General features: G+C 43.2%; 2 protein-coding genes and 2 non-coding genes across 7 annotated transcripts; 2 read left to right on the top strand and 2 right to left on the bottom strand.

The window, feature by feature from the left end:
* Positions 1–5,438: 5,438 nt before the first annotated feature.
* Trnas-cga lies at positions 5,439–5,513 on the top strand. Its single transcript has one exon. It is a non-coding gene; the product is annotated as a tRNA-Ser (tRNA).
* Positions 5,514–8,950: 3,437 nt separating this feature from the next.
* Positions 8,951–183,940, bottom strand: LOC124619581 (origin recognition complex subunit 5). Of its 4 annotated transcripts, none has more exons than XM_047146077.1 (10): positions 183,855–183,940; positions 108,138–108,432; positions 107,802–107,973; positions 107,608–107,717; positions 101,483–101,669; positions 54,051–54,181; positions 36,936–37,066; positions 36,445–36,799; positions 9,716–9,822; positions 8,951–9,170 (listed from the first exon to the last, which is right to left on the bottom strand). In XM_047146077.1, the coding sequence occupies exons 1-10, from the start codon at positions 183,911–183,913 to the stop codon at positions 9,161–9,163; spliced, it is 1,557 nt and encodes a 518-aa protein (XP_047002033.1). In that variant the 5' UTR covers positions 183,914–183,940; the 3' UTR covers positions 8,951–9,160. The 4 variants fall into 4 exon arrangements, with proteins under 4 accessions (XP_047002033.1, XP_047002032.1, XP_047002034.1 ...); XM_047146076.1 differs by having other exon boundaries at positions 8,951–9,175; XM_047146078.1 differs by lacking the exon at positions 183,855–183,940 and adding an exon at positions 183,620–183,829 and having other exon boundaries at positions 8,951–9,175.
* Positions 183,941–184,245: 305 nt separating this feature from the next.
* On the top strand, positions 184,246–285,805 carry LOC124619506 (EP300-interacting inhibitor of differentiation 3). The gene is made up of 7 exons (XM_047145952.1): positions 184,246–184,414; positions 225,300–225,380; positions 242,689–242,834; positions 254,012–254,200; positions 271,507–271,711; positions 272,141–272,256; positions 285,230–285,805. The coding sequence occupies exons 1-7, from the start codon at positions 184,297–184,299 to the stop codon at positions 285,284–285,286; spliced, it is 912 nt and encodes a 303-aa protein (XP_047001908.1). The 5' UTR covers positions 184,246–184,296; the 3' UTR covers positions 285,287–285,805.
* A 40,418-nt stretch (positions 285,806–326,223) lies between these two features.
* Positions 326,224–326,298, bottom strand: Trnas-cga. The gene has a single exon. It is a non-coding gene; the product is annotated as a tRNA-Ser (tRNA).
* Positions 326,299–425,799: the final 99,501 nt, after the last annotated feature.

Consider the following 425,799-nt stretch of genomic DNA (forward strand, 5'->3'; position numbering starts at 1 on the left):
AGAGGTCTAAATGGGAATAGGTATGAGATGTGTCCGAAAGAAAAGTAGGGGCGCCAGTATTGAGGCAGACAAGATTGAGCTGGTTGAAAAGGTCTGCTAACAAGGAGCCCCTCGGGCAGGATGCTGGAGAGCCCCAAAGAGGATGGTGGGCATTGAAGTCTCCAGTTAACAAAAATGGTGCAGGTAGCTGAGCAATAAGTTGCGTCATGTCTGCCCTGGTAACGGCAGATGACGATGGAGCGTAAACGGTACAAAAGGAAAACATAAAAGTGGGGAGAGTAATGCGGATGGCAACTGCCTGCAGGCCGGTGTGCAACGTGATGGGATCGTAGTAAATATCATCCCGGACCAGCAACATAACCCCTCCATGAGCGGGGATACCTACCACAGGGGGTAGGTCAAAACGCACAGAGGTGTAGTGTGCCAAGGCAATTTGATCGCATGGGCGTAGCTTCGTTTCCTGGAGGGCTACGACGAGCGGACGATGCAAGCGAAGCAGCAACTTCAAGTCCTCTCGGTTGGAGCGAATGCTGCGAATATTCCAGTTAATAAGTGCCATCGTAAGAAAAGGAAGATGAGAGAAGGGGTCACCTCGAAGGCCGCTTAGGGCCTGGCTTCGAGCGAGCACTGCCGCCGCTAGCAGGAGGCGGACAGTCATCGTCCATGGGGTCTATAGGGTCATCGGCCATCTCGGGAGGATGGCCGGGAGGGGGAGCTTCCTCCGCCGGTGAACGGCCAGATGTTCGGCTACCAGCGGTGCGGCCAGGCGAAACGGATGACGGCCTGGGGCGGCAACCGCTGGGTGGCGCAGGAGAAGAAAGGCGCCGCGGCGGAGAAGGAGAACTGTGCTTCCTATGCGCCTTTTTAGAAGGACGTTTGGTGGAAGTACCGGTCGAAGGCTGGGAGGTCGAGGGACGGAGGAAGTCTGCACGGGATGGTTCCTTCTTGAAGGCCCGTGCATCTGACTTCGGGGTCTTCGACTGAGCAGAAGCTGAGGAAGTGGCTGGTGTCTGTGGGGTGATGGGAGGGAGAGGAGACGTCGACCGTGCGATCTTAGCACTGGCCGAACGGACGACCGTGGTGCTGAAGGTCAGATCGCATGTCTGGGTTGCTACCTCCCGGGTAGTCCGAGGAGAGGCGAGGACAGTGCTGTATTTCCCCGCTGGGAGCAGCGTGGGCTTCCTACTAGCCAATAGCTTGCGAGCAGCCGAGGTGGACACTTTCTCTTTGACTCGAATTTCCTGGATACAGCGTTCTTCCTTATAGACAGGACAGTCGCGGGAGGATGCGGCATGGTCACCCTGACAGTTCACACAACGAGGAGACGGAGGTGGACAGTCACCCTCATGGGCATCCCTGCCACAAGTGACACATTTAGCCGCATTGGAGCAAGACTGTCGAGTGTGATTGAAACGCTGACACTGGTAGCAGCGCGTAGGTGTCGGGACATAGGGGCGAACAGAAATAACCTCGTAGCCCGCCTTGATGCGTGATGGCAGCTTAACACTATCGAAGGTTAAGAAAAGTGTCCGGGTCGGTACAAGGTCATTATTGACCTTTTTCATGACCCTATGGACAGCCGTCACGCCCTGCTCAGCGAGGAAAGATTGAAGCTCCTCGTCAGTCAATCCGTCGAGAGAGCTACTATAGACTACACCACGAGACGAATTCAAAGTGCGGTGGGCCTCCACCCGGACAGGGAACGTGTACAAGAGTGTGGCCCGAAGCAGTTTTTGTGCCTGAAAGGCACTCTCAGTTTCTAGTAATAAGGTACCGTTACGCAACCTGGTACAAGATTTGACAGATCCGGCTATGGCATCTACGCCCTTCTGAATAACGAAAGGGTTGACAGAGGAAAAATCCTTTCCGTCCTCAGATCGAGAAACTACGAGGATCTGTGGGGCAGGCGGTAGTACTTTTGTCACTGTTGGCTGGTCACGTTTCCGTTTGTGGGTCGAAGTCGAAAGCGATGGAGTAGAATCCATTGCGGAGGAATCCCCCATGATTGCCAGCGTCTCCGATGGCGCGCTCCTTCCTTGTGGGGACCCCCTCAGAGGGCACTCCCGCCTTAGGTGAATGTTTACACCTCAGGTCACACCTCCCGAGAAACAGACGGAGGGACCAATCGGCATGGTCAGAAGGTATCAGCTCAGGCAATCACCCCTCCCCGGGCCTGGCCTTTACCAGGGGGTACGCGCGTGCCTTACATGTCTACCCAGGGCGGGGACTTACGCGTTACCCCGTCACCGGCTACGCGTGCGAACGCGTGGGTCGGCCTTCAGACACGCACAGGCAGGAAGGAAGAAGAGGAAAAAGAAGAGAGAGGGAGAAAGAGGACAGACTGTCTCAAACGCCGGGGCGGAGACCAGAGAAGGCAAGGAGAAGAAGGCAATGAGAAAGCAAGGAGAAGGAGGCAATGAGAAGGCAATGAGAAGGCAAGGAGAAGAAGGCAATGAGGAGAAGGCAAGGAGAAAAAGGCAATGAGAAGGCAAGGAGAAAAAGGCAATGAGAAGGCAAGGAGAAGTCAAGGGAAAGAGTAAGGAAGACAGTGAAGTGGAGAAGAGCAAAGAAAGGAACCAACAAAAGGAAGGAACCAACAAAAGGAAGGAACCAACAAAAGGAAGGAAGAAACGAGAAGTGAAAAACTAAAAAGACCACGATTATAGGTCGTGAAACCGTCCGTCTCCGGACGCAGGCGCTAACTACCCCCGTGAGGGGGATGGACTCCTTTGAGTCGCCTCTTACGACAGACAGGAATACCTCGGGCCTATTCTAATCCCCGGACCCGCAGGGGGGAGTATCAATTGAGAAAGCAAAGGGGACACGAGGCACAGCATTGGGTAGTAAGTTGGAAGTGAGACCTGGTGGATGCAGAGTGGCAGCTGTAGTGAACTGAGGGCACACAATGAACAACCAACGTTTGGCATCAGTGCTACGACACATCCGTAGCTGAGGAGAGCGAGAGAAGGGAAGGGTGGCCACTGTCAACAGAAGTGTATGCTGCAGACCAAAGAAGGCTGTTGGTGGAGGTCTTGTGGTTGTGGCACTGCGTCTGGCATTGAGTTATGAAAAAGACTACGGCCTAGCTTGGAGTAAACCTTGTCTACGGTGAGCATTCCCGAAGGTTATAAGGCATTTCCTTGACTTCTGCAGAGCTCAAATAACATCGGTCTGTGTTTAAGACTTAAATCTGCATTACACTGTGAAAGGGAGGGAAGCACAAAGCCGATTATGTGCTCTGTTTTTCCATGCTTAAGTTAGTACTGTTGTGACTGAGTTTCTGTATTAAATGCAGTTGTGTACAGAGTATCTTTCATTAAGGTGGCCTTATCATCATGGCACTTAGCATTGGCATCAAACAATGTGTGTCTGAACGGTAGCCATGCGTACAAAATACAGTTCGCCAGGAAGGTGCCTGGGAACTGACGCATAAATCAAACTTGAAATGAGTAAACAAACATCGCTGTAAAATAGACGTATTGTAAATACTCAACTTATACATTGAAGATCTGCAACTGGTGTAGTACAAAGTCCTTTGCCTACTAATGATGTTGACATGCACAATTTTAAGTCTCTGTATGGTAGTTCTGTTGTGACTGGCAGAAGTCAAAGTTCTGCAAAGCTAACTGTTGTAGCCATGAGCTGATGCCTCTCAGGCAAGGGAAACACCAAATGGCAATGTACATCACAGTATGGCAAAGTGGCTCCGCTGGGGCCATCGAGACTTAGGACTATGACTCAAAGAGTGGCAACTACTGGGACTTGACTGGCTGGTCCCCCAAAGAGTAACTGAGCCTGCTGCTGCAGATGGCACCTCTATATGCATTGAGTTGTGTGCCCAGGTGGCACAATTGCACAGGGGCGTGAACCTGGTGCCGCTCGGGGTTGGATAATGCTCGTTGCACTAGCAACCGCTGGTGAACAGCCATTGTACTTGTGCTGCCAGCCTCGGAGTCTTTGACAATGACAGCCCCATATGGTTTTGATTGTGTAATGGTACCACAGTGGCAAACAGGAAATTTATGTTATGCTGAATCTAACTGCAGTTTTCTATGCTATAGTGCTGTCTGTGGTTTGCTCCGCTCCTCAGACTGTCATACTGTGTGGAGAGACATTGGCCATTAGAAAAGGTGATGCGAAACGGCACCTTCCACTGTGCATAAGCTAATTGAAAGTCTGGCATGCCATGTATGAGTTCCGTTTGGTTGGTACTACTAAATATTCTTGTAAACATTGGATATAATTGTTTCTTGTACTGCTCAGTTATGCCAATCAGTTTCTAAGAAATAGTTGCTTATTCATATACTCATACTGCCAATTGTTCTTAGGCGTTCTCTCAGTAAATCACACCTTGAATCGTAAATAAAGTAGCTGCTGTGCAGAAATGGTCACTTGATTAATGCTGTGTTATTTTGCTTTTAAATATTTAACCTAATTGATTCTTTACTTCTCAGTTATGGCCACCATTACAGAATATTTGCTTATTAGCCGACAGTTAATAATGACTGCTTGGTTAAGGCTGTGTTATTTGCTTCAAATATGAAATCTAACTTTTTATCTGATCAGTCATAAAAAAAGCTTGCTTAATGCTTTGAGGTTATAAAATTCCAGGTGAGGTGTAGTAAATGGTAAGTGAAGTCACTCTAACCACTGTTTGAGAACATGAAATGCAGGCAGCTAATTCACACATGCACAGCTAATTCACACATGCAGACAACTGAGCATAATACAAATCAAGATGTTGGCAGACTGAGTAGGTCAGTGTAGATGACAGCATTCACAGAGCCACCAGGTGCACCCGTGGGGGACTGTGCCCAAACCTGTGAAGGAGGGGTATGCAGTCTAAAGGTAACAACATACCATTCCTAGCATTCACGATTCTGTCTTTTATGAGACGACATACTGGGGCATGGAGCGATTAATGAGATGTTCCACCGATGGATGCCACTAGTGTTGGAGAGCTGTCTGTGACCCTTAATGGCCATGGTAATTTCAGGGGTCATGCAATGCCATAGAATGGTAGGGATTACAAAGAAGATAGTATCATCAAGTCACTTTCTGATAGAATGAATGCAATTGTGCTCTGGACAGTTGCATCAATATCTTCATGTAGTGGGATGCGAGAGGAATGGCAGTGGTGAAAGGATCCCAAACAGCTTTGTACAGCCCATATATGTGGATGCCCAGGCGAGTAATGCTGAGGGAGGGTCAAGACTGGAATACGATCACTGTCACACAATTCATCACGTACTCTCCAATGAATGGTGTGAATAAGACCTGGGCTGAAAAGGGAAAGACCAATGACTGACTAAATCCTTACGCCATACTGTAGTGTGTGGGAACACCAGTATCCAAAAGGCAAAGTTCAAGCATGAAAACTGTTTCCAGAATTGGCAGGTATTGGCAGAAGTAAAGCTGTGAGGACGGGGTGTGAGTCGTGCTTGGGTAGCTCAGTTGGTAGAGCACTTGCCCGCGAAAGGCAAAGGTCCCGAGTTCGAGTCTCGGCCTGGCACACAGTTTTAATCTGCCAGGAAGTTTCTTGAAGACTGTGTTTTCCACAGCTTTACTGTGGCCATTGATTATAACTCCACCCACAAAGGGTTGTGAGCACTGAAGTCACCCAGTATGAGGAAGGGTGGGGAGAGCTGAAAAAACAGTGCAGACAATGTGTTCTGGGCCATTTTATTGTTGGGAGCAAGATATACGTTACACATAGTAAATTCCAGACATATTCATATGAACAGCCACAGCCTCTAAAATCATATCAAATGGCATGTATTTGCTATAAACAGTGTCTAGAATGTATGTGCAAACACTACTTGACATTTTTTCATTGCAGTACGATTCTTAAAACAGCCCCGATAGCTAAGGAAGGTAGAGGTCCATATTGCTGGGAACCAAGTTTCTTGGAGGATTATGCAGAAAGCAGGGCTAACACACAAAAGACATTTTAGCTCAGCCATGTGGCAGGAAGTTCCAGTTCCACTGGAAGATCGCGCTGTCAGTATCCTGTGGGGGTGTGAAGGGACTAAGAAGGCAGGTCATGCCTCAGGGCCACCTGTTGCCACTGGTGTCAGGACATGGTATCAATACCCATTTATTACAAATTTGGGTTTGGGGGGGGAGGCCGACTTCAGGGGAATAGGGCCACCAAGAATGCCACCTTGGATACAAGCAGGCCATGTGGGGTCAGGCAGCATGGAGGCCACCAAATCTCCTCCTCGGATGACTTTTTGTCCCCTCCTCGTCCTCCTCAAATGATCCCAACTTCTGCAAGGGCTTGTCTGCCGCAGATTCTGGGACAGAGGAGGAGCTCTGAGTTCTATGATCTGCAACGTATGGATCCTTCGGTGACTGGCTGCTATCATGTTATAGGTCAACTGAGTTCTGGAAAGGATGTGTCCCAAGGGCTCTTTCCCGGTAAGGGACACCGGAGGAGGGTGTTGCTTCTCCAGCCGGGGTTTGGGGCTGATGTCCCCGATGGATAGAGTGTCACTGCTTCTAAATGGGGTGTGAGGGAAGCAGGGGGATGAGGTCCCCCAGCCACCTGGTGAGGAGGTTTACACAAGAAGGCACAGTAATTACAGACATGATGTTATAGCTGTAGCACACATCAATCATCCTCCATCAATCATCCTCCATCAATCCATCAATCCACCATCCACCATCCACCATCCACCATCAGTGTAGGATGTAGATGATCGTTTTTTCTTGGCCTCTTGATATGTGAGATGGTCTAAGTTTTATTATTTTCTTTTCTTGTCAGAGAATGCTGCAAACCAGTTAACAGGGGGAATGGTGTTCCTCACAACTGACACAGATGGAGGGAGGAGCACATGAAGGTCTCATGTGCAACTGATATCCACAATTTCTACATGGGACTGGCACTGCACCACGAAGACATGGGTCCAAATTGCATGCACTCGTAGTGCCGCATGGTAGGAGGAACATATGGCTTGACATTATAATGATACACCATCAACTTGAGCTTCTCAGGCGAGTCGCCTTCAAAGGCCAAGATGAAGGCTCCAGTATCCACCTTTTATTCTCTGATCCACACTGGACATGACAGACAAAATGCATTCCATGTCACTCCAAATTGGCACTCAACTCATTATCCATCTGCAGGAGGAGATCACAGTGAAAAATGATGTCCTGTACCACATTGGGACTGGTATGGGGAGTTACAGTTACAGGAATATCACCCAGCTTGTCAGGTGGGCAGTGGCCACAACTGAGCAGGGGAAGCTGTTTTAATCAGCACAGAGCCACTTTTCATTTTCTGAAAACTCTGCTGCTTCCCCAAACCTGTCCTCCAGATTTTTAATGAAGAACAGTGGCTTCCTAGTCAAACGAAAGCCCTCTCGGCCCCGGAACACAATAAATATTTGTGGTGGTGGTTGTTGTGGTGGGTATTTCTACCCTTGTCTCCGAGCCCTATGTTCCTCCCACAGTGTAGCCACAGAAGGAAATATCATGGGGGTCATCCATCTCCGCTTCATAATAAGTCTTACCTCCAGGAGAGAGAGCTGGGACATGCAGCCACCAGAGGAAGGAAGTTTAATTCATTTCATGTATGAGTCTTTCACCATGGTGCCACTTATTCCGAACTAGGGCTCTTCCTATGAGCACTACCCAGCCACATCAACAGTTACCTAGTCAGAAAACCATTGCCCGCAGTCCCTGTGCCCCATCCACAATGACACACTCAAAAATGGCTCTAAGCACTATGGGACTTAACATCTGAGGTCATCAGTCCCCTAGACTTAGAACTACATAAACCTGCGACCGTAGGAGCAGCGTGTTTCCGGACTGAAGCACCTAGAACTGCTCGGCCACAGCGGCCAGCGATGACACACTCCTCAGCAAGGGTAGGGCACCAACAATGGAATAGTGAAAGGACACGCTTGCGGCACAGAAGGGAAAGTAGTGTTGCCAGGACTGGGTCCCTGCTGTAGCTGAGCACATTCTCACAAAAGAAATGCGAGCCCAATGAGAAGAGGGAGGGAAGAGGGGGGGGGGGGGGGGGAGAAGTTGAGGCATGGGGTGCTTGGATAGATGATGTAGGTCACAGTGCAATAGGATGCATACTGTTGAAGACTTAATGTGGGCTTTTTGTCAGTGGTATTGTTGGTAATGAAATGTTTTTTCTGCAAAGCTTAGTAACAGGAGAGCAGATCGTTGTGTAGTCCATCACGGTCGAATTTGGGCACAGGACAAACTGAAGCCCTTGTATAGAAATGAAATTTCTGCAGGCAGGTTTCTGGAGGATAGATTAACAACTTTATTGTGATCCACTTCAGTGCAAACAGTGTCTTTTTGACAATGCGGTGTGCAAAATGGGTCACAGGCAGGTAGAATATGTATGCTATCATGGGTTGACAGGGAGACATTGTCTTATGTTTTGAGTGTAGGTAGTGGTATACTTAGTTTTAAAGTGAGTTTCAGCCTGGGAGGTCAGTCCAAAATATTTGGGGTCGAACATGAATATCTTGAGTATGGAGTAGAGAAAGTTTAGTGGCGCATGGTAATCTGTTTACATACAACTAAGGTAGTGAGGAATGTGGATGGTTCAAATCAATTTGGATATCTTAGCAGATGGAGGGATGGCACCAAGCTATGTAACTGTTTGTATTCGGATTATTAAAGGGACGGAAGTGAGGTACCATGTACAATCTGGAAACAGTATGTGGGTAGATCTTTGTCATTGATGGGTAAATGTTTTGTAATTGACACCCAGAGGAAAGTCTCCAGACAGAGGTTCAATGGGCGAAGGAGAATAGGCCATGGAAGAAAAATGGGTGAGCAGAGTATACGATTATAGATAATAAGGTACAGCGAGATCAATAGTAAAATATTTATTTATAAAGTAAACCATCATTTTAAATAGTTTATATCATTTTATTTCTTATTCTGTACAATATACAGTAATAAATAAAAATATCAGGAAGAAAAGGAAAAAAGTATTATCTTTCAAGTGAGTCTAGTTACACAGCTTACAAAAATATACGATTCATGTAATTTTCTTGATGTGGAAGAAATGCAATATCTTTTACGATCACAGTACGAATGTTTGAAGCATAAAATGGCTTTTATAATAATATTTAAATATCTTTCTTCTGTCATGCTTCAATTTGATGGAAACAAGTATTTTACAATATCAAAATTGACTGTTCTGAAACAAAAATGTTAAAGTAATTAAACTAGGAGATGCACAGAACAGACATCAATGCATGACAATAAAACACTTTAGATGAAATTCAGACACAAAGAAAAATGTTACCAGGCTTGAAAAAAGAAATGCCTGGTTACACATCCATTGTAGTTGTGCTACAAGAGGCACCATGAAATTGAGGATTTAACAGAAAAAAGACAAAAATGAGATTCTGAAACAAAGACTTCTAATTTGAAACATGCATCCACATGTTGGTAGGCAGGGTAGGAGCAAGCAAGTAGGCAACAAAAACTGATGTCATGATTAAATCAGAGGGGATAATTTATTACAGTATATGGGCCCAACTTAAAGAACATTATACATATATAAATTACAAATGTATTACGCCCATCAACACTCAAATACATTAACAGTTACACGTACACAACCTAAAATGTCATATAGTTTCAGCTCAGTTTTCTAAGAGGATCAAATCGGCAATAATACTATAAAATATGTTAAAACACAAGCAATCTTTTTCTAACAATCAACAATACTTACCTAGCAATTATTTTTATGAAATCCAAACCAACAGCACATTTATATTTTGGACAGTCAATGTTACTGTTTACCATAATCAGAAGCCTGAGCTTGACCAAAGATGAAATCTGTAATGGAAGCAGAAAAATTGCTACAGCTTTAGTGTAATTTTGGTAACCAGTTACCAAAAATTTGTTTGTCATTTACATGAGAACAGAATTTTTCTTCAACTTATGCAACAGATTAATGGGATTACAGTTAATACACTGTAAATGAGATGGCCTCTTAACTGATTTACTAAATTTTCTTTCTCACTTTATTAGAATACAACATATGAGAGGCAAAAAACTACACTCGTGTGGAAACTCTAACAAGGAGACCAAATGGCAATTATACTTTCATAATTTTTTATATTCATGGTACCTGAAGTTCACGACTCAAATATTAATCTCCAAAGCAGTTCGATGTAACTCTCAAAACTTCTCAAGAACACCTATTTTTAAGTTTTCCATGCAATCCTAATTCACTAAAGTCAAGGCAGTTTTTCGATGGGCTGTGTGTCTTAATCAGTAACACTCAAGACTGGTGATTGTCTTGACTGCTGGTTCGAGTCTCGTTACAATGTTTATTATTTTTTGATCAATTCAAATACCTACATCACTTAAATATAAAATTCATCAAATATATCATAATTAATATGTATCATAATTATAACTTTTTATGAAAAATGCATATCATCTTATTTCTAATTGTACATCACACTGCGACTCCCATCAGTCACCGCACCATAACTCTTCATAAGGTGGAGAAGTAAAGACGACCTTCGTCAACTCATCAACTAACAATAAAGCAAGTAATGTAAAGTTTGCAAAAACACGCAGATAACAAGAACAGTTAACTTCCTCCATACAGAGATGTTCTATTATCATGTTTCCCTTCAACTTGTGTATTTTTCATAAAATATGATAATTATATATATGTTTTGATAATTTTATGTTTAAACTGTCTGACAAAACCAGCTCTGCCCAGATTTTAATTTTTCATTTTGCCTGTTTTGTAGTAAAAATGAATACAAAAATTGAACTGTGTTTGTAGAGCAATATAAAAAAGTTTCGTTTCCATGTATTTGTGAAAATACCTTTGAAATTATGAAGCAGTCTTACAAAGAAATATGAACAATAAACAAATGCAAAAGTACAGTACCCAAATTCAGAAACATAGTATGCAAAATATGATTTCTCTGTAATGTTTGTTTAATTCAGAACTTTGTTGTACACAATATTTCTACTGACATGTCCAGGAACTATGAAGAATAAATTCTGGGTTGTGTCCAGCCTTGAGCAAGTGACAAAATAGTGTATGAGAGGAACACGGAGGTGTCAAATCCATTTTGCAGTACTTAACATATTGCCCCCGTGTTTTGTTAATTGTTATGGCAAATCCAAGTCTCACTTGGAAGTTCAGCCTCCTGATATGAAAGGGGCGCAGCTGCTTTATGTGTCCACAACGTGATTTTATAAATGTCACAAAGGGAATGCCTGGTCATAGCTCTATAGACGGCTATTGTTTTCACCTACAGTCATTTGTGCTTCGCAGCTGAAAGCTTTCACAAGCACTGCTAGGTGTCAGGGTTTGATTAAGTTGACTCAACTGTAGGAGAGTCTTAGTAGTAAAGTATAAATCTATTAAAACTTCACACATGATGTGGCATTTTCCACACATACAGCATCAGTGTTCGTGACACCTTATCTCTTGAACTGTGTGTGGTACTAGCAATTTAAATGTCATGCATGCGCGACTTGGCAGTTTTTATGCATCTCATTGTTTATGATGTCATACCTCCTGAACCATGACAGACAGGTGGTTCTTACACCCAATGCAATTGTTACCTGACAGTAAGGGATATGTGTATAAACTTTGATTGAAATCTGTCCAGTGGTTTGAGAGATGTGGAAGATACATACATAAATACATGAGGCAATGGAAGACCCAGGATGGAATAATGACAATATTATGGAAAGGATAGGCTACTACTCAACATACAGTGGAGACAACAAGTCACAGACGGGCACAACAAAAAGACTACTAAACAAATAAGCATTGGCATCCAGAGACACTGGTCCTGAGTATGTGAGCTATTTCTGCTTGCATGTGCGCACGTGTGTGTGTGTGTGTGTGTGTGTGTGTGTGTGTGTGTGTGTGTGTGTGTGTGTGTGTGAGAGTGTGAGTGCGAGTGCGCGCGCACTGGTGCACATTTTGTCTATTTCAGAGGAAGGCCTTCTGGACAAAAGCTTACCTGTTTAGTAGTCTTTCTGTTGTGCCTATCTGTGACTCTGTCTCTGTTGTATGGTGAGTAGCAATCTATCATTTTCATAATGGTGACATATACATACATCTGTTTTTATACTATTTATGGATGGCGTAGATATTCAAAGTGAATCAAAAAATTAATAAAGCCAAAACTGTAATGAGACTCGGACCACCAGCAGTCCACAGCCCTCACCAACTGAGTCCTGTAAAACTTTATAAACTTGGCTGAAGTCTCCATGCACTACCTCTGCTCCATTTGTAAAATCATCCTGCTCTGCAGTCACAAATTCTTCCATCTCAACTCCCAAACTGAAACTCTTGGCCTCCCAGGAACTACAACAGCATCGGCAGAATCTATTCGCCTCACACTCACACTCTGGACTGCCTCTATGCACCACTACTGCAAGAGCCTCCATCAAACCACCTCCATGTCACCTCATAAGTGCCAAACCTTGCATTTCGGATTAACTACATCATCTACACTAAAAGAAACTCTTTTACGCTACTATCAAGAACCCAGAGTATAAACAGACATGCAACACAGATGTGAACCTGCCTTCCCAAAGCCTCCGTGCCACTGAAGTATAAGTCCTCTCCACAGGCCTCGCTTTTTGCCTCACTCCCAAATTTAGTCATGCTGCAATTCTCTCCTTTTCCTGGTCGCTACAATGGAAACACTTTTTCCCACCAAGTGGCAATCAGGCTCGACCTAAAACCTAGACTGATACCTGCATTACTCAATTTACTGCTCATCCACCTGTGATAAAGCTCTCCTTTCCTGAATCATCCCTCAATAACTTTTCAGAGCTTCCTATTCTCAAATCTTGCATCAACATTATTTCTCAAATCCCTCAGCATGGGAACTAACCTCACATCCACAGAAATAATCTCAGCTCTCTCCTAAAAACTGATCCTGAACATGTAATCCTGCCTGCCAACAAAGGGTTATAAATCACAGAGACTACATGGCTGATGGTCTACACTAGCTGTCAGACACATCGACCAACCTGTTCTTCACAGTGACCCCATTCCAGAAACCCAAAATGATCTTCAGTGCCTTCTCAAATACCTAGGTCCACTCTAGAGTCTCTCCTGAGGGTTTATCTCCTTCTACAGCCCCGCCCCCACCCTCGCATTTGTACCTTCCGCATGTTTGCTGAAACACATACACCCAACCACCCAGGGAGCCCCATTGTGGCTGGATACTGCACTCCCAGAGTGAGAATCTCTGTCCTTACAGAACACCACCTGCAGCCTATTACCAGTAACCTACCTTTCCATACAGAAATACAGCAGCCATTTCCTCTACAGTCTCCCCACAGTTCTTGTTTTGTTACCACCCACCAACCTGTTTGCCACTGTGGATGCCACTTCCCTCTACACTAACATCCCAAGTGTCCATGGCCTTGCCCCCACTGAACACTGTCCCGAACCTATAACCTCATTCCTAATCACTGTCAACTATATCCTCACACGTAATTACTTCTCCTTTGAATGCATCATCTACCAAACAAATCTGCATTAAAGCCATGGGAATCTGCATAACACCATCCTAAGCTAGTCTACTGACTTTCTCGAGGAAACCTTCCTAGCCACCGGCATACCAAATCCCTCACCTGCTTCAGATTAACTGGTGACATCTTGATGATCTTGACAGAGTGACCATGTCCTAACAACACCTTTTTCCTCATTCACTTCACATGGTCCTCGTCAGCTCAACAAACTACCTTCCTCAAAATTAACCGCCACCTTACAAATGCTCCCTCAATACCTATCCACATCAAATCTAACAATGACAAAATAATACCCTCATTTCAACAGCTGCCATACATTCCATACTCATACTGGGTATAAGCTTTAAGTTCTTTGGAGCAGGCGTGTGTGTGTACGCAGTGCGCTCATAAATATAGGTGTTTACTCGTGGAAAAACAATTTATTAAGGCAATATTGTAGCTTAAGTAAGTAAATTAGTATCTGTTGTGATCTATATATTGAAGGTTTCACTTTTACTTGCGTATTTTTCGTGAAAAGCTAATTGTTCTAAAGTGCAAGCCGTTGGTGTGGGTTTGTTTTCGTTATCGACCACAGTAAGTTATGTGATTATTCAATAATTTCCGGATGATGTCTGTCTAGCTTTCTTGTGAAGAGTATCATGCATGTATGGTTTACATTCGCTTTGTGTTTCTATACTTCCGTACAGTTAATTTTTCATATTGTGCAATAAAGTCATTAAGTGGTGTTTCTGTTTCCATTAGAGTATTTATACATAATTCAGTGATGGTGTCTGTTCAAATTTGTCATTAGAAAATATTGAGCCTCTTCAGTTACTTACTCGTTTTGTGATTTCCACCACTATAACCTACGCCAGCAATTAACTTCACGCTGTTTCCATTTGCCTGACATCCAGAAGTTCTCTGCTCATCTCACCAGAAGCTAAGTTACTTTCTACTAATTATTAATTGATGTAGCAGAATTGTTTGTAGTGTAATTTGTATTGTTTAATCTGCCATCATGTGTGACAACTGTGGATATTGTCGTAGATTAGTGAGCATGGGAGTGAAATGTCAGAATTGTGGGTTGGTGTTTCACTGGGGTGATTGTAGCGGGAAGCTGTTATAGTGCCAGATGAGGCTCGCCAATGGAGTTTTAGATTATGTAGCTGTGACAAGAAAATCGTGGAACAGGGAAAAAATATTTTTGCCCTTCAGGCTGAACTAGAAATGGCATACTTCGAATTAGACAGGTTGAAGGGGGAAAGAGACACTGGGAGCTGGGAACAGGTAACAAGTTGTAGTCAGAAGAGGAAACCCCAGAAATCACTTTTCAGATTCCAGTGAGCAATCAGTTTGATTTTTTACTTGAAGAGCCTCAAACAGTTTTGAGCAAAGTAGGGTGCAGCAGACTCGTAGTAACAATTGTAATCCTAGGTCGGGAGTAAAGTCAAGCAGAAAGAAGAGAGTTCTGCTGTTAGGCAGCAGTCATGGGAGAGGTGTAGGCCATTTGCTACAGGATAGGCTAGGAGTCAAGTACCAGGTCACAAGCACTGTGAAACCTAGTGCTAAGCTTAGCCAGGTTAAAGAAAACCTAGGGGCCTTGTGCAAAGATTTTGATGGTGAGGGCCATATCCTTCTAGCAGGAGGAGCAGGAAACAGCCTGGTTAGCAATTCTGACTATAGTATAGGTGTGACCTGGATGTAATAGGAGCAGCAACAGCTCACACTCGTGTGGGGTTTGTGGATGTTTTGCAGTGCCATGACCAGCCCTGGGTTAATACGGCTGTCAACCATGTTAACAGAGAGCTGGGAGGGATTGGGAGGGGGGGGGGGGGGGGGGGGGAGGGGGTGTTACTGTTGGCAGAAACTAAATCTCACATCTGTGCTGTGCCTGTTGATGCAATTGGGAGGTGGGGTTACACCAGTCATGGCCTGCACCTGAGTAGGAGGGGGAAGGACAGATTAGTTGATCTTGCAGAAAATGTGAGGTGGGCCACGTGCACACAAGACAAAATACCTGTGATTACTGGAGTTAGAGGGACATATTTTTTAGGTTAGAGTCAGGTTGCAGACAGAGAGCATTGAAAGAGATTAAGACAGAACAGTGCCATAATGTCTGTAGCAGTATCTAAAAAAAATAACATTTGTGTGTTTCATCAGAACATTAGAGGATTGAAAAATAAGATAGATGAGCTTATTGTATGCCTAGAAAATGGGGTAAATTCTGAAGGTATGTTGTTTTGTGTCTCTCTGAACACCATGTAACCACAGGGATGGAGAAATTAAATTCAAAGGATTACAGATTAGCATCTTATTCATGTAGAGTCAACATGGAAAGAGGAGGAGTTGCGACTTATATAAAAACTGGACACACAGTCAAAAATATTGAAACAAATAGTTTTTGTGTAGATCAGATCCTTGAAGCATGTGCTTGTGAGTTGCTACTGCAATATACTTCTATAGTAATTGTAACAGTCTACAGCTCCCCTCAAGGTAACTTTCAGCTATTCATGAAAAATATAGAAGCATTATTGAGCTACAAAAGGAAGCAGTTAGTGGTTTGTGGTGATTTTAATGTAGATTTCTTAAAAGACACGGATAGGAAAAAAGAGCTAGAATCTTTGTTTGGCTGTTTCAATCTAGTATCTGTTGCAAACTTTCCAATTCAGGTGCAGCAGGATAGTAGGTCTCTTATCGATAACATTTTCATAAGACAGTGCTCATGCAGAAACTATTAATGTGTATCCAGTTGTTAATGGGCTATCGGACCATGATGCACAGGTAATGGAAAACCTTACAAGCTTGAGGCAGGTTCATACAAGGCAGGGAGGCATATTGATGCGGACAGGATACAGAGTTTTAAGAGCAGCCTAAAAGAGATAGAATGGGGTGAAGTATATGTAGAAAATGATGCTGATGCCAAATTCAATTTATTCCACCATAAATTTGTCTCAATATTTGAGAGTTGATTTCCTGAAACTTTATCCAAAAAAGCCATTACAAAGTCAAATAAGCCATGGATTACTAAGGGAATTAAGATAACATGTAAGAGGAAGAGGGAAATATATGTACAGGCCAGAATAAGTCAGGATCCGACGTTACTTGCTTACTACAAAAGATACTGTGATATTTTAAGGGAAGTCATTAAGAAGTCAAGAAGGTTATGTGTTCTGACAGAAATTAATAATGCGTATAATAAGATTAAAACTATATGGAACACTGTCAACGCGAGACGGGGCAGCCTGACAGTGCACAGCATACCATAGCAATAAAGCGAAATGATATTGTTGTGAGTGATAATTCACAAGTTGCAAGTATTTTTAACAATCACTTTCTGAATGTAGCACCAAAAATAGGATTAAAGGGTTCAGTTGAAGAAGGAAAAAAATGTTAAAATGTCATTCCCAGGACTTTAGGCCTTTACAAATAGCACCAACATCACCCACTGAAATTAAGGGAACTATAAATATACTGAAAAAAAAAGAGCTCTTGTGGTGTTGATGGAGTCTATAACAGAATTTTGAAGTGTTGTTCTAATTTAATAAGTGGAGTCCTTAGTGATATATGTAATGCTTTACTGGCACAGGGAATTTTTCCAGACAGATTGAAATACACAATTGTCAAACCTCTTCACAAGAAAGGAGACAAGAGTGACTTAAATAATTATAGACCAATCTCCTTGCTGACTTCATTTACTAAAATATTCAAAAAAGTTATGTATTCAATAGTAGTCTCACACTGAAGTGAAAATAATTACTCAGCATGTCACAGTTCGGATTCTGGAAGGGTTACTCTACTGAGAATGCTGTCTACACATTTATCCATCAAATAGTACAAGCCCTAAATAACGAATTATTGCCAGATGGTATTTTTTGCGATCTTTCCAAGGCACTTGACGGTGTGGATCATGTTACACTCTTAGAAAAACTCAGGTTTTGTGGAATAGAAGGCCATACACACAGGTGGTTTGAATCATACTTAACGGACAGAAAGCAAAAAGTTGTGCTGAATAACACAAAAAAATGTCGGAGGGTGGTAAAGTCTAGTGAATGGGGAGTTATCACAAAGGATGTCCCACAGGGTTCAATTTTGGGTCCTCTGCTGTTTCTTATTCATGTGGATGACCTCTCACTTAACATTCAGCAAGCAGAATTGGTAGTTTTTGCAGATGACTTGAGTGTTATAATAAGTCCCATTCCAGAAAAAGCAGCTGAAGATAGTGTTAAGGATGTCTCTCAAAGAATAATTAAGTGGTTCTTAGAAAATGGACTCTCCCTTAATTTTGAAAAAACTCTCTATAACCAGTTCTGTACACCGAATAGAGTCATACTGACAATTGATGTAGCATATGAACAGGGCTCGGTTAACAGGGTAGATTTCTCCAAATTTTTGGGAGTTCACATTGATGACAACTTTAACTGGAAGAAGTACATTAATGACTTTCTCAAGCAATTAAGTTCATCTTCTTTCGCTCTTCGTATAATCGCTAGTCTTGGTAATAAACAGATCAGCCTCCTAACAAACTTTGCATATTTCCACTCAATAATGTCTTCTAGAATAGTTTTCTGGGGCAACTCACCACTCAGACATAAAATACTGATTGCACAATAATTAATGGTGTTCACCTAAGGAAGCCATGTAGGCACCTATTCAAGGAGTTATGTATTTTAACTGCACCATTAGAGTACATATATTCACTAATGAAATTCATTATAAATAATCAATCTCAATTCGCGAAGAACAGTGATGTTCATACGTACAACACTATAGGGAAAAATGACCTTTACTATCTGTTATTGAAGCTGTCAGTTGCTCAAAACGGTGTACATTATCCAGCAACAAAAATCTTTGATCATTTGCCCAACAACAAAGTGTCTGGCACGTAGCAGATCAAGTTTGGACAACTCCTTCTGTTCCATGGACGAGTTTCTGTTTCAAAACCGGGAGGGGGGGGGGGGGGGGGGGGGAATTGTAATCTGACTTGTTCCACATCATATCAATAAAATAATCTACAGAACAAGACATAACTAAACTAAACTCATAATTGTCTCATCTGTAGAGATGAGAAGTCATTCTCCAAATATGGTGAGAGTCTCAACCCCATGCTCCATGGCTCATATCCCTTCAATAGGGCCAGACACAAGACCTGTCCCCCGCATTCTCCCAGTACCATCTACTCCAGTCCTGTCACAGGCACTTCCTACCCCCATCGAAAGCAAAGCCACATGTGAAAGCAGAGTGTAGTCCACCAACTAAGCTGCAAAAACAGTGCAGAATTCTATATGGGCATGAGCACTAACAAGCTAGCTGTGCACATGAACATGTGGTCAAGAGAGAGCTGGATCGCCCAGTTACGAAGCATGCCCTGCAACACACTGTGCTAGTACTGAACGACTGATCCACAGGCTGAGGCATATGGATTCTTCCAAACAACATGTTTTTTTCTGAATTGTGCAGGTGGGAACTCTACCTAAAACTCATTCTTACTTCTCATAACCGCTCCCCCTCCCTCCTCCTCCTCCATCTTTCCTGCTTCCACACCAGCCCCACAGCAAGCATTCTGTCCTCCAGTCACCTCCAAAATCATTCCATTTACTCTGGCTCCCCTCCTCACCCAATGCTACACCTAGCAGCTCCCCATTCTGTCCTCACCACATCTCTGCATACTCCCACAGGCAGCACTACCCTACCCTACTATTTCTCTCCTTTTCCCTGTCCCATATTTCTTCATCGAAATGTGGTGCTACAGAAGAATGCTGAAGATAAGGTGGGTAGATCACGTAACTAATGAGGAGGTATTGAATAGGATTGGGGAGAAGAGAAGTTTGTGGCACAACTTGACTAGAAGAAGGGATCGGTTGGTAGGACATGTTTTGAGGCATCAAGGGATCACAAATTTAGCATTGGAGGGCAGCGTGGAGGGTAAAAATCGTAGAGGGAGACCAAGAGATGAATACACTAAGCAGATTCAGAAGGATGTAGGTTGCAGTAGGTACTGGGAGATGAAGAAGCTTGCAAAGGATAGAGTAGCATGGAGAGCTGCATCAAACCAGTCTCAGGACTGAAGACCACAACAACAACAACAACAACAACAACAACAACAATATTTCTTCAGTAACCCCAATATCCAGCCCAGCTGTAATCACTTCTTGCTGCATTTAGGCCTCAGTACCCAGAAACGACAATGGCCTTCCTGCCTGTGTGTGTGTGTGTGTGTGTGTGTGTGTGTGTGTGTGTGTGTGTGTGTTTGTTTTTCTCCTTCCTACATCTGATGAAGGACTCTGTCTGATGCTACTGTTTTAGTATATGATCCTTGTAGTAGTAGTAGTGGTCTTCAGCCCAAATACTGGTTTGATGCAGCTCTCCATGCTACTCTATCCTGTGCAAGCTTCTTCATCTCCCAGTACTTACTGCAACCTACATCCTTCTGAATCTGCTTAGTGTATTCATCTTTTGGTCTCCCTCTACGATTTTTACCCTCCACACTGCCCTCCAATGCTAAATTTGTGATCCCTTGATCCCTCAGAACATGTCCTACCAACCGGTCCCTTCTTCTTTTCAAGTTGTGCCACAAATTCCTCTTCTCCCCAATTCTATTCAATACCTCCTCATTAGTTATGTGATCTACCCATCTAATCTTCAGCATTCTTCTTCAAGCCTCTTGATCTCTGAGTAACTACTGAAAAGTACATCTTTCTGAATCTGCTTACTATATTCGTCTCTTGGACTCCCTCTATGATCTCCGATCTCCTCCCCCCCCCCCCCCCTCCATACTAAATTGTTGAGCTCTTGATGTCTCAAAATGTGTCCTACCAACCAATCCCTTCTTGTCAGGTTGTGCCACAAATTTCTTTTCTCCCCATTTCTGTTCAGTTCCTCCTCATTACTTAAATCCTCTACGCACCTAATCTTCAGCATTCTTTTGTAGCATCACATTTCAAAAGCTTCTGTTCTTTTCTTGTCTAAACTGTTTATCATCACTGTTTTACTTCCATACATGGCTACATTCCATGCAAATGCTTTCAGAAATGACTTCCTGACACTTAAATATATATTTATATGTTAACAAATTTATCTTCTACAGAAATGCTTTTCTTGCCATTGCCAATCTACCTTTTGTATCCACTCTACTTTGATCATCAGTTGTCTTGCTGTCTAAATAGCAACACTCATCTACTACTTTAAAAGAGTCTGATTTCCTAGTCCAATTCCTCAGTATCACCTGATTTAATTTGACTATATTCCTTTATCCTCGTTTTGATTTTGTTGATGTTCATCTTATATCCTCCTCTCAAGATATTGCCCATCCCTTTCAACTGCTCTCCCAAGACCTTTGCTCTGTCTCACAGAATTTTCTTGCCTGTCAGCACCTGCTGACTTTGGAATTTGAGTGATTATATTCTTGAAGTCTGAGGGTATTTCACCTGTCTCATACATCTTGCACACCAGATGTAAGAGTTTTGTCATGGCAGGCTCTCCAACTGAATGTTGTCTACTCCCAGGGCTTTGTTTCGACTTAGGTCATTCAGTGCTCTGTCAAATTCTTCATGCAGTACTGTATCTTCCATCTCATCTTCATCTGCATCCTCTTTCATTTCCATAATGTTGCCCTGAAGTACATCTACCTTGTATAAACCATCTATATAATCCTTTGTCTTTCTGCTTTCCCTTCTTTGCTTAGGACTGGTTTTCCATCTGAGCTTTTTATATTCATACAGGTGGTTCTCTTTCCTCCAAAAGTCTCTCTAATTTTTCCTGTATACGGCATCTATCTTTCCCCTAGTGATATACGCTTCTAATTCCTTACATTTATCGTCTAGCCACTCCTGCTTAGCCATTTTTAACTTCCTGTCAGTCTCATTTTTTAGGCTGTTGTATTCCTTTCATTTGTTTCATTTACTGCATTTTTATATTTTCTCCTTTCACTAATTAAATTTCTCTCATACTAACAGAATGAGATTTTCACTCTGCAGCGGAGTGTGCGCTGATATGAAACTTCCTGGCAGATTAAAACTGTGTGCCCGACCGAGACTCGAACTCGGGACCTTTGCCTTTCGCGGGCAAGTGCTCTACCAACTGAGCTACCGAAGCACTCTCTCATATTACCCGAGGATTTCTGCTGGCCCTTGTCTTTTTGCCAACCTGACCCTCTGCTGCCTTCACTATTTCATCTCTCAAAGCTATCCATTGTTTTTCTACTGTATACCTTTCTCCTGTTCATGTAAATTATTCCCTAATGCTCACTCTGCAACACTCTGGTTCTGTAAGCTTATCCAGGTCCCAGCTCCTTAAATTCCTACCTTTTTGCAGTTTCTTCAGTTTCAATCTACAATTCATAACCAATAAATTGTGGTCACAGCTGACATCTGTCCCGGGTTAAGTCTTACAATATAATGCCTAGTTCCAAAATCTCTGTCTTACCACTATATACACAGTCTAAAACCTGATGTCTCCAAGTCTCTTCCACACATACAATCTTCTTTCATGATTCTTAAGCCAAGTGTTGGCTTTGATTAAATTATGCTCTGTGCAAAATTCTACAGGTGGCTTCATTTTTCATTCCTTTCCACCAGTCAATATTTATCTACTATTTTCCTTTTCTTCCTTTTTCCTATTGTCAAATTCCAGTCCCCCATGACTATTAAATTTTCACCTCCCATAACTGTCTGATTAACTTCTTTTATCTCATCATACATCACTTCAATCTCTTCATCTGCAGAGCTAGTTGGCAGATAAACTTTTACTACTCTGGTGGGTGTGAGCTTCATGTCTATCTTGGCTACATTAGTGCATTCTTTATGCTGTTCATATTAGCTTATCCATGATCCTATTTTTTCTTTTTTATTCAGTATTAAATCTGCTCTTGCGTTACCCCTCTTTGATTTTGTGTTTATAACCCTATATTCACCTAACCAGAAGTCCAGTTTCTCCTGCCACTGAACTTCACTAACTCCCTTTTAAATTTTCTAACTTACCTGCCCGATTAAGGGTGACATTCCATGCGCCGATCCATAGAACACCACTTTTGTTTCTCCTGAGAATTGCATCCCCCCAGAAATCCAAATGGGGGACTATTTACCTCCAGAATATTTTATCCAAGAAGATACCATCATTATTTAACCATTATAATTTAACGATACAGAAGAGCTACATGCCCTCGAGGAAAAATTACAGTTGTAGTTTCCCCTCACTTTCAGTCATTCACAGTAGCAGCACAGCAAGGTCATTTTGATTGCAGTTATTAGGCCAGATCAGTCAATCATCCAGGCTGTTGCCCCTGCAACTACTGAAAAGGCTGCTGCCCCTCTCCAGGAACCACATGTTTGTCTGGTCTCTCTAGAGGCATCCATCCGTTGTGGTTGCAACTATGGTACGGCTATTTGCATCACTGAGGTAGGCAAGCCTCCTCACCATTTGCAAGGTCCATAGTTCGAATTACTTTCAAACAATATATTCAAAATTATGTTTCAGCATTGTGGAAAAGTTATGCATCCAGCATCAGTTCATCAGTTAAAGTATCGAAAACTGTTCACTTTCATAAAGTGTGATTTCTCTTTCTTACTAATTTTTTCTCTTATGGAATTTAGATGCGGAAGAGCCACACTCACTCTCATCTCATATTTCGCAGCCACAGTGTCACCCATATAAACTCTTCTGGCCCAGAAATTTAATGCTACAAACACTGCTGGGCAACAGTGGGCAGCCACGTTGCCAAAAATGTCACTGTAATTTGTACGACTGGCAATGTTTCCAGTACTTTTTCAGTGTGTGGGTTTGCCACTTAACAGCTGCTCCATGTGATTAGTAGCAATCTATCCTTGTAATATTGTTGTTATTCCACTTCATATTTTCCACTGTTTGCATGTTAACTCACTTATTCCATATTCTGTGAGATTCCCAATCACGATCCATAGAACATGCAAACCGCTAACAAAATTTATTTGACACATAGAATCAAATAGACACTTTTCAAAACATGTGAATTTGTGTGGTTCATCATATAAATACTTATAATGTGTTCTGAAATCAAACAAACAATCCACAACTTCAAAAAACAATAAAGCAATGGGTGAAAAAGGAACAGCAGGTGAAAGCAAGCTTACAAATGTCCTCTGAGAAAAACCAAATTTATGACAAACATCAAGGCAGCACCAAACACAATGAAAACTAAATACAGTGTGAAAAAATTGGGAGAGCTAGCAAGTTTAAATATCTAGAAGAAGTAATTTAACATGACATTTTGGAGAAAGGAGCCATTAAAGCAACAGTTAAGATGAAAACAGCATACTATTTCAATAAGGATGTATACAGAGTGGAGAAAAATTGTGTCAAGAAATTTTAATCCCGAACAGCTAATGCCAGTAGGAACCAAAATTATTAATGTTATGTAAGTCGACAACGTACCATTTTTAAACTCTCACACTCCGATTGGCCATGGGATGACCTTCTTGCCATTTGTCGGTTGACAGGTAGCACTATGGTTGTCGGTCCACACATACAAACATCCCTCGCCCAATCACTGCCCCAACGCGATACGCGCATGTGTCGATTGGGTCTTGCTGTTTGCGTCCACCTCATGTCAGAGGCGTTCGCATGTAAGCTTTGCTTTGGAGCACACACACATCACTTGCGATTTAGTCATACAGTACACATGGCGGCACAGTATTCATTTGAGGAAAAATGAGATATGGTTTTTGTTTATAGACTAGCTGATGGTAATGCACATGAAGCTTGACAGTTGTATGAGGAACGGTACCCAGCAAGACGCTACCCAGACCTGCAAATGTTAACAGCAATTCACCGGTGACTTGGCGAAACAGGCTTGTTAGTGGGATATCATGGTGATGATGGAAGATGTTGAACACAACTGGACGCTGCATTTGAAGAGAGTCTTCTCGAGTGCTTCGAGGAAGCACCTACGACAAGTACTCGAGCGGTTGGACATGACATGGGGGTTACTCATTGGTTAGTCTGGGAGATTTTGAGGGGTGACAGCCAGCATCCATTTAATTTCCACCCTGTCCAAGACCTAAATCCTCTGGCGGACTACGCGAACATAGGCTATGGTTTTGCCGGTGGTTTCTGCAAGATCCCGACTTTCCCACCATTGTGTTGTTTACTGACAAGTGCACCTTCCACTGGAGTGGCCTATACAACACTCGAAACCTTCATTACAGGGCAAGGGGAAATCCTCGTGTCATGTATGTCCACGGACACCAGGAACCATTTACGTTCAACATTTGGGCAGGCATTGTGGGTGACCATCTGATTGGGCCGGTCTGTCTACCTCCACTTTTTGCAAGAAACTGTACCCGGCCTGCTGAAAGATGTTCCCTTGGATATACAGCTATACATGTCGTTGCAGCACGATGGGACGCCCACACATAACAGTTGTGCTGTGCATGGATATTTAAATGAACTCTTCAATGGCTGGGTAATTGACAGACATGCTCATAGGACAAGGCCCCTGTGACCACCAGACCTCACACCACCGGACATTTTTCTGTGGGGATTCTTCAAGATAGTAGTTCACCACCCAGACATGAACCACCTAGAAATGAAGAGGAATTAATGAATCGCATTCAACATGCCGCCAATCACATCAGGGCAATGGCAGGAATCTTTGAAAGAGTTTGGCAAAACACTGTTCAATGCTACTAAGGTCACCAATTCGAGCACCCGCTTTAAGTAAACCATGTTATAGCTACAAGAAAGGCCTTTTCATGGCCGACACAATTGGTGAAACACTTTCTGTATGTGAACTAACAGCTGTTGATGGGTTTGTTGCCGGTACATCTTATCATGAACCTAGAGCGGATGTGTCAGGACCCCGGCGGATTTGCCCACAGAGTGGAAGGCTGGTACGTTACCACTGAGTGCGATCTCTGGCAGGCAAATCATTTGTGGTCACGCGTTGTCCAGAGCATATGGCGGCAGGGTAATCCCATGGCCAATCAGAGCACGAGGCACCAAGTTTCTGCGGTTTAAAACTTGTGCGTTGTTGACCTACACAATATTAGTAATTTTGGTTTCTACTGACATCAGCTATACAGGGTTAAAATTTCGTGACAATTTTTCTCCACCCTGTATAATAAGAAATCAACATCCATAAATGCTAAACTTACACACTACTGCCCAGAATCACTTGATACATAATTGTGAACTTATACACATATTGAGAACATTACAGACTTGATTAAAAAAGAAGACTAGTTTTCTATGGCCAGATCCAAAGGATGAATCCCAACAGACTGACGAAAAGACTGTTCACTTACTTTGATAAACTACAAATGGATAATACATGGTGCAAAGAGGTTGAAAGGGAGAGGTATAAGCTCCATATCACTCCGCAAGATATTGAGGAGTGACTGCCACTCAGAAAGAAAATACAGGACTCTACAGGTTTCTATGAAAAACAGAAGAAGAAGAAGAATTGAGAAAATGTCTGTTTTATATTTGTGAATATTCTGCTTTGCTGAAGATTACAGCTGTCTATAGCACACTGACTAACAACTCCTGCAGTATTAAAATCAAGTGTTGAAGGTGTATTGTTACATTCTTGTTTACTGACACAGCAGATCACACAGAGACTTGGAATCAGCTAAAGTAGTGTAAGGAGGGGCAAGTAAATTATATATCATCTCCAACTTTTTTGCTTGGCCCATCTCACTCCAGTCCGCAGTCAGCATACATCAGTGCAAATCAAAAGCATTCAGTGAAATAGCGTATTTGCTTCAGCATGTGTTCATTGACCTATGTAATGAAGTAAACTAACTGAAGCCCTGGAAGGAATCCCAGGTCCCAAAATATATATGTGGAGACATGAATATTAACACAGGTGTTGAAGAAGAAGTTAGTAATAACTTCCTAGACATACTGAGCACTTTTGGTGTGGCACAAATGGTAAACACAAAGAAAACAGTGCTCCAAAAATACCAAAAAGTTCAGCATCAGTTTTAGACCATGTTCTTCAGGTATCTGCAGGGGAAAATTGTAAAGTATTTATAAGAGATCTCAGCCTTTCAGATAATTACTGTCAAACAATAAATCTAAAGACAGGCTTGGGTAAAACCTGCAAAATTGCAGGCCTACAAAAGAATCTTTGCTGAACGCAGCTGCAGCAAAAAAACCCTAAAAACATGTAGCACCATGACAACTTACATGGCAAGCAAGCACAAAGATGATGTGTCCCATGACTGAGATTGAAGTCAGGAAGACAGTATAACAATTAAAAAATAAGAACTCAGCAGACACAGATGAGGTCCTTGTTGCTGTTCTGAACCCGTGCATAGATAGCATACAAGCTGCATTAAATGAATAAAAAATGAGTCATTTAGATCAGGTATTTTCCTAGAGTACTTAAAACGTGTGTAACTTGTGCCCTTACTGAAGAAAGGTAATGCGGAAAGCACCAGAAACTACAAGCCAGTTTCACTACTGCCTTCATTCTTGGAAATAACTGATCAAATTATGAAAGAGATAATAATGAGTTACTGGGAAAAAATACCACCTGAAGAGGGAGAAGTACAGTGTCAGCCATTACAGAGTTCAGATGTGTGATACTTTCAGCTTCTGACAAGGATGACTGTGTTACAGGCATTATCTTAGACTTGTCCAAGGCTTTTGACGTTGTTGAGTAAAAAATACTAAACAAGCTAGAAGTGCTAGGTATAAGAGGAATAGTGAACAGGTGGTAAAACATTTCCGCTGACGATAAATTATTACTAAAACAATTGCCAGATAAGAAACACACATTATATATATATATATATATATATATATAAAAAAAACAAAGATGAGGTGACTTACCGAACGAAAGCGCTGGCAGGTCGATAGACACACAAACAAACACAAACGTTTGTCTGTTTGTTTGTGTGTGTATCGACCTGCCAGCGCTTTCGTTCGGTAAGTCACCTCATCTTTGTTTTTATATATAATTTTTCGCACGCGGAATGTTTCCCTCTATATATATATAAAAACAAAGATGATGTGACTTACCATACGAAAGCGCTGGCAGGTCGATATAAACACAAACAGACACATACATACACACAAAATTCAAGCTTTTGCGACAAACTGTTGCCTCATCAGGAAAGAGGGAAGGAGAGGGAAAGACGAAAGGATGTGGGTTTTAAGGGAGAGGGTAAGGAGTCATTCCAATCCCGGGAGCGGAAAGACTTACCTTAGGGGGAAAAAAGGACAGGTATACACTCGCACGCACACACACACACACACACACACACACACACACACATATCCATCCACACATATACAGGCACAAGCAGACATATTTAAAGACAAAGAGTTTGGGCAGAGATGTCAGTCGAGGCGGAAGTGCAGAGGCAAAGATGATGTTGAATGACAGGTGAGGTATGAGTGGCGGCAACTTGAAATTAGCGGAGATTGAGGCCTGGTGGGTAACGGGAAGAGAGGATATATTGAAGAGCAAGTTCCCATCTCCGGAGTTCGGATAGGTTGGTGTTGGTGGGAAGTATCCAGATAACCCGAACGGTGTAACACTGTGCCAAGATGTGCTGGCCGTGCACCAAGACATGTTCAGCCACAGGGTGATCCTCATTACCAACAAACACTGTCTGCCTGTGTCCATTCATGCGAATGGACAGTTTGTTGCTGATCATTCCCACATAGAATGCATCACAGTGTAGGCAGGTCAGTTGGTAAATCACGTGGGTGCTTTCACATGTGGCTCCCTTCCCTACAGCCTAGGTCTTCGTGGCAAACGAATCTGCTCCAGTCCAGAATCCCTGAACCATTACACCAACAACCTGACAACAGCTTTCGCATCCCGCAACTACCCTCCCGACCTGGTAAAGAAGCAAATAACCAGAGCCACTTCCTCATCCCCTCAAACCCAGAATCCCCCACAGAAGAACCACGAAAGTGCCCCACTTGTGACAGGATACTTTCCGGGACTGGACCAGACTCTGAATGTGGCTCTCCAGCAGGGATACGACTTCCTCAAATCCTGCCCTGAAATGAGATCCATCCTTCATGAAATCCTCCCCACTCCACCAAGAGTGTCTTTCCGCCGTCCACCTAACCTTCGTAACCTGTTAGTTCATCCCTATGAAATCCCCAAACTACCTTCCCTACCCTCTGGCTCCTATCCTTGTAACCGCCCCCAGTGTAAAACCTGTCCCATGCACCCTCCTACCACCACCTACTCCAGTCCTGTAACCCGGAAGGTGTACACGATCAAAGGCAGAGCCACATGTGAAAGCACCCACGTGATTTACCAACTGACCTGCCTACACTGTGATGCATTCTATGTGGGAATGATCAGCAACAAACTGTCCATTCGCATGAATGGACACAGGCAGACAGTGTTTGTTGGTAATGAGGATCACCCTGTGGCTAAACATGCCTTGGTGCACGACCAGCACATCTTGGCACAGTGTTACACCATCCGGGTTATTTGGATACTTCCCACTAACACCAACCTGTCAGAACTCCGGAGATGGGAACTTGCCCTTCAGTATATCCTCTCTTCTCGTTATCCGCCAGGCCTCAACCTTCGCTAATTTCAAGTTGCCGCCGCTCATACCACACCTGTCTTCCGCCTCGACTGACATCTCTGCCCAAACTCTTTGTCTTTAAATATGTCTGCTTGTGTCTGTATATGTGTGGATGGATGTGTGTGTGTGTGCGCGCGAGTGTATACCCGTCCTTTTTTCCCCCCTAAGGTAGGTCTTTCCGCTCACGGGACTGGAATGACTCCTTACCCTCTCCCTTAAAACCCACATCCTTTCATCTTTCCCTCTCCTTCCCTCTTTCCTGATGAGGCAACAGTTTGTTGCGAAAGCTTGAATTTTGTGTGTGTGTTTGTTTGTGTGTATGTTTGTGTGTCTGTCGACCCGCCAGCACTTTCATTTGGTAAGTCATATCAACTTTGTTTTTAGATATATTTTTCCTACGTGGAATGTTTCCCTCTATTATAACCATATATATATATATATATATATATATAAAATGACTTTCAAGACAGTGTAAGACATAGGCAAGAAGTTCTTTTCACAGATGACAAATGCATCAGTCACTCATGAAACATCAAAACTTATACCAGAGGAAGCAAACGAAACACTCAAGGATATTTATGATTGTGTAGTACGTAAGAAATTAACACTGAAGATTTAAAAAAAGTACACATTTCAGCGCAATGTGAGGAAACAACTATGTCACATTAAGCCTAGATAAAAAAACTGTAGATTGTGTTACAAGCACACAGTTTTATGGATGAACATTGAGTGTCAGCTAACATGGACTGAGCTCACAAAGATAATGGCGAAAAAAGTCGTCAGCATATTTTGCTCTTAGGTTTTTAGCATCAGTTTGTAACAGCACTTGTCTTGTGGTGACATACTATGCATATGTGCACTTAATTCTTAGCTATAAGATTCCTTTCTGGAGAGGTAAGACACAAAATGAGATTAGATTAGATTAATACTTGTTCCGTAGATCATGAATATGACACTTACTGAGATTCTTATCACTAAAATTTGCAATAACCCTAATAGCATACGTAGCTGAACTCAGACGTTTCAGCAGACCATCAATGCGTTGCTTCCAGTTTAACCTCTCATCAATGGCCACAGCTAAAAATTTTGAAAATTCTACCTTAGCTACAGACTTCTGTTCAAAGTCTATATTTATTACTGGAGTTGTGCCATTTACTGTATGGAACTGTATATACTGTGTTTTATCAAAATTTAAAGAGAGTCCGTTTGCTTAATAATTTTGTGAAAAACATCATTTACAATTACATCACTTAGTTCTTGGTTTTTGGATGTTATTACTATACTTGTATCATCAGCAAAAAGAACTAACTTTGCATCTTCATCAATGTGGAATGGTAAGTCATTAATGTATATCAAGAACAGTAAAGGACCTAAGGCCGAACCCTGTGGGACCCCGTACCTGATAGCCCCCCAGTTTGAGGAAGCAGCTGTTGTTTTAACATTACATGAACCACACAGATTTAAACTGCAGGGAAAGGCTGTAAAAATAATGATTAAAAGTAGTAATTGGGTTCACTGCAAATAGGCATATAAAAACTGGGCATCCTTACTACACGAAGTCAGTAAATCTACCAATCTGCGGAGACTATCAGTGAAACAATTACCAAAAATTTCACTAGCAGTTCTACATGTAATCATGGAACAAAAGCCAGTTTGGACAATATATTTTCCAAGGAAAAACAAACAAAAACCCCAAAACATTTTCTATCTGAGAATAAAACTGTATGATAGACTGCACAGGAAAAGGAAAAGGATTACTAAAAATGACTGTGTAAAAAGGCAGATAAAACATTCTTCCTAAGTAACACATACTACAAAATTAAAGATTACTTAGAGGCCACAGTAGTGGGTAGTAATGAAAGAGGATAACTACAACACCCTCTCACACTTCAATTAGTAATCATGGTTTACTGCTTTAACAAGGAAAGCATGTGTCAAGGTGTAAAATGCATGATAGTAATGTCATATCATCCTCCTGAGTTCAACATCTCACTCATAATTGGGGGATGACGACTGAGTTTTTCAGGCAGACTGGGGAGCATAGTTGCATGTTTGGGGCATGGAATCTGCTATCTCAACAGATTGGAGTTGGTGCAAGAGGCACAGCGTCATCTCGATACAGTCCAGGATCCATCAGTGCATATTCTTAGTGTATGCAGCAATAAAGAACAATACCATATCTTTTATTACATGTCACCTGAAACAAATTGTGTGTAGATCAAGAACACTGTACAACTGAAACCAACCAAATGAGACAGTGCAGCTGTTAGGACACTGTCATATTCGGAAGGATGAAGTTGCTCTGTCCGGCCACTGCGATGGTTCCTTAAGGCCACAGCCAACCACCTGTCCCGTCCTCATGGATCAGCTGTCCTATCCTCAAACCATGCATGTTTCATATTCTGTGTGTTTTATCTTTGGCACTACTGAGCTGCATTGCATTACCTTGATAATACCTATATCTATGCAAGATGATCCTTGGATGACTAATAATAATAATAATAATAATAATAATAATAATAATAATAATAATAATAAGTAACAGCATATCTCTATCATTAGACATGAATGAGCTGTGTAGCAGTAGTTAAGTGAACCAAGTACACTGCAGCCACATAAACCATGTTATAGATAAAAGTCTGTTCTGTAGTTGTAGTAGTAGTAGTAGTAGTAGTAGTAGTAGTAGTAGTTCCTGTACTTGTTACTTGGAGGAAATGACCTACTAGAAATTGCACTGAGACGACAACAACATGCCTTTACAGTCACAGGCTGAGGGAAAGGAACATGACATATAGGAGATTCATGTACCTCTCCCACTTAGATGTTTAGCAGTCTTCTTTCTTTATTTCCCCTTGTCAGTTTTTGCATCGCTTATATGCATGGTGGCAGCCTATCTTACCACCCCCTCTGTACAGCCATATAAAGAAATATTTTACAACTCTTTCAGCACACACATAAAGGCCACTTTGGACAAATGGTTAGTCAGAAAACTTAACGCAGGTAATCTGCACAAATCACCAATGAAGGTCTTTTTAAGAGAAAACTGTAACTGCTATAAATCAAAATCTGCCAATTCATCAAAACGCTAGAGGTCTTTGTAATAATCTCAATGAACATTTTGTAAATATGTACAACGAAGAAGACAGATTGTGCCAATATTCTGTGCTTCACAGAGCAATGTGTCACTTCTGGGACAGAAGAAATAGTGACAAATAATTAGAACTTTCCAACTTCATTTGTAGAAAAACTAAAGAAACAGATGGTGTTGCTATATATCTCAAGAACAGTATCAAAAGTAATACAAACTGACACACACACACACACACACACACACACACACACACACACACACACACACAGTTCTTGTCTTGAGCAAGATTTTAAACTGTTTGCCGTATAATTGGGTATAAACGATTTTTGTTTATCAACTGTAACAGTGCACAAGGGGCTTTAGGACATTTCCTTTTGAAGCAATTAAAACTACCTCATAGCATGCATATTTAAATATGGGAGTGGTGATAGTATTTGAGGACTTCAACATTAATTTTCTAACACACATCAGTGGCTGGTCAGGCCTTGAAAATTTCATGCTCACATATACCCTGGGTTCTGCAATCAATTTTCCCATCAGAATAACTCACATTCTAGTACACTAATAGACAATATATTTATAGACCAGACAAAAACTGTTGATAGCATTGTTAGTGACGTTCTGAATTCTCTATCATCATGATGGACAAAACACACTAACAATGGTGCAAATATCAGTGAGACACTGACCATGTTATATTGGAAACTACTAAAAACCATTAATGTGGAAAATACATCACATCTCTAAAATGTAAATTGGAGGCCTGTATATGATGAAAACAGTGTTAGTTCCAAGTACAATTTGTTCAGTAACCATGTGGCATTAATATTTGAAAGTACTTTACAAAGAAAGAATTTACAGGATGCAAACCAAAGAATTCATCAATAAGCCATGAATTACCATTGGTGCAAAGACTTTCCTAAAGTTAGTTTTTAAGTTCAAAAATAAATAAATAAATAAATCTAGTGATACTATAAGGCAAATAAAGAGTGAGACTCGAACTGAACACATTTTTAGAAACATTGAAAATAGCAATGCAGGGAGAAAAGAAAAAAATAGTGGCAGAAATATTTAATAAGCATTTTTGAGCGTTGATGAGAAAAAAGGCAGGAATGGTTCTTTAGAAAAGGGAACAAAGATACTGAAATAACCTTCCATTGTTCCATTAAGATCTAATTACGAGGGCAGTTCAATAAGTAATGCAACACATTTTTTTTCTCGGCCAATTTTGGTTGAAAAAACCGGAAATTTCTTGTGGAATATTTTCAAACATTCCCGCTTCGTCTCGTATAGTTTCATTGACTTCCGATAGGTGGCAGCGCTGTACGGAGCTGTTAAAATGGCGTCTGTAACCGATGTGCGTTGCAAACAACGGGCAGTGATAGAGTTTCTTTTGGCGGAAAACCAGGGCATCTCAGATATTCATAGGCGCTTGCAGAATGTCTACGGTGATCTGGCAGTGGACAAAAGCACGGTGAGTCGTTGGGCAAAGTGTGTGTCATCATCGACGCAAGGTCAAGCAAGACTGTCTGATCTCCCGCGTGCGGGTCGGCCGTGCACAGCTGTGACTCCTGCAATGGCGGAGCGTGCGAACACAGTTCGAGATGATCGACGGATCACCATCAAACAACTCAGTGCTCAACTTGACATCTCTGTTGGTAGTGCTGTCACAATTGTTCACCAGTTGGGATATTCAAAGGTTTGTTCCCGCTGGGTCCCTCGTTGTCTAACCGAACACCATAAAGAGCAAAGGAGAACCATCTGTGCGGAATTGCTTGCTCGTCATGTGGCTGAGGGTGACAATTTCTTGTCAAAGATTGTTACAGGCGATGAAACATGGGTTCATCACTTCGAACCTGAACCAAAATGGCAATCAATGGAGTGGCGCCACACCCACTCCCCTACCGAGAAAAAGTTTAAAGCCATACCCTCAGCCGGTAAAGTCATGGTTACAGTCTTCTGAGACGCTGAAGGGGTTATTCTGTTCGATGTCCTTCCCCATGGTCAAACTATCAACTCTGAAGTGTATTGTGCTACTCTTCAGAAATTGAAGAAAAGACTTCAGCCTGTTCGTAGGCACAAAAATCTGAATGAACTTCTCCTTCTTCATGACAACGCAAGACCTCACACAAGTCTTCGCACCCGAGAGGAGCTCACAAAACTTCAGTGGATTGTTCTTCCTCATGCACCCTACAGCCCCAATCTCGCACCGTCGGATTTCCACATGTTTGGACCAATGAAGGACGCAATCCGTGGGAGGCACTACGCGGATGATGAAGAAGTTATTGATGCAGTACGACGTTGGCTCCGACATCGACCAGTGGAATGGTACCGTGCAGGCATACAGGCCCTCATTTCAAGGTGGCGTTAGGCCATAGCATTGAATGGAGATTACGTTGAAAAATAGTGTTGTGTAGCTAAAAGATTGGGGAATAACCTGGTGTATTTCAATGCTGAATAAAACAACCCCTGTTTCAGAAAAAAAAAGTGTTGCATTACTTATTGAACTGCCCTCGTACAATCCCATAACAGCAGTTGAAATAAGAAAACTACCACTTCTTTAAAAATGAGGTAATGTTTCTAGTACACTGTTCAAAACATGCTGTAATCAGCCAAGCAAAGTTCTGGCACATACATTCAACATTTCCATGAGTGTGTGTCTTCCCTGACAGATTCAAACTTGAAACTTTGAAGCTCCTTTACAAAAAGGGGGTGATACTGCATATGTTATAAATTACTGTCCTGTCCCTCTTTTTTTTAAACATTATCTAGATTCCTTGATAATTGCTGTATGCCAGGATCGTGAAGCACCTCAATGGCTTTAACGTTACTACTAGTAATCATTTAAATAAAAATCAATTTTAATGTATTAAGTTTTTAAACAGAACAAAAAATTAGAAAGTAATTTCTACTAGACCTATAGAGATTGTTAACCCCTTACATGTAGTTCCAAAAATTTATGATTGTGAATTTTTAATACCTATGTAAATACTTGTAAGAGTAAGACGACGAACTATTCAAGTATCAATTATGTATTGCACACTCTTTACTTTTTTGATTTTAAATCTTACAAATACTTTCACAGCTATTTAAAAAAAAAAAAAAAAAAAAAAAAAAAAATCATAATTACAGATTTTTAGGACTATCTATATGGAGCTAAGAGAAATTATTTTATACTTCTTAGTCCAATCTAAAAATGTGGTATACTAATTTTTTTACAAAAATAATTATATTCTGCTTTTAAGTCTAGAGGGTGCGATATTTTTCAATGAACTTCAATCATTTTGATGACATTACTAATTTCTGATTCATTTCAGTTCCTCTTCACCAAAGTCAACTAATAGTCCACCTCAGTAGCCAAGTGGTCAGCGTAGGTAGCTGACGTGTGGAGGTTCAGGCTCTATTCCCAGGACTGCTGATGATTTTTCCTTGGTGGGAGAATTGGTACGGGGTGCCTTCAGCTCATAAAGCTATCTGAGGAACTACTTGGATAAGAAGTAGGTCTCCAAGGTCTGGAAAGTCAGCAAAACAACTACGCAGGCTGTGTGCTGACTACATGCCTCTCCACATCACACCCACAGGATGCTGAATGGCAAAGAATGATAAAGCAGACAGTTGAGATCCCTCCTACGTAAGGATCATGAAGGTAAAAATTAGTGAGATTCAAGCTAATACAGAGAATTATCAGCACTCATTCTTCCTGTTAACCATTCAAAACCGAAACAGGATAATCGGAAATGACAGTGGCCTAAATCTGTTGTACACAGTATTTTTTTTCTGATGTAATCCCAGTGCATGCTGTTTTCATATACTTTTTTCTTGCAGATTAAGTTGGGTGATAATGGAATAACTATTTTCTTCAGTATTCAGAAGTCATTATATCATACATCACAGGTTATGTCAGCTTGCTCTTTTAAGATTCTTTGAAGCAATTTAATTTAAAATATTCATGTAGCATCCCTTGGTATTAAAATTTTTATGTTTTGTTAGCAGCTACAGAAATAAATGCACATTTGGCAGTTTTTAAACTGACTCAATTCATACATTTCAAGATATTTTTTATTGTGATGACATTCCTTCTTAAAGTCTGAACAGCCCCAATTCCAATCCTGTTGTATGAAGGAGCTATTGATCTCGAATGGTGGTTTTTATCACCTTATGTTTGTTTATGATAAAGCCTATGAAGAAACATATTTTCCTTTCTTCCTTTGTTTTAACACTGCTTGCATTACTGTAGTTATTTAATAATGACAATGACTTATACTAGTAACAGCAATTTGTTAGTAAGTAAAGGGCTAAATAAGTTAACAGAATACCGACCTGCACAGAAAGATTTACTGTGAAGCTGACCTCATCTTGAACAATAGAATAAAATATAGCCAACAGTCTGTCCACTGTGAATGGTTTTGGTCCTAAAAGCATATCACTTAGAATGTCATTTTTAGATCTGTTGATTCTCTTTTTCTTCTTCTTATCTTTCCGTTTCATAAAGAGAGCTTTATCCAGTTTTGAGGGAATGTACGATGCCAAATAAGCAGCAATGAGGAAGTATTTGGTATAATATGGCAGCTCAAAACTTAGGGCAAATTCCTGGGAAGACAGCTGATCATGATTTCCAAGTCCTCTATTGGCAGCTGCATTGCCTGCTAGTGAGAAGTCATTTTCATATTCTGTCCTGTAAAATAGTAAATTATTTCAGTAATGTGAGTTTTCATTTTCACTTGAACTAATGTGGACATGTACTATTACATTTGAATTATTGTTTAACTTATACTATAGCAATAAAATGTCTGATAGAGGAGGAACTTTACCACATAGCAGTTCTCTGATAGAGATATTCCAGGCTGCTTTTGAGGTGGGGCATGACTACCTGCCACAGTTTGTGCATTTCTGAAGTGCCTGCGACCATTGACTGTGAATGCTTGAAGAAATTTGAATTAACCTAAAACACAATTCAAAACATTTCAGAAAATACTGAACCTACATACAGACCAGTACACTTAATATTGTCACACTAATAAAACAGTCTCCACTTCACAATAGAAAATGGTATAGATTCAGTCATTCATTCTTTTATTCACACACCGCATTCTGTAAATCCCATCAAATTATACAGTAACAGGAGGAAGCAGCCACTGCTGACTACATCTGTTAAATATATGGTCAAGAAATTACTGCTAATTTATTCAACCTGATAACTATGAGAATTATTTCTAGAATACTTCCATATGTAACAGTGTATCAGGAGAAAAACAGTTGCTTTGAAAAAAACAAAAAGCTACTGTAACTCCTCTTCTAGTGTTCAACTTTTGTTTTCACCAGATACAGTAGGGCACTGATTATCCTAACTAACTGGACGACATGGGTTTGGAAATTGTTGTTTTATCAGATAATCAAACTTTATACTTTTATTTATCAGTTTACAAATAAAAACCACATACATTTGTAACAACGTGAATCTCTTATTATTACACAGTTAAGTACAGTAGGGATGTACATAATATAGCCTTGCAAACACAAAATATGTAATATGTACACATTTTGCATGTACAGTACATGTGTATAGAATTAATGCTTCAAAAATTCTTAATTTTGGTCTGTCTATGCAGGCCTAGCCACTTACAAGTGGCTAAGTCATATGCTTTTTTCCACACATAATATCTGATACTGGTCACTTTCATTTTGAGCATCAAACCATCACAAGACAGTAACTAAACACGTGAAAGCTTCAGAAGCTGCAAGTGTATTTTCATTTTCATTTTCTGGACACTAGCTGATGAGATGCTGGTCCCAGTTTTATCACCAACAAGTTTTACAATTTCATGTCTTGCACAATTTGATGCTTTGGACTTGCACTGTCAACACTCATCCACTCTTAATCATCATCTTCACATCCATGGCAGTTGAGTTCTTTTAGCATTTTGGACATACCATTCTGTTCATTGTTTTCAATTACTTTGACAACTTTTCGCCATAACTAAAATTTAGGCTTTTTCAAATTCTGTTCCTTTACACTATCCCTTGCTGCTCCGATCATGTAGGACCCTCTTTCAAATTATAAAAAAATATTTATTTCTTAACAGACTTTTTTCTACCTCCTCTTCCTTTCTAACAATAACTTGAGTGACAATTTTTTCTGCAATATCATCGGACAGTGTCAATATGCCTTGATCCATGGTCTTTAATAAGGACGTTATGTCGAGTGGAAGAAAAATCACTTTAATGAACTCATCCTTTTAGTTTAAGATATTACACAATGGATGAGTGGGTGGATTGTCAAGGGGCAGTAATCTTTTCTCCCTTTTCATGAGCTTCTACAGAGGGTACGAAAACTTCCATAAGCCGTTCAGTGAAAATCATACTACCTATCCAGGCTCTCTCTTGTGATTTGTACACAATAGACATTGCAGACATATTAATGTGTTTGGAACAACGCCGTTTCTTGCATTTACTAATGACAAGCATAAGCAGTTGGTGGCTGCCAGTAGCATTAGCCCAAGAAGCAATATGATCCTAGCTTATTATAAGACCAGGTGCTGCTAATTCACTATGTGAAGCACAAGTTTTTCCTTGGCAAAGCTTTCCAACTGAGCCTAGTTTCGTCAGCCCTGTAAATGGTTTTGAGAGCGTAATCTTCTTCCCAGGCTGCTGAAGACTCAACAGACTAGACCACAGCAAGGGGGAGCGGCATTTGTGAACAACGGTTCGGTTGAGCAGACGTTTGGTTGACTGACTTCTGGGTAATCAACACTCTACTGTACTTCAAACAAAGCTGTTACTTTAGACCAGCCATACCAGCTGTCTATATAGTGGCAAAGTCAAGACCTGTTTAATTCAAAAATTATACTTATGTGGAATTCACATTCTTGAATGTAGATATTCTGACAAATTCAGTACGTGGCTAATGAGGTATTCTTTTATCTTTTTGAACATCTGGAGATTTTCAATTTGCTAACTGATGTCCACTGGCTACCTCTTGTAGACTTTTGCGCTAGGGGGCAGAAGTCCATTCTGACCCTTAGATAGGGAAGCATACTTGATAAGTAAATTATATTTACTTCTAGTACTGTCATTGTGAATTGCACAGTTCACCAAATTCATTTGTAGGATTCTGTATCTCATTTAACAAAAAAGAGGCGCTTACAGGATCACTTTATTGTCTGGATGTCAAGATCCCTTTTTCTCAAGGACAGATACTGGTACCAAATGGAAATTTATTCAGAGACCAAGGTTGACAGTTCCTTGGTGGTGTAAAAAATTTAAGTTCCTAAGGCAATGCAGTCAAAAGATATGGTCATATACTTTGATCTCATCACACACACACACACACACACACACACACACACACACACTACCCCCCTGGTGGTCTAGCAGTGGAAAGCTGCGTGTCTGGAAATCAAGAGGTCATGGGATCAAAATGGTTCAAATGGCTCTGAGCACTATGTCATGGGATCCATCTTAGTGAGACCATGGATTTCTGTCTTCAATTTAACCTCTCTTCACCTCTCAATGATGTGAGGAGTCACCAGAAGCAACACATGGTTCAGATTCCACAATGAACTGTGGGTCCCCACTTCATAACTGAGGTAGGTTAGGGTCACCTAAGTCACGGAAATGGCATCAAATAGAAAGACCTGAGCCATACGAACTCACTGCCACCACTACCACCGCTATCATTATCAGCAGCAGCAGCAGCTCTGTTTATTACGCATGTGGAGATCTAGGAAATTCACACATGGAGCCTCACTGTGTATGCCCAGTGGTCTCTACTTCTGGTAGGTCATTTTATTTGTTTGGAACTGCATATTTTAAGTTATTGTAAGATTATGAGTTAAGCTGTTAGCTGTGAATCAGCTGTAATCCTGTTCCAGTACTCTTCTAGTAGATTCTAATACTCATGAATTTGTATCCTTTATCAATACTTTTGTCATCAGCAACTATTACAGTTTTTGACGAGTCATCCAATGTGCTGGTTAAATCATCTACATAGGTCACGAACAGTAGGGAGCCAAACACTGAGTCTCTTACAGTGCCTTGTTTAGTATTTCCCCACTTTGAATGTAGTCCAATTTCTGTTGTATCATTTGTTAATGTGACCCTTGGGGGGCGAGACAGAGGGGGGGGGCGAGAGAGAGGGGGGGCGAGAGAGAGGGTGGGGGCGAGAGAGAGGGGGGGGGCGAGTGAGAGGGGGGGGCGAGAGAGAGGGGGGGGGCGAGTGAGAGGGGGGGGGCGAGTGAGAGGGGGGGGGGGCGAGTGAGAGGGGGGGGGGGCGAGTGAGAGGGGGGGCGAGTGAGAGGGGGGGGCGAGTGAGAGGGGGGGCGAGAGAGAGGGGGGGCGAGAGAGAGGGGGGGGGCGAGAGAGAGGGGGGGGCGAGAGAGAGGGGGGGGCGAGAGAGAGGGGGGGGCGAGAGAGAGGGGGGGGCGAGAGAGACGGGGGGGCGAGAGAGAGGGGGGGGGCGAGAGAGAGGGGGGGGGCGAGAGAGAGGGGGGGGGCGAGAGAGAGGGGGGGGCGAGAGAGAGGGGGGGGCGAGAGAGAGGGGGGGGCGAGAGAGAGGGGGGGGCGAGAGAGAGGGGGGGGGCGAGAGAGAGGGGGGGGGCGAGAGAGAGGGGGGGGGCGAGAGAGAGGGGGGGCGAGAGAGAGGGGGGGCGAGAGAGAGGGGGGGCGAGAGAGAGGGGGGGGCGAGAGAGAGGGGGGGGCGAGAGAGAGGGGGGGCGAGAGAGGGGGGGGCGAGAGAGGGGGGGGCGAGAGAGGGGGGGGCGAGAGAGGGGGGGGCGAGAGGAGGGGGGGGCGAGAGGGAGGGGGGGCGAGAGAGAGGGGGGGCGAGAGAGAGGGGGGGCGAGAGAGAGGGGGGGCGAGAGAGAGGGGGGGCGAGAGAGAGGGGGGGCGAGAGAGAGGGGGGGCGAGAGAGAGGGGGGGCGAGAGAGAGGGGGGGCGAGAGAGAGGGGGGGCGAGAGAGAGGGGGGGCGAGAGAGAGGGGGGGCGAGAGAGAGGGGGGGGCGAGAGAGAGGGGGGGGCGAGAGAGAGGGGGGGCGAGAGAGAGGGGGGGCGAGAGAGAGGGGGGGCGAGAGAGAGGGGGGGCGAGAGAGAGGGGGGGCGAGAGAGAGGGGGGGCGAGAGAGAGGGGGGGCGAGAGAGAGGGGGGGCGAGAGAGAGGGGGGGCGAGAGAGAGGGGGGGCGAGAGAGAGGGGGGGCGAGAGAGAGGGGGGGCGAGAGAGAGGGGGGGCGAGAGAGAGGGGGGGCGAGAGAGAGGGGGGGCGAGAGAGAGGGGGGGCGAGAGAGAGGGGGGGCGAGAGAGAGGGGGGGCGAGAGAGGGGGGGGCGAGAGAGGGGGGGGGCGAGAGAGGGGGGGGCGAGAGAGGGGGGGGCGAGAGAGGGGGGGGCGAGAGAGGGGGGGGCGAGAGAGGGGGGGGCGAGAGAGGGGGGGGCGAGAGAGGGGGGGGGCGAGAGAGGGGGGGGGGCGAGAGAGGGGGGGGGCGAGAGAGGGGGGGGCGAGAGAGGGGGGGGGCGAGAGAGGGGGGGGCGAGAGAGGGGGGGGGGCGAGAGAGGGGGGGGCGAGAGAGGGGGGGGGCGAGAGAGGGGGGGGGCGAGAGAGGGGGGGCGAGAGAGAGGGGGGGGCGAGAGAGGGGGGGGCGAGAGAGGGGGGGCGAGAGAGGGGGGGGCGAGAGAGGGGGGGGCGAGAGAGGGGGGGGGCGAGAGAGGGCGGGGCGAGAGAGGGGGGGGCGAGAGAGGGGGGGCGAGAGAGGGGGGGCGAGAGAGGGGGGGCGAGAGAGGGGGGGGCGAGAGAGGGGGGGGCGAGAGAGGGGGGGCGAGAGAGGGGGGAGCGAGAGAGGGGGGGCGAGAGAGGGGGGGCGAGAGAGGGGGGGCGAGAGAGGGGGGGCGAGAGAGGGGGGGCGAGAGAGGGGGGGCGAGAGAGGGGGGGCGAGAGAGGGGGGGCGAGAGAGGGGGGGCGAGAGAGGGGGGGCGAGAGAGGGGGGGCGAGAGAGGGGGGGCGAGAGAGGGGGGGCGAGAGAGGGGGGGCGAGAGAGGGGGGGCGAGAGAGGGGGGGGCGAGAGAGGGGGGGGCGAGAGAGGGGGGGGCGAGAGAGGGGGGGCGAGAAAGGCTTATCGTGGACAGCCGAAATATTTTTCTTGCTACTGATTTCCCTTCATACTTTCCCAAGATTCACTGAAGTAATCCTGCCATGCTACTGATCTGCATCTACGATGAAAAGTAAACAGTGGCAAATTTGATCTAATCAACCTCCTAAGTGTCACTGAGATGATGTACTTTGCTGAGTCTACACTACACCAAACTATTAACTTGTCACTACTCTTCATCGCAGCATATTATTTTGTCAAAGAGTACATTAAAATTGTTAATAAAGTTAAATATCCTATCAACATCATTGTCAAGGAGAGAGGACGAGCTCCAATATAAAGAATAATAAATTAACATCTGAGAGGTCAGGGCAGAAGCAAGCAGAGAGAGGTGCACTAATGAAGCCAGAGTAAACAATTGCTCAAAATACATAGAGGGGGTGTTAAAGGCTGCACACAAGTGGATGAATCAAGATGGGAAGGAGAGAAAGAGTAAGGTAACAAGAGATGGTTACATGAGCTGCTTGGAGGAAGGTAAGTACACGTAATGGGAGAATGGAAACAAGGACGGCAGTGAAATCATCCTATGACTCTATAAATATGAGAGAAAAGTGAGGGACTGAGAACTTTCAAGCATGTTGTTGGTTGATTGGTTGGGTAATTAAAGGGACCAAACTACTAAGTCATCCGTCCCTTTTTCCTTGAACAAACAGGTCTACAAGTGTGTACATCAGAGATGACCTATTGTGCAAAACCCAGGTCAAGAAAACCCCAAGGTCTCCCAAAGGTCAACGAAGACTAGGTAACAGACAAAAAAGAAGGGGGGATACAGGAAGAAAAGCAGGTGAGGTGCTATATCTAGGGAGCAGCCTGAAGCCCCCAAAAGCAGAATTCAATGAGGGGACGTATATCCCCCCACACCCCTGCCACTTACCAGAGGTACCACACTCAGAAATTGCCAATGAAAGACTAGCAACATGGACAGGGCAAGAGCACCACAGATAGACATAAGATGAACATGTTAAACAGACCACACCAGAGGGTGTGAGGAAGAGTAAAAGAGCAGGCAGAGTAAGGACTGCACTGGACCACCAAGCTCAGACAGCCACAGCCTGGTCTGGGCAGAGGAGACAACAGAGTGATCTGCCAACCTTTTAATGAACCAATACGGTTAAGCGCCCTACCTTAAAGAAAGTGGTAAAAGACCCCTTCACGAATAAAATGTAAATTTAAGTCGGACACTGTGGCACGGGTACCGAGTCGGGGGGGATTGAGAATCCACCGCAAGATGGATAGGTTGGGACAGTCCAGCAAAACGTGTACCACCATCAAACGGGAACTGTGATGACAGTGAGGTGGATCCTCACGACAGATGAGATGACCAGGAGTCAGCCAAACATGGCTGATGCGGAGTCGATGAAGGATCCATAAAATTTGACAGGCTAATACTGATTGCAGGTCAGTTTCCGGAATAATTATATCCAGAGTCAGCTTACTGGTAACCAGTTTGGCTAAGCTAACAGCGAGTTCATTCCCCAGGATTCCAACATGGTCAGGGGTCCAGACAAAGGTCACAGAGCATACACATTGTTCAAGCGCATAAAGGGAATCCTGCATAGCTATGACCAAGGGATGGCAAGGGCAACACTGGTTGAGAGCTTACAAACTGCTCAAGGAGCCGCTGCATATGAGAAAGGACTCTCCAGTGCAGGAACGGATATGCTCAAGAGCACAAGGGATGGCTACCAACTCCACAGTGAAAACACTACAAACCATATGCCAAGGAGTGCAGTTAAGTACATCCTGCAGGAGTATAAGCAAATGACTGTAGTGCTGAAAGTGATGCCAAACCATATCCCAAACTCCCATAATCGAGATAGGACTGTATCAGGGCTTTGTAAAACTGAAGAAGGATAGTGTGATCTGCACCCCAGCTGGCATTACTTAGGCAGCGAAATGAATTAAGGTGCAGCCAGCACTTTTGCTTAAGCCACTGAAGATGGGGAACCGACGTCAACTGAGGATCGAAGACCAGTCACCCTCAACCGAGCATCTAAGACCAGTCATAAAAAGCAAAAAGTCTCTAAAACATTAAGTTCTGGTTGTGGGTGAATGGTGCGATGTTGACAGAGGTGCATCACACGAGTCTGGCAGCTGAAAACCGAGAGCCATGGATGAGGGGCCATGACCACACCTTTTGTACGATGCCTTGCAGTCTACTTTCAGTGATACCCATACTAGAGGAGCAATAGTAGAGACAGAAGTTGTTAGGATACAAGGAGAGTGATGCTGAGGACCCCACAGCTGCTGCTAGACCATTGATGGCTACCAGAAAGAGGGACACTCAGTGTAGAGCCATGCAGGACCCCATTCTCTAGGCTATGGGGGATACTGTGGGAAGCACCTATTCAAACCCAGAATATATTTTTTGGATTTAAAAAAAAAAAAAAAAAATCAGGAGAGCCCGGGGACTCCACTTATGTAAGTTAACAAGGATGTGGTGTCATAAGCCTTTTGCAGTTGGAAGAAGATGGCTATAAGGTGTTGATGCTAGTCGAAAGCTGTTCAGATGGCTGACTCCAGGTAAAGCATATTATCAGCAGTGGAATGGTCTTTGTGAAAACCGCCCTGGGACAGAGCCAGAAGACCTCAAGACTCAAAGAGTCAACACAGCCACTGGCTCACCATGTGTTGAAGCAACTTACAGAGAACACTGGAGAGATTAATTAGGTGATAACTACCCATCTCTACAGGGTGCTTACCGGTTTCAGTACTACGATGATAATGCTTTTTTGCTATTGCGATGGGAACTTGCCCTTGCTCCAGACACAGTTAAAGATGGCAAGAGTATGACTTTGACAGTCTGCTGACAGGTGTTTGATCATTTTGTTGTGGATGCAGTCCAGGCCTGGGGCCGTATTGGGGCAGTGGGTAAGGACACTGACTAATTTCCACTCACTGAATGGAGAATTATGTGGCTCAACATGACATGTAGTAAAAGACAATTGATTTTGCTCCACCTGTTTTAGAACACGAAAGGCAGGTTGATATTTCTCAGATGCTAGGGCTCACGCATAAAGCAAAGCAAAATGTTTGGCGACAGTGTCTCGGTCAGTGTAGACACTGCCATTCAAGTTAACAGCTGGTACACCCGCAGGCGTCCGGTATGTGTTATCCTTGCCCACACCTGTGAAGGACAAGTACATGGTCCAATGGTTGAAAAATACCTTTCCCAGCATTCCCACTTCCAACGTTTTATTAGATGGCACACCTGGGCAAGGAGCCGTGAAAAGGCAATGAGGTGCTCTATCAATGGGTGCTGCCTATGGCATTGGAGAGCCTGCCTATGGCATCTAATGGCATCTGATTTCTGATGACCACTGAGGTACTGTCTTCCATCAGGGCAAGCCCAAGAAACAGGGGATCCCTATATCAGCTATAGATAGAATGGCTGTAGTTGTGTTCTAAACTGTCTCATTGATATCTCCATGCAGTGGGGAGCCACGGGCAACAGCAGATGTGGAAGAACCCCAGTCAGCACTGTTGAGGGCCCATCTAGGCAGGCATTCAGAAGAGTGATGCTGAGGGAGGGACAGAAATATTGGGAAGTGGCCAGTACCGCACAGTTTATCGTGGACTCTCCAGTGTATGGACAGGCAAAGACAAGCACTGCAGATGGAAAGTTCAATGGTCAAGAAAGTTCCATTTGCCACACTGAAGTGTGTGGGGGCACCAGTATTCGCGAGGCAAAAGTCAAGTTGTGCCACTAAATTTTGAAGGTCTTTACCATGGCCAGTGGTCTTTGTTCCACCCCACAAAGGGTTATGGGCACTGATATCACTCAAGATTAGGAAAAGTGTTCGGAGACATTGCACCATTGATAAGGAGGAAAACATTGCAGATGGTAATATCGCGAAATGCCCTTATCCAAACATCCACAGACTCTGAAGGTGTATTAAGAGGCATAAGTTCACTATATAGGATGTTCAGAACGTATGTTCTAACTCTGCCTGACATCTTGTCATAGGCAGCACGATTCTTATAATATCCCCGTTATCCACCAAGAGCCAGGGTCCACATTGCTGGAAACCAAGTCTCCTGAATTTCAATGCAAAACGCAGGTTCAAATGGCTCAAATGGCTCTAAGAACTATGGGACTTAACATCTGAGATCATCAGTCCCCAAAGGCAGAGAAAATGCTTATAAGATGTCGTAGCTCAGCCAGGTGGTACAATGTTCATATACCATAGGCCATGAACAGACCAAGGAGGTGTGGTGAGACCCAGGGCCTCAGAATCTCCCCCTCAGCCACAGGAGTACAGGGAGGATCTGGAGGGATGGGGGACACCAGAATCTCCTTCTTGGAGGACTATTACTTATCTTTCCTCTCCTTAGAGGATTTGGATGATTCTGAGGATTTCTCTGAATCAGTTTGAGTTAATGGTGATGATTGTGAGGCTCTACGAACAGCCACTGAATGGTGTCCAGTTGTAAACCAGCAGAAGTCTTGGAAAGAAGTGTCCTGAGGGACTCTTTCTTGGCGAGAGAAGTCGGAGGAAGGTGATTTGTCTCTGGCTGGGAGGTGGGAACCAATGTACTCAGAGGGTGAGAGGCCAACAATCCCACAGTGGGTGTGAGGGAACCAGCAAGAGGAGAGCCCCCAACCATCAGTGGGGCAGTCTTGGTCAAGTGGTCCTTAGGGCCCATTGCAGGAAGTGTAACAGGCAGTAGTACCATCACCAGAGTGGTGACATCATTGTAGCTGCAGCATATGACACTGCTGTACATGCTGGATGCAACTGCTCATATTACTTCTTGGTTTCTTGATGAGTTAGTTTGTCCACAACTATTGTATTTTCTTTTCTTTCTAGAAAATGGCGCAATGTGGCAAGCAGGGAGAATGGTGCTTTCACAGTTAACACAGATGGGGAGAAGGGCGCAAGGAGCATTCACATGCAGTGATGTCCACAATCTCAACAGATGGGGCTAGGTTTGCAACGTGAAGACATGTGCCCAAATTTCAAACATATTTGAAGCACAGCACAGGAGTAGCAGAACATAAGGTTTCACATAACATTGGTATACCATAACCGTGACCATTTCGGGCAATTAATCACCCTCAAATGCCAAGATGAAGGCACTGGTGGCAACCCTATTGTTCTTTGGCCTCCTATGTACGCGATGGACAAAGTTTACACCCCATCATTCAAATTTGCATATAGCTTATCATTATATTGTAGGAGCAGGCCTCAGTGAAAAATGATGCCCTGAACCATGTTTACACTATTATGGGGAGTGACAGTCACCAGTATGTCACCCAGCTTGTTACAGCCAAGCTGTGCCTGTGACTGGACAGGGGATGCTGTTTTGATCAAAACTGACCCATTTTTCATTTTAGAGATGGTTGACATTTCCTCAAACTCGTCTTTTAAGTTATCCACATAGAATAAGGGTTTTGTGGCAAAGAAGGGATCTCTGTCAGTCTTTGGGCAAACCAACTACTGCAGGGAGTATTTCTCTGCTTGCCACTTAGCCTTATGTTCCTCCCATGTTGTAACTAGGGAAGGGAACATATTAGGGTCGTATCTCTCTGCATTAAATGAGGACTTTCCTCCCAAAGAGACTTCTGGGGTCCTATGGCCATCAGTGGGAGATAACCTCATACATTTCATTTGCAGCTCATCCGCCATGGTGCCACTATCTCCAAAATGGGGCTCTCACCCTGGGCACCATGCAGCCTCGGCAGCTGCTACCTAGTTTGTAATCCACTGTACGGAGTCCTCGTACCCCAGTCATGATGGCACGTATTCCTTAGCGTACATGGGGAATTTTCAACTCTGGCATCCACAATGTGATCCCTGCATGGTCAGGGGGCTACCACCATGCAGGCACTTGACGACCCCCACCCCCACACCACTCCTCCACAACAGGATGCCTACTGTGTTGGGTTTTGGATGTATTAACTTAGTAAGGGGGAGGGTGCAAAGATGGAAGGGGGCAAAGGTGGAGCATGCACTATACTGTGCGACCTCTCTGCATGATCCATACTTCTGAAGGATTTTGAAAATTGGTGGCAGGTGAAATTGAACGATGTTCTTGTTGTTGTTGTTGTTGTCTTCAGTCCTGAGACTGGTTTGATGCAGCTCTCCATGCTACTCTCTCCTGTGCAAGCTTCTTCATCTCCCAGTACTTACTGCAACCTACATCCTTCTGAATCTGCTTAGTGTATTCATCTCTTGGCCTCCCTCTACTATTTTTACCCTCCATGCTGCCCTCCAATGCTAAATTTGTGATCCATTGATGTCTCAGAACAACCGGTCCCTCCTTCTTGTCAAGTTGTGTCACAAATTCCTCTTCTCCCCAATTCTATTCAATACCTCCTCATTAGTTATGTGATCTACCCATCTAATCTTCAGCATTCTTCTTCAACCCTCTTGATCTCTGAGTAACTACTGAAAAGTACATCTTTCTGAATCTGCTTACTATATTCGTCTCTTGGACTCCCTCTATGATCTCCGATCTCCTCCCCCCCCCCCCCCCCCCCCTCCATACTAAATTGTTGAGCTCTTGATGTCTCAAAATGTGTCCTACCAACCAATCCCTTCTTGTCAGGTTGTGCCACAAATTTCTTTTCTCCCCATTTCTGTTCAGTTCCTCCTCATTACTTACATCCAACATGAACATTGTTGCTGACCAAATGCATAAGTTCCTACCTGAAGTCTTCTCCGATGGCAATGGTATCGTCCAGCAGGATAAATGCCAATGTTACAGTGCCAGATTCGTGCTACAGAGGTTTTGAGGAGCACGATAGTTAACGTACATTGATGTCTTGGTCAGCGAAGGCCCCTGATCTGTACCCATTAGAACCATACAGGGCGCCGGATGGATAACCACAAACCAAAGTCCCATAATATGCAGGAATTGCATGACCTGTTAGTATACATCTGGCGATACGTATCTCCGGAAACCAATCAAGGTCTTGTAGAATCCAAGCAAAGCAAAATCACTACTGTATTATGTTTGGATGGGGACCAGAACACTATTAAACATGTGGTCATTAGGTTTTGGCTCATCAGTGTATATTCAGTGTTGTTGTTGTGGTCTTCAGTCCTGAGACTGGTTTGATGCAGCTCTCCATGATACTCTATCCTGTGCAAGCTGCTTCATCTCCCAGTACTTACTGCAACCTACATCCTTCTGAATCTGCTTAGTGTATTCATCTCTTGGTCTCCCTCTACGATTTTTACCCTTCACGCTGCCCTCAAATGCTAAATTTGTGATGCCTTGATGCCTCAGAACATGTCCTACCAACCGGTCCCTTCTCCTTGTCAAGTTGTGCCACAAATTCCTCTTCTCCCCAATTCTATTCAATACCTCCTCATTAGTCATGTGATCTACCCATCTAATCTTCAGCATTCTTCTGTAGCACCATATTTCGAAAGCTTCTATTCTCTTCTTGTCCAAACTATTTATTGTCCATGTTTCACTCCCATACATGGCTACACTCCACACAAATACTTTCAGAAACGACTTCCTGACATTTAAATCTACACTCAATGTTAACAAATTTCTCTTCTTCAGAAACGCTTTCCTTGCCGTTGCCAATCTACATTTTATATCATCTCTACTTCGACCATCCTCAGTTATTTTGCTCCCCAAATAGCAAAACTCCTTTACTACTTTAAGTGTCTCATTTCCTAATCTAATTCCCTCAGCATCACCTAATTTAATTCGACTACATTCCATTATCCTCGTTTTGCTTTTGTTGATGTTCATCTTATATCCTCCTTTCAAGACACTGTCCATTCCGTTCAACTGCTCTTCCAAGTCCTTTGCTGTCTCTGACAGAATTACAATGTCATCGGCGAACCTCAAAGTTTTTATTTCTTCTCCATGGATTTTAATACCTACTCCGAATTTTTCTTTTGCTTCCTTTACTGCTTGCCCAATATACAGATTGAATAACATCGGGTAGAGGCTACAACCCTTTCTCACTCCCTTCCCAACCACTGCTTTCCTTTCATGTCCCTCGACTCATAACTGCCACCTGGTTTCTGTACAAATTGTAAATAGCCTTTCGCTCCCTGTATTTTACCCCTGCCACCTACAGAATATGAAAGAGAGTATTCCAGTCAACATTGTCAAAAGCTTTCTCTAATTCTACAAATGCTAGAAACGTAGGTTTGCCTTTCCTTAATCTACTTTCTAAGATAAGTCAGAGAGTCAGTATTGCTTCACATGTTTCAATATTTCTACGGAATCCAAACTGATCTTCCCTGAGGTCGGCTTCTACCAGTTTTTCCATTCATGTGTAAGGAATTTGCATTAGTATTTTGCAGCCGTGACTTATTAAACTGATAGTTTGGTAATTTTCACATCTGTCAACACCTGCTTTCTTTGGGATTGGAATTATTATATTCTTTTTGAAGTCTGAGGGTATTTCACCTGTCTCATACATCTTGCTCACCAGATGGTAGAGTTTCGTCAGGACTGGCTCTCCCAAGGCTGTCAGTAGTTCTAATGGAATGTTGTCTACTCCTGGGGCCTTGTTTCAACTTAGGTCTTTCAGTGTTTTGTCAAATTCTTCACGCAGAATCATATCTCCCATTTCATCTTCATCTACATCCTCTTCCATTTCCATAATATTGTCCTCAAGTGCATCACCCTTGTATAGACCCTCTATATACTCCTTCCACCTTTCTGCTTTCCCTTCTTTGCTTAGCACTGGGTTTCCATCTGAGCTCTTGATATTCATACAAGTGGTTCTCTTTTCTCCAAAGGTCTCTTTAATATTCCTGTAGGAAGTATGTATGTTACCCCTAGTGAGATAAGCCTCTACATCCTTACATTTGTCCTCTTGCCATCCCTGTTTAGCCATTTTGCACTTTCTGTCAATCTCATTTTTGAGACATTTGTACGCATCCGGGAGGACGACGGTTCAATCCCATCTCCGGCCATCCTGATTTAGGTTTTCCGTGATTTCCCTAAATCGCTTCAGGCAAATGCCGGGATGGTTCCCTTGAAAGGGCACGGCCGATTTCCTTCCCCATCCTTCTCTCACCCGAGCTTGCGCTCCGTCTCTAATGACCTCGTTGTCGACGGGACGTTAAACACTAATCTCCTCCTCCTCCCGAGACATTTGTATTTCTTTTTGCCTGCTTCATTTACTGCAACTTTATATTTTCTCCTTTCATCAATTAAATTCAATATTTCTTGTGTTACCCAAGGATTTCTACTAGCCCTAGTCTTTTTACCTACTTGATCCTCTGCTGCCTTCACTACTTCATCCCTCAAAGCTACCATTATTCTTCTTCTGTATTTCTTTCCCCAATACCTGTCAATTGTTCCCTTATGCTCTCCCTGAAACTCTGTACAACCTTTCGGTTTATCCAGGTCCCATCTCCTTAAATTCCCACCTTTTTGCAGTTTCTTCAGTTTCAATCTACTGTCCATAACCAACAGATTGTGGTCAGAGGCCACATCTGCCCCTGGAAATGTCTTACAATTTAAAACCTGGTTCCTAAATCTCTGTCTTACCATTATATAATCTATCTGATAACTTCTAGTATCTCCAGGCTTCTTCCATGTACACAACCTTCTTTCATGATTCTTGAACCAAGTATTAGCTATGATTAAGTTATGCTCTGTGCAAAATTCTTCCAGATGGCTTCCTCTTTCATTTCTTACCCCCAATTCATATTCACCTACTATGTTTCCTTCTTTCCCTTTTCCTACTGTCGAATTCCAGTCACCCATGACTTAAATTTTTGCCTCCCTTCACTATCTGAATAATTTCTTTTACCTCATCATACATTTCATCAATTTCTTAGTCATCTGCAGAGCTAAATGGCATATCAACTTGTACTACTGTAGTAGGCATGGGCTTTGTATCTATCTTGGCTACAATAATGCATTCACTATGCTGTTTGTAGTAGCTTACCTGCATTCCTATTTTCCTATTCATTATTAAACCTGCTCCTGCATTACCCCTATTTGATTTTGTATTTATAACCCTGTATTCACCTTACCAAAAGTCTTGTTCCTCATGCCACTGAACTTCACTAATTCCCACTGTATCTTATCTTACTTTAATATATCCACTTCCCTTTAAAATTTTCTAACCTACCTGTCCGATTAAGGGATCCGACATTCCACGCTCCGATCTGCAGAGCGCCAGTTTTCTTTCTCCTGATAACGATGTCCTCTTGAGTAGTCCCCACCCGGAGATAAGAATGGGGGCTATTTTACCTCAGGAATATTTTACCCAAGAGGACGCCATCATCATTTAACCATACAGTAAAGCTGCATGCCCTCGGGAAAAATTACAGCTGTAGTTTCCTCTTACTTTCAGCCGTTCACAGTACCAGCACAGCAAGGCCGTTTTGGTTAGTGTTACAAGGCCAGATCAGCCAATCAACCAGGCTGTTGCCCCTGCAACTACTGAAAAGGCTGCTGCCCTTCTTCAGGAACCACACATTTGTCTGGCCTCTCAACAGATACCCCTCTGTTGTGGTTGCAACTACGGTACAGCTATCTGTATCACTGAGGCACGTAAGCCTCCCCACCAATGGCAAGGTCCACAGGTCGGGGGAGGGGGGGAGGAATCAAACAATAAGGACAATGTATTTATTTAATGAAAAGTTGTAGAAAATGCCAGATGTGGAACCTCAAGTCCCAAACCATAAACAAGGTCCAAGCAAGGCCTGCACCAAGAAAACCATCTGACAGAGAGGTAGAAGGGGAAAAGGGTAGCAGAAGCACAAAACTTGCAGTGTGGAAAGGAAGTAATGCTCAGAACACAAAGCAGTTGTGAGCCCCCTGGGGGGTTCAAGCAGGTCAGGAAGGATGGTGGGATGGGGCAGTAAATAAAATATGGGATTAAGTGCTTCCTGCAGATTAAGTAGTGATTAGAAATAGGAGGCCAGCAGGGCATCACTGGGTTTAGTGATTTAGGGACTTGCACAGTTTGAGGCCAACAGGATCATGGACAATGCAGGAGTGGAATGAATTAGTCTAGTTTGATGCAGGGGTCAAGATTTGAATCTGTGTCTTTCACATAAATGATAATGTAACAAGCACTTGGAAGCACAAATTACCTTAGGATGGATGAAGATATTTCATTGGTGGGTGAGCGGCATAATACCACTTTCAGAGGAGGGAGTGGTTAAGTTGTTCCAGTCCAGGCTGGTATTGGGTAATGACAGTGTCTCTTTGTCACTGGTTAGCAGGTGTGGGTGGAATATTTGTAGTATGGTAGTTGACCTGAATTCAAGAGTCACTCTGCTTGTACAGACGCTGAAGTATAGTACCTTGAACAGATGTGCTGCTAAAATTTGAAACAATGAAATTCACTTATCTATTAGGACACATTGCAATAAAAACTAATCCTCACAATACAGGTAATTACCCAGATTGCTAATATGAGGAATCTGTTTGTGGAGTAAGTTACATGCAATACACGTCGTCATCAGTTAAAATATAAGTGGTAGCTGATTTGTTGATGATCCCAGATTTATGTCAAGGATCTATTGCAGAGTACTGTGCTGAAGACGACATACAGAAAAGAATTATCTGAGTATGAGGCACATTCCAGAGACATAAGTGTCAACATGCCTCACCCACAAAATGTGTGTCCAAATTTTTCACAACTGCAACGAAAAATAATGCCCCAAGTATTCTATCTTCTTTCTAAACATTTGTGACACAGAATGTGATTATGTCTGGTAGGTTAAACCTTCCAATCATGTACTTCATAAAATACAATATAGTTCCATTTACTTCTAAACTTTCTGAAAGTTGCAGTGATACACTCTCTCAACAATATAGAGAAAAAGATGTATAAATAAATTTACCATATATTTAAGTTCACACAAATCTCTGCAGGATCCATAAAATACACCCAAGAATAATTTTAAATAGTTCTTGTATAGACTTTCCTTTTCTGTCCATGGATGGTTTACAGAAAGAATTTGGAAGATTTCATCTGAAACAAGAAAATGATCACACGTCATCAAAAATACTGTTTTACAAAAATGAAACTTATTTTAGTACTGAGGACAAATTACAGTTGCTCAAGGAAATTGGTACCTAACAGAAGCAGCTGAAAGCTCCTTCCAAGCTCCACAGAGTTTATTCCAACAGAATGTATTAACTAACTGATTCATTCATTGCGGTGTGAAGGTTCCATCAAGAAGCAGTACTTTAAGGTTGTAACATGTATCAAGGTATACACTAACAAAAATACACGGAATCAAAGGAACTTAATCTGCAGAATTATTAACAATAATCTGTCACCATATTGCTTAAAGCTGCTCATACTTGGGGAGAAGTAAGATTTTGAAAAGAGAAGAACAATGGGGAAAATAACAGGACAGGAAATATGAGACTATGGGTATAGATTCACACAATTCAGAGAAATCTGTGCTAACAGTGAAGATTAAAGTGGCATAGGTACTGTCTTTGGACAGTGGTAATGTGATTTGCAACATATTCAGCAATGTGATCTGCAACACATTCAGCAACTGGGTGGGTGAGTTTGTGTTTAGCCAGCTTCACATTGGCCGTTGATGTAAGCAGACAACTGGTTAACTGTCATTCACTGCACATGAATTGTAGCAGAGTTAGTATATGGAGATGGTGCTGATGATGATTATGGGTTTACAGGGACTAAACTAAACTACTTTAGTATCATTCAATCAATTCACAGGAAAAATCAGTTGAAAAGATATTAAGTGAGAAAAGGAGAATTCTCCGCTAGTGGGTCTGTGACCATGTCACTGTGGTTGAAAATGTGCATGACAGTATTTTTTTTTTTTGGGGGGGGGGGGGGGGGGAGGGGGGGGGGGGTTTAAGGGCGCTCAACTACTGAGGTCATTAGCGCCCAGTCACAATTGTTAGAGCACATAGAATCTAGTAAAACTCAAGGGGGGGGGGGGGGGGGGCACTAGAAAATTCTTACAAAGATACAAAGATGCAGATAAAATAAGTGCAAGAGTTAGATGTCTTTGGATAAGCCAGTCAAAGTAATAAAACGAAGAACACGAGCAGCTGCTCGAGCGTCATCAGCTAAAATATCCTGTAAAGTAGATGGCAGAGACAGGACAACACGAGATTGACTAAAACGGGGACACGACAATAAAACATGGCGCACTGTTAATACATGACCACAAGGGCACTGTGGGGCTGGGTCACCGGAGAGCAGGTAGCGGTGGCTAAACCGGCAATGCCCAATCCGCAACCTGGTCAGAAGGACCTCTTCTCACCGAGATGGTCAGGAGGAGGTTGTCCAAGCAGTTGGGAATGGTTTTACTGCCCGGAGCTTGTTTCCTTGAAGTGAGGACCAAGCATCCCACCACAATGACACAAGCCTCTTACAAACAACCCCACTAACATCAGATGACGGGACACAATGGGAGGCTGGCTGAGGCAGGAGGACTGCAGCCTTGGCTGCAGCATCAGCAGCCTCATTCCCAGGCACTCCTACATGGCCGGGAACCCACAGAAAGCTGACAGGAGAGCCACCATCAGCAAAAGAGTGGAGGGACTGCTGGATCCAGTGCATGACAGTAACTTCAGCCAGACAGTTAAAAACACGATAAAACCCAGGCATCTAGAAACTGTAGCTGGTCAGTGATGGATACTCTAAGCAAGGTCATCAAAGTCAGTAAACTAAAATGGGACAGAAAATGCAAACTGTATGATTCTGGAGTTGTTTAGCCTAAACAGCAAGGTAAATAAAATAAATACAAAAAATATCAAGAATGTCCATCAGTATGTATGTAGAAACTAGCCTGAGGCCACTTGGGGCAATGCCATAACAAGGGGCAAGAGACCCCGCCCTCCCCCCCACTATCACAACACCAAATGTAGAAATGCATTAAACATTGTTATAACATTCATTTTCTCACAGGAAACTTAAGACTCTGGTATCTGCTAACCCACCGCTCAAAGGTATCTGTGGTAATGAGGTAGGGTAGACTGTTCAATCGCTCATCTTAGATCCCACAATAAGCCACTCACTGTGAGAATACTGAGCATATGGGTGAACATGAGATGACTACTACAGCTGCGTAGAGGGAAGTCCTCTTGACACAAGGAACTCATGGGTAAGTCTGCTGTGGTTGGTAAGCAGCCAGCACAGTACGATGACATCTTTCCAAGAGGCCTGGAGAGAAGTATACCAAGCCTTCATGGCCCCCTTGATTGCTCTCACCTTTTTGAACATCATGGCAGCCTGTCATCCCATGTCCCAGGTTCTCATAATTTGATGTCACCACTGCAATTGTAGCTTCGTGCCCAGTTGCAGACAACTGTTACCATCATTCAGGAGCTATGTAAGTCAACTAGTAGATCTTGGATGGTATTAACTAAAATGTTTCTGGGTTAGCACTGAGATATGCCTTCTGAGCAGTTCATTGAGTCTGCTACAAATTAGGTCTTTTTTGATGAGAGCTTTAATGTTCTGCAGAGTCTGTGATATTGTGGCCAACTCTGCAATGTCTAATTGCATGCATTCAGCAGAGAATACTTCTTGTGCCCCTCTGTCGTTGCAAAAGCGTAACTAACCCTGTCACTCACTCTCAAGCCATCCACGCAGATTCGCATCGAACTCGGGTATTCATTGAGAACTAATTGGATCAGAGCTGCTCTACCTGTTTTATGGTGACTCATGAATGCTCTGAACTGTTGATTATAAAACAGTCAAGTAACATGGATGTTTAGGCATCTGACAGACTGTAAGAGCACTGTTCGTCAAGAGTAGTTGGTGTCTGACCCTCAGTGGTGAGATACCAGTTTCCATCAGTAGGCTTTCTATTGGGTTCGTACAGAAAGCTCCAGCTGCCAACTGCACACCATTGCAGTGGACACAGTCTAAGACGCTCAGAACTGAGTGTGGGTCTACCAAGCTCAGTACTGAGTGTGTTGCTCTGATCTGTAAATGACATATCCATAGTCCAACAGGGATAAAATCAAAGATTTGTAGAATCACAGAAGAACCGTGCAGTCTACAACCCAGGAGATGCTGCTGAAAGGACAGAGTTTCAAGTTTCTTCATTCAATTTGCCTTGAGCTGGCATACCTACTCCACAATTTTAAAGCTTCAGTGACTCCTAGTAACTGGTTACCAAGTTCTCAGTGCGGATCTACAGTCCTGAGTTGACAAAAGTGCACAACATGAGATGTCAAGCAGAAAATTGATATCCATGATGCTGGACCCAGTCACATACTTTCCGTAAGCCCCCCTGAATTCGGTATTCTGCAGTGCACAGTCATGTACAGCTTTAATACATACCATTGGTCCCACTGCAGCCACGATAGTGTTGACTGCATTGGCAAAAATGTTACACTTAAAACCGGTCCCTGAGGGACTCCTGTTTCCTGTATACATTGGTTGCTGAATGTATCCAGACACAAACCAATCAGAGGAAGAGGAAATTCTAGATACAAATGGGTAAGCAACAATGGAAGCCCCATTCACGCAGGGTACACAGAACCAACTTTGATTCCACCAGGAATCGTTGTGCACAGGGACCATGGACTATAAGGAAGGAGACACACACACACACACACACACACACACACACACACACACAGCAGTCAGTCGCAACCCCACTTGCTTTTATTATTCTTGCAAATCCGTCTCAGTGTCCTTCTGCATATACACCTGTAAGAACATATGGTGACATGAACTCCCACAAGTCTCTTGAAATCCAACGAAAATGCACTGAAGATGGCTATAAATAGCCGAAATCTATATTTGCAATAATAATAATAATAATAACAACAACAACAAAAGCTAATGGGATTGCGACTGACCGCTGTGTGCCTCCCCTTCCAAGCAGACAGGGTGTGATGGCACCAGGTGGTATCATACGTCTTTTGCAAATTGAAGAACACAGCAATCAGGTGTTGGTGATGTGCGAAATTACGCACTGCAGATTCCAGATGATTCAGTGAGTCTGTGGTGGACCAGAATGCCCAAAAGCCACTTTCAAATTTCAATAAATGTCCTCTGGTTTCCAGGTACCAACAGTGTCATTGATTGACTATTCTTTCAAATAATTTATGCAGCCTGTTTGTTAGAGATTGGTTAGTAATTAGCCAAAATTAGCAGGTCTTTTACTGGTGTCAAGATAGGAATAATAATAGTTTTCCACATTGCGGGGAAGCTCGCCTCTCTATCAAATGCAATCGAAAAACCGTAGGACATTCTTTATGCTGTTGTTGTTAAGGTCTTTAAGAACTTGATTTTTCGATTTTATCGGGTCGGCAGCTGTGTCATGATACTCCACTAAAGTGATGCAGAACTCTCATTCCCTACATGGAACAGTGTATTATTCACACATATGAATGTGGGTAACTTTGATCCACCATGTGTTTGTGTGTTTCCAGCTTGGGAAATTAGAATGGCAATTACTGCATGTGGATACTTCTGTGAAGTATGCTGTGAAACAGTCAGCAATGATGGTTTCTAAAGTCACTTTGGAAGTGAAAGCTTGTGAGTTGGCTTTTCAAAATGACCAACATGGTGCATGTTCCGGTGATCTATGGTTTGAGATAGATAAAATAATAATAAAGCAAATGCTGTCATAAAGGTCGTCATGGACATACCAGTGGATCAAAGGTGAGATTTTCTGGCTGCAAACTGTACAGTCAATGGCTGCATATGTTCTATGGGCTGTTCTGAAACACATTGCAGCTCCAGTGTTAGGTAAGTGAACTTCTAGTATCGAAATTAACTGTTCTATTACTTGACACTCACTAGATGTAGGTTTGCTACCTCCCACAGGATTGTGCACACGGAAGTCCCCCACTAAGAGGCAGGGTGGAGGCAGCCATTCCATTAGCTCCAACAGCTCTTGATATGGTATAATGGTGTCCAGAGGTAGGTAGATATTACACATTGTTATCCCAACTGACAGCTGCATATCAGCAGTCACAGCTTCTATCACAGTGGTCAGTGGCACCAGCTCACTAAAAATTTGAGCGTATGAGTCTGCAGACTCCTCCAGATGCATTTTCTGTGTTAACGCCATTCTTAGCTTTTAGTAGTAGAGAGTTGGGTTTCTTATAACTGTGACTCCTGGACTGCTATGGCAACTAGAGAAGAAACAGACATTAAATGACTGAGTTTGGCCAGGTGGCAATGGTAGCCATTACAGTTCCATTGAAGGAACATCAGATTGGGTTCTGATGAAGCAGTGAATGTGATTAAACAGTGAATGGGAAACGGAAGCACGAATTACTTTGCTACTGAGATGCATTCCATCTCAAATTGTGATTCTTCATTGGTATTCATAGGCTCCACCTCCAGCAAGGTGGGGGCTGATTGAACTGGGCAGTGAGTTCAGTTTAAGTTTCGAGTTTTCTTTCTTGTCCTAGTGAGATTTCAGTTTCTGAGAGGATTTTCCTGTTTAGTTCTTTTCTGTCCCAGAAGTCATTCTTTTGTATGACCTGCAACCTGTGATTCTGCCAGCCACTGGTTGGTGGCAGACTTCTTGTTTGTGTTATCCTTGGAGGGGGCACCTTAGCTGGTGTCTTCTTCCCTGTTGATGCCAGGAGGAGGATTGGGCATGTCCTGCTGCTCCAATGGGGTAGTTACCATTAGTGCTGTGAGAGCTGAAGTCCCCTCCCCCAACTAGGCACCATAACTTTCGCAAGTAAAAGGTTCCATTGAAAACTAGAGTGAAAGCTCCTGTTCCACCTTATTATCCTCTGGATGCAGCAAACAAAATGAATGCTATACTGCTATAGGTCTGCATGCAGTTCTTCATCTGTATGTAGTGTTAGTCTCAATGAAAGATGACATCTTGAATCCTGTGGAGTTTGTTATGAGGAGAGAGGATAAGTGGTACATCTCCAAGCTTGTCAAAGACCTAAAGTGCCCACGATTGATTACCATCCAAAGATCCATTTCTCTTTTTCTGTATTACACCAACTTTTCCACACCTATCTTCCATGAATGAAGTAATTTAGTTAGTAATTAATTGTTTCTGCCATATATTCTATAGTGTTTACTTCCATTAGTGTCAGATAGACTTGATAAATTGAAGGTTTTAGTTTTTATTTGCATCTGAACAGGAAAAGTGAAGTTTCTGTTTGGGACAGTTTCACATGTATGCAAACATTTGTTTACATTCTTAACTGACATTAAATACGCGAGGTTATCAATTAAGTCAGTGTACAATACTCTGTATTTATGTTTATTAGTGTCATTTAGACTCGATACATTGAAGGGAGCAGTTTTTATACATTCTATTAGGAAAGGTAATACTGGCAGTGAATTCTAACCTCACTTGTGTACGTTTGACTAGCACAGCCTGCGAGCGTTAACAGTTAAGCAAACTGTAAAATATGTGGTAAATTAGTGCTACACTACAATATCTGAGTATATCAGCATTATAACAGAACTTCTGAGCCCTTCTTACATATGGTTTAGTTAGCAGAAATCTAAGACTCAGCTCGCTGTCTGCTTAAATCCCTTAGCTTGTTGTGGGCTTTAGTGATCGTGTCGTGTACTATAAGCCCATCGGTTCCCATAGAGTAGAGCTCATATTTGTGCTTTACATTCTGAACTCTTATTGCTAGCTAAAGGTTTTGTTTTGAAACTGCATCTGTCAGTGTACAATACTCAGTATTTACATTTATTAGTGTCATTTAGACCCGATACATTGAAGGTAGGGATTTATAGTTTTATTAGGTCATTTTTGCGTGTATGTAGATGTTTCTGTACATTATAAAAATGAAGGATAATCAGTAGGTGTAGCAAACCGTAGGTTACAGTTTAATTCTTAAATAATATTCACTAGGTAGCCCCTAGCAGTTTACTGTAGATCACTCTTTAGTATTCACTAGATAGCCTTTAGCAGGAAAATAAGCACCAGATCTATCTTTTACCATACATACTTATTGTTTTTCATTGTTGAGAGTCCTTTCTGCCAACTAGAGTGTAGCTGTTAACCTTGTGTGGCGGTATGTCTCATAACGTTTCTTATCATAGATCATGTGTTAGCTAGATGGATAGGGACTGAGTCTGTTGTGAGCAGATGCAGGAGTTGGCCACAGTCCAAATACAGCTGGAAACTGTTCGCCACAGTCATCAGGCTCCAGAGTGCCACCTTGAGGTGTGGTAGGGATGGGGTGCCTGGGGCAGCTTTTGCTGTACTGGATGTGTAGGGGAGATGTCACAGCTCTCCGTCACTGAGCCAACCTCAGGTGCGACAGAGCCGGGCAGCCCACTCTCACCTTAGTGTGGGTGGTGGACTGTGTCAAGGCCTCGAGCCTCAAAGCAAAGGCTGCATGGGGGACGCAGGCTCCTGCCAAAACCCATGCACTTTGCTAACAGATTCAGTGTGCTATCTGATGCTAGGGGTGGGGGGTGGGGGAAGGCTGAGCCAGATCAGAATGCACCCTCTGCCAGGATAATGGCCACTCCTTCAACAAGGTCCGGACAGGCACATGGGGATAGGGGTTTATTAATTATTGGGAGCTCTAATGTTAGGAGGGTCATGAAGCCCCTCAGGAACATAGCAGCTAGGGAGGGGGAGATGTCAACATTCACTCAGTGTGCTTGCCAGGGGAACTCGTCCAGGATGTGGAAGAGGCTTTTCCGGCAGCTGTCGAGTGCGCAGGGTGCAGCTGCACATATCAGCATCAATGATGCCAGTCATCGGGGTTCCGAGGAAATCCTTTGGTCATTTCGATGGCTGGTTAAACTGGTGAAGGCAGCCTCCATCTCTCAGGAGTGGAAGCCAAGCTGACGATTTGCAGCATCATACCCAGGGTGGACCAGGGTCTTCTGGTTTGGAGTCGAGTGGAGAATCTAAACCACAGGCTACGTCAACTCTGTGATGAAAATGGTTGTAGATGCTTTGGGGTGGAAGGTTGTAGGATGCCCCCGATAGATCGGGCATGCACTACACACAGGAAGCAGCTACATGGGTAGCACAGTACTTGTGGTGTGCACATGGAGATTTTTTTGATTAGGTTCTCCCCACGGGAAACAAACCATTGGTCTGAAAAATTACCAGTTCATTACACCAATGTGGGTGTGCCAACTGTAAAAATTGTTAGTTCACCTAAACAGGTCATTCCAAAGGATTTAAATTTGCTAAATCTCATGTTAGTAAATTGTCAAAGTGTGTGTAGCAAGATCCCCGAGTTACTCTCCGAAATAAACAGTAGCAATGCCAATATTGTATTAGGTATCAAAAGCTGGTTGAAACCAGCCATAAATAGCAGTGAAATTTTGAACTCAGATTGGACAATGTTTAGGAAGGATAGGACTGATGCTATGGGAAATGGTGTGTTCATTGCAGTTAAAAGCTGTTTAAATGCAGTTGAGATTGATACTGGGTTGGACTGTGAAATAGTCTGGATAAAGCTGTCAATCAGACAAGGAGTGACCATTGTATTAGGATGTTTTTACAGACCACCAGCATTCACAACAAATGTCGCAGAACATTTCAGGAAAAGACTTGAGTACATAGGAAATAAATACCCAAATTATCCATTAGTTATATGTTAAGACTTTAATCTGACTGCCATTGACTGAGAAAATTACACATTTATCACAGGGGGCAGAAGCAAAGATTTGTGTGAAGTTATTCTAGGAGCACTCTCAATACACAACCTTGAGCAATTCGTTAGAAAACCAACTCGAGATGGGAACATATTGGATATCTTGGTGGCAAACAGACCTGATCTCTTTGAGGAAGTTAATCTAGATGAAGGTATTAGCGACCATAACGTCATTGTGGCTTCTATGTCAGTGGAAGTTGCAAAAAAGCCAAAGAAACAGTGTAGAGTTTTCTTGTTTGGGAAAGCAAATAAAAGTGTCATTAATGAATATCTTCATAGTCAGTTCTACGCATTCACCGTGGGGGACAAAGATATTGAGCTTCTTTGGTCGGAATTTAAAGGTATTGTCCACCATGTGCTAGAGAGTTATGTGGCTAGCAAAATTATAGGGGAAGGAAAGGATCCACCTTGGTTCGACAAATATATTAGGAAGTTGCTGAGAAAGCAGAGAATTTTGCACAGTCATTTTAAACGTAGTCACTGACCCACTGAGAAACAGAAATTATGCGAAATGAAAGCAGCTGTCAAAATGTCCATGACAGATTCTTCTAACAACTTTGAAAGCAATATTTTATCTGCAGATTCTAAAAATAACCCCAAAAAAATTTGGTCGTACGTAAAATCTATGAATGCTACTAATAACTGAATATCTTCTCTTGCTGACAGTATGGGTAATGTAACAGACGATGATAAACAGAAGGCCGAAACTCTAAACCTAGCTTTCAAAAACTCGTTTACAGTAGAGGACTGCAGCACCACTCCCCCTTTCAATTATCAAACAAATGCAAGAATGGCTGACATAGTCTTTAGTGTATCTGGGATTGTGAAACAGTTAAGATCCTTAGACACCAGGAAGGCATCTGGCCTACATGGTATCCCCGTAAGATTAAATGTTGACTATGCTACAAATATGGCACCATTCTTATCCGTCACCTATCAGAGATCATTGGAACAGTGGAAAGTTCCATGGGACTGGAAGAAGGCCCAGGTCATAGCAATCTATAAAAAGGGTAGAAAATTGGATGCGCATAATTACCGGCAATTTCACTGACATCGATTTGTTGTAGAATCATGGAACACATTTTGTGTTCAAGGCATAATGACCCTTCTAGACTCTGAGAAGCTCATCTGCAGAAACCAGCACAGTTTCAGTAAACAGCAGTCATGCAAGACACATGCGAGACACAGCTGGCCCTCTTGGTGCATAATATACAACAGGCTCAAGATACTGGCTCCCAGGTTGATGCCATATTCCTAGACTTTCGAAAGGCGTTCGATTCAATTTCACACAGTCACTTTCTCCAAAAACGGCGCGCCTAAGGTCTATCCGATGACATATGACGTAGGATGGAAAGTTTTCTGACAGACAGAGAGCAATATGTCAACCTGAATTGGAAGACTTCAATGGGAACAAGATTAACATCATGTGTGCCCCAGGGCAGCATAACAGGTCCGCTGCTTTTTACGATTTACATAAACTATCTGGTTGATGGTATTGACGGCGGTATTTGGCTGTTTGCTGATGATGCTGTAGTCTACAGGAAAGTATTATCACACAAAAGTTGTGAACAAATCAGTGAGGATTTGCAGAAAATAAACACATGGTGTAGTAACTGGAGGTTATCTCTCAATATTAGTAAGTGTAACCTACTGCATATAACGAAGCAAAATCCCATTAACGTATGAGTACAAAATAAATGCCCCGTCTTTGGAAGCAATAACATCCATCAAGTATCTGGGTGTGCCTATTCGAAATGATCTCAAATGGAACGATCAGATTATACAAGTAACAGGTAGGGCAAACTCTAGATTGCAGTTTATTGGTAGAATCCTGAAGCGATGCAGTCCTTCAACAAAGGAAGTTGCCTACAATACTATAGTTCGTCCAGTCTTAGAGTACTGTTCGACTGTATGGGACCCTTACCAGTTAGGTTTGATTCAAGATATTGTGAAGGTCCAAAGAAGAGTGGCAAGATTCGTGACTGGTACATTTATCCATGATGAGAGCATTACAAATCTCATAGAAATTTTGAAGTGGGACAAATTTGCAGATAGACAACGCGCTAAAAGGAAGGGGCTGCTCACTGAATTTCAAAATCCAATCTTCGCTGAGGATGTAGAGCATATATTATAATCACCAACTTTAAAATTGTGCAATGATCACCATTCAAAGATAAGGGAAATTAGAGCTCGTACTGAGGTGTTCAGACAGTCTTTTTTCCCTTGCGCGATCCGTGAGTGAAATGGGAGGGGGAGGGGGAAATGACTTTGGCGCAAATAGTGCCCTCCGCCACACACCACATGGTGGCTAGCGGAGTATAAATGTAGATGTAGAATATTTTCAATGAAAAACAGTGGCTTCATTGTTGCAGAAGGTACTCTGTAAATTCTGGAACACACGAAGAACTGCGTGAAAAGTCCACCTCAATTTCTCCTTACCTCACTCCCATCCCATAGTGTGCCCACATAGGGAACTGTCAAGCGGTTGTAAGCCTCTACATCAAATTCTTGCTATCTATCTGCAGAGATGGTCATGTTGATATAGTCACCAATATGGATGAGTTTGATCTGGAGGCTCTATCCATGGGTGCTACCCAGCCACAGGAAAGGCTATCTGGCATAGCAGCCATTACCTCGAGTCCCCTCAGCATACATGGGGCGAACTGTCAGAGTACAAAACACCCCCCCCCCATCCCCCTCCCCCTCCCTCTCATCACAACAGATAGGTTAAGATCCTGGATTTTGGGAACAAAAATCCACCGTAATAGTAAGTGCAACAGATCGAAACACACCACTGACTGGATAGATTGTGCAGCATGTAAGGTGTTCTTTCCTCAACCCCTAAAAGGGGACCATATGTAATTAAACCAAAAGGTTTAGGGAATGGTTATCAGATGGGCTAAAACTGATAGGTTCCTAATAAATGTCGAGTTGTCAATGTAAAAGTTTAACAAGGTACAACACTGCTTTCAGTCACCTCTTACAACGGACCATACAACATGTCTACTTTAATGCCCAAATACTGCAGGAAGGATGAAGACTGGGAGTCAAGTTCTGGAAAAGGATGCAGTTGAGATTTCCAGGGCTTAAGTGGCGGGAGCTTGCAATGGGGGTTCACAGTGAATACAAGTTCGTTGGTGTCAGACAAAAAGGCCAAAAGGAGAATTTATGAATTTTTTCTTCCTGTTCCAGTCACGCATGTAGCACAGGAAGAATGACTGTGTGCACTGTAATTAGTCAAATCTTGTCTTCACAGCCCATAAGGAAGCAAGACACAGTAAGCTGTGATATAGTCTTACATACCTTATACAATGAATGTTCTTGAAACTTAGCAAATAGGCTTTGCAGGTTAGCTAACTTCTCTCTAACATTCTGCCATTTCAGATTTTCAGTGTTTTATGAAGCTCTCCTGTGTATCAAATAAAACACCTTAACCATTCATATTGCCCTTCTTTGCATACTTACAGCATCCTCTAAGTCCTATTTGGAATTGGTCTCTCACTCTTGAGTAATAAAGTAAGATGGGAATGTGTTTTGTATGAGGTCTCCTTTAATAGACTGACTGCATTTTCCCAGTATACTGCCAATAACATGAGGTCTGCCATCACCTTTACTTACAATTGTGCGTATGTGATCATTCCATTATATACCGTCACAAGTTGTTACATCCAGGTGACTAATTCCAAATGGAAGTCAGTGACATTGTATTCATAAGGTACATTTTGCATTACCTGAAGTGCAAAATTACCTTTTTGAAATTTTAAATCTTTGGACCACTTTGAAATATTATCAACATCTCACTGATCTGATTCTCCCCTCCCCCTCCCCCCAAGACAGTAGTACTTCATTATAGATAAATTCAGCATACACAAAAAAATCAGAGATTACTATTAATATTGTCTGCCAGGGCATTAGCATACAACACACAACAGCAAGGGACCCAACACACACCCCTAGGCAATGTCTAAATATACTTCTGTATCTGTCGATGACTTGATATTGAACATGCTGCTTCCTTGCTAACAAGAAAATCTCAGTCCAGCCACAAAATTCATTTAATAACCTATATTTTATACAGTGTTTTAACTGATGATAATGTGTGTGAAACTAAGTCAAATGCTTTTTGGAAGTCAAGAAATATTGTATCCACCTATTTGCCTTGATCATGAGGTGTGACTTAAATTCGCAGAATGTGATTTTCCATGCCCTTTGTCTCCATTGGCCGACAAAAGATGTTCGTGGGTTAAGGTAGTATGGCTGGATGGAGGTTCCCTATGGTTTGTGCAGATCGGACTGGTACCAATCTTGTGTTATTGATGATGATGGCCACAGACTGGCAGTACTGACTGCTGTGTGTAGTTGTTTGGTCCTTGGGGGCCGCAAGGGAAGACCATGGAGCACACGTGACCTCTATGTTGTCAAATAACTCATTGTCAAAGGGACAACCGATGGTCAGATTTTATTGTAAAAAATTGTTCACCTACGTAGTTGATGAAATAGAAGAAATTAGAATTGTATACTACAGGAAATACATATAGATCAGCTTCTCTGGGTTTGTTATTCCACTAGACAGATGAAAAAGTGTCTTTCATCATCGGTGCTGTGGATTGGAGTCCACAGGGGAGGAGCTGGTTCATGGTTCAATGGCACTGCATAGAAGGATCCTTGCAGCACTGATCTGTACGGTGACCATCAAAACTAAAGAGAACTGGAAAACCCAGTAGAATACGAGAACTGCTGATCAACTACTGAACTGTTTCAGTAGCCCCATTCCTATAACCCTCAATAGGAATATGTGCTGAGAAATTTCACAACCCATGGCTTTCAGGATGTTACCATGTCAGAAAAGGGCAAATTTGGTTTCGTGTGACTGATGTTTTTCGAATCCATGCTGGATGGCACAGACCTCTTTTGTAATTTGATATCCATGTTGCTACAACTGCCAAATGGTCACTGATAACAGTCTCAATGTAGATGTCCTTAGAGAGAACAGTTCTATTTGTAACCATTAGGTATAATGCATTAGCAAATTGAGGTTACAAACTAACTTTCCCAAGCACTTTTCAGAGAAAGCATTTAATGTTGTTTCTTAGGTGGATCTGTTTCACCCACCTCTTTCAAAACTGATTATCCCAAATTATTGTAAGATGATTACAGCCTCCTCCAGTAATGACTAGGTAATGTATGCATTATCGAGCAGAGGTTTTCCAAAGTTTTTGGCTAAAACTGGAGGGTTAATCTGTTGGTCTAGAGAAGGATCCAATTATAAGTTTATGGCCACCTGTTACACAGATTTTTCCTAAATTATCTCACATGCAGCTTCAATATTGGTGGATTTGAATAGCCTGCCTACTTCAACACATACATCTTCTCCTCCTCTTTCCATTGTCCTAGCCTTTTGATATACAATTATTGTTACATTTACTCCAAAAATTTCACAGCTGTCAATTTTATGTTTCAGTCAGCTGTTTGTGCAGTCCTGATGCATCAACTGCACACCGACCAGCGCAGCGCCACGAAGCGCCATCACAAAGGCACTGACCCGTGCACCAATGGAAAGAGCATGCAGCGCCACGTATCCATGAACACAGTTAAACAGCTGCCCATGACTGGTCAGGGCCAGTTCAGTCACAGGCCTAGGGAGTATCACTGCTGAGTAATAGGAAGACAATACTTAGCTTGAGTTCTGCGCGTAGTAATAATTTTTAAAGTGATTGCAAGTAGGAGGTACAGGCAGCACCTCAAGCCACCTCATAACAAGAAGTCAAGTCACGTTTATTTTCTTTTTGGAAATGCTGTGTCCCATTCATTACCAAGATTAATGTACAGATCATTTTGGATTCCTGCCACAAGCCATCACAACTTCTCTCCTTCCTTGTTTGTGTCGGAGCTGATTACCACAGCAGTTGACATCTTGCACCGTGGATTTCAGAACCAATGCTGCCTTCACTCTTTGCCGCTCCATCACAGTGCGTCGCTAATATTTCGGTCTTTTCTTTCAGAGGAGCATTGCTACTAATTGTGTTCCTTCTTGCCAACTAGCCACAATGCTTCCACTAATTGTGTTACTTATAATTTGTTGTGGCATTCCTCTCATTTTAATGGCCTCTAGCCCGCCTCCTACATCTCCTGCACCCGTGCCTCTGGCTGCTGCTGGCTTTGATCTAATGCAATTTATTCAGTTGCAGAATCACCAAATATCACAGTTAATGATGGCAGTCCAGCAGCTCATTAATGCACAAGTCACTGCTTTATCAACACTGCCACAACAGCCAGCCCCCCCAACAGCACCAACTCTGTGCATTCCACTGTTCCCAGCTTTCAATTAACAACAAGAGGAATGGAACGAGTACTACGCTCAGTTCAAGGCTCACTGTGCTACACATCAAGTGCAAGGTATTGTGAAACTTTCTTATTTCTTGTCAACAGCCAGCACAGGTGGTTTACTGCCTCGCTCAGAAGTTATTCCCGACTAGTAGGCCGGAGTTGCTAGTTTTTGAAGATTTAATTTCTGCCCTCACTATGTATTACGAGGATCAGGTATAGGTTGCTGCAGGTCATGACAAGTTCTTTTGATTGTGGAAAAAGCCAGAACAGACTTACTGTCAGCGGGTCACCGAACTTCAACGTTTGACATGACAGTCATTTTCAATGTAGCTGTGGATAATGCTATAGTGACATAATGATTTGTGGTGCAATTGTGTACAGTATGCCAGAAAGCAGGAATTGTAAACAAATTCTCAAATATTCTAATTGTACTTTGAAACAAGCGTCACAAATTATTGAACATTAGGACTTGTATGATAGTGCCATGGAAAACTTTGAGGTAGCTCCCATTTGCGGCGTAATGCAAAGTGACAATCGGGTACAGCCTTGTGACTGACCACCACGTGCAAACAACAGGCCACCACATTGTGGACAGAGTTAACAAGTATGAACATGTGTGTTTGCTGTGAACTCACATCCACACTGCTCTTCCACACATAAACAACAAAACTGCCCTTTGCAGAATGCGACTTGTTTTGCTTATGTTGCGCAGGGTAGCCGCGCGGTCTGAGGCACCTTGCCATGGTTCGCGTGGTTCCCCCGTCGGAAGTTCGAGTCCTCCCTTGGGCATGGGTGTGTGTATTGTCCTTAGCTTAAGTTAGATTAAGTAGTGCGTAAAAGCCTAGGGACCGATTACCTCAGCAATTTGGTCCCATAAGAACTAACCACAAATTTCCAAATCTTGCTCATGGGAAGCCAAGTCATCTACAGTCTGTGTGCTTGCAACAGAAAAAGCACTCTGCCCACATTCCCTCTCTTAAGTGTGGAGGGCCTTTTCACTCAGTGAATGCAGTTTTCTCTAAACCAGCTACTGGTACGGGTAATGACCAAATTCAGGATGTGCCTTCACCCTGCCCAAGTGCTGTGTAATGAAAGTCAAACTGTTTGTCAACCAAAGCTGGTGCGACGTCAGACAGTGATGCTTTTGTTACACTCCTTAATCATGGCACTTGTGTGAATGGTTGAGCTCGCCACAATTTATGAAATCTTGCATACAACTCACTGCGAGTAACCTGTGGAAAGATCCCAGGACTAGTCTCACTTATAAAAGGTAGCAATGCCCACATAGTACTACAGGCAGAAAGATGGCTGAAACTAGACATCACCAGCAATGAAATTCTTAACTTTGATTGGATCATATGTCACCAAGATAGGTTGAATGCTAGTATTAGTAGCAGAAGGGGGGAGAGGGTGGGCAGGAAGGTAATACTTAGTGCAATTAATACAGTTTCTAAAGGCAAAATAAGTTTTTTGAAGGTAAGTGTTAGAGGTGGATCACACATGGTCATTGGGTGTTTTTGTAAAGACACTGCCTCAGGAACAATAGTGGCAAAACATACTAGAGAAAACATGTAAAATGATTCACACAAATTTCTTGGTCATGTTATACTATTAGATGGAGATTTCAATTTACCAGCTACAGACTGGGAGATGTAAGTTATTAAGGCGGATAGCAGGGACAGGGAATCATGCCAGAGTGTTCTAAATGCCTTGTCCAAAAATTACCTTGAGTAGCTAACCGGAGAACCAATTTGTGAAAATATCATATCAGATCTCTCAGTTACCAGCAGGCCCAAATTTTTGAACTCTGTTAGCAAAGATCAGAGAAGCGGTAACCATAAGGCCATTACAATATCACTGAATATGGCAATAAATAGGGATATAAAAGAAGATAGAAATTTGTGCTTAACAAGAGCAACAGGAAACAGATTTTAAAAGTATTGTACAATACACTTTAGTTAGGTGTGTGACAAACAAAATTGTGAGGGATGGGAAAGACCCATCCTTGGGGGTTTGAAAGCTGCTACGAAAGCAAAGAGCTTCGCTGCAAATTTAAACATACCAAAAGCCTCACAGACACACAAAAACTGAATGAAGCCAAAATTAGCATAAGGGGACCTATGCATGAAGCAATTAAACTCTATAGCGAAATTCTACATGCTAACTAAACGGAAAATCCCTAGAGCTTATGGTCTTACATTTAATCAATATATAGACTGAATCCACTTGTCCCGACATACCGACCATAGTGGCGTCAAAAAAGAGAATGCAGAAAGAAGGCCAAAATACTAACTTTTTCCAGAACTGCTTCACTGAGGAACACCATACTCCAGTTCCTTATTTAAATTATCACATGAACATCAAAATGACAGGTACTGAAGTGAGTGAGTATGGGATAGAAAAGCAGCTGAGGTCACTTAACAGAGGAAAGGTCACTGGACCTGATGGGATGCCAGCATGATTCTACACAGACTATGTGAAAAAACTTGTTCCGCTTCTAGCAGCAATCATTGCTAGTGATTAGAAGAAAGCACAGCCCATTCTTTCCAATAAAGGTTTTTATACAACAAAAATCCACTTCAATTGCCAGTAATTTTCTCAATGTACTTCATGACCAGTTTCGAAGCAGGTGGAACGAACTATGAACAAGGAGAGGCTACTAACATACAAGTACTATGGGGCTGACATATTACAATGAAAGCTACAGTTGTGGAAACTGGTGTTCTCATACAATTATGGGAACATAAACGTTTGGTGGTCAGCAACTCTGTCATAGGGGATCACACCCTGGTCAAATAAATGTGTGGGACTGTAACAAAAAAGCTAACTTTGGGGAGGGTCCTGGATAGAAATTAACTTAGTAATACTGTAACTAAGTAACAGAACTCACAGGTAGAACCAGTAACCACAATGCCCACCGGGACAGCATGACATGGAAGTGAGTAGTACTGACAGCCCCAGAAGCCAGCTGACCATGGGGAATCATAGTAGATAGTCACAACAGAGCAGAAAACACCGGTTCACTGAACTGTCCAGGTGCATAAGTGTTTTTCACAGAACCAATATTAACTGGAACCACAAATAATAAAATGACATAAAACTTGGGGAATCGGCAGAAATGCCTAAAAGCCAAGTTGACAGAGTGCATCAGATTAAAAAAGACATAAGATAAAAATACAACTAAAACAAGCTGAGTTGTGGTAGGAGAATGATGCAAACTTTTAGGATCAGTACCTATACACAGACTTGTCCTTACAGAGCAAAAGCATCTTAGTATAAATAGCTTAGTTAGACTTAAAATGATAAGCACAACAGGAATAACAACGTACACATATAAGTCAGCACTTTGCATACACACAGTACCAGAGGTAATGAAAATAAGCAAGGAGTAGAAAAAAGGGTTATACTAGGACCAAGGAAAGCAAGTAAAGACATTAAGCCATCATGTAGTGGAAGGGGTCCCTGTGGTCGCGGCACAGTAGGATTAATGCAACAGTCATTGAAATGAAATAATGCAAACTAACTCAGGTATGTAGGAGCGTCACTTTTAAGACAAAAAATATAGTAATACCTAACCAGAAGTGTAAGCGAAATGCCTAAAACTCAACGTGATAGAACACATGAAAATGAAAAGATAAAATATGAAACTGCACCAATAGCAGGGAGTACTGATGGTCTACATAAAGTACACTATGTGATCGACAGTATCCAGACACCCCCAAAACCATACTTTTTCATATTAGGTGCATTGTTCCGCCACCTATTACCAGGTAGTCCATATAAGTGACTTCAGTGTCATTAGACATCATGAGAGAGCAGAATGGGACCCTCCACGGAACTCATGGACTTCGTACGTGGTCAGGTGATTGGATGTCACTTGTGTCACACGTCCATACATGAGATTTCCACACTCCTAAACACCCCTAGGTCCACTGTTTCCTATGTAATAGTGAAGTGGAAACATGAAGGGACATGTACAGCACAAAAACGTACAGGCCGACCTTGTCTGTGGACTGACAGACACGCGGCTGGGGTAGGAGTCAGGAAACGGATAGCACATGGGAAATGGTCACTCAAGTAGATGTCAGAAAGGACGGATAGCACTCAAGACGATGGGCAAGCTGGGCAGTGTGAATGGGTAGGTCCAAATGGGAATAGGTGTGCGAGGATTCAGAAAATGAAAGAGGTTGCTCCAGTGTTAAGGCAGAAGAAGTTAAGTTGGTTAAGAAGGTCAGCCAAGAGGGCACCTCTCCGATATGTCTTGGGAGAACCCCAAAGGGGATGAAGCACATTAAAGTCACCGAGTAGCAAAAATGGGGGAGGTAGCTGCCCAATAAGCTGAGGGAAGTCTGCCCTGGTGACATCAAATGATGGGAGGACACAAATGGTACAGAGGGAAAAAGTCAGGTGGAGAAGGAAAAGGCAAACTGCAACAGCTTCAAGATGGGTAGTCAGCGAGATGGGTTGACTATGAACGTCATCCCATATGAACAGCATGACGCCCCCATGAGATGAAATACCGACCTCAGATGGAAGGTCAAAACTAATGGGTAAGTAATGTGAAAGCTCAAAGCAGTCATGAGGGTGCAATTTCGTTTCCTGAAGGCAGAGTACAAGGGGATGCTGCGATGCTAAAAGCAGCCGTAAATCCTCTTTGTGGGACCAAATGCTGCAGGCATTCCATTGGAGGAAAGTCATGATGAAAAGAGATGTAGGGGTGTCACCTTGGTGGCCGCCGAGTGACAACCAGTGAAGAGTCGCTACTATAGGGCACAGAAGCAGGAGGATCCTGCTCCATGGGGTCCACATTAGCATCGACTTACTTGTGTGGTCGGTCCGTGTAGTCCAGCACTGCAATTGGTTGGTGGTGCACACTAGTGATACGGAGGCCGGCCGGGCTAAGGTACCACATGGTGACACTGTTGAAGAGGATCTTCGAGTTGGCAAAGGTGAAGACCACTTGCCTTTTGTGGACTTCACTGAGCCTTTCCGGCAAGAGGACGACTCGGGTGTTGTTTGGCTGGAGGGACAGAGGAAGCCTTTCCGGCCCACCAGTTGTGTAGCTGGTGGCTTCGCCCCTTGAGGCGAGAGTTTGATTGTTTGTTGCACAGCTCGATGAGGGGACGGCAATGCTACCTTGAGATTGGGTGATTTCACAACCTCAACCTCAGAGGTGACTTTCAGGCTGCATATCTGCGTGGCCATGTCCTTCATGGAACGTGGGGTAACTAGAACAGAACTATAGGTGCCAGATGGGACAATGCAGGGTTTGCGACTAGCCAGTAACTTGCAAGCTACTGGGTAAGGCACTTTTTCCTTTACGCAGATCTCCTGGACAGCCCGCTCATCAAGATTCGCCCCATGAGGTGGAAGTCTGGTGGGTCGTTGCACAGCTAAAAGAGGAGATGGGGATGCTACCGTGACACTGCGTGATTTTACAAATGCATGCTTAATTTAAGGTCGCATGTCTGTGTGGTGATGTCCTTCACAGAGCGACATGTAGCAAGAAAAAAAATGCCAGATCATAAAATGCAGGGCTTCCGACTAGACAATAGCTTGCGAGCACTTCTTCCTTCACCTGCATCTCTTTGATGGCCCTTCTCATCGGGATCCAGAAGACAATCTTGGGAGGAGGCAGCATGGCCGCCACTGCAGTTGATACAGTGGGGAGGAGGAGGCAAACAATCGCCCTACCACAGGAGACACATTTGGCTGGGTGTCTACAAGACGTTCTAGTGTGGTTGAGATGATGACATTGGTAGCAGCACATCGGGTTCAGAATGTATGGCCGGACTGTGATAATTTCATAGCCTGCTTTGATCTTTGACAGCGGCACCGTTCTATCAAAGGTGAAAGTGTGCAGGTGGACACTTAGGAGGAATCTACCTTTTTTATTACACGGTGGTCAGCAATGACACCCAGACCAGAGAGGTAAGATTGTACTTCGGCCTTGGTTAGACCGTTGAGCAGCCTGGTGTAAATTACATCACAGGAAGAATTCAGAGTTCTATGGGCCTAGACACGAACGGGGCAGCCATGGAGAAATTAGGCAGTAAGCAGTTGTTGTGCTTGAGAATCAGAAGTAGTCTCCAAAACCAAAGCACCATTTCGTAAACGAGAGCAGTATGTCATAGGGCCGGCAATTGCATCAACACCTTTCTGAATAATAAACGGATTTACTGTGGCAAAGGACTGAATGTCTTCAGTACATGAGACCAAGAGGAACCGTGGTGCAGTGGGAAGGGTCTTTGAATCGTTAACCTCATTACGTTCACATTTACGTTTCGCAGTTGTTGGTTGTGAAGATGATAGACTCATTGCGAGAAAATTCACCATGATTGCCAGTGTCTCTGATGGTGTGCTCCTTCCAACTGGGGGCTCCCTTCACAAGGTGGTGCACCCACCTTAGGTGATTGTTCACACCTCAGGTCACACCTCCCAAATAACTGACAGGCAATCAACCCTCCCTGGGCCTGGCCTCTACCAGGTGGCACGTGCAAACCCTTCCTGCTGATTTGGGGCTGGGTATTATGTGATACCCAGTCACCTGTTATGTGTCAGACATGTGGGCTGGTCTTCAGGAGTGCACAGGGAGGAAGAAGGAAAAGAGAAAGAAGGAAAAGAGGAACCTCAAACGGCGAAGTGGAGGAACGAGAGGAGAAGGGAAACAAGAAAGGAAAAGGGAGTGAAAAAACAAAGGTGAGACTGTTCTTACGTCAGTGACAGACAATGCAAAACATTTCAAATAACATTCCAGACATGGTCCCCAAGGGAGGGGAAAAAGAATAGCAAGAGAATATATGTGCAGAACGGAAGAGAAACTGCTGCAAAGGCTGGGGCCCCATGGTAGCCACACATGAACCCACCAAAGAGTGGCGAACCCCCTGGGGTTAAAGAGGTGGTGGTTTACCTGATTTCAAAACTGGAATAATGACACTTTTTTGTCACTGGGAATGGAGTTACCCTCACTTCAGAGATGGTTATAAAGGGCAAGTATATGATGTGGGCTAGCCATCAGTAAGTGCTGGAGCATTTGGTTGTGTACCCGGTCTGGTCCAGGAGCTGTGTCGGGGCAGAAGACAAGGGCACTGGCAAATTCCCACTCACTAAACAGTGTATTACAAGGCTATAGATGGTGGGGAACAAAAGATAAAGGGAGTCATTCCAGATGGTGTTTGAGAAGAAGAAACACAGTTGAATAGTGGAGCGATGCAGAAGCTCAGGTGAAACGCCGAATAAAATGCTCAGCAATACAGTCCAGGCTGGTGAGGATAACAGCATTCCGGGAAATTCCTTGGACACTTGTAGGTGGATGACGGCTAAAAAGGAGCCCGATCTTTGCCCATAGCTGGAAAAAAAAAAAAAAAGAGTATGCAGCCACATGGCAGTGACATATTGCTCCCAACAAATTTGTTTCTGGCATTTAAGGAGGTATCCAGTCAGGGCACAGAGCCAGGAGGTGGTCGAGAGATGGATGCCATTTGTAGTATTGGAGGACATGATGGCAGTCTTTAACAGCTGCAGCAATTTCTGGCATCCATAAATGGATAGTACTCCATCAGGAAGAACCTGGCAAAGAGGGAATCACTGAAGTATCTGCTGAGTACATCAGTCAAACTCTGCATGGACTCATCAATGCCATCATGTGGTGAAATGGTTAGGGTGGCAGCCAAGGGAAAGTTATCCCAATCTGCATTAGTATAGGCCCGCCTGGGAGGGCATTCAAGCAAGTGATGCTGAATAAAAAATAAGCCGAAAGGAAAATAATCACTGTCTCACAAATCATCATCACTCCCCATTGAACAGAGGGAGGAATCCAGAGCTACAAAGGGAAAAAAAAAAAAAATTGGTCAAGAAAGTGCCGTGTGCAATACTAAAGTGTTTGTGGGCTCCACTGTAGAGGAGACAGAGATTAAACCCTGCTAGCAGGTTTCCAAAAATCCTGCCTGTCAGTGGTCGCAGTACCACCCCACAGAGGATTATGGGCATTAAAATCCCCAAGGTGAAGGAAAGGGGGTGGGGGGGTGGGGGGGGGGGGGGAGGAACTAAGGAGGAAAAGAAGAGCAGAAAGCATAGGACGCCAGTCTGGGTGGAGATAAACATTGCATATCATGACCGCTGAGTCTAAATGGATACAAACAGAGACAGTTTACAGTGCAGGATGAAGAGGAATCAAGGTACTAACATCATCATTGTGGACCAGTCGACAAATACCACTGGAATGAGTATTCACAAAGTGAGATTCTTGCAATACAACACAAGCTACAGAGTAGAGAGAAAGAAGACATGCAGTTCCATAAAGTGACAATGGCAACCAGTACAGTTCCACTGGAGGGGAATAGAAGAGGCCAGATGAACGTTTTAACGGGCCAGAATTGGTTATTGTGATAAGTCAGTGTCGGTCACTGGTGGGGATGGAGTGAAATCCATGCGCCAGGTCAGACCCTGATTGGGAGGGAGGGGGGCAACATCCCCTGGAATGTCGAATGTGGGGAAGGGGCGTGCTTGCCCCTAATAATACTCCTCCTCCTACTCCTCCTACTCCTCCTCCTCCTCCTCCTCCTCCTCCTCCTCCTCCTCCAGAGTGTGACAGGAGGTGTGGTTGGGAAGAGAGCCAGTTGCTGCAATATCAGGACCAAAAGAGAAAGAGTGATATTCAGGCCGATACAGCATGTGTCCTGCAAATGACTCTTAAGTAATAGGCCAGGATGTGGCGTTCTTAGAGGGAGCCCCATCCCTGGCAGTGCCAGAGAAGGGGGAGCAGTTATGTGAGGGGAGGGAATGAAGACCACAAGGGAGGAGGCGGAGGAGGAGGAGGAGGGGGAGGAGGAGGGGGAGGAGGAGGAGGAGGGGGAGGAGGAGGAGGAGGAGGGGGAGGAGGAGGAGGAGGGGGAGGAGGAGGAGGAGGGGGAGGAGGAGGAGGAGGGGGAGGAGGAGGAGGAGGGGGAGGAGGAGGAGGAGGGGGAGGAGGAGGAGGAGGGGGAGGAGGAGGAGGAGGGGGAGGAGGAGGAGGAGGGGGAGGAGGAGGAGGAGGGGGAGGAGGAGGAGGAGGGGGAGGAGGAGGAGGGGGGGAGGAGGGGGGGAGGAGGAGGGGGGAGGAGGAGGGGGGAGGAGGAGAGGGGGAGGAGGAGGGGGGAGGAGGAGAGGGGGAGGAGGAGGGGGGGGAGGAGAGGGGGAGGAGGAGGGGGGGAGGAGGAGGGGGGGAGGAGAGGGGGAGGAGGAGGGGGGGGGAGGAGGGGGGAGGAGGAGGGGGGGAGGAGGAGGGGGGAGGAGGAGGGGGGAGGAGGAGGGGGGAGGAGGAGGGGGGAGGAGGAGGGGGGAGGAGGAGGGGGGGAGGAGGAGGGGGGAGGAGGAGGGGGGAGGAGGAGGGGGGAGAGGAGGGGGGAGAGGAGGGGGAGGAGGAGGGGGGAGGAGGAGGGGGGAGAGGAGGGGGAGAGGAGGGGGGAGAGGAGGGGGGGAGGAGGGGGGGAGGAGGGGGGAGGAGGGGGAAGGAGGGGGGAGGAGGGGGGAGGAGGGGGGAGGAGGGGGGAGGAGGGGGGAGGAGGGGGGGAGGAGGGGGGGAGGAGGGGGGGAGGAGGGGGGAGGAGGGGGGGAGGAGGAGGGGGAGGAGGAGGAGGGGGAGGAGGAGGAGGGGGAGGAGGAGGAGGGGGAGGAGGAGGAGGGGGAGGAGGAGGAGGGGGAGGAGGAGGAGGGGGAGGAGGAGGAGGGGGAGGAGGAGGAGGGGGAGGAGGAGGAGGGGGAGGAGGAGGAGGGGGAGGAGGAGGAGGGGGAGGAGGAGGAGGGGGAGGAGGGGGAGGGGGAGGAGGGGGAGGAGGGGGAGGGGGAGGAGGGGGAGGAGGGGGAGGAGGGGGAGGGGGAGGAGGGGGAGGAGGGGGAGGAGGAGGAGGGGGAGGAGGAGGAGGAGGAGGGGGAGGAGGAGGAGGAGGGGGAGGGGGAGGAGGAGGGGGAGGAGGAGGGGGAGGGGGAGGAGGGGGAGGGGGAGGGGGAGGAGGAGGAGGAGGAGGGGGAGGAGGAGGAGGAGGGGGAGGGGGAGGAGGAGGGGGAGGGGGAGGAGGAGGAGGGGGAGGAGGAGGAGGAGGGGGAGGGGGAGGGGGAGGAGGAGGAGGGGGAGGAGGAGGAGGGGGAGGAGGAGGGGGAGGAGGAGGAGGAGGGGGAGGGGGGAGGAGGAGGGGGAGGAGGAGGGGGGGAGGAGGAGGGGGAGGAGGGGGAGGAGGGGGAGGAAAGGACGCAATAGAAGAAAAGGCAGAAGTTAAATGTACCAGGTGGAGACAGCTGTCAGGCTTCAGAGTAGAATACACGGTCAAGAATTTGGATTCCTGAATCTTCCTTTATTTTTTATATATGGGGCAATCTGGCGAGCGAGGAAAATGTGGACTGGAATAGTTGATGAACTTGGGTGGTGGGGTTTAAGGACTCCCCACATGGAGAGGGCGGCCACAATTGCTGCAAACAGGATTCACCTCACATTGTGACGACCTGTGACCAATACAAAGACACTGGAAATAGCCCTATATCGCACTACCCATGTGCTAAGTGTCAACAACAAACCATAACTTTTACTTTTTCCAGAAGGGTACCCCCTCAAAAGCCGGGATGGAGGCACCAGTATCAATGCAATTGTGCTTAGAGCTCATTGGACAAAATGAACGCTGCACAATTCCAGATTAGTCCTGAGTTCATCACCAGATTGAGGTCCCTGAGGAAAATAACATCCTGGGTCATATTTAAGGACTGGTGAGGATTAATGCTCACCAGAATGTCTCCTAAGTGCTCACAAGCATGAAGGGAAGCAAACTGACTGGCAGAAAGGATCTGATCAGTAGGAACCAGATTGCCTCCTACTAAGTGGGTCAACTTCACCAAACCTACCTTCAATATGTTATAGGAAGAGCCATTTGGCAGAGTGAAAGTCTCCCTGTCTGTCCTGGAACAAAGGAAGCAATGGGGAAAGGGTTTCACCCTAAGGTGCCAGGTCTGACCCTCCTCCCAGGAGGTGGCTAGGATGGGAAGGCCGAGAAAAAGTAGAAACACTGAGAAAAATGTTCCTGTGTGAAGAGATGGCTGCGGAAGAGTGGTCAGATGTATGAAGTTTAGCATGCTTCATGTGCAGGGTGTCTCACGCCGTGGGCACTACCCAGCCGCAGCTAGGGCCACCTGGCACAGCAGTCGTTGCTGGGAGTTCTGATGCCCCAAAAAGCCGGACACTCACTCCTAGGTGGTGACAGCTCAGGTACCAGAAGTGTGATCCCTGTGTTATCAGGGGGCTCAGCCAGATGGGTACATGAAAGACCTGCTACACATGCTGGTGATCTAGTGGGGGTGGAGTGGGGTGGGCAGGGGAGGTGCCTACAGCAGGGAAGGAAGAGGGGAAGGAGAAGGATAGAGGAACCCATGCCAGAGATGCTAGGAAAGGAGCTCTTCCCCAGATGGCTCGCACTACAGAAACAGAATTTAGAAAGGGAGATCAAACCCCAAAGGCAACCAGAAAGAAAATGGAGGGGTGGGTGGTAATATGAGACACAAGACCGAGAATGAACAGTGGAACTGAGGAAATAGCTGGGTTGTCAGAAAGGGAAATACTGAGGGAGAAAGGAGGCAGCAGGGGGGAGAGGAGCTAGGATGGGAAGGAGGGGATATGGGGAAGGGAATGCCGCCCAGGAGAGACGAAAGGCTGCAATAGCTCAGGGCTCTTTGCATGCCACACACACATCCACAAAATAGGTGTAGGTCCTCTGGGTGGTCAGTGAATAGAATGTCAAACAGTAGTAGTTGGATGCAGAGGCTCAAGCGAAGTGTGCTGCAGTGTTCTGCAATAGCAGTAGGGTCAGAAAAAATATTGCCATCAAAGTGGGAACTGGAAATATGGGTTGCTAGCTGGAGAGTGTAGATGAACTGCAACTTGGCTCATTCCTGTGAAGAAACCTGAGACCGTATGGTAGCGGCGTATCTTTACCAATTATCTTTCTCCTGGTGTTTTATAAAGGTTGAGTACCTAGATATGGAACCTTTTAAAGGAATTAAGATCTTGACTGATGGGTTACACTTTGTCACTGGAGCACCCACCTGAAATCTTTATTTGCCTTAGTGATTTCCTGTGTCTGCCATGGGACTGGTTTCCAGTGAGCGTTCCCAAAGGGGACTCATTAACTCTGTTGCTTTTAGTACTGAAGTGGTTGTGTCCTGCAGCAAATCATCAAAATTGCCTTGTAGAGTAGCACTAGATAGTAGAGCAGCAATGAAAGCATACCAATTGGCTTTTTGAGGGCACATAATCGAGGGTGCTTCATGGATAATGTTGTGGGAGATTTGTGACAGTTAAGAAACAATCTCACTTGCAAAGTGGACTGTTCACTGGATTGAGGAGAGAAGCCCAGTATGACACACTGAGAGATCAATGGTTGTATACATTCTGTGTGCCACACTAAAATTAGTAGGTGTGCCACTCTTTAGTAAATTTAAATGAAAGTGTGTGAATACTAGTTCCATTAGAGTACCTTGGTTAGATGCTCCATCATTGCCTCACAATGTTCTGTGGGCATTGAAATTGACCAGCAGGAGAAAAGGTAGAGGTATCGGACATTTCGCTTCAATTATCTTTGGATATGTCAGCTGGCTCTCTGGTGGGAGGCAGGCATTACAACAAGTATAATAAACAATTGTCCATATGCAAACAGCCACAACATCCAGTGCTGTATTTACTAAAAAAGCCTGCAAACACCAATGTACAGACACCACCTTATGGTGTTTCAGCACTAAATGGTTCAAATGGCTCTAAGCACTATGGGACTTAACATCTGAGGTCATCAGTCCTCTAGACTTAGAGCTACTTAAACCTAACTAACCTAAGGACACCACACACATCCATGCCCGATAATGGATTCGAACCTGTGACCATAGCAGCAGCGTGGTTCTGGACCAAAGCGCCTTGGACTGCTTGGCCACAGCGGCCGGCGTTTCAGCACTAACTACACTCCTGGAAATTGAAATAAGAACACCGTGAATTCATTGTCCCAGGAAGGGGAAACTTTATTGACACATTCCTGGGGTCAGATACATCACATGATCACACTGACAGAACCACAGGCACATAGACACAGGCAACAGAGCATGCACAATGTCGGCACTAGTACAGTGTATATCCACCTTTCGCAGCAATGCAGGCTGCTATTCTCCCATGGAGACGATCGTAGAGATGCTGGATGTAGTCCTGTGGAACGGCTTGCCATGCCATTTCCACCTGGCGCCTCAGTTGGACCAGCGTTCGTGCTGGACGTGCAGACCGCGTGAGACGACGCTTCATCCAGTCCCAAACATGCTCAATGGGGGACAGATCCGGAGATCTTGCTGGCCAGGGTAGTTGACTTACACCTTCTAGAGCACGTTGGGTAACACGGGATACATGCGGACGTGCATTGTCCTGTTGGAACAGCAAGTTCCCTTGCCGGTCTAGGAATGGCAGAACGATGGGTTCGATGACGGTTTGGATGTACCGTGCACTATTCAGTGTCCCCTCGACGATCACCAGTGGTGTACGGACAGTGTAGGAGATCGCTCCCCACACCATGATGCCGGGTGTTGGCCCTGTGTGCCTCGGTCGTATGCAGTCCTGATTGTGGCGCTCACCTACACGGCGCCAAACACGCATACGACCATCATTGGCACCAAGGCAGAAGCGACTCTCATCGCTGAAGACGACACGTCTCCATTCGTCCCTCCATTCACGCCTGTCGCGACACCACTGGAGGTGGGCTGCACGATGTTGGGGCGTGAGCGGAAGACGGCCTAACGGTGTGCGGGACCGTAGCCCAGCTTCATGGAGACGGTTGCGAATGGTCCTCGCCGATACCCCAAGAGCAACAGTGTCCCTAATTTGCTGGAAAGTGGCGGTGCGGTCCCCTACGGCACTGCGTAGGATCCTACGGTCTTAGCGTGCATCCGTGCGTCGCTGCGGTCCGGTCCCAGGTCGACGGGCACGTGCACCTTCCGCCGACCACTGGCGACAACATCGATGTACTGTGGAGACCTCACGCCCCACGTGTTGAGCAATTCGGCGGTACGTCCACCCGGCCTCCCGCATGCCCACTATACGCCCTCGCTCAAAGTCCGTCAACTGCACATACGGTTCACGTCCACGCGGTCGCGGCATGCTATCAGTGTTAAAGACTGCGATGGAGCTCCGTATGCCACGGCAAACTGGCTGACACTGACGGCGGCGGTGCACAAATGCTGCGCAGCTAGCGCCATTCGACGGCCAACACCGCGGTTCCTGGTGTGTCCGCTGTGCCGTGCGTGTGATCATTGCTTGTACAGCCCTCTCGCAGTGTCCGGAGCAAGTATGGTGGGTCTGACACACCGGTGTCAATGTGTTCTTTTTTCCATTTCCAGGAGTGTATTTTCGAAATAAGCATAGTGATGCATGACATGTGTCAGTGAATCTAGTTTTCTGAAAGGCTATAAATATTGCTGGACAAAAGGAAGGTAGGTATCCAAGTTCCACTATGTGGTGAAAATAAACATTACAGCTCCACTGAATGATGACTGTAGGGATACCTGAGGGTGGCGGGAAGGAGGCAAGAATAAAGGTCATGTTTCAGCTTCTGCCTGCACCACCTGTTGCTCTGTTGAACAGGAACGTCAATGTGCAAAATTTCAATACTGCTGGTGGTGATTGATGAGAGATTAACATGAGACCTCGATGAAAAATAGCAGCTTGGATTATGTTGAGACTATTATCGTGACAGATATGTCAACAAGTTCCTCAGAGGAAAGCAATGCCTGTCACTGAGTAGGTGCCACTGTTTTAAGGAGAATACATCCACATGTCATTTTGCTGAAGGATGATACTGCCATGAATTTTTCTTTAATATGTTGAATGAAGAACAAATGTGTACTCAAAAAGGACTTTCAATCAGTTCAGGTACCTACTAGGTACTGACGGCAGTATTTCTCACTATTTCTAGTGAGCTGTCTTTACTCCCACAGGTGGACCGTGAAAGGGAGGCCTTCGGAGTCATACCTTCCCACACAGAATAGATTCAACCATTACTAGTGGTCCCTGTGTTCCATGGCTGACAGGTACAGTCTTAGACAATAAAACTGACCGCCGGCCGGCCGCCACAGAGGCTAAGTCCGAGTCATTCACTTAAGGTGGCCAATAAAACTGACCGCCCCTGACAACTCTAAGTCCGGCAATCTGCACAATCTGGCAACACTGTAAGATGCGGAAGTGTCAGGAGGAAGTGTTATCTACTTCCGAGACGTTGTTGGACTATGTGAGCCCGTGGTCTAGTGGCAAGCGTCGTGCGTTCTAAAATTATAGTCGCCTGTTCGCGTCCAACTGTATTTTTTTTTATTTATTTTTTTACCACAGTCGGTCTAAAGTTATGAGTCTGACTGAACATCGAAGACAATTCGCTTAACATTCTACCCACCAGCAATAACAAGTATTCCAGAAACAATTCCGCAGGATAGCTCGTGGCTGCGCCGCAATCATAACAGCTTACGCTCGAGCGTTTCCTCGCGCTGCAGCGGCTACCGGCCACTGGCCAGACGCCACCCGCCGCCTGAAATCCGGCGCTGCCCAGGTGAACGCGTCGCGATGCTGTCAGTGTGTGTCTCAACTGTCATTTTCGAATTTGAAGTTCTAGTTATCATCTGGCAGTTAAGCAATGGATTTTGCAAACTTGAAAATCATGAACTACAGTTAAGCATTGTAAAATTGAGTCGCAAGTGGAAATAGGTGTAACATCTGCAACACAACGTTTACTTTTGGTATAACAGAGGGGTGAATGCAGAGGAGGCAGCTAGAAAGATTTGAATTGTGTGTGGAGCGAGGGCTTTTGGGAAAAATACGCCAGAAAAAGATGTTCTTGTTTCAACAAAGATCGTTCTGGCATGAATGATTTTCCACATTAAGGAAGTCTCGACTACTGATATATGTGATAGATTACCATTTTACCATCATGCGACATTTGCATTCAACAGGCAGAGCTCAGAAGTCTGGTGTAGGAGTACTGCATGCTCTAATTCGAAACAACAAAAATCAACGGAGTGACTGTTATTGAGCGTCATCAGGTCGCTCATTGAGCATTCGTATGCAGTACTGTTACTGGTGACGTGTTATGATGCCTTTATCGTTAACTTCCTAAGAAGAAATGAAAGGCTGAGCCCCTCCAAAAGACATGAGCAAACAGTAGTGTGAACATAATATTTTACATCTGATAGCTCCAAAAGTGTGTTTTGGGCTACGAATTCTGCCCCAAGGGCTGTGTGCAACACAGCTGGAATTTGTTGCCAACAACTGAGACACCTTTCGGTCTCAGCATAAGAACATCGAGCAACACAACTACATCACATGTGCTACTGCATGATAACGCACTTCTTGATTTGAGAAACAAAACTATCCAGGAGATTGAAACTAAAGTCCTCTCTCAAGCACTTGTCCCTCTCGTCATATATTCGTAAAGTTTTACCTTTCCCGCTCTGGATCGATCAACCGTCAACGCAATTCATTTCTAGACGAAAATACTCTTAAAACTACTCTGGAATAATGATATTGTTGGAACCAGTAGGTTTCTACTGGCATAGAATTTGTAAACAACTTTAGCATTGTCAGATCATTATAGATATCGTGAAATAAAATTCTTTTGCCGATTAATTTCTCTTTGATGATTACTGTTGCATTTAGTAAACTAATGGAAAATTCAATTAAAATATTCAGTGTACTAATACAAATTAAATTCAGCTTACTACAGAAACATCAAGATGGCAGACTATCTTAATAAAGCATTAAGTATCTGTAAGACGATTGAGCCTATTTTAACACGAATTAGTAGGACATTACAGACTTTTGACTTCGAAAAGATCTGTATTTACTTCATTTCCTGTATCATTTGCAATTATTATGAAAATGTGGCATTTCATAGACAAAATTATGTATTCACAACAACAAAAAATATGTCGTCATTATGAATTTGGCAGTACCGTAAGGTTTTCGCTCTGACACTAAGGATTCCTGGAAGTAGCAAGGCGCATTTTGCTCGAGCGTTGTCTTACGATTCCCTTATTGTGTTTGTATCTGCCTGCTTGTAGCTCTGTTACAAAAGAATTAAAAATTTGGCTTTCAGCGAGTCTCGAAAGGCGAACGAAAGCAGCTTGCACCTGGTAGCCAAACATGTTTCTTGGGAACAGGCTACTTCCTAAAGTGGGAAGACATTCTTTTGTGGTTGAATTGTTGGCAAATGTCAATCAGACGTGTGCCGTTGGTCTAAGTGTTTCGGTGTGTTGAATTTGTACCAATGATTTTTCTACAGGTTTTTTCTGTCCCAAATACAGAGTTGAAGTCTCCCATTAGTATTTTCATGTCATCTTGGTGAATTTTGCTCATAGTATTTTCGAATGTGTATCTTTTATAGGGGCTCTGAATGAACATAGTCATAAGTAGATTGTTGATGGATGCGATTTCTTTGACAGAGTTGATGACAGATCTGTGTTCGAGAAATGCAGTGCCGAAGATTGGTACGCCTTCGCTACCTTTTGTTGTATTTTGCTCTTGAAGATGCCATGGTTTCCGTAATGCAAGTTTTAATTGTCAATTAGTCATGGTTCTTGAAGAGCAAGGATGAGAATTTTTTGGTGGACGATTTCTTTTGTGAGATTATTTTGGTTTCTTGTTTGGATCAATGTATCAATGTTTAGTTTTCAAATGAATGTTTTCTGCTTGTAGGGAAATTTACCAGAGATCTTCGATATTCTCTGCCGTGCTAACCTGGACTCCCCCGAGTGCAAAAATCCAACTGCCGCCTATCGGTGGCCAGGTTGTGTACCACCTGGGGTAAAGTTACCTTTGCTTGCATAGTTCACGTTTTCTTGTGTTTCATTGGTTTGGCCTGGGTGATACCAGGATCGGACAGGACCAGAGGGTGTTGAAGCCTTTGGAAGCAAATATTTTCAGCCAAGCTCATTGAGCTAACAGACGGTGACCAGAGTAGCGGTGATTTTCACTCAGATGTGTCTGGATTTTGGGTTCAACGGATTGAGTAGGCGTTCAGGATTGTGTTAGTATTTGGTTCACCCCAAATATTTGATTTCCTCGGTACCACCCATATGGGGGAGGGTTTCCCCTATTGGCCACACGGGATTTTTATTATTATTATTATTATTATTATTATTATTATTATTATTATTGTCTTTCCTTTCTCAGACCTTAGGTCTGGTTCGGAATGAAAGTGACGCGGACCTTGATCAAGCGTCACTTCCTTTTAACTGTACGGTATATGTTACATTGCGTTTAGGAACTTTCGGGTAATTGAACATGTATCAATAATTACGGATTTCTGAAGTTGTATATATAAGTTTGGATGTAGCTGTATTGCATTGATGTACTGGTGGATATTGCGTGGTATGACTCCTGTAGTTGAAAGTATAATTGGTATAATGTCAACTTTATCCTGATGCCACATGTCCTTGACTTCCTCAGCCAGTTGGATGTATTTTTCAATTTTTTCAATTTTTTCTCCTGTTTTCTTCTGTATATTTTATTTTTTATTTTATTTTTTTTTATTTTTATATTTTATTATTATTATTATTATTATTATTATTATTATTATTATTATTATTATTATTATTATTATTATGTCATCAGCAAATCTGATATGGAGTATCTTCCCTCCAATGAAATAGATGTGTATTGTTCGATTCAATATTTCCATCAGATAAATATGGGTTATAATTACGTTACATTGCTGCTAGTCGACATATTTCTCACTTTTTCTTAGACAGTTGCTAGCTGTTGCTCCATCATAGGAATTTATGTGCACAGCATTGTTGCAATACAGAAGTTCAAATTATCCGATTTCTGTAATTTCATTTCGATACAAGATCGTCCTAATCGGATTCAGCCAGTCAGTCTTAATGTGGATATCCGACTACGACTCTCATCATATGATAGACTGGGTGAACCACATTCTTAATCAGACTGTTGAATTCAGATCACTTATCTATGACAGGGCCCGAATTCTTAAACACTGTGGAAAATAATAATCCAATGTGCTTATTACAAATACGTTATTTAAATATAAATATATGAACTAACGAGATAACAGTTTATTTACAGGAGCAGAGACCCATTCATCATAGCAGGGCAGTGCGAGATTGGTTTCAGGGCCAAGAGAGAATAAAGCTGTGGCCGTTTGTTCCACGATCACCGAACATCAACCAGATAGAGAATATGTGGGCAGAGGTAACAAGGTCATTGCCATGTGCCCCTACAAATGCAAGCGACCTTTGGATGAATATAGAAAACGTATGGTGGGAAGTAAACCATCACGCTACACTGTCGACGACTTAATGAAATCAATTCCCCTACTCCCTCCAGAAATCTTACGTAATGATTGTGGGTGGGTTGGTTACTAAAAGTATACTCGTCCACAAAGCCCATGTGGACAATTATCTGATAATCGGTCAAGCTTTGCTTTGTCGCAGCTCTTTAGCATACAACAAGTCCATTTACTTTCAGTCCCCTCCTTACAATTCTTGCAATGCAAGGTAATTGAAAAATCTCATCCACTTGACGCCAACTGAGGAACTGACTGGTGCATGTGATGTTCAACACACAGTAGTTGTCACCCTCACTGGAATCAATGACTGTGTGTGTGTGTGTGTGTGTGTGTGTGTGTGTGTGTTTTCGTGTTAACGCACAATCTGAATCAATACTATTAACATTAGAGAGACAACCAACAATAAATATTGCATCAAATATGACTGTAAAGTATTTTAATGCGATGGGATGTTACAAACTGAATTTTTACCCATCCCACGTCCTGCGTATTGCGTTAAGTAAGATGTATTAACTCCATAGTATCGTTAGCAGAGACAGTGCACTCTTGTTGTCGAGGCTCGCGACAAGTGCAGCGATTAGCAGTGCCCAATGCCGCCGCGATTTGTTTATGTTGGCTGAGCGTGGACACTGCAGCAGACGCTTCGCCCTAAACAGAAAGAAATCACCTTTGCTCTGACTGCAGTGAGCGGATATCACTGCCTGCGTGTTCTTATAGTAACCAACGTGAGACTACTCACAGGTGCCATGGAGCAATTGCAACGGGTATCATGTCATTAGTCATCAGAATATTAACCAGTGATGAAATGTCCACTCTATTTGAATCCCAAGAAAATAGGAACCTTCTCACAAAGGAATGTGAGGTGATATCAAAATTTATCCAACATACAAAAATTAATTGCAGGGCTTTCATGTATGCAGTAATAGCACACAAGGAAATATTATGTCTTGGAGGCGTATATTTCATTTCCTCTTCTCATATTAACGCCCTTGTTTTAATATGAAGTGAGAAAATAAACACGAAAAACTAAAGTTCCTGAGAAGCACATAAGTCATTTGCTCTTCTCATATCACAAATTTTGTTTTAGTATGAAGTAAAAAAATAAACAGTTTAGAGTTCTGAAGCATAATATGACACCAGATTCTTATCGTAGTCGCTATCGGAAACGCCAAAAGCAGGGAGCTGTCCATTCTTTTGTCCAACAGTCTGTTTCCTTTCATGTATTACTCCCGCTAGGAGATTCTTATTTAAGGACTTGTGGGCATCAAGTTCTTCAGCAGAACAAGCCTTATGTTATTGTGCTAATTACGGTATGGAAAAAATGCAACGAAGACGAGTTCCGCTAGAGCAGTGAGGATATTTGCACATGTGTGTATTCAGCAATGACTGCCAGCTGCCACAACACTTCACAGAATCCTTGCGGCAGGCAACACAACTGTGCATGCACTTCAGACTTCATTCAGTGAGACGTCAGGAGATTGATGAAAACGTCAAATTAACGTTTCTTTCAGAGTCGTATTCAATCCAGAATGAGGTGTTATTAAGGTAGTTGAGCATTCTAGCAATTACACTTTTATGATTCCCATATGAGTATTTCGACAGCCAAAAGAACCCGTTAGTGTGAAACTATCGGGAACTGCATTATATCAAACTGCAAGAACTTGAGACAATACGTGGACTCTTCTCTTCGCTGGGTGACCTATTACTGTTATTTAGCATTCTCTCCGTCCCAGTCGTAATTCAAATGGAACTTCAGAGGCGCTTTCCGCTATTCTTGACAAACATCAGCAACCTATAATCACTGAGAGTCATAACTGCGTGATGATAATGGTTCAGGTTTTCAGTAGTTGTGGTGGTGTTACGCTTTCAAACTGCTTACAGTAACATTAATGGTGGCGCACATAATTTAGCGCTGACTACCTACTTAAGTAAAGATAGTGTTGTGGCGTCATCGCTTGTCTTTAGTTGGCCTCAGCTTGAGTAATCCGATTCAACGAACTTAATACTCCAATCGCGGGCTCCTAATACAGTATGACTGCACAGATTATCATGCGGGTATTACATTAATTCTGCAATGAAATGCTTACCCTCAGCTATGGAGCTGGAATGACTCATTACACAGGTACTCCATGTTTCACTTGGTTAAGTGATCAGTTCGCTGCAATCCTGCTTGTACTGTTCGTAAATACTCATATACTTCAGAAATGGTTCAAATGGCTCTGAGCACTATGGGACTTAACTTCTGAGGTTATCAGTCCGCTAGAACTTAGAACTACTTAAACCTAACTAGCCTAAGGACCTCAGATACATCCATGTCCGAGACAGGATTCGAACCTGCGACCGTAGCGGTCGCACGGTTCCAGACTGTAGCGCTTGGAACCGCTTGGCCACCCCGGCCTGCATACTTGTATACCGACCATTCGTTATTTGACTAAATATGAACTAAAATCTGATTCGCATATATATGACATCGGCTAGCATTGGCACAAAGTAATCACTAAGGGTTGGATGCCGTTGAAGTCCTGTTATATTGATGGCAAGACAAATGTTCGTAAATCACCTCTATTGCCTCAAAAAGAACTGCATCTTAAATATCGAAGGACCGACGACCACACTGTCACAGCGCGTTGAAATACAGCAACGACGGCAGATGAAAATTTGTGACCGACTGGGCTTCGAACCCAGACCTCCTGCTTACTAGACAGACGTTCTGATCACTGGACAATTTTTTTTTTTTTTTTTTTTTTTTTTTAATGTTTGAGAAGACTTTCAGCACCAGGTAGGCGGAGGCAAAGAGGGCAGGGGTCGAAGATCCGGTCCTGTCATGGCCATTCAACAAGGTTCGGATTACATTCCGCTCCCAGTTGTTAGTGGCCATGCGCTTGGGATTCGCCCTTAACCACAGTCGGAGTCGGAGACTCACTTCAGTTACATCTAACCAGTGCGCATCTATTGCACTATTGTAAGAACCGAGATGCAGTATTTTGGTATTAAAATTTTGTTAAGTTGTGGTAAGAACTTATGAGACCAAGCTGCTTAGGTCATCGGTCCCTAAGCTTACACATTACTTAATCTAACTTAAAGTAACCCACGCTATGGACAACACACACACCCACGCCAGAGGGAGGATTCGAACCTCCAACGGTGGATACTATGATGACACAGCAGTCAACCTCTCTGCAGCACCTGTCTACACACGCTCCTCGTCAGACGCGAATTCCCATTTTTGCCGCATACGACATGCGCGGTACCCCCCGGCCATTGTTCCACTAGCTTGTGCCCACACTGTATTCCCGCGAGGGTCGGACGATGTCGTGCGTCTAGCACTGAAAACTTTCAATGACCCGTGGAGACCCAAATAATTATACAGGATGTTCCAGGAGGAATAGTAAATGTTCTAGGAGATGATAGTATAGACAAATTGTTGAATTGATGACATATAACATGCGTTCAATTTTTATTGAACATACAGATAGCTGGGGTTCAATGCATTTTCGTTTCATATGTTGGTCCTTACAGGACCAAGTTGTCTACACTTCCTTGAAAATGAGCTTCCAGCGTCACTTTTTTTTTTTTTTTTTTTTTTTTGTGGTTTTCGGGCGCACAACTTCAATGGTCATTAGCGCCCTGACTACTCTAAGAATGCACCGCGAGGCACAAGTTGACAACAACAACTAAAAGGGAAAACACAATAAAAGACAGACTGACAGGCATAGGATTAAAAAACATCATCAAATGTCCTTAGCGAGGTGTGTCAAATTGATAAAACAAAGAACACGAGCAGCTGCTCGTGGGTCATCCGCTAAAATGGCATCGAAAGTATTAGGCAGGTTAAGATCGAGGCGCAGTGTGTTAAGATCAGGACAGGACATTAAAATGTGTCTAACCGTCAGCAAGTGCCCACATGGGCAGAACGGCGCCGGCGCAGCCGTCAGCAGATGGCGATGGCTGAACCGGCAGTGTCCAATTCTTAACCTTGCTAAAACGACCTCCTCCCGCCGAGAAGGGCGTGAGGAGGACGTCCAAGCCACGGGAAGAGGTTTTAAGGCCCGAAGCTTGTTGTCGGTAAGTGCAGCCCAATCGGCATGCCACAGCGACACAACGCGCCGACAAATGACCCTGCTAAAATCGGACGAAGGGACACAACAAGAAGCTGTCCGAGGCTGGAGGACCGCAGCCTTGGCCGCGGCATCTGCAGCTTCGTTCCCAGGGATACCGACATGGCCAGGAACCCACATAAAGCTAACCGGCGTACCGACGTCCACCAGCTGCTGAAGAGAGCGTTGGATCCGGTGTACGAAAGGGTGAACCGGGTACGGATCACTGAGGCTCTGGATGGCACTCAGGGAATCTGAGCAGATGACATAAGCAGAATGTCGGTGGCGGCAGATGTAAAGAACAGCCTGGTAGAGGGCAAAGAGCTCAGCTGTGAAGACCGAACAATGGCCATGGAGCCGGTATTGGAAACTTTGTGCCCCGACAATAAAGGAACACCCGACCCCGTCATTGGTCTTAGAGCCATCTGTATAAATGAAAGTCATGTTGTTGAACTTCGAACGAAGTTCCAAAAAACGGGAGTGGTAGACCGAACCGGGGGTGACCTCTTTTGGGAGCGAGCTGAGGTCGAGGTGAACGCGGACCTGAGCCTGGAGCCAAGGTGGCGTGCGGCTCTCGCCCACCCGAAAGGTTGCAGGGAGTGAAAAATGAAGGTGTTGAAGGAGGCGATGAAAGCGAACTCCAGGGGGTAGCAAGGCAGAGACATACAACCCGTATTGAAGGTCAAGAGAGTCGTCAAAAAAGGAACGATAAGACGGATGGTCGGGCATTGACAGTAGCCGACAGGCATACCGACAAAGCAGTATATCGCGCCGGTAGGTGAGTGGCAATTCGCCAGCGTCAGCATGAAGACTCTCTACGGGACTGGTATAAAATGCTCCGATCGCAAGTCGTAAACCCCGATGTTGTATGGAGTTGAGGCGGCGTAAGATGGATGGCCGTGCAGAGGAGTATACGAAGCTCCCATAATCCAGCTTGGAGCGGACGATCGACCGATATAGACGAAGTAGGACGGTTCGATCCGCTCCCCACGACATACCACTGAGAACACGGAGGACATTTAAAGAACGGGTACAACGGGCGGCCAAATATGACACATGTGGAGACCAGCTAAGTTTCCTGTCAAAGGTAAGGCCTAAAAATTTGATTGTCTCCACGAGTGGGAGAGCAACGGGACCGAGTCGTAAGGACGGTGGGAGAAACTCTTTGTAGCGCCAGAAGTTAATACAGACCGTCTTCTCGGCAGAAAAACGGAAGCCATTGGCGACACTCCAGGAGTAAAGACGGTCAAGAGAACGCTGAAGACAGCGCTCCAGGACACGTGCACACTGCGCGCTGCAATAGATGGTAAAATCGTCCACGAAAAGGGAGCCTGATACATCAGCTGGGAGGCAATCCATTATTGGATTGATCGCGATGGCGAAGAGAGCGACGCTCAAAACTGAGCCCTGTGGCACCCCATTCTCCTGGCGAAAGGTGTCGGACAGGACAGAACCCACACGTACCTGAAACTGTCGATCCATTAAAAAGGAATGAATAAAAAGAGGGAGGCGACCGCGAAAGCCCCATGTATGCATGGTGCGGAGAATGCCCGCCCTCCAACAGGTGTCGTAAGCCTTCTCCAAATCAAAGAACACAGCCGCGGTCGGGCGCTTCCGCAAGAAGTTATTCATAATGAAGGTCGACAAGGTAACCAGATGGTCAACAGCAGAGCGGCGCCTTCGAAATCCACATTGTACATTGGTAAGTAGGCGTCGAGACTCGAGCAGCCAAACCAATCGAGAGTTAACCATTCGCTCCATCACTTTACAGACACAGCTGGTAAGCGAGATAGGTCGATAACTGGAAGGCAAGTGCTTGTCCTTCCCCGGCTTAGGAATCGGGACAACAATAGACTCGCGCCAGCATGCGGGAACATGTCCCTCAATCCAGATGCGATTGTATGTACGAAGAAGAAAACCTTTACCCGCAGGAGAAAGGTTCTTCAGCATCTGAATATGAATAGAATCAGGCCCTGGAGCGGAGGACCGTGATCGGCCAAGTGCGGTTTCGAGTTCCCGCATGGTGAATGGGGCATTATAACTTTCACAATTCGAGGAGCGGAAGTCAGGTGGCCTAGCCTCCTCTGCCTGTTTGCGGGGGAGGAAGGCAGGGTGGTAATGAGCGGAGCTCGAAACCTCGGCGAAAAAGCGGCCGAAGGCATTGGAGACAGCCTCAGGGGCCACAAGGACTTCATTCGCGACCTTCAAGCCAGAAACTGGGGAGTGGACCTTAGTGCCAGATAGCCGGCGCAGGCTACCCCAGACAACAGAAGAAGGGGTAGAACTGTTGAAGGTGCTTGTGAAAGCAGCCCAGCTGGCTTTCTTGCTTTCTTTAATAATACGACGACACTGAGCACGTAATCGTTTATAATTAATACAATTCGCCACTGTAGGGTGGCGCTTAAAGGTGCGTAAAGCACGTCGACGAGCACGTAAAGCATCTCTACATGCTGCGGTCCACCAGGGGACCGGTACGCGACGTGGAGAAGAAGTAGGGTGAGGGATGGAATATTCAGCAGCAGCGAGAATGACTTCCGTGAGGTGTGCGACCTGACGATCGCAGCTTGTGAAGGTTTGATCCTGAAAGGTAGCCCTGGAAGAGAAGAGCTCCCAGTCTGCCTTGGAGATGGTCCAACGAGAGGAGCACGGAGAGGGAGTATGCTGCAGGAGATGGATAACACACGGGAAATGGTCGCTCGAATATGTATCAGAAAGTGCATACCACTCAAACCGGCGTGCAAGTTGGGGAGTACATATAGAGAGGTCTAAATGGGAATAGGTGTGAGATGTGTCCGAAAGAAAAGTAGGGGCGCCAGTATTGAGGCAGACAAGATCGAGCTGGTTGAAAAGGTCTGCTAACAAGGAGCCCCTCGGGCAGGATGCTGGAGAGCCCCAAAGGGGATGGTGGGCATTGAAGTCTCCAGTTAACAAAAATGGTGCAGGTAGCTGAGCAATAAGTTGCATCACGTCTGCCCTGGTAACGGCAGATGACGATGGAGTGTAAACGGTACAAAAGGAAAACGTAAAAGTGGGGAGAGTAATGCGGATGGCAACTGCCTGCAGGCCGGTTTGCAACGTGATGGGATCGTAGTAAATATCATCCCGGACCAGCAACATAACCCCTCCATGAGCTGGGATACCTACCACAGGTCAAAACGCACAGAGGTGTAGTGTGCCAAGGCAATTTGATCGCATGGGCGTAGTTTCGTTTCCTGGAGGGCTACGACGAGCGGACGGTGCAAGCGGAGCAGCAACTTCAAGTCCTCTCGGTTGGAGCGAATGCTGCGAATATTCCAGTGAATAAGTGCCATCGTAAGAAAAGAAAGATGAGAGAAGTGGTCACCTCGAAGGCCGCTTAGGGCCTGGCTTCGAGCGAGCACTGCCGCCGCTATCAGTAGGCGGACAGTCATCGTCCATTGGGTCTATAGGGTCATCGGCCATCTCGGGAGGATGGCCGGGAGGGGGAGCTTCCTCCGCCAGTGAACGGCCAGATGTACGGCGACCAGCGGTGCGGCCAGGCGAAACGGATGACGGCCTGGGGCGGCAGCCGCTGGGTGGCGCAAGAGAAGAAATGCGCCGTGGCGGGGAAGGAGAACTGTGCTTCCTATGCGCCTTTTTGGAAGGACGTGTAGTGGAAGGACCGGTCGAAGGCTGTGAGGTCGAGGTACGGAGGAAGTCTGCACGGGATGGTAGTCCGAGGAGAGGCGAGGACAGTACTGTATTTCCCCGCTGGGAGCAGCGTGGGCTTCCTACTAGCCAATAGCTTGCGAGCAGCCGAGGTGGACACTTTCTCTTTGACCCGAATTTCCTGGATACAGCGTTCTTCCTTATAGACAGGACAGTCGCGGGAGGATGCTGCATGGTCACCCTGACAGTTCACACAACGAGGAGACGGAGGTGGACAGTCACCCTCATGGGCATCCCTGCCACAGGTGACACATTTAGCCGCATTGGAACAAGACTGTCGAGTGTGATTGAAACGCTGACACTGGTAGCAGCGCGTAGGTGTCGGGATATAGGGGCGAACAGAAATAACCTCGTAGCCCGCCTTGATGCGCGATGGCAGCTTAACACTATCGAAGGTCAAGAAAATTGTCCGGGTCGGTACAAGGTCATTGTTGACCTTTTTCATGACCCTATGGACAGCCGTCACGCCCTGCTCAGCGAGGAATGATTGAAGCTCCTCGTCAGTCAATCCGTCGAGGGAGTCAGTATAGACCACACCACGAGACGAATTCAAAGTTCGGTGGGCCTCCACCCGGACAGGGAACGTGTACAGGAGGGTGGCCCGAAGCAGTTTTTGTGCCTGAAAGGCATTCTCAGTTTCCAGTAATAAGGTGCCGTTACGCAACCTGGTACAGGATTTGACAGATCCGGCTATGGCATCTACGCCCTTCTGAATAACGAAAGGGTTGACAGAGGAAAAATCCTTTCCGTCCTCAGTTCGAGAAACTACGAGGAACTGTGGGGCAGGCGGTAGTACTTTTGTCACTGTTGGCTGGTCACGTTTCCGTTTTTGGGTCGAAGTCGAAAGAGATGGAGTAGAATCCATTGCGGAGGAATCCCCCATGATTGCCAGCGTCTCCGATGGCGCGCTCCTTCCTTGTGGGGACCCTCTCAGAGGGCACTCCCGCCTTAGGTGAATGTTTACACCTCAGGTCACACCTCCCGAGAAACAGACGGAGGGACCAATCGGCATGGTCAGAAGGTATCAGCTCAGGCAATCACCCCTCCCCGGGCCTGGCCTTTACCAGGGGGTACGCGCGTGCCTTACATGTCTACCCAGGGCGGGGACTTACGCGTTACCCCGTCACCGGCTACGCGTGCGAACGCGTGGGTCGGCCTTCAGACACGCACAGGGAGGAAGGAAGAAGAGGAAAAAGAAGAGAGAGAGGGAGAAAGAGGACAGACTGTCTCAAACGCTGAGGCGGAGACCAGAGAAGGCAAGGAGAAGAAGGCAATGAGAAAGCAAGGGGAAGAAGGCAATAAGAAGGCAAGGAGAAGAAGGCAATGAGAAGGCAAGGAGAAAAAGGCAATGAGAAGGCAAGGAGAAAAAGGCAATGAGAAGGCAATGAGAAGGCAAGGAGAAAAAGGCAATGAGAAGGCAAGGAGAAAAAGGCAATGAGAAGGCAAGGAGAAAAAGGCAATGAGAAGGCAAGGAGAAGGCAAGGGAAAGAGTAAGGAAGACAGTGAGGTGGAGAAGAGCAAAGAAAGGAACCAACAAAAGGAAGGAAGAAACGAGAAGTGAAAAAACCAAAAGGACCACGATGATAGGTCGTGGAACCGTCCGTCTCCGGACGCAGGCGCGAACTACCCCCGTGAGGGGGATGGACTCCTTTTAGTCGCCTCTTACGACAGGCAGGAATACCGCGGGCCTATTCTAATCCCCGGACCCGCAGGGGGGTTCCAGCGTCACTGGAAGAGGTTCATTTGGCTACTAGAATGCGTATGTTCCTCCAGCATGACGGGGCTCCTGCACATTCTAGTCGTCAGGTGACACATTATCCAAACCTAACATTTCCTGGAAGATGGATCATTGGATATGGGCAATTTTCTTGGCCTTCAAGGTCCCCGGGCCTTATCTCTTTCGATATTTTGTTATTTCATGAACAGTGATATTTTCTTATAGTGGTGTAGAGCCTTATGTATTATAAATATTGTGACAGACTGCTCGCAAGAGCTCTTATTACAAGTCAAGTTTTGGGCCTCATTAAGAGCAGCTGGTTCTTAAAGTCTCAAAGGTTAAATGAAAAATAATATCACATTTAAATAACTCCGCATCGAAACCCACTATCTTTATACTATATTAAGCTAACCATTCCGGTATCAGGTGATACTGTGGCCGTGTAGTTGTACGTTGTTGACAACAAATAGGTAAACACAAACAAACATTTCTCATCCTCTGATATTGACGAGAGAAAGAAGAAACGACAACGACGACATACACGTATATGTATACGTATACGTATACAAATAGTATATGTGGCACCTTGCAACACAACGGATGTCACGGTATATGTGGACCAGCAGTTTATATCTAAGTTTAAGAAACTCTACGCTAAAGCATTCTTTGAGCATTGTTTTGAGCTGACTGAAGCTACCAGTCTCACTCTTGGAGTTTTGGAAACATCCCTTCAATATCGTTGCCTGTGTCAAGATGATCGAAAAGGCATGGGAAGGGGTTACCATGAGAACTCTCAATTCTGCTTGGAAGAAGCTTTGGCCAGAGTGCATTGTCGAGTGTGATAGACATCTGAGTCACTGCCTGTGGAGCCTGCGGTCAATGAGATTGTGTCTTTGACCAAGAGCATGGGATTAGAAGTGGATAACAATGATATCTATGAGCTTGTGGAAGATCACAGCCAAGGAATGACCACTGAAGAGCTTATAGAGTTTCAGTGTGTTTCAAAGCAGGAAGTTGTGGAAATGAGTTCTTCAGAAGAGGAGGAGGAGAAGGAGGAGGAGGAGGAGGAGGAGGCAAAGCAGCAATCTTCTCGCGCAATACGAGAAATCCTGAAAGCATGGAAATCGGTTGCATCATACAGTGAAAACCATCACCCCAATAAAGCAGTGGCTACAAACGCTACAAATTTATCTGACACTAATTCTGTGTTACATTTTCGCCACGTGTTGCAGCATCAGCAGAAACCAATGACTATAGATAGCTTCCTAGTAAAAAGGAATTAGTTATGTATCGTGAATAATAAAGTACATAATACTGCATGTATAATTTTCTTTGAATACATGGCATGGATAAGATAAAACTTTTAGTGCTTTTTCTGCATGGAACACATTACCATATTTTCCATTAATTTATATGGATAAATTATTTCACTTAACAAATGTCACACACTAAGAGTAAGATTCTGGAACAAATTATGCTTGCTATGTGAGGTTTCACTCTTTATTGACTATGGACAATGTATTATTGCCTCTTGTTTGTGTACTATACACTCATTACAGTTCTTGTCAGTTTACTGATGTGTATTATTACAAGTGTGAGTTTGCTATGCAGAAGCCGATCATCATTGTCAGAAAAGACTGGGAAAATAAATGTACAAATGTGAATAAACTTTGAAATCTAATTAGTTGGTACTGTGAAACATTATTTAAAATTTACTCATAGCACTTAGTGACTATTAACAGGACGCTGAGAGGAGACAATGTCTTACAGGGCAACCGTTCAGTCAGATCAGTAAACTTGCAAATGCGTTTGTGTGTGTGTGTGTGTGTGTGTGTGTGTGTGTGTGTGTGTGTGTGAGTGTGTGAGAGAGAGAGAGAGAGAGAGAGAGAGAGAGAGAGAGAGAGAGAGAGAGAGAGGGGGGGGGGTGCACTTCCAATTAAGCAAGTGAGTAATGGGAAGCAGGTTATTCATTACCTCAGCATGATTAAACATGGATTTGGAGCTAAAAGTGGGGTCTTCTGTGACAAACTACTGCATAAGCAAGATTTTTCGAAGGAAAGAAGACAGATTTTAAGCATCCCACTGAAGGTAAGGTCATTACAGTCAACCTACAAGCTCAGATGGGGAAGTTAGCCAGTCAGTCATGTCCTTTCCAAAGGAACCATCCAGGCACTTAAATTGGTTCTTACTCGAGTAGAGGTACTCTCAGGCATGAATAAGACATAAGTAGAGCAAACAGCTGCCTCAGATGCTATTCATAATATTGTTCCAGCTACTAGAGATTGTGAACCTCCTCTCACCTGTGCATTAAATGATAATTACTCCTCTGCTTGTCAATTACGGATTGTTTCATCCTTAGCATTATCTGATAATTAACTGGATGGTGTTCCTTTAGGTTCACTGACATATCAATGATTATTTAGCATATATTTTATCAAAAGTTAGCACTGAGTTATTAAAAAATATATATATCACACCACACAATTTGAATAAAACCTCAATTTTCATGAATGGTTCAATCTTGGATGACATTCCTTACATGCACATTATTATTCTATATTCTTCCAACATTTGACCATACAGTTCACTAAACTACTTTGCTACCTTTTGAATACTTCAACCAGGTGTTCATGAGTGACCACATCTGCAGATTCCTCTTCAACTAATGTTGTGCTGGCATGCACTCAAAAGCAAGCAATTGTCAAATTTAATGTTGAGCCCAGAGACTGCTAACCCTATGTTGTTGCACATAACAGAAGTTATATCTGTTCTTGCATTGATTCAGATGCATGAACAGTGATCTCCCAAGGGCAACAGTCAGTCACAGAAATGGGATGCATTAAAATACTGCCAGTGAGCAAAATAATTTCGCTAAATGAGCAGATGCCATTCATTATGGTCAAGGTTTGGATGGAAAGACCAGAGTGGAGACAGAGTGATGGAAATCATGGAGAGTTGTGTGGAGTATGTGTGGCAGCCAGAGAAACCAAATTTCAATAGTAAGTCCACTGAGAAGGATATCAAGTGCAAGACAAGATTTTAGGACAAGTTAGACTGAATTTTTTCGGAAGGGTGAAGGTCAGTTTAATGATCTAGGTAGAATGTGCAAGGATTCATGCTTGGACTGATGCAAGACAGAATTGTGGGATACGAGAAACCAAAAATTAGAAAGGAATGACGCAAACAGTATTAAAAAAGTGACTGCTGCAATGATAAGCAGAGAAATTGTTAATAAGGAGATGGATTCAGTTTAGAAGAGATACGGGATTTTGTTTAAAGATGAGCCCTTGAAAAGTTAAAAATGCAGTCATAAATAACAGTTTAGAAACTAGATTTACTAGGATACAAAATGAGGCAAAAAGAATATAAAATGAGAGAGCAATAATAGGAAGTTAAATTCTTATTTTAAATTATGCAAAATGGGATAATAAATATGGTGTGGATGGGTGCAGTAATAATGTTACAACTATGATTATTACTACAAAAAATTTAGTTACTTCAAATTATCACTTACGAGATTCGAGGTCAGTTTCACAGACCTTTATTATACTGCTTGAAGTGTACTGGAATTGTTTCAAAGTATCCTTTTGCTGAGTGGAATTTTTCAGGAATAATATTGCTCAAAAAAATAACACACACATTCAAGCCAGTCAACTGCTTCAAACGATTAAAAGCTGGCAATATGGTTTTTGACATATCACGCAACCTTTCGCATTTATCGAGGACCTGCAAACAGTTTATTAAAAAAAGTAAATCTAACAGATGTCTATATTACTACATCATAAAATACTGTATTATTAACTAGAAACACAGGATGAGATCGTGGAGACAAATATATAAAAATGTGTGTAAATGTGTGTCTTGGAAGTGAAACACACACACACACACACACACACACACACACACACACACACACACACACACACACACACAGAGAGAGAGAGAGAGAGAGAGAGAGAGAGAGAGAGAGAGAGAGAGAGTTTTTGCTCCTAGTGCTGCAACCCACAATGGGAGTGGGTGGTTTGGAGCAGGAAGTGGATGGTTGTGGAGATGTAGTAACAGCAGAGGGAGGGGAATGATGATAGACGATATCTGTATGGGATATGGAGGGGCAAAGGCTTGGTCCTTCACAGGAAAACAAGGGGCAGGGTGGTGGGCTTTTTGGAGAAACACTAGAAATACTGTTCTTTGAAAATAACTTATAACTTGATAGTTAAACCATTGGAGGGGACATGAAGCCATTGCTCAGCTAACACCAATGACGAGCCTGTTTCCCTTCCACACCATGAATAGGCTGGCAAGTATACTGCAGCCTGTTGTCACCCAGTCAGTACACAGTACCATGTGCTGGTGAACAACAGCTGCTTCTGTGTTCCTTTGTTCTTGTTGTGAAGCATAGTGTTTTAAAGCTGTTGCTGTGAAATAGTGTTATCGTATTAGTGATGTTTTAGCAGCAGTGTAATGTGTCTAGGTGAAGTCTGCCACAAAAGAGGTTGTCCAGGAACATGTTTGTCAGCTTCAGTGATATCGAAGGTTGGAAGGGGAATTACAATCCACAGAGAAAGCCATAAATTTGTTTGTGCATAAGTGCTCTGAACTGGAGTGCAACAGCAGGAGTACGATTTTAGATATATAGTGAGTTGTGGACAGATATTCATAAGTCTATAGTGTTGCAGGTTGGAAAGGAGGAAGATGAGAACAACTAAGCATTACCTGGTCATACTCTCCTGGAAACACTGGGCAAGAAAAGAAGTTATGATAGATGGATTACCAAGATGAACACATTACAACAGGTTGCAATACTCAGACATATATGGCTATCATCACTGCAAGGAGTACCCTACAATAAACTAGCCTCCTGTTATACTCAAAGAACTGTTTATGGAAATGAGTCATCTCTTTGAAAATGTCTTCATGAGCTCTTTTTCTGGTACAAATTGTTTTTGTATCTAAAGTTTATAATTGGGAGAAGTGATATAGTGGCCTGGAGATGCCATTATTTGCATGCTTTCAGAAGTTTTCATTTGACACCATTGTGTGACTTTACGAGATGTGGGTTAATGTGTGTCACATTGCCAAGAGGTAGGACAGACCGCACAGCCAAAATAACAATGAAAGCTTTAATAGCAAAGAATGGCAGGATAATTGTCCTTCATGCCAGCTCAGCTTCATTCCAAACTGTTTATTGCTGTTTTGTTCCTGGAAGGAAGGTGATTATCACAAGGAAATGAATGCTCCAATGGTTTCCAATTTGCTGCTATAAAATATTTCCCCAAATCCTGGAATAGTAGTGGATAATGTTTCATACCACTCCATTGTGTTAGACAACGCTCTGAAAACCAGAGAAAGAAAACAATGATAGCCAAGCTGGGTGAATAAGAAAGACAGGACAAAATTTCATATTCTGAAAGGCTCACTGTTTGCCCTTAAGAATATGCCAGTGTATCGCTCTCCTGCCATCTCACTTGGCCAGCTTCCTGCAATAATTTTGCTTCATAACCTCCCTCACTGTAGCCATGAAAATCTTAATATTTTCCAGCAGTTTTCTATTCCATAAGACACAGTGTGTCATTCTTCAGATACTTTGGCAGTGGTATTTCTGAGTGCATCCATAGTCTGTTCTGCTCCACATCTCAGTTTCATAATGTTATAGCCAACATTCAGACATATCAATGAAATACCTGAAAGTCAACAGGATCAGCTGCAACATTTTTGGGTCCTGCTTTCTTTCAGCTCATATTTTTCTCCAAATGTTAGCAAGTGGGATACCCACTGGGTTGAGATTTGTGAGTTATTTTTAAAACCTACTCCTAGGTAACGACTGTCTTCTACATCATAGATTTCATATAAATGCAGTTGCCTCCAAAACCAGTGTCTCAACTTTTACAGCAAGTTTTGTTTCCTCTATTAAAGATGAACTGTCATTTCTTTGAGTCATATTTCATGTTATTTTGCCCTCATTGGAAATACCTATGTCACTTAACTACAGTGCAGTGTCATACTTTGGCGTGTAGCCTCCAGAAGTGACAACAAGCTCATCAGGAAATTACACAATGATTTTTGCTTGGAAAAAAAAAAAAAAAAGTGTAGTCTCTGATTATGTACTTCAATAGAAGTCAGTGGAGGACCAAAATGATAAAACTTGTGCAGCCAGTATAGCTGGGTATGTGACTGGTCCACAATGTAAATTACCAAGTTATTCCTTTTGTTAAACCCAATGAAACAAGCTTTATGGCCACACCTCAAAACTTGTCTGGCATTTTGCGGAGGGAGATACATATAAGCAGATCATGAAATGGCACCAGATTTATAATTAAAAGATCATAATTTGATTCAGAAGTGCAAATGTGACAGCATGCATGAAGCTTAAGTGTACTTTTCTTTGCTTGTTCCACTGACTGACACTTCTTGGATGCCAATGGGAAATGATTGTCAAATACAGAAAACTTCACGTATTTGACTGATTATGAAGAGTCACTGTGAAATGCCAATTATTGGCAAAGCGGTGGTCTTTTATGAAGATCACATAACAGATTCCATACTCCACATAACAATGAATGTTATGATTTTCACACAGGATAGTCATTCAAAACCAAATACTCTGTACCTATGATGAAGCCATGACAGCTCAAATAAACACATTGTAAGCAAACGAAGACCTGCACCAAGGGTGTTTTTAGAATGCTTACTGCTTTGCTTAGCATCTCTCATATGTTCAAGTAATGTATACTTCACAGATATGAAAACCAAAATTGTCCCTAAATATTTTGGGGCCACAAAAGCGTCCCCTACCTAAAGTTAAAGGGAGATTAAAAACTGCATGTTTGCATTTAATAGATCTTTAAAGATAGTCTAAATAAAATGGTGGTGCCTGCAAACTAACCAGTTGCAAATACAAAGTAACATCGCACCACTATGTGGAGAGAACTATGAGGGGATGCGGGAAGGCGGGTGGGGTGGGGGGGTGGGGGGGGGGGGGGGGAGGAGATAGTACTAAACAGGGTCATGAACAAAATAGTTTCAATAGCTTGTGCACAGTGCAGAGACAGTTATACTTCACACAAATGCTCAAGGAATGCTGTTCTCATTTCTACACCAATTCAATAGCATGTGGTTTTTTGTCATGTGCACTTTTATCCTGCGATAAGCGTCATTAATATCTATGAACTCAGTGGCTCTCTCTCTCTCTCTCTCTCTCTCTCTCTCTCTCTCTCTCTCTCTCTCTAATCAGCTACTTTGTTAAAATGTAGTACATTGTAGTTTGTACAGTACAAGCACCACATACTGGATGAGCCTCCCACTGGAGTTTGAAGACAGGATTTAACGGACAGGGTGCTGTTTCGTAGATCAGAGCGACTTCATTCCATCTGAGTGACCAGTATGACATATGCCCAGACCAGATGGGTGTCTTTAATGACTGCATCTTATTTTCCTCCTCACTGCCTGCCACTCCACCTCCCACAGCTTCATTGCTTTTCAGCTCAATAGGAAGATGACACCGTGCTGGAGAATAGTATATTGCCTCACATTAAGCTCCCTGCAGGCCACCTTATCCACTACATCTGCTAGCTCATTTCCTTGAAATCCTGCATGCTCTGGTGACCAGCATAATGATACATGTTTCTTCTAGGGTTGAAGGAGGGAGCAGTTTGTCCTGTACTATATGGATTGTTTTCTCTGCTGCCCTGCAATGTGTGTAGGGCAGATCAGAGCAGATGAGAAACTTTAAGCTTTGGTGACATCTCATCTGCTCCAATGACTTCAATATCACAGTGCTCCAATCTAAAAACAGGGAACTGGCCCCTTGTTTCAAAGTAATTGTGCATACCACACCGAAAACCTGGAATTTTTTTTTTGAGGTACTTTAAAACAATGGACTTTCATTTCGAGTGCATTCATTTTTAAACATCAATTTAAAAAAACTCTGGGCCTCTTAAGTTAATGTCGGCTTTCATTGCAACCTTACCATAAATATCAGTATCTTCCACAAGTATTTCTACAAGAAAAACCTTTGTACTAATGGAGTACATATCCATAAAACTGTGTTATTCACTAACAGATGTTAGAAAGATTGTAAAAGTGTATCACCAATAGGATGACCTGCCTCCAACAGGGGGTAGGAACACATTTTGTATTCTTGGTGCTCTCACGAGGAGTCACTGCCCAATCCATATATTTCAAAGTGATTCTTCTGATAACCCATACATCACACATCCATAGTTGAGGTGGGATTGAAGAACGGATCAATAAAACTAAAGTGGATACATTCAGTCTTCTGCCAAGTCCTGCAGCCATTACATTTTAAAAATATTCAGCATTTCGAAAAACCTTACTTTCAAAGACCTCAAATGTGGCAGCCAAGTAAGCTTTCTGTCAAAAATTATGGTCATAAAATTTCATAAAAATTAAAACCAGAGTACAAATGGTCAAGAAAGACATACATAGTTAGTTTTCTCAGTCAAAAATTTAAAACAAGTTTTATATGCCCATTCCACCTGACTTCTGATTGTCAGCTGCAGCTGGTGTGAGGTGCTTGCAAGAATAGTAGATGATCTACGAATAGAAAAGTTGTCCACACAGGGAGCACCGGGCTGGACCCATTAACTGTGGACATGTTACTGTTAATCACAATTCTAAATGTTGTCACACTAACACACACTTGAGGTACATCTTGTTCGAAAGAAGAGGATGACATACTGCTGTCTGAGTATTTAAAACAACAGAGGAAAGGAGGGATTGTAGGAATACTGGTAGACTTCCCTGGACGCCCCACATTCTTGGAACTGTCCAAGGCTATTATGCCACCAAGTAGTATCATAAGCCTTCTCAAGACTAAAAAGAATACCTAGTAAGTAATGCTGGTAAGTGGAAGCCTGTTGTATAGCCACCTCCAGCGGCATTATAGCATTACATTATCAGTGCTTGCTGAGTATCTTCTGAACCCATACTGGAAGTGACTAAGGAGCCACCTGCACTCCAAAATTCACCAGGGCAGTGTGTGAACATTGCTCCAAAGTTTTCTCTCAGAGTCAGTGAAGACAACATAGTGATAACTATTTGCACATGTAGGGTGCACCCCAGGTATTGAAGAGGATATTAAAATGGCTTCCCTCCAAGAGTCATAAAATTGTCCTATTTCTCTCAGATCAAGCTAAAAAGGTTGAGAAGTATTTCTTTACTTCTCTCTGTGGGTTGCTGCATCATGCTGTAGTCCAGCCTACCATGAGAAGACTATTTATCATGAGCCATAAATAATGCTGAATCCATTTCCCACATGGAGGAGGAACAGTCATCTGCTTTTTCATTGGTGGAACAGAACACTCGTCTCACAGATAATTCTGTTGATCTGGAAAATTGGATACTGACTTTCAGTGGTGGTAATTCTGGCAAAATACTTCAACACTGTGGACTCAGATGAGACTTAATCTGAATGTGACTACCATCAATTTAACATATTTGATAGACAAACAAATCTGAGTGCGATGGGGTGAGCATACAGTGCGAACACGAACAGTGAATAAAAAGAACGATACAAAAGCATTTTATACGTGCTCTAGACAAATGTAATGAAAAGGAACTAATGACCACTATATTTAATTGTTTATAGATAAGAAAAACAATAGTGAAAGAGATCATCAAATAAGTCTACAAAATAAATACTTACAATAATAAAACTGTTGCACTTCATTGCTGCCTTGAGATTTAAAGTAAAGTCCAAAATATTGTCACAAGATGCATATGGTTCATAGTTATTATCAACAGTCATATGATGTTCTGTAAGAGAAAAGACAATTGGTAGTTGATACCTAACTAAAAATTAATTTTTGCAAGTACTGTCAGCTAATAAGTTTCGAATACCTGCAACAGCATTCAGAATGCTCATGTACAGTAATTTTGGCATATAACATTGGACACAATCAATGACAACATGTCTGTATTTCAGCTTGTCGAGTATGTTTTCCAGTACAAATGACTTTCCTGTTCCAGAATGTCCATAAATAAATATGCTTTGGGGTAACTGATTTTTACACTGAAAATTAACAATGCATTTAAAAACAAACATACAGAAAAATATGTGCAATTATAGGTTTGTGTACATTTAACAAGGAAAAGAACTTGTATAGATGTAAAGACTGCAAATGAAAAGACAAAATAAATTTATCTCCCATGACAGTTTGCTAATAGTGGACTAACCTGGCCTATGAGACCTAAAATTCTTCTAATTTCATCTTGTCTACAGAGTATATTCTTTGTTAACTCTTGTTCTACTTCACATTCACATTCTTCTGAAATATGCTGAAACCGTTCGCTTTCTTGTAGCATAACTAGTGGATCAACTTGATCAGTACCCCCAAGTCCCTCCGGAAATGTTGCAAAATCATTTTCCCATTCTTCCTTGTCAAAGGTGGGACACAATGGGCCAACATCTTTTGCAACTTTTGCTTTGTTTTTCTTACTGCTTTTCTTAAATTGTGACTTCATCACATCCCTGAAAATTAACATACACATGGCAATAAAAACAGAAAACAAGTTTAGTTTTAGTGACAATAGTTAAAATAAACAATCTCAAAACTATAATGAGAAAAGTTCTGGCAGAATGGAAATAACTTACTTTTGTTTTCCTTATCACCTTTGTTAACACCCACACGCACATGCACACCCACCACAACCACAACCACCACAATCACAACCACCAGTCCCGACCAATGTGGTCACATGTGACTTGTGGGACCCTGTAATATGCTTCGAGTTCTGGACAACATTTTGTGTGGACATGACCCCCAACCAACTGCCCACCAGAATAAGTGGCCATCACAATTAACCACACAGATGGAAGTTATCCTTGGAACAACACATCCTTCACTCCTGTAATCTTCCTAGTCTCAATGTCTGTTAACCCACTATCCCCAAACCCTCTACCCAACAGTTTCCCACTTCCTCTGTCCTGACACCCTCTTCCAGTCCACACTCCCACGTCATCTTCACCGACCAATGCATGTCATTCAGTCCAGTGTGCACACGTTGAATGTCTAGCTCATATATCTACCACCCCTCTCTCCTGCATTCCTATCCTGCACACCAGCTGTCTCCCTCCAAGCCTCTAACTACCTATACCCAATTCCTCCTGTACTCCAGATCACTCTTGCTCATCAAAGGTCCTTTTTCAAAAGATAGCAAAGCATCATGCCATTGTGTGTGCCTGTTGATAACTCCACACTTTCACAATTTGGTGAGTGGTCACTTTTACTCCTGAATAAAGACCTCACAACTATATCAGTAACCAATCAGGCTGTCCATAAGCCAACACACTAAAAAGTTTTTAAGTATATTTCTCTAATTTAACAGACCAAAAGCGCTAACACATGAGATTTGTGGTGTTTCATAGTGGGTATAGCTTGATATCCTAGGTGATTCTGTTGCTACTATTATTCAATATCTCTCAAGAAGGAAGGCGGAAGGTTGAGAAATACAGAGGGGGGGGGGGGGGGGGGGGGGGAGGGAGGAGGAGGAGGAGGAGGTGGACATCATAAGGAGGAAATCTTTGGGTAACATTCTACTGCCATTGTAGCCTTGGTGTTGATTTGCTAATACAGAGGAATGAAGTGTTCTCTGGGTCCTTTTTGTGCCACAGTGTGCGTTTCTGAAAAGACAGAGACAGCTAACACGTTTCTGGACAGGAGGAATGGTGTGTACTGGCAGGGTATGAAGTTTTTGGGATGTTGGTGCTTCTGCTGCTCAGTTTTGTGTCACAAAAGTTTGACTGACGTAGGTATAGACACCAAAGCAAACCATGTTTACTGAGACAGAACAGGGACAGAAAGATGATAGGTATGCCTCTTGATGGCTTTCACATGCACAGAAATATGAAGAAGTCACACATAAAGAGGCGGAAATAAATGACAAGGAACATGGCTTAGAATGTGAAGCATGATTTTTGAATGCAACATCTGAGAATTATCTTCAATACGAATTATGAAAAATAAAATTTTGGCAACTGATAAACCCCAGCCAACAGCATATCTAGTACATATGGTGAATTGCTAGTAACTTACTTACCCTGGTGGCAATATATGTGACCTGCACATGTGTTCCTTAAGTTTGATGTTTGTTGTTCCATGCATCCATAGTGCAATGGACATTAGATACATATGTAGACTCATAAACTTTTTCTTCTCTAGTTGATCTATGAATAGCAGATGGACACGATGAAAAAGACTCCCAAATAGCGTGTGCACGCACTACTGCAGGAGAAAAAATTTGTCTGTAAGCTTTAATATATTATCGGTCTTTGTCATTGTGCCCATCTGTGATTCAACACCTCATCTATATGGAGATTAGCAATCCAATCTCTCCATCCAATTGTTATTCCAAGCTTTACAAATGGATGACTATCTACGATCCATAAGCTCAAGGAGGAAAACTGCACGGTATAGACAGCTGATGAAGATCTTAGTTTTGAGAATACATCATATCATCTTAGAATGCTGTGCTTTTCATACTGACCGATGGAGGATGCTTCAAAGGCAGTTCATAAAACCATACTTTTTTCAATATCTGTAGGTTCCACTGCCTGCCAGTCACCAACTGTGGGAGAACTTTAAAACAAAATGCCAATCTGTTGGTTGAACATTCAGCCTTATTTACAGACATCTGGAATAGAATTCACAATGACAATGCTCCCACTACAATTTAGACCAGCCACCAATGGCACTTTAAGATAAATATGTCCACTGAAAGCTACTTTGATTTCCTGGTAGGCACATAATTTCTCTCAGCACATCTTCTGGTGGTTGTACTTTATATCGAACTTTAATCCCGACTGTCGATAGAATGTGCCACTGCAAATAAGAGGTAGCTTGTGTTTTCTGTTTTTCTACTTGTTGCAGCTCCAGTACCTTTTGTAATACTGTGAGGTGCAATGCAAGGACTTACCCTGACAGCTAAGTAAGTGACAAACAATTACATGGCAACTGCAACCCTCTGGATTACCTATGAGGACCACCTAAAACAACTGGTTCATGCAAAGACACACTATCGACATGTCATGGGAGGATGTGAAACCATTGAACAAGATGCACCCTGTCCAAACCTTAGAACATTAATATGAAACAGAAGAGAAGTTAACAGTGATTGTGTGTTAAGCCCAACTGAGGGAAGAAAGAGCTAAAAACAGGGACTTTCTCTTGGAGGAAGGTCAAAAAAATACACCATACAGATAATAGAGGTCCTGAACAGAAGATTAAATGTCCTTTGCCATATTGCTATGATGGATAAAAAGTAAAATGCGGTAGACAGCCCATATGTCAGTTGCTAAAACAGCTGATAACTCAGACAAAAAACATACATTGAAGATAGCAATGGGGCCCACAATGACCATCTGCTGCAGTCAGGCCAGAAATTGGAGAATGGAAATTGGTCAGAGAGAGCCGTTGGTGGTTGGCCCACATAATAGAAGAGGGAGCGGTACTGTTAAAAGAACTGTTTTAAATGAAATCCAGATACCTTTTTCGCTATCCTGAAGAATGTGATGGCACTGTGCATGCAACTGTTTATAACAAATGCAGTTCACCATCATAGGACGATGGTTAAAAACGTGGAGAGCACATCTATGCACAAAAATGTGTCGCAGCACGGCTCGGTCCACTAGGGGACCAGGACACCGAGTAGTAAATATGAAGTGCGAGTAATGGAACGTTCTGTGGCGGTAAAGATAACATTTGTAAGGTATGCTACCTGGTCATCCCGACAGGCAAAATGTTATTCATTGAAATTCCCCAGGGAGGCAGTTGGCCTTAGAAAGCTGCCTATTGGGTTTACACATAGGTGGGGTAGGAGTCAGCAAATGGATAGCACATGGGAAATGGTCACTTGAGTACACGTCAGAGAGAACTTACCACTCGAGATGACTGCAAGCTGGGCAGTGCGAACTGAAAGGACCACATAGGAACAGGTGTGGGTGGCATCTGAAAGGAATGTGGGGGCTCCAGTGTTAAGACAGATGAGGTTGAATTGATTGAGAAGGTCAGCCAAGAGAGCACATTTCAGACAGGTTCTGGAATGTCTGCTGACTGCAGTAGCTGTCAATTTTGCCCTCGGAGGTGAAGATGTGTTGGCTTCTTGTACATCTGGAGGAGATGGAGATGGGGATGCTACCATGACACTGGGCAATTTTACAGCCACGGTGCTGAATTTGAGGTCACAAGTCTGCGTGACTGTGTCCTTCATTGAGCAAGGTGTAGCAAGAACAGTACTGTAAGTGCCAGATGGTATAATGCAAGGCTTTCGACTAGCCAACAACTTGAAAGCAACAACTTACAGCACTTTTTCCTTCACCAGTATTTCCTGGATGGCCCACTCTTTGAGATACACAGAGCATTCTCGGGATGAGGCTACATGGTTGCCACTGTGATTGACATGGGGAAAGGAGGCAGGCAATTGCCCTCATGAACATCCCTATCAAATAGAACACATTTGGCCATGTTTTGACAGGATATGAAAGTATGGTTGTAATATTGGCACTGGTAGCAGCGCTTTGGGTTTGGAATGTACAATCTTACTGTGATGACTTCATATTGTTTTTTTGTTGTTTTGTTTTAGGGAGCAAACAACAACTGGGGTCATACACGTCCAAGTCAAAACTATACAACACGAAGACAGAGAGGAGTTAAAAAATGACTATATGTCAGTCCCAACTGACATAATAGAAGACAGTTAAAGACAGGCACAGGGAAAAAGGGCTACAAAAAAAAAAGACACCATACAGAAACAGACGTCCAAAACTAAAAATTAAATGGCCTTTTCCATATTGCTTTGGTGGATAAAAAGTAAAACATGGTCATTTGCTAAAATGGCTGATAAATCAGATGGCAAACCCAAGCAGGAACATAAACAGTTAAAAAATGGGCAGTCCATCAGGAAGTGGTGGACAGTTAAAACTTGGGCATAATGTGTACAAAGTGGTGGGGTGGCGCCAATTATCAAATGAAAATGGCTAAAAAGGCAGTGCCCAATAAAGAGCCCACTTAAAATGACCTCCTCATGGCGGGGGGGGGGGCAGAGAGGAAGTTGTCCAAGCCACTGGGAGAGGCTTGGATGGAGCTGGTTGGTTTGTGTGATTAAAGGGACCAGACTGCTACGGTCATCGGTCCCTTTTTCCAAGTACTAAAAACACCCACAGAGAATAAAAAAGATTAACAGAAGTAAGCACAGATGACACAGAACAAGAGAAACCGAGACAAAGACCAGACAAAACGAACTAAAATCACACAGAGTGCGACGGTGGTTGGCCGACCAGAGAAATAAAAAAAAAGGAAAAGCCAACCACTTAAAAACACATTACAAAATCAGTTTAAAATCATAGGCCAAAGGCCAGAATCAACACAAAACAATAAAATAAAACAGAAACACTCAGATTAAATGATAAAATCCCCCTGCCCGAATAAAACGTAAAACTAAGCCAGCCGTAGCAGAGTCATCTGTTAAAAGGGCAGGGAGCGTGTCAGGCAGTGCGAACGACTGCCTGAGCACAGCTAAAAGCGGACACTCCAATAAAATATGGACCACAGATAACACAGAGCCGCAGCGACATAGGGGTGCGTCCTCACGGCGCAATAAGTGGCCGTGCGTAAGCCGAGTGTGCCCAATGCGCAGCCGGCAGAGGACAACAGACTTCTGGCGGGAGACCCGAATGGACGACCGCCACACAGTCGTCGTCACCACGATTGGACGGAGTTTGTTGGGCATGGGCAGATTGCGCCATTCAGTGTCCCAAACCAAAAGAACTGTGCGGCGTAAAACTGCCCGCAAATCAGTCTCCGGGAGGCCAATCTCCAGAGATGAGTTACTAGTGGCCTCTTTCGCCAAGCGGTCAACATTCTCATTGCCAGGTATCCCAACATGGCCTGGGGTCCACACGAAGACCACAGAGCGGCCGCAACGCGCAAGAGGATGCAGGGACTCATGGATAGCCATTACCAGACGAGAACGGAGGAAACACTGGTTGAGAGCTCGTAAACCGCTCAGGGAATCGCTACAGATAACGAAGGACTCACCTGAGCAGGAGCGGATATACTCTAGGGCACGAAAGATGGCGACCAGCTCAGCAGTGTAAATGCTGCAGCCAGCCGCAAGGAACGTTGTTCGGAATGGTCCCCGAGAGTTAGCGCATAACCGACTCGACCAGCGACCATCGAGCCGTCGGTGTAAACAACTCCAGAGCCCTGACACGTGGCCAGGATGGAATAAAAGTGGCATCTGAAGGCCTCCGGAGGGACTGAGTCCTTCGGGCCCTGTGCCAAATCGAGCCAAAGGCAAGGGCGAGGCACACACCATGGGGGCGTGCGCAGAGGTGCCCAGACATGAGGTGGAACTGGGAAAAACCCAAGCCCAGAGGGGAGCTCTTTGACGCGTACGGCGATCGGATAACCCGACTGGGGCCGACATTCTGGCAGATGGACGACTGACTGCGGGAACAGGACACGGTAATTTGGATGCCCGGGCAAGCTAAAAACATGGGCAGCATAAGCAGCCAGTAATTGTTGGCGACATAACCGCAGTGGAGGGACACCTGCCTCCACTAGTATGCTGTCCACAGGGCTGGTGCGGAAAGCACCAGTGGCAAGGCGTATCCGACTGTGGAGAATGGGGTCCAGCACCCGCAACGCAGATGGGGATGCTGACCCATAAGCCAGGCTCCCAAAATCCAGACGGGACTGGATTAACACCTGGTAGAGCCGCAACAGGGTAGATCAGTCGGTGCCCCAGCGGGTGTGGCTCAAGCATCTCAGAGTGTTTAGATGCCACCAACACGCCTGTTTAAGCTGCCGGATATGAGACAGTCAAGTCAACCGGGCATCAAAAACCACCCCTAAAAACCTGTGTGATTCCACCACCGAAAGAAGTTCGCCGGCAAGATAAAGCCGCGGCTCCGGGTGGACAGTACGTCACCGGCAGAAATGCATAACGCAGGTCTTGGCTGCCGAAAACTGGGACCCATGAGCTACAGCCCAAGACTGTGCCTTGCAGATAGCGCCCTGTAGCTGACGTTCAACAGCTGCAATGCCAGTAGAACTGTAGTAAAGGCAGAAGTCGTCAGCATACAGGGAAGCGGAGACAGAATTTCCCACGGCCGCAGCGAGCCCGTTAATGGCTATTAAAAACAGGCAGACACTTAAAACAGAACACTGTGGCACACCGGTCTCCTGGACGTGGGAGGAACTATATGAGGCCGCGACTTGCACGCGGAAGGTACGATACGACAGGAAATTTCTGATAAAGATCGGCAGAGGGCCCCGAAGACCCCATCCATGAAGCGTGGAAAGGATGTGATGACGCCATGTCGTATCGTACGCCTTCCTCATGTCGAAAAAGACAGCGACCAGGTGCTGACGGCAGGCAAAGGCAGTACGGATGGCCGACTCCAGGCTCACCAGATTGTCGGCGGCAGAGCGGCCTTTACGGAACCCACCCTGAGACGGAGCCAGAAAGCCCCGAGACTCCAGTACCCAATTCAAGTGCCGGCTCACCATCCGTTCGAGAAGCTTGCAAAGAACGTTGGTGAGGCTAATGGGGCGGTAGCTGTCCACCTCCAAAGGGCTCTTGCCCGGTTTCAAAACGGGGATGACAATGCTCTCCCGCCATTGCGACGGAAACTCACCCTCGACCCAGAGACGGTTGTACAGGTCGAGGAGGCGCCGCTGGCAGTCCACTGAAAGGTGTTTCAGCATCTGACAGTGGATGCCATCTGGCCCAGGAGCGGTATCAGGGCAAGGGGCTAGGGCACTGCGAAATTCCCACTCACTGAATGGAGCATTGTAAGATTCTGGGTGGTGGGTGCAAAACGAAAGGCTCCGACGTTCCATCCGCTCTTTAATGGAGAGGAAGGCCTGGGGGTAATTTGCAGAAGTGGAACTCATAGCAAAATGTTCTGCTAAGCGGTTTGCAATGACGTCGGAGTCAGTACAAACTGCTCCATTCAGTGAGAGCGCAGGGACGCTGACAGGGGTCCGATAGCCGTAGACGCGTCGAATCTTGGCCCAGACCTGCGATGGAGTGACATGGAAGCCAATGGTGGACACATACCGCTCCCAGCACTCCTTCTTGCCTTGGCGGATAAGGAGGCGGGCCCGCGCACGCAGCCGTTTGAAGGCGATAAGGTGGTCTATGGAGGGATGTCGCTTGTGACTCTGGAGCGCCCGCCGGCGATCTTTAATCGCTTCAGCGATCTCAGGCGACCACCAAGGCACAGCCCTCCGCCGAGGGGATCCAGAAGAATGGGGCATGGCAGATTTGGCAGCAGTAACGATGCCGGTGGTGACCAATTGAACCACCGCATCAATGTCATCAGTAGAGAGAGGCTCAATAGCGGCAGTGGAGGAGAACAAGTCCCAACAGCCTTATTCATAGCCCATCTGCTAGGGCGCCCGGAAGAGTGACGCTGTGGCAGTGACAGAAAGATCGGAAAGTGGTCACTACCACACAGGTCGTCATGCACACTCCATTGGACAGACGGTAAGAGGCTAGGGCTACAGATCGAAAGGTCAATGGCGGAGTATGTGCCATGCACCATGCTGAAGTGTGTGAAGGCACCATCATTTAACACCGAGAGATCGAGCTGTGCCAATAAATGCTCAACGATGGCGCCTCGACCTGTTGCCACTGACCCACCCCACAGAGGGTTATGGGTGTTGAAGTCGCCCAATAGCAAGAAAGGTGGCGGCAATTGGGCTACCAGTGCAGCCAGGACATGCTGTGAGACATCACCATCTGGTGGAAGGTAAAGACTGCAGACGGTAACAGCCTGTGGCGTCCACACCCGAACAGCGACAGCCTCTAAAGGTGTTTGGAGAGGGACGGACTCGCTGTGCAGAGTGTGAAGGACATATATGCAGACGCCACCAGACACCCTTTCATAAGCTGCTCGGTTCTTATAATAACCCCGATAGCCACGGAGGGCGGGGGTTCGCATTGCTGGAAACCAAGTTTCCTGAAGAGCAATGCAGAAGAAAGGGTGAAGGCTGATAAGTTGGCGGAGCTCAGCGAGATGGTGGAAGAAACCGCTGCAGTTCCACTGGAGGATGGTGTTGACCATGGCTGGGAAGGGCGTGACGGGACTGGGAAGGCAGATTACGCCACTGGGTCACCTGCTGCCTCCGATGGAGCACCCGTGCAAATGCTATCCATTGCATCCGAGGGACCGGCGAGATCGAGGTCCTCAGCGGACGCCAGAATCTCCACCTCGTCCTCAGAGGCAGAGCTTGTAGGAAGCAGTGGGATGGGTGCCACCGCAATAGCGTTGGTCTGGGGGGCTTTCTTCTTTTTCTGCTTGTCGCGCTGTGCCTTCAGTGGTTCAGGCTTCATGGGCTTCACTGGGTCAGTCTCAGGGACAGACGACGACCGTGAGGCCCTACGACCAGGGACTGGTGGTTGTTTCAACCACTTGCAGGCGTCCGCTTTTCCACTGGTCGGAACTTGTGAAGGGAGGTCCGCAAGGGAACCCTTCCTGGCGAGAGTAGCCGAAGAAGTCTTACGCTTCTCCGGCTGGGAAGGGGGAGCTGATGTCCCCGATAGTTGGGAGGGTGTTGCTCCTGAAGAAGATTGAGCAGGAGCAACAGGTTGTGAAGGGCCCCCCACAATCAAGGGGGCTTTTGGATGCTGACCAATCATAGAACCAACCGTATGGGACGACACAGGAGATGGAAGAACCGTCGTTGCAGCAGCAGCGTAGGTTGACGTCATTGCCACAGGATGGAGCCGCTCGTATTTCCGTCTAGCCTCGGGGTAGGTCAGGCGGTCCAGGGTCTTATATTCCATTATCTTCCTTTCTTTCTGGAATATCCTACAGTCCGGCGGGCAGGGGTAATGGTGTTCTCTGCAGTTAACACAGATAGGAGGCGGGGCACATGGAGTATCAGGATGCGAAAGACGTCCACAATCCCGACACGTGATGCTGGAAGTACAGCGAGATGACATGTGCCCGAACTTCAAGCATTTAAAACACCTCATCGGAGGAGGGATATATGGCTTCACATCACAACGGTAAACCATCACCTTAACCTTTTCGGGTAAGACATCACCCTCAAAGGCCAAGATGAAGGCACCGGTGGCTACCCGATTATCCCTTGGACCCCGATGGACGCGCCGGACGAAGTGAACACCTCGTCGTTCGAGGTTGGCGCGTAGTTAATCGTCGGACTGCAGAAGAAGATCCCTGTGGAATATAATACCCTGGACCATGTTTAAACTTTTATGGGGAGTGATGGTGACAGAAACATCCCCCAACTTGTCACAAGTGAGCAACCGCCGTGACTGGGCAGAGGATGCTGTTTTGATGAGAACCGACCCAGAGCGCATTTTAGACAAGCCCTCCACCTCCCCGAACTTGTCCTCTAAATGCTCCACAAAAAACTGAGGCTTAGTTTGCATAAAAGATTCACCATCGACCCGCGTACAGACAAGGTACCGGGGTGAATAATCTCCACTGCTGTCTTTAGCCATGCGTTCCTCCCATGGAGTGGCCAGGGAGGGAAATGATCTTGGATTGAATTGCTTGCCATTGAGGTTAGACCTCGATCGCTTAGAGACTGCTGGTGGAGGCCCACCAGCAAGAGATGATGTACCACGCTTCATTGCGGGTCATCCGCCCTGATGCCACCCACTCCGACCAGGGGCTCTCCCCACGGGCGCCACCCAGCCACAGCAAAGACCACCTGGCAGGATGGCCTTTGCTGGGAGTCCCGATGCCCCAGAGGGATAGGCATCTACTCCTCGGCATACGTGGGGAGGTAGCAGCTCAGGCATCAGCAGTGCGATCCCTGTGTAGTCAGGGGGCTACCACCAAGAGGGTACATGACGACCCCACCACAACGAACTGGCTACCGTGCTGGATCTCGGGTGTCGAAATATCCATGTACATCATGAGGGCAAAGATGGAAGTGCACATTGGAGGGAATGTATGCCACCCGGAACACACTGCAGTGGATGTGGCCGGAAGCTCGATGTAAGTCCAACTCCATGAAAAATCAGGTGTGCCAGATCTTAGGGCAAGATGGATTTTTAGATGCACCACGTAAGGTGTCCTTCCCCAAATGGTATGCACTAACGGAAAAATTTAGAAACGGAGTGGTCAAACCCCTTAGGGGACCATCACGTTAAAGGCCGAAACAGTTGAGACGCCTTTTAGTCACCTCTTACGACAGGCAGGAATACCGCGGGCCTATTCTTACCCCCGAACCCGCAGGGGGCTGGACAGAGCTTATTCCCATGATGCGAGGACCACTGACAATGCCAAAGGGACATTAACTCCTGACAAACGGCAACACAGATATCATCAGACGGAGTACAGGAACTCACAGGCTGAAGTACAATGACTGCAGCCTTGGAAGCAGTGTCAGCAGCCTCATTTCTGGCAGACCGATATGACCAGGAACCCACAGATACATCACACTGGCTCCACCAAGAGTGAGGAAATGACAGTTTTCCTGGAGCCAGTGCACTAAGCACACAGACTTTGAAGGGCACTGAGCGAGTCTTGAGTGGAGGTCACAACTGAAAAGGTTGTGTTGCTGGATGTACACCATGGCTGATACAGGGCGAAGAGCTTGGCTGTATATACTGAGCCGTGTGCTGGAAGCCGATATCGAAAGACATGAGTGCCAATGACAAAGGCACACCCAACCCCTCGATCAGTCCGAGAGCCATCAGTGTACACAAAGGTACTCATGAAGTTCCATGCGAAGGTCATGAAACTGAAGGCGATATACTGAGGCTGGTTTAATGTCCTTAGGAAGTGAACAAAGGCCAACCTTCACGAAGCCGAGGCGGTGAAGGGTTCACACCCTCCGGGAAAGGCGCAGGTAGTGTGAAGTTAAGCCACCATAGCAAGTGCCAAAAGTGGACCCCAGGAAGTGACAGAGAAGAGGGACACACCCCATACTGGCAATCAAGAAAATCATTGAAGGAGGCGGCATAAGATGGGTGGCCACCCATGGCAGACAAACAGCATGCATACCTGCTGAGGAGAAAGTCAATGGAAGTTTAGCAGCTTCAGCATACAGACACTCAAGTGGGATAGTGTAAAAGTCGCCTGTGGCCAAACGGATGCCACGATGGTGGATAGTGTTGACACTGCGTAACATGGATGGACGTGCAGAAGCGTAAACAAAGAACCCACAGTCGAGTTTCGCATGGACAAGGGATTGGTACAAATGGAGGAGGGTGGTTCGATCGTCACCCCAGGAAGTACCATTGAGGAGACGCAGGACAGAGGAACCGCGTACCGCGGGCTGCCAGGTGAGACACATGGGAGGTCCAAGAGTGTTTCCTATCGAGCATGAGCCCCAGGAATTTCACAGTTTCAACAAATGGAAGGGCAATATGCCCAAAATGTAAAGATGGTGGGAGAAACCAATTGCGTCACCAGAAATTCATACAGACAGTTTTGTTAGCGGAAAAGCGAAAGGCATTCTCGATGCTTCACGAGTAAAGAAAATCAAGACATTGCTGAAGATGCCGCTCAATGAGACAGGTCCATGGAGAACTGCAATAGATGGCAAAATTGTCAATGAAAAGGGAGTCGGAGATGCCCAGCAGGAGACAGGCCATTATAGGGTTTATGGCGATAGCAAAGAGGAGGACACTCAGGACAGAACCCTGAGGGACACTGTTTTCCTGGAAAAAGATGTCCAACAAGGCAGAACTCATGTGCACCTTGAAAACTCAATCTTTTAAAAATGCCTGAAGGAAACAGGGCAGGCTGCCACAGAATCCCAACATGTGAAGAGTATGCAGGATACCAGCTCTCCAGCAGGTGTTATAGCCCTTCTCCAAATCAAACAACATGGCCACAGTCTCCGATTTCCACCGAAAGCCATTAAAGACACGGTTGGACATAGTGACGAAATAGTAGTCAACTGCAGAACACCCCGCTCTAAATCCACATTGTTCATTCGTCAGTAAACTGCGAGACATTGGCCACCATACTAGCGGGGCATGAAACATACCATACGTTCCATCACCTAGCAAAAGCAGCTGGTAAGAGAGGTGAGGCAGTAGCTAGAAGGAAGATTTTTGTCCTTACTGGACTTAAGTATGGGTATGACAGTGGCTGCACACAAACATCCAGGAAATATGCCCTCTGCCCAAATGGGGTTGTACGTGTTAAGCAGAAACTGCTTGCCTGCAAGAGAAAGGTGCTGAAATATCTGAATGTGGATGGCACCTGGCCTTGAGGCGGAGGATCGGGGTGAACCGAGAGAATGATCTAGCTCCCTCATAGTAAAGGCAGCATTGTAGCACTTACTATTTGAAGAACAGAAGGGTATTGCCCGAGCCTCCTCCAGTCGTTTCCAATGGAGGAAGGCAGGGTGGTGGTAGTTATAAGAGACTGAAACTTCCGCAAAACGGCGGTCCTAGGTGTTGGAGATAGCAACAGGGTGTACAAGGACATCGTTTGCTACTGTCAGGCTGGAAACTGGGGAATGGATCTTGGTCCCAGGGAGCCGTTGGAGGTTGGCCCACATGACAGAGGAAGGGGTGGAGCTGTTAAAAGAACTAGTGAATGAAATCCACCTATCTTTTTTCCTGTCTTGAAGAATGCGACAATACTTTGCACACATTTGTTTATAATGAATGAAGTTTGCCACCATAGGATGACTGTTAAAAATGCGGAGACCACATCTCCGTGCATGTATTTGCCTCGAGGCATGCCTCAGTCCACCAAGGGACTGGGCCATGGTGTGGTAAAGAGGAAATGTGAGGAATGGGATGTTCAGCAGCAGTAAGGATAATGTTTGTGAGATATTCCACCTGGTCATGACAACTAGGAAAATCTTGTTCTATGAAGATCGCAAGTAAGAAGTAAAGCTGCCGGTCAGCCTTACTAAGCCACCATTTGAACAAGCACACAGATGGTGTAGGAGTCAGCAAACGGATAGCACATGGGAAATGGTTGCTCGAGTAGGTATCTGAACGGATGGACCACTCAAGATGATGGGCAAACTGGGCAGTGTAGAAGGATAGGTCCAAATGGGACTGGGTGTCCGAGGAGTCGGAAAGAAAAGTGGGAGCTCCAGCGTTAAGGCAGAAGAGGTTAAGTTGGTTAAGAAGATCAGACACAAGGGCACCTCTCTGACAGGTCTTGGGAGAACCTTCAACATCGCAGCGCATCAGCAATCGTTGGTTAATATATTAAAAACTAAAAACCCACTTCGATTGCGAAAAAAGCACCTAGTGTTAAGTGTTAACCCAGGTTTCGGCATAGACAACTACACCTTCTTCAGAACAACAATAAAACCCACAAGTGCCTAAGAAGACCTTAGTCAATGATTAAAAGAACACCATAGCTATATATTTATAAATGAAAAAGAAAAGAAAAACACAAACAGTACATATGTACAAAGTCAAAACCACTATTTAACTTAATGGTGTTCTTTTAATGATTGACACAGGTCTTCTTAGGCACTTGTGGGTTTTATTGTCGTTCTGAAGAAGGTGTAGTTATCTACGCCGAAACCTGGGTTAACACTTACCACTAGGTGCTTTTTTCGCAATCGAGGCGGGTTTTTAGTTTTTCAATATATTAACCAAAGATTGCTGATACGCTGCGATGTTGAAGGTTTTTAAATTCGTACCAGCCGAAGTGTCAGATGCAGCAAGTAGATACTTAGATGTTATTCTGAAAAGAGCTAAGGCAAGCATGGCTATTGACTTTATTAAACAGTGTAGAGTGCTCAACCTCTCCCTAAGTTTTATCGATGGTTTCATAGGTAAATCCTGCCGTAAAATGCCAATCCTTAGAAAGAAGCTGCGTTACCAGGTATTTAATGCTAGAATCTCCGATTTATATGCCAAGAAAGATATTTTGAATGAAAGAGCATATATGATGTACTTAGAAATTTCGAAGTTACTTTCAAAATAGATGCTTTTTGGTTTAGGGCAAATGAGTGGTTGGCTCTACAAATAAAAGAGATTGCCAACAGACATGACAAAAAAATTGCTAACTTAGTTGAGAAGCAGGAACGTGCTAACAAAATTATTCACACTAATTTTACAGCTGAACCTAAAAAATTCTTTGACCGGGTCATTAATAAGACAGAAATTGTATTTACGCCCCAAGAGGAGTCTCTCCTCTCTAAAGGATTAAAATTTAATTTCCAGCTTAGCACCGCAAATTTGAAAGTTCTAGAAGACACAGTAGTTGACTTGAAAATCAGTCTAGATTATGCCAAAATGCCTAACGAGAAACAAACCCGATTGGCTTATAAGGCCTACAAAAATTATGAGTAAGGTCGCACACAGTGCACATAAAAGGGGTTAACACAAATAAGGTTTTTAGGAGTATTAACCGCAAACTAATACAAAATGATGCTATTGTCACTAAAGTCGATAGGGGAAACTCCGTAGTTATATCCACAAAGCAAGAATACATAGGCAAGACTGAAGCTTTTTTCAATGACAACGGGATAGTTATGCTTAACAAAGACCCCACTATTACTCTCCACAAAGAAATTAGAACTGGGATCCAAAACACTAAAAATTTGATAGGAGAGTTCCGAAAGAAGGGGATGATAAACATGAATCCCACGCCCCCTAAATTGAGAAGCCAGTTTAAAGTTCGTAAGTTAAATCACCCAATTCGCCCTATCGTTGACAATACAGAAAGTGCCTATCATAAGCTGGCGAAATACTTCCATACTAAGATTAAAGAAAATTTCGTTTTTAATAAAAACTATTCTGTTAAAAATTCCATTCATTTAGCTACTAGTTTATGCGAGGTATCTTGTTCTGAAGATTCTAAACTAGTATCATTTGACGTAACAAGTTTATACACTAATGTACCAGTTTACCACACACTGCAAATACTAGAGTGCAATTTACGTCACCATAAAAAACTTTTGGATAAAAAGGTCAATGAGTTGTTGATGCTGCAACGGGTCGTTTTAAAACACAACTACTTTACATTTAATGGGAGATTTTAATTACAATCAGCAGGTTTGGCTAAGGGAAGCCCCCTAGCTGGGATTTTATCAGGAATTTTTATGAACTACCTAGAGTCTGATTATTTTGCTAGTGACAGAGAGATTCTTAGGAGAATAAAATTTTACAGAAGATATGTTGATGACATTCTATTAATCATTGATTGTTCACAAAATGATGTAACCATATTCTTTCGATTTTTAATGAGCTTCACCATAATATCAGTTCAAAATGGAGCGAGAATCCGATACTAGGTCCTTAAATTTTTTGGACCTCACTTTAACTGTGGTTGACAACCACATTGAATTTAATATTTTTCGGAAAAACACATTTTCTGACAATATTATACCTGCAGACTCAGCCCATCCGTACGCCCATAAGATGGCCTTTTTTCATTCTAATATTCATCGAGTTACAGCTATCCCTCCTGCACCAGATGCGGTAGAAACTGAACTGGTCACACTTGATAATATTGCTATAAACAATGGCTATAGGCCTCAGTTGGTAAGACAGATGTATAACAAGAAAATAAATAAAAATAATACTACGTCTTCCACCCTAGGGGATGCATTAGATGACAAACAGGTGGCAACAATATCTATCCCTTCATAGGCAATGTAAGTTACAAATTGGGGCGTTTACTCAGAGCCCATAATGTCAGTAGCCTATTATACTAATAATAGTTTACATAGGAATTTAATTCACTCCTTGCAGAGTAAGAGCGATAAACTTTCCCAATCAGGACTATATAAAATTACATGCGGGGCTTGTCCAAAATTTTACTTCGGGCAAACGGGGCGAGCTCTGGGTCTCAGGTATGAAGAGCATATTCCTACTAGAAGCGGTGACGGTACTAAGGGCTCTACTTATGTGGAACACCTTGTGCAAATGGCTCATGCGCCGAGCCCTCCACTTAATATCGAGTTACTTCATGCCGAGGTTAACGGCTTAAAACTGGATGTTTTGGAAGAAATGCAGATCTTTAAGCATCTGCTACATGTTAAAGACAACATCCTCAATGACCAACTCCTACTAAAAAATAAAAAATTTTTTGAAGGTTTCGCGCCTTTACTTTGTTCTTCATACTTGTAAATCTGATGATCTGGGGACCATCACATGCGCTCGCTGACTGGCAAGCGCAGTTTGGTCAAGCTGTTCATCTTCTTTCGTTTTATCCTCATTTTCTTTTTACGATGAAGGTGATTTTAGCCCATTGAACACTTCACGTTTTATCCCCATATCTTTATTACCACGACATCTTTAGATTACGTCCCCTTAGCGAGGGTGCAATTTTGTTTCCTGAAGACAGAATACAAGGTGACACTGCGATGCTACAAGCAGCTGTAAATCCTCTTTGTGGGACCAAATGCTATGAACGTTCCATTGGAGAACAGTCAAGATGAGGAACAGGTGTAGGGGTGTCACCTCGGCAGCCGCCGGGTGACAGCCAAAGAAGAGTCGCTACTACAGGGCACAGAAGGAGGAGGATCCGGCTCCCTGGGGTACACAGAAGCATCGGCTTGCTTGTGCGGTCAGTCTGTGGAGTCCTACGCTGAAAAACAGTTGGGGATGCCCACCGGCAACACGGAGGCCAGCTGGGCTAAGGTATCATGTGGCAACACTGTCAAAGAGGATCTTCGAGTTGGTGAAGAAGACCGTTTGCCTTTGGTGGACTTCTTCATGCCTTTCCAGTTAGAGGAAGACTCAGGTGTTGTTTGGCTGGAGGGATGGAGGAAGTCTTCATGGCAGTACTCCTTCTGCCCTTCCCGGCCTACCGGTTGTGTAGCTGGTGGCACAGCTGGACTGGGGGATGGCGATGCTACCTTGGCACTGGGAGATTTCACAACGTCAGAGCTGAATTGGAGGTTGCTCGTCTGTGTGGCCATGTCCTTCATGGAACAAGGGGTAACTAGCATAGAACTATAGGTGCCAGATGGGACAATGCAGGGTTTGCGACTAGCCAGTAACTTGCAAGCTACTGGGTAAGGTACTTTTTCCTTTACCCAGATCTCCTGGACAACCCGCTCATCAAGATTCACCCCATGAGGTGGAAGTCTGGTGGGTTGTTGCACAGCTAAAAGAGGAGATGGGGATGTTACCGTGACACTGGGCAATTTTACAAATGTACGCTTAATTTAAGGTCGCATGTCTTCGTGGTCATGTCCTTCACAGAGTGACATGTAGCAAGAAAAAAATGCCAGATCATAAAATGCACGGCTTTCGGCTAGACAATAGCTTGCGAGCACTTCTTCCTTCACCTGAATCTCTTGGATGGCCCTTCTCATCGGGATACGGAAGACAATCTTGGGAGGAGGCGGCATGGCCGCCACTGCAGTTGATTCAGTGGGAAGAAGGAGGCGAACCATCACCCTACTACAGGTGACACATTTGGCTGGGTGTCGACAAGACATTCTAGTGCGGTTGAAACGATGACACTGGTAGCAGTGCATTGGGTTTGGAATGTATGGCTGGACTGTGATAATTGCATAGCCTGTTTTAATCTTGGTTGGAAGCACCACTCTATCAAAGGTGAGAAAAAGAATGCGGGTGGGCACTAAGGAAGAATCTACCTTTTTCATTACACGATGGATGGCAATGAAAGCCAGCCTCAGTTAGACCATCAAGGAGCCTGGTGTAAATTACACCACGGGAAGAATTCAAAGTTCTATGGGCATCAATATGAACAGGATAGCCAAAGAGAAGCGAGACAGCAAGCAGTTGTTGTGCTTGAGAATCTGAAGTAGTCTCCAAAAGCAAAGTGCCATTCCATAAACAAGAGCAGGATTTCACAGGGCCGGCAACTGCATCAACACTTTTCTGAATAATGAATGGATTTACTGTGGTGAAGGACTGACCGTCTTCAGTACGTGAGACCATGAGGAACCGTGGTGCAGCGGGAAGGGTCTTTGAATCATTAGCCTCATTACGTTTACGTTTTGTAGACGTTGACTGGGAAGATGATAGACTCACTGCGAGAAAATCCACCATGATTGCCCGCGTCTCTGATGGCATGCTCCTTCCAACTGGGGCCTTGCTTCTCAAGGGCGTGCACCCGCCTTAGGTGATTGTTCACACCTCCCGAACACTTGACAAGGGACCAATCGGCAATTTGGGAAGATTGCAGCTCAGGCAGTCACCCCTCCCTGGGCCTGACCTATACCAGGGGGTACATGCGAATCCTACCTGTCGACCCGGGGCTGGGAACTACATGTTACCCAGTCACTTGTTACATGTCAGATGTGTGGGCCTGCCTTCAGGAGCACACAGGGAGGAAGAAAAAAAGAGGAACTTCAAATGCCGAAGGGGAGGAGCGAGAGGAGAAGGGAAACAAAGAAAGGAAATGGGAGTGAAAAACGAAGGTGAGACTGCTCTTACTTCAGCGACCAACAATGCAGAACATTCCCAGGGAAAAAATGCCGCAAAGGCTGGGGGCCTGTGGTGGCCAAGCATGAACCCACCATAGTGGCGAGCCCCCTGGGGGGTGTGATGACTTCATAACCTGCTTTGATCTGTGATGGAAGCATTACTTTATCAAATGTGAGAAAAAGAGTGCATATAGAGACTAAGGATGCATCAACTTTTCCCATATTGCCCTGATCAGAGAGGTAAGTTTGGATTTCTACCTAAGTCAGACGAGCAGCCTTACGTAACTAACACCACAAAAATAATCTGGTGTTCGATGGGCCTCAACACGAACAGGATAGCCAGGGAGAAGTGAAGCTGCAAGCAGTTGTTGGGCTTCAGATTTATAATTCATCTCCGAAATCAAAGCACTATTACACAAGTGGGAACTGGATTTCACAGGGCCAGCAGTTGCATCAACAACTTTCTAAATTATAAACTGATTAACCAAAGTAAAGGACTGTCCTACTTCAGTATATGGTACCATGTGGAACTGAGGAGGAGCTGGGATAATCTTGTAATTTTTAGCCTCACTCCGTATACATTTAGTAGATGCAGACTCATTGTGAGAAAATCCCCATGATTGCCAGCATCTCCAATGGTGCACTCCACCCAACTGGGCCTCCTCCCCCCACCCCCTTAGGTGATTGTTCACACCTGAGCTCACATCTCTTGAACATCTGACTGAGGGACCCATTTGGGAATTTGGGAAAGTAACAGCTCAGGCAGTCACCCCTGTAACAGGAGGTATGTGCAAACCCTTCCAGTCGCCCCAGGACAGGGAAATACGCATTACCCAGTCACCTGTTAAGTGTCAGACACATGGGCCGGCCTTCTCGAGAGCACAGGGAGGAAAAAGAGACAAAGAGGAACCTCAAACACCAAAGTGGAGGAAGGATAGGACATGGAGCACGTAAAATAGAAAGAAAAAACAGTGGAGAGACTGTCAAGCTATTAAAACTGTAGAACACATTCCCAAAAATATCCCAGACATTTTCCCCAAGGTAGGGGAAAATTGAGGACAGACAGGCTGCTTGACAGGGAAAAGGTGCTGCAAAGGCTGGAGCCCCATGATAGCCAAGCACAAACTCACCAAAGAGTGGTGAGCCCCCTGGACAGCCACGATTGCTTACTCTATGTTGTCTTGCAACACAGCGGTTGCCATAGCAAAAATCCATAAAATGCAGTTTCAGATGCTTGGCCACGTTCCTTACTCACCAGAATAAGCTACAAGTGACTTTTTGTTCCCTCCGCTAAATTTTCGTCAAATGAAGAGGCCATCACCTTCATAAACAATTGTTTTGCAGCGGAAGACACTAAAGGTGCGATTCCGAAAACGACCGCACACCGCAGACTGCACGGACCAGTTGCAGGCGGCACCACTGGTTGTCATTGTTAGCAATGTGCGGCGTGCGGTTCTTATAATAACCCCGATAGCCATGGAGGGCAGGGGTTCGCATCGCTGGAAACCAAGTTTCTTCAAGAGCAATGATACATGGCAGCGCCGTCTGCCGCTGTATACCTGCTTTGGTGGCACACTGCACATCCGGTCAGGAACCAGTAGTGCCACTGCCACTGAACCGCATAGCGACTGGTGACTGCTTTTACTGGCTGATCTTACCCAATTCAGTGAAAATGAGTTTCTCGGACTCCAATGAAGAAAAGTTAATTAACAGTGTGGCAAAATATTCTGTAATTTGTGGCACACGACATGACGAATACAGAAATGTTTTAGTGAAAGATAACGTCTGGAAAGTTGTAGCACAAGAGTTAAATAAACCAAGTACATATATTCAACCAATTATTTACTAACAAATAGATCCATATGTGCATTAACAATTATTATATGAATATGCTAAAAAGGCAATAGTATATATGTTTCGTCTTACATAAATCATTATTTACAATCCATTGCTATTCACAACCCATTGTTAACTGCTGCCTCTTGCCACACCACAGAACCGTACTCACTGATGAAAAAAATCTTTAAGTTTGTCTATAATTTCGAAAACACTGCTGTTTAGAAATCCTCCAATACCAGAAAAGCTATGCATGTTGTTTTTTTTTTTTGGCTGGTTGCTTCGTTAACACTATAGCCATGAAATGGAATACCATTTTCTTCAAGGTAACCGTCTTGTAGCAAATTGGGTAAACAATGTGCCGACAAAACGAGGTCGTCAGCCTCGTCAGGCGCCACAGCAATAGGACTATAAAATACCCTAAATACTTGGCGTAATAGCCCAAAGGCGTTTTCTGACACTCAACAAGCATGGCATAATCTATAGTTATAGATCTGTTTGTCTCGATGTGATGTAGCAACTCCTCTGGAATAAGGTTTCATCATACAATCACTAAGCACAAACACTTTGTCTCCTATCCGGAAATGTTGGTTGGTTTGTGGGATTGAAGGGACTAGACTGCTAGGGCCATCAGTCCCTTGTTCCAAAACCTTCAAACAACCACAAAGAATAAAAACGAACTATGGAGACAACAAGAGATGACACAGGACAAGAAAGACTCAAACACAGACCAGACAAAAGGAATTAAAATCACACAGAGTGTGACAATGGTTGGCCGACCATAGAGACAAAAAAAAAAAAAAAAAAAAAAAAAAAAAAAAAAAAAAAAAAAAAAAAAAAAAAAAAAAAAGCCAACCACCAAGAAACACACTAAAAAACTCAGGCTAAAATCGTAGGCAAAAGGCCAGACTCAACACAAAATAAAGATTAAGTGATAAAAGCCCCCTGCATGAATAAAACGCAAAACCAAGCCTGCCATGGCAGTGTCATCTGTTAAAAGTGCAGGGAGTATATCAGGCAGCGCAAACGTCTGCCTGAGTGCAGTTAAAAGGGGACAGGCCAACAAAATGTGGACCACCGTCAAAGCCAACCCACAGCGACATAGAGACGGGTCCTCACGGTGCAGTAAAGAGCTGTGTGTCAAGCGGGTGTGGCCAATGTGGAGCTGACAAAGGACAACTGAGTCCCTTTGAGGGGCTCGCATGGAGGACTGCCAAACATTCGTCGTCTCCTTGATAGGACGGAGTTTGTTTGGTGTGGTCAGATCGCATCATTCAGTGTCCCAAAGCTCAAAAACTTTGCAGCGTAAGACAGCTCGCAAATAAGTCTCCGGGAGGCCAATGTCCAGAGATGGTTTACTGGTGACCTGTTTGGCCAGTCGATCAACATGTTCATCGCCCGGTATTCCAACATGGCCTGGGGTCCACACAAAGACCACAGAGCAGCCGCAATGGGCAAGAGTATGGAGGGACTCCTGGACAGCCATCACCAGACTAGAGTGAGGGAAACACTGGTCAACAGCTCATAAACCGCTCAGGGAGTCGCTACAGATAATGCCGGACTCACCTGAGCAGGAGCGGATATAATCTAGGACACGAGAGATGGCGACCAGCTCAGCAGTGTTAACACTGCAGCCAGCCGGCAATTAGTGTTGTTCATAATGGTCCCCTAGAGTGAGAGCATAACCGACACGACCAGCAACCATAAAACCATCAGTGTAAACAACGCCAGAGCCCTGATACACGGCAAGGATGGAAAGAAAGCGGCGGCGGAAGGCCTCAGGGCACACACCACGGGGGTGTACGCAGAGGGGCCGGAAAGGAGGTGGAAGAGAGAAAACCCCAAGCCCAGAGAGAAGCTCTCTGGCATGGACCGCGATTGTACAACCCGACTGAGGCCGACGTTCTGGGAGATGGACGACCGACTGTGGGAACAGGAGACTATAATTAGGATGCCCGGATAAGCTACAAACATGTGTAGCATAAGCGGCCAGTAAACGTTGGTGCCGTAACCGCAGTGGAGTGACACCTGCCTCCACAAGTATGCTGTTCACAGGGCTGGTCCGGAAAGCTCCAGTGGCAAGTCGGATCCCGCTGTGAAGGATGGGGTCCAGCACCCACAACGCAGAAGGGGATGCTGAACCATAAGCCAGGCTCCCATATGGGGCAGGATTAATGCCTGGTAGAGCCGTAAGAAGGTAGATCGGTCGGCTCCCCAGCTGGTGCGGCTCAAGCATCGCAGAGCATTAAGATGCCGCCAACACATCTGTTTAAGCTGCCGAGTATGAGGGAGCCAAGTCAACCGGGCATCAAAAACCACATCCAAAAACCGATGTGTCTCCACCACAGCAAGAGGTTCGCCGTCAAGATAAAGCCGTGGCTCAGGGTGAATTGTGCGTCACCGGCAGAAATGCCTAACACAGGTCCTGGCAGCCGAAAACTGGAAGCTATACGCTACAGCCCAAGACTGCACCTTGCGGATAGCACCCTGCAGCTGACGTTCAGCAGCTGCAATGCCAATGGAGCTATAGTAGAGGCAGAAGTTGCCAGCATACAAGGAAGCTGAGACAGATGTTCCCAGCGCTGCAGCGAGGCCATTAATTGCAATTAAAAACAGGCAGACACTTAAGACAGATCCTTGCGGTACCCCGTTCTCCTGAACTCGGGGGGGAACTATGGGAGGCCGCAAGTTGCACGCGGAAGGTATGATGTGACAGAAAATTTTGTATGGAAATCGGCAGCAAGTGTAGAGAGGACGTGATGTCGCCACGTCATATCATATGCCTTCCACATGTCAAAAAAAAAAACAGCGACAAGATGCTGACGGTGGGCAAAGACCGTACGGATGGCAGACTCCAGGCTCACCAGATTATCGGCGGCAGAGCGGCTCTTACGAAACCCACCCGGAGACAGAGCCAGAAGGCCCCGAGACTCGAGCACCCAACTAAGCCGCCAGCTCACCATGCGTTCGAGCAACTTGCAAAGAATGTTGGTGAGGCTAATGGGGCAGTAGCTGTCCACCTTCAGTGGGTTCTTGCCAGGTTTCAAAATGGGGATGACGATGCTTCCCCTCAATTGCGACGGGAACTCACACTCAACCCAGATACGGTTGTAAAAGCCAAAGAGGCGTCGCTGGCAGTCCACTGAGAGGTGTTTGAGCATCTAACAGTGGATTAGATCGGGCCCGGGAGCTGTATCAGGGCAAGCGGCTAGGGCACTTTGGAATTCCCACTCACTGAACGAAACACTGTAGGTTTCAGGACGGCACGTGTGAAATGAAAGGCTCCGACTTTCCAAACGCTCTTTAATGGAGCGGAAGGCCAGTGGGTAATTCACAGAAGCGGAACTCTGAGCAAAATGCTCTGCTAAGCAGTTGGAAATTGTGTCGGGGTCAGTAAAAACTGCTCCATTCAGTGACAGCGCAGGGACGCTGACAGGGGTCCGATAGCCATAGAGGCGCCTAATCTTGGCCCAAACCTGCAATGGAGAGAGACGGAGGCCAATGGTAGTGACGTAACTTTCCCAGCACTCCTACTTGTGTTGGCGAATGATGAGGCAGGCCTTCGCACGGAGCCTCTTAAATTCGATGAGGTGTTCTAATGAGGGATGCTGCTTGTGATGCTGGAGCACCCGCCTGCGATCTTTAATCACCCCGGCGATTGCAGGCAACCACCAAGGCACAGTCCTCTGCTGAGGGGACCCAGAAGAACGGGGAATGGCAGATTCTGTAGCAGTAACGATGCCGGTGGTGACCGAGTGAAACACCGCATCAATGGCTTCATTGGAAAGAGGCTCAATAGCGGCAATGGAGGACAACAAGTCCCAGTCAGCCTTATTCATAGCCCATCTGCAAGGGTGCCCAGAAGAGAGACGCTATGGCAGTGACAGAAAGATCAGAAAGTGGTCACTACCACACAGGTCGTCATGCACACTCCATTGGACAGACGGTAAGAGGCTAGGGCTGCAGATCAAAAGGTCGATGGCTGAGTACGTGCCATGCGCCACACTGAAATGTGTGAAGGCACCATCATTTAAAATGGAAAGGTCGAGCTGTGCCAATACATGCTCAATGGTGCTGCCTCTGTCCGTTGCCACTGATCGACCCCACAGAGGGTTATGGGCGTTGAAGTCGCCCAGTAACAGAAAAGTGAAATATGCTCACTATTTTTTATTTACTTATATTTGACATATTTCGTGACAGTAACTTTTCTGTGAAATGGTTACAAGATGATATTTGTCTTGCTTTCAGTTGTCTAGTGGAAGTATGATTCCACAATGCAGTTTTGTCTGCTGCAGAAATGACCTGGTTCAATGCATTTGCCTCATTTTTTGTGCTTCAAATACCATTTCTTCGAATGTGGTTTCTTCTTAAAGTTTATATAAAAAAATAGTAACATAATTCATTTTTTTCTGTTCACTAGCAAATTATTTTGACGGCGACCTGCACACTGTTCTACCATCAACACACACCAAGAGTTCACTGCCGACTGACTACAGTCAAAGACGACTCCAGCGTCAAAGACATTTTACACAACACACAAGCTTCCACTTGTAATCAGTCTCTTTGATATTCTTCGTCACATCTACTAATAGTAATCAATATGCTGTCATTCTCAAAAATATAAGTAAATCAGCATATAATAAGGCAAATTACACTAAAAAAATTCTGACAAAAATATAAGAAAAGATTTACAATTTGGTATCGACAAATCCGGTAGAAAATAACACATCTCCCAGATCCATTACAAAAGGTGGCAGCAATTGGGCTATCAGCGCAGCCAGGATGTGCTGTGGGACATCACCATCCGGTGGAAGATACAGACTGCAGACAGTAACAGCCTGAGGCATCCACACCCGGACAGCGACAGCCTCTACAGGTGTTTGTAGAGGGACAGACTCGCAGTGAAGAGAGTGAAGGACATAGATGCAGACGCAAGATACCCTTTCATATGCTGCCCGGTTCTTATAATAACCCCAATAGCCATGGAGGGCAGGGGGTTCGCATCGCTGGAAACCAAGTATCTTCAAGAGCAATGCAGTAGAAAGGGTGAAGGCTGAGAAGTTGTCGGAGCTCAGCAACATGGTGGAAGAAACCGCTGCAGTTCCACTGGAGGATGACATTGTCCATGGCTGAGAAACGCGTGAAGGGACTGAAGAGACAAATTACGTTGCTGGGTCAACTGCCGCCACCAATCGAGTACAGACGGGAGCGACATCCATCACGTCCAAGGGACCGGCGAGATCGAGGTCCTCAGTGGACGCAAGAATCTCCACCTCATCCTCTGACGCAGAGCTTGTAGGTAGTGGTGGAGTAGGTGCCACCGCAGGTGCCTTGGTCTTAGGGGTCTTCAATTTCGCTTTCTCGCGCTGTTCCTTTGGTTGCCCTTGCTGGGAGGGCTTTTTTAAGTCAGTCTCCGGGACTGAAGAGGATCGCAAAGCTCGACGACCAGAGACCTGTGGCTTCTTCAGCCACTGGTGGGTGTCTGCTGTGCCGCTGGTAGGAACCTGGAAAGGGAGTGACCTCGAAGGGATCCCTTCTGAGTGAGAGGTGCCAAAGACGACTTAAGCTTCTCCGGTTTAGAAGTGGGGACTGGTGTCCCTGGTGGTTGAGGGGGTGCTGCTCCCGAGGTACGTGGTGCGGGAGCAACATTGAGAGAAGTGGCCCCCACTGTCAAGGGGCAGGTGTGGTCCTCCGGCTCTGAGAGCTGACGGTATGTGGTGCAGCTATGGAAACTGTAGCAGGAGTGACAGTGGCGACATAAGATGACGTCATGCGTATTTGATGAAGTCGTTCAAATTTCCGCTTAGCCTCAGTGTAGGTCAGTCGATCCAGGGTCTTGTATTCCATTATTTTCTGTTCCTGCTGTAGAATCTTACAGTCCGGCGAGCAACGGGCATGGTGCTCTCCACAGTTGACACAGATGGGAGGCGGGGCACATGGAGTATCAGGGTGGGATGGTCGACCACAATCGTGACATATGTGGCTGGAAGCACAGCGGGAAGACATATGGCCGAACTTCCAACACTTGAAGCACCGCATCAGGGGAGGGATATATGGCTTGACATCACAATGGTACACCATCACCTTGACCTTCTCAGGTAGTGTGTCACCCTCGAAGATGAAGGCACCGGTGGCAACTTGATGATCCCTCGGATCTTGGTGGACGCGCCAGACAAAATGGACACTTCGTCGCTCTAAGTTGGTGGACTGTAAAAGAAGATCTCTGAGGAAAATAATGCCCTGGACCATATATAAGTTTTTATGGGGGGTGATAGTAACAGAAACATCCCCCAGCTTTGTACAAGCGAGCAAGGCTCGTGACTGGGCAGAGGATGCTGTTTTTATCAAGACTGACCCTGACCCCATTTTGGACAAGCCCTCCACCTCCCCGAACTTGTCCTCTAAATGCTCTACAAAGAACTGAGGCTTCACAGACACAAAGGATTCCCTGTCAGCTCTGGTACAGATGAGATACCGGGGTGAATACGTTTCACTGTCATTCATAGCCTTTCGTTCCTCCAATGGTGTGGCCAAGGAGAGGAACGATATGGGGTCATAAACATTAGCTTTAAAGTGAGCCCTCGAATGCTTAGAGACTGCTGGTGGTTGGCCACCAGCAAGAGAAGATGTGCCACACTTCATTGCGTGCCATCCATCCTGATGCCACCTACTCCGACCAAGGGCCCTCCCCACGGGCACCACCCAGCCACAGCAAGGGCCACCTGGCAGGATGTCCATTGCTGGGAGTCCTGATGCCCCAGGGAGATGGGCATCTACTCCTTGGCATATGTGGGGAGTTAACGGCGCAGGCATCAGTAGAGCAATCCCCGTGTTGTCAGGGGGCTAAAACCAACAGGGTACATGGTGGCCCCACCACAATGGACTGGTTACTGTGCTGGTTTCTAGGTGCAATAAAGGCAATGGTTGTCGCCTCCACAAAAAACAACACTGCACAGTGCATAGTGGAAATTGCATCCAGGAACGCATCCTCGCCCAAGAGATGGAGAACGAGCGGGACGGTAATGCGACGACGATAAAGCTGGCTAGAGGTCTCAGTGCACAATGGACAAAAAGCACCATGTAAGGTGCCCTTCCCCAATTGGCTCGTTCTGCGGAAGAATTTGGAAAGATGGAGGTCAAACCCGAGAGGGGACCATCACAGAGGCTGAAACATTTGAGACTCCTTTTAATCGCCTCCTACGACAGGCAGAAATACCGCAAGCCTATTCTTACCCCCGAACCCACAGGGGGATCCGGAAATGTCGTAGTTTCACAGTTGTGCCTGGCAAACATTTTGGTGGAGGTATATTAATCTCCTTTGCAGCTATTTTCTTGCCCATAGCCGATTTCTGAAATATACTGTTATCAGACTCTTTTCCATAAGTGTCGACATCAACGCTAAGGAATTTACAATTTGCATCCACAATAGCCAACAGAACAATTGAAAAAATAAATCTTTGTAACTAAAAAACAGAGATCCACTTTTCTCTGGTGTCCTTACGCGAACATGTTTTCCATCTATAACGCCTACACAATTAGGTATATTCCATTTAAGCCAAAATTCTTCTTCAATATGTCTGAAATCTAATTCATTAGAAGGTGGGCAGCAGCCTTATTCTTAATATCCTCAAAACACTTAACAACTCATGATATGCAAGAAAACGAAAACATACAGGTAATATAATTTCTATTTGTAGGTTATGACTGTAAGAAGAAGTGGAAATTTTTAAGGGATGGTTACCAGAGGTTCGAGACGAGAAGCAAATTAGGAACAGGCTCTGCTGCCTCAAAAAATTCAAAAACAAAAAGACACGAACAGCTATCGTTCCTTGACAGTGTTCCACAACACACATCTGGAGAAACAAATATTACATTGACATCATCACAGACAGCAATACAAGAAAGCCAAGAAGACAGTAGAGATCGAACTCGTCAACTGGACCTTTCGGCATCACAGGAAGAAGATACAGCAGAAACACATGCAACAGAAAATAGTGATGAAACATCTGTGGTAACAAACGATGAACGTTATGTGCCAGCACGGAAAAGAAAACACAGTAAAGTTCGTAGTAATGATGATACAATATTAAAAATGTGGAAAGAAAGGAGTGAAATTAGGCAAAAATTCACTAACAACGTTTATGGAACACAAAGATGATGATATTGACTTATTTTTCCGTCACATCAGCACAGTTGTAACTAGTTTACCTCCAGTTTATAAGGCAGAAGCCAAAAGAAAAGTTAGTACAATCATTTCTGAAATAATGGCAGCAGAGTGCAACACACATCAGCCAAGTGATAACAGCAGCCCTTCAACCTCCACAACTATCTCTCAAAGTCTTGGAACTGCAGCACAATCTAATAATGTATAACATTTTGCGGACTTACCTCAGCGACAAATATAATTTTTCCTTCTGCACTTATTGCATTTCTTAGAAGCTGTGGTTTTATGTCATCTTTAATAAAACTGATCATGAAATTGAACTGTCTTATTCAAACAACAGTAGCTGCACCTTAATTATTATCTGGTCACATTAAAGAGACAGAGGCAGCACTGGGAGAGATTATGTAGAAAATTAAAAAAATAAATTGTACAAAAATGTCTAATTTCATTGTTGGGTCAGAAACTTTTTGACTACCCCTGTATGTGCTGTACCTGCTGCTGCAACTGACAGATAGAGATATACAAACATGGCCTGCACCTGAATAGGAGAGGAAGGACAGATCAACTGAGCATCTTCCAGAAAAAGCATGGAGGAGAACATGAAAACAGACAAAATCCCTGGGCTTACTGGAGTCAGTGAGACACTTTTTTTAGCTTACGGTCAGGCTACAGAAAGACAGTCTTTAAAGAATACAGAACTGAACATGACTATAATATATGTAGTAGTTTCCATAAAAGTAAAATTAATTTACTTCATCAGAACATCATGGGGCTGTAAAACAAGATAGATGCGCTTCTTGTATGTCTAGAAAAAAAGGTGCAAAATTGTGAAATGAGATGTTCTGTGTATCTCTGAATACCACATCACCACAGAGAGAGAAAATATGAATGTAAGGGATCACAAACTACCATCATTTACATGTAGAGTGAACATGAAAAGAGGAGTTTGCAACATATGTAAAAATTGGACTCAAAATCAAAAAGCAGTTTTATGTAGATCAGAACCCACAGACATGTGCTTGTGAGTTGTTATTGCAGAACACTTTTCTTGTGATTGTTACGTCTAGATTGCCTCTAGGAAATCATTTCTGAGAAATCAGGATGCCTCATCGAGCTTCCTGTCAGACAAAAAACAGTAGTGTGTGGAGATTTCAGTGTAAATTTCTTAAGAGAGACAAACAGGGAAAATGAACTGGAATCATTATTTGGGTGTTTCAATCTAATTTTGTTGATTAATTTTGTGACTTTTGTGCAGCAAGTTTGCAGGACACAGATACAGAAATTAATTTCTACAGAATTGTTAATGGACTCCCTGATCATGATGCACAATTAATTGAAATAAACAATGCAGAATCTTTCAGCCCTCAGGCAGGGTCATACAAAGCAGTGATGCTTGTTAACGGGAACAGGATACAGATTTATAAGAGTACATTAAAACAGATAGTACAGGGTGAGGTTGGTTGGTTAAAAATAGGGGGGGGATCATACTACGAGGTCATCGGTCCCTTGTTCCGAAGGAAACAATGCCACAAGGGTGAGAATAAAACAATGAGACTTACAACACGAAAGAAAATGAAAGGAAAAACCACAACAATGACTGAAGAGCAACAAACACTCAAATGGACAAAAGGGGACAAGAAAACCACAAAGAAGCAAGAAACAGGTAGAAGAGGTTAAAACAAGAAGGCATGTTACCATGGCTGGCTGACCATGAGGATAAAAAGGAAAAGCCAGCCACTCTGCAACACATTAAAACCTCCACCCTGAAAGCACTAGAGTTGAGGACACACACGGACAAAGAACATGTGCTAAAACTTAGAGCAAATGATAAAACTCACCCACATGAATAAAACATAAAACTAAAGCTGCTGTTGAGGCATTGTTGCCCAACACTGAAGGTAGGGTGCTGGGAAAGTTAAAAGTCCGCCGCAGAGTGGCTAAAAGTGGGCAGTCCAGCAAGAGGTGGACGACTCATTCGTGAGCCACAGCGAGGCCAAGGTAAGGCCTCGTGACGGAGGAGGCAACCATGCGTCAGCCACATATGGTCAATGCAGAGCTGACAGAGAACCACAGAGCCAGTAAGAGGTGTGCACAGAGGTCTTCCACACATTCATAGTTTCCTTAATGGCACGCTGCTTGCTGTGTAAACTGAGGTTATGCCATTCTGTCTCCCAAAGCAACAAAACCTTGCGGTGTAATACTGAACGCAGGTCAGTTTCTGAGAAGCCGATCTCCATATGAAGTTTCCAGGTAGCCTGTTTGGCCAGCCTGTCAGCAAGTTCAATGCCTGAGATTCTGATGTGACCTGGGGGTCCAGACAAACACCACTGAACGACTGGACCGTTCCAGGGCATAGATGAACTCCTCAATGGTCACTACCAAAGGATGACAGGGGTAGCACTGGTTGATAGCTTGTACGCTGCTCAAGGAGTCTGTACACAGGAGAAATGACTCGCCTGGGCATGATCGGATGTGCTCAAGACCACAAGATACGGCCGTCTGCTCTGCAGTGGAAACACTGCAGGTATCTCATAAGGAGTGCTGTTCTGTATGTCCTCCATGAAGATAGGAAAAGGCAACATGGCCATCAAGCCATCTGTGTAAACCACTTCATGGCCCCACTACACGTCGAGAATCTAGAGGAAGCGACAGCAGAGAGTCGCAGGGTTAACCGAGTCCTCAGGGCCATGTGAAAGGTCCAGGTAAAGCCGCGGCCTAGGTGCATACCATGGAGGAGTATGTGAATGGACCTCAAGTATAGGTAGTAAAAGCAAGGACTCCAGTTCTGTAAGAAGGGATCGGACATGAATTACAACTAGAAGCCATGACCTGGGCTGCTGATAAGGGAGATTAACCGCTATGGATGGGAAAAGGAGATGGTAATTCAGATGCGCAGGAGAACTACAAAAATATGCAACGTAACTGGACAGCAATTGCGCATGCCTAACCTGCAATGGAGGGACTCCGGCGTCCATCAAGACACTTGTCACTGGACTCGTCCTTAAAGCTCCTGTCACTAGGCAAACACCACAGTGGTGCACTGGGTCGAGTAAACGCAAAGCTCAGGGTTCCACCGAACCATAAACCACACTCCCATAGTCAAGGTAGGATTGAACAACGGCTCTGTAGAGATGCAGCAGCGTAGAGCAATCTGCACACATGTTGGTGTTGCTCAGGCAGTGGAGGGCACTGATGTGCTGCCAGCACTTCTGCTTAAGCTGATGAGGGTGAGGAAGCCAAGTCAATCGGGCATCAAAAACCAGTTCTAAGTATCAATACGTCTCCACTAAAGTGAGTGGATCGTCATTACGGTAAAGTTCTGCTTCCAGATAAAAGGTATTACGATGACAGAAATGCATAACAAATGACCCTGCGGCCGAAAACTGGAAACCATAAGCTAGAGCCCAGGACTGCACCTTGTGGATGGCTCCCTGTAGGCACCGCACAGCAACACCAGTACTAGTGGAGCAGTACAAAATGCAGAAGTTGTCTGCATACAGAGAAGGTGAGACGGACGGCCCTACAGCTGCTGCTCAACCACTAATGGCAACTAAAAATAGAGACACTCAATACGGAGGCCTGCAGGACCCTATTCTCCTGGATATAGGGCGAACTATGGGAGGCACCAACTTGGACATGGAAAGTATGAAGCAACAGGAGGATATTCTGGATAAAAATCTGGAGCAGGTCTCAAAGACCCCACTAGTATTATTTGGCAAGGATATCATGTTGCCAGGTCGGGTCATACGCTTTTCGTAAAGCGAAAAAAAGATGGCAACTAGGTGTTGGTGTCTGGAAAAGGATGTTTGGACAGCATACTCTAGGGACACAAGATTATCAGTGGTAGAACAAGCCTGGCAGAAGCCACCCCCACAGCAGAGCCAGTAGGCCACGTGACTATGACCCAACCCAACTGCCGACACACCATATGTTCCAGCAGCTTACAAAGAACATTGTTGAGGCTGATGGGCCAATAGCTATCCATATCAAGCAGGTTTTTACCGGGTTTAAGCACCAGAATGATGGTGCTCTCCCGCCATTGTGATGGAAAGATGTCATCACACCAAATCTGATTGAAGATGATGATGAGATGTCACTTGTGGTCAGATGAGACATGTTTGATCATCTGACCGTGGATCCGATCTGGCCCAGGAGGTATGTCAGGGTAATGTGCAAAGGCATAGAGGAGATCCCATTTTGTAAATGGGGTGTTACAGGGTTCACTGTAGCCTGTAGTGAACGAGAGGACTTTCCTTTCCATCTGCCGTTTGAGGGTGTGAAAGGCTTGGGGTAATTCTCCGACACAGAGGCTCAAGCAAAGCGGTCAGCAAAGTGCTCAGCAATGGCTTTTGAATCGGTAGATAACGTGCCATTGATGTTAATGCCTGGGACACCTGATGGGGTCTGTTACCCAAAAAGACATCTGATCTTCATCCAGAGTTGGGAAGGAGATGTATGGCACCCAATGGTCTACACGTATCTCTCCCAACACTCCTACTTCTTTCTTTTGACCAGCTGGCGATCGGAGGCACGGAGTCACTTAAAGGCTATGAGGTGCTCCAGGGAAGGGTGTCGCTTATGCTGCTGTAGAGCTCGCCGACACTCCTTAATTGCTTCAGCAACTTCCGGCGACCACCAGAGGACTGTCTTACGCCTCAGCCACCTTAAAGAGTGAGGGATCGCGTATCCTGCTGCAGAAACAATTGTGCTAGTCATTTGCTCAACCATCACATCGATGTTAACATGTGGGGAAGAGATTCAGCAGTGCCACCAGAGGTGAAAGTTTCCCAGTCCGCCTTGTTCAAAGCCCATCTGGGCAGGCGTCCGTGTGCCTGATGCTGGAGCAGTGACAGGAAAATGGGGAAGTGGTCACTACCACACAGTTCGTCATGTGCTCTCCAGTGGATAGATGGGAGAAGTCCTAGGTTGCAAATGGAAAAATAAATGGCCAGGTAGCTACCACGAGGCACACTGAAATTTGTGGCGCCCCCAGTACTTACGAGGCAGAAGTCGAACTGAGGCAGCAAAGTTTCGACATCTCTGCCTCGGCCAGTAAGCACGGTGCCACCCTATACGGGGTTATGGGCATTAAAATCTCCCAGAAGTAGGAAGGTTTAGCGAGATGATCGATCAGTGCAGCTAATACATTCAGGGGTACTGCATCATCTGGAGGAAGATGTACATTGCAGACAGTTATTTCCTGTGTTGTCCTTATTCTGACGGCCACAGCTTCAAGAGGGGTTTAAGGGGCAAACTTTCACTCCAGGCTGAGTTTAGGACATAAACGCAAACTCCACCTGACACTCAATTCTAGTCACTACGGTTCCTGCAATATCCCTTACAGCCTCAGAGGGGAGGGATCAGCATTTCAGCGAACCAAGTTTCCTGGAGGCCAATGCAGAAAGCAGGTGTAAAGCTTAACAGTTGCCATAGCTCAGACAGGCAGTGGAAAAAACCGCCGCAATTCCACTGGAGGATGACATCATCATGAGACTGGGAAGGCATAGAACATTTAATGAAGCAGTTTACGCCTCAAGCGTCACCTGCTGCCACCAACTTATTGCCTGAGCAGTCTATGTCTATTGTGTCTGAGGGTCCAGCGAGATTTAGGTCCTCAGCCGACGCCAGTTTCTCCACTTTATCCCTAGATGCAGAGCTTGTAGGTAGTGGTGGTTTGGGTGCCACCGCAATGTCCTGAGTCTTAGGCTGTATCCTACGTGAGTGATAGAAGTGAGCGACTTCTGGATACGCAACACTCCAGTGACAAGCAGCATCATCAGGCAAAAAGCTTAGGTGTCCTGCGTGCGAGCAACCATGTCACACTACAAGATGGCTGCTTAGAGCTAACCAGCTGTTTCTATAAAACAGCGTCCCTAACTTGTAGAATACTGTAGCTGGAGAGTAAGGCTACAGAATTAGGTTTACTTAAGAAAATGTATGGAAGTGAAACATGGACGATAAATAATTTGGACAAGAAGAGAAAAATGGTTCAAATGGCTCTGAGCACTATGGGACTTAACATCTGTGGTCATCAGTCCCCTAGAACTTAGAACTACTTAAACCTAACTAACCTAAGGACATCACACACACCCATGCCCGAGGCAGGATTCGAACCTGCGAGCGTAGCAGACGCGCGGTTCCGGACTGAGCGCCTAGAACTGCGAGACCACCGCGGCCGGCGACAAGAAGAGAATAGAAGCTTTTGAAATGTGGTGCTACAGAAGAATGCTGAAGATTAGATGGGTAGATCACATAACTAATGAGGAGGTATTGAATAGGATTGGGGAGAAGAGGAGGTCGTGGCACAACTTGACAGGAAGAAGGGATCGGTTGGTAGGACATGTTCTGAGACATCAAGGGATCACCAATTTAGTATTGGAGGGCAGCGTGGAGGGTAAAAATCGTACAGGGAGACCAAGAGATGAATACACTAAACAGTTTCAGAAGGATGTAGGCTGCAGTACGTATTGGGAGATGAAGAAGCTTGCACAGGATAGAGTAGCATGGAGAGCTGCATCAAACCAGTCTCAGGACTGAAAACCACAACAACAACAACAACAACAACAACAAGAAAATAAAGTGAAAAGGAATGCTGTGCATGAAATTTACAAAGGGAGGAATCTACATGCCGAATTTCGTAAATATCATCAACTACAAAGATCACCAGACAAATTCTTCAAATACATGTGAATGAGCAGAGGAGCATTCAACTATCATCAATAAATGAAATACAAAATCTCATCAATAAATTAAATACAAAAACAGCCAATAAATGCGGAGGAATGGCTACTATGTGACTAATTACACTAAATATAACTGTAAGTACCCACAGATTGATACCAATGTACAAAAGCTAGCTGTGGTGTAGGGGTAGTGTGTAGAGTTCTTGATCACATGTTACGACAAGGTCAGGGGTTCGATTCCGGGCCGTTATTTTTACTGACTCAGTTACAATTCTGAATACTAAGTTTTATGTATACCGTTTACATTACATCGTTAAGTATATTTTTAAGGTCTTTCCAAAGAACTTGATCTTCACACAGATCCCAGTATATCACACACATTTAATGCCAAATAAATTACAATGAACCATGAAATGTTACAGATGTTTGATATTGCGAACGTAATTCATCAGCAGTCAATTACTCTAAATAGTCTGTAACAGTAAAGCTTACAAAATTTTTGAAAAGAAAGTCAAACATTTTGTGTAATGATTTGTCTAAAAGCATGAAATAAAAAATATAAGGGAAACATTTGGTGCACCTCATTTTCTGTTCATGATTTCGAGCGCCATTCAAAGGCACGCAGAATGTTTCTCTGATCTACTTATTTCTTTTACACAATCATTTCATAAAATATTTGATTGATTTCTTTCATTTTTTAATTTCAAGTTTTATTCAGAAAGTACGATCTTTCTGACTCTTTGGTAGCCTCCCTAACATACTTGACTCGAAGGAAGCCTTTTTGACATTTAAATACTGCAACAATGTATCTTTTTATGTGCAAAATAGTTAGGTCTTGAACATACGAAATTTTTGACACTTCATTTACATAGCTTGGCAGCGGCTTTTTGTGAAATATTGGAATTTTTCCTCAGCTTATTAATTAAGTTTTTATTAATTACCCTGATTACTTTCAAGCAGATCAATATTTTCATGCCAAACTACACCTCATGCTGGTCACTGATACCCTGTTTACCTGTTTCTCTCCCTTTGTTTGGCTATGAAAATTTGGACAAAACCTCATGGTGTAAGTTATAGAGTGTATTGTTTTCGCTCTCCTCTCGTGTTTACAAAAATGTATCGAGTGTTAATCACATGATAAAGTAGTCCTTTCTGTGTGCTGTCATCATTCCTGTCTCAACTTTAAATACAATTTAGATATATTGGTTACATTTCACACACAACAATGTATGTCCTTAAATGAACTATACGGAAAGTCTACACAATGTGATCTTGCCTCTGCAAATTTTTAAAAATTTCTTGCAGCCACGTACTCAATTTTGTGCAGCACAGTAACTATGACAAATAATGAAAATAAATACAGACCTTTATCATTTACAGATATCAAGCTACAGGTTGCAGAAGAATCAAATTTTTTCACCAAATAGTTTTCTTAAAATCGGATGTTAACTAATTCATAGCTGCAGTCGCGTCCACTCCAATGCTTTGACGAGAAGACATGTGGCTGTCACACTCTGTCACGCATGCTGAAGTGACAAGATTCAAACATGTTTGAATTCAAACATCGCCAGTTGCAGCGGGAGACAGGCAGCGACGCAGATGTCTCTCATTTATGACACTTCCGTAACTACACCTGCAGTAGAGTTTTGTCGCCTGAAGCTGTTGCTTGCTTCTGACGCGCACATAAGACACAGCCTTAGGGGTCTTCTTTTTGGACTTTTCTCACTGCTCCTAGGGTTTCTCTGGCTGGAAGGGCTTCACTGATTCCGTCTCCGGGACTGAGGATGATCGTGAAGCCCTACGACCAGCTGCTTTTGGGTAATTCAGCCACTGGCGGGCGTCATCTTTCCCATTAGCAGAAACCTGGGAAGGGAGTGACTGAAGGGACCCCTCTTTCTGGCAAGAGGAGCCGAAGAAGACTTACACTTCTCTGGCTGAGAAGTGGGGACTGGTGTCCCTGATTTTTTTTTTTTTTAGGGCGCAAAACTGCTATGGTCATTAGCGCCCGGTCCGTGACTTAGGAAACAGTAAAAAACCGAAATTGAAAACCAGCAGCAATGGGAACGAAAGTCATAAAATTGGAGAAACTAAAAGCAGAAGGAAGGCTTAAAAATCCACTACAAAAAGGGGTTGGTTGTCCCCAAAAAAAAGCTTCAAATGACTGACGTCATTTCACTGGCACTAATAAACTTGAGAACGCGGTCAGCTGAGCGCGTGTCATCTGCTAAAATCGACGATATATCAGGCGATAGCTGTAGACGGGAGCGTAACGGATTAAAATAAGGGCACTCAAGTAAAAGGTGTCTTACCATCCACAGCTGAGAGCAGTGGGGACAGAGTGGGGGAGGATCGCCGCTTAAAAGATCTCGATGGCTAAAAAAGACAGTGCCCTATCCGGAGTCTAGTTACAATTACCTCCTCCCGACGACGCGTTCGGGAGGAAGAGGTCCAAGCACAAGGAAGAGCTTTCACGTCCCGCAATTTATTATGGGTAAGTGTCGACCAATGCGTGTGCCATAAATGAACAATACGTCGACATAAAACGCTCCGTAGATCGGCGAAGGGAATCGATTGAATAGCTGGCCAAGGAAGAGAGACTGCAGCCTTGGCTGCAATATCGGCTGCCTCATTTCCACAGATACCAACGTGTCCCGGGAGCCAGAGGAAGGCCACGGAGACGCCCCCCAGGTGGAGCAAGCGCAGACAGCCCTGAATCCGGTGGACCAGAGGGTGCACAGGATAAAGAGCTTGGAGACTGAGGAGAGAGCTGAGAGAATCTGAGCAGATAACGTACTGTATCTGCTGATGGCGGCAGATGTAGTGGACAGCCTGGAGAACAGCGTAAAGCTCCACAGTATAAACCGAACACTGGTCGGGAAGCCGAAAGTGATTTGGGGTGTCGCCAACAATATAGGCACTCCCTACACCTAACGATGTTTTCGAGCCGTCGGTGTAAATAAATGTGGCGTCCGTCATTTGTGCACATAGAGCAGCAAATGCCCGACGATAAACAAGTGAAGGGGTACCATCCTTGGGATATCGACAAAGGTCACGGAGCAGGCAGATCCGGGGGCGGAGCCAAGGCGGTGCTGTACCCCAAGTTGTCAAGAAGGTTTTAGGAAAGCGGAAGGAAAGAGAATGGAGCAGTTGACGGAAGCGGACTCCCGGTGGTAGTAGGGAGGAGGGGCGGCCTGCATACCCTACATCAAAGGAGGCATCGAAAAAAAGGTTATGGGCTGGATTAGCAGGCATGGAAGACAGATGGCTAGCATAACGACTCAGAAGGACTGCTCGCCGATTGGACAGCGGAGGTTCAGCAGTCTCAGCATAAAGGCTTTCCACAGGGCTGGCGTAAAAAGCTCCAGACACTAAACATAATCCACAGTGGTGGATAGAGTCGAGACGCCGAAGAATAGACGGCCGAGCAGAGGAGTGGACTATGCTTCCACAGTCCAATTTCGAGCGCACTAAGGCGCGATAGAGGCGGAGAAGGACCACTCGGTCCGCTCCCCAGGCGGTACCATTCAGGACACGGAGTGTGTTAAGGGATCGCAGACAGCGAGCTGAAAGATAGGAAACGTGGGAGGACCAGCACAGTTTTCTGTCAAACATAAGACCCAAGAATTTAGTGATGTTGGAAAATGGAAGGTTGACAGGACCTTGATGTAAGGAGGGCGGAAGAAACTCCTTACGTCGCCAAAAATTAACACAAACGGTCTTACTGGGAGAAAAACGGAAGCCGGTTTCGATGCTCCAAGAGTGGAGGCGATCGAGACATCCTTGAAGACGTCGTTCAAGAAGGCTGGTCCGTTGAGAGCTATAGTAGATCGCAAAATCGTCCACAAAGAGGGAGCCCGAGACATCAGGAAGGAGAAAATCCATAATTGGATTATCAAAATATCCACGGGTATGCTGCCGGTCTATAGTGTCCAACGGGCACAATATTTCGGCGATCATACATGTCGCTATCATCAGGTGAACTGACGGACTGAGCTCCTGTGAACGTGCCGGCACGGAGATCCGTACGCTATGGCTGCTCAGATGGAACTGGGTTCGGTTGCGGCGGCGGCCGATTTAAACACCCTCCGCCGTCCGCGCACCGCACCATGGTCGCGCGGTGGAACAGATTGCGACGGCGTCTGAGATGACGTCGGTGTGATGGCTCTGTCCGCCGTGGTCGTCACAACTATACGTTTGCTCGATTTACTCTTGATTAATCCGATCGCTGGTTCCCAAGCCTTGCTAAGATTATAGCCAGAGTCACAGTTTATGAGGTCGTAATTGGTGCGAATTTCGATGGCCTCTCTAACAACGCTGTCCCAGTATCTCGACGTCTGTACCAGAATCCTCGTGCGGTCATACTCCATGGCGTGATTTTCCAACAAACAATGTTCAGCGACCGCCGACTTGCTCGGATACATCAGTCGAGTGTGCCTCTGGTGTTCACGGCATCGATTCTCGACGGTACGCATCGTCTGACCAATATACGACTTGCCACATTGACATGGAATCTGGTACACGCCGGCCTTCCTCAAACCGAGGTCATTTTTGGCGCTCCCCACCAGTGCATGAATTTTATTTGGAGGACAAAACACAGTTCCGACCCGGTGTTTCTTCAGAATGCGGGCGATTTTCCCCGAGAGTGCGCCTGTGTATGGAATAAATGCAGTGCCTACCTCCTCCCGCGTGACTTCGCCATCTCAACAGGTTGTGTTGCAGTGGTTGGGCGGAGGGCACGTTGAATCTGCCACTCTGAGTACCCATTTTTTCGAGATACAGTTCTCAGATGTTCCAATTCCTGGGGTAGACTCTCTGCGTCAGAGATAGGGCGCGCACTATGTATTAGAGTTTTAAGTACCCCATTCCTCTGTGAAGGGTGGTGGCAGCTGTCTGCGTGCAATACAGATCAGTGTGTGTAGTCTTCCGATACACCCCATGACCTAGGGTGCCGTCAGCCCTTCTCTTGACCAAGACGTCAAGGAAAGGTAATTTACCCTCCGTTTCAGTCTACATAGTGAATTTGATGTTGGGGTGTATGGAGTTTTGATGTGTAAGAAAGTCAAGGAGTTGTCCATACCATGTGGCCAGATGACGAACGTGTTGTCCACGTAACGGAAAAAGCAAGTAGGTTTCCATACGGATGACGACAGGGCTTCCTCCTCGAAGTTCTCCACGTACAAATTCGCTACCACCGGTGAGAGAGGGCTACCCACGGCGACTCCCTCCATTTGTTCATACATGGAGAACTTCGAGTAGGAAGCCCTGTCGTCATCCGTATGGAAACCTATTTGCTTTTTCCGTTACGTAGGCGACACGTTCGTCATCTGGCCACATGGTATGGACAACTCCTTGACTTCCTTACACATCTAAACTCCATACACTCCAACATCAAATTCACTATGTAGACTGAAACGGAGGGTAAATTACCTTTCCTTGACGTCTTGGTCAAGAGAAGGGCTGACGGCACCCTAGGTCATGGGGTGTATCGGAAGACTACACACACTGATCTGTATTGCATGCAGACAGCTGCCACCACCCTTCACAGAGGAATGGGGTACTTAAAACTCTAATACATAGGGCGCGCACTATCTCTGACGCAGAGAGTCTACCCCAGGAATTGGAACATCTGAGAACTGTATGTCGAAAAAATGGGTACTCAGAGTGGCAGATTCAACGTGCCCTCCGCTCAACCACTGCAACACAACCTGTTGAGATGGATGAAGTCACGAGGGAGGAGGTAGGCACTGCATTTATTCCATACACAGACGCACTCTCGGGGAAAATCGCCCGCATTCTGAAAAAACACCGGGTCGGAACTGTGTTTTGTCCTCCAAATAAAACTCATGCACTGGTGGGGAGCGCCAAAAATGACCTCGGTTTGAGGAAGGCCGGCGTGTACCACATTCCGTGTCAATGTGGCAAGTCGTATATTGGTCAGACGATGCGTACCGTCGAGAATCGATGCCGTGAACACAAGAGGCACACTCGACTGATGTATCCGAGCAAATCGGCGGTCGCTGAACATTGTTTGTCGGAATATCACGCCATGGAGTATGACCGCACGAGGATTCTGGTACAGACGTCGAGATACTGGGACAGCGTTGTTAGAGAGGCCATCGAAATTTGCACCAATGACGACCTCATAAACCGTGACTGTGGCTATAATCTTAGCAAGGCTTGGGAACCAGCGATTGGGTTGATCAAGAGTAAATCGAGCAAACGTATAGTTGTGACGACCACGGCGGACAGAGCCATCACACCGACGTCATCTCAGACGCCGTCGCAATCTGTTCCACCGCGCGACCATGGCGCGGGGCGCGGACGGCGGAGGGAGCGCGCCGCGGGCGGAGGGTGTTTAAATCGGCCGCCGCCGCGACCGAACCCAGTTTCCTCTGAGCAGCCATAGCGTACGGATCTCCGTGCCGGCACGTTCACAGGAGCTCAGTCCGTCAGTTCACCTGATGATAGCGACATGTATGATCGCCGAAATATTGTGCCCGTTGGACACTATAGACCGGCAGCATACCCGTGGATATTTTGATTATCAATACGCCGGGAGAAACTCAAGAATCACATAATTGGATTGATGGCAATGGCAAACAGTACAACACTCAGCACGGAGCCCTGGGGTACCCCGTTTTCTTGGGAGAAAGTACGGGAGAGAGTGGTGTTCACCCGCACCCTAAATGTGCGCTCTGCCATAAATTCGCGAAGAAAAAGGGGCAGCCGACCTCAAAAGCCCCAAGAGAACAGTGTGGAGGATGCCTGTCCTCCAACAGGTATCGTATGCTCTCTCGAGATCAAAAAATATTGCTACTGTTTGGCGTTTCCGGAGAAAATTGTTCATGATGTAAGTGGAGAGAGCAACAAGATGGTCAACTGCAGAACGATGCTTTCGGAATCCGCATTGAGCAGGTGTTAAAAGACTGCGGGATTCCAGCCAACACGCTAAATGGTAATTCACCATACGCTCCAAAACCTTACAGACACTACTCATGAGAGAAATGGGGCGCTAGCTAGAGGGGAGATGTTTGTCCTTTCCAGGTTTCGGAACAGGAACGACGATAGCTTCCCGCCATCGTCTGGGAAAAGTACTGTCGGTCCAAATTCGATTATAAAGGTGAAGGAGGTAACGCAGACTATGGGTTGATAAATGCAGCAACATTTGGATGTGGATACCATCCGGTCCTGGGGCGGAGGAGCAAGAAGAAGAGAGTGCATGTTGGAGTTCCCGCATGGAGAAAACAGTATTGTAGCTTTCGCGATTTTGAGAGGAGAAAGCAAGAGGTCGCACTTCCGCTGCACGTTTCTTCGGGAGAAACGCTGGCGGGTAATTTGAAGAGCTCAAAATCTCAGCAAAGTGCTGACCCAACGAGTTAGAAATTGCGACGGGGTCCACTAATGTGTCATGTGTAACAGTGAGCCCAGAGACCGGGGAGAAACTAGGCGTGCCTGAGAACGGTCGAAGCCGACTCCAAACTTCCGAGGAGGGAGTGAAGGTGTTAAATGAGCTAATAAAGAATTTCCAGCTTGCCTTCTTGCTATCGCGGATGACACGACGGCATCGCACTCGGAACTGCTTATAGCGGATACACTTGGCCAAAGTAGGATGGTGGTGGAAAACGCGGAGAGCATGTCGCCGCTCACGTATTGCATCACGGCATGCCTCGTTCCACCAAGGAACTGGGGGGGGGCGCCGGGGCAATTCGGAGGTGCGTGGTATTGAATGTTCCGCAGCTGTAAGAATAACGTCGGTAATATGTGTGACCTCATCGTCGACGCTGGGAAAGTGACTGTCATCGAATGTCGCTAGAGACGAAAAAAGTGTCCAATCAGCTTGGGCAAACTTCCAGCATCGCAGGCACATGTAGGGCAGTTGAGGCTGGAGTCTAAGGACACATGGGAAGTGGTCACTCGAGTGTGTATCATCAGTGCGAACCATTCGAAGCGCCGAGCTAGCGGAACAGTACCGACCACAAGGTCCAAATGAGATAAATTTGTCGTGGAGGCAGACAAAAATGTAGGGACCCCAGTGTTGAGGCAAACTAGATCTGCTTGGTGGAAGACGTCTAGCAATAGTAAGCCATGTGGACAAGGATGTGGAGATCCCCAAAGCGGGTAGTGGGCATTGAAGTCCCCAACCAGCAAATATGGGGGTGGAAGCTGACCAAGAAGATGAAAGAGATCAGCTCGTGCCATTGGTTTGGACGATGGAATGTATACAGTACAAAGAGAGAATGTGTATCCGGAAAGGGAAAGACGGACGGCGACAGCTTGGAAGGAAGTGTTTAAATGGATTGGGTGATAATGGAGAGTTTCATGGAGAAGAATCATGAGTCCTCCATGTGCAGGAGTGCCTTCAACAGAGGGGAGATCATATCGGACGGACTGAAAATGAGGGAGAACAAAGCGGTCATGGGGACGCAGCTTTGTTTCCTGAAGACAGAAGATGACCGGCGAGTAGGATCGTAAGGGGATCGACAATTCATCCCGATTGGCTCGAATACCGCGGATATTCCAGTGGATAATGGACATAGGGTTCTACCGTATCTTCCTTCACCGTCGGCGTTGTCGTGGTTACCGTGAGACACCGTTATACCAAGAGGAAAGGCGCGTCGATCTTAGAGCATGAGATATGATGACCTTAAGCCATTGACAACACACAACGGTCACGGTAGCACCTGACTCCAGAATAGCTGCAGTAGTTAAGATCTACCAACTATCCCCTGTTGACCAGGTCCCCAAAACTTAACTCTTAATGAGATCCCTTCAAAGCAAATTGTCATAACGATCGTCTATAAAGGCTTCGTACAACGAGAATAAATGTTACGGTTTATGGAATAATAACAGATACGACCAAACTGTCTTGTCTCTTCTGCTTTATTTAACATAACTTCGTTCACAGTTTCATTTCGCATTCACCACTCATTCACCGAAACCCTTTGATGAACAGTTTTGGTTGCTTAACACCAACAGTCAATGATAATGATACAGCTTTTCTCCTTTTTATAAATTGAAGCCCACTCTATGTGATATAATTAAAAAAAACCGGTCTCAATACCGGGCCCCTCGTGAGATGCGAATAGACTTATCCCAGAATTGACCGCCCTGTAGGTGTACTCAGTTTAATGACCACACTTCACTGTCCGCTATTTCGCGTAACTGAATGTCCATTTGTTAGTCTGATTATACACTGTAGCTATTTAAAATTTGCCCCTATATTTTTCACAATGCACAATTAGCACTTCGTTACTTGTTTTCTTTTTTTTTCTTCTAAGACTAAACGAAGGGAAAAAAAAAAAAAAAAAAAAAAAAAAGACGCCGTATCATTGGCTTAGTCGATATAAAGCAAAACACCTTAATATGCCCAATTTTACCTCTTCTTATAGGATCGGCTACCTTACTCATTAATTTATTACATATTATTTCTAATAATGCTAAACAAGTATCGCCGTTATAGTTTAATTGTATTCAAAAGCATGTTACTACTATTATGACCGACCAAATCTTAACAAATCGCGCGGCGTGCGTTTTTAACGATAACTTTACGCTATTCAAGTTCCGTTACAGCTGTCTTGACTCGTAATGTTACACGGCCCCCCAGACTGTGATGTCTTGAAGAGGGTTCCAGACAGAACAGGCTTTTTTTTTTTTGTGTACTGTGACAGGAGAGGGTATTTGTTTCGGCGAATACACTCACTCTCAGATTCACTCAACAAGTCAGTACATACATTCTACAATATTTAACTTGAGTTAATGGGCCTAGACAAAATGCCCTTAACTAAATTCCACATTTGTTTATAGGTTGCCTTAGAAACACTTCGCACTAATCACTTCATATTCACACCACATTTTTTTTCCTTGGATGAAGCCCTCAGTTCTTCAACCGACTGTGCAAGGCAGGGATCACAGCCGGGTTCGACGATTGGCATCCTAGGCCAAAACCCTTATCAGGCCACTTGTTTAACCAGAGAGGATTTGGTCCTTTTCTTTTCCTCTTAATTCCACTTTTAAATCATCCATCCTCACTGTTCAGTGAGAGGATAAATCGTATTTCAGCGTCGTCATTGTTGCTGATAGCAAGAAGGTATCTCATGGAAATCGTCGGTACATTCTTTAATTTTCTTTGTAAGTTAGTATAAGTACGTATTTATCCATTGGTGCTTTTATTTAGTCCACTGAGTGTAGTCTTGGTATCATTCAGTGTTTCTTGAATCTATATTTTGTTCATTATTGATAATACTTCTTCAGGTCTATGTGAGGGAACAAGCCTTTAATTACATCAGTATCACAATCTGCCAGGAGTTAGCTCCTTTCATGAGGTATTTTCATTATTTTATATGGACCTGTATATAAATATTGCCATTTCTTATTCAGTCTTTTCCTGGTTGATGCTTTTGGGTGATTTCTCAATAAAATTTCTTCCCCTACATCATATGTGACTACTTTCTTCACATTTTTATCAAAACGGGTTTTTCTCAATTGTGCTTGATGCTTCAGGTTTTCGTAGATGTTCTTCACCATATCTTCTTTCTTGGTAATCTTTTGTTCTATTGCAGGTAATTTCTTCATCCATTCTGGCACAATACTTTCACCAAATACTATTTGGTTAGGTGAATAACCTGTCGATAAGTGTGGTAAGTCATTATACACTTTCTCAAATTCATAAATCCAATCGATCCATTTATAATGTTGTTTGGGTATGTACGTCCGTAAAAATCGGTTCAATTCTCGGAAGATTCTCTCAACCGGATTTCCACAAGGGTAAAATCTTGAGATGTAAATGTGCTGGATTCCTTGTTGTTTCATAGTGTCTCTCCATACTTTGCTTGTATAATAAGCAGCGTTGTCTGTCAAGATCATTATAGGTTTGCCAAGCTCAGTTATATAGTTGTTGATAAATTTGCGTAACATGGGTCGAACTGGAGATTTTTCAAAGGCTATAATTTCACATATTTTGAAAAGAGATCATAGAAAGCCAATACATATTTGAACCGTCCACGTGTCACGGGACATGGCCCACAGACATCACATGGCACCAACATTAAAGGTTGTTGTGGGATGATAGGATGTAATTCTATCTTCCGACAATAGTTTATGGGTTTCGCCTTCTGACATATTTTGCACTTCTTAATAATATTTGTAGCTATATGTCCCAAATTCGGACGATAGCAGTATTGTGCTATTTTGGCTGTACATTTAGCGGAACCAAAATGACCCCAACTCAAGTGAGTGTACCATACTAGTGATTCTAAATATTTATTTGGAACACAAACTTTCCAAACATCATCTTCATCCTTCCTCCGATACAATATTCCGGATTTTAATTGATACTGTTCTTGAGAGTGACTTAGCGTTTTGCTTTCAACAGCATGCCTAATGGCTTTCCACAACTTATCAGCTTCTTGCAGTTGTGGAAGACTTCGAGATAGCTGTGAAATCTGCCTCTCACAATATTGCCTTGATAAATTCATGACTTTAAAGTCAATAGTCCGTTCTTCACACTCGTCGTCATTCTTTCTTTTCGGTAGTCTTGGAAGAGCATCGGCTATGATGTTGCCTTTCCCTCTGATGTATTTGAGTGTAATATCATATTCTTGCAGTAGCAAGGCCCACCGGGTTAAACGTGAATGGAACATCCTTCCTGTTAAAATAAAAGATAAAGCTTTGTGGTCGCAGAATACAATGATCTTCTTTCCATATACAAAATAGCGAAACTTTCTAAGGGACCAGACTTCCAATTCAGTAGTACAATATGCACGTTCACAGCTAGAGAGTGTTCTGCTGGCAAACCCAATTATCTTGATGGTACTGATATCTTCTGGATTGTCCATCTGGAAAAGAGTGGCACCCAATCCTGTTTCAGAAGCATCCTCAGCAATATAAAAATCTTGATCAAGTCTCGGATGATGTAACAGTGGAGCATTAGTCAAAGCATTGCGGATGTTATCAAAAGCTTGCGTGCATTCGGAATTCCACTCCCACATGACATTTTTTCTTAACAGCCGTAACAAACAGTCTTGGCTTCCTAACTGATTAGGTAAAAATCGTCGAAAAAATGAAACTAAGCCGATAAATGACGAATTCCGTTCTATTCTTTGGATAAGCACATCTGTTAATCGCATCCATCTTTTTAGGATTTGGTTTTATCCCTTCAGGAGTGATTATACGTCCAAGAAATTTCAATTGGTTATGAGCAAACTTGGATTTTCTCAAATTTACAGTAACTCCGTATTCCAAAAATTTCGCAAAAACTCTTCTTAATAAGTCCAAATGTTCCTCCCAAGTTTCAGAAGCAATTAGCAAATCATCCACATATAAAGTAACTTCATTCAAAAGGTCTCTGCCCAGTACGGTATCTAATGCCGATATGAAAACACCACCGCTTATTTTCAACCCAAATGGCATGACAGTAAACTGGTAACTTCGGCCCAGAAAAACGAATGCAGTATATTTTCTAGATTCTTTCGATATTCTAGTTTGCCAATATGAACTACGCATATCCAAAGAAGTTAAGAAGCGGGCACCATAAAACTTTTGTACTAACTCTTCTAGGTTCTCCGGTCGCGTTTGTACAGGTATATTGATCTTATTGATCTCTCTGGCATCCAACACCAATCTGATGTCACCATTGGGTTTAATTACCGCCACAAGAGGGTTACAATATTCAGAATCTGAGGGCTCAATAATACCCCATTCTAACATTTTATTGATTTCCTTTCTGACTACTTCTTTCTTTGTCCATGGGATAGAATAGGAAGTACGACAAAAGGGTTTATGTGCATACGTCTTTATATGGTATTCAAAGTCTTGTATTATACCCGGACGTTTACTAAAAATTGACTGATATGCTTCCAACAAGTAGTACAGTTCATCCCTTTGGATAACAGATGAATATTCTGATTCTAACACCTTTTCCTGCAATGACATTTTATCCATCATTTCTTCAGAACATTCAATAAGGCATATATCATACACATTTTCATCATCAATACTGACATATTTTACCATTAGATTTATACACAATTGATTTGGAATTGCTCGGCCCTTTCTCAGGGTGGTTGTCAAAACATTACCATTGGAATTAAATATACATTCACCTTTCTCTAAATTAATGATAGCACCGGTCTCACATAAAAAATCCAAACCCCAGATACATGGTACTGTCATTTTAGGAACAACAAGGAATGTACTTTCTATTTGAGCCCCCTGTATTGTAACGTCAACACGTACCTGTTTCACAACTTTTTGCATTTTTGCGCTGAACGCGCCAGACACAGTACATCCTGTGATAGGAAAAGTGGGCATTTTTACCCCTCGGCTTACCTGTTTTAAACAGTCCAGCGTCATGATACTAATAGTTGCTCCAGTATCAATTAATATTTCAACATCAACATTATTTATACTTGTTGGAATTATTGCCTGTAAAATTTGTCCACATTTATTAGAAACTTCAGGTTTTTCTTCAATTAATTCATTCCTTATATCCTGATCATTATTGTACCTTAATACTCTCAGTTCAAATTGATGCCTGCCTTCCTTCTCCTTTCCAGTCATCCTAGGAAGGCATTTGGTGACTGGTATTAGTTTAATCTATCTCGTTGAGTCATCGGTGGGGGTTCATTAACTTCCACAATCCGTACAGTATGATCCGAGTTATGGTATTCACCCCGTCGCACATTGGAGGCTCCTTCGCCCATTGATATAACTCCTTGTGCTTGATGAGGACTCGAGGCATTTGTTCCATCCTGCCGATGAACATTATGCTTCGAATTATCTTCCCAAGGTCGAATACAATTGGGTTCATCACTTGGGTATCTGTTACTCTTATTAATATCACTACTATGCACATTCGCGTCACCATATCGAGGTTTACCTCTAGCACAGTAAGTGTCTCTTCTATATTTATTATAATCATTGTTTTTATTGCAACCATAGGATGAAGATTGTCCACGCTCCTATGATGCAGGTTTGATCTGGTTTTCGGTATTATTATTATCATACGTTAAATTATTATTATAATTATTCGTATTACTATGAGTGTGAGTCGACATTTGATTACTACTCATTTGTCTTGCGTCTTCCATAATCATATCTATAGAGTCAATCACCGACAAGAATTGTTCTACGTCGCGGTCAGGAACATTTATTAACTTTTCACGTATATTTATGGGCAACCTTCCCTTCAAAATTCTGATCACTTCCTTGTGAGAAATTGGATCACTCCAATAACGTGTCTTATTAATGTACTTTTCAAAATATTGCCTTAAAGTACTCCTTTTACTGTTAAAATACTCAGGTTGGTAAACCTCTTTTCTTAATTTCTCTTGTTTACTCGACGACCAGTATTTAGCCAAAAAAAGTTGTTTAAACTCAGCGCAAGTATGGCAACTTTCACTTACTTCGGCGGCCCATAATGCGGCTTCTCCGGTAATTTTGGATACTATAAATTGAAGTCGGTCGCGTTCTGACCAGCTACGCGGAAATATTCTTTTGAAATTATTGATAAAGATTTTCGGATGCAGGTTGTTCTTTTCAGTGGAGAATGTTGGGAATTGTCTACTTTTGAAAATGCTGTTCTCCACCTTTAAAGAAGACAAATATCCTTGCTGACCAAAACAATCATCATCTTTACCAACCGAATCATCAACTTCCCAATGCAAATTTTCACCACAATTGTACTTCGTATCATCACATGTTCGGTTGTTTTTGGACCTATTCTCCGAACGTTCGTCCTCTGTCAACAAATTTTGTGATGACTTTCGTTCTAACTCCGCCAATTTATGATTGGTTTCCTTTTGCCATTTAGGTAACTCATCAACTATTTTCTCTTTTATTTTCTGAATTTCGCTAGTGAAGAGCTTAATTAATTCATCATTTCTACTTAGGTGCTCATTGATATTTTCATTTGGCTGGGATCCAATAGTAGTCTTAACCTTGTCTACAATTTCATTTCCTTTTATTTCTATCCATTCAGTTAGATCTTCGTCAAGTCTTTTAGTTTGATCTACTAAATACTTGTCAATCTCCTTACGAGCATCAGACTCAAACTCGACTATTTGTTTCGAAAGCTCTTCTATCTGTGCACTAGTATTTAAACAGCTGCTTTCACACTTAACCATCCTATTGGACAGGCCATCATAACTCTTCGAAACTACCTCATATTTCTTTTCTACGTCATGAAGTTTTCCCATTAAATTATTATATTGCCTTTCTAAGGTGTTAGAAAACTCTACATCTAGTTCTCCAAATTTCGCATTTAATTGAGTCTCCCAGTCCGCCTTTAATTCTTTCTTAGTATTTTCCAGTTTATAATGAAAGGTGTTCAGTTTGCTTTCCAAAGAATCCATTTTAACTTCTAATGAACCAAATCTGGCCTCAAATTTTTCATTTAACTTTTGATTGTCCTCTTTTAATTGCTTATTATCTTTTTCTAGTAAACCAAGTCTTCCATTCATTACACCCATTTGAGTATTTATTGATACCAGCATATCAAACATTTTTTGATTAATATTTCCATTTTGAGGATCAACTTGCTGATCTACTTCCGAAACCTCAAGATCTTTACGTTCTCCCATGCTGCTTACCTTACTTATCACTGTATTTGAATCTCCTAACAGCTCTAAATCAATAACTGTATTATTATCTGTACATGTCTCCTGTCCCACATTGAGCTCATGGGATGCATCATCCCTATCCTCTTCACTTTCCTCTCTCTCTCTCTACTCATTACTCTATTCAACTGCACATTATCATGTATTCTTTTCGTTCGTTTTGACATGATTATTTACTACCAAGACATATACTTATTTTCACTATGTATTTATATATATATTTATCTACCGAGATCACAAGTCTCAACTTCCTTTTTTTTTATAATTATACAGTTATTTTAATCATACCTGGTAGTATCGCTCACTTTTAGTGATTATTGAAGAATACCTCTTTCATTGGACAGACTCACTGGCTGCTACAATATTTTTCAACTCTAGGGTTCGTGAATCCAGATGACACTCGACTCGATGCAGCAATCCTCCTCGATCGAGCCCCACGTTGGGCGCCACTTCTACCGTATGATCCTTCGCCGTCGGCGTTGTCGTGGTTACCGTGAGACACCGTTATACCAAGAGGAAAGGCGCGTCGATCTTAGAGCATGAGATATGATGACCTTAAGCCATTGACAACACACAACGGTCACGGTAGCACCTGATTCCAGAATAGCTGCAGTAGTTAAGATCTACCAACTATCCCCTGTTGACCAGGTCCCCAAAACTTAACTCTTAATGAGATCCCTTCAAAGCAAATTGTCATAACGATCGTCTATAAAGGCTTCGTACAACGAGAATAAATGTTACGGTTTATGGAATAATAACAGATACGACCAAACCGTCTTGTCTCTTCTGCTTTATTTAACATAACTTCGTTCACAGTTTCATTTCGCATTCACCACTCATTCACCGAAACCCTTTGATGAACAGTTTTGGTTGCTTAACACCAACAGTCAATGATAATGATACAGCTTTTCTCCTTTTTATAAATTGAAGCCCACTCTATGTGATATAATTAAAAAAAAAACCGGTCTCAATACCGGGCCCCTCGTGAGATGCGAATAGACTTATCCCAGAATTGACCGCCCTGTAGGTGTACTCAGTTTAATGACCACACTTCACTGTTCGCTATTTCGCGTAACTGAATGTCCATTTGTTAGTCTGATTATACACTGTAGCTATTTAAAATTTGCCCCTATATTTTTCACAATGCACAATTAGCACTTCGTTACTTGTTTTCTTTTTTTTTCTTCTAAGACTAAACGAAGGGAAAAAAAAAAAAAAAAAAAAGACGCCGTATCATTGGCTTAGTCGATATAAAGCAAAACACCTTAATATGCCCAATTTTACCTCTTCTTATAGGATCGGCTTCCTTACTCATTAATTTATTACACATTATTTCCAATATCGCTAAACAGGTATCGCCGTTATATTTTAATTGTATTCAAAAGCATGTTACTACTATTATGACCGACCAAATCTTAACAAATCGTGTGGTGTGCATTTTTAACGATAACTTTACACTATTCAAGTTCCGTTACAGCTGTCTTGACTCGTAATGTTACAGGGTGAACAGAAAATGGAGGAATGTGACCAAGGTCGCTGTCAACTCAACGACTGCTCAGAGCTTGCGACCGACAGCATGGAATGGCATTCAGCCGAAGGCAGAAGATCCTGATCCATAGGTTGGTCAGGAGCAGCTCCTGCCACCAGCGATCGGCCAGTTGATCGGCCGCCAGCAGTCCGCCTCGGCGACACAGAAGACAGCCGAGGGCGGTTTCCGCCAGGTGGTGCTGTAGATGGGACACGCCTTGGCGGAGAAGGAGAGGAACTGGGTTTCTTTGTAGCCTTCTTGGAAGTATGATGTTTAGAGGAACGAGGAACCGATGGTTGGGAAGTTGCAGTACGTAAAAACTCTTCACGAGTATGCTCTTTTTTCGAAGTCTTGGTGTCTGACTTTTGGACTCGAGATTTAGCAGAACTCGACTAAGGGTGAGCCAGAGAGTGGGCAGGCGAAAGTGGTGAGGTGGAATGGGCGATCTTTGCGCTGGCCGATCTGACGACCGTGGCACTAACGGTGAGGTCTCCAAGTCTGCGTGGCCGCCTCCTTTGTTGGCCGAGGAGAAGCAAGGACAGTGCTGTATTTTCCTGTCTGAGGCACGGTGGGCTGTCGACTGGCGAATAATTTTCCAGCAGCAAAGGTCGACCAATTTCCTGGATGAGCTTTTCGTCCTTAAAAACGGGACAATCTCGAGAGGAAGCAGCGTGGTCACCCATACAGTTGATGCAGCGAGGGGATGGAGGTGGACAAGCACCCTCATAGGCATCCTTGCCATACGTAACACATTTGGCCGGATCGGAACAGGACTGGCTGGTGTGATTGAACCGCTGACACCGATAGCAACGCGTAGGGTTTGGGACGTAAGGGCGAACGGAAATTATCTCATAGCCTGCTTCGATTTTCGATGGGAGTTGAACTTTGTCAAATGTCAAGAAGACAGTGCGGGTTGGAATGATGTTCGTGTCAACCCTTTTCATAACCCTATGAACAGCCGTTAAGCCCTGGTCAGACAGGTAGTGCTGAATTTCTTCGTCAGACAATCCATCGAGGGAGCGTGTATAAATGACTCCACGCAAGGAATTTAAAGTACGGTGCGGTTCCACCCGGACAGGGAAGGTGTGTAGTAGTGAGGTACGCAGCAATTTTTGTGCCTGGAGGGCACTGACTGTTTCTAACAACAGGGTGCCATTCCGTATCTGGAACAAGACTTTACAGGACCTGCAATTGCGTCGACACCTTTCTGAATAATGAAAGGGTTGACCGTGGAGAAGTCGTGACCATCAGACCGAGAAACAACAAGGAACTGTGGCAACGATGGAAGAACTGTCTGTGGCTGAGACTCAGTGAACTTACGCTTGTGAGCAGACATAGTGGAAGGTGAGGAAACCATTGCGGAAGAATCCCCCATGATTACCGGCGTCTCCGATGGCGCGCTCCTCCCTTGTGGGAGCCCTCTCTGAGGGCACTCCCGCCTTAGGTGATTGTTCACACCTCAGGTCACACCTCCCGACAAACGGACGGAGGGACCAATCGGCACTTTCGGAAGGTATCAGCTCGGGTAATCACCCCTCCCTGGGCCTGGCCGTTACCAGGGGGTACGTACGTGTCCTACCTGTCTACCCGGGGCGGGGAATTACGCGTTACCCCGTCACCGGCTACGCTTGGAAGTGCGTGGGTCGGCCTTCAGACACGCACAGGGAGGAAAAAAGAAAGGGAAAGGAAAGAAGAGGGGTCTCAAACGCCGCAGCGGAGAAAAGGGCAAAGAGAAGAGGGAAGGAAAAGAGAAGGGCAGAGGAAGGACGAAGACTTGCAAGTGTAGAAAGCAAGGAATTTGTAACAGTTTCGAGCATCAGTCTCCGGACGTAGGCACAAACCATACTCCCAGAGGGGGAGAAAGGGAAGGAAAGAGCCAGGGGTGAGGGGGTGGGGGGCGAAGATGGGGGACGGGGAAGGATGCAGAAAGGGAGGGTATGCAGCCCGGAAAGGAAGGAGGGCCACATTAGCTCGGGGTCCTGTGCTCGCTACGCACGTATCCACAAAAGAGTTGTGGACCCCCTGGGGGGTGGGGGGTGGGGTGTCCCTGATGGTTGGGGTGGGATGGGGGGGGGGGCAGTGCTCCCAAGGTAGGTGGTGCAGGATCAACAGGGGGGGTGGGGGTGGTTTTTTTTTTTTTTTTTTGGTAGGGTTTAAGGGCGCTCAACTGCTGAGGTCATTAGCGCCCAGTCACTGGTGTTAGAGCACAAGGAACCTGCTAAAACTCAAGGGGATGGGGGGACATCAAAAGGACCTGACAAAGATGCAGATGAAATAAGTAAAAAGGTTAGATGTCTTTGGTCAAGCCAGTTAAAGTTATAAAACGCAGAAGACGAGCAGCTGCTCGAGCGTCATCAGCTAAAACATCCGGTAAGGTAGATGGCAGGGACAGGACAACACGAAATTGACTAAAACGGGGACACGACAATAAAACATGGCGCACCGTTAATGCCTGACCACAAGGGCACTGCGGGGCTGGGTCACCAGAGAGCAGGTAGCGGTGGCTAAACCGGCAATGCCCAATCCGCAACCTGGTCAGAAGGACCTCCTCGCGCCGAGATGGTCGGGAGGAAGTTGACCAAGCAGTTGGGAGCGGTTTGACTGCCTGGAGCTTGTTTCCTTGGAGGGATGACCAAGCATCCCACCACAAGGACACAAGCCTCTTACATACAGCCCCACAAACGTCAGATGACGGGACACAATGGGAGGCTGGCCGAGGCTGGAGGACTGCAGCCTTGGCTGCAGCATCTGCAGCCTCATTCCCAGGCACTCCTACATGTCCGGGGACCCACAGAAAGCTGACAGAACCGCCATTATCGGCGAAACAATGGAGGGACTGCTGTATTCGTTGAATCAAGGGATGGACCGGATAGGGAGCCCCAAGGCTCTGAAGAGCACTGAGTGAGTCAGTGCAGAGGACATACGATGAATGGCGGTGGCGGCGGGCATACTGAATGGCCTGATGGAGAGCAAAAAGCTCGGCCGTAAAGCTGGAACATTGGTCAAGGAGCCGGTATTTAAAGGTGGCGGTCCCGACGACAAAGGCACAGCCGACACCATCGTCAGTTTTGGAGCCATCGGTGTAAATAAAGGTGTGACCAGCAAGTCGAGCACGAAGTTCGACAAACCGTGAGCAATACACTGCAGCCGGAGTACCCTCCTTCGGGAGTGAGCTGAGGTCGAGATAAATACGAACCGGAGCCTGGAGCCAAGGTGGTGTCGGGCTCTCACCCTCTCTGAAGGTGGTAGGCAGGGCAAAATCCAATTGTCGAAGCAGGCGACGGAAGCGGACTCCGGGGGGCAGCAGGGCAGACACATATAACCCGTACTGACGGTCGAGAGAATCAGCGAAGAAGGACTTGTAAGAGGGGTGGTCGGGCATAGACAACAGCCGGCAGGCATACCGACACAGCAGTATGTCGCGCCGGTAGGTCAACGGTAACTCGGCAGCTTCAGCGTAAAGACTCTCGACAGGACTAGTGTAGAAGGCTCCGGTCGCAAGACGTAACCCCCGATGGTGGATGGAGTTGAGCCGGCGTAAGAGGGATGGCCGAGCGGACGAGTAGACGAAGCTCCCATAATCCAGCTTCGATCGGACTATGGACCGATACAAGCGAAGCAGGACAGTGCGATCCGCTCCCCAAGATGAACCGCTAAGAACTCTGAGGACATTAAGGGAACGTGTACAACGGGCCGCCAAATAAGAGACATGTGGAGACCAACACAGTTTCCGGTCCAACGTGAGCCCTAGAAACTTAGTTGTGTCCACGAATGGGAGAACAACGGGACCGAGATGTAAGGATGGCGGAAGGAACGCTTTATATCGCCAAAAGTTGATACAAACCGTCTTCTCTTCAGAGAACCGGAAGCCATTTGCCACGCTCCATGAGTAGAGGCTGTCTAGACAACGCTGGAGGCAGCGCTCCAGGAGGCATGTTCTCTGGGCACTGCAGTAGATCGCGAAGTCATCGACAAAGAGAGAGCCTGAGACATTAGGTGGAATGCAATCCATAATTGGATTGATCGCGATGGCAAAAAGGGCTACGCTCAAGACGGAGCCCTGAGGCACTCCGTTCTCCTGGAGGAAGACGTCGGACAATACTGAACCCACACGTACCCTAAACTTTCGATCCGTTAAAAAGGAATCAATAAAAAGGGGCAGACGACCACGTAGGCCCCACTTGTGCATAGTGCGGAGGATACCTCCTCTCCAACAGGTATCATAAGCCTTCTCCAAGTCGAAGAACACGGCTACCGTTTGGCGCCTTCGCAAAAAGTTGTTCATGATGAATGTCGACAAGGTCACAAGGTGGTCAACAGCGGAGCGGCGGCGACGAAAGCCGCATTGGACATTAGTAAGTAGTCGTCGAGATTCAAGAATCCAAACTAACCGAGCATTAACCATGCGCTCCATCACCTTACAGACACAGCTTGTAAGAGAAATGGGGCGGTAACTAGAAGGAAGGTGTCTATCCTTCCCGGGTTTGGGTATAGGAACAACAACGGCGTCACGCCAACGCATGGGGACCTGACCTTCGGTCCAGACGCGATTGTAGGTACAAAGAAGGAAGCTTTTGCCCGCCGGAGAAAGGTGTGCCAGCATCTGAACGTGAATGGCATCTGGCCCCGGAGCAGAGGACCGGGACAGTGCAAGCGCACGTTCGAGTTCCCGCATAGTAAAGGGGGCATTGTAAGTCTCCAGATTCAGCGAGTGGAAGGAAGGTCGCCGAGCCTCGTCTGCCTCTTTCCTGGGAAGGAAGGCAGGATGGTAATGGGCGGAGCTTGAAACCTCCGCGAAAAAGCGGCCAAAGGCGTTGGAGACAGCCACAGGATCAACAAGGACCTCATTACCTGAGGTCAGGCCAGGTACTGAGGAGTGGGCCTTAATGCCCGACAGCCGGCGCAGGCTACCCCAAACAACGGAAGAGGGAGTAAAACTGGTAAAGGAGCTCGTGAAAGAGGCCCAGCAAGCTTTTTTGCTGTCTTTGATGACTCTACGGCATTGCGCTCGGAGTCGTTTGTATTCAATACAATTCGCCAACGTAGGATGGCGGCGAAAGGTGCGTAAAGCACGTCGTCGAGCACGGATAGCGTCCCTACAAGCCTCGTTCCACCAGGGGACGGAAACGAGACGTGAAGAAGAAGTAGTACGAGGTATGGAACGTTCGGCAGCATTGATAATAACAGCCGTGAGGTATTCGACCTGACTGTCACAACTGGAAAAATCGCGGTCCGGAAAGGTCGCCAGGGAGGAGTAAAGTCCCCAGTCAGCTTTCAGTATGTTCCAGCGCGAAGGACGTGGGGATGGGGTGTGGTGCAGGAGACGAACGACACAGGGGAAGTGGTCGCTCGAATAGGTGTCAGAAAGGACATACCACTCGAACCGACGGGCAAGAGTGGTAGAACAGATCGAGAGGTCCAAGTGGGAGTAGGTATGAGTAGAGTCCGAGAGGAAAGTCGGGGCGCCGGTATTGAGGCAGACAAGATTGAGATGGTTGAAGACATCCGCCAAGAGTGATCCTCTTTGACAGGATGCAGGAGAGCCCCAAAGGGGATGATGGGCATTGAAGTCGCCAAACAATAAGAACGGCGGGGGAAGCTGATCGATCAGGTGCATCATGTCTGCCCGGCTAACAGCAGATGACGGTGGAGTGTAGACGGTACAAACTGAAAAAGTAAAAGCAGAAAGAGTAATGCGGATAGCTATTGCTTGGAGTGGGGTGGTCAATGGGATGGGATGGTAATAGACATCGTCCCGAACGAGCAACATGACCCCACCATGAGCTGGGATACCGTCCACAGGGGCGAGGTCATACCGCTCCGAGGTATAGTGGGAAAAGGCAATACGGTCAGTCGGGCGCAACTTGGTTTCCTGGAGACCAATGACGAGCGGACAGTGCAGGCGGAGGAGCAGTTGTAATTCCTCCCGATTAGATCGAATACCTCTTATGTTCCAATGAAACAACGCCATCGCTAGTCAAAAAGTTGGGGGAACGAGACGGGGAAGAGCTGGTCACCTCGATGGCCGCGGAGGGCCAGGTTGCGAGGCAACAACGCTACAACTGGCGGCAGGCGGATCCGGTTCCATCGACTCGTCGCCAGCTGCGGCCGCTGTCCCTGATTGTGTAGGAGGGGCCGCATCATTTGCCGACAAAAGGCCGGCGGAACGCCTGGCAGCAGAGCGTCCTGGCGAAACTGAGGACGGCCGGGAGCAGCGACTCACGGATGAAGCGTCAGATGAAACGCGCCGGGGTGGAGAGGGGGAGAGAGATTTCTTCTTGGAGGCCTTCTTGGAAGGCCGAGGAGGCACAGGGATGTTGGGCTGGACCCGAAGAAGGTCCTCACGCGCGGGGTCCGTTTTGGAACGCCGGACCTCGGAAGCTGGGGTCCGGAACGTTTCCCCGATGGACGCCTGAGAAGAGGATCGCTTCTCAGGTGGCGTGGGGGGAGGAGGAGGAGGAAGGGTGGCCCCTGGGGCAGGGGGGGTGGGGGCCGCGGGGGAGGAGGAGTTGGAAGGGAGGGATTTGGGAGGCGGAGGCAGAGCCCCCTGACGGGCAGAGGAGGCGGAGGGGGGACAGGATAAAGGTGAGGATACAGCGGAAGGAGTGGACACAACTGAGGCAAACGAAGTGGCCAGTGACACGGGATGAAGGCGGTCATACTTCTTCCTGGCCTCAGAATAAGAGAGCCGATCCAAAGTTTTGATTTCTTGTAACTTTTTCTCCTTCTGATAGGCGGGGCAGTCTGGGGACCTAGGCGAGTGGACGCCAGGACAATTAGGGCACCGAGGTGGTGGGGTGCAAGTATGTTCCTCACGAAGAGGACGTCCACAGTCGCCGCAAAGGGGCTCAGCCTCACACCGGGACGACATGTGCCCGAAACGCAAACATCTAAAACAGCGCATAGGAGGCGGGACGTAAGGTCGCACGTCGCACCGGTAGCACATCACCTTTACCTTCTCCGGGAGAACGTCCCCCTCGAAGGCGAGGATAAAGGCCCCGGTGTCGATGCGACGGTCTTTGGGGCCGCGCTGGACTCGCCGGACGAAATGCACGCCGCGGCGCTCCAGGTTGGCCCTGAGCTCCTCATCAGATTGTAGCAGGAGGTCACGATGAAAAATGACCCCCTGCGTCCTATTGAGTGCCAGATGTGGGACAATGGAGACCGGGATGTCCCCTAGGCGGTCGCACGCCTGGAGTGCCGCCGATTGTGTGGCAGAGGTGGTCTTGATAAGAACGGACCCAGATCGCATCTTGCTGAGAGCCTCGATTTCCCCGAAGACGTCCTCAATGTGTTGAACAAAGAACATGGGCTTGGAGGTGGCGAACGTCCCCCCATCTGTTCGAGAACAGACCAAATAGCGGGGGAAGTACTTCGCCCCAAGCCGGCGGGCCTGTCCCTCCTCCCATGGAGTGGCCAAGGGGGAAAGGGCAGGAGAACCAGAACTAGAAACGGTACCTTTTCTTTTGGAAGACTCGGCCGCAGAGCGACCTGATACGTGCTGACGTTTCATGTGCGAAACATCCGCCCCGATACCACCCACTCCGACCAGGGGCTCTCCCCACGGGCGCCACCCAGCCGCAGCAAGGGCCACCTGGCAGGATGACCATTGCCGGGAGTCCTGATGCCCCAAGGAGACGGGCATCTACTCCTTGGCCAACGTGGGGAGGGTGCAGCTCAGGTATCGGCAGTACGATCCCTGTGTTGTCAGGGGGCTACAACCTAGAGGGTACATGACGACCCCACCACAACGGGCTGGCTACCGTACTGGATTTCTGGTGCCATGGAAAGTCCATCATGATCGCTGGTGCAGATGGAGAGGCACTATGGGCGTAACGTGGACAACCCATCAGGCGTTTAGGCCCAATTTGAGGAATAATGGGTATGGTGACAACGCCGGTGCAATGCTGAGTGCCAAGGTCTTAGTGCACTTAGGACCAGTGGTACACCATGTAAGGTGTCCTTCCCCAAAAGGCTCGTACTTCTGTAGAATTTTGAAAAATGGAGGTCAAACCCCAAGGGGGACCATCACATTAAGGCCAAAACATTTGAGACTCCTTTTAGTCGCCTCTTACGACAGGCAGGAATACCGCGGGCCTATTCTAAGCCCCGAACCCGCAGGGGGGGGGGTGGGGGTGGAAGTGCCCCCCACCATCAAGGGGTCAGGTGTAGCCTTCTGGCTCTGAGAACCAGCTGGAATACACTGAACTGATGGAGCTACAACTGTTCTCGTAGCAGTGGCGTTTGAGACGATCATAGCCACAGGATGTAGGTGCTCATATTTTCTCTTAGCCTCTGTGTAGGTCAGTCTGTCCAGGTTCTTGTATTCCACAAGTTTCCTCTCTTTCTGTAAAATCCTGCAGTTTGGAAAACAAAGTGAATGATGCTCTCTGCAGTTGACACAGATGGGAGGCAGGGCACATGGATTATTGGGATGTGATTGACACCCAAAATCTCGACATGTGACACTGGAAGTACAGCAGGAAGACATATGGCCAAACCTCCAGCACTTACAGCACCGCATGGGGGGAGGAATATATGGCATTACAGCGACAGACCATCACCTCAACATTCTCGGGTAAGGTGTCACATTCGATGGCCAAGATGAAGGCACCAGTGGCAGCCTGATTATCCCTCAGAGCCAGATGGACATGCCACACGAAACTAATACCTCGCCACTCTAAAATCGTGCGCAACTCGTCGTCAAATTGCAAAAGGAGGTCCCTGTGGAAGATAATACCCTGGACCATATTTAAGCTCTTATGAGGCATGTTGGTGATGGAAACATTCCCCAGCTTGTCACAAGCAAGTAACACCCGTGACTGGGCAGAGAATGCTGTTTTTAATCAAGACTGACCCCTCAGATTGCATTTTGGGAAAGCCCTCCACCTCCCCAAATTTGTCCTCTAAATGCTCTACAAAAAATTGTGGCTTCATTGAAACAAAGTAGTCCCCATCAGTTCTTGTACATACGAGGTACCAGGGTGAATAAGGTTCGCTGCCATCCTTAGCCTGGTGTTCCTCCCACGGTGTGGCCAGGGAGGGGAATGACTTGGGGTCATATTTCTTAGCACTGAAGTTAGACTTTGCCCGCTTAGAGACTGCTGGCGGTGGACCACCAGCAAGAGATGTAGTATGCTTGATGGTGTATCATCCATCCTGATGCCACCCATTCCAACCAGGGGGCCTCCCCACAGGCGCCACCCACCCACAGCAAAGGCCACCTGGTAGGATGGCCATTGCCAGGAGCCCCGATGCCCCAAGGTGATGGGCACCTACTCCTTGGCATGCGTGGGGAGTTAACGGCAGGCATCAGCAGAGCGATCCCTGTGTTGTCAGGGGGCTACAACTAACAGTGTACGTGAAGGCCCCATCACAACGGACTGGCTACCATGCTGTATATGAGGTGAAAAGAAGTCCATGGTCATTGTTGGCACAAAAAGCGACACTGCATAGTGCATGGTGGAAAACACACCCAGAAAGGTGTCCTTACCCAAGAGATGGAGAATGAGCTGGACTGCAGTGCAACGATGAGAAAGTGGGCTAAAGATCTCAAGGTACGATGGATACAATGCACCATGTAAGGTGCCCTTCCCCAATTGCCTCACTCTTCGGGAAAATTTTGAAAAATGAATGTCAAACCCTACAAGGGTCCATCACATAAAGGCCGAAACGTGAGAGACTCCTCCTTTTAGTGGCGCTTACGATAGGCAGGAATATCTCGGTCCTATTCTAATCCCCGGACCCACAGGAGGGGGGGGGGGGGGGGGGGGGGGGGTGAGGTATATGCAGAAATATATGTTGATGTCAAATTTAATTTACTCCATAGCAGATTTGTATCAATGTTTGAAAGTAGATATCCTAAAAAGTTATCCAGAAAATCCATATAAACAACAAACACACACAATTAAGCCATGGATAACTATGGGAATTAAAGTCTGGTGTATGAGGAAGAGAGTCAAAGATCCAGTATTACTTGCACACAACAAAAAATACTGCAGTATTTTAAGTAAACTCAAAATGTCCAGACGTACACACATCCTGTCAGCAATAAATAATGCAGATAGTAAGATCAAAACTGTACAAGATATTATCAAATGGGAGACAGAAATGACAGTGACTGATAACTTACAAGCCACAAGTATTTTTAACAGGCACTTTCTGAATGTAGCAGCAAAAATAGAATTAATTGGTTCAGTTGAAGGAGCAAGAGAATATTTCAAAAACGTCATTCCACAAAACTTTCAGCACAAGGTATGCCTGGCTATGAATTAGCTTGGTTGTTCCTTTGCATTTCCACTTTAAAATTTCCACTTTAAAACTTTACAAGGTTTGAAACGTCCCTGATGGATCTGTTACTCTGGTAATCCAATGACTAGTACACTCTGAAAGTCACTGAGCCCTCCTGAACAACCCAGTCTGCGGTTACTGTTTCTCGGACAACACAATACCCTTTTATACTGGCAGCTCCACCTCTCATGACATCTACTCGTCAATTCTCCATTAAAGTGGGGTGTCCAAGTAGTTTCGATCAATTAGTGTATATTAAATCAACACCTTCATTACTTGCGTAGCTAGTAGCAACATAAAGAGCTGTCCTACTGTGGTAGGTGTTGGCTTTGTGTGAAAAATATGACAGCTTGGAGGCACAAAGGGTAAAAGAAAAAAAACTTTTAATATTTACATCAAAAGATAAGAAGGCTGTTAAATAAAATAGATGATCTTCTCATACCACTAAAGCAAACTAGAAATCTAAAGGTATTCCTCCTGATGTTTTATGTTTAACACACATGCATCTGCAGTAGCGATAGGAAGAACCAAATGTGAACAACTGATTCAGTCTTTTATGTTCGGTTGGTTGGTCGATTTGGTGGAAGGGACCAAACAGAAAATACATCAGTCCCACTATATAGGATGTCAGATATCAAGGGAGCAACAACACAAACAGCACAGTCCACTCAACATGCAAACAAAGGAGGACAGCAAAAAGAGGAAAGAACAGCAGGGGGTGGATGGAAATGGGGAGAGTAATGGTGTCCCAGAGACCCCTCAGGGGAGCCTGTAACCCCTAGTGGGCACATTCCTGGATGGTGGATAGTGGAATGCCTCCCAGACATGGGTGGTAGGTGGGAAATGAACTATATCCTGTGGACCACCAGGAAAACTGCTGTCCTGCAGTCGGATGTTTGCTCATCAAGGACTAGACCCACAGCTTAAAACTATGGTTCGGCGACAGACCCTCGTGACAGGCCCGCTGATACACTTCCATCACATCATCACGGCTCAATGTCGAAATATAAAGGAAAGGAAAAGGTAGGGTGTCCCCTTCAGGCGACGCGCGTCATTCAGGCCTGAATGGTGTGACTTATTCAGAGCGAGGTTGGCTAAACACGCGAGCTCCAGTAACAAAATTTGCCACTCTTAATGTTGGCACTATGACAGGAAGAGCATGTGAAGTAGCAGCAGCATTAAAAAGGCATAAAATTGAAATCTGCAGAGTGCAGGAGACCAGCTGGAGTGGAGCAAAATCACCAGATATCGGTAATGGATATAAAATCGTCTATAATGGTAGCTCAAAATCATTCAAATTAGTTGGGATAATTGTTAGCTTGAAATTTCGGGACTCTGTAGCAAAAGTAGAGCGATATGATGACCGTTTGATGAAAGTTGTCTTGGCTACGGATGAGAGGTACAACCACATATTTTCGTATTATGCTCTGCAAAGAGGCTGCATGCAAATAACAAAAGAGGACTTTTGGACGTTGCTTGATGATAAAATCTTAGAAGTGCCACCTGAAGATACTTTCATCATATATGGTGATCTCAATGGTCATGTTGGTTCAAATGCAGATGGATACCAATGGAGATGGACATAGAAATGCAGATGGGGATGGGAATATGAACTTTGCAGAAACACACGAACTAGTCATCACAAACACCTACTTCCAGAAGAGGAGGTCCCACCTTTGAACTTAACTACGATGGTAGCAACATGAGCCAGATAGATTTCATTATTGTGTGGCGACGCGACCTAAACTTCATTTTGGATGCAAAAGATTTACATACGAAACGGTTCTAAACAATCCACCTGCTAGTTATCAAATTGCGCATCAAACCTCCAAATCAAAAGAAGAGAGAATGCAATGGCCCAGCACGTACTACATGGTGGCGACACAAAGAAACAGAAAGAGAGATTATTTCATCCATCACTCTTCCCCCTATTATTGACATAGGAACAACATGGGATGCCCTGAAAGACCATGTCATAACAGCGGTCCAGAAAAAAATTAGGCACCACAAAACCAGACCAACGTAAAATCTATCGTCAAACATGGCTCAGGACTGAGGAGGTGAAGAAGGCTGTGCACTATAAAAAGCAGCTATACCAAAAGTTCCTTGCCTCTAAGACAGATGAAAACTGGAAGGATTGCCATGATGCTAGGAATGCAGCAAAGGAGGCAGTTGCGGCAGCAAAATCAGCCCACTTCAGCGAAGTCTGCGATAAACTAGAAACACCTACTAGCGAATGAGAAATTTATCGGCTGGTAAAGCAGTGCCAAAACAAACTGCAGGCTTAAAAAATTCTGTGGAATCAATGAAGAAGAAGGCAAACGTATCACCACTGGAAAGAAAGTAGCAGAGTGATGGAGGAAATACTTTGCGGAAGTTTGCAATGAGGAGTTTCTACAAGCTCCAATTCCAATAGAGGGACCCAATGCACCAGTCACCAAGGATGAGGTTGTCGAAGCATTACAGAAAGTGAAAAAGGGAAAGGCAATGGGGCTAGATGATCTTCCTGCAGACTTGCGAAAATCAAAACACTGGGATTCAGCTGAATGGTTGGCGGATTGCTTTAACAAGATCATTGAGGAGGGAAAGATTCCAGCTAACTGGACATGTAGCATAACAGTTACAATTTGGAAGCAGAAGGGAAGTTCAGATGAATGTAACAACTACCACCCAATACGCTTTCTGTCACACACCATGAAAATATTTGAGCACATCATTGATAAAAGGATCCGACAAATTATCAGTCTTTCCACCAATCAATGTGGATTTTGTGAAGAACTGTGGGATGACAGATGCTATCCATGCAGCTCTCTTGCTTATCAAAAAGCACTGCGAGACGTTAAAACATCTTCACTTTGCCTTAATCGAGTTACTTTGGCTTGCCTTGCGAGAGCATCGAGTACATGTAAGAGCTCGTTAGGTGGGTCAGACTGCTTTACCACAACCCAAAGAGCTGGATACAGTCAGCTGCCGGACTATCTGACAACTTCCCTATTTCTGCCGGACTATCTGACAACTTCCCTATTTCCGTGGGAATTCTTCCAGGATCTGCTCACTCACCGCTCCTACTTATCACTGTCATGGATACTGTCACAAGAAACCTGCAGAAATCTCACCCTGGACATTACTGTATGCTAATGATATGCTACTGGCCAGTGAAGGTAAGAATGATCTGCAACTTCAAGTCCAAGCCTGGAATGACCACCTATCAAATGTAGGACTACAGCTCAATGTGTTGAAAACATTACCTATCCACAGACTTAAACGACTCTGTAACCATCAGAATCAATGGTGTTGACCTCCCAACAGTAAGGACTTAAGTACCTGGGCTCAACAATTGCTGCCGATGGAAATCTCAGTGCAGAAATCTCCAACCATTTCAGCAGCGCCACTCAAAAGGCGTTCCATTACTGGAGTACTATGTGACAAGAAAATTTGAAACGGGCTCAAATCAAAAGTATACCGTTCAGTAATCCGTCCAGTTGCACTGTATGGGGCTGAATGCTGGCCTTCAACAAAGGAAGTAGAGCAAATACTTGCTGTTATGGAGACGGAAATGCTTAGGTGGAGATTGGGGTTAACATTGTATGACAACATCACAAATAATGAAGTTTGCAGGCTGTACTGCGTTGCACCAATAGTAGACAAAATGAGAGAAAGCTGCCTACGTTGGTGTGGGAATGTCCTTAGAGCAAATGAGACAACAGTGGCAAAGACTAGTTTCAACCTAAATGTAAATGGGAAACAGCCAGTAGGACGACCAAAGCAGTGATGACTTGACACCCTGCATGAAGACCTCAAGATCTCAGGGCTTCACCCTCATCAGGCACAAGATTGCAAGAAGTGGCAACAACGAGTCAAAACACCGGACCCCACCAGCATGCAGGACAAATGCTGAGGAGGAGGAGGAGGAGGAGGAGGAGAAGAAGAAGAAGAATGTTGCCCCAGAGACTCCAAATGGTGACCAATTCCACAGTAAACAACTCACATGTGACAGGCAAGAGATGGTGTTCCATGCCAACAGAAGACACTAAGGAATATCCAACATGATCAGTGGATTTAGTGCCAACGGTTTAAAATGCAATTCCATCTTGAAACTCCCGTGAGAGCATTCAGAACAAACAACAGAACACCACTGGAGCGATGGAAGCTTTTGGTCCCCAGAAAAGATCCATCCGAATCCATGGCCAAGGAACTAACCATGCAAGGGGAGGGGGGGGGGGGGGGCGGTTGGGAGAGAACATGGGGAAGAGAACAAGGAGGGGTGATGGAAGTCACAGCAGAGAGAAGTGAGGCAGAGCTCAACTGGCAAACCCATCTGACGGCGGGCGATGGCCCAAAGCCACGAAAAGTAAAGAATAGAATAGAACAGAACAGAATGAATAGAATAGAATAGGAAGTGTGAGCAGTGGAAGAGTGGAAAATGACAGCATAGGAAACCAAGAACTGAGACCATCCAACTGAAACAGGAGGGATCCCAATGTCAACCAGAATACTATCAGCTGAGCTGGTGCGACAAGCACCGGTGGCTAACAGATATCATGACGGTGAACCGGCATACACCATGGAGGGTACGTGAACAGACCACAAGTAGAGGTGGTAAAGCAAAGGACTCCACTCTGGAGAGAAGTGACCACACACGAACCACATCATTAGCCCCGACGACCTGGGCCACCTATGTGGGAGATGGACTGCCGCAGGTGGGAAAAGGAGATGGTAACTCAGACGCTCAGGAGAACTATGAATGTGTGCTGCATAACTGGTGAGCAGTTGTGCATGTCTTATCTGCAATGGAGGGAACCCAGCCTCCACCAGTACGCTGGTCACCGGACTCGTCCTAAAAGCTCCTGTCACTAGTCAAACCCCGCAATGGTGCACAGCGTCGAGTAAATGTAACACTGAGGGCGCTGCCGTACAATAAACTACACTCCCATTGTCAATTCTGGATTGAACAAGGGTTCTGTAGAGCCGCAGCAGCGTAGAGCAATCTGCACCCCAATTGGTGTTGCTCAGGCAACAGAGGGCATTGAGGTGCTGCCAGCACGTCTGCTGAATCTGACAAAGATAGGGAAGTGAAAAAACCAGTCCTAACAATCAATATGTCTCCACTACAGTGAGTGGATCATCATGAAGGTAAAGTTCTGGGTCCGGACGAATGGTATGACGTCAACAGATGTGCATGACACACAACTTTGCAACTGAAAACTGGAAGCCTTGGGCTAGAGCCCATAACTGCACCATGTGGATGCCTCCCTTTAGGCGATGCTCAGCAACACCAGTACTGGAGCAGCAGTATGAAATTCAGAAGTCTTCTACATACAGAGAAGGTGAGACAGAGGGCCCGACAGCTGCTGCTAGACTGTTAATGGCCACTAAAAATAGAGATACACTCAATACGGAATCCTGCGGGACTCCATTCGCCTGGATATGGATGGAACTATGGGAGTCACCAACTTGGACACTGAAAGTAAGGAGCGACAGGAAGTTTTGGATAAAAATCTGGAGCGAGTCGCGGAGACCCCACTCATACAATTTGACAAAGATATGATGTTGCCAGGTCGTGTTGTATGCTTTACTTAAGTCGAAAAAGATGAAACCCAGGTGTTTCCATCTGGAAAAGGCTGTTCGGATGACAGACTCGGCGGACACAAGATTATCAGTGGTAGAGCGACCCTGGCAGAAGTCGCCCCCACCGAGGAATGAGTAGGCCACGTGACTCCAGGTCCCAACCCAACAGCCAACACACCATATGTTCCAGCAGCTTACAAACAACATTGGTGAGGCTGGTGGGCCTATAGCTACCCACATCAAGCGGCTTGTCAAAGGTTTGAGCATCAGAATGATGGTGCTCTCCTGCCATTGCAATGGAAAGACGCCATCGCACCAGATCCGGTTGAAGATGATGATGAGATGTCGCTTGTAGTCAGAAGAGAGATGTTTAATCATCTGGCTGTGGATTCGATCAGGCCCAGGAGCTGTGTCGGAGCAATGTGCAAGGGCACTGAGGAGCTCCAACTCTGTAAATGGGGCGTTATAGCATTCACTGTGGCATGTAGTGAAGGAGAGGACTTTCCCTTCCAGCTGCCGTTTGAGAGTGCGAAAGGCTGGGGGTTAATTCTCCGACATGAAGGCTCAAGCAAATTGCTCAGCAAAGTGCTCGACAGTCGCGTTTGCATCAGTAGGTAACACGCCATTTATAGTAACACCCTTAACACCTGCTGGGGTCTGGTACCCGAAAAGACGTTTGATCTTTGCCCAGACTTGGGAAGGTGAAGTATGGCACCCAATGGTCGAGACGTATCTCTCCCAACACTTCTGCTTCCGTCGTTTGATTAGGTGGTGAACACGGGCACGTTGGCATTTAAAGGCTATGAGGTGCTCCAGGGAAGGGTGTCGCTTATGCCGCTGTAGAGCTCGCCGTTGCACCTTAATTGCTTCAGCGACTTCTGGCGATCACCAAGGGACTGCCTTACACCTCGGGCACCATAGAAAGCGAGGGATCACATTTTCCGCCGCAGAAACAATTGTTGTAGTCACCTACTCAACCATCACACTGATGTTACTGTGTGGGGAAGATTCAATGGTGACAGCAGAGCCCGAAGTTTCCCAGTCCGTCTTGTTTTAAGAACATCTGGGCAGGCGTCTGTAGGCCTGACACCAGGGTAGTGACAGGAAGATGGGGAAGCAGTCACTACCACACAGGTCATCATGTGCTCTCCAGTGGATAGATGGGAGAAGTCCTGGGCTGCAAATTGATAAAACAATGGCTGAGTAACTACCATGAGCCACACTGAAATGTGTGGCGGCCCCAGTATTTAAGAGGCAGAGTTCAAACTGAGACAGTAAAGTTTCACCATCTCTGCCTCTGCCAGAGGCAGTGCCACCCCACAAAGAGTTATGGGCATTAAAATCTTCCAAAAGTAGGAAAGGTTTAGGGAGTTGATCAATCAGTGCAGCTAATACATTCAGGGGTACTGCACCATATGAAAGACGATATACATTGCAAGCAGTTATTTCCTGTGTCATCCTTATTCTGACAGCCACAGCTTCAAGGGGTTTGAAGGGGCATACTTTCACTACAGACTGAGTTTAGGACATAAATGCAAACTCCACCGGACACTCGATTATAGTCGTTACAGTTCCTGTAATATCCCTTATAGCTGCGGAGGGCAGGGGTCCACACTGCCGGAAACCAGGTTTCCTGGAGGGCAATGCAGATAGCAGGTGTAAAGTGTAACGGTTGCCATAGCTCAGCCAAGCAGTGGAAGAAACCGCCGCAAGTTCACTGGAGGATGACATCATTTCGAGACTAGGAAGGCATGGAACATTCGATGAGGTATATTATGCTTCAGAGTCACCTGCTGCCACCGACTTATTGCCTGTGCAGTCTATATTCTTTGTGTCTCAGGATCCGGCGAGATCCAGGTCCTCGGCAGATGCCAGAATTTCCATACCATCCTCGGATGCAGAGCTTGTAGGTAGCAGTGGTGTGGGTGCCACCACAATTTCCTTGGTCTTAGGGGTTTTCTCTTTGGATTTCTCTCGTTGCTCCTTGGGTTTTCCCAGCTGGGACTTCACTGGCTCAGTCTCTCAGTCTCCAGGACTGAGGATGAGTATGAAGCCCTACGACCAGCTAATTTTGGGCTCTTCAGCAAACGGCATGTGTCATCTTTCCCACTAGCAGAAACCTGGGGAGGGAGTGACCCAAGGGACCCCTTCCTAGCGAGAGAAGCAGAAGAAGACTTACGCCTCTGGCTTAGAAGTTGCTTCCGAAGTAGGTGGTGCAGGAGTAACAGGGAGGAAACGCCCCCTCCCACCATTAAGGAGGCAGGTGTAGTCTGCCAGCTCTGAGAGATGACTGGGGAAGGCAGAGCTGACGGTGACAGAACTATTGTAGCAGCACCGTAAGACGATGTCATACACACAGGATACAAGTGTTCAATTTTTCTCTTAGCCTCACTGTAGGTCAGTCGGTCCAGGGTCTTGTACTCCATAATTTTCCTTTCTTTCTGAAGAATCCTGCAGTCAGGCAAGTAAGGCAAATGGTGCTCTCCGCAGTAGACACAGATGGGAGGCAGGGCACATAGAGTATTGGGATGTGATGGACGTCCGCTATCTCGACATGTGATGCTGGAAGTACAGCAGGAAGAAATATGGTCAAACTTCCACCACTTAAGCACCGCATCGGGGGGAGGGATATAGGGCTTTAACGTCACAGCGGTAGACCATCACCTTGACCTTCTCGGGCAATGTATCATCATCGAAGGCCAAGATGAAGGCACCGGTGGCAACCTGATTATCCCTTGCACCCCGGTGGACACGCCAGATGAAATGTACACCTTGCCACTCTAAATTGGGGCACAGCTCGTCATCAGACTGCAAAAGCAAGTCCCCATGAAATATGATACCCTGGACCACATTTAAGCTCTTATGGGGCGTGATAGTTACAGAAACATCCCCCAGCCTGTCACAAGCGAGTAACACCCGTGACTGGGTAGAGGATGCTGTTTTGATCAAGACTGACCCAGATCTCATTTTGGAGAATTCCTCCACCTCCCCAAACTTGTCCTCTAAACGCTCAACAAAAAACTGAGGCTTCATCGTCATGAAAGGTTCCCCATCAGCTCTCGAACATACAAGGTACCAGGGCGAATAAGATTCGCTGCCATCCTTGGCCTGACATTCTTCCCATGCTGTGGCCAGGGAGGGGAACGATTTGCAGTCGTACTTCTGTGCATTGAACTGAGCTTGTGAATGCTTAGAGACTGCTGGTGTTTCACCACCAGCAAGCGATGACGGACTACACTTCATCGTGTGTCATCCGCCCTGATGACACCCACTCCAACCAGGGGCCCTCCCCAGGGGCACCACCAACTCGCAGCAAAGGCCACCTGGCAGGATGGCCATTGCTGGGATTCCTGATGCCCCAGGGGGATGGGCAACTATCCCTTGGCATACGTGGGGAGTTAACAGAGCAGGAATCAGCAGAGTGATCCTTGTGTGGTCAGGGGGCTACAACCAACAGGGTACATGGCAGCCGCACCACAACGGAATGGCTACTGAACGAAATCCATCGTCATCACAGTGACAGTGCGTGGTGCATGTTGGAAAACGCACCCAGGAAGGCGTCCTCCCCCAAAAGGTGGAGAATGGGCAGGACTGCAATGCAGCAAGGAGAAAGTGGGTTAAAAATTTCAATGCACGATGGACACTATGCAGCATGTAAGGCACCCTTTCCCAATTGGCTCACCCTTGAGGAAAATTTTGAAGAATGGAGGTCAAACCCTACAGGGGACCATCACATAAAGGCCGAAACACGTGAAACTCCTTTTAGTTGCCTCTTATGACAGGCAGGAGTACCTCGGGTCTATTCTTACCCCAGACCTGCAGGGGGAGCTACATTTGGTTGTTTCATCCAAATGGGATGGGGGGAGGACAGCACCTGAGTGGAGAAACATTTGACTGGCCAATCAGTTGTTCAAAGCAGTCATTTACCCCACTGCTAGCCTATAGGGATTAGAACCAAATTACTGTATGCAAACATAGGGAATAGGATAGTGGCTATGCAAACAAATGGTGGAATGAAATCCCATGTCACAGAACTAAAAGATTACTGCACTGGACAGCTATTCAAATGCTGTGCTTTAGTAACAGATCTGGAAACACTCCAGTTAGTCAATCTAATAGTTAACAATCCTCCCAACAGCATATGCTGGTAACGGAAGCATTCATGAGAGTATTCATAAGACTTGGTGGAAGTAACTGGGAAGCCATTTGCATGTGATGATTTCATATTGATAGCACTGATCAACACACCTAAATTTGTACAAACATGTGCAGACATAGGTCAGACTGGACATGGAAACTGGCTTGACTTTTTCAGCAGAACCACCCCAGCATTTACCTTAGCAACACTATACAGAAGAGAATGGCCATACAGGTGTTTCACCCCACTTCTCTTGCATATGAGCCCAGTGCTTTACACTGCACCAACAAGAGAAGCTATTCCCAAAACTTAACCTATAAATTACAAGGGGCATTCAGTAGCTAATGAAATATTTTTTTCTCGCACAGTTTCAGTTGAAAACATGCATAATGTGTTGAGACATCATGTAATATTCCTCCTGACCCCTATAGTTTCATGAAGTTATGATAAGTGGTGGCGTTACATGTAGCCTTCAAAATGGCATCCAACACAAATGCATTCCAACAAGCAGAGAGCAGTCAGAGCCATCCCAGCATTTGCCTGGTGCAATTTATGGAAATCACGGGAAACCTAAATCAGGATGGCCAGACATGGGATTGAACCACCGTCCTCCCAAATGCGAGTCCAGTGTGCTAGCTATTGCGCCAATTCGCTCGGTAGAATGGGAGTAAAACAATCATTAAAAATCAGTAAAATTCAGTGACATTGGGCTTGAGCCCTGGCCGAAAACCTTGAGAGATCCCACATTTTTAATTCAGAATGAGGTTTTATATACTAGGCATACATCTGTAATGTGTTGCTGTTAGACAGTAATGATTGCTATAAGTAATCTGTCTGACACTGCTGTGTTTCCTTTAAAAACAAAATGAAGAGCGAGATAGTACAACATTACAACAAAGAATTTTCATTCAGGAAGTGTGGAGTTCAAACGCGGTGACAAACGCTAATACTTGGTAAAATGCAGAAATCCCCCCACCATGTACTTCATAATGATTTGCAGGGTATAGATGTAGATGCAAAAATATCCATCTCTGCATTCAGAGTTAGAGCTTTTTGCTGCTGCTTTAGGTTGCTAAGTTGATTCTATTCAAAAGCTCATGACAATTTTCCAACCCTATCCTTGTCCAAGCCAACAAAGGTTTTATCATACATATCTCCAACATATTTGGGAAGTCTCATACTATTACATTAAATGGTATGTGAAGTGATAAATGATGATGATGATTGGTTTGTGGGGTGCTCAACTGCACGGTCATCAGCATCCGTACAAAGTCCTAATTTTTACACAGTCCAATCTAGCCACTTGTCACGAATGATGACAATGCTGATGAAATGATGAGGACAACACAAACACCCAGAGAAAATCCCCAACCCGGCCGGGAATCTAACGCGGGACCCCGTGATCCAGAGGCAACAATACTAACTACTAGACCATGAGCTGTGGACATGAAGTGATAAAGAATACATGCAAACCACTATGGTAAACTACCTAATTAATTTAGATGAAGAGAGCTACAAAAATTTTCCATCTCTTGTTTTTCACACAACAGATGACAAAGTTTATTGATTTGATAATACTATAAAACCATCTTCCTGGAAAATTCTCAAACACAGTATCTCTGGAAGAGAGTAGAAGCACTTGAAATATATTCAATTGGAAATATTGGTTTGGAAATCCCTGCACTATAACAAAACTGCTTGTTTTAGCTCCAGCTTGTCCATGCCTTTGTTTTTGTCTTGCCACACATTTTAAACAAAAAATTCTATTCATTGGATTGGGCAGGGGACCGAGAATTAACTCTCTTTAACTACTTTTTTTCTTTTTTGTGAGAATGAACTGGCAGTGTTCAACACTGAGACACAAAAATGATCCAAATTTGTGAGTCACGACACCTGGCAAGGTACCCAAAATGAGTGAAAACTGAAGGAATGTGCTTACAAAAAATTACAATAAAAGTACAAGAGAACTAACAAAATGATTACATACAGTTCAAAAATCATTACATTCCTTGGTTTTTACAATTCCAATAAATAGAGGACTTTAAACTACAAAGTGCTACAGAAGTTTCCTTGTCATTTCAAAACATGAAGTATTTTTCGAGCACATTCTGCATAGTTCATATTTCTTTGTTTAAGCTACAAATACCACCATGTTTGAATCGGGAAAACACACAGTAGCAAAAACTTCTGAAGAAACTGTTCAGTTATGAGTGCCCTGGTCTTATATAACATCATTAAAATGATTATTATTTTTTTCCATCCTCAATGGTTTGCTTAAAATACATTTTACAAGAAAAATTGTGGATGTAAAGACACTGTGAAACGTGGCTTCTTTGGTAGGTTTATGAGATCCTCTACTGTGCAAGCATAAGAGAACTGAACCCATCAAAGGTTTTTTATATAAAGAAATAATAGGCATGTTCTCAACTGTATTACACAGTCTACCGTTACAGACATTAAATTAACCAAGATCAAAACCAACCAAATATAATATGAATCATTGGCAGTTTGATTACCGTGTATGATATTGATGAATGCAGTCGGCCGAAACCTGGTAGCAGCTAACGCATTAAACTGATCAACATATTCATAATATGCTGTTCTGTGAAATAGATCAGCAGTGCAGATGTGATACGCTTGCGACTCTGGCAATACACAGCCGTATTTGATTAAGTAACCGGAAAATATACCAGTTCTATAACCACACCTCAGCTCACAGATATATGTATTCTTTATCAAAATAACACTTACTCAACAAGAACAACACATTCCTTCCCACAATTCCTTTCACGCAAAGTCCGCAAGGACATTTTCCTCGAATGTGCTGTCTGCTTTCTTGTTATCTGATCCCGCTGAGTGCTGCAGACGAAATTCAGTTATTTTACCGCCAAATTAAACAGGTTTGACAACAGTGTTCACTAGCTCTTGGAATGATATCGATAATTGACTGTGGTCACCACACTCACTCACTGATTTGTTTCGTTTTATAACAATTACAGTAGCTAAAAACGTATACTTTGATTATACACTGCAACTGGTGCTGCTGCTGTATATACCATAGTTGATATAGGTCTTAAATACGCATTAAGTATATTTTGTGTTGCAGTTGGCAACCCTTCGGTCACTGCAATTGTAGAACTCTGTGTGCAATCTGTGGTGTGTGTTTTGACTGGAGTTGATCTTTCTAACCAAAATGAATTCCGAAGATCCTCAGAACAAAAAGATCATGGCGTTAACAGAGGAAAGAATACAAGATATTGAGAAAAAGAAAGAAGTACTCGAAGGCTTATATTGTCAAGCTAAAGAATGCTGTGAGTAAATATCAAAGCATAGTTTTTTCTGAAGATGTCAAATTTATTTATCTCTTTCAGTATTTTTAAGAAACATTGTGTACGTATTCGAACAACAAACCAGACAACTAACGGTTTTCATTGTTACAATTATTTATGGAAAAATTAATCGTGCTATTTCCAAAATAGTTAAATAATGGTTGACACATGTTGTAGCTTTGTCTATAACTGTATGAAAGATTGAAGCTGTAAGTTAATAATTGCAGAGTAAATTAGTTTATTCGCCGTGCAACCGGTTCACATGAAAGTGAGAAATCTGGTTCGAAATACCTGAGCTAACTACCAGGGGGGCATTGGAAGTTTCAGTAAGAGCTCCTTTTTTTTTCACAGTGTCGTGAATATGACGTACTCAACTTTGTCACTATAAGAAATTTTTTGGTCAACACAGTGATATCTATATGTTCAATTTAAATTATTATTTCACAGTGAAAGGTAACAGCAGAAAGTACACAATACGTTGTTTCTATTGGCTGCCCTTAGCCAAACATGATGTTGCATTAATAATGTTTGCTGTGTACCTATGCAGTGGGCCAACACCGTATGGTAAACTTTAACCTGACCTAGCAGTGAAATTCATGCAGCTAGTAATGCACCCTTGTCAGACTATGATTGTCCAGATACTAACATATGATGCAGGAACCAATACTAAGGGTAATAAAGAGATAGCAGAAACACTGAACACGATATTCAGATTTTCCTTTAGTAATGAAGATACATTTGTACCCTAGTGCCCCCGTTTCCTCACTGAAAAGGTGAGTTATTTAGATATGTGGCAGTACCATCAGAAACTGATAAAATCAAGCAAGGTCCTTGAGCCTGATGTAACCGGGAATTTGCAGCTAGTTTCCATTTTAAACATAATTCACTGTAGAATCCTTAAAGAAAAATCAGTGTCTAGTAATTGGGCAAAGACACAGGTCACTCTATTCTACATCGAGGGTAGCAGAAGACCTACAAAACTGCTGACCTATCTCATTGACTGTCAGTTGTAGAATGTATTCTGTGCTCAAACACTGAAGTATCATGAAAAGAATTACCTCGTCTCAACCACCATGTACAGTGTGGTTATAAATAAACTTTCACCACTTGAACTGGTGTAGGTGAAAACAATTTATTGTAAGGGTAACCAAATTTATGGGGATGATGTTCAGACTGTGGACTGCAGGATTTGTGTTGTCAGTGTCTTGACTTGCTGGTATGGCACCATAGGGTTGAAACAGAAGGTTCAGTATGCTTTAAGTTGTTGACAGTCAACATGTGCCTGGGCAAGGTGAGCAGGGCTTTATTTGTTATGCTTGTTTATCAAACCAACAGTAGTAGTGCTGCTACTCTTTGCAAATATCGACCATAGATCTCCACCTCAGCTACTCTGTAATACGTGTGTAGAGTTGGCTGATGGTGCCAAACTGTGTGACCACCAGATTTGAACCTGTACAATTTCTGGCTGTGGGGTTACATGAAGGACGGGTTATGTCAACGAGACAGTATCGCGTTAGAGGTTAAAGATGAGCATGGCGAGGGAGGTAGCAAATGTCCCAAGCAAGATGTTTCACGCAGCAGTGGAGCAATCTCTAGTGCTGTTACAGTCTATCGATGATGCAGACAATCATCTAAACGTAAACATAGTTTCCTTCATTGATTTATTCTATTTATTTCTATTTTGTTCATCCTTACAAGTGTTTCTACAGAATTTCATTATTCTGTGACCACTTGTTTTTCATGGGGGCCCTCTCAAGTAACAAAAGTTTAGTTACAAGCACCATATATTGCAAAAACGTCTATCATGCAAAACCCGTCTTGTACTTTTCTCAGACATCCTAACAGCCATGGATCCAGAAAATGATGTGGGTGCTGTATTTCTTGATTTCTAAGATGTGTTTGACACTATTAATGAAAGTAGGGTTAGCCTATAAGGGGCATGAAACAAAATTTGTGGTAGGATTGAGGAGTTCTTGGTAGGAGTAAGACAGCATGTTATTTTAGATGGAGATTCATTGATGTAAGTAAAATTGCCTTCAGACATTCCTCAGGAAAGTGGGGTGAGATGCTCGTTGTTTATATTTTATTTTATCACTGCCAGACAATACTAAAAACAACATTTTTGCAGTTGTTGTTGTTGTTGTGGTCTTCAGTCCTGAGACTGGTGTGATGCAGCTCTCCATGCTACTCTCTCCTGTGCAAGCTTCTTCATCTCCCAGTACCTACTGCAACCTACATCCTTCTGAATCTGCTTAGTGTATTCATCTCTTGGTCTCCCTCTACGATTTTTACCCTCCACGGTGCCCTCCAATGCTAAATTTGTGATCCCTTGATGCCTCAAAACATGTCCTACCAACCGATCCCTTCTTCTAGTCAAGTTGTGCCACAAACTTCTCTTCTCCCCAATCCTATTCAATACCTCCTCATTAGTTACGTGATCTACCCACCTTATCTTCAGCATTCTTCTGTAGCACCACATTTCGAAAGCTTCTATTCTCTTCTTGTCCAAACTGGTTATCGTCCATGTTTCACTTCCATACATGGCTACACTCCATACAAATACTTTCAGAAACGACTTCCTGACACTTAAATCTATACTCGATGTTAACAAATTTCTCTTCTTCAGAAACGATTTCCTTGCCATTGCCAGTCTACATTTTATATCCTCTCTACTTCGACCATCATCAGTTATTTTACTCCCTAAATAGCAAAACTCCTTTACTACTTTAAGTGTCTCATTTCCTAATCTAATCCCCTCAGCATCACCCGATTTAATTTGACTACATTCCATTATCCTCGTTTTGCTTTTGTTGATGTTCATCTTATATCCTCCTTTCAAGACACTGTCCATTCCGTTCAACTGCTCTTCCAAGTCCTTTGCTGTCTCTGACAGAATTACAATGTCATCGGTGAACCTCAAAGTTTTTATTTCTTCTCCATGGATTTTAATACCTACTCCGAATTTTTCTTTTGTTTCGTTTACTGCTTGCTCGATATGCAGATTGAATAACATCGGGGAGAGGCTGCAACCCTGTCTCACTCCTTTCCCAACCACTGCTTCCCTTTCATGCCCCTCGACTCTTACAACTGCCATCTGGTTTCTGTACAAATTGTAAATAGCCTTTCGCTCCCTGTATTTTACCCCTGCCACCTTCAGAATTTGAAAGAGAGTATTCCAGTTAACGTTGTCAAAAGCTTTCTCTAAGTCTACAAATGCTAGAAATGTAGGTTTGCCTTTTCTTAATCTTTCTTCTAAGTTAAGTCGTAAGGTTAGCATTGCCTACGTGTTCCAACATTTCTATGGAATCCAAACTGATCTTCCCCGAGGTCCGCTTCTACCAGTTTTTCCATTCGTCTGTAAAGAATTCGTGTTAGTATTTTGCAGCTGTGACTAATTAAACTGATAGTTCGGTAATTTTCACGTCTGTCAACACCTGCTCTCTTTGGGATTGGAATTATTATATTCTTCTTGAAGTCTGTGGGTATTTCGCCTGTCTCATACATCTTGCTCACCAGATGGTAGAGTTTTGTCATGACTGGCTCTCCCAAGGCCATCAGTAGTTCTAATGGAATGTTGTCTACTCCCGGGGCCTTGTTTCGACTCAGGTCTTTCAGTGCTCTGTCAAACTCTTCACGCAGTATCTTATCTCCCATTTCATCTTCATCTACATCCTCTTCCATTTCCATAATATTGTCCTCAAGTACATCGCCCTTGTATAAACCCTCTATATACTCCTTCCACCTTTCTGCCTTCCCTTCTTTGTTTAGAACTGGGTTGCCATCTGAGCTCTTGATATTCATACAAGTGATTCTCTTCTCTCCAAAGGTCTCTTTAATTTTCCTGCAGGCAGTATCTATTTTACCCCTAGTGAGACAAGCCTCTACATCCTTGCATTTGTCCTCTAGCCATCCCTGCTTAGCCATTTTGCACTTCCTGTCGATCTCATTTTTGAGACGTTTGTATTCCTTTTTGCCTGCTTCATTTACTGCATTTTTATATTTTCTCCTTTCATCAATTAAATTCAATATTTCTTCTGTTACCCAAGGATTTCTATTAGCCCTTGTCTTTTTACCTACTCGATCCTCTGCTGCCTTCACTACTTCATCCCTCAGAGCTACCCATGCTTCTTCTACTGTATTTTTTCCCCATTCCTGTCGATTGTTCCCTTATGCTCTCCCTGAAACTCTGTACAACCTCTGGTTTTTTCAGTTTATCCAGGTCCCATCTCCTTAAATTCCCGCCTTTTTGCAGTTTCTTCAGTTTCAATCTGCAGTTCATAACCAATAGATTGTGGTCAGAATCCACATCTGCCCCTGGAAATGTCTTTCAAATTTTAAACCTGGTTCCTAAATCTCTGTCTTACCATTATGTAATCCAACTGATACCTTTTAGTATCTCCAGGATTCTTCCAGGTATACAACCTTCTTTCATGATTCTTGAACCAAGTGTTAGCTATGATTAAGTTATGCTCTGTGCAAAATTCTACAAGGCGGCTTCCTCCTTCATTTCTTCCCCCCAATCCATATTCACCTACTATGTTTCCTTCTCTCCCTTTTCCTACTGACGAATTCCAGTCACCCATGACTATTAAATTTTCCTCTCCCTTCACTACCTGAATAATTTCTTTTATCTCGTCATACATTTCATCAATTTCTTCATCATCTGCAGAGCTAGTTGGCATATAAACTTGTACTACTGTAGTAGGCATGGGCTTTGTGTCTATCTTGGCCACAATAATGCGTTCACTATGCTGTTTGTAGTAGCTAACCCGCACTCCTATTTTTTTATTCATTATTAAACTTACTCCTGCATTACCCCTATTTGATTTTGTATTTATAACCCTGTAATCACCTGACCAAAAGTCTTGTTCCTCCTGCCACCGAACTTCACTAATTCTCACTATATCTAACTTTAACCTATCCATTTCCCTTTTTAAATTTTCTAACCTACCTGCCCGATTAAGGGATCTGACATTCCATGCTCCAATCCGTAGAATGCCAGTTTTCTTTCTCCTGATAACGACGTCCTCTTGAGTAGTCCCCGCTCGGAGATCCGAATGGGGGACTATTTTACCTCCGGAATATTTTACCTAAGAGGACGCCATTATCATTTAATCATACAGTAAAGCTGCATGTCCTCGGGAAAAATTACGGCTGTAGTTTCCCCTTGCTTTCAGCCGTTCGCAGTACCAGCACAGCAAGGCCGTTTTGGTTAATGTAACAAGGCCAGATCAGTCAATCATCCAGACTGTTGCCCCTGCAACTACTGAAAAAGCTGCTGCCCCTCTTCAGGAACCACATGTTTGTCTGGCCTCTCAACAGATACCCCTCCGTTGTGGTTGCACCTACGGTACGGCCATCTGTATCGCTGAGGCACGCAAGCCTCCCCACCAACGGCAAGGTCCATGGTTCATGGGGGGTTTTTTAATTTTTGCAGATGATGCTGATATCATAATGAAGTAGGTACTGTCAGAAAAAAGCTGCAGAAATATTCCTTGAGATCTCAAAAGAGTTCAAAGTGATGCAAAGATTGCCAACTTGCTTTAAATTTACATAAATGTAGAATTATGCATTTCACAAAATGAAGAAAAAAAAGTGCCAATGTCTTATTTCTGTACTATCAATAATGCAGAGTAAGAATGAGCCAACTTGTAAGAGTACTTTGTTATAACAATTTGTATGAATGTGAACCGGAGTTAAGTAGGATTGGTTTAGGCAAGGCAAGTAGAAGACTTCGGTTCACTGGTAGAATATTGAGAAAATGCAGTCATTCTACAAAGGACACTGCTTGTGAGTCCCTTGTGTGTCCCATCGTAGAATATTGCCTCGAGTTTAAGGGAGGCATACTAACACAGGGAATGAGAGTTGTACCCTCTCTCCAATGCTATTCAGTTGGTATACTGCGCAAGCAGTAAAGAAAACCATAGCTTGAAAAGGGAATTGAAGTTCTGGTGGAAGAAATAAAAACTTTTAAGGTTTGTGAATGACACTGCATTTATGTCAAAGATGGCAAAGGACTTGGAAGAGCAGTTCATCAGTATAGATAGTGTCTTGAACAGAGGTTATGAAATGAGCACCAGCAAAAATAAAACTAGCATAATGGAAAGTAATCAAATTATATCAGGAAATGAAACACTGAAAGTCATGGATGAATTTTTCTACTTGGCAGCCAAATAATTGATAAGGGCCAAAGTAGAGAGGATATAAAAAGAAATAATAAGAAAAGCAAGCAACTGAGATTCATATGAAGAAACTAAGGGAAATGTAACTCATCCACAAAGGAAGTGGCTTACAAAACTCTTGTCAACTGATTCTTTGTGTTGCTCATCAGTCTGAGAGCCTTTAAAGAAAGGATTCATAGAAGGCATGGAGTATATCGACCGAAGAGCAGCACATTTCATAAAACCATTCTTTAGTCATCATGAATGTCAAACAGGTATTCAACTCCAGTGGCAGACACTACAAGAGAGGTGCTCTGCATCTAGGAGAGTTCTATTATTAAAATTCCAAGAGATAATGTCCGACAAGAGTCAGACAACATATTACTTCCTCCTACATGTGCCTCACGAAATGATCACAGTGAGAAAATTCGAGAAATTTGAGCTTAGTAAAGAGGTTTACCAATTCTTATTCTTTCCATATGCCGTTAATGAATGGAGCAAGGAAAGGGGGGTCATTCAGTGGCAGTGAAGGTATCTTATGCAACACGCAATCTGCTGGCTTTTGGATTGTTGATGTAGAAGTAGATAAAATACAGGCAGGATGTAGGAAGAAAAAAATCATTTCAGAAAAATGGGAATTTATTAGCAAAATCCAGGATTGAATAACAACAGTGTGAAAGATTGATAGCTACTCAAGAGACAAGCACAACGAAAAAGACTGTTAGATATAATTCGTCTATCGGACTAAGTCCTTCGACACACAAACAAACACAAACATACACACAAAATTCAAGCTTTCGCAACAAACTGTTGCCTCATCAGGAAAGAGGGAAGGAGAGGGAAAGACGAAAGGATGTGGGTTTTAAGGGAGAGGGTAAGGAGTCATTCCAATCCCGGGAGCGGAAAGACTTACCTTAGGGGGAAAAAAGGACGGGTATACACTAGCACACACACACATATCCATCCACACATATACAGACACAAGCTCTGCTGTGTGGATGGATATGTGTGTGTGTGCTAGTGTATACCCGTCCTTTTTTCCCCCTAAGGTAAGTCTTTCCGCTCCCAGGATTGGAATGACTCCTTACCCTCTCCCTTAAAACCCACATCCTTTCGTCTTTCCCTCTCCTTCCCTCTTTCCTGATGAGGCAACAGTTTGTTGTGAAAGCTTGAATTTTGTGTGTATGTTTGTGTTAGTTTGTGTGTCTATCGACCTGCCAGCGCTTTCGTTCGGTAAGTCACCTCATCTTTGTTTTTATATATAATTTTTCCCACGTGGAATGTTTCCTTCTATTATATTGGACTAAGTCCTTCATCAGACGTAGACAACACGTATTTACACAAGCACGGGTCACTCACAAATTGACACTGTGGCTTCTCTGGGGAGCTCAGATCTGACTGCAATTCACTGTGTCTGAGGTGAGCAGTGATCTGTGCTGGGATGGTTAGTAGAGTACAGAAGTGATGTAGGGTAGTGTGGGATAGCAAGATAGAGATGGGGAAAGATGCTAATTCTGCCTGTGAGGGCGTACAGGGATGTGGTGACGTTGGGTATTGGGTTGTTAGATGCAGCATGTTGAGGCTGTGCTGAGGGGGGAGGGGGGGGGGAAGTAGAGTAGGGAAAGGAAATGTAGTATGTGGGGGCAGGAAGAAGGCTAGGCTGGGGGCAGGGACTCTAAAAGATTGAGGCCAAAGGGATTGTGCATTTCAAAAAAACTGGTGTTAGGAAGCATCCAGGTACCACAGGCTGTAAAGCATTTGCTCAAGTCAAGCACATACTGTTGGGTAGCATGCTCAGCAACTAGGTGGTCCAACTGCCTGTTGGCCACAGTTCATCAGTATCAGTGGCATTGAAGCAGACAGACAGCTTGTTGGTCATTTCACCCATATATAGAGTGGCACAGTGTCTGCAACTAAGTTGGTGCATCACTCAACTGTTTTCACAAGTGGCCCTGCCTTTGGTAGAGTAGGAGATGCCTGTGACAAGTCTACTGCAGGCAGTAGTACAGCAATTTATGGAAAAGGTCTTGCATCTGTATGTATTGCAGAATATGAGCCATGGCACAAAAGGCTGGGAGCAGCCATGGAAAAGGGACATACAAGGGTATTGTACAGGTTGTGTGGATGATGGGATATCACTGAGGGGGTATGGGACGGATATTTTCATTTCAGGGTTTGACAAGAGGTCGTCTAAACCCTGGTGCAGAACGTCATTCATTTGCTCCATTCATACCTGTTATATACCCTCATATGTAAAAAATGTCCACAATTTCCTCTACCAGTTCTCAACAGTTCTTGTTCCTTTACCACCCGAAACCATGTTCGTCACTGTAGATCCCACCTCTCTTATACTAACATCCCCCATGCCCATGACCTGTTGAGCACTACCAATCCCAGCATGCAATTGACTCAAAGCTTAAAACCTTCTTCCTGGTCCCCTCTACCAATTATATCCTCACCCGCAATGACTTTCCTTTGGAAGCCATCACTGACAAACAAACCAGTGGTACACCATTTGGCACTGGCATGGCACCATCGTATCCTAACCTATTCATGGGCCATCTAGAAGAATCCTGGCTAACCACTCAGAAACCTAAACCCCCCACTTGGTTCTGATTCATTGATGAAATCATCATGAGCTGAACAGATGGTGAGCACCCCTATCAACATTCCTTCAGAACCTCAACACCTTCTCTCCCATTCGTTTTGCGTGGCCTCACAGCCCAACAAGCCACCTTCCTCGATGTCGACCTCCACCTCAAGAACAGCTGCATCATTACCTCCCTCCACATCAAACATACCAACAATGCCTCCACTTCGACAGCTGCCACTCCAAGTAGTGTCTTTCATACAGTCCAACCCCATCATGGCTGTCTTATCCGTAGTGACAAACAGCCCTTCTCAGCAAACATTAAAGGGGTCTGAGAGGCCTTCACAGACTGAAATTACCCACCCCACTTTGTCCAGAAAGAGGTCCCCCGCTCCTTATCTTTCCAGTCACCTACTGTACCTCACATACGTGCTGTCCGGCCACAAAAAATCGCCCCTCTAGTGAGCCAGTACCAACCAAGACTGGAGCAACTGAACCACATTCTTCATCAGTGTTTAGGCTACCTCTTGGCATGCCCTTAAATGAAAAGTATCCTCCCTGCTCCTCCTACAATGGTATTCCATCATCCACCCAACGTATGCATTATCCCTATACGTCCCTATTCCATCCCTGCTCCCAGCCCATTGCACACTGCCTCATATCCACGTAATAGACCTAGATGCAAGGCCTGTCCCATATTTCGCCATGCTACCACCTGATATAGGCTTGTCACAGGCGTCTCCTACCCCATCGAAGACGCACACACCTGTGAAAGCAGTCGTGTGATGTACCACCTTAGCTCCAATCACAATGCCGCATTGTATATGGGCAAGACAACTAACAATCTGTCTGTCTGCAAAAATGGCCACTGCCAAGCTGTGGCAGAGGGCAGCTGGACCACTCAGTTGCTAAGAATACCACCCTAAAAGATGTAGTTTACTGCAAGACTACTGTACAGCCTGGCCCATCTGGATTTTTTCCACAAACAATAGCTTTTCAGAATTGCACAGGTGGTAACACCTGCTGTAACATATCCTTCGTTCCCACAACCCTTCCTGCTCTCAGCCTTCATTAGTCCCTTTCGTCTACCTGCCTATCCCGTTTCCTTCCCCCATTCCAGCCCTACACACGCATTCTGTCGTGCCTTCCAGTGCTCCTGTGTAGTCCTCTCTGCTCCCCTCCTCCTCCCCCACACTGGCAGACTCCCGATGCTGCACTTAGTAGCCCTGTACGCTGTCCTCACCCTGTCCCTTCTTGCTCCCATGGTAGTGATGTAAAATGCCTGTATATTGATAAGTTGGGGCAAATGTCCTGGATAAATGTCTGGGCAAATATCAAAAATTCATAAATGCACAGGCAGTTAGTCATTGTAAAGATTGATTAGTGGCATTTACAAAAAAAAATTTTAAGTGTTATTTTGTATTGGAAAAGGTGTTTTGCAACACTGGTTTTGTAATTCTGTAGTGGTTGGGTATCCAAGTTGAAAAATTTCCTTGAGAGTTTGGGGAAAATGAATTGGACTGTAAATGAACTATACGTTTTTAATGAGGTCAGTTCTTGGGGTGGTACATAGTAAAAAAGAAAACGAAACCCAAGTTTGAAAGTAAGTCTTCAAATAAAGCATAGTTTATATTAAGTAGGTAGCCTGTAGGTAGTATGTTTACTTATACTGTAAGACTACAAAAATATTAGAAAAAAAGTTCATCCATAATGATTTTAATTAAGTGTAAGTCATCTGCCAATTCAGATTCCACGAGTCCAAGAACCGCCAATTCTCTAGGAATTGACTGTTGTGGAACTGAATGTTTCCGGCGTCTTATTAAATATTTTTTTTTTGTTTTAGTGTTTTTATTTTATCTTCACAGCAGAGCGCTCATACGAAAGTAAAGAAAACTAGAACCTGTCTCAGATGTCACTACATCTGCCAATAAAGAATTTTTTCCCCCACTGAAAATGGTTTATTATTTAAGAATACATTTATTATCGAGAAACACATGCTACTTGTTTACTACATTAGGTAATAATATTGTTATCAATAAATGATTCTTCAGCAATATTTAGAGATTTGACGTGGATTATAATGTGTTGCATTATAAAGCAATTACCCAAGGACAATGTTTCTTTATACCGGCTTTTCACTACACAGCTATTAAAAACTGTGTGTGTAAAGTGCTTCTCTCCTCTCTCCTTTTAGTCTTGATAATAAAGGCAATGAATGACATACATATTTTTAAATATAAACATTTACTAACTTATAATACTGAGAGTATCGTCCCATCTCTTATTTTAATTGGTAAATTATACATTCTAACAGTAAAAACTTTGAGAAGCACTTTTTAAAACTGCTTCTTGCACATTTCCAGGCAAATGCCCATTTATAAATGGCGTGCCCACTGGGCATTTGCATGGCACACATCAGAAACTCACAGGCAGCACTAGTCTCCCTCCCCACTCCTAGCCCCTACCTCCAACCCTACCCCTATCTTGCTATCTCTGCCTGCCACATGCTTCCTCTATCCCCCCTGTCTACCCCAGCTTAGAATTTATTAACATGAATTTAGAAGTAAATTTAACTGCTGTCAAAATGATAATGAATTTCTTTCTGATCCATCCTGATAGAGTTCGGGCTACCATCACCATTCTCATATGCACCTTGTACAAGTACATCTAATTTATGTGAGGCATATTTTTCCTGAGATCACAGCTTGCTGTCATCACCATCCAGCAGTAGCGTGCACTATAAAACCAGTGTCCACAGCACCACTCAGGAAGTGATCCCCTCAGTGTCGCCAGCAAGTAAAATTTGCTTGTCTGGAATTGTAATCTCCTGCTGACCACTTGTTCAAAATGATGTTGATAGTGTACTATTAGTACACTGCTGTCAACAGGTGCCAAGCGGTGTTTTCACAGAAGATGGTAATGGGACAGTGTTTGGATCAGGTCTTGCACTTAGGTCTATTGCAAGGAGACGACTCATTCCACATCATTGCAATGTGTCATGCAAAATGATTCATGGAATATCTAACTTTCGTTGAGTGACCTTGCCTCACCTGTCTAGTAGAGTGCAGTATGTTACTTTCCTTTCGCGTACTGCTTGCCATCTGTGCTAGGAGGTCGATGAAGACGTTCATTGTTCTTGCCTCACTCCAGGATGTGCCTTTCAGCATTAATGTGGTGATTAGACGTTTTTGAGTTGTGAACCAGACAGGTTTCTGCCATTTGCTGGGAGTGAGTTACAAAGACATGGTGACTCTTTTGTTTGAGTTACTTGCTGTATATAATGTGCATCTTTTAGCAGCTTACCTAATCCGTCTCTTGTTGAACTTGAGATCAGCTGAAGATGTTCATTTAGAATGAAACAATTTGCTGCATATTAAATCAACCTGAAATACAGCTGTGTGGGTTTATTAACACAACAAAACTCAATGCTTATGATACATCATTTATTAGCTGGGACTCTACTGAATAGCTAGCATTGCAGAACAATAAAGTGAACGTACTCTTTTGGTCAGACCTATCTTGCCATGAACTGTTACTGAGGTGAACAGCTTCTTTTGCTTGGGTGGAGATGTTAGGATGAGACCCCCCCCCCCCCCCCCCCCCCCCTGGCTCTTCTGTAACACCACTACCCAACCCAGCTGCTCATGCTCACCTCAAGACACAATTGTGGTTGGGCTGTAGCACCTAGAGATAAGTGACTATTTGTATGCATGTGCATATGCGTTAGTTTTCTGTCTGATGAAGGACTTAGTCTGATAGCTAGTAATATCTAGCAGTCTTGTTTCAATGTGTCTGCCACTCAACACCGCCTCTGTGTGGAGTATCAGTCTATAATTTTCAGATAGTTGTTATTCTATTCTGGATTTCCAAGGTTTAATCACAAATAAACTTACATTGAATGAAGACAAGGCAGTCGTGGGGAAGTTTTGTTGAACTATAACCATTCTCAAGTACATCCCCACTGTACCAACTGCAGTGTGCCTATGCTGCCTCATCTTGAGATTGTCCCATGTACCTTGATGAGCAGGCTGTCCAGGAGATCTAGTTAAAGGAAAAAGTACCTTACTCGGTCACTCATACATTATTGGCCAGTCGCAAACCTGGTGTTCTACCCTCTGCACTTACAGTACTGTTCTTGCTACATCTCGCTCCCTGAAGGACATGGCCACGCAGACATGCAACCTCAAATTCAGTTCTGAGGTTATGAAATTGCCCAGTGTCATGGTAGCATCACCATTTCATCTCCCAGCTGTGCAACAAGCCATCAAACTGTCATGGTAGCATCACCATTTCGTCTTCCAGCTGTGCAACAAGCCATCAAACTCTCACCTCATGGGGTGAAGTCACCAGCTACACGACTGGCAGGATGGAAAGGACAGATGAAATACTTGAAGACATCCTATGTCCCTCCAGCCAACCAACACCCGAGTCCTCCTCTGCTGCCCAAAAAGGCTCAAAGAAGTCAAACAAAGGTAAACATCTTCTCGTTCGCTAATTCGAGATCATCTTCGATGGTATCACCACATGATACCCTTGCCCGGCTGGTGTCTGTGTCGCTGGTGCGCACCACCAACCGTTTTTTCTGTGTTGGACTCTGCATGCTGACAGCAGAAGAAAACTGATGCTCCCGTGGATCTCATGGAGCAGCCTCTGTGCCCTGTAGCAGTGAGTATTCACCAGCTGGCACTCGGCAGCTGGCGAGGTGACAACCCTTCATTTTTTCCTCATCATGACTCTCCTCCCTTCGATCCCACAAAGAGGATTTACAGCTGCTTTTAGAATCCCAGTGTCCACTTGTCCTCTGTCTTCAGAAAACAAAACTGTGTCCTCATGACTGCTTTGATCTTTAGCATTTCTTCCCTGTCCATTTTGACCTTCCCCCATCTCTCTGACTGCCTATCTTAAAGATGTTGCAGTTTGCCTTTTCCGTCCTCATTTGACCTTTTCCCTTTGTTCCGTTGACATCCCTCCATTTGATGTCACCAGAGCATACCTCCTACAGCTTTCTGGGCAGCTACCTCACCCCTTTCTGCTGCTCAGTGACTTAAATGCACACCATCCCCTGTGGGGTTCTCCCAGAGCCTGTCAGAGAGGTGCCCTCTTGGCTGACCTTCATAATCAGTTTAACCTCTTCTGCCTTAACACAGAAGCAGCCATGTTTCTTTCAGACTCTTCACTCACCTATTCTCATTTGGACCTATCCTTCTGCACTGCCCATCTTGTCCATCATCTCAAGTGGTCCATTGTCTCTGACACCTACTCGAGCAACCATTTCCCATATGCTATCCGTTTGCTGACTCCTATCCCACCTACATGCACACCTAAATGGCAGCTTACTAAGGCCGTTTGGAGGCTTTACTCTTCCCTGGCGACCTTCAACGAACAAGATCTCCTCAGTTGTGATGACCACGTAGAATACCTTTCAAATGTTATCCTTACTGCTGCAGAAAGTTCCATTCCTCGAACTTCCTCTTTACCATGCTGTGTCCCGGTTCCTTGGTGGACTGAGGCATGCAATGATGCAGTTCACACGCAGAGATGTTCTCTCAGCATTTTTAACAGTCATCGTTTGATGGCAAAATGCATTCATTATAAACAAATGCATGGACAGTGTTGTCACGTTCTTCAGGACAGTGAAAACACTAGCTGGATTTCATTCACTAGTTCTTTTAACAGTTCCACTCCCTCCTCTATCATGTAGGTCAGCTTCCGACAGCTCTCTGGGACCAAGATCCATTCCCCAGTTTCCGACCTGAATGTAGCAGACAATGCCATAATGGGCCCTATTGCTATCTCCAACACCTGGGGCCGCAATTTCGCAGAGATTTTGAGCTCCTCCCACTATCACCCTGCCTTCCTCCATCGGAAATGAGTGCAGGCAGCTTGTGTGATACTGTTCCCAGAGTTGCGTGTTTGAATGCCACCTTTACTCTGAGGGAGCTAGTTCATGCACTCACTTCATCCTGATCCTCTGTCCCAGGGCTAGACGCTGTTCACATTTGGATGATGTGGCTTCTTTTTCTTGCAGACATGCACTTTCTGCTTAATACACACAACTGCATCTGGGCAGATGGCATGCTTCCCAAACACTGGTATGAAGTCGCTGTCACGCCCATACCTAAGCCCAGTAAGGACAAACACCTGGCTACTGCCCCATTTCTCTCACCCAACTTTTAACTGTCCACCATTTCCTGACAGAATGCCCTTTATTTAACCACTTACGTTCCTTTTCGTGTTTGCCATCTGAGTTGTTGGCCATTTTAGCGAACAATGCATGAACTGTCAACCACGTTTTACTTTTTATCACTCATAGCAATACGGCAAAGGTCATTTAATTTTAGTTCTGGACGTCCGTTTCTCTATGGCGTATTTTAATAGACCTTTCTCCACATCCCTGTTTTTAGCTGTCTTCTCTTCCATAGGTATTAACTCCTCTCCTTGTCTTGATGTTTTACAGTTTTGACATGGGCACTTATGACCTGCGACCATGCTGCACTCAGGCGACAATACTTGACACTTTTTATGTGGGAATATAAATTCTTTGAGATGCTCTACAATGCGGTGCATTTTTCATTGTTGTATCTACTGTGGTTTTATTTTTTCCCCTGGGTCATTGAAATCAAGGAGGTTTGAGTGGGACAACCTGTACAAATCAAGTCCTCATATTTTTTCTCCAGATCAGCAACACTTAGATGGGGCATTGAATTTTTTCATTGACATCCTCTACTGGGTTCATTGCATGGCATAAAAAAAATGTCTTGAGTTGTAACACTGACTTAAGGTAGCCCTGCACATTTGTAACCTGCCTCTGTTTTGTCCTCTGCAAAAATTGTTTCAAAAAACTCTAAAAGTTCTTCAAAGTTTTTCCATATTCTCAAGATACTAGAACCTCACATAGTCCATAGAGTTGGGCAAAGGGGCCGTAGATTAGCTTGGTCATTGGCGCTCTCACAGCATATGCTTCTGAAAAGTCTTATTCTTTTGTTGGATTCCCTTACAGTGTTTATTAAGTCCTTGGCTGAAGCCATAATTTTCCCCATAGACGTAAGATGGTGGAGACTGTCTACAACTGTCCAGTCTAAACTCTGAGTAGTGCAGTGCACATAAGGTGCGTTTGGTCGTATATCCAAAACTAACTTTTTTAGTCCTTTGAACTTACCTCTCATGTTCAAGGCACCATCATAGCACTGTCCTCTTAAGTTATCCATTGACAACTCAAGATGAGCAAAAAGTCTTTTTAAATACTAAACAGAGTTTGTGATTCAGTGTTGGGTGTCTTGTGCAAGCCAATAAAGTCTTCATTGATGATTAATGAATCATTGACAGTACAAATACAAAGTGACACTTGTACGTGAATCGAAGAATCACTTGTTTCATCAGCCATAATAGAAAAATGTTCAGTCTTCTTGACTGAAGCCAGTACCCCTCTAAACATAGACTTTCCTAGTAGATCAAAGATCTCGTTTTGAATATCGTGGGACGTCGAATTTTTGAGGGGGCTCTGGCCCTCTCAGGTCCCATGGAGTTGGCGTCTGTGAATGTGTTACATCACTATTCCAAAGTTTACTGGGAAAAAAAAGTATGTTGAATTTCCACATGATACTTCTCAAACTTACAATATTTTGATTTTCTGGTGATTTTTGTTTTAAAAATGCCACAGACCTCTCTAAATGAGAGTATTTGTGAAAATGTCGTAATGAAAGGGAAAATTGAAAAATTTTAATAAATCAAAAATGTGGGATCTGAATTTATTTTCAATAAATACTTTGTTCCCAATATTATGAGACATGGTTAATACATATACACTTTTGAGCTTTTTTATTTTATTTTTAATAAACTGTGAAAATTTGTTTATTTTTGCGAATTTCAACATTATGTTTTGAAAACATGCATAGTCACAGGATGTTAACCGTCTTGAGAAATAATAAAGTGGAAGGACTACTAACTGTCAGCTATGACATTAAAGCATGAAATCTTTAAACTGTCAAAATATTTGTACGTAAAAATGAAAGAATCTGAAATTTTTTGGTTATTTAGAAGTTACTTTCTCCAAAACCCCCATGCTAAATGTTCTAAACGTTTTGTGGTATGTTGGTTGTACTTAAGGAATGTACAATCAGAGTGGACAATACTTGTCTATATGAAATGTGAGATATTTTTTAGGTAGACCTAGCTCTACTCTCAAGATCAAAAAGTCATGGACACTTATATATTTAAATTGATCACTGATTTTAAGTGTCATGCAAAACTAGTATTTCTGAATCAAAACAATTACTTTACAGCATTACAAGTGAGTGGGAGAAAAATTCATAATTTTGTTCAAAAGCATTTTATAACAAAAATGAGGTATAGAATATTTATACCCATTTTGCTTTTTTATGATATTATTCAAAAATTATTATTGTATTCTGTGTTGATTTTACTTCATGATTTTCCATGAATTAAAATTGCCTACTATGTAACAGTCAACAGTGCACTATTGAAGAGTGTTTTTTAAATCTTGCCGCTGATGAAACACTTACTACCTGCCCCACACACCACTGCTTGTCATACAAGATATGAAGTGGCTCACTACAAAGTCTTCAAATTTATAATGTGGTCTCTGCATTTCACACATTTTGTGGAGAGCAGTTCTTGCAATGTATGTGCCACTCTGGGATGCAACCCCTACCTCATCACATGCACATTCCCCATGACCTGTTGCTGAAAATCTCCATTTTTTGTCTTAATTCCTGTACTACATTGTTGACCAAACTCATGAAGCTGAGAGCGTTTTTTAAAATGAGATGCTACACCATCAGTCACATACACATGTTTGGGAAATGTGTGGCCTCTAGATGCTATGTAATAAATTATCATGCTGTTAGTGTAGCATTCATGTGCATTGGTCATGAATGAGATCATCACTGAGCGGCACCTACAGGGAGCCATCCACAAGGCGAAATCATGGGTTCTAGCCTACGGCTTGCAGTTTTCAGCTGCAAAGTCATGTATCATGTACTTCTGTTGGGATTGTACCGTTCATCAGGAATCAGAACTTTACCGTAATGATGATCCACTCACTGTAGTGAATACATATCGATTCTTAGGACTGGTTTTCAATGGCCGATTGACTTTGTTTCCTCACCTTCATCAGCTTAAGTGGAAGTGCTGGCAGCACCTCAGTGCCCTCCACTGCCTGAGCAACACCAACTGAGGTGCAGATCACTCTATGCTGCAGCAGCTCTACAGAGCCCTTGTTCAATCCGGGATTGGCTATGGAAGTCTGGTTTACGGTTCAGCAGTGCCCTCAGCATTGCGTTTACTCGACCCAGTGTACCCCTGTGTCGTTCGACTAGCGACGGGAGCTTTTAGGAAGAGTCTAACCAGCGTCCTGGTGGAGGCTGGAGTCCCTCCATTGAAGGTTAGGCATGCACAACTGCTCAAGAGTTATGTTGCACACAGTCGTAGTTCTCCTGGGCATCCGAATTACCGTCTCGTTTTCCCAACCACTGTGGTTTTCTACCACATAGGTGACCCAGGTCAGGGCTCATGATTGTGGCTCGCATCTGATCGCTTCTGTCTGAACTGGAGTCCTTCCCTTTACCACCTCTACTCGAGGTCCATTCACGTACACCTCCATGGTGTAAATCTCGGCCGAAGCTTCGTCTGGACCTTTCACATGGCCCTAAGGACTCAGTTACTCCCGTGCCTCTCCACTGCCACTTCATCTCCATTTATGATGTGTTCTGGGGCTCTGAAAGGTTTACACCAATGGCTCGATCGCTGATGGTCACGTTGGCTTCACCTACATTCACAGAGGCCATATTGAACAGCATTCCTTGCCCGATGGCTGCAGTGTTTTCACTGCAGAGCTGGTGGGTATATCTCGTGCTCTTTCAGCACACCCATTCATGCCCTGGGGAGTCATTTCTTCTCTGTACTGCCTGCTTGAGCAGCCTACAAGCTATCAACCAATGCCACGCTCGTCATCCTTTGGTAGTGACCATCCAGGAGTCCATCTATGCCCTGGATTGGTCCAGTCATTCAGTCGTGTTCGTCTGGACCTCTGCTCACGTCAGAATCCCAGGAAATGCAATAGCTGACAGACTGGCCAAACAGGCTACACGGAAATCACTTCTGGAGATGCTCATCCTTGCAACTTACCTATTTTCGTTGTTATGTCGCAAGGTTTTTCAGCTTTGGGAGATGGAATGGCAAAATCTCAGTATGCACAACAAACTGCGAGTCATTAAGGGGACCCAGAGTGTTTGGAAGTCTTTGATGAGGGCGTCTCGCAGGGACTCTTGTGGTTCTCTGCAGGCTCCATATTGGCCATGCATGGGCGACTCACGGCTACCTCCTGCACCGTGAAGACCCACCTAAGTCTGCTATGTCCTCCTTTCGCTGCCCCGCATCTTCATCTTCGGTTGCTGGACTTGTTATCATTGATTTTTAGCAGACAACGCCACATCGGCTGATTTGGTTTTACATTTTATACATTATAGTGAGTGTTCTCATTTGATGTAAGTTTTAACGCTTGTCTTTTGTTCCTTAGTGTCCTTCGCTGTAGTGCTTTCAGGGTGGAGGTTTTAATGCAGGCTGTTCCAACCGAGCTCCAGGGAGCCGGAGCGCTCACTGCGGCAGCTCGGAGCCCGCGTGGAGGGGGAAAGCGAACCCACTGCCCCCTGGCCGCATGCAGCCGCAACTGATGCAATAATCCGTGTTTAATGACAGCTATGACTAGCCGCGGGAGCCCTGTACCTCTTTTGGGGGATACCTTTCTATTCATTGAGAGGGATGGTCGTCCGCAATGTCTTGTATGTCATAAAGTATTTAATTCTGCGAAGAGGTACAATATATAAAGACATTATTCACGTCTTCACGCAGCGCACTACGATCAGGTAGAAGGCGTTGCACGCAGAGAACTGGTAGCCAGGCTTAAGAACGACATACCAGGAGATGTAAGTTCAAAAACGGTTTCGTAATACGGAGGGTATCAAAACATGCAACATAGTTCGTGTTCTGTAATGCGTTTATGATTTTCAGGTGAATGAGAGCAGAGAAAACACTACTGAATCTGCAATTCGAGCAAGCTACAGGGTTGCTCACATCATTGCGACAAGTGGCAAGCCATTTTCTGTGGGACCACTCGTAAAATCGTGCATGGTAGCAGTTGCAGAATGTTTGTTCCCAATGGAGGTGCAGGCAATTGGAGGGGTTTGCCTGTCGAAGCAAACAATGTCTCGTCGAATCCTGGACATGACAGAGGATTTAGAGACACAGCTCAGGAAAAAGGTGGAGAGCTTTGTTGCGTTTTCGCTAGCGCTTGACGAAAGCGCCGACATATCGGACAGTGCTCAACTTGCAGTCTTTGTGCGAGGTGTCGACATGGAGCTGCAAGTAACTGAAGAACTTTTGGATGTGGTACCACTCGATTACACCACAACAGGACGTGACATTTTTGAAGCTGTTTTTGAATCAGTGGACAATATGAATTTGCCGTGGGATAAGCTCCATTCTGTAGCGACAGACGGTGCACCACAGATGATCGGGCGTCACCAAGGTTTTGCTTCTCGTTTGAAAAATAAACTCAGGGATGAATTCGGGAAAGACATTTTGACTCTTCATTGTTTTATTCACCAAGAGGCACTGTCTGCTGAAACAGTAGAGCTAGGTGGCGTAATGGAAGATGTCGTGAAGTATGTGAATTTTGTGCGGCGTCACGGTATGAATCATCGCCAATTCAAAGGATTCCTGAAAGATATGGAAGCGGAGTATGGGGGTATACCTTACCACAGTACAGTTCATTGGCTGAGTCGGGGAAAAGTTCTTGATGTTTTCTTTGCCACTCGTGAGGAAATATCCCTTTTTCTCGAAGTGAAATGGGAAGAAATGCGTTGTCTGAAAGATATAAAATGGATATCAGACCTGGCGTTCCTAGCTGATATAACTATGCGTCTGAATAATTTAAATCTGTCACTGCAGGGCTAAGGGCAGCTAATCATTGACATGCACGACCAGATCAAAGCGTGCATGGAAAAGTTATGTTCATTTGAGAGGCAGATGAGTAATGGAAATTTAACGTTCTTCAATCGTCTTGCTTCTTTAAAACTACCTGAAGGCACTACTTCCGGCGATTACCAATAAAGTTAAAGCAGCTCATCAAGTCGTTTGAAACACGATTCCGAGACCTCACTAGTTTCGAAATGGAACTTAAGGTGTTCAGCACTCCTTTTTCAGTTTCCCCCGATGACTTGTCACCGTCACTTCAATTGGAGGTAACTGATTTGCAAATTCAACTTTGTTGAAAGAGAGGTACTAGAATACGTTGGATTTGTCACGATGGTATCGTTCATTACAGCAAAAAACATTTCCCAAGCTTGCTACAGTCTGGAACCACGCGACCACTACGGTCGCAGGTTCGAATCCTGCCACGGGCATGGATGTGTGTGATGTCCTTAGGTTAGTTAGGTTTAAGTACTTCTAAGTTCTAGGGGACTTATGACCTCAACAGTCCTATAGTGCTCAGAGCCATTTGAACCATTTCCCAAGCTTCATAACAATGCCGCTCAGATCATGTGCATGTTTGGATCTACGTATTGTTGCGAGCAGCTTTTCTCAGCAATGAAAAGAGTAAAAAGTATGGAACGATCGTTTCTTCAGGATGCAACAATGAAGGCCATCCTCCGCATTAACGCTGCAAACACTTTGACGCCTGATATTTCCGATCTTCTAATGAAAAGAAAATGTCAAGCTACAGAGGCCCAATAAATTTACTATGCAATTTCTTGTAAAACAGTTGTTCCTTATTTATTTCCTGAACATCGTATTTCCTGATGCAGCATGTCACCACGCCTTAGCATCTAAGAGTATGCGGTTGTCGATCTTCTAAGACGCAGCTGGCACATCAAAACGCTTGTCTTGCCGCCTGCCTCAGCCAGCCGTGCCACGTGCCGGCCCACTTGAATGGTCACAGCGAGCGACACGGCTCCCTGGAGCAGGGAGCGCTCCGCGGCTCACAACGGAGCCGACGAGCTGGAACAGCCTTTTTTAATGTGTTGCAGAGTGGCTGGTTTATCCTTTCATTTCCGTGGTCAGCCAGCCACAGTAATCTGCTCTCCTTTTTTACTCTCTTCTACCTATTTCTTGAACCTCTGTGTTTTTCTTGTCCTATTTTATTCCTTGTAGTGTTCGTTGCTCTTCTGTCATTCTTGTGGTTTTTCCTTCGTCTCGGTATTGTTTGTATGTCTCGTAAACTTAGTTGCTTGCTCGCGTCCATGGATCTTTTTTTACCGTATTTTGGCCCGCGTCTGAAGTTAAGAGTCTGATTGAACATCGAAGACGATTCGTTTCGCATTCTACCCACCTGTACTGACAAATACTAGCAGAAACAATACCGCAGGACAGCTCGTGTTTGCGTCGCGATTGGAACATCTTACACCTGAGCGTTTCCTTGCACTGTAGCGCCTACCGGCCACCGGCCAGACGCCGCCCAGGTGAACACGGCGCGACGCTGTCAGTGTATGTATCAACTGTCATTTTCGCATTTGATATTCTAGTTATCATCTTGCTGTTATTCATTAGATTTTGCATACTTGAAAATCATGAACTATGGTTAAGCGTTGTAAAATTGGGTCGCAAGTGGAAAAAATGTGTAACATTTGCAACACAATATTTACTTTTGGTATAATACAGGGGTGATTGCAGAGGAGGCAGCTCAAAGATTTGAACTGTGTGCGGAATGAGTGCTGTTGGGAAAAAAACGCCACAACAATTTGTCAGATTCCAGTAATTATAATGACTGCATTATTAATTGTTGGTTCACAGGCGCTATTCTGCCGCTTAATGTAACTATATTTTTGAATGTTAGAGCTGGAAGAATACAAACATCAGAATGTCGGCATAGGGAATATTCGAGTTCACCTTAAGTCTCCACATTTCGAGCAATGGCAGAATATCCATCAGAAAAGCTGACAGCAAGAAGCCAGGTCATGCCTGCCTTTTGGCAGGTGTGCCAAGGATAGTGATCTCAATAACAATATTGTACAGCAAAGACGTTGGCGACTCAACCACTGGAGAAACTCCAAACCTGTGAATCGCGTCTGGTGAATACGCTTTCAAGGTTTCGTTCCGATTAAGACAGTAAAATAGAAGTAATTGTCGCAGTAATTAATTTATGACGCTTCGTTTGCACTCAGTGCATCGATGCATTACAAGTAATTACATTCTAGCTCCTAACATAGTTCCAGAAATGCGGATAAGACTCATGACATATAATGAGGATATTCTGGCTCTTGCCACTCACAGCTATAGTCACTTCAGAGGTCACTCACAGAACACATCAGCTGGTATCCTTCCTGGCAGCATAACTGTAACTTGGCAACAACGTAAAATATGTTTGGCAACTCTGTGACCGAAGAGTTGCTTCCTTGATGGCACAGAACTATCCTGCTAATTCACTTGATATTATGTCATTTCAGTTGAATAATGTGAGTGGTTTTCTCTTGAGATTTGATATAACGATATCAGTTAACGCTTTTGAGTCCGCGAAAGTCACTCCAGACGGGAAATATAGCTACTTTCGTCTTTTACGTTGTGATTTATCGCCGGCACGGTAGCTCAGCGTGTTCGGTCAGAAAAAGAGAGTGGAAGGATCAACAAACGAACTTGACCGAATGTCATGTGACGTCCGCAACAACCAAATACAACGATCTACAACAACTTGCTTACCTACCAGATGCAAGCTGCTTTGAGACTCGCTGAAAGCCAGATTCTTAATTCTTTTGTAGCAGAGCTACAAGTAGGCAGATAGAAATTCAATAAGGGAATCGTAAGACAACTCTCGAGCAAAATTCGTCTTGCTACTTTCAGTACCCCCTTAGTGTCAGAGCGAAAATCTTATGGTACTGCCAAATTCATAATACCACTTTTGTTTTCTGCCGACATGTTTTTTGTTCTTGTGAATACATAATTTTATCTATGAACTGCCACATTTTCATAATATTTGAGTATGGTACAGAACATAAAATAAATACAGACCTATTCGAAGTCAAAAGCCGATAATATCAGACTTACTGGTGTTAAAATAGGCATAATCGTCTTAAGACAACTGATGCTTTATTAAGATACTGCCGTCGTCATGTTTCTGTAGTAAGTTGAATTTAATTCCTATTAGTACAGTGAATATTTTAATTGCATTTTCCATTAGTTTACTGAACACAACAGTAATCATCAAAGAGAAATTAATCAGCAACAGTGTCTTCTTTCACAATATCTAAAACAATCTAATAATGCTAAAGTAGTTCACAAATTCTACGCCTGTAGAAACCTACTGGTTCTAACGATGTCATTAAACCAGTGTAGTTTGAAGGGTATTTTCACCAGAAAAGAACTGCCTTGACGGTTGAACGATCAAGAGTGGGAAAAGTAAAATTTTACGAGTAACTTATATGATCAGAGGTAAAAAGTGCCTGAGAGATGACTTCCCTATCAATCTCCTGGATAGTTTTGTTTCTCAAATCAACAGTGTGTGTTATCATGCAAGCAGCACACATTATGTTATGTCGATCGATTTTCTTACACTACAACCAAGTTGTTGGCAACAAATTCCAGCTGTGATGGACACACCCTTGGGGAAGAATTCGTAGTGCAAAACACACTTTTGGAGCTACCAGATGGAAAATACCATGTTCACACTACTCTTTGCTCGAGTTTACGTCTTTTGGTGCGACTCTGCTTTTCATTTCTTCTAAGGAAGTTAACGATAAAGGCATCATAACTTGTCACCAGTAACAACATTGCATAGGAATGCTCAATAAGCGACCTGATGACGTTTAAGTAAAACTGCAATAATAGTCACTCCGTTGATTTTTGTTGTTCCAAGTTAGAGCATTCAGTACTCCTACACCAGACTTCTGAACCTTGCCTGTCGAATGGAAATGCATGACGGTTAAATGGTAATCCTTCACTTATATCAGTAGTCGAGGCTTCCTTAATGTGGAAAATCATTCATGCCAGATCGATCTTTGGCAAAACAAAGAATATCTTTTTCCGGTGTATTTTTCCCAGAAGCACTCGCTCCACACACGGTTCAGATCTTTGAGCTACCTCCTGTTCATTCCCCCCTCTATTATACAAAAAGTAAATATTGTGCTGCAGATGTTACACCTTTCCCCACTTGCGAACCAATTTTACAACGCTTAACCGTAGTTCTTGATTTTCAAGTATGCAAAATCCAATGGGTAACTGCAAGATGATAACTAGAACTTCAGATTCGAAAATGACAGTTGATACATTGACAGCGTCGCGCCGCGTTCACCTGGGTGGCGCCCGATTTCAGGTGGTGGGTGACGTCTGCGGTAGCCGCTGCAGCGCGAGGAAACACTCGAGTGTAAGCTGTTCTGCTCGCGACGAAATCACGAGCTGTCCTGCGGAATTGTTTCTGGAAGTATTTGCCATTACTGGTGGATAGAATGCGAAGCGAATCATCCTTGATGTTCAGACTCGTAACTTTAGACGCGGGCCGAAATATAGTAAAAAAAAAAAAGACACAGTTGGACGCGAACACGGACTATAAGTTTACATTGCACGACGATTACCACTAGACCACGGGTACGCACAACGCGACATCATCTCGGAAGAAGACAACACTTCCTCCTGACACTTTCGCGTTGTCAGGGGCGGTCGGTTTTATTGGCCACCGTAACCTTCCGATAGGCGCATGTATGTGTCAGATACGTAGCGGCAATGTTCGTTACCTTTTCTTGGAAAGCGGGAAGAGGAAAAATCCCCCCTTTGTTCTAGCGGCCTCTTTCGACCCCACCTTAATTCAGTCTTCCCCGCTGCAAGCTAATAACACGTGTTTCGTATCTGAGGAATACGCGCGCCTCTTCGTGTAAGTTTTTAACTTTTAATTTTCCATTATTTATTGTTAAATTTTTAATGCTTATTAATAATTTAAAGAAGTGTACGTGGTGAATTTACAGGTCTCGAATCGACAGTGAAATTAAACTAAATTGTATGTGTCAGATACGTGCGCCCTTCGATGCTTCAATGTTTGCACTATATTATTTATTCAGTTTCGTTTCATATTTATTTCTTAGGTACTATGGGGGACAAAGATGCATAATTTAACGATCCTTTGTATGTTGGATCTGTGATAAATGCAGTTCTGCATGATACCAACGATGAGGATGATCAGGACAGCAGTTTTATAGAGGACAGTGACATTGATGAAGAAGAGCACGTATCGGATAGAGAGGGACATTTTTAAAGGCAACGTGTGCTCAGTCCAGCTCAGAAGACGACGAAGATGAGAACACCAAATCGAAACTTCAAGCTGTTCAAAGTAAAAAAAAAAAATAATAATAATAATCAAAGTTTTGTCATGGTAAAAAAAAAAGCCAAGGAACAGGCAAAGATGAAGTAAACAAAATATTTTACTTCGTGTGCCCGGAGTAATCGGACTTGCGAAAAACGTGACTAATATTCTAGATTATGGAAATGCCTCATCTCTGACACAGAGATTGAACGTATTGTAGAAAATATAAATTTATTCTTGCAATACAAGATAACCATTCTCATCCAAGGGACACTCAACATACACACAGTGGAAATGAAAGCCATATTCGTGTTGCTTTATCTCGCTGGGTTGTACCATGCGAATCGTCTGAATCTCGACGACTTGTGGCAGATGGATGATTTCCTAACTGTCATGAGTATAGAAACATTTCAGTTTTTGATGCAATCTATTCGTTTTGATGATATGGAAACAAGAGGAGAATGAAGAAAAACTGACCGCCTAGCTCCTATAAGAATTATTTTTGAAGAATTCATTGTGAACTGCCAGAAATGCTATTCACTTGGTGAAAATGTCACAGTCGATGAAAAACTTGAAGCTTTTCGAGGTAGATGTGGTTTCATACAATATATGCCCAAAAAAAAGGCATAAAATGTATGCTTTGCTTGACTCTCGACTATTTTATACATATAATATGGAAATATACGCTGGAACCCAACCAGAAGGTCCATTTAGTGTAAACAATAAACCATCTGACGTGAGAAGCTTAGCAGCACCCATTTTCTACAGCGGGAGAAATATCACTACAGACAATTGGTTTACAGGTTACGATTTGGTAACGGAATTGGCATAAAAAACATTTCATAGCTTTGCACTTTACGTAAAAATAAGCCTCATATTCCTTCAGAATTCACAGCGACTAGCAAGCAAAAGCCCCACTGAAGTCTGGTCTTGACAAAGAGGCGACACTTGTTTCACATGTGCCAAAAAGGTACAAGAATGTTTTGTTGATGTCCTTCACAACGATGGAAAAATCCAAGTAACAGGTGAACTCAAGAAACCAGAAATCATAACTTGTTATAATCAAACAAAAGGAGGCATTGACACTGTCGACAAACTTTGTGGGTCTTTCAATGTTGCGAGAAACACAAAGCGATGGCCCCTGTTGGTGGTCGCCCACCCACCCCCACCCCCCTCCCGATGATGAACGTTGCTGCCATAAATTCATTTATAACCTGGAAAGGAAACACCAATCTCAAGAGAAGAAAATATCTCGGATATCTTGTGCGGGAACATGTAAAAAGGAGATGTACCAAAGTAACTGGAGACTTCTGTACAAAAGTTTTAAATGTGTCGCACACAGAAGATGAGCACCAACAGCAACAAAGAAGAGAAGATAAACCTCAGGAGCCTCTGAAGAAAAGATGTAGGCCTAGTTTACTTAGTAAGAAAATGAGAATCGCCCACCACAAATGTGAAATATGTGGACAGTTAATTTGTTTACAGCATTCAATAAATGTTTGCAATGATTGTATTTCAGCTTCTAAATAATCACCAGTTTCAAATGTGAGATACATATACAGTATGTTTTGTTTACATCGATCAAGAAATGTTTGCATTGATTGTATTTCAACTTCTAAATAACTTAAGTAAACTGAGAAACTAAAATTTCAAGCATAATCGTGTATAAATTTGACATGCGTACACGGGAAGTAAGTATCATTACCTCGAGAAGCTGTGGGAAGAAAATGTGTGTTATGAAACATAACTTTATTTTTAAATAAATTTTTTACCTTGCTTTTGTTTGTATAACTAATGAATAATACCTAATATTACTTTTATGATAAAAATTTAATGTTTCAATAGACATAAAGTTTATTAACAGTAAGTGGTGTTTGCGAGATATGCACGATCGCCCTCATCTTACCAGAAGGTGTGCCTATAGGAAGGTTAAGTGAACGACCCAGTCTCTGTGGCAGCTGGCCGGCAGTCAGTTTTTATGTCCAAGACTGTACGTACTTCCTTCACTGTCTGGCATTTTATCCATTTTTTGTAAGGAGTAGAATTTTGAGAGCCCAATTTTTAAATTCAGGTTTTCCTTTTTTCATTAGGAGACATGCTTCACTAAATGATCTTATCATATATCTTTTTATCCTTTTAACTTTTCACCTTTTTCACTAACAGAGATATCAGCCTGGTTAAGACTTTGTCTGCTGCAATCTTTCTCATCACTTAGGTAATATTCCAGAGCAACAGTAAGTGTATCATCTCGCAATGCATGCCCAGATACCTTTCTCATTCTTTATTTTACGAGCTTTTGAAATCAAATAATGTGAGGAAGTACGTGTGTATTTCTGTATCTGCTGATTAGAGTAGCTACGTGGTATCAGTGTCAGTAACTGTACCTTCTCAGTAGAGGTGGCTGCTGGAATACTGTTATTTAGGTTTTGAAACCACACATGACATTTTGTACACGTATCACTATCTTCAGGTTCTGCAGCAAGTGCATCTACAGTATGCACTTCAGAAAGTTTTGAAGATGATGTTTGTGTAAAACTTGTTTCAATTGCTTCCACTTTTCTTTTTGCATACTGTTTTCTTCTTGTGCTCCTTACCTTTCCTGGATGTTTAAGAGGGGTATAGCAGGGGCTACAGCAGAAATGCTAATATTCAATGCATCAACTACTTCACACCCTGGAATATAAACATCTGCGCTGTCTTCTTCAGGTTCACATTAGGTGTGATGGTGATAGTTCAGGTGGTTGTCAGTAAATTTCTTCTTGTAGTGGGTGTAGCAATTCCTGCACAATGGATGTGATGCTGATACCATTACTTGAGGATCAAAATATTTCTGCAATACATCTGACAGATTTCTACCAACTGTGAAGTGTTTTTCACTTTCGTTAAACACTATCTTCTTGTGTCTTTCGTAGTCCACACCCCTCATTCTTTCACTACTGTATTTCCTCACTGACATTGTATCTAACAAAAAGTTCAAACCAAACACAAAACTTGATGCAGAATGTTTTACATGCAAGTTCTCACTTCTTTGTTATAAACTGAAGAGTGCTGGAAACAGTGTTGCCAACATGCGTATTTTACACTAGAAATACAGTGATGCAAAATATGCAGAATGTTGAAAAAATTTTACACATCACACAGGAAAATATTGCCCACTGTGTGTGCACTGATTTCTAACGTATTAACCAAACAATATTTTGTGTCATTCTCAAAAGTTTTCGGGTGTGGGTTTTCTACAGTTCAAGTCACAATGGCAGTAGAGTTGAGGCTTGTTCTGCGCACCTACGTCATACATTCTCTGACAGCCAGTGAGCGTTCAACATGTTCAGAGTGTTCTGCTGTGAATGCCATAGCTAATGCGAGCATTAAATGTGATCGTAGCGAGTTGTTTAGTGAATTTAGATTCTATTTGTTGTAAGTTGTCATTGCTGATTGTGGTGGTAAGTGATAAACTCTGCATAAGCAATGCAGGATGTACGCTTTCTTCAAGCAGAAAGCACGTGCATGCGCACACCGTAACGTCGCTTGGAATCGTCAACAATGCAATCAGTGTCTGTGCCTTGACATGCGCGACCTAAGTTTGTAAGTCGAAAGAAGCCCATTGCGGGTATCAACTAAATTTCAACACAGTAAGAGGGAGCTTAACTGAATACATCTACCGGGTCTCCAGCATATAATTTACAAAAATTAAGATAAAATGAAAATACTTATTTTCCTAAGATTTATGATATAGAGGTCTAATATATATTTCTTCCAGAAAAATTCATGACGAGTTGAGTCTTTGTGGCTGAATACACCAACACTTTTGGGTTTTTCCATAACAGAGAACATGAAAAGCGAAACTCACTGGCGTGTGTAATTCAGAATCACCAGATTTGCCCATTTGCAGTATTGGCTTAAGTGGGACAATTGGCCCATTTACACATGGGGCTCCCAAAACCGGATTTCATAAACAGATTGCCCAATACGACTTCCGGGAGGTCATGTAAACACTGAAAAATCGATTGTGCAAATCCTCATCTGGTTACCAGTTTTCAAATTCCACAATCAATTTTCACTCCCATGGAAAGGCAACCATTTTTGAAACATTCTTGGACTGCTAGGTTTTGTCTTGTTTTTAAAAATTTTTGGCTAATATCGATGGAGTGGCTTTTTCTAAGTAAAGTATACATAGAAATTTTAGACTGAAGCTGTTTTCACTTCATCTAATTGAAGAGACATGTCCACAACAGACCTTAACATGTAAATATGAGAGCTAAAAATGGTTTCCAAAATTCGGTTTTTGTCTTTCAGAAGATGTCGCATGTAAACATAGTGAATATACCAACGTGATCCAACATAGTGCTGATGTCTGTTTCAAAAACTTCATATTTGACGAGATTGCTCATTCTGTAAAATAGCATAGATAGATAGATAGATAGATCTTCAAAAAATTCAGCTTGCAGATTTTTGTGTATTTTCTGCCTGTGAAAGCAAATTGCCTCACTATTACAGAGTACGAACAAAGATAATTTACGAAACTTGTGAATATCACTGACTATTGAATATCGTTCACAAAAGTAAGACAACCTATGAAGAGGGCTGTATAGGAAGACTATTGAGGATCAATTATCAATTGCCCGCCCTGCAGCAAGTTGAACTGACAATAATACCACTCATAGTTAATATTTACTGCATGATCCACATTTAAGGGAACATCATTTGAGTACTGAGACTATCCTCCTGGTGACCACGTTAGGCTGGATGTTAGTTTTCTAGCTACCTGAGAAGCCTCCATACTCTCTTGCTTAAAGGTATGATGTTTACAAATTGACTACAGTTCTCTCACTGTTGGTTGTGATTTTGCAATCAAAAGTATAATATGCTTACTGTGATGTTGTATATTCTGGTACTTCAAATACAAAATAATACACACATAATTTAATAACTTCATAATAATTTTATAACTATTTGTATTATTGAATCTGACAGAATTTATTTAAAATCTTCCCCCCCCCCCCCCCCCCCCCCCCCCTGTTAAATCTGACTGCAAATAAAAGTTACAACATTCACATAATTAAATATCTTGATGATTTGTCCTCATCATCTGGAGAATTCTGTGGTAACACCCATAAAGTAAGTACTATATTCCTTTTTCACTTAGAAATATTGTGGAGGCGTGTTGGGTTAAGCCTTTCATTCGGTCTGGAAATTAAATGGCGAAGATGTGACTTCTGAAATTTTCCCGGCGTATTTCTTCTTCTAATAATTTCCGGGTATGCAGCCGGATCCCGTCGACATTCTGCCACGATATTTCGGCCCAGAGACGTCCGGCCATCATCAGGTGAGCACACAACTACTGAAGAGCCCAGGTGCAGTCGCGGTATTTATGCCGAGGAGAAAGCTGCTGTTTTAAAGCCTACGGTCTTCTGGCGGTACGTAGATGATACTTTTGCTGTATGGCCTCATGGCAGACAGGAACTGGAGAAATTCCTTCATCACTTAAACTCATTACATGAGAACATCAAATTTACGATGGAGATTGAAAAAGAGGGCACTTTACCATTTCTAGACGTGTTAGTACGCCGTAAAATTTATGGGTCATTAGGACATTCTGTGTACAGGAAACCGACTCTCACAGATCTGTATCTCCAGGCATCAAGCTGCCATCACCCATCACAAACAGCCGGTGTTCTCAGTACCTTAATACATCGAGCGCATGTAATATCGGATGATGAAAACCTCCACGCAGAATTAGAACACTTGGAGAAGGTTTTCAAAGAGAATGGCTACACTTCTCGCCAAATAAGGAAGGCCATGCGCAACTATCATAACAAGAAGCAACGCACTGAGGACGCAGATGACGACTTTAAATCAACTGCGTTCCTTCCATACGCCGGGATTGTGTCTTCGAAAATAGGCCGATTACTGAAGAAAAATAAAATCAAGGTTATCTTCCGTCCACCAGCAAAGAACCGGGCCCTGGTTGGATCCGTTAAAGACGATTTACAACTGAAGAAAGCAGGCGTCTACAAAATTCCCTGTGAATGTGGCTCTGCATATATTGGCCAGACGACAAGAACTGTCCATGAACGATTTATAGAACATGAAAGATACACCCGTCTGCGGCAACCGTCAAAATCAGCAGTAGCAGAGCACTGTATTTCATTGGGACATTCAATGGAATACAATGGAAGAAAAATTTTAGCCACGGTTTCCGGTTTTTGGGATTCCGTAATCAAGGAATCAGTGGAAATACGTCTTGCCAATAATCTTATAAATCGTGACAACGGCTTTCAGCTGGATAAAATTGGAATCCTGTTATTAAAATTATACAATCACAGCGGAATCGACAGTGTCATTCGATACTCAATGACTAGATGAACCTTTATTTTCACCACCGAGGGCAGCTCGTACAACTTGGCTATGCTGCGCATGTCAACACCTGACGCACGCGCTGTAGGATGCCAGTACATTTCGCACGCGTGAGATTCGGCATAAATACCGCGACTGCACCTGGGCTCTTCAGCAGTTGTGTACTCACCTGATGATGGCCGGACGTCTCTGGGCCGAAATATCGTGGCAGAATGTCGACGGGATCCGGCTGCATACCCGGAAATTATTAGAAGAAAAAATGGCAGAGAGTTTGTTTGAAATAAGAAGCATCTATAATAATTTCTTTTGTTATTACCACTTGTATTTCAAAGTAGTTGTGATGTCAACTATTATTAGATGCTATTACCTGATTACACAATCTGTGTTCATTCAGTAAAAATAAACTTATTCAAATAATTATATTACCTCATGAGTTCTCACTTACATTCTCCTTATACTATCCTCCCATTGTTCATTATCCATTCATTTTTCACAGAAATTGAACTAATCTCTGAGGGTTTGAGTTAAAGATCCCTTCACGTCATCCTTTACATACACAAGGTAAGAGTATTCTGCAGTGAATCAATTCGAACGAGGCGTCAGAGTTTACGGCAGATACTGTCACCTTAAAAGTTCACATTACCAATTAGCTCAGTCGAATTTACATTATGGGTGTTGTTGCATTGCTGGAGGAAATGGTCTGCTGTGTCATTGTCATCACTTCGAAGGAACTGTCGGTGTAGTCTCATTTGAGGCTCCACCTTGGAATACACTTCGCTCAGCAGCCTTGTGATATGAACTTTGTTAACAGTGAGAGCACAGCTTCAACAAATTTTCAGTACTGTTCTGCTTGCAATGGGCTCTGTTAAGGTTGCACACCCTATCTTCCCTCCCAGACTCCCCAAGGGGCCTGACTGTTCTGTCATCAGTGGCGCCCATGGAGCCCCAAACTGTTGCAGCCCATTCTTTGTTCCCAGGCTGCATTCTCTTCACCGTGCTCCTCCCCCTCCGCCCTTGCTCCTCCCCCTCCGCCCTTGCTCCTCCCCCTCCGCCCTTGCTCCTCCCCCTCCGCCCTTGCTCCTCCCCCTCCGCCCTTGCTCCTCCCCCTCCGCCCTTGCTCCTCCCCCTCCGCCCTTGCTCCTCCCCCTCCGCCCTTTGCTCCTCCCCCTCCGCCCTTTGCTCCTCCCCCCTCTGCCCTTTGCTCCTCCCCCCTCTGCCCTTTGCTCCTCCCCCCTCTGCCCTTTGCTCCTCCCCCCTCTGCCCTTTGCTCCTCCCCCCTCTGCCCTTTGCTCCTCCCCCCTCTGCCCTTTGCTCCTCCCCCCTCTGCCCTTTGCTCCTCCCCCCTCTGCCCTTTGCTCCTCCCCCCTCTGCCCTTTGCTCCTCCCCCCTCTGCCCTTTGCTCCTCCCCCCTCTGCCCTTTGCTCCTCCCCCCTCTGCCCTTGCTGTGGTCAGGCTCCCTGCTGATCAAAACGTCTTCTGCCGCCCAGTCTGCAGTTCTTCGTGCTTGTGATCATCTTGATGACATCCTGCTGTCCATTACACCACACCAGTCTCTGAGTGTTGCCCAGGAAGTCATTTTTCATAACGACCCCATGCTTCAAACTGATGAGGGACTCCAGTCCAATCTGGAATGACGGGGCGTTCATTTTGTTTAGCATGTGCAGAAAGGTCGTAAGAACAGCTACACCGATACTGGGGCCTTTATTATGGCTTTCAGTGGTGATACCCCCTTCCACAGAAAAGGTCAAGGTTTTGTGTTATCGGTGTGACATGAAGCCGTACGTCCTGCCACTAGTGAGGTGTTTTTAGTGCTTGCATTTTGGTCACACATCTTCAGCTGTGCGGCAGACCCTCTAGGTCATGACTGGAAACCCACTCCATGAGGGAAGCCCTTGTGTTCCACCACCCATGTGTGAAAATTGTCAAGACTGTCACTCTCCATACTCCTCAGATTGCCTGGCTTACAAGAAAGAAAAGAAGATAAAGAGTATAAATACCTGCATTGATTATTTTACACTGATGCTCATCAGAAATTTGCCAGACTTCATGTATCGATGACTTCTTCTTTGCCTCTCTTATATCCTTTCCCTCTCCTCCCTCTTCCTTATCCAGTCCTGGCCCCCGTTCTCTCCCTCCCCTGTGGTTCCACGCCCTCACCTGCGGATGCTGCTGCCCCACCCCCCCTTTCTTTGGTGCCCACTGGGGATGGGTGCCCTCAGCATCTCTCATGCCAGAGGCCTTCTACCACAACTCAGCCATGGCACACACAGTCTGTGTGCCCAAGTTCACCTACTCTTTTGGTTCTGGATCTTGCAGAAGCTGTCTCTCCCTTTGTAGCGTGCCCACCTCAACCGGTGAAGAGGATGGTGATGGTGTGATAGTGATGGTGATGGTGATGATAAGAAAAAAAAAATCCCAGTACAAGGCCCACCCTGGCACCCCCAGAGGTGCGAACTCACCTCTCGCAGCCCGACATCTTATTTATGGATGTCACCCCATCCACGTTGGTGATGGATTGTGGCCCGGTGGCATGATCGGCTCCAGTCCATTTGCCTCCCATTTGGATACCTGCTCTGTGATTATGCAGTGGGACTATAATGGATACTACTGCTACCTCCCAGGGTTGTAGTCCCTTGTTGACTTTTACTCAGCATCTTGTATCGTTCTCCAGGAATCTCATGTTACTGATGCTCAATCACTGACTCTTTGCGTGTTGGGTGCTTTTTTGGAATGTGGCAGGCCCTTTGAGGGCTTCAGGTGGTGTCAACATGTTTGTCCGTATGGATATTGTTAGTACGTGGATACCACTTTGAACCCCACTGGAAGTGGTTCTCGTTTGGTTCATTTGGACTCTGCCATAACAGTTTGCAATCTCTGTCTCCCTCCTGGCAGGCTACCTACACTTGTTACCCTAACTACCTTCATTCAGCAACTCCCCCCTCCTTTCCTCCTTGTGGATTTTAATGCCCATCAAGCTTTGTGGGACAGTGCTGCTTCGTATAGTCAGGGGCTTCTCATGACCAATTTCTTGCAGATGACTAACTGTGCCTTCTTAATTATGGTTCCCGTACTTATTTTAGTACCACATATTGCACAGGATGGAATGTAACAATATTATGAAAGGGAAGTTGCTACTCACCATATAGCAGAGATGCTGAGTTGCAGATGGGGGGAGGGGGAGGGGGGGGGGGGGGGGAAGAAAAGACACTCTTGAGAGATATATCATCTCTTTTATATGGTAACAACTTTCCTTCTCATAATATTATTAAACATTTCACTGTGCATTAGCAGGAATCTGATGTAATCGTCAGGTTCTGGGCATAACATTCCCTATAACAGGGTTTCATGTGTATAGTTTTCTCTCATTTTAAATCATTCATTGGACCAGTGTCTTGTTTTCTTATTCTTTAAATAAAATTCCAGAATAAATGTTTACCCATATTTGTAGCCATTCCAGATAGTGTTTAATTACAGAATACACAAAAAGCATCTGCTTCATCTGTGGCAAGATAAGGTCAAACTTGACAGGCAAGTTTGCTCTTTTAGGAGGTTCTTAAAAAGTATCAATGTTTGTGAAGTAATGATCTGGTTCTAAGAATAATATTTCCCTTAGCAGATTTTCATAGACAAATCTCATTTTAAGCCATTCCCTGGACCAGAGTAGTGTTTTCTTCTTTTTCTTTAAACACAGTGCCAAAGTCAATGCCATAACTGCTATGGTTGCATTTGTGGTCATTCTCACTACTGTCAAAATACGCACGAACGTGAACAGCATCTGCTTCAAAGTGAGGTTAAACTGACAAACATTGTTTGAATGTGTACAGGCTTGCTAGGTAAATCCGTGGCCAGATAAGAGCGATTTTGTCAGATATATTTGATCGTTTATGGAGGGCCTTAAGAGAGGCCCCCACCAGGAAGAAACTAGGCATCGCTGGCTGCAATGGAATAGAGGTGCCACCAGTCATTATCGTGGAAGGGCAGCTGGGCTGCTGAAGGCAGCAGGAGATGCTTGTCAAAGGCTTGTGTCAAAACTTCCACGGCAGCCATGCGGGGGTGGCCGAAGGTGGTGGCAGTTCGAGAAGTGATGGATGAGGGCATGTGCAAGGTCCAGTTTGTACTGGAGTCTACCCTGTCAAAAAAGAAAAGCAGGATTTGAGATATGGTGCCAAGGCAATAGGAGGAATCATGAAGGTATGTGATTTGGTAGTTAAGGGACGCAAAGAACATATTGCAATCTCTGATGTCACATCTGTGTGAGACAGAACGAGGGAACGCATCGTGGTGTGCTTTTGGGTTCTAGAGCTGACACCAATTGAAACACAAGCGAAGGATTGTGGATGAGAGGATAAGGGCCAACCAGAGTGAGGACGTGGGTGGCAAAACAGTACTGCCGCATGTATGTTGATCACAACTGCCTGGTATCAAAGAAAGCTGCTGGAAATGAGAGGTGTGAAGAACAGGCACGAATGACAGACAGTGGGCTCATTTGACGGCAGTGGTGGCCCAACGGTGCGTCGAGGTGCAGGGGGGGGGGGGGGGGCAGAGGCACACAGGAGGCACAGGAAAAGAGGGGGGGAGAGGGCTCAAGAAGCAGAAAACAAAGGCAGAACAGAAGGTGAATTGGACGCAGAATGATATTGGGCATGACCCACATGAGGGTTGCCGGCCATGGCTGCATCCCAAAGTTGAGGGTGCTGGAGGATAGCAGTGCTATTGGGCTTGTAGCCAGAGAGGGTGGCAGCCACTGGGACAGTGCTGGATGAGAATGTGCTGCTGGAGCAGACAGCATAGGCACTGGTGGCAGGTGTGTTGGTAGTCCCAGAGCTGGAGGCAGTATCTGTGTTGACTGGAGAGAGTGACGCCATGGCTCACAACAATCAGCACTGGGCGAGTCAGTGGTGAATGGCTCAGTGACACTAGAGCCTTTGTCACAAGAACTGGTGACAGAACAGTCGCCTCTGTGGCGCAGGAATGGGCAGAGACAGTGGTGCAGCAGTAGGGGGTGCACAGTGCTGGTGTCGGGACTGGCAACAATGATGCCGGAGGCGACTGAAGACATGACAGGTCTAAACGGGAAGCACAAATGGGTGTATTGAGCTAAGAGACCAGAGAGGACGGAGAATCAGCACTGGACGGGGAGAGTGCACATGGGCACGGGATTTATTGTGCCCAGCATACTGAACAGGAGCCATTCACTCTACTGAGCATAGGAAAGGTTAGAAGGTTCGACTCCAGGATTAAGGGACGAAAGAGGGCAATAGGTCAAAAAGCCAGGGAAGGCAAGGAGAAGAGCTCATTGGAAGGAGTTTTTTGGAAGGAGTTTTCAGTGATGGGTCAGGCCACAGAAGAACACTAAATATAGTTGATGAAAGCAAACCATAGCTCCAAAGTGGTAGTGAAGCCCTGGAGCATCAAACATTGCTGCATCAGTGTTGGAGAATGGGAAACAGCCTAGTGGGTGCTGCTGGGGAAGGATTGCTCAGGCCGTGGCATTGGTTTCTGTGATGGGGCTGGGTGAGCAGACTGTTGCACAGGGCAAATGTGGCATTGCACTGCATGTCCTCGATGTCGCGGTGCATAGTATGTAACTGGAACGTGGTATTGAGACAGCCGAGGGCAGCCACCGCATGATTGCAAGTCAGAGAAGCACGAAAGGGAGACGACCCCATGAAACACAAAGTCGGCATTGTGGAACAAAAACTGAGAATCCTCGTCACTACTTTTACATCCTTAGATTGCATGCAATGATTGATGATTCCACATTAGACAATATTTACTGCAGTCTCGCCACCAAAAAGTAAACTTCCACATAAGTAAATGATAACAGAAATGATCGTCCTTGATCGATATGAGCAGCAACGGAGTTTGTTGTGCTCCACATAGGTCATCTTGTAAACTCAGGTGCCCAACCACAACATAGCACTGGGTCCCAGGGAGAGTGCTGAATGCTTCCGAGTAGTGTAACAGAGCAGTATGGTGTGGTTCAGAGTCAGCTGTGGTCCAATAGATGGGATGCATAGCAACCAGCATGAGTGGCCTAGACTGAAGCTGCGACTACAGATGTCCACTGTGGCTTGCACCATGGGTTAAGTATGCTGCGGCGGTATAATGTCTGCAGACTCTGCAAGGATCACATGTTTGCAGGCGTAAGATAATACATGATAGCAGCACTGCTGTTGTTGCTGGGCGCGCTGCCTGTGTGTGATGGTAATGGTCGCACATGGTGCTTGTTAGCATTGAGCCTATAAACAAAATGTTTGCAATCAGCACTGAATAAAAGCACAGGAGGTACTGGCGGGATGCATAGCCGTTTGTCTCCAAAGGAAGAGTGCCTGCAAGAGTAAGGAGCAGCAATCTGCCGGGTGTAATAGTCGTGCCAGAACAAGAGTACCAGGGGCACAGTTCTGCATATACTCCAAACATATATGCTATTTGATGCCTTTTGCAAGCCATTAATTATTTGTCATTGTTCTGTTTGTCCAAAAGTACTTCGAATGTGCCCTGAAAATCTTCACACTGCTGGCTTTGTCAGGGAATGTTCGGTGTGCAGACCACACCTGGTGTTGAGGTGGCCAGTATCAAAGATGGGAGAGGGATGGAGTGTAAGCACCAGAAGCAAGACAGTTTGAAATGAAGAGAGATAATTAATGCAGATCGTTGTATTCTCTGTAATTTATGGAGTACAAAAGTGCTTGTCCAGACTGGACTGTAAGAGTGTCCACCAGTGTGGGTGTAAGTAAAATATGGATAGGAAGGAGAGAAAGGTGGTTAACATTTCATAGAATGAAGGCTTTCATGCCAGGTGTTGTCATCACTTAACGCTTCCGGGCTGAGATGCTGTGGTCCATACATAACTCCCCCCAGACATTTCGCCTTCGACTGCGGAAGGTATCCTACAAGGACAATCAGCAAATTGCTTGTTCTTGGAGGATGCCTTACACAGTTGAAGGCAAAACGTCAGGATACAGTCTTATGTATGGACCACGGCATCTCAGCCTGGAAGTGTTTAATGTTAATTTTTGTCAGCCACTGGCTGGTCAGAGAGAGCAGAGACGGAAGCAGTTGGCATGAGGCCATCTTTTTTGCCTTAAAGCTAGATGCCGAGAGTGTCCACTACTCTGTACCGTGCCTGGAACTCAAAAAGCAAATTCAGTCCTCTGCCTCCCAGGATGGGTCAAGTAACAATCAAATTCTCTCTTTCTCGTTTCTCCCTATTGGGTAGTTGGTGGGGTGGGCACTTTTAGTGCACTCAGCATAGAGCTGAAAGCATACCTTGTCAGCAGTTTCAACCAGAAAGAACCGCTTCCGTTCTGAAGGGACAGGCTTGGTTGGTCACGTAGGCACTACGTGAACTCTTGCTAGGTTCCAGAGCCTGTAGCCTGCTTGCTGCCACACATATGAAAGAAAATTTTAAAGCGTCAATAAATTACACCCAATAACCAAAAGTGGCAAGGCAACCTTTACATCAGTTTGAGAAACTCAGTGGATAACTCCATGTGTAAAAGTGCCACCAAAAACACCTGTAAGAGGGTTGATGTGCATTAGTAACCATGTTACACTATTACATGCACTTTCCCATGGATATGATGTATGATTGAACTTATAGCATTCGTCCATGCTGGTCTTGTAATTGTGGATGCAGCTATGATGCACTGAGTTGAGGGAGCATGATCCAGCGAGTCATAAATGTATGGAGATGCAGCAAGATTGGTGTGAACATCTGCTCTGAAGACTATGTATGTTTTGTGGAAGACATGCCATCGTTGATTTTGTATTTTAAATATTACAGCTTGCTACTCTTTCTGAATGTAGGAACTTACGGATAGGTATCATTTAGGAAACATGCATGCTACTGCATTATCGGACAAATCAAAATCGAACTTCAGTCTTCTAACATGTAGCTCTGCTCACTACACTAACCGAGCAACAGAGTTACACAGTATTGAATGAAGGTGCTTGCCTTGCATGAGATTGCTGTGTTGCTGAATTTCTTTTCTTTGACATCTATTTTCTGCAAAAAAAAACAAGCACAGAACAAAATTTTGTAAGACATTTTTGTACTGTTAACATGGAAGGAATCGCACTTAGACATCAGAGTGCACAAATTTTGGATCATCTATATTCAGTTCCCATTTGATGCTTGTGTAATTAAAAAAAAATATATTGAAAGGAAAGAATAAACGAATTGACATTCACTGAACAAGGGGAATAAATAGAGCAAAATGGATAAACAACAGTAAAGGTTGCCACTGCTCAAAGTTTAGTACAAGATATGAACTGGTTAAAGCTTAAGCTGATAATGATTTCTTAGATGCCAAACTTGATAAGCATTCAGATTTTTAATAGAGAAGTTACTGTCTGACCTTAACTATTTTAACATTATGTATATCTTTTATTTACTTGAGACAGAATTTTTGAGCAGTCAGCGTTACAATAATTTCTGTTTTTTGTTTTCTTTAGTGACAAAAGCAGATGGAGGCGAGTTTTGTGCTGCTGAAGTAATGAATCTTGTGGAGGAGTCACAGAAAATTATCGAATCAGGTAAAGTTTATTGCATAAATTGCTAATAGAATAAGTAATACAAAATCACGAGATGTTGAGTGTTAGGCAGGCACATAATTAAAAATAATCTTGATATAGGAACAGTGGAGAAACTGGCAACAAATTTCATAAAATTATGCTTTTTTTAAACACCAACTGTTAAAGTGTTGACTGAACAGGTGGTACCTATTTAAAGAAGCATTATTTATAAAACTGCCGTTTAATGTAACAAATGTATTTATATGTAAGTAAAAGGACTTATGATTAACTTATTATGATTTTCAAAATCAATGATCTGTACGTATTACCAAGTTGAATATAATAGTCATAGTTGCTGTTGCTAATATTGAGTTTTCCATTTACTCCTTGTTTTCACTGTTACTCTGTGGTTTTACTGTGTTTGTAGAAATATGGTTTCTGTTGTGCATGTACTGCTTTTTCCATTGAATAAAACCTCAATCTTTTATAAAGCTATTGTGTTAATTGTACAAAATTCTCATCAAAAAGATTATGGGTACAGGTGTGAAAGCAGTGTTTTTGTAAATATTAAAAACAGAAGTCGTGCATAGAAATACAGTGTCGGTTCGGAAAGTTAAGTGTGTGTTGATGGCTTTTTGTCTTCACCAGCTGCTCTTTATTTTATACACAGAGACCTGAAAATGAGTGATAGAGCATCACCTAGACTGTCAGTGGCTGAAAAGCTGGCTGGGTGCAAAAGTTACTCGACAACTCTCCTTCAGATCTAAGGAAACTGAGCAGTTTTTGGAAGAAGACACAGAAGAGGCACATTCCCTGGTTATAATCTTCGTGGATAAGACATTATTTCCATATAAGGGACACAAGTATGCAGCAGAAGCAGTCCTGCATTAGAAGACTTTGGACACACATGCGGAGTGGACTTGCTTAAGACATTAATCACAACTCAGAGAGTTGCAAGTTGGTAGACTTCTAGTGTGGTTCAAATCATAATGGCTGCACTTAAGTTAAATGAAATTAAATTCCTGGCTAGCGAATACTGAGTGTGAACTTTGCATCTACCTGGATTACCTGATAATTATCAACCTATGATTGTTGAACTTGAAAACAGTATTCATATTATTGAGGAAAAAGACCTTGTTTCACAAAGCCCCTAGCACCCAGCGCATGTTGGTCTATCGATTTCTCATATGGTTTTGAACTTATCCCTGTTGATTTTTGAACAAATTGTAAGTCGATTTCTGAAAGAATTGTAAGTTGATTTTTGAATGTGTGCATAGTGTATGTGATGTCTGCCAGGGGAATCCCCGTCGCATCTAGAAATAAACTTTCCTGCAGACAAATGGGGACGGGTCTATACGAGCTGAGCGGAATAAAGCCGAACGGATGAATGCCAGTCGCTGTTTATGTGGTTGACTGGGTTTGCAAATGATCAGCGTTGTTATAACTACTAGTGAATTCCATAGATTCAGACTACCAGAGTGGAAAAAAACAACTAACAGGAATAACGGGCAACAAATATTGTGTATTGTCTCCTCCGGGCGTCCAAGGAAATGAAATTATGACAGAAAATTTTTGGCCAGACCACTACACTGCTAAGGGCCAGTTATACAGTCCTCGGCTAGCAGCCGCTAAAGTTCTATTGTGGGAGTAGCGTGGAAAACGCATTGTACGAACACTAAACAGGTGACAAAATTAACCAGAGAATAAGTTTTGACACTGGCAGGAATAATTACAGAATTAGTGATAAGATTGGTTGTTAGAACGAGGAAGGAGAAGAAACAGGGCACTCACAAATTACGGGAGAATATGACGATTCGAAATTTATTAAAAAATTTAGTACTACTACTTTTCGACCTCATGCTTCAGAAACTAGAGAGTATGAATGAAATGTGAAACTATTTCCTAACACAAAACTTTTTGCTTTTAGTAGGCCTAATAGGCATTTGATATTGGTACTTAGTTAATTATATTTCGACGTGTTATAAAAATGACCATTTGTGCCAAAACAGTCTCGTTTATTTGTTGTGTGTAACAACTGCTGCAATATTGGCAGGCCTATTTCGTTTTATATAGCAGTGACAAAATACACGTAATCAGATCGAGAAACCACACCAGTCTTAGGTACAATTTGTATTAACATCTTTTCTAGTATTAGACAACGTTTCGTTTTTCCATGTTGCAAAACGTTGACGAGCTTTGATGAGGTAGTAAATCCTTTCCCAAAAAGGAAAGTACGCCATATGTTACATGTTTGAATTCCACAGAGTGAAATTCAAAAGACGTGCAATGGAAGAATGCTGTGTGGAGAGGCGTGGCACTGCATTTTGCCACACTTAAGACCAAATAACATGTCTTACGTTCCCTCGAATATATGTGTTTTATGTATCAGACTCTTCAGAAAGATGTTTGCTACAAAATGAAGATTTTTTGAAAAGTAGATTTTTAAATTTTCAGCGTCCTACCTCAAATGCTCAAGGGAGGGAGGAGCGCCACTATCAAATATCGCTCCAGTTCGGAAATATCCTAGATCCGGACCTGATTTACAGGGTGGTCTCAGTTGTAGTGGGAGGTGGTAGTCTCCACGTGATCCGTGTTTACATTAAGTGATTTTGCTGTTTCCACTTCTTTTATTGCTCTCACTTCGAATGAAAACAAAACGGATTTCTGTGGCCGGGAGCTACCAAGTGAATTAAAATACATTCACATAATTACGGAAGGCTAAAATGTGTAATTAGTTTCAGATTTTATTTTGTTTCCACCTTTCTGACAGTCAAGCGTTAATCGCCTTGCAGAACAATGAAGTTATTTTTGTCGGTTTGTTAAAGAAATTCGAATTTTACTAATCTTTTCTGCTGAGGCAGCCAATTTATTTGAAACTAAGTGTTTAATTCCACACTATTGGCTAGTTTCAACTGTTCACTGCATTTCAAGTTCACATTATCATCTTCTAGCACATATGGCATTATGCCTTAATAAAGAACCAAACATGAGATAATACAGTACAGGTACTCCAAGACAATTTACATCCGAATCTCGACATATGAATATGCACTTTAAGCCGAATTATGCATTTTGTATAGTCCACAAAATTCCCATGTTCTTGGAGTGTCCTCTAATGTCTTGTTTCTTTTATGACATAATGTAAGGTTTTAATGCTTTACACGTATGAACATACGGGCTTCCTGCATCATTGTAGCTGCGCAAGTGCTGCAACAACTGTTGTTTGGCGCGCTCTGGCAACTGCTGAAACGATTATATTCCTAACAGATCACGGGAAAATATTGCGAATGGTTCTTTGGAAAGCGTTACTTTCAACGTAAATTTCCTTTTACGCAAGATGAACTCTGTGCGCTTGAATGTCAGATGAATTTCTTAAATCACAGAGCATTTGACTCTCATTCAAAAATCAAATCTTTGAGGGCGACCATTTAGAATATTTTCGAGCCCAGAAGATCAGACATTTATGGCGTCGTTAAAAAATTTACTGGCACATTTTTGTGATGTATCTTTAAAGTGTAACACGCGCAAAAATGATCATTATGTTTTAAAGCTTAGCTTCTCTCGCAGCTTATTAATCTTAGTGACAAATATTAAACGTAAAAGCTTTTCTTTCCTTTTCTTGTAGCAACACTATGTATATATGTATATTAATTTAAACCATTACCTTTTCGTATTTGTGTGTTTGCGCTACTTTACAGTGATGTTGCTATTGGCTGACATCATCACGTGTCCTATGATCTGAATATTCGCTGTCATGGGCTGGTGAGATTGCTTGACATGAGCTACAACTGGCTTACAAAAGCGCATCACAATCTCGATTTCAATCCTTCAGAAAGTAAAATGCGGTGTTTGGTGGAATTCGAATTTATACTTTTGTAATAAGAAAATATGCAGTGTACATGTTGCTGCACATCAGACATCTTTCTAAAACGTGTTTTTTTCCCTGAGTTTCATTTTCTAAAGTGCCGGGAAATTCTACGCCAGTGTATAAAATCACAACTGTTTAAAGGATTGATAAGTTTTACAGTTTCGAGGAAAAGTATATTTTTACTTAACATGGAAAAAATGTATTTTTATCTGGGAGAAAGTGTATTTTTAACCGGGAAATGCGGGATTTTTTTTTCCCGTTGTCCACGTATACACCCTGAACTACCAAAAGTTATTCTAAAAACATCTTAGAATTAGTCCACTCTGATTTGGGTGGGCCAATGGAGACAGTGTCTGTCAGTGAAAATCTTTCTCACTTTTATTGACAGTATTTCATGATATAAATTTTATTGTAACCGGACATGGTTTGCAGCACACTTACTTCGAATCTGTTAGGTTGGAGGTAATGTGGGATTTCAGGTCATCTATCTCAGGCACATGAGCAGCTATGGACAGCAATGGAGGTAAAGCTGAGATTTTTTGGGGTTTGTGTGGATGAAGACAGTACAAAGTCACTGGGATGTGGGGCAAAGGAGGTAGATAAGGTGGTAATAACGAAATGAGACTCAGAGTTGGCTTTTGGTCTGCTTTTAAAGTTTCTTCACATATTTACAGAAACCTGCCAAAGAGCACACACTGGTTTATCACTTGAATCAAAAGACTCACTCAATGTACATGTAAAAGACGGGTGAGGCTTGTAACCTCACACAGTTACTAGATGCTCCAACCAATTGATAGAACAAATGCCCACACTGGCCTAACACACTGTGAGGAGTGTACACACACAGTAACATCTAATGATGGTATCCAGTCAACAAATTGTGAAAGGATCCAATTACAGTTGCTCTAATCAGACCCTTAGGTTCAGTTACCAGTCACAATGGAAGTGACGAACAAATATTGGTACATACAGGCAAATGTACAAAGAAAACCACGAACTGCGATCCAGAGGTACATGTCGACAATTTTTACAAGTCCTCTTTAGCGTACAATTTTAATGGACTAAAATTCTCATTCACACAGTTCCTGCTGTCAGCTGGTGATCATCTGAGACACTGGCTTCTACGGATGTCACGATTAAACTTTGCTTTTGATTGTAACTCTACTCTAGTTGTTGATTGGTGCCCTCTATATACGACACTGGTGCCTATTTGCTTACAGATTGTGCATGACTGTCACATTTTACACCCAGTTCAGTCAGTGAGTATCGGCAGTTTCTTATTGCATATGCGTTGTTCTGACGGGATTGGTGAAAACGGCCTGCACTGTAAGAGTCACCAGACTCGTTGCTCGATTAGGTTTTTTATTTTTTTGGGCAACCATTCACTATTGTTATTATAGTTTGTCTATTTTTTGAAGAAAAAGTTTGATGTCACACAGACATTTAAAAACTTCAGTGTCATTGTGGAAAAGCATATAGGTAGAAACACCAAAAAGTTGTTCTCTTACAATGGAAAGGAACGGACTGAACTGGATGCAAAATATTTTTAGTTCATCAACTAAAAATATTTTGGACTTTTGAAGGTATCATCCACCAGCTTTCAGTACAATAGTAAACACCAAGATGGTGTTGCCGAGAAATCTAATTGAATAATGGTTAAAGAAAGACTGTACCGTGATGTTCTGTGCCAACTTGCCAAAGATGTATTGGGCTGAAGCTGTGTCTGCACCTGCGTAACTATCAAATCATTCTCTGTCCACCACATTTGGAGATAAAATGCCATATGAATTTTGATACAAGGATTTTTGGCTGTAGTACAGTGGTTCACATTCCAAAATACCACTGCAAGAAATGGGATAAAAAGTCAGAGAAGTTGACATTCGTAGACTATTGCCTGGCAACCAATGCCTATCAATTTGTCGATAGGGAGACTTGCCAGACAACCGTTGGCAAAGATGCAAATTTCCTGAAGGATGAGAATTTTCGAAATTCAAAGAGGGAGGAAACTAAGGTCACCATTGTGGCAGTGCTGATTGAAACGTGTATTAGTTTCTCATGATATGAATACTTTACATACTGAAAAAGAAATTGTCAGTAGATAGTGATAATGGAATCTTTTATTGACAGTGATACAATAGAGACTGGAGCTCAAGATGAGGAACACGAGAATCAAAACATGAATCCTATAGTTGAAGGGGCTACATCTTGAAGGTCAAGCAGAGAATCAGGACCCAAAGAATGGCTTCACCATTTATACTTCCTACTTCGTAAAGTACTAGCACGGTGGTAGCACTCTGACCATGCAGGGATCACACTGTTGGTGTTGGAGCCTAAAAATCTCGATGTATGCCACATAGTATGTGCACATTGTGACTGGGCCACAGGACTCAAGGCTATAGATTAATGGTCAGGTAGCTGCTGCTGAGCCTGGGGAGTCCCATTTCGGAGTGGGTGGCACCGTGGCAGATGAAGTGCAAATGAAGTGAACGAATTCATATCTTACTGGTGGCCATATGGCCCCCTCAGTCTCTGTCCAAGGAAAGTCCTCATTTAATGCACAGAGATACATCCCTAAAATGTTAAATTCCCTGGTTACCCCATAGGAGGAATATAGGCCTTAGCAGCAGGCAGAGAATACCTCCCAATACTTAGTTTGCACAAGGACTGCTGGGGATCCCTTCTTGGCCACAAAGCCCTTATTATTTGTGGAGAACATAGAAGACAATTTCAAGGAAATGGCAGCTATGTATACAATGGAAAAGTAGGTTAGTTTTGATCAGAGCAGTATCCCCTGCTCAGTCACGGGCACTGCTCGCTTGTAATGAGCTGAGAGTCATACCAATGACTGTCACTCTCCCCTAATAATCTAAATATAGTTCAGGGCATCGTTTTCCACAGAGATGCTGTTGCCGTCTGATGGTGAGCTACGCACCAGTTTGGAGCAGTGGGGTGTGCACTTTAGTCCATCATGTGCATAGGGGGCCAAAGGACAATAGGGTTCCTACCGGTGCTTTCATCATGACCTTTGAGAGTGATTCATTGTCTGAAAATGTCAAGATGATGGTATACTGATGCGTTGTGAAACCAGATGTTCACACACTCCTACTCCCCACCTCTATGTGGTGCTTTATGTGTTTGAAATTTGGGCATATGTCTTCAGGTTGCAATTCTAGACCCATTTATAGGGATTGTGGATGGCTGCTGCGCGCGAATGTTTCTTTTGCGCCTCCTGCCATCTGTCTCAACTGTGGAAAGCACCATTCTCTGTGCTCGCCAGATTGCACCATTTTCCACAGAGAAGAAAATACAAGAATATAAGACCCTGGACAAGAGATGAAATAGTAGTATGAGCGGTTGCACCCACCATGTAAAACAGTATCATATGCTACAGCTACGACAATGTCGCCCTCTTTGGTAATGATACTCCTGCCTGTTATGCCTCCCACGGTGAGTCCTCTGGTCCACTTGACCATGCCTGGCCCCCTGATGGTTGGGGCTCTCCTCTTGCTGTTTCCCCTATACCTACTTTGGGATTGTTGGCTTTCCACCCACCAGGGACATTGGTCCCCCACCTTCCAGCTGGAGACAAATCACCTTCCTTTGGCTTCTCTTGCCACAGTTCCTTCCAAGGATTCAGCCAGGCTAAACTGGATACCAGCCAGTGGCTGAAAAAGCCACTGCCTGCTGGTCGAAGGACTTTGCGATCATCATCTTTACCTGAAACTGATTCACAGAAGCCCTCTTAACCATCCAAATCCTCTAAGGAGAGGAAAGATAAGTAGTAGTCCTCCAAGGAGGAGATTCCGGTGGCTCCCACAACTCCAGATCCCACGTGTGCTTGTGTCCGAGTCAGAGATTCTAGCGGCCTCAGACGCCTTGGTTTGCACCACACAACAGAACCTGGAACCTATGTGTATTGATGCCATAACCCCTTAACCTACCCCCTTGGTCCCTTATGGCCTCACAGTACATTGACAACATTATTCTTCATTGGAATTGTAGCAGCTTTTTCTACCACCTGGGTGAGCTAAGACACCTTTTACACATTTCCCCTGCCTTCTGTATTGCCCCCAGGAGACTTGGTTTCTAGCAACGCCTACCATGGTTCTTCATGGATGCTACCTTTGACAGGATGTCAGGAGTAGTTCGCACATATGTTCTGGACACTGTATGTAGCAAACTTGGGCCTCTTAATACACCTATGGAGGCTGTGGCTGTTCAGTAAGGGCATTTCAGAACATTACCATTTGCAGTGTTGCTTACCTCCTCCTTGATGCTGAAGTGTCTTGGATCATATTGTTTGCATTGGTTTCTCAGATCCTCTCCCCCCCCCCCCCCCCCATCCCCCCTCCCCCCTTTTCCTAATCCAGACATGCCAACTCTCCTGATTTAAGCAGGAGACTCCTGATTTTTCCTTCTTCCTCCCGATCTCCCAACTGTGAAGACCGATCTCCTGATTTTTCAGAGCAGTTTCAATGCTTTCCTTATATTTGAAAATCCTGCGCCTTCGATATATTGGTGGATGACAATGTACGGCTGCTACTTGTCTGTTAACTTGGAAGATTTGTGTGGTGGCTGTTGGGAGTGGCAGTAGGCGTAGCTCGCGCTTCGTATCTACAAGGAAGTAAGGAACTTATCGTTGGCACCGTTCGGAGACAAATGAATATCTTTCAAACAGTGCCAATTTCCTCCACTTCTGGTAGCATCAGCGCAATTGTAAAGTTATCGTGGACAAGGAGTAGTCGATAGTCATTCCAAGTGAAGTGATTAGTGTTGTTCTTTCTGCAAGGAAGTGTTGCCAAGTTGGGGGATTTCCCCCTAAATTTAGGGGAATTAAGCTGCCTAGGGGGAAGTTAGAGGGATAAATGTTTCAGAGGGGAAAATATTTAGGGCTACTACCCTCCCCTCGGCTACTACCCTCCCCTCCCCGCCCCTCCACTCGACAGTTTCATTCTTGACTCCCTTTTACCGTCCCACCCCCCGCTCGCTTACCCGATGGTGTGACAAATTATTTAGGAGAATTTGAAGTGCAATATAGAGGGAAACGGTGCACCAGGGTTGGCATCATTGCTACAAGACCATTGTCTAGAACGTAGGACCATTGTGTTCTCGGTTCTACTGCGCGATTTGTGTACTCTGTAGTAGTTGCTGGCTGTGTATCATGGAAGTGTTGATTATTTTTCATGCAGAATGTCGAAGAAATACGATGCAGTGTATAAGGAAGAGTTTCCATGTTTAAGTGAATTGAGGAAGGGATAAACTTACGCATTTTGTAGTGTATGTAGATGTGACTTTTCAGTGGCTCATGGCGGGAAATGCGGCATTCTTCAACATGTGCAGACTAAAAACCACAAGGAGAGTGTCCACTGTTTAGAACGGAACCAGAAACTTAACTTCTCGTGTGAACCCCAAAATGTAGATTCTGTGACAAATGCCGAGGCTTTATTTACCTAATTTATTGTAGACCATAACTTGACTATAAACTGTGCCAACGCGCTGGGCCCTTGTTTCGCAAAATGTTTCCAGATTCTGAAATGGCGAAACAATATGGGTGCGCCAGGTATAGGTGTTGAATTATTGCAACTTTGTCGGGGATGTGTTGTAATTCACAATAGTATAAACGCTAAAATTCTCCTGATTTTTCACTTTCGAAAGTTGGCATGTCTGCTAATCTTTGATGATTTCAGTGCCCATAACCCTTTCTGAGGTGGAACAAAGATCACTGGCTGCGGTAAAGACCTTAAAAACTTACTGCTACAACTTGACATTTGCCTCTTGAATACTGGTGCCTCCACACACTTCAGTGTGGTACACAGAACTTTCTTGGCCATTTACTTTTGTGTCTGCAGCACTTTCCTTCCCCCATCCATACATTGGAGAGTCCATGATGACCTGTATGGTAGTGACCACTTCCCAATCTTCCTGTCCCTCCCTCAATGCCAGTCCTCAGGGTGCCTGCCCAGATGGGCTCTCAGCGGTGTAGACTGAAGTGCTTTTGTCTCAGCTGTCACCCTTGTCTCCCCACTACATGGAGATGCCAATGAGGCACTCCAGAATACAACTACTGCGATTCTTTTGGCAGCTGACCTAGTGATCCCTATTCCTCAGGCCCACCCTGATGGAAAACAATATCTTGGTGGCCATCAGATATTGCAGAAGCCATTAGAGATCGTAGGTGGGCCCTCCATTGATGGAGCACCTCATTACCTATAATCAGATCTGTGCCCAGGACTGCCACTGAATGAAACAATGAAAGCCAGAATGCTGGGAATGGTAGGTTTCAACCAGTGGACCATATACCTCTCCTTCACAGATTTGGGCTAAGATCAGATTTCTCTTTGGATACCAGACACCTGCAGGCTTACTTCATATTACCTGTCTGCCCTGACCCAGACTCTTGTCAACGATCATTTTGCTCCGCATTATACTCGAGACTCTTCTTTTGAGAATTATCAACCTGTCTGTTGCATCCAAAAACAGCGGATGGAGCGAAAGCAATTAACTTTGACTACACACCACCTGGAGCCATATAATGCTCGTTTCAGTGAGTGGGAATTAGTCAGTGTCCTAGCCCAGTACCCTGATACAGCCCCAGGGCCGGACCATGGCCACAGCCAAATGATCAACCACCTATTGGTGGATTGTCAGTGCCATATACTTGCCCTCTTTAACCACAACTGATGCCAGTGAGAGCTCCCATCGTAAATGGCAAGAAAGCATCATTGTCCCAGTACTGCAACCAGGTAAGTTCCCTCTAGAGGTGGACAGTTATTGCCTAATTTGTCTCACCAATGTTCTCTGTAATTTGCTTGAATGCATGGGAAGTTGCTGGTTGTGTTGACTCCTCAAGTCCTGGGAGTGATCTGGCCCTGTCCTAGTGTGGTGTTCGCCAGGACTGTTCCACTACCGACAGGCTGGTTTACCTGGAGTGTGCCATCCTTATAGCTGTCTTCGTTGACCTGCATAAGGCGTATGGCACCACATCCTCATAACTTTACAACAGTAGGGTTCACTCCCGATTTTTATCCAGAACTTCTTGTCGCACCGTAGTTTCTGGGTTTGGGTTGGTGCTTGCCTTTGTACCCCCAAATCAAAGAGAATAGGGTGTCCCCTCACCATCAATGGCCTAGCAGCAGCTGTGGGGTCCTCAGTATCACCCTCCTTGTGTGCTGACTACTTTGGCCACTACTATTGCTGTTCTAGTGTGGTTGTTGCTGAACATTGACTGCAGGGCACCACTTGAAAGGTGCATGGATGAGCCCTAAGCTGTGTCTTTTTGTTTTCAGCTGCCAAGACTCATGTTATGCAGCTGTAGCGATGTTGTACCATTCACCCACAATCAGAACTTTACTCACCGACCAGCTACGAAATGTGATGAAGGCTTATCACTTTTTAGGACTGGTCTACGGTGCTTGGTTGATACGGATTCTCCATCTTCGCCAGCTGAAGTGAAAGTACTGGCTGCACCTTAATACATTTCACTGCCTGAATAACACCAGCTGGGTTGCAGATTGCACTACCCTTTTGCAGATTTACAAAGCCCTGATACAATCCTGTCTTTATTATTAGAGTCTGGCTTACAGTTCACCATCGCTCCTCAGTATTGTGGGTACTGGATCTGATACACCATTGAGGGGCTTGCCGTGTGACACGAGCCTTTCGAGCTAGTCCTGTGAACAGCTTACTTGTTGACACTGGAGTCCCTCTATTGCAGATCAGGCACCAACAGCAGCTTGTCAGTTATGCTACACACATTCTCAGCTACAATAAACATCCAAACTACTATTGCCTTTTTCTAAGCACATAAATCCATGGCCCGCAATTGCATTCCACATCAGGGATTACAATCGCAATCCACATCTGCTCCCTCTTGTCTGAACCCCAATTGTATCCTCTACTACGTATCCTCCAGGCCCACTCTCCACACCTTCAAGGCCCACCTGTCAGTCAAGCTTTGCCTTGACTTATCAAAGGTCTGAAAGACTCAGTTCATCTAGAGGCCTGCTACCACCAAGTTTTCTCCACCCTTGCCATGCTCTGGGGTTCAGAAGTAATCCATATTGATGGCTCAATGATTGCTGGTCACGTAGTCCTATACTCACATGGGTCATAATGAACTGTGCTCCCTGCCAGATGGCTGTAGTGTTGTCACTGCGGAGTTGGTAGCCATCTCTCATGCTCTTGAATATATCTGTTCCTGCTCTGTTGAATCCTTTCTCATCTGCGGCGAGCAATTTGGAAGCTGTTGACCATCATTACTCTCGCAGTCCCTTCTTGGTCATTGCTATCCAGAATTCCTTGTATGCTCTTGAACAGTGTGGACACTGTGGATCTTGTCTGGATCCTGGGCCACATTGGAATCCTGGGGAATGAACTTGCTGATGTTGTTGTTGTTGTTGTTGTTGTTGTGGTCTTCAGTCCTGAGACTGGTTTGATGCAGCTCTCCATGCTACTCTATCCTGTGCAAGCTTCTTCATCTCCCAGTACCTACTGCAACCTACATCCTTCTGAATCTGCTTGGTGTATTCATCTCTTGGCGTCCCTCTACAATTTTTACCCTCCACGCTACCCTCCAATGCTAAATTTGTGATCCCTTGATGCCTCAAAACATGTCCTACCAACCGATCCCTTCTTCTAGTCAAGTTGTGCCACAAACTTCTCTTCTCCCCAATCCTATTCAATACCTCCTCATTAGTTACGTGATCTACCCACCTTATCTTCAGCATTCTTCTGTAGCACCACATTTCGAAAGCTTCTATTCTCTTCTTGTCCAAACTGGTTATCGTCCATGTTTCACTTCCATACATGGCTACACTCCATACAAATACTTTCAGAAACGACTTCCTGACACTTAAATCTATACTCGATGTTAACAAATTTCTCTTCTTCAGAAACGATTTCCTTGCCATTGCCAGTCTACATTTTATATCCTCTCTACTTCGACCATCATCAGTTATTTTACTCCCTAAATAGCAAAACTCCTTTACTACTTTAAGTGTCTCATTTCCTAATCTAATCCCCTCAGCATCACCCGATTTAATTTGACTACATTCCATTATCCTCGTTTTGCTTTTGTTGATGTTCATCTTATATCCTCCTTTCACGACACTGTCCATTCCGTTCAACTGCTCTTCCAAGTCCTTTGCTGTCTCTGACAGAATTACAATGTCATCGGCGAACCTCAATGTTTTTATTTCTTCTCCATGGATTTTAGTACCTACTCCGAATTTTTCTTTTGTTTCTTTTACTGCTTGCTCAATATACAGATTGAATAACATCGGCTACAACCCTGTCTCACTCCTTTCCCAACCACTGCTTCCCTTTCATGCCCCTCGCCTCTTATAACTGCCATCTGGTTTCTGTACAAATTGTAAATAGCCATTCGCTCCCTGTATTTTACCCCTGCCACCGTCAGAATTTGAAAGAGAGTATTCCAGTTAACGTTGTCAAAAGCTTTCTCTAAGTCTACAAATGCTAGAAACGTAGGTTTGCCTTTTCTTAATCTTTCTTCTAAGATAAGTCGTAAGGTTAGTATTGCCTCACGTGTTCCAACATTTCTACGGAATCCAAACTGATCTTCCCCGAGGTTCGCTTCTACCAGTTTTTCCATTCGTCTGTAAAGAATTCGCGTTAGTATTTTGCAGCTGTGACTTATTAAACTGATAGTTCGGTAATTTTCACATCTGTCAACACCTGCTTTCTTTGGGATTGGAATTATTATATTCTTCTTGAAGTCTGTGGGTATTTCGCCTGTCTCATACATCTTGCTCACCAGATAGTATAGTTTTGTCATGACTGACTCTCCCAAGGCCATCAGTAGTTCTAATGGAATGTTGTCTACTCCCGGGGCCTTGTTTCGACTCAGGTCTTTCAGTGCTCTGTCAAACTCTTCACGCAGTATCTTATCTCCCATTTCATCTTCATCTACATCCTCTCCCATTTCCATAATATTGTCCTCAAGTACATCGCCCTTGTATAAACCCTTTATATACTCCTTCCACCTTGCTGCCTTCCCTTCTGGGTTGCCATCTGAGCTCTTGATATTCATACAAGTGGTTCTCTTCTCTCCAAAGGTCTCTTTAATTTTCCTGTAGGCAGTATCTATCTTACCCCTAGTGAGACAAGCCTCTACATCCTTACATTTGTCCTCTAGCCATCCCTGCTTAGCCATTTTGCACTTCATGTCAATATCATTTTTGAGACGTTTGTATTCCTTTTTGCCTGCTTCATTTACTGCATTTTTATATTTTCTCCTTTCATCAATTAAATTCAATATTTCTTCTGTTACCCAAGGATTTCTATTAGCCCTCATCTTTTTACCTACTTGATCCTCTGCTGCCTTCACTACTTCATCCCTCAGAGCTACCCATTCTTCTTCTACTGTATTTCTTTTCCCCATTCCTGTCAATTGTTCCCTTATGCTCTCCCTGAAACTCTGTACAACCTCTGGTTCTTTCAGTTTATCCAGGTCCCATCTCCTTAAATTCCCGCAGTTTCTTCAGTTTCAATCTGCAGTTCATAACCAATAGATTGTGGTCAGAATTCACATCTGCCCCTGGAAATGTCTTACAATTTAAAACCTGGTTCCTAAATCTCATGTCTTACCATTATGTAATCTATCTGATACCTTTTAGTATCTCCAGGATTCTTCCAGGTATACAACCTTCTTTCATGATTCTTGAATCAAGTGTTAGCTATGGTTAAGTTATGCTCTGTGCAAAATTCTACAAGGCGGCTTCCTCTTTCATTTCTTCCCCCCAATCCATATTCACCTACTATGTTTCCTTCTCTCCCTTTTCCTACTGACGAATTCCAGTCACCCATGACTATTAAATTTTCCTCTCCCTTCACTACCTGAATAATTTCTTTTATCTCGTCATACATTCCATCAATTTCTTCATCATCTGCAGAGCTAGTTGGCATGCTGATAGCCTGACCACACACATCAAACCTAGTAATTTGGTCTCTGCTAATTATCTGACTCTTAGTTCGGTATTCAGGAAACAGACTTCCATTCATTATTACACCATCAAGTTTTAGGAATCCGGAATTCGGAATGTCTCACCCTGACTTCACCTAACTAATTTCAGGTGATAAGGGAGACCCCGAATCCGTTGAAATTCTCCATGTAGGCCTCTCGCAAGGACTCTTTATCGTCCTTTGCCAGCTCCACATCAACCATACTTGGCTAACTCATGGTCATCTCCTCTGCCTCAAGGAGCCACATCACTGTCATCATGGTTTCCGTTTGACAATGGTCCACATTTTGCTGGACTGTCTCAGCCTCGCCTCCCTGTGGCAGGCTCCTTAGTATCCGACTCATTACCCCTGGTGTTGGGAGACGATGCCTCAGCGACTGACTTGGTTTTATGTTTTATTCGTTAAGGGGGATTTTTCTACTCTCTTTAAGGAATGGCTACTTAACCTTATCAGCCCATTGAGGGATTGGCAGAATACTCTGTTACCTCCTCTGCCCAGACAGGGCTTCGGTTGTTTGGGATTAGTGGTCCAGCCAGGTCCTCTCCCTGCCTGCTCTTCTACTCTCCCTCCTTCCTCTCACGTTGTCTGTCTGACGTGTCCATCTCTCTCTCAGGGGTGAGGGGCATATGTCCCCTCATTGCACTCTGCTTTAGGGGGCTTTCAGCTGTGCTCTGTAGATGGGGCACCTTGCATGCCTTTATTCCTATGTCTCCCTTTCTTCTTTTGTGTCCTTTATCTTGCCTTTGTTGACCTTTGGTAGACTTTGTGGTTTTCTTCCCCTGGGTTTTGCATGGTAGGCCATCTCTGATCTACAGTCATGTAGACCTCTCTGCTAAAGGTAAAAGGGACTGATGACAATAGTAGTTTGGTCCCTTTAATCATCCAACCAACCAACCCACCCTCTTGCAGCAGAGGGTTGCAACTTGTGTTAGTGAAGGGGAAAAATCAGCAGAGTAATGTGCATGAGATATAATACTTCAACTGATATTTAGGACAGAATAAATAATTCAGGGGCATTACTTTTCAGCACGTCCTCATACATATTCTGTCATCCTCCAGCTAACTGTCACTCAACACACACACACACACACACACACACACACACACACACACACACACACACACACATTCTGTTAACAGTCCACCAGGACAAACATTTGTCATATTTGTCTTACTGTGGGCTTGTTAGTATGCGGGTGGGTGTCTGTGGGTTGTGTGTGTGAATGTGTGTAATGTTGCTTTAAGAAGAGCTATAACTCGGTAGCTCGTTTGTAAAAGCTGTTGTGTGTTTCTGTGCCCCATGCATCGATACACTGTAGGTGAGTGGTCAACTTTTCCTTATTTTGCCTGATTTTACATTGGAACAATTTCTGCATTATAATACTAAAGATTTTGTTTGTAAGTGAACATGCTTATGTATGAGCTACAGGTGAAAGCCAGTGTTGCATTTATTCCAGATTTGCAGTATTTACCTTATTGCATTCTTTACCCAAATAATCTTGTATAGAAAGGTATATTACATGATGGCAACACTGTGACAAATATTGAAACCTATTGACGTAAAACTTTTTGCTTGTGTGTTAACTGCTGTCGGGTAAGTACCTCACTACAGTATAGAGAAGGAAAAAACACTACTTGTTAGACAGTAGCTGGTTGGCATACATTAACTCTTTCTTGGTTGCATTCTTCGTGAGAACTCAATGAAGTTAATTTCTCTTTGTATCATATTAGAATTGTGATCAATTGACTATATTTTTTGATAATTTTATTTTTGCGATAAAGGACCAAAAACTATGGTGGTATGAATCTCTCACACGACTCTTGTGAGTTGTTATTGTGGTGGTAAGTGTATTTCCTACTGTAGAAACAAAGGAATTTTTTCCAATTTCACAAATGACAACAGTAGTGATCCCACAGAAACAGACGGATTGTTTTAGCTTTCTTTGTCCACCTGGTACAGTGTTCTACCACAAGATGTCAGGTACATCCAAAAGTGATTAAACATTTTCCCAGAAAGTTTGTAAAATCACTAAGTTATTGGTAAATGGGCTTTCCAGGGTCCACAAGAACCTTTAAAACAATGTTATTTGGTGTGTTGTCTACTTCTCACAGCACGAAAAGCTATACTTCACAACAGCTGGTGCAGCAGACTCAAGAGTCAGGAGCATACAAAAGTGGTACAATGTATTCCAATAAATGCGGTAATGAAATAAATTTACTGACAAGCACACGTTCATGGCTAACAAGTGTGGTGGAAGACTTGATAAAGGGTGATAAAGAAAATATCTTACTGAAAGAAAGCATTTCTTTATTTAGCCTCTCTCTCTCTCTCTCTCTCTCTCTCTCTCTCTCTCTCTCTCTCTCTCTCTGTCCCTCCCCCTCCTCTCCCTTCCTCCCTCCTTTGGTTGTTGTTAATATTTATTGTTGTTGTTGTTCGTATTATTATTACTGTTATTATTATTATACATGTTATTTTTTCAGAGTTGAAATGGAACAATACCAAAGTGTCTTTGCCACTCATTGATGTGAAAGTACTTAGTACTGCTGTAAATACTCTGAAGCTTAATGCTAGTAGCATGGATGTCGATTGTCGGACGTTTGAGACACTTGAATGTTCTGAAAAACTTGTGAGTTTACTTTTTTCCTTATTTCTATTTTTGTATATGCAACTTTAACTTCTGGCATTTTGGTACTAAATGATTTAATATACATTGGCTGAGAAGAAAAGTGAAGTGCCCAGAAGACTTGATTGGAAGTCAGTGTAAATGTGTCCACATACACAACATTGATGGATATGTAAATAATTACAGGTGAAATTCTCTATGGCAGGTATGAACGACCACTGGAACACATTACTGTTTTTAGTGTTACTTGCCCTGGTAGGGTCATCTGCACCTGCCATGTGAGAATAAGTAGTAAACTCTATGCAACATTCTGTGTCATCTTGCACCATTGGTCAGAGACTAGCAGCATCTGGACTAGGTGGCAGCAGCAGGACTAGGAAATTCCTGTCTGATGTGTGGCCTCCCATTGACACAACACAATTTGCCAAGTGGTTACAATATTCACTATGAATATAGCAGTGAATAGTGTAAACACTTGGCAAATTGTGTTGTGTAAGTGGAAGGCTACACATCAGACAGGAATTTTCCCAGTCTTCCTGCTGCCACCTAGTCCAGCTGCTGCTAGTCCCTGACAAATTATGCAGGATGACACGGAATGTTGCACAGAGTTGATTACTTGTTCTCAGATGGCAGTTGCAGATGTGACAAGGTTTGGATGTGTGTGGTGCACAATATGACAATTCTCCCCTGTAGCATCAGAAGTGGTCAGTTAGAACCTTGATGACAAGTATGCCTGTCCTCAAGTTCCCATGCAGTCCAACATTGATCAATGTCACATCCGAATGGTCCGCAAACCTGGATTTTGCACGATTCAGCGAGCCATCTACATGTGACAGTCTACTTAAATCATTTCCCCTTCACTGTAATAAACATCAGTGCCACATTATGTACAGAAATCTAGAAAAAAAGCTGTTGCTGAACACAGCCATACAAATAAGTGGAATGTGTTGTTTGAGCAGCTACTGATTGTAGCCCACACTTCAAACTACTAAGGCTAATCATCAATGAGGCTGTGGGAGTTAGAATTTGTTGTCAACAACTTTACAATGAGATTTAAAGTTGTTGGAATTGAACAGCTAGTGAGCTGGACTGGTCCCACCACCAATACACTAATGGGAGCTCTTCTGACCTTCTCTACTTCCACTGTATTGTCACTGTTGCTGTGCAAAGCATTTTACCTGCCAGTTCTCAAGTAGACAACATTTCAAGGCACAAACTTTTTTTAATAGGTAAACCATAAGTGCAACTCTAATTGTAATTAAGAATAGAATTTTGACATACTGTAGAGGTCTAAATTGTATGGAAGTCTCAGAGTTGCAGGAACAAGCCATTTTCTGAAGCTAATGTGGCACATAACTATGGAACGATTTGTTGCTAATCTACAAAAAATGTATTTAAATGAGTTCAGTGGTTTTAGAGAAACTGTGTGATAAGTTTAACCAGTTTCCTAGAAAAGACAATTTCATTTGCATGTAATTGACAAAACTTTGGCTCTAATTTACGTGCTTGGAGATACAGAGAGATAAATACTATACATTAATTTTTGTAGGACAGGGTGTATACAACCCGGGAGATCCGGGAAAAACCTGGGAATTTTTTCATCCGGGAGAAAACCGGGAAAAACCCGGGAATTGTTTAGAATTCCGGGAATTTTTCATTGTTTTAGTTTTCAGTTAAATTTTTGTGATTTTGACTGATAAGAACCAGTACTCCACAAAGGATATTATTGTGTTCCACTACTGCAGAATAATGCTGCAGCAACAAAACATGAACAGGAGAAAAAAAAAGAAAATAAAACTTAAGTTCCAAAGGAAATGCGCCGTATACAACAACAAAACAGTGGTCATACAAACGTCTGCCAGTGGTAAAGTGTGTCAAAGGCTTTAGGAACACTATGCAATGCTTTATAACAACAAATTGCCTCCACTGAGCATGATGTGACAATTGTTTTAATTAGATTCGTTAGAGCAGTTGCGGGCGGGCTCTTGCACGTGCGCTGTTGAGTCGCGTATGAGCAATACCTTCTCCTGCTTCTGGTTACGGAAGTGTGGCTGGGCACCACTACTTAATATTGCCCCTGTTCGGAAATATCGTAGATCCAGGGCTGATGCACAGAGCAGTCCAAGTTGTTGTGGGGAGGTGGGTCGTCTCCACATGACCTGTATTTACGTTCAGTGATTTTGTTGTTTCCTCTTCGCTTATTGCTCTCACGTTAAATGATAACAAAACGGATTTTTGTGGCCAGGAGCTATCAAATGAATTAAAATACGTTCGCATAATTACAGCAGGCTAAAATATGTTAATAGTTTCAGATTTTATTTGCACCTTTGACCATCAAGCATTAATCGCCTTACAGAACAATTAAGTTATTTTTGCCGGTTTGCTAAAGAGATTTGCCTTTTATTAATCCTTTCTACTGAGGCAGTCAATGTATTTTAAACGAAGTGTTTATTTTCACACTATTGGCTAGTTTCAACTGTTCGCTGCATTTCAAGTGCACATACGGCATTATGCTTTAATATAGAACCAAAAATGAGTACTGGTACTCCAAGAAAATTTACATACGGATTTGCATTTTAAGCCGAATTATGCATTTTAGTATGGTTCGCAAAATCCTGACGCTCTTGAAGTATCCTTTGATGTCTTGTTTCTTTTATGACGTAATGTAAGATCTTTTAATGTTTTACACATATGAACATATGGGCTTCCTGCGTCATCGTAGCTGCGCAAGCACGGTGACGCCAGTTATCTGGCACTTTCTTGCAACTGCTGAAACGAACCTATTTGTTACAGGTCGTAGGAAAATATTGCGAATGGTGGTTAGAAAAGCGTTACATTAAAGACAGATTTCATTTTACGCAAGATGAACTATGTGCGAGAATGTACAATGAATTTCTTAAATCACAAAGCGTTTGACTCTCATTTAAAAATCAACTCTTTGAGGACGACCATTTAGAAGAACTTTGAGCCCAGAAGATGAGACATTTGCGTCGTTATTAAAAAATTTTACTGGCACATTTGTGTGATGTATCTTAAAGTCTAACACGCGCAAAAAAGATCAACATTGTATGTGGAAGCTTAGCTTCTCTTCAAACTTATTAATCTTCGAGACTAATATTGTATGTAAATGCTGTGTATATTAATTTAAGCCATTAACTTATTTGTGTATTCACACTACTTAAGAGTGATCTTGCTTTTGGCTGACTATATCATGTGTCCTATTGCTGTCATCAGCGGGCAAGATCACGTGAATGAGCTATGACGCCTACAAAAGCGCACCGCAATCTCGATTTCAATGCTTCGGAAAGTGACATACATTGTTTGGTGTAATTCAAATTTATACCTTCATAATACGAAAATATGCAGCGTACATGTTGCTGCACATCAAATGTCTTTCAAAACATGTTTTTCCCCCTGAGTTTCGTTTCCTAAAGTGCCTGGAAATTCTACGTTGGTATATAAAACAATAAACATTCAAAGGATTGATGACTTTAACAGTGCCGAGGGAGATTATACTGTCACTTAACACGGAAAAAGTGTATTTTCACCCGGGAGAAAGAGTATTTTTATCCAGGAAAAATCCAGGAATTTTTTTTTCCTTGTCCACATATACACCCTGTGGGAGATAAAGAATTTAAAATGATTCTGTCCTCACAGAGGGCTACAGAAGTTGGCTGCGGATTCTACTTGCCATGACAGCGTTGCAATTTTGGACCTTAAACATAAGATATTAACTAATGTAAACCAGACTGATGGAGATATAAAGAGACTGCTTAGGAGAATATCCTGTGTTCTGCATTGTGTTGCAAACAGATCCTATGCCAATGTATTTGCTAATGTAGTGGGCACCACTACATTTTTTATATCTGTGTCATTGTTACTTTTTTGGAAATCTGTTGCTTTCCTGATAAAGTGGATGGACAATACTGATGGAAAGCTCATTTTTGTACAGATAAGTTTTTGTATTAGATGTTTGTGGTGCACTTAATGGTTTAATGGACTGTTTCAAAACTTAGCTGAAAAGGGTGAAAGAAGGGTGAAAATATAGGAACATCTATTTCAGCTGTGTGCCAACACTGTAATTTCTGAGAAGAGACAGTTAAAGTTTCAATGCCAATTTATTAGTCTATTAGGCAATCCCAGAAAAAAGTGGGTTGGTAGTGTGATGGTTAAGAGCACATTTGAAGTTTTACCCCCCCCCCCCCCCCCCCCCACACGCACACACACACACACACACACACACACACACACAGCAAATGTTCAAATCCAGTCTTAAGTTTATGTCTTTAACATGAATTGAAAATAAAAAGCATATAAATTCTAATATTCCAATTTTTGCTTACATTTTTACTTCCAACCAATGCATTCCCATGACATTTATCACAAAAAAAGCTTAAAAATTTGGAACATCACAATCAGTGTGTAAAGACACACATGCTGCAGTCACATTTTTCAGTGTGAATATCAATAGGAAAAGCAACCTCGTTAACACTGCTAAATACTTCGCAATCTGACGGTAATTTCGCAGCAAACCACCATGCATATTAAAGCATTTTCTCAAAAGCTGGAACCTCCAAATGTCACACTTCTACTTGTCATCTTCCTCTGCTGTGCACTGAGAATAGGGCACCTCTGTGATCAGAGAATCCAATTCTTCTCTTGTAGTTAAAAGTATAACCTGCTGCATTGACAGAACAGTGTACATTTTAATGGCATTACTTTTAATTAACATGTCACTATTCTGATTTCGTCAACAAACAACCCTTTGTGTAAGGAAACTCAAATATTTAAACTTTGTTCTTCATTTTCAGTTACTGCTAATAATGTAAAGTTATATAAGATCTGTGATGATAAAAGTGTGCTTCTAATAATAATTCCAGCATATTTTATAATGTCATAAAAATATTGATGTCACATACTTCCACAACAACAAAGGATAAATAAAAGAACAACATAAAATATGATTTTGAACATAGGTCACAAGAATTCGAACCTGTGAAAGAATCATTATGCTACCAACGCATTTAAACGTTGCATCCACAAGGAGACTGAAAACCTGCAGTGAAACCATCGTTTTCTCAAAAACTATTTATTATTGGCACCTAATCCAAAAAAAAATTTATCCCTTTTTACATCTTGCAAAGTTTTCTGTGTCAGAAAATGACTTACAGAGGGTTCCCCGTATGCGAAGTATTCCAGTCTTATGCTGATTTGATAATTTCTGTGTTCACATACTGTCACAGTCACATTAAATTTATACCTATAAATAACACTTCATGCATTTTACCCTACTTAACCAAATGGTGGACCATGGAATGTTAGCTGTCATGACACGGCTTGTGGATTGCTTGGACATTACACACTGCATTCAGCGTTCTCAGCCAAGGCAACACTAACTTCAACAATTTGTGGCACGAGAGAAATTCCCAAATCTCCAATTAATCCGTATTTCTGAATCACGTTCAACCCTGGTATGGAAAGAGGACTTCTCCGTATTCCTGTAACTTGTTGATACTTGTGAAGAGCTGAGGTACTATTGTTGTTTCGATAAAACAGCTTTGAGTAAACTCCTGCTGTCCTCGTCCAGGCCCATGTTGACTGTTAGCAACTGTAATGTGCACTGATGCTTGTGTTTCAAACCTACATGGCCGTACCAGTACCAGCACCTAGTGGAAAGTCCTGAGAGTAAAACTACTAATAATGCAAATTGTGCAGTGCACAGTCTGAACATCATTTATATAAAGTTGTGTTCCTGTGTGGTGAATAGTTTTACATCTACATTGGCTCAAGTCATTAAAGTTTAATTATAACCATCCTGTAGAATCAGAACCTGAAGTTAATTATCGCTTTTTACAATATGCAATTACATTGTGGTTGTAGTTGAACCCCTCCCTGTGTTAGATTTAGAATTATTGATTTTTTTTTCAAACAGTGAGCTGTATAAAATGTTTCTTTTGTGCAGAGCTTGAAATTAAATGGGAGGAAACAGAAAAATTAAATTTAACTTATTTTTCTAGGAAATTGTAATGCAATTTTACCAATTACTGATCACTGTAGTCAAACCTTGATCTCCCTTTACAATTTGTACACCACCACACTTCCCCTCACTGCCAGATTTACCATTCCTTGTTGGCTCAAAATGTATCGTATCAACTATTCCCTTTATATTTTCAGTTTGTGACAAAACTTTGCCCACATTTCATCCCCATATGAGAGTGCACTCAAGACATTACTTCAGAAAACTCTTAAATGTATATTCAGTATTAACAAATTTCTCTTGTTCAGAAATTATTTTCTTTATATTCACAGTCTGCATTTTATATCCTTTCTTCTACGATCATCAGTTATTTTGTTGCCTGAATAGCAAAACTTGCATTTCTTTTAAAAGTCCTAGTGGTGAACTCCTGAAGCATTCGCATCAAAATGCTATAATTCTGCACACTCTTTAAAAGCAGTGAAGCTCATACAATACTAGGTACAGAAGCTGGCTAAAATCCAAAACTGACATTGTGAATTTTGAAGTAAAACTAAGTGTATTTCAGAACAGTAGGCTAATAGAAAATGGACGTGCCGTATTTGTCACAACAGACAAGATATTCAAACTTCTGAAATATGAACTAAAGTTGCATGTGAGATCCGATGGGCATAAACTTAAAATTGATTCGTTTCATTTATCAACAGACTCAACCATAAATGTAACTAAAAACTGCAGAGAAATTCTAAACTCCCTTATACTTACATTCCCCAATCCTGCTGTCATCACTGGAGGATACTTCAATCACCCAACAATCAGTTGACATCATAACAGTTTAGCAAGTTGGGGATGTCAAGCCATCCCTCAGAACAATACTAAATGCTCTTTCTTAAAACTAACTAGAATAGATAGATTGGGAACTTACTCATGACAGAATTGTATTAGATCCAAAGGTAACTTATATACCTGCTATCCCCGAGATCACCCATGTTGTAACCAAAGTCAGTGACCATGTGGCAGTTGTGGAAATAATGATTGCCAAAGTACAATCTTAAGTGTTATTAAAGACCTTTATCTGTAGGCATGTGCAAGTTTAGGAATTACGCCTCAAATTTATGAGAATAGCTGACTAAGCACTGGACAGGTATGTATCTAATAAAGCAGTTCATTATGAGAGTGGACTCTCAATGTTAGTGTGTCCCCTAAAGAAACCTGCAAGGAAAGAGCAAGTACTGCGCAGTAGGTGGAAAACAAAGCGTTAAGGCCGTAGATTTAGAGATGCTAAATGAAATGCATGTAGCTGTCAAAAAGGCAATGTGACACCTTCAATGACAACTGTACCAAAATCTTATTAAATTCTCTCTCCAAAAAAGAAACACACACACACACACACACACACACACACACTATTTGATATTACATAAAGACTGTCAAATGCACTACTAGACACAGAGAAACTGAGGGTAGCAATACAAAATCACAAATGCCAAACTCCACTTTCAAACATTTCTTTACAAAGGAAATATGTGAGAGTCTTGTCCAACTTTCTCTCCCCACTGCTGAGAAGAGTGATGCAGGTATTAGTGGCAGTGGCATTGAGTTACAGCAGAAATCACAAGTTACCGAGCCATGATGTATAGGCTGTAGTCGGAATTTGGATGTAAATTACCTTTTCTCTTAGTTATGTAGGAATTTTACGAAGGAGGATCGGGTAGTGATAGTGGGTGGAGCAGGGAACAGTCTTGATAAGGACGGGGAATGTGATGTAGGTGGTGACCTGGTAATGACAGCTACTAAAACTGGTGGCACTAATGTGCATTTCATGCAACCGTTTCAGCGCCATGATGGGCTTCATCTTAATGCAGATGTTAGATGCGTTAACATGGGTCTGGGGAGGGCGCTGATGCCATAGGGCATGGGTCACATCTCAGTGGTGCCAGTTGGCTATATCAGTAGATCGGGCACTGTGCTGCACATGTTAGCCCTGTATTTAGCCATATTTGTAATTTTTTCCTTTATAGGAATGGTGGGTTTCCTGAACAATTAAAGTACTCTGTAGTAAAGCTGCTTTATAAAAAGGGAGAAAGGGATAATGTAAATAATTTTAGGCCTATTTCTATGCCATCAGTGTTTGCAAAACACAGCCTTTTCAATAAAAGGCTGTGTATGTAAGGATAATTGATCATTTTATATCACACGATTCACTATCAAATGTACAGTCCGGCTTTAGAAGTCATTTTAACAACTGAATATGCTATATTCTCTTTTTTCTGTGAGATACTGGATGGGTTAAACAAAAGGTTTTGAATGCTTGGCATATTTTTTGATTTAACTAAGGCATTTGATTGTGTTGATCATAAAATATTGCTCCAGAATTTGGACCATTACGGAATACGGGGAGTAGCTCACAATTGGTTCACCTCTTACTTTAGCAACAGACAGCAAAAGGTCATTATTGACATTGTTGATAATGGCTGTGATGTGGGGTCTGAGTGGGGAATGCTCCAGGGATCAGTATTGGGGCCACTCCTGTTCCTTAAATGCTCTCTAGTATTATAGGTAGCTCTAAAATATTTCTGTTTGCTGATGACACTAGCTTGGTAGTAAAGGATCTTGTGTGCAACATTGGCTTGGTTTCAAATAGTGCAGTACATGACCTAAGTTTATGGCTTGCAAAAAATAAACTAACGCTAAATCACAGTAAGACTCAGTTTTTACAGTTTCTAAACACAATTCAGCAAAACCTGATGTTTTAATTTCACAGAACAGGCATATGATTAGTGAAACTGAACAGTTAAAATTTCTAGGTGTTCATATGGATAGTGTATATATATAAATAATATTCCTTACTGTCATTTCTTGTTAACAATATTAGCTTATTCCCAAGAATAAGCACCTCTCACTCGGTTAATACTCGGCAGAAATCAAACCTGCATTTGGATCGGGCTTCCTTAACTCTTGTGCAGAAAGGTGTGCAGTATACTGCTGCATCAATTTTCAATAAGCTACCACTCGAATTCAAAAATCTAAGCAGAAATCCACATGTTTTCAAATCGAAACTGAAGAGTTTCCGCCGGCCGGGGTGGCCGAGCGGTTCTAGGCTCTAGTCAGGAACTGCACGACCGCTACGGTTGCAGGTTCGAATCCGGCCTCGGGCATGGATGTGTGTGATGTCCTTAGGTTGGTTAGGTTTAAGTACTTCTAAGTTTCTGTCGAAGTTTCTTGAAAAATTAAGCTGACTCTTGTTGTAATCTTGATTGCGTTTACTTAAACTTATGGACTGACTTTTTTCAGCTTCATAAACATTTATTTTTATCTGTTATTACTTTTATGTTTTAATTTCATGTATGACACATTTCATGACCTTGGAGATTTGCTCCTCAATTTGGTCCTATGGAACATGACGTGTAAATAAAAATCAATTCCTTGAACAAAATGCTGTGCTCACTGCAGTAAAATAGAGTTCACATGCAACCACAAGAAAGGTAGCAGAAGTAATCCACAAAATTACTGTGCAGTATCATTTACATTTCTCTATACATCTTGGAGCATATTATGAGCTCAAATATAATGAAATATCTTCAGTGACAGTCATATCAAATTTAAACTGTTTTTTGCTTATAAGTGTGGCGCAAAATGTATTTGTTCCTTATTTGTGTAGGAAGCCATTAGTTGAGAAGAAATTTCATGCCAGGTTTTAACGTTTTATACATGGGCCTTATATTTTAATATGTAGCCTGCCATATTCTTGACACACTCGGCAAACTCTAACATACTGCCATAATTACTGAAGCAGTGTTTTGTGAATTTTTCTATGGCTCATTTCCAATGCATTGGAAGATCATATGAAGTTGTCCACAATTTGTAACCTGTGACATACTGTTAAATGTGAGTCACATAGTTGATTTATCATACGTTCAAGGTGACAATTATTGAACTGTACGAAATAAAATCATCATAACCTCTGACCGGGTTGTGTTAGGACGTTCAAACTGCAGGGTATGATGCGAATTAATATACTGAGTATGGTTTGGTTCATTGATGATGCCTACTTTCATTTGGGTGGGTTCGTCAATAAGCAAAATTGGCACATTTGTGGGACTGAGAATCTGCATTTCGTGGTCTAGAAGTCTCTTCACCCTCAGTTGATGACTGTTGTGTGCAATGGCCAGTCACAGAATAATCAGTGTGATATTCCGTGATGGCATGTTGACTACCAAAAGGTACCTGAAGATTTTGGAAGATGATTTCATCCACATTATCTAAAGTGACCCTCATTTCGACAAGATGTGATTCATATAAGACGGAGTTCGGCCCCATTGAAGCAGGAGAGTGTTTGATGTTCTGGAGGAATACTTAAGGGACCACATTCTGGCTCTGCAGCACCAAGAGGCCATTGGCATGGGTCTTAAGTGACCGCAATATTCTCCGGGTCTGAGCACGTGCAACTCCTTTATGTGAGGCTATATTGAAGACAAGGTGTATAGCAATAACCCCAAAGCCATTTCTGAGCTGGAAACAGTCATTCGGTAGGTCATCGACAGCATCAAAGAAAAGCGGCATGGATGATCCAATTTGTTTAATTTATAGGTGGAGTATCATAGAAATGTTCGAAATGAACTGGCAGACATTTGAAGACAGATGCCAATTATCCTGTAAAAGCCTGCTTACAAAGCTTTTACAACCAGTATTAAGTGACTAAATTAAGAACGTAATACAGCATGTCACTCCTAAGGACCCCCAAAGGCAAGATTATTTACAGCATGAACAGAAGATTTTGAGCAACTGTGTGATGTCGGGTCTTTCCCTTTGCCGTCATTGACGATTTGCGAGTTCATATTTTCGCGTGACTGAGTATGTTTTCTACTTCAGAAAGAGGATTTTGTCAGAAAGCCGATATATTTCTAGCATTCTTTTTTGTTCCACCTGTCTACAACTCAATGCCTCCTCTATGTGGTGAGTAGCAATTTATCATTTTCATATGGTTGTTATTCCATTTTGGACCTTATCTTGTTTGATTTTTCCCATAAAGTACATTCTAAATTCCCATGACCACTTTTAGTTCATGTCCGCCTTTGATCTACCCTAGTTTTATTATTTGGTACAACAAAATACACTGTTGAAATTAAGTCATGTAATGTAACACTGGTAGCAGAATACTATGGTGGGAAAGTTAAAAATTAAATGCATGTGTTTTGTTTTTCAGTTACCATTTCTGGAACCTGGACATATGGATTCTTTGTTTTCATACAGTGAAAAATGTTTCAGTATGACTGTTCCAACGTTCCCATTTTTATATGGAACACTTAATGAGGAGGAAACACAAAAAGTTGTCAGAAGACAGAGACCAAAACCAGCAGAAAACGTTGAGAGTGAAAAGAAACGCCCAGAAAATGTAGGTAACTATTGTGTGAACACACACTTTAAATTTCAGTTAGATACATGTAGTTCTAAATATTTTAGATAAAAATCCATTGGACAAAAATTTATTCAACCCTAGAGAAATCATTGCGAACACCATTTAATACTGTATAATTCCCCCCCTGGTCTTGATAACCTCCTGAATTTTGATAGGAAATGAGTCTACAAGGTTATGCAGGTTCATTGCTTCCAGGTTAAGGCCCTCATTGAGGATTTGATCATGCAGTTCCACCAAATTGTGGGGATGCTGATGTTTCACCTGATGTTCCAATGTGTCCCACAGATTTTTCTGTGGGCTTCAGGTCAGGTGATTTTTGCAGCCCAGTCAAAATGTAATAGGGTGGGGGAGTGTTCAGAAAACCTGTCTATATTCTTCCAGCCCTATAAACTTTGCTGTTGCCATCTTTATGTGCCTGTGTAAGCAATGGCCTCTTGCAAAGTGATGGACTCCAAATGTTCATTGCACACAGTTCCTGTCACTACATTCTTCAGGGTTGAAATTCAGTAAAACCTGGAATTCTCAGGGAGTTACATTTTACCTGGAAAGACTGGGTAAATCTTGGGGAATTCTTGGAATTTCATAAATTCTCAGAGAAATCAGTGTTTTTAACCTAGCATTGAAATTAAATTTTTTGTGTTTTATATACCACAAATTTATAAAAAAAAGATTAATATCTCAAAGTGTGTTAATTATATGCGCAGGTGGAAACTTTCCCTGCAATACATCCTATGTTCCTGTAACCCTCCTAGCCTCAGCCTTCAATAGTCACTGTCCTCACCCATCCAGCTCTTTCTCTGTTCCCATTCCAATACTACACAACCGTCATTCCACCACCACACCCAGTCTTCTTATTTATCTCCTTTCCTGCTACTTCCTCCCACTCCTCTCCCCACTCCTCTCCCCACTCCTCTCCCCACTCCTCTCCCCACTCCTCTCCCCACTCCTCTCCCCACTCCTCTCCCCACTCCTCTCCCCACTCCTCTCCCCACTCCTCTCCCCACTCCTCTCCCCACTCCTCTCCCCACTCCTCTCCCCACTCCTCTCCCCACTCCTCTCCCCACTCCTCTCCCCACTCCTCTCCCCACTCCTCTCCCCACTCCTCTCCCCACTCCTCTCCCCACTCCTCTCCCCACTCCTCTCCCCACTCCTCTCCCCACTCCTCTCCCCACTCCTCTCCACCTGACCTGCAGCACTTCACTGTTCGCAACCCCCTCCATACGCTCCCTCCCCTCTCCATACGCTCCCTCCCCCCTCCATACGCTCCCTCCCCCCTCCATACGCTCCCTCCGCCTCCCTGGCCCAGCCTCCTCCTTACACCCACCCAGTCGCCACTCCCATCATGCACTGATGCTGCTGCTTGCAGTGTGGTTTCTGTTGCCTGAGACTGCAGTCGTATGTGAGTTGGAGTTGGTGTGTGTGTGTGTGTGTGTGTGTGTGTGTGTGTGTGTGTGTGTGTTGTGTTGATGAAGGCCTTAATGGCCGAAAGCTTTGTGAGTGTGTGAGTGTCTTTTCATTGTGCCTATCAGCGACTCAGCATCTCCGTTATATGGTGAGTATCAACTTTTCTTCTCATAATGTTGATGTTCAAAAGCTGTGGTTAAACTACTGCTTACAGTGGTATATAACTCAACTGTGAGGAAAGAAAAGTCATTATTGTGGTGTGCTGCCCCTCACCCACTCACCAGTAATTTATCAAGAGCGTCTTGACACCATCTTCGTACTCATACCTGAAATTCTCAGCCAACTCTTTTTCTCCAAGTTTGAGTAGTCACCATGGTTCTCTCACTAACAGGTGGGGATGGACCTTCATTCACTGCCTACAGCAATTCCTGTTGGGTAGGGAAGTGCTTTTGATTCAAAAGCCCTGAAACACATCTCCAGTCACTCTGGATCTTTTTGCAACCATAATTGTGACATGTTGTTTCATGGCAACGTATGTTAAATCACTTCTTGTAGGTATGTTTTTACAGTCTGCCGCAAAACACCAAGAAATCCAACAACTTGGCACTCCATATGGTTATGGTCACGGCCAAACACAATTGCACATTTTTGCCACTCTGTTACTTCCTTACATTTATGCATGTTTATGTAAAATTTCTGCTTGAAACAAATGTCTCACTGATTATTACTGCTTTTCGGCCACACAGAGGCATCTACATGCAGTTGAGCATGACTTGATCTAAACGCTCTCTGTAAAGACTTAAGTTTCATCTGTGCCTTTACATTGGGGTGACTAATGATTTGTCTGGTGAGCTTACATTCACATTCTTCATTGTATTTCAGTAACTGTGGTTGACATTTTGTGAAATACTTTCAGTTACTGTTAAATCCATGTTCTCAGTTGTAAATAAACACGGCAGTAAGTAAAGGCTCATAGCAAATTGTACAATAAACAGTGTAGTACAAAGTGATATTTAGTCTAGCGTCATGACAGATTCAGTTTTTCCCATGAGACAACCTGTAAAAGTTGATTGCTTATTTGCCTGACTTTGGAAATTATGTATCCATTCTAATTGTGATCAGGGTGTGTGACCCTTAGCGGCTTACACATAACAGAAAATGGGAGTCTTACAGGGATTGGCACTGAGTGTTCCATTTTCCATAATTGCAAAAAACTTTATAACACCACCCACAGGCCCCAAGACCTCACTGTACCTGTACGTAGACTTTCTGCTAATCACTGCACCATTGCTATTTTGTGTCTCAGTTCTGTACAGCATAGTGGTATAAGGTTGACAGTATAACGTTTTGCCAACTTAAAGTGTGAGTGTGTGTCTGGGTTATACTGATTTATTTCCCCAAACCACATTCCACTTCTTTACGAGATGACTTACTTGGGGTTTTGCAGCCACTCTTCTCTACTGGGTAGCCGGCTGCTGGAAACTCTTGACTACTTCTCCATCAAATAACGCTAGGTATAGGAACTTTCAAGCCTCTTTCTACTGGTGTAATAAGTTGCCACACAAGCTTTACATTTCGTCAATCAACGATGTATTTGACTTTCGAGCACAATAAAAACTCTCACTTTCAACATAATATGTAACTTCAGTAAGTCTCTCATACAGTCATATGTTAGAAACAAATTAATTTACATTCGAAAGAAAGTCTGCGTAGACACCATGAATTTCAGAAAGAGAGACAAAAAACGTCTTGCCTCTCACAAGGCTGAGTCAAGAGTCTACAAGAACACTTTTTCAACCATTCCCCCCCTCCCCCCCCCCCCCCCCCCCACACACACACACACGCACACACACACACACACACACATAACAATAGTCAGTGACTTAATAAGCACAGAGCTGTTTATAGATTCTGTGGTTCTTCCTTACACACTCGCTAACACATCTATGGATTGTCCGACAGGTACTTCTCAGTGCCGTTCGACCGCTGCATCTACTTTCTTCCCGCGACTGATTTTAAACCTGCACACACAAACATGTGATGCGCAGTAGGTAGGATTTTACCATCCCACACGCGTATCTAAAATATCATGTGTTCAAGATGGGAGAAGGCTGAGTGGTTCAAGAATTTATGCAGAAATTCTCGAATCACTACAACAGTTGAAACATTCCACATAAGCCGTGTTAACTAACCTCTGAGCAGAAGCAGGAATCTTGCCACCACAAGTCTGAAGCCAGCAGTTACTCGCAAGCTATGCAGACAGTGGTCTGTAAAATATCTGAATACCCTTTGCCATGTCCTATTTTTGTTCTGACAGTTTTAGAAAACAAGAGTTTTGTCAGGTTGCCACTCTGGAGCCATTAGCCGTGTGGCAGCCAGTCATGGTAAACATGTGGGAGTCACGCATAAAACTGAATTCAAGTCAAAATCCCACAAGCATGTCATAGCTTCGGCTAGTTAAACTATTCAGTGTTGTTTTTGTCTTCACCCCCCCCCCCCCTTTTCCCTGCAGTGGATGCTGCATCAGATAACCACTCCCACTTTGTGGAGTTACCTAACGCGAAAATGTAGAATTACATTCAAATGAAACAAAAATACCATTCATGAATTTGCATTCTGTGTTGCCATCAAATTACTTTCTGCCCGTGTTTTTACATGAAAGCTCTATTACAGGACAATTCTAAATTTTGAAGTTGTTACAGTGTCATCGAAATGCCAAATGACTGCAACCTCAGTAGCAGTTTGTTATGAACATTTACGTGGGTTCAGCCTCTTGAGAAATGCTTTGTCTTTCACTTATTTTGTAAACATGATATGGTGTATTTTTCAAAAACATTTGAATATGTATATGATTTTCATACGTATCATGTTACAATAAATAATAATTATCAAAAATACAAAAAAAATCACCATTGCAGACTCTGGACTTGTTTCGGTGTTCTAGAACCCAATTACATTGACAACAAATGGTGTTCATGTGATGTGGGCCATTTCACCCCCATTACTTTGCTTGGTTAGGCATCAGCTGTATTCTTACGTGCCATCCAGCTGAGAAAAATACGGCCCACACGATCCTCAGTGGTGCTCACTGCAAGTCTTATAATTGTGCGAACAAACATGTATCCCCAGTTCCGAAATAAATTATGGTGCAGGGAAATGTTCGTGCTTTACTTTGTCCTCTTTAAAAGACCAACTTTGTAGGCTTTTTGTTTGCTGTTAGGCCAATTGGAGTAACAGTACAGATCGTGAGAAATAACCTCTGACTTCTCCTACTGGACTGGATCACTGACATCCTCATTGGACACCACTGCGGCAGGTACCTCCACCTTGTGGTACCTGACAGTCTGTATTGTGGGCTGAAGGAGAACACAGGTCCCACAACATTCCAACAACTATTTTAAATGTGGTTGTGTGACAGCAACCATACAAAAATATGTTAAGTATAAAACAGCCAACTGATTTCAACAAAATTTTACTTTTACGAGGTTTCGAAACCAACTGTGGCTATCTTAATCAGAAAAGCTGAGGACTAAACAGTTTTTATTCCAAACAGATTTATAAGACGACTGTATGCACATTCAGCAAGTGACAAACAAATTTAAGATAAAAAAATCTACTCACCAAGCAGCAGCAGAACACACAAATAAGAAGGTTGTAATTGCCAACCTTTTGAAGCCAATGGCTCCTTCAGGCAGAAGGGTTGAAGGGGAAAGAAGAGGAGTGAAGGAAAAGGACTGGAGAGGTCTAAGAAAAGTCATAGATTTCAGGAAAGTCACCCAGAACTGCGGATCAGGGGAGACTTACCACACAGGATGAGAAGGAAAGACTAATTGTTGGGGACTGCATCGGATGAGATTTGAAAACCTGAGAGCTTAAAGGTGGAAGACAGGGTAATGTGCAGGCAGAGATTAATGCTTAAACATCATGCTTGAGTTAACAAGAGGGAAAAGGTAAGTTCCTTGTACGTAACAGAGGTGGGAGGGGGAGCTGAAAAATAGACAGGTAAGACAGTGAAAGACATAGAAAACTAAAACGGAGTAAAGCGAAGAGTATTTACCGTGAAGAAGTGCTGAGACGGAAGAAATTAACGTAAATTAAGGCCAGGTGGGTGGCGAGAAACAAAGGGCATGTAGTGCTGGTTTCGCCCTGCGGAGTTCTGAGAAACTGTTGTCTGGGGGAAGAATCCAGATGTACATGTGGTGAAACAGGCGCCGAGGTCACAATTATCATGTTGTAGAGCGTGCTCTGCAACAGGATATTGCATGTTGGCAGTATACATGCTCTGCCTATGCCCATTCATCCCAATTGATAATTTGGTGGTAGTCATGCCGATGTAGAAGGCCGAACAGTGTTTACATAACAGCTGGTATATGACATATTTCGTTTCACAGGTGGCTCTCCGTTTGGTAGTACATGTTTTGCCAGTTACAGGGCTGCTAAAGGTGGTGGTAGAATGGTACAGAGAGCGAGTCTTGCAGTGGGCATGGTCACAAGGGTAGGAACAATAGGATAGGGAGATGGGCGCAGGAGGAGCATAGGGGTCTGAGAAGAATATTGTGGAGATTAGGGGAAATGATGGAAAACTATTCCAGGTGAGGCGCGCAAAATTTCAGACAGAATGGATCTCATTTCAGGGCAAGATTTTAGGGAGTCATGGCCCTGTCGAAGTAGCTGATTAACACATTCCAGGCCAGGATAATACTGAGTCACCAGTGGTGTGCTCTGAAGTTGGTTTTTGGAGGAATCAGCAGTACAGGGATTGGACGTGATGGCCCGGGAAATCTGCTTTTGAACTAGACTGATCCACTGAAGGTTGAGGTGAGAATGGTGGTGTACTGCCATAAAGAGTCTGCTTCTGAAGAAAAAAAGGTTTGCCTTGAATGCCAAGGCATCCAAGAGGGAAGGTTTGAAATACAGCCATAGCATCCGAGGTAAATGCATTTGTTGGGATGCAGACCCTTTACAGCAATACACCACCATTCGCACCACAGCCTTCACTGCACGTAATTACCCCAACAGCCTAGTTAAAAAGCAGAATTCCCGTGCGATCTGGATTCTTCCCCCAGACACCAGTTTCTCAGAACCCCGCAGGTGGGAACTAGCAGTAAAACATGTCCATGATCTTGCCACCCACCTTGCCTTAATTTACGTTAATTTTTTCAGTCTCAGTATTTTTCACAGTAACTACTCTTTGCTGCACTTCGTTTCAGTTTTCTACGTCTTTCACTATCTTACCCCTCCCACATCTGTTACATACAATGCACATACCTTTTTACTCGCATTAACTCGTGCATGATGTTTAAGCATTAATCTCTGTCTGAATATTGCCCTGTCTTCCACCTTTAAGCTCTCAGGTTTTCAAATCTCATCAGATTCAGTCCCCAACAATCAGTCTTTTCTTCTCATCCTATGCAGTAAGTCTGCCTTGCCCCACGGTTCCGGGTGACTCACCTGAAATCTGCCTCTATTCCTAGACATCTCCAGTCATTTTCCTTCACCCCTCAGAGACACACTGCTGACAAAGAAATGTTTTATTCAACTTAAAGTACACATCACGTCAGTAGTAATGTGAGGCACGTGCCTCACTCCGTTGACCTCGGTGGGCATTGACTCGTGGCAACTGCTTGCGCCCCAGTGAGGAGATGTTCACTGAAACCAGGTCAGACAACAGCCAGTGGCCCAACAGTAAGCTGCAGCCCTGGCATCAGCGGTGTTTCTCTACTTATGCTGCAATGGCATTTGTGTGTGGAACAGCTGTCTCTCAGTGACTTAGTTCTTCACACTGGTCAGATGCACAGTGGTACCAAGTCCCACAAGGAGACTCAGTGCAGTCAGTGGTGCCCTGTCATCTCATCTAGTATGGATATGGCATCATGGTGGTGCTGCTGGACTCGTAATGAATCTGCCTCAAAATTCGTATGGCTTGGAGGCACCTTTGTTGTATTACTATCGAGCCCCCAGTATTAGCACTGTGCAGTTCAGTTTTCCGCTGAGTATGGCTAAGCCCATCTCACTCACAATCATTTTGCATATTTATTATTGTGGCCCATGTCACTACTCTGCACTTACTGATCCACAGTTTCTACTGCTGTACTTCGCAGTGGCTTCCCTACAAATTCTCACTAATCTAACTAAAAACTGGGTAGCGGCATTACATTGCCCCCCTCCATGGGCAGGACGCAACCCCTCTGCTCTTGCTCAGCACTTGTTCTCCACTGTGACTGCTTCTACTTTTGATCTACAAAACAAGTACGCACTGTTGGACGGGCAATCATACACTTGGCATCTCATCTGTGTATCTGGTGGTTTTTTAACCCTTTGGAACAACTTTCAGAACTTTGTCCTTCCAACAACAGTTCCCCCTGTGCTGTCCCAGCAAGCATACTTCCAAAACTATCCACACTAGAAAATCACATACACCACTACCATTCACAACCCTTCAACAATTAGCCCCACTTACTCCTCCCACCGTAGAGCTCATTGCAGACTGAATTTCCCTCAAAATGCTTGGTTTTCTGGTACTCCTGCTTATCCAAAAAGCTTAGGGTTGCCTGGTGGCACTCCCTCATACAAATTACACATTAGTGTACTTGTACATGGTTTAACTGGTTTATCATGTGCAACAGGCAATCATCATGACAGCTCTACACTGGCAATAGCTTTCTGCCACTGAAGGTTAACCTTGGCACGGTGTTTAATCGGAACGTTTACTTTCAGGCTCATGTTGTACTCATCACTCACTTCATACTTGTCGCGTACATCAGACTTAGGCTGTGCTGTAAAGAGCTTGTCGCAAAAGTCAGCTGCTTGCCCTGCAAAGTGGTGACCCATTATTTGCACTTGTGCTACATTCTAAATGTCTGGTGCATACTCTTCAACAGACTGAGCCACATCAACTTTATTATCCTCTATACAAACTCCTCATACTTTTCTTCTTTTCACCCCGTTTCTGGGGAACTATATGTACCTGTACCGTTTCTGCTAAATCATCCGCAACACAACTATCATCATCTTGCACATTCCCTGTAGTAACTAAAATAACAAGGCCCCGCTCATTTCTGTTACCTCAGACTCCACAAATCCTCTGGATATTTGAACTGGTACTTAGATACAGCCTACAGGAAAATTAAAGAGACCTTTGGAGAGAAGAGAATCACTTGTATGAATATCAAGAGCTCAGATGGAAACCCAGTTCTAAGCAAAGAAGGGAAAGCAGAAAGGTGGAAGGAGTATATAGAGGGTCTATACAAGGGCGATGTACTTGAGGACAGTATTATGGAAATGGAAGAGGATGTAGATGAAGATGAAATGGGAGATGATATACTGCGTGAAGAGTTTGACAGAGCACTGAAAGACCTGAGTCGAAACAAGGCCCTCGGAGTAGACAACATTCCATTGGAACTACTGACGGCCTTGGGTGAGCCAGTCCTCACAGAACTCTACCATCTGGTGAGCAAGATGTATGAAACAGGCGAAATACCCTCAGACTTCAAGAAGAATATAATAATTCCAATCCCAAAGAAAGCAGGTGTTGACAGATGTGAAAATTACCGAACTATCAGTTTAATAAGTCGCAGCTGCAAAATACTAAGACGAATTCTTTACAGACGAATGGAATAACTAGTAGAAGCCAACCTCAGGGAAGATCAGTTTGGATTCCGTAGAAACACTGGAACACGTGAGGCAATACTGACCTTACGACTTGTCTTAGAAGAAAGATTAAGGAAAGGCAAACCTACGTTTCTAGCATTTGTAGACTTAGAGAAAGCTTTTGACGATGTTGACTGGAATGCTCTCTTTCAAATTCTAAAGGTGGCAGGGGTAAAATACAGGGAGCGAAAGGCTATTTACAATTTGTACAGAAACCAGATGGCAGTTATAAGAGTCGAGGGGCATGAAAGGGAAGCAGTGGTTGGGAAGGGAGTGAGACAGGGTTGTAGCCTCTCCCCGATGTTGTTAAATCTGTATATTGAGCAAGCAGTAAAGGAAACAAAAGAAAAATTCGGAGTAGGTATTAAAATTCATGGAGAAGAAATAAAAACTTTGAGGTTTGCCGATGACATTGTAATTCAGTCAGAGACAGCAAAGGACTTGGAAGAGCAGTTGAATGGAATGGACAGTGTCTTGAAAGGAGGATATAAGATGAACATCAACAAAAGCAATTCAAGGATAATGGAATGTAGTCTAATTAAGTCGGGTGATGCTGAGGGAACTAGATTAGGAAATGAGGCACTTAAAGTAGTAAAGGAGTTTTGCTATTTGGGGAGCAAAATAACTGATGATGGTCGAAGTAGAGAGGATATAAAATGTAGGCTGGCAATGGCAAGGATAGCGTTTCTGAAGAAGAGAAATTTGTTAACATCCAGTATTGATTTAAGTGTCAGGAAGTCATTTCTGAAAGTATTCGTATGGAGTGTAGCCATGTATGGAAGTGAAACATGGACGATAAATAGTTTGGACAAGAAGAGAATAGAAGCTTTCGAAATGTGGTGATACAGAAGAATGCTGAAGATTAGATGGGTAGATCATATAACTAATGAGGAAGTATTGAATAGGATTGGGGAGAAGAGAAGTTTGTGGCACAACTTGACCAGAAGAAGGGATCGGTTGGTAGGACATGTTCTGAGGCATCAAGGGATCACCAATTTAGTATTGGAGGGCAGCGTGGAGGGTAAAAATCATAGAGGGAGACCGAGAGATGAATACACTAAGCAGATTCAGAAGGATGTAGGTTGCAGTAGGTACTGGGAGATGAAGAAGCTTGCACAGGATAGAGCTGCATCAAACCAGTCTCAGGACTGAAGACCACAACAACAACAACTTCAACATTACTCTGTTTAACTTCGGCATAATTGCTCTGCGTCTTCAATAACGTCCTAGGAAATTCTATTAAGACATTATTTACAGTTACCATAATCTTCCCACTCATTAGATTGTCATCCTTTCGTGACATTTTTCCCTACTCTTAATAAAATAAAAAGCCATGTCAATTCAAATAAAATTCTCAAGCTTTCTATACTAACCCCACCATTATCATCAGGAGTAAAATTACTGACTGGTGGGGGCAAGGAGTAGGACCACTGGCAGCAATCAGAGGGCCGAAATGATGCTTGCGTGGAAGGTGAGTTGGGCTGCTTGTGGCATCTCCGGCCCTCCACAGGTCCGAGTGATGTCAGGTGGCACTAGGGCCAGTGCCACGTTTGAAACTGATGCTTCCGCCTCCCTCCAGGCATTAACCATCTGTCATCACTTCCTTTCAACATCCAAAATTCACCCTCGTGCCTTACTCGGTGTGCACACCTGGTCTGTGTCAAAGTTGTTGCTGTTTATTCCAATCTTGCCCACCTCTTTTATAATGGAATCCCAGTATGTTGACGCATGCAGCAAGACTCTCATGTTCTCAAACTATATATTGTGTCCATTTTTCAAGCAATGCTCAGCTGTGGCTGACTTGTTGAGCTCCCTTTGTTTAATATGTCTCTTGTGCTCAGTACAATGCTCCGTAACTGTGAGAATTGTCTGGCCAATATAGATGCTGCCACACTCGCAAGGTACACCATTCACACGGTCACACAAAGAGCTATGTCATCTTCAACAGAGCGCAACATACTTCCAATCTTGGGGGCAGATTGGAACACTGGTCTCAATCCATGTCTCTGCAGTACACATTCTAACTTACTACTCATTGCCCCACTGTGTGGCAGGAAAGCCACCGGCTCGGCTTCTCCTGCCAATTCACAAGGCGTTCTTCAGTGACATCTGGAAGTGTTTGTGAAGTCTCCTCGCTATAACCATTCTGTCTGAACACATGTCTCAAGTGCTGCAATTCGGACTGTAACTGGTCATCATCAGAAATAACTTTGGCTGTGTGCATTAACATGTTCAGGACTGCTTTCTTGTTTACAGGATAGTGAAAATATCGGCATTCAAATATCGATCAGTGTGTGTTTGTTTCCTGGGCACTGAATGACCATGCTGGCCTCCTGCCTTCTGCTAAACTAAAACATCCAAGAACAGTAGCTTGCCATCCTTCTGCATCTCAGTCGTAAATTTAATGTTGGGATGGACACCGTTCATGTGATCCACAAACTGGTGCAGTGTATTTTCATTGTAAGGCCATATCAGGAAGGTGTCATCAATGTACCTGTGGAAGCAAGATGAACGCAACACTGCAGAGTTCAGAGCCTGCTCCTCAAAGTGCTCCGTTAAGAAATTTGCGACTGCAGGAGACAGTGGTGAACCCATTGTTGTGTCATCTGTCATTTCATAATATTCATCACAGTAAAACAGGTACATTGTCGTTAGAACGTGATGGAACAACTTAACAAGTCCAGGTCGAAACTGTTGGGCCAAAAGTTCCAGCGTGTCTTGCACTGGTACCCTTGTAAAAAGTGACACCTCATCCAGACTAACCGTTACGTCATTTCAGCCTATTTTCATTTTCTTGAGTGTCTGCGAGTTTGCAATAAGATTTTCACAATATCCCAGTTTTGGTGCTAATAATCCTGCAAGATGTTTTGGCAGTCTGTAGTTGGGCGAGCTGATTACACTAAAACGGGCCTAAGAGGAACATGTTTCTTATGTATCTTCGGCAGTCAATAAAGCCTGGGAGGTCTGGTGATGTGGCAAGGCATTAATTTCTTCACTACTTCATCTGGGAAACCTGATTCCTTTAATAATGTCTGCCTTCCTGACTTTGGCCTTAGTTAGACATGCCACCATGAAAGACTCGGAGGACTTGCCTACTCTTCACAGGAAATCATTCTCTTGGACTGCTTTGCATTGTCTACTTTCACCTAATCTACTCTCTTAAAATTCTCAATACCTCACCTGTTACAGTCCTTGTGGTACTGAAAATCCTGGTCCCTGTCATTCTGACCACAACCCGATTACTTCTTATCAATTACGCAAATATAAATGAAACATGCCACTATCTTAACACTTCTCATTACCTTTCTTGCATAAATACTGAACCATATTCCTTGCTCTGCACAAAATAAAATCAGATTACAAGAACAGTAACCGTAACACTATCATATCTTCTTGCTACAACTGCTCTCGCCTGAGTGGCTGCTTGTAAATCTCTCGCCTGAGTGGCTGCTTATAATTACTACTACACATTGAAACAGTGACTAAACTTAGTTTCACCTCCTGTATCACTATTCATGGTTAACAGCTTATATACTACTAAACAATGAGTGACACCTCTTGTTCTTGACACCCATATTGCTCTTATCAATCAAGTGAAAACTTAACACTTATATTTGCACTTTCTCAAAAAATATCATCTTCGTTCACCTGTCACATACTGAACTTACAAGCACAACTCAACCTCTGCCATAACCTTTTGACTTGTCTTTACCTTGCAGCCAAACAAAAACACAGCAAAAAGATAGCATTCACCCCATAACATGTCTATGAAACTGTACCCTTGCAATAATCGAATCATCATCTTCATCCATGGATGGCAGTTGTAGGCATCTCTGTAGAGTGCAAATGGCATTTGATAGGATGAGTGGTGGCGGTGATGACAGGCTGGTGGGACCAGACAGGTCAGTGGCGCTGTAGCATAAAGTCGCGCGAGGAGACTCTGTGCAGGTGTTGGCTGGCCTGATCTGGCCTCAAACCTATGGCTTATGTCATAGTCTGGCATGGACCTGGCATTGTAATGGTGCTGTTAGGCTTGGAATGAATCTCTCAAAATTCACGTATTTATATGGCTTGGAGGTGCCCTTGTTCCACTACTATCCAGACCCTGGTTACATAGCTCACAAGAAGGGTCTTACTCTGGTGTGGTGACGTCTGCCTTCTTCGTCTATTACTGCTGCATTGTGCAAGTTTTCACTGAGTATGGTTAGCCCATCTCTCAAAACCTTCTGCATATTTGTCATTCTGACTCTTGTCGCTGCACTGCACTTAATGGCCCGTGGTTGTTATTGCAGTATTTCATGGTGGCTTCCCTACAGATTCTTGCCAATCGCTCTAAATATTGTTTAGCGACATTACAGCTTAATGAGAACTGCTGCTCATAAGAAGCGACAGTTCCAGCACTCTCCCTTTACTTAGTCAGCACAAGGTTGAGTGCACTACCACTAACGGACTCGGAGCATTTACAGTATAACACTACCCCATTCATATAGCTCCCATACCATTCTGAGCATACTGTAGTATCATTTACTCACATTGATTACAATAAAATTGCTGTGATGCTTTACCAAGAAGAGTGAAAAGCACATTATGAATGAGATTTTGTATTTTCAGTATGTCTAAGACAGAGAGAATCCATAACAATAAGAGGTTAATCAAAGTGAGCAAGGGTAGAATCACTACACATTTCCTCAGGTTATTGCAGTTTGATCTCAATTAAGATCATGATAGTGTCACACTAATTGCCCCTTTAGTATATTAGAATATTAATACAAAAATGATCAAAATTTAATTGTTATTACCTTAAAGATTACTCCATTTTGGATTGAATATGACAGGGAAGATGAGGTTAATTTGACTTTCCGTTCATCTTCTGAAGACTTGCTGAATAATTTCTGAATCAGTCTGACAGTTGTTGCCTGGCTCATGATTTTTGTAAAATGTTTCAGCAGCTGGCAGTTAGTATTGAATGCAGACACACTCAGAGATCTCCACAGTTATGGGGGATAACTCTTCTTCACAGCTTGTGCTCCCATATCACAATTCACAATTAGTATAACAACATAAGACTCACTCTGATGAAAAACTCAATGTCAGCAAATCCATAGATATGAATTCGTGAGCCATAGTAATGCATGATTGAGAACAGACCGATGGACAGAAGCATGCTGTGCTGTAATATAAGAGGAGCAAATGAATTATATGCTTTGCAGAAAACTTATTTATTTGTGTACTACTTTTGAATACAGAAAAGCTCCTTAGTTCCTTTTATATGTTGCTTAAATTTTGCTAGCCTCATATTACTTTGTGAGAATGTGATTTTTGTTATTATTATTATTATTATTAATATTAATAATCAAAATAGAGTGGACACTCTGACACTGGTTAATATTCTGATGGTTAATAGTGTGTGTCTGGTTCCACTTCCCCCATTGGACCTGTGTATATGGTTTTCATCTAGATTTTTCTGTTCAATTTGTTGCATTTAAATTACTATTGCTTCCAGACAGATTCTCCAGGCTACCTAGAGAAATGAATCCCATACAATTAGTTCTGCATTGGATTTATGTATTCTCTCATTAATGTGTGAATTTGTTGCAATTTTTTGGCCATAAATGCTTCTTCTGTCGTTACTACTCTTCTATTTACTTGTAACAAGCACCTGTTATCTTTGACCTACTTTGGAGATAGTTGAACAGTGTGTAAGTTCTTTAAATGGCCTACATATATAAATAAATATTTAATGATTGTGAAAACGAAAGTTGCTACGCACCATATAGAGGACGGAGTCACAGATAGGCACATCAAAAAGACTGTCACAAATATAGCTTTCAGCCATAAGTTCTTCATCAAAATAATACACACACACACACACACACACACACACACACACACACAATAGTTTTCGGCTGTAAGTTCTTCATCGAAATAATAGACACACACACACTCTGCAGTCTCAGGCAACTGAGGCCACACTGCGAGCAGCAGCAGCAGTCCATGATGGGAGTGGTGACTGGGTGGGAGTAAGGAGGAGGTTGGGCGGGGAGGGGGAAGGATAGTAGGGTAGGGATGGCGGACAGTGACTTGTTGTTGGCGAGCACGCAGGGACGAGGTGGAAAGATGGTAGGGCAGCTACGTGCAGTCAGGAGGTTAGACGGAGGGCGGAGGAGAGGTAGGGAGGGGGATAGCAGAAAAGGAGAGAAGTAAAAAGACTGGGTGCGATGGGGGAATGAGAGCTGTGTAGTGCTGGAATGGGAACAGAGAAGCGGCTGGATGGGAGAGGACAATGACTAACGAAGGTTGAGGTCAGGAGGGTTGTGGGAATGTAGGATATAGTGCAGGGAAAGTCCCCATCTGTGCAACTCATAAGAGCTGGTGTTGGTGGGAAGGATCCATGTAGGAACAGGCTGTGAAGCAATCATTGAAATAAAGGATGTCATGTTTGGCAGTGTGCTCAGCAACAGGGTGGTCCTCTTGTTTCTTGGCCACAGTTTGTCACTGGCCATTCATGCGGACAGACAGCTTGTTGGTTATCATGCCCCCGTAGAATGCAGCACAGTGGTTGCAGCTTAGCTTTTAGATCACATGACTGGTTTCCCAGGTAGCCTTGCTTCTGATGGGATAGGTGATGTTTATGACTAATTGGAGTAGGTAGTGGTGGTGGTGGTGGTGGTGGTGGTGGTAGGAGGAGGATGTATGACAGGTCTTGAATCTAGGTCTATTGCAGGGGTATGGTCAAGGAGGTAAGGGGGTTGGGAGCAGGGGTTGTGTAGGGATGGACAAGTATATTGTGTAGGTTCGGTGGACATAGAGTACCACTGGGGGAGGGGTGAGAAGGATAGGGTGCAGGACATTACTCATTTCAGGGCAGGACAAGAAACCCTGTTGGAGAATGTAATTAAGTTGCTCCATACCCCTAAGTTATCAGGGGAATATGCTCCTCTGTGGCGGGACTTTGTCGGATGATGGGAGACTGGAAAGATAAGGCAGAGGAGATTTGTTTTTGTACAAGGTTGGCAGGATAATTACAGTTTGTGAGGGCTTCAGTGAGACCATCGGTATATTTAGAGGGGGATCGCATGTCACTGCAGACGCGACGACCTTTGGTGGCTAGGCTGTATGGAGGTAGTGATGTAGGAAGGTGGCTTGTTGGGTTGAGTAGGACCAGGTGAAGCAAATGGGGGAGAACTTGTTGAGGTTCTGGAGGAATGTGGATAGGGTGTACTCACCCTCAGTCCAAATGGCAAAAATGTCATCAATGAATCTGAACCAGATAAGGGGTTTAGTATTCTATATGTTTCAGGAAGATTCCTCTAGATGGCCCAGGAATAGGTTGGCATAGGATGGTGCCATGCTGGCACCCGTAGCCATACCCCGGATTTGTTTGTAGGTAATGCCTTCAAAGGAGAAGTAATTGTGAGTGAGGATATAGTTGGTCATGACGAGTAGGAAGGTGGTTGTTGGTTTGGAATCTCAGGCGTTGGGAAAGGTAGTGTTCAATAGTGGTAAGGCCATGGGCATTAGGGGTGTTAGTGTAAAGGGAGATGACATCAGTTGTGATGAGCAGGGCACCATGTGGTAAAAGTACAGGAGCTGTGGAGAGCCGGTGAGGAAATGGTTGGTATCTTTTATATAGGAGGGTAGGTCCAGGTAATAGGTTGAAGGTGTTGGTCTATGAGAGCAGAGCTTCTCTTAGTGGGGGTACATTAACCGGCCACGATGAGCATACTGGGTGGTAGGGTTTATGGACTTTAGGAAGCATGTAGAAGGTGGGAGTGCGGGGGAGTGATAGGAGTGAACAGAGCAGTAGACTCCAGGGGTATGTCCTGGATGGGCCTAAGGATTTGAGTAGTGACTGGAGATCCTGATGGATTTCTGGAATGGGTTCTTATAAGGTTTGTAGGTGGATGTGCTCTCTAGTTGTTAGTTTGTTCCCCAGTTGCTAAGGGCTGAATCCACAATGGTGCACCACTGTAGGTAATTACAGCAATTAAATGCTGAGGCTGTTCGTGAATAGTGTCTGTGGTAAACAGTGAAAGTACGTGTAAATTAGCTTTCATTATTTTCATTTTCAGAGGAAATGCTTTGTGAAATTCATTGTAGAATTAATACTTCAGTAATGTTTTATTCGTAGTGGCTAGTTTGTGTCAAACTGTGTTACATTGTATCATTTGCCTTTCTGTAATGTCTAAGAAAGTTTTAACTGTTCCTTTTTCTTGTTGATTCCATAGGTCACAACTTTAGAGAAGGAAGAGACTGAAATTCAAAAAGTGCTCCAGCGTATGATAAAGGTTCTTCATGCTGAAAGTGGTAAAAGCAAGAAACCAGTATCCTATTTCCATTTTGTTGTAGACCCCAAGTCATTTTCAAGAACAGTTGAAAACATGTTTCATGTATCATTTTTAGTGAGAGATGGTGTGGTGCTTCTGACTTTAGGTAGGATTTCCTAGTATTTGAGAAATTCAGTATCAGAACTTTAATGTGAACATTTGTTTATTTTCTATCCTTCCCACTACTCGTGACAATTCAAAACATTGTCATGTCAATGATGTCACCCCACAGGATGATTGTAAACTTTTTTGTAACTGTTTACTCTTTTATGAAGTTGCCAAATTATATGTGTTGGTTGTGCTGTCTTCAGTCATCTTTTGAGTTAAGTGACATTTACATGACAGCATTTCTTTTGTAATTTTGTTAGTATAATTTTTTATTGAAGTGCACTGCTATTTTGAAATACCTTAGTATGGATGCTTAGGATGTTGTGTTGTAGAAAAATTAAAATATTATTTTAGTGTCTGCATCAGTAGTTAATCTTCTAATGAAAGCAATTAACATTTCAGAAGAAATTGGTGTCTCTCTTTTCAGATGAAAACAATGTTCCAGTCCTTGTACCAGTGAGCTCATCTGAGATAGCCAGGAGAGAGAAAACTGGCATCACCAGGAAACAACTCATAATTGATATTACAATGGACGATTGGCAGGTATTGTTTCATACTCTATCCTTTGATAAAAGATTTGCATTTTTCTCATCTTAACTTTACCCCAAAACAAATTTGACCGTCTCATTTCCAAACTGCAACTTCATTATATTTTCAAACATTCCATTATTACTTGCCTTTATACGTTATAGTCAGATCTGGCAGCTAAATATTTCATCCAGTAGAGACGTTAAAGACTGACTTCTGATCTGAATGAAACTGTTGCAGTACTGTGTCACCAAGAGGTTACGAAGCCTAGGATGAACCTCTTGGTTCATCCCTATGAAATCCCCAAACCACCTTCCCTACCCTCTGGCTCCTACCCTTGTAACCGTCCCTGGTGTAAGACCTGTCCCATGCACCCTCCCACCACCACCTACTCCAGTCCTGTAATCCGGAAGATGTACACGATCAAAGGCAGAGCCACGTATGAAAGCACCCACGTGATTTACCAACTGACATGCCTACACTATGAAGCCTTCGGGAATGACCAGCAACAAACTGTCCATTCGCATGAACGGACACTGGCAGACAGTGTTTGTTGGTAATGAGGATCATTACCGTGCCTTGGTGCACGGCCAGCACATCTTGGCACAGTGTTACACCGTCCGGGTTATCTGGATACTTCCCACTGACACCAACCTATCAGAACTCCGGAGATGGGAACTTGCCCTTCAGTATATTCTCTCTTCCCGTTACCCACCAGGCCTCAACCTCCGCTAATTTCAAATTGCCACCCCTCGTACCTCACCTGTCATTCAACATCATCTTTGCCTCTGTACTTCCACCTCGACTGACAACTCTGCCCAATCTCTTTGAATTTACAATGTCTGCCTGTGTATGTATATGTGCGGATGGATATGTGTGTGTGTGCATGCGAGTGTATACCTGTCCCTTTTTCCCCCTAAGGTAAGTCTTTCCGCTCCCGGGATTGGAATGACTCCTTACACTCTCCCTTAAAACCTACATCCTTTCATCTTTCGCTCTCCTTCCCTCTTTACTGATGAAGCAACCTTGGGTTGCGAAAGCTTGAAATTTGTGTGTGTTTGTGTGTTTTTAGTGTCTCTATCAACATACCAACGCTTTCGTTTGCTAAGTTACAGCATCTTTGTTTTTATATATATTTTTCCTATGTGGAATTTTTCCCTCTATTATATTCATATCCAAAATATTTATTGGTTAACACTAAGGGGTGTGTGTGTGCGTGTGCGCACACGCACACGCGCGCTGTTGCTGAAACAGAGATGATACTATTGTAAATATTGCCATTTTTGTCATTTAAGATGGATTGTTTGGTGTTTGTATGTTTGGAGTTTTTCAAGGATGTCTAGTTTTCTGCCTTTTGGCATGTGTAGGATGCTGATACTTGTGTTGTTAACATGGTGTTTTGTTGCCCCCTGTTGTTAACATGGTGTTCTGTTTCATGCACGTGGGTGGCTATTGCTGATGTGTGGTATTTTTTGTGTTTTTAGTGCTGCCATGTGTTCTTCGAATCCAACCTCAAATGATCTGCATGTTTGGCCTATGTAGAAGCAGACACAGTCCAAACATTTAATTTTGCCCACAGCTGTGTGTTGAAGTGTGTTTTGTGTGCTGCTGATGTGAGGTAACTTCTGTCCAATCTTGTCTGTGGTAAAGGATATGCTTATGCCTTTTCATTTGAAGACATTGGCAATCTTATATGAATATTACAAGAAAGTGGATTGTATAGATGATGTAACATTCTTTTTGTTTTTTGTGTTGTGATTGCTTTGCCATCATTGAGTGAGTGTTTTAGGGTGTCTACTGTGGAGCTGTTATAACCATTTGCAATAGCAGTTTGTTTTATTATTTCAGTTTCTTGTTCACATTTGTCTTCAGATAATGGTAATTGGATAGCTTTATTGATCATGTACTGGAATGTTGCCATTTTGTGGGCTGTGGAGTGACAAGAGGAGCTGTGGATTGTAATAGGTGTTGTAGTGTCATCTGTTTGGTGTTCAACTGTGAATTTTATGTTTTCACTGTCGAATAACTGGTTCAACTCACTGATGTCATCTTTAGTGTCTTTGATTAAAATGATGGTATCATCTACATATCTGTAGTAGTAGATGATATTTTTGAGAAGGTGGTGACTGGAATTCAGGGTTTTGTGCCTATTGCCAATAAAGCTTTTCATGTAATGATGTTGTCTGTGTTAAAAAAAAAGGGGGGGTGGGACTTACTTCATGGTTGCACCTTGTATAATAAATACCAACAATGCTTAGCATGTTGTGCAGAATGGGAAATTGCTTACTCTTGAAGAGGAACCCCTGTTCGGAAATATATAGTTTGGCCCCTGTGGCATGTTGGAGTTTAAAAACAGTGATGATGCCAGGTAACCTAGAGTTGTAGCACCCTGGCAGTGCAGGGAATATAGTGCTGGTGCCTGAGCTGAAAACTCCACAAGCATGCCAAGGAGTGTGTGCTTGTGGAGTGTAGAGCATGGGAAAAACTAACCATGGCAGGCAGCTGTCGTGGGTGTGGGGTACGCCCACAGGGAGAGCACCATGGCAAATAATCCACAACAGATATGATAAAACTTTCTCAATCTGATGGCTACAAGACCCCATTAGTTTCACTGGAGAGAGAATATATTGTTAGAGTGCATTTAACAAATGGAGGAAAAATTCAGAACATAAAATCGGTTCAGCAAAATTTAAAGCTGCTCCACCTGGGAAGCCCAGTGACATTTGGTGCGCCATCACTCCTCAGAAGTTTCTCAAAATGATCCAGGGTGCAATTTTCTGTTGTAACCTCACATTGCAGACTAACGCTAAATCACAATAAGATTCAGTTTTTACAGTTTCCAACACACAATTTAACAAAACCTGACGTTTTAATTTCACAGAATGGGCATATGATTAGTGAAACTGAACAGTTCAAATTTCTAGGTGTTCAGCTATACAGTAAGCTGTCATGGAAAGCCTATGTTCAGGATCTTCTTCAAAGACTTAATGCTGCCATTTTCATCATTTGAACGGTGTCTGAAGTGAGTGATCATTCAGTGCAAAAATTGGTCTACTTTGCTTATTTACATTCGCTTATGTCATATGGTGTTATATTTTGGGGTAACTCTTCCCATTCTAAAATGATATTTTGGGCTCAGAAACGGGCGGTTCGGGCAATAAGTGGTGTAAGTTCATGAACCTATTGTCAACCCTTGTTCACGAATCAGGGTATTTTGACATTGCCCTCTCAATATACTGTCATTTCTTGTTAACAATACTAGCTTATTCCCAAGAATAAGCCCCTTTCACTCAGTTAATGCTTGGCAGAAATCAAACCTGCAATTGGATCCGACTTCCTTAACTCTTGTGCAGAAAGGTGTGCAGTATACTGCTGCATCCATTTTCAGTAAGCTACCACTCGAATTCAAGAATCTTAGCAGTGATCCACGCGCTTTAAAGTCGAAACTGAAGAGTTTCCTCGTGAGTCACTCCTTCTATTCTGTCGAGGAGTTCCTTGAAAAATTAAGCTGATTCTTGTTGTATTGTTGATTGTGTTTACTTAAACTTATGGACTGACTTTTTTCGGGTTCATAAGCATTTATTTTTATCTGTTATTACTTTTATGTTCTAATTTCACATGATGACACATTCCATGACCTTGGAGATTTGCTCCTCAATTTGGTCCTACTGAGCTTGACGTGTAAATAATTAATAAATAACTGTATGCAATATCAGGGTCTCCAGTTTGTCCCTCGTGCGTAATGGGACCAAAGACATCAGAATAGACACTTGCCCTTTTTTTTCAGTTTTTGAAGGGACGTATTAAATGATAATGTAAAAGTAATGGTTTACTGCTGCAATTTGAAAATGTACGTTCTACCAACCATGCAGTGTTTGAAATGTTAACCAGTGCTATCTTGCCTGATAATTCAGCTGCTTGGGTGCCTCTTGGGAGCCACGTGTAAGACGTGCTTATCTGCCACCACCCACCTGAACTCTCTTGCATATTTGCAGTGTTTGCAAGCACGATGTGGTACAGTTACTACTATATCTTGCACTTCCTGCCTCTTCCCAGTCAGTGCCATTGACATTAACATTAATGACTATAATGAGTTACACTAGTTCATTCACTATATGTTCTCATGAGGTGAGCAAATAAAAGCAGAACTTTAGTGCAGGACAACCCAAAAAAGTTACGGAAGAATTAGTTCCATCTTTTCAAAGTGGACAGCCTATGTCCGTCGTTCCTGTGGGATTGTGTTGTAAGGCCATTTTTAGAAACCTCGTTGTTGTTGTTGTTTTTTTTTTTTTTTGTTCATTCTAGATGTTCCTTCCGGTTTTGTGTATGTTTTTCTATTGTCATTTACTGCAAAAATATTCACAATTTGTCTTGTTGACATTATGAATCCTGTAACTCATTGCAACCTTTGACTGTTTCGAAATTTTCATTTCAGCACCCTGACTGTCGCTATACTCCTCTTTTCATAACCCGTGCTTCACTGCCATACAATAGAACAAGTAGAGCCATTAGCTTACAGTACTTCATTTTTATGATTTTTCGTGTGTATTTTTAATCTTCTACTTACAATGCCATGTGCACCCTGAAATCTCTAATTTAACATCTACATTCTTATCATCATTCCCCTCAGGGGGCTCAGCATTTATTTGCTGGGTACGGGCTTGGCGACCTTGGGGTCCCTGAGCTGGGGACTGGGAAGCGCCACCAGTCCTCAATACCATAAGCTTTGAGCGTGCTTCAACGACCACCGTAAGGCGCAACGGTGGAACGTTGTACGGTACAGAGCCCGGGGATGTTGGCTTAACTGCCTGGGTCACGAGGATGGTATAAACCTCTATTAAAAAAAAAACCTCAATCTCAATGTGTGCTGCGCGCTGAGGAGACGCATGGCTGTTGAGGTAGAACAGTTGCTAGCAGGCGACTTCTGGGGAACTTGCCAGACCCCGGTTGTATTAGGCCTACCCAGGCAAGCAGGGCTCTGTCTGGGTGTACCTTCCTTCCTCTAGCTGCTCGTGGGACCACCATGAAACGAAATACGAATAGTGTGCAAGCACGAGTCTCTACGAGAGGAAAGTTCAATGCTTTACAGTATGAGCCCCCAATCGTTCCCTTCCCTGTCCACACCAGGGGAGGAACGGTGGTCTAAATTACCTGGTGAGACATATTCTCCTCGATTTCTGGTTTGCAGCCGAACAGATGGGGACCCATTTCTGACCACAAAGCCTCAGTTTTGTGTGGTAAATTTAGAGGACAAGTTTGGAGAAGTTGAGGGCATGTCTAAAACGAGGTCTGGAGCAGTCCTCATACAGACAGCATCCCCAGCACAGTCACTGGCATTGCTTGCTTGTGACAAGCTCGGTGATGTTGCAGTCTCCATTACGCCTCATAAGAGCCTCAATAGGGTTCAGAGCCTTATTTTTCAACATGACCTGTTGTTGCAGTCTGACAACGAGCTCCGTGCAAATCTAGATCGCCGCGGTGTCCACTTTGTACGTGTCTTCAGGGGACCTAAAGATAGTATGGTCGCCACCAGTGCTTTCATCTTGGCTTTCGAGGGAGACACCCTGCCCGAGAAGGTCAAAGTGATGATGGAAATGGAAATGTCGTGTGGCTAGGGCCTCCCGTCGGGTAGACCGTTTGGCTGGTGCAGGTCTTTTGATTTGACGCCACTTCGGCGACCTGCGCGTCAATGGGGATGAATTGATGATGATTAGGACAACACAACACCCAGTCCCTGAGCGGAGAAAATCTCCGACCCAGCCGGGAATTGAACCCGGGCCCCTGGGATTGACAGTCTGTCACGCTGATCACTCAGCTACCGGGGCGGACAAAGTGATGATATATCGATGTGATGTTAAGCCTTACATCCCTCCTCCCATGAGCTGCTTTAAGTGCTGGAGGTTTGGGCACATGTCATCGAGATGTGACGCCAACCCTACCTGTTGGGACTGTGGACGTGCCTCCCACCCAAACGTCCCGTGTTCGCTGCCCCCTGTTTGTGTCAACTGCGGACAGAAACAGTCACCTTGCTCATCAGACTGCTTGGTTTATCAAAAAGAACGGAAGATTATGGAGTATAAGACCTTGGACAGCCTCACTTACACAGAGGCCAAACGCAAGTATGACCAACTTCACCCTGTATGCATTTCGTCGACGTTTGCTGCAGCACCTTTGATGTCGCCATCCCTGGCGACGAGCCCCCGAGGTCAGCCACTTTTTGTGGGCCCTCCAGCCCGGCCATCTATTCCGCCACCCAGGTAGTTGGGGGAACACCCTGTTCCGTTGCTCCCCTGTTATCAACATCGGGAGTAACAACCCCTCCTTCTTTGGGGACTTCAGTCCCCACCTCTCAGCCGGAGAAGTGCCCGCCTCCTCCGGCTCCCCTCGCGCGGAAGGGATTGCTTGGTGCCCTTTGCCACCACCTTAGGGCTGTAGGTCTTCCAGGTCTTCCTCGGACCATGAGGCTTGGTCGGAAAAGCCCACCCAGCATGATAAACCGAAGGACAAACGGGACCCTACCAAAAAGAAGAAAAATCAAATGGAGAAGGACAGAAAAGGAGTTCACCGCAGCACCTGAATATGATGTGGAGCATCTAGTGTCCACTCAGGAGTTAGATGTTGCTCGACCCGCAGCTCCTATGGAAGTTGATCAGGCTACTTCGTAATCGGTGGCGGCGAGCACTTTTAAGGCCTAACCTATACCACCCCCCCCCCCCCTCCCTCTCCGGTTCTTTCATGTCTTCACAGTCGGATACCATTATCCTTCAGTGGAATTGCCATGGTTTTTTTCCACCACCTTGCTGAGTTGAAACAGCTTTTGTGCCGCTTCCCTGCCACTTGTCTGGCCCTACAGGAAACCTGGTATCCTGCTCGCGGACCCCCTCCCTCTGTGGCTCCCGAGGTTACTATAAGAACCGCGTAGAATACGACAGGGTGTCTGGCGGTGTCTGTGTGTGTGTTCTTGCCACTGTTCCTAGTGCCCCAGTGCCACTTCACACAGCTCTCAATGCTGTGGCTGTTCGAATCCGGGCAGGAATGGAGCTTACCATCTGTTCCCTCTACCTTCCCCCGGATAAGGTTGTCCCTCTTGCCGACCTAGCTGCCTTGTTCGCCCAGCTCCCCTCGCCATTCCTTCTTTTGGGGGACTTTATGCGCATCACCCTTTATGGGGTGGGGCCCAGATCTCGGGCCAAGGTAGGAACGTTGAGGCTCTCTTGGCACAACAGGACATTTGCCTCCTTAATACCGGTGCTCCCACATATTTTAGCTTGACTCGTGGCACATACTCGGCTGTTGACCTCTCTCTTAGTAGCCCTGGTCTTATTCCATACCTCAGTTGGAGGGTTCACGACGACCTCTGTGGTAGCGACCACTTTCCTATCCTGGTTTCTCTTCTTCAATCCCAACCAGCTGCCACGATGGTCTCTTCGTGGAGCTGATTAGGCAGCCTACACCTCAGCTACTATGGCCATTGCTCCGCTTCCTGGTGACATTGATTTGGCAGTGGACGAGGTCACTATGGCCATTGTCTCTGCTGCCGAGGCAACTGTCCCCTGTTCTTCAAGTACCCTAAGGTGTAAGTCGGTCCCTTGGTGGACACCAGAGATTGCAGAAGCTATCCAGAACCGCCGGCGAGCCCTACAACGACACTGGCGTCATCCTTCCCTAGAGAATTTCTTGCCTTTAAACAGCTGCGGGCTCGGGCTCGGCGGTTAATCCGACGGAGCAAACAGGACTGCTGCGAACGATATGTTGCCACCTTAGGTTCTCACACCTCCCCATCTCAGTTGTGGTTGCGGGTTCGGCGCATTTTTGGCTTTCACCCTCGTGCGTCTGTCCCTTGCCTTCCTCTTTGGGGTTCACTTTGTACTGACCCAATCGCCATCGCCGAACATCTGGCAGAGTACTTCACTCATATTTCCCTGACAGCAGGCTACAGTGCAGAATTCCGTGCCATTAAAGAGCAGGCTGAGCATACGCAGTTGTCGTTTCCAAAGTGCCCTTACAGCTTGCCTTGATACCTCTCCAGGTCCAGACCAAATTCACAACCAGTTTCTTCGCCATCTCTCGGCACACTGTCAGGGTGAATTACTCGTCCTGTTTAATCGCATCTGGATGGAGGGCATTTTCCCAACTCGTTGGCAGGATAGCATTATCATCCTGGTGCTGAAACCTGATGCAGATTTGCTGGTGGTTGATAGCTATCACCCTATCAGCCTTACCAACGTTATGTGAAAACTCCTGGAACGGATGGCGAGTCGGCGGCTCATGTGGATCCTCGAAGCTCGGGGCCTCCTAGCCCAGGGGGCTTCCGTCAGGGCCGCTCAGCGATTGAAAATTTAGTCTCGCTAGAGTTGACTATTCATACAGCTTTTACTCAGCGAGAACATCTAGTTGCTGTTCTCTTTGATTTTCGGAAGGTGTACGATACCACCTGGCACCATCATATCCTTGCTACGCTGCACAAATGGGGCTTACGGGGCCTGCTTCAGATTTTTCTACGGAATTCTCTCTCCAATCACTCCTTTCGGGTTAGAGTTGGCACTTATTTTATCTCTGCTCATATTCAGGAGAACGGTGTCCCGCAGGGCTCAGTTCTCAGTGTTCCCCACTTTTTGGCGGCGATTAATGATCTTGCGGCTGCGGTGGGCTCATCGGTCTGTTCCTCTCTATATGCCGATGACTTTTGTCATTATTACAGTTCCCCAAGCATCAGTGTCACTGAACGGCAGCTGCAAGGAGCTATCCGTAAGGCACATTTTTTGGGCATCCAACCATGGTTTTCAGTTCTCAGCCTCTAACACCCGAGTGATGCATTTCTGTCGTTGTCAAACGGTCCACCTCCATCCAGAGCTCTACCTTCCCAATGAACTCCTTCATATTGAGGAGACGCATCGCTTCCTCGGCATGCTGTTTGATGCTCAGCTCACTTGAACACCTCATCATTGTGAGCTAAAACAATGGTGCTGCCTCAGCCACACCGTTTGGGGGGCTACACGAACAACCCTCCTACAGCTCTATAAGACCCTAGTCCAGTCCCGTCCCGATTACAGGAGTGTGGTGTACGACTCAGCAGCGCCTTCAACGTTGTAGATCATCGATCCGATTCTCCATTGTGGCGTCAGACTGGCGACAGGTGCCTTCCGCACTAGTCCAGTGACTAGCCTTCTTGCAGAAGCTGGAATCCATCCCCTAAGATTCCACCGACAACAGTAGCTTGCATCATACATTGCCCACATCCATGCCTCGCCCGACCACCCAAATCGTAGGTTCCTTTTTCCATATTCTGCACTCCCCTCCCCACGATGACGGCCTAGGTCGGGTCTCCCGATCGCGGTTTGCGTTCGTTCCCTTCTCTCGTCACTAGAGTCCTCTCCCCCTTCCTCCATCCTTCCAGCCCTCTTCTTCTGCCCCTCCTTGGTCCCTCCCTCACTTGCGGCTTTGCTTGGATTTGTCCTGCGACTCCAAGTCCTCTGTTCCACCTGCCAGTCTTCAACAATTCCTGGCTCTTCTTGCCTCGTTTCGCGATGCAGATGTAGTCTGCACCGATGGTTCTGTGGTCGATGGACGCACTGGGTTTTCTTTCATCCACGGCGACTACGTTGAGCAGCCTTTCCTGCCTTGTGGGAGCAGTGCTTTCACTGTGGAGCTGGTTGCTCTTTATTGTGCACTTCATCACCTTTCCTCCTGCCCTGGGGAGTCATTTGTCATATGCAGTGACTCCCTGAGTGGATTGCAAGCACTCGACCAGTGCTTTTCTCAGGACCCTTGGGTGCGCGGTATTCAAGATGCTGTTTTTGCTCTCGCTGAGTGTGGTTGTTCAGCGACGTTTGTGTGGACCCTGGGCCAATTCGGCATTCCAGAAAACGAACGTGTCGATTGGTTGGTCAAGCAGGCCACCACTTCGCCACCCCTGGAGCTTGGTCTCATGGAAAGAGACCTCCGGTCGGCCCTGCATCGCAATGTCCGCGATGTCTGGAGCTCTGAATGGTCTGTCTTGTACACGCCAAATAAGCTCCGCATGGTCAAGTCATCCACGACCGTATGGAACTCATCCTTGAGGGGCACGCGTAGGGACTCAGTTGTTCTCTGCCGTCTCCGAATTGGACATACCGTCTCCGAATTGGACATACGCAGTTGACCCACAGCTTTCTCCTTTGTCGTGAGAACCCGCCCAAGTGTCGCTGTGATGCAGGGCTGACAGTGGTCCATCTTCTGATGGACTGCCCCCTTGCGGCAGTCCATTAATTTACCAGCTGCACTTCCTTTAATTCTCGGTGACGATGCCTCTATAGCTGACTCAGTTTTACGTTTTACCTGTGCAGCTGGGTTTTATCTCTCGCTCTAATGTGGGCGCTCTTGCATGATTTCTCAGGCTACACCCACTCCAGCGACTTTTAATTGTGACGTGGATACCAAAATAGTGTCTTTTATGGTAACAAGTTGTGTTGATACCTCTATCAATGCTTTTCAGCTAGAGGTTCTTCATTTGTAGTCAACCATTTGCTCTGCTCCTTTTAAGTGTCCTCTATTTTGTGTTACTGCGGTGTTCATTTTAGCTCTGTGCCCTTTGGTGTTCCCTCCCTGTGGGTGCAGAGGTTACGCTTTTACTGTATAGGCCTTTTACAAGTATGTCTGTTTGGAACTGGGGACTGATGACCTCAATGTTTAGCCCCCCTCAAACCCCAAAACCAACCAACCAACGCCCACTCAACCTAGCAGCCAGTGGCACCTGAACTAGTGTGATTTTTCTTAACTAGTCTCTCATTTAAAAAGTACAAATTTCTCTTTATTTGCTTGCATTTCACAACCTCCCTTTAGTTTACTATTTCTGTCCAAATAATTATTGCAGATTCCTTTTGATTGTCACCTTCATTTGCTACTACTCACATGCATCTTTTTCTCTGCCATCTCTTTGTTGTAATGTTCTTTTTTAATGTCACAATCTTCTCATTTTCTTCAACTTCTTTTACCTTTTGTGTCATAATAGTACTATCTATTAACGAGTGTGAAATGAAATTAATATAGCACATTGAGGTGGTGTATGTTACTTTATTGTGAAAGGAACTTGATATACATGTGGACAAGGCTTGAGAAATCCCCTTTGTTAATTACTTCTCCTACTCCTCATCCTCATACTCTTGCAGCTGCTGCTATCAGTGTCATGTCTTAACTCTACTTACTTTGTAATGGTTGTGGAAGATTTTGAATTGCTGTTAGAATATTAAGTTATTTCTCATTGACCCTAAACCATGTCTGCTGATAGTTGCTTTAGTGTGATGTATTGTGTTAAGCATAATTATAATTTTTACTAGGTCATTTATATATGTATCTCTATGAAAAAAAAACACGATAGTGTGTTGCAGTCATGAATCACAATACTCTTATTTTCAAAAGGGTGGCAGTTCAAATTTCCATTTGCCCCATCAAGATTCAGGTTTTCCATAATTTCAACAAATTGCTAATCCCCCCCCCCCCCCCCCTCTCTCTCTCTCTCTCTCTCTCTCTCTCTCTCTCTCTCTCTCTCTCTCTCTCTCTCTCTCTCTCTCTCTCTACCCCATAAATTAAGAGAACACTATTATACACTGGAGTACTAAAGAAACTGGTACAGGCAAGCATGTTCAAATACAGAGATATGTAAACAAGCAGAATACGGTGTTGCGGGCAGCAATGCCTATATAAGACAACAAGTGTCTGGCACAATTGTTAGATTGGTTACTGCAGCTACAATTGCAGGTTATCAATATTTAAGTGAGTTTGAACATGGTGTTATAGTTAGCGCATGAGTCATGGGCACAGCATCTCCGAGGTAATGATGAAGTGGGGATTTTTCCGTATGACCATTTCATAAGTGTACCGAGAATATTAGGAATCCAGTAAAACATCAAATCTCCAACATCACTGTGGCCACAAAAAATCCAGCAAGAACAAGACCAAGAACAACTGAAGAGCGTCGTTCAGTTGTGACAGAAGAGCAACCCTTCTGCAAATTGCCACAGATTTCAGCATGTGAACCATTCATTGAATCATTGATATGGGCTTTCAGAACTGGAGGGCCACTCGTGTACCCTTGATGACTGCACAACACAAAGCTTTACGCCTTGCCTGAGCCCGCCAACACCGACATTGGACTGTTGTTGATTGGAAGCATGTTGCCTGGTCAGACAAGGCTCGTTTCAAATTGTATCGAGCGGATAGATGTGAAGACAACCTCGTAAGTCCGTGGGCTCTGCATGTCAGCAGGGAACTGCACAAGCTGGTGTGGGGTGTGTGCTGTGAGTGATATGGGACCCCTGATATGTCTAGATATGACTCTGACAGGTGACACATACATAAGCATTGTGTCCGATAGCCTACATCCATTCATGTCCATTGTGCATTCCGATGGACTTGGGTAATTCAAGCAGGACACTAAGACACCCCACACATCCAGAATTGCTACAGAGTGGCTACAAGAAAACTCTTCTGAGTTAAACACTTCCACTGGTCACCAAACTTCCCAGACATGAACATTATTGAGCATATCTGGGACGCATTGCAGGAAAGAGCTACTCTTACGGATTTATGTACGGTCCTGCAGGATTCGTGGTGTCACTTCAGTAGAGTCCATGCCATGTCGTGTTGCAGCACTTCTGCATGCTCACGGGGGCCCCTACACAATATTAGGCAAGTGTACCAGTTTCTTTCGTTTTTCAGTGTATTACTTGGAAACTAAGTAAGTCACACCTATGTACTTATTTTTCATGACCAAACTCTGAAAAGGGCAAAAGTCTCAACTAATACATGAGTGTAAGTGTGTCAACTACTGAAGATGGATAAATTGTCAGAAGCTGCCAAGCTAAGCACAAGAAACATGATGTTAAAAAAAAATTTGGTAGCAGAAATAGTTTATTCTCAAACAGAAATAACTTTGATCCTTGCTAATATTAATCTTTGTTAATTAATTTTGATCAGTTGATGTAAATAATAATTTCTTTTTTTCTTTCAGTACTTAATAAAAGAATTTGATATACAGCAGCCACTGTTCAGACCAAGAACTGGATGATAACATTCATAGGTGCAAGTCATATTTTTAAGATTAATTTGTACCCAACTTAAACATTTCATTGCTCAATGGAGATTTGAAAAATGAGACATGTCATTGACATTAAAGTCAAAGGAGCAGTCTCATAATTTGTAACCTGAGACGGGTGAAATAGATCACTCAGTTTCTTTTTAGTACCTGATGTCTGTGTTGTATGTGTTGCATATTTTAACAAATAGGTGTGAAATTGTCAACAACTGAAGAATGAATTAAGTATTCAATGTAAAAGTTAGATGTAAAGAAAAATCACTTTTGTCAGCTGTTTTCTGTTACGATCTTTTTAAAACCATCTTCAGACGTCAGCTGAAATAGTACACAGTTGTTACGGTGATGATCAGATCAAATCAGCTAATAAAGACTTAAGTTTATGCAGAGAGTTGGCTTAAGATGACTAAATATATGTAAATAGTTGGCTACATATGATTGATAAAGCTTTGATGTGTACCTGATAAGTACAGTACATCTCTTTTATTTGTCCTACAACAGTCGTCTCTTTAATGTCCATGTGTTGCTTTCAGAATTAGATATGGTGACCTCAGTATCTGTTTTGAGTGTTGGTCCTCATAAAATTGCAGAAAATTTTACAGTGGGAAGGAGAAGATCTTGTTTGATAGAAATAACAATGTTACATGGCATTGAAAATCTGAAGCTCGACTGTCATCATGCGTAATAAATGTTTTTATTTGCACCTGGTTCATATGTGGTGACATTGCAAGGGTAGTAATGTGGGAGGCTGTATAAGAAATTTTACTTCTGTGGAATTGGTTTTGGGCTACTTTTCCAATTACCGTCAGCATGTGTGTGACCTTTAGCGATAGAATTAAGTCAACCAACATACAGAAAATCTCCAAAACAGAGAAATGAATATTTTTTCAAACCATTTCGTCCGTGTTCCTTTCCTGAACCAACTAATGAACAGTGTTGTGAAAGGTTACACAATATGACACACACACACACACACACACACACACACACACTTATATGACTGTTCCACGGTAAATTACCTCATTTGACCAGGTCACAAATCAGTAAAAGTCTGGTGCCATGCCTGTATTGTGATATGCCTATAAGATTTTATTTTCAGATCTATTTTAATTAGAGATAATACACACATACATTGTACTTTTAGTACACCATTATAGAATGACAGGCTTAGATATGGCTGAGTGCAGTGATCAGCCAGCCCGTTGACTATATGTAATTGAGTTAGTAGACCATGAAATTGACTTCAGCCCTGCTGGCTTTTACGTAAAGATACTCTCAATAATGTACTGTATTTACCTGACTAACATAACACCCCCCCCCCCCCCCCATATCCTATTTTATTTTATTTTTAAAAGAAAAAGAGGCTTTGTTAGAAAATTTTATATTTTACGTATTCTGACTGATCGAAATTGCAAACTGTTTTATTGGTAAACTGTCGGCCTAAAAAATTTAACATTATAGCTATTGTAAACTAAGTCCATTTATTGTCAACATTTTGGTAATGTATCGAGAAATAAATGATACAAAGAAATTTTTATCTTCCATCCATATTTACTTACAACCTAACCCAGTAGTATGTGATACCACTGTTTTAATAATAATAATAATAATAATAATAATAATAATATTTTCGAATCCTTTCAGGCCGGCCGTGTGTGGCCGAGCAGTTCTAGGTGCTTCAGTCTGGAACCGCGCGACCGCTACGGTCGCAGGTTCGAATCCTGCCTCGAGCATGGATGTGTGTGATGTCCTTAGGTTAGTTAGGTTTAAGTAGTTCTAAGTTCTAGGGGACTGATGATCTCAGAAGTTAAGTCCCATAGTGCTCAGAGCCATTTTGAATCCATTCATTATATATTCATTAGAGATGAATTAGGGCCCTATACAAGCCACTCATTGTAAATCTGTCACAAGTGAGCATTAAAAGGTCAATTCAGGACAGTATCCATTACTTGAAGTCGTGAGGTCATATCGCCAAGAATTATTACCAGATGTAGGTTGTTCTTTGATACCAGATCCTTAACTTCCTGGGTGAAGTGTTCCCTGAAGGAATAAAGTTCAAACATTTCCTTCTGTTATGCAAAGAGCCTGGTATTTTGTTCAAAGTAACATTCACCGATCTAGCATCAGGCCATTTGTCATCCATTCCTCTCCTTGACATCTAAAGAGAAATCGTGCAGGTAGTTTCTCTTCTCACATATGGAGCAGCTTCCTTCAGTCTGCTAGTGTACTCAGCATTACTATTATTCTGTCCTTTTCATTGTCAGAACTTATAGGAAGACTACGAATGCCCTTCTCATCAAGAGGTGATGTATATCAAAATAAAAGTGTCTGATCAGCTTAGTCCAAATAGAATAGCAAATAGTGGTGCTATTTTCTTAAATTGATTATGTGATAGTGTTAAAAAAGTAGATTTTTGTCAGATGCTGTGGGAGGTCGTCGTGCTAGCATTGTTTTGTGTTGTAATGTAGGCCCTGCCATCATCATCATAATCATAATCACCACCACGCACCAGTCAGTACATGTTTTGAATTCTGCAATGCATGCAATTGGAACAATTCTCTCTGTCTCGTGCAATTTGTCAGCTAATGCGTCAAGTATTGAGGAAGCCTTCATTGCATTTCTTTTGCACATACTCCTGCATTTCGTGAAACCCTCCCTGCATTGGACCTCGGAGAGTTTGGGATGAATAATTGGTGTTCCTTAATTTATTTGTAATATGATGCCATCTCGGAACATACTCTTCTGTGACAACAGATTTTCTTCCTGCTGCAATGTTGTTTGTAGCATCTGTTTTGTGCATCATCATTAACTTAAAATTAGTGTTGTATTGTCTGTGTGATCCAATTGTGAACTGTGATTTCATGTATCCATGTTTCTCATCAGTCACTGCTTTTGTTTGTATCCATTATCGATTGCTATAATTTACAGTTTATGCAGTTCTGATAGTATGAACAAGCTGAACGACAACACATTATTTCCTTGATTCCCACAGCTGAATTGGCCAAAATTGTTCTGCTTTGTATTAACAGTGCACTTCGAAACTTCTTGCCAACCTTGCAAATAAACAGCACTGTGGGGCGGCAGCAGCTTAAGCACCGTTGATGAACCTCGCTTTTCATCTGTTGTGCCACTTTTCAAGTGTGCTGAGTGAACGTATTTTTGGTAGTGTTAATTTGGCTCGTGTAGAAATGTTTACTATTGAGTATTCATCCATTTGTAAAGTGGGTTCAACTCCAACTAAAATTGAATTCAGGAAAACTGCAGTTATAGTGTGATAAAATGTTCATAAATAGCACATTATGCAGGATACATGGCTGTAATTTGCTACATAATGTTACTCGTACACGCCACTGCCCTCTCAATCAACACTCATTGTAGTGCTTGGGCAAGCTGGTGCCATTACTCCCCCTCCTGCTCTGCAGAATTCTTCAGATTAAATCTGCATGACCTCAGTTGCCAAAGGTTCATCTGCAAATGCCAGACCACTCTGATGTTAAGCTCTTAAACAAAGTAAAAATGTTGAACTCTGCAACTACTATTCAATTTGTGAATGTGTAAGACTTCTCTCTATTTTTCAGATTACTAATTCGAGGAAAACCTCGTCTTATAGTCAAGTAAATAGATAATATATTGCAGGAAAGGAACTGTATTTGCACAACTGAATTGGCTTGCGGAGTTACAGTACATAGCATGCTTTGGAGCAAGATCTTCTTTTCAACATATTTTGCAGTGTTATATATTTATTTTCTAATGAAAGATTGCCTTAGTTTCCATTTTTATAAGAGCAATCTGTGGAAGGACCACTTATTATCAGCGTGAAGAAAATTACCATCTAAGCCACTGTAGTATTTATTTTTCAGTACTGTTTATAATATAATGTAAGTTTAGTGTAGTAATGAATAATCTGTTATTCAGATGGTGATTTGTAGCAGTATTATTGTAGCTAAACTCTTTTTTTCCCGCAAGAAATGTAAAAATATATACAGGGTGATTCTAAATTAGATGCCTAAAACTAACATTCAATATTGAAGGAGATTTACCTACTTGAAATAATTTTTTCTCTGTTGTGAAACTGACAGGACATATAGCTTTCTATAAATGTTCCACGTGGCTTCCTCTTGTGACACAATAGGTACCCGGTATGTCCCCCTCACAGCTTCCACAGTGTGGCCTGTTACGCACGAGAGACCTTGACCTTTCTTATGGCGTGCAACAAAACCTGAATCCACAAACTGATCATGCCACGCTTTCAAAGTCCTTGCATGAGGTAGAGCTTTGTGATACCTCTATTCTGAAGCATCATGTGTTTTGTCATACCACTATACTTAACAAGTTTCACATCCTTATGTCTTTAGTGTTACTTCACACACTCACTATTTATGCATAACAAGGGAGTAGACCAATATCAGGAAGTGTAGGATTGAAGCTTTAGAGATTTGAAGAGCTCTGGAGAATAATCAGTCATTGGTTTAGAAATTATTTACTGGTGCCTTAATATAACTAATTTAGAATAACCCTGTATAATGATGAAAAAAGTAAAGTAAGTTTCAACACCAGAGTGTTTTACTAGTCACAATGTTGTTGGAGGTGGAGTGCCATTGCCACCCTCCAAACTTTCTATTGACTTACCCACCGCGTTGCAGGGGTTCCACAGTTAACATGGACTACACACCCTGATGCAATTAGGCATTTTTCAGTTTAACAAGCATTTGCCAGAGGTGGAAGAAGTCATAAGTGATACATACAAATCAGGGGATAAAACCTGAGACATTCGATTTCTAGTCCACTGCTTAACCAGTGAGGCAGAGCCACGTATTTCTTTATTAGCTGAGTCTCTTATTGGGTTGAATTACAATGAACTGAAACATTGCACAGATGTTGATGAAAAACATTACCATTATCAATACAGCATTCAAATTATTTGCATTAAGCAAAAATTAAAAAAAAAAGGAGGTGCCAGTTTTAGTGCACCTTTTGTATCCACAATTGTACCTGTAAATTTTTAAAGCAACATAAACTGATTAATTCCTTGCAGAACATTTTCTCTGTGATATGTCTTCATGTTCTTTGAACTGTTTTTAAATGTAACTTAGAGAAATTAAACAGTAGGATTGCCACATATATTATGGTGAAACAACAATTTTGTCTGTAACACAAGGAAATAAACATGTGATATTTATGTTTATGATATGAAAGACTTGATCACATTTGTTGTAGATGAGTGATTTTAACTGTATACATAATAAAATTGATCAGTGAAATACAACATGCTCTATTTTCTTTACCTTGAGACAAGAGGGGATTGGGTATATGATGGAGGAGGACGAGGACTATTACAAAAAAACAATAATTTATTCTCTGTTGTATTCTTACATGTAGTGTCAAATCAGTTTTCTTGCTAAATTGATTTAAAAAAAATTCTTACAGCTGTTTTATTCAATCACATAAAATCGGTAGCAGCAAAATGTTGTCTGGTTTTTCGTTACCAGTTGCTATTTGAAGATCATATTTTTTTTAAATCATTATTTTGCTTTACAAAAAACTAGTAAAGATTTTCCCAAAGTGAATCATATCACTCATCAGTATCAGCATCTAAAATTACCAATGTATGAAGAAAACTGGAATAAATTTCTTTTTTTTTTTTAATTTCCTGATTGTACGGTGCCAGAATTGGCAGTGTTACATCTTGATGTGGTTCCTGAAGAGGGGCAGCAGCTTCTTCAGAAGTTGCAGGGGCAACAGGCTGGATGATTGACTGATCTGGCCCTGTAACACTAACCAAAACAGCCTTGCTGTTGTGGTACTGCGAATGGCTGAAAGCAAGGGGAAACTACAGCCGTAAATTTTCCTGAGGGCATGCAGCTTTACTGTATGATTAAATGATGATGGCGTCCTCTTGGGTAAAACATTCTAGGGGTAAAATAGTCCCCCATTCGGATCTCCGGACGGGGACTACTCAAGAGGATGTCGTTATCAGGAGAAAGAAAACTGGCGTTCTACGGATCGGAGTGTGGTATGTCAGATCCCTTAATCAGGCAGGTAGGTTAGAAAATTTAAAAAGGGAAATGGGTAGGTTAAAGTTAGATATAGTGGGAATTAGTGAAGTTTGGTGACAGGAGGAACAAGACTTCTGGTCAGGCGAATATAGGGTTATAAATACAAAATCAAATTGGGGTAATGCAGGAGTAAGTTTAATAATGAATAAAAAAATAGGAGTGCGGGTAAGCTACTACAGACAGCATAGTGAACGCATTATTGTGGCCAAGATAGACACAAAGCCCACGCCTACTACAGTAGTACAAGTTTATATGCCAACTAGCTCTGCAGATGACGAAGAAATTGATGAAATGTATGATGAGATAAAAGAAATTATTCAGGTAGTGAAGGGAGATGAAAATTTAATAGTCATGGGTGACTGGAATTCGAGAGTAGGAAAAGAAAGAGGAGGAATGTAATAGGTGAATATGGATTGGGGCTAAGAAATGAAAGAGGAAGCCGCCTGGTAGAATTTTGCACAGAGCATAACTTAAATAGCTAACAATTGGTTCAAGAATCATGAAAGAAGGTTGTATACATGGAGGAACCCTGGAGATACTAGAAGGTTTCAGATAGATTATATAATGGTAAGACAGAGATTTAGGAACGAGGTTTTAAATTGTAAAACATTTCCAGGGGCAGATGTGGACTCTGACCACAATCTATTGGTTATGAACTGTAGATTAAAACTAAAGAAACTGCAAAAAGGTGGGAATTTATGGAGATGGGATCTGGATAAACTGAAAGAACCAGAGGTTGTACAGGGTTTCAGGGAGAGCATAAGGGAACAATTGACAGGAATGGGGGAAAGAAATACAGTAGAAGAAGAATGGGTAGCTTTGAGGGATGAAATAGTGAAGGCAGCAGAGGATCAAATAGGTAAAAAGACGAGGGCTAGTAGAAATACTTGGGTAACAGAAGAGATACTGAATTTAATTGATGAAAGGAGAAAATACAAAAATGCAGTAAGTGAAGCAGGCAAAAAGGAATACAAACGTCTCAAAAATGAGCTCGACAGGAAGTGCAAAATGGTTACGCAGGGATGGCTAGAGGACAAATGTAAGGATGTAGAGGCTCATCTCACGAGGTGTAAGACAGATACTGCCCACAGGAAAATTAGAGACACATTTGGAGAAAAAGAGAACCACTTGTATGAATATCAAGAGCTCAGATGGAAACCCAGTTCTAAGCAAAGAAGGGAAAGCAGAAAGGTGGAAGGAGTATATAGAGGGTCTATACATGGGTGATGTTCTTGAGGACACTATTATGGAAATGGAAGAGGAGGTAGATAAAGATGAAATGGGAGATATGGTACTGCGTGAAGAGTTTGACAGAGCACTGAAAGACCTGAGTTGAAACAAGGCCCCGGGAGTAGACAACATTCCATTAGAACTACTGACAGCCTTCAGAGAGCCAGTCCTGACAAAACTCCACCATCTGGTGAACAACATGTATGAGACAGGCGAAATTCCCTCAGACTTCAAGAAGAATATTGTGGTGTCACCGCCAGACACCACACTTGCTAGGTGGTAGCCTTTAATTTGGCCGCGGTCCGTTAGTATACGTCAGACCCGCATGTCGCCACTGTCAGTGATTGCAGACCGAGCGCAGCCACACGGAAGGTCTAGAGAGACTTCCTAGCACTCGCCCCAGTTGTACAACCGACTTTGCTAGCAATGGTTCACTGTCAAAATACGCTCTCATTTGCCGAGAGGATAGTTAGCATAGCCTTGAGCTACGTCATTTGCTACGACCTAGCAAGGCACCAGTACCAGTTACTATTGATACTGTAATAATGTACCGTCAAGACCGACGTTCACCATTTATGGATTAAAGTTAAGTATTCCACAACCTACATCCGTTTTTCTAAATTCTAATTTCCTTGTCCTGTTAGAGACCTCACGCCAGCCTGCGTGAGCTAAAACGCGTGCCTTTTGGCTTTTTCTTGTAACCCGGTGTTGGCTCTTCAGCCAACCCACAACAAATATAATAATTTCAATCCCACAGAAAGCAGGTGTTGACAGATGTGAAAATTACCGAACTATCAGTTTCATAAGTCGCAGCTGCAAAATACTAATGCAAATTCTTTACAGACGAATGGAAAAACTGGTAGAAGCCGACCTTGGGGAAGATCAGTTTGGATTCCGTAGAAATGTTGGATCACGTGAGGCAATACTGACCCTATAATTTATCTTAGAAGAAAGATTAAGGAATGGCAAACCTACATTTCTAGCATTTTTATACTTAGAGAAAGCTTCTGACAATGTTGACTGGAATACCCTCTTTCAAATTCTGAAGGTGGCAGGGGTAAAATACAGGGAGCGAAAGGCTATTTACAATTTGTACCGAAAGCAGATGGCAGTTATACGAGTCGAGGGGCATGAAAGGGAAGCAGTGGTTGAGAAGGGAGTGAGACAGTGTTGTAGCCTCTCCCCGATGTTATTTGATCTGTATATTGAGCAAGCAGTATAGGCAACAAAAGAAAAGTTCGGAGTAGGTATTAAAATCCATGGAGAGGTTCGCCGATGACCTTGTAATTCTGTCAGAGACAGCAAAGGACTTGGAAGAGCATTGAACGGATTGGACAGTGTCTTGAAAGGAGGGTATAAGATAAACATCAACAAAAGCAAAACGAGGATAATGGAATGTAGTCGAATAAAGTCGGGTGATGCTGAGGGAATTAGATTAGGAAATGAAACACTTAAAGTAGTAAATGTGTTCTGCTATTTGGGGAGCAAAATAACTGATGATGGCCGAAGTGGGAACAATATAAAATGTAGCCTGCAATGGCAAGGAAAGCGTTTCTGAAGAAGAGAAATTTGTTAACATCGAGTATAGATTTAAGTGTTAGGAAGTCATTTCTGAAAGTATTCATATGGAGTGTAGCCATGTATGGAAGTGAAACATGGACGATAAATAGTTTGGACAAGAAGAGAATAGAAGCTTTCGAAATGTGGTGCTACAGAAGAATGCTGAAGATTAGATGGGTAGATCACATAACTATGGAAGAGGCATTGAATAGAATTGGGGAGAAGAGGAGTTTGTGGCACAACTTGACAAGAAGAAGGGATCGGTTGGTAGGACATGTTCTGAGGCATCAAGGGATCACCAATTTAGTACTGGAGGGCAGCTTGGAGGGTAAAAATCGTACAGGGAGACCAAGAGGTGAATACACTAAGCAGATTCAGAAGGATGTAGGCTGCAGTAGGTACTGGGAGATGAAGCAGCTTGCACAGGATAGAGTAGCATGGTGAGCTGCATCAAACCAGTCTCAGGACTGAAGACCACAACAACAACATCTTGATGAACAAATCACACAAAAAGAATTCCATATTTTCTTTTGGTAGAAGTTGCTTGAAAAGTAGATTGAACAGAAGATGAAATGGTTATAAGTCCAAAAATGGGTGACCTTTAAAAAGAAATCTTTGGTTAAATTGATCATCAATATAAATTATAGTGGTACAGAAACAAGTAATAGCTAATCCGCAATTATTTGTGAAGAATGTTAAAATAAACATGGAAAATTATGGCTGTTTTAATGGGCTAGTCAACTATCCTCTTGTTTGCTGCTATCCCTTAAAGTTTTGCTCCCCTTCTAAATTATGTCTATAGTATGAACCCTCCCTCCGCCTTGGAAATTTTGATGGCCATTACCCCTTGTGGGGCAGTGCTTTTTCATCTACTTGGGGTCTCCTCATGGACTAGATTATTAAGGACCATGACATGTGCCTGATGGCTCCCCTAGTGCTGCTTATTTATGGCACTTCATTTGCCCTTCATCTGGCACTCACTTCCCCTCACATCCTCCTTTCATACACTGATGACCAGGTTATCCCGCTGAACTTGCAATCACATTGATTGGCCTCTATATACCTTCTAATCTCGTGTTTACCCCTCTTCATCAGGTTGTATTGATGAAATTGTCCACTGTGTGTCAGATACTATTATTCTTTCTGCCAGCATTACCGGATCCTGTTGACAGACCCTTTTTGCCGCCAACCAGGCCCATAGTGGAGCACAGCCATTGTCATTGCTATCTGTGATTGCGATCAAGCTTTGAAATACCGTACGTGGCACCCACCCTTCGTCAGTCTTATTACCTTTAAATGTCTTTGAGTCAAAGCATATAACTAATTGTGTGGGCGAAAATTTGTTTCCTCCTTAACTGGTTCATCCCTTTGTCACAGGCATGGGCAATGCTCCACAACCCTCAAGTTTACCATCTGCCATCATCCATCCCAGGCCTTGCTCTCTTGGGTGGCCTTCTTATGGATCCATAAGTTCTCGTGGAATACCTTACGGCCCATTTTGCGACAGCATCGGCGTTAGCCTCCTATCTGGCCACCCTCCTCCTCTTATGATATACCCCTTGTTGGCCTCTACAAGTTATTTAAACAGATGATGGCTCATTGGTTGTTTGGTCTTTGAATCTGTGGAACTTTTGTCTGCTTACCAATACTGTTTTCAGGAGGGACGGTCTCTGATTGATCATCTGCTTCAGTTGGAAACCAGTTCTGCAGGCCTCTTCAAGTGTCGCCATCTTTTTGCAGTTTCCTTCTATCTTTGTAAGACCTACAACACAGCTTGGTGACATCACGTCTTACTTACAGTGCATGAGTGAGGTCACTGAAGCCACCAGGGACCCAGGAGAATGATGTTCCACACGTTTCTGTATTAAGTTTCCTTTTCTTCCTCATAACTATTAATGGATTTATGGGCTCCGTCAGCCTGTTGGTCACACCTGCTCTGTATGTGGATGATTTCTGCATCTGGGCTAGTATACACCTGGTTAACTTATGCAGATCGACAGCCTCAGCCTGCCATCTGGGACGCATCCACATGGACTTCCTCACCCTGTTTTCATTTCTCTCCCCTTAAATCGTAGGTGGTACATTTCTGATGCCATACTACAGTCCATCCAGATCCAGACCTCTACCTTGAGGCCCAACACCTGACCATAGTCCCCCAGTTCCATTTCTTGGGTCTTGTTTTTTAAAACAAGCTTATTTGGTTGCCCTATATCCACCTCCTGAAGATTGGCTGTTCCTATAAGCTCAGTGCCCTTTGCGTCATTGCCCTTACCTCTTGTACAGATCGTTGGATTCTCAGCTCAGCTGCTCTTCCACACTGCTCGTCTTGGACCCAGCCCACCATTGTGAATGTTCTGCATTGTCTGTTGCTGACGTAAGAAAGTCTCACCACTGTTTTTTATTCCCTTTTCCTTTCTTTGTTTCCCTTCTCCTCTTGTTCCTGCACTTTGGCATTTGAGGTTCATTTTCTTCTTACTCCTTGTGCACTCCTGAAGGTCGGCCAACACGTGACGGGGTAACGAATAATTCCCAGCCCCTGGTCGACAGGTAGGGTTCACACGTACCCCTGGTACAGGCCAGGCCTACCTTTCCAAATTGCCGATTGGTCCCTCTGCGAGGTGTTCGGGTAGTGTGACCTGAGGTGTGAACAATCACCTAATGCGGGTGTCCCCCGTGAGAAGTGGGCCCCCATTGGAAGGAGCGTGCCATGGGAGACGCTGGCAATCGTGGGGGATTTTCTAGCAGTGACCCAGTCATCTTCATAATCAGCGTCTATGAAATGTAAACGGAATGAGGTTAATGATTCAAAGACCCTTCCAGCTGCACCACAGTTCCTCGTGGTCTCACGTACTGAAAGACGGTCAGTCCTTCGCAGCAGTAAATCCTTTAATTATTATTCAGAAAGATGTTGATGCAATTGCCGGTCCTGTGAAATCCTACTCTCGTTTACAGAATGGCACTTTGCTTTTGGAGACTACTTCTGATTTTCAAGCACAACAACTGTTTGCCGCCTTGATCCTCCATGGCTATCCTGTTCGTGTCTAGGCCCATAGAACACTGAATTCTTCCTGTAGTGTTATTTACACTAGCCTGCTAAACGGTCTGACTGAGGACGAAATCCAGTCTTACCTCTCTGATCAGGGCGTCATTGCCATCTGTCGGGTGATGAAAAAGGTAGATTCCTCCTCTGTGCCCACCTGCACTCTTTCTCTCACCTTTGACAGAGTGGTGCTTCTGTCCAAAATCAAAGCAGGCTATGAAACTATCACAGTTTAACTGTACATTCCGAAGCCAATGCGCTGCTACCAGTGTCGTGGTTTCAGCCACACTAGAACGTCTTGTCGACACCCAGCCAAATGTGTAACCTGTGGTAGGGGTGCGCATGAGGGCAATAGTCCGCCTCCTTCTCCGCACTGTATCAACTGCAATGGCAGCCATGCTGCTGCCTCTTGGGATTGTCCCATGTATCTTGATGAGTGGGCTGTCCAGGATACCATGATAAAGGAAAGTGTCTATCCAATCGCTCATAAGTTACTGGCTAGTCGAAAACCCTGCGTTCTCCCATCTGGAACCTATAGTTCTGTTCTTGTTACCCCTCGCTCCATGAAGGACATGACCCGACAGACATGCGACCTCAAATTCAGCCCTGAGGTTATGAAATCGCCTAGTGTCAAGGTAACATCACCATCCCCCTGTCCAGCTGTGCAACAAGCCATCAAACTCTCGCCTCAAGGGGTGAAGCCACCAGCTACACAACCAGTAGATCAGAAAGGACAGTAGTAGTACTCCCATGTTCCTCCAGCCAAACAACACCCAAGTTTTCCTCTACTAACCAGAAAAGCCCTAAGAAGTCCACCAAAGGCAAACAGCTTTCTCCCTCACGGACTCAAAGATCCTCTTCGACAGTGTTGCCATGTGATACCTTATCCTGCCCAGCCTCCTTGTTGCCGGTGCACACCACCAACTGTTTTTCTGTGTTGGACCCCACAGATCGACAGCACAAGCAAGTTGATGCCTCTGTGGACCTCATGGAGCAGGATCCTCCTGCTTCTGTGCCCTATAGCAGGAAGTCTACACAGGCTGGCACTCAGCAGTGCCGGCCGGTGTGGCCGAGCGGATCTAGGCGCTTCAGTCTGGAACCGCGTGACCGCTACGGTCGTAGGTTCGAATCCTGCCTTGGGCATGGGATGTGTGTGATGTCCTTAGGTTAGTTAGGATTAAGTAGTTCTAAGACTAGGGGACTGATGACCTCAGAAGTTAAGTCCCATAGTGCTCAGAGCCATTTTAACTACTCAGCAACTGCCGAGGTGACACACCCCTTCATCTCTTCCTCATCGTGGCTCTCCACCAATGTTCACAGTGTTCGGTCCCACAAAATTGCATCCTCATGACCACTTTGAGCTTTCTGATGAAGCCCTTCATGTCATTCCACACAACTTTGGAATAATATCATTATGAGTTTTTATCTTAGCAGCAGTATTTTCAAGATGTTTTCTATATGAAAGTGTGGGATCAAGGGTTGCACCAAGGTACTTGGGGTACTTGTTATGGCAAAGAGTGTTTCCAGTAAGTTTCACTCTGAGCTCCACGTTAGTTAGTTAGTTAGTCTGTCAGATGGAATGTACATACTTCAGTTTTACTTCTATTGGGCTTCAGTTGCCACTTTCTAAAATATGTGGTCATAATGGCTAGATCTTCTGTGAGAATTGTCTCCCCTCGTCCAAAATACTTGGTTCTACAACAAAGAGTCGTATCGTCTGCATAGCAGAATTTCATTGACCTGGTACTGGGGACACTGGAGATATATTGGTTGAATAATAGGGGAGGGGGTTAAGATGGAGCCCTGTGGTAGACCATTACTTAATTTCCTCTCCTTGCTCACATTTTCTCCCAAGTAAACATGGGAATAACTACTGTTAATCATGGTGTTGATGAGAGTTATGGTTTTTTTTTTTTTTTTTTTTGGCATCAGATTGTTTTTAGTAATTTGTATATCATCCCTTCTCTTCAGACTAAGTTACCGGCCACAGTCAGATCTACGAACATGACAAATGTCTTCACATTTTCTTGGGAACCAGCCTCTATGAAAGTTGTTAGGGCCAGTACCTTGTCACAGCAACTTCTCTGTAGCCTGAAACCCGCTTGCTCAGCTGGGATACATTTCAAAATGAAGCCGCTAATTCTATTACAGATGAGCCTCTCCAAGAGTTTATAAGTTCAGCTCAGAAGGGAAATTGGTCTGAAACTTTGTGGGTGGTCAGTTGGTTTACCTGGTTTTGAAATTGCCGCTGTTTTCGTTTTCTTTAGCTCATTGGGCAGTGATCAACTATCTAGGTTGTTGGAGAAGCAGATCAGCTATTTTTTCCTACCATTACCTATGTTTATCAGAAATTCCAGGTGTACATTTTGCAGACCAAGTGCTTTACCATGTTTAGTTTATTTCAAGGCTTCATCCAATTCAGTCAATGTAAATGGTGGAGAGAAATTGGATTCATTTGTGACACTGAGCTTTTAAAGAAGGGAGTTCTAGTTTTATTTTGAAAGTACGTTGTTTGTCGCAGGATGATCTAGATGTTTCAACTACGCACATGGTTAGCGATTTGGTTACCTGAGATACCAGGTTTCTGCCCGGGTTCATTGGAGGCTCCGCCAAGCTTACACAGAAGACTCCATGACTATCTACTTGAATGTCTGAAATTTACATTTTCTACCATCTCACACCATCATACTCTTCTAGCAGCATCAATACTTTGGAGGAGGTTGTCTGCAATATTGCTGTCACCAATTTTGCTACATCGTTCATAAAGTTGTTCACAATGTTCATTCCAGCTTGGTATATATTCCTTTCTGTACCCACGAGGGATAAACTTCTTAGGCAGCAGTCAGAACAGCCCCGACAAATCGAGGGAAGCTTTTAGGTTCTGGCAGAATAAAACAGATATATTTATCTAGGTGGTCAGCAAAAGTCTGCCAGTCAGCCCTGCGGAAGTTCCATCTGGGTCACGGTACAGCCCCACATTGAGGATTACTGGCCTGTGCTGGCTGTGTGGGAAATTGGGTATGACTTGTGTGGATATAGGTACTGGGTGCCCTTTGGAGTCCTGGGACACAAAGCAGAGCTCTGGGTTGTAATCTCTTCGCCAAGAGGCCGACCTGAAAGTTCCCAAATCCTTGGCATCATAAACCAGGTATAGATTTTCGTTTTCAGCCTATTTGTTGGGTGCAATACCACACTCATTGTCACGTGCATAGTTCCAGTGACTATGGTGGCTATTACAATCTCCAGCATATTTCGATGGGTGGACACAAGTCTTTTAATCAGTTGGTCCTGAAAAGGTCCTTTTTTTTTTTATAGCTTTTTGATTTTGATTTGCCTGCATGTTTGTAGCTAGGGAATCCCATATCTGGTCCGGCTGCCTATTCGTTCTAGCTCATTTAGCATTACCCGGGGTTGGAACATGTACGGGTGATCGGCTACGCAGCCCCACCATTAGCAGTGTTCGGTACTCTGTGTTCACACACACTTGTACACTACCCAGCATTAAAGTCTGATGTTAATTCCACCACAGTTTGCCTCCTTTCCTGTTTTACCTGTTTCCCAGTGTATGACATGAGACACCTGTAATAAGGAGTGGCCACCCAACCCCACGAGGTTTGGACTTGGTTTCACTACATGTTGAAGACACTCACCACAGCACTCTTCAAACATCTGACAGTTCATGCAGTTTCCAAAATTCTCAAGCCAAGCCTCCAGGTCATCAAAATCTGCCATCAGTCAAACTGAGACAGATTGCATGCCGTACCCAGCACTCTCACTGTTGCTACATGCACCGTGTGTGTGTGTGTGTGTGTGTGTGTGTGTGTGTGTGAGAGAGAGAGAGAGAGAGAGAGAGAGAGAGAGAGAGAGAGACTAGGAGTCATTCCTCTCCATGTGATGCTGGTTGGTTGGTTTGTGGGGGTTGAAGGGACCGGACTTCAAACGCCATCGGTCCCTTTTTCCACGACTGTGAAACACCCACAAGGAGGACAAACAAGCAACGGAGATGGCAAGGGATGACACAGAACAAGAGACATAGACAAAGACCAGAAAAGAGGAATTAGAAGCACACATAGTGTTACAGTGGGTGGCTGACAATGGAAACAAAAAAAGGAAAGGCCAACCACCAAGAGACACACTAAAAACCCCAATCTAAAACTGTCAGCCAAAGGCCAGACTCAACATAAAAAGTGAGACAAACACTGATCCTCCTTGATGACCCGAAGTTTGTTGGGGGAAGGCAAGGTGCGCCATTCATCACCCTCGAGTACCAAGGACTTTTTGCCGCAATACTGACTGGAGATCACATTCCAGAAGGCCAATCTCCAGGGCCGGTGCACTGATAGCCTGTTTGGCCAGCATGTCAACACATTCATTACCTGGCTTGCCGACATGACCTGGGGTCCACACACAAGCCATGGAGCGGCCGCAACAGGCAAGAGTATGGATTAACTCCTTGATGGTCATCACTAGATGAGAGCGAGGAAAACACTGGTCAATAGCTCGTAAACTGCTCAGGGAGTCACTACAGATGACGAAGGACTCACCTAAGCAGGTGCAGATATACTCTAGGGTGTGAGAGATGGCTACAAGCTCTGCAGTGGAAACACTGCAGCCATCCAGCAATGAGTGCTGGTCAAATTGTTCCCCAAGAGTAAAAGTGTAACCAATTCGACCAGCAACCATTGAACCGTCGGTATAGACTATGGCAGAGCCGGGAAACGCGACAAGGATGGAAGGAAAGAAAGCATTGCCAGAGGGCCTCAGAAGGGACTGAGTCTTTCAGGCCTTGTGCCAGATCTACATCTACATCCATACTCCGCAAGCCACCTGACGGTGTGTGGCCGAGGGTACCTTGAGTACCTCTATCAGTTCTCCCTTCTATTCCAGTCTCGTATTGTTCGTGGAAAGAAGGATTGTCAGTATGCTTCTGTGTGGGCTCTAATCTCTCTGATTTTATCCGCATGGTCTCTTCGCGAGATATACGTAGGAGGGAGCAATATACTGCTTGACTCTTCGGTAAAGGTATGTTCTCGAAACTTTAACAAAAGCCCGTACCGAGCTACTGAGCGTCTCTCCTGCAGAGTCTTCCACTGGAGTTTATCTATCATCTCCGTAATGCTTTCACGATTACTAAATGATCCTGTAACGAAGCGCGCTGCTCTCCGTGGACGAATAGCACGAGCTGGGTTTCACACGACTGTCTTTTTCGAAACCCATGCTGATTCCTACAGAGTAGATTTCTAGTCTCCAGAAAAGTCATTATACTCGAACATAATAAGTGTTCCAAAATTCTACAACTGATCGACGTTAGAGATATAGGTCTATAGTTCTGCACATCTGTTCGATGTCGCTTCTTGAAAACGGGAATGACCTGTACCCTTTTCCAATCCTTTGGAACGCTACGCTCTTCTAGAGACCTACGGTACACCGCTGCAAGAAGGGGGGCTAGTTCCTTCGCGTACTCTGTGTAAAATCAAACTGGTATCCCATGAGGTCCAGCGGCCTTTCCTCTTTTGAGCAATTTTAATTGTTTCTCTATCCCTCTGTCGTCTATTTTGATATCCACCATTTTGTCATCTGTGCAACAATCTAGAGAAGGAACTACAGTGCAGTATTCCTCTGTGAAACAGCTTTGGAAAAAGACATTTAGTATTTCGGCCTTTAGTCTGTCATCTTCTCTTTCAGTACCATTTTGGTCACAGAGTGTCTGGACATTTTGTTTTGATCCACCTACCGCTTTGACATAAGACCAAAATTTCCTAGGATTTTCTGCCAAGTCAGTACATAGAACTTTACTTTCTAATTCATTGAACGCCTCTCGCATAGCCCTCCTCACACTAAATTTCACTTCACGTAAGTTTTGTTTGTCTCCAAGGCTTTGGCTATGTTTATATTTGCTGTGAAGTTCCCTTTGCTTCTGCAGCAGTTTTCTAACTCGGTTGTTGCACCACGGTGGCTCTTTTCCATCTCTTACGATCTTGCTTGGCACATACTCATCTAACGCATATTGTATGATGGTTTTGAACTTTGTCCACTGATCCTCAACATTATCTGTACTTGAGACAAAACTTTCGTGTTGCGCCGTCAGGTACTCTGTAATCTGCTTTTTGTCACTTTTTCTAAACAGAAAACTCTTCCTACCTTTTTTAATATTTCTATTTACGGGTGAAATCACCAATGCAGTAACCGCTTTATGATCACTGAATCCCTGTTCTGCGTTAACTGTTTCAAATAGTTCGGGTCTGTTTGTCACCAGAAGGTCTAGTATGTTATTGCCACGAGTCGGTTTTCTGTTTAACTGCTCAAGGTAGTTTTCAGATAAAGCACTTAAAAAAATTTCACTGGATTCTTTGTCCCTGCCACACGTTATGAACGTCTCCCAGTCTATATCTGGCAAATTAAAATCTACACCCAGAACTATAACATGGTGGGGAAATCTACTCTAAATATTTTCCAAATTATCCTTCAGGTGTTCAGCCACAACAGCTGCTGAGCCAGGGGGCCTATAGAGACATCCAATTACCATGTCTGAGCCTGCTTTAACCATGACCTTCACCCAAATTATTTCACATTTCGGATCTCCGTCAATTTCCTTCGATACTATTGGACTTCTTATCGCTATAAACACGCCTCCCCCTTCACTGTCCAGCCTGTCTCTGCGGTATACATTCCAATCTGAGTTTAGGATTTCATTACTGTTTACGTCTGGTTTCAGCCAACTTTCTGTCCCTAGTACAATGTGGGCACTGTGACCGTCTATTAATGAGAGCAGTTCTGGGACCTTTCTATAGACGCTCCTGCAGTTTACTATTAGCACATTAATATTGTTATTCCCTGTTGCATTTTGCCTACTTCTACCTTGCCGCATCTCAGGGGGCGTCTTGTCGGGCCTAGGGAGGGAATTCTGTAACCTAAAAAACCCACATGTGCACTCCACACGTACTCCGCTACCCTTGTAGCCACTTCCGGCGTGTAGTGCACGCCTGACCTATTCAGGGGGACCCTAAATCTGTCCACCCGATAGCGGAGGTCGAGAAATTTGCACCCCACATCTCCGCAGAATCGTCTGAGCCTCTGGTTTAAGCCTTCCACTCGGATCTAAACCAGAGGACCGTGATCGGTTCTGGGAACGATACTACAAATAGTTAGCTCAGATTCCACCTCACAAGTGAGGCTTTCTGCCTTCACCAATTCCGCCAACCACCTGTACGAACTGAGGATGACCTCTGAACCCAGACGGCAGGAGTCGTTTGTGCTGACATGAGCAACAATTTGCAACAGTCAGGTGCACTCGGTGCTCTATCGCCGCCGGCAGGGCCTGCTCCACATCTCGGATGAAACTCCCCGGCAACCAGGCAGAGTGAACACTGGCCTTCTTCCCCGACCTTTCCGCTATTTCCCTAAGGGTCTCCATCACCCACCTAACGTTGGAGCTCCCAATAACTAATAATCCTCTCCCCCCGTGTGCCTGCTTGGACCTTGCTGAAGGAGCGGCCACATGTCCACTCACAGGCAGAGGAGGTGATGCCACACAGCCAGCTTCCACATTGACCCTCCGCCTCGTCCGCCACGAACGCCGCTAAACCCGCCACTCCCCTTGGGGAGAGGGTGGCCCAACCGCGCCCAATACCCACGAAGATGTCTCGATAGCAGGGACAGTGGGTGCAGCATGTAACACCTGGGGTGTACCATGCGACGCACCAGACTCCCCACTCCGAGGCAGCAGCCTGATGACGGCTGACCGCAGCCATCAACACATTCAGCTGTTCGCGAACAGTGGCCAGCTCCTCCTGCGTCCGTACACAGCAGTCACACATCGTATCCATCCTAAGAAATCACTTTACTGTAGAGAGTTAATCAACTTTTAACTAGACTGCTAATTCACTAAAGGTGGCTGATAGTTGACTAAACTGTGGTTACTAGACACTTATTGTAGAAAACAATGAAAATAGCACTACTGGCACTATGGTTGACTAAAGGGACTCACTCTGACTGTATTCAAAACAAACACGAAATCTGTGGAACACTATTACTATCACTCGACAATTAAAGCTTCCTAAAAGCAAAAACACACGGAAGAAGAAGTGACAAGTAAAAAAAATACAGTTAATACCTAAATTAACGTAGCTCGCTGCACAGCAGACGTGACACAGACAGCAGTTACGACGACACTCCAGCTGAAGGCACGGGCGGGGCGCACACCACAGGGCCCGGAAAAGAGGTGGGACAGGGAAAAACTCAAGCCCAGAGAGATGAGACCGGACGCAAACCGCAATTGGACACCCTGATCAGGGATGCCATTTGGGAAGATGGATGACCAAGTTGGGGAACAAGAGATGGTAATTTGAATGCCCAGGCAAGCTACAAACATGTGCAGCATAAGCGGCCAGTAGTCATTGATGCTGGATGCACAATGGAGGGACACAAGCCTCCACAAATATGCTGTTGATTGGGCTTGTGCGGAAAGCTCCAGTTGCGAGTCAGATCCCGCAATGAAGTATGGGTTAAAGCAGCTGCAATGCAGAAGGCGATGCTGAAACATAAGCCAGGCTCCCATAATCAAGACGGGACTGAATCAACGCCTGATACAGTCGTAGAAGGGTAGACCAATAGGCATCCCAGCTGGTGTGTCTCAAGCAACGAAGAGCGTTAAGATGTCTTCAGCATGTTTGTTTAAGCTGCTGAATATGAGGGAGCCAAGTCAACCGGGTATCAAAACGCAATCGCAAAAACCGATGCGTTTCCACCACGACAAGAGGCTCGCCATCAAGATAAAGCTATGGCTCAGGGTGAACAGTGCGACGCCGGCAGAAATGCATGATGCAAGACTTGGCAGCCGAAAGCTGGAAGCCGCGCATTGCAGCCCAAGACTGTGACTTGCTGATAGCGCCTTGCAGCTGCCGTTCAGCAATTGAATTTCCAGTGGAGCTGTAATACAGGCAAAACTCATCAGCATACAGAAGCTGATACAGATGGTCCCACAGCTGTAGCGAGCCCATTGATAGCAACTAAGTAGAGGCAGACACTCAAGACAGAGCCTTGCGGGACCCCATTTCCTGGACTCAGGAGGAACTATGGGAGGAACAAACTTGCACATGGAAGGAACGAAGTGACAGAAAATTTTGAATAAAAGTCGGGAGTGGGCCCCTCAGATCCCACCAATGAAGCGTGTTGAGGATGTGATGTCGCCAAGTTGAATCGTATACCTTCCACATGTCAAAAAAGACAGCAACCAGATGCTGACAGTGGGCAAATGCCATACGGATGGCAGACTCCAGGCAGACCAGATTATTGGTGGCAGAGCGGCCCTTATGGAACCCACCCTGAGACGAAGCTAGAAGGCCCCGAGACTGAAGTAGCCAACTCAACCTCCGGCTCACCATGTGTTCGAGCAGAACATTGGTGAGGTTAATGGGGCAGTAGCTGTCCACCTCCAGTGGGTTCTTGCAAGGTTTCAACACCGGTATGATGATGCTTTCCTGCCATTGTGATGGGAACTCACCCTCATCCCAGATACGGTTGAAAAGGTCGAGGTGGTGTCGCTGGCAGTCCACCGAGACGTGTTTGAGCATCTGATAGTGGATGCAATCTGGCCTGGAAGCCATATCAGGGCAAGCAGCTAGAGCACTTTGGAATTCCCACTCACTGAATGGAGCATTGTATGATTCAGGGTGGTGCATATGGAATGAAAGGCTCCGATGTTCCAACCGCTCTTTCAGGGAGCGGAAGACCAGCGGGTAATTCATAGTAGCGGAACTCTGAGCATGATGCTCTGTTAGAGTTCTGCAATCGTGTCTGAAGATACAGTACAGATTGCTCCATTCAGGGAAAGCCCAGGTACGCTATCGGGAGGTCTGATATCCATAGAGCCACCTAATCTTGGTCCAAACATGCAATGGAGAGATACGGATGCCAGTGGTGGAGACATACCTTTACCTGCACTCCTGCTTCTGTCGGAGAATAAGGCGTTGGGCTCGGGCATGGAGCCGCTTAAAGGTATGGAGGTGTTAGAGTGGTGGGTGCCACTTATGATGTTGGAGGTCTGCCTGCGATCTCTAATCGCCTCAGTAATCTCTGGTGACCACCAAGGCACAGTCCTCTGCCGAGGGGACCCGGAAGAATAGGGAATTGCAGATTCTGCTGCAGAAACGATGCCCGGTGGTTATCGTGTGAATCACCACATCAGTGGAGTCGTGAGAAACAGGCTCAATAGTGACAATGGAGGCAAACGAGTCCCAGTCAGCCATCTGGGGAGGTGCCCAGAAGAGTGACACTCTGACAGTGACAGAAAGATTGGAAAGTGGTCACTACTGCACAAGTCATCATGCACACTCCATTCGACAAACAGTAGAAAGCCAGGGCTGCAGACCGAAAGGACGATAGCTGAGTAAGTGCCATGCGCCACACTGAAATTTGTGGAGGCACCATTATTTAAGAGAGAAAGATCGAGCTGTGCCAATACTTGCTCAACAACAGTGCCTCGGCCTGTTGCCACCAATCCCCCCCACAAAGGGTTATGGGCGTTTAAATCACCCAGTAAGAGAAAAGGTGGCGGTAGATGGGATATCAGCACAGCCAATATGTGTTGTGGGACATCACCATCGAGTGGGAGACAAATACTGCAGACACTTAACAGCCTGAGGTGTCCACACCTGAACAGCAACAGCCTCTAAAAGTGTTTGAAGAGGTACACACTCACTGTAAAGAGAGTTTAGGATGTAGACACAAGCTCCACCAGATATCCTCGCATAAGCTGCCCGATTCTTATAATAACCCCAACAGCTACCGAGGGCGGGGGTTCGCATTGCCAGAAACCAAGTTTTCTGGTCAGCAATGCTGAAGAAAGGGTGAAGGCTGATAAGTTGTTGGACCTTAGCAAGATGGTGGAAAAATCCGCCACAATTCTACTGGAGGATAATATGATCACGGGGTTGGGAAGGCACTGAACACTCAATGAGGCGATTTACACCACAGGATCACCTGCTGCCATCGAGGTATTGCCAGAGCAGTCTATATCTATTGTGTCTGAGGGTCCAACATGATCTAGGTCCTCAGCAGATGCCAGAATCTCCACCTCATCCTCAGACTCAGTTTGTAGGTAGTGGTGGTATGGGTGCCACCGCAATTTCCTTTTTTCTTGGGGGTCTTTGGTTTCGATTTCTTGTGCTGTTCCTTGGGTTGCTCTAGCTGGGAGGGCTTCTTTGATTCGGTCTCCGGGACTGAGGAGGACCGCGAAGCCCTACGACCAGCTACCTGTGGCTGCTTCAGCCACTGGCAGGTGTCTGCTTTGCCACTGGTAGGAACCTGGGAAGGGATGACCCAAGTGAGCCCTTCTGAGCAAGAGAAGCCGAAAAAGACTTACGCTTCTCCAGCTTAGAAGTGGCGACTGATGTCCCCGATGGTTGCGGGGGTGATGCTCCTGAGGTAGGTGGTGCGGGAGCAACAGGGAGGGAAGTGCCCCCACCATCAAGGGGGCAGGTGTAGTCTTACAGCTCTGAGAGCTGACTGGAATTGGTGCAACGGATGGGGCTGTAACAGTAATCAAAGTGGCAGCATAAGATGTTGTCATGTGCACGGGATGGAGCCTTTCAAATTTCCTTTTAGCCTCAGTGTAGGTCAGTCAGTCCAGGGTCTTGTATTCCATTATTTTCCTTTCCTTCTGTAGAATCCTACAGTCCAACAAGCAAGGGGAACGGTGCTCGTACATACCAGGTACCAGGGAGAATAAGATTCACTGCCATTCTTAGCCCGGCATTCCTCCCACGGACACAAGGACACAAAGGATTCCCCATCAGTTCTTGTACATACCAGGTACGAGGGAGAATAAGATTCGCTGCCATCCTTAGTCCGGCATTCCTCCTATGGTGTGACCAGGAAGGGGAACGATTGGGGGTCATATTTCTTAGCATTATAGGTAGACCTCCACCGCTTAGAGACTGCTGGCATTGGAACACCGGCAAGAGATGACGTACCATGCTTCATTGCATGTCATCCGCCCTGATGCCACCCTCTCTGAACAAGGGCCTCCTCACGGGCGCCACCCAGCTGCAGCAAGGGCCACCTGGCAGGATGGCCATTGCCGCTAATCCCCATGGCCCAGGCAGAAAGACATCTACTCCTTGGCATACGTGGGGAGTTAAGGGCATAGGCATCAGCAGAGCAATCCCTATGTTGTCAGGGGGCTACAGCCAACAGGGTACATGGCGGCCCCACCACAATATACTGGCTACCGTGCTGGATATCAGGTGCAAACGAGTCCATGGATGTCGTCGGCGCACAATGCGACACTGCATAGTGCATGGCGGAAACTGCACCCAGGAATGCGTCCTCGCCCAAGAGATGGAGAATGAGCAGCACTGCAATGCACCGACAAATAAAGTTCACTGCACACCAAAACCTGATGTAGTCACTATCACGGCAGGGTGGGTGAAGCATCATCAACACAAAGTCTATGTTGTAAGTGACTGGTCCTCTGATGGTGTCGAAGAAGACCAGAAGAAGAAGAAGAAGAAGAAGAAGAATGGGTTTCTCTTACCCAATAATATATGGGTGATAACTGTATGTCCTTCAAGCTGAAACAAGGCAAATATTCTCTTGTCACTGCTAACACACCCTGATGAAGTCTGCTTTTAGCATATATGTGTATTTTCAAAACTGCAAGTACCAGTGACTGCAAGGATACTGCAAGGTGTCAATGGTGTTAACCTAGTCGACAGTCTGTAAAAAGCAGTGAAATCCCCTGCAAGAGAAAGTGAAACTAAATACCGTATTAATGTTTGATGATGTCACTGTGGAAAACCAGGATTAAATTCTAAATATTTCTGTTTTGGTCGTTTAATTGGTGTTGACATTTTATTTGAGTCGGACATTATTCCAGAAATAGTTGGTGAGGGAAACGCAAACCCCATTACAGTCTTCAAAAAAGACAGTTTGAATTTAAAACACATTTACCAGTAGGGGTTGATAAGTCACTCGATGAATTTGTAAAGATATGTGGAGATTGCTGGAACCACACACATTATAGGTTTCTTGTTATTAATAAAACAAGAAAACTGAATGACAGTGAGTATAATGCAACTTCCAGATCTTCCTATAAATATAGCTCTGAAAGATGTGGGTACATTACCTCCCTTACTCTCCACACATGGCTTCTTGCAACTTCTGGTTGTTTCCAAAACTGAAGATGCCACTGAAAGGATCCCATTTTGAGAGTAGAGAAGAGATAATGCAGAACACGATGACAGAGCTGAACACTATTCCAAAAGAAGACTTCCAGAGGTGTTTCCAGCAGTGGGAGGATCGATTTGCTAAGTGTGTCCAAGCACAAGGGGCCTACTTTGTAGGGGATTAGGGTCCCAACTCTGTCAGGTATTCGAAATATTTTTTCTGGGCAAAGGTCAGATATTTCCTAGACAGGCCTTGTACATCGCACCATAGCCAAGTTCGCACGCATTCTGGGCATTCCATCTGAAAGGATGGGTATACATACTCAGAGAATTCTTTTATACATAGATGGAAAATTTCAGTCTCGTGAACATAATGTTAAGGATCTAGAGACGTATATCCAAACCCTTCTAAGACTGATCCATGAATTAGATGCTAGGGTTACTCCACTTGAAAAGAACATAAATGACTTAATAATAAAGGTTAAACAATGGAAACTCCAGGATGGAATGTAACAATATTGTCACCTTGCAAACCGCACTGCATGCTCTACTTACGAGCCACATTGTATCAACTGTCTCGGCTGTTCACAACAAACGGCTACAAAACCATGCTGATTGTTAGTGCAGCATCTTATGTCCCACATTACTCCTGCAAATATAATTAATCCTATATTTTCAAATTGATCACTCTCCCTGTGCCATTTCACCTTTGATCCTTGTGACTTCCCGCCAATTTAAAAGAGTTTTTACATATCGCCATCATCAACTCTCTCAGATTTCATATTTTTTCCCTGTTTGCATCCATTTCACCCTTTTCCTATATTTCCACATGTATTTAGGTATATTTTTGCGAAATTTTTCTGAAGTTACTCTACATTATTTATGTAATTTTTTGCGTTTTTCACTACCATGGATCCTGGATCCTTGCTCCTTCCATCTGTGTTAATACAGAAAAGTCTCCTTATCCATACCCAGATCCCAGTCCCACATACTGTTCCTGTGTTGTTGCTTGCCACATGAATTCCCCCCCCCCCCCCCCCCCCCCAATGACCTTACCGTCAAATTACCTATCACTGGCTGGCACCCCTCCTTCCACAATGACCACCACCTGTTCAAATTCTGCCAATCCTTAGCCCTCACCAACATAGTCTTGCAAAACCATATCAACCAAGCCCAAATCTCCTTGCAGTACCTTCTCTCCATCAGCAAGATTCTCCTGCTATGCAATCCCAAATTCATGGAACCCACAACACACATTGAAACTCTTGCCCTGCAGGAACTTGAGCAACATCCACGACACCACCTATAAAAAAACTATCCATCCTGCTCACTTCCTACTCCCACCTTGGAGTGCCACTGTCCACCACCTCTACATCAACCTCCAAACCTCCTCTATGCCCCCTCATAGCTGACAAACCCTGTATCACAGACCTACTACACTTACCCCACCCTCCAAAACTTCCTTCCACCACCACGCAGAATCCAGAACCTAAACAGACCTGCAACACAGTCATGAACCTTTCCTCTAGAATCCTTCGCCCCACAGAAACATCAGTCTTTTTCAAAGGCCTCACCTTTTGCCCCACTCCCAAGTTCAATCATGCAGGACTTGTTAAAGACCTTATCTCCTTCTCCCAGTCCCTACAGTGGAAACACTTTTTCGCTACCAACCTGACCAATCAGACTCAACCAAAGACCAGTACTGAACCTTGCCTAACTCAGTTCAGTCCTCCATATAACCGTGATCCACCCGCACTGCCCCCAAACCACCCCCTGTTAACTTTCCAGAATTTCTTAATCTCGAACCTTGCCTCACCATCATTCTCCAAATTACTCAACATGCAAACTAACCTTACATCTGCAGAAAGAACCAGAGTCCACCATCTAAAAACTGATCCCAACCTTATAATCCTACCTGCAGACGAAGGTTCCACCGCTTTTGTTCTGAACCGCAAGGACTACAAGGCAGAAGAACCCCACCAGCTGTCAGACACTACCACCTACCAACCTTGCCACAGTGATCCCATTCCAGTAATACAGCAGCATCTGCGGCCACTACTCAAATCCTTAGGCCCATCCCAGAACCTCTCTCCAGAGTCCACCTCTCTACTCACTCCTACCATTCCCCGTTCTTCTACCTTCGTAAAGTCCATGAACCTAACCACCCAGGACACCCCATTGTGGCTGGTTACTGTGCCCCCACTGAGAGAATCTCTGCTCTCATAGACCAACACCTTCATCCTATTACCCGGAACCTAACTCCCAAATAAAAGATACCAACCATTTCCTCCACCTACTCTCTACAGTTCCTGTCTCTTTACCACACTATGCCCAACTCATCACTATTGATGCCACCTCCCTGAACACTAACACTCCTAATGTCCGTGGCCTTAGCGCTACTGAACACTACCTTTCCCAATGCCCAATGGATCTAAACCATCAACCTCCTTCCTAGTCCCCATGACCAATTACATTCTCACGCACAATTCCTTCTCGTTTGAAGGCATTACCTAAAACAAATACTGGGTACGGCTATGGGCACCTGCATGTCACCATCTTATGCCAACCTATTCATGGGCAATTTAGAGGAATCCTTCCTAAACACCCAGAATCCTAAACCCCTCACCTGGTTCAGATTCACTGATGACATCTTTGATATCTGGATTGAAGGTGAGGACACCCTATCTGCATTCCTCCAGAACCTCAACAAGTTCTCCCCCATTTGCTTCACCTGGTCCTATTCAACCCAACAAGCCACCTTCCTAGATGTTGACCTCCACCTCGAAGATGACTACATCAATACCTCCGTCCATATCAAACCTACTAACCACCAGCAATACCTCCACAGTGACAGCTGTCATCCATTCCATACCAAGAAGCCACTTCTGTGGAGCCTAGCCACCCATGGTCATCGCATCTGTTGCGACGAGCAAGCAGTCCCTCTCGAATTATACCGAGGGGTCTCACTGAAGCCTTCACTGACTGTAATTATCCTCCCAACTTTGTACAAAAACAAATCTCCTGTGCCTTACCTTTCCAGTCTCCCACCACCTCCCAAAGCCCCACTGTCTGGCCACAGAGGAGCATTCCCCTCGTAACTAAGTACCATCCGGGACTGGAGCAACTGAGTTACATTGTCCACCAGGGTTTTGATTACCTCTCGTCATATCCTGAAATGAGAAACGTCAAGCCCACTATCCTTCCCAACCCTCCTACAGTGTTATTCTGCCGTCCATCGAACCTACTCAATATACTTGTCCATCGTTACACAACCTGTGCTCCCAATCTCTTACCTCTTGGCTCATACCCCTGTAATAGACCTAGATGCAAGACCTGTCCCATACATCCTCCTACCACCATCTACTCCAGTCCCACTCACATCATCTATCCCATCAGAGGCAGGACTACCTGTGAAGCCAATCATGTGATTTACAAGGTAAGCTGCAATCACTGTGTTGCATTCTATGTAGGTATGACAATCGACAAGCTGTCTGTCCACATGAACAGCCAGCGACAAACTGTGGCCAAGAAACTAGTGGATCACCCTGTTGCTGAGCATGCTGCCAAACATGATATCCTTCATTTCAATGACTGCTTCACAGCCTGCGCCATACGGATCCTTTCCCACCAACACTAACTTTTCTGAATCGTGCAGGTGGGAACTTTCCCTGCAACACATCCTATGTTCCCATAACCCTCCTGGCCTCAACCTTTGTTAGTCGCTGTCCTCACACATCGAGTCACTTCCCTGTTCCCATTCCAGCACCACGCAGCCATCATTCCACCACCACACCTAGTCTTTTTTATTTATTTATTTTATTTTTTGTTTATTTCTCACTACTTCCCCTCTCCCCCTCCCCACATCTCCCCAGCCTGCAGCCCAACGTGCAGCACTTCACTGTCCACCATCCCCATCATACGAGGGCTATCCACAAAGTACATTACGTTTTCATTTGTGTCCATTAGGGGCGGGGCTAGCGCGGCCATCTTGGTGTCATGGCATTCCGCCGCTCAGTCGGCATCCTGCCATGCTAGTGAGAGGTTTGTGCTGTACTCCGTGGGAGTTACTGTGACAGTTTGAAATGTCAGCGTTAATTGAAAATGCCGCGAAGTGTGAAGTGCGTGCTCTAATAAGGTTTCTGACTGCAAAAAATTGTACACCGATAGAAATCTATCGGCAGCTTTGAGAAGTGTATGGGGACAACATAATCACTCAAGGTGGAGTGCGTCAATGGGTCATAAAATTAAAAAATGGCCGAAATAACGTTCAGGACGAAGAGCGAAGTGGAAGACCCAGCATAGTGACTGCCGAACTTGTCGAAAAAGTCGATGCCGCGGTCCGTGAAAACCGTAATTTCACAATAACAGAACTCTCTATGAGTTTTCCACAAATTTCACGAAGTTTGTTGCACGAAATCATTACCGAAAAGCTTGGTTACCACAAGTTTTGTGCAAGATGGATACCAAAAATCTTGACAGAGATTCACAAAAATCAGCGAATGGCTGCAGCGTTAACGTTTTTGGACGCTTACGAGATAGATGGCGACTCATTACTCGATCGCATCGTTACTGGTGACGAAACATGGGTTAAGCATGTGAACTGCGAGACAAAATTGCAGTCAATGCAGTGGGGGCACATACATTCCCCCCAAAAACCCAAGAAATGCATGCAGACAATGTCGGCAAGGAAGGTGATGGCGACTGTCTTTTGGGACAGAAAAGGTGCGATTTTTGTGGATTTCCTGGAAAGAGGCACTACAACAAACTCTCAAAGGTATTGCCAAACTCTGCACAACCTCAGAAGAGCAGTACAAAACAAGCGCAGGCGAAAGTTGGGCTCAAAGATCTTGCTGATTCACGACAACGCCCGGGCCCACACGGCAAATGCCACTCGTGAAGTTCTCGAATCTTTTAAGTGGGAGTGGTTTCCTCATCCGCCGTACAGTCCCGACCTGGTACCGAGCGACTTCCACTTATTCCCAACAATGAAGAAGTGGTTGGCTATGCAGCGTTTTGATGACTACGCACAGCTTCAAGAAGAGGTAACCACGTGGTTGAAGGCGCAGGCGGCCGAATTTTACGACGAAGGAATTTCCAAGCTCGTCCATCGCTACGATAAGTGCCTTAATTTAAATGGCAACTATGTAGAAAAGTAGCATTTAAGTGTGGCTTTCATCTGTATATAATAAAAAAAATTTCCAATACTTTATTTATTTTTAATTCCAAAACATAATGTACTTTGTGGATAGCCCTCGTACTATCCCTCCCCTCCCCGCCCCAGCCTCCTCCTTTCCCACATCCAGTCACCACTACCGTAATGCACTGGTGCTGCTGCTCACAGTGTGGTTTCAGTTGCCTGTGACTGCAGTCGTGTGTGTGCGTATATGTGTATGTTGTTGACAAAGGCCGTTGACCAAAAGCTTTAAGTGTGAAAATCCTTTTGTTGTGCCTATCTGTGACTCAGCATCTCTGTTACATGGTGAGTAACAACTTTCGTTCTCATAATATAATTATAAAGGTTGCTAGACTGCACCCTGCAAAGGAGTCTGTTTAGTATATAACAAGATGTCCACTAAGCATAAGGTCATGGTGTCGTGGAGGCTTTTTGAGAGAAGTTATAACTACTAAGGTTAGGACATCTGAACTGAGAGCAGACTCTGAGAGAAACCTTTAAACTAGTTCCTTGATCTCTCAAAGAAATTATACAACAATGATGGCATTGCTGATTTCATTAACCACCACAGCAATGTGAGAACAGACAAAACGTTCAGTGTGAGTGGTGAAAAACCATACATGTTGGGCATGCAGCCTGTAAATTTAAAAGAAGAAACAAACCAAACATAGCAAAATGAAAACGACAGCAATCAGTGTTCATGATAATGCACTCATGGATACGGTATAGTATAGTATTAAAATGTTGGACCCGCAAAACAGAAATTTAAAGTGAATGATGTGGTGCATATCTAAAAACATAAGACAGAATTTGAGAAGTCATACCTCCTAAACTGGTCAAGTGAGATATTCACTGTTTCCAGAATATAGTGAACAAATCCCAGAACTTACATCTTAAAAGATAGCAGTAGCACTGAAATTTCAGGGCATGTTTACACATAGAAATTGCAAAAGATCTCAGAACTACTTGTGTTTCTCATAGAGTGCATCATAAGATGTCGAAGGAATAGAACACTGCTTAATGGATTGGTTTCCTTGCAACACAAAACAGCTGGACTGATGCTAATGATTTGCTATATAATTAGGTGCAAAGAGCACAACTAGCACAGTAGCATAACATGCACAGTATGAGATACATTACAAGAAGTGGTGATATTCTCCAGTCGAATGGCACATTCTAGGATATAATTACTGTGGACCTAATACAAATCTTCAAAAAGTTTGGTGATTAGGGGATTAACATGCTTCACAAGGTAAGTTTGGATTACGACACTGCATATGCAAAACATAAAAATCTCATAGGACAGTGATGTATGCAGCTAAAAAGCACCCTGAAGCATAAATGACTCGTTAAAGCACCCAGGGTTCTGCCGATATCCAAGACATCAGGTGGAATTATCCCCTTCGTCATTCCTGCCCTTACAGGTCTCTTAGCGATGGGTTCAGTGAGTGGTGGTACTGCAGCTATTATTAGAACAGTCAAAAATGCACAGAACTAGAAAAATTCAGCATTCCAAGATTCTGTAGTGTGTTTATGCAGGATACATTACCGAAGACTATGTGGAAAGGCAGAGAATGTGGAACTGTGAACTGAGATGTTGCCAGGGGACCAGGAACCCAATGGGTGGCATATGTTACAAAAAATGTGAACTACATCTACTATTCCAACTCATTTGGTGGCCTGCAGACACCAGAAGAGTTACAATGATACTTCACAAACAGAATACATGTGTTCTACAATTTTCATCACTACCAAGACTTCAATATTTACCCATGTGGGCTTCTGTGCATCATGTTCCTTCCTATGTTTATGAAAAAGCATATATAAGGAGGTGCATTAAGCATCCACATGTCAATAGAGGTTCAGATGCACTCTGACTTTAAAAGAATGATTATCACTGACAATCACATATTATGTGCAAATTACTTCCCACTGATTGATTTAAGCAGTAGATAGTGGAATACTGGACTGGGGACATACAACAGCATTCGGAATATCACAGAGGCTAACAATAAACTTCATCTGAAAATTAATGGCAGAAAAGAAATTGTAGAGATAGAGCATGGTGCATATGATACTGACGATGTAAATGATGTTTTAAAACAGTCTGCAAAAAGGATTGTGCAATGTGCAAACATCAATAAACTTGAATCTGAAATAAAGACAATGAGTGCAACAATTGATTTTAATCAGAAAGTTTCAATAGGACGGCTACTGGGTTTCACAAAAGGACGGGTTTTGAAGAAGAATCCTAATAAATTCTACAGATCTGGCCAGTCAGTGGATGAACTTCCTGTTAATACAATCTGTGCCCAGTGCAAAATTGCAAAAACCTCTTATCTCAACAATAGATTGATGTATACAATTTATGAATTCTTTCCATCAGTGGGAACAGGATATAAGGTCGTTGAGACCCCTGCTGTGCTATTTACCTCCCAGTAACAGTTCAGATAACCCTCCATGCTAAAGTTTCATATATCTCGTGTTATCATTTATGAAAAGGTTGGTACTGATTCAGTGGCATTGAACCTTACATGTAATGTTTTAGTGTTCCTGTTTTATGAGATATGATACAAACTTAACAGGGTCGGGATTGACTGTACGTCCAACGTAGACATAGCATCAGCTCTTAAAATGTGTGTCTGCTTCTCTCTTGAATTTGAACAATTCAGAAAATGCTGGATGCTTCATAGAGAAGCTAGTGGTTAGAACAGTGGAAGATTACAAGAGATTTACTGCATCTACAACTGCTTATGGGATACTTTGAAGACATGCAGTTTATTGTTATGAATGCTAAACGGGAACTTATTCTGCTATGGAGTGCAAAGAATAACAACTCAAACATTCAAGGAGCTCAAGAGGAGAACAAGATCACAATCAGTAAAATAATGTGGAAAATGCCACACATCACTGTATTGAATGAGCAGCATTTGAAGCTTTTAAAAGTTCAACTGTCTGTTCATGGGCTCTTTTAAATACCCTGTCCTACTGACTGCAAGCAGATAAACATGGGCTATTAAAACCTCTGTCCATTTGGGGATGCTCACATTCATTATAGGTGCATTTCAGTCCAATAGAAGAGGAAATATAGCAAATGATTCCAAAATTCTACTGATAATTTACAACTGCAATGGAATGAAAATGTATACAGTATAGCATTTGACAGGCATGCAAGATTCTGTGCTACTTACTATGAAGAGGAAGGATGTCTAATAAGCCCACAAAAATTCAAGGAGCAGGCACCAATTATCATAATACACTGCTCAAAACAGAAGAGATAATTAAATGTGGACCTACAAATGAATTTGAATCTTTGGCAAATTCCTGAACACACTGCAGTGTATGCTGTAGTTCTACATGACCATGTTGTCAACTATTGCCCATTCACTGATGTGCAATGAGATGTATAAATGAACAAGTGCTGTGCCATACCCAAAGCATTTCACATTGGCATGCCAATATCATTGTGCATACTCATGGTTTCTGTGATCGTGAGTACAGACAGTTCATATTTAAAGATGTTGCATTCATAGCATAGACAGAATATGCCAGTGTAACAGAGACTTTCTCAGGAAGTGTTGCATCACAAGGTCTTTCAAGGATATGAAGTGTGCTAAAACATAGAGGAGTGCAATGTAGTTAACACGTTTCTACTATGGAATTCACTGAGATGATTCTAGTATACCCTTTAAAGGTAGGGTGATGTTGCTTTATTTGACCACATGGGCACTATAGCAATGTCAAAGTCAAGGAAAAGAACACATGGATATGTGGAATCTTCAAGTTTGCTGCTATTCAAGACCTGGAATTTTAGGAGTGTCCTACTCTCAATCGACTGAAGAAGATGAAGAAGAAGAAGAAGAGTGAAAATGATGTTGTGTCTGCTTATGAAAATGTAAAATTACCTTTAAGTTGGATGAAAAATAAATGATTTGTACCTCATAATCTTTGTACTTTCCTTTCACACATTGTTAACATGTTGTTATCTAGATATAATGCCTGTGGTACTCTCAACACAGGAGCTGTAGCAATAGTATCTATAATTATGTCTCTGGAAGCAGATACGGTCATAACACCATGGAAACATTACATACGAGGTGGAATCCAAAATTTTTGGGACTGGTGCTGCCATCTGTAAAATAGGAGTAGCAGATCTTTGCACCACTAGGTGGCAAGAGCTGCATATCTGATGAGTCTGTGTGCCGAGTGGCATTCAGCTGGGAGGATGTGTTGCATGTCTACAGTGATTTCCGTAATACTCTGTGTTTGGTGTGTGGCAATTTTACGATGGATCCACAAACAGAACAGCGCGTGTGAATCAAATTCTATGCAAATCTCAGAAAAAGTGCTATGGAGACCCTTGCAATGATTCAACAAGTGTTTGGGGGACAAAGCAATAAGTGTCCCAGTGCAAGAGCCCGTGCTCTCCAAGACCCAAGAAAGCAAGACAGGTGAAGAGCAAAGTGAAGAGCAAGATCACCTTTTTCTTTGATACCGAGGGAATTGTGTACAAAGAATTCATCCCATCCAACCAGTGAATTCTGCGTACTACTGGGGCATTTTGTGATGGCTCTGTGAAAATGTGCGGCGATGACAGCCCAAACTTTGGTATCAAGGGAACTGGCTGCTGCATCACGACAACTTGCCCTGTCACACGTCCTTGCTCACCAGGACCTTTTTGGCAAAAAACAATATGGCGGTTGTACCCCACCCACTGTACTCACCAGATTTGGCACCTTGCAACTCAGCGCTATTCCCAAAACCGAAACTCAAGTTGGAAGGCCATCGGTTCAACACTCTAGAGAGGATTCAAGAAGCATCGCTGGCGGTGATAAACACCCTCAAAGAACAGGACTTACAGAAAATGTTTGACCAGTGGCAGAAGTGCTGGGACCGGTGTGTATGTACAGATGGGAACTACTTTGAGGGCGATGGTGACCATTAGTCCAAAGGCAAGGTTTTCAACAGATGGCAGCACCAGTCCCGAAAATTTTGGATAGCACCTTGTACACTGAAGCACCAAAGAAACCGGTCTAGGCATGCACATTCAAATACAGAGATATGTAAATGGGCAGAATACGGTGCTGTGGTCGGCAATTCCCACATAAAACAATGAATGTCTGGTGGAGTGGTTGGAAAGGTTACTTCTTCTGCAATGGCAGGTTATCAAGATTTAATCGAGTTTGTACATTGTGTTATAGTAGTCGCACAAGCAATGGAAAACAGCATCTCCAAGATAGTGATGACGTGGGGATTTTCCAGTATGACCATTTCACAAGTGTACCATGAATATAGAAATCTGGTAAAACATCAAATCTCCGACATTGCTGCGGCTGGAAAAAGATCCTGCATGAACGGGACTAACAATGTCAGAAGAGAATCATTCAACATGACAGAAGTGCAACCCTTCTGCAAATTGCTGCAGATTTCAATGCTGGGCCACCAACAAGTGTCAGTGTGCAAACTATCCAATGGAACATTGATATGGGCTTTTGGAGCCTTGATGACTGCACAACACAAAGCTTTATGCCTCGCCTGGACCCATCAACATCGACATAGGACCCTTGATGGCTGAAAATATGTTGCCTGGTTGAATAAGTCTCATTTGAAATTGAATCAAGTGGATGGACATGGTGACCTCGTCAATCCAGGGACCTTACGTGTCGGCAGGGGACTGTTCAAGCTGATGGAGGTTCTGTAACTGTGTGAATCGTGCAGTTGGAGTGATATGGGACCTCTGATACATCACCTGTCAGAGTCATATCCAGACATGTATTTAAGAATCTTGTTTGATCACCTGTATCCATTCATGTCAATTGTGCATTCTGACAGACTTGGGCAATTCCAGCAGGCCAATGCGATATCCCACACACCCAGAATTGCTAGAGTAGCTCCAGGAACACCCTTATGACTTTAAACACTTCCGCTGGCTACTGAACTCCCCAGGCATGAACATTATTGAGCATTGCCTTGCAATGTGCTGTTCAGAAGAGATCTCCACCCCCTTGCACTCTTATGTATAAATACAGCCCTGCAGGAGTCATGGTATCAGTTCTCTCCAGCACTAATTCAGACATTAGTCGAGTCCATGACATGTCGTGTTGAAGCACTTCTGTATGCCTGCAAGGACCTTACACGATATTAGGCACGTGTACCAGTTTCTTCAGTGTATATTTTATTATTCTTCATCTTAAGCTTCACCTCCTTAGTAGCATTCATGTTTAAAACTAATATCACTTGTGTCTTGACAATCCTTTATATATACAATTGGGATAGGTTTTCTGTAAATAACAATGATAAAGACAGAGACTTACAGTAACAAATTTTTGTTTACTCAGCTCTCAGAGATACAATAAAGATCTTCAGATATAATTTGATTCTTGAGATGCAATTTCGTTGTAATATTTCAATGCAGAGACACTAATAACTATGACTCGGTACAGTGTGGTACTAATATTTTCAGTGCAGAGATACTTTAAACTTACACACTGTTACTGTTACTAATAGCTTGAAAATACCTCCCTCAGTCCACCCAACAGTAGCACTGATTGAGAATATTTTCTAGATGAATTGGGATCGATCTGCACTAACACCTGATCTGACTGGCTGGTTGCAGCAGGTGAAATTTAAACAACTGTACACACGCAAGCATGCACGCACACATACACACTAAAAATATCTACACGATTATAAATGAGCCATACTATACCCCCTCTCCCCCCCCCCCCTCCACTCACTCTCACTCTCTCACTCTCTCTCTCTCTCTCTCTCTCTCTCTCTCTCTCTCTCTCTCTCACACACACACACACACACACACACACACACACACACACACACACACACACCTCTCCACTCTCATGAAATGAATAGTTTGAGTACGGGCGAATCTCAATCCTATCATCACAAATGACTCATTTATTGTCATGATCACAATCCAATTTGAGACTGTAGCACTGTGTACACCTCATGCCCTCAAAGCCAAACACTAGTTTGCTGCACCATGCGCAGCACCTGCGGTGCCCGTGGGTGGCATCTTCCAATGTGCAATGTGTATGCGCCTTGGATCTTAGATGCATGAACTCCACAATTGGTGACCCATTCACCTTGTCTTTCATTAGACCGATAACCTCCTTGTTCTGTGGAACAATACTGTAAGGTTATTGACCATGTATGAAGACTTGTTGAATCCTTCCCATGATGCCTCATTACTTCATATGGATGGCAGTTCTTCACCAACTGATGAAGCTCTCAGTATCCATAAAAAGTAACATAGGATCAGTGAAGTGAGGTTTTGCAAACTCATAATGGAATTGGTACATGTGGAATCTGGACAGATATAGCATGCACATCCCCACATAGACAGGTTTTATGAACTCTACTGCAGTGTTAAACATCTCCACAGCAACTAAGTTCTTGTTGAAGATAGTTTGTCCATATGAACTTTGGTCTGGTGATACACTTTCTGATGCCCCAATGCCTGTACCAACACAACCTAAGAAGAATTTCAAGATGTTTTCTCAAATTTTCCATCGTATTGTTGAAAATTGCACTATTGATCAATATATAAAAGTATTTTTCTAAGTCTTTTTTGCAGCTGCTCTCTTTCTGGTATTTAAATCAATATATTCCTTCAACCAGGGTTACCAGTTGAAGGAGTTAGTGTGCTTAACTGCACATAGCTCCATTCCTAAATTGAGACACTGCAGGAGATTTCTGTATTGCATGGCGTGTGTCTGCATGTTTCTCAGTGTTGTCATCAACTTGGGGATGGTGCCGCCCTGTGAAACTAGTTGCTATGGACATAATGACAAATCACTTCGCGCATCATGTAAACTATATGGGTTTGTGAGGTCTGACTCCACACCGTACCCTAAACCAGAATCAGGTGCCATACTATGGATGGTTTCAAATGATCCCCTGTGTTCAGGTTTGGACAGCCATCAAAACTCACCACTCAGGAGCAATTGTTGCATGGCCTACCTGTACAAGTTATTCACACTTAGACACATGATGTAACTTGAATGAAGGGAAGCACTGAACCTCTCTCCCCTACATGGGTTACTCATGTTGGCGTGTTTGTACACACATTGGCAAAGTCCTCCATGGATCCTTTGTTCAAAGAAAAGAAACATGTCAGCATCAGTCAAAAGCTCTATGTTGACTTTCATTTTCTTGAGCATAGTGCCCTAAGAAAACTCTGCCATCATCAAGAAACTTGACATAGCTGGACCCTCCATTGATTGGTCCATGGACATCAATATGGCGGTTGAGTTGTATTACTCTGCTGAATGCTGGACCTGAGCATCTAACTTCCAACTTGGAAAAGTTGTCTCATATAGCACTTAAGTTGAAATCTTCAAATCATGTAGCACTTGAGGTGCCCCATGATACCACTCCATCTCTCCCTCAGCAGGGGGATGTGGCAGCAGGGGATGCAGCCAGGAATTGAGGCAGCAGAGGCGGTGGTAGTGGTCTGTGCAGCTGCAAGTCTCATCCAGCAGGGTGAGGCATGCCAGATGAGAAAGCATTTTGGTGGTACCACCTGTCTTTGCATTTGAGTGTCAGCATACTGTGATGGTATAATTGTGAAGAGGGATGTTATAAGTAGGTATACTTGCATGCTGCTACTACTGCTGATGCTGCTGCTGCAAAGAACATTAATTATGTAGTAATAATAATAATAATAATAACAATAATAACCTAATTCCCAATCTTCCCAAGACAACATTTTGTTCCAGATGCCTGTATCATTTGGGACTTGGTGCACCCAATCAGGCATTGGAGGGCACTGGAGTTTGCAATGCCTCTGCTAACATGCCATTTCAACCACCCAGTGCAGCATGGGAAACTGAGGTTCAGGGAGTCACATCTTACCATCCTCATGCTGTAGTTGACCTATAGATGCTGTAACAAGAACAATGGAAAATAACAACTGGAAACTTTTTGTAAATATACAACAAAACTTGATTTTATGTTCTTACAGGACTATTGTGAAGGAGACTCTCCAACATCCGATCCGTCTGGTCAAGATCAAGTTCTGTAACAAGAAAAAACAACTGTAAACTTCTCTTAAGGTGAATGTATACTACAAAATTTGAACACTAAATTATGTACTCACATGACTAATATGCTGGTGGAAACACTGTTCAACGATCTGAAGGAACTGTATACCCCAGTCAACCAATCCTCTTTCAGCCTTCAGCTCTTGAATTAATTCCTCTTGAATTTGGTGTATGAATGCTGTAATAACAACAAAGAAACTTTTCTGGTGGACAGACTATCATTGAAGGCAGTGTAGCCTCCTACCAATCTACAAGTTTATAGATGCTGAGGAAGTTTTATACAGATACAAAGTTTTAACAAAATCTGAATTATTGAAGATGGAAAATGTGTACTTTATGCACTTACGTGGCAATTCTTCTTCATCCAGTCTTAGGCGTGTGCCACTGGCATTGCCAATAGGTGAGGAATGCTTGGTGGTGATCATGGAGAGATAATCTATCACAGCTGTGAATTGAGGCAGATTGAAGATGACAGTATGTAACCTGAAGCTGCTCCCCCTGTTTTAGTGACAGCCAATAGAATTGCAGGAACTCTGACCAACAATTTGGAACAAGTCCACTTGTCTAACTGTCTCAACTTTTTAGATCAAGAGCCTTTGTCCTGTCAATGTGCAGGTGTTACCATTGTCTTTGAGAGTCAGAGATCTGTGGCTTCTACTGGGTTGTCTTCTTCTTAGAAGGAGCCAATAGATTGCTAGCGAGGTAAATTGCTATGTTTCAGACAAAACTGCAAGTTCCCACAGAGGAAGTAACAGCCTACTGCTTCTCTTATAAGTGGTCCAAACTCCTGGAAGGAGTTGGTATTGCCTTTGACAGTGAAATATTTTGGTCTGTTTCAGACAAAGCTAAGGTCCCAGTTTTCCTAGTATACAGAGATGTACCAACTTCCAGTGGGTGGTCTGGGAACCTTTGCAAGCATATCCTTTCTTCGATGGAGCTGGTAGATCATATTACCTCTGACAATGAAATAAATTGCACTGTGGTACTGGTCCACATTTTGGGGAAAGTACACTTGTTTTCCACCTACAGACACACAAAGGAGCAGCACTTCCAGAAACACATCCACAGGAACTATCCCATCTCCTTTGGAGGCTTGTGGGACTGTTAGTGACGGTCCCCTGGGATAATGGGCAGTGAACAAAGTGAATGTTATCTAGGTGGGCTGACAGAACAGCTGGCATGGGGTAACAAAAAATCAGTTCAGCACATGGTACATATTCGGCTGTCGGCCTTCACCAACCACGTGGCAATATTTCTGGGATGGCGGTGCAGCAGCGCTTTGCATCGGCCAGCACGCCACGTCAGTTCATCAACAGTTGCAGCAACTAGCAGATATAGGGGGGACTTGTACACTGAGTGCACAGCCTGTCACCTTACATGTTTACTGTGATATTTTGCAGTGTGTTTAAGGGGCTTTATGTGATCTATAGGTGAGTTTAGATGAGATTTTTCTTACCTTTAGCACTGTGTATCATGACAAGTATGATTTTCTATGGATGCAATTGGAAGAAGAGGGCACATTTCATGATATTTAGTTTTGTTTTAAACATTGCGTAGTACCAGAATGAGATTTTCACTCTGCAGCGAGTGTGCGCTGATATGAAACTTCCTGGCAGATTAAAACTGTGTTCCCGACCGAGACTCGAACTCGGGACCTTTGCCTTTCGCGGGCAAGTGCTCTACCAACTGAGCCACCGAAGCACGACTCACGCCTGCGCAGGAGAGCTTCTGTAAAGTTTGGAAGGTAGGAGACGAGATACTGGCAGGAGTAAAGCTGTGAGGACCGGGCGTGAGTCGTGCTTCGGTAGCTCAGTTGGTAGAGCACTTGCCCAGGAAAGGCAAAGGTCCCGAGTTCGAGTCTCGGTCAGGCACACAGTTTTAATCTGCCAGGAAGTTTCATTGTGTAGTACATTAGGACATAGGTGAGTATATCAAGCGGTTTTTCTGTGTTTGTTTTTATACCCACGCAGACAAAGTTTTTATCTCTCTTCTAAGCAGTGTTTTATTAGAACAACAGTTTTTGCCCAAGTTTTTCTATGTGTAATTTGAAGTTTTCCATGATACATGGCAAGTTAAAAAGCATTTTCTGATGAATAGGCAAGATTATAGTTTAGATGGGATTTTTCTTATCTGTAGCACTGTGTATCATGACAAGTTTCAGTTATTGATTTTTTTTGAGTGTTTTTCTATTTGTGGACGACTGTTTCTTCACGAGAGTGTTTTTCTATCATCCTGCCAATTTTAACAGCTGTATTTGTTTGAATTTCAAGCTGCAAGGATGTACTGGGTAATTATCAGTTCAGTTTCCACACCAAAAGTTAGGAAATGCTTCCAGCAGGGTAATACACATTTAAGTAAATATTAACAGTTCCCAAGATAGTAACTTACATCCATCCTCTCCAACAGCTCAGCACAGACAGAGACTTTCTTCCTACCAACTCATAGGTGGGAGAAGGGAGTATGTAGTGATTCGAGAATTTCCTCATAAATTCTCGAACCACTCATCCTTCTACCATCTCGAACTCACGATATTTTAAAAATAAGTGTGAGAGAACGTACATACTGCACAACACATTTGTGTGTGTAAGCTGGAAAGGAGTCACGAGCAGAAGTTAGATGCGATGGTCGAACGGCATCAACAAGTGTTTGCTGCTCACGCCACAGAAGCCATATTGGAATATCAAGGAGTGTTGATGTATCTAATTGTGTTTTATATCATTGACTATTGTAACAAGAAGAAAGAAGAACAGTTGAAACATTGTTAATTGTACTTCATGTGTTGGACTTGCTAGAAGCAAGACATGTCCATAAATTACAAGTGGTTCTTAAGCCAACTCGCTTATGAATGTTAATTTAATGCATTTCTAAAGCTCAAAATGTGAGTGAAATATGAGAAGATGGAGATATTTACATGTGAAATGCGAGAATGTTATTCGGCATAATCCAATACATCGTTAATTGGTGAAAACATAAAGCTTGTATATGTACTGCATACGTTCTATCATCAAAAAAGCTTTAGAATGTGGTGACCAGTGGAAAGGTCTTGAAAAAATGGGAATTTTGAGAGGAAATCGAAGCAGAAGATATGGTGTGTTGCCATGGCAACCAAGTATAACGAGACAAGAGAACTGTTTCACGGAACTGGATTATGCCTAAAAAGTTCAAATGATGAAAATTAATAAATGCAATAAAAGATAAGACGTAAGAAAGATATAACGTTAAAAGAAAAGAGAGCAGATTCTGATGTATTAGACTAAGAAGAAATATGATGAGAATAATTAATTGTAGAAGATCCGGTGTGGGGAGTAAGCAGCTCTCAAAAACATTGCGGAGAAGCAGACATGGAAACCAGCCTAAGTCCAACGACACCAGCACCAGTCGCTAGTCATCAGTGCTGATTCCACATACACCCACCAACACCGACACTGAAACCAACATTCGACGCTGCCGGCACCAGTGCTGTTCACTGGCGTTGATTACGCATCTGCTCACCAACGCAACTAGAACTCTACTCCGGATGAGTGCAAAACAATAATTGTTGGAGTGTAAAGTTAAGGAAACTGTTGAATAATAGATTGTTAGTATAGTTATTATACTTAGTGTAGAATCTTTTTTTTTTATGATTACTAGATCTAAAGGTACGAAGAATATGGATAATACACAGAGAATTGGAGAAACTTCAGAACCAGCCAGGGCAATGAAAGTGAGTAAGGAGGTGCCAGACTGGTCTGAGGATGTAAATTTAATCAAAGCACAAAGTGCAGTTTCAGCAGCTTTAAGAAAGGAATTAAGTCTTAAATTAGACTCAATAAATACTCAATTAAATGATAAAATAGATGACCAGGGTGCTTCTTTGAGAAATGACAAAAGTGCGACTTTAAATGCCAAACTAGAAGCCCAGAGTTTACAGTTAAATGAAACTTTAAATTCTTGACTGGATGATCAAAATACAAATTTAAATGCTTAAAGTCTTGAATTAGATTCAGTGCATACTCAAATAATAAATTGTATGTTCAGAATGAAACTTTAGAATTGTTAAGTGCTAAGGTAGATTCACAAAGTAAAGACTTTAGTAATTTATGTGAAGGTATGGGAAATTTGAAGACTGAATTTGATGCTTTAACTACTAAAGTACATAATCTTAAAATAGATTTGAAAAAGGAATTAACTAACTCATTAAGCAGTCATGTAAACCAACTGTCCACTGACTTTAGTCAGACAAAGAGTAACCAATTTCAGGACTTAGATAAAAAGTTAGAATGTGATATTGAAGATAAATGTAATGATGTAGAATCTGAATATAGTAAGAAGTTAGGATCATTTCAAAATGTATGTAATGTTATATTTGATGCTGTAAAGCAAAGATTTCACAATTTGAGAGATAATGTTGAAAAATGGGATAAGTTAATACCAATAGTACAATCACAAATTGCAGGCATTAATACTCGAGCAGATAACGTGGAAAGAAACTTTAAAGAGAAATTAGGAACCTCAGACATAATAAATATAAGTAGTCCGGAGGAACAGGCAGAGGAAATAATTGACCGAAAAGTTGCTGCGAGAGGGACCTACCCAAACTTAATAATACCAGCAAGTTTATAGGCAACATGTGGAAAGAATTCAAACTTGTCCAAGACAGAGTAGAAAATAGAATAATGTCACCTAATGTTGTGTCACCTAGAGAAGTGGTGACTGTTTTGCAGTGGGGAGACTTTTAAACAAAATTTAACAAGAAGTACTGGTCTGCACTTGCTCAAGTGAAGTTAATATCAGATCCACGGGATCTGGGCAGTGTCACCTGTCACCCAGGGATGTTAATGTTCTGTGTTAATGGGCGGAGTGACAACTGTCAGATCCTGAGTTGTTTTCAGTGGTTCTTCTGTAATAAAATTTTCCTGCACTGAATTCCCCAAACTTCTTACACTATCCTATCAGCCTCCACTTACAGTTTAATACAGAAACATACCAGTGAGGAATTGTGATTACATCACCCAAGTCTGCTGATGGTATGTGACTGCATCATCCTCGTTTGTGAGAGAGTTGTGCCCCCTAGGAGTTTGACTGCATCCTCCTCGATTGTTGGAGAGTTGTGCCCGCTAGGAATTTTGATCGCGTCGTCCTCGGCTATTCCAGGGGGTGCCCCTACCTGTCCTCATGGCTCGTCCCCTCTTATTCCAACTTATTCTGACTTGTTAGGAGGCGACATAAGATGGGAATTGGTGCGCACATTACCCCTGAGGTAAGATAGACTAAATCTGCCTAGCCAGCCAGTCTCTCCTGCCATCCATGTATAGTTAGGTTTTATTGTTGCCTGAATTAGTCTTTGTAAGTAATCGCTTCACCAGTGTTCTGTGCAAATCTGTGGACAGAAGGCTGGGTAAAGTCAAGGTGATTAAATCTATTAATATGAATAATTAAAAAAAATAGTTTTCAGGAAAGCTGCCTGGTAATCCTAGTCCTGAGTAAATAGGGAAAACCATACCTGGCACATAACTTTTGAGATAATTTCCGAATTTGTGAGAATCCCATTCTCACACTGAATGTAAGATAATCAAGTTAAAGTCATTGAAGCAGAATTCACTTGGAAACTGAATAGAATATATAATTATGTACTTAATACAGAATATTTTATACCTTTTATGAGATGTGATGGAGATGTTAGGGTTTGTATCGATTTTGAAAGGGGGTGGGTAGTGTTGATAGAAGCATGATTTACACCAATGGATAAATCATGACTAACACAAAAGACAAATCACACCTTTCAAACAACCCTCACAAACAAGTATGCCTGATTCTTCACCATTTTCCGTTTCCATAGGGGGTTGCTAAGATGTCTTTCAGGGACCTCAAGGGTGAAGGTGATAATGTCCGTTCTGTAGGAGACAATTTTACACCATACCTCCTCCGGCTTCTCACTCGAGTACTGGCAAGCTGGCAAGGTGGGGAGTATCTACTATGTGTTGAATAATATGGGTAGACATAGTATCTACTAAAGATTACACAAGTTAAAAAGTAGAGGAGGATTCTAGGGTATTAAATGAAGTATTAAGAAGTGAGTGTTAAGTGTGAAATAGATTTTTATTTTTTCCAGGAAATATTTAATTGTAGTGTACATAAAATGTATACTAGAGGAATGAACCACGAGACCTACTCATAAAGGATAAGAGGGGCATACCCGGCATTTGCTGAGGATATAGGGCAGGCATACCTACATAGAGATAGGACGACCTGTGGCCTGAAGAATAGGGATTTGTTACAAAGTGGCATACCTACCAGAACAGATGGAGGAAGTGTACTCAAAGGGTCAACCCACATGTAAGGTATAGGTACTGATCCTAGGGGAAAAGGACATTATTGTGACAGAAGTCACACATTTTGTAGGGATTGTTCTGGTGAGTTTGAATTCTATATTGCACTAGCATTATTATGTTTTATGTGAGTTTACAAGTGTCAAGAAGAACTCTTTCATTTGCCTAGAGTTCCTACAGACTGCAAACAGTCTATAATTAATGAGACTATTATGTACTAAAGAAGCAGTACAAAGAATTTGAATAAAGAGTAAAATACTCAGGTGTCATGAACACCTGCATCTTATGATTGGAAACCAAAACCTTAGGCCTTACGACTCCTAGATATACAAGAATTGAGTGAAATACTCCCATTTTATAATCCAAGTAAAATGAAAAAAGAAAAGCTAAATAGTAAATAAAAGGGTTATGCACAGTTAATTAAAAAAATGTGGAATGTATACTGTGGAAATACGAATTGTTATTATATGTAATACTACTGTACATAATGAGTATGTGTAAAATATCATGTGTTCTCATAGAAAATATTGTACTTCCTTGTCATATGAGTATGGGAATAAAGCAGAAGCAAGTGCAGTTTCAATACATTCGAGATAGTGGCTCTGCTGGGGAGAGGGAGGTCTCTTCAGCTCCTCTCCCTGGGCACAGGTTGGGGAACATCACATTTTTATTATCATCACCCCACTCCCCTCTCCACACCCCATATGTAGTGATTCAATAATTTCCACGTAAATTCTAGAACCATTTGTCCTTCTAGCATTGTGAACACATGATATTTTAAAAATAAGTGTGAGGGAACCTACATACAGCGCAACACATGTTTGTGTGTGCAGGCTGGAAAGGAGTCAAGAGCACAAGGTAGACACGATGGTTGAACGGCATCGACAACTGTTCGCCGCTCATGCCACGGAAGCCATATTGCAAGAACAAGGAGTGTTTATGTATCTAATGGTGTTTTATATCATTGACTATTGTAACAAGAATAAAGAAGAACAGTTGAAACACTGTTAATTAAACTTCATGTATTGGACTCGCTAGAGACAAGACAGGTTCATATATTATGTGGTTGTAGAACAAATATATTGCAGATTTTTTTAATCAAGTGTAATGCAATATGGGGTAGTTGACTTGCAAATACTCTAATACTTATATGAGATGGAATGAATTTGTTATTTGTGGAAGTTAAAATACGTCAAAACTGAACTAAAAGTATTCTGCAAGTATCCACTTATTTCATGAGGGGAGAGAGAGAGAGAGAGAGAGAGAGAGAGAGAGAGAGAGAGAGAGAGAGAGAGAGAGTCTGATAAATTCCGTTAACCAGCAGTATTCTTTGGAGAAGGAGGTTTTGGAGATCGATGGATCTGGCGTTAGAAGTGGAAGTTTGTGCAGAGAGGGGAGTGGGGTGGTTATAATAAAAATGCGATGTTCCCCCACCTATCCCCAGGGAGAGGAGCTGAAGAGACCCTCCCCGCCCCCCCTTCCCAGGAGAGCCACCATCTTGAATATATTGAAACTGCACTTGCTTCTGCTTCTGCTCTTCAGAGAAGAAGATCGGCTGTGCAAATCAAGTAAGCCAACTGATGTGAGAGATGGTGTGAATTTTGCATGCAATCCAATTTCACACCACACTCCAGGTCATCTAAGGCGTTAGAAGTGGAAGTGGGTGCAGAGAGGGGAGTGGGGTGGTTATAACAAAAATGCGATGTTCCCCCACCTATCCCCAGGGAGAGGAGCTGAAGAGACCTCCCTCCCCCCAGGAGAGCCACCATCTTGAATATATTGAAACTGCACTTGCTTCTGCTTTATTGCCGTACTCATATGACAAGGAAGTACAATGTTTTCTACGGGAATTGCTGTCCATACTTTACTTGTACATGTCATTTCAAGACGAAAAACTGAACTGCCATCACCATCAGAGTCCTGCACCATCTACTAAGTGCCATACACAGTCAACAGCCTCTAGTACTCTATCCCAGAAAGAGGTGAAAAGCATTGTGCTTCCATCACTAGTGTACAGCAATATGAATCAGTCAAGCTCAGTGCCCAGATAGGCAGGCTAGTGGTCAGCAGCTGGCAGCCGCAGATCATCATCATCCCATATGCAAGTCCATCACATACCGGTAGCTGCCCGCAGCCAACTGAATTTTACATATCGGTATACATTGTGGCATTGATTCTAAGCTACACAAGAAGAGATAATTCCTGATGGCGTTGACACTTTTTGAATTTTTTATGCCATATGTAGAATTCTTCCTCAGTGTGTAATATTTTTCATTAAGAGCTGTACTTTACAAAATCATTGAACTTGCCACAGCAACTGCAAGAGGTTTCCGTGATAACAATCTTTTAGTGTCTGTGTGGGGCGGGGAGGAGGGGGGAGGGGGAGGGGGGGGGGGGGGGGGAGGTGTTTCCACTGGATTTCTAAGTCAGACCCAGAACATCAGAACCCCTCCAGCAAAGCAGTATCTTTTCTACACAAGTCAGGAAATGCATGAAATTCAGTGTCAGTTCTTGAAAAATGGGAATGGCTCTACAAAATTATTAATTTTCCATGTAAACTGAGGAAACTCCACATCAAAAGACTCGACTAGATTTCCTAAATGGCGTCAGATGACTTACATACATACAGCAAGTTGCTTACTTCGTTTCATGTCAACTTGGACGAAGGCAAATGGGAATATCTGTTGAGTAGCTTATTGGTGTACATTACAGCAGTGAATCCTTTTAACACAATGGTGAAATCAATGACTCTTAATAGGTTGAAAGGGATGGAATGCACATTGTTATTCTGCTTACATAAAGGCTACAGGATGTTTTCCAAAACTGCGCAGCCAATTAGCGATATAGGCCTTTGGTTGTGTACACCATCTCGATACTTCACACAATAAATTTTACATTTCTACTATAACTTCAGACCCTCAGAACAGGTATATTTCTGACGTACCAGGTGTACCAGTATGAAACGAGCGTTAAGATACAAATGTGTCGATAGGGAACATTTGTTGTGAACGAGCCTAAATTTTTTTTTGTTTGGTTTATTTAGTATACATCAAGTCATGGAACAAACAACATCATATGTTTTCATCTTGTTAACAATGTCGAATTTTGTACCAGAAAGTGATGATTTGCGGAAAGCATTAATTTTTTTTGTTGTCATTTGAAAAAAAGTGCTGCAGATTCGCATCAAATGCTTGTCGAGGCATATGGTGATCATGCTCTATCAGAAGCAACATGCAGAAGATGGTTTCAATGGTTCAGAAATAATGATTTTGATGTAAGAAATGAAGAACGTGGAAGACCACCAAAAAAGTTCAAAGACACCAAATTGCAAGCAATATTGGATGAAGATGATACTTTGAGTCAGAAGCAAATGGCAGCAATGCTAAATGTTGCACAACAAACAATTTCTGACCGTTTGAAAGCTATGGGAAAGATCCATAAGTGTGGAAAATGGATGCCACATAAATTGAATGAAAGACGGATGGAAAACCAAAAAATCATTTGTCAAATTTTGCTTCAAAGACATGAAAGAAAATCAATTTTGCGTCAAATTGTTACTGGCAATGAAAAATGGATTTATTTTAAGAATGATAAAGGGGAAAAATCATGGGTTAATCCGGGACAGCCATCAACATTGACTGCAAAACCAGATCGATTCGGCAAGAAGATAATGCTCTGTGTTTGGTGGGATCAGAAAGGTGTGGTGTATCATAAGCTACTAAAACCCAGTGAAACTGTGAATACTAATCACTACAGACAACAAATGATCAATTTGAACTATGCATTGATCGAAAAAAGACCAAAATGGGAAAGAAGACATGGCAAAGTAATTTTTTTACCCAACAATGCACACGCACACAAAGCAAAACTGGTTCAGGATACAATCAAAACACTTGGCTGGGAGCTGCTACCCCACCTGCCGTATTCACCAGACTTGGCCCCTACTGAACACCATTTGTTTTCATCAATGGGACACGCATTGGCTGAGGAACACTTCGATTCCTACGAAGAAGTCGAAAATTGGGTGTCTGATTGGTTTGCTTCAAAAGTCGAACATTTCTATTGGTGTGGTGTCCACTAATTGCCAGAAAGGTGGTCAAAATGTATAGAAAGCAATGCTCAGTACTTTGAATAAAATGTTTTTACTTTTCAATTCAAAATTAGTGTTTCATTTTCACAAAAATAAAAAAAATGCTCATTTCATACCGGTACACCTGGTACAGAAGAACTATCCCTGGCATTATCCTGTTAAGCTATTCACATTTCTACTGCAGACCCAAAACTACCACAACTTGGAAGCTGAACCTTACATAGACATTTCTGACAAGCAGTGCAATTTTTGAGTTGATAGACCATGAACACCCTTGCAGTTTATCAGATAGGAGTGATGTGCAGTTTCTGGTGGTTTGAATTTGAAGTTAAAGGTTTTTATGCTGTCTTACTGCAATATGTTCTTGACAGGTAGGAAGCCAGCATGCAACACATTGTGGAGAATATCTAATATCACTACTTTTCGATCCCCTTTTCTGTTTCACTTGCATATGGAGCAATGCGAGAACATATATGTGCACCTGTCAAATAACATAAAGCATTTGGTTGTGTTGAATCTGTGTAACTTGTACTCTGCAATATGGATCATTATGGAGAGACTCAATCTATGGTGGACATATCTTAAAACTGATCTTCAGATTACGTTGACAAGTATTTGTTTGAATGCAAAGTCAGCATTCCTGGCTTCTGGTTGGTGTTGAATATACAGTGTGTTGTGGTCTAGTGGCTGTTTTTTGTGATGAATGTCATGTAATCTACCACTGGTGACTGCTTCTCTTGCTGAAATGTCATGGGTAAGAAGGCAACAGATGCTCTCGTGAGCCACTGCTGTTTCATTACATTCTTTTACCATAGCTGACAGCCATTTTAGAGGGGATGATGTGAACATATCACAATTTCCGAACTACAACTAGATATGAATTTCATGAACAGTCACTGTTATTCATCTTTGGGTGGAATCTGTAAATGGGTTTTGTAATACAGGATTAGTTTTTAATTTGGTGTCCAATGTTGTTCAAGGTAGTAATTTCATGTCTTGAAGTTTTTGACCGTAATGTATGGAACTCGCTAGCTGGATGTACATTTATGAACAGCTGGATGGCATTAAATCACCATTAGCATTTTCGTACTGTGTGCACATACATGCTATTCTTACAAAAGATGAAAAAATGGTCTATGAACTCAAAAGCTGCACTGCTTATTAGAAATGTGTATGGAACGGTCAGCTTCCAAGTTGTGGTAGTTTTGGGACTGTTGTAGAAATGCGAATACCTTAACAGGATATTACCAGGGATAGTTGTACTATATGTCAGAAATATACCTTTTCTGAGAGTTTATATTAGAAATTTATTGTGTGAAGTATAGAGTTGATGCACACAATCAAAGGTCTGTATCACTAATTGGCTGTTCAATTTTGGAGGCAGAATAACAACAAGTATTCCATCCCTTTCAATCTGTCAAGAGTCATTGATTTCAACATTGTGTAACACAGATTTGCTGCTCTGATGTACAGCAATATGCTATTCAACAGACATTTCCATTTTCAATAAAAACAATACCAATCGCCATTGTATAGGTTTATTTCTAGACAATCAGTTTTGACATTCCACTAAGTTATCTTCAGGTGTAAACTGTGGAGGATATAACAGAACAATAATTACATATTGAAATACAGAGCAAATTGACTAAAAGAATCAAGTATTGCATTTTTTTACATAATGAGAATTATACAGTGAATATTATATCAGAGCAATAAAGCATCTTGAAATACAGAGCATATTGCTTAAAAGCTGCAAGTGTTACATGTAAATTACCTTAATTAAAAGAACTCAGTCTTAATAAAACTCCATAATACACTGTAATATACACTATCAGACTAATTAGTTATTCATACATATTGTAAACTCTTCAGTATCATCACAGACATATTAATAAAACAGAAGTGTTACAGTAATGAAACCACCAGTCCAACATATTTATTGTCTTCAAAACATATGACTATATGTGGCAGACATCTGGTTTAGCCAAACAGTAAAAGACAGGTAAGAGGAACCGGCAATTCATATGTAAAACAGTACCATAATCACATGTCAGGTGAAGTTAAAAAAGGGGGGGGGGGGGGGGGGGTTCACTGTAAGGACTGGGACTACTTAAAATAAGTATGTACAAAGGAACAAACCAATAAAAGGCATTGCAACTATTGAACCACTACAATTGCACTCAATGGTTGTAGATAATATTCTACTTGGAGGAATCACAGGAATACACTACGATGATGACAGTAAGAAGTAAAAATCAAAATACACAAGGTAAGAAGTATGTTAAACTTATTTAACATTTTATAACTTTTTTAAAACACCTTTACCAGCAAATTTGTACCACTATATTACTGGAGAGTATCTATGGAACGAAGAAATTAACAGCAACCCGATTACAGGAAGCCATGCAAATACCATTATTACACTACAACACTATGGATATTAAGTATCCAATAGTGCTCAACCAAAGCAGGATACTGACTGTACCATATAGAACGCAGGTATGTCAGGTAAAGGACGGGTAAAAGGAGCCGGCAAATCATATGGAGACCAGTAACCTGATCATACACCAAGTGAAGTAAAAAGGGGGAGTGTCCGCTGAGCACACTGGGACTATTTAGAGTAAATAAAATGAACTGCCATAGTTGTACTCAATGGTTGTAGATAATATTTTGCATGGAGGAACCACAGGAATCCTCTACGACGATGACAGTAAGAGGTAAAACTCAAAATACGCAAGATAGAACGTATCCTTGCATCACGCAAGATGGCTTCAGATGGCTCTGAGCACTATGGGACTTAACATCTGAGGTCATCAGTCCCCTCATCATGCAAAAGATAGGTCTTAGATACCATACCATAAATTAGATATTATGTAAGTTAACTTTTTAATTTGTTTACAACCACCATTTCTAACAAATTCGTACCACTATATTACTGGTGAGTGTCTATGGAAAGAAGAAATCAACATTAGTCCCATACAAGAAGTCACACAAATACCATTATTAGACTACATCACTATGGATATTAAGTATCCAATAGTGCACAACAAACCAGGATGCTGACTGTATCATATAGATTGTAGGGGAATGCAAAACAAGAGGTGATCTCAAACTCGTCAACAAAAAATAAAACAAATGCGAATCCACATTAGGTAGAGAATCGCAAAGTACAGGATAATATATATTCTAACACCTACTTGCTCATTTAACAGGCCATAGCAAACCTGATGGCCTGTATAAGTAACTGAACTGTGATATATCGACTCATTGTAGTAGAATCTTACAGGGATATGGAACATGTTATGAGGTCATCTTTGGCCCTCGAGTTTGAATGTATGGTGTGACAGTTGCTGACTGTTGTCCAGCGAGCATATATACCTGTGTGAGTATGTTTCGAAGGTCATGGACCTGATCTCTATTATATTTCGTCACTTCATTAATCATATTGACCTCTCTCTTCAGAATAGCTATTACGAGACCAGTTAAAGGCACTGCTATATTTGTAACACGAAGGTTACTGGATTGGAGCAGGTGAGTAGACTCCTCACACATTGATTTGTGTCTGTGTGTTCAAGTACGGGTTAATGTAGGCCCAACGTAACAAATAGTAGTGGGTTTACATGACATGTTCTGTGTAGTTAGACCATCAGGATGTGAGTACTTTGGGTTTAATTACGTAGTTGTTCTGTCTGTCTGGTTTTACTGTACCTCAATGATGTTTGTAACTGTCATATCTATACAATTTTCATTTTAATGTGTAACGACGTTCTGTGTAGTGGTGATTATTTTTTCTACAATTACATAATTAAGTAGTAAGATATTCAGATATGATATGTTAGGATATGTATTATCTTGTACTTTGCTAATCTCGACCTAATGTGGATTCGCATTTGACTTATTTCTTGTGGATGAGTTTGAGATCATCTCTTGTTCTGCATTCCCCTATGATCTATATGGTACAGTCAGCATCCTGGTTTGTTGTGCACTATTGGATACTTAATATCCATAGTGATGTAGTCTAATAATGGTATTTGCGTGACTTCCTGTAATGGGATTAACGTTGATTTCTTCATCCCATAGATACTCCCCAGTAATATAGTGGTACGAATTTGTTAGAAAAGGTGGTTTAAAAAAAATTAAAAAGTGAACTTACACAATATGTAATTTACGGCACAGTATCCAAGACATATCTCTTGCGTGATGAGGGGACTGATGACCTCAAGTGTTAAGTCTCATGGTGCTCAGAGCCATTTGAAGCCATCTTGCATGATGCAAGAATACATTTTATCTTGTGTATTTTGAGTTTTATGTCTTACTGTCATCATCACAGAGGATTCCTGTGGTACCTCCATGTAGAACATAATTTACAACCATTGACTACAACTATGGCAGTTCATTTTACTTACTCTAAATAGTCCCAGTCGGTATAGCAGACCCCCACCCCTCCCTTCTTACTTCACTTGGTATATGATCAGGTTAATGTTCTACATATGATTTGTCGGCTCCTTTTACCCTTCCTTTACCTGACATACCTGCAATCTATATGGCACAGACAGTATCTTGCTTTGGTTGAGCGCTACTGGATACTTAATATCCATAGTGTTGTAGTATAATAATGGTATTTGCGTGACTTCCTCTAATGGGACTACAGCTGATTTCTTTATTCCATAGATAACCCCCAGTAATATAGTGGTATGAATTTGTTGGTAAAGGTGTTGTAAAAAGTTATAAAAATGTTACATAAGTTTAATGTATGTAATATCTAATTTAGGTTGTGGTATCTAAGGTCTCTCTCTTGCATAGGTGCAAGGATACTTCTTACCTTGCGTATTTTGATTTTTACCTCTTACTGTTGTCACTGTAGTGTATTCCTGTGGTTCCTCCATGTAGAATATTATCTACAACCATTGAGTGCAATTGTAGTTGTTCAATAGTTTCAATGCCTTTTATTGGTTTGTTCCTTTGTACATACTTATTTTAAGTAGTCCCAGTCCTTACAGTGAAACCCCCCGCCCCTTTACTTCACCTGACATGTGATCATGGTACTGTTTTACATATGATTTCCCGGTTCCTCTTACCTGTCTTCTACCGTTTGGCTAAACCAAATGTCTGCCACGTATAGTCATATGTTTTGAAGACAATAAATATGCTGGACTGATGGTTTCATTACTGTAACACTTCTGTTTTATTAATACGTCTATGACGATACTGAAGATTTTGCAATATATATGAATAACTAATTAGTTCTGGTAGTGTATATTATGGTGTATTATGGGGTTTTATTAAGACTGAGTTCTTTTAATTAAGGAAATTTTCATGCAACACTTGCAGCTTTCAAGCAATACACTCTGCATTTCAATATGATTTATTGTTCTGATATAACATTCACTGTGTAATTCTCATTAAGTAAAGTAATATGGTAATATGCAACACTTGATTCTTTTAGTCAATTCGCTCTGTATTTCAATATGTAATTATTGTTCTGTTTGTAGCAGGACTTTGAATTTCGCCGCACTACACTCGTTCCATCAGATATAAATTATACCGTCGCAGCTGTCTTGATGGCAGAGAAAATATTTATAGGAAAATGAAGGTACAAAAATTTTAACTCCTTTTGTTTTCTATCCGCTATTGTGTCTTGAGAGCGAAAGCTTAGCTTCACTTATTTGCTAGTCTTGGTATGATTCAGATGTAAAAACTTATTCATTAGTCTTGGTCTGATTAAGACATAAAAACTTATTGATGTGCAGACATATAGTATTGTGGAAGCTTGTATGAAATTTGGAGGATGGAAGCAGCCATAAAATACACTCCTGGAAATGGAAAAAAGAACACATTGACACCGGTGTGTCAGACCCACCATACTTGCTCCGGACACTGCGAGAGGGCTGTACAACCAATGATCACACGCACGGCACAGCGGACACACCAGGAACCGCGGTGTTGGCCGTCGAATGGCGCTAACTGCGCAGCATTTGTGCACTGCCGCCGTCAGTGTCAGCCAGTTTGCCATGGCATACGGAGCTCCATCGCAGTCTTTAACACTGGTAGCATGCCGCGACAGCGTGGACGTGAACCGTATGTGCAGTTGACGGACTTTGAGCGAGGGCGTATAGTGGGCATGCGGGAGGCCGGGTGGACGTACCGCCGAATTGCTCAACACGTGGGGCGTGAGGTCTCCACAGTACATCGATGTTGTCGCCAGTGGTCGGCGGAAGGTGCACGTGCCCGTCGACCTGGGACCGGACTGCAGCGACGCACGGATGCACGCCAAGACCGTAGGATCCTACGCAGTGCCGTAGGGGACCACACCGCCACTTCCCAGCAAATTAGGGACACTGTTGCTCCTGGGGTATCGGCGAGGACCATTCGCAACCGTCTCCATGAAGCTGGGCTACGGTCCCGCACACTGTTAGGCCGTCTTCCGCTCACGCCCCAACATCGTGCAGCCCGCCTCCAGTGGTGTTGCGACAGGCGTGAATGGAGGGACGAATGGAGACGTGTCGTCTTCAGCGATGAGAGTCGCTTCTGCCTTGGTGCCAATGATGGTCGTATGCGTGTTTGGCGCCGTGCAGGTGAGCGCCACAATCAGGACTGCATACGACCGAGGCACACAGGGCCAACACCCGGCATCATGGTGTGGGGAGCGATCTCCTACACTGGCCGTACACCACTGGTGATCGTCGAGGGGACACTGAATAGTGCACGGTACATCCAAACCTTCATCGAGCCCATCGTTCTACCATTCCTAGACCGGCAAGGGAACTTGCTGTTCCAACAGGACAATGCACGTCCGCATGTATCGCGTGCCACCCAACGTGCTCTAGAAGGTGTAAGTCAACTACCCTGGCCAGCAAGATCTCCGTATCTGTCCCCCATTGTGCATGTTTGGGACTGGATGAAGCGTCGTCTCATGCGGTCTGCACGTTCAGCACGAACGCTGGTCCAACTGAAGCGCCAGGTGGAAATGGCATGGCAAGCCGTTCCACACGATTACATCCAGCATCTCTACGATCGTCTCCATGGGAGAATAGCAGCCTGCATTGCTGCGAAAGGTGGATATACACTGTACTAGTGCTGACATTGTGCATGCTCTGTTGCCCGTGTCTATGTGCCTGTGGTTCTGTCAGTGTGATCATGTGATGTATCTGACCCCAGGAATGTGTCAATAAAGTTTCCCCTTCCTGGGACAATGAATTCACGGTGTTCTTATTTCAATTTCCAGGAGTGTACATTGTGTTCAATATCAAGATGGTATTCATTCGTAGACATTAGTAATTCCTGGATGATGAAATTTACTGCAAGATTTTGGAGCAGCTACGACTTTTTCATGCAGAAATGAAGCAGGAGATTGTTGGAGAACAAGACCTGAATGCCGCATGAGAGAAGACATATTAACATGGTAATGAAAGTACCCCTTATCTAAGTCGTTTCCCCTGTTAATCACATTTTGCTATTCTCTGTTCTCTTTCAAATAATTTTTGTAGTGGAAATTGGTTTGACTTTTGCTCAGAAACGCCACAAGGACCACCCCAACAATAGTTTCTCCAAATCACGAAGTCTGATTTGCATTTCATTCTTTCCCTTTTTCACGGTTATTAACAATTTTAAAACCCTTGCATAAAAAGTTCTCGGTTTACTTGCTGCGTCAAATTTGGATAAAATCCCAAGCTTTCGATGACTACCTCCGTCATCTTCGTCAGGGGTAAAACTGACTGTCGTGGACCGGTGAGGCTTCCGCTTTTATAAGCAGTGGACGGCTTCTCATTGGCTGGATGACGTCACGGTGAAACCGATGCGTACTGAGGTGGCGGGCTCTATATCCATAGATTTTGTTTGCGCGCTTTATCCAGCGTTGCTTGCAGCGCCATCCATCGCAACAGGCGGAGAAGTGCGAGGAATGTAAGAAGTCTCCCTCTGCGCTCTTTCTATATCAATTGCGCGCTTCCATGCATTGCTGAGTGCATAACCGGAATCTCTGTTGAAATTATTTTCACAGAGTCTAATTTCAACTGCTTCCCTGATGACAGAGTCCCAATAGTTAGAAGCGTGAGCAAGTAGTCTTGTTTCATGGAATAAAATCTTATGTTTATTTAACAAACTGTGCTCAGCCACCGCAGATTTTTCTAGATACCTGTATTTCAGGTGACGCTGATGTTCCACACTGCGATCGGCGACAGTTCTTATAGACTGGCCCACATAACTTTTGCCACACTCGCAAGGAATGCTGTAAATTCCCGGTACTCTCAGTCCAAGATTATCTTTCACGGGTCGCAGCATTTCCTTGATCTTCCTGGGTGGCTGGAAGACTGGTCTGATTCCTTGCCGACTCAGGACTCTGCCGATCTTGCTGGTCGTTGCACCGCAGAATGGTAGCCTCGCGATGTGTTGGGTCTCTTGATCTGTTCGAACAGCGTCCTTTCTTGGTTTCTTCGCCAGAGTAGATCTGATATCACGATCAGAATAACCATTTTTTATGAATACCGTCGTCAGATGGTTAATCTCGGAGCCGAGATGATCCTTGTCCGAAATAGTCCTTGCTCTGTGTACCAAGGTGTTCAGCATAGCTCTCTTCTAAGCTGGGTGGTGAAAACTACGCGTGTTTAGATATAAATCTGTATGCGTTGGTTTTCTGTGCACAGAATGTCCGAGACGTCCATCTGATTTTCGCTCCACCAGTACATCTAAGAAGGGTAACTTTCCATCCTTCTCCACCTCCACTGTAAATCTTATGTTCTGATGTATACCGTTCAAATGTTCAACAAACTGCTGCAGTGCCTCATTGCCATGTGGCCAGATTAAAAATGTATCATCAACATACCTGAAGAAGCAGATTGGATGTAAGGGAGCACTGTTCAACGCTCGTTCTTCGAAATCCTCTATGAAGAAGTTAGCTATGGCTGGTGACAGTGGCGAACCCATGGCTGTTCCGTCAATCATTTCATAATATTTTCCACCATACAAAAAATAGGTGGTCGTCAAAGTGTGTCGAAATAACTTCAGTATTTCAGGAGAGAAATGAGCAGCCAACATTTTTAACGTATCTTCCACTGGAACCTTTGTAAATATAGAGACCACATCTAGGCTGATCATGATGTCATTCGGACCTATCCTCATCTGCTTTATAATGTCAACAAACATTTTTGAGTTAGTAATATGATGGCTACAGTGGCCGACTATAGGTGCTAATAATTTGGTTAAGTATTTTGCCAACCGATACGTAGGAGACCCAATAGCACTAACAATAGGTCTCAACAGAACCCCATCCTTATGGACTTTGGGTAGGCCATATAACCTGGGTGGCCTTGGTGCTCTTGGTGGTAGATTCTTGACTAGTTCTTCTGGGAGGCCAGAGTTCTTCAGTAGCTCCCCTGTCTTCCTACTAAGTGCTGCTGTGGGACCCCGTTTAAGAATATGGTACGTGGCATCTTCCAATAATATGGCCACTTTCTTATGATAATCGATAGCATTGAGGATAACTGTGGCATTCCCTTTGTCGGCTGGTAGTACAACTAACTCTTCATCCTTCCCCAGCGCCTGTTGCGATGGATGGCGCTGCAAGCAACGCTGGATAAAGCACGCAAACAAAATCTATGGATATAGAGGCCGCCACCTCAGTACGCATCGGTTTCACCGTGACGTCATCCAGCCAATGAGAAGCCGTCCACTGCTTATAAAAGCGGAAGCCTCACCGGTCCACGAAAGTCAGTTTTACCCCTGACGAAGATGATGGAGGTAGTCATTGAAAGCTTGCGATTTTATCAAAATTTGACGCGGCAAGTAAACCGAGAACTTTTTATGCAAGGACTCCGTCACGAAAGACTTCGTAGTCAAAATTTTAAAACCCCCTTTTTATTCACCATTTCTTCCCACATTTTCAACCTTTTCTTTTCTTTTCTTCTCTTTTTTTCTTTTTTATTAACCACTACATGTTATAGCCTCCACAGTTTACACCTGAAGATATGTAGAGTAACATCGAAACTGGTTGCCTAGAAATAAACCTATACAATGGCAAATGGTACTGTTTTTATTGAACACTGAACAGCCATAGTCCCATACTCCACCAGAAGATGGAGTTACACTCATTGGACATTTCCATTTGCCCTTGTTCAGGTTGACAAATTGACACACATGCTTGGAATGACATGGGGTTTTATTAGAACCAAAAAAATACAAAAGTTCAAAAATGGTCCGACAGATGTCTCTTCATCTGATCACAATAGCAATAATTAGGATAACAAAGTAAGACAAAGCAAAGGTGATGTTCTTTACTGGAAATGCTCAATATGTCCACCATCATTCCTCAACAATAGCTGTAGTCAAGGAATAATGTTGTGAACAGCACTGCAAAGCATGTCCGGAGTTATGGTGTGGCATTGGCGTCGGATGTTGTCTTTCAGCATCCCTAGAGATGTCGGTCGATCACGATACACTTGCGACTTCAGGTAACCCCAAAGCCAATAATCGCACGGACTGAGGTCTGGGGACCTGGGAGGCCAATGATGATGAAAGTGGCGGCTGAGCATCACCAAACGACGCACGCAAGAGATCTTTCATGCGTCTGATAATACAGCTTCACTAAAAGCGCCTTTTCAGGTAACGTCAACGTGCTGCGACTGCTGGCACATCTGATTCTCTCTCTCATTACAGCTCCTTTTATACACAATTGTCATGCGCAGTCACTGACGTTGTGCTGTCCAGCGCCATCTGACGGACATTTTGTGAACTTTTTATTGGTAATAAAACCTCATGTCATTCCAAGCATGTGTGTCAATTTTTACCCTTCTGTCTACATTATTCCATGGTTTATGAAGTTTTCAAATGTATACTGACTTTTTGATCACCCGGTATATACATCACCTGGCACTATTTAGAAAATCCTATTGAATTGTCAGATGATGATAAGTATTTTGATAAGGAAATTCCTTGTTTAACTTAGAAAATTAATTATTTTGTAGAGCCATTCCAAATTTTCAAGAGCCGACAGTAAATCTTATGTTTTCCATCTTCTGTAGAAACAATACTACTTTGGTCAAGATTTTTGACATCTGACCTAGAAATCCAGTGTAAACATCTGGTCCTACTCCAAACAAATGATTAGAATCATGGAAACATTTGCAGTTGCAGTGGCAAAGTTCTTTGATTTTATAAATTACAACTCTTGTTGTAAAATAATATGCATTACCGGATGGCTTCTACGTTAGCATGGAAATTTTCGCTCAGCCTAATGATGTACTTCGGTTCCACATGTACATCTAAATCTATACTCTGCAAACTACCATGAAGCGCATGGCATTGTAGCAGTTATTAAGAGTTTCTTCCTGTTCCATTTACATATGTAGTGTGAAAAGAATGAATGTTTGAATGCCTCTGTGCTTGCAGGAATTATTCTGATTTTATCCTCATGATCACTGTGAGAATAATACGTAGGGAGTTGCAGGATATTCCTAGAATCATCATTTAAACCTGGTTCTTTGAACTTTATTAGTAGAGTTTCTCAGGATAGTTTACATCTGTCTTGAAGAGTCTGCCATTTTAGTTTCTTTAGTATCTCTGTGATACTCTCCCATGGATCAAACAAACCTGTGACAATTTGTGTTGCCCTTGTACGTACACATTCAGTATCTCTTGCTAGTCCTATTTGGTATGGGTCCACACACTTTAGCAATATTCTAGAATTGGTTGCACTAGTTATTTGTAAGTAATCTACTTTGTACACTGATTGCACTTCCCCAGTATTCTACCAATAAATCGAAGTCTACCACCTACTGTATCCACTAATGATCCTGTGTGTTCATCCCATTTGGTATCCCTACAAAGTGTTACATCCAGGTATTTATATGAGTTGGCCAATTCCTACAATGACACACAGATATTATAGTCATAGGATACTGTCATAGGGTGCCCCAGCCAGTAGTTTATCACCACCCAGTAGTTGGTCAGTTTCATTCTAATCTTTAAATTATAAGAGTTGGCAGCACTGACACTATTAAAAATGTAAGAGCATATAAAGAACATATGTTGGCAAACTTGTTTCTTCTATTGTTACAACAATTGGAGGGAACTGATAGCTTTGAGAAAATCTTTCCTTTTGTGCTGTGCTGAGAAGTGGAGTGTCAGAGCGTCTAGACTAATTGTACGGTAGGTTACAGTGATACAGATATTTATTGATACAAGTACTAAAAACTGAAATATGATGAACTGTATCATTTATCATAAAGGAAGTGTAAATTATTGCTTCAGTCATTTAGAAGGAGGGGATATCAACTACTGGAGTGCATGAAAGCATGTTTTCCAGTAGTTGGTCGTAATGATCAATTACTGGTACTTTTTAGAATGTTCTCACAAAGAGTTGCTTTTAACCATGGACCAAGTAGGCATTTCTATCTTCTGTCCCATACTGATGGAAATGTGAAATTTATATGGCTCCCAGTAGTTGATCGGGGTGATCATCTACTGGTTTACATATTATCAACCAACAAGTATTGAGGCATACAGATAAATTTTTTATTAGTCATTAATTTCATCCCTCTATTTACAGGAGTGAAATCTGCAGACTGAATTAATAAATGGCTCCAAAAGAAGATAAGTCGAAAAAAGAATTTTTTAAGTATTCTGAGGAAGACTTAAAATGTACAGTAGAAGCAGTTCAAGCGGGTAGCAGTAGTATCAGGAAAGCTGCAAAACATTTTGGTATTCCATTTAGTACGCTACATAACAAAATAAAAGGAAAAGTACATATGCAGCATAAGATGGGATGAAGTTCTGTTTTGACAGAGGCTGAAGAGAATTTATTGGTTAGCTGGATCCATGCCAACGCTAAAAAAGGCTTTCCAATAAAGCGAAGGACGCTGTATGAAACTGTGAGTGACATCGTTTTGGCAGATGGAAGACCTACACCATTCAAAGATGGAAGGCCTGGTGAAAAATGGTTTAAGTCATTCATGAAACGTCACCCTGATGTATCAGAACGGCATACTGAGAGCATAAATACTGCCAGAGCATCTGTTACTGGGGAAAATATCAGGCAGTGGTTCAATGAACTTCATCAGCATCTTCAACAGGGTAATAATTTGGACATTTTAAATGAACCAAAAAGAATTTATAATGCAGATGAAACAGGATTTAAAACATCTCCTAAAACTGGGAAAGTTCTGGGTCCAATTTCTTTTGACAATCTGTATGAAGTCAAAAGTGGCAATGAAAAGGAGGCCATTACTGTAATGGCAAATTTCAATGCTGCTGGAGACACTGTACCCCTATGGTCATATTTCCACTACAGAAAATTTCAAGGGACATATCCGAGAATTTGAACAGTGAATGGGGCATTGGGCGATCAAAAAAAGGCTGGATGATAGGGGCCCTCTACTTTGAATACATTGCCAACATTTTCCTTCCATGGCTGAAGAAAGAGAGAGTCAAATTTCCTGTTATTTTATTGGTAGGTGGGCACAAATCTCATACATCATATAAAGTTGCTAAGTTTTGTGCCGACAATGGGATAATACAATTTGCATTGTATCCAAATGTGACTCATCTGCTTCAACCAGCTGATGTGGCAATATTTCGTCCCCTGAAATCTGGATGGAGAGATGCTGTATATAATTGGAAACAAAAAACTGGTAACAAAGTTGTAACAAAAACTGTATTTGGCCCATTGCTTGAGACTGTTTTCAATGAAAAGGCTACTCCTGAAACAGTGAAAAATGGTTTCAGGAAGTGTGGTCTTTTCCCTTATGATCCTGATGCAGTGGGCTATACTAGATGTATGTCCAGCAAATCTTAGACATTGTGCACCTGTTATAACGTGTGGTAATGCAATAAAACCATCATCATTTGGTGTTTAACATCTTCTCCATTTTGAATCTTTCATGAAGAGAGGTATAGCAGAATTATTCCGTGCAGCAGAGAAAAATGGATGGGAAGGTGATCCAGGAGCAGAAGAACTGTTTAAGGTTTGGCGTAAAATTCGTGCTACTTGTAAATCACCTTCAACAGATAAAACTATAGATGCTAACATGCCATCTCTGCATTTATGTAGTACAGAACAATCCATCCCCACATCAGAAAATCCAGCAGGAGATCCTCAAGTGTGTACTAACAGCAAAATATCTTGTGACTCAGAAGATGAATCATCCACATGTCATAATGAAAAGTAAGGAGATCAAGATTCAGTACAGGAAAATGACAGTTCAGATCCTCTTCAGCCCTCTTCTCATCCAGTCAACCCTGAAGCAGACACGCCAAAACGCCATTCATCCCAATCATCTCAGAAAAACAGAATCTGTCCACATTTTGCTAATCATATTACTTGGCCTACTGAATCCCCTGTAAAAGCTGGAAGGAAAAGAGAGTACATACCATATGCAACAACATCCAAACAGTGGCTGGACTGGAACAAATAAAAGGAAGAACTAAAGGCCAACACAGAAGCTGCCAAACAAGCTAGAATAGAACAACATAAAATGCCTAAACAGACGAATGAGAAAAAAGAAAAGGAAGGAAACTGTTTCCAAGAGGCTGAGAAGGAAAAACCACCAAAAAAGAAACCTGTAAGAAAAGACAGTTCAGAATCAGAAACAGTAATGACTGTTATTGTCATTGAAAATATTGTGCCTTTCCATGATATCTATTTACCACTTTTTGATGGTTATGGTTTGAGTTGTAAGTATAGGCATGTTTCATTCTCATTTGTCATTGCTACATGGCTTCTGAATATTATTTCACTTGCTTGGGAGGTCTGTGGTGGTTGATTACATTACTACCGCCATCCACTCCACACACAATTTATTTCTGTGGTGAATTTTACAAGCATAGCACCTTAATATAGTCTTTATTTTGACTTCAGAAACACAACACAGTTGTCCACTATAGCGAGAGGTTTTCAAATCAGTAGTATGTTCGCAATGTTCCTCTCTGCTGAGAGCTGTCACTGACAAATTGTGAGCTGACTACTGGCTGCTGGACTCTTTATGCCTTGGGAGGTACAGTAACCATGGTGGTTATCAGCTCTGCCTGACCTTCTGGGGCAGGAGTGGTGCACAGTGCCAGACTTCTCAATCTTGGAAAGGGAACGCTCCTTGCAAAGTATTGTATGAACTTTAACTTAGGGGAATAAGTCAAGGCAGGGAGCATGTCCAGGATGTCTGCCCTCCTGGTGTGTGTTTAAATAAAGACACACATGACAAGCCTTAGGAGAAGTGGTGACCACACACTTCTGAGTGAATAGTAGTCCACGAAAACATGTCATATAGTTTAGCAGACAGGATTGGATCACAAATATCCTTTGTTCAGACATCGTAGGGCAAGTACTATGGAACTTGGATTCTGATGACAAAGAACCTGTCCCAGTATTTCAATTCTGGGCCAGTATGCTGGAATTCCATACTACCACAAATAGCACAACAGGTCTGAGCAGGATAGTCATGTCATAGAACCAGGGCCAGGATTTCTGCTCTGGGCCAGTATTCTTGGTTGACCATCTTGGTTTGTTGTGTTGTATTCTGACATCATTGCAACACTGCGCCAGTAGTCCAAGTATTGGGTTGTAAAGTTATGCTAAGGCTGTACCATTATTCCATGTCAGTCATGTTTTGCCCAGGTTGGCATCATATGTTGTCCACATTTTATCCAAGCCTGCCATCTAGTATTATGACATCAGAGCAAGACTGTGCCAGTATTCCAGGTCAACTAGCATGAAAATGCATCATTTTGAATTCCCCACCAATTTGTACTCAGTATAACAGCAATAAAAACAAACACTATCTCCACACTAGCGCAGTAGGGCTATTTTTTTAATTTTCTGCCAAAATTTTGAATTTCCTGCCAAATTTTGAACTTTATGTCAATTTATACATAGGTCAATATGCCTTTGTCAGAGGGGGCTTGGTGGATGGAAGGTGGGAAGTGGGAGTGGAAGAAACCCATGAATCATCAATGACATAATTTATGACGACGCCACTCCAGAAAATAACATGCCAGAATGGGCCCAGCTTGCCTAATGACATAATGTCACTTTTTATGAGGATACCAGTATGAGACACACTGGACCTTGTGGCACAACAGTTTCCACCTTAGATCATCAAGTTGTTTCATCATGCCCTAACAACTGTATACTTCTTGTACCTTGAAAAATATTATGATGACGGATGGGACAAAGAGAGGATCCCCACAGCCTGCAGTTATTGCAAAACTTATTCATGGAACACTTTAAGGAGCATGCTCTGAAGTCTGTAACATTGCATCTGTCTCTCTCCCTATAATACATAAATGACACCTTCCTGATATGCCCTCATGGTGAAAATGCACTGCAGTAATTCTTCAGTCATATGAGCAGTGTCCATGCCAACGTTAAATCTGCTACTGAGATGGAGAGGGATGGTGAGCTACTGCTCCTGGTTGTTTTATCTGAGCAAAAGGCAGAAGGGCAGCTCTGTCATTCAGTATACAGGAAATCAACACACACTGCCAATTTTTTGATTGCGATAGTTTTCACCACCCTGTACATAAAATGGTCCTTAAAATGTTCCTAGATAGGGCAAAGATTATTTCTGATGACAACACAGACAACTGGAGAATTTGAGATGCATTTTTAGAGAGAGTGGCCACAGCAAGAGAAAAACTGCAGACTGTTTCAGGTGCCACTGACAAAGGATGTCTTGTGAATTAAAAGAAGAGGCTAAGCTAGCTGCATTCCTGTTGTACCATGGGGCAACAAGCAGCAAGTTACAATGTGTGCTGCAGAACCATTGACTGACACCAGTGTTCTGCCCTGATTCCAATATAGAAGATATGTTACACTCCGTTAAAGATGACAGCTGTTTAAGTGTCTAGTGCGTATGGTATCCCCTGAGAACTCGGTAGCATCTATATAACTCAAACTATTTGCACTGTTACTGAGTGCTGTATTGATCAAAAGAAACATTATACAAAGGGAGCGTGAGATATTGGTGCATAGAAAAAGGACATACAACACAGTTTGAAAAGAAGAGAGTCTTGGTTCATGTTTCATTGTGTTTTGATTTTGTTATAAAAGAGGCATCTGGGATTGGAATAAACTGTAACAATTTTAGCAGAGACCAGGGGCATGGGAGCAAGCTTTGGGTATCAAGCAAAAGCCAAAACAAAGACAAATGCTTGGTGCTTGTAGGGATGTGGATGCAACAGTTTCAAACATCACATCAGCCACTCACACCACCTAGTGTCATTGGTCTGTTGGATGATTGGAGCTGCTACAAGCTGCCCAACTTCATGTGTCACTTCAGCCCTCTCTGGAAGGTTCCTGATGCTATAATAGCATCCATATAAGCAGAACACAGTGCCAACCCTGACAGTATATTATTTGTACTCCTCATGATGGTGGAGACAACTATCAAAAGCTTGAGTGTTTTATTTGAAGTAACATGGATTGTGAACTGAGAGGATACTATTCATAAATGCCACCAAAAAAGATTCCAACGACACAGGAACCCAACTGATATACAATTTGGACTGGAAGATTTGCCTTTATTAAGTGGCTTAGTTGTTTCACTACACCAACAATATATACTTCCAAATTACTCATGGTACCAGCTGTTACTGAGTAGTGCTGCCACAGCTCTCATTGCTGTTGTCATCGCACAGTGAAAGTGTTGATTGTTTCTTGCCACTGGTATAATTTACATAACACAATCCCTTCAGATTTTCTCCCATACTTGGAGATATTCAAGTAAATGAAAGGTGGTTAGGCATGTCGGAGTACCAGCATGTACAAGAAAGTTGATCTGGGTACTAGTGGGTATTGCCATGCCACATCGTGCTTTATGCTTGATAGAGCCTCTGCCAAGTAATGTTGTGTTAGATGAGAAGCATTTCTTTATTCAGAGGAGTACAGCAAATATGAGGGATGTAAATGGGCATTATATGAAACCAATAAGCTTGGACAACTTTGGGCAAGAGGAAGTGGATCTACTGAAGGGATTGGTAGTTGCATGGTAGAGGTTATGTATTAGGAGGACTTCAATAATGTGAGACTAGATCACAATATCAAACAAAGTGTCACTGTGTCTCCATTATGGGATAAGGTTGGTCGTTTGAAAGGGGTAAAGATGGAGGCATTATTATTTAAGAACAAAGATTTGTCAGAAGCAGGACATTTTCTAGCTACATAGATAATGCAGCATTGGGCTCTGACAGGGAACCATGCACCTGTGCACCATAAGTGAACAGATTGGCAAAGCATTTACAACCATTGGTGGAGCAACTAATAGATCAGCAGTTGGCACATGAAATAATTCAGCGCAGTAATAGACCATGGTCATCAGGTATAGTGCTTGTTCTTAAGAAATCACCAGAAGCATCAAGGAAGTGCTATTTTTGTTGTGATTACAAATACTTGAATAAATGAACCCAATTATGAATGTTATGCAAATGTTGCATAGCTTTGAATAATGTAGGTTTTCCCCCATGATGGATCTGAAGAAGGGGTACCACCAGATCAACAAACGTCCAGAAGACAAATGGAAAACAGAGTGGTTGTTGGCTGGAGCTCTTCATCCATCAAAAAGTGCATGGTTTATGATGATATTATAGAGTTTTCTAAAGTTCTTAATGAGAATGCAGAACAACTGGAAGAAGTGTTTGACAGGTTAAGATCTGCTTGTCTCATACTTAGCATCAACAAGTGTCATTTTTCTCACACACAAGTGAATTAGCTGGGGTGTAGTGACTTGGCAAGACAGCCAAGCCACTCGGAGGTAGCCGAAAGGCACGCGTTTAGCTCACGCAGACTGGCGTGAGGTCTGGAACAGTTAAGGGAATTAATAGTAGCAAATAAAGTACGTAGTTGATGTAATACTTAACTTTAATCCATAATTGGTGTACATCACTCTTGACGGTACATTAATAACAATCTCAATATAAACTGGTAATGGCGCCTTGCTAGGTCGTAGCAAATGACGTAGCTGAAGGCTATGCTAACTATCATCTCGGCAAATGAGAGCGTATTTGTCAGTGTAGCATCGCTAGCAAAGTCTGCTGTACAACTGGGGCGAGTGCTAGTAAGTCTCTCTAGACCTGCCGTGTGGCGGCACTCGGTCTGCAATCACTGACAGTGGCGACACGCGGGTCCGACGTATACTAACGGACCGTGGCCGATTTAAAGGCTACCACCTTGCAAGTGTGGTGGCTGGCGGTGACACCACATGGGGCATATTATTTGCGAGGTTGAAGCACGGACAGATCCAAACCTCACTTTTGCCATACTTGATTCTGCAACTCCACAGACAGTCAAACAATTGCAGTAATTTATTGTGTTGGCTACTTATAATCAAACATTCATCAGTAAGTTTGCAGAGATTTCAAAACCGCTGACTACACTACGAAAGAACGGTGTAACTTTTCATGTGAGAGCAGAGAGCAGAGAGGAGGGAGAGAGAGAGGGGGGGGGAGGGGGGGAGAGAGAGAGAGAGAGAGAGAGAGAGAGAGAGAGAGAGAGAGAGAGAGAGAGCATTTCAGAATTTGAAGTAAGTATTGATGTCTGGTCATGCGTTATTTTTCTAGATTTTACAAAGGAGTTAATATTGTCATGTGACATGAGCAACAGTGCTCTGGGGATCACACTGGGAATACACATTCAGTAGCATTTGTGTCTTGTCAGCTTAGAAAGCCGAGAGGAATTATTCAACTATTGGGAACGAATTACTAGCTGTGATATATTGCATTTCATATTTTCATTGCCACTTATGTGGGCTTAAGATCAGGGTAGTGACATACCATCCATCCTTGAAGTGGTTACTGGGGCTTACAAGATGGGCTTTTAAACAGATTGAATTCCAGTATGAAGAAATCCATAAACCTGGGGGTAAAGTATGTAAATACAAATATGTTGAGTAGGAAAGTTGTGGTGTTATACGTATCAGGACTAAGTCAAGAAGAAGGCACAAGCAGCTGACGAGGAATGCCAGCTCTATACCAAGCAGCCACAGTTTGTAATACAAGATGGGTTGCTCCGCAGATCGATGACGTGCAGTCTGTGCTTCATCATTCCTGCTGTGCTTCAAGCTAAAGTTTGGCATGAAGCACATGATCAAACACTATAAGGTCACAGAGGTAGGAGAGCAATAGAGAGATAAGTTGCAGAAAAATTTTGGTGGAGTATGCAATGACAAGATGAGGAGCAGTACATCCAGAGTAGTATTCCATGTGCACTATGTGCGGACTTATCATCAAACAATTCAGGTTCAGAGGTTAGCTGAATCAGACAAAACATTTCAAATGATAGAGACTGATGTCTTAGTGCCCTTTAATAGGAATTTAGTGGGAACGAATATGTGTAGACAATGTTTTCGAGATGTTTGGTAATGGTGGTGATACCAGATCAAAAAACAAGTACAGTGGCATGTGCTATAGCCAGAACCTGGTTCCTCAAATTCAAAGTGACAGAGGCCATAATCACAGATCAAGGAACTAATTTAATGTCCGATCTGATGAAGCAATTATGCTGATTGTTAAGAGTCAAGAAACTGTGTGCCAGTCCATTTCATCCACAAGCAAATGGGCATATGGGGCAAGTACACAATAGAGTAGTGAAGGTGTTGAGTTACTTTGTGACGGTCAACACTTTGACTGGGAATGTATTTAAGTTACAACACATGTAGCTATAATTATTAAGTCCACACAGGGACAGGGCTATTGCCACACAAGGTGGTGTACGGGCCGAAAAAGTCATCATCTTTTGATGTGCAAGAGCCAAAGTTAGATGCTGAAGGTGAGCATGTGAAACAATTCACAAGAACATTAAAGGAAGTTTTTCGGAAGGTGAAACAGACAAATATGAAAGAATTAGAATGTCAGGAGCACAAGGGATTGGCAATGAACAAGCTACTGCAGTATAAAGTAGGGCAATGGGTTTTGCTAGTGAATCCATACACCCCAAAGCGTAAGACTAAGAAATTCCTAATCAAGTTTCAGGGGCCATACTAAGTGACAGAAATAATGTCACCAGTGAATATCTAGTTACAGTTGCCTGCTAAGATTTCTGTCATCCTCTTAGTTGTGCAAAGCCTTTTCATGACGTAATTGATGCTTTAATGGAAACATCTTCTTCTATGCAAGGAGAGAAGGAGCTGCCAGCAAGCAAGGTGTCACATAACATATAATCTTAGGCCTAGAAATGAATAGGGTAGATGTATTTATATACATTCTTTTGATTAAAGTTGTGTTAATTTCCTTTGTTGTTCAGAAAGGGGGGAGGAGGATTCATTGGCAATTTCTTTCTCCTAGTTGATGTCAATGATGATGCTCAGATGTGTTATTGTGAGCATTAATCCTCTTGCAAAAACAGGGGACTAGTAGCATACAGAATCTATTGCTGGAAACATGAGGTTTATTGTCGAGGCAACTGGATGTACTTTTCACAAGACTAAGTGGTCACTGAGTCTTTCATTCAACAGATGGGAGGTAAGAAATGAATGTGTCAATGGCAAGATGTGTTTTTGAATTTGATTGATAAAGTGACAGTGAATCATATGTTAGCAGACATATGGGGTGAATAACAACAACTAGAATTTTCTTGTAAGGGGTTAAAAGCTGAGTTGCAGCAACTGACGGAAGTCAGTCTGAAGACACTGGTAAAAGTGAAGAGAGGTTTGTTGAATACAGGGGGTAAACAGCTCAGGGCAGTGTGTGGGTCTGCTGACAGGGAAGGTGTCGAAAATTTGCGCAACACCATAGGGGAGGCACAGAAAATGGCGAGTAACGTGGAAAAATTAGTGGATTTGCAAATGACACAGATCAGGGGTATGGGTCAAGAGATAATGGACATCACAAAGAGAAATGTAAGGGATAAAAACAGATTTGCAACTGTATGTGAAGCAAACAAGGGATCACTTAAAGGGGATCCAAAACATATACAGTGACATTTAAGTACATTAGATGAAGAACAATGACAAAACTATTGAGTGAATTAGTTAATAGTATAGGGGATGTTAAATTAGATATTAGTGAGTTGCAGGATGTGATTGACCATGCTACACATGGACAATTAAGTACTATGTTACTAACACCACAATATTGTATTACTAACACGACAACAGTTTCTAAAGGGTTTGCAACAGGCAGAGGCAGGTTTTCTAGCTGGGTTACAATACATAGCCGCATTAATGAATAGCAACACAGCATTCTTTTATCATGTGTCTGGCATTAAGGTTTATACGGACCAAACTAGAGTGTACATAGAAATACAGTTTCCTGCAACTGGATTAAACACACAGTACTAATGTTATTGTATACATCTGTATTCTGTCAAGTGGGAATGAGTCAATAAATTGGTGCAGGTTTGAACTCATAAAATATTGTTGGTTACAGAGAAGAGAAATAACCATGTTGTCATGTTGGCAGTAGATTTCAGTCAATGTATCAGAGAGCTAGTCACCACTTGGCCAGCACAAGTGGTATGCACTGACAGACGATCATGTGAGAGTGAGTCGTTCTTAGGTCAGATGAAAGCCCCAGAGTGCAGAAGAGTGGTATCAATGCCTGGGCCCCATATGCAAAGAGTGGGTAATCATTGGATCAGTTGTGTGTTTTCACCAGAAACATGGCAATAAACTGTTATAAGATTGGGATTAATGTAGGTTAATTCTTACAAAGAAGAAAACAGCAACCAGCCACTATTAATACTGCTATTTATTTAGGTAAATAGCGCCATTACTGGTTTTGAACTGGCAAGTTCATCATCAGATGGCTGTTCACATGATTTGCAAGATACACTTTACATTATCGTCCTTTTTTGATTTTTATTATTCCACTCTGGCGAAGTATTTTTGTTGTGTTGTTGCCGTCGAAAATTCTGCACGATTTTGTTGCGAAGTTGCAGGATTGTATTTTTTAAATATTCCTAAATATTTCCAGCACTTATGTAATTTGTACATCACCTCACCATTTTGTGCAAAGCACCACACAACACACACACACACACACACACACACACACACACACACACACACACACACACACACACACACACACCAAAAAGAATTTGCCACATGTGGAGTTATCACAAAGATTGCAGATTTACAAACACTCAAGGCAGATTCTTTATAATCATTATGTTATGCAAATAAGCACAATTTGCTTCACAGCTGTGCCCCCTGGGTTTGTCAAGATGACTAGCATACTGAAATGAATCATTAAGGAAATGTAGCAGTAGGATAAGACTGCTGACAGCTAGGGAAAAAAAGAGAATATTTCAATCATTACGAATTATGTCTAATAGCAAAACTCATTCCCAAATCATAATAAATATGCTTTCTGACTGACCAGTAAGCACTCAATCAGAAGGATCGGTGGCATTCATTCATACTCCGTTCTCTGATTAGTGTTAGGTAGCAGTTTGTGCAAGATTGTTCCAATTCTCCAGTGCATCTCCACTATGCTGTAGAGTGAGGATGACTGCATCTTTGTGAGCTGCCAGGTGCCATATTTAAGACTAGAATGACAACTGCTGCTGATGAGCCACTCAGGAGACTATCACCATGACACCGAGCTGGGGCAAGAGCTGCTCTAACTTTAGAGCCTCTGACCTGCCACTGGCTTGTTGAAGGACAGGTCAGGATCAGCAAACGTCAGAACATCATGACAATGCAGTCCTGATGGGCAGTAGCATCAGTCATCACGACAGACAACATGCAATCCCTGGTAGGGCAATAGTGTTGGGTATCACAGCATCCGACAACTCCACAATGTGACTTGTAGGGTGAGAGGGACCATGGAAGGGACCGAACACTCCACATTTTCTCAGAGAGTCAGTCAGAGGACCACAGTAGCAGGCACACACTAGGATCCGCCCCCAGAACCAAGCAGAGAATAGAAAAAGCCGTCTGGATTGTAAAATTACTAAATATACATGTCTTACTACTGATTCTTCTGTTACTGCATCCGCCTTGTATCCAAGAACCTACAACCACCCTGAACACAGTAGAGGCATCAGCTGGGTGTGCTGACCCTACAGGCACTTTCCTGTCTTCTGTTCCAGACAATTCAATGTCCCTCCTCCAACTTTTGAACAGCTGACACCCCCAATGCAAATTTCCCTTGTACTCTGCTTAATCTGCTTTTCTACTGCTCTGTTCCCCAGGGACTTCCATATCTTGTTTCTACATACACAATCATATGCCTTTTCAGTTTCTTGGAAATCAGTAAATCTATTCCATATTCCTAACAGTGTTCCTGTAGTTGTCTTACAGAAAAAATTAGATCTCCCCTGGACCTTCCTGCTCTGAACCCATGTTGTTGTTCTGATACGTCCTTCTGTTTCTGTGTCTGAATTTATGTTTCCAAAACTTTCCCAAAGATCTTTGTAAATGGCTCATCAGTGTGATTCCTTAATACATTTCGCATCCTGTTACCTTTCTTGAAGATTGGACAATTATTCCCTTCTTCCAGTCTTCTGGGGTCTCCTCTCTTTCCACACAATTTTCGTCACACAAGAGTTATTTTTTCCCCAACTCTCCTGCTACTCTCACTGTCTCTATAGTCAACTCAGCCAAACATGGTGCCTCATCTTCTGTCATCTTTCTCAATGTATCTTCTGCTTCTCTCCATTAAGTTCTTTTCTATTTGTAGATCCTTCTCTTCCTCCTTGTCCAGATCTCATCAAACAACACTGTCAGCATATGAAACAAAAAATGAATGCAAGAAACAACATTATATGAAAATTAACTTGAACTAATTGGGGTGCATAGCCTCACATCCTCCGCACATCAGCCACTGCACTCGGATTGTCAGCTGCAAAATACGCAGCATCAGTTTTGAAAAATTCTAGACATGGCAAACTAGGGGATGTCACAGTTACTGAGACTCGACACATTGTGTTTGGGTATTTTGAGAATAGCTCCTATTGACAATATTTTTCCAATTACAGGATTTGCTCCATCTCATATGGAGGGTCATCAGAGAAGTTTAGTGGAAAAGGAAAACAGCTGTTCTGTGCCATCCGATGCATGACCACCAAATGCCACCATCAACAATATTATGAAAAGGATAGACTGCTACTCACCATATAAAGATGAGTGTCACAGACAGGTACAACAAAATGACTGTTATACATTTTAGCTTTCAGTCAAAAGGCCTCCTTCTGAAGTAGCCTCAGTGAGTAACTTATGTGTGTGCATTGTATCTTCTCTCTCTCTCTCTGTGTGTGTGTGTGTGTGTGTGTGTGTGTGTGTGTGTGTGTGTGTGTGTGTGTAGGCCTTTAGGCTGAAAGCTAAAATGTGTAGCAGTCTCTCCTTTTCATAATATTGTTGTCATCGTGGAATTTCCATTGTTTGAAGATACTACCATCAAGCTTTACACGGGAACTATCAGACCTGTTAATCATGAATTTTGATAAGTCCTGGGTATGTTATAGAGGGTTTTGTCCTTAGTATCTGGCTAACAGCTTTTCATGCAACAGCCTCTAGTTTCTGAGAAAATTTATGTTAAAGTTTTATGCATACGTCCCATAACTGCAACGTTATCATTTCAACTAAGTGAGCCAAGGAGATTATAAAAAAAGGAGATAGCATTGCCTATGCTGGGAACAGGTACTAGTTGAGGCCAAGGGGAGGTGCAGCCCACCATCTTTTTGAGACCAAAACGAACTTGCCCTCTCTACTTAGAGCCACCAAATTGACACTCACATCTAAGTATGTATTTAGATGCTACATACTTTTGTGGAGGAATACTCATCATCAGACAGTTGAAAATTTAATTTGTTGCTCTAATTCATTAAGCATTGACTACATTGTGGCAAGACAGCCAATTGTTTTTAATTTAAGTCAAACTATTGACTGCAATAGTTAACAGGACAAATGGCACAAGGTCCTTCTGATCATATCACTACCAGAATGTACCATCTTCAGAATGTAGTCAGAGCAACGTTGTAATATTATATAAAAATTATTAGATGAGCTTCTGTGCAACTAAGTATTACCACTAAAATCATAAGTTTACACTTAATGTAAAGTAAAACCTACCCCCCCCCCCCCCCCCCTCTCTCTCTCTCTCTCTCTCTCTCTCTCTGTTTCCTTTTCCTGGATTTTCCATTGTTCGACAAATGCAAAAGTTGGCACAGACCATCTTGGATTGGAGCACATAATGTGAAGACATGGAGAGGCAAATGCAAATGGAACTGTTTATGTCGTTTGGTGCACACAACAAGCTAGCTATAGGAACATTATTTCCACACAAAAAAGCCATAAAATTTCATGGGAGTCACCCAATGATAGAATGGAAAATAATATAAACCACTTTTTCATTATTGAGAAATGGAAAAGGTCATTGGTACACGTTAGAAATAGGCAGTGATTACCATTTTATGCTAGCTAAGGTGTGCTTGAAAATCACAGCTAAAAAGAATAAATTTGATTTCCAAAAGAATTGGTTAGATGTGTCAAACCCAAAGGACCCTAGTGAGACTAGAACTGGGAAACAGATATGAAGCAATCAACATGATGGAGTAGAAGAGCAATGGCTGAGTGTTTCTTCAAACTGCTGTAATGGCAGTCAGCTTCAGGCACAGTAAAAGAAAAGACTGGATGAGCAAGGACACCTGGATGAAAGTGGGAGAAAAACAATGAAAGCAGAAGTGAACACTGCAAAAACCAAGAGGCAAAAGACTGAGTTCCACATAGAGTATACCAGATTAGCTTAAGAGGTGAAAAAGAGTGAGAGGTTCAACTGAAGGACATGGACAGATGATCTTGCAAAATTAGCTGATAAGGCCACAAGAAAACCAGACATTAAGGAGCTATACCAGAGCACAAAAATGCTAGGTAGGGAGAGGGGATTGATAATGTGCCCAGAGAAAAGCATGGCAGGAACCCAGCTCACAAAGGAAACTGAAGAGTTGTAATGGTATGAAAACTTTAAAAAGTGCTACATAGAGAGATACTGTGGGGGAAGAACAACAGACAGTAGAAGAGCTTGAAAATGTAGTCAGAGATGAGTATCGAGGATGATGTTACTTATGTCTGCAGCATCCCTTAAGCTGTATGTGTCCCCTGGGTGGTACTCAACAACTAACAGTATTGGTGCCAGACAATCCTAGTGATCCCCTGGCATATATCATATGAAGTTCATATGACTAACACCTGTACAGAAAATTTGGTCTCAATGTTAAAAATGTGTCAACTGAACACTGACAACAGTAGTAGAGCCAAACACCAAATTCTACACAAGATCCTAGATGAGAATGAAATTGATATGGTAGCCATCTAGGAAGCTCGTGTAGAAACTGAAAAGCTTATTTTAAGAGATAAAATATCTGCACTTGATTCTGTATATGACAAGGTTTATAGTGCAGCAATACATATTCAGAAGGATATAGGAAAGGTCCACACTCTCTCTAATAGTATCATGAATAATATTCACAAAATCCTTTCAGAACTGAGGAAATAAATTGTGGTGAATATCTATAAGTGACAGGGAATGATGACTAAAAGCTCACAACTACCCTAGAGTTTGCTTGGGAGACTTCAACAGCAATCATGGACTATACATTTGCATAAATGTAATAATGAAAATGGGAACATGCTGTTAGAGTGGTCCGAAGAACATTATCTCCACCTTGATTTTGATGTTAAAGATCAGTGTACATTTCATTCAGGAACCAGGAAAACAGATCACAACACTGAATTATGTTTTGTGTCCTCCAACTGCAATGGCCTAACAATACCAGTGTCAAGGAAAGTCCTGGACGACTTCCCATTCAGTCAACACCATCCAGTGCTTCTTAAAATATGCAAACGCATACCTGTCAAAAGATCATTTCTGAGACCTACATGATTGGTCTGAATTTTATGAAAATCTGGACAAATGTAACCCACCAGAAAGCACAAATTATAAGAGGTTGACTGGAGCTGTATTATCCATAGCAAAGAAATGTATCCCAAGAGGCTTCCACAAGGAATATATATATCTGAATGGATGGAAAAGTGAAAAATTCTATTAAAAAAGCTTTGTGACAACAGTGAGTATGAAATAGCTGATGAACTTCTACACAGTATTGACACAGCTCACTCTGTGAAGTTGACTGAAACAGATGTGACCTTAGACTTCCGCATCTCAAACAAAAGAGCCTGGTCCTTGTTGAGGAGATTTGGAGATGCCAATCCACCAGACTGCATGAAGAAGGCTGTTACTCCTAAGCAAGTAGTAAATAACATTTGTCCACCTCTAAAACTTCTGAGACTCTATCACATACAATTAAGGTCAAAACAGAATTGAAAACTCTTAAACTACCCTGTAAACCTGAGTCAGACTACTCTACACCATTCAGCAATAAGGAAATAATGACAACTCTCAAAGAATTGAAAGCAGGGAAAGCATCTGGTTTTAAGGTATTTATTCAGAATTCCTAATCCACAGCTGGAATTAGGTAAAAAAAGACTAGCAGCATTCTTTACCAATATTCTCCAAACTGGTAACATATTCCATGATTGAAAACAGCAAAAATTATAGATATCTTACAACCAGGTGCACAAAATGACAAACTGTGAAGTTACCAACCCATTGTTTTACTTAGCATAGTACATAGACTTGTGGAAACTATGTAATGTAACAGAATCAGCCAAAGTTCCAAAACCTGCCTGCTGAAGAGGCAGGATTCCATCCAGACCACACCTGCAACAACCAAGTTCTCTCTCACTATAATTTTTACTGAAGCAGAATTTCAAAACAAACAAAAGACCTCAAGTGCATTTGTAGATTTAACAGCAGCTTATGCAACTATGTGGAGAAGTAGCTAATATTCAAACTTTGGTGAGTCAAACTAAATCTTAAAATATGAAGCCTCACCAGTGCTGTGTTAAGTAACAGAAGCTTCCAAGTTCTAATGGGCATTACGATGAGTGCTCAAATGAAGATTAATAATGGCCTTCCACAACGATCAGAGCTAGCCTTGCTTCTATGTTCCCTGTATATAGCAGCCATGCCTAAGACAATATTAGGGAAATATGGATATGCCGATGATTGAGTTCTTGCTGCAACCACAAAGACCTGGGAATTACTGAATCTGTCTTGACCAAAGACTTACAAATTGTTGGCAAATACTTTTGCAACTGGAGTTTACAGCCAAATGGTGCCAAAACAGAAGTCACAAGTTTCCACCTTAACAAGCAGCTCACTAACAAGGAAATAAAGGTATATTTTGAAGAAAAAAAGGTGAGGCATAACAAAAGTCTGTGTTATCTAGGTATCACCCCTGACTGGACACACAGCTCTAAAGAGCAGTTGCACAATGTGAAACAATATCTTGCAGAAACTGCTCTTGGACTGGTGTACCCTGTGGCAGAATATTGCACTGTAGTCTGGGTCGACAGCCCAAACATGAGATTTGTTGACATGCAGCTCAACCACACTATATGCATCATCACAGGAACAATCAGAAACAGTCCACCTTTTGGCTGCATATTCTCAGCCCTATAGCTCCCCCATTATTGTAGTGAGAGTGTGCTCTCAGGTGGGAGGTTACAAAAACAGCTGGTGATCCTTATCTCCCTGTACATGAGGACATTCCTGCACTCCCATCATCCACCTTTACAACATGAAAAATTTTTGGTAGACAATGGAGCAACAGCAGACCGTGGACAGAAATATGGCAGAACAGTGCTACCCCATAACAGCTTAAGATGCCTTGCATCCTGTCCATGCTACTAGGTTTTGGAGAACACTACAAGATCTGGCCTGCACTCAACAGAATAAGAACAAACAGTGGAAGATGTGCTGACTCAATGTACAAATGGGGATTACCAACATCACCCAGCTGTGATTGTGGTGCAGAACGAGAAACTGTTCATATTATATCATCCATGTGCACCCAAAATCTACATCCACATATATACTCTGCTAGCCACCAAGCAGTGTGTGGCGGAGGGCACAATTCGCACCAAAGTCATATTTCTCCCACTGTTCCACTCGCGGATCGCGCGAGCGAAAAACCACTGTCTGAACACCTCAGTACGAGCTTTAATTTCCTTTATCTTTGAATGGTGATCATTGTGCAATTTGAAAGTTGGTGGTAATAATATATGCTCTACATCCTTGGTGAAGATCGGATTTCAGAATTTAGTGAGCAGCCCCTTCCGTTTAGCATGTCGTCTATCTGCAAGTGTGCCCCACTTCAAACTTTCTATGAAATTTGTAATGCTCTCATGATGGCTAAATGTACCAGTCATGAATCTTGCCACTCTTCTTTGGACCTTCTCAATCTCTTGAACCAGACTCAACTGCTAAGGGTCCCATACAGACAAACAATACTCTAAGACTAGACAAACTAACGTATTGTTAGCAATTTCCTATGTTGAAGGACTGCATCGCTTCAGGATTATACCAAAAAACTGCAATCTAGAGTTTGCCTTGTCCGTTACTTGTGTAATCAGATCATTCCATTTGAGATCATTTCAAATAGTCACACCCAGATACTTGACGAATATTACTGCTTCCAAAGACTGGGCATTTATTTTGTATTCATACATTAATGGGGATTTTTGCCTTATATGCAATAGATCACACTTACTAATATTGAGAGATAACTGCCAGTCATTTTTTCCTGGAAATCCTAATTGATTTGTTCACAACTTTGGTGTGATACTACTTTCCTGCAGACTACAGCATCATTGGCAAACAGTCTAATACCGCTGTCAATACCATCAACCAGATCGTTTATGTAAATCATAAAAATCAGCGGACCTATTACGCTGTCCTGGGGCACACCTGAAGTTACGCTTGTTTCTGTTGAAGTCACCCCATTTAGGACGACAAACTGCTGTCTGTTAGAAAACTTTCTATCCAACCACATGTGTCATCAGATAGACCGTAAGCGCACACTTTTTGGAGCAAGTGACTGTGCAGAACTGAGTCAAATGCCTTTCGAAAGTTAAGAAATATGGCATCAATCTGGGAGCTGGTGTCTAGAGCCTGTTGTATATCATGCACAAAGAGGGCTAGCCGTGTCTTGCATGACCGCTGTTTCCTAAAACCAGGCTGGTTTCTGCAGATGAGCTTCTCGGAGTCTAGAAAGGTCATTATGTCTGAATACAAAACATTTTCCATGATTCTACAACACATTGATGTCAGTGAAATTGGCTGGTAATCATGTGCATCCGATTTTCTACCCTTCTTATAGATTGCTATGACCTGGACCTTCTCCAGTCCCATGGAACTTTCCACTGTTCCAATGATCTCTGATAGATGATGGATAAGAATGGTGCTATATTTGTAGCATAGTCAACATATAATCTTACGGGGATACCATATGGGCCAGATACCTTCCTGGTGTCTCATGATCTTAACTGTTTTACAATCCCAGATACACTAAACACTATGTCAGCCATCCTTGCATTTGTTCAATAATTGAAAGGGGGAATGGTGCTGCAGCCCTCTACTGTAAATGAGTTTTTGAAAGCTATGTTTAGAATTTTGGTCTTCTGTTTACCATCATCCACTACATTACCCATACTGTCAGCAAGAAAAGGTATTGAATTATTTTTAGCATTCACAGATTTTACATACGACCAAATTTTTTTGGGGTTATTTTTAGAATCTGTAGATAAAATATTGCTTTCAAATTAGTTAAAAGAATCTCTCATTGACCTTTTGACAGCTGCTTTCACATAATTTCTGTTTGTCAGCAGGGCAGTGACTATGTTTAAAACAACTGTGCAAACTTCTCAGCTTTCTCAGCAACTTCCTAATATGTTTGTTGTACCAAGGTGGATCCTTTCCCTCCCCTATATTTTTGCGAGACACACACTTCTCTAGCACGTGGTGGACAATACCTTTAAATTCCGACCATAGAAGCTCAATATCTTTATGTCTCACAGTGAATGCTTGGAGCTGACTATGAAGATATTCATTAATGACACTTTTATTTGCTTTCCCAAACAAGAAAACTCTACGCTGTTCCTTTAATCTTTTTGCAACTTCCACTGACATAGAAGCCACAATGACATTATGGTCGCTAATACCTTCATCTAGATTAACTTCCTCAAAGAGATCAGGTCTGTTTGTCACCAAGATATCCAATATGTTCCCATCTCGAGTTGGTTTTCTAACCAATTGCTCAAGGTTGTAGGTTGAGAGTGCTCCTAGAATAACTTCATACAAGTCTTTGCTTCTGCCCCCTGTGATAAATGTGTAATTTTCCCAGTCAATGGATACCAGATTGGAGTCTCCACCTATAACTAATGTATAATTTGGATTTTTTTTCCTGGATATCTGGAGGAGTTCCTGATGACAACAAGGAAATCAGTTGTATGGTGGCCGTTCACAAAATAAGATGACTTTTCAAATTGCGTGGGCAACGTACATTCAATTAACGATCTTTTTTTATTATGTTGGTACACATGTCCTGAACATATGTTCCCTGTTTCAAGTGTACAACATACTTAATTTGTTTTTGACAGATAGAAAGGTTAGACTATTTTAGTGTGCTTAGTTATTTTCGATTATTATAAAAAATGGAGCAAAGAATTTGCATCACATTTTGTGTGAAAAATGGAATCAAGTGCTTTAAAACACTTGAAATGCTGACAGTGGCATACGGTGAGGCTGCTCTAAAAAAAAAAAGAGTTTGCAAGTGGTACAAGCTCTTCCAAGATGGCCGAGAAGGCGTCAGTGGCAAATCTCGCTCTGGACACCCCAGCCCAGCACATTAACAGATGGTAATGTCGAAGCTGTGAAGAAAATTGTTAAAATTGCTTTGGAAAATAGTCGAATTACCATAAGAGAAGTTGCTGAGGATGTTGGTATATCAGTCGGCTTGTGTCATGTAATTTTTTCAGATGTTTTGGGCACGAGACATGCGTCAGCAAAATTTGTTCCAAAACTTCTCAATTTTGACCAGAACAACCATCGTACGAGCATCACTCAGGAGCTTTTGAATGACATCAATGATGATCCTGATTTGCTCAAAAGGGTCATAACTTGTGACGAAACATGGGTTTATGGTTATGACGTTGAAACCAAAGCCCAGTCATCCCAATGGAAGCATCCCAGAGAGCCAAGACTAAAAAAAGCACGCCAGGTTCTATCAAATGTCAAAGTTTTGCTCACTGTTTTTTAATTACCATGGTGTAGTGCATCATGAATTTTTGCCTCAAGGTCGTATGGTCAATAAGGATTGATTTTACAAGCCATTTGTGAGAAGCAATACGCAAAAAAGTCTGGAATTGTGGTAAAATCATTCATGGCTTTTGCATCATGACAATGCACCTGCTCATTCATCATTGTTCGTGAGAGATTTTTTTGGTAAAAAACGTGACAATCATGCCTCAGCCACCATATTCACCAGATTCACCAGATTTGGCCCCTGCGACCTTTTCCTGTTCCCAAAACTGAAGAGACCTATGAAAGGGCGAGTATTTTCAGTGACTGAGGAAATAAAAACTGCATCACTGGAAGTACTCAAGGCTGTACCAAAAAGTGTTTTTGAGGAGTGCTTCGAGGATTGGAAGAAGCGTTAGTCCAAGGGTATTTTATCTGAAAGGGATAACTTTGAAGGGAACAACATGAATATTGATGAATAAATAAATACTTTTTCATAAAAATATAAAGTAACCTTACTTTTGAACATACCTCGTATATATTCAGAAGTTGGATGTATGTCTGTGACCTTCTGTGCTTCATAAATACTGTAAATTTAACTAACTTATAAATTATGAATTTTTGTGTGCATGGAATATACACTCCTGGAAATTGAAATAAGAACACCGTGAATTCATTGTCCCAGGAAGGGGAAACTTTATTGACACATTCCTGGCGTCAGATACATCACATGATCACACTGACAGAACCACAGGCACATAGACACAGGCAACAGAGCATGCACAATGTCGGCACTAGTACAGTGTATATCCACCTTTCGCAGCAATGCAGGCTGCTAATCTCCCATGGAGACGATCGTAGAGATGCTGGATGTAGTCCTGTGGAACGGCTTGCATGCCATTTCCACCTGGCGCCTCAGTTGGACCAGCGTTCGTGCTGGACGTGCAGACCGCGTGAGACGACGCTTCATCCAGTCCCAAACATGCTCAATGGGGGACAGATACGGAGATCTTGCTGGCCAGGGTAGTTGATTTACACCTTCTAGAGCACATTGGGTGGCACGCGATACATGCGGACGTGCATTGTCCTGTTGGAACAGCAAGTTCCCTTGCCGGTCTAGGAATGGCAGAACGATGGGTTCGATGACGGTTTGGATGTACCGTGCACTATTCAGTGTCCCCTCGACGATCACCAGTGGTGTACGGCCAGTGTAGGAGATCGCTCCCCACACCATGATGCCGGGTGTTGGCCCTGTGTGCCTCGGTCGTATGCAGTCCTGATTGTGGCGCTCACCTGCACGGCGCCAAACACGCATACGACCATCATTGGCACCAAGGCAGAAGCGACTCTCATCGCTGAAGACGACACGTCTCCATTCGTCCCTCCATTCACGCCTGTCGCGACACCACTGGAGGCGGGCTGCACGATGTTGGGGCGTGAGCGGAAGACGGCCTAACGGTGTGCGGGACCGTAGCCCAGCTTCATGGAGACGGTTGAGAATGGTCCTCGCCGATACCCCAGGAGCAACAGTGTCCCTAATTTGCTGGGAAGTGGCGGTGCGGTCCCCTACGGCACTGCGTAGGATCCTACGGTCTTGGCGTGCATCCGTGCGTCGCTGCGGTCCGGTCCCAGGTCGACGGGCATGTGCACCTTCCGCCGACCACTGTCGACAACATCGATGTACTGTGGAGACCTCACGCCCCACGTGTTGAGCAATTCGGCGGTACGTCCACCCAGCCTCCCGCATGCCCACTATACGCCCTCGCTCAAAGTCCGTCAACTGCACATACGGTTCACGTCCACGCTGTCGCGGCATGCTACCAGTGTTAAAGACTGCGATGGAGCTCCGTATGCCACGGCAAACTGGCTGACACTGACGGCGGCGGTGCACAAATGCTGCGCAGCTAGCACCATTCGACGGCCAACACCGCGGTTCCTGGTGTGTCCGCTGTACCGTGCGTGTGATCATTGCTTGTACAGCCCTCTCGCAGTGTCTGGAGCAAGTATGGTGGGTCTGACAAACCGGTGTCAATGTGTTCTTTTTTCCATTTCCAGGAGTGTATATGCATGAATCATTAAAGAAAAATATTTTCCTGTGTGACTTGATACTTGCCATGTTGTTGTTGTGGTTGTTGTGGTCTTCAGTCCTGAGACTGGTTTGATGCAGCTCTCCATGCTACTCTATCCTGTGCAAGCCTATTCATCTCCCAGTACCTACTGCAGCCTACATCCTTCTGATTCTGCTTAGTGTATTCATCTCTTGGTCTCCCTCTACGATTTTTACCCTCCACCCTGCCCTCCAGTACTAAATTGGTGATCCCTTGATGCCTCAGAACATGTCCTACCAACCGATCCCTTCTTCTAGTCAAGTTGTGCCACAAACTCCTCTTCTCCCCAATTCTATACAATACCTCCTCATTAGTTATGTGATCTACCCATCTAATCTTCATCATTCTTCTGTAGCACCACATTTTGAAAGCTTCTCTTCTCTTCTTGCCTAAACTATTTATCGTCCACGTTTCACTTCCATACATGGCTACACTCCATACAAATACTTTCAGAAATGACTTCCTGACACTTACATCAATACTCGATGTTAGCAAATTTCTCTTCTTCAGAAACGCTTTCCTTGCCATTGCCAGTCTACATTTTATATCCTCTCTACTTCGACCATCATCAGTTATTTTGCTCCCCAAATAGCACAACTCCTTTACTACTTTAAGTGTCTCATTTCCTAATCTAATTCCCTCAGCACCACCCGACTTAATTTGACTACATTCCATTATCCTCGTTGTGCTTTTGTTGATGTTCATCTTATATCCTCCATTCAAATCACTGTCCATTTCGTTCAGCTGCTCTTCCAAGTCCTTTGCTGTCTCTGGCAGAATTACAATGTCATCGGCGAACCTCAATGTTTTTATTTCTTCTCCATGGATTTTAATACCTACTCTGAACTTTTCTTCTGTTTCCTTTACTGCTTGTTCAATATACAGATTGAATTGTGTCGGGGAGAGGCTACAACCCTGTCTCACTCCCTTCCCAACCACTGCTTCCCTTTCATACCCCTCAACTCTTATAACTGCCATCTGCTTTCTGTACAAATTGTAAATAGCCTTTCGCTCCCTGTATTTTACCCCTGCCACCTTTAGAATTTGAAAGAGAGTATTCCAGACAACATTGTCAAAAGCTTTCACTAAGTCTACAAATGCTAGAAATGTAGGTTTGCCTTTTCTTAATCTTTCTTCTAAGATAAGTTGTAGGGTCAGTATTGCCTCATGTGTTCCAACATTTCTACGGAATCCAAACTGATCTTCCCCGAGGTTGGCTTCTACCAGTTTTTCCATTTGTCTGTAAAGAATTCGTGTAGTATTTTGCAGCTGTGACTTATTAAACTGATAGTTCAGCAATTTTCACATCTGTCAACACCTCCTTTCTTTGGGATTGGAATTATTATATTCTTCTTGAAGTCTGAGGGAATTTCGCCTGTCTCATATATCTTGCTCACCAGATGGTAGAGTTTTGTCAGGACTGGCTCTCCCAAGGCTGTCAGTAGTTCTAATGGAATGTTGTCTACTTCCGGGGCCTTGTTTTGACTTGGGTTTTTCAGTGATTTGTCAAACTCTTCATGCAGTATCGTATCTCTCATTTCATCGATATCTACCTTCTCTTCCATTTCCATAACGTTGTCCTCAAGACCATCGCCCCTGTATAGACCCGCTATATACACCTTCCACCTCTCTGCTTTCCCTTCTTTGCTTAGAACTGGGTTTCCATCTGAGCTCTTGATATTCATGCAAGTGGTTCTCTTTTCTCCAAAGGTCTCTTTAATTTTCCTGTAGGCAGTATCTATCTTACCCCTCATGAGATAAGCCTCTACATCCTTACATTTGTCCTCTAGTCATCACTGCTTAACCATTTTGCACTTCCTGTTGATCTCATTTTTGAGACGTTTGTATTCCTTTTTGCCTGCTTCACTTGCTGCATTTTCGTATTTTCTCCTTTCATCAATTAAATTCAGTATCTCTTCTGTTACCCAAGGATTTCTACTAGCCCTCCTTTTTTTACCTACTTGATCCTCTGCTGCCTTCACTATTTCATCCCTCAACGCTACCCATTCTTCTTCTACTGTATTTCTTTCCCCCACTCCTGTCAATTGTTCCCTTATGCTCTCCTTGAAACTCTGTACAACCTCTGGTTCTTTCAGTTTATCCAGGTCCTATCTCCTTAAAGTCCCACCTTTTTGCAGTTTCTTCAGTTTTAATCTACAGTTCATAACCAACAGATTGTGGTCAGAGTCCACATCTGCCCCTGGAAATGCCTTACAATTTAAAATCTGGTTCCTAAATCTCTGTCTTACCATTATATAATCTATCTGAAACCTTTTAGTATCTCCAGGGTTCTTCCATGTATACAACCTTCTTTCATGAACTTGAACCAAGTGTTAGCTATGATTAAGTTATGCTCTGCGCAAAATTCTACCAGGCGGCTTCCTCTTTCATTTCTTAGCCCCAATCCATATTTACCTACTACGTTTCCTTCTCTCTCTTTTCCTACTGTCGAATTCCAGTCACCCATGACTATTAAATTTTCATCTCCCTTCACTACCTGAATAATTTCTTTTATCTCATCATACATTTGTTCAATTTCTTCGTCATCTGCAGAGCTAGTTGGCATATATACTTGTACTACTGTAGTAGGCGTGGGCTTCGTGTCTATCTTGGCCACAATAATGCGTTCACTATGCTGTTTGTAGTAGCTTACCTGCACTCCTATTTTTTTATTCATTATTTAACCTACTCCTGCATTACCCCTATTTGATTTTGTATTTATAACCCAGTATTCACCTGACCAAAAGTCTTGTTCCTCCTGCCACCGAACTTCACTAATTCCCACTATATCTAACTTTAAGCTATCCATTTCCCTTTTTAAATTTTCTAACCTACCTGCCCGATTAAGGGATCTGACATTTCACGCTCCGATCCGTAGAATGCCAGTTTTCTTTCTCCTGATAACGATGTCCTCTTGAGTAGTCCCCGGCTGGAGATCCGAATGGGGGACTATTTTACCTCCAGAATATTTTACCCAAGAGGACGCCATCATCATTTAATCATACAGTAAAGCTGCATGTCCTCTGGAAAAATTACGGCTGTAGTTTCCCCTTGCTTTCAGCCATTCACAGTACCAAAACAGCAAGACCGTTTTGGTTAGTGTTACAGGGCCAGATCAGTCAATCATCCAGACTGTTGCCCCTGCAACTACTGAAAAGGCTGCTGCCTCTCTTCAGGAAACACACGTTTGTCTGGCCTCTCAACAGATACACCTCCGTTGTGGTTGCACCTATGGTACGGCTATCTGTATCATTGAGGCACGCAAGCTTCCCCACCAACGGTAAGGTCCATGGTTCATGGGGGGAAAGTACTTGCCATATGCCAAATAAAAAGATAAGAATATGGATGATACCTGCAAGAATCAAGAGCACGGTGCCTAACAGAGAGGAGACCAGGATTGTACTAAGGCAAAAGGAATGTGATAAGGCCCCAAAGCCAGACAAGACTCCACCAAAACTGCTGAAACAAAACCTATCAACGAGTAAATGCTGTACGATTAAAGGAGACCAGTTACCAAAATGCAGAAGCACTGATTTGTCAATAGATGCACACAAAAGAGAGAAAACTTTCTAGTTTTCAGATTTGTCCTTTTATGAGCTACAGTAAGAACAACACACACAACCCTATGCCCCTAAATAGTCCCAGCTACACTGACAGCACCATTGCTATTTTGTGGCAGATGGACAGTTGTGATAGGGGTACTGGTGGGTAGAGTGTATGAAGGGAGAGGGACTGGGGTGGATGGCTAGCGGATCAAACGGAGGTTGCCAATTTGCTCGCTAAGAATGTGGGGGAGGGAGGGCTGACACGTATATGAGCTGACACGATTGTGGTGGTTGGTGGGAAACGGCACACACTGGAGGCACCGTGGTGACATGAATTGGGAGGGAGTGACAGGATGGAGTAAGGGGAAATTGTTTGGTGGAGGATGCAGGGACAGTGGGTTACCTGAGATTGAGCACAAGATGATTACACACTGGTGGCGGGAAGGATCCAGACAGCTCAGGTTGGGAAGCAGCCACTGAAACTGAGCATGTTATGCTGAGCTAGGTGTTGCAGCACTTGTGGTTGTTCTGGACAACAGTTTGGCAATGACCATTAGTCCTCTTGGACATCTGGTTACCAGTCATTGCAACATAATAAACTGAAGTGTTTGCAGCACAGCTGATATATGATGAGGCTGTTTTCACAGGTGGCATGGAGGAGATGGTGGCTGGGTGGACTGGGTAGGTCTTGCACCTTGGTCTTCCACGGAGCTATAATCCCTGCGGCAAGGGGTTGTCAATTGGTATTGGGATGGAATAGGATGTTGTGTAGGTTCGATGGGTAATGGAACACCACTTTAGGTGATCTGGAAAGAAACTTGGGAAGGATGTCCCTCACATCAGGGCAGAATGAGAGATAATCAAAGCTCTGGTGAAGGATACGGTACAGCTGTTACAGCCCAGGATGGTACTGAGTAATGAAGGGGGCACTCCATTGTAGCTGATTCTTGGGGGTGCTTTGTGGGTGCATGCAGAAGTCTGATTGTGGACTAGGTTTTGGGGGTATTGCCTATCTGTGATGGCCTTTGTGAGGCCTTCAGCATACTTGGCAAGGGAGAACCCATTTCCCGCACCATTTCCTGTTTCCTAACACACCCACCTCCGTCCTAACCACTCAATAGTCAGTTTCCAGGAATCCTTACCTCCCAAGTGGCATCATTATCGTTCCTCCAGGTCCATTCCTAGGAACACTAACCTTTCAGCAGAAGAAAAGACTGCCATACACAACCTGAAAATATATCCAGATCTAATATTCCTCTCTGCAGACAAAGACTTCACTACTGTCGTGATGAGTTGCAGTGACTACCTGATGGAAGGCCTGCATCAGCTGTCTAACTACTACACCTACAAGTGCTGCCAGGGTGATCCCATCCTGGAAGTCCAACATAACGGCCATATCATGCTGAAATCCACAGACTATCCCAGAATATCTCCCTCCCCACCCCAAAAGCACTCTGCACACACTCCTTCTACATGCTCCACAAAATCCACAAACCCAACAATCCTGGTTACCCTATTGTAGCTGGCTATTGTGCTCTCGTGAGCAGCATCTCCTACTAAGGGCTTGATACCTAACCTCCCACATAAAAGTTATTAACCACTTCCTTCACTGATTTTCCGCCATCCCTATACCTTTACCTCCTGGACCCATACTCATCACTGTTGATGCTGATCCCTGTATACCAACATCCCTCATGCCCAGGGCCTTTCTGTTATAAAACACTACCTCTCCCACTGTCCTTCAGTCTCCAAACCCACCATACCACCTTATTAACAATATCCTGATCTACAAGCAATTTTTTGTGAAGGGAAGGCTTACAAACAAATTCCCAGCACAGCTAGTGGAAGATGCATGGTACCCTCCTATACCAACGTGTTCATAGGCCATCTAGAGGAAACATTCCTAGTCTCCCACAATTCCCTAGTCTGCTTCAGGTTGACTGATCATCACACACTTCTTCACAATCTCAACACCTTTTCTCTCATCCACTTCACCTGGTCCTCCACAACCCAATGTGCCACATTGAACTCCATCTCTCTGATGGCTCCACCCAAACCTCTGTCCACATTAAACCCACTAACCACTAACAGCAGCTGCATATTAACTGCTGCCATCCCTTGCACACCAAAAAATTCCTCCCATACAGCCTAGCCACCCATTGATTACATATGAGATGTGTAAAGAAAGTAATGATACTGACAACACTGTGAGCGATATGGCAATGCTGTGTTGTTCTACTTTTGTAGATTGGTGTGTTCACACCTTCCAGATTCTCAGTCTGAATTTCAGTTCTGTGCAGCCATCAAATGATTTTTATGTGTGCCATTAGTGAAGTTGTGTTTTTTTCATGTGTTACAAAACTGAAACAGCAGAATTTAAAACAATGTCATGTCATCAAGTTTTGTGTTAAACTTGGGAATAAGTGTGACCTTAGAAACATTGAAGGCCTACAGGGAACATTCCTTATCAACAGCACAAGTTTTCATGGGCACCAATCATTTTCAGAAGGCTGAGAACACCATGAAGATGAACCTCGCTTTGGGAGACCATCAATTTCAAAAACCAACGAAAATATCGAATGCATGCATGTTCTTGTGAGATCAGACTGATTTTTAACAGTAAGGATGATGTGTGACCTGTTAAACTTTTTCGCCGTACACGAGATTTTGACCAAAGATCGCACACGTAAAAGGTTTGTGCCAACATAGTGCCCAAAATACCTCACAATTGAGCAGAAGTACAATTGGCAAAATGTGTGTTGATCTTCTTGAGAGTGTTGCCAATTACCAGTTGTGTGATCAGATGTGAAGAAACTTCCTGGCAGATTAAAACTGTGTGCCCGACCCAGACTCGAACTCGGGAACTTTGCCTTTCGCGGGCAAGTGCTCTACGATCTGAGCTACCGAAGCACGACTCACGCCCGGTCTCACAGCTTTACTTCTGCCAGCATCTTGTCTCCTACCTTCCAAACTTTACAGAAGCTCTCCTGCGAAGCTCTCCTGCGAAAAGTTCGCAGGAGAGCTTCTGTAAAGTTTGGAAGGTAGGAGACGAGGTACTGGCAGAAGTAAAGCTGTGAGACCGGGCGTGAGTCGCGCTTTGGTAGCTCAGATGGTAGAGCACTTGTCCGCGAAAGGCAATGGTCCCGAGTTCGAGTCTCGGTCGGGCACACAGTTTTAATCTGCTAGGAAGTTTCAAATCAGCACACACTTCGCTGCAGAGTGAAAATCTCATTCTGAAGATGTGATGAATCCTGCATTTTTTAGTACAATCCTGAGACAAAGTGGCAAAGTGAGGAGTGGCACACTGAGACATCTCCTCAACCGAAAAGAGCATGAATGAGCAAATGAAAGATCAAAACAATGCTGATTTGCATTTTGACAGTAAGGGTACTGTGCATAAAGAATTAGTTTCTCCAAAACAAACTGTCAACCAAGTATTTTACAAAGATGTCCTTGAAAGGCTCGAAAAGGGTTAATTGCATCAGACTGGACATGGTAGACAAGTGCGTGCCACATCATGACAACACCCCATGTCACACAGCCACTACGGTTACGGAATTTTTTACCTCAAAAGGCATTCCCGTTGTTCCACAGCCATCCTATTCACCTGATCTGAGCCTATGTGACTTTCTTCTCTGCTGGTGTATAGCTGCTGAAAGGAACTACTCTGAATTGGACAATGTTGTTGCTTGAAAAAATAAAAACTTTGGTAGATAAAAAACCAGTCTCATTGCTTTTCTCTTACATCTCGTATCTGCAATGACAAGAACTCCCTTGCCCAGTATGCTGAAAGCCTCAAAAAGACCTTCAGAGACAGGCAATACCCCAAAACTTGTCCAAAAACAGATTTTCCATGTTATTTCCTCACCCCCCCCCCACCCCCACCACCACCACCACCACCACCACCACCACCACCACCACAAAAATCAACTACAATGGAGTACCCCCATCATCACCCAATACCACTTCAGACTGGAACAACTGAATCATGTCCTTCACTGGGGTTTTGATTATCTCTCATCCTGGTATGAAATGAGGGACTCCTACCCAAGATCCTTTCCAACCCACTGCTCCATAAACCACCCAGTCTACACAACATCCTAGTCCATCTGTATACCACTCTCACTCCAAACCCCTTGCCACAGTGATCAAAATCCCTGCAGAGGACCCAGTGCAAGATCTATTCAGCATCTCTTCCTCCAGTTCTGTCACAAGCTTATCCTACCTGATCGGAGGCAATGCCACCTGCGAAAGGAACATTGTCCTATACCAACTCTGCTCCAAACACTGCACAACCTTTTACACTGGTATGACTACCAACTAGCTGTTCACAAGGATGAACAGCGACTGCCAAACTGTTGTCAAAAACAAAGTTGACCACCTTGTAGCACAACATATAGCTGTGCACAACATGCTCTATTTCAATGGTTTGTACACAATCCAAGCCATCTGGATTCATCCCTCCTTCACCAGCTTCTCTCAACTATGTACGTGAAAGTTATCGTCATAACAAATCCTCTGCTCCCATAATTGTCTTGGCCTCAATCTCATGTAACCCACTGTCCCCACACCCTCCACCCAACAGCTTCCCCTTCCTCCATCCTGTCACTCCCTCTCAGTTTCTGTCCCCATGTGTGTTGCTTCCCATCGGCCGCTTCAATCACGCCAGCCCATACACCTCTACTCCTCCCTCCCACATTCTTAGCCAGTAAATTGGTCACCTGCCTGCATGCCATTAGCCATCCAACCCCAGTCGCTCTCCCTGCCTCCGCGTGTGTGTGTGTGTGTGTGTGTGTGTGTGTGTGTGTGTGTGTGTGTGTGTGTGTGTGTGTGTGTGAGGCCAGAAGAATGGAAGGCAGGCATCTCAGTAGAACTTTCAAAGAAGGGAGACTTGCACAATAATTGGAGAGTGATCAATTTGTTACCAATCCTTAACAAAGAACTGCCACCAATCAATCTAAATGGAATGAAGGGCTACCACGAAACCTGTCTGGGAAGGGAACAAGCTGGCTTTCATGGGAATCGATCCTATGTAGATCATTTTAGTACACTGCTACTCATTCTTGAACAGAGTATAGAATATACACTGATGATCCAAAACATTATGACCACTGCCCATTGCGAGGCTGAATGCCTCCTGGTGTTGTTGTAGGCATGTGACACAGCAATGAAAGAATGTGAGTGGAAGAGATGAATGGGCAGTCATTATAGCAAATACACGAGCCACAAATGCATAAATTCACTGATATAGAATGGACACACTGTTGCAGCACTGCGGATGGAAACGAGTGTCTCTGAAATAATGAAGGTGGTTGCCTGTTGACGTACTACTGTCGTGAACACCTATGGAAAGTGGTTGGAGGATGTTGAAATAACCAGTAGGCCATATGGTATTGGACATTCATGTTCATCACAAAAGTTAAAGGTTGGAGGTTCCCCCCCCTGTGTAATCCAGGATAGGCAGCAATCTGTGGAAGATCTGATCACAGAGTACCATGCTGGTGGAGGCACAAATGTTTCAGAGTACATCGTTCAAAGGCCATTGTTGAACATGGAGCTCCACATCACACAAACCCTGTGTGTTCCTGTGTTGACCCAATGACATCATTAGTTATGACTGCAGTGGACACAGCAACACTGAGTTTTCACTGTGGACCAATAAAATTTGTCGCCTGTCGAATGAATCACATTTCTTGTTACACCAGGTCAACAGATGGGTCCTTACATGCCATCATTCAGGCAAATTGCTGCACAAAACATGCACTGTGAACAATGTGAACATTATTACGGACCAGCTGCTTTGCTTTATACTTGAAGTCTTCCCCTAAGGCGATGACATCTTCCAGCAGGATAACTGTCCATGTTGCAATGTCAAAATCATGCTGCAGTGGTTTGAGGGGTATTATAGTGAACTCACATTGATGTCTTGGCCAACAAATGTGCCCGATCTGTACCCACTGGAACACATATCGAGCCCAAACTGTGTGCCCATAAACCACCATCCCGTAATTTGTAAAAGTGCTTGACCTGTGTGTAGACATCTGGGGCCACATACTTCTGTAATCCTGTCAAGGACTTTTATAATCCATACCAAGCAGAACTGCTGCTGTATTGTGTTTGCACAGTGGCCCAACATGCTATTAATCAAGTGTTCATAATGTTCTGGCTCATTGGTATATGACTAGTCTGTATGTAAGTGTTCATAGACTCTGAACAGGCATTTGGTTCAGTGCCAAGAAGTAGAATATGGAAAACTATATCAAAATGAGGTAATAGCACATGGAAAACCTAGTGAGACTATAGTATATCTGATAAGATTTCAAAATAATACAATAAATGTACAACAGGTACCTCTGCACAGTAATGCACCACGGGAAACTGACGTCAACTATTAGCATGAAATCAGGGGTAAACAGGGGTGTGTTCTCTCTCTCCAGCTAATTTCTCAACTGCAATAGATGAAACAATGAGAAAGACCAATGAAGGCAAAACATAGGGATTAAGCTGGAGCATAACAGACCAACTAGAAGACATTGATTTTCTGAAGATGTGTCTCCTCTCCCAAAACTTCAGGCACATGGATGGCAATCTGAAATATCTGTAGGAACAGGCAGGAAGGATTGCAGTAATTATAAATAGAGGAAAGATCAAATCTCTACTGCTATATAATACTGTCAATAGAATAGAAATTTCCAAATAAACGGACAGCTTGTAGAGGGTGCAGAAGACTTCACATGTCTGTGGCAGGATCAAGAAAGCAAATGAAGTCTTCCACCAACTGTATCCCAATTGGAAAAGCAATGAGTGTTCCCAGAAAATAAAACTTTGAATATTAGAGAGCAATATAAAATCAGTGGTACTGTATATATGAGAAAACTGAATCACAAAGAAAATACATACTTTTATAAACATGTGCTTACCAGAAATCCTGAGAGTATTCTTAGCTGTGACACCACATGAAAAAGAAGCCGACAGATATACATATAAAGGGATAAAAATGGAAGTGGGATGGACATATGCAGTACAAAAATCAGACAGCAGTAGAGAGACAAACCCTGACCTAGAATCCTCAGGGCCATCATGGAAGAAAAAGAATGAGGATAACATGGAGGAGGGCAACGTGTGGGGAGAGCTGAAGGCATCAAGTCAAAAGAATATAAGTCAGACTACGTAAGTCTCCCAAGCCTGAGTCGAAAGTCTGACCACTGTGTCACATTGTTCAATAAAAATACTATGAAGTAACAAGCACAAAACACATGAACAGTTAAATCTTGTGTAGTTAAAATGCCATGGGAATAATAACTACATCAGTTTCAGATTTGAACATATGCTGGAAATAGCCGCCTTCCTCTTTGTACTGAATCAAAGTAACTGACTTCCAGAGCAGCAGTAATCACAAACGTCTCACAGATAGAGCAGCATATGTAGCCTATATACAAAGGGAACACGTGAACAAGGAGAAAATACAGTGGCAGTGTGTATTCATGAAAAATCATGTACCTCACAGAAGAAGAAAATTCTTAATGAACAGTTTGTCTTGTCAGAATTTTATTGTATCAGTGAGGACTTGCTTTAACCACAACAAGCTTAACAAAGGCTGTCTGCACTCTTGGACAACATATGAGAAATCATACTTAACTGACAAAAGGAGAAAATAAAAAATACAAAAATTTAAATACATTAAGCAAGAGGAGATATAGATGTGTAGAATAAGATTGACAGAAAGTTCAAAACACACAACAGGAGTGGGTAAATCAGAAATGCAAAGCTGTAGACGCATGCCAGATTACAGAAAATGCACATGTTCTGTAGAGACAAAGAAAATTTGGAGAAAAGAGGCTCAGCAGCATAAATATGAAGAGCTTAGATGGCAAGCCTGTAGTAAGCAAAGAAGAGAAGACAGAGATGTGGAATGAATATTGTAGAAGGGACATAAAATGGCAAGAAACTTGGAGATGATGTGGAGAAGGAAGCAGATGAAAAAGAAATACAGAATGTGTATACTGCGAGAATAATTCAACAGAACACTGAAATGTTTAAGTCAAAACAAGCCACCTGGAATAGACAAAATTCCCACAGAATTATCAGGATCTTTGGGAGAACCACCACAACAAAAACTACTCCATCTGGAATGAAAGACATATGAGACAAGTGAAATATCCTTAGACTTCAAAAAAGTGGAAGAATGATTCCATTTCCAAAGAAGGTAGCCTCTGACATGTGTAAATATTTCCAAATCTTCAGTTTAAATAAGTCAAAGTTGAAAAATACTGACATATTTTACAGAAGAATGGAAAAACTGGCAGAAGCTGACCTTGGAGAAGATCAGGTCAGTTTCTGGAGAAATGTAAGAACGCCTCAGGCATAATGATCTTACGATTTATCTTGGGAAACCTATATTTCTAGTATTTGTAAATCACAAACTAGCTTTTGACAATGTCAACTGTAATATACTCCCTAAAACTCTGAAAGCAGCAGGGAAAAAACACAATGAGTGAACACTTATCTACTGTTGCAAAAATTAAAATTTCAAGCAATACAATTTCATTAACAAACACTTTAACTCCAGGAAACAAATAAATTCGACAACAAAAATATATTACAAGGGGTTTCTATAAAATTCAAGGATATTTCAAAAATACCATGGAATAAAAGTTCACACTGGACCCTTAAACATTTTACCTTTTATTACAATATTTCCTTCAAAACTGAAAATCGAGCAAACAAACAAATGAGTAATTACTGTTTCATCTCCTACATGCAATAAATTAAACCAAAGTCATTCAAGCGGCTTTGTCAGATCAGCCAACTGGTTCTTTCTATGGATTTGTTCCAACAGAGACCTTTGTTACAATACTGGATGTTGAATGACTTACCCATCAGACACCAGTGAAGCCAGCATCACTGTAAATTCCCAAATCATCACCTTTATCATAGTTGCTACATCTTCATTTTGCTTTATTTTTATGCTGACAAAACTACCAAACTCATAAATAAATAAAAAAAATAAATAAATAAATGTAAGGAACTCAGAAAATCAGTACTTTCTCCCTAATCACTACCAACAATTAGCCAATCATCAATATAAATTGCTACATAAAATCTATTTTCATTGTGTCTGAAATAAAACAAACAAGGATCTGCAGCAACATTTCAAAAATCCTCTTTCTTCATTACTTTCATTAGCTGAAACATTTTGACATAGAATCCAGTGATTCTGCAGTGCTTTGCATTCATAGAACATTCCACTGATGCCCACATACTGTGTCTCATAAGTGATTATATTTCTTCATAAATAGTGTGCATCAATTTTCACTTTTCACTTGACTGCAATCCTTCAAAAAACAGTTTGGACTATCATGTCTACAAGTACCAACTATTTTTAGCATCAAGAATTCACCACTTTGCATCCAGGCTGGTTTTCTTCATTGTCTTCCATTGTCCTGTTTATCATCTTCAGAAAATTCAGAACCTTCTGCTTCAAGGAGTTCTTTTGATTCTTTGTTATAATAATTTGCTACTTGACTTCCACCAGAATCAAGTGTGCCAAATTATTCTTCTTTTTGACTTCCTCTAGAGACAGACTGCCTATGACATTTGCTTTCTTGTTTCAGATACCAGGTACAAATTTTTCACGTGTCTCAATTCTTGCTGGGAATTTTTTTTTTTTTTTTTTTTTAATAAAGACTTCATTCCTTTTAGAAGGAATCCAGACTAAAATCATCTTTGTCATTGACATATGCGAATTGTCCAAAAACAGCCTCATCATCAAAATTCGGAGGTGATCAAGTTTTCCTGCTGATTGATTGTACCACAGCTAATAAAGGGCTTTTCTTTGGAACGGACGACCCTCCAGTATGATTTAAAACAGATTGTTGTAATGGAAGCTTGTGCCCGCAATTCTTTTGGTAGTTTACTTGCCTTCAGCATTGAATGTGAATCTTTAACAATTATTCTACTTCAGTGTTCAGCTATACCATATTCCTTGTATGTGTAGAGTGGAAAAATCAATAATTTTGTTTCCTTATCTACAAAATCAAATAGGGGTAATGCTGGAGTAGGTTTAATAATGAATAAGAAAATAGGAGTACGGGTAAGCTACTACAAACAGCATAGTGAACGTATTATTGTGGCCAAGATAGACACGAAGACCATGCCTACTACAGTAGTACAAGTTTATATGCCAACTAGCACTGCAGATGACAAAGAAATTGATGAAACGTATGACGAGATAAAAGAAATTATTCAGGTAGTGAAGGGAGATGAAAATTTAATAGTCATGGATGACTGGAATTCGAGAATTGGAAAAGGGAGAGAAGGAAACATAGCAGGTGAATATGGATTGGGGCTAAGAAATGAAACTGCCTGGTAGAATTTTGCGCAGAGCATAACTTAATCATAGCTAACAATTTGTTCAAGAATCATGAAAGAAGGTTGTATATATGGAAGAAGCCTGGAGATACTGACAGGTTTCAGATCGATTATATAATGGTAAGACAGAGATTTAGGATCCAAGTTTTAAATTGTAAGACATTTCCAGGTGCAGATGTAAACTCTGACCACTATCTATTGGTTATGAACTGTAGATTAAAACTGAAGAAACTGCAAAAAGGTGGGAATTTAAGGAGATGGGACCTGGATAAACTGAAAGAACCAGAGGTAGTACAGAGTTTCAGAGAGAACATAAGGGAACAATTGACAGGAATGGGGGAAAGAAATACAGTAGACGAAGAATGGGTAGCTTTGAGGGATGAAATAGTGAAGGCAGCAGAGGATCAAATAGGTAAAAAGACGGGGGCTAGTAGAAATACTTGGGTAACACAAGAAATATTGAATTTAATTGATGAAAGGTGAAAATATAAAAATGCAGTAAATGAAGCAGGCAAAAAGGAATACAAACATCTCAAAAATGATATTGACAGGAAATGCAAAATGGCTAAGCAGGGATGGCTAGAGGACAAATGTAAGGATGTAGATGCTTATCTCACTAGGGGTAAGATAGATACTGCCTACAGGAAAATTAAAGAGACCTTTGGAGAAAGGAGAACACTTGAATGAATATCAAGAGCTTTGATGGAAACCCAGTTCTAAGCAAAGAAGGGAAACCAGAAAGGTGGAAGGAGTATATAGAGGGTCTATACAAGTGCGATGTACTTGAGGACATTATTATGGAAGTGGAAGAGGATGTAGATGAAGATGAAATGGGAGATATGATACTGCGTGAAGAGTTTTTAGATTAGATTAGATTAATACTAGTTCCATGGATCATGAATACGATATTTCGTAATGATGTGGAACGAGTCAAATTTCCCAATACATGACATAATTAAGTTAATTTAACAACATAATTAAGTTAAAATAACAACTTTTTTATTTTTTGTATTTTTTTAATATTTTTTAAATTTTTTTTGTTTTTTTTTCTTTTTTTCTTAATTTATATCTAAAAATTCCTCTATGGAGTAGGAGGAGTTGTAATTCAGAAAATCTTTTAATTTCTTCTTAAATACTTGTTGGTTATCTGTCAGACTTTTGACACTATTTGGTAAGTGACCAAAGATTTTAGTGGCAGTATACTTCACCCCTTTCTGTGCCAAAGATAGATTTAATCTTGAATAGTGAAGATCATCCTTTCTCCTAGTATTGCAGCTATGCACACTGCTATTACTTTTGAATTGGGATTGGTTGTTAATAACAAATTTCGTAAGAGAGTACATATACTAAGAAGCTACTGTGAATATCCCTAGATCCTTAAATAAATGTCTGCAGGATGATCTTGGGTGGACTCCAGCTATTATTCTGATTACACGCTTTTGTGCAATAAATACTTTATACCTCAGTGATGAATTAACCCAAAATATGATGCCATATGCAAGCAATGAGTGAAGATAGGCGTAGTAAGCTAATTTACTAAGATGTTTATCATCAAAATTTGCAATGACCCTTATTGCATAAGTAGCTGAACTCAAACGTTTCAGCAGATCATCAACGTGTTTCTTCCAATTTAATCTCTCATCAATGGACACACCTAAAAATTTGGAATATTCTACCTGAGCTATATGCTTCTGATAAAGGTCTATATTTATTGATGGCATCATACCATTTACTGTACGGAACTGTATGTACTGTGTCTTATCAAAATTCAGTGAAAGTCTGTTTACAAGGAACCACTTAGTAATTTTCTGAAAGACATTATTGACAATTTCATCAGTTAATTCTTGTTTGTCAGGCGTTATTACTATACTTGTATCATCAGCAAAGAGAACTAACTTTGGCTCTTCATGAATATAGAATGGCAAGTCATTAATATATATTAAGAACAACAAAGGACCCAAGACCGACCCTTGTGGAACCCCATTCTTGATAGTTCCCCAGTTTGAGGAATGTGCTGATCTTTGCATATTACGAGAATTGCTTATTTCAACTTTCTGCACTCTTCCAGTTAGGTACGAATTAAACCATTTGTGCACTGTCCCACTCATGCCACAATACTTGAGCTTGCCTAGCAGAATTTCATGATTTACACAATCAAAAGCCTTTGAGAGATCACAAAAAATCCCAATGGGTGGTGTTCGGTTATTCAGATCATTCAAAATTTGATTGGTGAAAGCATATATGGCATTTTCTGTTGAAAAACCTTTCTGGAAACCAAACTGACATTTTGTTAGTACTTCATTTTTACAGATATGTGAAGCTACTCTTGAATACATTACTTTCTCAAAAATTTTGGATAAAGCTGTTAGAAGGGAGATTGGATGGTAATTGTTGACATCAGATCTATCCCCTTTTTTATGCAAAGGTATAACAATAGCATATTTCAGTCTATCAGGGAAAATGCCCTGTTCCAGAGAGCTATTACACAGGTGGCTGAGAATCTTACTTATTTGTTGAGAACAAGCTTTTAGTATTTTGCTGGAAATGCCATCAATTCCATGTGAGTTTTTGCTTTTAAGCAAGTTTATTATTTTCCTAATTTCAGAGGGAGAAGTGGGTGAGATTTCAATTGTATCAAATTGCAGAGGTATGGCCTCTTCCATTAACAGCCTAGCATCTTCTAATGAACACCTGGCTCCTACTATATCCACAATATTTAGAAAATGATTATTAAAAATATTTTCAACTTCTGACTTTTTGTTCGTAAAGTTTTCATTCAGTTTGATGGTAATACTGTCTTCCTGTGCTCTTGGTTGACCTATTTCTCTTTTAATAATATTCCAAATTGTTTTAATTTTATTATCAGAGTTACTGATTTCAGACATGATACACATACTTCTGGATTTTTTAATAACTTATCTTAATATAGCACAGTAGTTTTTATAATGTTTGATAGTTTCTGGGTCACTACTCTTTCTTGCTGTCAGATACATTTCCCTTTTCCGGTTACAAGATATTTTAATACCCTTAGTAAGCCATGGTTTGTTACATGGTTTCTTATGAGTATATTTAACTATTTTCTTGGGGAAGCAGTTTTCAAATGCATTTACAAAGGTGTCATGAAATAAATTATATTTTAAATTGGCATCGGGTTCAAGGTACACCTCATCCCAGTCTAACTTCTGTAGGCTTTCCCTGAAATTTGCAATTGTTAAATCGTTGACTGAACATACTACTTTGGAGGACTGTTTAGTACTGCTGAATGGAGCTATGTCATATATTGTAACTAGCTGTGCACCATGATCAGAAAGACCATTCTCCGTGCGGTAGCGTTCTCGCTTCCCACGCCCGGGTTCCCGGGTTCGATTCCCGGCGGGGTCAGGGATTTTCTCTGCCTCGTGATGGCTGGGTGTTGTGTGCTGTCCTTAGGTTAGTTAGGTTTAAGTAGTTCTAAGTTCTAGGGGACTTATGACCACAGCAGTTGAATCCCATAGTGCTCAGAGCCATTTGAATTTGAAGACCATTCTCAACAGGCTGAGCATTTATCTGGTTAAACTTATCTTGGTCTATAAAGAAGTTATCTATCAGTGAGCTGCTATCCTTTACCACCCGAGTAGGAAAATCAATAACAGGTGTCAAATTGAAAGAACCGAGTAATACTTCAAGGTCATTTTTCCTATTACCCTCTTTCAGAGAATCTACATTGAAGTCTCCACAAATAATAATTTGCTTCCCCCTGTCTGACAGATAGCACAACAAGGAGTCCAAATTTTTCAGAAATAGATGAAAATTTCCCGATGGGGACCTATATACAGTTACAATTATAAATGTGCCTTTATTTAATTTAAGCTCACAGGAACATGGTTCTATATGTTTCTCTACACAAAACTTTTTTGTTTCTATACTTTTTGCACAATGATAACTTTTGACATATATGGCAACTCCTCCTTTCTCCATATTTTCTCTAATTACATGTGCAGAGAGCTTATATCCACTTACATTTACCTTATCCATATCAGTAACAATGTGATGCTCAGACAGGCATAGTATATCTATTTCATCCTCAGCTTCTAAATCTTCTAAACAAACCAGAAGCTCATCTATTGTATTCTTTAAACTCCCAATATTTTTATGAAATATACTTACATTATTTTTAATTATACTTTTATGAGAACCTTTCCTTATTCTAACATTTGCAGTACTCTCCTGTCTGAGTTTCTCATTGTGCTTAGGCCTGGTTCCTATACCAGTGGTCACATAGTGTTCAGAGAGGCAGATTATGTCAACTGGGTTGGGTGACTTTAATTCATTAATGCAATTATCTAGGACTGAGATACAACTTAGTGGAGATAAAATTTCTGGTGATTGGTGAAAATTTATAATTGACAGCTGTGATTGGTGATCCAATGTGCTAGAATTGTGCTGTTTAATTTCTTCCTAAACTGAAGATTTGTTTCAATCCTGACCTCTCGTAGAACTTGACATCTTTCTGTCTTACCTATCCTAAAAAAGGTGCTGCTCCAACACCTGTAACCACTGGTATTTTACCATTCATGGCAGTGCCTCCCCCCCTTAAATTTCCTGCTATTATCCCAGCCAGCTTACCCTTCCCTTTCCTGTTGAGATGTAGGCCGTGCCTGGTATAGTCCCACCTACTGAGAGAATCAACAGGAACCACACCAATATGAGCCCCCGCACCCGACCCAAGCAGCCGTTCCAACTCCAAATTAACTCTCCCAACATAAGAGTTCAAATGAGGCCGGTCATGGCATCTCAGGACAGATACAAACTCAACATTGGTGTGTCTCGATGCCGACGCAATCTTTACCAGGTCACACTCTATGCTGTACCCAGGATCTCTGTCGATACTGTTCCCTGGCCCTCCCACAATAACCACGGTGTCTTCCCGGGTAAATCCTTTACAGAGTGAACCTAAATCCTCTGTCACCTGATCCAGACTAGCACTTCGTTTGAAAAAATTTGTGACCTGGTATTGTGGTCCTAATTCCTCCTGCAGAAGTTGGCCTACACCTCTGGCATGAGATCTGCCTAACAACAAAACTTTCTTCCTTTTTTGATGACTTTCCTACATTCTTTTTCAATTTCCTATTGAAAGTTTGTTGTGTCCTGTCTACACCTCCCTCTGCTTGTGGCTCATCAGTTTCTAACTGAAGCAACAGGTCAAACTTATTTTTGACATTCACCACAAAACTGTCAGACTTAGTTCTAGGCCTGTTCCTTCTGTTACCTGTTGCCACTTCCCACCTCTCTTTACCCTTCTCCCTCCTTAACCTGTCCAGATCTTCCCTAGCCTGATCTAGCTCAGCCTGAAGGGCAGCAATTTTCCCTTCCTGTTCCACTATCTTCCTATCTCTGCTGCAAATCCTACATAACCACTGATGAGCCTGATCCACTTTCCCGACACCCACGCCACTGCAGTCCCCCCCAATGAAAAAAACTATTGCATCCATCACACCAAACCCCAGAACTAACAATTCTACGGCAAGTCAGGCACTTCTCACTCATGGCAAAAATAATACTTTAGCTAGAATAAATCAATTAAATTACCGAAAATCAAAAAAAGACGTTACAAGAATTAAGTCTATTCACAAATGTATATAAGCAAGTTTCTGATATAAAGTTATGGTGTTTTTCTGAAATCTGTATTAAAACAATGAAGTTATACGCTATTTACGGTAGTTTACGTATTTTTTACCAGGAAACTAGTCAAATTACCGTGAAACAAGAAACAAACACGTTTACAAAATTTAAACCAAAACGCGACTTTGCGAAGTTACGATCTTTTCGTGATTTCTGAAAAAATACGCAAAGAAAAGTGAAACCTTTAACGGCAAGACTAAACGATACACTAATGCACGTATTTACTTTGTTGTCGGTGTTAAACTAAATTATATTCCTGTCTAAAATCAATTAACTTTCTGGAAATAGTTTCTGGTGTCACTTACTCGGCGGCCATCTTGGCACTGAAAGACCTGAGTCGAAACAGGGCCCCCAGAGTAGACAACATTACATTAAAACTACTGACAGCCTTGGGAGAGCCAGTCCTGACAAAACTCTACCATCTGGTGAGCAAGATGTATGAGACAGGCGAAATACCCTCAGACTTCAAGAAGAATATAATAATTCCAATCCCAAAGAAAGCAGGTGTTGACAGATGTGAAAATTACCGAACTATCAGTTTAATAAGTCACAGCTGCAAAATACTAACATGAATTCTTTACAGATGAAAGGAAAAACTGATAGAAGCCGACCTCGGGGACGATCAGTTTGGATTCCGTAGAAATGTTGGAACACGTGAGGTAATACTGACCCTACGACTTACCTTAGAAGAAAGATTAAGGAAAGGCAAACCTACGTTTCTAGCATTTGTAGACTTAGTGAAAGCTTTTGACAATGTTGATTGTAATACTCTCTTTCAAATTCTGAGGGTAGCAGGGGTAAAATACAGTGAGCGAAAGGCTATTTACAATTTGTACAGAAAGCAGATGGCAGTTATAAGAGTCGAGGGGTATGAAAGGAAAGCAGTGGTTGGGAAGGGAGTGAGACAGGGTTGTAGCCTCTCCCCAATGTTATTCAATCTGTATATTGAACAAGCAATAAAGGAAACAAAAGAATAGTTCAGATTAGGTATTAAAATCCATGGAGAAGAAATAAAAACTTTTAAGGTTCGCCAATGACATTGTAATTCTGTTAGAGACAGCAAAGGACTTGGAAGAGCAGTTGAATGGAATGGGCAGTGGCTTGAAAGGAGGGTATAAGATGAACATCAACAAAAGCAAAACAAGGATAATGGAATGTAGTCGAATAAAGTCGGGTGATGCTGAGGGAATTAAATTAGGAAATGAGACACTTAAAATAGTAAAGGAGTTGTGCTATTTGGGGAGCAAAATAACTGATGATGGTCGAAGTAGAGAGGATATAAAATGTAGGCTGGCAATGGCAAGGAAAGCATTTCTGAAGAAGAGAAATTTGTTAACATCGAGTATAGATTTAAACGTCAGGAAGTCGTTTCTGAAAGTATTTGTATGGAGTGTAGCCATGTATGGAAGTGAAAGATGGACGATAAATAGTTAAGACAAGAAGAGAATAGAAGCTGTTGAAATGTGGTGCTACAGAAGAATGCTGAAGATTAGAAGGGTAGATCACATAACTAATGAGGAGGTACTGAATAGAATTGGGGAGAAGTGGAGCTTGTGGTACAACTTGACTAGAAGAAGGGATCAGTTGGTAGGACATGTTCTGAGACATCGAGGGATCACCAATTTAGTATTGGAAGGCAGCGTGGAGGGTAAAAATCGTAGATGGAGACCAAGAGATGAATACACTAAGCAGATTCAGAAGGATGTAGGCTGCAGTAGGTACTGGGAGATGAAGAAGTTTGCACAGGATAGAGTTGCATGGAGAGCTGCATCAAACCAGTCTCAGGACTGAAGACCACAACAACAGCAGCATCTATGAGAAATTCCTTGACTTTCTTGTTATTAAATTCTTTGCTTCCATCATATCCACTAGCCATCATATCAACTGGTTTGAGCTTCATTTCAAAATTGTTTATGCACACCACAACATATGCTTCACATTTGTATTATAACAGATAATTTGATAGAATTTTCTGAAATGTCTTTAAAACAATTTATTGAGCAACTCCAAATGATTCTGTACTCATTGCTCTATTGAGATCTGCATGGAATTCACCAGCACCTGTGGAACGGTTTACTTGTCATTTGAATGATATTCTGTCCATCTTATCTAATGTACAAACAACACAAAATTCATCCTTGCAACCCTTTATATTGATGTCATGTTTCTTCATGATATTCCTCACATACTGTTTGTTTTGATGACCCAATCTGTCATGGTACACTTGCATGTTACAGAAGGTATCACTAGGTTCTCTTGATTTCTCTTTATTGGTTCAACAGCACGAATATTCAACACATGCAGTCCTTTTTCCACACAGCCTGTCATGACAATCTAAGCACTGGATTTTTCTGACATTCTAACACTTTTATTGTCAAATGTTACTCTCTTGATGTTACATGCACCCACTATAGCTGAGAACAAATAATGACTTGCATCAGGAACATATAAAGCATTTTACATTCTACCACTTTACCATTTTTTGCACAGCAAATCCAATTCCTGGGTGCGCATATAAATTTTAAGAAATTATTACTTGACAATTTATGAAATTATTACTTGACACAGATGGTGGAGAACCAGGTCTGTCTCATACCATGTGCCACCATCACTATCTTGGGCATGCAAAGAGAGCCAGTGTTACAGAAGACATGGTGCGCGAATTTTAATACATTCCCATTCCAAGCCAGTCCGTTATCAGGAAATGCAAACTGTGCAATACGACAGTACTTAATATATCATTCTGCAAGCCTTGCCGTATGGAGCCATAACGTGTAGCATTAGAGCTCCCATGGCATCCTAGCGCCAATGTAAACTATGAAAGCAAGGGGAACTGACAATAACTGTGACACCACTATTGGTGTAACAGCCTGTACCACACAAGCGGCTTGTAGTGAAATTGTGTGCTTATGGAATATTGTCTCAGTTATGTGACTGGATTTGTGATTTCCTGTCAGAGAGGTCACAGTTCGTAGTAAGTGATGGAAAGTCATCGAGTAAAACAGAAGTGATTTCTGGCATTCCCCAAGGTAATGTTATAGGCCCTTTGCTGTTCCTTATCTATATAAACGATTTGGGAGACAATCTGAGCAGCCGTCTTAGGTTGTTTGCAGATGACATTGTCGTTTATTGACTAATAAAGTCATCAGAAGTTCAAAACAAATTGCAAAACCATTTACAAAAGATATCTGAATGGTGCGAAAATTGGCAGGTGACCATAAATAATGAAAAGTGTGAGGTCATCCACCTGAGTGCTAAAAGGAATTCATTAAACTTCGGTTACACAATAAATCAGTCAAATCTAAGGGCCGCAAATTCAAATAAATACCTAGGAATTACAATTATGAACAATTTAAATTGTAAGGAACACACAGAAAATGTTGTGGGGAAGGCTAACCAAAGACTGCGTTTTATTGGCAGCACACTAAGAAAATTTAACAGATCTGCTAAGGAGACTGCCTACACTACGCTTGTCTGTCCTCTTTTAAAATACTGCTGCATGGTGTGGGATCCTTACCAGATAGGACTGATGGAGTACATAAAAAAAGTTCAAAGATGGGCAGCACGTTTCGTATTATCGTGATATACAGGAGAGAGTATCACAGAAATGATACAGGATTTGGGCTGGACATCTTTAAAAGAAAGGCGTTTTTCATTGCAACAGCACTTAAATGTGATTTGCAGAGTATCCATGTAGATGTAGATGGGAGAAATTCTCCTGCCATCTATGGATATCAAGGACAAATGACAGCATTGCTGGCTGCGATGATGTTATGTCAGCGTAAATACTTCCACTTCAGAAGTCTCAGTCTCAGTGTCTTGTCATCCCACATACATCTCTTGTCCTGATGGAATGAAAGACTCACTAGTTTGAGGATAAGATGGTTGGCAAATTGTGACGTGCTGCTGATGCTGCCACTGAGAGAAGACTTTGTGTCCAAGATTGCGGTGAGCCGACTGCACTGGACTTAGGCACTGCTATTTGATCACATCCGTCACTAATAGAATATGTGGGCAAGCCTGGGCTTTCCCCCAGTGAAGGGCTGTCCCAAGTAACTGCAAGCTATTGCTCTCAAACTGTTGGTTGAGGCTTCTGAGTACCATCTCCCTGCCTGTACATGGCACTGCTTCTCTGGCTGTATGCTGTGTTGCTGATATGGGAATCCACCTTCACGACACTCACGGTACACATTAAGCTGTTGGCACTCGCTTAAGTGCACATCTGTCTTCAAGAATGCTGGAGTCAGGCCCCGCAAATTACTTGTGAGCCTCTGTATGCTCACACCTGCAGACTCCTCTTCTGGCTATTGCACGGCATCACTGTTGGGTTCTGATGTGGCCACAGCCAACAGATCACTGCAACCTCAGTCCTTGTGGCACCCTAGTTTGTCACTCAGGACACTTTCCACCTCACCTGAGAAAACAATCCACTGTGTAAAATCATGAGTAATAAATATGTTTCCAGACAACACTGTTTAACTCATGCCTTTGGCTGTAGGACAGCTGTGCTCACCAACTCCTGAGCTCAGGCTCCTGTGCTTGTAGCATCACCACCTCACCTGCTCAGCCTACATGCTCACTACAAATTATGGCCTGAAGGCGGATTACAACCAGTGGCTGACCACTGCTACAACTGGCGTACAGAAGGGGGTCTCATGGCAACACCACTACAACTAGCATCTCAAGTAGCTGACCACTGCTACAACCAATTTCTGACATAGGCACAGCAGCTTCAATCATTGTGCAGTCAACACTTCACACAAGACAGGGAGATGAGAGAAGCATTTTGTTTACCTTGTAATAGGTTTTTTTTAAATTGTGTAATTCAATGTGCATAGTGGATTGTAGGGATGTTCATCTTAACCTGAGGTTAAGGGTAAATACAGACTACTCTGGCGTGGCGTGGGACCATGTCAGACATGAAGCGGTGTTCACATTGACCTGATATATAGTAACATGAAACAACTACTTCATGTGCACTGCATTTCCTGACAGTTTCTTTTGAACATGCAACCATGAATGTACTCCGTGTTTTTGACATGCTGGAAGAAGAAAAAGAAGAAATGGCTGTTATATGTATTGCATCCATTTGCTTGTCTAGTGAATCGGTGTATCCTATCAATATGGGGTGGGACAAATTCGGGGAGTTCCAAAATTTAATGTCTCAACTAACAGAGGATGAAGAGTGGATTAAGTGGTATTACAGAATGACAAAAACTTAATTCTACAATCTCCTAAGCTTGGTTGGTCTGATAACAGAGAAACGCTCCACTCAACTCAGGAAAAGCATTCCGGCTGAGATATGACTTGCAGTTTGCTTGAGGTGAGTGCTAACACATTATTTTATTATATATCTGGGAGGGAAAAAAATCATCACAATGACATTTTGGATTTTTTTTATTTTCTTTTCACAAACTGCGTTTAATATACATTTAAAATTAGTAAAGTTTTCTAGCTGTTTCTCTTTCCAAGTGTAGGAGAATGCCGAGTCCGTTGAGCAGTACAAGCTGTGTTCAGATTGCTGAGGAGATGGTGTTGCGGAGGATTGATGGAATGATGATGGATTTGTATTAAGAATATTGTGGTAACCAGGGTTCACTTGAAATGAGCTCCATGTGCAGCTTGCAACACTGCCACCAAATCAATGTTGCTCACTTCCCTCTTCACTCTGATTTGCTCATCAGGACACAATTTTTACACATTTTTTTCCATGCTGAGGAGAAAAAGTTTGCACTCATCGTCCACGTTGTTACTTGATGCAGTGCATGCACTTTTAAGAAGTACTTGAGAGCACAAGCATTGGCTGTCTTTCATAATTGTAACCATTTCTTCTATGATGACAACAAAGATCCACTGTTTGAGATTCCTATCTCACATATCTGTGACTGGAAGTTATGTTCATACCGAGGGCACGCACCTTGCGTGACGCGACTGGCAATCGCATGGAACCCTAGCTGTCTATGTCGTTCCTTCACTTTTCAGTTTCATGACATAGTCTGTCCTACCCACTTTCAACTATCAACAGGACAACACATAAAGAGTCATGCACAACCCACAAGGGTACGCATCTGGCATAATGCGACTGGCAATCATGCAGACCCCAGCTGTCTATGTCGCTTCTTAACTTTTCAATTTTGTGGTAGTCTGTCCTCTACCCACTTTAATCTCACTTCTGTCACGTGTCGCTCTGATGTAGCCACCACGTTGACTCCTGACCAGATTATTAGTGCTACCACGATATTAATTCTTCATTGCTATGAAAGCAACTTCCAGTCACAGACATATGAGATAGAAATCTCAGTGGATCTCTACCAAACCGTTCTTATGTGATGTAATCACGCCACTAATAACCTTTCATGCCACTATGGCTTACTCATTTAGTATTCACACCCATTTACCTATGTTTGTTCTGCCTGAAAGCTTATTTGTGGTACCTCTGTCAACTGATTTGCCTGCTTCATCTAATATATCAAATGATTACCTTTTAACATCAGTTGATGACCTTTTAAAACATGAACAAGGACAAATTTCTTACGATTGCCTGTTAGCACACCTAAATAAGTTACAAACAGCCACTAAACTACATAGAACTATTCTACCCGGCTCCTCCACCATTCCTTTTTTTTTTTAGCCAGGTAGTAGCCTGATAGTATGGGATTTTATTTTGCTTCTTATTCACTTTCAAAAGGTAACTTTATTTTTCTCGTTACGACCAATCCTCGACTAGCAGCGTTGGCTGCCTGTAATTTTTCCGTCCCACGGTCTGGCAACAGCAAGTCAGCAAGCATCTCACTCACGTGCCTCCCTCATGTGCTGACAAAGTAATGCTGTCTCTGCAATGCTAAGCTGGCCACGCTCTGGAAATTTCCATGCCGCCCCCGCGGGATTCTTAGCTTCTGACAAATCAGGGCTGAGGAAGCCGCATGGCTGTGGTGGATGTACCCGGCTACCCACCACTGGGCTCATTCTCTCTTGATCACGCACCCTGAAGCAGTCAACATCTCCTGCCCTTACCGGTGCTGCAGCACCGCAGACTTTGTCCTTCCATACACCGCTTTTCCTTAACTATGCGAACTATGGTTCCCCTCTGACTACACCCTGGCTCACTCTCGCCTCCCTAGGCCTGACTATGTGACCCTTTAGAAGGCAAAAGTGGCCAATAAAAGAATTATTAGATAAAATCTTCCTAATGGTTCTTTCACGCCCACCACCTTTCAATCTGGCTGTCCTGCAAGCTGGTGTCAGAAGTATGGATGGATTCCCATAGCGACTTTGCCACTATTCCAAATTCTTCCGGCGAAGAGCCGAGCATTTCGCGCATACAATGCGACGACCGGCTGACATGTTCGCCTCGCATGGGCCATGGCCGTAGAAACACATGGGTGATGTCGCCGTTGGAGTCTGCCGGAATGAGTGACGCAGTCGAAGGTAGCCAGCCACGTGAGCTGTCTGCTGCCTGCACGTCACCCGCCACTGCCGCTCCACCACGCAGTCACACCAACTACCGCCGTGTCCATGCCAGGGGCCTGCCATCGACACATACCGTCCGACCCAGCATCAACTGCCGCCAACGCGTCAGAAGCCGCCCAAGGGTCCAGCAGCCACCCAACTGCACTTATGTCGGCTGCCGGCACGTCGCCCGCTGCCACCGCTTCACCACACCGTCACCGTCACCAATGCGCCGCACTGCTTCCACTGCCACTGGAGTAGGTTATTTGTGACCTTTCTTTCTTGTAACAATCCTTTTTTGGGTCACTAACACCCCTCTAATTTTGTAAACATGCCGATGGGAACGAGAGCGACGAAAAGGGATACTCCTGCAGAGGTACCAGCCTCGCAAGACCCGCTCAAAGCTGTTAATACTCAAATGCACCAATTGTTCATACAAAGTCAAGAAAACCGTGTCTTGAAACAGATGCTGGAAGCCAGTGTACGACCTTCAGTACCTGTGGCTAGCTCCAAGCCTGTAACAAATGTGCAACTCATGACAACGAGTACTAATTCTGTCACTACTGCAACTACCACAATTTCAGCTAACATGGCAACTGTAAGTAATTTTCCTGTGGCTGATTTCACTTCCACCTTTTCTGGAAAGTCCCGTGAAAATGTGGCTACGTTCATACAGAATATTCGCAATGTGGGTCACACTTGTGCCTGGCCGGATTATCTACTGGTCAACGTAGCCAGATTAAAGTTGACAGGGGAAGCCCAAATGTTTATAGAGACAGCGGACGAATTATGTGATATGTGTGACTTTGAAGTTTTGGCTTGCAGACCAACTATGCATTATTCCAATGCCAGCGGTACCGGATATTAAAGAGATCAATTATCAACCCTTAGGAAGAAGCCTAATGAGGATTTTGATGCTTTTGCAGATCACCTATGAGCCATATCTTGTCGTGCCTACAATCTAGGTGAAAATGCCAGTGAAAATATGATTTTGCACTTGGAGACAGAAGCACATGCAATTGATGTGTTTGTTCGCAGTATTGATCTCCGCATCGGAGGAGAAGTTAAAGCAGCCTCCCCCGCCTATTTGTTTGAAGCTGTTCGCTTGGCAATTGTACGCGAAGATGTATTGTGTTTCTGCATTGCTGCACCGTGTTCACCAGATACAGTACCGGTAGTAGCAGAGGAAGTATTTTGTCAGCATTGTGTGAGACCCAACCACACGGCAATTCGCTGTCGCGCACCTTTCTGCACTATTTGCCAGACTGTAGGTCATCTTAATAAGTTCTGTTCAACAAAATCCCAATTTTCTAACCAGATGCGTGGCCAACGCCGCAATGAGGGTTCGAACTTGGGAAATGCATGGGGGGCAGGCTCCGCCACCCGCCCACGCCCACGACCAGATCACACGGTGAGGACCGGAGAAAGTAAAGAGGTAGAACATGTTAGTTTAAGTGGCATACTCAGGAACAAAGTAGTTAAGATTTTAGTTGACACTGGTGTACAAATTAGTGTATTATTTGCAGATAAAAATGATCAAAGGGTGCTACTGCCATCCCGATTTCATATCAGTGGCCTTGGTGACGAAATAATTGTCCCTGCAGGTTCATGTGTAGTGAATCTGCATATAGACAAGAATAAATACAGTCAAGAGATCGAAGTGGTGAGGTTACAGAAAGGTGATTTTGATATCATATTAGGGAATAACTTCTTGTACCGTTATCAGGGGATAGTGAATTATCGAACACGAACTGTGCAGTTTGGTGAAGCAATTCACCATTTCGGCAGTGCACTAACCCATCAAATGCGAGGAAGCTGTGAAAGGCGCCTTTCACAGTCTCACATAAAACCGTGGATGTGGGTGATAAAAACCACTGACCCTGTAAGGATAATAGGCGGAAGTGGAGAAATTCTAGTGGATCCGCTCACCCAGAACGATGTATTAGATCGTCAATCAGTTCATGTTAAGAGAAGTATTTATTGACCGTAGAGAAAACAGAAAGGTTGTGCAATACCAGTGAGCATAGATAACTTTGGTATGAAAGATGTTGTAATACCGAAAGGTACTATTGTTGCTAGTGGACAGGAGACCTTAGAAGAAGTAGGAGGAGCTGAAATTCCACAAAGTAAAGATGAGAAGGGACAGAGGAGAAAGAACTGTCCAGTCACAGAAGTGCGTTATGTCGTGTCGTCGTTAAGGAATCAATTGACAGAGAAGTTGAGTCATTTAAACATTGAGGAGAAAAAGGTGTTGCAAACCAGTGTTAGAGGAACTTTGTTGGTTGTTTGAAGAGAGGCAGTTTCTACCAACCACAGATTTGGTTCAGCATGAAATTCCAACTGATGAAACACGGCCGATTGCACAAAAACCATATCGTATACCATATCATTTGAAATCTGTAGTCGAAGATACGACTCAGCAGCAATTAGCTGCTGGAATCATTCAGCCCTCCTCAAGTTCGTGGGCATCCCCCACGGTTGTCGTACCGAGAAAGTCAGTAAATGGAGAGAAAGCCTATCGTCTATGTGTCGATATGTGGGCAGTGGATTGAGTAACGACCCTGGACATGTATCCACTTTCGCGTATTAAAGAAACATTAGACTGACTAGGCAACTGAAAGTATTTCAACACCCTTGACTTACGCTCTGGATACCATCAAATCCCTGTTTCACCCCAGGACCGCCATAAGAGGTGCATTCAAGTTCTAAGGCCTCCGATTTTTTTTCTAATTAACTACTCCCATGAAATCGATGAAACTGGCGTTACTTCTCGACGTAATCGCCCTGCAGACATACACATTTTTCACAACGCTGATGCCATGATTCCGTGGCAGCGGCGAAGGCTTCTTTAGGAGTCTGTTTTGACCACTGGAAAATCGCTGAGGCAATAGCAGCACGGCTGGTGAATGTGTGGCCACGGAGAGTGTCTTTCATTGTTGGAAAAAGCCAAAAGTCACTAGGAGCCAGGTCAGGTGAGTAGGGAGCATGAGGAATCACTTCAAAGTTGTTATCATGAAGAAACTGTTGCGTAACGTTAGCTCGATGTACGGGTGCGTTGTCTTGGTGAAACAGCACACGCGCAGGCCTTCCCAGACGTTTTTGTTGCAGTGCAGGAAGGAATTTGTTCTTCAAAACATTTTTGTAGAATGCACCTGCTACCGTAGTGCCCTTTGGAACCCAATGGGTTAGGATTACGCCCTCGCTGTCCCAGATCATGGACAACAACATTTTTTCAGCACTGGCGGTTACCCTAAATTTTTTTGGTGGCGGTGAATCTGTGTGCTTCCATTGAGCTGACTGGCGCTTTGTTTCTGGATTGAAAAATGGCATCCACGTCTCATCCATTGTCACAACTGATGAAAAGAAAGTCCCATTCATGCTGTCGTTGCGCGTCAACATTGCTTGGCAACATGCCACACGGGCAGCCATGTGGTCATCCGTCAGCATTCGTGGCACCCACCTGGATGACACTTTTCGCATTTTCAGGTCGTCATGCAGGATTGTGTGCACAGAACCCACAGAAATGCCAACTCTGGAGGCGATATGTTCAACAGTCATTCGGCGATCCCCCAAAACAATTCTCTCCACTTCCTCGATCATGTCACCAGACCGGCTTGTGCGAGCCCGAGGTTGTTTCGGTTTGTTGTCACACGATGTTCCGCCTTCATTAAACTGTCGCACCCACGAACGCACTTTCGACACATCCATTACTCCATCACCACATGTCTCCTTCAACTGTCGATGAATTTCAATTGGTTTCACACCACGCAAATTCAGAAAACGAATGATTGCACGCTGTTCAAGTAAGGAAAACGTCACCATTTTAAGTATTAAAACAGTTCTCATTCTCGCCGCTGGCAGTAAAATTCCATCTGCCATATGGTGCTGCCATCTCTGGGACGTATTGACAATGAACGTGGCCTCATTTTAAAACAATGCGCATGTTTCTATCTCTTTCCAGTACGGAGAAAAAAAAATCGGAGGCCTTAGAACTTGAATGCACCTCGTAAAACTGCTTTTGTTGTACCTACAGGATTATATGAATTTGAAGGAATGCTCTTTGGTTTGAGGAATGCACCTGCCATTTTCAAAGATTTGCGGATTTGTTGTTGCATGGATTGAAACCCACAACATGCTTGTATATTTAGATAACATTATCATTTTTTCTAAAACCATCAAAGAAGGTGCAGAAAGGCTGAGGGATGTTTTGGAAAGGTTGAAAGGGGCTCATTTGAGTGTGAAACTGGAAAAGTGTGCCTTTGCCCAATCGCAGGTACAATATTTGGGACGTATAATAAGTGAAGAAGGTGTCAAACAGGATCCCCGTTTGACCACAGCAGTAAAGGAATTTCCAACACCAACAAATATCAAAGAATTACAGTCATTTTTAGGCCATGCCAATTATTAGAGACTTTTGTGAACAATTATGCTACCATTGCTAAGCCCCTGGCTAAATTATTGAAAAAAGGAGCTAGTTTTATCTCCACCAAGGAATGTGATGAAGCAATGCAACAAATCCAACATGTTTTAACTAGAGCCCCAGTACTAGCATACCCAGATTTTGAAAGACCATTCATTCTGTCAGTGGACGCCTCCGATTAAGCTGTAGGAGCCACCCTGTCACAAGAAATTGATGGAGAAGAATGACCAACTGGTTATGCATCTGGGCAGCTTAACAAAGCAGAGTTAAATTACAGTACAACTGAGAAGGAACTCTTGGCACTCATGTTTGGTGTAACCTATTTTCGATGCTATTTGTACGAGAGAAAGTTTACTGTCATCACGGATCATGCAGCATTACAGTGGATGTTAAGTTTAAAAGACCCCAGTAGTAGGTTAACTTGTTGGGCTTTAAAACTGAGCGAATTTGAAAATGACGTAAAACATAAACCGGGCAAATTGCATCAAAATGCCAATGCATTGAGCCGGATGCCTGCAAGCATGTCGTAATGGTCTTCGCACCACTAATTGTCAAATAGCCGCCTGCTATTTCTGGGAATGCAGACAGAGAGACGTTCAAAAGTATATACAAAATTGCTTGCCCTGTGTTAAGAGGTCATTGCCACCCCAAACAAAGATACCCTTACAGGAAGTGCCCGAAGCCACTTGGCCTTGGGCCTTAGTAGCAGCAGATATTGTTGGTCCTTTTCCTTTGAGTCCACAAAATAACAGATATATATTGTCCATCACAGATCAATTTTCCAGGTTCTTAACCCACGATGTTTCTATTGAAGAATTGAGGGAAGCACAGCAAAGAGATGTTGAATGTCAGGAGTATGAAACTTTGCCTGAATTTTCTGTTGAAGATGGAATTTTGTATCGAAAAACCCCATTGGGTAAACAAGTGGTAATTCCGAAAGAACTATGTCCCAAGATAATAGCACAATGTCACGACAGCCTGCAAGCATGTCGTAATGGTCTTCGCACCACTAATTGTCGAATAGCTGCCTGCTATTTCTGGGAATGCAGACACAGAGACGTTCAAAAGTATATACAAAATTGCTTGCCCTGTGTTAAGAGGTCATTGCCACCCCAAACAAAGATACCCTTACAGCAAGTGCCCGAAGCCACTTGGCCTTGGGCCTTATTAGCAGCAGATATTGTTGGTCCTTTTCCTTTGAGTCCACAAAATAACAGATATATATTGTCCATCACAGATCAATTTTCCAGGTTCTTAACCCACGATGTTTCTATTGAAGAATTGAGGGAAGCACAGCAAAGAGATGTTGAATGTCAGGAGTATGAAACTTTGCCTGAATTTTCTGTTGAAGATGGAATTTTGTATCGAAAAACCCCATTGGGTAAACAAGTGGTAATTCCGAAAGAACTATGTCCCAAGATAATAGCACAATGTCACGACAGCCTGCAAGCATGTCGTAATGGTCTTCGCACCACTAATTGTCGAATAGCTGCCTGCTATTTCTGGGAATGCAGACACAGAGACGTTCAAAAGTATATACAAAATTGCTTGCCCTGTGTTAAGAGGTCATTGCCACCCCAAACAAAGATACCCTTACAGCAAGTGCCCGAAGCCACTTGGCCTTGGGCCTTAGTAGCAGCAGATATTGTTGGTCCTTTTCCTTTGAGTCCACAAAATAACAGATATATATTGTCCATCACAGATCACTTTTCCAGGTTCTTAATTCTCGTTCCCATACTGGATATGTCCACAGAAACTGTAGCTCGTGTATTTGTCACCCACTTGGTGTTGCCCCATAGAAGTCCTGCAGCTGTACTTACAGATCAAGGCACAAATTTTATGGCTGCATTATTTACAGAAGTCTGTTGATTGTTGCGAATCAAAACGTGGGATGACTCCATTTCATCCAAAAGTGAACGGATGCCTGGAGCGAGTCCACCGCACCGTAATGCGCATGCTCTCTTATCATGTCAACAAAAAAACATTCTGACTGGGACACGTATGTCCAATATGTCACATCAGCATATAATAGCTGGGTCCATGAAGTTACAGGATATTCCCCTTATGAAGTGGAATATGGCCAACCTATGAATTCACCTTTTGAGATTGACAATCTGCCCCCTGGAATTAAATCCAAAGACGTGAAAGGTTTGGCTCGACGTCTAAAAACCATTTGGAAAAAAGTGAGAGGGAACAATGCAAAAGCCACTGCTCAACAGTTAAAGAGGGATAATCAGAAAGCAAAAATGCCCAATTACAGGGTAGGAGGTCTAGTTACGTTATGCAATCCAGTAGTAAAAAAGGGAAGAACAAAGAAGTTTACACCTACGTATGAAGGACCATACCGTATCACATGGCTTACGTCGCCAGTAAATGTGGAAATTCTGTTAGCAGAACACACAGTGATCGTTCATTTCGACAGGTTAAAGTTGTACAAGGGGTCTGAGCCATCCCTGCTCGATAGTGAAACAGAGCCTGCTGCGCCAGTAGTTCCACCCAACAAAAAAAGAAAGACGGTAATACAACTGCCCAGACTGCCACATAAATACGCTCTAAGATCAAAACACCCCTATGAGTTACGTTCCTGGGATTAGTTCCAATATGACATGTAATCATCTGGAAAAGTCCGGAGTGAGGCAAGAAAATTAATTGACGGAAACTACCGTCATTGCTATATAGTTATTTATGTTTTGCATGTTAGTTATAAGTATACATATGGATTGGCAACCATTGGTAACAGGGTCTAGGATGTCACATGTTGATGGAAGTGATTTGAGTTTTTTTAATCATTTTATCATGTATCATTTATTGTCTCCAGTAATGTTGTTGTAGCAGTCGAGAATTGAAAACACAAATACTTATTGGTAATGGAATTGAGGGGAAAGTTGTCATTGCCAATAGAACATGCAAAGTTAAGAATCAGTTAATCTTGTATACGTCAAAGGGATTCGCACTTCACCTGTTGCTTTAGTGAATAGTGAACAGACACAGCTGTTAAGGCTTTACCATAAAAACATGATAGTAAAACACTTTTGTAACTGCCAGTAGACCAGTGACAACATGCTGCCATCTACCTACCGTTTGAAATACGCCTCATTACATGTTTGTTTATGCTGAATGTTCACGTGCCGATAATAACAAGAATATGTACGTCCAAGTTAAACAACAAGTAAGTTACTTTGAAAGTAGAAGGAGTTTTCCTCGAGTGCTATTTTATTGTTTTCATAATGCGATGATGAAGAGACAACAAGATAAGTGTTTATGATGCTACATGTTTCTGTATATTAAATGCCAAAGAGAAAATTATCGCCAGGCAGAGCCTGCCGGCCACAGCTGTTTGCAGATAGCAAGCCCTGCCCCACCTCGCTGCTTAGCGACGCCACACCACCTTTGCTCCCCTCCCACCTCCCTGCCAAGTGAGCAGCCATTAGGATTTTGCCCCTCCCTGCCGCTTTGTGAAGCCCCGCGCCCCGCATCTGCAGCCCCTCCTTCGCCCTGCTTCCAGCTGCCTAAGTCAATGTTTTGTCTTTCTTCTGCATAGAGATGCTCTCGCTCACTCCTCTCCCCTAACCCCTCCTCAACTCCCCCCTTCGCTGCGCAGGCCACATACCTCAGAACCACACTGGATCCAGTGCCCACGCTACACCTTCATACATTCATATGTTGTAGCGTAACCTCTAAATCCAGGAAGATAGTTATGAAAATAAATCCACCAGCCTACTGTTGCTCTACAGATTTTGCTAGTGTTACCCAATAATGGATATCTATTCATGTCGTTTATTTGAATTTTCAGTAAAGAACAAAACCAAGAGAGAAAAGAAATATTTCCTTGTAAATATTGTTTATACCCCCAAAAATAGGAGATGTTGGAATTACAGACCGGTCTCCTGCTGTGTTGTATTACCACTCTCACGGTTAATAAACAGATCTATATGGCGTCAAGGAAGGCAGACCTTGCCGTGATATTTATTCTGTGAGCGACCGCTGTGTGGGAAACATGTCAGCAAAAGGAACGAGTTTGAGATGCCATCGTGTAATACAGTAAAGAAAAGTGAAAACCAAGTTAATGTTAATCCTGAATAACAGTCCTAACATCAGTGTCCAGTTCAGATGTTATTAGCTACAAGTTCCAAGTAAATGATGTCTGAGACAGTCAAGTCGTCATTACAACCCATGCAGAAGTATAAAAATCCATACATTACATACATTTCAGAAGAACAGAGTATCTAAGTGAGTGAAAGAATTATGATAGTTCTGCGAACTTTAATGATTGAGTTATCCGAGTCCCTTGAAGAGAAGATCTTTCATGAATAACTGTTGTGGACAACATAAGCTACTGCCTTAGTGACCGCACAGGGGAACTTGACACCACCCAGCCTCCACACGTACAAAAGTTCTATTCTGCTCTCCACCCTCGCCTCCCCTTGTTGGTACCAGACCCTCTCATCTACTTTGTATCTAGCCCCAGGCAAAAGAAACGACTATTGAAAAAGACCACACCCTGCATTCCGGCAGCGTCTGAGCTGTGTTGTCTAGCGTGGTATACAACGTTAGCAAAAGAAAAAAGTAAACGAAACATCTACACTTTATGAGAGACCATTTTTACCTTCGATAACACCATCATTACTGAAATTAATTTTTAATCTGTTGCCACAGCATCATTGAGAGTGTTTTATGTATGTATTAATCAGGGCAGACCCAGTGTGAAAGCCAGCACTGCCGTTGCAGCCAGTTGAAACCGGTCGCAGCTGTGGTGTTAGCTGTACTGTCAGCAACCTGCAATCCTACACCTGTCGCGTCTTAACGCCCCGAGCAGCATCCAGTCTAAACACAGAATTCTCAACCACTATATGACAAATACTTTGAGTAACTTTACGCACATTTCCAATAATAAGGAAATTACTTTCCTACCTATACACACTAGACATGACAACTGGACTCTAATTTTATTACAAACAAAAGCGCCGACTGGTAAGTTATAATGACATCAGCGAGCGGCAACCAGTACCAGTACCCGTATAAGGAAGCAGGTAGGTAAGAAAGTAACAAAAGGAACAACAAACAAAACTCAGCACAAAAGGCTAGAAGAATGCCAACAATCAAATTTATGTAGTATGAGACAAGGAGTACAAAATAATGCAGGAAATATTATACCAAATGTTTAATAATATTTAAGAAGTTAATGGCAATTATTGATCTGATAGCAGAAGGAGATGTAAAACTACTCTAAATTAAACCTTGCTAAAGGAAGTATTGAGACATTGTACTATTCCACAGCATTACTCATAACACTGACATAACTTAACAACAGCTTTCTTGTAGGTAGAGATACCAAAGCCACTTCAATCTGTATGGAAATATAAACGACAACATAAGGGAATAACGGAAAATACTTACACTTATTTTGCTACAAAATGTCACTGGAGAATAAGGGAGTTTAGTGTAAAGGAAATAATATTTTGCACTTTTGCTTCTGTTGCGTCACTAGGATGGGTTGCCAATTACTTATGTCTAATTACTTTGTCCAATTACTTTTGTCTAGGTACTTTTTTATTGTTGTTCATTTTGTCTGTGTTCTATTGTCAGTTATTGGAGAATTTTGATAGAACTTTACCAGCACTAGTAATTGAGTATTTGTGTCAATGAACCTAGTGTTTCAATGTTTCACTGTGTTATTGTATGATGGGGATAATTATTTAAATTGTAGGATTCCAAGTATGCCAGAGTAAGTTCCTGAGAATTACCCATTATTTAAGTGCTTATTAATAATATTCTAGTTAAGAAACTATTTTGGAAGGATAATTTAAGATGTAACCATGTTTTATTTCATTTGTATTTGGATGTTTGTTCGGAGGGACATACCACATGCCCACCCCCATGATAGATAATGTTAACAGGATGAGCAAACTTTGGCCATACACCTACTATGTTGGATGAACAAGAGAACCACAACCTGCAAGAGCACGCACCTGGCGTGACGCGACTGGCAATAGCGCAGAACCCTAGCTGTTTATGTCATTACTTCACTTTTCAATTTCACGGCACTGTGCGGCCTACCCACTTTCATCTTTCAACTATCAATAGAACAACACATGAAGAGTCATGCACAGCCTGCAAGGGCACATACCTGACGTTACGCAACTGGCAATCACGCAGAATGCTAGCTGTCTATGTCATTCCTTCACTTTTCAGTTTTGCGACATAGTCCATCTTTTAATTTCCAACAGAACAATGCCTTTTGAAGTTTACTATCCAGGCATATTCCAAAACATAACTGTTCAGTTCAGGTGAACTAATGCAGTTAGACTTAAATCTATCATGTCGAAGAAGAGTTCAAGAGAACAGTGTTCCATGCTATCTGACGACCGCTGATCATGCGCTAACAGACGCAAACCGCGTCTAGCTCGCAGCTAACCACCAGTAAGCGGAAATCTCAGTTCAGAACTTGAGCCTTCTTTGACATCAATCTTCCATTGTATTTTCCGGAGGACCTCTGACTACTGAAGTAGTATTATTTAACTGTATGACATGTCCCAGGACACTGCGATGTACCCAAGGATAGATGGAGTTTTAAGCAACTAGCTGGGCCCGATGAGGGCAGCACCCCAGTTATAGAGATGGCGAGTTTAGTTGCAACCGGTGAGAGGATGAAGATGGCGAATTTGGTCGCACAGTAAAGTTATTTTTTTTTATGTGAGAGATGCTGGGTTTTAAGAAGTAGTATGTAGCAGCTATCTTGGAATCGCAGCATTGTCGTATACGCAGTTAAGTAGGTGATACCATCGTGTCAACGATGCGCCTTGCACTATACATTCATAAAGGAAAAGTCCTTCAAAAATTACGCTCAACTTAGTCATTTCTAATTTAATTCCTTACACTTTCTGTTTCCTGTCTTTGGGATCTGTCACCTTTTCTTCTTCAGCTCCAACACTCCCAATCTTATATTTGACTTCTTACTTCTCGTCAGAGTTCCAAGCTACTTTTCCCGCTGTACACATGCATTTGTCTCTATTGCTAAGACCCTTCTCAATTACCGTGTCAACACTTGTCATTGTTGACTAAAGCCTATTACATAGGAGGATCCGGGTAAGAAGCTAGCATTTCTGCACTACTGAGGATACTGAATTTACTTGAATATGTTTTATGTATAATGGCTAACTACGTAATTGTTGTGACGTATCTGTCATTTAGGAACCAATTTACTATGACATAATGTAATTTTAAACATAACCCAATGTAACAACACATCTAGCATGATGTCACGCGTAATCTCACATCTGCCGTGCGCCGCTTTAATGTGGCTGCCGCGCTGCCCCCCACCCACATTATTAGTGTACTAATAACCTTTCATGTAACTATGGCTTACTCATTTAGCATGCGTGCCCTTTTACTTACATTTTTTCTACCTGAAAGCTCATTCGTGATTCCCTTGTCAACTGATTTGTCTGCTTTATCTAATATATCAAATGATTACCTCTTAACATCAATTGATGACCTTTCAAAACATGAGCAAGGGCAAATTTCTTATGATCGCCTGTTAGCACACCTAAATGAATGGCAAACAGCCACTAAACTACATACAACCATTATACCCAATGCCACGATAACCCCGGCCATTGCTATTCTTATTATTGTACTGATATGGACCTTGTACAAAAAGGGATTTTGCGAACGATAAAGACCGTCCCCTCCAATGGTTCCAGAACCCCAGCCTCGGGTGAGTGTCACCTGTGACTAGAAGAAAGAACCTATCAGCCAAGTGCCCTCCCTTAGTTTTAGGAGTGCAACTGTGTTATCTACCAATGTGAAAGGTTGTGTAGTACAGTGAAGTGCTTCCCTTTTTAAATGTGCTTGAAACATGTGAACCTCCCCTCATACCCCACTGCGCTGAGTTCCAGTGAACGGGCTTGGCCGCAGCCATGCCCACTTCCCACCGGCAGCTTGCGTACTGCCCGCCGAGGACAACATAACATGCTGCCTTGTGCCACTCATCTTTGCGTGTGATGTCAGTGGTGATACGTTCACATTTTCAACTTATTTACGCAAAAAAGATACTTTAACTTCATCCTAGAAACAAGAATACTCGGCATGTTTGCCTCATTCAAAGTATTATTTTCTAATGTGTTTCATTCATGTGTTTCATTAATGTAATTTTGTTTTGATGTTTTATGATGATTATTCCTTATTCTTGTATACACATAATATTGTTGACATGTGTAATTCCCTTTGCGACCCCTACAAGGTCTCTAAAGTCTCTACACCCTCCCATAGGTTAAGGCCCCTGCCGTCTTCTGTGGGAGCCTAAATTGATCATCATACAGAGTGAAATCACATACGTTCTCCACTCCCACGGAAGGGGGAGGTGAGTAAGGATGAGTGTGGTAGTAGCCCGACAGTAGGGTATTTTATTTTACTTTTTATTCGCTCTCAAAAGGTAACTTTATTTTTCTCGTTACGGCCAATCCTTGGCCGGCAGCGTCGGCTGCCTGTAATTTTTCCGTTGTATGGTCTGGCAACAGCAAGTCAGCAAGAATCTCAATCATGCACCTCCCTCGTGTGCTGACAAGGTAACTCCGTCTCTGCGACGCTGAGCAGGCCACACTCTGGAAATTTCCGTGCCACCCCTGCGTGGGTTTCTCAGCTTCTGACCAATCAGGTCTGAGAAAGCTGCATGGCCGTGCTGGATGTACCCGACCACCCACCACCAGGCTCTCTCTCTTGATCGCGTGCCCTGTAGCAGTCAACATCTTCTGCCCTTCCCGGTGCTGCGGCACCGTGGACTTTGTCTTTCCAGACACCGCTTTTCCGTAACCGTGCGAACTACAGTTTGCCCCTGACTACACCCTGGTTCACTCTCACCTCCCTATGTGACCCTTTAGAAGGCAAAAGTGGCCAATAAAAGACTTATTACTTAAAATCATCCTAATGGTTCTCTCATGCCCACAGCTTTACAATTCGGCCGTCCCACACCAACATAAGGCCTTAAGGGCTTCACTGAAGGTTGAGTAAAAGTTGTTGGAGAATCAGACACACTGTGTGTGGGATTGTTGATGGCCTTCGCCATTGTAGGGATTGCACTCTGCAATACGTTGTTTCTTGGTGGGTTGGACTGAGAACTTTCTGACGAGACCACTTGTGAGTCTGTTTCATCAATCAGACATAAGCCAATCTCTTCCCATTTTCCATCATAATCTTCTTTATTGGGGCTGTCTCCAGCATTTCCTTGATTTTTTCTTGTTAAGAGAGTTGGATTCAAAAAAGCTAATTCATCTTCAAATTTCCATTTGCTCACTCTTTGCTGCCTGACCTCATTTTGTGGGTCCACGGTGTTTAGCTGGATGTACGCATTCCATAGTTTATTCCAATTGTCTTCACATTCATTACCCAGAACAGAGAAATTAGTTTAGAATTCTAGGTTAGTCCTTAGTTATCTATTAGTCATTCATTTATTCTCCTTTGGCGCCCGAAGACAATGAAGGTCTCCTACTTGGCAAAGGACAAACTAATGAGTAATACTTTTTTCACTCTTCACAGGTACTTGGTAACTGGAAATTCTTACAGAACATTGGGTTTTTCTTTTCAGATTGGATTTTCAACTATTGGAGAAATAGTTAAAGAGTGTTCTGAGGTACTTTGGAAAACTCTACAACCGATTTACATGACAGAACCAAACAAAGACAAATGGAAACAGTTGCCAAGGATTATGATGAGAAGGGGAATTATTCACATTGCATATGAACTTTGGATGGCAAGCACATTCAAATCCGATGTCCAGCTGCTGCTGGTTCATTGTGCTATAACTACAATGGCACGTATTCCATTGTTTTATTGGCTATGGTAGATGCAAATTACAAATTCACACTTGTTGACACTGGAGCTTAGGGCAAAAGTAGTGATGGGGGAACTTTTGAGTGATTTGAGATGAGGAAAAGATTTGAAAGCAACAAATATGATGTTCCACAAGACAAAGAGCTACTAGCAGCAATGGGAAAGTTTCCTTATGTAACTGTTGGAGATGAAGCTCTCTCTCTTAAAACCTATTTGATGCATCCATACAGCAAAGCAGCCATTAAAAGTGATGAAGAGAAGGTATACAGCTACCACCATTCAAGAGCTCGACGGACTGCAGAAAATGTGTTTGGAACTCTAGCCGGGTGCTGGTGAATATTTATAAAGCTTATTGAAACTAAACCAGAAACTGTCGATATAATAGTTTTACCTTCCACCTGTCTACACAACATGCTTCAGAATACAACCAATATTCCCCCTTTCGAGGAACGAATCCGAATAGAAGGCAACACATTCATGGTGTAGCTGACCTCAAATCCATTCGGAGAAATTTTGTGAGAGAAGCGCCTTTCACCAGAGATAAGTTCAGAAAGTACTCCGTTTCTGATTATGGTTCAGCAAGTTCTCCTTGGCAATGTCATTCCATTCAAAAGGGTAGAGTTGCTCCATGACACATCTACTATTATTTATTTAATAGGCGCATTCATTATAAGTGACCGTTTTAAGTTCGATATAACCTAGTTGCAGTTTCAATTTTTATTTTTTTTTATTTTTAGTTATAAATTCATGTAATCTAATTTATATAATAAATATCTGTTACATTCATGTCTGGTTTTAACTGGTATTGATTAATACTTTTTTCCTCCTTGGCAATGGCATTCCATTCGAAAGGGTAGAGTTGCTCCATGACACATGCAGTATTATTTATTTAAAAGGCGCATTCATTATAACTGACCATTTTAAGTTTGATATAACCTAGTTTCAGTTTCAATTTTTCTTTTTTATAATTCTTAGTTATAAATTCATGTAATCTAATTTATATAATAAATATCTGTTATATTCATGTCTGGTTTTTAACTGATATTGATTAATACTTTTTTCCTATCAATGTCAAATATAACACCTATTGAACTATTATAAATTGTAAAAAAAGAAAAAAACTAATTAAATATATGGAAAAATAACTGTATTAACAAACCTGGAATGCCAAGTTTTTCTCCTATTTGGTCCCAAGCCTCTTTCCTTGGACGGTGGTTACAATATTTCTGGTTTGTAGGATCATACTGCACCGGATTCGACTGAATGTACTCAATCAACATCTCCTTAATCTTCAAGTAATAACTGGAAATGGTACAGAGAAATCACTTGACTCTTCTGACACCTTCCCACTACTGACAAAAAATCTGGATCTTAGATATTCTTCCCACACATCATAAAGGCGTGTTGCATTGGACTGCATCATCCAATGCATTCCCACATCATGTCAGCTCAATATAAACGTATGCACACAAAACCCTGTATTGCATTTTTCTATCATGTGCATTATGACGTGAGCCCACATATTCCCACATCATGTCAGAGTAGTCTGTATTCACCTTAACTCTTTTACATCCACATGAACTTCCTGACCTGTATGGTTTTAAGGGTAATTGTTGTTGAGTTGTACTTAATGCCTGTCAGGTGCACATTTCGCAACCTTTCTGGTGCAAGTTGCTGCACACAAGTGCTCTACCAGTCATATGTTTCAGTCATCAGCATTGGGGTCATTTGTCACTAGATTGTAGGGAATGTGGATAGGTTATGACATGTCATAAGAACAAGAGTAAGTTCTTGTGTGTTGTATACTCTAAAGTGTGAACATTGTTTCACCTCCTTTTGCATTACATATTTCTTTATGGTAGTTGAAAAGTGCTTGTGCAAGACTAGACAGTGTAAACATGTGTCAAGGATTGAAGGTTACGGAAGTTCCTGCAGGTTTACTTGATACGCAAATTACTGGCCCTGTTGAAGTAATGGAGAGTAATGTAAACATATCAGCTCAAGTATCTTGTAAAATGTGGAGTCTGGAGTATCTGAGGTGCCACACAAAGTAAGACTGTGCAGTAGGGAAGCAAATGGGTGTGTATGCAGCAACATGAGTGATACTGAATTAAGTGCATTAGTCTTTATGCTATTTGATGATAATGGATATTGTTTGGAGGCTGTGGAGCCTGGGTCAGATGTACAGAGAAGTACAAGTGCCACTAATTTCACGTCATGCAGAGTAGAGCTGCAAACAGTGATTTCAAGGTAGATGCTATGGAGGATGCACAGGAAGTTATTAGTGATTTAGTTGTGTTGTGAGTGTTATGTTTAATGAAATAGTACAGATGCATTTATTTCTGGAGGTTGCAGGTTCATTGACACTTGTGTGGAGCCACTTTCACCGAAATGGATAGAAGAGGAGAATGGGGAAAAAAGCTTATAAAGATCGAGCTGACAAGACTGAATCTTTTCAGGAATGTGTGCCCAAGGATCAGGGTAAATTTGATGATGCTTTCAGTGCTATAGTAACAAGGGTATGAAAAATGTAATGTAATTGTTCTTAAAAGCACAATAGGATTTGTAGAGACATTGTTTCAGCCAAAGGAGATGGATGCAAGCGTTACATCGTAGCACAGGTCTAATACAATGAAAAGTAAAACCACCTAAACTATGTATGGCATCACTAAGATCAATCACACAGTAAAGTCCCAAAAGGCACAAAGAAGATGGTTGGAAAAAGGGAAAGATATAAGAAAGCACATAGTCAATCTGTAAGTAACTGTGGAATAAGAGGAGGAACTAGAGCTACCGATCAGTGTATTGTTATGCCTTAGTACTTTGAGTATTTGTTGAGTAAGCACAGTTTTAAGGATTTGAGTTTTGAGAAAACATAGTGCAAACTCTTCTTTTAAAGACAAATTTCCAGATGATATATCAAAACAATGGGTTAAGAAACCGCAACAGAATAAGAAATATTGTAAACTGGTGATAGCCTATAAGGACAGAAAAGGAATGTATTACTACGGAACTGATTTTCAGACATGACTGACATTTTTTAGAAAAAATACCACAAATATCATTACTATAGGGGTTCCTACCACTAGCATAGCCATATTTCTTATAGAAACTTGTATACTCTGCCTATGTTTGAGCTGCCAGTCCTCCGGACCTATCTTTGCACCCAGTCCCTGTAGAATGGCTTGATGCCATAACTAAGAAGCAGGAGCACCAATACATGTAATGTGTTTATAGTAAGTAGAATGAGAAAGATCTTGACCATATTAGAAGCTAAAACCTAGATTTAAGTGGGAACACATAATGTAACTCATTCTTGTGAGATGTTAACCAAGATGAAATCTATGTAAAATGAAATTGTTCTAGGGCGACACCTAAAAAATTTTGGGAAAATTTTATTAAAGAAAGGAGGGCTGTTGCACAGCAGATCAAATTCCATAGTGCTCATATAAATTTTTAAAAACTATTACTTGATGCACATGGTGGAGAAGCAGGTCTGTCACATACCATATGACAGTGACAGTATCTTGGGCATGAAGAGTGTGCCAAAAGTTATGGTGCCAGTCTTAATATATTTCCACACCAAGCCAAGCCGTGATCAAGGAGTACAAATGGTGCAGTATGACAGCACCCAATGTCATTCTGCAAGCCTTGCAGTACAAAGCCGCAACACGTAACATCCGAGCTCAGCTGCTTCACAGAGTCCTAGTGCTGATGGAAAATGTGTAACTGCACTGACAATAACAGTGACACCACGGTGGGAGCAAGTTCACCAACATCTACAGATAATGAGGGCAAATGACTGCATTGCTGGCAGTGAAGGCGTTATATCCATCATAAATATCTAGAAACGTAGGTTTGGCTTTCCTTAATCTTGCTTCTAAGTGCCTCACGTGTTCCAACATTTCTATGGAATCCAAACTGATCTTCCTCGAGGTCGGTTTCTGCCAGTTTTTCTATTCACCTGTAAAGAATTCGCGTTAGTATTTTGCAGCTGTGAGTTATTAAACTGATAGTTCGGTAATTTTCACATCTGAAAATTGCATTCGTAGACTTAGAGAAAGCTTTTGACAATGTTGACTGGGATACTCTCTTTCAAGTTCTAAATGTGGCAGGGGTAAAATACAGGGAGCAAAAGGCTATTTACAATTTGTACAGAAACCAGATGACAGTTATAAGAGTCGAGGGGGCATGAAATGGAAGCAGTGGTTGGGAAGGGAGTGAGACAGGGATGTAGCCTCTCCCCGATGTTATTCAATCTGTATATTGAGCAAGCAGTAAAGGAAACAAAAGAAAAATTCGGAGTAGGTATTAAAATCCATGGAGAAGAAATAAAAGCTTTGAGGTTCGCCGATGACATTGTAATTCTATCAGAGACAGCAAAGGACTTGGAAGAGCAGTTGAACGGAATGGACAGTGTCTTGAAAGGAGGATATAAGATGAACACCAACAAAAGCAAAATGAGGATAATGGAATGTAGTCGAATTAAGTCAGGTGATGCTGAGGGAATTAGATTAGGAAATGAGACGCTTAAAGTATTTGGGGAGCAAAATAACTGATGATGGTCGAAGTAGAGAGGATATAAAATGTAGACTGGCAATGGCAAGGAAAGCGTTTCTGAAGAAGAGAAATTTGTTAACATCGAGTATAGATTTAAGTGTCATGAAGTCATTTCTGAAAGTATTCGTATGGAGTGTAGCCATGTATGGAAGTGAAAGATGGACGATAAATAGTTTGGACAAGAAGAGAGTAGAAGCTTTCAAAATGTGGCGCTACAGAAGAATGCTGAAGATTAGATGGGTAGATCACATAACTAATGAGGAGGTATTGAATAGAATTGGGGAGAAGAGGAGTCTGTGGCACAACTTGACAAGAAGAAGGGACCGGTTGGTAGGACATGTTCTGAGGCATCAGGGGATCACCAATTTAGTACTGGCGGGCAGTGTGGAGGGTAAAAATCGTAGAGGGACACCAAGAGATGGATATACTAAGCAGATTCAGAAGGACGTAGGTTGCAGTAAGTACTGGGAGATGAAGAAGCTTGCACAGGATAGAGTAGCATGGAGAGATGCATCAAATCAGTCTCAGGACTGGAGACCACAACAACTAATACCTTGATTTCAGAAGCCTCAGGCTATGTCTGGTCCTCCCACCTGCACCTCCGGTTTCAACAGAATGACAGTCTCATTAGTTTACAGGATAACTTGGTTGGCAAATAGTGATGTGCCGCAGTTGCTGAGAGAAGACTTTGCCTCCGAGACCGCAGCTTACTGGCTTATGTGGAACTTAGCCACAGCTGTTTGGTTGCCTCCATGACTGATAGAAGATGTGAGCAAGCCTAGGCCTTCCCCTGGTGAGTGCCGCACCAAATGACTGCAAGTTACCACTTTCAATCTGTTGATTCAGTCACCTGTGTACCACATCCCAGGCTGTATGCTGTGTTGCTGATTCAGGGTCATGGGCTTCCATCTTCATGACACCCACCACAGGTAATACGCTGATGACACTTGCTGAAGCACACATCTGTCTTCTAGGACATTGGGGTAGACCCACAAGTTACTCGTGAGCTCCAGTAGGCTTGCACCTGCAGAATCCTCTTCCGCTTTCCTGCACAACTTCGCTATTGGGTCCTGATGTGTACAACGGCCGCTGCCGACAGAGCACTGCATCCACACTCCTTATTGCACTCGAGTGTGTGAATCAAGACACCTTCTGCTTCACCAGAAAGGACAATCTGTACTGTAAAATCATGATTAGTAAAAATGTTTGGAGACAACACTCTTTAACTTATGCCTTCAAGCTTATGACAGCTACCCTCACTAGTTCCAGAACTTGGCCTCCTGCACTTGTAGCATCACAACTTCATTTTCTCAGCCCCCATGCCCACTAACAAACGGCTAGAGGGGTGTCTGCTATACTAATTCTTCCGACTCCAATTTCCCCACGCGTACGCTACCTTTTGTGATTTTCAAACTCATGTCTATAAGTCTAACATACTTCTTTGGTATTCCAAGTTCCAAAAGAATTCTGTACAATTTTGATTGCAATACTGAACCATATGCTTTTGTAAAATCTATGAAAAGATTATGAACTGGTTTACTGTATTCCCATTTCTTTTCTAAAATTTGACACAGGGTGAATATTTGGTCTATATTTGATATGTTCCTCCGAAAGCCAGCTTGATAATCCCCCACAATTTCATCTGCGTATGGTGTAAGCCTGCTTAGCAAAATATTTGAGAAAACTTTGGAACATACTGGTAATAGCAATATCCCTCTATAATTAATACAATCCATTTTGTCACCCTTCTTAAATATTGGGATCAGAATAGACTCCTGCCACTCTTCAGGTATCATCTCCAAGTTCCATACTTTAGTTATCACTTTGTGAACTACTTCCACCAATTTCTGTCCCTCATTTTTAACTAATTCTGCAGTTATGCAATCTGATCCTGGTGCTTTATGGTTTTTCAATTTGCTGCTTGTATCTCTTAGTTCCTTTAATGTTGGCTCAGGTATCTGGGGTTCTGCTGTATGTATTTCGTAAGCCTGCTCATTTCCTGCTTCCTGGTGTACATTTAATAGATGCTCAAAATACGCCCTCCATTTAGTTAAAATAGCACTGGGGTCTGTCAGTATTCCCCCGGCATCCCCTCAAAGTGCATTTGTCCTAGCCTTGAACCAATTCCTATTACCCATTTATGTCTAGGTAAAGTTCTCTAATGTTTTTTGTTTTACTGTTTGTTTCCATTTTTTTTTTTTTTTTTTAATTTGATTGTTCAAATAATCCCTCTACTTTGGCCGTAGCCTACAACCAACTTCCCTTCTTATGTTCAAGAACTCCTCTCGTTTCCTGTCTCCCATTCTATCCCAATCTAATCGCACTTTTCTCCTTTCCTCTACCAATTTCTTCCATTCCTCATCAAACCACAGTTTCCTCCTGTTCTTCTTAATTGTACCTATTGTGACCTTCACTGCCTCTTTGATATTATTCCTCACAGGGTTCCACTGTTTATTTACATCCTCATCTTGATCTCTGTGTGTCTTGAGAGCATCAAACTTATTTGAAATTTCTATCATGTACCTTCTTCTAAAGTTTTCATTATTTAGCTTGTCAGTGCCGAACCTAACAAGTTCTGCATTGTGACACCTTGATGTTGCTGTAGATAGCTGTTGGTGAACTTTGGCAACTAAAAGAAAATGATCAGAATCGCAGTCTGCTCCCCTGAAAGTCCTAACATTTTCTATACTAGTGTGCCATCTCTGATCTACAAGAACATGATCAATTTGGTTTCGGGTGTGTCCATCTGGAGAGACCCAAGTTGCTTTATGAATGTCCTTCCTTTTGAAATATGTGCTCTCAACAATCATGTCTTTTGAAACAGCAAAATTAACCACCCTTGCGTCATTATCATTTGAAATGTTATGCAAACTTTCTTTCCCAATTGTAGGCCGGAATGCTTCCTCCTTACCTATCTTCGCATTAAAATCACCTACGATTAATTTTGTATCGTACGAGGAGAACTCATCCAAAAGTTGACCTAGCTCTTCATAAAAGCCGTCTTTAACAACTTCTTCAGTGTCCTCAGTTGGTGCGTGTACATTAATTACTACTAGTCTATTCCACTTGTCGAACAACACTATAACTGATAGTCGGTCACTAATGAACCTTATATCTATGATTGCGTGAAGCACTTTTCTCTGTACTGCGAAACCTGTTCCAAAACTATGAGCTTCCGCACCTCCATAGAAAAATGTATAGTTAACCCTCTTTATGCTACCCTCCCCCTGCCACCGAGTTTCTTCAATAGCTGTAATGTCTACATTGTCTCTATCTAATTCATCTAATAATGTCTGGAACATTCCTGGCCTGTTCAAACTTTTAACGCTCCATGTTCCCAACCCAAGTTCCTTTCGGCCTGAATCTCTTCGAAGTATGTTCCGCCCGGAGATCCGAATGGGAACCTAGTTTATCTCCGGAATATTTTACTTCAAAGGGACCCACGCCCATTAATGTTGCTGATTCCTGATGAATAGATTTGATAGTAAGAGATGAAGAAACAGGGATGGTTCATCATGCCATCGCCTGCTCCCCACCGGCTGTCCAAGACTGCTTATTTTTTGTATTCGCAGCTACCCTTCAAATCTGAAGGCCACATCTCCTATCCGCAGCCTGCGGACGCGCTGTACCGTGGTGGTAGGGGCCCACGAGACAGCAGTTAACAGTCCCAGGTTCTAAAATATCTGTATTTGTATAAGCTTAATAAATTATACGGTTATTTTTATTTTATAAAGTATTTACTTCATTATTCAGTACCTGATTAGTCAACCACAGATGCCTGCGCCGATCACCTGTACCAAAATATAGTCACACATACTATTTGTATTTGTCCTCCTCCTGTTAATCCACAACCATCACAAAGACAAGCGCTAGTGTGGGTATGTTGCTGGGCAATATATTCACACACAGAAACCCATTAATTACCTCCATAAAACCAGAACTAGACCCACAACATTAGCACTACCATCACGTTTTGGAAAACTAAAATAATTTTGAGATTTCAATGAAGTAAAAGACCAAAGAGCTTCAGACCATTTCTCCTCATTACTAACTCTAGAGTTAGTTTTTTACATGTTTCAAGCTTTAAGATTGTATTGCCCATCCCTTGACAAGGGCTCTGACACACTGCAAATTTTATTTAAAAACTCTGATCTCCTTTATTGTCTTCCAGTTTCTTTGAAGTCATTTAAAAATGATCTAAAATTATTGTGTGTGATGATAAAGAGTGATGTACATATATTTTTGGGCAAATGATTTGATATTAAGTAAAATGTTTTTTTTTTTTAATATTTGCTGTAAAATAGTAATTGGATGAGCTGTAAATGAAGGACTAGTAACATTCAATTATTCAAACTGACCTGTAGTCCTTCCCTAAAATCTCATGTTCCCCACCAAGACTAACATCTCAATCCACAGAACTTCTCACTCCACCGAATCCATGGCACCCCCACCCTTTACCTTCTGCCTATGATCCACAAACCCAATCATCCTGGCCGTCCTATAGTTGCTGGCTTCAGAGTACCCACCAAACGTATATCTGCCTTAGTTGATCAACACCTGCAACAGATAGTATTAAGACTCCCTTTCTTCATAAAAAATACCAACCATTTCCTAGATTATCTGAAGTCCGTGCCTGTCCCATTCCCATCACACACCTTGCTTGTCACCATTGATGCCACCTCCCTTTATAGCAACATCCCCCACGTACATGGTCTGTCTGCTGCTGAACATTTCTTCAGTCAGTGCCCACCTGATTCCACAACTATGACATCCACCTCATTCCAAACCTATGACATACTTCCTACTCACCTTAATCAACTTTACACTTACCAACAACTACTTCCCCTTTAAGGGGCAGACATACAAACAGATCAGGGGTATGGCCATGGGAACCAGGATGGCTCCTTCCTATGCCAACCTTTTCATGGGTCACTTAGAGGGGCTTTCCTGGGCTCCATAAATCTGGATTGGTTTACATACACTGATGACATCTTTATCATATGGACTCATGATGAGGCTGACCTGTCAAAATTCCTGGAATCTCTGAATACCTTCTCCCAAATAATTTCACATGGTCCTATTCTGAATCCCATGCCACTTTCCTTGATGTTGATCTCATCCTCACCAAAGGCCAGCTACACACTTCCATCCACATTAAACCAACAAACAACAGTACTTCCATGTCTAACTTTCCTCCCATACAGCCTTGGCATCCAAGGCAAACATATCAAGAAGGGTCGTCGAGCAGATGCGCAAAACTATAGACCTATATCTCTTACGTCGATCTCTTGTAGAATTTTAGAACATGTTTTTTGCTCGCGTATCATGTCATTTCTGGAAACCCAGAATCTACTATGTAGGAATCAACATGGATTCCGGAAACAGCGATCGTGTGAGACCCAACTCGCCTTATTTGTTCATGAGACCCAGAAAATATTAGATACAGGCTCCCAGGTAGATGCTATTTTTCTTGACTTCCGGAAGGCGTTCGATACAGTTCCGCACTGTCGCCTGATAAACAAAGTAAGAGCCTACGGAATATCAGACCAGCTGTGTGGCTGGATTGAAGAGTTTTTAGCAAACAGAACACAGCATGTTGTTATCAATGGAGAGACATCTACAGACGTTAAAGTAACCTCTGGCGTGCCACAGGGGAGTGTTATGGGACCATTGCTTTTCACAATATATATAAATGACTTAGTAGATAGTGTCGGAAGTTCCATGCGGCTTTTCGTGGATGATGCTGTAGTATACAGAGAAGTTGCTGCATTAGAAAATTGTAGCGAAATACAGGAAGATCTGCAGCGGATAGGCACTTGGTGCAGGGAGTGGCAACTGACCCTTACCATAGACAAATGTAATGTATTGCGAATACATAGAAAGAAGGATCCTTTATTGTGTGATTATATGATAGCGGAACAAACACTGGTAGCAGTTACTTCTGTAAAATATCTGGGAGTATGCGTACGGAACGATTTGAAGTGGAATGATCATATAAAACTAATTGTTGGTAAGGCGGGTACCAGGTTGAGATTCATTGGGAGAGTGCTTAGAAAATGTAGTCCATCAACAAAGGAGGTGGCTTACAAAACACTCGTTCGACCTATACTTGACTATTGCTCATCAGTGTGGGATCCGTACCAGGTCGGGTTGACGGAGGAGATAGAGAAGATCCAAAGAAGAGCGGCGCGTTTCGTCACTGGGTTATTTGGTAACCGTGATAGCGTTACGGAGATGTTTAATAAACTCAAGTGGCAGACTCTGCAAGAGAGGCGCTCTGCATCGCGGTGTAGCTTGCTCGCCAGGTTTCGAGAGGGTGCGTTTCTGGATGAGGTATCGAATATATTGCTTCCCCCTACTTATACTTCCCGAGGAGATCACGAATGTAAAATTAGAGAGATTAGAGCGCGCACGGAGGCTTTCAGACAGTCGTTCTTCCCGCGAACCATACGCGACTGGAACAGGAAAGGGAGGTAATGACAGTGGCACGTAAAGTGCCCTCCGCCACACACCGTTGGGTGGCTTGCGGAGTATCAATGTAGATGTAGATGTAGATGTAGATTTGGTCGGATGCAGACTCTTTACAGCAATACACCACCACTCTCACCTCAGCCTTCACTGCATGTAATTACCCCATCAGCCTAGTTAAAATACAAATTTCCTGGGCCATCACACCCAATCCTGGTACTTCTGATCCCTCCTCAAAATAGCTTCCGAGCACACCATTGGTGACTCAGTATTATCCTGGCCTGGAATGTGTTAATCAGCTACTTTGACAGATCCATGACTTCCTAAATTCATGCCCTGAAATGAGATTCATTCCGTCTGAAATTTTGCCCATGACACATAGAATAGCTTTGCGTCGCCCTCCCAATCTCTGCAATGTTCTTGTCAGACCCTATGCTCCTTCTGCACCTATTTCCCTACCCTATGGCTCCTACCGCTGTGACCATCTCTGCTGCAACTATTGCCCTATGCACTGTTCTAACACCACCTATAATAGCCCTGTAACTGGCAAAACATATACTATCAATGGGAGAGCCACCTATGAGGCAACATGTCATATACCAACTGTTATGTAAATGCTGTTCGGCCTTCTACATCAGCATGACTACCACCAAATTATAAATTAGGATGAATGAGCTTAGGCAGAGGGTGTACGAGTATACTGGCAACTCGCAATATCCTGTTCAGAGCATGCTCTACAACACGACATTCGTGATCTCTGCATCTGTTTCACCACACACACCATCTGGATTCTTCCCCCAGACACTAGTTTCTCAGAACTCCGCAGGTGGGAACTAGCACTACAACATGTCCTTGGTTTTCGCCACCCATCTGGCCTTAATTTACGTTAATTTCTTCCATCTCATCATTTCTTCACTGTAACTACTCTTTGCTTCACTCCGTTTTAGTTTTCCACATCTTTCACTGTCTTTCCCGTCTAGTTTTCACCGCCCCCTTCCACCTCTGTTACGAACAATGCACTTAGCTTTTCACTCTTATTAACTCATGCTTGATGTTCAAGCAGTAATCTCTGTCTGCATATTACCCAGTCTTCCACCCTTACACACTCAGGTTTTCAAATCCCGTCCGATGCAGTCCCCAACAATCAGTCTTTCCTTCTCATCCCGTACGGAAGTCTCCCCTGACCTGCGGTTCTGGGTGACTTCCCGACCTGGTACAGAAGCAAATAACCAGAGCTACTTCCTCATCCCCTCAAACCCAGAACCTCCCACAGAAGAACAACAAAAGTGCCCCACTTGTGACAGGATACTTTCGGGGACTGGATCAGACTCTGAATGTGGCTCTCCAGCAGGGATACGACTTCCTCAAATCCCACCCTGAAATGAGATCCATCCTTCATGAAATCCTCCCCACTCCACCAAGAGTGTCTTTCCGACGTCCACCTAACCTTCGTAACCTCTTAGTTCATCCCTATGAAATCCCCAAACCACCTTCCCTACCCTCTGGCTCCTACCCTTGTAACCGCCCCCAGTGTAAAACCTCTCCCATGCACCCTCCCACCACCACCTACTCCAGTCCTGTAACCCGGAAGGTGTACACGATCAAAGGCAAAGCCACGTGTGAAAGCACCCACGTGATTTACCAACTAACCTGCCTACACTGTGAAGCTTTCTATGTGGGAATGACCAGCAACAAACTGTCCATTCGCATGAATGGACACAGGCAGACAGTGTTTGTTGGTAATGAGGATCACCCTGTGGCTAAACATGCCTTGGTGCACGGCCAGCACATCTTGGCACAGTGTTACACCGTCCGGGTTATCTGGATACTTCCCACTAACACCAACCTGTCAGAACTCTGGAGATGGGAACTTGCCCTTCAGTATATCCTCTCTTCTCGTTATCCGCCAGGCCTCAACCTCCGCTAATTTCAAGTTGCCGCCGCTCACACCTGTCTTTCAACAACGTCTTTGCCTCTTTACTTCCGCCTCGACTGACATCTCTGCCCAAACTCTTTGTCTTTACAAATGTCTGCTTGTGTCTGTGTATGTGCGGATGGATATGTGTGTGTGTGTGTGTGTGTGTGTGTGTGTGTTGCGCGGGCGCACACGCGAGGTGTTTTCTCATGCCAACAGCTAATTTATGCATGTTGTATATTATTAAGGTAACTTTAGAGGGAAGAAAGAAGCAGCAACAGAATGCGAATGAAAATCCTTTTATTTACACAAATGTAGAAACCCAGCTACTAATGTACATAAGCACCAATTTGTCAAACACTTATTGCACCAATATGGCTATTTTTTATTGTAATTTATTTAATGAATTTCTGTTCAAGTATTTTTGCATCACAGGGAAGACATCATTTTGCATGTTGTTATTTTGAATACTCAAACTGCTGTCTGAAATTAGAGGGGGATAGTCATTCCACTGCTGGAGTTTTGGAGATGGTCTAAGTGTGCGCCGAATCCAGTCCAACATTATAATGATGAACAGTACTTTGTACTAATTTTCTCACCTCTCTGTATTTCATATTTACTCTCAGCCACTTCAGCATTTCACAACAGGTGTGATATTAACTGTGCGATCAGAGGTGGCCATTGTCAGCATACATCCCAACAGCCGTCATCTGCCGGAATCCGCTTGCATGAAAAAGTATATTTAAAATCCAGAATGTATGTCAATTTCTCCCGAGAAATTCATACATAGAATTCAGAAAATGGATTGGTCTACTAACTAAGTAGTCAAATAACTAGCAGGTTAATTGGAGGGGGGAAAAATCTGTTGAGTCTGAAACATTTTGTGTGTTGAACACTGAACACAAAGACCAGGGGCTACAAATACTGTAAGAACATTGCAGTTTCGACTTCATCAAATGTTATTACAGTACAGCAGTTCGATTTTCTGCTGGAGATTACTCTTATAGGTACATACTAGACACTAAAAATCTATATATTATTGGCTTTTGGAAAAGTACCATCAATAACCAAAGCCAAGTGGTAACAGAAACAGTCACAAACTTTTTTTTCCCCCTTCTTCTCAGTACAAGAGAAAAAAAGGGGCAGAGCCTGGCAGATTGTTTAAGAAGGAAAAAATCTTTTGTGTCATTTTAAAAGAAAAATAATATGACATTACAAATCTTTTATTGGGACTGCAATATTATTTTGTGTTACGTATTTTTTTGTGTCAAGTGTTTTAATGTTAAATGTTATTTCACCACATCTGCACTATACTGGGAATGTGTCACTGGTAACTTTATCTACTAGGTAGCTACTAATTTAATTTTCTTATTACTGGCATTAGGTATCTCTCTGGTTTATAGGGCTGTGTTCACT

The sequence above is a fragment of the Schistocerca americana genome, chromosome 6, assembly GCF_021461395.2.
Source record: "Schistocerca americana isolate TAMUIC-IGC-003095 chromosome 6, iqSchAmer2.1, whole genome shotgun sequence".
Classification (NCBI taxonomy): Eukaryota; Metazoa; Arthropoda; class Insecta; order Orthoptera; family Acrididae; genus Schistocerca; species Schistocerca americana.

Coding starts and splice junctions, on each gene's coding strand:
- LOC124619506 (XM_047145952.1), top strand. CDS start 184,297: ATGAATTCCGAAGATCCTCAGAACAAAAAGATCATGGCGTTAACAGAG. Junction 225,381..242,688: donor ACAGAAAATTATCGAATCAG/GTAAAGTTTATT, acceptor TTATTTTTTCAG/AGTTGAAATGGAACAATACC. Junction 271,712..272,140: donor TGTGGTGCTTCTGACTTTAG/GTAGGATTTCCT, acceptor CTCTCTTTTCAG/ATGAAAACAATGTTCCAGTC.
- LOC124619581 (XM_047146076.1), bottom strand. CDS start 183,913: ATGTCCTTGCGGACTTTGCGTGAAAGGAATTGTGGGAAGGAATGTGTT. Junction 101,670..107,607: donor AGTGCAACAGTTTTATTATT/GTAAGTATTTAT, acceptor AACTGTTTGCAG/GTCCTCGATAAATGCGAAAG. Junction 36,800..36,935: donor TATCAGAGAACTGCTATGTG/GTAAAGTTCCTC, acceptor ACTATTTTACAG/GACAGAATATGAAAATGACT.